The sequence below is a fragment of the Lemur catta genome, chromosome 10, assembly GCF_020740605.2.
Source record: "Lemur catta isolate mLemCat1 chromosome 10, mLemCat1.pri, whole genome shotgun sequence".
NCBI classification, from domain to species: domain Eukaryota; kingdom Metazoa; phylum Chordata; class Mammalia; order Primates; family Lemuridae; genus Lemur; species Lemur catta.
Window position 1 is genome coordinate 60,950,475 of NC_059137.1, and position 576,716 is coordinate 61,527,190.

At 40.1% G+C, this 576,716-nt stretch overlaps 1 protein-coding gene and 1 long non-coding RNA gene across 2 annotated transcripts; both read left to right on the forward strand.

Moving 5' to 3' along the window:
- The first annotated feature begins 21,529 nt into the window (after positions 1-21,529).
- Positions 21,530-445,315, forward strand: GLIS3 (GLIS family zinc finger 3). Its single transcript, XM_045563912.1, is given in 12 exon segments — positions 21,530-21,588; positions 34,646-35,131; positions 158,930-159,137; positions 165,953-166,682; positions 166,684-167,016; positions 347,235-347,396; positions 351,760-351,870; positions 382,968-383,112; positions 400,621-400,789; positions 420,124-420,299; positions 443,595-443,777; positions 444,584-445,315. Coding segments are annotated over 11 exon segments (2,742 nt in total). The 5' UTR covers positions 21,530-21,588; positions 34,646-34,743; the 3' UTR covers positions 444,721-445,315.
- On the forward strand, positions 251,663-265,376 carry LOC123646679. Its single transcript, XR_006737971.1, has 3 exons — positions 251,663-251,762; positions 265,036-265,117; positions 265,257-265,376. It is a non-coding gene; the product is annotated as an uncharacterized LOC123646679 (long non-coding RNA).
- Positions 445,316-576,716: the final 131,401 nt, after the last annotated feature.

Here is a 576,716-nt window from a genome sequence, read left to right on the forward strand (position 1 = left end):
GCATTTTCAAGCAATTTTCCCTTTATCCCAAGGGCTGTGGGAACCATTGAAGAATTTTTAAGCAAGAGATAGACTTCAAAATTCACAGCTTGAAATAAAAAATTCTGGCTCCAATGTAATGACCAGGTTGAAGAGAGGCCAGAGCAAATGCAGATGAACCATTCTCTACACATAAGACACCATTGTCTAGACATAAGACAATTGGTGCTTGTTCAACAGGGTGGAAGTTGCAGTGGTAGTGGTGATGGTGGTGGTAATAATAGTGGTTATGATGGTGGTGGTGGTGGTGATGCTTCTGGTGTTGATAGAGACAGTAGTGGTAGTGGAGGTAGTAATGATGGCGATGGTGCAGGTGGTAATGGGAGTATTGTTAGTGCTGGTGATGATGGTGGTTTTTGTGTTAGAAATAGAGATAAATGGACAGATTGGAGAATATTTAAGTAAAATCTTCCTAGATTTCAGGAATAGATCTGATCTGTGTGTCAACAGAGAGGATCACGTCAAGGATAAATTCCTCAGTTTCTGGCTTGTCTATAAAGTGAGGATGGGTCTGGGGGTAGGGTGGAAATTAAGAGCTCAGTTTGGGGCATGCTGAATTTGAGATGCCTTTTCAGGTTCCAACTCTTTCTCAACCTTTTCCCAGAGATTGAGTTCACTTTCCTCTTTATTTTTTATTGCCTAAAAGACAGCTCGCAACTCAGATTCTTCTCAGGGCCAGGCAGGAAAGCAAAGTGAGTAAAGCAGGCTGGGTCACGGAGTCATTCAGAGTGGCTGGGACTTTGGTGATCTGTAGAGAACGTGACACATCAAAGGGGGGTGGCTGCAACTCAGATTAGCCCATTGGGAGGTCAAGTGTTGCTAGCTCTTGATTTTTCAAGAGGAGCTAAAAATCATGATTTTTATTTTTCTTAGATAGCAACTAATTCAACTCTCTCTCTCCCCCCCCCCACACATATGCACACACACACACACACACACACACACACACACACACACACACACTGCTATCGACCTACTGTAAGGGCCAATCCTATGGACCAAACAAAACAAATCTGTGACCCATGGGTAGCCAGATTAGAATTTAATTATTGATCAAGTATATTTCTTTTCTTTTCTTTTTTTCTTTTCTTTTTTTTTTTTTTTTGAGACAGGGTCTTGCTCTGTTGCCTGGGCTAGAGTGCCATGGCATCAGCCTAGCTCACAGCAACCTCAAACTCCTGGGCTCAAGCGATCCTCTTGCCTCAGCCTCCCAAGTAGCTGGGACTCTAGGTGCACACCATCAGGCCCAACTAATTATTTTATTTTTTATAGAGACGGAGTCTCACTATTGCCTAGGCTTGATCAAGTATATTTCAATAACATTATTGGGATAGACATTTTCTGATAACATAGCACTATTAGGAGGTACTAGTATTTGGATTTTACCAAAATGCACTATATAATCAATTTTAAATCATTTAAAAATTTTTATTTAGCAAAAAATATCAAACCTTAGAAAAGTTGCAAGAATAGAACAATGAACTCCCAGATGCCTTCACTCAGATTCACCAGTTGTGAATTAGCATTTTGCCACATTTGGATTCTCTTTCTCCACCCCCCATCAGAACCATCTGAGAGTAAGCTGTGAATACCTTGACCACTAATACTTCAGTGTGTATCCCCTAAGTACATGGTATTTTCTTACATAACCACAACACAGTGATCAAATTCAGGATCAATATAATACTATTGTCTAATATAAAGTTAATATTTGATTTTGTGATTTTTTGTGATCCAGGGTCAAGCCAGGACCACCCATTGCATTGGTTGTCATGTGCACCTAGCCTCCTTTACCCTGAAATAGTTCCTCGTGTTTTTCATGACAAAAGCATTTTTGAAGAGTACAAGCTAGCTGTTTTACAGAATATCCCTCCATTTGAGTTTGCTTGATTGTTTCCTCGGGATCGGACTCAAGCTGCACATTTTTGGCAGGACTACTATGGAGTATCACTGTGTCCTCAGCACCTCCCTCCGGGAGGAACATGATGTCGTTTCAATGAGCCCCCTGTGCCAGAACATCCCCCCCACCCGTGCAATCAGCAGTAATCTGTGGGGAGATAGTGTGAGACTCTGGAACTATCCTGTTCACCGACAAACTTTCACCAAGTGGTTTTAATACCCATTAAAGATTCTCGTCTGAATCTATTATTACTGCAGAGGCTGTACGTTTGTGATTTTTAAAAACTAATATTTCTTCTACATTAATTAGCATTTCACTATAAAGAAGAGCCTTCTTTTCCCCATTATTTATTTACCTTTTATATATTTTAAAAACTCCTTTTGTAGCCAATGTTTTATAACCTCTTACTGTTATTTTGATGCTAAAATTTCTACTATTGGCCGGTGGGAGCCCTTTCAAGCTGGCTCCTCTGTTCTGTTGACAAGGCCCCTGACACTTTTGAGGATTTACTTTCTGTCACAAGGTGCTTAGGGCTCATTTTACGCTTTCCCTGCCCTAGCCGGAGAATCAGCCATTTACCCAAGGAGGCTGCTTCCTTTTAGGGGGGAAGGTGTTAATATTTAGAAGCTAAACTCTGGGCCCTAGGTGTGCTCATGGCTACTGAGATGTCATTGATTCCAGGTGCTTTCCGTGAACAGAACTGGGAGGTATGTACTTTTTAAAAAATTTGTGGATTCATACTGGTGCCTCTAATTCCAATCAAACACTAGAGGACTCTTCCTTGCTGCCCCTCGTTCCATCGCCGTATCCCCCTTCTCCCATAGTGAGTACCCCGGCTCCCAGAACACCAGTACGTTGATTCACAGCATGAATAAAGCAGAAGTACTTCACTCCTTTCCTTCCTCCTTTCCCTGTGGGTGAGATAATGTATTTTTGACGTTTCTCATTTCTATAATTTTTCTAGTTAATTTTCTCATATTATAAGGATGTTCAGGTTTTTCTAAGCATATCTTTGCAGAGACTTTTTTTTTTTTTTTTTTTGAGACAGAGTCTCACTCTGTTGCCTGGGCTAGAGTGAGTGCCGTGGCGTCAACCTAGCTCACAGCAACCTCAAACTCCTGGACTCAAGCGATCCTCCTGCCTCAGCCTCCCGAGTAGCTGGGACTACAGGCATGCGCCACCATGCCCGGCTAATTTTTTCTATATATATTTTTAGCTGTCCATATAATTTCTGTCTATTTTTAGTAGAAACAGGGTCTCGCTCTTGCTCAGGCTGGTCTCCAACTCCTGAGCTCAAATAATCCGCTCGCCTTGGCCTCCCAGAGTGCTAGGATTACAGGCGTGAGCCACCGCGCCCGGCCCTTTGCAGAGACTTTTACTGTGTAGAAGCACTATATTAATATTATTTATCATCAATCATACAGGCAACAATTGAGTAAGGCTGGGTTTGAGTAAGGCTGAAATGGGAGATGTTGATAATAACTTCCATCTGCCTGGCAGCTGACAGTTTACAAAGTACTTCTTTGCATGTACTACTTCATTCATTCTTAATGGTTTGAATTCTTTAGGTCCCAGACAAAGCAAACAATAGATAAGCTCTGAATTTCATGGATGTTTCACGTAGTAGGGACTCAAATAATACCTGCTGAGTTTTAAAAAGATACATTTAGAATCTACAACTGATGAAAACAGGTATCAGATAAAAGCACAAGTAAAATTTTTTATGCTCACTTCAGCATTTCTTTTTTGCCATTGTTATTTCCCAGGAAATTTTGTGTCTTCTTTAGATTGATAGTTTAAAAAGACATCTGCTTCCTAAAGACACACCAAATTACACACGTCTTTAAAGCAGTGGTTCTCAAATGTGGCTGCACATGGAACCTCCTAGGGGACCTGGGAGTAGGGGCCGCACTCCACAGTGATTAAATTGGAATCTTTAGGGTAAGCATCGGTACTTTTTAAAACTGTCTAGGAAAACAGAGGACAAAAACCATCTAGGAGGTTCCACTTAGCAGCCACTGCATGGGGGAGGGAAGACTGTGCTAAGGATTGGTGAGGGTGGCCTGGGAACCTGATCACCTCATTTCTGGTTTAAAGACCGGTACTTAAAGCATGCAAGAATATATTTTGAGCTTAACCTTGCTTGCAGTTGAAAGGCACTGAATACATTCCTTAGCTGATATGATATTAAAAACCATTTTCTCTGTTTTCTAAGTGCCCTGTTTAGGCATCCTAATCTTTCATCTAGATTAAACTCCTTGAAAGTACAGTAAATCCTCACTTAATGTCATCAACAGGTTCTTGAAAACTGCAACTTTAAACCAAATAGCATATAATGGAACCAATTTTACCATAGGCTAATTGATAAAATAACAGTTAAGCTCCTACAGAACATTTCTGGTTACAAAAACATCACCAAACTTCCAAGTAAAGACCAAAACACTTGAAATATTAAAAATTGAGATAAATATGAGCTATACATACATTTAAGAAATATTAATAAAGATAATTATAATATTTGCCCACTCATTCAAGTTCAGGGTGGTGGGTGGCCAGAACCTGGCAGCTCAGGGCCAAGGCAAAAACCAGACCCTAGCCAGGACGTCATTCCATTGCAGGGCACAGTCACACATACACCCAGACTCACTCAGACAGGGACCATTTAGACATCCTGATTTGCCAAACATGCACATCTTAGGGATGTAGGAAGAAACGCGTACCCGGAGAAAACCCACACAGACATGGGGAGAATGTACACACACCACACAGACTGTGGCTTCAGCTGGGAATCGATTTTTTTCCTCATCAATGTTATAATGAACAGAAAGATGTTATTCAGGGCCCTGCTGTACTACTCTGTCCCAGGCAAGTAGTCAGAGCTGCTAAAATATCTGTTGACTCTAGTCAACCCAGTTAAAGACCCACAGAAAATGAAAATGGATTTTAAAATCGAAACAAGTTGTTGGACCTTATGGGAAATCTGTGAAAAGGTTACATGAGCAATCATTGGATTTGCAAAGGTAGCTAGAGGAATTTAATGATTATTCATTAGAATTTAGTTTGTAGGAATCTTAACCTCTCTTCCAAAACCAGAGAAAAGGTGAGGAAATCTTTTAGGGTGGGGATACAATGACAGTGGCCTTAGGAGAGGTGGTGGTGGGGAAGTGTGTGCTTCAGAAAGAGGATTAGCTTTAATGTGTGTGTGTGTGTGTATATATATATACATATACATATATGTATATATATATACATATACATATATATATATATATATATATATATATATAGTCACCCTAGGTAGCATGCAGTGGCATCATCATAGCTCACAGCAACCTCAAACTCCTGGGCTCAAGTGATCCTTCTGCCTCAGCCTCCTGAGTAGCTGGGACTACAGGTGTACGCCTCAACACTCGGCTAATTTTTTTACTATCTAGTAGAAACAGGGTCTTGCTCTTGCTCAGGCTCTTTTCAAACTCCTGAGCTCAAACAATCCTCCTGCCTTGGTCTCCCAGAGTGCTGGGATTAGAGGCATGAGGTGCCATATCTGGCCAGTATATATACATTAATCGCCATTGTGATCATCATGTCAGATGAGAATGTGTTTTCTTTTAAAAATACGAGATAGAGTATCTATTCTGGTTCCCTTCCAAACTTTAGGGTAGCAGAGTTTTCTGAATGGCTTAGTGTTTCAGGACAACAGCATTCTAAGAGGTCACATGAGACGTCTGGTCTGAAAGGCCTCCATTCTAGAAGCCCATACCTGGAAGGGCATGTCCAGGTATCTCTGAGCTAGGATCAGGGCTAATGCTGGAAAAAGGGCGCCACCTGCTGACCAGCCAAAGTCACCCTTTTTCCTGCCAGGAACCTCCCATTTGGTTAGAGCAGGTATCCCAAAGAGGCTGGCCGGGAGACCTAGGGAAGTTGTCTGCAGACCCCACTGTGTTTCATGGGGAAGTTCATGAGGATATGGTCACACAAAGTGAGGTGTTTTGAGTGTATGACTTTTATAAGAATCTCAGGAAAAGAGTCCTTTGAGGAAAGATACCAACAGCCTTGATGCAGAAAATGATAGAACCAATATTTGGTTGAATGCTGTTAAAGTAAAATTATGGGTTCCACAACATGGGATTTAAAGACAATTGTGTTGTAAAGGGGTATAAGGGGCAGAGTGTGAAGTTTAGGAATTAACTGTTGTAGAGGGGTTTGAATCAGTTTAAAGGTTTTAAAAAACAGAGCTCTATTTTGTTTAAAAATAAAACTTTAACCTCTAACACATTATTAAATGGAGAGTTCATATATAGAAAAGTGCCATTGCATATAGAGTAGAGTTTTAGAATGCTGACTGAAGTGACAAGGCACTGGGACACTAACAGCAAGGGCACCAGAGTCCTGGAAAACCATTCAGCCTCCAGCTCCTTGTGCAGGAGATGGTCATAACCATTTGTGCTCTCAACACCACGTCGGGTCAACTTGGACAGTGTATTAGGGGTTGACAAGATGGATGCACGGGCTTCGCTTCCTCCACCAGAAAATGCATGATTTTAAGTGTGAGAAAGGCCACTTCCTAAATCAACTGAGATATAAAATTAGAGTCTTTCTCGTCTTTGGTGGGAGTTGTTATCTTAAAGAGAAGACACTGGTTGAGTCAGTACACAAAGGAGTGGAAGGAACCCAAGGGAAGGGAAGAAATGTTCCTTCAGCAGCTAGAGAAGGGCCTCACAAGCTGTGGTCTTGGCAAGCGGGCTTGTGGGGGCTTCCAATTTTCACCTTCAGCAGCACTTAACCCCCGGAAACTCTAGCCCTGCTTAGCCCATAGAGATAGGACTAACAGCAGTGCTCACGGGTGCCAGGCACTGGGTTCAGTGCCTTTCACACGTCAGTTCATCTGCTCTCCCTGCAGCCCTATGAGGCAGGAATAACGTAGGCTCAGGGACAAACTTGCCCCATGTCTCAGAGCTAAGGAATGAGAAAGCCGACATCTAAGCCCAGTTCTGCGTGGCTCTGCAATCAGGGCTTTTGTCTGTGTGATATTCTGAACCTCTCATGGTGGCTTTTCAGAAATTGCCAGTGGAATTATCTTGGTCCTAGAGAAGTTATGAAAAACCCCATGGCTCCCTTTTTCTTAGATATAAGAGGCTTATCCTGCACTGTGGGTGACAGGATCTTCCACTTTCTTCTGTTTTGTTTGATTGAAGACCACACAGCTTCATCAAAATTCTAGACTACCTTAAATGGAAAAGCAATATTTACCTATTGACTTGGACATGTGTGCACGCATATATCGTTTGCATGCATCTCTTGTGCATGGAGTGGGGAGGTTGAAAAAAGGAGTAGGGACACTGAAGAAGCAGCGAGCAGTGAGTGACGGGTAGCTACATGGTGTCAGAACATGGAGCCTAGGAGACAAAGCACCGGACCAGAAGTTAAGTAAGGGTCCTCAATTCTAATTCTGATTCTGCCATTAGTAACAACAACAGTAGCTAACATTTGAGTGCTTACGATGTGGGAAGTACTGTTCCAAACATTTTATATACATTAATTCACTAAATCCTCATGACCATCCTATGAGATAAGTACTATGATAATTCCCATTTTACTGATGAGAAAACTGAGGCACACAGAGGTTAAGTTACTTGCCCCAGGTCACATCAGCTAAGAAGTGACAGAAAGTGGGCTTAAACTCAGGCAATTTGACTTAGTACTATTATGTAATACTCTCCCTTAACCTAGCTAATTTGTCAGTTAATCTCTCTGGGCTTTTAGTTTTAAAATTCATATTTTTTAAACAGATATTAAGGCCCAAGCCTGTGTAAGACCTTATAAATCAGATAGAAATGGAGAAGACCACGCACATAGATTCTCTTTCTCCCTGAGCACACACCCAGTGCAAAATGCAAAGGAGAGAAAGTCCACATGTGGCTGAGACTCCCAGGGAAGCTGCAGGAGGAGCTGGCTTTGGAACTTGACCTTAAGGTGGGAGGCTGGTCCAGAAAGGGCATCTCAGGCAGAAGTAAGGCTCAAGGTGAGTCTGGAGACTCTAGCAACTAGTCCCTTTTGGCTCAAGGACAGGGTATCGAGCAGGGGACAGTGCCAGAGGGAAGCATCAGGGTCTTGCAGTTAAGGAGTCACATCTAAGACGACTAATCTGACAGTAGAATTTAGCCAACTTTGTGTAGGGGGAGACTGGAGGCAGGGAGACCCGTGAGGAAGCCAGAGAAATGGCCGTCTGGCCGAGAGAATCAAGAACCTCAGGTTGGGTGGCAGCGGGGAAAGGGGTCTGAACAATGAGGGCTGATGCCAGCAACATCAGGGAAGCAGGTGTGGGGGGTGAGATGGGGCAGAGGAGGTGGCACAGTGAACAGAATGGCTGAGTGAGAGAGCAGCAATGACTTGCAAAGGAAGACAGTTGCTCATACTAGGACCCCTGTGGGCTATGTAGGTGGACACACTTGCACAGAGTTACTGGAGTTGTATGGTGGAAACTTACTTAGAGTAATGCTCATTAGAGGACTATGATAATGACAGCTACCTGCTACGAGCCAGGCATTCTGTTCATCCAGCATCCTCCCCTACCATGTTATCTCCAATCAACAGAAGAGTGTTGCTATGCAGGTATGTGGACTTACTTCATTTTAGAGAATCTTTTCTTCCCCAAAGAGGCAGCATAGCATAGTACTAACAGGGCCGACTCTGAAGCCAGAAGACTAGAATTAGCAGAGGAGCTACTGTTACATATCCCGGGCAAGAGAGTTAATCTTTCTGTACCTCAGTGTGTGAATGTGTAAAATGGGCTGATGTTACCCAGCTCACAGAGTGGTTGTGAGAATTAAATGAGTTCATGTATGTAATGTGTCTGGCCTGAGTGAGCGCATGGGAAACGCTAGCTCTCCCTATGGATGAGTAAACCGAGAAGCAGAGAGATGAAGTGACCCAGCCGAGGACACACGGAGGCAGAGCCAGCAAACCCTGGCCCGCCAGCCCCCAAGCCTCCCTCAGGTCCACGAAGCCACACTGAAGTGGGAGCAGAACCACAAAACAGAGCTGAGGGAGAACTGAAAGGACTGTGGGAATGGCATGTTCAGGTGGAGGCAGGAGGACAAGGGGGGGGGGGCTGCAAGTGGGATTGAGGAGAAATTAGGAAGGACAGCAATAAAACGCTTTAAAAAGTCTTTTCTGTTTTCTTGATCGTTTAAGTCAAACAGGCTTACTCTAAAAATTAAGACACCACAGAACTAAATTCCTGTTACCTAACCACCTCCCCTGCTCCCCAGTCAGACAACCACTGCTAACAGACTTTAAAAAGCCAACACCAAAACCCCAGTACATGGCCGGGTACGGTGGCTCACGCCTGTAATCCTAGCACTCTGGGAGGCTGAGGCGGGCGGACTGTTTGAGCTCAGGAGTTTGAGACCAGCCTGAGCAACAGTGAGACCCCGTCTCTACTAAAAATAGAAAGAAATTATATGGACAGCTAAAAATATATATAGAAAAATTAGCCGGGCATGGTGGCACATGGCTGTAGTCCCAGCTACTTGGGAGGCTGAGGCAGGAGGATTGCTTGAGCCCAGGAGTTTGAGGTTGCTGTGAGCTAGGCTGATGCCACGGCACTCTACCCCGGGCAATAGAGCAAGACTCTGTCTAAAAAAAAAAAAAACAAGGACACTATGGTATTATGGAAGGTGTGTGTGGTGGGGGGATTCAAATAAGGGGGGGATGTTGGCTAACAAGGCCAATGCAGGAGGGTTGGGGGCAGGGCTGAGTTGGGGGCAGGGTTGGCTGACTTGGAGTTGGGAGGGCAGACAGGGGAGGTCAGGCCAGGGCTGGAGTGGGGGTGAGGCAGACCTGGGGGCTGAGTCTGGAATGAATCTGGCGTGGGAGGGAGGGCCCGTGGGTGCAGACAGTTGCAGGGGGAAGAACATTCTTTGTGCAATGGACCCCTTTGGGAGTCTGGTGAAGCTTATGGACTGCTCCTGAGAATAAAGTTTTAATGCCTAAAATGAAATACATGGGATTGCAAAAAGTAAACACTTCTATCCACAGACTCCTTGGAATTAAGAACTTCTATAAAGTTCTGGCTGTAAGAGCTGTTACTTCTGTGAAGGCTCCATCCTTGGAAGTTGCCCCCTGCCCTCCAAGTCCTCTACCCTCTGTCCGTATCAAAACCCGAAGGTGCACCCAGAATGCAGAACAGGTCCAGATCTCTAGCTCCGGATTAGGCTTTTAGGCAAGGATCTACCTTCTGCTAATTTGGATGCCCTAAAACATAGAGAATGTGTGTAAAACATCAACCTCATAACACCCATTTTCTTATTTCAGGATGTTGGCAGAGCAGAAAGTGCTTCGGAGACTTTATATGCAGATCAAGTCTTCATAGCATTCCAAAAAAAAAAAAAAAATCCCACTGAGACCCAAAGGCGGGTAATCTTGGGTGATTGGCTCATTACCGGAGGTTCTTGGTATGTCCCACATGCTTGCAAGATGGCTGTGCGTGTCCTTATGGGGCTGGATCCGTTCCCCACATGTGCGCATCTTCACACACGCAGTTTGGCCGTGGAGGCAGGGAGAAGCAGAGCAAATGAGATTCGGCAGTGAGACTAATGGGCATATTTGGGGTTTAAGTTTGCAAATGAAATTCAGAAAACCAGCAATGACTCCTTGGACCAGGCGGAGGGCAGGAGGAAGATTGGCAGCAGGCACGGCTCTGGAAGGGTTTGAGAGGCACACTGGGGCACGTTAGCTAGACAAGTGAGTTTCTGAAGATTTTTCTTATCCCTTCTTCAACTGGAAACTGACTGAGCCTGCCTAAGAAGGCTACGAATACAGTATAGAAGGGGTTTTACATCAAAGAATCCCATTTACTGTTCAGTGATTTTTTTTCCTATATTTTTTAGGCCACATGAATATATCAATAAGAAAAGGGCCCATCTACGCCTTGTCCGTAACTGGATGTGAAATTATCATACCAACCACATCCATTGTTGGAAGTACTATTTTGGGTTGGCCCTATGTAATGTGAAATGAAGAGAAAAAGTGTGTAGCAGAATCCCGATATGGAAACCCAGACTTAAAAACATTCTCTGATGGTTTGGCATCCTCAGGATAAATTGGTCATAGTTTTCAGCAACTCAGATCAAAGCCAAATGCTGTTTGCATTCAGACAGTGATTCAGGGACCATGTCTTATTTGGTTGCTTTGAAAATAGAGCACAGACATTTTTTCATACCTTTGAGAGAAACTGCTTGGCCGCCAAATTTGTACATTGTAAATTTTATTGTACTCTAATACCAAGTTCTACATCTCGTCTCAAATGTCTCTTGCCGAGTTATCCCAGCATCCCCAAGCTGAGTTGCTTGTTGCAATGATGATCTCCTGATGTCATGTGAAGAAAAAAAAAATAGGCCAACTGGTAAAGATAAAAAATAAATGAGAGTAAATAAAACACATATGGAACTTCTATTTTCAGAGTTTAAATGTATATGAGTGTGTATGCAAATCAGCCATCTAAATAGAAATCTAGACTGGGCCAGACTTAGGCACAATTACGAAGTAGCAAAGTTTGCCTTCTGTGGCCTCTATTCCTCTGATGTGGATATTTTTCCATAACCTCCACCTCTCTTCTTTTCCAGCCTACTTTATGACCTTCTGTAACCTCAGCCGGAGAATCAGAATTGTCCAGTTTTGGTGCCCACTTGGGGACTCTCCCCTCTGCCACACATTTCCTTTCATTTCCACGCCTCTCTCCTTAAAACCCATGTGTTCTGGGTCCCTTGTCCGTGGGCCTTGCTCATAAGTGGGAATTGTTTAAATGACTATTCTTTAAAAAATTATTAACTGCTAGCCAATTCTTGATTTTAATGAACAGATTATATGTATTTTGGAATGATTTCCTGATTTTGCTTTGTTCACAGAACAGACTCCATTGAAATGCCTGTTATGCAGCGAGTAATGGCTTTGGTGCCGTGGGAACGACAGGAGGGTGCAGCTGTAAATGGGGGCGGGGGCGTTCATAAAAGGTTAAGCAGGAGAACAAGGTAGGGGAACAATTCAGAGATGACACAAGTTGATTTCATTTTATCTAACAAATGCTTTTATCGTACATTCTGTGTGGCAGACAGTGTTCTAAGCCCTTAACAAATATGAACTCATTTAGTCTTCAAAACAATACTCTAAGGCAAGTACCCTTACTATATTCTCCTTTTGTAGATGGACAGATAGGCACAGAGAGGTTTAGCAACTTCCCCAAAGTCGCTCAGCTGTTAAAGGTGGAGCTAGGACCCAATCCCAGCAGTTTGGCTCCAAGGTCTGGGTTCTGAAATTATCTCAAGTCGGACTCTCCAGCTGCCAAGTGTGAGACACAGACAGGGGCTCTGAGTTTGTGGCCAGGAGACATTCCAGGTGAGCCAAGGAGGTCAAAGCAGGCTTGATGACAGTGGTTCTTCACCCTGCCTGCTAGGAGAGACACCTGGGAAGCTTAAAAAAAGGTGATGCTCAGATCCCATCCAGGCGGACTGAATCAGAATCTCTGGGGGAGAGGCCAGGCCAATCACAAGCTTCTCCGGGGATTCCAAAGAGTGGCCAGCACTGGGAGGCCTGCAGGGAAGAGGCGCTGGGGCTGGATCCTCAAGGCTGGGAGAGCTCAGGGAGGAGGGACAAGAGGGTGTTCACGTGGGAGGTGGGGGCACAGAGGACAAGGTCCCTGCTCCTTATTCTCCCTCTCCTCTGCTCTGAACTTCTCATCTTCCTCCCGCCCTCTTCCTTCCTTCCCTCCACCCTTGTCTTCCCCTTCATTCCTCCCTCCCCTTTGTTCTCTCACCTCCTCTCCTGTCAACCCCGCCCCCCTCCTCCTCCCTTCATCCTCCTACTGCTCTCCTTCTCATTTCCTCTTTCTCCTGCCCTACCTTTTCCTTCCAGTCCATGGGCTTTTGGTCATTTCACTTACTAGTGCCCGTCCTCCCAGCAGAAGGTGGGCAGAGGCAGGTTAAGGCTCTCAGACGGTGAAGGAGTTAAGGGAAGGACGGGATGAACTCACCCAGGCCCCAAACAGTATCGTTAGTATTAAATACTGTAAAGACCATGTTCTGTGGGGACCCAGAGCATATGGTGTATGGCTCTGGGGGTGAAGGGAGAGAAGAAAGCTAGGAAGGTGCATTCGTTTTCTATTGCCACTGTAACAAATTACCCTAAACAGCATCTTAAGTAACCCAAATTTATATCTTTCAATTCTGTAGGCTAGAAATCCAACACAGGTCTCACTGGGCTACAATCAAATTGTGGCAGGGCTGCATTCCTTTCTGGAGGCTCTAGGGAAGAATCTGTTTCATTGCCTTTTCCAGTTTCCAGAGGCCGCCCACATTCCTTGGTTAATAGCCCCTTCCTTCATCTTCAAAGCCAGCAACGTAGCATCCCTATGGCCCTGCTTCCATGCTATCACGCTACTAATCTGGAGCTCCCTCTGATTATCCAGGAGAGTGTCCCAATTTTAAGGTCAACTGATTAGCGACCTTAATTCTATCTACAACCTTAAGTCCCTTTTGCCCTATAACCTAACATAATCACAGATTCCAGGGGTTAGGATGTGGACATTTTTTTGGGGGGGGTACAGTATTCTCCCTACCAGAGAAAGCCCCATAAAATAGGAGGGAGGTGGATAGTGAAGGTCATTGCATGTAGATGGAACAGCAGGAGCAAAGGCTTAGAGGCTTCGGAGAGGGTGCCGGGCGGGTTTTGAGGAGCTGTGGTAGCTCAGTATCACCTGGTAGTGTCATACAACAAGTCATTACATATACAGTTTATACCATATATTTTGTTCTTAAATTTTACATATAATTATATTTACCACATATCTCATCAAAATGTCTATGCAGTACTTTATGGAGGTGGTATAGTGTTACAGCTCTAAGCATGTGCCCTGGAGCCATGGGGGGCTGGGTCTTAGTTTTGCCTCTGCCACTCATTAGCCCCATACCTGTGAGAATTAAATGAGATCAAGAATCTCAAGTATTTTGCTCAGCCCTAGCACATAATAAGCCCCTAATAAATGTGAGCTGTTATTGCCATAACTAAACTGTGTCTTAACCTGATCGCTTATAACTCACCACCCACGCTTTCTCTTTAATGTCCACTTCTTGCTGGAAGTAAAAAGAAAGCAGTGACAGGAGGCCATTTCTGACCTATGTAACCTGCAGAGATAACATCATTATTATCAAGTTCAAATTGTCTAACTGCTCAGCCCTAAATTCAATCTACAATCTAAGGACTCTCTGCCCCTGCTGCTTATGCCAACAGCTCTGAATGGTATCTATAGCTAGAGTTTTAAATGCCATTTAGTTATGAAACAGAAAACAGAAAAGCCTGGGGGTGGGGCGGATGTTCAAGGATGAACTGAAACCTTCCAAGGTGGGATTAATAACAACAGCAGCAACAACAAAAATACGTGGGACTCAGAGATGCCTGGGCAGGCACTTCTGTAAGACTCCTTTTCTATTTTTGAATGGTATTCTAGGAAAATTCTGGAGTCTCTGTTTTATCTGGGAATGAGAAAAAAAAATCTACTTTCAATAGGAATTTGGGAATGGATATATTTTTTACTAGGTGCTGAGTTCCAGGGCAACATTTGTTAACCAGCAGAAATGGCCTCGCTTTTCAAGGCAGTTGTCTGACAATCAAATGGATAAGCTACTCTAGCTGACCCTCAAAGGTTGACCAGCTGATCTGAAAGGGGGCATTGTGTAATTACTGGGGAGGCAGAATTTCTCTTGCTTAATATTATACACCAAATGGTAGGAGGATCCTGAAGAGAGCATGAGCCAAAATTTAATTAAAAAAAAAAAACAGGTCAAAATGATGCCACAAAAACTATTTTAAGTATTTACTAGGTGATGGGCCCCTTGAAGTTTGTCTTGATTATCTTTGTGCCCTTGATGGTGCCTTGAATATCTTAGGTACTTATATAAGTTGCTGACAGCTATTTGTTTGAAAAATAAGATGGATTTCTTGGCTCTCACAAATGAAAAATCAAGAGGTCAGGTGGAGATCAGGTGTGGTTCCATCAGGGCTCTGGATCTTGTTCTCTGCAACCTTCTCTCACTCTGCCCTCCTCTGACTATCAGCCTCCTTCACCAGCTGAGAAAAAGATAGCTTCACTTTTGTCTCTCCACAACAGAGGAGGAAAGGCCACCTCTCCAGTGGCTCTCTAGAAACAGGAGAAGCCACCTTCCTCAGAAGCCATACTTTCCTGTTCACATCTCATTAGCCCAAATTGGGTCCCATGTCCATTCTTGAGCCAATCCCTGAGGCCAGGGGATACCCTGTGTCGATTGGCTGAGGCCCTGATTTATGAGCTGTTCACTTTGACCAGAGGAGTGAGATTCCTCCCAGAACCATCAAGCCCATCCCTGGAGCTGAGGTTGGGGTCAATTTCCCCTGAAGCTCCTGGGCTGTGCCCCTAATCAATAGGGGAAGCCCCTGGCTGCACATGTGTCCTGGCCAGTGTCACAATTTCCGTTCAATCTTTGCAATATCTCAGGTAGTGGAACTGAAGTCGCCAGTGGTTCAGGAACCAGCCCAAGGTCTCTCAGTAAGTGGTGAAGTTGGAATTTACAGGTTTTCTGATCCCAGAGTCCAGTTTTCTTCCAGCATACCCCCTGCCTGAGTGAATAAACAAATAAATGTCTGGTGGAAGCAGGGTTTCCTGCCCTGAAAGAGTAATAGAGCAATGGTTAATATGGGAGGCGGTTTCTGTTTGAAGCCTGTCCATTCCCACATGAGCTAGGTTACGCTGGGAAGATATTCCACCTTCTATGCCTCTGTTTTCTCATCTGTGAAATGGAAGTTGTACTGTGAGAATTAAGTGAATTAATGCAGATAATAAACTTGGAGCAGTGCCCCAGCCTGAAGGAACTCTTACCCTGGGCAGGTCTGCTTTGGGAGCAATTGGTCATTTGTCCAAGGCACAATAAAATCCCACTCTTCCTTGCTCTACATACAGGGTTAAAAGTACAGAAGTGTGTATATACAAAAACCTCCTGAGTGCTTTAACTACATGGGGAGTTAGGGTTTGTAGGAAATTTCCAATTTCATTTAAACTCCTTTGCAGGTGTATTTAAGACTTGAGGTGAGTTGGGGAGGAGTCTGAAAAGCCACCAAATCACTTCCCCACCTCTCCAGATCTTCATTCTATTCCAAACTAATTTTTGCTTTCAATTCCCCTGATGGAGTCCTAATGCTGTCCTGCCTTCTTTATTTTTACCTTTTTTTTTTTTTAAGAATTCACATTCCTCCCTGCACTCTTATTCTCTATTTTTCTTCTCTTTTCTTCCTTTTTCTCCCCAACAATTTGGTATATGTTTTTCTTTTTTCTTTTTTTTTTTTTGAGACAGTCTCACTCTGCTGCCCGGGCTAGAGTGAGTGCTGTGGTGTCAGCCTAGCTCACAGCAACCTCAAACTCCTGGGCTTAATCGATCCTACTGCCTCAGCCTCCCGAGTAGCTGGGACTACAGGCATGCGCCACCATGCCCGGCTAATTTTTTCTATATGTACTTTTAGTTGTCCAGATAATTTATTTCTATTTTTACTAGTGACGGGGTCTCGCTCAGGCTGGTCTCGAACTCCTGACCTCTAGTGATCCACCTGCCTCGGCCTCCCAGAGGGCTAGGATTACAGGCATGAGCCACTGCGCCCGGCCTGTTTTTCTTTTTTTGTGTAGAATTTATGGCATGTTGCAAATGACCTGGTTTGATGTGGCGTGAAGGAGATAGTGGGTGTCAGATAGGTAGGGGGTATTGTGGCAGGAAAGGGGGGTGGCTCTCCCCTAACTCTAAACATTGCATAGACTTTGAATTTTCTTCCTCAGAAACAGGAAGTACTATTTTAATCTTCAGTTTATAATAAAGAGCCTGGGGGCACAGAAAGAAAAGGACAGGTGTTCAGACTCTTGAAGTGTTGACATGATTTACACACATACATGAAGATGAGTTGTAAGTGCTCGTCACTATCTCTGAGAGTAAGGAACCCATTCTTTCACTCCCTCATTAATTAATCCACTCATTTGATATGCATTAATTACTTACTAGTGCTCAGTGCTATTGGTAGGCTGTGAAAGGCTTATGAGAAGTAAGTTAAGCTACTAAAAGGCACTTACACAAGACACTTATAGATAAGATAGCATCTTGATTAGGTAATTAATTTTACAACACCTTATGTAAGTGTTCAGTATGGATGTTAAGTGGTCAAAGAATAACTGACTGCCTGTGGAATATTGTATATATCTATAGACTTATTTTCATTTTGGTAAACTCTTTACAGATACACATTAGTACTATGTTGAGAAATATCCCATCAACCTTTGTAGAATTTTAGATGCATTTTAGCTGGGTTTGTTGTATAAAATAGGAAGAAAATTATTACCAGCCAGACAAGATTGAGAGACATTGTATGGAGGAAGATATTTCACATCTTGGTCAGTTGCATTTGGTGTGATACATTTTAGACTGTGCTTTATGGTTTTGACCTTAGAAAGGGAAAACGATATGATGCTGTGAATGTAATAGGTGTAAATAAACATTTTAAAAAATTGCATCACTGATGCATGAGCCAGAAAGTCGGGGCTGACTATATTTGTGGCAAATCAGTAGAAAGACTAACTTAAGTTTTATCAGTGTATCACATACCGATAGCATAATGTGAAATTTGCCGCATTCCACTGTTTGTACTACTCACTCAGGAAGGTAAAGTGGAAATTTTCCATCTTACACATTTAGTTCCCCTCTTAAAGCTGGCAAACACTGACTTTTTCCACTGCATTTCTACATAACTGGACTCTTGCCAGCTTGTGTGTGTGAGTGTGAGCGTGTGTGTGTGTGTGTGTTTGTTTTAGTAGCTAAACATACTATCACTGGTGCTGTTAGCTAGACTTATCTGCATTTTGGGGTTCACATTTGTTTCTCTCCAGGGACACATTATGAGAGTAGGAATCTGATCATAGTTCTCTGTAAGTTTGTAAATGGTTTGCTGTCAGATCGCTCAGGCTGACACAAATAACAGTTCTCCCGAAGTTTTGCTATTGGGCTGTTCCGTCTGGAAGTGTTCCGTTGCTCTAGCTATGCGATTGTGAATGTCCCTATTTTGTACTCTAGCTTTGAGTGAGTTCCTACACAGGATCTGTGCCTGCTGCGCCCCTTCTGATGCTGGCTCCTCCACTTGGAGCAGTCTCCTTTGCTTATCAGTTTTCTACCCATTCTTTGATGTCCAGCTCAAACAGCCAAGCCACTCTGTCACATTGTAGGAAATTATGCCTGCCTCCTCCACACTCCCTACACACTTAACCGCGCTTATCTGACATTAATCACAAGATGCCTTGCACTTTATAGGCCTGCAGTATGCTTTGTACACATTCAAAGAGCATGCACAGTTTGTTTGCAGGACAGCAATGTTGAAAGCACTTGGAACTGAGGAACCGTTGAGATTACATATGTAAAGAATTCCCATTTCTTGAAGGTTTGCTATGACCCAGGCCCTGGGCAAAAAGCTTTATGTAACATCCTCCCATGTACAATGCCTGCAGGTGTTAGTTCTTTTAGTCCCAAATCCTTGGACAGAGTAGGTACTCACTGAATATTTCTCAAATGAATGAGAACTGGACATGAGCTGGCAGCAAGGTCCTGTCTGCTGAGTCAGCTGGCCTGAGTCAGCGGTTGAGGCACATACAACATAGGTCTCTAGAGAGTGAAGATACTGACTGGGTTGCAGTTCCCATCTATCTGGCTGAAAGGCTGCCAGGGTGTGATTCTGAAGCATAATGGAGAGCTCGCAGAGAGGGGAAAGTATCATTTATGAACAACATTATTTTCTTTCCCACTGTTTCTCATTACTCCCCCTCCCCCACTCTTGCTGACCAAGTCAGCCCAGAAGAGGTACAGATCTCATTCTGAGTCACTCCAGGGTTGTATTGGTACAACATCAAAACTGCATTTTTACTATGTCCCACGGACTATAAGGACATTCTTGCACCCGCCCCAAAAAAGAACTCAAACAAAGCCCTGTACCTATTTAGTGGTAAATGTCTTAGGAATATTAGAGGCTCATGAAAATCACAACTAAATAAAATGACATTCCTACTGTTAGGATCTTCTAAATGAAGAGATTTTGGGGATCTTCAGGTTGATGACTCATAACTTTCTCAGTGTTTTATTTCCATGAGCCATTGATTAAAGTAGGGTGTAGCACTATGTTTTTTTTTCTCTTCCAGCTAAGCTGTTCCCACCAAGTGGGAAATTTTGGAAGCTTCTGCAAGGCTCTAGGATACGATTTCATGCATCGTAACCATTGTATTTGAAACAGTATTTGAGGGACACTGGAAAGGTTTTTTTGTAGCCTCCACCCAAGCTTGTCCACAACAAGTTCCTGAGGAGCAGTTGTATAGCACAAAATTCTGATGAACACAAGTTCCCATGATGCGTGGAAGGGTCAGTGTTCCCATCTTGCTCTGCTCCTGAAGGCTGGAGTTAACGAGGAGGAGTTTTTATGTGAATGTCAGGCATGTTGCAATAACTAGCCACAATGGAATAGTTATGGCAATTTCCACCACTTGGTTTCTTTGTTTTTGTGATGTTGCTGTATGCTTCATTTTATGAGTATTTTCTTTTCTTATGTGTGGTTGAACCCATCTATTGCCATCTTGGGTTTGGATACTTATATTTACAAGGAGATGAAGAGCAGAGAGAAAAACTGGAAAACTGATAGAATGACATACCCTAAGCACTTACTAATTTATTTCCCTCCCTCTACTTGTGCTGACAGATATTCTGATGATGGATATTCTGATGAGTTTCTGTCCTAAGGAGAAGGAAAAGAGGATCATAACAAGACTACATAAGAAAAAGTATTGTGAAAATTTGACTTCTTTGGTGATGTTAATATTAATCCAGTAATATTGCTGCTGAAATAAGATCAATGAAAATTGCCAACAATCTTTTTGGTTTGGCTTACTTGAGGGCTTCTGTCTTGATCATGGCATCTACTACCTGAATGCTAATTTATATTTGAGTGAGAGTAGTAGAACAAAATGTAAGGACTGCTGAAATTCTAAAAGCATCTTGTGACATCCCCATTCGTTTCATTCATGAGGGCGAATTAAATACTCTCACTGAAGAAAGCTCTAACTGGAAGATATTATGTGCGTTACATATACTGATTCCCAAGATGGAAGTCCTTGCGTATATGGCAATACATAGGAGGTGCCACAAAAGCAGGCTTTTTGGTGACAAGCTTTTGAAGGCTCTTATCAAGCCAAATAGAAGGGCTGGAGGTCACGACTTAGGTGGGGAATGAGGCTGAGGATGCTGAATTCTTAAGGAGAAAGCACCATTATATAGCTGCAACACGTGCATGGAATGTGCCTCTGTTCCTAGCAGCCTGTGTTCAGAATTTTTCACCCTTGCAAAACTTCCATCACCTTTCTCTCTTCCCTGCCTATATTTTGAAAAGATGCCAAAGGTATCCTTTGTGCTTCATTTATCCAGTTTTGAAGCTGTCCTGCGCATACAATCCCTAAGAAACTCTTGCCACTTTTCACTTTTTAGTTTCTGCTCTGTTTTACTTCTAGATGTTTTTTTCCCTCTTGTTCTTTATGATTTGACATCAAATCTTGTCGAAACACTGATACTTTTCTTGTTAAAAAAAAAAAAAGTCAGTTTAATAAGGCCAGGAAGAAGGCGAAGTGTCCCCCCACTGTAACCCCTGTTCTGGAGTTCCTCGACTCCCTGGCGCACGGGGAGTGTGCGAGCGAACGCGTCGAGAGGGAGACACAAGCTCGGCCTTCGAATTGGCCAGTCTGGTGACCAGCGAGCCCGCCCCCACTCCCCTCCCCCCTTCGGCGCTCACACTCAGGAAGCAGCTGGCTGCAGGCCGGCCCTCGCGGCCGCACACACATCCACACTCCTCGCCGGGCTGCCTCCCTCCCTCCTTCTTCCCCCTTCCCCTCTCCCTGCAGCCGCGTCCACACTGCGCCGCCCGGGCAGCCCAGAGCGCGGCGCGCACGGGCACCGGGTGCCGCCGACGCCGCCCCTCTCGGCACCCCCTGCAGGCCGTCCGCGCCGTCCAGGGTCTCACCGGCGCTCCCCCGACGGAACCCGCCAGCAGCAATTAGCCAGCATCCCGGGGCCGGCCCCCGGACGCATCCCTCGGCCCAAGACGAGGATGAGCAGGACAGGCGAGGCACAAAGTCGCAACTGAACTTTTTAAAAACATTATTTGCGTGTGTTCGTGTGTAGCGGGGGAGAATGAGCTGATGCCTAGGGTCCGGCCACCCTCCTCCTGCCTCCTCCTCCCCCTGCCGCCGCTGCCCTCGCAGACGCGCGCGCACACACGGCACTTGGGCCGGGTTTCCGCGCTCCGTCCCCCGGCTTGGATGGGAGTTTTCATTTCCGAAGGAGGCAGAGCCGGTGGAGCGCGCTGAAGGGCTGGAGCCCCAAGTTACGACTCCTCGCCAGCGCTGGCCGCCTGCTGTCACTCGCGCAGGCTGGCCGGGGGAAGGGACCCGCACGCCCGGCTTTGTTGTGGAAATCCCAGTTACCTGGTAAGTGGATGCCATAGGAACTTTGCTCGCAGGCGAGAGACTGGGAGGACCCGAGCGCTTGGGAGTGTGGGGGGAGGTAAGGCTCGGAGACGCAAACTGGGGATTAGAAATAGTTTTCCACGCTGAGCCGGTGGCGTTCGCGCGGGTTTAAGGATAGGCGCACCCCATCCCCCAGATTCATAGGTCATTTAGAGACCTGAGCTTATAGGTAGATAGCAACACTCAATTAGGAATCAAGCTGTGCTCTTGTCAGTTGCCCGAGAGCGCCGAGGGTAGAAGACGGAAAGGAAATCAACAGGGTTTTAAAGTTCGGTTAATTGGGAAGAGTTTTTGTTTTTGTTTTTCCTTTTCAAGTACAGGGGCCAGAGGGCTACAAAATCAGGACAAGTTACAGTTATCACGGGCACGCCACCCCCGTGTCCCCACTGAAGGGAAACTTTGGCCCAGTGGGAATTGATGGGGTGACGTGAGGTCTCTCGCGCACACACGGGGCTGTAGTTGCCTCTTCCAGTTCCACGTGTTTGTGGAGCTCCACGAAGGCTGTTTTCCACGCTTGCGTCTCACCCAAGCCGCTGTCCCCATAGTTCCGGGAGGTCGTCGGGCTGAGGGTACCCCTGCTCTCTCGGTACGGGTCCAGCTACCCGCAGCTGCCCGGTCTGTAACTATAACCTCCCACGCCGCAAACGCGCAGACACATTCAGACGCGAGCACTCCCCGCCGGGTTCGTCACCTCGCGTTTACATTTCATGGGGCCGGACAAAATGTCAGCACTGTTTGGAAAATGTCTCAGTCTGAGACTTTGTCCTGCGCAGGGCTCCAGTCCCTATAAATGACCGTGTGTGTATTTTGAAGTCGTCCGGGGCCGCTCTCCGGAAAGCGTGAGTGAGCTGCCGGCTCTCTCCTAGACACACACCTTGCCCCGAGCGACAGTTCCAAGTTACTCACTGGAGCTGACAAGTCACCTCGGGGACGAGGAAGTCACCCAAGTGTCTGGAAATCTTGGCCCTGGCTGATTTGTCATCCTATGGGTGATTCAATTAGGTACCTGAAGGGAGAAACTTTGGGGAAGAGTTTCTGGCTCCGCCGGTCGCGCCCCCTGACTTGTTCGGGGTGTTTGAGAGGCGAGAGGCGAAAGGAGACCCCAGGTCAGGGCTGGCTGGGAGGGGGCCGGGCCGGACGGCGCGCGCGGGTCCCCGCCGCCCGGGCTTCCTCGCCGCGGCGCCCTTTCGGCCCTCGACTTACTCAGGACCGGGTTGCACAACAGGAAGCCGGCGCTAGTTTGTTTTGTTTTGCTGCGTTTGCTCGCTCGCGGACGGGGCCGAGGGTTAGGGGCGGAGGCGGCGGGGGAGTGACGGGGTCGCAGCCGCGCGCACCCCGCCGGGCGCTGTCGCCTCCGCCTCCGGGCCCGCCCCTAGTCCGCGCCGTGGAGCCCGGGGGCCCCGGCCGCCACCCCCAGGGGCCAAGCTAGTGGGGTGGGGAACCAATAAGGGCTGCCCTCCTCCTGGCTGGTCCCTCGCGCCGCTCCCCAAGCCTGGCTGCCCGGTCACCTCTCCCGACCTCTCCAGCCCTTGTCCTAGCAGGAGAGGTCCCCGCCCCCCTTCTCCGTAAGCCTCCCCATCCGCCGCCCCCGCTGGGCTTCCCTGGCATCAGCTTGGCCCTCATCCCTGCAGCATCTCAACCCGGGGCAGGAGGAAGGGGAGTTACTTCCGGAATCTCAGGGAGCGGAGGCCGCAGGGACTGGACTCCTGCGATTGCGGCCCCCTTTTACAGAGAGGAAGGCTCTTGCACCCTCTCCCCGGGCGGCAGAGCCACCTTCTTCCAGGACGGCAGCATCTCCAGAGTGCTGGGGCCCCTGGGGCCCTGGAGTTTGTGAGGAGAGGGAAGTTCTGCAGCTCCCCCCAGTGGAACAATTCCCTTTGGGTTTATGGGACCGGGAATCTCAAGTATAGACTGTTAACAGCTGGAGGGGACCTTGGCGATCGCCTACCGATGAGGAAACCGAGCCTCAGAGACTTTAGGGGTTTTGCCCACGGTCTCACAGCCAGTTGTTTCAGGCCCAGGACAAACACTTAAAATTCCCAGTTCCCAGTTCAGACAGCATTTCTTGGCCCGAAGGGCCAAGAACTCAAGAGAAATGCATTCCCATTGCGTCCCCTGTGAAAGCTTTGATGAGTCATGATTTCTGCCTTGGGAGTTAGCCAGATGTCTGTTTCCCCCTCTGTCTTGTTCCTCACCGGACCTTCCTTTTTAGACTAAACTGGGGGACTGTTTTTTTGTTTGTTTTTTGGTACAAAATTGATATGTGTTGGTTTAAATCTTCGTATTTCTTCTCTCTCCTCCAAGTTTGCTTCCAGTGGTGCTGTGTGAAGCAGGTGCAATCTGCAAAAGTTTTCAGAAAAGGGATCTGCCACAGTGAAGGTTGTTCTGGGAAAGTTTGGAGTGATTTAGAGACAAGAGAGTGTGATATTATATGCTATTTTGTGCAACCAAGAACAAGCTGAAGTTTAAGGACCATCATTAAACTTACTACAGTTTTCATATATTTTCACTAATTGTGCAGCCAGACTAGCTCTGACACTATCTTTGAAAGAAAGGGTGGGGGACATTTCTTTCCCACTTATTTCCAAAAACACCTTTCCTTGTTGGTAGTTAGGTAACTCCTTTCCTTTCTTGCCCAGAGGACTCAGTAATCCTTGAGTATGAGAAGTTAAATCTAACTGCTGCTGTGACTTCCCCTCTCCTTGTTTCACCTTTGGCCAATTTGGGGAGGGCATCTTTTCTTTAATCCCCATATTCCCCCCAAGTTCCGTAATAGTAGTCATGTTATCAGAGATTGAATACCTGTGATCATTATTTCAAATAGGAAAGGCAACTTTTTTGGAGGAGGAGGACTCCAGGATCCACCAGGTGGGTGAAATTCCTACTGGGCCAAAATAGTCAGGGTGGGGGAGGTTAAATAATATCAAATTAATGTTTTGTATCAGCTCTGCCTTGATTTACATAGCAGAAAATGGTGTCTCCATGGTTTCAGAAGAGAGCTCAGTGTTCTCAGTCTTTTTTCTTTTGATATTCTTTCCTGCTAGTAAATTAAGCCTGAGGACATTCATTCTTTCCCCTGTTGTCCCTCTCATGTTGTAGTTATTGATCTTTGGAGGTGGAATGTTAATAATTTGCATTTCTTCCAGATTATAGGAGTACTTCTTGAGGGAGATAATTTAGAAAGTGGCATCCCATGCACATTCTCATTTCTGGAGAAGTCATTTCCTGTGTTTCTGTAATTATTTTCTGTAGAGGCTATTATATTATACAGAAGGTGGAAATACAGAACTTAACTCTTTAACTTTTCCCAAAGTTGGATGGGTTCAGAGACTTAATCTATGAGACTGGGGAAAAAAGGCACATAGGAAATCTGTGCAATAAAAATATGTTGCCATTATCATTAAAGGAAAATGAGACAGAATGAAACTTTTAAAATGTCATTAACGCACAGTTTGATCAAAAGATGCCCAGGTTCCAAGTTTTCCTAGTTTCCCGCTTACTTTAGGCAGAGTTGACACAAAAGCCCAATTTTTTTTATTGAGATGAAATAAAATATCCTTACAAAAAAGCACATCTATATTAAGCTGGATGAATTTTCACAAACTGAACACACCTGCATAACTAGCATCCGGATCAGGAAACAGAACATTACCAACACACCAGAAATATCCTTCATACTCTGTTCCAATTACCACCTTCACCTAAGGTGACCGCTGCCCTGACTTCTAACAGATATATTAGTTTTTCCTGTTTTAAAAATATCTTATGTAAATGGAATAATTCAATAGGCACTCTTGGGTCTGTCTGGCTTCTTTCGCTCTACACAACAAACTTTTAGTAGGTCAAATAATTTGGACTCCCCTTTAAAGATGATGGAAACAGTTTGGCTTGCAGAAATGACTTGGTGAGGCATTACTTAATATGATAGAATTAAGGAAAAACACTAACGAAACATAAAGCCATATTTATATTCTGATGACAGTCTGGTCGGGGAGACCAAACAGACACAAGTGAAACGTCTCGTGTGACACCAGTGGAGGTAGAGCAGGAGTATGCTGAGGAGCTCCTTCCTCTGTGACAACCCAGAATGTATTTCACAGCCTCTTTGTGAGGGCCAACAACCCTCACAATGGGAAGAAAGGTGCCTGGTCTCAGTACTGAAGCAATTCTGTTTGTTTGGCTGCTTTGAGCCAGGATTTTCATTGTTCACCAGTATGCCAAGTTAAAGACAAGAGTAACATGCCTCCTCAGAAGGGTGCAATAGAATTTCTATGCTGCTTTTTCCTAGTAGAGAAAGGAATAGACTAGGAAACAATGCATTTGTTATTAAGTTGCATAAGCCACAGAACATGGGATTCATGATTATATGTTTGTACCTCACTTTTGTATTTATTCAGGCAATAAATGATAAATGTGGGTTATAATTACATATTTCACTTATACCATATTTTTCAGTATAAATGATCAGTGTGGTATGAATAATATAAATAGTAATAAATGTATGTGAATATATAAATAGTATAAAAATATATATGTATGATAAATACAGTGTGAAAAATATAAATATATAGGTATAGTATAAAATAATCTATGTACATATAAGAGCTGGGGAGAGTTCAAAGATAAATTAGACATAACCCCAAAACTTAATGAAATTAGAACTTAGACAAGGAGATGAAACAGGCAAATAAGTATAATGCATTTTAGAAAGTTTTGAATGTTAACAGAGAGGTGTGTAGTGTAAAATATTTAGCATTTATTGGGTCCTTTTATGTACTGAGCAGCATGCTAAGCATACAACATGCATTTTCTCATTTACTATTCTGTGATGTTATGAACTTCACAATAGCGTAATTATCCCCATTTTACAGATCAGAGATGTGGAGACTAAGAAATGATCAGGGAGGGCCTAATGTGGGTATTTGGGGTGGGCCTGGAGGTTAAATAGGATCTGAATTTGGGGAGAAAGAGGACAAAAGAAGCGAAGAGGGAAATGACCATCATGGTAGAATCCAAGGCAATGTGTAGAATGAACAGAACCAGGATCCAATCATGTTGTTCCACTTTGGGAACAAAATCAGGGTTTTGTCTGTAAAACTTGAATCATGAAGGCTCTACGTAGCTGAGGACAGACTTGAGACAGAGAGAGCTGGTGGGGGCTCCTTGTCTGACGTGATCTCTTCAAGGCCAAGAACATGAACGACTGCACGTTCCTTCAGACGTAGCAGCCAGCCTTGCTGAACTGCAGATGGGCAGAAAGGGTCACAGTGCAAGGTCAGACCCTGTTCTAGGCTCCTTGTTAAAGAGACCAGACTTTCTGAATACCAGTTATTTCTGAAGTTGTGAGCCAGATCTATGAAGTTTCGTTTCTAGACCTGCTGAATACTTTACACAGAAAATCAACTAGATGCCAGGGCTAGGTATGAATTCTTGTTATTCTTGTGTGTGAAGAAATGGATTAATGTTTTCCCAACCTTTTCAGCATGACCAATAGATTCCAGTTCTGTCTGTAACTTGGCTGAGTCATTCATGGGGGTTTAAAAAAATTTCTTTAATAAATATGTTGTCATGTTGGTTAAGGGCCTAGTCATTGTTGTGGACGTTCATACTTCTGCAGTGATGTCAGTGAACATAATTTAACTTGTATAAAGCTTCTGTCTACCAACAGCCAAAAATAGTTACATTGGTCACTTTTAAGCAATAACTACACTAAAGGAAAAAATCACTCAGTTACATGTGTGATAGGTACATGTTAATATCCCTGAATATTTGGTTTAAGGAGTGGTAAATTTTATTTCTAGAATCTTCCATAGGTACATATTTATTACCTTTTTAAAAGGATTGTGATTTTTAGCCTTGTACACAGCTGTTCACGTGGACTGAGTTGTTAGTTATACAGACTAAATGACAAAGAATGCTCTTTTCATTTGCTCTATTTTACTACCTACGTACCTCCTTGTGTAAAGATTTTTTTTTTAAGAAAAATCTCAGGCCGGGCGCGGTGGCTCAAGCCTGTAATCCTAGCACTTGGGAGGCCGAGGCGGGCGGATTGTGTGAGCTCAGGAGTTCGAGACCAGCCTGAGCAAGAACGAGACCCCGTCTCTACTAAAAAATAGAAAGAAACTATATGGACAGCTAAAAATATATATATAGAAAAAAAATTAGCCGGGCATGGTGGCACATGCCTGTAGTCCCAGCAACTCGGGAGGCTGAGGCAGTAGGATCGCTTAAGCCCAGGAGTTTGAGGTTGCTGTGAGCTAGGCTGACGCCACGGCACTCACTCTAGCCCGGGCAACAGAGTGACACTCTGTCTCAAAAAAAAAAAAAAAAAAAAAAAAAAAAGAAAAATCTCCAGCCAGTTATTTTGCTTTTATATTTCTGAAGAAGAAGCCTTTGTGTATCAAACCATAGCCATGTGGTGTTCACTCTTTGCAATTCAGGTAATTAATTCAGCAGTGACATCATAGGGAATGTGCTCATTTTTCCATTTCAAATTCCTTTTCTTAGGATCTGATGGTTAACTCATATTAAGAACACATTTTGAAAGACTCAGTTCTCAAAGACATTATGTGTTAATTTAAACTTTTCCTTCTTTAGCTGTGTAAGAATAGGGGTTTTATTCCAAGGAAGATTGTCTACCCCCTGCAATGAGAAAGATCTAAAATTATCAGTCATTTTGATCCTGATTCTGTTAGTTGGTTGATCAATTGGTACTTATTGAGCACAGTTGATCAATTGGTATTTACTGAATAAAAGGCACAGTGAAAGATAGCAGTGGTAGGAATGTGGCTTTGTATTATTTAATCTTTATTTTCTTATAAAGCCCAAAATGTTGAACTTTTAGATCTTTTCCATTTTTCATTCCAGCTATATTTTGGTATTTATTTTACTTTGACTGTTTAACTCTGTCTTTACCTGCAGCTGTTCTTTTTAATTACTTGGGTAGGCATGTAGTCCAAATGCTTTTATAACAGTGGCTTTTATGCTATTTTGATTGTGACTCACCCTAAAATATATTTTATATCTTACCCAGAAGACATATATGCATATGAATATGCAGATACATAACCCACAAATAAACTGAAATAAAACAAATACCTGACCATTAATCCATCTGATGCACTATGGCTTCTATTGTATTCTAGTAGTTCTATTTCATTAAAAAATGCTTTCTCTATTGAATGATTGAGTTCATAAAACATCAGTGAATTGCATCCCACTTTGAAAAACACTGCTTTAGAAAGGGTACTTTGTTAAACATAGATCTAGGAACTTGTAGCATATTCATAACCTAGACTGGGCCAATGCATGGATCAAAGCATGGTGCTTCCTGAACTTATTCGTGTTTGTCTTAAAAATCTTTTGGTCCCAAGTTCATTCTCATTTTGTATGATTTCTTATAGCTGACCAAGGAAATCCCTAATTATATTCCTCTCCCTTGCCATTTTTGGTAGGACCATAGTTCTCTAGACCTTTCTGTACTCATTGATGAGTTAATGACTGAAGCAAAGTAAATGAAACACTTCTAAGTAATTACTACTAAATGTAGTGACATTTAGTAAACTAGGAGGATATGAGAGTTGTATAGATGCATTGAAGTGTGGAAAGTGGATTCTAAGAGAGGTTATTGAACTTTTAATATTGCCCTCCAGCAGTGTTTTCCCGAAGGTTCTGAATTTCCTCCAGCAATCTGCAGTCATTGTCGTTGTGTGGCGGGTTCTCATTGCTGCTTCTGATTTTTCAGGTAGGATTGACTGACTAGGAATAAATTCCTGAATTGGACTTGGTCATTCCTTTTTTCCCACTCTCTTTCCTTTCCATTTTCCTTCCTCTTTCTTTCCTCTGTGTCCTGTCTACATGTACTACCTATATTTTGAATATCATAGCCATTAATTTAAATTTACAATGACACTGCCAGTTGTTTCGCTCCATAAACTTAGGAAAGATTAGTTTTATTTTTCGAGAAAATTTTATAAAATAAAAGCTTAAACATGTATCTAATTAGGTAGCTAAGGGCTTGAATCCACAGATAAAACAAAGTCAGTGTTTCTATTAGATAGGATCCATAATATTCATTATGTTATCATTATTTTTATTATTATTTTGAGACAGGATCTTGCTCTGTTACCTGGGCTAGAGTGCTGTGGTGTCAGCCTAGCTCACAACAACCTCAAATTCCTGGGCTTAAGCAATCCTTCTGCTTCAGCCTCCCGAGTAGCTGGAACTACAGGCGCATGCCACCATGCCCAGATAATTTTTTAAAAAAACTTTTTGTAGAGCTGGGGTCTTGCTATTGCCCAAGCCAGTCTCTATCTCCTGGCCTCAAGTGATCCTCCACCTCGGCCTCCCAAAGTGCTAGGAATACAGACGTGAGCCACTGTGCCCAGCCACATTATATTATCTTTTCTGACTGGTCTTTGGAAGAATGCTCTTGAATCTCTGGAGGGAACACTAATTTGTCTTCATATTTTTAATTGGTATACCTCTTTGATTTCATCTTAATGGTGATTATATTGCTTAAGTAACGTCTGTACATCTCAGTGTTCGGAATAAATATGCTAATCTTCTTAGAATTGCCAACATTAGACCTTGGGAGTGCCCAAGTGAGTAGGTCTATACATACTAGCTGTTAGGTGTAACCTCCCTAAGTTTTTCCTCCACATCTCATTAATGAGGAATTATCTTAGCTCTGGTTCTGGGTAACTTCTGTTGTAAATTCTTTGAATTTGCCAGTGTCACTGAATAAAGTTATGGAACCACAGAAATGATCAACTATTCCTTGTTGTGGGTTACTGTAGCATAATATAGTACCCTCCAGTTTCAATTTAGAGAAATAATATTGTACACATCCAATACGTTTCCTCTATAATATCCTCTAGCCTCACAGGCACATGTTTGCACTTTCCTCTTGTTAAAATTGCAGACAAGAATAATTTTGATTTATTGGTGACATCTAATATAGCTGTGTTTATATTGTTGCCAATAAAATGACTTACATGATTGGTTTTTGTTTATACAATCTTTTCTGAGGAGTCAGTCACCTGTGTTAGGACAAGGTACATTCTGCTTATTAAAATGAACTCCTGGGATCTAAGAACATTCAGCTCTCTCTGTCCTTGATTGAATTGCAAAATGTGCTTCACACTGCAGCCGTGCATGAGAATAACTTATATTATCTATCAATAGGCTTTTCATTTCTATATTCTTCTGGCTACAAAGGCTGTAACAAGAGAAGCCCATGGGAACAACATGGGCCTATTAAGGATCAAGGCAGCGGTGTTGAAAAGGCAGTGTTAATGAAATTATACAATCATGAACCTGAAGGGAAAAAATAAAAAGAATCAATAAAAACTCCATTTTAGATGGCTTAGACATATATGTGCGTGGCAGACTCAGGGGCAGTTTGTTTTCTCACCAGTATTTTGTGCCTCATTATCAGGTTTTCTATGCAGAGTAAGAAATGCTTGTGGCATAAGAAATGGAAAATGTAACAAAGGCTAAATGTAGCCTAAGGAAATGAAATGATGTATGAAAATTAATAATTAACTGGCTCATCAGATGAATTATGACTCTAGATGAGTCTATTAATGGTATTTACTAAGAAAGGGCCTTTGGCTGTAAATAGGCATTTTGGAAGTCGTGTTTTCGAAATTTTCTTGAATGGATGAGTTAACATCGCTTTTCGTTTGTTTAATCTTTTAATCCATGAGGAACAGTGGCTGGAGCCTCGGGTAAAAGGTGGAATCATGATTTGATATTTTGATTAAAGTCATGCTTTTCCAGAAAAGTAGTGGAATTATTAAATGGTTTTGTGCCTGAGTTTCCTTAGGGGTTAAGTAACTTCCTCTCTGACCTGATTTACAGGAGTGTATTTTAAGAGTTTGAAAGTGGTCAAAAGGAAAGATTTATTAACTCTCATGTTGACTCATATTAGCAGAACGAACATTTCCATTGTGTGAACTAACAGAGCATTAAAAATGTAAATAAGTTAATATGTCAGATCCAAAATATCCTAAATTTATACTTACTAGATTCTCCTTGATTTTTCTTTTTCTTGTTTCTTTTGTTGGTGATGATGGTGGTACCCTGGGGTAGAGTAGCTGGATAGAGGATAGAAGAGAAAATGGAGAATTTGATCAAGTTTTTAAATAGAAAGATGCCTTTCCAGTGGAATCCCACCAGTTAGGTTACTGATACTGATTAGCTGAGATTTTACTTTTTTGGCAAAGTGTAATTTCAATCCTAAAATTCGTTCTTCATGGTTAGTGTTGCCTATCAGCATGTTACTGGTGGGAGAACCTTTCTACCAGCTCTTGTTTTGGTGGAGTTGGCAGAGGTTGCTATTATTTTTGCTTCCTCGTCTACCCAATCCTCCTAGATTTAAGTGCCATAGGTATAAAATCTACGTATTTATTCTTGGTAATAGTAAGTGGGTATTTTTGATAATCTTCCTTATCTAAATTGGAATAACAGAATTTAAAGAGAGCATAGTGAATATATCCAACCTCCTCAACCTTTTATGAATGAAAAACAGTTAAATCCAGAGAAGCTGTAAGTGATTTGCCAGAAGCAGAACTCAGGTATGTTGACTTTTTGAGTGCTCTCTTCCCCGACTTTATGAAGATGTGTCTTTCTTAAAAGTTAGCAGTTTGTCCTCTTTTGTTACATGTAGACTTAGAATTATATCTTAATCATATGGCCTAGCTAAAAAGTATGCAAAAATGCTATAACATATACTATTTTTGTCTATTTGTAATAGACAAAATTGACTTTTACATTCTAGTAGCTAATGCTTGAAAAATCTGTTGGGATAATTAATGTGAAAACGGGAATATTAGGCATATTTTCACATAGTTTCTTTTATTTTTGTCTTGAGGCTGGTTTTGCTCAGCTCACATGCCATTGGCCTCTTGGTTTTTCTTTATGGTATTAATCACTTTAATTTCTGGCTGCCGTTTTTTTAGCAATAAAATTTAAGTACATTTTGTTGTTGTTTTTACTTTCAACCTAAAACTATTTAAAACAGGAGTGTAGTTTATAAAAAAATAAAAATAAAATAAATATTCAGGCCAAGACAGGCAGGTGTGAGTGCTTGATACTTAATTAAGTTCTCAGTGCTTTAATTATTTTTCCTTCTTGAAGACTCACCTTCTTAATGATTGAGCCTAGTGTTAAGTACCTCCTTATATGTTTTTATCCAGATTTTTGATGAGAATTCCTGCTTGTATATGATCTTACTGCCAAAAATGACTCCCTTATTTTTAAAAACCTGGAAATGGGCACAGTCTGCAAATCTTCAGACACTTGTCACTTGGACCATGGTCTTAGTGACTCATATTTCCAGTCATGTTGAACAATTCTTCATTTAAAAAAAATTGCCAATATGACATATTTCTTTTGCCCCTTTTTTTGGTTGCTTCTGAATAAGTGCTTTCTTCTCTAGGGTTTAGAGTGCCCAGAAAATACTATTTTATCAATGAGTGGAGGATAGATGGCCAATTTTATCTGGCAAAGCACAGAGACATTAAATGACTCTTGCTCACAGTCAACCATGAATGAATCAGCAGACTGGCTGGTAACACACTTTAGTTCCCCTACATGGATACAACATAAAAGGCATTGGCATTTTTCCAGTGGAAAAAAATTTTTACAGGCACTCTTATTTCAGGGACTATTTATTATTGTTCCATAAACAAACTTAAATGATGCAGGTTTGGATAATCTGGACTTATTTGTCCATTCATGGCAATTATGGTAGAGGGGAGGGGAGAAGTGAGACCTGAGCTAGAGAAATACAGCTAAGAATTAAGCATTTTTGATTTTTTAAAATAAAAAAGAAAAAGGAACTCATCACAAAATGTTTTGTGTCCTTGATATTCTTTTTTTGATGATTTATGGAATCATTTCTTTTGGTAATTTAATTGAAATATTCGTCCATGATTTTGAGTGAATCATACAGAAATCATCCAGTTGAAGCTATCTGGTTCCTACCGCTTTGTACTCAGTCTCTATTTTATGTGTTTGTTCAGCTTTGGCTTCTTTTTATGACTATCATGTCTATATAAAAGACAGATTGTGACTGTGTCTATCATACATTTGGAGTAGTGGCACTACCATGGCACTGAGCCACCTCATTGCATACATTTTGGGGAGTTATTGGTCAAGGAAGGGAAGGGCCTTCCTTAGTGATTTAGAACCAGGGATACTGACTGCATCACACGTAGGGGGATGAGGATGGCCTGCAGTTGCATCAGTACTTCTCTTGGTTCTCCCTCTGCCTCCTTAGTGGTAGGAAGCTTTGTGGGACTGTGGCTGATTTACTGTATGTCATGCGTGGTGAACATACTGAACACCTCACTTTTGAAAGGGCTTTTCTTTTTTTATTCTTTCCATAAGGAGTTTTGCACAGCTTTTACCTTTTCTAGGGTCTTAATGGAAGGTCACAGTACTGTGCTGTTGATTCTGTTTCCATCTGTATAACTCAGGATCAATATCCAAGACTCTAATGCTGCTGTGAATATTTGTTTATATGGATGTGTGAAATCTTTATGATATTCCCAGGCTTAGATTTTTATCTTTTGTAAATCTAAGGGCTGTGAAAAGGTAACTCTTAGAGTGAAATGGAGATGGCTTAATGTCCCCATCAGTCTCATTTAGAAGCCATGTCTGCTTTGTGTTTATTTACTGGAAACTGTGAAGCCTTGGTCTGATATCATGAAGGTGGTGCTTTGGGTTTCCCAACACCCACTGTAGCAAAAGTGAACTAGTATGGACAGATGATTGAGGGAGCAAAATAAGTTTCATTTTGCAAGCTGGCACCAGTAGGTTGGTTGTAGTTGCCATGAGCACTGTGTTGAGGAGGGCTCAGTGGCTGACAAAACAATGCAGTGATCCCTAATCCAAGGCTCCCATCAGTGCAGAAGGGGAGACTGCTTGCCAAAGAGCCATGTATTTGATGACCCTGTTCTATGTAAAAGACCATTTTGCTAAGAGTGCTTCTTTTCTTCCTAATATGAGCTACACAGGTTGAAAACTCATTGTATCTTATTTTCACTTTTACTTTTAAAAATGCCTGCATTTATTTTTTTAAACAGGCTTATAACCTACACCATGGATAACTTATTGGACTTTGCCTGAAAGGAGTCATTAGTGCCATTGGATATTTGACCATCCTGGCCACAGGTTTTTCAAAATGAATGGAAGGTCATGCAGCATGAGTCTCCACCGGACACTGGGAACCCCACAGGGGCCCGGGATGATCAGTGGCCAACACATTCCTCCCATCCGAGCCCACTCGGGGACTCCTGGCCCCTCGCCCTGTGGCAGCACACCAAGCCCCGCTATCGGAAGCCTTGCTAACAACCTCCATCTCAAGATGCCCTCTGGAGGAGGGATGGCTCCTCAGAACAACGTGGCTGAGAGCCCCATCCATCTGCCTGCCTTGAGCCCCAGGAGACAAGTGCTCACCAATGGGAAGCCGCGATTCCAGGTTACCCAGGCTGGAGGCATGTCAGGGTCACACACTTTAAAGCCAAAGCAGCAGGAGTTTGGAAGCCCTTTTCCTCCTAATCCTGGGAAAGGTAGGATTGTCTTTCTGGGATCTTTTAAAAATGGAAACTCTTTTTTTCTCCCCCTAGTGCCTTCTCTGCCAGCAAACCCTATGAACCCTATTATTCAATATCTGGGTCAAAGTTGATGGTGTCTTAATGACATATAGCTTGCTTGGTAAGGGGGTGGTTGTGTATGCACCTGTACGTGCGAGTGTGCATGTATGTGTGTGTATGTGTGTGTGTGTGTGTGTGTGTGTGTGTGTGTGTGTGTGAGCAAGGGAGCCCCCAGTGGTAAATGCTGGGTAGGAGCGTGTGACACCTCATGGGACTGTGAAACGGTGGTAGTAGTAAGACAGAAACATCAGAGAAAAGGAGGAAGGATGGGTGGTGGTGGCTTGGGTAAGAGCTAGTTTAGCAAGATCCTGCCCTCTGGCTGCATGTAGCTGTGCCCTGACTCCCTGGGGGCTGATTTCTCCAGGCCCTGGACAGAGGAGTGACTGGAACTGTCCTATCCTAGTGCTAGAAGTGCAAAAAGAAAAGGTGGTGTTTGGAAGGAAAAGGATAAAAACAGGAGAAATTTTAATAACCAATAAAATGAGGAATCAGCACATATAAATGATAACAGAAATTATTTTAAGAGCTAAGCCTATAATTTTTATAATACACTAGTAACAAGAGGAAAGCTAAAAGAACATAATAAAAAGGTGTACTTGTGCTTGTGGAGAACTAGAAAATCTAGTTACTGTGAAGTGCAGAGAGAATGTGCTTTTAATTCAATAGTTCTTGAATTATCATATATTTTATATTAAAGAATAATTGTTGGTGAATAGCAAATTATTTGAATGACACACTCTCTCTAGAAGCTGATATTGACTTAATGAGGTTATATCAGAGATGATATGTGTATTTAGGCTAAAAAGAGAAAGAGCCAGGTATCCCATGTAAAATATAGCTTTGCTGTATAAAATAGCACAATTATATATTCCTTAAGGTATTAGTCTTAAATGTTTATATTAAAAGTGCTTACACCACCAAATAGAATTACTAGCAACCTTCAGAAGAGCCACTCACTCAGATAAGTAAGATGAATAATGATTTATATGAGGCAAGGAGCCAAAAACTTGTTTGTCTTGGTGTCTGTGTATTTCAGTGTATGGAGAAGGTATAAATGGTCAGGTGGAAAAAAAAACCAAAACAAAACCAAAGCCAACAACACTAAGCATCCATGTAGCATATTTATTTATTTTCTTCTTTTCTTTTAAATTTATTTATTTATAGTCTAGATTTGGTTTTGAGTCATTTTATTTCTTAGAGGTACTGATATTTAGTATAGGTATAGGAAAACGTTTTCCTGGAGGCTACATCCCAAGTAGGTTTCTCGTTGTCGGGTTGCTGTATCCATAGCGTGACAGGTGAGCTCTTTTGTGTCCAGCTCAGGTGTTTGAATGTTCAGGGGCTGAGGCCCAGTAAAATCTTTCAGCTCATGCTTGACTGGTGAACTGTAACTTGCTTGTATATGTACTTATGTTTGCAATCCTGACTGACAGTAATAATGGTGATAATATTAATAACTTGCCTTTATTATAGCATAACTCACCATGTGTCAGGTATCGTGTTGAGTGCTTTTCTATACATAGTCTCAGTTATTCCTCACAGCAGCTCTGAGTTGTGTGCTGTGGTTGATTTAACTGATAAGAGAACTAAGGTCTAGAAGGAAGAAGTAACTTTAGGGTCATTGGCCAGTAAGGAGTTTGGGAATATCACTTTGATGGTGACCAGAGATGGCTATGATAATAATCATATTTTTAAAAAGCTTCAGGTTCTTAAGGGATAGTGGATTGTCAGGGACAAGACACCTTGAAATGCATGCACAAAATAGTGCTGCTGCTTGATTCTCCTCTCTGTGGCTCTTTGGCTCCCCTCCCAGTTCCTAGCCTACAGTGCCTGTCCCGGATCTACATGGTTGGGTCGTGCATGGGCATGGGTAAGGGGTTGAGGACGGCTGTATTATTATCACTCCTGGCCTTGCATCTTAGATACCACTAGTGGTCTGGATGGTACCAGAAGTGGCTGAATGTGTCCCTTTCAGATCTTGGTTGACATTTCCTAAACTAAGCCAATAACTGGTTAAGAATGGTGATCTGAAACTTTGAACTTTGATCATTTACTCAACAGATAATTATTGAGCATGTATTATGGGTGAGCCACTGTTCAGGAGATATAGTAGCCAATAAAACACAGTCCTTGCCCTCAAGGAGTTGGAGAATTCAGACAAAAAGTGGGCAGTTAAAATAAAACACAGTAAGGACTCTGATGGGGATACACTTGGAGTAATGTGGCAACATTTGAGAGGGGTTCCTGGCCTGTGCTGGGTAGGTGGATCTGGGGGGAGAGTAGGCTGTCTAGGTAGACTCCTGAAGCACGAGGAGCTAGCCTTGCAATCATGCAATGCACATGTCCTATGTGTGCTTGTGTGTGTATGTGTGAGTGTGTATGCACATACACGTGCATTGGAGGGGGCTGTCTGGCACTTGTTCTGGGTAGGGAGAAAAGCACACTCAAAACCTGGAGGGGCGCATTTCAGGGACTTTCACCTGGTTCAGCATGGGTTGGGGGTGTGGAGACTGTGCTGAGAGATGAAGCTGGAGAGAAACGAGTAGGGGCCAGGCGAAGGGTCGTGAATGACGTCCCAAGGAGTTTGGATCTATCTATCTTGAGGACACTGGTGGAACATGTGACTGTGTGGGTGTAGTAGTTGGGGTTCTCCACAGAAGCAGAAGAATATCCTACAGCTACTAGGATGTATATGTATGTGCGTGTGTATATTTATGTATACAAAGAGATTTATTGTAAGGAATTGGCTCAGGGGATTGTGGAGGCTGGCAAGTGCTAAGATCTGCAGGATGAATCGGCAGGCTGGAACCCCAGGAGAGCTGGCGGTCTAGTTCCAGTCTGAGTCTGAAGGCCTGAGAACCAGGAGAGCCTCTAACACAGTCTCCGTCCAAAGACTCCATCCAAGGCAGGCTTGACGCCCAGGAAGAGCTGATGTTTCAGTTTGCGTACAAAGGCAAGAAAAAGGCTGATCCTCCATTTCGAAGGTAATCAGTCAAGAAAGATTTCTCCCTTACTGGGAGAAGGGTCAACTTTGTTCTATTCAGGCCTTCAACTGATTGGATAAGGACCACCCGCATTAGGGAGGGCAATATGCTGTATTCAGTGTGCTGACTAAATGTTAATCTCATCCCCAAACAACCAGAATAATGTTTGCCCTAATATTTGGGCACCCTGTGTCCCAGTCAAGTTGGCACGTGAATTTTAACCATCACAGTGAGTTACCATTGCACTGGGGCAAGGTGCAGTTTACATGGTGGCTAAAAAATATGCATTTTCTAAGCTTTGAGAGTGATTATACTAACTCTTAGGGATGCAGTGGAGCTGTGTACAGAGAATGTAAGGATTGTACACAGATAAGCGTCTGATGTGAAGATGGGAGAATCTTCAGTGGAAGCCTCATGGGAAGTATAAATTTGATAGTAATGTCTGTATTACTTAAAAGTTGAGTTCCCCACACTTGGAAACTCAAGTAACAGTGGCTTTAACATCATAGGGTGTGGTTCCCAAATAGTTCACCAAGGTCACTGGGGTGCCACAGTATACTCGGGGGTCACATGATATTTTAAATTTTGAAGGAATCATGGGGTTATGTGACATCCTGATACCAGGAATACTACTAGCTTGAGAAGGTTGACAGTTTTAACAATAAATTGCACTATGTTCCTTTTGGTGATGTCCTATCTTTATGAAGCTCCATTTCCATAGTTGTGATCAAAAAAAGCAAGTACTTTGTACGCCTGTGTTCATGGCAGCATTATTCACACTAGCCAAAAAGTGGAAGCAACCCAAGTGTCCACTAATGGATGGACGGATAAACTAAATGTGCTATATCCACATAATGGAATATTATTCAGCCTTAAAAAGAAAGAAAATTCTGATACATGCTGCAACATGAATGAACCTTTAGGAAATTATGCTAAATGAAATGTGCCAGTCAAAAGAGGATAAATATTGTATAATTCCTCTTATGTGAAGTTCCTGAAATAGTCAAACTGATAGAGACAGAAAGAAGGGTGGTTGCTGGGGGTCGAGGGAAGGGGGAATGGAGAGTTGGTGTTTGATGGGTGCAGGGTTTCATTTGGTGAAGATGAGAAAGTTCTGGAGATGAGTAATGGTGATGGCTGCACAACAGCGGGAATGTACTTAATGCCACTGAACTGTACACTAACAGTGGTTAGGACAATCAATTTTATGTTATGTATATTTTACCACAATTTAAAAAAATAAGTAAGAAGTGAAAATCAGTGTGGAACAGGTAGTGGTGTCTAATCTTTTTCCAAAGTTTGAGAAGCAGCGAAGTGCAAAATTGCAACACATATCCCATTAGTAGTTGTGATTATTTAGGAACAAAATAAAAATGCTCTTTTTCTTTTAATTTATGTGTGTCATTTTTTCAGACAGCTACTAAGTTGTTAGTACATAAATGTTATTAAGTTTTTGACACCTAACTACTTAATAAATGCAACTGTTAGGTGTTTCTTTTCACCTGTGGGGCACTGTGAACAAAATCACTGAGACACTAAGCATGCTATGAACTGAGAACATGTGGGAATCTCTGTCATAGAAGTTTATTTTTGTCACATTGAGAAGGCTGGAGTAGGTGATTGCTGCTGAGGGTTGGCAGCTCAGCTCTCACAGGCCTGAGAGGTCCGAGATCATGGGCTTTCCTAAGTCTTTTCCTCTTGGTTGCACAATGGCTGCCTTACTCCAGCACCAGCTATAGAGTCTGCCCTCTGAGAAGAGTGCAGGGGGAAGGGAGAAGGACAAAAGGCAAAAAGACAAAAAGGGCGACTCTCACCAGATCTGTCCCACAGCTTTCCCAGACACCCCATCCAGCCATTCCCACTTAAATTAGCCAATTGTTACACAACTTATTTCTTAAATACAATTCATTCTTTGATCTTGAATTTATCTTTTTTAAAAAAAGTTTGATCTTGCCTTAAATTATTTTGTATTATGTTCTATTATATTATGTTGTATTTTACTTTTTTAGCATTTTCCTGCTTTTTCCTCTCTCAAGTAAGTTGAGCCACTTGAAAGTAAATTGTAGACACTGTGATCTTTTCTCCCAATTCCTAAGCAGGTATCTTTCATGCTATCACCAAAATATATCAATCATAACCAAGGAATTTAACTTTGATATAACAGTACTATTTATATATGGTTATATCCTAAAATAGAACCATATTCAAATTAATTTTATATTATCATTTTATATTTTGATCTACTTATATTATCTTTAATATAAATTATTTTCTTTCCCCACTTATAATCAAATGTCCTTTATAGCTATTTTTTTTCTTTAGATCAGGATATAATCAAAGGACATGTATTACATTTGGTTGTCAAATCTCTTTGTCTCCTGAGTCTAGAACAGCCTTCCCTCACTGCCTTTTCTTTGTATTTCATGACAAAATATGTTGATGTTCCTAAAGAGTTCAGGCCAGTTGCTTGTTCCCCAGTCTGGTTTGTCTGATTATTTTTTCATGATTGGGTGCAGGTTAAACTTTTTGGCAAGAATACTGCATAGGTAACTTGTGTATCACCCATTGCATTGTACTAGGAAGCACTGAATGCTCTTTCGTCCTAGTATTTGTGATGCTAATTTAATCACTTGGCTGAGGTGGTGTCACCAGATCTCTGCATTGTGAAGGACACTTTCTCTTTCAAGATTAATAAGTAATCTTGTGCAAATATCCTGTTCTCCACAAGCGTCCATTGATGATCTTGTCTGAATCAGTTTTTACACTGTTGATTGCATGATGGTGATTTTCTGATTCTATTATTCAGTCTATGTTTATTAGCTGGTATTCTTCTGGAAAGAAGAGCTTCTCTCCCTTCTCTTTTTGGGAATCATTGTAGAATCACTCATGGATTCTTTTTTTGTTAATTTGCTGTGCTATAATTCATTACAGTCATTGTTTCTTCTGATGCTCAAATTGTCCCAAATTTGTCCAGTGGGAGCCCCTTGAAATCAGTTCCTGTGTCTTTATGACATATTCCCCTTCTGTGCTTCCTTGCTTTCACACATGACAAGATGTTCCTGGTTCACTTGTACTTGCTAGACCTAGACCTAGAATCATCCATTTCCCCCAGATGCTCAACTTCCTTTTAGGGGGAAATGATACTTGGAAAACTAAGCTGAAAGGATGTTCTTGTTGACTCTGGGATATCGTTGCTTTTAAGCCCTTTCCGTGGACAGAGTTAGGAAATATATTAGAAAAAGGCAATGGGTTCCAGTTAAAGTACAATGTAACTGAGTTCTTCCTCGCATTTTCCCCGTGCACACTTGTCTGTGAGGAGCCTGATTCTCAGCAACATCAGTGTTTTTTTATTTGCTCTGTCCTACAACAGAGAAGAGTTACTTTTAGCTTTTGTGTAGAAATTAGTTTTAAAATCGGTTGTTTACTACATGAAAATTTTTAATGTGGGGAGATAAACATGTCCCTATTTATCTGAGCCACCGAGTGAGCATGGAGGACATGCTTCAGTTGGCAACTTACTGGCCTTGCTAGGATTTGTGAGCAAAGGATCCCAGTTATATTGTATCAATAATAGCATTTCCCCTACTTCCTGCTCCAACAGTTACTCACTGTAATTAGACTGGTAGAAATGCGTTTTTCAAAGCATCTGGGAAATCAATTTTATGATCCCTCTTTAAGTACATTTGACACCACTACTTAAATATTTAAGACAATTCTATATTCGCGGTACCCGGAGGACTGTATAATTGGGAAGATTTTCATTATAAAGGTTTTTATTTTACTTCAGGGCCTCTGACATTTCTTGTTGGGCTCTGCTGTCCTTGGAGACAAAGGGAGTTAGTTATTCATTAGTGTTTGTGGGTTATTCATTATTGTTGGCCAGAAAAAAACCAGAATAATATCAACAAAAGGATACCAAACTAATTGGGATTAAACAACTCTTTTGTGTCACTTAAGGCTGGTGTCTCTTGTAAAGACCTGATTTAAGAAAGATAGTATATTTTGTGAACCTGGGAGGTTGAAAAATTAATGTACTTTACATCATAGATCAAGTTTTATGTTTATTTTTTAGTATTTGTGTTTGGCTAATTCAATTGGTTTTAATCTGTTATAGAACTTAGGTGAGAGCTTGATTTGTCAGTGGGTTAGCTAGCTTCATGCTTTCCTGCCACCACCACATCATAAATTTTAAAACATTGCCACTGATTTAAAATATTACTTTCCTGTATCATTCCTTTAGTTATGTTTACCCCTGGAAAAACAACAGACAGTGACAAAAAGTCTGCTGTGCCATGTTGAATGCAGCCATGTTAGAACCGGGACAGAAGTGGTGATCGGGGTCCCGCAGTTTTGAGGAGATACAGTTAATATATCAGCTAGAGAAAGTTGGGGCAAAATACTTGGTTACTTTTTTTCCTCTTCTGCTTTTTAATCATTTATATTTCCTTGCACTTCCAATGCGGCTTCCTGCAGAATTAGAGCAAATAAAGTTAATATTCCATAAAAGTTTCCAAAAATAACCAAACCAGCCGGAGACCAAAGGTGGCGTTTTCATTTTGTCTTGCCATCAAGGCAGATGAAACGCAGTGTTTACTTTTGTTTACTCCCTGGGCTGCACAGGGTCCACTTTGTGTGATTTATTGATGCTGGGTATAAATCAAATTGGTGATGGATTTCTAAGTATTCCTGAATGGCCAGCATGATTTGTTCCAGTTATAAAAGCAGTTCGTCAGTTTTGTAGCATTCCATCTTTAAAAGAATGGACTCCATTAACACTCCCGCCACGCCTTAAATGCTGTAGGACATGAAACCGAGATGTAACATTCATTAGTCACCTATAGTGTTTTCTAAGGCTGTTAAACAGGAACAGCCTTGGCTTTTAATAGTACTTTGTAGTTCACAGACCTTCATATTGACTATCCCATGTGCTTTGATCAAAGGCACCATCCCATGAGGCTGGGCAAGTGGAATTAGCCCCATTTTAGGGATGAAGCCACTGAGGCTCAGTTTGCTGGTGATCTCATTCTGTATGTGCTGTGTGGTTCTACACTGAAGAGGACCCTACAGTCTGAGAGCTCCTGCTACAGGAGTTCTGAGAAATCTTGCACCTTCTCTCCATTAGAGTTTAATGTTGCTGCCTTTGCTGAAAGAGTATACTTTTCAACACTCAAACCATTCAGCTGTCATTTCCATCCACGAGCTGAGAAAATGGAGCAAGCTCCTGTTTTGGAGGAATTTACTTGACGGTCAACAGTTGGCCCCTCTGAGCACGGAGAGCATTATCTGCCTGGGGAGGAGTCAGGCGGCCTTTGTGTTATGGCCACCTGAGTGGCATCAGTAAGTGCACAAGTTCCCTTCCTTGCCTCTCTGTGAAGTCTTTAAAACCAGTTAGGCAGATATCATGAATGTGAATAGATTTGTTATTTCCAACTCATCACATTTTAAAGACACAATGGATGATGACTTGTATTTAATACTTATTTTCATGGCTGCCTTATTTGAATAATGAAAGAAATGGAAGGTCTATAATTGGCTGTGACATAATAAACAAGTGAAAAAAATGAGTATTGTAAGACCTTGCTGCTGAAGTATAGTCTGAAGACCAGCACTTTTAGCATCTTCCAGGAGCTGGTTAGAAATGCATAGTCTCAGGGCGACCTCAGACCTCCTACATCAGAATGTGCATTTTAGCAAGATCCCCAGGTGATTTGTGTGCACAGGGCTGGCTTCATGGCTGTGGGAGCAGCCACCACTCAGGGTCCTGTGCTCAGAAGGGGCACCCTGCCCCTGGGCTTTAGTGTTCAGTGTTTGCTGTCCTGACATCTTAATAATTTTATCTTTGAATCTGTGTTTGGCTGGTGAAGTCGAATGGGACCCTGGAGCATGCAGAGGGGCTTGGAGTCCCAGTTCATGCGTGGTCCCACCTCCTGCCAGGATGACCGGTGCCTAGTGTTCCCTGCCGCCCTGTGCTCCCGATGGGGACGGGGACCTGAGCATGGGTGTGAGGAGGGTGGAGTGGGATATGTGTGCCTCTTGTGCCCAGTTGTAGGTGAGGCTTGGGCATCTTTGAGGTTCTGCACTTGCCCTGTGAGTATCCCCATGCTGAGGGAACTTAACATTAACTAACAAATTACAAAACAAGTTGAGAGAGAGAGAGAGAGAGAGAGAGAGAGAGAGAGAGAGAGAGAGAGAGAGAGAGAGGGAGACCTGAGAAGAAAAGACAAAGAATTTTTTCTTGCTTTTCAAACAACGGACCCAGCATTTCATTTTGCACTGGTCCCCGCAAATTGCGTAGCTGACCTTGCACGTGCGTGCCGGAATTTGAGAAGCACTGCTGTGGGAGACAGTGTGGACACTGGACTCATGACCCACCCTCCAGTTCAGGCTTTGCTGGTGTGTGACCTTGCCAAGCTACCCGGCCTCCCTGCCTCAGTTTCCTCATCTAGAATATGGGAGGGAATGTCTTATCCTCATTCCCAAATGGGCAGAGTCTAGGAAAAGGGTGGGCTTGGCCACTTGTCCTTGAGTAGGAGCATGTCCAGAGCACCTCTCATCACTGGTTTCATGAAGCTGATAAACAAAGCTACACATTATGGCCTAAGGATGGGATGGAGGTTCAAGACAGGGTCTCAAATGGGGCAAGAAGGCCAAAACCAGGTCTTCAAGTCCACAGGAGTGGCTGGAAAGTGAGAGTGAAGAAGCTGGGGAAGGCAGAGATTGGGGATTTTGAGTAGGGGGCGGGGAGAGCTTCAGAGAACCCTGGAGCTACGTGGACTGACTTTCCAGGGGGTTGCCCCCTTGTGCGGAAATCCCTGGTGCCTGAAAGATGGTGGAACACAAAATGGCATTTGCTTTTGAGGACAAAATGAGATGATAAATGGGAAAGTGCATTTTTAAACTGTAAATTGCCAGAGGCATGTAAAGTATTGTCGTTCCTCGCTCCGCTGCCCTCTTCATTTATGTGACTTGTCCTTTGAAATGAAGGCCTGCAGCTTAGTTAGTCATAACTCCTGAGTCTGGGCAGTCGGAAAAGCTACTTGATGTGTGGATTTAGAACCCTACACGTTCTCTATTTTCACAATTGGCTTCAAAAGCTAGAGAGAAAAAAATCTAAACCACAATAAACAAGCATTGAGGTGAAATAAAATATTTTAAAAGTTTATCTCTCATCTAAAGATTTTGCTTTATGTAGGTAGGATGAGCATATAATTTATTATGCAAACCGAGACACTTTTAAGAGTGAAACGAGGCCCTACTGTTAATTATGTTCAGAACTATCCTGCACAAACTGTAATGTCAGGCCACCCTACATTCAGGGGAAAGTTGGATTGCATTTAGATTCAGATAAAGTAAGTTCAACCTACTTTCCAGGGTTAGCCTCATGTAAATTAATACAAAATTACCTTTTGGGGCCAGTGAATGGTTATTAGTATATTATTATGTAGAACACACAAATTTCTGGTTATTCTAGGATTGAAAATAAACTAGTTGGCAATTATTTAGCATTTTCTATGTTCTAGAACTGTGCTTAGCTTTACATATCTTAATTTAATCCTCCGCAACCCTATGACGTATCCCCACTGACAACATGAGAAAAAAGAGGCTTAGAGAAATTAAGAAAAATTGCCCAAGATCACACAGCAGAAGCTCTGGGTATTTTAACCCATGTCTTGCTGACTCCAGAGCCCTAAATATCTCTATAGGGTGTTGTTTTGTTTCTTGGCACAGTGTTTGCCTCGAAAGGTTAGGTTCTTGGCAATTGAGAATAATTTCCTGAAAGATACATTATGCCTACCAGAATTGCTACTATGTGTGGTGGTGTAGTGTCTGGTGTATATTTATTTTGAAAAGAACAGCAAGCTGAAGCAGAGACTACTGCCAAGTAAATTGTTGCAGGTGTTTGTGTCGATTTATGTTAAAAGTACCACTCATTACTTGCTTAGAATAGTGGGTTTTGTGCAGTTGGGTAGGCAGTAAGAAGTGGAAAGGTAAGATAGAGACGTGGCTACCTTTTGAGCCCTTACTCTGGGCCAGCTGATGCCCCGGACAGGGCTGCTTGGCCACATAACTAGGGCACAGCTTGCAAGGCCTTCTGTGACGGCCCTGAGCTCATTTTCTCTTTCGTTCTCATAAAAGCCCCGTGTATCATTAGATTAAGAAAACCAGGGCTTGACGAGATGAAGTAACTTAGCAGCGGTTACACGGCCAGTACGTGGCAAAGCTGGGAATTGAATCCAGATTCTTTCCGGCTCCACCGGGATGAGTCAGGGAGCCTTGTTCCTGGAAGCGTTACGGTGAGCAGAGAATAGTGCTTTCTACTGCAAGGCGCTGGGTCCCCAAGTCCCTTATCCAAGACTTTTGGTTGCACGTACCTGAAGCCCACTGTGCTATCTTATGTGAAAGGGATTTATCATAAGGAGCCCGGGGTGTTTAATGGCACCTAAGAGGAGGATGTACAGCCAGATCTTTTGAGGGATCATAAGAACACACTACTTCCCCACGCTCCTCCTAGGCAGCATGATCTTTTATCTCTGCTCCTCCTTACACCTCACTTCATTCTTCTCCCTGAAGACTACTTTTCTGTTTTTTAGTGTCTGTATTAGAGTCCTCCAGAGAAACAGAACCAATAGTGGACACACACACACACATGGCCCTTGAACAATGTGGGGGTTGTGTCACCGACCTCCCCCCATGCAGTTGAAAATCCACTTGCAACTTTTGACCCTCCCCAAACTTAATTACTAATAGCCCACTGTTGACCAGAAGCCTGACCGGTAACAAACAGTCGATTAACACCTATTTTGTATGTTAGGTGTATTATATACAATATTCTTACAATAAAGTAAGCTAGAGAAAAGAAAACATTATCAAGAAAATCATAACTTATAGCATAAATAAGAATCATGAAATAAAATGGACTTAAATTTTAAAACTCAGATCAAATATTGGTGGGATAAGTATTGTCACAAAATATGTGCAGATGACATAGACTATCTCTGGGCAGTGTGGAGTTTGTGTATGGTTTACATTGATAACAGGCTGAGAGGAGAGCTCATATCTCAAGTGGAAGAATTGAATTAGACATTAGGAAGAGCCCCCCACGTCTGTCATACCCGCTACTGGGAAGGCTGAGGCAGGAGGATCGCTTGAGCCTTGGAAGTTCAAGACCAGCCTGGAGCAACATAGCAAGACCCTGTCTCTTAAAAGAAGAAGAAGAGCTCCCTCTGAGTGACACAATGATATTTAACATGTTTTAGGTGAAGGAATGGAGTTGCCTTCTCTGTCATTTTTAATAATCAGGTGATTTTGTGCAGTGTGACAAAGCTTGGGCTAAATGCCCATCAGATGGTGTATTAGCCAGGGACAAGTCAGGAAAAGAGAAGCCACTGCAGTTATTGTAACATAGAAAATTTAATATCAGAGATTTGTTAAACAGTTATTGAAGGACTGAAAAGCTGAAAAAAGAGAACTTTGAGGTCATGTATAGATAGTAAGTGCAGGAAGCAGCTACCACCCTGAGGCTGGAGGATGAAAGGGAAGAGTTTGGGGGTCACCAGGACCTAGAAGCTTGAAACTGGGACCCAGACCCCAGAGGAGGGGCTGCCCAGCTGGTGCTGGTGCTTTGGAGAGCTGGACAAACTGCCCTTCCAACGATTCTCACAGAATCAAACCAACAAGTAGGGGTCCCTAGTTTCTGTGAAGCATCACCACAGATTCTGTGGTACCTTCTACAGATGTCAAATCAATAAGGATTCCCAAAACAGAAGTCGGGGATTATATCTATGACTAGTAGGACCTTTCCTACCTTTTATTCTTGTTCTTAAATTGCCTAGAATGATAGGACTAGGCAAAGTACAGGAAACCATACTTTTAAGTTCCTTTCAAAGTACTGTGTATCAAATGAAGCCTGTGTATTTGAAAAGTATTCAGAACAAGCCCAGAAAAATAAACAAAAGTGAGACCATAACCTCCTTTTCAGGATTTCTTTATATTCTTAATCATATTTGAAAGGATAATGATAGCTAATACTTACATAACACTTATGATATGGTAGATATTATTCTAAGTGCTTGATATCTTAATTTTTTCATATAGTAATGAGACAAATTATGAGACATTGTCTCATTTAAGCTGCCCCCAAACCCAGGGGAGTGGATAGTGTTATGCTACTTATTGGTATTATTATTTCTCCTATTTTACAGATGAGGAAACTAAGGTGTAGTTGAATAATTTACCCAAGGTCACACAGGTAGTAAGCAGCAGATACTGGGATATGACCCAGCCACTTTGGCTCTAGGGTACCTGCTCTTAGTCACTAAGCCACACTGGCTACATTTGTTGTTCAGTTTTTTAAAAATCTCATTCTTACTTATCCATGGATGAATGAATAGCAAACCCATCCATTTCTTCAGCAATGATGTACCATTGTAGAAATAAATGCTGGCTTGGGGATTAAGGGAATGAGGCTCAAAATTACTAGGTCTTGCACTAACTTTGAGATTTTAAGAGAGTAACCTTTGCAATCTGGGCTCCTTGTAAAATGAGTAAGTTGAATGAATGATTTCAGGGATTTATGTCTAACTATCATTGTTTTATGATTCGTGAAGATCCTGGTCACCTTTTAGAAACTGGAAGCTAGAGGTGAAGCCTGACTTGCAGGATGAGTTAGCAGTTTCCTAACATGTGCCAGACACAGACTTGGTAGTGCTGTGCTGTAGACAGCTAAGTAGCTAGGGATTGTCAAAGGCAAAGAGATGAAAGACTTGTTTTATTCAGGTATTTGTGTGCATGGAGCTGGCTGTTGTTTTAATTTCCATTTTTGCTGAATTTCCATTTTTTTCTGCATCCAGAAATTGATCTTGCGAGGAACTGGCAAAGCACTATTTAGAAGTCATTTCATCTCTGGGAATTTAGCCAAGAAAGAATGGCCCTTTCTGGTAGCTTCATTTGACCCTAAAGAACTATCTACTTTCCCAATAGTTAGACGGTCTGTAGTTTCATCTTTGATCTGAAGACTGGAGACCTAGAGTCCAGAAACCAGAAAATGCCCAGGAACTAGAAAAGTCTAGCAAAAAGGCTCCCAGATTAGAAGATAGGAGATGAGTTGTATTGTCTTGAAAAACCTTATCATAAAGTTAAGGAGGGGGCATGGGTGTGGGCAGCGGTATATCTGTGGGTGACAGCTTTTCTCTTATTCCCCAAGCAGTGATACACTTCCCTTTATGGTCAGGTATTCTCCCTTTATTTTCTATTCCTTTTCTCACACCCACATTTTCCAAGCCTTGATTTTTGTGAAAGAATTGAGTCCTCAAAGCCTTTACATAAATGGGGTCGTATTGCAGCATGTGGCACTTACCAGCAGGCCTATAAAAGTTAATGGGTTTATTTAGAGTCCAAACAGATTTCAAATTAGGTTCTGAGAGTTGGTAAATGTCACAGTTGATGTTGTTTTTGGTAAATTTAGAACAAAAGAATAGTTTTGGCTCATGTTCAGTGGTGAAGTTGAATGCAGATGCATAGTTTGTTTTCCAAGTAATTCTAATCTGTGAATTGCGTCAGGATTTTTTGAATGTTTATCATATCTTGCAGGGAAATAACTATGCATCATTATCATAGTGGGTGCTATCCATCCCATACATAATCAAAACCCACGAGGTTGATGAGGAGGATGTATGTATGTGAATGTGTACATGTGGAGATTGTAGGCCTACACTTGTCTATGCTAGAGCACATGGGCAGCAAGAACCCATGGTACTATTGCCATGTGGCCCCTTAGTAGGGTACCAGTGGCACCTTAACAGGAAGCAGGGATGGTTTGTTCCTCATTACAGTAGAAGAAAGAAACAAAGAAACAAAGTCACTATTGCACCTCTGAACTCATGGTGCTTGTTCTTAGGTCTTGAGCTGGTTCAGAATTGAGCTGGAGGATCCCAGAAAATTTTCTTAGAGCTATGTCAAACTGTAAGAGGGGTCCATCTGAGACACTCTGTCCTGCACAATCAGTTACTAGAAGTTTGAGGCAGAGAGTTGGTTTGGTTTTTTCTGTATAAGCTGGACAGCTGCTTTTCCTGGTGACAGATGAAGAATCAGGGTGAGTGCATTTTAGTAAAGTATCCTGCTTTGGTTGACTGCGGGTTGTGAAGGTATTACCGTTAGCAGTTCTTGTTTAAATTTATAATCTTTAGGGAGGAGAATTCACAGTGCGGGTAATGTGAGTGATGAAATGGCATGAAAAATGTCTCGTTTGATGCCTCACCACCCCGACGTGGCACGTGGTCTCCGTGCACGTTTCTGCATTAGTCTGTGGCCAGTCACTGTATTTCGATAAAAGAGTTCTTGTGATTGAATCCAATTTCAAGCAAGCCAAGTGACAACATTTCTTTTTTCTATGTTAGGAGGTAGAATTGAAGCATTAGAGGTCATTCTAGCTCAGTCACCCTATTTTCTAGAAATGACATATGGAAGCAGCACATAGCACAGCATAGCGGTTAAGCATGTCGGTCAGGAGTGTGATGGATTTGAGATTGAATCCCAGTGCTGCCCCTGACGAGCTCTAGGACCCTCTCTGAGGGGTAATATCTGTACCTACTCATAGAAACTTAAAAAAATTAAGGTAATACATGTCTATAATTTTAGCATAATGCCTGGTGCATAAGAAATGCTAATATATGAAGTAGCATATTGTGAGATTAGCACAGTAAACAATAGATGTTAAACCAGATAACCAGGTCTTTTGAGCCCAAGGTCTTTTCCCTGTCATCTTTCACCAGATATAAACTCTGTGAAGGCAGAAGGTTGTTATTTCACTGAGTACTCGAGAGTCCACTGTGTGCCCATGAGAACAAGGCAAAGTTATCAGTTATCAGCACTCACCTTACGTTCTAATGGGAGAAGCAACCAACAAGTAAATACCAAAGATGTAATTTCATGGGGTAGTAAGTGCTACAGGGAGAAACAAAGCTGAATGGGGTTCAGAGGGATGGGGAGAATATTTTAGACAAGGTGTCTGGGAAGGCTTCTCTGATTCTGGGGCAGAGTGAACCATCTGAAGACTTAAGAAAGAGTGTTCCTGGAAGAGAAAAAGCAAGTGCATATGTCCTGATTCTATTCAGGTACAGCCAGATCATTTAGGTCCTTACAGAGCGAGGTAGGGAGTTTAGAGATTTCAAGTGTGGTGGGAACTCTTTACATTTTGAAAAAGGATGTCCTGTTGCTGTGTTGAGAATAGACCAGATGGGAGGGTGAGAGTGGAAACAGCAAAACCAGTTGGGTTGTTGTGGCAGCCCTGGAGGGAGATAGGGCAGCTGGGAATGAGGTGGTGGTGGTGGGCTTTAGATTCAGGGTAGGTTTCCAAAGTAGAGTCAACAGGGCTTGATGAGGATTGGTTGTGGGGTGATAAGAAACAGAAGAATCAAGGAAGACTTTTAGGTATTTGGCCTGAGCATGTAGTGAATGGTGATGGAGAAATCAGGCGCTGGGAGTCCGAGATCAAGTTTCTGTCTTGAACATGTTATATTTGAGATACCTATTAGTCCTTCAAGTGGGGATGTTGAGGACATAGTTGGATATACGAGTCTGGAGGTTTAAAGTGGGAGCTAGAGATAGAAATGTGGGTGTTAACAACACAGAAATGATATTTGATGTCATGAGTCTACAAGGGACCACCCAAGGAGAGAGTGAGGATGGAGAAAATGTCCAAGAACTGAGCCACGGGGTGATCAACACTGAAGTCTGGGAAGAGGAAGAAACTAACTAGATGCAACCAATGAGGTAGGAAGAAAACTAGGATGGGGGGTGTCCTGGAAGCCAAGTGAACAAAGTGCTTCAAGAAGGAAGAAGTGATCAGTTAGGTCAGATGTTGCTGAGAGGCCAGGTAAGATGAAGCCAGAAAATTCTCCCTTGGTTTGGGGAAGATGAAGGTCACTGCTGCCCTTAGCAGGAGGACAAAGGCCACGTAGTGTCTGGCTTATTCACAACTATGTCCCTTGTGACACACACAGTGTTTGGAGTATGATAGAAACTTTAAAATGTGCAAAATGAATGGATAAATGAAGGAGCGAATGGACAAGCCCGACTTTCCTCCTTTCTTTTGGTCTCAGTGCCATCTTGCTTGTTAATTAGACTTTATTTTTTAGTCTTACCAGGGACAAAACTATATGATTATCAATAGAACACACACACAGCACTTTTTTCCTCTCAGTTTGCAGTCTTTAATAATAGATTCAATATTTATCTCCCATGTCGATTAATGACGAATGTATAAGCCATACTAGCCCTAAACAATTTTCTACATTGTTATACCACCAGGTGAAGTAGTTAAAAAAAACACAAAAAAACCTGTGAGCTACTCCGTGAACACTGCCCCCCCCCGTCCTTCCTGCCCTGGAGCCTGCAGAGTCTCTCCCAGCCACTCAGCAGTTTGTCACTTCCCCAAAGGCTGCTGTGAATTGAATGTAGAACACTTTTACTTGGACAGGTCAGAGTTTTCTTCAAGGGTCAAACCCATGGCCATTTCAGTTTGGACCACGTAGCTCTTTTTCTCTTACTGTGAGATGTAAACCAGCTGGGATCCTCCTAATTAGTTGCATTGGGAAGAGTCTAGCCTTGCAGTTTCCCAAACTGTTTCCTGAGGCACCCTGGGGTGCCACAGTGAATTCACAGGGCGGTTGTGGGGTATTTTAATTTTTGAGGCAAACACAGAGACAATTGGCATCTGTCAGCTACCATGCGAACTACTGGCTTGAGGTGGTTCATAGTTTCAGTATTAGATCACTACATTCCTTTCAATGATGTCATAAATTTGCAAAGCTGGGTTTTTGGGATTTGCTGTGATAAAAAGCCAGTACTGTGTAAAAATCATTGTGACGCAGGAAATGGGGAGGCAGAGTCCAATTTAATTCCAAAGTTTGGGAAGCCCAACCAGCATGCACATCCCATTAAAAATTGTGGTTAAGAGTAAAATAAAAATATCACTTTCCCATCAATTTATATCATCATTTTTTTCAAATGCCTACTAAGTGTTTAGGACATAAATATTTATTAAGTTTTCTGGATCTACCTATTTAACTCGTGGAACTGTTAGGTATTTTTCTTGGCCTAGATGTACCATGAAAAAATGACTGAGACACTAGAATGTCATGAACCGAGAACATTTGAGAACCTCTGATTTACCCTCTTAGGCATCTAGCAGGAAGGAAAGGGTAGGGGAGGACCCATCCTACTGCCATCTACTGCTTGCCTGCTTGCTGCTCTGCATTTCTCCCAAATCCGTGTCACTCAGCACTCTAGCAAGTGTTCCTGTGAGTGTGGGTGAGTTTGCGAAAATAGCAAGTATCAGTGTGCTGTGCAGGTCCTCTCCAAGGAGTACTTTTACACGACAGCTTGCCGGTGGCCCCCACTCACAAATGGCTCGTGTCACTTCTCATGCAAGAGGATCAGAGGGTTTTCTGCTCCTTTTCCTTTTTCTCCCTCCCCCGTGGAGCACTGCACCACGGCTCCCAGAACCACGGCTGCTCTAAGTCGTGTAGTTGAGATATCTGGTTAAAGAGACTTTTGGACTAGACTGGGTCTCTCTCTAGCCATTCATTTCTATTTTAAGTTCCTCTCCTTGAAAATGTGTTCTGAGAACTGGAGAACTACCTTACTTGGGATCTTTTAGAACATGGCCCTTTGTAACATGGGGACTACCTGGATCTGTTGGGGAGCCCTCTTTGGAGATGATATTATAAGACACACTAGTTGTGATGTGCTATAATTGGCCCTTTAAAACTCAAAGAAGTTCATATCTGTTCATAGCAGGAGTATCCTTTTATTTGAAATTCAAGGTAAGAGCGAAAAGGACCCATTGTCATGGGGACGTGAGGCAGTGCTGCCTGTTTTAAGACACTCTGAAATGAGAATTGCACTCCGTGAAATTGCAGGTTTATGGCCATTGAGAAAGATGAAAGGCAGAGTAGTGTGTGAGTTACATAACATGGCTTCATCCATTTGCTCAGGGGTGTTCTAAGGACTCACAGTGCCCAAGGGGTCTCCTTTACCTTCACTTTTGTGCTTTTCTTTGCTGAGTGGAGTGACCCTCTTGAGTTGTCTGCTGGGCAGTTGTCACTTTATTCTTGATACTAGCCTTCTCAGTTTTAGCTTTCAGAATCACTCTGAGCAATGAGAAGGATGTTTGGTTTTATTCAACCATAGAGATATTCTTTCCTTCCTTTGTCCATTTCTTCCTAATCTCCATCTTTTTATCCCTGCTTTCTCCTCTATTGTCTTTTCCTCTCAATCTACCACTCGCCTCTCTCTATTCCCTCCTCTCTCTCTCTTCCCTCTTCTTCTGTCCGTGTATCTCCTTCTCTCCTCGCTTCCATCACAGCAGAGTCCTCAAGCCCCACGTCTCACTCTCAAGTATCCCCCCGAAAAGAGAGGTGCTCACATTGAATTGGGGGCATTTACCTGAGACCTGAATGGAGCATCAGAGCTTTGCAGTATTTTCTGTGTTGAATTCATGGGTAAGGTTCACATGATCCTTACGAATGAATTTTACCTTGGGATGAGTTTATCAGGACTTAGTTCTCCAGTTGGTTAAAATACAATAAAATTTTGACAGATTAGCTTATACTTGCTGCTGGGGCTTAAACATCTCTAATTCTAATGCCACATTATCTCCATAGCAGTGCTTACCTGTAGAAATATGATCACAGCCATAGATGTGAGCTGTAGATGTAAGTCTAACATTGTTAGCTGGCACATCTCAATTTGGCTAGTTACATTTCTGTGCTCAGTAGCCACACGTGCTAGTGGCTACTGTATTGGATGGTACAGTTCCAGGTAGTAAGACATAGAGAGAAAGAGGTTTCAGGCTATTAATGAACCAAAAATATTTCTTGTGCTTTATGCTTCCAGAATTATTAGTGAATGGAGCAGGTGCTTGACAAGTAAGGTGGGCTTTTGGAGGCACCTTAAAGTTCAATGTCAGGCCAGGCATGGTGGTGGCTCATGCAGTAATCCCAGCACTTAGGGAGGCCAAGGTGAGAAGATCGTTTGAGGCCAGGAGTTCAAGACCAGCTTGGGCAATAGCAAGACCTGGTCTCTATAAAATGTATTTTTTAAAAAGTTCAATGTCAGTCTTTTAATCACCTTAATCAGATAGCTATTCAGCTGGAGAGTATGGAGACTTGACCAGAAGCGGGTAGAAGCAATCAGTTAGCTCTTAGAAATCAGCAACTGGAAACCCTTGGATCTCATGAAATCTAAGGTCCCTTGGTAGTATTAATTTCTAGGTTTCTGAGTCTTGCCAAATGCTCTAGAGGTCACTGTCATTCCTTCCACATAACCACCTAATTCCCTTCCCCTTCTTATTTCCCCCTCCTTTGCTAAAATTTCCCTACTTCTTGGAAGTATAGGGCTAAAACAAATGAAGACTAGTTCTGCTGGTGAAAATAACTCAGCAGTTAAGAGCTCAAGTAGGTCCTTTAAATCCTGGAAACACACTCTCTTTCCTGTTTTACACCTTGGTTCATATAGCAAAAGAGATTTACTTTTTTTATTTTTATTTTTGGTAATTGCAAATGGCATCTTGTTCCAGAAACATTTGAAAGCCAGCAAATCTGATATATTTTCCTAGTTTGCATGTCACAGTGACAGGAGAATGCTGCCCACCCCACCCCCATCTGTGAAGAGAACAGGTTTGAACAAGCCCTGCTTCTTTCGCCTTCGTTAAGCATTATCTGGTGTTCTTTGGGTTACTCTTGCATAACACCATCTCAGGCACAAACCCAAAGCACCCCTTTTAACTTTGGTCTGAGTTTGCCCTGAGGACCAGGGGAGAGGGTTAGGGGGATGGGGAGTTTGTGAGCTGTCAACAAGTAGGTAAATAAAATGGGGAATACGTCAACTTTACCTCTCCCCAACCTATTTCCCCCACCCCCAGCTTCCATCTGTTTTCTTCCCTGTGATATGAGGAGTTTGAATTAAATGAAGAATTTCCAGTGTTTAATGGGGAAGGTCTGTTTTCCATTCCCCATATACAAAGGGAAGGTGGAAGGATACTGATTACACTCGTGGTAGTTTGGGGTCTCTTGGTTCCGTATTCAGTTAGCTCCTCTTAGAAAAGAACAGCTGGAGATCCTTGGCTTTCATGAACTCTAAGGTCCCTTGGTTGTGTCAATTTCTAGGTTTCTGAGTCTTGCAGAGTACTAGAAGTGTTGGTCCTCATCTGTGTTCTGGCAACAAAGAGCTAGGATCCAAGTGGTGAGGCCTCCATTCATGTTAAAGAAGTCCCTAGAATGTTTGGGGAAGGGTTACGCAGGGAAGCAGGGGAGAGTAGGAGATAGCAAACCCACAAGGTGTTTCTGGAGTAAAATTGTTTGCTAGATGATATCTGGAGCTTTGTGATAGTAACTCTGAAGATCTGTGCTTAGAAATAGTATTGGAAAAATACAGAGGTTGAATTATTACATGTCAGGAATGTGGAAGGTTTCTTGGAGAAAAAAGAAAAAGAAAAAAGTGCAAATAATGTCACACTGGGGTAGCCCAGTATTTTGTTTCCTGGTGGCTTCAAAGTATTATATATGTTTACATTTACCAGTGTAGAAATTGAAAAGATAAATCAACAAATGAGAACATAAAAGCATCCCTAAATTCTGCCACTCCCAATCAGCTGGTCTAGTTTACTGGTGTTCTGAGGTTCCTAAGGGGTGATTTACAGGTAAACATGGTTCCTCTTGGTAACAATGTCCTCAGAAGCAAAAGGTCATCTTTCAAATATGCTAATTCTTTTTTTCAAATATGCTAATTCTTTACCCATTATGAATCTTCTTTTTTTTTTTAAGTAACTTTTTATTTTGGGGTAAATTTAGATTTGCAGAAAAGTTGCAAAAATAAAAGACAAAGCCCCAAAGACAAACCCTCAACACTTTCCAGCAGGCCAGCTCTGACTAAGTTAACTAAATGATGTACATTGGACTTTAAGGTGTTTCCCAATCCCATCTTATTGGCCAGTATTACCTAAAATACCTTATATTACATTTGTCAAAACTAAGAAACCAGCATTGGTGTATCACTATTAGCTGCAACTCCAGAGTTCATTCAGATTTCACCGTCCATTGTGTATCCTTTATCTATGAATTTATTTAGATTCTTTTTTGAATTCTGATATTGTCTATAGTACTTCTTTATTTAAATAATGCTTTTTCTCCCCTCTGAAAACAAAAACAATATATATTTTCATTGTAGAATTAGGAAAGTACTGAAAAATATAAAGAATAAGATAAAATTAACTGTAACCCTATTCCTATTCTAATTTTGTGCTGTGTGTATGTAGGTATGCATTAGCAAATGAAATTCATTATATCTACAGCATAGTTTTGAATTGTGCTTTTTATATGTTATCATCTTGGGAAAATTTATTTAATTAAAAAATCTTCAAATCTAATGTGAATGTGTGATTTTTTATTGTATGTATGTAGGGTGACAACATGATGCTTTAATGAACATGGTGAAGTGATTACTACAGTCAAGCAAATTAACATATCCATAATCTCATACAGTTACCTTTCTTTCCTTTTGTTTATTCGTGATAAGAGTACCTAAAATCTACTTTCTTGACAAATTACCAATATATAATATTATATGTATATATAATATTAACTGTAGTCCTCACGTTGTACATTAGACTCTAGAGTTATTTATTCTACATAACTGCAACTTTGTGCCTTTTTTTTTTTTTGAGATATGGTCTCACTCTGTTGCCTGGGCCAGAATGCAGTGGTGTTACGATAGCTCACTGCAAACTTCAAACTCCTGGGCTCAAATGATCCTCCTGCCTCGGCCTTTCAAGTAGCTGGGACTACAGGCGTGTGCCACCACACCTGGCTAATTTTTCTATTTTTTCGTAGAGAGAGGGGTCTTGCTGTTGCTCAGGCTGGTCTTGAACTCCTGAGCTCAAGCAATCCTCCCGCCTCGGCCCTCCAAAGTGCTAGGATTACAGGCGTCAGCCACCGCATCCAGGCCCCACTTTGTGCCCTTTGACCTATATACCCCCACTTATACTCTCTGTTTCTATATATTGTATTCTTGTTTTCTTTTTAGATTCCACCTGTAAGTGAAATCATGCAGGGTTTTTTTTTTCCTTGTGTCTGGCTTATTTCACTTAGCCTAATGTCCTCTAGGTCCATCCATGTTGTCACAAATGGCAGAATCTCCTTTCTATTTAATGCTGAATAATATTACTCTGTGTGTATGTGTGTGTGTGTCTGTCTGTCTTATAACTTGTTATTCACTCATCTGTTGAGGGATGCTTCAGTTGTTTCTACCCCTTGGCTATTGTGAACAATGCTGCAGTGAACATGGGCGTGCAGGTATCCGTACAGGGTGGTAAATTCATTTCCTCTGGGTATATACCCAGGTGAGGTATTGCTGGGTCATATGATAGTTCTATCTTTTGATAAATTTCCATACTCTTTTGTGAATGTGTAATTTTTTAAAAAGTCACATTCCACTGTGTAATTCCTCATTCCTTTATTGATAAACAGGGACTCGTTGTTAGATTCTTTCTACTTTAGGCTACAATAAGTTGAATTCAATGTGAATTGCCTTCTGTAGACCTTCTACCACTTCTTTGATGATGTTCTCAGGTAAATTTCTATGAGTGGAATTGCTGGATCAATAGGCCTGATGTTTGATGTTTGATGTATGTTGCCAACTTACCATTCAGAATGATTATGCCAATTTATATTTCCAAAATATCCTTTGAGATACTCACTTAACTTTACCTTTACCAGCATTCAATATCATAATTTTTAATCTTCCACAATTTAATAGGGCAAAAGTTGGATGTCTTTATGATTTTAAATTACATTTCTTTGATTGTTACTACAGTAACTAAAATTTTTCAGCTAAATATTTACCTATTTTTTTAATAAAATCAACATTGTATACTTAATGTTTTAAAATCACTAATTCAATTTGCTGAATGGTATGTTATAAAGATCTAAAAAGACTTTTTTTCTGCATAGTCAATGTTCCCCAAAACTATAATTGAATATTGCCTCTCCTGTTCTCATTGAACTGTGATACATTTTAAAAATAGGAGCGTCTGTATTTGAAGTTTCAGTGAATTCTCTGTATCTTCAGCCAGTATCATTATTATTTTACCTTTAGAACTCTTTTTAATAAGGCTTGGGCAAATTCCTTATCTTTTTTTACCTAAAAAGACTTCATTTTTTAGAACAGTTTTAAGTTCACAGAAAAATGGAGCTGAAGGTACAGAGACTTCTCATATACTCCCAACACTCACACATACATAGCTTCCCACGTTATCAACATCCCCAACCAGAGTGGTGCGCTTATTACAGTGTATGAGCCTACACTGACACATCATGATCACCCAGAGTCCATGGTTTACAATATAGTTCACTCTTATACATTCTATGGGTTTGGGCCGGGCGCGGTGGCTCACACCTGTAATGCCAGCTCTCTGGGAGGCAGAGGCGGGAGGATTGCTTGAGCTCAGGGGTTCAACATCAGTCTAAGCAACACTGAGACCTCCATCTCTATCAAAGAGAAAAAAAAAAAAAAACAAAAAGGCCAAAAAAACGTACACATTCTATGGGTTTGGACAAATGTATAATGACATGTATCTACTGTTATAGAATCATACAGAATGTTTCTCTGCCCTAAAAATCCTCTGTGCTTTGCCTTTTCATCCCTTCCTCCCCTCTAGCCCCTGGCAATCACTGATCTTTTTTACTGTCTCCATAGTTTTGCCTTTTTCAGAATGTCATGTAGTTAGAATCATACAGTATGTAGCCTTTTCAGACTGGTTTCTTTCACTTAGTAATATGCATTTATGCTTTCTCTATGTCTTTTCATGGCTTGATACTTCATTTCTTTTTAGCACTGAATAATATTCCATTGTCTGGATGTACTGCTATTTATCCATTCACCTACTGAAGGAATCTTGGTTGCTTCCAAGTTTTGGCAGTTATGAAAAAAGCTACTGTAAACATCTGTGTGCAGGGTTTTTTGCATGGACGTAAGTTTTCAACTCATTTGGTAAGTACCAAGGGGCACGATGCTGGATTGTATGTCAGAGTATATGTAGTTTTGTAAGAAGCCACCAAACCATCTTCTAAAGTGGCTGTACCATTTCATTTTGGATACCTACTAGCAATGAATGAGAGTTCCTGTTGCTCCATGTCCTTGTCAGCATTTGGTGTTGTCAGTGTTATGGATTTAGGCCATTCTAATAGGTGTGTGTACTGGCATTTCATTGTTGTTTTAATTTGCATTTATCTGATGATATATGATATGGAGGATCTTTTTCTATGCTTATTTGTTATATGTGTATCTTATTTGGTGAGGTGTCTGTTAAGGTTTTTGTTTCATTTTTTAATCAGGTTGTTTGTTTTCTCATTGTTGGGTTTTAAGGGTTCTTTGTATATTTTGGATCTATAAGTATACAGTATATAAACAGTCCTTTATGAGATATATTTTTTGCAAATATTTTCACCCAGTCTGTGGCTTCTATTTTTATTCCCTTGAAGGTGTCTGTCACAAAGCAGTTCTTATCTTTCTATTCCAAAAGCATTTTAGCTTTTCTAACTCTTCCAGATGGACTTTGGAACATTTTGTCAATTTTCAAAAAAGAAAAAAGACATATTTATTGTCAGGATTTTCATTGGAATTTCTTTATAATGGCTATTCTTCTCAATCAGTAACATGGTATGTTAGACTAAAGATTTCTCTATTTAGTCTTTTAAAAATTTATATATTTCTCAAGGTGATTTGTAATTTTCTTAAGGTAGATCCAACACATTTTTTGTTAAAGTTGCTTTATGTTTTGATGTTCATGTTGCTATCATGAATGGAGTCTATATTCCTACACATCTTCTGATTGGTTTTTACTGATAGAGGCTACTACATAGGGCTTAAGCTGTATCTATCTCTGTACCCCTTGTGTCTAGCCTGTTACCTGGCATGCAGTAAATGTTAAATAAATGTTTATTAAAATGAACACTTGATTTTTGGAAATTTACCTTGTTGCCCAGTCACCATTGAATTTTCTGACTTAATTTAGTTTTTCAGTTTATCATCTTGGATTTTCTCAGTATTCTATATTCTATTAATACAAGTAATGATAGGTTTATTACCTCTTTTAATATTTAAATCTTCTGTTTTTTATCCAGTTGTCTGTATCTCCCCCAAAATGCTACATTATTAGTATTTATAGTATTAGTGGTGGTAAGCATTCTTGTCTGTAAATTTAGTAGGGATACTTCCAATGCTGAAATTATTAACATCCTTAGGGATCTATGGATGGCCTTTAGAGAGAGTCTGTTAACCCCCAGAACATATATGCAAATTTGATTTGATGAGACTGTGTGTATGAGAGGGTATTTATATTAATATATCTATTCTTATATATAATTATATATTTTTACATACTTTATATTATGCATCTGTTTATAATTTTAATCAGGTAAATAATATAATCCTTTATTCTCTATGTCTTTTTACCATGAGATTATTGTCCTTTATTTGAGTTTATCTTTCCTTTTATTTGTTTTAAAACAACTGTGCTTTCAGCATTAAGGATACATCCCCTTAACACAGCTAGTTTTGACTGATGATACTGTTAGCATATGGGAAAGAGCTACTGAGAGAATTCAGGTGGTTGTGAGAGTTACACTTTGTGGAGGCTCAAGTTATTTCCAAATGGCAGAGGGAGGCTATTGTCATGGCACTTTGCTGCACACTGAACTCATGAAGACCTCAGCAAGGAGGGCTGACAAAAGATACCTACAGCTTTTAAAACCCAAGGTGGTTTAAAAACTTAGCTGTTTGAGTGACAAAACATACTGAATAGAGAATTCAACCAGTTCTCACAAATGTATTATGCTTAAACCAGACTAACTGTGAGCTGGCTTATTTAGAGTAAAGCTGGCTTTACCTCCTTTGTTGCCAATCTTTGGGTAAACGATGTGAAAAAATCTGAAGAAAATGACAGACACTATCTCATTGCAGAATATTCATTAAAACCAATGAGACACAATTTACAGTTTATGTCAGGGCTTAAAAGGAACAGAACTTAAAGAGCCTGTTTAAGAACTCCAAGTAGATTCTCCAGCAGTCCACATGCAATTTCGTTTTAGGGAATGACAAGAGGAAAAGGATGAGACTACTTCTTACCTTTAATCTTAGCAAATTTCCTATCCGGTAGATGCTCTTAGTAAGCAGCAGTTGATGAGGATCCTAAAATGCAGGCCAATTTGGAAAATGTAATATTACTACAGTGGTGGGCTATGGCTTCATTAGTGATCATTCACAGCTTAAGTTTTAGTGGGAGACATTAGATATCCTAAAATGACTGAAAGTGGCATTAAAGAAAATACGCATGAGTGGGCCATACAAGATCCCCCTTGGAGTTGTGAAAATATTTTATCTTAAGATCTTGAGGAGACGTCGTATCTACAGTCTTGGGAACACCTCGTGGTCTGTTTCTTCCCCTGGGCAGTGACTGACTTCACACAGTTTGGCTTGTGTGTGCAAACACACTTCAAATGCTGATCAGCAAAAGCATTATTAACTATTTAAATGAAAGAGGCATTTTATTTTATTATTTTAATTTTTTTTATTTCAGCATATTACAGGGGTACAAATGTTTAGGTTATGTATATTGCCTTTGTCCCACCCAAGTCAGAGCTTCAAGCGTGTCCATCCCCCAGACGGTGCACACCACACCCATCAGGTGTGTATATACCCATCCCCTCCTCCCCACTCCCATCTGCCCGACACCCGATGAATGTTACTACCATATGTGCACTTAAGTATTGATCAGTTAATACCAGTTTGATGGTGAGTACATGTGGTGCTTGTTTTTCCATTCTTGTGATGCTTCACTTACTAGAATGGGCTCCAGCTCTAAAGTATTTTAAGTATTTATTGCTTCTTAGCCTCGTGAATGAAACAGGCCCTACTCACAATGGCGTGTTTCCTTTTCTAGCAGATAGGGGAGGTAGAAACACAGCCAAGAATTACTTTTCCCCGATTATCCTTTCCAAGTTTGCTAAGTCAAACTGGAAAAGGAAAAACAAATGCCAGAGCAAGGAATACAAGATATGAAAGTGAACAAAACTTGTGAGCTTTAACAACTTTGATAGTCCATTGGAATTTTGCATTCAGGCCTACCCTGCCTTAGTATGGGGCACTTTTTTAATTATTATTTTTAACTGATGCATAATAATTGTACATTTTTATGGGATATGGTGTGATATTTTGATACCTATATATGATGTATAATGATCAAATAAGGGTAATTAGCATGTCTGTTACCCCAAACATCATTTAGAAATTACGTCAATTTTCAAAACAACTCTTTGTCCGTGTTGTTAGGGTCTTAGAGAGTGGCTTGTTTCCATCTTTCTTCATTCATTTAGGAAAACGTATTTAGCATCCACCATAATGCCTTTCTAATATTGTCTGCCTTGTTTCCTGTACATACACGGTCTACTGCTATGGTTCCTATTTTATACATATAGAATGAAAATTGCTCACTGTGGAAAGCTGGCAAATAGTGAGTTAACATCAGAATTTGGGTCTTTGATTCCTTAAGCAAATATGACTTCTGCCTTTTGTACAACGCTTGCTTCTGTGTGGAATGCTAAGGGCTGTGGGCCAAAGTGACATCTTCTCTGAGAGGGAATAATCTTTGCGGGGTCTGAGGCCACATACCTACAAAGCAGTAGAATCCCTCTAAACCAGCGTGATCTGAACTGGTTGTTGCTCAGATCATTTTTTAAAAAATTGGTTCAAGTGAGAAATCATAAACCTGTGACATGTATATATTATACTTTAAACATGTCACAGCAACTTAAAGCATCTAAATGCATATTTATTTACCAGTCTTTTGATGTAGGACCAAGGTTTTGTCTTTGATTAAGGATCTTCTTGGCATCCACATCAATCATCTTTCTTGCATAACTCTTCTATAATTTAAAAGTATTGATTTCTTTACTGTGGAATAAGAACTTAAAAATATTGGTGAAGCAATCTTGAGTGTGGAATCATTTTAGATTTAAAAATTCTCTCCTAAGACCTTTTACAGATATCTACCCTACACCTAATCCGGAAAGTTTTTTAAAAGCAATTCACCTTAAAAAAAAAAAAAACTCCTTTCCAATGTACTTTTCATAGAAAAGCAACCTGCCTTCTTTTGCTACTTGTTTTTTTGTAATATTTAATTAAATTATGTAAATACTAACAGCATACAGCTGTCAGGAGCATGTCTGTCATAAACGGGTTTGGGAACAAACACAATGACTCTTGGTAAATATCAGTTGGTGGGAGCTGAAGTCCCCTGGCACATTAGAAAGTGACTTCCGAGCCAAGCACATTCACTGTGTCATGGGCAACTGTCAGTGTATTTCACACAGGGAATGGAGGACATCCGCCATTCTGGTGAGTTAGTTAAGAGAAATTCAGCTGCAATTTAACCTATAGCAGCAAACACCACTAAAGAGGTTCGGAGTGTGGGTGGGTCGAGGTGTTCCAGAAGGATTTATGGAAGACTTGGAATGTTAATTGGGGTTGGAAATGTGGGTGGGATTCAGGATAGGAAGGTGTGTGTGTGTGTGTGTGTGTGTGTGTGTGTGAGAGAGAGAGAGAGACAGAGAGAGAGAGAGACAGAGAGACAGAGAGACAGAGAGATAGAGACAGAGACACAGAGAGAAGACAGTAACGAGTAGACAGGAATAGCCAGATGTTCTCAGCAGGGGAAAGAAGTCCATTTCTTTATAATACAAGAAAATGGCACAGCCAGATAGACCCTCTACTATTTGATATCTTTGTCTAAGTTCTATTAATACCTCATGAAGGAAATCTCAAACCAAGTGGGCTAGGTGAAGACTTTACTTCCTAATGTAAAGTCATTGTGGTAGTTAGAAACTCAGACATTTAGTGTCCCACCTTCAGGGTGAACAACACCTAATCTATCCCAGGCAGATGAGAGGCTTCCCTGTCAGAGAAGCATTTATAATTTTCCTTAGTGACCCACACTGATGTCCTTACCCTCTGTAAAAACTCTTCACGTATTTGTGATTCTTAAATCTTTCTTCCAATGCCTAGGCTGGGATATCCCAAAGTAATGTAACCATCTTTTCACATATTTTTATTTTAAATCCACTAAGTAGAAAGAAAGAGAAATTAAAAAGCATAGACCTATTTCCTATCCACAATTTTCAAGTTAACCATAAAGAGTGTGAGTGCTAAATGTGTGTATCTGTGTCAGTACTGTGTGTGTGTCTGTGTACATATGCATGTGTAAACATAAATATGTGTGTAAAACATAGTGTATGAATATAATATATACACACAGATGTACACAGACACACACACACTACAGTTGTGGTAGACAAAAAATAGGGACATCCGATCAGATAAAGGTGCCAAACCCATCCTCACAGGTGTAACCTGAAAGTTAAAATGTCGAGGTTTTTATCTACAGGGATCACCTGACTGCGGGAAAAATTGATTTTTTGATACCCTTTCACCTCAGTGACTCTGACCGATCCTTTCTGGCCACTTTGTCCTCCTTCTTCCTGTACTCTGTACTCTGTCACAGGTTAATCAAGATCTGACCCTCATATCAGCTTGCTAAACTCCCATAATTATTAAGTTGGTTTGCTACTAAAATGGATTAAGGTTATTTGTTTCTTAATAGAGGATTCTGGGAGATGAAAGGACTTGCAGAACCAAAGCCTGGAATCTCCAAAGTGGGACTAGGTGGTGGCCGGACTAAGCATGGCATACACCAAAATGCCAGCGATGTACCTACAAGGCTGGACTTTTCTGTATTCACGTCTTATTCAGAGTACTACCGTCCAATAGAAATATAATGTACGCCACACATATGAACCACATATGTAGTTTAAAATTTTCAGTAGCCAGATCAAAAAAGTAAAATGAAACAAGTGGAATTAATTTTAATAATATATTTTATTTAACACATTTATCTAAAATATTATTTCAACCTATAATCAATATGAAAATTTGTTAATGAGATATTTTACATGTTTCTGTGCTAAGTCTTCTGAATGCCCTGTGTATTTGGTACAGCACATCTCTAGTCAGATTAGCCATATTGCAAGTGCCTGGTGGCCACACACGGCTAGTGGCTACCCTATTGGATAAGTGCAGGCGTAGAGTGCCCCACGGTGAGGACAGGGAACATGTCATCTCTAAGTCTTGGAACGCACTCAGAACTGGGAACCTGTTGTTACACAACCTCCGTCAGCCGGGGTGGCTCCGTGGTGGGCACTGGTGAGGCCCCCAAACTGGCTGGAATCAGAGCGTTCTGTGGAGTGTGGGGCTTTGGAATGCCACTGTGTTTGATCTCACCTCAGACGGAGCAGCTGGATTCCTATAGAGCACTGAATAAAGGGAATTACTCCTCAGAAAGAGAATTACTGAGCAACAAGTATAGGATTTCCTGGATAATAGCCAAGCCTGAGCAGGTTTTCTGTAGCTTGGTTGGCACATTTTTTCCACTTCCTGGAGATGCCCTAGAATTAGTTCACAGCCCTGTGTTACTGTGGGCACCTTAAAAGGCAGCATGTTTCCAAAACTGACTAGGGTGGGAGCTGTTTTGTGGGGTCTGGAATGGATCAGGAAATATCCACAGTGCAACCCAGCTTCCCCCACTGCTCAGACTCTTGGGGCACCCCTGGAAACACCTTTCATTGCTGAGAAATCCAAAGCCACAAGATAAATATGGTATAATTTTACTCCAAGAGGTAGGAAAACAGAAATATTATTTTTGTATTAAAACAAACATGGCTATATTGTGAGTATAATGCAAAATTCTCTTGCATTTAAAAAAATTTTTAAATTGATACAGAAGTACGTATTTTCTGGGAATGTGATAATTTAATACACAATTAGTAATGATTAAATCAGTGCCATTGAGATATACATCACCTTAAATATTTGTCTTTATGTTAGAAACATTCAAATTATTCTCTTCTCGCTATTTTGAAGTATACAATAGATTATTGTAAATTATAGTCACCCTACTGATCTATTAATATCAAACACTAGGTCTTATTTCTTCTATCAAACTACATATTTGTATCCATTAATCAACCTCTCTTTCCCTTGCATTTTAAAACATGAAACACAAGTCTTGGAAAAAAAGGTTTGAGCTGACAGTAATTTGCTTTGGGACATAACATCTTTTGCCTCAGGCTTAGAGTGCATTTTCTTTTGCTTGTGAGGAACACTTATATAAGCACTGCCTTTCCTATCCACCCCCCACACTTCATCCAGTCTGGAGTTTTATGCACTTTCAGGTTCCAGAGTGCACACAAGCAGGCAAGGAAACTATGGCAAGATCATAATTATAAAGGGGGAGGCAAGTTTATTCGAAATCAGTATTTTGAAAGAAAAGGACAACCACCAGTTAAGATTAATTTCAGTGGAAATTTGGTTAAAATATTTCTATACACATATGCACACATGCACATATACATTCCTACCTATTCTTTTCTTCAGAATAGCCAAAGTTCTCTTTTTTCCTCCATGTCATTTATTTTTATTCGAATATTACTTTTATGGATATTTGATGAATAGGACTATGTAAGATAGTTGTCTTATTCTTTTTAGGATCCCAACTTGTATTTGAAATCTCTTCTAACTTTTTTTGCTTTTCTCTGATTTTAAGATTAATGCATATTGAGTATATAAAGAAGATAAAGTTATATATTAATATGATATTAATACTATCTTATGATCTTTTTTATAATTGCTATTTTTTTTTCCTGGGGAGAAAACCTTAGGAATAGAGAGTTATGCTTTAGATGGTGAATTAATTGTAAGAAAGATAAAATATATCTACTGCTTACATATTATAGTTTTATCTATCTTACAATTGCAGCTGAAAAAAGATCAAGTTAAATGGTTGCAGAAATAATTTAAAAGCACGAAAAAAACTGAAGTTAGAAAAAAGTAACTTGACAATGAGTAAATAATGCAGATGAGCAAGAAAGGGGCTGTTACCCTTTATTCCTGTAAAGGTCTAATGATTCAGGGTTAGGAAATACATGGCGCCATTTGCTGACACTCCTGAAATCTGGTGACCATGTAGACAGTACCCATTGACCACAGTTGTTTTTTCCTACTGCATTTAGACATAGCCTCAAAATACTTTTTAATCAGCTATTGGTATATTCAAATGGAAACCTATTTATCCTAGATGTACTCTAATAAGGGAAGTAGGTAATGGAAAAAAATCATAAAAACATCTTTAGATTGCTTTTTTAGTAATGCTTCTCTGAAAAGGAAAGAGTGGGACCTAATGATTATTCAGATGCCTGCCTCCCCCCGCCTGTGAAGTCCAGGCCTTCTGTGACATTGAATTTAAAGAAAGAGAGCATTGGTGTAGTGATTCTCAACCTTGATACCAAGATCTCTGTGGCCGTGATGTGTCGGGCTGCTTGTCACAAATGTTTTCTCCTTAATGAAGAAGTCGAGCTCGCTTCCAGGTCTCTAGGAACGGCACAGAGCCTGCAGCCCGCGACCTAGGTGTGCTTGTGGGAGTATGGAATACTGAAGCCACGGGATCTTTGGTGTCTCCAGTCACGGAGCAAAAGAAGCCGTGAACTGCTGTGGCTTGAGACAACCACCAACTAATAGTTTGTTTTGAACTCGCTTCCTCATGGTGAAGAATTCACTGCAGTAGCTGGAGTAGTTAGAGTCCCACTCTCTGCTGATCATTTGCAAAGTCTGACCCCCGGGGAAAGCCTGACTCACAGAATGCTTTGGGACATCAGTGCTGAAGGGTTTAATTAGAGAAAGCGAACTCTGGAAGAAAGATGTCAAGCGGGCACACAATACAGTGGATAGACAGTGTCTGACTCATGAGGAATGACACACAGGAGAACACTTGTTCAGAAAATTATTCATTTTCTTATTATTAAGAACTGAGAGAACATGGCTGGAACTTTTATTCCACTTCCCAGAAAGGGTTAAGCTTGCTTTGGTTGCTTCACAGGGGCTTTCTGAGTGCAGGTAGCCACAGTGGTTTTAGCACTGCAGGGTGGGGGAATGTTTGGCACTTTTTTTTTTCTTTATTGTAAACTGGTAGGTCTAGGTATATTTCAGGAAGGAAGTTAGAATGTTGGGGGATGATTAACATCTTCTCTCATGTGGGTAGGCTCTCTCATTCTCAAACCAAGAGGAGTTTATTCACACCCATGTCCCTCTTCACTACCAAAATAACGATTCCCTCTCCTTCTGTTGTCTATTCTGGGCAGAGGTTAGGGGTGGGGGAGGATTAAACACCGAGTGTCTATTAAGAGATCACTTCGCTCCTTTTTGGTCCTCTTTTTAGCCACAGTGTTTCAGTCTCTTAGGAGGCTCCTTGGAGGAATAAACTTCATGGGAAGCAGGTGTGAGAAGTCTCAGTTCTTTTCTTGGGAAGTGGTCCTAAAGGCTTACTCCTGACTTTGTGCTCACTGGTATTGAAACAAATCAGGGTGGCAACAGGAAGTTCCTGGGGTAAATATTTGTTCTAGAACATTCTTAGGTAGAAATTCTGAGGAAGGAGTTCTGGATAGTCCCTGGTCAAAGGTAGAATAAAGGGACTATACCAGAGACCCAGCCTGTCCAGGTGAACCTACTGGGCTAGTGAATTAACTAGGGAAGGGAAAGTTATTTAAAACCACACCAAACTGGATAAAGCGCTGAAGTCGCAGAGAACTGGAAGAGAGAAAATATGCTTTCAGTGTTTCCAAAAACAGGAAGGGAGAAATGAACCTGTCAGTAGTTATTCTCTCAATTTAAAGTTAATCTCCAGTGAAACAGTGGGAAAAATATTACAAAACAAAAGGCATGTGTGATTAACGAGAGGGTTAATCATGTCATGAGAATAAATGGTTTGATAAACTGTATTTTAAAAATTACATTTATGGACTTGGGGCTAAAAATGGAAATAGAATTTGATAATGAAAGTGCTACACTGCAATAGCTGGATTTGTGGTTTAAAAAGTAATTGATCCTGAATGATAAAGATACCTTTTGTAGGTTTTCAGCCATGCATTAGAGCTCACTGGAGAGCCTGAAATACAGATTTTTTTTCTATCTTTCACTTAAAACTAATATTTTTGAGTTTTTGCAAATCTGTTTAAAAATTTTGTAGTCATACTGTAGAATTAATTCTATATTCTGATTTTTTTCCAGTTAATGTAAAGTTGCCATAAGTGGTTAGTCATTCTTCATGTTGTCATAATTTGTTTTTTTTTTTTTTTTAAGAGACAGAGTCTTGCTCTGTCACCTAGGCTGGAGTGCAGTGGCCGAATTATAGCTGACTGCAACCTCGAACTTCTAGGTTCAGGTTATCTTCCTGACTCAACCTCCTGAGTAGCTAGGACTGCAGTGTGTACCACCAATCCCAGTTATTTTTTAAAACTATTTTTTTTTTTTTGTGGAGACAGGGTCTTGCTATGTTTCCCAGGCTGGTCTCAAACTCCTGGCCTCAAGAAATCTTCCCACCTCAGCCTTCTAAAACACTGGAATTATGCCATAATTTTTATGGCTAAGTAATATTCCACCTAGAGACCGTAAGTAACCATCTCTTGTGTTAGAGATTTGGATTATTTCAAAGGCTATTTTAGGTCATTTGAAAGGATATTTTCTTTATTCCAAATAACGTGCAATGAACATCTTTGCATAGTACACATTTTCCCTTATTTTGGATTATTTCCTTAGAATTATTTTTGAAACAGGATGAGTGAAGGAAATGAACATCTTGGTGACTCTTCATCTTTAAATCTACTTCTAAAACATTTCTATGATTTTCACATGGTGCAGTAAGAGTGGCCACTTGTACCTAATGAGGCTACACAGATTGAAGGATTCCCTAGATTTAGTGCAATTGGAAATGCTTCTCACTGGAGGTGATGTTGAGTCATCCCCTAAGGGAATCCTGGTCTTGAAATATATTTTTAATGAAATGTTACAGAAAAAAGTAAGAAAAGCATCTGCCAATCAGAAGAGAAGTTTTAGACAAACTCCACTGGGTGGATTTGTTTTTTCAGGTTTGCATTTTCTTATGTAATAGATTTAGGGCCTGGCATCTTAGGAAGTAAATGAAATCTTAATAAATTGAATCTGTTTTAAGGAAGACAGCACCTAAAAATGCCTTACACAAAGTGGAGGCTCAATAATATTTTTGAGTAAATGAAGTGCGGTGGGAAACTTGTCATTGACAGTAACCCTGAAGTGAAATTTTTTTGGTCATGTGGTGGAAATGAGACTGTTCTGCTTGAAGTTTCAGATATTTTTCCACCCAGGTGTTCTTAAAATGAGGTATGCTCCTACAGTTCACTGTGACAGCCAATGTTTGCAAATACTGTAACAAAAAAACTTTTTAAACTTAATAACAAATATTCAGTCCTTCACATGCAAATCCATGTGGAAGAGGGGAATAATTTAAAAAGAGGGAATTCTTAATATGATAAACTGGAGCAGGAACTGTTTAAAAACTCACAACTTTAATAAGTGAAGGAGACGTATTGATGTAAACCACAAACATGTTTAGTGCATGAGATCATTCAGACGCCTTCTCACCTTCCAAACAAAAGGTTTCCCCTCTTCTCTAATTTTTTTTATTTTTTTTTGCTTTCCTTCTTTCTTTCTTTCTTTTCTTTTTTTTTTGACAACCACGTCAAATTTTCCTGGCTGTGGCCAGGGAGTAGTGCTCCAACTATTAAGCTGTGTGAGAACAGTGAACTTGGTCAGCAAGGATCATTTGTCTCCAGTTGTCAACAAAGGCTTGTTTTACTAGGAACAATGACTACGCAGGTTTGTGCAGAGTGTTGTGTGCAAAAGCGTTAATCAGTAAGCAGCTTGAGCCATACTCAGAATCTCTTTTACATAGTTATTTTGCTCTTTAGGGGTGATTGTTGTTTCTGTCAGTTGGCACCATCTGAAAAAGAAGTTCATCAGTATGCTGGGATGCTTTCTGCCTAGCAAGATTGACTCGGTCCTCTGTTTCTTTCTTTTGGTTCTCTTTAATCAGTTTTCACCAGCGCACAGCCCCGTTATTATTGATGTTTAAGTACAGCAAAGTGATTAAATGATAATGATTTTGGTTTCTGTCCAAGATGACAGATTTTTCTAGCTTGGAGAATACTTCAGTGTCCCGGCGGAGTGCATATTTTACACACTCCCAGTTGTATTCACACACTCACACATTCACACTCACAGAAGACCTTGGTTTCAAGGAGTACAGAAAGGAGGACTGCTGGCGATTGGAAAGGGTGCAGGTCTAGAGCCAGCAGGGGGACCTGGGGGGTAAATGAATTCTTCTGCTCTGTTTGGCATTTACCAAAAGTGCTAAATCACTACGAGGAACATTCTGAGCTTAATTCCAGCGTGGCTGAATGAGATCAAGTTATTAGAAACTTAAAGTTGATAAAAGTTTCATTCTGAGTCTTGCAGTGGCACACACGTGAGCCTTCTCCCTGTACACACATTTCGGGAGACCCTCCCCAACTTTTCGCATTCAGTGAACTCATTATTACATTTGCATTAAGTCCAGTGGAGTGCAGCTTTCCATGCCTAACTGAGGCAGGCGGGGCTGATGCCATAGAGTGTGTGCAGTTGTGTCTTTTTGAGTCCTTCCAGCTCTAGGGAGTCTTTGTGAGAAAGTGAAGAGCTTGGGCTGTGAGGTCTATAGTCAGATAAACCTATCACTCAAATGACTGTAAGCAAGTCACTTAAGTTCTTATTAATATTAACAGTAAATGTATCAATATAGGCATTCCTCATTTTATTGTGCTTCACTTTATTGTATTTTACAGATACAAATTGAAAGTTCATAGCAGCCCTGTGTAGATCAAGTCCGTTGATCTACCATTTTTCTGACAGCCTGTGTTCACTTCATGTCTCTGTGTCACATTTTGGTAATTCTTGTAAGATTTCAAACTTTTGCATTATTATTATATCTGTTATGGTGATCTGAGATCAGTGATCTTCGATGTTACTATTGTAATTGTTTTGTGGCACCATGACCTGAGCCCAGATACGACTAAAATGGCAAACTTAATTGATAAATGTTGTGTTCTGACTACACCACTTACCAAATGTTCCCCTGTCTCTCGTCTTCTCCTTGGTCTCCCTATTCCCTGAGACACAACAATATTGAAATTAGACAATTAATAACTCTACAATGGCCTCTAAGTGTTCAAGTGAAAGGAAGAGTTGCTGGTCTCTCACTTTAAATCAAAAGCTAGAAATGATCATGCTTAGTGAGGAAGGCATGTCAAAAGCCAAGATAGCCTGAAAGCTAGGCCTCTTGCACCAGTTAGCCAAGTTGTGAATGCAAAGGAAAAGTTCTTGAAGGAAATTAAAAATGCTATTCCAGTGAACACATCAATGATAAGACAGTGCAGCAGCCTTATTGCTGATAGGCAGAAAGTTGTAGTGCTCTGGATAGAATATCAAACCAGCCACAACATTTCCTTAAGCCAAAGCCTGATCCAGAGCAAAGCTCTAACTCTTTTCAATTTTATGAAGGCTGAGAGAGGCGAGGAAGCTGCAGAAGAAAAGTTGGAAGCTAGCAGAGGTGGGTCCATGAGGTTTAAGTAAAGAAGCCATGTCCATTACATAAAAGTACAAGGTGGAGCAGCAAATGCTACTGTGAAAGCTGCAGGAGCTTATCCAGAAGATGTAGCTAAGATAATTCATGAAGGTGCCTACACTAAACAACAAATTTTCAATGTAGATGAAACAGGCTTCTATTGGAAGATGATACATCTAAGATTTTCCTAGCTAGAGAGAAGTCAATGCCTGGATTCAAAGTTTCAAAGGATGGGTGGACTTACTTGTTAGGGGTAATGCAGGGGGTGACTTTAAGTTGAAGTCAGTGCTGATTTACCATCCCAAAGATCCTTGGGCTCTTACAAATTATGCTAAATCTACTCTACCTGTGCTCTATAAATGGAACAACAAAGCCTAGATGACAGCACATCTGTTTACAGCATGGTTTACTGATTATTTGAAGTCCATGGTAGAGGCCTACTATTCATAAAAAAAGGTTTCTTTCAAAATGTACTGCTCATTGACAATGCACCTAGTCATCCAAGAGCTCTGATGGAGACGTACAAGGAGATGAATGTTGTTTTCATGCCTGTTCACACAATATTCATTCTGCAGCCCATGGATCAGGGAGCAATTTCAACTTTCAAGTCTTATTAATTAAGAAATACATTTTGTAAAGTTATATAGCTACTATAGGTAGTGGTTCCTCTTGTGATTCTAGGCAAAGTCCATTGAAAACCTTCTGGAAAAGGATTCACCATTCTAGATGCCAGTAAGAATATTTGTGATTCACGGGAGGAGATTAAAATGTCAATATTAACAGGAGTTTGGAAGAGATAAAGAAATATTAACCCTCATGGTTGACTTTGAGGAGTTCAAGACTTCGGTGGAGGAAGTAACTACAGATGCAATGGAAATAGCAAGAGAGTTTAAATTAGAAGTGGAGCCTGAAGATGTGACTGAATTGCTGCAGTCTTATGATAAAACTTTAAGGGATGAGGATTTGTTTTTTCTGGATGAGCAAAGAAAGTGGTTTCTTGAGATGGACTCTACTCCTGGTGAAGATGCTGTGTTGAAATGACAACAAAGGACTTAGAATATTATATAAAATTAGTTGATAAAGCAGCAGCAGGGCTTGAGAGTATTGACTTCAATTCTGAAAGAAGTTTTACTGTGGGTGAAGTGCTATCAAACAGCATCACATGCTACACAGAAATCGTTCATGAAAGGAAGAGTCCATCAATGCAGCAAGCTCCACTGTTTTCACATTTTAAAAATGGCCACAGCCACCCCACTCGTCAGCAGCCACCACCCTGATCAGTGAGCAGCCATTAACATCCAGGCAAGACCTTCCACCATCAAAAAGATTACAATTTGCTAAAGCCTCAGATGATCATTAGCATTTATTAGCAATAAAGCATTTTTACATTAAGGTATATACATTGTCTTTTTAGACATAATGCTCTTGCATGCTTCGTGTACTACAGTACAGTGTAAACACAGCTTTTATATGCCCTGGGAAACCAAACCATTCTTGTGACTTGCTTTATTGTGATATTCACTTCACTGCCATATTCACTTTATTGTGGTCATCTGGAACCAAACCCGACATATCTCTAAGGTATGCCCGTAATGGATTAACATAAAATAGCTTAACACCATTTAACCTCTCACAATATACTGGATACTGTGGCGGGCGTATTATATGCGCTGTCTCATTTAGTCCTAACAACAATGCAGTGAGGTATCCTCTGTTATATTTTGATTTTACAAATGAGGAAATTGAGACCCAGAGAGGTTAAAAAGCCTTGTTGAAGGTGACATAGCTACTACGAGACAGTCAAATGAGTGAATCTCTTGAGCCATAATTATTCCACTGTGCCATCCTGCCTCATCCCCATGTGAGGCTTTATGTGCCAGGGTTGCTGCTTCTGAAAGACTGAATAGATGAGGTAGGGAGAAAACATTGACCGAGGATCTCCTCAGATTCTAAAGGTAACCTGTGCTTGGATTTTAACCTCTAATGGTTGGGGAGCAGGGGTGGGAGTACTAACATCCTAACTAATCACTGGTCAGAGTGGTTTATGGTAGGTGGGCTAGGTGTGCAGTAGTGAAAAATGGAAAGGCAAACAGGCTTAGGCATCTCACAGAAGAACTTCCCTCAGGGAGGGACCATGAAGTAATGCTACCAGTGACAGTGCAGGAAAACCCATGTGAGGTTCTAGTGCGTCACTTCAGCCAAAGGTCTTTCACCATGAACATTGATGGTAGGAGGATTTGCACAGCTGGACCACAACAGTTACACCAAGTCTTGGAGTCAGAGTCTTTGGAAATGCCCCTTGGAACATTCCATAAGCCCTGCAGGCTCCATTGTCCTTGAGCAAACCTTCCCTTAGCCAAAGATGAAGGAGGTTGAAGGAAGTTCTGGACTCCTGAAGATTGGCAAGCCTAGGATACTGTCTGAGGAGGAGGGGTGGCTCCTAGCATAAAGTGTGGGCCTTTATGGAGGGAGCCTGGCTAGTGCCTAGTTTGGGGTTTCTGTGGTGACAGTGGCCAGCTATAGCTTTTGAGTGTGTGAATGGAGACTATCACAGAGAAGCAGTAGTTAACCAACAGCATCAGGGAATCATCTTATCTGTCAGGTTTGAAGATTGAAGACAGTGTGGGAATATTCTTTCTTTGAAAAAGGTGTCACTTGGGTATTTACATCATTGGTACCAAAATTATGTAATTGGCTATTGAAGCTCATCCTCCTTAATATGGGGATTACTGTCATGTGGTGGTAGTAGTCGTCATGGAAGTAGAGTAGTTGATGATATTCTAGAAACAGAAATGAAACTGGCCCAAATGCAAAAACATTTTGCCTACACGTGGATTCCACCACTGGCAGTGTAGTAGGATTAACAGTCTACTCTTTGGGATGGCCAAATTTCGCTGGGTAATTTTAACTTCACTATTTACATCTTAGTGCCAAATGTTTAAATGAGACTCATTAAATTGAAATTTTAGGAGAAAGAAAAAGAATAGGAATGGCACAGATAGTCTCCCAATTTTATATGACTTTTCTAGCTCTTTCAACTTCTTCTTCTTTATTATTGGGTACCTCCAGAACCCTCTATTGATAATAATAACTACCATTTGTTGTCGTAGTCTACCTGTTGTTCGTCCTTGTACAATGTTTAGAAATTTTTTTGTCTTAATACATTGACTTCCAAACAAACCAATAAGTTAGAGATTATTTTCCATATTTTCAGTAGCACATTGGAATTCAGAGAAGTTATCATATTGCTTAAAGTCACATGGCCAGTAAATGGCAGAGAGAGGATAGGATTCTGAGCAAGTGTAGTATTAAAGATAGACTCCTTTGTTTCATGTTTAAAAAGAATCTTTGGAGTTGTAAAATAGCAAGTTAAATTTATACAAAAAATACTTTTTGTTTTATTAATTGAATTAACTAAGTAATTAATTTTTGTTGAGATAAAATATAATTTACTACCGTTACCATTTTTAAGTGTACAGTTAAGTGGTAATAAATACATTTGTATTCTTTTTCTGCCCCTTCATCTTTTAAGAAAGATTTTTAGAAAATTTGTTTCTCTTGATTTCTGGTAACTCAGAAAAAATATTGTTTGGGAAAATTACCTATTGTAGAACAGAGGGAAAGGCTTTGACAGGAACACGATGACAACAATAGGGCCCTGATCAGCTTTGTTGCAGACCTTCCATTAGGTTCATTTGAAGTATATCCTTTAATAGTATTTCACATGGGGGTAGAATCATTTACTAGTATTTTTTTTTTTTTTTTTTTTTTTGAGACAGAATCTCTTTCTGTTGCCTGGTTAGAGTGCTGTGGTTTCAGCCTAGCTCACAGCAACCTCAAACTCCTGGGTTCCAGTGATCCTTCTGCCTCAGCCTCCCAAGTAGCTGGGACTACAGGCATGTGCCACCATGCCCGGCTAATGTTTTCTATTTTTAGTAGAGATGGGGTCTTGCTCTTGCTTAGGCTGGTTTCGAACTCCTGAGCTCAAGCAATCCTCCTGCCTCGGGTTCCTAGACTGCTAGGATTACAGGCATGAACCACCTCGCACCTGCCATTTACTAGTACTTTCTATGAGAGTCTGTGAGTGGTAAAAAATCCTGATCTTTGAATATCTGAAAATGTCTTTATTTTGACTTAATGAGGGAGTGACACTCTAGTTGGGCATAAAATTTGTGTTGACAGCTATTTTCCTCAGAACTTTGAAGATTTCACCATTTTTGGCCTTGATGTTTGCTTTTAAGAAGTCTGCTATTCGTCCAACTGTGTATTAAATAGTTGCTTTAAGAGTTTTGCTTTATTCTGATGTCTTCTGTTTCATCACAGTGTATCTACATGTGGATTTATCTTTATTTATCCTGCTCATACTTTCAATCTAAGGACTTATTTCTTTTTCCAATTCTGGAAGATCTCTCCAAATATTCTTTGTATTAATAATTCTCTCCATTCTTTTTTGCTGAAATTGTTATTTTTTATATATCTGTATCTCAGAGCCTGCCAGTTTGTCTTCCAGATCTCTTAATTGAACCTTAATTTTAAAGAAGAGTCTTTCCCCTCTGTGCTTCCTTCTAGGTAAAGTAAGATAACACTTCCTTAGCATTATCCTCTAATTCACTTTTCTTTTTGAAGGTGTCACATATAGATTTTAACTCATCTGTTGAATTTTTCTAGTTCAATTTTACTTTGGTTTGTAAAACTGTGGTTTTACAGTTACTTTCACCTGGTTTCCCAGGCCCATAATTAGGTATTATAATGGTGTTTAATGTTTCCCTGCTCTGTGATGACTTGGGAAATATCACAGATTCGTGGAGCAAGCAGGCAGCCTGACTCAATTCTTAAGATTTCCTTCTTCCTTCACTAGGGCCACAGCTGCTGATAGACCTGAAGCCCCGACAGTAGGTCCTCCATTATTTTGTACAGCTTCCTTTTATAAATATGTGGGTGTTTGGATATTTGCAGAGGAGGGTGGGAGCCCTGCCTCAGTCCTTGGCTTCAGGGAGTTAGCTGGACTCCCACCCATCTAGTACTTTGGGTTCTCACACCTCTCAGAAGTCCAGTGCTCTGCTGCCCTGCCTGCTTCCGGCTTGCAGTCTTGCATTTCTTTGACTTCAGCCAAATTTTGTTTCTGTTTTTTTTTTTTTTTTCTGGTCAATGGAGATTGCCTTCAAGACCGATGATACTGATTTTCTCTTTTTAAAATTAAATTTTAAAATGTAAAATCTGTGTTTGGATCAGAGGGACTGTTTCAGAGCTTGAATTTACAGGACTGACTTGACCTGACCCCTACCATTTTCACTTTGCCTGTCAAGTTTGTCCTTTCCCCAGGAACGCCGAGGTATTATTGTATGGCTGTCTCCTGTCCTTTCCTCCTTCTCTTGCAGAATTGCTTCAGAAATTAAGGGATTTACGTTCTTCCTAGTGTTACCTTGATTGGGCAATGCTCAGAATAAATTTCAGAGCTCTACCTCCAGTGTAAATGTCAGCGTTATCTCAAGTTAGGGAGAATAATATTAAGAAATAAGTAAGTTTACAGAAATTATTCTTAAGAACCAATTTTCAGGAGATGTGACATTTGATATGATGTGTACTCAAGTATAAACTTCCACTTAGCTTTCATGTGTGTTGTTATAAAAGAGCTGAAAAAATTTCACGAGTGGTTACATTCTCCTTTTTCTTTTAAATAAGAAATAAATATTGTAATAAAAACTTTCTTTACAGCAAAGCTTTTAAAAAAGCAAATGTTAATAAAACTGGAGATATTTTATTTTTTCACATCTTAATAAATCCACACAACCAGAAAATATCCATGCTTCAGGGCACTTTAAAAGGTACCCTGAGTACCTTAGGTTTAAGGGTAACATTATGCTGTAGGCAAATTCTCCAGTTCTCCTTTAAATTCTGTTCAAGACCCACCATAACTCGCCTGTCACTTAAGTAGGTTGTGCTCTAGGGCTCAGGTCCTGAACTCTGGTAACTGGTTGTGATCACCAACCAAAGTTAAATAACTTGAAATTCTTTCTTTATGTATAATAGTTTAACATCAACTATTGTTTTCAAAATTATTATGTTTTAAAAATATTCTTAGAATATTTTGAAAATATGTGTACAAAGTAAAGTTTTTACACAAAGTAAAAACATGTTTAGTAGCAGCAAGTCTCTAAGTCGGGCCATTCCTTCAGCCCTCGTCCTCAGAGGCAGCTAATGTTTTCTTGTGTATTTTTCTTGAGATCGTCTGTGCATTTAGATTCCCTTTTTTCATAAGTGGTAGCATATCATACACACTGTAATGAATCTTGTGTTTCACACCTAATAAATTTTATTCCCTATGGATATACACAAAACTGCCTCATGATTTTCTTTTTTTTTACATTAAAACAGTTAACTATTGCTAGAACCTTGTACTCACCAAAGACTTATGTAGGAAATGTTATAGTCCATCACCTGTTTGTTTTATTTTAAAGTAGCGTGGACTCTGTGGATTCAGCTCTCCTGGTGGGTAAATTTTGAAGATTTTGAAACTTCACGTTCAAGGAGATAACAGAGCACGGAGTTTTGCTGTGTGCAAGTCGGCTTGCAAGCTGCCTCTTCAGTTCTGTGTTTTCAACAATAGGTGGCACCAGCAATTTCTGTATTTGGGCTGGATGTAGATGGAAAACATCATCATTTTGATCATTTTTCATTTCATATCGTTGTGTTCATAGATTGTTAAGAGCAAAGATGTGTTTACCTGAAAGCCCGCAGGCTTGCACACACATGCATACATACTTAGAGGATTAGGAAGCACTCTGCAGAAAGGTACCTGTAATTCGATGCTGTCTTCCTTCCCTCACTCTGGCCTGTATTTGCAGTGGTTGTCTAGTGAGACCAGACATTTAGATAACACATTAGATTTAACTAATTATGAAGATGATTTTATATACAAAATAGATCTTTGCAGGTGAATCTTTTGAGATTTATTTTGGTGGGAATTTGACCTCGGCCATACCACACGAATGTCTCATTGCACCGGGGAGTGATGTCCTCTCAGAGCTCAAGCTGTCAGGTTCGCACTGACAGTTCTCCATCTCTGTTCCAGCCCCTCCTTCCCCTGTCAGTTGTGCCTGGAGGTCCCATCAGCATTTAAAACAGCATCTTAAAACTAAATTCACCATTATTCTCCAGAGAGCTCGGTTCCCTTCTTTTGTTTTCATTACCACCTTAGACTACTCTTCACCAGTTTCTAATTCACTCTTTTGTCTTTCAAAAAATGCTGTTATTTCTGTTTCCTAACAATACACGGCTTTGCTCCCTTTATAACTGTGTGATTCTCCTGGCCGCTCCCCTTTTGTTCTTGCAAATGTGGGGAGAACAGTTCTCCTGACTTGAGGATAGAAAATTGATATTGGCCCTCAACAAGGTTTTCTAAGTTAAACATGTACTGATCCCGACAAACTATGTATTCCTAAATAGGTTTGACAAAGCACAGTCTAATGTCACCACCCTCTTGCTCGCATCTGTTGGGTCCAAGGACAGACCTTGGAAATGAAGAAGTGAAGGGAGTTTCTACGGCCCTTAGCAGCGGGGGTTTTAATAGAATCAGCATGGCTTCTCCCTTGCTTTTTCTTCCCTGCAGGAACTTCTGAGCTCCTTGGCTTCACCTGGCTTCCTGCTTTCGTTTCACCTCATGATGATACTGTTAAGTTTCTGTCTTCATAGAACCTTTGATCTTATAGAAGCCCCAGATAGGCCTGCTCTGTATCTTTATGCTAAGACCTTATAAATTCCACGGTGCCTCAAATCTTCCTTTGTCCTCCATAAAGTAGTACTGGGCTCTTAGAGTTACCGGCTTCTTAAGGTATTCAGGTCACTCTTCAGTCGGTAGTAAGACACACACAGAAACACCAGAGCATGTGTTCATATTTATGAATATTCTTTGTGCCCAAAGCTTCTAACTGGTATGTCCCCCATTTTGCCACTATGTCAGGACAGGGCTCCATACCAAAGAGAACAATACAATCCTGGAGTCACTGCCTTTTCCATAAATCCTGCTTTAACACCTTTAATAGCTCTTCCTAATTTTTCACTCAAGACCATTATTATGTGGACCTTACTTGTTTTTCCTTTGTGACATAACATGACCCAGAACCATCTTGGAGAGTCTGGCAAATTCTGCCCTGTTTTTCTAGAACCAGGAAAGATCACCTACCTCAGAGAGGAATACCCAGCAGAGAGAGGAAGAGAAAAATAAGGGTGCTTGGTGAGGTTGCCAGCCATTAGCAGAGACCCGAGTGAGACTGCAGTGCCGTCCTTGGTCCCACTCCCCATCTGCAAAGCAAAGGGCAGAACTGCTGTGTCACCCTCTACAGACCCCTCTGCACACTGGGCTTCCTGTTTCCATGCTAGGACTTTTGCTTTTCTTCCAGGGATTCTCCTACTGCTTATTTTCACCAGATTTCATTTATGTGTGGCCAAGATCAGCTGTGCACCTTTTAAGAATGAATAATTCTGATTCCCTTTACAACTGGAGGATGGGTTGATTCTCTAGAAATTTACTTAGAAATAATTAATAATAATAGCCACCAGTTACTGAGGACATGGAATAAAACCAGACATTTTGCAACCATTGCCTTTTTAGTCCTCATCAACAATTCTGTGTGGTAAATACTGTTACTTCTAATTCATTTTGCAGTAGAGGAAACCGTGATTCAGACAATTAAGTAACTGGCCTAAGGTCACACAGATAAGAAGTAGCCAGACTAAGGAAACTTGGCTTTTCTCTTCATACCTTGCTATCTCCACGCTTTGAAGCAATGCTATAAACCTTCAGAAAGAAGCAGGAAGCCATATAATTTCTTTCTACTTCAGAAAGAAGCAGGAAGCCATATAATTTCTTATCTTGACTCCTGCTTAGCTCTTTCTTACCATTTACTCCCCCTTAGGCATAGCCAGGTTGTTTCTGCCATGCAGAGTTCCAGCCAAGGCACAGCACACTTTAACCTTCTCTAGGGAAGAGCTGCTATTTCTCTGTTTGAGTTTCGTAAGTTGTCTCTGTTAGTAATTTCTTCATTTACTCAATATATATTTATTGTAATGACTACGTGCCAAACACTTGGTATAAGATTGTTAAAAAGATGTATATGGACCTATCTTCATGGAGTTTTATAGATTAGTTGGGAATATTGCAGGCTATATACAAGGAAGAAAAAATAATTAACCGAGTGAGAGACCACCATACGTCTGTTCATTCTTATTGTCAAGCTATTGGAAAGCAGGCTTAACTCGAGTATCCATTACATAATCTGTTGAGAAGAGACACTTACAATGAATACACTGTCTCGTTGGGAGGAATTAGTAATTCAAACCAGTATATGTTTGAAGTTGATTAAAGGAAAATAGTCAGATTCCTGAGTAATGATTTAAATGTGCTGGAACGTTACCTGTTACCCACACATTTTATAAATATACCTTAAAATTCTGGCCAGTGTTAAAGTGATGTTTTTTCAGGTAGGTGGCGCTGAGAAGTGTTCTTGCAGTTGTAGAGTGTTGAGTTAGAAAATGTTGTGGGTTGCTTTGACCTTCTCCTTCCTCATTTTCCCTGAAGAAATTAAAACTCAGAGAAATTGCATATGTAGTCTTCCCCTTACTTCTCAAATTCATGACTCGTAGGATGAATAGACTCTGGTTTATTCAAGGTCTCAAGAGTTCAAGTTGTCAACATTTCACCCTCTTACACATTAGCAATGTCAATGACTTGGAAATTAATATGATTTGAACTTCATGATTCTTTCCCTTAGATGTGGTTAAAGTACTGTGAGCTCATCATTAAGATGCAGTTAGTTAGCTCTTCTCTTTAGCCTGTCTTGTCTAAATTTCATCTTCTACTACTAAATGGTTTTACTAGTTCTAGTGACTCAAGAGGCAGTTTTACTCCGTGTGACTACTTTAGCAGACCACATTAAAGCATTAATGTTCCTTGTTAGGTTGCAGGAATGAGTTTTCTTAATGCCATCACTGAATTCCAATGGAGGAAATAAATTACTCATGCATTTTCTAATGGTTAAAAAATTTTCCAGAGTCTTGGCTGTCTAGTTCCCATCATACAGAGGTTCCATTACCAAAGAGTAATTGATATAATTTTGACTAGCAGGCTGATACTACTTAGAAAATCAACTAAATAAAACATTTGAGTCATAGATCCTAGGCCAAAATTTCAAAGAGTAAAATCAATGAGAGACAACCTTTTGTAGTTAGGGGGAAAATGCTAGACTTGGAGGAAAAAACAACAGGTCTTGTCTTATAACTTGGCAACTTTCCGTATGTGGGGAAGCTGCTTACCCTCTCTGAGCTCATTTTCCTCATGTCTAGAAATGAAGACAGTTGTAGTGATTCCTGCTGTAACTATCTCATATGATTGTTGAGGAAATCAAATGAGATCACAAGTGTGAAGGCTTGCTGGAAAAATACTACGAAGATCTATGTAAATAGTATAATATTGTAGTTTAAAAATATTGTAGTATTGATAATGATACTCAGTGTGACAACTGTGATCTAAATCTTGGCATAGAATTACGTATACCAGAGTATTAGATGGGTGCTCAGATGGTTTTAGGTGTTGGTATGGTGACAGTGTTTGAAAAATGCAAGTCACTAAAGGAATGATTTTGCTATTCAACATTGATGTCAGTAAATGAAAATAGCTTGAAATACTTCCTTTGTTTCAAAAAAGGTTAAAAGCAGTTTTCAAAGATAGAAACAACAGAAAAAGATGAAAAACAGGTAAGTGAGGAAATGAGAGAAAGGAAAGTGGGATGAGACAAAGGGTGAAGTTAGGACCCAAAATGCATCTCATAAGGCCCTGTTCCGTTTGCTAGAGGTGAGTCAGAGATTTCTGGGTTTTCCTGTGGCCAGTGCAATGAGAAAACAATCAGCTGTGTGAATCAAGGTGCCCATAAGGTTCAAGAGTGAGCGGGACTATTCCTACTAATGAGACACAAGACCATGACTTTCCAAGAGAGGCCTCATAAAGAGGCCAGCATGTGATGAACAACATCCTACAAAACATCTCAATGGTAAACATTCATACACTTTTTGAAGCTGTTAGTGTGTAATGGCCAGATGAAAAATTAGTGAAAAATTCAGTTAACACATTTTGATTTACTTGGTTATAATCACATTTAAAGATATGTTAAGACCAGAAATAATCTTTGAGATCACCTTGGTCCAGCCCTTTGTTTCATGGCTTAGAGAACTGAGCCCTGCAGGAGTTGAGCGAAAGCTCAAGGTTATGTTGTGGGTTTGTATCAGAGCACAAGGGACTCCACGTGAAAGCGCGCAGTTTGCTCTGAGCCCATGGTGCGTGATCATGAGAGCTTTCCTTGTCTCTATGTAAATACCATTTGGCACTTTCAACATGTTTCTAATTGTGAGTTTAACAGTTTACTGTGGTGGGTTTTTTTTCCCCCTGGATGTTTGTTACAGAAGTGTAGAAGCTATTGAATTTGATGGCATTTTCCCATATTGTTTGTTTTGTTTTCACTGTAGAAGCTACCAATAAGCCTGCAAAATTGGATCTGAAATTTGTAGAGAACAGGTCTTCATATGTAAAATTTCCCACATTTGTAATTATACTGCCTGGGATGCCCCTCCTCACAGAGTAGCCTTGGTACTCATAACCAGAAAATGTAGAAAAACATCAATATTTTAAGCAAATAAAAAACCCCAAACCTTAATTTTGAAACATAGATGGAATTTAAAAATATTGGCCAGAAGCCTAAGGGAATTTTGGGTTAGCTTCTAGAGCAAGCTTGTTTGCTCACATTCATGGGAAGTGAGTTCCAATGTGTGTCACAGTTGTTGAAGAGGTTCCTGTGGTGTTTTAGAGGCTGATTAAAACAAACTTCTTTCATCAAGGAACTTAGATCAACCCTGAGAATAAACAGGGGGCTCAGGTTCTGGGGAAAATCGGGGTGGGTCTCCAAAAGGGATCAGGCAGTGGGCTTGAGACATGTCAGAGAAACTTGGCTTTGTATGGGGACTTTTAACCTAGGGGTAGTGAATTGTAGAAGGTAAATATGAGAAGTGATGATAAGTTGTGTATCCTTCTCACCCACCGGATTAAGTAACTTGTCCAAAGTGACACAGGAGAGAACTAAAGCTTGAGTCTTTGAGCTATGTGGGAATGTTCTGGGGCGGAGAGGAAGAAGAGGCAGTACAGATGTGAAATTCCTTTTTCCAGCTGTCTTTTTGTTTCCTAATTTGTAAAGTTAAAAATTTGGACAAGATTATCTCACAGCAAATTCATAAATATCAAAAGGTTTCTGCTCGTGAAGTGTACCTTCACAAGCAGAAATTTACGTGGGAGATATAAGTACTCAAAAAGCGATCCTTCTCTTTCCTGGCAAGATCCCAGCTTACCTAAGAAGGAGTGTTGTTTTTTCCCCCTACTACCCTGAGGAACAACAGTTAAAGGAGTAAACCTACTGAGACAAACAGAACAGAGGCATGATCCGTTATTCCTCTTCTGCTCAATATAGTCTTGTGAATGAACATGTTGGCCCAAGAAATGGAACGCTGCGTCTTTTTAATTGTACTGAGAGCAAAATGAATTTGATGTCTTTTATCTCAGATATATGCACTTGCTAAACTCATTTGTTAAGATACAAAACATATACCACATTTTTAAACTCAAATTGCTAGCCCATAGTTAAAGTATAATGCATTCTCCTGGACTTGGTGCTGCCCAGACCTGGTCTGGAGGATGCTTTTATTCTTTCTTTTAAAGTAGCAGTGTTCTCTGACCTTCACATCCAAAAACTTGCCTGCTGAATTAGTGATCTGTGCATGCACTTAACACTAGATAGTGACACTGTGACTTGAAACATTTGGCAAGCTCCAGCGCTATGGCATTAAGCAAAGCCTTGGCTGGGTCTGTTTATATTTGTTGTAGGTGGTGAGTGTCAAGTGATTCACAAAAGAAAGGGACAGGTAAACACTAGGGGATAGGGTGGGCCCATGCTAAGCATCTAATTTCTGGATGTCCATTTTGCAGGTCCTAAGATGAGTCATTGTAAGGCTTTCTGGAAGAACCTGAGTCATGAGGAATCTGATGCTGACAGAAGTTGTTTTTAAATAAGTGGGTAGTGGGAGTACACTTGAGAGATAGAATAGTGTTTTGCTTGGAGATTAACAGGAGAAGAGAAACAGGAAGATATACTTTGCTTCAGTGTCTGGAGACGAAGCTGTGGTCCTTAATGGCTTATGTCTGTACGACACTTAGGGCTTGCAAAGTGATGGTACACAGCAACTCACTGATGCTGGGTGGAGAAAAGGGAGAAAGGGAGAGGAGCCTAGAGGTGGCACTGGCAGCATCAACGGGCAAAACCAGAGACATATGGGGGCTCCTCTGGGACCTGTGGCAAAACTCCAACTCAAGAGCCAAAGTAGCTTCTTCCTCCATCTTTTTTTGGTCTGTCCACGAGTAGCTGATTGGATCCCAGCATGCTTTGCAGAGCCATGTATAGCATGGAGCCCAGACTCCTGAGTAAGTGGCATAAAGTCTTCTTGGGTTTGCCATGCAGATGGTCACCTTTGTCCCAAAAGCATTAATACTGTTTTGCATAGAAGATGGGGCTATGGTGGCCTGAGAGGCAGGAGCTTTGGGTTGTTGTCTTGAACTGGAGACAAGCCGTGGCCTGATTCTGGTTTTCAATTCCTTTCCGTCCTCTCTGTGGTGGGGGATATGTATGGGTGATCTCTGGGGTCCCTTTCAATAGCTCTTAGAGGTGGTTCCCAGCACTGGGACTTCCTTTTGTGCAAGGACAAATATGCTGCCTTTTCAGATTGTCTGATTCCTCTCATCACGTTTGCTTCGGCCACTTCTTCCTTTTATGGGAGGTACACAGTGCTTTTCTCCGTTTGCCCCTGGTATTTCCATATGTTATCTTTGCCCCCTTCTCTTGTGGTGTAATCACATGGTAACCAAAGGCAAGTATTGGATTTCTCATTCCATGTGCCAGTAGTTCTTTATTCAGACATTCTTTGATATTAAAGGATGGTTGTGAAAAAAAATCAGGTCAGGTATCTGAATTAAATCTAAAGAAATTTCAAAGCCTCTTGGCCCACTAATTGTTCTTTATATTTCTATTCATCTAAGGAGAATGGGAGAAAAATATTTTCCAGCTAATTCATGAACCCTGTATTATACATGTGTTTTGCACATGCTTGAAGTTTCCAAGAAAATGCCAAATAAAAAATAATTTATTTCTTTCTCTTTTCATTTGTTACCCATATATTTTTGCTTAAGTTTTTTATTTTTAAATAATTTTGGACTTACATAAAAGTTGTTAGAATAATATAAAGAATTCCCGTATACGCCTTTCACCCAGATTCCCTGAATTTTAACATTCTACATCAATTTTATCTTATCATTTTCTCTCTCTGCTCTTCAAAAAATGTCAAGAGTTTTGGCCTATATATGTATTTTTTTCTGAATCATTTGAGAGTAAGTTGTAGACATGTTGTCCTAAAATCTGAAAATACTTCAGTGTATATTTCCTAGAAAAGGAAAAAAGCAAAGAAAAAAAGAAATCTGCCTCCATTTCCCCCTTTCCTTTTTGCTGTAGGATCCAACCCAGAGTCACACATTGTTGCTGTCATGTCTGTTTAGTTTCCTTTAATCAGGAATAGTTCCTCAGTCTTCTTCTTCTTCTTCTTTTTTTTTTTTACTTTGATAACTTAGCTTTTTTAGTTAGTTAGTTTGTTTTTGAGACAGGGGTCTCACTAATTTTGCCCAGGCTGGCCTCAAACTCTTGCACTCAAGTGATTCTCCCATCTCAGCCTCTCAAGTAGCTGGGACTACAGGTGTGTGTGCCACCACGCCCAGCTTGACTTAGAATTTTGAAGAGTGCTTTTCATTTAGTTTGCAGAAATTGCTTCATGATGAGGCCCTGGCTCTATACTTTGGGCAGGAATACCGCAGACCTTATGTATTTTCTCAGTGCTTCAGATCAAGAGGCATCAATTTGTCCAGTGCTCGTGATGTTAACTTCTGTCCCTTGGTTAAGAGAGTGTGTGCCAGGTTTCTTCACTGTAATGTTAATTAATAAATACTTTGTACCCATGAATTTATAAGTGATTAATACATTTCTGATGTGAAGCTATTTTGAGATTACTTAAATATACTCTTGCTTATCAAATGTTTACCCTCTGCTTTTACTGATTATCAGATTAATCAGTTATGCTGATTATTTTCTAACTCCATCATTTCTTCTAAACTTATTAGTTTTATTGTTAGAAAGTAAAAAAACATTATTTACTTATTTATATAGTATGTCATGGATTTTTATTTTTACTTCAGTGCATTATAAACCATTACTATCAATATTTATCTTGATGTTTAAAATGTCCCAGATTTAGTCAATGGGAGCCCTTTCAAGCGGCCTCCTGACTCCTTTAGAAATGTCACTGTCATTCTTTGAGCAGTTTCTTACTTTCTGGTACAGCAAGACGTTCTGCACTCAACTACTACTTTCCTGCCCCAGCCCTGGAATCAGCCATTTCTGCAAAGAGCCTTGGTTCCTTTCAGTGGACAGTGACATTTAGAAACCAGGATCCGGGTGCTGGATGTGCTTATTGCTACTGAGGCATCATTGCTGCTAGGCTCCCTCAGCAGGAGAAACTAGGAAAATACAGCAGCTTGACAAGTCCCCTCCCCTTCTTTGCCCAACTTTGGTCTGTGGCACATGTTGACTATACCAGCCAAGCTCCCCCACTTCCTCATAGCTCAGCTGCACTATCTGTGGGTTTTTAAAAAACAGTTATTTATGTTTTTTTTTTTTCATTGAAAGATGCTTAAAATAGTGATCGCTTTAACTAAAGTCAAATTAGTAACTGGTGGTACTTTATCTTTCTCTCTGTTCACTAAGGGGAAGAGAGATGTGACTGATTTCTAAATATTCAAATGATAGTTTGAGATTTCTGGGTTTGGTCACATTTATTGAGTAGGCTCAGTGGCTCAGTAGTGCTTCTCAACCCTTTTTGTATCCTATTCTGACGTGCATAGAAAATGGTGACATTTGTTTGCCACACACAGTTAAATGGATGTGATTTGTAGAGGATGCAGTCAGCAGGTCTGGGGCTGTGGGTGTCTGGGTTACCCTTGTCTTGTTACACCTGTCACCCAGTAGGGACATATTCTTTTGAATGTTCTAGGCTAGAACAGAGATCTCCTAAGATGCTAAGATAGTTTGAAGACCTAAATCTCATGTCTCTAGCCTATGTGCCTGATGTTGTCCAGGTCTTTGTGTCAGATTTGTGTCACTTGTCACAAGGGAGACCCCGGAAGAGGAAATAGATGTCCCAGGATGACCCACTGGCATGTCAGGTTCAGAAGCTCAAAGCATTCAGCTGTATTAGTGGAGGATTCACTAATCACCTCCATTAGTGGAGGATGGTGGTCAATCAATCCATTGATTTCTGTTACAAATTCATTCATTCATTCATTCAGCAGTTATTTATTGAGCTCTTACTTATATACCAGGCGATGTTGGAGATAATGGGGATATAGTGATGCCCAGTTGGCTCTCATGGGGCTCAATATCCAGAAAAGGAGAAAGATAATAAAGAAACAAAGAGAGTTATGAGTGCTATGCAGAAAATAAAGGAATGAGAATGTTTGGGGGTGGTGGAGGGGGTGGGCTGCTATGCTGTGATTTACATTTTTGAAAGATCAGTTGGATTTTGGAAGCCAAAGAGTGGTTGTGAGAGACTAGGAGAAAGATGATGATTATTGAGACTGGGCTGTCCAATATGGTAGCCATCAGCCATATGTGGTTGTTTAGATTTAATTCAAAATTAATTAACATAAAAAAATCAATTTTTTCTCAATTGCACTAGCCACATCTCAAGTGTTCAATAGAAACCCTGGGTGGTATCTGCCAGACTGGACAGCCTGTATAGAACATGTCCATCATTGCAGAGAGTTCTATCTGACATCTCTGGGTTAGACCATGGTGGTTGCAGTGGAGGCGGGGAGAAGTAGATGGATTGGGGATAGATTTGGGAAATAGCATCAGAGACTTGCTGATTGATACAGCATGGTGGCAGAAGGGAAGAGACACATTAGGATGATGTGTGGCTTCTCCGCTAGAGCAGCTGACTGGGTGGATGGGTGTGGAGTAACAGGATTGGGCCTAGGAAGCAAGAGATCTACTTTGGATGTATGACACCATCTTTGTTAGAGCGGAATCCAAGTAAATCTTAATGGAGGCAGAGGGAGTAAGAAAAGTCCATTTTGATGAGCTTTTCAATCTCATAGCAGATGCTAAATAAGTCCCATATGTTTCTAAGTTCTCATCTTGCTTTCATTTTAAAGAGGCCATTATTGTCTGTTGGTTGTTTTATTAAACACTATTTCATGCTGCTGTAGAATTTAATTCCACAGAAATCCCTTTGTTTATTTTAATTTTGTTTGAATTGTGATTTGGGATACCAACTGAAAGTGACCAGAAAATGAAGAGTTATCTTTGCTCCACGGTTACTTATTAAGGGACCACGGGGGTAGAATCCTGGACTGGCCAGTGACAGGTAAATTAAACCATATTAGCCTTGCTTTTTTGGAGCTTAACACTCTAAAATATGTAAATAAGGCATGTCTTCCAGTGGAGAAACTGTGGGGAGAGGAGGGTACTGCAAGTAGCCTACCTTAAAACCAGACGGCATTTCTTGATCTCTTTGCAGACAGGTGATACTTGGAGACACATGGGCCGTCCATGCTGTACACTGTACGTGAGGATATGCACCTCAAGTTTTTCACTCTTAGAAATCTCTATCAATGTTGCCCTCTGTTTGGAAGGAATCACTTGTATGCCCATAGTTAGGGTGAGAGGCAATATACTGGTAGTAGCCTCAGGAGAAAGGCTGAATGAGTTGTTTTTTGTTTTGTTTTGTTTTGTTTTGTTTTTAAATATCACTCTGCTTTTATGGCAAATGGCTTACAATCAGGCATGGGGTCTGAGTCAAAGGAATGAGTGCACATCCAGGCACTGGATTCTTCCTGACACACACTCTTCTGAAGCATGGAAGTCCTCTCTGGCGGCTAGGGTTTTGGGTTCACCGCTGCTGTGGTCATGAACCAGTCATCCTGGTGCCCCACTTCATGTATCCAGACCCCATTTAATTGATCCTTGGGAACGGGAGAGATCACAGAAGGGGCTGACAAAGCAAACTGGAGTAACTTTGAAAACATGACCCTCTCTTTTGTTCACTTCACTCTTGTGTTTTGCAGAACCACAGCTCCTGGTAGCAGCAGCCCTCTTAACGTGGCTCCATTCCCCTTTGAATGCTCACTCATTAATGTATCAAGGGTCTGCATTCTCCTCTGCTGCGGTGCGAATCAGATCAGTTCCAAGTTGCTATTCAAGAAAGGAGGGTTTTGGCTTTTAATATCATGCATGTGACATTCCTTGACTGCATCGTCCTTTTGCATTGTGACAGTCCCTCTCCCATATCCTGCTCCTCAGGTAGAGAAGGAATATTTACAGATCTACAACTTACCAGGAAAGTGTGGGGAGTTTTGAAACCTGGGTTCTAGGCTACGTTGGACTTTGAATGCAGTGGAAAGCCTGGGAACATTGGGATAGAACTAAAAACAAAAACCAACCAGGTGTGCATTGCGATGAAGTTGTAAGTGGCAGCTGAGCATCATGCTTTCTCTAGCCTTCCTCAGAATCCTGGCTAGGGTTCTCTGAGTCCAGTGAGTTTGCCAATTCAACCCACATTTTCCTCTTGCATGGAATTAATTTAGAGCCACGGAAGAAAAACTGCCCTGGCATCTGTCTACTTAAATAGAAAGAAAAGTCAAAGACTTTTTTTTTCCCCTAACAATCTTCTCTGACCATATGTAATCAATTTATGGGGACATAATTTTCCCAAGCATTAGGAAGACCACAATGGGACCATCACCCCAAGCAACATGGAGTCCAGCGTCAAAAATGAGAGTTATATTTGAATTAATAATTTCATTAGAACCAGCTTTTTGGTTTTTAAATTCTTGTACGTCTATCCCTATATTGCTTGAACCATTTTTGAAAAGAGTTTTGAAAACAGCTAAGTTTGCCTTTCTTTTAAAGGCAGGCAAATACCAACCGAGTATTGTCATACTATTGAAGAAGACAGACATTGAAGCTGGAACGTGACTTTGTAGTAACACGATGTTATGAGGAAACTTTGAAGTGGTTAAATTTTACAGACATGTTTTCAGAGTCTACAGCTTTCAGTAGGTATTGGGAATGGGAGCTGATGACGGGAACATTCGCTGCATAGAAATTGAATCATAGAAAGATAATTCCATGGCACGGACCCAGGCGGTGGCATTATAGTGACGCTCCAGACTTTCTGAGGGACACTTGGAAAGTGAAAGCAGAGCACTGGGAAACCCAGGGATCCTTTCTTGACAGGGTTGTGATAAGGCCAGATTTTTTTCTTCCACCTAAATGATAGGCCATGTGTCATCCTCCGCAAAACTTGCAATTATAATTAACAGAAGAGGTGAACTTGCTCTCCAGCTGAAAGTGAGTGTGTTTATAACATGCGTATGTATTTATACGTGCACACGCACACTTCACTCATCTTTCCCCTCATAGGCAAACCTATGGCCAATGACTGTGAATGTGGAAACCTTGATCACTTCTAATTGGAGACATTCAGAGGGGAGGTTGGAGAGTTTTCACATAGATTTATTTGCTTGCTTATTAAATCTTTTCCTCCAAGGAGGAGGCTGGAGATGATCTCAGAGAAGTTTTATCCTTGTCTTCATGAGACTGCATTTCCAATCTCTCTTTTCTGCTCTGCTCTTTGTGAACCTGTGCACTATTCAACTCATGCTATGAGGGCAGAGCCATCATTTTTATTTTAATGACTATAAAGAGCTTTTCAAAGTACAGAGTGCTGTCCCATCTAGTCTCACTTAACTCTCACAGCCGGGTGAGGTGGGCAAATACTTTTGAAGTCCAGGTGAGCCTGTCAGTGAATCTCCTCTTGGATGAATGATTAGCATAAGTTACATGCCATTGACCAGCCTCACAAGGCTAATTTCCTCCCTGCCTTACAAAATGCACTTTATATTCTAACATGTTTCCCAGCTACACGATTTGTAAGCTCCATGGTGTTAGAACCCAGAGTAGCTAAGGAAAATTTCATTTTATTCAAGATGGGAAGTTATGCAATAATCTTGGTCTTAGGAATGAATACAGCATCCTTGGAGATTTTATGACCAGGGATAAAGAACATTAAGGAAGCTAAATGAAAATGAAAAGATGGAAAGTGATACACACGGCTGTGCCCACGATGTCTTTGGTGTTTTACATGTGGTTTCTCTTGTTCTTCCTGGTGTGGGAGCTGCTGGAGGGCAGATGCCAGTGGGTTTCTATCCCAGGGCTTAGCACAGCCCTGGCACTTAGGCAGATGGTTAGTAAATTTCGGGTGAATTTAATTGCAAAACAGAAGACACACGCTGCAGATGGAGATTTTGATTGGCTGCTGGTTCTGACACATGTTGTGACACTAAGTAATTCAGAAGATGTTTTTTTCCCTGAAGTTTGCAGAAATTCTTTGCCTGCTGGGGCTAACCATTTGACACATTAATAGCTTTGAAACAGAATATGGGTCAATTTTGCCACTGCCTGCTTTCCACAAAAATGCATACTTGAAAGCTTTTATGACAAGATGATCAGAGAGCAGAATTTATTTCTGAGCAATTATCCTACTTTCTGTTAAAGTTTGTTCCATTAACTTTCATCATGGGTTTGCTTGATATGTGCTAGAATGCAACCTAGGCTGGGACGGCAGAGGCTCTGGCAAAGGCTATTAGTGAGATGAAATGTCACTAAGACCACACATACTCTCCCCATCACTATCTCCTTATCTTGCTTTATTATTTTTTTATAGCACCAATCTCTCTCTGAAATTGCTTTTTTTTAGTTTAGTTTTTGGGTGTTTTTTGCTTCCATGTTTAAAGCATAAACTCCACAAAAGTAAGGCACTTGATCTGTAATCCTGATATCTAGAATAATGCTGAGCACATAGTAGGTGCTTGATAAATGTTTGTTGAATATATGAATGAATAAAACTATTGGCACTTAGAGCCGGTGTATATTATTCATCCATTCACAAGTATTTATCAAGTTCCTCTTATGTGACTAGTGTTTTTCTATCTACCAGCAGTTCAGTGATGAGCAAGACACAGTACCTATGCTTACAGAATATAATGTCTGCTGCTACACTGTTCAATATGGTAGCCACTAGCGACATGTGGCTATGTAAATTTACATGTAAATTAACTAAAATAAAATAAGATAAACATTCGTTTTCTTAGTTACCCTAGGCACATTTTAAGTGCTTACATGTAGCTGATGGCTACCATATTGGAGAGTGCAGATATAGAACCTCTCCGTTATTGTCAAAAGTTCTATCGGATAGTCCTCTAGCTGTAAAACAGGTCAACATGTGGACACTTTCACTGCGGAGGGATATAATATGTGCTCTGTAAAGAATAAGTACATGTTTTAAAGGGAACATCTAGGAGAGGTTACTAGCTCAGATTAGAGTATGGATGCTTTTTGGAAGGCTTCTAAATTGAGACATAAAGTAACAGGGATTAGACAGGCTAAAGGAGACACAGGAGGGAGAGTGTCTAAGTCAAAGGAAATAGCGAGGGGAGAAAAGGCTAGGAGCAGTGCCTTCCTCTGGTCAGCTGCAGGAGGACTGGTATTTTATTCTGAGGTCTGGGTGTGGGTGGGTGGACAGCGTGTAGGAACAAGCCATAAGGGAGGTAGTTTTTTCCATGGAGCTTCTGCCTCTTCTCCAGCCCAGACCACAATCTCTAACGGCCTCCTAATGGGTCTTCCTGCTCCTGCTTTGGCTCCTACCGTTCATCTCCAGCAAATCCTGCATCTGATCATGGTGCTCACTTGCTGAGCAGCACTTCATTGCCTCCCCATGCCATTTAGGATACAGCCCAGACTCCTTCATATGCTTATGAGGCTCTCTGTGGTCTGTCCTCTGTTTACTTTTCCAAAACTTCTCTTCTGCTCTTCCCCTCTCACACAGTGACCCACCAGGATAGAGCGGCCTCCGTTCCTCACAAGTCCCATCTCTCTAGCCTCTAGGCCTGTGCACCTGCTATTTCCTCTGTGTGGGAAACTGTTCTCATCTCCTGCCTCATCCTTATTTCCATACTTGCCCTTTAGACCTCAGCTGAGAGTTGGTTTTTTCAGGAGCCACTGAGACTGAAATCAAAGTGAGGGGCCTCACCTGCGTGCCTGTACACCCCTTCTCCCATGGGAGCACACATTACTCTGCATTATTTTGCCTGCATATGTGTCTGTAACCCTCAGCCCTGGGGCTGCAAGGGACCACATCTGCCTTGTTTCTTGTTTCATCCCAAGTACCTAGCACAGTGCCTGGCACATAGAAAGAGCTCAGCAAATCTTTTCTTTCAATGAATGAATGAATTCCACGATCCATCTCCATTGCCCAAGGTGTGATCCATCACAAATGTAGCTCTGAAATGAAGCAGCAGATATCACTGTGGCACATTAGAGGAAGCCCCTAAAACTCAACTACTGGGAGGAAAAAGAGGTCTACTTTCTTCAGTCTTAGAAGAAAGTACATCAATGACCTGTATTATTTATTTGTACACTTAATGTTTAAAAATTGAGGTATAATTTACATATGCTGTTTACCCACTTGAAGAGTACAATACAGTGACTTTAGGTAAGTACCAAATTGTGCAACCATGACCGTAATCTGGTTTCAGAACATATCCATCACCCCAATAAGATTCTTTTGCACGTTTACAGTTAATCCTCTTTCCCACTCCCAGCCCCAGGCAACCACTAATATACTCTCTGTCTCTATGGATTTGCCTTCTCTGGGCATTTCATACAAATGCAATCTGTAATTTATGGTGTTTGTGTTTGGCTTCTTTCATTTAGGTCTATCCATGTTGTAGCATATGTAAGTATTTAATTCATTTTTATTATCAAATAATATTCCATTGTATGGATATATCACATTTTATTTATTCATTCATTAGTTGGTGGACATTTGGGGTTGCTTCCACTTTTTGGCTATGATGATAATGTTGCTACGAACATCCGTGTACAAGTCTTTCTTGGATAGATGCTTTCATTCCTTCTGAATAGATATCTAGGAGTGGGATTTCTGGGTAAGTAAACATAAATGTTTAACTTTTAAAGAAACAACTGAACTGTTTTCTGAAGTTATTGCATTATTTTGTATTTCTACTAGCAATGTATGCAGAGCGACTCTTGTTCTAAGGGCTGTTTTTGTTTGTTTTTCTTTAGAGATGGGGTCTCTCCATGTTGCCTAGGCTGGTATTGAACTCCTGGGCTCATGTGATCCTCCTGGCTCAGCCTTCTGAGTAGCTGGAACGACAGGCTCGCACCACTGTGCCTGGCTGTTAAGGGCTGACTTTAACCAAGGCTGTGTACCATTTCATCCCAATGCCTTGTGTTGTGTGCTGGCAGTTAGTAACAAAATGTCTCTTTCCTTACAGAACAAGGTGTGTGCAGGGTGGGTGAGCTGGTGGCCAGGCTTGATGGGTCTCTTTCTGCACTGAGTATGAATGAATTTAGGACCTCCTCAGAGATACTGTGTCTTAGGAGCCTACTGGAAAACCCACTGTCTATAGCCATCCCACTGAGAATTCCATTTTGTGGGTTTTGTTAAAATAGAGCCAAGTGGACCTTAAATTTGCACAAATCACATGGAATCCATGGAAATATACATAAAGCACAGAGCCCAGGTTCATACATTTAGCACAATCTGGGCTAGCCCAGTGAACAAGTTTTTATTGGGCACTTACCATGTGGCCAGGAGCAAGCTAGACGCTGGTGGGGCGTGGGTGGCACAGATGCTCAGAGAGTTTAGCCTTGTAGGGGAGACAGTTTAATCCATAGGAAATCACAGCCTAACCCTGCAAGACAGGCTTTACTTAAGTGGAGGGGAGCGTGGTACAGATTCTAAATTTGTAAACGTGGTGGCAACTCTGAGCAGAGGACAGCCTCGGGGAGCTGGAGCTGTCAGAGAAGCTTCCTAGATGAGGGAGGGTAAGCGGGTGTGGGGTTTACCTTGGAAGAGGGAGAATGGGGGACATTGCAGGTGGGGGGGGCAACACAGGAGAAGGCCCAGAGGTGAGCAGGCCCATGGCTTATTGGTGGGACCATGAGGAGTCCGGCTCGGGAAGTGAAGCTGCATCCAAGTGTAGAGCCACGGGGGCCTGCAGGTGCTCTGCTTCCTTGGACTAGCAAGACAAGCATTATATTTGTTTTCTGTATTTTACAGCTCTATCATTTCCCAGAGAGCCTTGCTTATTTTTATACCGAAGACTTTAAGTTTTCTGGATTGTAGAATCCCCACCTCAGAAGAGAGTCCCAGGGCAGCTCACAAAATTTGGCACTTAAAAACAAAATCCCTGCTTAGCAGTCATAAATAGCTTGCTGGATATGAATTTAAGCAGGCCAAATTTGAAATTCTATTCTATTCTAATTCAAAGCCTGCTGTACGGCCCTGTTTTCAGATTGGCAATTCAAATGCTTTCCCAGATAATGCAGAGGGATGTTAAGATAAACTAAGGCCACCACAAAATAGGAAAGGCAATTGGATGCTGAACTCCACTGATAAGAAGAGGCATGGTAATCTGATGGTTACTTTCTGGTTGGGTTGTTCAAAGATGGAATGATTAACCACACCACAAATCCTTTATATATTGCAAGGCTGTAATAATAAGTACTTTCTGATGTTTTCTCAAGAAGGTCTTTGGGGCTTCTGTTACTGGAATTAGGCTTATTTATTAAGGCTTGAATTAATAAGGTATGTATTGTTCTGAAGAAGGCTTCTTTCATTCAGTAAATACTTATGGGATGCCTGCTATGTGCCAGGCATTATACCAGCACTGGGGACACCAAGCTGAACAAACATTATTCCTACATTCCGTGAACTATGCAACCTGTCTTGACGTCAAGCCATAGACTAATATTGATAGAAAACGTTAAGAACGAGGTGATAGGATGTCTTGTCTCCTTTATGATTGTACACAGATTTCCTCTTTGCAGGCTTGGCCTGGAGCAGTGGTTCTCAATGGGGGATGATTTTGGCAATTGCCTAGGAATATTTGGATTGTCATAACTTGGGGGATGCTACTGGATTCTGGGGCATAGTGGGCAGAGATGAAATGCACAGAACAGCCTCCATAGCAAAGAATTATCTAGACCAAAATGTCAATGGTACTGAGGTTAAGAAACCCTAGCAAGAAAAAAAAATAAAATGATGGGAATTCTACAAAGGCTCTAGCAATGAGCCTCTTTTTGACAAGTATTGTGATTAATGTTGGAGGGAAAAAGTGACATGGAATTAATGCAATTTATGAGAATCCAAGAGAATGGCAGGTGCAATGGGAATAACATAGACATGTCACGGAGGAAGTTTCTATTGGGGAAAGGAAGCCCAGCTTGAGAGAGTTTCTCTGAACAGGGGCTCTGTTGCTACCTGGAGTCAGAGAGTTCTTTGTCTGGGGGACTGTTCTATGCATTGTGGGATGTTTAGCATTCCTGGTCCACACCCATTAATGCCAGTGCCATGTCCCCACATTATGACAAACCCAGATAACTCACGTGCTTCCAAATGCCCCAGAAGGGAGGGAGCACAAGCCCCTGTGGAGAACCTTCAGGAACGAGCACTGATGGGTTAGGATGTGTGGGATCTAGAAGAATTTGGTGACTCTCATTGGATGTAAACTCTTTGACTGAGCATCTTTATCTATCAAATGAGGGGTTCGGGTTAGATCAGGGGCATCCAAAGTGGAACATGAGCATCCATTTTAGTGCAGTAGGAACATCTTAGAGCTTCTGTAATTTCATTTATTTTTCATGTCATCTTTTAAAATAGTACTTTTTGTATATTTTATGCTAACATCTGGCATGGGCAGTAGCATGGGTACATAATTTATCTGAAGATGAATGTGCATTATGAGAAGTGTCCTCAGTTATGTTTTATCATCAGAGAAGTTGGGTACCCAGACCTCTTCCCCTCCCAGCAGCCTGAGTTATAGGAAGGAACATCATGGAAGGTGGAGGCTTTCCAGCCACACACAGATTCGCCTCTACTGACAGGCACACAAGGTGGTGGGCATGCATGTCACCAAGAAGCAGCCACCCACTAAGTTCCATCTCCAGGCATTTAGAGAGTGGCTTAGGGCTTTGGGCAAAAAGTTGACATGTTCCCTTGTCACAGAGTCAAAATTTAAAAAAAACTGGCACGCCATCAGGGTTTTTCTAAGTATTCTTTCCCCGAGTGTGGAAAATACTATTCCCTGACAGACAATTTGATTCACACTTTACAAAGAACATGGGGACGTGGTTAAATTGCATAATCACCTCTCACAAAAGGGCCCTGAGTAGAAGGGGCCTCTTCCAATCCTGTCCACTCCAGCATGAGCAGAATAGCACACTTGTTTCCAAACACTCATGCTACACCATGTTGAGCAACTTAGTATGGCTTTATATTCTTAAGCCCACTCTTTGGAAGCTGTTCAGAGGCATGGTCCTTGCTCAGTCCCCTTGCATTGACGTCAGGCCGAGCCGCAGGCAGACGTGCCTGTCGAAGACCAGAAATTGTCCGTGGCCATTGCCTCTCAAGATTTGAAACAGAAATCCTCTCTGTCCCCTAAGCCCAAGCCCCTTAATGATCAGTTCTCTTTTTTTATCATTTAAAACTTGGGAAACTGTGTACTTAAAGTCATAGAAAGAAGCCATATTCTAGAAATCAGCTAGTTTCTTAGATTATTTATGTGTGGCAAGAATCTGCTTTTGACAAATAAAAGTTATTTTCCCAGGAGACTGAACTCAAATGAAAACTGCAGGCCTGGTTAGGCTTGCTCTTGGCAGGCACGGAGGTTGCTGTGACGTTCCTTTGCTGTTGGTGTGCAGAGTGGTTATTGAGTCACACACGCTAACTGTGCTGTTTTAAGCACACTGTCGTTGTCCCCAGCTTTGCTCAAGAGACATACAGTATTTCTGTGGCCGTCAAGGTGCAAGTACTTCACATTAGCCAGATAAAGCAAAGTTGGAATCATAGAATTAGTGACCTAAATGTGATCTTAAAAAACCATTCCATTTGCTTGCTTGCCTCATACCCTTCTGGGAGGCAGTGTGGCATAACGGTTAGGGGCATGGGCCTTGGGCCAGGCTGCCCTTTCTGAATCCCCCTCTGCTACTCAGGACCTGCCTGGCTTGGGCCCCTGTTTATCCCCTCTGTCCTGATCTGTGATGCAGGCATAGTGAGAAAGGTAACGCCTTTGTCACAGCATTGCTATGAAGGTTAAATGCAATATATCTGTAAAGATCTTACTATGTGTAAGGTACATCATGGTATGTTAGCTCTCATTAACTTTGAACAGGAATAATCATGAATCCACTCAGATTTGTAGCCTGTCTCTAAATTGCTTCCGAAGCCCCATTCTGAGGTAAAGGCATGATGGCAAAAAAAAAAAAAAAAAAAAAAAAAGGCACATTTTAATCCTACAAATGTTCCTTTTTGCATTCAGGGGAGGAACACCAATTACCGATGATTATTTAGCTTGGGCAGGATGGAAATTCCTCCGTGGAGAGAGCTCCTCTTCTCCTGCTGCTGTTGTGCATATTTTGTGTGCACCTTTACGTTGAGGTAGGGCCAGCAAGGCCACGTCCCCTCCGCAGGGTGAGGGGACATAGAGGGCAGCTTCAGCATGTGGCTGCTCTGTGTGAGCAGGGGATTTGGGGTTAGATCTATAAAACTGAGCTGGGTTACAAAGGAGGTTATAGATTCTTCTCCATATATCCTTACAAATTGGGAAGAGTGACCTGGAGGTAGGAGTGCATGTGTTGACTTGCTAGGGGCCCTCGGGTCTAGGGATTCTGTAATTTGAAAAGGCCGAGTCGTCTTTGTCAGCTTCTAGCCCCTCTGGCTCCACAAAATATGTATTTGGCTTCAGTGGATGTGAATGACCAAATAAGGGCGTTAAGCAGTTGTTGTTTGTCAGTATCATGGATTTAGTCTCCCCCTTTCCTCCCAGTGCAATATGCCAAGTATCAACATTAAAATGTGAAAACTATGCTAATCTCTCAATTGTACCCAGATTTGACAGGTTGCATTTCAATAGACAGTTAAACAGTTCAGCCCTGGGTAAATTGACCCAGAGTTCATATCTATCAAAGATCTTCATTCAGGCAGTTACCACAATTCTGCATTTTCCACCAATATATCATTTCATTTATAAATGATTCAGATTCCTCATTAGACCTGAGAATTTAAGGTGTGAGGCCCATGGTTTTTCCAGCCCAGCAACATGCTGTGGGAGAGATTATAAAGTATTCTCTTGTTTCAGTGACCTCAGAGGCCAGGGAATATGGTGGTTTCTTTAAATGTCCACAGCACATATGCTGCCTGGAATTTTCCTAAGCAGTTCAGAAAGCTATGCCTACATTTTCTACCCCTAGGCCTTCTGAGTTTTACATTATCATAACTTTCAGTTAGAAATAGTAATTTTATTTGTAGAAAATAGGCCTCTTTCAAGGTTAGGAGATGCCAGCTAGTCTTTGTATACTCAAATTTGGTGAATGAGATCCTCCTCAAGTCAGTCTTTCAGTAATTTTTTGGAGTATCCTCATTTCCAGAATGAAACATTTGACCTCTTTTTCATCTTCAGTAAAATTATAGAAGATAAAACTCATTTGCGATACCCCTTGATTGCTTTTAAGACTCCCTTTCCAGACAGTTCTGGTGGTAGATTTCCTTAGGGCCAGTGATCAGAAAGCATATAGACTTCGCTCCCATAATTTGAAAGTAGAAGGATCTTGTACCAGTTATCTACCTTCCCTCCCATACGTTCAACTCTTCTCTCTCCTAGATCCTTTCTGTCAGTTTCCAAATCAGGCTTAAGTACCTTGCATCTTATAACAAACAAGCAAGCAAATAAACAAACAATGAACAAAAAACAAACTAAAAATAATCCTCTATTGATCTTTCTTTGAGTTCTGCCTAAACTTTCCCCTTTCCTTTGTATTTCTTAAAAGAGAAGTCATCCATATTCAGTGTGTCCACCCATCCCTGCCATCCCTGTGCTTACCCCCTCGGTCAACCAAGATTCTTTGTCTTGTCTTGTTGAACCAACTCCAACTAGCTTAAACAGTAACGGAGAATTCGTGGCTCAGGTAACTGAAAATCTTGAAGTGGGTTCTGGCCTTTGGTAAGACTTGATCCAGGGTCTAACATGAATCAGTCAGAGCCTGGACGCTCTCCACAGCCATGTTTTGGCTTCACGTTTGGGCTCCTCCGTTACTACTCACTCACCTTTTGACCCCCCAGCTCTAGACTTTTCCTTCTTCTAGCACTATGTCTGGAAGCAGCTCCAGACATCACATCCTCACACCCAAACTTCCAGGGAAGAAAGAGAACATGTCTTTTTTTCTCAGAATCTCCAGCAAATATCTCCTTGGAGCCTATTGTTTCTGCTTGGGGTCCTGCCTATCTGTGAACCAATCTGTGTCACTCTAGCCAGGGGAGGGGGACTATGGGGATTGACTGAAGCCAGTAGGGGACCATCTTTGGAGCTATAAATCCATAGCACACCACTGAGAGTGAGGAAGGAGGCAAATTGGAGTGCTGCTATTAAAAAGACAGAGAGGATCTTGGGCACCAACAGCAGTGGCTGCTGTCTTTGAAATGGTTGTAACTTACTCCTTCTTGAAACTTGACTCTTTTGGCATCCGCTTCCTTCTATGTTGGTATCTCTAACCTCCCTGGTTTTGTGCATCTTCAGTTTCCTTTGTGGGCTTCTCTTACTCTGCTTGCCAGTAACCATTGGTTTCCACAGAATGCAACCCTTTCTTCTTCCTCCTTTTGCTTTCACTGGTTACTTTCATCTTCTGTGTCTTCTCAGCTTCTGCTCACAGATACTGCAAGGAGTCTCCCATTCTCAGACCTAATGAGTTCCTGAAAATGTATCAGATGGTTGGTTACATGTACAGAAGCCAAAGCCAAATATATTCTAGACAGCATTGGGATATGTGTGTGGAAAAAAAATCATTGTTTCCTTCTTTTATCCATCTTCTTTACCAGAAGTCAGCAAACTTTTTCCCATAAAGGGTCAGATGGTAAATACAGGCTTTGCAGACCATCTGGTCTCTGTTGCAACAGCTCAACTCTGCCTTTGCGATAGCAGCCATTGACACTATGCAAACGGACAAGTGTGACTTATGTGTTCCAATAAAACTTTATTTATGGACACCCAAATTTGAATTTCATGTAATTTTTTTGTGTCACAAAATATAATTCTTCTTTTGATTTTTAAAAACCATTTAGAATGTAAAGACCATACTTAGCTTGTGGGTCGTACAAAAGTCCCACAGGCTATAGTTTGCTGACCCAAGTTCTATCTGGTTACCAGAATGAGCTGACCAAAATACGTCTGAACATTTAATTTGAATGCTTAAATCCATCAAAGGGTCTGTCTTCCTTAAAATGGCCTACTATTTTCTTCATGATCAGAACTCTAGCATCCTTTCTTCACAATTCAAATCTTGTACTGCACTCTCCAGAATACTGTCCTTCCTGCAATTTCCTGCTCACACGGAGATATTTCTATCTGAGACCTTGACCTCTCTTCCTGAAATATCTTTCCTGTATCTTTCTTCCTTTCTTCCTTTCTTCCTTTCTTCCTTTCTTCCTTTCTTTCTTTCTTTCTTTCTTTCTTTCTTTCTTTCTTTGTTTCTTTCTTTCTTTCCTTCCTTCCTTCCTTCCTTCCTTCCTTCCTTCCTTCCTTCCTTCCTTCCTTCCTTCCTTCCTTCCTTTCCTTTCCTTTCCTTTCCTTTCCTTTCCTTTCTTTTTTCTTCCTTTTCCCCAATGTATTAGAATTGTTGGTTTATTTGCTCCACTAAGAGGTTTCCTCCTGACACGACTATGTCTTACCTGACTCTCTGTTCCTGTCATCTCACTTCTAGCCCAGTGCCCTGCTGAAGTAGGCACTTAATAAATATTTGCTGAATGCATGTATGCGTGCATGCGTGAATGAATGGACAAACGAAGCAGTGGAATGGGATAGTTAAATGAGCCAAGTTTGCTATTTTGTTAACAACCCTGACCAAAGTGTTGGTGACTTCACAGGTTGAAACCAGTACAGGCAGTTCTTAACATAGGATTGAGTTGGATTCTAAAAGTTTGTAAGCTAAGATTGTTCAGAACTTGGAATACATTTACCCATATAAATGATGCTATGAATTATGCTTAGCTGTGCAGCTTAGTCCACAAAAAGATTATTTGGTGCATCATGTCACTGAAATAAAATTAGAAAATGATAATTTGTGTCACCTTTTAAATTTTATTAAAATATTATAAGCACACAGTTCATTTCAAGAAACTTTAAAAGACATTTTGCTGGCATTGTATAATATTATAAATTAAACAAAACTGAATTCTAGTAAAGGTTTAGTGTGGGTAAAGAAGGTAGAGAAATTTTGAAAAATTCCATGGGAAACAGTGTTTTTTTTTTGGATACAGAATCTTACTCTGTCACCCTGGCTAGAGTGCAGTGGCATCATCATAGCTCACAGCAACCTCAAACTCCTGGGCTCAAGGATCCTCCTGCCTCAGCCTCCCGAATAGCTAAGACTATAGGCATGTGGCACTGCACCCAGTTAACTTTTTCTATTTTTAGTAGAGGTGGGGTCTCGCTCTTGTTCAGGCTGGTCTTGAACTCCTGAGCTCAAGTGATCCTCCTGCCTTGCCTCCCAGAGTGCTAGGATTACAGGTGTGAGCCACCACACCTGTCTGGGCATAGGGATTAACTGTATATAGGTATCAGGGGTCCTATTAGGATGATGGCAATGTTCTAATTCTAGATTACAGTGAGAGTTACAATTTGGCAAGTTTACTAATAATCATTGCATTGGATGCTTAAAATGGTGAATTGTATGGTATGTAAATTAGACCTCAATAAAGTTTTTTTTGAAAAAGTACACATTAGTTATCTTTTTATGTCAGTGGTTCCAACTGTAACCCATATGTTTAATGCTTTTGTATAGATTAATAATTCTTTGTGTTTCTGCCATGTAATATTGATGGATACACAACTTCAGTTCCTTTTCACTCCCTCTCCCCCAGTAATCTACTTGCATAAAAGTGCTAAAAGTACTGCTGACTTTATCAAAGATTTTGCAGGGGAGAGTTGGTATAGAAACAGAGAGGTCTGCTGTCCCAAGTTTCTCCAGTCCTCTCTTCCAACCAGGAGTTCCCCCACTCCTGAACCTCTTCTCCTGCGTGAATGCCAGCCTGTGTTGGTTGCGCGCTCTCTCTCTCTCTCTCTCTCTCTCAAGCAAACACATTGATCCTGCTTATTGCAGAGCAGTTCTGTCTACACCTCTCAGTCCTGGATTCTAATGACGCCTCACTCTCAGATGCCCACCAAGGGGGCTTATCCAAGCATTTGCCCAACAAAAACAAGTCCCTTTCTTTGGGGCAAGAATATTCTAATGCAGCTGCTAAAAAATAGGGTTATATTATTACGTTTCTTAATTTATTTGGTTGCTGCATGATATTTCATTTTATGAATGAAATAAACTTTTTATTAAGTTTTTTTCTGAAAAACATTTTTGTGCAGTCCCATATCTTTATGTAAGGTTGAATTTAGATTAGATTTAGGGTTTATCTACAAATTTGCTTAATCCATGCCTTCCACATTGCCAAGGATAATCAAGAGTTGACTGTAATAACTTATACCCTTGATTTGGAAAGTGTGATTAATTATATGTAAATATTATTTCCTGTTAATTGGTGTTTTCAGTATAAATGGCCTGAGTTAAAAAAAATTTTTCCCCCAGGGTTTCTTTCTTTTATTAATCAGAAGGTCATTTTTTCATGTTTCCTGTCAATTTCCTATGGACATAAAAATAAAAGACATTGAAATTTGTCACATGCATTTAAATTGCAATTGCACCTAATTTAATTAAAGTGCCTACTATGCTAAGCAGAAGTTGTATATTAGAAGAATCATTTCTAGTTCTCTACACTTAAGGATCTGAAAGGTTAATTGAAAATCAGACATGTAAATAACTAACCTATAAAAGATCCAAACAAACCTTCAGAATCCTGACAAGGCAGTAAGAAATAGAAGGAACTCCCCAATTGGTTGATACCAAAGCCAGAAAAGGACACAACAAAAAAGAAAACTATAGACCAATATCCCTTATGAATATAGATGCAAAAGTACTCTATAAAATACTAGCAAACCAAATTCCACAGCACATAAAACAATAATCTACCATGACCAAGTGGGCTTCATCTCAGGGATGAAAGGATGGTTCAACATACGTTAATCAATGATTCACCATATAAACAGAAGCAAAAACAAAGGCCATATGTTCATCTCAATAGATGCAGAAAAAACATTTGACAAAATACCTTTCAAGATAAAAACCTTCAACAAATTAGGCATAGAAGGAACATATCACAAGATTATAAAAGCCATATATGACAAACCCACAGTCAACATCATATTGAATAGGGAAAAGTTGAAAGCCTTCCCACTCAGAACTGGAACAAGACAAGGGTGCCCACTGTCACTGCTTCTATTAAACATAGTGCTAGATGTCCTAGAACAATCAAACAAAAGAAATAAATGGTATCCAAATTAGGAAAGAGGAGGTCATACTATCATGTTTTACAGATGGTATGATCTAATATCTAGAAAACCCCAAAGATTCCACCAAGAGACTCCTGAAATTGATAAATAAATTCAGCAAAGTCTCAGGTTACAAAGTCAGTGTACACAAGTCAGTAGCATTCCTATACACCAATAACACTCAAGCTGAGAGTCAAATCAAAGACTCAATACCATTCACAATAGCTACAAAGAAAATAAAATACCTAGGAATATGCTTAGCCAAGGAGGTGAAAGATCTCTACAAAAAGAAGAAAATGTTGGAAAAACTCTTCTAGATATCAGCCTAGGCAAAGAATTTATGAAGAAGACCCCAAGGCGGCCGGCCGCTCATGCCTGTAATCCTAGCCCTCTGGGAGGCTGAGGCAGGTGGATCGCTTGAGGTCAGGAGTTCGAGATCAGCCTGAGCGAGACCCCGTCTCTACTAAAAATAGAAATAAATTATCTGGACAACTAAAAAATATATATATAGAAAAAATTAGCCAGGCATGGTGGCGCATGCCAGTAGTCCCAGCTACTCGGGAGGCTGAGGCAGTAGGATTGCTTCAGCCCAGGAATTTGAGGTTGTTGTGAGCTAGGCTGACGCCACGGCACTCACTCTAGCCCGGGCAACAAAGTGAGACTCTGTCTCAAAAAAAAAAAAAAAGAAGACCCCAAGGGCAATTACAGCAATAACAAAAATAAATAAATGGGACTTGATTCCATTAAAAGGCTTCTGCACAGCCAGGGAAATAATCAACAGAGCAAATAGACAAATGGGAGAAAATATTCTCAAGCTATACATCTGATAAAGGGCTGATAACCATCTGATAACCATAATCTACAAAGAATTCAAGAAAATCAGCAAGAAAAAATCAAACAACCCCATTAAAAAGTGGGCAAAAGGTATGAACAGAAGCTTTTCAAAGGAAGACAGATGACCGATAAACATATGAAAAAATGCCCCACATCACTAATCATCAGGAAAATGAAAATTAAAACCACAATGTGATATCACCTTACCCTGATCAGAATGGCTTTTATTAAAAAGTCCAAAAACAATAGATGCTGGCATGGATGCAGAGAGAAAGGAACGTTTATGCACTGTTGGTGGGACTGCAAATTAGTACAACCTCTATGGAAAACAGTGTGGAGATTCCTCAAAGAACTAAAAGTAAACCTACCATTTGATCCAGCAATCTCACTACTGTGTATTTACCCAAAGGAAAAGAAGTCATTTTATCAAAAAGACGCCTGCACATGAATGTTTATTGTAGCACAATTCACAATTGCAAAGATGTGGAATCAACCCAAGTGCCTGTCAGTTCATGAGTGGATTAACAAAATGTCGTATATCAAGGGTCCCCAACCTTTTTTGGCAGCATGGACTGGTTCATGGAAGAAAATTTTTCCACAGACTGGGGGGTTGGTGGGGTTGGGGTAAGGAGGCAGAGCTCATGCGGTGATGTGAGTGATGGGGAGTGGCTGTAAAAACAGATGAAGCTTTGCTTGCTTGCCTGCCACTCACCCTTGATTGCTTCTTTGTTTCTAGTCTCATGTTTATATGTGTACTGTGGAATACTGTGCAGCCATGAAGAAGGATGATTGAAGGCCTTTGCAACAATTTGGATGGAACTGGAGACCTATCCTCAGTGAAGTATCTAAAGAATGGAAAAACAAACACCACATGTACTTGCTATTAAATTGGAACTAACTGATGAGCACACGTGTGCATAGGGAAGTAAAATTCAGCAGAAATCAAGCAAGGGGCAGGGGAGAGGAGTGGGTGGGCGAGAACATACCTAACAGGTACAATGAACACTGTCTGGGTAATGGGCACACTAATAACCCTGACTCAAGCGTAACAAAATTGATACATGTAACCAAAAACATTTGCAGCCCCATATTTTGAAAAAAATAAATTTTTTTTGGTAAGAAATAACATGATAAGAAAAGGTTGGGGCTGAAAGAGGCCTTTGACGTAGATATAATCAGTGCCCTAGTTTACAAATGGAGAAACAGAGGTCTAGACTGGTAGAGGGACTTTATAAGGTCACATGGTTGTAGTAAAGCAGCCAGGGCTCAGACAAAAATTCATAGACTTCCAGGATTGCTACTTCCCCAGGATCGTGTGCTGGACCATGCAAATGAAGCTAGACTAAGTTGATGAAAATGAGGCTAATACAGTTAATGAAAAAGGCAAGGAGTCTTTGCTCAGGAAATCTATCAAAGCAGCAATGAATGGCATGGAAACATCTGGGTGTAGAAATGTGGGTTCCTGAGCTATAAAATTAATGTTGCTTTCAGAGAACCATGAACTCTCTTGGTTGAAGTGACCCCCGGTGGTCACTGAATTTCTCCTTAAAGTTCTGTGTTGAATTTCAGTTTTTGTTCTTATGACATCTACCACCTGTTTCCAGCTTGGTTTTTTAGAAATAACATGGAAGTCATGTTACAGTATATGGAAGTCATATCCTGTTCTTCCATTATGGCGGTGCCTTCATAGCCCACAGAGAGTTGACTGTCTTTCCAAGCTTCTCCAGGCCAAATAATACCACAGGAAGTGATTTCTAGACAGCAGATGGGCCTTATCACCCAGTGTGTCAACCACCCCATTGTGTTAACCACCCAACCACCCATATCCGTCCTTCTCTGGGATTGAGAAAGAGGACAACAGAGTGGGAGAGACTGGGTGCCATTTACTAGCTTTTATGTGGCCTTTGGCAAGTTTCATTTATTTGTGCTCCTCAGTTTCCCTATTTTTAAACCAGGAATTGTTGCGAGAATCAGATGAGGTGTTACACACAAAACACTTAGAACAATGCTTTTTTACATGCTAAGTGTTCAATACATAGTAGCAATTGTTATTGCCCTTGAGTAATGCTGATCATCATTATTTTTGCTTTCTCAAGACTTTAGTGGTAGCTATTCTCCAAGACAGCCCTCAGTGATCCAATATATTATGTTGTTCTTAATTTCTTTATTGGGGGAACCATGACTCATGGAGACCTCTCCCATATAGAACGGGAAGTAGAAGAGTGAGCTCTTGTAGATTGAATCCCTTCTCCTGTGAACATCCCCCAAGATGGTGGTGGTAATCCCAACTTTCTGTGTTTTGTGTCTTTCCCAGGTTTTAATCTGCTTTTCAATTCTATCTCTACCTTGTACTATCACTGATGATAAATACCCTCAACAGTGTAGCAGAGGTTCAGGTTTTCTGCACCTGGTAACTCATAATTTATCACCCTAAATGGTCAAGACTGGGGGGAAATCAGATGTTTCTGGAAGCCAGGCAGGAAACCTAAATGTATTGAAGGAGTGTAGACTGTCCTGCTGTAGAGCAGTGAGGGCTGGGGCAGAACTGAAGAGTACATGCCCAACATGAAGTGATTCACATGAAAAAAAAAAATTCCAACACACCACTGCTCAGTTAAACTGTTTGTCTACATAATTCAGCCAGATGGCACCAATTTGATAACTCTGATCAAAATGAACAATAACACTGACAAACCCCCAAAAGCAAAAAGGGTCCTTATAGCTATGTTTTTATTCCCTATTGTCTTTCCATTGGCACTTAATAGCTCACCATCTGTGTACTTAAAGAATAGATGAATTTGCATCTCCAAAAAGCTTTATCAGTTATCTATTGGCTATGTAAGAAACCACTCCAAAACTTAGTGGTATAGAACAATACATGTTTATTATTTCTCATGATCCTGTGGGTTGGCTGAGTGGTTCTTATGGTCTGGACTAACTCAGCTGGGGCTGATGGCCTCACATAACTGGGCCCTTAGTTTGGGGTAATTGGAACAGATTTTTCCCCCATGTAAAGTCTCTCCATCTCAAGGATGCTAGCTCAGACCTCTTCACATGGCGATCACAGGACTCCCAGCTGTGGGAGTAGACTCCAGTAAGCTCCAATGCTCAAGTGCTTTGCAAGCCTCTGCTTGTGTCCCATTGGCCGAACAGGTCAAGCAAAAGTGGCTGATGGCCACTACAGTGCCTTTTGGTACCACCCCTCTGTGTGAGCCAGCATGGCAGTAGCAGCCTAGATGCCATTGAGCAAGCCATGCTGGAATACTTGGCTATTAGCAGCAGGAAGCAGAGCTCAGAGAGATCTGGAGGAACAGGCAGAGTAGCCAAGTGGCTGGAGTGGGCCTGAGGATGGTGCCCACGAACCCTGGAGGACCAGAAGAAAAAAGGTGTCTTCACAGAGTGAATGCTGTCCATGGTCAGTCCCAATGTTCAGGGGTTGAGGGGGGCCTGGCCAATACTCACAATCCTTAAGGGAGCATCTCTGAATGGTGCCTGCGGAGGGGAGCCATGCCTGCAGCCCTTCTCGTTACCATCAGGCAAAAGCATCCCAAGGATGGCTGACTACCAGGCATCTGCTCATCTTCCAATAGGACTGACACACACCTGTGCCTCATCTTACCTCTCTGGGGTGGACACCATGCTTCAACCTTCAGGGGCTCTTGTAAGCCCCTTATTCCCTATCTTGAAAGTAGAGGGTGGCATTCTGGTTGCCCAGGGAGATGGTGGCTGTCATGGAGTGAAAGGGACCTGTACTTGGAACCAGCACCTGTACTTGGGTGGGTCTGGACAAAACCAGTGTGGGATTTTATTCACGGGCAGTTTGCCCCAACTACTCTATATCTCAGATTGGGATGGTGGTGAACTTACCTCTAGTTTTTGACTGTCCAGTTTGTAACTCTTACATATGTAAAATGAAATCAATACACCAGAAAAGAGAGGAAGTTCGTTTGCTTACAAAACAGGAGGATTTTATGGCTTTTTTTTTTTTTAAACAATCAACTATACTTGTCTTAAGGAAGGGAGAATAGGCACGAGTTACATGAGTGGGGTCTGTTCTGTGATGGGGCAAGAAGGACAGAATTCTCTGATTAAAATTGGAAAGAGAAGGTTTCTAGAAACTAAAAATGTCGGATGATAGGCCTGACATTTGTTGAGTACCAACTATGTGCAATACTGGGCAGTATGTTACGAAGAATGTTTCATTTGATCCCAAAATAACTCTGAGGATTTATGTGGGGGCGTCCTCATTGTTAATGAGGAAACTGAGGCCCGGAGCAGGTAAACAGCCCAAGCATGCCCACTGAGCTAGAGCGAGGAAGAGGCTGTGTTCCTGCTGTTGTGTTACGCTGCTTCTTGTGACTAAATGGGTGAGCAGGAGTGGAGGTATGTGGACTGGGTAGGGTTGTCGCTGACCTAGGACTGGGGTAGCTTTGGGGATCATGCTGTTAGGAAAGACTCTGCCCTAGAACTCTTTCTCCGTAAGTCTCCCCAGTCCCCACCCTCTCCTTGTGCATACCCCTCCCACCCCCACACCCTTATCTTGTTCTCTGTCCTGGGAATTCTGTGGCTCACTGACTCTGCCAGCTGAGCCTTGACATGGGGAACCATTGGTAACTTAGAGCTGGAGGAGTCTCTAAATGAGGTATCCATCAAATGGCAAAAACAATGTGTTGCAGGTCCAAGAATATGATGTGGGCTCATGGAGGAATGTCGAGTTTGAATTTCAAGCCTACTTTTGCATAGAAATGCTATCACACTGGTAATTCATTGCTGTTGCTAGAAATTAATTTTTAAACAATGATTTTTTTTAAAGGCTTATGTCTCTTCTCTCTCTGTGGGAGATTGTGTCTTGGGTGAAAACTAGAAAGACTTAATAAACAGTGTTTCCAAATAATTTATCGTCTAAACTGAACACTTCTGAGAGTGAAAGGGGCACTATTAATAATACCCCAGGACTATCCCAAACAAATAGGAACATATAGCTACCTATATAAGGGAATTTTAGAGGAGAACACCTTTGAAAGCTGAGAATTACTCACACATATTTTGTACTTCCATGACAAGTTGTTTTAGATAGTGTCACAATAATTTTTAAAGAAAATGCACACATATCTGCAGGGCAAACTTTGACACAGGGAAAGAAGAGGAACTTTTTGGCTTGCTGGTTATTAATAGCCTGGGTGCTCTCCAATTGCCAGTAAGTTTCTCTTGTCTGGTTCACACATTCCGATTCTGTCTTTCATACTGAACATTTGCAAACTATCCAAATATAAACATCTTTAATGAAGCAGTAAGATACTGAGGCGAAACAATGTCCAAGGTGTGAATTATTGCACCATCCGTAACTCAGACTGAAGTGTGACTTTGTGTGATTGCAGAATGGCTGTTTGCCAAGTTGTATAACAAAAACCCTGGTAATTACAGCCCTAAATAATTCATATTATCTTTAAACATCTATTTTTAAGTTAGTAGAAACTGTAAAATAAGACTCCAAATAGTAAAAGCTTTTCTCCAAATTTTTAAATTTATTTAAATAACTAGCATTTATGTTAGATACCCTCAAAGATGCTTCTTTCTTTCTTTTGTTAGTGATTTTTATGAAATATTATTAACGAATACCCGGTGGGGTGAGAGATAACTGAAAAATCTTTCGTGAAAGTCGTCTGATCAACCTCTGTACATCAGGGAAAATTCTACGCACTCAAAAATGGTGTAGTCAACATTCTAAATTTCTGTAAAAGATTTGGGTTTATATTTTCCTGTGCTTATCATAAACTGTGATTTCTTTGACATGGATCGTATTTGCACTGACAGGTTTAGGAACCTAAGATATGTGTAGATCAAGCCCTAGATAAAACCATGCAATAGGCAAAACTTAAAAATACTCAATAGCTATTTATTTGTAGTCAGCAATCTAGGAACTGGATGCTCCTGGCTCCAGATTTTTCTAGTGTCTTTCCTCCTTTCCCCAGCTTTTCCTTATGTCTTTCATTGTCTTGAGTCTGATCTCTACTCAGGCAAAAGGCTGTAAATAAGTGATAATGGTTCGCATTATCTCCTGTCCAACCTTCTGTACCCTCTGCAGAATATCTCAGAAAAGTGACCTAGAAGAGTCAGTGGGTGTCTCAGGCACTGTGACAGAGTGAATTATGGGAGCAGAAATTTTGGGGGCAAGGCTGTGTCTTCCTCAGCAACCCTCAGATCTTGTGTAAATGTCTAGTCCACCTACCCACCTTGCATTATGCAACTGGCCAATGTCATTTTAGTTCACTTGAAAATAGAAACGTATTTTTAAGAATAAGAAACAGTCCCACAAAAAGATGTACTGAAACATGGGGCTTTTGAGAAAGGATGCAATAATGGCTAGCTTTGTTCCATAAATCACTATATTTCCTGAAGGTAGTGATCATCAATGTTCTTTAACTCTCAGCTTCAGCTGGAAGAATCAAGGAAGAAATATTTCACTCAGGACCCAAGCTGTGATGGGAGTTAGTGAGTTCTGAATAATGGCTGACGCATGTGTTGGAAACATTCAGCATTTGGAATACTTCTGTCTTTCTGTCACATAGCTTACTCAGTATTACTTTCTTTGTTTGCATCAATTGCACTTTCAGAAAGAAAAAAAAATACCATCAGACTCACCAGGAATACTTTCCGTATGAAGGCTTCTTGCTGTGTCTCTTGGATACTGGCTTTCCAAACTCACTTAATCTTAGTGTGGTCTCTAAAATTTCCTTTTGAACCCTGGGAACAGTTGGTTTTGTAGAGACTAAAAGAGATCTTAGAAATCAAGAAGCGCAATAGTTTTTTATTTTATTCTTCAGAACCTTGGGGTTCCTCCATGTCTCAGAAGCTATGGGGGTGTTGGGTGTGGTGAAGGTGGGGCCCCTTGCTTAAGCTTCACCACCTTCACTTTGATCTGTTCGTACACTGGGCTCTGTGTAAAATTTCTTTTGGCTATAACAACCAAAGTTCGAAAGCTTCTGATAGAGTGAAGTGATTAGTCCCAAGTGTTCCAACTAGTTAATGGCAAAGTCTACGCTGGGAATATGTCTCCCAATCTTGTGGACCTCCTGTCTTGTCATATTGCTGCACTTTATGAAAAGATAATCAAAGTCATGTGGTGCCAACCAATAGAAAAATGTGCAGCATCATGAAGACACCACTCATGAAAAGGAAACAATCTTTGGGAGAAAATGCTAAATCTCATTGAATTCAGGAATATAAATTAAAACAATGGTGATTTTTTTTTTAATTCCATCCAATTGACACAGATGTTAATACTCAATGGATAAGCAATATTCCTTGAGACTGGGGTTCCCCTTCATTGGTAATGATGGTGTAAATTCTAGGGGATACTCATATTGTCAAAGGTTAAATGTGGGCCGGGCACAGTGGCTCACGCCTATAATCCTAGCACTCTGGGAAGCCGAGGCGGGCTGATTGTTTGAGCTCAGGAGTTTGAGACCAGCCTGAGCAAGAGCGAGACCCCATCTCTACTAAAAATAGAAAGAAATTATATGGACAGCTAAAAATATATATAGAAAACTTAGCCGGGCATGGTGGCACATGCCTGTAGTCCCAGCTACTCGGGAGGCTGAGGCAGGAGGATCGCTTGAGCTCAGGAGTATGAGGTTGCTGTGAGCTAGGCTGACGCCACGGCACTCTAGCCAGGGCAAAAGAGCGAGACTCTGTCTCAAAAAAAAAAAAAAAAGGTTAAATGTGTTGATGCCACTCCCACATATGACCTAATAACCCCACTTCTAGAAATTGATCCTAAGAAAACCATTTGAAATTTGGTAAAAGAAATATGTTCTTTCCACTGTATTTTTTTTAAAATAGTGAAAAAATGTTCCTACCCTAAATGCACAACAATAATGGAACAGTTAAGTAAACTTAATGTCTATATGGTAAAATAATAAAGTCAAGTTTATAAATAGTTTTTTAGGGAATGTTAAGATAATTTTAATGTATGATTAAATGAACATAACCTCATGCAAAATTGCCTATAAAATATAGGCTGAATGGTTTCAAGATATGTATAGGTACAGAGGACAGACCAGAGAGAAATAGCCTAAAATGCTATGCTTACATCTAGGCAGTAGGATTACAAGGCATTATCATTTCATCTTTGACTTTAAAAATATTTTCCCAATTTTTCCCATTATATGGGTGTTGCTACTTTTATAAGACAGGTAGAAATGAGTTATTTCTCTTCCTGACAAGTTCACTGAAAGTGCCACCAAAATCTTGGTTCTGGGTTATTTTCTGATATAATCCAGGAATGAGGAAAGGGCTGGAGCCCACCTTCCACTGCACGATTTTGGTTCTGTGAACAGAAGATTCCCCTGTGGCATTTGGCACCCTCAAAGTTCTCAGTGTGCAGTGTCAGGGCCCAATGAAGACTGCAATGTAAAGACACTTTCTGTAGCTCACAAAAAGGAGAAGCCTTGGGTTCCAATCCTGGCTAAAGCATCTCCTGTCTGTAGGACTTTGAGCAAATTAGGAAACCCTTCTGAGCCTCAGTATTTTCATCTGTCAAATGAGGATGATGATACTTCCTTTATGGTGTTGTTAAAACAAGAAGAGACACATAAAATGTCTAATACAGTGTATGCGTTGACGTGAAAGAAACATTCAATTCATGTTTGTTGCATTGCTTCACTTCCTCTGGGCCTCCTCCCTGCATTATGGGAGTTATGTATGGGGGAAAAGTCCTTGGGCTTTGAGAATTTATTCCTTATCCAATGCAGTGGGGACTTAGGAAGATATAATCCTAAGAATCAGGATAGTCCTAGGATGGATAGATCATTCTAGCAACGCTAGGAGAGCAACAAATGGCAGATACTGATTTTCAGGGGCTTTGGGCCACCATGGTTAAGAACTTTGTGTGTTTAAAAAGTTAGTCATTTCCCTTCAGTAGGTCCAGCTTTTTACTATGTATTCCTGACTAGGAAAAGGTCTAACATGGGTGTAAGTTCCAGAACTGTGGAAAAGGAGACATTTCTTCTCAAACTTCTTGCTCTACCTCCAATTACCCAGTGCCTGGTGCCCTAAATCTTTCAGTCTCTCTTCTTTGTGCTTCAGAAAACTGCTCTCAGATCCTTGACTCTGGCAAAAGTGACATTATTAACAGATTTTGATGTTACCTTTCTTTGGTGCATTTGCTTTTTTTTTTTTTTTGAGACAGGTTCTCATTTTGTCACCCAGGATGGAGTGCAGTGGTGCTATCATAGCTCACTGCAGCCTCAAACTCCTGGGCTCAACCAATCCTCCAGCCTCAGCCCCCTTAGTAGCTGGGACTACAGGTGTGTGCCACCACACCTGACTAATTTTTTTTTTTTTACTTTTATTTTTTGTAGAGATGGGGCTCTCACTATGTTGCCCAGGCTTGTCTTGAACTCCTGGTGTCAAGAGATCCTCCCACCTTGATCTTCCAAAATGCTGGGATTATAGGCGTGAGCTACCATGCCTGGCCCCACATTTGATTTTAATAAGGAGGCTTACAGCTGAAATAGAGGACTTCCCAGGTCCAGTTAGCAAGGGGGCATTTTGGATGTAGGGATACCATCCAGAAAAACCTGGAAATAACTTCTGAGGAAACCTCCTGCTTAAACTATTCACACTTTAAAAAAAGGAAGGAGTGACCTCAAAAGACCAGGTGCTCAGGGATGGCCTGCTGCTGTCAGTTCATTGCCCTCTGATATTTTTCCTTTTCCCTGGACCTGTTTCTGAGTCATGTCACTACTGCCAACATCATCAGTTGTATTTGCTGTGAAGATGGTCAGATCTAGATTCTTGTAGGCCTGATGGCTCTTGTTGGAAGAACCTAAAATTAAACCAGGTCAGATACCAATGTATAAATAAAATGCAAATGAACCATTAAATAATTAAAGATGGAATCAATGTTTACTGCCTCCTGGAACATAGCCTGAGAACCTGGATGTGAGATTGGAATGCATCTCTAAGATGAAGCAACTGCAGCATGGGATTTAAAAGCCAGTATTTCCAAAGGAACAATTAATTAAAAAGGGAGGTTAATTCACAGTTTACAGACTTAGCATCTGCTTGTTTAGCGTATGCAATAAAAAGCAAAGTAGTGGTAGATTTGTAAAAATGTCAGTTAGATAATTGATATGTATATATGAGAATCATTTTTGCATAATCCAGTTCTCTTTTCTCTCTCATGAGCCTAAGATATTGTTTAGAACAGAATGTGGTATTTGTACCCTCTGTCTTTTATGATTTAAATATTCCAAGTTGAAAGAATTTATATGTTTTTTATATGCCATATTTGTCATTGGAGTTTTTTCTGGAACTTTTTTTTAATCAGTGAATTGGAAAATATCTATTTGTGTATTTTCTTTGGCATGTTCAAGCAATATTTTCAAGCTGAAGTTCACAAGTTATGTTGTTTTTTTAAGTAGGTATAATACACGAGGTCTGTTTAATTTGCTGATAACAAGGACTTAATTATGGCTTTTTATACTATTAATAAACTCTTGTTATTTCTTTATCCTTTGCATAGTTGTAGTTGCCTTTGTTCGATGAGGGCAAGCTATTAATTTATTTGCTTTTTCTCCTAGAGAGATACCTCTGCTGCAATAGGTTTTCATTGTCTCAGTAGTTTCCTATAGAGGTCTAAATATATTGAAACATGAGGGTTAAAGATGAGCTAGAAATGTGGAGATCTAAGGTTTTTTAAAAAAAATTTTTTTATTTATAGGAGTGTTAGATTATTTTTCTACATGGAAATGGTTGTGTGTGTGTGTGTGTGTGTGTGTGTGTGTGTGTGTGTTAACTGGGTCCTCAGACTAGGATTCATGTCTTCTTTTGCTAAAGGCCCAAGAACATACATCATTTGAAGAAAGGATCTTCCAGTATTTCCCAGTGATAAATTTTGGATATAGAACTTTTCAATAATATTTATTGCTTGAGGATAATCTTACCCCTCAGGGATCACTTCTTGTGTTAAAAAATATATAGTGCCTAAATATAGTAATACACTTGCCTGTAATTAGAATATCATGAACATCTGAAAGACTTTATTTGTTGAAATTTACTTATGCCCCACCTCTTTCCAAGAAGAATTTGAAGCTATTTACAAAAAGAAAAGAAGACATGTATAGCATGATTAATAAATAGGAAGAGTTAGGCGTAAATTAGAGGGTGAGAATGAGGATGATAAAATAGGAGGAAACATATTGCCAACTAAAGTTTGAGCATAATTACTGAGATTGAGGGCACTGAGAACTTAATACAACATGAGCCCTTACTGAAATTTAGCCACTTAAAGCTATGCTTGTTTTCCCCATTCGTATTCCTGTTTTGGCTGATTTCTTCGGTGATATTGGTATGACACCACCACCTCCCGCCCTTTGCCAGACTTGAAGATGAGGTAAAAATAAGCAATGAGTTCTTGATATGTGGAAAGATTTAGATGCAAGGTTACAAAGGGATAGTCCACGAGTGGAATGTGGCCCACAGCTGTGTTTTGTTAAGTCCACATAGTGTTAAAAAAATAAATACAGAGCCAACATTTAGAAATGAGAGGATTTTACATAAAAATTCAAAATTTGGCTTCTCTGTGAAAATCGAAAGAGCAACCAACCGTCTGGCCTGCTTTCCTACATGATAACTTGATCTTTAGATAGAGCTTGTTCTATCTCCATTTGCCCAGCCTCGGAGAGTGTTTGTGAGTCTGGCCCCTGATTAAGACAGCCCTTGCTTGCAAAGAGCTTGCAATCTTTCTGATAGTGACGGGATAAGTATTGCATAATTTGAGCTTGTTTCTTAGTGATTTTCTCATGCTTTTTACCTTATGATAGAATTTCTGTTTTGTAGCATAATTCATTTCAGGTAATACCTCCCAATATAATATTCATTCACTTATTCATTCATTTATCTTTCATTCCAAAAACATTTATATCATGTTTACTATCAAAACCAAGATCCAGATAACTCTGCCTACAGTTCATATTTTAGAAAGTGCTAAATACCCTATATAAAAGAGAACTTTAAAAATACTGTGCGTCAGAATTCAGAATAATGTCAGTTATTGAAAATCAACTCTAGATTCCCACTTCACGTATTTTATGACATGAGGAGAAACTGGTTTCAGTGTGTCATCACTCAGTATGGGGACCTAATGACCTTGGCAGAGCGGACCATCCTACACCTATGTTAGCACCCAGCTTACCCTTAGGAATGGAATAGCGAAGGGGCTGTACATATTGAGGATTGGAGCTGAGCCACTACCCTGCAAAAGAAAGCTCACTGATAGTAAGAAAGAACGATGCAAATGCAAGACTTTCCAAGCAAATAAGAAAATATAGATTCACGTGGATTTATTCCAAGCCTGAATGTGATTCATTTTGGGGGCACATATTTTTTTTTTCTCAGATCTTAGCATTTGGAGGCAGAACAAAACTGCATTTTTTTATTTACCCTTAAACACAAGGTACCTGGTATGAAAGAGGCATTTTACAAAAAAGATATGTTCAACCAATCTGTTAATTGTTGGAATTAAAAAGAAAAAACCAAACTACCACAAAACCCCTTTTGGTCATTATTACCTTGAATACAAACAAAATACAAAGACATTCTGCCATTTCTCTACCTTTGGTGGTTGTTTCCCTTTTAATGACTTTTAAAATCTATTCCTTAGGAGCCAGCCCTCTTCAGTCATTTAATCGTTCAGCCAATTGACATTTGGGTATTTGTTCTTCGTGGGGTGCTATGGTTCCAAATTATACTCATTATAAATCTACGATGTTGAACCACTGTAGACCAAGTTTTAAGCTTAATCTATATCAAAGGAAAAAAGTTCAAACCATCTTAGTCAGATTCCTTTCATCTGATTGCTTTTGTCGTAAAATTTAATACCATATGATAACTTATCAATCCATTAAAGGTCACACTAAATGATGTAAGCATTTCTCCTCTCAGATAGCTAAAGATAAGTTCTTTAAAGAAATCAACCAGCAAAAATCTTTCTTATTCCAAATTTTGAAGTCTGCATCTGATTTTCAAATTAAGTGAATGAGGTTTATTCCATCTGTGTTCTGTTCTTTCTTTCTTTTTTTAACACTAAAAATGGAAGCCCAAAGACAGAGTTTAACATTTTTTAAGTTGGAGAACAGAATGTGATAGGTTAAATTTTAATCTAATCTTTCTCTAAGCAGCATGTATGGAATCTTTCTTGTTACTAGGCTTGGGTACAACACATTTCATTTTTGAAGGCTTAACTTAAGCTATTCTCCAGACTGTGTTAGTGAATAAATAGAACCCTTTTATCTTCATATTGGTATGGTGAATAGTGTACTTAAATGTATGGATACATATTGCCATGCCCATCCCTGCAAAAATTGAATTGTAATAAATAACCCTTCAATGATGGAAACTGATAGTATTTCAGGAGTGAATGTCTGGTATTCTAAATATGACTTACAGGTGATACTAATAAAAGTGCATTCACCATATATGTGGGTGGTGATAAATCTCATTCTTAGATAGAAGCTTGATCACTCTCATATGACTCCCTTTGTGTGATGTGTATGTGCTAAGTAAGCATTTGGAGGCAGAACTAAAGTATGCATGAGCTCAGTTCTAAGCATATTATTTCTTAATTCAATAATTGTTAATCGAAATGCAATGAAAGAATTTTCTACTTCATTGTGTTCCTTGCCTGACTCTGGGTGTGATCCCCAGTGATGAGGGTTCATGAGAATGTCATGAATGCTTTTTACTTACTATTACAATGGAAGCCTTTTGAATGCTCCTGCTTATGTGGATTTAGATAATTACTAATAAAACACACACCCTGAACATGTAGGAAAAGTCAGCTAGCATATGGGTAGCCTTCTGAAGACTTTACAGAGTGGGGAAAGGAGTTCCACTCTACATTGAGTCCCAGTTGAGGCTTACTATTTTGGGGTCAGAGCAGTGTGTTGACTGCACACATGCTTGATCTTTGGGATGTTGTATTGGGTGCCTGCTTGGAGAACAATATTGAAGTGTGCTCCTAGATGGCTAACTCAAAGACTTTAATACTCTGTACATGGCACGTTGAATTGGAGGTTTCCCATAGGACTGGGAAGGTATTCTAACACCAGCTCCTCTGCCTTGGTTGCAAACTCATGTACAGCTTTGGAAAATTAATAGAAAGAGTGAAGATCTGTTGACTAGCCCAGCTTCACTCATCCTAGCCATACACACTTGCTTGGTTTTTCTGGTAGGAGACTTCCTTAAGGCCTACTTCCACACCTCTGTCGAAAAGAGGGGTGCTTCCATAAATTCCCCTCTAACTTTATTGTTCTTCATATCTTCACTGCCTTTAACAGCCCATTTGGAACTCCTCTTTTCCACAAATGTGTCCCTCAAGTAGCTTTAACTTGTCCTGAATACATTTCTCTATTTTATCACTTCAGCCTTTCTTTTGTTAGAAATTTTTTTTTTTTGAGACAAGGTCTTCTTACGTTCCTCACCACCATCCCCCGTCCCCCAGTCTCCTGAGCAGCTGGGAGTACAGGCCTGTGCTACTGCATCAGACTCACTTCAGCCTTTTTGAAGGCAGAAATCATGTCTGCTACTATTATTATTACTGTTTTCTCCATATGTTGTAGGAAAATTACTATATCAGCGATTCAGTACTTATCACAGATTCAGGGACAGTTTGGGCTAGCTAGTTTTTAAAAAATTCTCTGGTTTAACCCTCCTTCATTTTTGCATATGAGGATACTGTGTCCAAAAGAAGTTAGAGCCCCATTCGGGGAATATTTACTGATTGCCAATTACATGCCTACGGTTTATTATTTTTTAAGTTTTTATTTTGATACATTTTCAGATGTCACAGAAACATTGCAAGAACAGTACACAGAATTCTCTTATACTCTTTACCCAGATTTCCCAAATGTTAACTTTTTACCACATTGGCTTCATCATTCCCTCCCTCTATTTTTTTCTGAACCATTTAGAGTAAGTTGCAGACTCGATGCCCCTTTACCCCTAAATCCTTTAATGCGCAGTTCCTAAAACCATGAACATTCTCTATGTCACTGCAGGACAATTATCAAAATATGGAAATTAACATTGTTACAGATAATTAGCACACAGACCTTAGTGATTTCACCAATTGATAGCAAAAAAAAAAAAAAAAAAAAAAGCCCCCAAAAACTGGATCACGTGAACAGTGTTTAAAGTCACACAGCATGTTCAGTGGCAGCTGTGAGACTAGAACCCAGGTCTTTGAACTCATTCTCTCACGTCCTTTCTGCCTCACTAAACTAAAATGACATCTGTAGACCTCAGCTCTGACAACACCATAGAGTTGTGAGGAAGCCTTGGTAAACTTCTTAGGGCTTTCAAAGCTGTTTAGTAACTTCCACAATTGGGGGCTAGTAATGATGTTATTTTTTTTTAAAGGTCAGCAAATACCAAGTGGAAATATTGATGACAGTCCGCATGCTTTCCTCATGTCTGCAAGGAGTAGAGGTCTCATTTATGGTCATTTAAAATTCAGAGAACTACCAGGTGACAGTGTTGAACAGCAGCAAAATCCTTGGCAGACTCCTCAAATGTGGATACAGGGCAGTTACCTCTCCCATCTTCCTTATTAAAGATGGTGGCAATGATCTTTGACCCTATAGGAAAAAAAATATCAAAACGCTATGTGAGACTTAGTTTAAATAGCTCATCACTTATAAATTCAACAATGCATGTTTTCCTACATTGCTACCATGATTTGCATAAAAAAATTTTCTGGTTATCTAACAGTTAGAGAATCTAGATTAAACAGATTGATGTTTTAATGATTAGGCCTAAGAAGAGACCAAGGCTTATGTCTATTTTCATGGGGTTCCTTCTTTAATTTACTGTAGGCATCCCGACGTGGCCTCCAGCATTAAAGAGAACATAGCACAGCAGAATGTTCAGCTAAGAAAGAATTTGGCATTGTTCAGAGGTTTGGAGGACAATTACAACACTCATAAAACTAGAAAATGATACATAAATCTTTTTTAAAGTAAAAATGTTGGCTTATTTCTCCAAATGTTTTTATTACTTAATAATATGACTATCAGAGCCTTTGTTCAGCACATAATGTTCAGGATAATTTGGTAGACATGAACAAGATCCTTTAAACAACTTGCTTTTATCACAATTCAATTTTATTCCTCTATTCAAGCATAGTGACATTCATTTAGTGACTTTGTTGTGGGAACATTCCTTTGCATGTAATATACAGAGCCATTCAAATGTAGTCTGTTTTGGATCATTATCCATTTCTTTGGGCTTTCTTGGATAGAACAAATAGAGTCAGATTAACAGCCTCAAGTCAAAAATATTTGAAAGACATGATTTCTCTTATATATATAATTAGAAAAAAAACACTTTATTTTTTATATACTTTAGACAGTCATTTACAACAGAGAGCTAGTCTGAAGCTTTGGCAAGTGTGTGTGTGTGTGTGTGTGTGTGTGTGTGTGTGTGTGTGTGTATGTGTGTGTGAGAGAGAGAGAGAGAGAGAGAGAGAGAGACAGAGACAGAGACAGACAGAGAGAGAAGAGAAGAGAAAAGAAGAGAAGAGAAGAGAAAACTTGTCTGATTTACTTGCCGAGTTTTCAGTTGAAAACCTTTGCTGTCAAGGAGATAAGGAAAGATGACATTTAACCCGGCTAGGTATATAATCTCCACTTGGTAGGAACAGACTTTGAACTGAAGCCCCAGACCAGTGTGCTCCTGCGGTTCTGTTCCTCCTCGCTGCCAGCCCTTAGAATGTGTCTGGTCAGTGCCCTTAGAGCTTCTGATAAGGCTTGGCCAGTGGACAGGAGTAACCAGACAAAAACAGCACCTGAAACAAATGCCTTGCAAGAGGAAACACTGAAAGAAACAGGCAAAGAAGAGGATGCGGTAGCCACAGGTGTGATATAAATCAGCCAGTCTGTATGTTAGAAAATAAGTATTTTTGTTGGATTTGGAGAAAAAGTATATGAAAGGCAGCCTGTGCAGGGAAAGGAACACGAATGAGCCATGGTGTCAGACAATCCCAAATTCAAACCCCGATGCTGCCATTTTTACTATCGACATGACTTAGTCATGATTAAGTAACTTGAGTAAGTTACTTAATCTCTCTGATCCTCACTTTATGTACAGGGAAAATCTTACATTCATTCAGCAAGCATATATTGGGCACCTGCTGTGTACCAGCACCCTATCAGGCATGAAAATTCATTGATGAGTAAGACACCGCCCCTCTCCTCAGTTGGCTCAGGGCCTGCTGGACTCAGAGTGGTGAGGCTCATGTGAGAATGTACGTGAAACCACTTAGCAGAATGTTTGGCACATTGTGGTGGCTTAATGTATTCATTTTCCTTTCCTGTTTGTTCTCTTAGCCTTCCATCAACATGGGGAAATCTAAAAATTTCCTAAGAACCCAGTAATTTTAGTCAATTATTCCCATTAAACTCCCCCACAAAATTTCTTAGCAAGAATTGTCATAATTTGGAGTATGACCAGTTAGATGCCTAGTTCTATGGAACTGTACCAGTCTGAGTGAGCAAACATGAGCTCCTATTCCAGCCTTGCTCTTGGGCAATTCACTTCTCCTCTCTGGGACATCTTTCTCTCAGTGGTACAGTGAGGGTTTGGGATTGTAGTTAGGCACGATCTTTATCTCTTCCAATACAACATTAACTGATTTTACTTCTGATTCTCCACTTGAGTCTATGTTACGTGCATGTTTGTCTTTCTTATATAGAACTTGTCCCTGCCCCCACACTGTAAGCTTTGTTGGAATTGTTGGTGAACATGGCTTTGGTTTCGAACTTGATTCAGTTGCTTTTATCCTGTACTTTCCTCCCATCTCCAGTTTTGGGGCAAATGGAAGAGGAAAGAAAAGAGGAGGGAAGACATAGCTGTCCCTATACCTTATCATCTGTCTCCTTAATTCAGCTTAAGGTGATCTTGATTCTCTGTTTCATGCTTAGAACACATGAGGCTGAAAAGCCTCTGTTCCCTAATGTCTTTATCAGTGTTGTTGCTTTCATTTGTAGCCACTGAATCCTTAAGCTAGATTACAAAATGCCAAAAATCATAAATGGTGAGAAGCAGAGGGGTCTTTAGTGGCTATCTGGGAATCTATAAAACTGAAGTCCCAGAATGAGAAAGAACCATTCTAAGGATGGGCAGTTGGTTAGCAGTCAGGCCAGAGCTTGAACTCAAATCATTAGTGCAGCTCTCTTTCGCTCTGCCATTGCTATAAGAAGGGTTACTTTTATGTTTTATTCTTCACATCACCTCTTAAGTGACCAAATATTCTCTGGAGGCCCCTCATTGTCCTTGTCCTGTGGTCCCTCCTAGCCTTATGGTGTTCTCCCTGATGTCTCCTGGGCTGAAGCTTTCCTTTCCACCCTTAAGTGTATTAAAGCAGTTCTCGGAAAGTATCTGAGATGCCTCCGGTCATCCTTAACCCCTATGTATCTCTTCTATTCCTATTTCCTTCTTAATAAGCATATTCATCATGGCTAACAGTTTTTAAATGCTTTCAGCATGATTGTGACACTATGTCAAGTACTTCGCATTAGAACAACTATGTGATACACTATTCTTTTCACCATTTTCCAGAGGGCAAATTGAAGTGTAGAGGAGTTCCATGCTTTGCTTGAGGTTCCAAGTCCAGTAAGCAGTGGTGGAGGCCAAGTGGTCTTACTCTGGAGTCCGTGCCCTTAAATGCTGTAGTATTTTTCCCTCCCACCATGCTCCCTCCTACTTCCCACGAGTCCCAGCGTATTTTCTCTTTCTCTTTTGCAGATTCCTTTCTGCCTATCTCCTTAAACTTTGGAGATGCTCAGAGTTTCATCTTTGTCTCTGTTTTACCATCCCCATATGTGTGATTCCTAAATAATCTCACCCATATTGAAGACTCTGTACTTACTGATATCTCCAGAACCTGGTTCTAACCCCATTTCCAGGCTCTCCTTTCCAACTGCATATGTCTAGTTCTATCTGTACCTTTGCACAGGGACCTCTTACTCAGCTTGTTCAAAACCACGTGGTACCTTAGGCTGCTGGAGTGATTGCCCTTCAGACATCATCCTGGAAGCGGAGATATTTTGGAGGCTTTCCTGAGTCTGCTGCAATGAAATTCTGGGTGTAGCTACCTGTCAAAAAAGTATGGGTCTGGATATTAGAAACTATTTTTTATAAGCATTTACCTATAAACAAATAAATTACAAAACATTTGTTCTTCTATGGAAAAGAATGTAGTTTAAAAAAAGGATAGGATTTTTTTTTTTTTGCCTTTGGTATTCAAAGAGGTGTTTATATCAAAAGGAACTCTGCAGAGATGATGCTGGGAATGGTCTGTTTGCCATGTTTGAGGGTGCCCCCAGCCTCTGTTCTCCTGTATCCACGGACCCTCAGAGGCAGAGATATGTTAGAACCTCTCACAGTGTGGATGACACACAGCCCATGTGGGTTTCCACAAGTTCCAGTAACCCACTGTACCAAACCAGAGCATGATACCTTGAAAAGGAAACCAAGAATGAAATTTGGAATCAATCTCTCTTCACTCCCCTTCTCTTCCCCTTGTCTCCAGCTGCTCTGCTATCTTTGGTTTAAACAGTGCTATTTTTGTCAAGATTAAGCATCTTTTTGTTTCTTTTAAGTCTGGTGTCTGCTTTGCTTGGGAGTGTTCATCTGGGTTTTACTCTCTTCCTCCCTGATCCATAGATTTTTGTACTTGAATAGGCCCCTCACTTTATACAGTATCTTTTGCGTCCGAATACTGTTTGTTCAATGCTTATAAGGATGTTCTTTGCCATCTAATTTTAGATCATACAGAATGCCCTCTAAGCAGCCTCTCCTTTGGCAGGATAAAAGCCATGGTTAAGATGTCACTTCCCATAAATCAGTTTTGGTGAAGATGAAGGCAGCTCTAGGCGGCAGAGAGGGGAGCAGGAACTCCCCAAGTCTGACCCTTTCAAAGTCGACTTAATCCTCCCTCTTATCCGGCCGTCTCTGTGTTACCCTTTGGAGGGTGGATGGACCCTCTTTAACATGAAGGAATGAGCTTTCACATTGTTCCCCTTTGTTACAACAACAAAAGCTCTGGAAAATTCCAATTAATTAGCAAGTCTTGGGCTAATGAAAGAATAAAACCAAAAGAGAAATGCTCTAAGCTTTCAGAGAGGCATAAGTATATGAGGACAATGCTGATTTCAAATATTTGGAGCTGTTTGTATAATTTTCCCAGGGTTTGCCTTCCCAAGACTCACAGAGATAAGATGAGAGAGACAAGAGCAAGGATTTGTCAGAGTCAGGATGTAATAACATTGTTAGCTTTTAAGGACACTAAATGACCCACTGTCATTTGAAGAAGGCAGTTAAATATGAACTCACCCAATCAGGGAAATTAAAACCAGAATATAGACCTTTGTACATTTTGTGTTTAGAGGAAGACATAGCAATTGGATGGACATAAAGTAGATTATGAAATAAGGCTAAAGTTAATTATTGTGAAGGACCAGGAAATCATTATACCCATTGTGTCCTTGAATGAGGGCTTATAAGCACTGTGGCTGCTAGAAATGTACGTTGGTGAAAAACACTGAGATCTCTCATTTGCAGCCCTTTTATTGTATGTCAATAATAATAATAGTAATGTAATAACCACACAAAACCACCACCATCAACCAACATACTAAGCATTTACTGTGTACTAGTCACTGTTCTGAGCACATTTAATTTTCTCAACAATCCTATGAGGTACTAGATACTATGTGACTGTTGCTTTTATTACCTCCACTGACTAGTTCAGAATATTGAGGCTCAGATACTAAATGGCTCACACTTATAAGTGACAGGCCTAGATTTGAATCTAAGCATTGTTATTTCAGTGCCCATACTCCAAACCACCATGCCGCGCTGCCTGTGAAATATGGTCTTACTACCTGGGTAGAAATACCACTTGAGAGGCTAAATGTTGCCAGGCTGGGCTAGGAGTCAGACAGTCTGAGGCCTTATTCCCAGTTTGGTCACAAATTATTCCTGTAGTCTTGGAAAAAAAATCACTCCCTTATCATTTCTGGCCTCCAGCATGTTCATCTGTAAAATGAAACTGTTGTATTAGATGATATCTGAGGTATCATCCAGCTCCATTACTCCATGGATTGAGAAAATTATGGGTTTCAGATACAGTGCAAATGAAATGGTCATTTTGAAGGAGTGTGGTGTGTGTGTGTGTGTGTGTGTGTGTGTGTGTGTGCATGTGATCACGTGCATGCTCAGACATAAAAAAATGAGGTAGCAGCTTTGGACTCAGGCATATATGTGTTTAAACGCTAACTCTCCTGTATGACTTGGAGCTGATTGCTTTCTTTTTTTGTACTTTAGTTTCTTTCTCTGATGGAGGTAATGATATATACGTAGAGTCCCTAGCATGGTGCCTGGGGATTGTTAATTCCCCTGTTTATCCTCACATGGATGGTAAGAACTGGGAAGAGGGTACCCTACTTTGGGAGCTGGGTCCAGAAAAGAGGTTAGTGCAGCCAGAAGGAACATTTTCTTGAATAGGTGGCTGGGTAGGTATTTTTGGATGGATGGATCTGTTAGTGATTGATCTCATAAATGAGAATATTCAGTAATGAAACTACTTAGCTTCTGGCACATTTCCTGTTAGACTTCTTCACTGAATTATAACACTTTCCTTTCATTGTTTTTTCTTGGGCAATTATTTTGTCTGCAAGTGTTCTTCAGATTCCTTGGAACAAGTAGTAATTGAAAGGATGCTGGATTAGCAATCATACTAGGTTGAATAGTATCCCCCCAAAATTCATGCCTACCTGGAACCTCATCAGAATGTGACCTGTTTTGGAAATGGGGTTTTTGTAGAGTTAATCAAGCTAAAGATAAGGTCATACTGTATTAAGGTGGGAACTGATCCAATGACTGATGTCCTTATAAAAAGAGGGAAATTTGGATACAGAGACTAGAATGCCACGTGGACACATAAGACACACAGGGAGAACACCATGTGACGGCAGAGGAGGAGATTGGGGAGATGTGCCTACAAACCAAGCAGAATCAACATTGTTAAAATGTCTATTCTACCCAAAGTGATTTACAAATTCAGTGCAATTCCTATTAAAATACCACTATCATTTTTCGTAGATCTAGAAAAAATAATTCTGCACTTTGTATGGAACTAGAAAAGACCCTGTATAACCAGAACAACCTTAAGCAAAAAGAACAAATCAGGAGGCATCACTTTACCAGACTTCAAGCTATAATAGAAGGCTATAGTAACCAAAACAGCATGGTACTAGCACAAGAACAGAGACCTAGACCAATGGATCAGAACAGAGAACCCAGATATAAAACCATCCTGATATTGCCATCTGATCTTTGACAAAGCAGACAAAAATATACACTGAGGGAATAAATGTCTATTGTTTAAAGCTATCCAGTTGGTGGCACTTTTGTGACAGCAGTGCTACAGAACTAATACAGCAAGTAAGGTCCCTATTTCCAATCATAATAGCCAGGGATGGATGAGAGGGAGGGAAGCAGATAGACACTGACTAAGGGGGAAAGAAAATGCAATGCATCCACAAAAGGGTATTTTTGAAGCCATTTATTGTCATTGTGGTTCCTCTTCCCAGTGTATCTAAAAGCTCTTTTTACTCTCCTTGTCCACAATTAGAACAGGTGTTGTGGAAATGCCAAAACAGAGAACTTGATGAAAATCAGGTTTTTATTAGGCTAACATTATTTTTAAAAATTTGACTTTCATAAAATCATTATACTGTAAAATGCACTGCTCACCAATGCATAAACTGTATTGTGTTGTCCACACAATGACTATTAAGGGAGGTGCCACTACTGGTTTACCAGTTGATTTAAATATTCTTTTGAAGTCATCTGCATGCTTCTGGAAGTTAAAGTTGCTCTGAAACACTAACTTGGCTACAGAATAAGTTGGAAAGTACAGACTTCCTTAGAATTAGATTATTATTTGTATTTTGAGGATGAATCTTGAAATTATAATAAGAAAAGTAAGACTTAGTTACTTCAAAGACAAGGACTTTGAAGAAAATAACATGATAAGACAAAACCGTCAAACAGGCTTGGGCTGTGTGGACTCTGTTCCAGAAAAGCTCAGAGTGAAGACAGCTCGTGAATTTTGTCATCAGGCAGAGAGGCCCATATCACATGTCACTTTGCTTTGTTTTTAACATGTGGCTCAAGCTATGCCAGACCTGCCGCTGTGTGGGAGATGTACTTTCTGACAAAATAAGGCATTTTCCTGGCATTAGGCCCCTTTGGAATTTTTACTGGTGTGCATAAACCCTGCGAGTTTGTGTTTCCCACACATATCCAGTGCAGTCACTTGGCTTTGCAGATTTATGGTGGTCTTGAAGGCTGTCAGTGCCAGCGTGGTCAGTTCCTTCTCTCCACTGGAGGTTATTCTGAAGAGATGGAACCACCAGGCGTTCATTCATCCACTGTTTAAAAATTGTCTCCTATCTACTATGCCTGTGACTAGGAAGAGATAGAGGAGACAAAATAGATAGACCAATTTTGGAAGAACTGAAAATATTTTGTAGAGTGTAAATGAAAGTATTTCTAGCAGACTGTCTCCTTGTCCTCTTTCTCCTCATCCATCATGATAATAAAGTTCATTGGTATAATTTAGTGTTCAAAGAGATGATGATGATGACAATGATGATATTAATATTAATGTTCATTCTTGGTTGTCTGTTACTGGCTGAGTGGAAGTATTGTATAAATAAACAAGTCCCAGGACACGAGTCTGAGATACTTTTTGAAACCCTATTGGCTTGCCCTCTTAACTCCTGGTTCTTCCCTCCTGAATGTATTTCACTGCTGGTCACAAGAGTGATCAGTGGAACTACATGGACCCTCCCACCCTCAAGTGCAAACTAGTTAACTGTTATGGAAAAATAACTTCAATACTCTTCTCTAAGAGGCCATGGTGTGTTCTTTTTGTGTAGAAATGATAGAACACGATTATCCGTGTTGAAAGAGGGGGGAAAAGATGAGGCAGAGATTATACAGACTGATAGAAAAATCCCCAATGTTTCATACATGACCCTGGGAGATGGTTCATCTGGTTCATTCAACCCTCATTTGTTGATCATGTGAGTCAGATAAGGGGTAGGAACTAGAACTGCAAACTCAAGGAAGACACAGGCTCTGTTCTGTAGAAGCTTATAGTCTAATGTCAAGAGCCTGGCAGGTCATCTGCAAATTTATGTGGTACCACACTCACACTCTTCCTTGCTGAGTCCATTTCAACTAGCCTGGCTTTCTTTTTCTTCGTCCAACACACCACACTGGTTCAGGCTTCAGGTCTTTGTACTTGCCATTTCCTCTGCCTGGCACTCCACCCTCATATTATTGCATAGCTGGTTTCTTTCCACTGTCTGTATCCCAGCTTATGAGACATCTCTTCCACAGGCCTTCCCTGCCACTCAGTCCAGTAGCCCCCCTGCCTCATGATTCCCCATCCCATCTACCTGCTTTATTTTTTCTATGGCACTTATCCTTGCTTGAAATTATCTTGTTCATTTATTCATGCACTCAATGTATTGTCACCACTCACCACCACTCACCACTAGAACATACACTTCATGAAAACGGGTGGTGGGGTGGGAGGCAACTTTATTTGTTGTGTTTACCACTGTATCCTTAGCAATACATTTTTGCCGAATGAATGAATGACTATAATACATTGTCGTACATTCAGTAATGAAAACATTAACAAAGGGCCATAGGAAAATGAGGAAAAGAGTGACAGCTTCTATGTCTGAGCACGTTGGGAATGTCTTCACAAAAAAGACATGTGAACTGGACCTGGAAGGCTGGAGAGAGTGTAGCAGAAGGTGCTACTTCTGCTTAGGGAGATGAAGCTCTTCCTGCTTGATCCTGCCCCTCCCTGCTTGACCCATTTGATCCTGGCGAGCAGCCTGGATGATGCATTGATAGAGTTGACAGTAGTAGCTCGGTGACTGTGACCTCTGCCTTCTTTGGACACATGTATCAGGGAAGTGGAGAACACATGTTTACTGAAAACTTCTTTTTTATGCTACAGAAAGTTGCTAAAAGCTTGTCTTTCCAATGAAGAGAAACTCAGAATTGATGTAATGGAGAAAAGGAGCTTATGAAACATAAGTAGGCATTCTTGACGGAATAAAAATAGAAGCTTAAAAGAGGCATCGTTTTTGGAAAGGAAAAAAAAAGATTTTTTTTCCCTTCTACTGTAAGAAAATATGTGTGGATGAGGCATGTGTGTTAAACTATAGAATAAAATTTGCATGTTACTTCAGGGTACTGCAACCATGGCAATTCAGAGTTTTGTCGGTCCTGATAGACATGCCTGCAATACATACATCCATTAACAAGATTATCACTTGAAGAGACGATCATATTTTTACTGAAAAGGTTTTTTGAGGATAAAATTTATTGATATTTAATGAAGCATGAAGTTTCTAAATGAACCATGAAAGCAATAGCTAAACTAATTAACTGCACATAAAGGCTCCCAGAATGCATACGTGATGTGGGCTGTGTGCTTATCAATCATGCCTGGTTATAGTGACATCTTGGATAACATGCTCCTCATATATGCTTTGTGGAAGCAACAGTAAATCTTCCGGTAATGCATGCACTAAAGGAGGAAATAACCATTTAGATTTCCTGCAAACGTGTATGGGATATTTAAGTCAAGCACTGCAGGGTTTATAGGTTATAATTTAGCAGAGTTAAGACTAGTAATAACAACATATTATTTCCACACACTTGATTTAAGCCTCTATCTATGCCATTTCTTTGAATGATGAATCGTTCCCTGGTTCTAAAAATATGCATCTTCCTCCTTCCTCTTTCCTCACAAAGAGAGACCAAGGATGCTAAATAACATGAGATGAACATTTCATTGTGCAGCAGGGATTCATGTGGGCCTTTTTCAATTGCATGTAAAAACATGCCCTGCTGAGAGCTCTGAGAATTTTAAAAAGCAGGCAAAACCAGTCCTGCTTTGGCAGTCATTGTAAGTCCTACCAATTTGAGAGGCAGACAGCTTACCCTAACCAAGCTGTTAATGTTGACCTTTGTCAGTGGCCATCTTCTTTTGCAGTCACTGCCTGCCTGCTTTTAGCCACAGGAACCTGATCTTTGCCTTGTTACCCTAGAGCCTAGCTCTCAGGTGGCTTCTACTTCCCACATGCACCTTTCTGAAAATTATACACTTGGAGTCTGACAAATCATTAAGACCTGCAGTAATAGTATACACTAATGTGGTAATGCAGGGGCTGTGAGAGACATTAGAGCAGTGCTTCTCAAACTTGAGTGTGCACCAGCATCCCCCACAAGGCCTGTGACAATGCCACTGGATTGACTCCACCCCCAAAGTTTCTGATTCAGTAGGTATGCGGTGGGGACTGAGAATTTGCATTTCTAACAAGTTCCGGGGTGATACTGATGCTGTTGGTTCAGGCATGCCACTTTGAGAACCATTGGGTGGAGAAGGGCTGGTTTTCAGGGACACCTTATTTTTATACCCTTTTCTTCATTTAAGGGGTGTTTTTATTCTTTCTCTAAGATATCCAGGGCCTTCCTTACTAGATAAGGGCATGAAACTTACTCACCTTTAAGTTTAATGGCTACAAGAATGAAACTGAAGGAATGAAACCATGAAGATGGTAGCTCAGATATCTGCCATGGCTGGAAGGGTTTTAGGGGACATAAAATTCAGGTCTGAACTCACTGTTCGGGCCAGATACACTACTTGCGTGAACATCTCTGTACCCCAGGAACCAGATGAGCCCACCTTTGCTTCTAAGTTCTCTTTCTAATATCTAACACAGGGCCCATTGTATGGTAGACAGCTGGTAAGTGTGTGTGGAGTGGATGGAGGCGGGGACGGATGGATAAATGTGTAGTAAGGACAAAAATGATTAAAGCTTGTGTGATTCAATGCTTCTCTCTCCTCTTGCTCTTGCCTATTAAGGAAAATGTAGTGTTGCCTGAAAAGAAAGATGTTTCTTGGTTTCCCAGGACACCCCACCCCACCCCATCTCACCTGTTTTGGGGGTTTAATAAGCTAATTAGTTGGGGGAGAAAAACAGAGGAGTGGGAGTAGAGAAATGTTTGCTGGAAAGGGCTGAGACTGGATTAAAGAATGAAGAGACTAGAGGAAGAAGGGAAGGAAGAACCTTATTTGTACAGGAATGTTGGAGAGAGTTTGTTTTGTCATGTGGGAGAACAGAATAGTGCAGGAAGGCTTCTTCAGAATTGCTGAAGGATATAAGAGGAATGGCGGAGAGTAAAGGCCCAACAGGTGACTTTTTTTCATCCACTGCTGGACTTGATTTTTGCATGTACTGCTCCATCTGAAACTGGAATGAGGAGTCCTGGGATTTATTTGGGTTATGGATAATTAAATGTATTAACAGATTACAAAATAATATAATCTTAATGTGAATAATGGGGGGATACATGAAAAGCAGTAGCATGCAGTGGGAAGATGCTGAGTTGTTTATTTGAGAATCTTGAGCAGTAGTTCTCAAAGTAGGGGTCCCAGGTGTTATGTTTGTCTGTGTGGACATTCCCTGGCCCCCCAGTTCGCACTGTCAAGAATGAGGACTGGTACCGAGTTGAGCTGATGACGGAGTGATCACAGACTCCGAGCGACTTAATACAAACGGTTTATCATGTAAAAGAAAGAATGAAAATAAAGGAAGCTACACAAAGGGAAAATACATTCCAGAGAGAGTGGAATGTGTCAGTGTTCAAGAGTGGAGAAAGACACTGGAGACTAAGCACATTCTGCCTTTTATAAGCCCACCAGTTTGTCCCGCCTTTCCCCTGGCAGGATTGGTTGCCATTTCCTGCCTTTGGGGGTGATTGACAGGTTGGTGCTATATAACAGATCACATGAGAGGTTACCTAATAAGGTAGATTATATAACAGGTTCCCTTTCTGCCCATGTGTCCTTCTTTCTCCATGAAGCTCCACCCATGTTATGCTAATTAGATGGTAATGAGCTCTAAGTCAGTCAAAGGTTACTAGGAACTTTTTACTATGTGTGTTCCCACCAGGGAACATTTCCTAGCCGCAATTTGGTTCCTAGCTACAATTCGGTTCCCGCTCTCTCCCCTTGGCACCTCCTTGCCACCTGTTTACCCTCCACCAGACCTACCTAACACAGGGACCTGCAACATCCGCATTAGCATCAACCTGGGAACTTGTTAGAAATGCAGATTCTCAGGTCCCTCCCCACACCCACTGAATCAGAAACTCTGAGGTGAGCCCAGCAATCTGCGCTTTTGGAAGCCCTCCAGGGGATTCTGCCACACGCTAAGGTTTGAGAACCGGGGTTCGGGGGAGTTGCTATACTTAGGGTTCCTCCATTTGAAGGAGCAGCAGTGACTATGCCTGCCTAGGATCCTCAAAAATTCAGGAGGGCTCTTGGTTAAACGATAACTGGAGGCTAATGTTGCCCTATGTGTGAGTACAAATTTTTCTTACATATTTCATTTAAAAGGCCTATAAGGCAGAAACATTTTGCCTTCTTTGCTCAGCAAAGAAAACAAATGGGCTAAATATCAAAAGGGGAAAAACAAAAGTTTAGAAAGCGGTCACACTGAATAACTGCATAGGAATCCATGCCATGGCCGGGTCACGAGCCTGGGAAAGTGACTTGGTTGTGGACCAAATGGGCCGTGAACTGGGTCAGTGGTTCCAGGTGTAATCCGCCTCTGATGTCACTGGCTGCACAATCATGCTTATTCTCCTGCTTTTTAACGTGCTTTTTTATCTTTTGGCAGTAACTTAGTAACATGTGGCCTTTTTAGTTGTTCACCCTTCAGTACTAGTATTTTTCTTTAAATAGCATTTTTTTCTGAATATAAAAATTATTAATATTATACATGTTTACTGTAGAACATTTTTAAATACTGAAAAAAAGAAAGAATAACATACAGTCAACTGTCTGTACTTCACAGATGGAGATATCAATTGTTAATATGTATATATCTTATGATTTTGCTCTGAAGTTTTATGTTCTCTTTGTCTACATTATGTGATGAACGTTCCTTCACGTAGTTTGGTGTTCTTTGAAAACATAATTTTTAGGTATAACAAATTGTTTTATGTGTGCAGAATTACTATACTTTGTTTAATCAAGTTTGCTTTTTTTAATTAAAATTATATTATGACAAATATCTTTAAAAATGATGGTCTAAACCTCTAAATATTTCCTTAGGGGTAGATTATCGGGTCAAATGAACATTTTAAACACCCTTGACTGTGTTACTTAGTTGCTTCCCAAAAGGTTTATATCACATATTACACTCTCAGCTCAATCTGCTAGCAGAATATTGAGTGTCCATGTTATGTCTAGTCTACTGGATTCTTTTTTTGTAAACTGTTTATGTCGTTTGCTTTATTCTCCCTGTGGGAATGTTTGTCTTTATTTAATTTGTAAGGCCTTTTTATGTATTGTCTTCAGCCCTCTTCTATAGAATGCTAGCATATTTCTGAGTTTTTTGTTTGTTTTTTTATTTTGTTTGTGGTTCTTTTTGAGCTAAAATACTTTTGTGGTTATATCTATCTTTGCCTTCTGGGTCCTAAAATGAAGTAAAAATTCAAATACATTTTCTTTTAGTTGTTTTATATTTTATTGTTAATATGTAGCTCTTTATTTCTCTGGAATTTACTGTGGCACATTATGGCTGATTGTATTTTCCAGTGATGACTGAAACCATAGCTTCCATTTCATGTGCTCCTCTGTGGTAGGACTTTGCCATTCCTTTGTCAAGAGGTAGAGTCTATTTTTCTACCCCCTTGAATTTGGGTGGGCCCCAAGACTGTTTCAGCCAATGATAGTTGGCAGAAGTGATGCTGTGCCTGTTTCAGGCATGGTTGTTTAACTGGCTTGAAAGTCCCTCTTTCTGCTTCTTGGAAGCCAGCCTCCGTGCTGTCAGAAGCCCCAGTCACGTGCAGAGGCCACATGTTAGTGTTCCTATTGATAGCTCTAGCTGAGCTCTAGGCTGACAGCCAACGTCAACTGGGTGTGTGCCCCCTTAGATGTCCATTCAGTCCATCTTTCAGATTACTGCAGCCCTAGGTGACATTTGACTGCAATGCATGAGAAACTCCAAGTGAGAAGTATCCTCATGAACCCAGTCAACCCCCAGAACCACAAGAGATAATAGTCAATTGTCGTAAGGATGCTAACTTGTGGAATGGTTTACTATGTAGCAGTAATCAGAATAGATGCACAGGTAATGTGAATAAGGATTTAGCTTTGATTATTTCTTCCAAACTATAGCAAACTGTTGCCCCACTAACATTTATTGATCTCTGTTTCCCCACTCATTTGTAATGCCACCATTTGCTAATTTTTATTATATATCTGGGGTCATGATCTCATGCTTCTGTTCTGTTTCTTTATTTAGTTTAATTAGTCTTCCTTCTGTGTTCCACAGTTTTTATTTTCAGAGCTTCATAATGTATTTACTTAATTTATTTACCTGGAAGAATTGCAATTTTGACAATTACCATTGTCAAAGCAGTGAATAAGGAAAGGCCCATTAAGACTTCACATTAAGTCAGTGCATCTCTGTCTGAGTGATGTTGCCCCTTGGGGACATTTGGCAATGACTGGACAGAGTTAAGTTTTGGTTGTCACACTGGAGGTGCTACTGTCATCTAGTAGGTAGAGGATAGAGATGCTGCTCCACATCCTAAAATGCACAGAGCACCCCTGACTCTGAAACAAAAGATTATGTGACACAAAATGTCAGGAATGCAGAGGCTAAGAAACACTGCATTAAACCTATAAAAATGTTTGGAAGAATGAACATGCCTACTATATTTCATTTTCTCACCAAGGAACATTTATATATCTGTATGTATTTATGTCTTCAGAAAAAAGTGGTTTTCTTCATATTATGTGCTATTTTTAGGAATTTTTAATTTTGTAAAATTTTTTCCATTACATTTGGGAAGTCATAATTGATGGTATATAAGAAATCTATTGCTTTTGTCATATTTATATTGTTTACCTTATTGGATTTTCTTTTCATTTATAGTAATTTTTAGTGGATTTTATTGAATTTCGTAGGTAGATAGAATTTCTGAAATTTAATTTGTTAAAAAGGGGAGAGAATAAACTCAGTATTTACTCAGAAATGTTTGTCCTGGAAGGATTTGAATGATTATTTAATCCCTTGCCTTTACTTTAGCGATGATAAATCTGAGGCCTAGAGAAGTTAAATTACCTGCTTCATGTTGCATAGTTTGTATAGCACCCTAGAATGGAAAGAAGTACAGAAAATAGCCTTTGAATGAGGGCAGTGAAAATTCTCATCATTTACATAAAAATGTAAAACTCCACACTGTGTTTAAAGCCCTTGGGATGTCGTAGAGTTGGGAATGACGTTAGACATTTTCTCCTCTGTTCCCCTCCCCCTACATTCTCTGCAATATCCTGGCAACCCCACTTTGTGTTCTTCCAGGAACAAGAACTCGACTGCAGAAAGTGTTTCCAGTTGCTTCTGATTTCTAGAAAGTTCTTCCTTTGGTTTGTTCCCGAGGCTCACACATCCCTTATGGTTGAGTGGTGTTGGAGGAAGCAGAACTTTCACCAGCTCCTAAAGTGGCAACTAACGGAGAAAAAAATTGTGTAACTTCTTAGTTGACTGGGTGAGATATGGGATTGGGAGGATTTGAGGTTCTGGTTTCTTCATATAAGACTTATGAGAACTGGGCATCCCATAAATACTTTTATATAGAATTGAATTTTATATGATGTTTTTGCATTTTCTAGTTCTTTTGTAGAGGGGCCTGTGGGTAAGTTGTTGGACCAGGGAAGACAGAATGGCCCCTTTCTGTCACCTTCCAAAGGGACCCCCCTGCTGTGGAAGGTATGAGCAGGTCTAACTAGGAACAGATGATTCTAGATGATTCTTACGCTCACTGACATAATGGAAGAGCCCTTGCATTATTTCGGATTCCTGAAGGCAGAATTTCTCTTGAGAACAAAGGCAAAGAAAGGCCACAGTGCAAAGGAATTCCCTTAGTGCATAACTGCTAATTGGACAATTGTTCTGCAGTTATTATTATGGCAGGAAATAATAGGCTTATAGCCTCACTCACTGCTTATAAACTTTCTTTAAGATGGGAATCTTTTAAAAAACTATGCTTTCAAGTTTGATATGCTTAAATTAGACTTTTTTTCCCTTTTCTTAGCTAGGTGCTTGCTGTTCCTGAACAGCCTGAATGTTGGTTCCATGACAAATTGACATTTGGCATATAAATAAACAGGCACTGGTTCTTCTAAAGCTGGTGGTATAGCTGTGGTTCTACTGAAACCTAAGCTTTAAGGAGATACGAGAACTCAAGATGAACCTCTTTTTGAAAATGTAGTTAATCAAACTCATTTTTTTTTCTCCTGAAAAATCATACATTTTGTCTGATCTGGGAGGCTGCTGGCTTTTGTATCATCTAGCTCCAAGACAAAAGGAAGAGGGGAATCTCTCTGGAGGTGTTTTCTGATTCAATTTGTGAACCGAAATGGAGTTGCTCTTTAGGTGCAGTTGTAAAGTAGGGGGTCTCTTGCCCCTTTTCATCCCTGACACCCTCCTCTGTGATTACCCCTTTTCTCCTCTAGCTCTTCAATCTCTTCATGGCTGCTCCTGTCCCAAACCCAATGCTCATTGTGTAGAAGGAGCCTGCCATCTGCCATCTTCACTCTATTTTGAAGGTGAAAAACATTTTTAACTGCCTCAGAGGTATTTGTACCATTCATCATTATTTATAACCAACAGCCCAATAGAATTAGTGGGGTACAGTAGAAAGTGGGTTTAGTGGAACACCCAAGTACTTGGATTTTTGTCCTAATTCTGCCATTAACTAGCTGTGTGACCAGGGAAAAGTCACATGACCTCTCTGTACTTGCATTTTACCATCTGTAAAATAAGGAGGTTGGACACATGATTTCTAATATTCCTTCTTGGCATATAAATCTGTGAAGTCAAAGCATGGTGGGAGCAGGGACATATCTTTTTCTCATGTCGGAAGCCCTTGCAATTGTTTCATCATCTATTTTGGCTTAAAGATCTTCTTTTAGATATGAGAGATTAAAAGTTTTCAGATGGAATCTGCAGGTGGAAAGGGGAATTAACATTTATTGAGCATCTGGTTTGTGCTGGGCCAGGTACTAGATAGTATAGGATCTCAACAAGCTAGTTGAAATGATCTGGCCAAATTTGCACCACTACAAAGCCACCGACTAAACTTGACTTCCTGGCCTGGTGACTTGGCCTGGGCATAGACTCCTCTTGCCCTCTTGCCTCCGTATGGCTGACCCCACCCACCCCTCATCCACATCTCTCTCCTCCTTATGTTAACATTTTGATTGGATAGTGAAAGCAGAGCACAACTTCCTGTCTGGGGACATCCAGTGGCTGGTTAGACTCTGCTTTTAGGTATACAGTTTTGCAAGATCAAAACTTGGACTATCAAGGCAGAATTTTAGGAAAGACCCCCTTTAGACTTTATATTGTTTTTAAGGTAGGCTGATTTCTAGTAGAAAGGGGGCCTGTAAAAGCTTGAGTTTGTCCTATGTACTTATTGCACCTGTTACATTGTGTAATTGTCTTTGTGCTCATCTGTGTGTGTGCCTGCATGTGTGCACATGTGCATGTGCCCCATGTTCTTATACCCCTAACATATATCCAGATGAACTGTGTGCACTCAAGACTATTGCTGAATAAATAGTAAGTTAGTAAATCCCTTTTATAGTTAGATGTATGCAGAGGGGCATATGATATTTCATCTCTTGTTTCTAAATATCACCATTATTATCATTATCAGTAGCTTTTTTATCATACATTTTACCAGACATCATTTTGTGCTGTGATTCTCTTGATCTCTGTTTCACCTGCTTTTACCGTGCAGTTTAATCACTGAATGAGTGAAGGAACAAATGAATTTCATGTTATGCATCACACATTCCTGAAAGTAAGAGGGGTTATGTAATAGACATTTAACTACTACTGCAAAGGTTAGACTAGTGTCATCTATTTATACTTGCATGCCTGACAATTAATGGTACCTACACAGAATAAATTAAGATGTCATAGCTGACTGTTCCTTATATATGGAAACCAAAACATTGGAGGCTGTGGGTGAGTGTGTGTTCCAGCTTTGGGAAAAGAATGGATTTCCCATTGTCCTGTGTCCTCTCCGTTTAGGAGTATTTGTCCAGTTGTGTGGAGGGTGGTGGTTAAGGGTATATGAGCTCATAGACATCTGTGTGCATTTTTTGAATTGGACTACCTGGGTTTGAACACTCACTTATAGCAAGTTACTATGTTTTTTGAACCCCAGCTTTCCTCCCCTGTAAAATGGGATGGTAATAATCAGGTTGTTGTGTGAGCTGCATAGGTTAATCCAAGTAGAGGGCCAAGCATCCTCTCTGACACCAAGTAACGTTAGCTTTCATTTCACTTTAATGTATAGGTGAATCACTGTCATTGTTATTATAATAAATAGGAGCAGCAGTTGTAATAGTATACGTTCTTCCTAAGGAAATATGATCACCATGTCGATAGCTAGGTGATCTTTACACCTCCTTTGTGGTACTTATGAATAGCTAAGAAAGGGGAGAGGAGGGAGAAGTTTGTTAGTCTCTTGTTTCCATGGAGGGAGGGCTTCACAGAAAAGGCGATGAGTCAGTTTGGAAAGGGCTACATCGATAGGAACTGTGTGTGCCACGAGGTGTGGAGTCCACCAGGTGAGGCGTGAGAGAGGAGAACAGGTTAGGACTGGCCAGGACGACAAAAAAAGAGGCAGCTCCTGCCACACTGCCCTCACTTCGCGTCTCTCAGCAATCTCCCTATTTTGTTTTATTTCATTTCATTTTTATTTTTTCCCTTATTCTAGATAATAAAATCCTATTCTCCTGTTAGCTCTCCCCCCACCTACCTGTGGAAAGAGGCCCTGTGTGAAAACATGCTACAGGTGTGGTGGGCGCATTACCTGTCCATAGACATTTTTTTTATTTTTTTTGAGACAGAGTCTCACTCTGTTGCCCGGGCTAGAGTGAGTGCCGTGGCATCAGCCTAGCTCACAGCAACCTCAAACTCCTGGGCTTAAGCGATCCTACTGCCTCAGCCTCCCGAGTAGCTGGGACTACAGGCATGTGCCACCATGCCCGGCTAATTTTTTCCATATATATTTTAGTTGGCCAGATAATTTCTTTCTATTTTTAGTAGAGATGGGGTCTCGCTCTTGCTCAGGCTGGTCTCGAACTCCTGAGCTCAAACAATCCGCCAACCTCGGCCTCCCAGAGTGCTAGGATTACAGGCGTGAGCCACCACTCCCGGCCTTGTCCATAGACATTTAGCGAGTGTCTTCCTCTGCAGGAAGCTGTGCCTGTCACTCTGGGGGTGAGGGGTGGGGAGTGAAGGCAGATAAGACACAGTCTCTGTCCTCACGGGGGCCTGCCAGTTTAGGGGGAAAGGCAAGATATAGATACATAAGCTAGAAATGATCAATAACACAAAAGATGCACAAATAACTATATTGGAGTTTAGAGGAGGGATAGAGCCCTGCAAACTTGGCATAGGAGGCAGGAATCCAGAAGGTCTGCTTCAAGGAGGAGGTGGCATTTGTGCTGATATTTGAGGGTGGGAATATGGGCGTGTGGGGGCTTGGGGGTGGGTAGTGGTCTGGGAGTTCAGGCTGCCTGGAGTAGAGTACTTATGAAGGGACTGTGGTGGGGAATTCAGGCTGGAATCAAGCCTCCTGTGAGTGCAGCAAGGAAACTGATGTAGCCAGATCGCATCCAGAATCAGCGATAATTAGTAAGAGTTTTCCTGAAGCTATTTTTGCTATAATAAGAAAAGGGGGGAGGGATTAAGAGCTCAAGCATTCCCAGTGCTCAAGTTAAATGTTAACTCCTTTGTATAATTAACGACTAACTTACTCTTTCCTATGCAAAAGAAAAAATAAGAGGGAGAAAACATAATGCCATAGTGGTAACCACCTCACTTAAAAAAAATCCTGGCTTACTTATGTGGTTGCTTACTTTCAACATAATATACATATGTAGCTATTACAGAGATATGTGCAAACTTGAACAACAGACAGTTAGATGTATCTTTGTGAATTCCCTAGGTGTCTTCTGCAGGGTTTGCAGAGAGTTAGCTATTTTTGAACGCATTCCTAGTTTAGCCATTAGAAAATTACAGGTTTTATTGGTATAAACTCAGCAGCTGAAACTGTGCTTCCAGAAAGGTGGGTGAGCTCACCCACCCACCTGCTCTGACCCAGGCCAGTTAATGACCTACCCAGTATTGTTTGCTCCGGCCAGCTCCGGCTGACTTCACCAGCAGTTCCACTTGAAGGGAGACATTGTTTCTTCTGCTGCATTTGTCCAATGCTTCCCGCTTTGCACACCAGCATTTTGCTGAATGTCCTAGCAGTCCCTGAATGTTCGTGCTGCCTGTACTTTATGAAATCACAGAGCAGGTAGTCCTAGAAATGTATGTAAAGTGCTCTGCACAGCTGCCTGAGGCCCCCAGCAAAGAGCAAGATGTAAACACCTCTATACCCACACTGGTACACAAGCAGACACTGCATATGGAAGCCCCACAGTGTGAGGACTTCTTCTAACAGTTTGAAATGTCAGTGGCCAAGCAGCCTGGGAACATGAATAATTTAACCATGGGGTACTTTTGCTGATGATGGTGATCATTTTTCAGGAAGAATAATGGTAATGTATGGCATGGAGGTACGTGGAAGAAGGGGATTAGGAATTGTAGAATTTGTGTTTGCTGTAAGAAATTAAAACATAGCATGATGTAGAACTTTAAAGCCTTATACAGTTATTACTTGCATAATGTTCATTTTAGTGAAGGAATGAATGGCCAAAGGAGATTAATTGCTATGGGCTCAAAATTTTAAATGTCAGGTGCCAGCGCAGGGTGTTTGGAAAAGAAGAGGCAGATGGTGAAATCTCTTTAATTTGGTGTAAGATCTAATGTGTTTGAAGATGCTTTGGGGCAGAAAATCAACATGGAGAAAGAATAGCAAGGTAGTTTTAAAAAGTCAAAGGGAATGAATGCTCTTCAGAATGATTGCCAAATAAAATCCTGGTACATTGTCTCTGGCCTGTTTTAAATGAGTATCGCTTGCATTCTCCTCCCCTTTGCTGTATTTATCTAGAGAATGGTTTAATTTTTATTACTAGGCTAATCCTTGGATTAAAGACATAAGAAATTCCATCTTTAGGTACGAAAATAGATGTTTGAGGTGAATTTTCTTCAGGGTTCTGTCCTCACTGGAGAGGAACCTAATTCACCATTGAGTGGATTGTGACTGCAGTGGCTAATTTAGAAATCTGTTTGCCAGATTCAGATGACTTCGATAATACTTTTGTTCTTCTCAATCTTATGTATTTGTGAATGCATTCTTGGGAAGATTGCTGCTGGGTAGTGTTGCATGTCAGAGATGAGGGAAGTTTAGTTATTAACCCTAACTGGAGGGGCAATAGGCAGCCTGTGGAATGAGGAAAGGGCCAGGCTGAAACATTTCCAAAAGGCATTTTTGCTGTTTATACTTGTTAATTATTAATATTAATTATTGATGAAAAACAGTTTTGAGTTGCATGCCACACATTGTTTAGGAATAAATTATCACATTTCTTATCTGGAACTATAGTAGACATTAAACTGTTTCAAATAATCAATAGTTATTAATTTAGTAACATTTTTACCCCTTCCTTCAACATTAAAGACAAAGTTCCATGAATTTCTGGTGCATAAGGAGTTTGTTTCATGAAGGTGCACTTGCCCCTCAGCCTTGGATAGCTTCTAACACTAAATGAATGTGTTAAGAACTGAATTTGACCAAATTAAGTCAAGAATTAAAAAGTATTTTTAAAACAAAGTACCCATCTCATGTAAGACATGTTGGTAATGTATAGGTTTTGTAGGTTAAAATTGCTAAATTAGTTGTGAATATTGTTCATGCCTTTTCAGATATGCACTCTATGATCATTTTAGTTTCTTGGAAGTGAAGCTTTTTAGGAGTTTGTGTATTTTGTAGTTTATCATATAGGTTTAACTGAAATATGTTCTGTTGAAATTCCAATGAGCAGGTGTGCACGTGATTGAAGACTCTCTGGGAGTCAGAACTGGTTGATGCTCAAGGAGAGAGAGTGAGGGGAGAGAGAGTGAGGGGAGAAAGGAAGGGAGGGAAGGGGAAAGGAGGGGAGGGGAGGAAGGGAGAGAGAAAGAGAGAGAGTTTGAGATTGGAGGTCCCTCTGGCAGACCGGAAATTGATGTGAGTTGGAGACTTTGCTCTTAGAGTCAGGCTGTAAAAGTCAATGTTTATCCTTCTTAGGCATTATGGGATTTTTGAATGTTATTAGATTCATTTGAGCCTCATTCTTAAGGACTGCATGTTGGATATCCTATGAGCTTTACTCATTTTTAGTTTTAGATTGTGTCGTTCCAGTTAATTGGCTCTACCATATATTGCAGGAGTTGTGTGCAAAGGTACTAGTCAGAGCATTGGCAACCCGAAGAGGTTTTTGCTTATAGACAATAGCACACACAGTTGAACCACCTCTACCTCTGTGCTAAGTTTTTCATTTGCAGGGGTGGCTTCCAGAGGTACCCTGTATTGGTGCATTTTCTCAGAGTAGCGGTTTAAAAACCTTACCTAAGGAGGAGTAAGATCATTCCCTGTGTCATCCGAAAGACTTGCCCACTGACCTCATCCATAGCTCGGTGTTTGATCTAAAAGCGTTGATTCCCCACTTTTTAGAGCTCCAATCTAGGATCACAGATTCTCTGGGGGATCTGGAAGGGTCTACCCTACCTTTAAGAAGGTTATGGTCAGTTAACCCTTGCTTTCAATGGGTTCACTTCACTATGGGAAGAAAATTCTGCAGTTGTTAAAAACGAAAGGACACTGCCTTTTCCAAGGAAGCTGACAGCTATTGGTTTCTCCAGAGAGGATTACTGGTGAAGGCAGTTATAAAGAACAAGTAACTCTTGTAAATGAACAACTTGTTCTTGCTTAAATATTTCCCAGAACAATACTAAAGAAATATAATACAGGTAAGTTTTGTTATGTTCTCATTGTGAGTTATGTTTACGAGAAGCAAAAAAATAGGATTAGAATTAGAGAGGAGGAAAAAAGCTTTTTCATATCAGTGGCTTATGTTTTATATCTTATGAATTCAAACCATTTATAAAATTATCTGGTTTCTTGCCCCTACTCATGACTGATTTTTTTCCTCTCTTTTTCCATCTAGAGACCTTTGAATTATTTTTATTCATAAGTGAAAAATGTATTACAGCTTTATTTCCTTTTATTAATAGTTCCTTCTTGCCCTTAACCACATCTCTGACTTTTTGGCATGTAGAGTCCAATGAACTCATGCTTAATCATGTATAAACAACCATCTAATTATATGGTTTTGAATTTTCATTTGACCGACTAAACAAAAATGACACAGAAACGAGAAACCTGACAACCTCCCTGTCTTCGGATACCTGGCCTTTCTCTCCCTCACTCTCTCTTTATGCATTTAGTAAAATGCATGTTATAACCTATCAAAAAAAATTAGTTTGCACTTGCCAAGTTTCTGAGGTAAAATTGTTCTTTTCAAGGCTACGTGTCAAAAAACAAGTATGTTGAGCTGAATTATACGTCTTGTTTTCAGATTTCTTTCGACTCTATTCTTTCCTCCTCTGGACTGAGGTGTTACTAGCATTCCTCGTGCCACTGGTGTCAGATAACAGAACAACATTCATGGGGCAAAGTTTCTCAATCTTTGTTCCCCTGAGGTACAGTGACAACTACCCCAGTTGCTCTATCGTCCCACCCTCCCCCAAACCACAGTGACACATTTTTGAAAGAAGATAGTGGGAAAATCTTTCCTAACAAAGGTGCTCACTGTGTTTAAACAAGAAGGGAGAAGTTATCCATTCTCTTTTCTTTCTCACTGGCTTGAGCCTAGAATTCTGAGGATGGAGCAAAATCTCTTCTGAATATTTAGATGGTTTCACCATAGACAGCTCAGTGTGTTTGACGGAAGATGAAAGAGAAAAGATACCACAGAAAGACAAATACTGGATGATCTTGCTTATACGTGGAATCTAAAATAGTGGAACTCATAGAAGCAGAGAGTAGAATGGTGGTTGCCAGGGGTTGGAGAGACAGGGGAAATGGGGAGATACTGGTCAAAGAGTACAAGGTTTTAGTTATGCAAGATGAATAAGTTCTGGAGATCTCACATATAGCATGGTGACCATAGTTAACAATACTGTATTGTCTACTTGAAATGTATTAAGAGGTGAGATCTTAACTTCTCACCACATGCACAGTGATGGATATGTTAACCAGCTTGATTGTGGTAAACATTTCACAATGTATGCATATATCAAATCATCACATTGTACACCTTAAATTTACACAATTTCTGTTTGTCAGTTATGCTCCAGTAAAGCTGAAAAAAGAAGAAAATGTACCTCTCTTTATTTTTTTTTTTTTCAGGATATTTTGCAAGCTGAGTATTTCAGAGAGTAGGTTTGGCTAACTAGTATTTAACAGCTATAAGAGAGAAGAAAGGGAAGGAGATACCTGTGAAATTTGGCCGGAGTGATTTGTTTCCTCACTAATCTTTCAGCCTTAAAAGATAATTTGATTTCTCAAAACATCTCTGAAACATGCATATCTTTAAGTGCTAAAATTTCGTACGCTTAGATGGGTTAGGTTTGGAAGGAAATTATGTTGATTCCATCTGAAGAATTTAGAGTTAAGATTACTGTCTAACAGTCTTCCTTATTGAAAATATTTTTGAGATCTCTTCATAATTTTTCTGCCCATTGTAAGGAGCTAATATTACCCAGTGACTTTTAGGGATTTATTGTAAGATTTTATTCCAAACTGTGGATTTGTTTCAAGGTTCATATTCCTCTCATTGTATAATAAGATCAAAGTGAGACTTCTGCCTGTAGTTGTTATTTTTGTGGTGTTATGGAATGTTTAGAACAAAGGAGAGTACATACATCCTGGCAGAGGTCAGAACTTGGTTCACCTTGGAGCAGTCAGTGAGGAAGCACTGGAACCCCCAAGTTAAGGCCTCCACTTCACTGACACTTTGATAGTTGGGGAAAGATTTTATTTCTCTCCTCGTTTACATTGAAAGCCACAGGGTCTTATGTTGCTTATGATGAGTTATTTATTCTCTTCTAAGAATTTGTATATTATTCAGGGAATAAGCTTTCAACTCAATTAGCATTCAACTTTTTATTCATATTTATTCTCAGCTGTAGTGTTCAAATTCAGACACATTACTACTCCTTTCACAAAAGTATTATTTTAGGGAGAACATAAGCCCAACTCTTAATTTAGAATTTTTCATACTGGCATCAATATGTATTATGATTGGTTTTTCATTTTGATGGGAAAGAATTTGGGTTGGAAGTGAGCACCTACTGTGTACGTCCTCGTTGTTTGACTTTTCAGATATTGTTATTTGGGAGTTATTGCTGGTACAGGATCAGAATTAGCTCTATTAGACATAGAGATAAAACAGTCATATTTACTTAATACTAACTCATGTTCCAGTCGTGTTTACAGAGATGCTTAGGTTACTTTGGTCCCCTTTAAATTTAAAAATAGCATTAAATAAAAGAAACAGAAGGGAATTACATTATGTAGGCCCCAGATGGATTGCCTGTGTGTTGAGATTTGTGATGGTAAGATTTTGTTTTTATATTTCAGTATTTTGGTTAAAGCTATGTGATTTTATACAATGACAAGTTGCTTTAGCCAAAAGGTAGGTATTTCAGCCTCTTCATCTCTCCAATTTTAAATGAATCTATAATGAGTATGACTTATTCTACCAATTCATATATATAAGAAATGGTTCTTTAAATTATTTCCTTTACATCAAAACAAATCAGATGCCAAGACTCCATCTTGCTGATTAGTGAGAAATTTAATCTCAGCTATTGCTGCTTGGGGTGCCCTGATACCCTGCCAAGGTGAGACAATATCCCAGGGTCTTTGTACAGAGCAAAACATTCTAAGATCTTTTGGTTCTTGGCCTATCAGGTTACTGCTGAGATGCCCGTTGACCAAGCCCACATGATCTCTAGGAGTCTGCTGCCCTGTGCATTGCCTGGACACAGGAAGCTTTGCTGAAGCCAGGAGCCCCAGGCCTCAAGGTCTGGCCTTTGGACCCTTGCCATGCAGCCATGCCTTCCACCTCCACTGCCTTCCTTGGGAGCTGCCTCGTTACTCTGGGGACCATCACACTGCTATTCTTCCCAGACTTTGGGCAGTCTTTTCCTGTTTTCTTCCCAAAGACACTCTCCTATTCCAGGCTCTGTGGCCTTCACAGCACCTGGAATAACCTCAGTGAATTTAGGCTAATACACAGGACTAAGAGAGGACAAATTCAAGCAGTGTCTGCTCTCAGTCCTTTTATAATAACCTTTCCTGAGACAAAGGAGCACAAAATACAAATAATAGCTTACTGAATTTTGTTTATGTACCTGAGCTGCTGAATGGGCTTTGGAGCATAGAGTCAAGAATCTATAGCCTGGAGTAATAAAGGGTATCTGGCTGATGAAACAGTTAAGGAGGACTTCTGGGGAGGAAGCTGAGTACTTTCCATGCTTAGAAGGATGGGTGACTTAATTTTTAATGCAAAAGACTGTAATCTAGCCAGGTATAGTGGCTCAGGCCTTTAATCCTAGCACTTTGGGAGGCCAAGGTGGGAGGATTGCTTGAGGCCAGGAGGCTCAAAACCAGCCTGAGCAAGAGGGAGACTCTGTCTCTACAAAAAATAGAAAAATTAGCCTGGTGTGGTGGTGAGCATCTGTAGTCCCAGCTACTCAGGAGGCTGAGGCAGGAGGATCACTTGAGCCCAGGAGTTTGAGGTTGCTGTGAGCTATGATGACACCACTGCAATGAAAGAATGTAATCTTTATAACCATTTGCCTTTTCTCCAGGTCTGATGCTTCTGGGCATTCCATCTGGACTTACAAGCCCATGTAGAATATGTAACAGAAAAACTTATGATGATACAGTGTCTCTTTGGGCAGTTCTAAGGAGTTACTATTTGGGGAAAAACAAAGTCTGGCAGTTTGTAATGATGACTGTGTAAGCTGTGCCTTTTAGATACTAAGAAGTTATATTGAATATGAAAGATTGACTGGGCTCTTGCCTGTGAACCAGCTCTTAGATACTGGAAAAAGTCCCATTCATTTATATTGAGTGGCTTAGACGACACTCCCTTCACATTGAATGTGAATGTGTGCCTATGTGTGTAACAGGAGGGAACGTGGAGAGAGGAGGGAAACTAGTAGCACTTCCAGCTGTCCAGTAATTTAGAGACGAACACATAGCAACAATTGTGTCTCTCAGGAACCTCCGTCTTTCTTCCACATCGCAACTCACACACATTTCAGAGGAACTTTTCAGCTTCATTTGTGGCCTTGAACTATACTTACTTTATGAATTTCCCTAGAAGTCATATCCTTTATGCATTCATCCAAGAAATATTTGGTGAGCACCTACCATCTGGCAGAGGGATCCCAGTCATTGCTTCATACGGTGAGGTGTCTCACCAATAGGCAGCTTTGCCATTTCTCACCCAAAGTCTGCTTTTGGTTGGCATGGGTGGGGAGAAGCAGCTTAGATTATATACAACCTGGATTTATGGAAGAAAGTTTGGAATCTAGTACTTCTTAAAGGCACTTCAACAACCCTCTCATTTGTTTTCTTAATAAGTTGGGGTTACCCTGTTTGCTCTGTTTGCCTCTGCCTGACCTGGTCTCATCCGAGATCGTGGCAGCATCTTCCTAGCTCGATTTCCTGCCTTCAGTCTTTGCTTTGCTTCCATATACGCTGAAAATAGTTAGACTGTTCTCTTCCTAATCTCTCCTCACATCACACCCATGCTTAAAAACCTGCTATATAGCTCTTTGGGGCCTCTGACCTTGGAGGTAGTGTGCAATCTGATAACACCTTTGTAAGAATATGAATGCCTACGGCTTCTGGAGTACATGCTATGTGCTGGGCACTATTCTGAGTGTTTGCATACACTGACTTATATAATACTCCAAGCAGCCTTATGAAGGTGGGAACAGGCATCATCCCCAGTTTTAAGATGAGGAAACAGAGGCACACTGAGAGTTTAAGGAACTTGCCCAGGGTCACACAGCTGGTAGGCGAGGCCATTCCAGCCCTAGTGTGTCATTGTTCACTACTTCCACCAGGCTGGCTTCGTAATACTTCCTCAGCACCTGCCCCTCGCTTCTCTTCTCCAGCCCACTCTCGTGCTGCCTCCTGCCCTCCTGCCATGAGAAGGCTCAGATCAAGTCTTACCTCTTCCACTAAGTTTCCTCCAGTTTATACGGGTTTTTTTGTTTGTTTGTTTGAGCTCTTTTTGTACTCTGCAGTAAGGCAACTCAGTTTAAGATTAGGTTTCCCAGTTGTTTCCTGTGTGAGTTAAAACTCCCTCCACCTGATCGGAAGCTCTCAGATGGAGGGCTGGCCCGGTGGCCTAAGACTCCATTAGTCTCCATTTACACCCAGTAAATGGGTGTTCATGGTCCTTGGGCAACCAAGGCAGTTTTCTTCTGTGAAAGAATGCTTTCTCCCTTCCTTCCTCTCATTCTTTTTTTTTTTTTCTGTCACCTCCCCCCTCATTCTTTCTTATATGAGTGGAAGTCTTCTGTTTTCTAGAGTAAATATGGTAATTCTACCATCACATATTTTCACAGATTAATCCACTAGATAAGCCTTGGTTGGTTTAAGCCTAGTAAATTAGATTGTAAGCAAGAATTTTCTGACTCATCTATGTATTCATACTCCCTAGAGTATATACCATAGCACAGAGCAAGGACACAATCAACGAATACCTGATCAGTAAGCAATAAATTACTAAATTGTGCCTGTACGGGTATTTCAGTTTTTCAGAGTAATTGTTTGCTTATTTAACACATATATCTGCTCTCTTCCCATGGGATTGTTCGAAAATTTGTCGAGGGAAAAGCAGTAAAATGTGCTTACATTTCCTCCTTGGTTTTCTAGGCTAATTGTTGGTGAACTTTATTTAACACTCCTGCTATACTAAGAGCCTCTATGGAGCAGAGCAGCTTTCAGTTAACTTGGCAAATCATTACAAGAGAGAACAGAAGGGTCAGCACAAGCATTCTGTACTAATTAGTTGATAATTGATGTACAATAGCTGACTGATGGGACTCTAGAATACAAACTCCGGGAATATTGTTTAATTTATCATTCCATCTTTATGAGGTGGCTCAGAACTGTGTATTCTGAATAACGTCTTATCAGAGGTGCCCAGTGGTGGGGAGCAAGACTGAGGCTTCACACATAGGAGTCCAGGGCACTGAGTGGTACAGAAAGGAATATATTTTCGAATCTCTCGGGGTATAAATGTGATTCCATTTAACGCAGGGTTAAGGTGAAATGAGTAATGCTGGTGAGTCCATACTTTGTGGACAACATTCCTGAATGCCGACTAAGGTTGGAAGAATGTTGGTGTGAAAGTTACATTCTCTGTGGGATGAGCGTGGAAGACTCAAGCCGAACTGAGGACAAGGTGGGGGGGGGGAGGGCATGATTCATGGGAATCTCCCTGCGTTCAGATTTGACCTATTTATTGGCTCACTTTGGAATGAAATTACAAAACAGACTTGATATGCCCTCCTCACTGATGTTTCATTATAAGAATGAATATGTATATTATGATATTAGGTGTGTTACTTCAGTATGAGTTTGGAGAAATTATTCTTTGTCAAAACAGGCATATCCTGATGACTTCTCTTAAGAGTATAGGGGGCAATGTGTGCCTAACCCACTCTTTAAACTTGATCTCCTAAATCTTTATCAACCAATTACGAAAACCTCAGTCTTACTCTAACTTGCTTTTGTAACCATTGCTTTCTTATGTTGTCATTCACCACCCTGTCCCCATTTTAGAACAGGACCCTGGGGCACAGAGACCTTAAGGACCTTCCCAGTATCACACAGCCAGGGAAGGCAAGAGGCAGGACTCAAACCCTGATATGTATATTTCTGTTTCCACAGCCCCGCACGTATGTATTATTAATAGGTTGAACCATATAGAAATTGCTCTTACATGATCATTTTTGACCTATTGGGAAAGCCGTTTCATGTGACCCAACCGAGTTTCAGGGGTCACCTCTTTAATGATGAATGGTTGGTTTGGTGCACTTCTTCATGGCCTGACTGTGGGCTCTGTGGGGGACTGTGTCCATCTCACTCACTGTTGTCTCCGTGGACTGTCTGGCCTGTGACATAGTGTCAGCTGAATGAACAGTAACAACCAGAAGAGCTTTGGTTACTTCTCTCCCCTGCCCTATATATATTTCATTTTTGTTTCCCCCTCCATGCCATTTGTAGAAGAACCTGTGGATAAACATAAATAGTTCTGAAGGATGCAACCTTAGCAATGATAATGGTGACATAATCAACTATTTGACTTCAAGAGAACCCTTTTAACTAATGAAGACATTAATTAAAAACATGCCCCTGCTAAGATGACCTCTCAGTTGAGAAATCTGAAAATGCAAAACGTTTGCGCTTCCCACCAGCATGCAGTGATTTTGGCTGGAATGTATGTGGTACCCAGAATGCCATCCACTCAGAGCCTCATTTGAGCAGTAAACACATTTTTAAAACATATCGTGTAGTCTCTAAAAATAAGCGGTATTTCAAAATGAAAACCAGTGCACAAGTAGTTGGCACATCTGGTAGTCAGAAAAGTTGTACGGTTTGTTTCCAGGAATGTCAAGCCAAGGAACATTCAAACTTGGCCAACTGAAAACTTTTCTTCTATCTGTGATGACACCTGGTTTTTAAAAAAATTGGCTGTAGGCTCAAAGCAGAAAGAACATTGGAAAATAGGTAGAGAATTAAACAGCATCATTTACTATCTTGTTTTGTGCAAGGAATTATAAAGGACTGTTTTGTTTTTACTTCAAGAAACTCGAGAATGGAGCAAAAAAGCAATGACAAGCATGTAACAATCATAACAATAACAACAACAATAGCAGCTAATATCTGTTGAGCACCTACTATGTGCTAGACAATGTGCTGAGTCCTCTATGTGTGTTGTTAATACTAGATGCACAATAACCTTATGAGATGTTGTTAATTTGATTTCTGTTTTGCAGATGAGAAGACAGACATAGGCACACAAATGTTAAGTAATTTGCCTGAATCATACAGCTAGCAGATCCCAGAGAGACTATCTCCAGAGCCCACACCTGAAGGCACTGTACGATTCCGAGTAGTCTGGAGGTCTAGGTGTTCATTATGTCTGACATTATGAAAAAAATTAGAGTAAGATGGCTGCATTGAGCACAGTGATTTTTGGTCAAACTTGTTTGCCTCCATGTATGAGACAAATGTGCCATTTTTGAGAACATTCTCCTAGCCGCACCTCAAACATTTACATGTTCCCAAGAAATTCACCATTCATTCTCATGCTTCCAGAATACCTACCATTTGTGATACCTGTCAGAAATTGTCACTCCTCTGTGGTTAGGTGAGGTTAAAGTTGACCAGTGAATTTGGAAGTAGGAGGTGGTATAGTGAAAATTGATGAAGATGCTGGGGAGAGAAGGATTAATGTTTCTTTATTACAGAGCAAGAAAATAATGTGAATGTACAAATCCAGGGCAGAGGGTTATACAGGCAGCCTTGACCGGTGTAGAATTCTGGCCCAGAAAGATGGATTTATAATTACTATTCCCACTGGCTTAGCAGACCTGTGCAGCTTAGCAATACTGTGAGAATACCTGGCTTGGCAATACTGTGGAGAAGCATCAGAGGATTGACTTGAGGTTGCTTTTTTTTAATGGCACTATGTTTCAAAAAAAACAGCCAGGAGGATTTCAGTGGAAATAATTTGCCAGTCTTTAATATTCACTTATAACTATCTTTTATTTTCATTCATTAATTCCAACTTCTCTGGACAGACTTTATTGTGTGCTTTATACCAGGCCCTGGGCTAGGTGCTAAGGAAGCACAGATGCCTCAAACAAGGGCTTTGTTTTCAAAAAGCAATAAAGTGTAAAATTGAAAGTTTGGCAGGGGTGTAAGCAGTCCAGTTCCTTGAAGCGTTATAGGTGCTACGGTAGATGTGTAGTAAGAGACACAGTGGGGAATGAACGGAAATACCCATCAGATCTGCCCAGTGGGTAGTGGGGGAGGGAGGTCACAGAGAAGTTGACCTCAGAGATGAACAGGCGCTCACTACGTGGAAAGTCAGGGTATGGTATTCCAGGCAGAGAAAAGAGCATGAACCAGACAAGAGTTAAAATAAATGTTTCAGCGATCTTATTGGTATGTATTGATTCTAAGGTGTGCATGTTTCCACATCACAACATCTCTGAAATCTGGACACCTTGCACTAGTTTGATTGGCAGTTAATATTCTTACTGGTACCTAGAATAATTGTATGCGTTACAATATATGGCATTTTAGATTTGATGAAATAAGGTATTAATATACTTTGCCATCAGGCAGTATTTCTTGGGTGTTGTTCCAGCTGCTATGTCTTTTTTTTAGGGGTAGATAGGCATTAATACCTTTTTATTGAAGAGGAAACAGGCATGAAGTGACTGAGTTCCTTAGATAAATATGTGACATTCAATTTGATAAAATACTTGACATTTGATATTATATTTAATAGTAATGGCTGGTAGCAATGGAACCTGGGGAGAGAATTCAGGTGTCTCATATACAGGACAAGGCTATGAACTATCACGTTGCCTTTTTCCAAGGTAAAAAGGTAGTTTGAAAATCACATGTGTGAGCTTACTGGGATTTATAAAGATATTAAATTTATGATGCATTACATAAAAATGTACCCACTACTCTTGATGTCAAGATAAAGCCTTGCTGGCACAATACTTTGTGAGTTTTGAAAACAAAGTATCTATAACTCACTGATTTTTCAAGGGACAAGGAAATGGATCAGACATAAACTTCAATGGGAGGGGTAAAGGGGGAGGTCCTGGTTTGCATACCTAGGAAAGAAAATTAAAGAAATTTCTGTTGGTGCTAATGATCTTACAAAGTATCCAAAGACTAAACCAAGCATATTAGAGCCTAAACTTAGGCACGTAGGTGTCATGAAAATATACTCTAGTAGAATCAGTTTCTGCTCTGTCATTAAATCCCTGTGTAACCTTGGGCAAGTCAATTACCACTTAGATTTTAGTTTCCCAGAAGGCTGGCAGCTAATGATGCCGTGACTCTCAGCATTTTTGAGACGTGGCTGCAGTGACGGGAACATGGGTCCTGTTTGTCCTTCGGTTTTTGGGGCTTTTGGAAGAGAATATTACAAAAGATGACAAGTAAAGGCGCTTTTTGGCTATTGATTTAATTTTGGGGAAAACAGAATAGGAAATCATGCTCCCTGGGCTAAGTGACACTTTTCCTCCTACTTTGATCCCAAATATATCAATGAAAAAGATGGGAAATTTGGTGAGAGAATTTTAAAGCTTAACTTGTTAAAAACTTAGATCATATTTATTTTTGTTTGCTAGAAATGGGAACAGAGTGTATAGTTACTGAGACTTGACCAGGTAGTTGGCAAAAAATGTTTGAAAAAGTGCATCCATGTAAAAAGAATGTCTAGAATGATTCAGCTATTATTATTATGTTTTTTATAAATGACTCATGGCAGTATTTGCCTTTCTCAAACTCTTTGCTTTTCTTTTTTCCATAACAACACAGATTCTTGTGGGTTCCTTTTTTTCCCTTTTCATTTGGGTATGTACCAAATGTTTTTACATTGAAAGATTGTTACTAATGAGAATGTAAAATCTAGGTCCAATGTGGTTACCAAGCTATTTTTCAAATGAGCGTTTTGTTTATGACTCTATCATCCTGATTTTTAAAAAAATTGGGTATATGTCCAATGATAATGTGTTGGGATGAAGAGGAAAATTCAAGAGTGCACAGAGACAGCCAGACTATATCCAAAAAGGCTCTTTGGAAGTCCAGATTTAGAATGAAGTAAACCAGTTAAACAGGTTTTTTTCAGCAGTGTCACCTTTCCTTGCTGGGTGATTCAAGATATTAGCTATTCTGGAAAAAAAAAACCAACCTGGTTTGATACAGGTAATCCTGTCTACTTACTACCTTAACCTTTTAGGTAAGGATATTATAAAGTATGATTTTTAATATAACTGGACACTTCTACATAGGAGTATAATTTAAGCACATTTTGTATGAGTGATGATTATGGAAGGATTTCTATTGTCATGCCTTTTTCATTGGAATTAGAGAAACCTTTTTAATATCACCAGTACTAAACAAAATAAAGAACTGATCTAAGGACAGTCTCTAAGGATGGGTCCTGATAGAAGCGTGCACATGTCTGTATTTACTGATTTGTGATGTAAGGGGCATGAAAGCTAACCTGATTCATTTGTTTTTAGGGGCTCTTGGCTTTGGGCCTCAGTGCAAGTCCATTGGAAAAGGCAGCTGCAACAATCTAGTGGTCACCAGCAGTCCCATGATGGTTCAGCGACTGGGACCCATTTCACCTCCAGCAAGCCAGGTCTCTACAGCATGCAACCAGATCAGTCCTAGCTTACAGAGGGCAATGAATGCAGCCAACCTGAATATACCTCCTTCAGATACCAGGTCTCAAGTTAACTTTTTTTTTCCCCCTTCTTTATGGTATAATCACACTCCACAAGTGTTTTCCTTATTCTTCCTGAACAAACACACACATACACACATACACACACACACACACACACACTCAAACTCTTTCAGTTTTAGCTTTATAGGGGAATATGTCTGAAAACTAAGTAAGTGCCATAATATCATCCTAATTGGGGGGAATGGTTTAATACCTGCTGTCTGTGGTGTGAGTGAAATGAATGTTCAATTTGAGATTTTTGGGCCTCAGTGACTGAAGCCTAATGTGTGAATTTGTCAATTTCTGGTGGAGCAGATCACATGTGGCCTAGCAAATTCAGATGTTCCATGCACATCTATCTTACCTGCTTGATTTTCCATGTATATGTTGCAGAGTACAGTCTGTTTTCCTATTTGTCCATCCACAGATCTACCCGTCTACCCAAATATTTATTAAATACCTATTGTCTGCATAATATGATAGTCTAAGTTTAGGTAGATAGTAGAGACAGTAAAGATAGAAATCATGAATTTCAAGACTTTATGACCTGTCTGGGAAGACATACTTTCATGTATGTGTTACATAACATTTCAACACATGTCTGATTAGGTGCCAGAATAAGTAAGTGTCATAAATGCCATGTTTCCATCTCCATGGGAGAGAATGGAAGAGAAAAGGGAAATTGTCCCCTCAGACAAATTTTTATCTCTCTCAAGGTTATTGGATTAGAAGCGGCATAGAACCAAAATACCCTGCAATGTTTAATATTTCTATGTTTGAAATAAATTATCTTCTAGAAGTGATCTTCTTGGAAACACACAACCCAAAGTTTCTGTCTCTTAGTCTGGGTTCTGCTGTGACTATGATCTTGCACAGGAATTTTACTCTGAGTTTCTGCTTCCTCTTCTTTGGGGCTGCAACCTGCTATGGTGCCTTGCAGTTTGAGGATACCGTTTCTTCTTCCTTTCCTTCCTCCTACCTGCTTTTCCCCTCTTGTATCTCTGTGCTGTTGTCCTAGCTGCTATTTGAGACTCTGAAATCTTAGTTCCTGAATCATTTATTTATGCCAATTTTTTCATAAGGTAGAAACTTGTTTTTCGCCTGAGACTTCTTGTGACTGGAAGCTGCTGTCATTTTCCCATTGATGATTATGCCTTAAGGGACTCCTCAGACTTGCTGGGTGCTGCATGTAAAATTAGCTGTGCTCATGGAGTGGGTGTCATTGGGAAGCCTTCAGCTTCCTGTCTGTGGCAAGTCCAGCCCGTGCCTTGAAGGCAGAAGTCATAATTAACGGAGAAATTGATAGTAGGCAGGGCACAGACTGCTCAAGCCACGTACCTTATGCAGTCCCTTTCATGGGTTGGCCAGAGAGGAGTCATTATCTCAGTGTTTTCTGGCATATTTGATTCCTTAGCATAATTTTATGTCCTTAAAAGACAACACCTTAACAATGCACTGACAACTGTTTTGGACCATGTATTCTGTGAGTCCTTCTATGGAAAATTTTTTTTTCCCAGGATGAGCAAAGGAATAGGAATAGGGAAAGTGGCTTGGTGAAGCATGAAACCTACTTTTAGCAATTTGGAAAGGTCACATTTATTTGTGATCCTCAAATTGATTTTTGTGTTTCATCAGAGGACAGAAAGAATAAGAGGTGAAAGTTTAATGTGAAGATATTTTACTGTCTAGAGGTAAAGGGAAGATGGAGAGAAAATCGCTGGCTTAGTGTTTTATATATTGGGGCATGTGGGAGGTGGATGGGGGCGGTGGGTATGAACTGTTCAGTCTGAGAGATGCTTGCCCAATGAAAAGCTGTAAAATGTATTATTTGTCCTGATTATGTAATTCGTAGTCATTGCAGAAACGTGGAAAATATGAGAAGCACCAGGCAGTAAATGATAGCCATCCTGAATTCTATCACCTAGAGACAACCATGGGTGGTATTTTGCTGTACATCCTTCCAGTTACATGCCAACACATACATCATAAACATAGGCTTTCCTTTCCACTAAATGGATCTAATAATATACATAGTTTTATAATCACTTTTTTCCAGTCAATATTTTATAAACTTTTGTAATTAAAGTCTTCTTTGTCATCATATAATGGTATCTTCCTGCCCAAGATTCCATTTTACAAAGAAAGTATATAAATAAAACTGTAATTTTTTAAATCAGTCTTTTATTACTGGGCACTTAGTTGTTTCCCTTTATTTCAGTATTATAAATAATACTTTTTTGGATCAATCTTGTAAATTTGTTGTTGCACAACTCTGATTATTAGAATAAATTCTTAAAAGTAAAATTTCTTAGGTTAAAAGAACTGTATAATTTTGAGGATTTTTGTACGTATTGTCAAATCACACAACAGAAAGACCTGCCAATTTATAAACTCAGCAACACTCTAAGAGAGTGCCAATTTTCTCAGACCTTATCTATCACTATGTATTATTATTTTTATAACTTTTGCCAGTTTGACATGTAAAATGTTATTTTATCTTAATTTTTATTACTTGCTTATTGATAATACTGAATATTTTTCATAGATTTATTAGGTGTTTGTAGGTTTTTCTTTTGATCTCCTTTGGAAATTTTTTTGGGGGTGCTCATCTTGGAAAAAAGCACTTTTTTTCCTTAGCTTTGTTGGGTTCTGTTTAATCCAATGATGAGAATCATGCCCTAATGCCTTGATTAATTTTCCAACCATTTCTGACTATCCCTCCCAAATGATGAATGCAAACTATACCTTGCCATCTTGAAGATCAAGGAGCCACTCTCGTTTTAGGCACTGCAAAACCTGTAATACAGAGGCTGTTGTATGTATTTCCCCTAAAATGACAAGGTTGAGGTACTGATACGATTATCTTATACAGTAGTTTCATATACCAATCTAGCAAACGTTGAGCAGTAGAAGAGATTGGATGCTACTCACATGGGTTTTGTATATATTAATATTTAGCTTTCCTAGAGTTTTTACATGCATTGTGATTTTGCATTTGTGATTGAATATTCCTAAACTACCTGTAATTATTATTCCTGTTTAAGAAATAATCAACCCCAAGACATAGAAAGTCTAAGTGCTTTGCCCGTTGTCACTTAGCTTTTTAGTCACAAACTTCAGCCATCACCTAATAATGTCATTCCAGATCCAAAAAGGCACTACATTTAGCTTTTTATTTTTTAAAACAGAAATTCTTAGAGGTGATTTCCTTTTGGTTTGGAATATGTCCACAGATGTGAGAGAAGGCTAAGGATGCTGAGGAGGGACTGTGGGTTCTCTCTAAATTCTAACATTTCATAAAGCCATTCTGTCTTCAGATATAGTGCTGATTCTTTTGGGGGATTTGCCGGGGCACATAGACAAGAACTTCCAGATAGACTCTATCTATCTATCTATAGGGAAATATGTAAATATATATTTTCATATGTATTCTCTTGAGCATTAGTTTGAGGAATTCCATGTGATCTGTAAGTTAGAATTTCTTCTGGGTGAGGCATTGAACCAAGCAATCCAACTTGGTCATCATGCTGCCTCTTATGGCCCCATGAAAGTTATTGAGCCACTCTAATCTTTTTGCTGCTGGTTTCTGAGTTTTTCATACGGGTTTTATTTTGTTTGAGATATACCTCCTTTCCTTTTACATATATCTCCAAACTAACCAGTATCCAGAAATAATATCCTTAGGATCATATGAACATATGCAAATGGAGATTGCTCTCATATGATGGTACACCTCTTTGTCACTTTCTTTCCCATGGAGCTGGTGTGTGTAGCACAAGGGTTACACGTGAGAATCCTCTAGAACCCTTCACACTTATTCAACATTTTGTTACAGAAAGAACAGAAAATTTGGGTTCCAGTCATAGTTTGTGTGACTTTAAGCCTGTTATACCAGGTCTTTCAATCAAGCAGAGGATTGTGTACCACATGTGGGGTATAATGTACAGGAAACAATAGAGAATGTATGTGATCCAGCTAGGTCACTGCCTAACGAATGCAGCTTTATTCATATTTTTGTGAGGACTTTGGTCCTTGTGTGCGTGTGTGTGTGTGTGTGTGTGTGTGTATGTGTGACCAGGAGGAATTTCACAGAACCTCAGTTTTAAATTCTTTGTAAAACAGAAATTTAAAAAAATCCAGTTTACTTACCTGACAGGCTGCATCAAATGAAATAATATGTAGGGAAAATGCTTTGTAAGCTATCTATAATGTTTAGTTATCATTATATTGATTATTCACTTTCTTAATCAACAATTTTTTGAGTACTTGGTATGTATCTAACATTCTGATAGGTATTGGGGAGATAAAAATGATCCCTTCTGTTTAAAAGCCTTTGAATTTTACTGAAGAATATAACACCCACGGATCCCTGAGGTTAGCTACCTTTAAGACACGATGCAGAAAGTATATAACTTCTTTGGAAAGAGAACTTGTACTGAGAGCTAGTGTATTGGGGAGAGATTTCATGGATTAAAACTTTAAAACATTAAAAGATCCAGGTAATTGCACAGGAGGGAGACTGGCTACTAGGCAGAGGTCATTTTGGGAAGTTTTGTTCTTATTAGGTGTTCAAGATAGAAGGGAGAGTTCTCTGTTCATATTATTGTTTTAATGAATAGAGTATAGAATTTCTTTTCTGAAAAATATATGATAACTGTCTTAGAAAACTGAGATGTCCAGGGAGTTACAGAATATGCCTGAACAGGGTTATGGTCAGATTTAAATTGAGCCATAGTTAGGTATAATTTGAGAGAAATGAGAATCATCTTTCAACAGTGGAACAAATGAACACATCTCACTTATAGACTGCCCTCAAAACAAATAATATAATTTTATATGCAAAGTATATACAGGTGGATAAACTACTTTCTGTTAGTCACTGCTTTCAAATCTGAAATGTTCCAGTATGACTGACAGGCAAATGTACTGCCCGAGAATGTGCATTTACTTAGCCACATAGCTCTGGTGAAGCTCTGGTTCTTTATGTTCTATGAAGTTTCTCAACCTCAGGGTGTAAAGTCAAGTCAGTTGTCTCTGTCTCATATGTGACATGACTGCGGATTTCGTTTGGGTCTGAAAGCAATTCCTGAATCTTGCCGGGGAAGAGACCAAAAGGCCCTGGACAGCCAATCACCAGGAGCCTTCGGCTGAGCTCTGCAGGAAGAGCCACATCCTGCAAGTGTGCTGGGAAAATGATTGAAAAGGGTCCATGGGGAATTAAAAAATCAAATGGTTCCCAAACCACTTTGGGGCTTGCAAAAGGACTTCAGCCTGAATGTAAGGATGTGGACCAAGAAAAACATCTATGTCAAGGGCAACTGGATGTAAATTCCTGCTGCATTTGTCATTGGCAATCATTAATTCACTCGATGGTAGCATCATGTCCATCATGATGCTATCACCACCTTATACTGTGCATTTCAGAGCTGAGATGTTTTCTTGCTAATATCTTATGCTCGTAGGAAATGGTGTTTGTGGCTTCCATTTCGTGACATGTAGTAAGAGGAACGGGGGGGGATGAAAATGCTTTTCCCTCAGTTCCTTTTCAACAGGTTGATGTTTAACAGCCGAAAATAGTTAATGTGTTCATATTGAGAAGACTCACAGTTTTATTATAACATTTTGTTGTGATTAATTTTTTTGTCAGAAAAAAGATGGTGGTAGAAAGCCAATGCAAATACATATAAATAAACCAGGTTTTTCTGATATACACCATGACCGAGTCAGGGAATACCGTGTTATGTCTTGTTGCTTTGTGATGAATTTTCCATCCAAGGGACATAGCTTTTCTTCTCAGTTATTTTTAAGGCAACAATGTCATAGTAAAGCAAAATGAATTTTAAAGTGGCCAGAGCTACATTATGAACCATTTTGATATGTAATAATATATTGAGACATAGGACATGTTTTGTAAAGGGTTTAAGAAGAACAGGGGAGGAATTGTTGCAAAAGTGAACTATTGAAAGTGAACAATCTGCTCTTGGCCCACAGTTGCTCTGATAGAAGGACAAGAGCTCGTAAAAAAACAGACGAGCAAGTGTGATTAAACCCTGCATAGCCACAATGCATAATTGACTTGATAATACGACTTATTATCAGTTTGTTACTCCCTTACATATTATAGCTGTATTTTATATATTTTTTCATTTCCTTTCATGGAATGATTTGATGTTGTGACAACTGAATTCTGAAAGCGTGAATTACTATCTTTTAAAAAAATCATAACTCCTTAATATCAGTGAAGTGAAGTTATGAAATTATTATTAAGACCCCCGGATTACCCTTTGACTTTGAGGATTTACTTTTTTTCAAATCAAGCATGAGTTTATATGTTACTGTACCAAATATATTTTACTTGAAGGCTGGGACTCTGTTTAGACTTGTATTCCCTGCAATTCCTATCATAGCATGCTGCACACAGTAGGTACTTAACACTGACTTATTTGGTTTGCTGTGACAGGTATCAATAATTTCTCCCAGGGCTCTAATTTTTTCCCTACATTAACAAAGTTATTTAAAAATAAAGGAAGGACTACTTATTATTAAAGTATTAAGATTATTTATAACAATAGATCTTTTGTTATATTATTTCAGTGAGCATTAGGTTTTATTGTTCTTCTTGGTAAAATGCTATTTACCTGGAACTAAAAGCCTTGGATTTTTATCTTAGCCCAAGAATGTGTGTTTAGCAGAGAATGTAATTAGGGGAAATACTTAAGGGATTGTCAATGCAATGTTCTTTTAGCTCTTAAGCAATCCATATCCTGCTAAAATGTTTATCTTTTTTTTTCTTCCTTTCTGGCTGCTGTTTTAGGTCCCTGATTTCGCGTGAGTCTTTGGCGTCCACGACTCTGAGTCTGACGGAAAGTCAGTCGGCCTTGAGTGTGAAACAAGAGTGGTCTCACGGCTACAGGGCTCTCCCTTCGCTTTCCTCCAACCACGGCTCTCAGAACGGCATCGATCTAGGAGACCTCCTTAGCCTTCCTCCCGGGACACCCATGCCCAGCAATAGTGTCTCTAACTCATTGCCATCCTACCTTTTTGGCATGGAAAATAGCCACTCTCCTTACCCTAGTTCTCGGCACTCCTCCACCAGGTCCCACTCGGCCCGCTCTAAGAAGAGAGCACTGTCCCTGTCCCCGCTGTCGGATGGCATCGGGATAGACTTCAATACCATCATCCGCACGTCGCCCACCTCCTTGGTCGCCTACATCAACGGGTCAAGGGCTTCCCCAGCCAACATGTCCCCGCAGCCGGAGGTCTACGGGCACTTCCTGGGGGTGCGCGGCAGCTGCATTCCCCAGCCGTGCCCGGTGCCCAGCGGCCAGAAGGGCGTGCTGGCGGCCCACGGCGAGGACGGCGCGCTGGAGTGCGGCGGCCTCCAGCCCGGCCTGCTCAACAGCATGGTGGTGCAGCACGGCCTGCCGGGCCCCGACGGCCAGCCGGCCGGCCTGCTCAAGACCGAGCGCCTGGAGGAGTTCCCGGGCGGCGCCCTGGACCTGCCCCCCGCGGCCCCGCTCCCTCCCCTGCCGCCGCCGCAGGGCCCCCCCGCCGCCCTACCACGCGCACCCGCACCCGCACCCGCACCTCCACCACCCGGAGCTCGTGGCCCCGCCCCAGGCCGCCCTGGACGACGACGGGGAGATGGACGACGGCGGGGGCAAGCACTGCTGCCGCTGGATAGACTGCGGCGCCTTGTACGACCAGCGGGAGGAACTGGTGCGGCACATCGAGAAGGTCCACATAGACCAGCGCAAAGGCGAGGACTTCACTTGCTTCTGGGCGGGGTGTCCTCGAAGGTACAAGCCCTTCAACGCCCGCTACAAACTGCTCATCCACATGAGGGTCCACTCCGGGGAGAAGCCCAACAAGTGTACGGTGAGTTTCCGAAGCCCAGCGGGTCGCCTCCCTTGAAGGCCCGGCCTGCTTTTCACGCGTGTTTTTTTCTCCAATCTCAGGGGACATTTTCTTTTTTTACGCAGTTTAGATGTGTGGCGGTCTAGGTATCCATGAGATGGGACTCCTCTTCAGTTTGAGGAAGGGGAACGTTTCTTTAATGATTAGTGGCTTTCTATTTGTAGATTCTCCTCTGCAGAGGGACCTGAGCCATCCCAGCAGGGGAGGTCAATCTGCCACACTGTCTAACAATCTTTCAAAAGAAGCGCCGCCAGCCAGGCACAAACTTGGAGTTTCTTCAATGTGCATGGATGTGCAAGAGCAGAGGAACACACACCACACCACCAGCAAGCTTTAGATCTTTTCCAAGGCAAATATTCAGTGATTTTTTTTCCCTTCCTTTCAATAACGGGGCAAGAATTGGGGTGGGGGGAGGGGTGGTTTTGATATTTGGAAAGGAACTCACCACCTAGCAACTTGGCTGGTAAAAGTGTTGCTGCATGCACCCACATGCCTGCACACTGTACCTTCCAGGGTTGTGAGACTAGTTAATGATTTATAGCCAGCACTAAAAACACACAAGGGATATCACAGAAGCAGAATCTCACAGGATCTCACCTAATTTTAAGAAGAGGTAATTTTGTGCAGAGGTGTAAGGAGAAAGCACAGAGAAGGGAATGTACCTTTGGTGTTGAGGGAAGTGGGCCTGATATCCCTTTCTCCCCTGCCTCCCCCTTTCACAACATCCATCCTGGAACTCTTTTTGTTTCTTGGCAAAATTTACTATTTTTGAATAATATGATTCTTAAATGATTTCACAACAATTTCACACCTCACAGAAACCCTCAGGGTTTACAAGCAGGGCATCACCCTTGGGATCACAGGATGGCTTTGCACAATCTCAGCTCACTTAACTCTTGGAAAAAGAGGAGCATATGTTTTATATTAGTTTAGATAGACAGGAATATTTCTTTTGGAGTTCAAATCTGAGATTTCCATGTGTTTCCTGGGTATTGAGTATGGTGCAGGTCACTGAATATGTGAAATATATAAATCAATTTAAAAAGAAACTTATTTGGGCTATTTTCCCCCAGCCAGAGTCCCTTCTTTCTACAGTATGTCGTGATGATAAAGAATCTGTACCATGTTTATGTTTGATTGTAGATTGACCAAGTTGTCTGATTCGTGTACAAGCAAACCAAACAGGTGATAGCAGTACTGCAAGTATTAGAAACACTTTTTCATTGCTCAGTGGGTATTTTTGAAAGTTTTAAGAAATTCTGGTGGAATGGAATTGCATTTCTTGTGGTTACATTATGCCCCACATTGTGATTTTTCTTAAGGAAAACTTGAAGCTGATACATTGTGAGAATGAGAATGCCAGATTATATGAGTGAAAAGAATAATTACATTCCAGGCGGCAAAACCTTACTCTGTCACTAGGGTTCTGCATTAAAAATGCCAGAAAGAGACAAGCAATTGAAGGCAATTCCATTTACTCTGTTTGGAACACATTGGCCTATTGCAGGCAGGAAAGACATTCAGTCTCTGAAGGAAAACAGTCCAACCTTTTAGTTCTGACTAATCCTGGCTGAAAATAGTTTACTGGATTTGGCTTTACTGAAATAAACATAAAGGCTTGAATTATCCAGAAAAATATTTTTTGCATTGCAAAATTAATTTGTGTGCGGTAGGATTTCCCCATTTTCCTACTGTTCCCAGACTTTGCAAAGACATATACCTTTATGAAGTAGACTTTTGCTAAAGTGCATGATGAATTTTAAAAGTAGAAATAGTTCAATGAAAGAATAAGCTAAAAGGTGAATGTTTGCAGGCCTCTGAATAGCTTCTCATTGTATTGTTCAGCATGGGTATGGGAGATGATTTCTCTCTCCTGATCTGCCCACTCCCCACTTCTTGATGGAATCTTTACGAAATTCAGATTTCGAATTTAATAGCATATCAAATCTAGGACCATGAAGCATTTACTTACACATGTTATAGTGCAAATATTTATATAAAACAGGATTTCTTAGCTGACTAATGCTGGAATTCTGGTTCTGAGACTATATATTTTTAGCTGCAAGACATCCATTTTCTTATGAAACATCATATTATGGGCATTGTGTCTTCTGAAAACTCTTATTTTGCTACATGTCATCTGCTTGATTTGTAGGGCTATAGCCAACTGGCAGCAATTGATTTTGCTGTGAAAATTTAACAGTCTTCTTAAGTTGTAGTCCACTGATAGAAGACAGTGTTCTTAAAGTGAATGCATCCTGGAAAAAATGCATTTTCCTGCCTTTTGCAAAACCAATCTTTATAATCTTGGAATCCAGACACAGAACTGTTACAACTAAAATGTTTTATCTTCCACTGTTTTAAAATGTGATGGTAGTTGATTCGAAGCTCAAGATGCTTGCCAGGTAACATGGCCACATTCTTCTTTTGGAGATGGGAAGTGATCGTTGGGTTTTTGTAGCTGTGTGTTACGTGCTGCAAAGGCTAGGAGCAGTTTGAATGATAAGACCCAGACCATTTTTTGTTTTACGTGTAATTGCTAGTAATTTTCTGTGTATAATAGTTACAGTTAGTCATCATTTTTACTTGCTTAGCTTATTGACCTAAGAAAGAAATGATGACCCCGTTGTGTTTGGTGACCATAACTACAAACAGCACCAAGAGCTTCTGGAAGTCATGGTAAAAGAGGGGTGTGTGAAAGGGCTAGTCGGTGACAGCTTGCTTACAGTAAGAGGCTGCCACTGGTCTCCTCCCTTGTGCTAAATTCCATTTCATGCATGAGAGAATTGTGTTCTCAGAATCTCTGACCATGACTCCCCAGCCTTACCCAGAACCCTAGAATTCAGATTACTTGGGATTCTAGGTGGCAGAACTGGGGGAGGGTTGTTAATTTATTATTTGGTTAACTTACTGGAAGAAGAGAATACGTTCTTTTCCTTTTCCCACCCAAACGACTCCACCCTTCTGTAGATCTCATTCTTCCTGCTTCTGTGGAAAGCCCAACAGCTGTTCTCTTTCCAGGCCTGGCCTCGATTGCACAGACATTCCCAGCCAGTGGCAAAGGCCTTGAGAAGTAAAGCCCTCGGCAGGCAGACAGGCAGACCTCAGCTAAATCAGAAACCGGGATATGGCAGTATTATATTAAAAAATACCCAAGTCCATTCACAGCTGTCTGTTAACGAAAGCAATTTCGAGGTGCCAAATCATTCTTTTTTGACCTCCCTGAGCTTCGACCAACCCCAGCCGTATTAGTAAACCTCTGGAATTATCAAAACGTTTGAGCATTCCCGCGTGTAACTGTGGGATTCTATAAAGTTTTGGTGAGATGATAAGTTTCCAGATTCTCAAGTTAGAACAAGTCATGGAGTCTCTGAATTCGTCTCTTTCCCCACATGAAGTGTAACCCAAAACCATACAAGTACATTAACCATCCCTAACAGTATCCATAGTAATGGTTCCAACAGAGCGCACACCGAGAATGTTTTTACCGTAGGTCTTTCTGCCATTAAGTTGAAGAGTGTGCAACGCCTGGGTTGTGTTCCTAGTAAGGTGTGTTCTGAATGAGCTCAGGCACGCTTGGTCTGTTAGTGCCTCTCATGAGAAAGTCTATCTGACTGGGGCAGAGTGAACAGGGGAACAGGGTTCTGCTGCCAGAATCAGAAACGCTGATAATTTGCTTTCGAGCACAATTGAAAGCAGTTGTGCTAGGAGGTTAGGGAGTGTTAATCAGGGAATTAGGGGGAATGTGGGTCACCACTTAAATTTTACTTATTTTTCCTGGATGAATTTTATCCAATAGCAAAAAGGAATTTTGCAAAACTTTTACCCACCCACAGATTTTTATGAAAATGTCCCTGACCAAAGACAGTTTTGAATTTTGTATGAATTGACTCATTTCTCCACAGGCATTTTGCCTGGCAAAATGCAGCATATTTGCTTTGGCTTGAATATTGGGCAGTTTGCTTTGCAAGTAACATTGGATTATGAATACAAGAAAATAAATACAGAGCTAGGGCCCTGTCCCCGTTCCTGTTTTACAGACTGATGTATGGGCTCATGGGCCAGCTTTAGCCATGTAAGACATTTCTTGAGGAAAAGTAAATTTATTGTAAGCTGTGGAAGAAGGTTTTTTCACATCTTTTATTTTGTTATTTTTATAACACTTGGCATTGATGGGTGACCACAATTGTATGACCAGACAGAACCTTAGGAAAATACCGTCTAAGAATAACTATTGATCCCTACTTAATCCTCATATTGGCAAAAATGAATAAATTATCATAGTACTAAGTATGATAAGGGTATGGAGAACTGGGAATATTTTAACATTGCTGGAGAAAGTACATTGGTATCACTACTTTGGAGATCAATTCAGAAATATGTAGTACAGTTGAAGCATATACAACAAAACCATGTCTAGGTGTCTACCCTAGAGAAAGTCTTGCATATGGTGCAGGGAGACATAAAAATGTGTTTATTGTGTTTCTGTTTAAAAAAATGAGTGTAAATAACTGTTCATAGATAAGGTAAGTTAATAAACTGGTTTATTCCTAATGAAATATTATGAAGGAGTTTAAAATTAATTAAATACACACAAATCCCACATAGATATCTATCAACATGGATCAATTTCAAAAAAACAATTTTGTGTGAAAAAATATATTGCAAAGGATATATGCATATGGTACAATTTATATATATTTAAAGACACACGGAGCAATATTATATAGTTGTATATGAATAATTATGTTATAAAATCATGTGGGTAGGGTAATCAGTAACCTTAGGATAGTGGATACTTCTAGAGAGGAAAGAAATAGAAAGACGGGATGTGGACATTTTGCTTTATCTTTTTTCAAAGAGAGAGAAAGAACTGAAACAGATATGGCAAAATATTAATTTCTTTCTAACTTGATGGTGGTAATTTACATGTCATAGGTATCTGTTATAATATTTTGTATACTTTACTGCCTGTTTGAAATATTCAATAAGTATATATTTTTATCTAAAAATAAAAGAAAATCAATTAGTGTAACGATTCAACTTCCTTCTACATGTAACATTTTTCAAATGAGAACAAAGCCTAGTGTTGGAATTACCTGGAGAGCTTTACAAAGTGCCCGTACCTGGGTGCCACCCCCAGAGTTTTTGATGTTGTTGGTCTGGGGTGCAGCTCCCTTGGTGACTCTAATGAGAAGCCACGGTTGAGAATCAGAACTCTAAAAGCTTCCAAGTTTTGACCTTGAGCTATAGATAAATATTATAGAAGCCTACCCTGTTACTTCGCTTAAGGTGTAGGGAGGCAGTGTTTAGCACAGAGTACATCTTCATTATCATCCATGCCCTGACAATGATTAGGGTAGTTTAGTATTCCCTTTGAATAAAATTCAGAGACAAGAGATAAGATATTAGAGCAACTCTGGTAGTGGCAGAAGGCTTTCAACCAGGTGTCCATTTCATATTCAGAATACTCTTTCTTTACGATTAATAGTCAGTTAAAGGTTGGGATGAGACTTCTGCCAAACCACATGTATGTCCTCTCCACCTCCTTGCCTCTCTAAGTTAAAAGTGGAACTGCCAAAACTGTCACGTCTTTCCTATTTTAAAAGGTAACACAGAGTGTTCTCCCTTCCAAACCCAATGCAGCCTTTCTGCTTTTAATATAAAATGATCTTCAAGACATTTTTGCTACTATGGACATTTCTGAAGAGTTGGTAAATTATCAAAATATTGAATTTTCTCTTTTATCAAATCTGCCTGATGTGATTAAATAAATAAAATTAACATTAATATCTTCTTTGTCTCTTGAGGCTGAAACACCACCAGTGAAACATCTGGTAAAGATCAGAGTGAATGTAGCTTCCAAATTGTATCCCACAAGGCATCAGTCTGTCAGATATTAAACGTAAACTTGATGATTTAAAAAAATAAAACCAAATCTCAAGATTTTTTTCCAGCAATTTTACATAAGAAAGAGATACAAACATGTTTATCTGTATAAATACGTGTTCAACATACTGTAGACATATCTATGTCACCATAAATTACAAATCCCTGAGTATAGGTAAAAGCAAGACCACAGAAATTCTCCTCAGATGGGGCATTAACCGCAGTCTATAAGGCATCTGTCAAATTGGATTTCACATCCCAAAATACAGTTTAGAAACCTGCCATTTGGTAGTGGTTTAATTTGATTTCCCTGTAGAAGGCATTTAATCCAGTTTACCTGGGGAACTAGCCTTTCTTGAACTTTGTCCTGAAAATAAATTTGGAGCAGATTTGGGCAAATGTTTCAAAGCTAATCGTGGTTTATGTTTCTCTGCCCTGTGATTCTAGGATTAATGAAAAACAATAGATAATGAGAGCAACCTTAAGAGGTTAAATATTTGAGGCTTTAATCCTCATTAAACAAAATCATTAACTACATAATGGTTAATGTTCCTTTTAGTTCATATTTGTTTTGTGGTTTTTCTCTAATTCAATGCCCTGAAATAATGTTTTTAAAATTAGAAATAATTATGTAAATCTTTTCATAAATGATCTGATTCAGGGAATATGTGTCAAACCTTTTGAGGTTTGTTCGTATGGAAATTTTAAAATGTATTTTTCTTAATTCTTTCAGACTGCACCATTGTGGAAACTTAGTTTGGCAATGTGTTAGAAATGTCTTTGGTGACCTTTGGAATATTTCTTGATTACCTTTTCTTTGAGTGGCCGTGTTGACATCTTTGAGTCCAGATAGAATTTGAGTGTGTAATGTGAAAGACCAAACACATTTATTTTTTAAAAAAAAGAGATAGTCTGATTGTCTGTGATCTTTCAGAAATGTTTTCTTCAAGTTCTGGGTAGAATGATTTGGAAAAGAGATGTTTATTTTCTTTCCAGACAGATTTATCAGTTTCTACTGTAATTACTGAGTCAGGGTTTCTAAACTGTCAATAAGACAGTGGATGCTGTAACCCTGGGCTGGCTCTGTGGCTGGCAAACCCAGAGACTGAGCAGGGAAGGCTTGGTTTCACTTCTGCTCTAACTCTGGGCAACCACGTGTCCTTCATCCAGAGGGGAGATGGGTTGGTCAGTAGGTGTCATCATCACTCTAATGGGAGGTTGGTGTAGATAGGGATTTGGTGAGAAAGTGGAATGAAACCTGTGTGTTCTTATTTTGCAGCATAGTATTTACTTCTGTTTCCTTGGGCCATCAGTACCGGGCTTGAGTAGGGAGAATGGTTAATCCTTTAGAAGGAGAATTTTGAATAATTTTTTTGAAAGGATTAATTTGTTCAGAAATTAGAAAATGAAATGATCAGGTTCTAGGCAGGCAGGGGAAAATATGTTTCAGTACATATACCCAATGCTCCAAACTTAGGGTGACCATTATAATTTATTATTCAAATTGGGACACTTTTGTGAGTGAAAGGAGTTCTATTTCATTGGAATATCTGTCTAACCCAGGATTGTTCTGGGAAAACCAAGGTGTATAGTTACCTTCCCCGAATAGTATGTGCACTGATGTGTCTACTCAATGCATATTCATTCATTCATTTGATCACCGAGTATGAATCACGTACCATACCTTGTCCTGGGAGTGAGAAGTAAATGGAACATTCCTTTGAGGAGCTCATAGTCTTCTAGGGGTGACCATTGTGTAAATAATAAAATATGGGCTATAATATAGGTCTATGCAAACTATTTCAGTGGGGAAGCAGAAGAAGAAGCTCCCAACTATGTCTGTAGAGTTTGAGCAGGCTTCTTAGAGGAGGTAGCTGCAACTTGAAGGAAGAGAGTAATTCCTGCAGAGAAAGGAAAGGTGGCCATTTAAGCTAAACCACCATAATATGCAATAGCACAGGGGTATGAAAGAGCCCAGAGGAAGAAACAATCTCCAAGGAGCTTGATGGTCTAAGGCTAGGTAGGAGTGGAAGAAGTGAGGCTGGAAGGAATTGTGAAGGACTTATCCTATCAAATAGGGATAATGTTATTAAAGCTTGAAATAATTACAAACCTAGTAAACGTAAATGCAAATCTAGTCAATGCTTTCAAAAAGCACATCTTAGGAGGTGGCATCACTGAGGTAGCAAGCACTGTGTTTTAGTGCATGTGAAATGAAACTTCAACTTCCCCAAACCATCTCCATTATCTCTTAAAGTTAAGGGTTTAATTCCTCATTAAAATGTATCTCTTGGCAGCTATCCTATGAAACACACATTTTTATTATGCCAAGTGATCAGCCAAGGAAATGTATAAATGGGGACAAGCATAAAAGCATTTTCTGTTGTGGACTTTAAAGAAAACAATTAAAAACCTGGGGAAGACTAGAAACCACAGCCATTTGATCAATTATGTAGAATGATTAAGATGTGGACAGAGGCTGCATACATTATCCTGTGTATGAGTAGCTTTCCATTAGTTAAATATTTCCTTTTATAATCTGTAAAGAGAGTGAAGTATTGTACTGTTAAACAAAGGTTTGGACTGGCGCTCATTATGCTGAGTTTGTCAGCCCTTTCAAGATTTTTTTCCCTTACTGCTGAGATTTACTTTGGAATTTTTTTATTTTTTTTCTGCTTAAACTGAATTAATACAGAACAGAGCTAAATGCTTGAGCTGTTTAGAGGAGAACAAATTAAATCAATGCCCAGCAAAATGGTGCCCAGAACACCTTAGGGCCTCTTGCCTCTCTAGACAGGGGAAGGCAGCATGAAGGGAAGATTTGCTTTTTGTTCCTTGAGCTTCCTGCTTTAGCAGGACTAGCCTCACCTGGGTTTGAGCCGCCCAAAGTTGGGTCATTTGGCTGCGTGACCAGAGAGCACAGCCTAGAGCCCAGGTCAGTGGACTCAGGCCTTCAGAGTGTTCCAGAGAGGGCATCTGATTGGTCCCAGATCCTTGCTTTTAATATGTATGAGGCAGCCTCCCAAGCTCATCTCCCCAGAACAGTTTCTGATTTTGTGTTTTAGAATGTGTGTTTCAAAGTGCTTCCATTTTTAAGTTGGGACATGGGTATTGGGCCTGTTGAGCATGTCCTTTGATGAGAAATGTCGTTACTGCTGACTCTCTTTCTTTTGTTACCCCCTTCCCCCACCGCAGTCACAGTTTCTAGTGTGAAAGTTGCCCAGAAAAGACCAAACGATTTATTAGCCAAGAGAATGGATTTAGGGTTGGGTAACAGTTGTAATGGAGGGAAAATGAGTGACTCAGCCTTAAACAAAATTTTGAAATAGAGATTTGTCTCCCATTTCATTTGTGGTGACCCCTGTTGTCTTCCCTTGGAGTCTCCATGCTGCCTCAAGGGCCCCTGGCCTCACTCCTTATTTATCTTCTCTATCTAATTGAGGCTTGCTTTGGACAAGAGAAATTCATGTATATAATGGTAAATGGCTGAGAAAAGAGTCAGTGTGCTGGCCCTCCCAGGGCTAGCTGCATTTTGACTAGGAAGGAAGTATTAAACCTTTCCTTTAGACCAAAGACTTTTTAGGGAAATGGAAGGGAAAGAAAATGACTGCATTATCAATTCTGAGCTACTAGATTACTTTAATCCTCACTATAGCCCTCAGAGCTGAGTAATTTGTGGAATTTGGGATTTAGACTCTTCTTTCTACTACATACTCAAAAGTCATTTATTACTCACCTTTAAGTCCTACCAGCAACACCTGCCTCAGTGATTAACAAACAGTCGACCTCCGATATATGTACACACACACACATATTCTTGAAGCTAGGTAATGGATATGTGGAGGTTCATTATTCTGTTATTTCCACCAGTGTGAATATTTGAAGTTTCCCATAATAAAAAGTTAAAAATAAATAAATAAAATGTTTTTGAATGAATTTATAAGAAAGAAAAGAACAGTTTGTTCCCTCCAACTCCTCAGAGAATGATGCCAGCCATTTTTTTTCCCCTTAAGTAACCTATGTTCTACTGATCTGAAAACAAATTAATTTTTTCCATTGCTCTTGAAGGCCTCTGAAATCACTATGCTGAAGAATGAGATGAGAGATACTCTTAGGCAATAACATGATATCTGAAAAGGCAAATGATAAGAAGGGAGCATTATTGGAATATATTAAGATAATCTAGCCTCTGTAACAGACAACCCCAAATCTCAGTGGCTTGCTATGATAGAGGTTTATTTCTTGTTCTTGTTCTAATACAGCTGACTCCTTGTGATCGTATAGGGACTCAGAATCCTTCAATCTAATGGCTTCACAATCTGAGTCTAGGGCAAAAGAGAGGTTGTTCTGGACAAGGTTTTAGGAACCAGGCCTAGAAGTGATATCTTGGCTTCTCATGCCCATTGGGTAGAACTCAGTCACATGACCCCAGCTAGCTGCAAGGGCAGCTGGGAAGTGTGGTCTAACTGTGTGCAGGAGGAAACTTAAACACCGAGTACCAGTAAACACAGAGCAGAGTATCCGCCACAGGGAGCTAGAAGTGCCCCTTGCTGCACCCCTGACTTTTCTACATCTCCTTGAAAAGAGGAAACATTTCAGTCTTGATCTTTGAGCTTTCCATGAGTGGTGACCCTGTCTCATCAAAATGGTTTTGTTAAAGACCATTTCTTTTTTTTGCTTATCAGTGCTGGCTCCTATAACTTGTTTTTCAACGTATTAAATCTTTCACAGCCCAACCATTTTTTTCTTATTTACTCTCCAAGGATTCCATTGCCATACAGTCACCACTGCTGGGGAAACTCTCCTTATCTCAAGTGGATTACTCAGTTTTCCCACCTTGTCCAAATTACATGTTCTTGGTGCATAATTCCCAACTGCTCATCATCTTTTTTAAGTCATGTGGATGTGTGATGTCTTCCTGTCCCACAGGCACTCACCCTTAAGGGAGATCTGCTCATTATCAAGGGCAAGGTCATAAATGAATCACCGAGAGTTCCACCATTGTGCACAGAAATTTAGTGTGAAGGGCTGTTTTACTAGGACCCTGAAACACAATATTCCCCATATGTTCATCAAGTAGCTTATTTGATATACACAGTGTGGTCATAAATGCTCCTCTATTCTCTGAATGCTTGCTTTTGGCCATAAACTGGCACACACTCAAGGAATAAATGACAGTGTGCCTCTATGGACACTTTTGGTCTATTTCCATAAATATATTCAAACAAAATGAAATTGCCTGGCTCTTTATATTATGTCCTTTAGCGTCTTTAAGCTTGCAAAATTACCCCCAAGGATGACAAATTGTAAACATCATGCAATACCATAGTGCCCTGGTTCAAGGCCTCTCTCAGTGTTCTGCCGACACTCACCCTTCCTTGAAACGTTTAAAGGGTTTTAGGAAAATGAAGCTAGGCAAACAAGCTTATCGGGAGCGACAATAAAATAAATCATTGATTCTAATTAGTAGGCGTCTATACAGAAACAAAGCTGCTTTTGTGTAGTGAAAAGTCTACCTGTTCTCTGAAACACATGGAGTGCTTTCCAGGGGCTTTAGATAATCACGCTGACAAAGTTTCAGAGTCTGACCTTTTGGCCCATCTCAAGTGATTCAGCTGCACTTGTCGAAACTTGTCTGAGGTGTTGGAGGGAGGTGTGCTCAGATACAAGCTGTTATAAAGGTCTGACAATGGGACAGGTGCTGTTTGTTTCTGAAAGTCCCAAACTGCGCCACAGATTGAGGTGGAAAGTATTCAGGCTCTCAAGGCAAAGATCCAGTTCATTATCTCTAGTTGTCCCTCCCTGTAGCAAGTATTTCCCCCAACAGCTTAGTGACCCACTGCTGGCGAAGACTCCAGCTTCTCACTGTTCGGGTCACCCTGATCCTGTTCCATTGTGTGTCCTGGGAAGGCCAGCTTTCGATTGTGACCCTGCTTTTGTGCTGTGCCCATAGAATGGGGCCTTGACGGTGGAACCAGGTAAGGAGGGAGCTGTATATAATCTGAGCGAATAATGGAGAAATCACTCTAATTGCTTACTCCATCGAAGTAGTAAATCAAAATCAACAATTATGTCACCGTCACTTTTCTTGAATTCAGAACTTCAGAAAAAATGGATTTCACTACACCACAGGGTCAGGAAAATAGATCTTGGTAAATCAATGAGCAATTTAGTTTAAAATTAAAAGTACATATTGACCATTTGCAGTGTCAATGATTTATTTTCAAGGAGGCATTTCATAAAAGGCGTTTTTAGTTGCCTGATTGTACATTTCCTCCAAAGATTGGCTTGCTAATTACCATCAGTAATAGGGGTTGCCAAAAAAAAAAAAAAAAAAAGTAAAAAAGAAAAAAAGCCCATTGTGTTCCAAAGGAATGATGCTGCCAAGTGTCTTGACAGGCTCCTGCTGCATTTGTCAAACAGCTGTGCCTGGGACTGAAATTTTGAAGTTGGATTCTCATTTAGCTGAGATTAGAATAGGCTTAATTGAAGGTGTCTGCAATGGGAGACAATTTCAAATTCTTAAACACAGAATTCATGCATTTCTAAAAAACATTCCACTGACCATCTCTAATTCACTTTGCTTTGTCTCCTCCTCCATTTTCACTCAGATAGGTATGATACAAAATGCAAAAGAGAAAAGGACATTAAAAAGTTGTCTTTATATGGAGAAATTCTAAAGTTATTCATGTAATTGTTTCACTTGAAGATATTTTAGATACTTAAATATTTGGTTTACATTTACATTTTAATGCAGAGTCATTCATCTAATTATAGGTGTGCGTATTCTCTGTGGTCTCCAAAAGTGATCCTCAGGTGCAAAACAGAAAGGTCTCTGATTGCTATCTCTATTTCACTCATTCAACTATTTATTGAACAATTATTTCGTGCCAGTCTCTCTTCTAGGCACTGGAGATACAGCAGTGAGCAGATCATACCCCAAACTCTTCCTGCAGCTTACAGTCTAAGGAGAAAGATAGTAAATAATGCAGATATCTGGGGGAAGAAAGTTCCAGGCAGAGAGAACAGCAAGTGCAAAGCCTTCAGGCAGGAGTGTTGGCCTGGTGTGTTCCAGAACCATCAAGGAGTGCAGGGTGGCTGCAGTGGAGTGAACAAGAGGCAAGAAGAAGGGGTGAGGGGAAAATGGGGGCTAGATTGTTTAGGGCCTTAGAGGCCACTGAAAGGATGATTTTGAGTAGAGGAGTGATAGGATCTGACTTATGTTTTAATAGAATTCCTAAGTGCTATGTGGAGAGTAGACTGAAGGAGAGCAAGGAGTAGAAGCGGGAAGACCAAACCTCCCAGGACTGGGAGCATTGCAGTAGCCTTCTGTCTGGTCTTCCTGCTCAATGTCCAGTGGCAGAAGTTGGGATTCTGACTATGTATGTAATAGACCCAACAGGATTTCCCAGTGAATTGGATATGGGATGTGGAGACAGAAGTGTCAGGAGTGACTTCAAGGTTTGTGTATCTGGAAGGATGGGAGTTACCTTTAGCTAATGTAGGAGTGATCTGGGGAGATTTGGGGAGGAAGCAGATAGTCTGATTTTGGACTTGTTAAATGTGAGGAACCTGTGAGACATTCAGATGGTGATTCTGGAAAGCAGAGGAGAATCTAGACTGATACAATTTTGGGGGTCCTCTGTGTATAGGTGGTATTTAAAGTTATGAGATTGGCTGACCTAATTTAAAGTGAAATGAGAAGTAATGACAAAATTTGTATCTTTGCTCTGGATTCCACTGAGGGGCGTTGGGTGAAAGGTAAGAGAAGTAGAAGAAGGAATAAATTCCTCTGTACCGAACACCTCGTATCTGCTTTGCCTTGCTTTTTTGTGTTACCCTGACCCTACCTCACATGTGTCTAGGAGAATTTCAAGGGGGCTTTGAAGGCAAGCAGATAGGATCGAAGAGATTTAGAGATTTTTCCAAGTTAGTCCGCCATTGCAATACCTGTTCTTATGCTTCCAGACCAGAAGATAAGCAAACAGAAAACAAGGGGGACATATTCCAAGAGAATCAATCCAAGAAATTGATTTCTGCCATCATGCTCATATGCTCTTGAAATTAGGGGGCATTAATGAGAGGATCAATATATCTTAAGTTCCTACAGAACTTAACAGTGTGTAAGCAGACAGTCTGAGAAACAGCAGTAAGTCAGTTCTCCCAGTAGTGTGACATGGGGTTGGCAAGGAGTCCAGGAACAGACTGGATGACTTCTTAGTCAGTGTGGGTTGAGGGGATTCAATCAGCAATTTTTTCCTGCCTTCCCGATAGTGAGATTCTAAGATTTTTGTCTTTTAATAAATTAATCTCTCTGTGAATTTTATAGTATCTTGTATTTCAGAATGCATCTTCTCAGTAGCCTAGCTGACTTCTACGTAGAGGGCCTGCTCTGGTGATATCACCGTGGTGTTGACAAGGAACAATATGAAGTGGCTACTGGCTGGAAGGTCTCATGGCTTGTGCTCAAGTTCATATTCTAAATGTGTATGTTGCATGAAAGACTAAGGTGCTGTTCTTGGCCAGTGAAGCCCAATGCGTCTGTGGAAATAATTTTAATTTTAAGATCACACAATTATAGTTATTCCTACCATAGGAACAGTTTAATGAAAAACCTTTTGTGTACTGTGTGTTGAACTTGTTTGCTGTAGATTAGGATAGCTAGGGAACAAAACCTTAGGTTTTAGCTCTTGGAAAATTTTATGATGTTCATGTCTGTGGTAGTAAAACTTCGTAGGCTCCAGCGGGATGCCTCTTTTGTTTAACTGGAGTGTTATAGGGATGGTTTTTCTTTTCATATGTATTTTTCCCTTCTGTTGCCTCACATATCCTCCCATCTTCCTGGCACCTACTCATTCCTTTGTCTTTTCTTTCTATGCAGAGCTTTTAAGGGTGACAACAAAGAGAAAATGGAGGTTGCAACAGTGCTTAAAAGCTGTTCTTGTGTGTGTGTGTGTGTGTGTGTGTGTGTGTGTGTGTGTGTTTCCATCCAGTGACTGTGAAGAAAGCATATTCAGTGCTTAAAAGCAATGACATTTAATATTTGTCTATATCTTAGGGAGCTTAGATCTATTTGGGGACTGTCTTATTTTCTCTAGTAAGGATACTGACCTACTAGTTAGAACAGGGCTTCATAACATCAGCGCTCTTGACCTTTTGGACATTTGGACTGGATGATTCTTTGTTGTTGAAGGGCACTCTTGGACCCTGTAGGTTGTTCAGCTGTATCCCGGGCCTCTATCCACTAGATGCTGATAGCGCCCCCTTTATTCCCAGTAGTGACAGATATGTCTTCAGGCATTGCTATATGTCTCCAAAGGAGCAAAATCACCCCTGATTGGGAATCACTGGATTAGGGGAACCTGAATTTATAAGTCTTATTCATTGTAGAGATGGGGAAGTTACTTTGAGATTTCAGCCAGTTCCTGAAACACAAGTAATTGACTTAAACAAACAACTTCACTTGGCCACTTCCCGGCCTCACAAGGACCCTGGCCATGACCTCTGTAGCTGCTGATGACTAGTTGATGGGAAAGTAATCCTTAGTGCTTCTAGGATTGTAGTAAGAAGGGATGTAAACTGTTCCAAGAACCTAGTTTGATACTAGGATTTTCTTTTATGTAGAAATACTGGTATAAATGGAGGGTTGTCCTAGAAGAATGGTTGTGTCTAGAATTTATCCTCTTCTGATGCGAAAGCACTAGGGAAGAAATAATGCAATGTTTTAGGCCAGAATTCTAGCCTTAGATAGAGAATAATACCCATTGATGACCAATTTCTCACCAGCTCCAATATTCATAGCAAAACCATAATATACTGAGAATATACAGAAAATTAATGATCCAAGTTTGCAGTTTTACCGAGTCTTTATTTTTGGATACTCTGCTTCTTGATTCTAGAGGTAAAGCCCAGTTCATTCTTCTGTTTAGAGTAAGTCATTGAAAGGGTGCACCTTCGGTGCGCAAGATGGCACTAGGTATAATGACTGATGAACAGGAAAGACAGTTCTCTTTTCATCATGACCTAACTTTGATAAGAAAAGGCAAAAAGAAACGAGGTCTACAACTATGTCAAGCCTGCAATGCTTATAAGATTAAACTTTTTTTTTTAAAAAAAATCGGCTAATTGGATGCAGTTTAAAAACAGCTTTCTGAATCTTAATCAGGCAAATGGTAGGTATAATTATTGATAGTTACATGTATTACCCTAGGAAAATGATTTCGAAATTGTAGGATTGTTTAGCTAACCTATTCTACCCAGGAGACTTGAGTAGAGACAGAGTTTGGGACTATTTTGTACAGAACGACTAGTAGCAATAATCAACTTTGACAAATGAAAGCGGCTTTCTATGGTTTATACAGAACAATAAAAATCTCACTATGCTCATGACAGAAGAAAATTAAGTAGGAACAGCTGTATTTGGACATTTGCTTTTGGACCCCAGAGTAAAAAAGAGTTTTCATGGTTTGGGACAGACTGTAGGGAAGCTGAATTCTACCCAAGATAATAACATCTTCCATTTATTAAGTCAAAGCACTATCCCATGCATAATCTCACGGGATTCTCACAATAATCCTTTAAAGTAAAAAAGAGGGTTGCGGTTTTCATTTCCATTTGAAAATGAGGGAACAGCTCAAGTGATTTTATCAAAGGTATACAGTCAGTAAGTACTGGATTGTGAACCAGGACCCAGGGTCGTTGGGTTCCTTGTGCAGTGCTTTTTTCCATTCCATCACACCCTCCCATAAATTACTGTGAGTTATGTTTATCTCATTTCATGCTCTGCTATTTTCCAGGACCCCCAATCCTAGTTCCTTCCTCCAGTCCCACCAGGGGTTCTACATTGATTAACTTCAGGGGTACTGTTTATTTTGTGTGTCCCATGATATTGTACAACTAGAGGGGCACCGTGCACCTAGACCAGGTAGAATTCCATCTGTGGGGTCAGTTTCCATCCCAGTGTTAGTTAAAATTGTAGAGTGAGTCAGTGAATGAATGAACTGGCTCTCTATGCCTGGACCCTTAAGAGAACCAGGACATTTTTTTCTTCTTTTGTCCCCCTCCCTTAGTATTATACCACTGAAAACACTGTACAACTCTATAATACTGCTTGTAAAAACAGCCACTTGAGTCCTGCTAAATTAAAAAGAAAAAGGCATCACTGGTTTTATTCTTTTGGTTAAGGAAAGACCTTGGCATTTGACACAGAATCATTTCATCTTAAGATGATGTAATTTTGTGCTTTTGAATTTGATTATTCTAGAAAAAGTACATTTTTACTTAATGCAAAAACTGCACATCTCTGAATCAAATTCTCAAGGAGTATGGGAAGTGAGCTTCCTCCCCGCCCCCATTTGTTTTCTCTAATTATTCAGGTGTCTTTTATCCTATGTTGTACATCCCATTTTCAAAAAATACACGATAATATATTCTCTCATGGGACCTCTTTTCACAGGACCAACCAAAATGCATATGAAAAGATAAGGTTAGTGATTAGGATAGTCATAGTGTGTGGTTAACAGTTCAGCCCTTCCAGGGAGCAAGGTCAGTTTAGATGGAAGGGAAATGACCTCCCCAGTGAAACTTCACACTCTTGTACTACTCCACGTGTTCTGGTTTCTGTCGTAGGAATTCTTTTACCAATATATAACACAAAACTTAAGAAAGAGTGGTAATACTATCACTTTTCATTTTTATACCTTTTTATACATTTCAAAATATTCTTATATAGTACGTGTCATTTTTATTGTTGCAAAATCTAATATGGAGAGCTGAATGGTCAGTCTATTGTTTCCAGTTAACAGGAAAGCTGGAAACATTGAACAACTTTGGGGGTACTGTTTATTTTGTATGTCCATTGAAATTGTATAAGGGACACACAGAGGCTCAGAGAAGTTATGTAAGAGAATTGCCCAAGTTAAGAAATTATATGACAGAGTCTTTATATTATGGTGTAAATCAAAATGATAGGTATTTGATAGTGAAAACAAACTTTAGACAATTTAAATTCTTTGTGAGATGAGTTGAGATATAAACAAAATGCGAACAACATTTTGAAACACAATATTTCTGTCCATACTTAATATGTAACTTAGGCCGGGCACAGTGACTCATGTCTATAATCCTAGCACTCTGGGAGGCCGAGGCAGGAGGATCGCTGAGGGTCAGGTGTTCGAGACCAGCCCCAGCAAGAGTGAGACCCTGTCTCCACTAAAAATAGAAAAATTAGCCAGGCGTGGTGGCGTGCACCTGTAGTCCCAGCTACTGGAGAGGCTGAGGCAGTAGGATCGCTTGAGCCCAGGAGTTTGAGGTTGCTGTGAGCTAGGCTGATGCCACAGCACTCGCCTGGACCAAAAAAAAAAAAAAAAAAAAAAAATGTAACTTACTGTGTCCTGCAAAACAGCAACCAATAGAAATTAGGCTTGGAAGAGACTTAGAGAGTCAAACCCCATCTTGGAGCAGGACTTTGTTATGGGTTGTATTGTGTCCCCCAAAAAAGTATGTTGAAGTCATAACCCCTAGTACCTCAGAATGTGACATTATTTGGAAATAGGGTCTTACAGAGTGATTCAAATTGAATGAATTTGTTGGGATGGACCCTAATCCAGTGTGATGGTGTCCTTATAAAAAGGGGAAAGTTGGACAAGGACAGACAAGCACAGGGAGGACAACAATGTACAGAAGCAGAGATGCAGGGAGAATGCCAAGCAAGGGGGAAGGGAGAGACTGGAGTGATGCGTCCACAAGCCAGCGATTGCCAGCAAACCAGCAGGAGCTAGAAGAGAGGACCAGAATAGTCTCACACCTTCACTTTGGACTTTTGGCCTCCAGAACCGTCAGAGGATAGGTTTCTGGTATTTTAAGCTACCCGGTTGGTGATACTTTATCATAGTAGTGCTAGGAAAGGACTCTAGACCTCCGTCTGTGCGGGCCACCCACAGGCTGTTGCAGGCCATGCTGTGGGATATTGGACTTTGTCTTGAGGGCAGTGGGGAGCCACTGGAATATTTTAAGAGGAGAAGGAAATGATCAAACCTGTGTTTCAGATAGTCACTTTGGCTGCAGTATGGAGAATGGATTTGTGAAGCATGGTGGAAGCAAAATCTGGGACCATAAAGGAGGGTTTTATATGGGTCCAATTGAGAGATGAGGAAGGTGCAACCTCAAGTGGAGGAGGAACTGAATTTGTCATCCTTTCCTTAGTCCCTGAAGATGTCAATCAGCACAGCCTCATGTGGGCATGTTCTCTCTTAGCCCGTGGGTCACGGGGTGAACCAGATATCTCTTGGGGACACATTCTGGTCTGCTGAGCATCAGGGCTTCAGATGCACTTGTAGTGTTTATTTTCTGAAGCCAACTCGGGAATTTTGGGATCAGCACATTTTGACCTGGACATGGGTGTCCCTTACTTTGAGCTCTGCATGCGGGTTTATGTCTTTTGGTAGTATATGAGAGCTAATTTGAGGATACGAATGAGTAAGCTTCTATGGGAAATTAATTCATGATATATTTTTATTTAAATCATGATCCCTGGAATTTTATGTGTCAACTTTGATCATATCTTTTTATTGTAAAGAGGAAGTGAAAAGGTAAGGAAGTATGATGTTGCAGCAAAGGACGGGACAGAATATTTCAGTAATTAGACACTGGGTTATGTCGTTAATATTAAGGCACAGTTGTGTGATACGGAGCTGGAAGAAAGAAATGTTGCCCAGGCCTTAGTTCACATCCAATTAATCTCTCAGAGTAATTTGTTTACTAGATTCCGCTGCCAAACCTATAGGTTGCTTTCTTCAGGGGTGAGGGTTAGTTGATGAAGCGATTTGTTATGTTTCTGCTACACAGTGTATCGATCTTGCTCATGGAAAATGTTAAAGGTGTCTCTTCTATATCATTCATCTTCTACTCCCCCATTCATTATTCCCAGCCCCGTATTAGTAATTCTTGTGTCACAGAGGGACATCTCGTTAGGAATATACCAAGGTCAGTGAATGACATGGCTCTGTGTTGCTGTGGGATTTTTTTTAAAGACAGTCATTACTGAAAATTGCAAAAGAGAATTAGCATTTAAGTAAGAAAATGTTACAAAGTTTTGAAAGCGAATTCTTCCTTAGTTCAGTGAGACTCGGGGAGACAAATTTGTTTTTATTTTCCCATCTCTCAACTGCACCAGCTCTCCTTTCTTTAATCATCCAGTTTCCTGCTGTGTACAAGAATCCGTGGACCTTTAGTATGATGCTGAGACCCTGATTTTAAAAAGCGATGAACTATTTCCGACGTACATAAAGCTGTAAGAATAATATAGCAAACATTAAGATAGACCAATGGAACAGAATAGAGCCCAGAAACGACCCACTAATAAATGGAAATAATATTTCAGAATTCAGATTTTTTTGTTTTGTGGGGGTTTTGTTGTTGCTTTTTGTTTTTCCCTTGGTTAGTGGGCCTTCCCACTGCTTTTATGGAGGGGGCAAATTCGGCACCATTGGGTTCTTAGAATACAATCCCAGTGAACTGCCCCTGTTGATCAGAGTCGGGATGTAATGAGGAGATATTGTTGACATTGACATTGAGCAGTGTTCTTCCCATTCAGCAACAGCACAGTGCACACTGATGGTTGTTTCTATTCTAAAATATTTTATCCTGTCAAAATATTTTGGTCAGTGTGTGATGCTGAGAGAATCTCTGACACCTTGCATTGAATTACCCACTGATTCCTGAGGTCTTCAGTCCACAAAGTTCCAGAAGAGGGAGGAGGCTTGTGGAGGTGGTCGTAGGAGGTGCCTCCTCCCTTCCTCTGCCTTCCCACTGACGGATGCACAGGTGGCCTCCAGGAGGGGGTGACAGGTGCGTCGGGTGAGCCCATGCCTTCTGCCCCCAGGTGAGCCCTGAGGATTTGGCTTAGGCTCAGGGTAGAGGGCCTGTTACTGTTACAGGTCTTCAGTCAAGACCTTTTTACTCACTCACACCTTCTTACTCTTAATCCTGGAAGAATCTTTTCCTTTTCTCTTAATTTACAGTAGAGGCAACCTCGGTTCCCTGTGGCTTCAGGTGGCAGGAAATTCTGAGAGAGGATGTTGCTACCCCAACGGATTGGTGATGTGCAGCTCTCTAAACCTATAGGGCTCTCTTGGGAGAAGGATTTCTGCAAACAGAAGCCCTTCATGTAGAGTGAGAAGTGACTTCTTTCTAGCTCATTCCACCTTTTGTTTCCTTTCCTCCAGTAATTTATAAGCTGTCTTCCCCTCCCTCCATGTCTGCTTCTCCCCTCTCCCCTCCAGCCTTGTCCAGAAGACTGGATCACGTCACAGATAACTCTCCTAAACTCAGGGAGGAATAGTCCCAACTAGGAATAAACTCAGATTAACTTCAGCCACTAAATTTAAGTAAGGACTCCACTCCCCCCAGCCCCAACCCCGCTTCTAAAAAATTGTAAATGATCACTGAATTAAAGAAAGTGCCATTGAGAATGTAGAATTCTGGAGTTATTCATAGGATGAATGTGTTACTTTTGTTTTTTGTATGAGTTAACAATATAAGTGACCTTTCAGTTGAAACTATTCCTGGACTAGGTGTAGGAGTGATTCAGTCTATGTCCTTATAACACAACTGTGGTGGGAGAAAAAGGACCAAACACCCATATTTACCTTAGTCTAAATAGTTAATTAACAACACATCATCTGTGTAGAAACATAGATTTTAAGTTAGTAATTCAGAAAAGTTTTTTTTTTTAATTATCTGCTTAATCCTTTGGTTAACAAATTTATCTTTGTTTTTTCCTATTATTTTTTCTTAAACATATTTATCTCTTTGCTTTGTATTCAGATGTATTTGTGTTATGACAAAATCTGTGATGGAGAAATTTTTTTTCTTTAAGCCTGGGTTACTGGGTGTAGAGAAAATACAACAACGAACAAGGAGCCCAGATTTGTATTAATAGTTACAAGCACTGGGTTTGATTCCTTGCCCTGTCGCTTGCTGGCTTTGAAACCTGGACAGCTGCTTCTCTGAATGTCAGTTTCCTAGCCTGTAAAAAGAAGATAGTAATACTTACCTTGTGGAGTTGTTGGCAGGGTTAAGAGAAGTAATGGAGAACTACAATGCCAAGCAATTAGTAAGAACTCACTTCTTACCTGTGAGTTCCTTTTTCCTTTTGTGTGGGCAGATAGAGGTTCAGCTCAGTTTAGCTGCAGTGTAGATGGATCATTAAACATAAAACAGATTTATAGGTAGTTCACTTTCATCATTCATGGATGAGGGAAATCAGAGGAGTGAAGTGCCTTATTCAAGAGAACAGAATTGTTGGTAAAGATTAAAACCTGTATGTTCCTTTCTTAGACCCAGATCTTTCCCCTTGTAATATAGTTTAACCCATGATCTAATAATCCTTACTCTTGAATTCTATAAAAATAGCAGCCACCTCTGCAAACCTCCCAGTCTAGTCCCACCAAAACATGTGGACATACGAGCAAATACAATCTCCATCTACTTGTTAATTAGGGCAAAGGTATAGTACATATAATTGGTAGGTCCTGTGGTTATGATGAAACCATTTCATTAATCTCTCTCCTGAAATTTAGGAGTACTCAGAATTTGGGTTCTTTTTTGGTATAGCATGAGATGGCACCCAGTTAAAAGGTTTATGTCTAGAAGTAGAACGGCTTGTTCAAAGGATGTGTATATTTAAAATTGAATAGATTGGCAGACTTCACATCCACAGCAGATTGTACTGATTTGCACTCTCAGTAGCCATATATGAATGTCAATTTCTCCCATACCTCACCAACACAGTATATTAGCCAAATGCTCTGATATTTGCTAACCTGGTAGATAAACAATGTTTATCTTTTAAAGAATTTGATGACCCAGCTTGTTTTCCTCTCTTGTTCCTCGGTTCCTTCCTCTTCCCTGCCATGTTCCTTTCTCATCTCTTTTCATCCATCATCTGGTGTTTTGGGTTAAGATTTTCGATTGCTTAGAGTCTTTCATTGGGAACAACCACTGAACAGATGCTCTAGAACCCAGAATTCAAACATTTTCAGGAAACTGAATTCAAAGAGGATGAAAAAAGCAATGAATCACTCTTAAGAATTAGTCAATAGCAAACTATTGATTCAACACACAGTTGACCTAAAATTCCTCAGTTTTTGGAGTGGGATTTTATAAGGTGAAGCCTCAGGGATGTTGAAGTCTTGATAAGGCCTTCCGGTCAGTTTGCCCCTGTCATGGCCAAAGAATACGTCCTTGACCTTAAATGGCCTAAAATTCAATAGTATTTAGTAGTCCCAAGTCCAGCACACCCAGCTGCAATATAGAAAAGTTGTAGAAATACAACTCAACCTCAGCCGCTGGGTTAGGAGGGAAGCTGAAGATGCCTTGAGCTCCAGTAAGCTTCCTCAGGACCAAGATCCAGTCTTCTGAGTATCTGCAGTTCCTTATGGTACCATTAGAAGGCCAAGCCCATAATAAGTATTTGCTCTTTGTCAATTTAAAATGAGCTAGAAAACTAGGTGACTTTGGCTTTAGGGCCAACACCCTGAGTAGTTTTTGAGTCTTCAGGTCTCTCTCCTGTTCAGGCTTTGACCAGAAAGCGCCTGCCAGGCCTGAGAGGAAGGAGCACCCCGTCTGCCTTCCTGTTCCCTCCCCTCCACGTGCCTTGGTCCTCCCTTCATGCACACTTTGCAGGAGCTGTCTGCACAGTGAAAACGTTGAGGTCAGAATAACCGACTCTTTTCAGTATTTTTCCAGTGGGAACATTCATTCATTATGTTAACATTTTTTCAGGCAGCATAGCAGAGTGATTAAGAGCACAGACTCTGGAGCCAGACTGCCTGGGTTTAAGTCATGACTCTGTCACTTACAGGCTGGAAGGCCAGCATGTTACTTATCCACTTGGTGCCTCATTTTTCTCATCTGTAAATGAAGATAATTAAATACACATAGGGTCATGCACCACATAATGATGTTTTGGTCAATGAGAAGCCACATATACAATGGTGGTCCCATAAGATTAAAATGGAGCTGAAAAATTCCTATCATCTAGTGATGTCATAGCCATCATGGCACAATGCATTACTCATGAGTTTGTGGTAATGCTGATGTACACAAACCCACTGTGAGGCCAGTCAGTGCATAATGCTTGGTAATGATAATAGACGACTGCGTTACTGGTTTATATATTTACTGTACTATACTTTTTATCATTATTTTAGAGTGCACTCCTTCCACTTATAAAAAAAAAAAGTTAACTATAAAACAGCCTCAGGCAGGTCATTTAGGAGGTGTTCCAGAAGAAGGCATTGTTGTCCTAGAAGATGACAGCTCCATGCATGTTATTGTCTCTAAAGATCTACAACTGTGACAAGATGGTGGAAGACAGTGATAATTGGTGATCCATCCTGACCCTGTGTAGGTGTAGACTAATGTGTATGCTTGTGTCTTACTTTTTAACAAAAAAGTTAAAAAAAAAAACTAACAATTAAAAAAATCTTATAGAATAAGGATATAAAGAAATAAAATTTTTGTAAGGCTGTGGAATGTATTTGTGTCTTAAGCTAATTTAAGTGACTTTACAGGTGATACGTGTCTTGCTGTTACTGTCCCTTTTGTGTAATGGAGGGATGCATCCCCACAGAACCTGAGCTTCAGCTTCCACCCTACAGTTACAATGAACATGGATATTTGAATTATTAAAAGACATGAAAAACAAGGCCAAATCAAAATATTTGAGACTGTTTATAAAAAATAAAAGTAAAGCAAACATTTACATTTTGTTTAAAGCAAGTTGTGAAGGACAGCCTTTCTACCAGCTTTGTTTTAACACAGCACGTGGATATAGATGTTTCTGTCACAGTTAAGTCATTGATAACTCCATCTGAAGAGCTGTCTATTCCATTTTCTTTCTGAGGAAAGAAGACAGGCCTTTTGGGGTGAGGCCCTTTGGACTGGCAGGCTGCCATGTAGGATTTTGGCTGTGAAGTATTTGGACTTTTGAAAAGAAGTATTAGTATTTCCGTTTTGGCCATTGTTTTAAAATGTAGGACTTCATAAATATGAAACTACATAAATTATTTTTCATCATACTAAAAGGCTCCAAAATGTACAAGGAGCACCATGCTAGATTGTAGGATCCTTGAGGGAGGGGGCAAAGTCTCATTTATCTCTCTCCTTCCTGGTATTGGAAGCACATCTGGTATATAGATGATGCTCAATAAATATTTATTGAAGTAACTTCAGTCTAAAAATGGTGAGTTGCCAGTTTTAAGAAATAAGAAGATAATTGTCCTATGAACTTTTACTTATAATCTCCTTTCAAATTTGGTTTAAGTGACAGGCACACTATCAAACCACTTAAGACCAACTTACGACAATGAAAATAAGGGATTATACAGCTTTTCTGTTGACCTTCATTCATCTCTTATTTCAGTGGGCACTAGTCGGCGTGAGAACATTTATTTTTCTTACCTTCTTCTTCCCTTTAATTACTTGATTCACCAAATAATTATTTATTAGCTCAGGCGCATGTTTTATGCCAAGGATTGGGCTAGTCTCACAGGATTGCAAAGATAAATAAAATCCAATGCTTGCTCACCAAAGGAGGCAGGTCAGTAAATTAGGTGTTACAGGATTTATGTAAATAGTATTAATTTCTCTTCTTCTATCATCTCCTTTCTTTCCCTTCTTTTTTATCTTTTCTTCCTATGAGAAATAGACTTCTTGTAGGATATGTCAGGGTTGAGGAAGTCTCCAGATCTCGCATGGCTGTGATCACACAGCCAGTCAGCTGAGTTCCACTGTGGCAAAGGCACAGAGGGTTTATTAATGAATGAGAGGAGGAGTCTGTCTGCAGGAAGTCTAAAGTTCCTGGGGGGCCATTCCATGTCCATAATTAACCACAATGCAAAGTGGACAATAGTGAGATAAGCAAGGTATGGATAACTCTCTGAGTGTGTTCAGGAGCGAAAAAGAATAATTCTGTGTGGGTGTGGGTGGGAAAAACACTGAAGACTTCATGGAGGGAATGGTCAGGCTTGGATGGGGTAATGGGATTGGGTACCTTAGGACTCTTAGCTGTCAGTTCACATAGGAATATGAATAATGAAAATTTCTGTGTTCCGTGCTCGATGAATATTTATTTTCCTATATGGATTCTATGTTGCTGTACTTTTCCCCCTTAAGTCTCCTGTTGTTTTCTAACTTTTAATGTGGTTGTTGGTACAACCGTATTTTAAGATCTATGAGGATAGAGCCCACGTCCTATACTTTTTGCTCTTCTCCATAGCTGGGGGATTTTCAGACTTTTCCTTGCCACTACAGGATTTAGCTGCGGTATTTTCACTGGTGGAGTGAGGCCTTAGATCTGTTTATAAAATGCTCATTGTTTTCGTATTTTGTTTATGAGGATATCATTTCAGAATCCATTTTCCTTTTCTTCTTTCATCTAGACTTTTTTCATCTAGACTTTTTTCATCTTCACTCAGTAGTGGTTCTGTACAGTTTTGGATATGAATATATTCAAGGCATTCACTTAAAAGTATGTTTTGCAACTATAAGTGGAGAAGGAATAATGTATGTTTATCCATGGCCTAAATAAGGGATGAAAAACAGATGATACATTTTTACAGCTCTTCTACCTTTGCATAGAAGGTATGTAAACCTGACCATAGTAAACCTATTAATATTTGTTGTTACTACCTATTAGTAATATTTTAGGTTTTGTCTTCTTTGTTTCCATTTAACAGGGGTTATTGGCTATAAACAAGTATAATTAATCTTTTTTATTTTTCATGTCAAACTTGGCTGTTTTTTCAGGGCCAGTCCAATCCATTTAAACAATTACAAGTTGACTGCCAAAGGTGCACAGAGCACCATAGCAGGACTTTGTAGAGGCTGCAGAGGTGAGGAGCCTCTGTCTTCTAGGGGCTCACAATCCGGTGTCTATAAATCATTCCATTATCAGTTAGATTGCGAAGAATGCTATAACTGAAGAACAACAAGGCTCTGTGGGAGTTTAGGGGGAAAAGATTAATCTACACAGGGATTATCCAAGTTCCTGAATGTCTTTGGTCAATGAAGTTGTTCCATGATGCTGAAAATCCCCGCTGTGCACGGTGCCAGGCACATACTGTAGAGCCTCCTCAGCACTGTGTTGAAAAATAGACACATATGTGGTAAAAAAAAAATCTAAATCTAAAATTCTACAAAAGGATTACAGTGGAAAGTAAGTCTCTTAACACATTCCGTCATCCTTCCTCTCTAGAGACACACATTTTTCACAATTTCCTGTGTCTGATTGATTGTTAAGCATTTGTTTCTGGAAGAACATTTTAAAATTTTATTGAATTCAACCCAGCATATGTGCCAGGAACCGTGTTAGGACCTAGGAATACCAAGAATGGGATCCTGATCTGAGAGCTCAGAGTATGTTACACACAAAGATATAACTTGGAATATTACATATTCAGTGACAGGACAGAGATACGGGGTAAGTGTTGTGATAACCCAGAGGAGGGAATGAATGACTCACTGCCCTAGGGTGGGGTTAGGGAAGTTTCACAGAGGTCGTGATCCTACAGCTGGGACTTGAGGGATGAAGATTTCACTAGACTGAGGTAGAGGCAAGTAAGTTCTGGGCCAAAAGAACCACATGTTCAAAGAAGTGGAAGACTAAAAATACATGTCTGAGAGTAGGATATGTACAGTACTAGGTGCATCTGGAAGTTGAGGCCAAATTATGAGGTACATTGAATTTCTCATCCCGTGAAGTTTGGATGTCATCCTGTGTGAGGGTGAAGGGAAATGGTGGAAGGAGTGCGCACATAGTAGGGATATGAGGCATAGCTGTCTTTTAAAAGGCTAATTTTGATGTCTTCTGAAGGCAGGGAGAAAGTGTCAGTGTGGAGATCAGTTAGGGTGGTAACTCTTGCTGTCATCTGGACAGGATAAAATGAGAAGGTGGCAGTGGAAATGAAGAGAAACGAGGTCTGAGAGATGCCATAGAAGGAGAAATGACAGGCTCTGTTGGTAGTAAGAATGTATCAGGCGTGTACACTGCATCTCAGGATTTGTGCACATAGACGAGTTTACACATCATCTCGAGTTCTGAAAGAGCCAACCGTCTAGAGAGAAAAAGACCAACTTCAGAATGCAAAGGAAGAAATGAGAAGAAAAGAGAACCCTGAGAAAATGTCACTATTTAAATGGAGGGCAGATAAAAAAGCCATCAGTGATAGAGGCCAAGTGATTGATTATATAGGCAGAATGACCGTTGACAATAGCGTAATGGTGGGAGTTGGAGCAAGCGGTGTTCCCTAGTGTCTGACCATTGCTTTACCTGGCTTGAAGCCAATTCAAGGAAAGCTTGAGAGAGAGCTCGGGCAGTTAGAAAGTCGGTGTTGACTTCTGAGGAGGAATATGGCTTATTTTGGCAAGGTCATAGTGGAAGGCCTGGAAGGGACAGGTGATGCGCTGACTGTCACCATTGGCCATGAAGCGGGGATCACGAGAAGCAGGCCTGGGAATACCCTCTTTCTTTTGTTATCTACTCGGTAATTTTGCCCAAAGTGGTTGGTAAAGGTGAGGCCAGATCCGGGCACTGGGGGAGAGAACGTTGGTTGCCTAGAGTGTGAAAGATGGTGGCCACGGCAGGGCAGGGGTGAAGGCTCAGTGGGGCCACCATGGGGCATGCTGTCCTGGCACTGAGCTTAGGTCCACTCCTTTGCTGGAGAGCTGTTCCGTTGTTTCTGTTGAGTGTGTACTTTTATGTATAAATCCAAACAAGACCATTTTCTATGGGCTTTTTTTACTTCCCTGAAAAGTTTTGCTTGTAAAACTTGAGAGTCACTTTTCAGCACAGATGGGATCACCCCTGCCTGCATCTCTCTGACCTCCATCAACGCACATGAATGCAAAAGACTTCTTTGAAGAACACAGTGCCAGACTTCTCAGACGGTTCCCGTGTGTAGACTGAGATGTACAGATGAATGGCCACAGTCCTGACGTGGTGTCCTAGAAGCAGCGTCACGCCACACAAGGAGGAAGCCAGGGAGTGTGTTAGGTCACCGGAGCCCGGGGCTGGAAGCGCAGCCTTACTGTATGGCGTGCTTCTGTTGTTTATAACTTTCTGTAATGTGTGATAACAAAGAGCAGTGTGTGGTAACAAAGAACACTCTGTTACCACGAGTTATTTTAACCACCATCCCTCGGCTGCTCAGCCTTTTTTCCCCTTCTTCCTCACAGCTCTGTTTCTGGCTCCATGTCTCCGTCACCCACTCCCACCTCCTCCCCAGCTGCTCCTCCTCGGCTCCGTGTGTGAAGTCCTCTGCCGTGGCCGCTTCTCCTCCGCCATGCAAACCTGCTGGAGGCTTTTGGCTGGATAGCATTAGCAATTTGCCATTATGTTTTCCTCTCCTTGCGTGTGCTTTTTTTTTTTTTTTTACTAAGGGTTCTTCAAATTTAGAGAACCTCAAGATAAAAGATATCTCACAGGCCCCTCCAAGTTTAAGGGAAGACTAGGAATAGAGTGTGTGTGTGTATGTGTGTGTTTGTGAGAAAGAGAGAGAGAGATTGCACATTTCTGGCATGACATCACTCTGCTGTTGGTTTTGAGGCTTCATAGTCTTTTTCTCTCTTCCCAAAGGACTTCTTGCTGCCTGTTTTATGCTACTAAGCCAAAAAGACAGAGTAAGCTTCATTAAACTGGACTTGGACAATTCACCATGTTTTGTTCTTGAAAATCTGACCTCAGATTCTGAATGGTAACTGCACCCCAAGTGACTCCGTTTGAACCCCTGGAGAGAGATGGGAAGTGACTGCAGTGGTATAAATGGTGATGAACTCAGAACGGTCAAGCAAGGGCAGGTTCTTTCTCTAGAGACGATTTCTACGTGTGTTGCCTTTTATTCTGGCATGAAGTAGCAGGTGAAGTCAGAAATTGTTAATGTAAGCAAACGGTACGTGGGACAAGAGTGTGGTGAGCTTTACTGGTCATCTTGCACAGATTTCAAGGTAGAGGGTGATTTTATAGCTCCCCCTTCATTTTATGCCATGGCTTTTTGTTTGGTTGGTTTTTTGGCTTGGTTTATAGAACACACCTAAGATGGTTTTTCTTGACCCCTTTACTTACTCTTAAACCTTGTTGTGCACATCTTTGGTGGTATAAATCATACCAAAAAGAAATATAAAAAGTAATCCAAAGAGTTCAATTAAAAAATCCCCACAGATTGGCTGTGTAATCTTTGAAAAGTAAATTAACATCTTCATTTTTCAGTTTCTTTACCCAGAGAATGGGAGAATTGAACAATATAAACTCTAACATCTATCCATTGTAAACATTGATAATAGGACAAATTCAAAACTGGCAACTGGGTGTCACTTGGTATTTCAATTCCACGTGTCTGGTAGGAGCTACCTAGAGGGCTGTGGTAAGTATTATGGACTGCTGGGGTCAGTGAAGAGTGTAGGGTATTGATTAGTGATGTCTGCTTTGAATGCTACAGTGAGGAGTGGTGGCGAATGTTTTGTGATTTTGCCATTCCTGCTCTAACCCTATTAAGAGGGACCACAAGGCAATTGTGTTTTTATTACACACACACACACACACACACACACACACACACACACACACCACTTGGTGGTGAACCCATAGGCATAGCTTCTATTCCTTTTCTAGATGATTCAGCTTCCATTAAGTCAAATGTCTGTTCACTGATTAATATGTATTAAAACCAAGGGGAACAGAGTAAAGAGTGTGTGGATAACTCAGTTTAACACGTCACCACTTCAGACCCAGATCTTCTAAAAATCTTGGCACTTGCAGAGTACAAGTTACTAAATTATAGCCAGTTACCCATCTAATACAGCATCTACTACAGTAACCTAAAACATTACTTTTTTTTTACCACCATGGGCCTAGCACAAAAGGAATTGTCAAGAAATATGTATGGGAAATTTATATCAACTCCATCTTGTCTATTTCAAAAGTGGATACTATTTTTAATAATTGCTTTAGAATGTCTGACAAAATTATGTTTTCAAAATATTCGAGTGAAGAGCGCAGAGCTACATACAAAACAGTGTTTCTAGAATGTTTGATGGGGATGGGTGAAGTTAATCAGATTTCAAGGTTCATCTTGACCCACTGCCTCTCGGGACACTGATCAAAGTTTCGTGAATCCTTCTGATGCGGAGTTATTCATTAGAGTTCTCAGCACATAATTACGGACTGTCAGAAGATTTCGGTTTTGTGTAATAAATGAGTAGCATGCCTGCGGCTTGCTGAGGTGCTAGCTTAATAACCTCATAAGGTAGGTTGTTTTTCTTCTCCCTCAAGACCTGAGAAAACTGGCTTATATCTTGCCAGTTCCATCTCAAATGAAGATGTAAAGTTTAGGACTTAAATTTCTTTAAAAGTTTATTTCTAAGAAAAAGAAACACAGCTTCTCATTTTATTCCCTTTTCCTTTGTTCTATCTTCTTTTGAACTGGAAGTGTAACAGATTTTGTTTTTATGCCTGAATCTTGGTAAGGATGTATAAGTTTTTCTCCCACCACACATGGTTTTATACAGTAAGACGTTAGTAAATTGGTGCTGATAAGCAGTGCCACATTTAAATTGCTGCCTGCATGGTACTCTTACTCGGAGATGCAATTATTTCTCTTGGTTTTGACAAGATGTCAACTATGATATGCACAGAGCACAAACATATCCAAGACACCATCATGCATTAGAAATCTTTCCAGAGGAGAACTCAAGTATGTGTCTAGGGCTCCCATTCTGATTCCGTCCTCTGTCTTAGGCTGTTTGTTTATATTTAGGTTATTATCTGATTATGCATATGAAGTGGCATTTAAGAGGCATGAATTATTATATTTAGTGATCATAGTTAACATGGGTTTCTAGGAATATTTTGCCTTCGTTTTCAAGTTTGAGAGGATTAAGAGAAAGAGAACAATATTATTGGTCATTTTATTGGTATGGTGGTAGAGGGGCTTGTACATAAGATCATCAAGAGAAAAATCATGGTGGCTAATTTATGACAGAATTGTATTGCACACCTACTGTGTGCAGCCCACTGTTGAGAATACAGAGATGCATCGGATACAGAGTCTACCAGGGAGGAGTTGATGGTCTAGTTGGGGAAGGATATTAGTTGCGTTAGGCTAGTTGCTATAACAGCCCCCCGAACTGCAGTGACTTAACACAATCACCTAGTTGAGAGGGCTTTGCAAGTGTTTATCCAGGGACCCAGGCTCCATCTGTTTTAGATTCTACTATCATGGAGATCTACGGTGTTCTCCCGATTTAGCCAGATGAGGAGCAAAGGAAAAGAGGATTACTCATGGGAGGATGAAAAATGAGTGAGTCCCTCCATTCACATCTCACATTTAGGCACATGGTCAAATAGGTGCAAGGAAGGCTGGGAAACATACTCTGATTTACTGCACAGCCCGTAGCCTCTGCCATTGCAGTAAGTATGTGCAACAGACTAGAAGGGGTTGAATGTGGTAATGACAGGATGGACAAAGGACTGGGGAGGCCTAGGAGGGAGGGTATAGATGCTCAAGAATATTTTGAAAGTAACTCAAGTGGGTCATTTTTGTGTAGTTCTGTCTGGTAGTCTTGTGCCCACATAGCATGGTATTCTTCAGTGATGTACTAGAATTTGAGTTCTTGGCCTGCATTGAATATGAAGCTCATTGTGTAACCCAGGAATAGCTAAGGGATTCCTGATGGCCAGACAGTTCTGGGGCAGACTCTATCCTCTACTGTCATGATCACAGACCAGCCAGCGAAATTTGGAAAAATGCCCTCTGGAGTAGAAACCCTGCTTATGAAAATCACTTGCCTCATGGAACTGCATGTGTACAAGGACTGTGGTGAGCAGAGCCACCTCAAAGGCTGTTTTCTTGAGAAGGGAAAGGGGCATGAAGGTTGTATGACATGTGGCAGGGCATAAAGATGATCCAGCAGAAGGCCTGGTTTTAGATATTGCTACTCAAGAGCCTTGAGATATTTGCCCTGCCACTTCATCTTTCTCAGCCTTGCTATTGGTGATACATCCTTAATGCCCTTAAATGCCTCCCATTTGGTGACTCTATGGGATTTTGGGTCTCAGCCAACTATAAGATATATCTTATTTGGGGCCAGGATTAGGGTCAGAAATGTAAGGGAGTGCCAAAAGCTCATTCGCCAAGGTAAATAATGTTTTAATGTAATATTTAAAGTAATCAGTATTTATTTTTAAAAAAATCAATGATAAACACAATATAAAAATTTTAAATAGGACAGGATGCATATTAGTGATTTGCTTTTTGCCTCAGTTCCAGTATTGCTCAGCATAGCACTGTTAAATATTCTTGTCTTTATTTAAAATTTTGCTATTGTGTTCATCACGGATTTTTTTGTATTAATGTTGATTATTTTAAATATTGCATCAAGATGTTTTTGATCCTGATTACTGAGTTCTTGGAGCCTCCTTAAGTTGTGCACCTAAGGGGAATACCTCACGCCCCACCCTGGTTGGAGGCTTGGTCTTTACTGCTGTGTCCCCAGTGCTCAGCACAATGTCTGAGACACGGGTGGTGCTCAGGACATGCTTATGAATGCAGCATTTTCCAGCATTCTTGCTGGAAAAACAAGTGGATGAACAACAAATGAGGTCCCTTGGAGTTGGAAGAAAGGATGGGTTTGGTACGATAGTGTGTAGTCTCTAACCCAGTCACGAGGCCTGGTTTCAGGAAGGCCAGGGCGGTCAGAGTGTTTGAGTTTTACAATTGGGCAGATTCCTGCTCAAACTGTTTTACAATAGCATTTTCCAAATGGATCCTTGTAGGTAACCTTCTTAAATCATTGTGCATATTTTCAACATCTTTAAGGAAGAGAGTATTCATAGTGTCCTCTGTTAAATACCTTTTTCTTTTTTCTTCTTTTCTAGTTTGTTTTTTAAGAGGATAATGTTTATGTTTGCTTATCGGTAGCTATGATTTATTGAATTTTTCTTGCGTGTTGGTTGCTTGAAATGTTCACAGGAAACTTTTGAAGGTAGTTTTTTTTTTTCCTCATATTCATCTTTCAAAGGTAGAAAAGGAGCCTCCTCCTGATTTTCAGTGGTAAAGCCAGCATTTTAATCCAGGTTTCTCTGACTCCATAGACCATTCTCTTGCCAGTACTGAGGACATGTTTGGGGATAAAGGCATTTCCCTGATTTCGACTTTAACAATGTCCCAGAGGCAGAGAAACAGGATGAGGACTTTCAAACTGCCCTGGCCTCTCCTGATTAGAGGAGCTTTGCTGGATAGGCAGATGAGAAAAGCTCATCTGTGGAACAAGTTGCTCCAGACTTGCAGAAGTTTCCAGCTGATGTGGCCCCCTTTTTGCTTTCTTCACTATGGTTTGCAGGAGTTTAGGAAGGCAGTATACCTCTTAGAGCAAGAGCAAGCAGTCTTTTTCCTAGTTTACCTTTGACCAGAATCTTAAGCAAGTCAGACTCTTTGGGGTTTGGTCTTTTCTTCCGTGAAGACGGAATAATTCTAATACCTTCTCCTTACCACCTTTGTTGACCATTGTGGGGAAGTATTTGCAAGTCATAAATGTCATCTGTGCAAAGTTTAAATGTTTGGAATTTCCTCCAAGAGCAATAGGACTTCAGTTTCAGGGTATCAGAGAAGGTAAAGACATAAGCTGAAACCAAACCACAGTGGAACATGGATGGGTGCAGGGCAGCCACCTTTAATATGAAATATCTTGTGTGCATTAAGCTGTTTTATTTTGGAAGAGTTTGAATATCACAAAGGTTTGGTTCTGTTTAGAAATTTCGTTAAGAAGCAAGGCTGTATTTTCAGCCAGTGACCTGGAAAAAAAAATTGTTTTTAAGAAAAGGTAGCGTGATAGTTTTTCTGGGGTAGTGGCGGGGAAGGGGAAAGGGGAGGCATTTCAAAGCACAGGCTTCTCTTATTCAGAACTTTCAGTGCCCTCTCTGAGTTCTAAAGTAGCTAAACACATTCTTAGTAGCGTCACTGAAAGAAAGTACAGCCTGGAGCCAAGAACTTTCATGCCAAACTTTAAGCTAGAGCAGATTTTTATAGCCATGTTAGAAACCTCTGAAAGAAGGGGGATTATAATGAAAAACGCTGACCTGTCCTTAACCTAACAGCAGGAATGGCAGAACTACAATCATAATGCTTTCTCCACTGTATTACCCCAGCCTGGCTGAAAAAAAAAAAATCTCTTGGTTTCCTTTTGTGGCCAGATCTGTAGGTGGGATAGCTAGGTGTGTATCAGGCACCCCGTGGCAGGTGTCTTTTGTTTTGCTTAAGCTGTTATTGGGGCCACATAGATCTCCAGAGAACCCTGAGGGCAAGAAGAATTGTGTAGTTTTGGAATCAGAAGATACTGAAGGGAGCCTGAGTTGTCTAGATCAGTGATAGGCAGACTGGGCTCTACTGAAGGCAGGAGTTTGACAGACGGATGGGGCGGGGCGGGTGGAAGCAGGGCTATGTAGAAGGAGCTGCTGGAGTGAGGCCAAGCAGGTAGGGACCGGCTGCTCCTCTTAGCCTCTTACCTCCATTTTAGCCAAAGCACCACTGTTTTTTTTATATATTATATGTATTGAGTTTGGCATGAGATTATATTTACAAAAAGGATTGTACTGATAAAAATAATTTTAAGACCACTGATCAGGTACAACTCTTTTTCAGCCCAGGAATTTCTTTTAGAATATCTTAGGACAGAGGTAATTCATCCTTAATTTACCCAGCTCTAGCAATGGGGGACTGGATCAGTCAGGGTCCAGTGAAGAGACTGGAATCATACTAGTCATTTTAACAGAGAGAATAGACTATAAAGAATTGTTAGCCTAAGCCAGAGAGAGACTCTGTCTCTACTAAAAATAGAAAAATTACCTGGCTTGGTGGTGCACACCTGTAGTCCCAGGTCCTCAGGGGGCTGAGGCAGGAGGATCGATCGCTTGAGTCCAGGAGTTTGAGGTTGCAGTGAGCTGTGATGACACCACTGCATTCAAGCCCAGGTGACAGAGTGAGACCTTGTCTCAAAAAAAATTGTCAACTAGGTATTGGAAAACTGAAAAAGTAAGAAGTGAAGAAGTATCACCTCTTGAGATAGGAACAAAGGGAAGAGGTTGGAATTATTAAAATTTAGAAGCTCAGAGGGAGGTATGGTCCTGGGAACCAGATCTCTGAGGAAGAGACTGCTGGTGAGGCTGGTTCTGGCAGTGTTGGGAAAATGACAAACTGGAATCCACTGCTGCTGCCAAGATGAAGAGCTGTTATTGGGGTGATGCTAACAAGAGCGGAACATGGAAGGAGCCAACCTTTCTCTTTCCTTCAGCTTCCCTCCAGCGCCCCCTATTGGCAGAGGCTGATAGGGAACGCTGGCAGAGGAGAAATGTGGGTGCAGACTCCCAGCATCAGAAAGAACAGCATAGAAAGGTATTTTTGAAGCTGAGATGTAATAACCAACCCAGGAACTAACCCTTTTCCAAGGTTTCTGTTCTCTCGTTGAATCAGCTTTAAATGAGAAACAAAGAAGCAGACAGGAAACAAAATTCCCTTCCTGTTTTGTGGGAACTTATCTTTCGAAACTTCCTAAGTTTTCTTTTTTTGAGGCCAGCTACACCAAATGAAGGCAGAATCTCATAACCAGGCTGGTTTTGAACTCATGGCCTCAAGATCATTGTGGCTTTGGAGGTGACAGAGATGGCTGAGACCAGCTACACCCAATCCCTTCAGCCTGTCTCCAGGACATATTTTGTACACATCTCAGTTGTCCTTTGGACACCTGCCAGTTTGTCAGCGTCTCTTTTAACTATGGTCTTCAATTTGTCAGTACCTATTGAAAGCCGTAAGAATGCGCATACTTTTTGTCTTAGCAATTACACTTCTAAGAATTTATCTTTATGAATTTTTCTTGTTCTGCCTAGAAATTTAGCTATAGGATTATTAATTTCAAAGTTGCTGATAACTAAAAAAAAACATGGAAAACCATAAATATTTAAGAATAGGGGATTGGTTTAGGTTGTAGAGTACTGAACAGGTATTATAAATGATGATGAAGAAGAAAATTTAATAAAAAGACAAAAAGAAAGTCACATTATAGTTTTGGGTAAAAAAGGCAGGTTGTAAAATGGCATGTGCAGCATTATTCAATTTTTGTAGCATATGCATATGTCCACATTTTCTTTTTTCTTTAGAGACAGGGTCTTGCTGTCACCCAGGCTGGAGTGCAGTGGTACAATCATAGCTCACGGTAACCTTGAACTGGGCTCAAGCAATCTTCCCGCCTAAGCCTCCTAGTAGCTTGGACTACACACCACCACACCTCCTATTTTTTTTTTTTTCATTTTTTGTAGAGACCAGGTCTCACTAAGTTGCCCAGGTTGGTCTTGAATTCCTGTCCTCAAGTGATCCTCCCACCTCAGCTTCCCAAAGTGCTGGGATTATAGTCATGAGCTACTGCTCCCAGCCTGCATCCACATTTTTAAAGAAAGACTGGGAGGATATGTATGATAGGTAAATGTCCAACATATGGTTAGTGGCCATTTAGAGGCAGAGATATTAATATGTAGTGGTCAGTTTTAGTTTTCTTTTTTGTACTTATTTGTGTTTGAAACATAGTTTACAATTTATAATTAATTAAAATACATTAGTTGTAATACATTTCATTTTGTAATGAAGAAAAATGAATTAGGTGCTAAGAACAACACTGTAGGTTTTAGGAGCATAGGCAAAGGCCATAGGAGCATAACACTATAAGTATATTTTGACTAATGCGTAGTATAATAGAATTACAATTTCCCTTCATCTGAAAAATATAGTTCTAGTAAGACGACATAAGATGGCATTCTCTTTCTTTCTTCCTTCCTTTCTCTTTTTTTCTTTTGCAATTATGTTGTTCCAGGGTAAGTTTATAGTCATTTAAAATTCAATATTTTTTTTCACATGGGAATTAAGGTTCTCATGGGATAGTAGATGGAATCTGTTAACCAAGTTTTCCCATCCTCTACAGGTTTAAAATGTATTCTTTAGTCAATTTTATTGGGTTATAATTTACATACAGTAGAATCTACCCATTTTGAGTGTAAAGTTCCATGACGTTTGACCAATGTATACACTTGTGAAACGACCACCACAGTCGGTATATGGAACATTTCCGTCACCCGGCACAGTCCCCTTGTGTCCCTTTGCAGTCAGTCCTTCTGTCAGCTCTGGGCCTAAGCAGCCACTTTACAGCTTTCTGTTACTATAGATTAGATTTTCTGTTTTTAGAATTTTATGTAAATAGAATCATCCAGTGTATACACTTTTGTTTCTTGTTTGTTTCGCTCAGTATAATGTTGTCAAGATTCATCTGTTGCTGCATGTTTGAGTAGTTCATTCCTTTCTCTTGCTGAGTAGTGTTCCACTGTATGAATCCACCAGTTTCCCTATCCATACACTTCTTCTTGGGCACTTGGGTTGTTTCTAATTTTGAGCTCTTTTGAATAAAGCTTCTACAAACATCCTAAATTCTACTTTTAAAACCTATACCTCAGACTGTGTATCGATTCTTATTGAATATATTTTACTTTTTAAAAGTTTTAGTGAGGTCGCATTGATAAACAAAAATTGCACGTATTTAATGTACACATTTTGATGAGTTTGGACATATGCATATACCCATGATACCATCACCACGATAAAGGCACTAAAGATATTCATGTCCAAAAATTACCTTGTGTTTTTTCTGGGCTTTTGTGTGTGTGTGTGTGTGTGTGTGTGATCTCAGTCTTTTAAAAGCTCAATTCTATCATTGAATGTATTTATTATCTTTCTTTTCATATGTCTACTATGTATTTGATGAGTATGTCTGTTATATCTTTATCATGAAAGTGGAATCTGTGGAAAGATTGCTGGAGCAGAATCAGAAAACTATATGCTGCCCATAACTATGTGACCTTGAGCAAGTCTCTTAAAGGGGAACTTCGGTTTCTGTATTTGAAGAATCAAGATTGCAGTAGATGATCCTCTTAAACTGGCTTCAACTCTAAAATTCTGTAGTATGGTAAAAATGCCTAATCACCAAATGAAGGCAGAATCTCATAACCAGGCTGGTTTTGAACTCATGGCCTCAAGATCATTGTGGCTTTGGAGGTAACAGAGATGGCTGAGACCAGGAGGCTGCAATGTAACTAAGTCCCATGTTGTTAGTTTAAGCTAATGCTATATAAGAAGAGGTCCTGCTATAGGGGTAGGGCTTCAAAAGTGGCTTCATGATGATGGAATTTTTAAATCACTGGAACGGGAAATCAAATCTCTTATGATGTAATAGGGGATCAAGTTACAAAATATAGAGCCATAAGAGAATATAATCCCATTGGGAAGAACCTCCATATCTGACAAAGGAAGAAAGCAGTTTAGAGCATTCACAACAGAAGAGATTGAGAAAGGGATGGAAATGTGTCTGAATCTTTCAAGATTGTGGGGCTTGAAGACATCAGCCCTCTAGAAATCACAGGAGGAGTAAGTGATTGTGTTTACAGGTAAGCAAGCCACAAAAGACTTAGAAAACAAGTGCTCAGAATAAAGGAGAACTGAATTCCTGGAATTTCTGTGACAAAACCCAGGTGATGAGGACACAAAGTCATGGCTCAGGTCAGGTGCTGTTTCAATCTGAAACCAAATTGTGGTTTGGAGACCCACACTCAAATGACCCTGTTCCCCTGGAGACTCCTGATTCATGACATTGAACATCCCCAGCCTGGAGCTTGCTCCACAATAAATTAGCAAGAAGACTCTAATTCCATGAGTTGCGGAGGAAGGAGCACAAGCCAGGTGGAAGGGGAGATGGAGAAACAGAAATGCTAGAGAGTGGGGGGGGGAAATGATTAAAGTATACTCCTTGTACAAATTTAAATGAATATAACTTCAAACATGCACCTTGACTCTCAGTTAGTATAATGAAGTTCTACAAATTACTTTTTCAGTGACTACTTTGTATTCTGCATTGTAAGCAGGGCTTTGTGTACTTACACACATCAGATACATACAGAACAATTACTGAGTATCTCTTATACATTAGGTGCTGCTTTATAGACTTTACTTCGTCTGTAGATTTAGGCAATTATTACCTAAATAATTTCCAGTAACACATTGTTATTCCCATACCAGAGATTAAGAAACTGGGGCAGAGAGAAGTTTTGTCATTGGTGGAGTGAAGGTTTGAACCCAGGACTCCAGAATTTACACTCTCAAGCACCATGTTCGGTTACCCTGTGTGTGGTATGCCCTGGTTAGGGTTAGGAAAGAGTGCTCTGCAGGAGGTAAATGTGCTGTGACAGCAACATCTTCTGTTTAACAAAACGCTACCCAGTAGGGGCCATCCTAAGGCTTCTGCTTTGTAGATGTGCATTGTTTCCCTGTTAGCTTTGCTCCTGCTGTGCCACCCTGAGTGTCTTTCTGGCAGTTCTGTAAGCCTGGGCGTGGAGACGCAGGCTCCTCTCACAAGCGAGCCCAATGTGTGGTAGCCCATGGCTACTTGAGAATGACCTAGGTGCTTGTTCACGTTTCTGGGCCTCTTCCAAGACATTGTGAATCTTCTGAATGTGAAAGTTGTGCAGTGAGATGTAACGGATTCCTCGGCAACTGGAATCATTGCGGATGAATGTATCTCTGTCTCCACTCTCCTGCAGAAGTCAGTTGGTGGTTATTTGAGGAACAGGTGTGCAACACAAATGTAGTGGTTTCAAGGTTATAAAGCTGGTTTCCAATTTGAGATTGGCAGCCATTGTTGCCAAAAAGGGGGTATGTATATAATTACTTAAGGGAACAATACTTTAAAAATCAAAGCAATAAACCCAAGTGAGAAGGAATTATAAATACACATATCATGCTCTGTGGCTAAAGCATATGCTTTTATTTAAAAGTTATTTTACTATTAATTTGAGCTTTCAGTTCTATTTGGGGCTATACATGAACTGTATAATGATGAATATGGCTTTGTTAGGCTGCTCATGTGTATCACAAAGTTCTCTCTTTTTTAAATTCACTCTGCTAACATAGAAGAAAGAAACTAAACAACCACACAATGATATAACAACAAAAAAAGCACAATTCTTTCTAGAAATCCAGTTCTCCCTCATGTGCAGAAATCACTGTAATAAGCATGATGTCATAAAAAAAGTTCGTGCTTGGCTAGACTTTTCAGCAAATTGTAAAGAGGAAAAAAATGTCATGTTTTATTTACAGGGAATGCATTTCCTACATGGGAACCAAATCCTGATAGCTCAATAATGGCTATTTAAAATATCTTTGCGAGTTTTATAGAAACCCTTCCCTGAAAAAAAATTAACCCATTACTGCCCAAATGTTACAGGTCTGGGTTAAAGACACTCTGACTCCCCTGTCACGGGAGAGTGGACCTGTCATGAAACTGTACTCACCCACCTTGTGGGAACATTGTACGCTAGTCCTTGTACACTTGTCAGCTAAGGGTTTTATAGCTTGACCCTTTTCATAATAGTTCAAACCTTGCAATGGTTGTGAATGGGACAGAGAGCCCATCTTTGAGGGATGTGAGTTGTGAGTGAGTTCATATTCAGCAAATGGTTAAGCCTAAGTATTACTATCGAGATGACCTCGAAAAGAGAATATGAGTAACTTGAAAGCAGTCCACACCATGGAGGAAAGAACCACCAAGACAGAGTGCATTAGTGGAAATAAAGGATGACGGGATGATTTCCATGACTTGAGAAGGCATCGCTGCACAGCTTTGTGGCTGAGACAATAGGAGGACCTAGCAAGTGACTATATGTCAAGGTTCATCCTTTATTTTGTACAGAGCTGTCTGCTTCGCTCTCTGGCCAAAAGGGGTGTTACCCAGGCACGTCAGTGTTACCTGTTGTCTTTCCTCTTCTCGTGCTTCTTGATACTGTATTGTTTTGCTTTGTTATAGATGAGTTCTTATGGCTTTTGTGACACTCCCACGGTGGCTTTTAAAAAGATATATATTAAGAAAGTACTTAAAAATTGTAAAACCACCTTAACAATTTTTCTCCCAAAGAATTAAAAATGCCAAATTAGGGATTGTGCATTCCAAGGGGTATGGCAAAGGGAAAAGTGAACTTTGTCCTTTCACCCTCTGGTATAGCAGTTCTGGGAGCAGACAGTTAGTAGTAAGAGTTCATAAAAGGTACCAAAATTGTCAGCTGTCACTTAAGCTTTTGCATAGTATTCTGTTCTTTAATATGCAACAGATATCCATGTACTCCTTTTAAAAGTTAAAATCTGATATCCAGAATAGAAAAGTAAACATTGGTGGAGTTTTCAAGGTCATAGATGAATTAGGAATACTTTATTTCAAACCCTTATTCTAATCCAACCCCAGCATACCTCATTGGCAAAGCTAGTATTTAGTTTGGCTTAGGGAGAGTTAATTCATAATATTTTCTGTTTCTCTGGGATTGTTTTGGATTGTTGAACGGGTTCCTCTCTACCTTGGAAAGGTGACACAGAGAGAGAGAGAGAGAGAGAGAGAGAGAGAGAGAGAGAAGCTACAAGGTTTTGATTAAGGACATCTAGTTGTGACTTATTTCCTTATTCATATTGACCCAGTGGTTACATAACAGAGATCTGCTGTGAATATTTCCCATCACATTGTACCTTTGAAATGTGTCTATAGGCATTTGAAGCTCATGCCTGCCAGTGATGCATCTTCTCCTTATTTAAATTCAAGAAGTACTTTGTGCCAATTGCTAATTCCTGAGTGGGAATTTTTGGTGTGTTAGCATGCTTTGAAATTGAAAGGTCTTACAGATCTCTTTGCATAATATTGGTCAAAGCATCATAAGCGAAGAAAAAGGATTCCAGTGGTGAAAGGAAAAAATAATGACAAAGATAGCTGTTTCTTGTGAGTGTGCATGTGCGTATTTCTGAGTGCTAACACACGGATATGGAAAGCAGGGTGCCTTAACTTAACCTTGCCACCATGTTGGGAAGCTCTTTCCTGTCTTAGCTGGCCTCCTGTGGCTGGCCTATACAATAACTGTAAAACACTTCCTTGTAAATAATTGGAGACTCACTCGCAACAGATGACATAATTAATTGATTAGTTGATTACTTAATTAAATATTTGAGTGCTGATTACTTGCTTTGGGGTATAACAATTTGCATATTTGGGGTGGAGTAATAACTCTACCCATAGTCTTTCACCTGGGTGTGCAAGAGATAATTATGTAGAGCTTACGTATATATACATGCACACATATGTACACACTCCTCTGTCTCTTGCTCTCTTTCTTTCTCTCACAGAGACACACAAACACACACACCACACACAGAGTAACTACCACCTCCTTTGGGGTCTTTTGGTCACCGTGTATGGAGAAGGTACTGCGTCTGGGGACATAGTCTCAGATATCTGAGAGGTCTTATTTAACAAACAGAACTTCCCAGTAAATAGTCCTTATTTATAAGTTCACTCATTATTCTTCCTTGGTGCAACCCTGAACTTATCCTAAGTCATTATCCATTAAATCATTATACCCAAGAGAGAGGAATTCAGCGCAGAATGGATCTATATGGAACATTCGTATAAGGGAGAGGGTTAGCTACTTGAAGAATCCAAAATACTGTTCTATAAAGCTGTCTCAACCAAAAATCTCACCTTAAGCAGAGGTAGTTAGAACAGAATTAAGATTCAACATGGAAATCATAGTCTGAATCGCTTGAGTATCTTGATTAGAGATGAATGGAAGCTAGATAGACCGAATGGACTGTGGATGAAATGGCTGCCTCTGAGTCTTGATGGTCCCTGGGTTGCTCCTGGACTCTGACAGTCATGTCAAAGACGGCTGGACAATGTCCAGAGCTTCTCTTCCTGACACCCACAGGCTTCCGCTCCCAGGTGGGAATTCTCAGAGTTGCACCTCAAGCTGGAGAAGGCAGTGTGTCCTTGGGGTTGGATTTTCTTTTAAAATTCACCATAGTATTTTAGAACAATTCCCAAATCTTTCATAAAGGAGCTTTGGCAAAACAGCAAAATAGCTATAAAAGGCTCTTGACTAAACTTAATGTCTTAATTTCCCTGTAAGCAAGCACTGTAGACCAAAGGAGCAGCCTTCTCACACACTTTAATTTCAAGGCACTTTCCCCTCAATCTGAAGGTAGGCATGCAGTTAGGAAAAAAAAAAAACAAACCTTTTGATGTTCTGGAAAAAGAAAAGCCTAGTATTTGACAGATAGGTTAAAAAAAAACCTTAGGTTTTGCAGATAGTAAGTATCTGTGAAAGTTACTGCAGGGTATTCCAAACTCAGGGACTGGTTCTTCAGTATGCATGTAGGTCCGTGCTTTAAAATCTTATAATGACTTTGTATGTACATATCTTATCTCTAATCTTGCTCTCTCCTGGAGACAGCAACTGGAAGGTTTCTGAGCCTCAAGTTTGGATGGCTAAGGAGCTGATCCAAAAGCTTAACTACCAGCTAGGCAGGCTTTCCACTGATTTCAGGCCCAGAGTCTGAAGGAGACCCAAAAGAGCAACCTGTAAGTCTCAGGATCTGGAAGACAAAGTAGCCAATTAATTCCCCCAACCATAAAGTTTTAAAGCTGGCCCGTATCTTAGAAATCTACTCTGCTCAGCAGGTTCCTACATATTCAACAGGGCATTTTTATTGAGCCTTATCCAAGGCCCTCAAGGCTTCATAAAACTATGAGTTTTATAGTATTCCTGCTAATCCCACACATTTATTGCATCTCACTCTATTGGCTGGACATGAACAGGCCACTTGGTTTTCTGGGCCTTCGCTCTGTATGGGTGAGATGAGGAAGTTGCATTATAGGTAATTCTTTTTAATCAGTTATTTTTCTGATATTCTCTAATCAATGATCAGATCTGGATTTATTGCTTAAGTCTGCAGTGCGAGAAGTTGAATAGATGTATTAAACACACACACGCCCCCCGAATAACAAAAACCTATAGTCATGTAAGAAAAAAAATTCCTTGAAAGCTTTCTCTTTCGATGTTTCCACCCTATGACTAGAATCTGTCTCCTGGCAGGGTCTTTGGAGGGCAACTGTAGGTGTGTGTAGACTGACTGACTTTGCAATTAATGACAAATGGGAATGTCTTTTCTGAAATTCTTGCTCTTTGAGCCCCAGGATTTTCTCCAATATTTATTTTTTGTTTCTGATTATATAGGTTATAGTTGGTCATTGTAAACAAAATAGAAAATTCAGAAAAATATAAAAGTATTTGAAGTCAAGACTCAAACATGTAAATTTTGGAGGATATCATGTTAGCCTTTTTTCTTTCTACATGTTATATAGTGTTGGGCTTTTTGTTTCCCTTTTTGCCCTTTTGTGACTTGAAAGTTATAAGCCCTGTTTTTAGGTTATTTAAGATTGATTCTACAATTAAATATTTTACAGCTTATTTTTCTCTAGTTACCAAAATCTTGAAGATAAGAAACAACATCTTTTCTACAACTTCCTCACACTGGATCTTTAGGATAAGATTATTATTATGATTTAAAAATTATTGTTTTATTACATGGTACATTTTAAACTCAAAAACAATTTTTAAAATTTGTCTGAAGTTTTTACAGTCTTATAAATGACATTAAATTTTAATTAGATAGAACATTTTAGTTTCTGAACACATGCTTCTTGCCAGCTCTTTTATACTAATACTTTTGCATTTGTGAGCTCTTAATTTTGGGTCCTTTCTCTACCAATTGGAGGGTTTTTGAGGACTCTTTTTCAGGAAGGATATGCTTTCTGAGTTCATGCCTTCTTAAGACTTTTTCTATTATGTGTACCCAAGAATGATGACTCTATTGGATAATTAATTGCCTTGTAATCATTTTATTTTACAGCTCCGTGGTTGTTGCTTCATCTTATTTCTAATTATTAATGTTATGGAGAAGTCTGGGATCAATCTATTCTTTACTGATAACTATCTTTTTTCTTGCTTTTAATGAGATATTATTAATTTGTTTTCTCTCCTAGAATCCAATCTGCTATTCCTGTCCTTATTTATTGTGTTTTAAACTTGGCAAGTCTGATTTTTCATCTCCATACTGTCTTTAGGAGTGTCCCTTTTATGAGTGTTTGCTGTAGTTTCACACATAAAGTGCCCACTTGAATCTTGTTGAAGAGACAAATTAGAAGTTCTCAAAAATGTTCTCCTTTTCTTGCACTGACATTATTTCATAGGAACGTTTTCACTCTGATCCCTTGTGGCTGTTTTCTTCTTTTGACCTATGACATCTTTTCCTGTGTTCTGTGCTTTTTCTCTCCTTGTTCACTCCTATAAAGGAGCTCCTTTCTCTGCTAATGCAAAAGTAAGGGTTGAGTCAGTGTATCAGTCAGGTTCCAATCAGGAGACAAACTTTACCCATAATTTGAAGAGGGGCATTTTAATATAAAGCAGTAGTAACCAAAGATGTTAAGTATTAAAAAGGATAAAAGAAGATTCTAAGGATATTTGAATGGCAAATGTGGGGAGCAGTTACTTCCTCTAGGGCCGAGGGGGACTGTGCAAGGAAAGAACTGAAAATTTGGAAGAAGGATCACTTCCTGTCCAACTGAGGTTGAGAAAGGTCTCTCAGTGGTGTGGCTGCATTTCACTGTGTGGGAGACAGGTTGACTGGGGTGCTGCTGGGCCGTAGCTATTGAACGGGAAGCTGCCTGCCTAGGTGCCAGGGGCCTGGGGGTGGTTCACAGGAAGATGCCCACTGGTGTACTGCAGAAACTTGCTGGACAGTAAGCACCACTGGGCTTCTCAGGCACTGCTGCAGCGATGCAATAGAAGCAAGAAGGAAAGCACTCCGGAACCAGGAAGAGAAGCCCCTTCTTCCACTCCGCCTTGCAGTGTCTCTCTAGCTGTCTCTATTGGCAAAGCCGAATATTTCTTCAGCTGGCAAAGGAGACATATTTACAGGGTCCAGCTGTCGGATCACAGAATGGGACAAAGAATGGCGGATTTGGAATTGACAGTCAATAATTTGATAACTGGCACAGATAGGTTCTCCGAGGCTCAGATGAAAGAAGGAGTAGTTTTAGTGTAGTTTTATATTACTCAACCAGAAATCCAGCAGCCTGGAGTAGTAGGGAAAGAGCTGTAGCTGTAGCATTGGTGACAAAGAGCTTCACCTTTGTGCTGATAAGTTTCTTTTTCATTCTTGTTTGACAGCCAGGAGGTGCCTGGGAAAATGCCTTTGCTCTGCAGAGGGAGCATACGTCAGCATGAAGGATAGGCAGGGAATATGCACTCCAGGGGGTTTCCCACCCAGAGGACCTCCCTGCTTAGATGCTTCTAGAAACTCTAGTGGGGTTCAGATAGGCTACCAATGGCCTCACAATAATGAATGTTAATGATCTGCTGGGGTCTCTTCTATTTACATCTGTGCCAGGGAGTTGCAGATAATGTCAGCCTTACCTGCACACAAGTATTGTTTGCTCTTTTATTAAATAGAAATGCCTTGAAATTTCTTGGCCCAGCCCAGTGGCTCACGCGTTTAATCCTAGCACTCTGGGAGGCCGAGGCGGGAGGATTGGTTGAGCTCAGGAGTTCAAGACCAGCCTGAGCAAGAGTGAGAACACATCTCTACTAAAAATGGAAAAATTAGCCAGGTGTCATGGTGCACACCTGTAATCCCAGCTACTTGGCAGGCTGAGGCAGAAGGATCACTTGAGCCCAGTAGTTTGAGGTTGCTGTGAGCTAGGCTGATACCATGGCACTCTACTTAGGGTGACAGAGTGAGACTCTGTCTCAAAAAAAAAAAAAAAAAAAAAGAAATTTCTGGTATGTGAATTGTCCCCTTGGAATTCTTAAAGGATTTAAGTTTCCTGTCTTTTATATTCTTCGGTCATTTTAATGAGATTCTGGAAGGAGGCAAAGTGATATATGTATAGTTATACCACCTTTCCACCAGGGAAGTCTCATATTTTTAAATATGCCATAAATCTATTTTCTTATCCTTTTTTTAATCTTATATTAAAAAATCCAGTCTTCTTAGCTTGTATTTCTTATGCTCTTTCTAATTGAAGCTAGAACTATGCGATGCCATCTCAGAGTCAAGATGCATTGCATGCTTTAACTGTATTTTTATGAGTATCATCTATACATCTAGTGTAGTCAAACTCTAGCATCTTAAACAGACCTCTTAACCTGGAATATTCTATGCTTGTCAGTTTAGCTAATTAACATCACACTGATTTGTGGATTTAGAAACATTTGGATTTTGTTACTTCATTATTTTCTGGCCTGAAGGAAACTTATACGGTTAACACAGAGCGTTCTATTTTAGTAAGCCTGTTTACTAATTGGTAGAACATGACATTTGTGTTACTTAGTACATTAAGGCAGAAGAGTTGGGAATTTGTATAAAACAAATTTGATGTTAAATTTTGAAAAATGACAGGAAATTTCTCACTTTGGCTGTTTTACAGAGTTAGTCTGAAAAGATTCAAAACAGGTAAAATAAAAAGTGAAAAGCTTTTATACAGTGTGTGAAAATATAACAAATACTGTAGTACTTAAAAAATAACCCATTCCACTTGCCCTCGAATCATGCTTTGTTCAGGGTCTCTGATGCTCCTTTTGCCATCTGGGCTGCATTGCTGGCAGGGTGGGGCTGTGTGGAGGGGTGGCTGTGAGTTAGGGAGAGCCTGAGAAAGGGAACCAGAGGTGACTTTTCCCCTGGGAAGGGCTGGTTTGTAAACTCCACGGGCTGGGGAAGTTCTGGAACAAAAACAGAAATCCAGGCCTACAGAAGAAAAAATAGCCAGCTCTTATACTGTTTTTTTTTTTTTTTTTTGAGACAGAGTGTCACTTTGTTGCCCTGGCTACAGTGAGTGCTGTGGCGTCAGCCTAGCTCACAGCAACCTCAAACTCCTGGGCTTAAGCGATCCTCCTGCCTCAGCCTCTCGAGCAGCTGGGACTACAGGCATGCGCCACCATGCCCGGCTAATTTTTTCTATACGTATTTTTAGTTGTCCAGATAATTTATTTCTATTTTTAGTAGAGACGGGGTCTCGCTCAGGCTGGTCTCGAACTCCTGACCTCGAGCAATCCACCCGCCTCGGCCTCCCAGAGGGCTAGGATTACAGGCGTGAGCCACCACGCCCGGCCCAGCTCTTGTACTCTTGACTGGGAATGGGATTAAATTCATTGCCCTTCTGTAATTTCCAGAATGAAAATATTTTTCTTTTTGAAAAAAGTGGGAACAGTGCCAGGTTTAATCTTCTGGCCTCTGTGCCCTGCCTCCGGATGATGGATGGTGGTGCTGCCGTCACATCTGTAAACATTTCTGCAGCACCCTGAGGCGTTAGGACTCATCTGTGCCGGGACACTGGGACCCAGCTGACTTGCTCTCTTGCTACTTTTTTCCTTCTGAATTAGTCCTCAGTTTCACAGTTTGTAGCCCACTTCCCTATATGAGAAAATGGAAATGAAATAGAATTTAAGTAGTTTCCTCTCTGACATTGGTTAATTTTATCCATCTTCCCTGAGCAGAAGATCTGGAATTGAGTACTGGTAAGAAGGGGACCAGTCAAATGGGGATATGGGTCTTTCATAGCCATTATTATAAATCCAGTATATATATTTTCTGAAATAAAAATTAGTAGTGCAGAAAATAAGACAGGCGAGGAAAACCTTGAACTAATGCGTAAATTTTATGTAAGTACTGTCTCTGCGCTTTGTTGTGTAAAAGCTTTATATTTTTGGTCATCATATCCATCAATCACTTTGGTTATTTGTGGACTTTAAATCTTATTTAAGAACACCTTCTTTATCCTCATATTTTTAAAAAAATCTCTATTTTCTTCTAATACTTTTATAATTTTCCCCTCACCTTTATCTCTGTTCCTTACAGAATTTATTTTTATGTACTGTATAATGCAAAGTGTTAATCTAGTTTTTCTCCTCAATAAATATCAGTTTTCTCAGCATAATTAAATAAGGTCTATCCTTTTCCTATTGAGATAATATGGTACCTTTAGCATAAACTGTATTGTAGTCTTTGTCTAATCCTATCACTTGGTTCTCTCTTTTGTTTTAATGGTCTGCTTGTCCATTATTGACTCTCTACATTTCAGAGTTTACTGAAAATGTCTTATAGCTTTAAAATGTTTGACGTCTGGAACAGAACATTTTCTGTTCATGAAGCAGGAAGTTTTATGATCTTTACCCATGGGTTTCACTTTTATTAGTAGGTTTATTATTATATATTAGGTACACATACACATATGCTGAATGAGATGAGATCCTATTATACCTTCACTTTTTAATTAGTTGTTAGTGTGTAGAAAAGTTATTTTTTCTATGATGATCTTGTGTCTGACCAACCTATTGAACTGTCATTTGCCTTAATGGTTTTTCAGTTGATTTTCCTAGATTTCTTATGTAATCCTTTCTAATATTTATACCTCATTTGTTTTCTTGTTTGTCGTATTTAGGGTTTTTGATTCATTGTTGAGTTCTAGTGGTGAGGTCATGGCACACATGCACACGTGCTTATATCTTCTGATTTCAATGACTTCGCTTTTACTGCATCACCATTTTTAGACTTTTTATTTTTTTAAATCATGAATTAGCATTGACTCTTACCCAGAGTTTTTTTAACCTCAATTGAGACAATCATCTGGTTGGTTTTCTTATTTTGTTAATGTACTGAATTACATGAATACATTTTCACGTTCAGTCATCATCCATTCCTGTGGTAAACGATTCTTGGTGGTAGGATTTGGTTTTCAATAATGTTATGCTTTCCTATACCAACAAGCCAAGTATATCACCTTCTTTCCAGTATAATTATTACATTACTGTGTTCCATACTGAGTTATCTCTCATATTACATCTTTTATAAAAGCTAGAATTTCACTAAGTGGAAAATAAAAAAGAAGTATGAGTAATAGGTAAGAAAGGGCGTGTCTCATGCATTTTGCTCCTGGAATATTGTGAAATGCACAAATTATATCCCTAGATAGACCTAAGGTGGTATTGACTCAAATTTTTCTTCTGTGCATTGTTTTTGGAGAAATGGAACTCATTTTGCCATCTGTATATTAATCTGGGGACATAAGGATTCAAGAGACATAAATGAGTTTATTCTAAGTGCTTAGTCAATACAACAGCAATAAAAATTTGTGTCAGTTCTATTCTATACTTACTGTATGCATCACATTCTTAACAGCAATGATGGTGTAGGCAGAAGAGTTATTGTCCCATTTTATAGGTATGAAACTAAGGCTCAGAGAAGATAAGTGGCTCAACTTAGACCACACAGCAAATAAGTGACATAATTGAGACTAAACTCTCAAGTCTTCTTAATCCTAATCCAGTACTCATTCTATCCTTGCCTTGGATTTTTTTGTATGCTGAAAACTGGGCCTTGTATGTGGCAGAAACTGGCACAAAAACAAAGAAAGTTTAGAATAATCTTTCCCTTCCACCCCTCTCCCAATCCCACCCGTGTTTTCAATATGAGGAAATTGGCAACGAATCCTCAAAGAACACTTTCTACAATATCATGAAGACTTTCATTTTGAAATGCATTTTCTTGCTCCTCTAAATTAGTCACTAAGCCACAGGGGCAATGTATCATTTTAATATGACTTTGCATTTGTTGAGCTCCTTTGCATCAAAGAATGCACAGTCCTTTACAGACATTAAGTTTCACAACCTGGCCATTTAGAGTGGGCAGGCAAGGACCTAATTCAGTCTCCACATCATGGTTATGAAATTGTGTCCTGAGAGCTGCTGGGACAGCCTGAAACCTTGGGACAACTGAAGTGAGCACAAGGACTCCTGTGGCCTTCTTCATTCTCCATACCCTCTTTTGCCACTTGACATAAGAAGCTCAGATCTCCTAGGCAGACGAACTGTCCCAGGATGCCCTGAGCACTGATAAACCAGAAGGAGCAGAGTAACATGTGCAGTGACAATTCTTATTTCTCACTGTGGCATTCTAGCATAATTCTTCATGCAGTCTACACAGAACAAGCTTTCAGAAAGAATAGCATATTGCTTTTTTCTCTAGAAATGTTTCAGGATGTCATTATGTTGGCTGTCATGGTGCTTTTGATCATTTAAATATTTTACTGAACTGTCATGTACACCTGAGACTAAAAAGAATGAACATCTCATTTTAAAAATTCTTTAAAATGAATCAACATCTCACTTTTACACTAAACTGTGCTAATGTATACTCTATGTAGTTGAGTCTCTACAAGACCATTTTATGGCTACTTACATGAGGGTCCACATCTAGAATAGAAAGTCTTCCTTCTTATTCTCTTTTTATGTTGTAATATAAACAATTGATCATTATAAGCCATTATAAAACAGGGTGATGTGCAAGTCTAACTGAACCAAAAGAACAGGCCATAAACTGTATCTGAAGCATGAAAGAGATGGGCCAGAAAGTAGGAACTAGCAGGTAGATTCTGAGTCTAGAAAATCCATAGGCAAGGTAGGGGTGGTGGGGCATGCAAATGGTACTTGTGAGTAGGGTTGACACTGTACAGAGGCTGGATCACTTGTGGAAAAGAAAGAGAATGCTATCTAAATACCACCTAAAGCACCATGACAGCCAACATAGTGACATCCTGAAACATTTCTAGAGAAAAAAGCAATATGCTTAGTCCATTTTCTGTTGCTTATAAAAGGATACCTGAAACTGGGTAATTTATAAAGAAAAAGAATTTATTTCTTGCATTTATAGAGGCTGAGAGGTCCAAGGTTGAGGAGCTGCATCTGATGAGGACCTTCCTGCTTCAACATGCATTTTGGAGGGAAAGAATACTCAAACTATAGCACCATCTATTAATGAGCTAGGAGGGAGCAAGAGTTAAGAGGTACCATCACCCAAGGTTGTAAGAAACAAGTTGTCTGGGAGGAGAATCAGGAACTAGATTTGTGGTTCAAAAGACAGTGCTTGTTAAATTGGAAAGTTGAAGTGAAGACAAAAATGGGAGACTGAGTATACACAGTTAGTCTAGGAGAACTGAGAACATAATGAAGTGAAGTATGAAAATTCTAGTAGGTTAGAGGTTTGAGGTAGGCTGGAATTTTCAAACTGAGAGCTTGGCTGAGACATCTTTCAGGAACGTTCCTGGTTTGTGCTGCAGTGGCTGGCAAATGAGCTCAAAGGAGTTGGCCAGGTTGGCCACAATCCTTGGGTTCCAGGAGGAAGGATGCAATCAGAATTTCACATGCCTTAAAAGTAGGAGCAGGGTTCTGGTTCAGATGTAGAAAATTGTAAGGGACCTTCATACCTACCCTAACAATGAGAGTAAACAACAAAATCATAGATGTTTTTGAACCAGTGAAAGAGTCATTGACACAAAGAAATATAAATAAACTAAATTTCAGAAAGTGACAAACCCTTCCTAAGAGGGAAGAAACTAAGGGCTGCTTTCATCCTTGGCAGAGTAATGGTAGAGGAAGAATCTGTCATAGTCAGGGTAAGAAGAAACTAGAGTTTGAATGGCTTTGTGTTGACTGGCATGACTGTTTAGAATCCTAAGGATCTCCAGCCCCAGAGCGAGCCCTGCACCACTCTCCAAATCATTCCCATGGTTCTTCACCAAGTGCAGAAGGGTGGTAGGCAGAAGGCCAAGGGTAGGGCAGAAAAGCTGATATTGGGACTATAATGTATGTGTGGTCTTTCCCAAAATCAAGGCAATAGCCTGGTGAAGGCTGGGGACCAGGCAGGAGACCTAAGAGAAATCTTGTTATGGCACACCAGGAGTGTTCTCTAGTCACCATCCAAAGGACAAGGGTGGAGCAGCAGGACAGAGATCTCCAGAGGTATAGAAAGGCAGGAGCTATAATGAAGAATGAAGAGAATTTCTTAATAACCCCCAAAACAGTCTCCCAGGCTTTAAAAGTGAGAGAGAGATCCCCGCCCCCAATTTGGAAAACTGGTGGTTTAGCTATAAAGCATAGAGAAATATTGAAAATCTTGCCAGTGCTCAGATCTCAAGCCCTGCTAAACAGGAGAGTCCTGATCCACCCTCAAAACATTGAAACCATTGGTAAAGTGAATCTAACTAAAGCTGGAGTAATGCCCAGACCCAGATCAACTATGGATTAAATTACTCAGTGCCCCCTTCCCCAACTACCTCCCTAACTAGTGGTCTAACAGAAGAGGGGGTGAAGCCTTTTCTATAAATATTAACTCAATCTCTTGGTTCTTTTACACAAAATTTGCAGCACAAAATGTTATAAGATATAAGAAGACGCAAGCAAATGTGACTCTTGGCCAAGAGAGGAAATAGTCAATAGAAGAAGACACAGAGATGGCCCGATTTTGGAATTATCAGGCAGGGTTTGAAATTATTACGCTAAGTATCTTTTAGGATCTAGTGGAAAAAAAAATGGATAACGTGCAGGAACAGATAGGGAATTTCATCAGAGAAATGGGAAGTATTTTTTTAACGTAGGGAGAGCAAAACATGTCTTGGAGTCTAGAAAGTCAAAGAGGAAAAGAAAGGTACTGTTGAATAGGGATGTGATTTCTGAACCCAGAGCAGCGTCTACTTACTTTATGCCATGCTTTTGTGTCTCCTTTTGTATATGTGTGTTTCACAGTTGTTAATTATAGAAAAATAAAAACAAATAAAAAGCAAAACCTGAACAAAATCAAGAAAAGTCAAAGACTTATAGACAATTCCTGGGCTGGGGCAATCAGTGACCCAAGATGCTAGGCTCATAGCTAAATTCTAGGCTGGGCGCGGTGGCTCATGCCTGTAATCCGAGCACTCTGGGAGGTCTAGGCAGGAGGATTGCTTGAGCTGAAGAGTTTGAGACCAGCCTGAGCAAGAGCGAGAACCTGTCTCTATTTTTATAAAAAAATTAAACAAATAAAAAATAAAATCTGGATTTATTTCATTTTCCTTTTCCCTAGGCGTAAGGCTTGTGCTCCAGGTACATTTGTGATTCAGTAGAATCTATGCATCAGGTGATGTTCACTTTATCCTTAGCTTTGTTTGGAGAGATTATTCATTCAAAAGAGCAGGTTCACCAGAAGAAAATTTCTGAGTTCTAAAGCCCAGAATAGAGATAAACAGCTATAGATATTTTTAGAATATTATATTTTCTGTACAGTTAATTTCTTTACATGTAGAGAAGATCAAGGTTCATAGCAAAGGCCATGTACTTTTTGCATAAGCCCACCATCAAGGCCTCTTTTCTGAAATTTCCTTAGTGAAGACCATTTTTTTCCTATAGCATTAAAAGTATTGTCATGTCTTTTCCAAGAAGTGTCAAAAGGTCCTTTTGATATCATTGAAAAAGTTGAGTAACTATTTTTTTCCCAAGGTTCATTCTTCTGTTCCCTAGGAAGTCAATTTGACCTTTCTTTCTTTTTTATTTCTTTTTCAATTTTTTTCATTTGAAGAAGAGTGAACTGGTTTACACAAAATGTGACTTTACATTTTGCTTTTTATTCAGTGACAAATAATGATTCTGAAACAGACCCCAAATGCCTGCTGAACTCAAGCTTTTCCAGGAAACAAAAAAAGTGCTACTTTTTGTTTTTCTGTGGTTATCTATTTAAAAATTGTTCATTGTCATCTGTTTCTGTGCTTTCCTATTCAGCTGTTTAAAATAAAAGTGTTATGATATCTTCATTAGATTTATTTTTTGGGTATGGACCCAACCAGGGAAAATCACTTGACCAGTTCCATAATATTCAGGACCCAGTGCAAAATGAAAATGTGGGGGCCTCTTATTAAGAACTGATTTGGAATTTTAAGGTGAAGACAGCAGAGCCTTAAACCAAGTGTAGACCCCTCCTAAGGTGGGACCCAATGGAACTCCCAAAGCCTTGAATGCCCATGAAGCCAGCCCTGGAATTAGGATTATCTCAGCTTTTGGTTCCTTAGGGCATTGCTGACTGTTCATGAGGCTGCTCATCCAGGTATTCTTAAATCATGGTCTTGAATGAGGTGGAATTTAGGAGCCTATTTGTAGTGGGGGATACATGGTCGGGCTGTAAGGCTGTGCAGGTAATGCACTGCATAATTTTAGGGACCACAGTTCATATTCTTATTCACTAAGAATAATCATCTATGATGATTAATGTGGTTTTTCTTTAAATTTTTCTGACAAATGGCAAAAAAGTGTCTTGCAGAGGAGTAGCTTTTTCTACTATTCAAAGATGATGCTATTTGGGCAATTAGCTGCTTTTGCCAACTCTCTTTGCCCTATCCATTAACGTTTTCTCTTTCCCTTTTTGATCTATTCCTCCTTGTGACTGTAAGTACCCACTCTTGCAGTTTGTGTGTGTGTCTGTGTGTGTGTGTGCATGCACACGTGGGTGTGTCTGTGTATGCCTCTCATTTCTCCTTCCTGTTCTCTCTTCTCTCTGTTTTCTTCCCTTTTCTTTTTCCTCTCTTCTCTCTTTAATCTTTACTTTGCTCTCAAAGTCTGGCTCCGTAGAAAGTCTCCTGAGAAGCTGGCATCTGAATCTTAGGTTGAATTTCACTCAGTTTATCACCTGTCCCAGGGGTATTCCATTTGAGGAAACCCTGTGAGCAGATGGTACCCATATCAGCCACCCTTAAAACTAGTAGCTTAAAAAAGAGTTCTGTATTGGAAGCCTCATCCACAGAGAGTTTATACTATGACAGTGAAACAGGACTAAAATCCCAAGCTTTCAAGGTTAGTCCTCAAATACAGACTCTCTGAGCTGGAGGGCATACTAGAGAGAAATTAGAGATTCTACTTTCTAGGGCCCTCACTTTTAGGTTTGCTATTGGGAAACCCGTTGGGTGCCATTCCCATACTCTAGGATCCCCTCCTGAGCCATATCTAGGATCCAGCAGGGGCTGGATGGTGCCTATGACAGGGACGGACACAGCTAATGCATGGGACTGAAACAGGACATAGTGTTAATTGCACACAGTCATCCTACCAACTCTTTACCATTCTCCCCATCACCTTGACAAAGGAGTAAGAGGATTTCATTTGCTTGCTTATCCTTTTCAGAATATAGACTTCTTTCCTTCCTTGGTTGTTGCCCTTAATGTTCATTTAAACCCAATTTTACCTGCAAAAGAAATATTATAAGGAAGAAAGTGGAATCCTTTTCTGAAAGCCAGACATTCTGCAGGGCTCCTTTATACACCCCAACAAAGCTGCAATTTGGCTGTTGTTAAACAAGAACCGGTTTCCTGTTGTTTGATCCCTGGAAAACAAAAGCCTCTGTGCATTTTGCCTTGAAGCTGATCGCCAAGGCCTGCCAGGGAAAGTGCTACCACCACCATCCCTTGTTTTCTCAGCAGGCCTCTCAACTTGCCATGTAGCAACACATTTGTCTCAAATTTTAAGTTAAACCTTCTGTAGGAAGGTCCTGCAAGCCTTCTTAGGAGGTTTAACATCACACATTTTCTGTGGTGTAGTGATATGTTTTAAACTTTTGTGTGTCTCAAGATTGTAAGCCCCTGAGCTGCAGCTACCCTGTCTGGATCATCTCAGAACCCCAATTGTCTGGCCCTGAACGTGGCCTTTGGTGATGCCAATTGACATACAAAGACAGGATCAGGAACAGGGATGCACAGAGGCACCCTTGATCCAGTTGCACCTGGAATGTAGAGTAATCTGAGGCCAGATTCTGCTTAGTCAGACTCGACATCTGTAGCTACATTTCTCAGAATAGCCCAGGAAAGAGAAAACAGGGACTCTTGCCAAGTCTATTGATGTCAAAGATGACAATTCCATATGCTAAGAAGCAAGAAGCCCAAGTTGCACTGTTCATTCTTGGTTCAGGATGCAGAAATAATGGAAGGGAGAAAGACGAAGGATGTCTGGCTTTGCCTTCTCTTATTCTCCCCTTACGCCCCAGACCAGGAAAAGAGGAAAGCAGAATTTTAAAAATCAAGCATTATAATGATTTTTATTATAAAAAGCCCTAGGATTCCACATTAGGCAGATCCTTGTTAAATCCCAGAAAGGCTCATTTGTAGCTCCAGTAGGAAAAGTCTTGAGAGACCATTGTTTGGATTAATGTTTTCATTTTGAAAAATGGAATCTTCTGAGTACTGAAAGCCCATAGTGATCAAGCATGCTGAGGAGAAAGATTTGGAAAACTGCTGGTTTTTCAGATGTTTTGGTCAAGAAAACACACATACACAGACCATAAAATAAAATTTTAAAAAATCCACTTTGGTTTCAAAATGTCCTGGTTTGGCTATCTATGATGTGCTATTACTTTTTTTTTTTTTTAGTTGAGAAATAGCACAGGTCTGTAGAGGAAGTGGCTAAATAAGTCCAGGTCCAGGGAGAACGATAATTAGGTCTTCAAACCTGTGACCTGCCTCCACTCTGAGCCGACCAGTGCTTGGCTCCTGTTCTTGTAGCCAGCCATTTCTGTACCTGCAGAACGCACGGGCCCTGAATGCTGAATTTATTCCAGAGCACATCCTCATGTGATTCTCACCAAAGTGTTTATTGTCAGCTTTCAAATTCAGGTGGTTCCTCGGAGCTTGGGAAAATGTGTGTGTTTGCTCTGTGCCCTTGAGAGCTTGGAACTGTTCAGAAACATCTGCTGAGTCCATTGTTTGCAGGTCTAGTCTGTACTGAGAACAGAGCAGTGACCAGGAAAGACGAGGTCTCTGCCCTCATGGAGCTGATGTTCTCCTGGAGAGTGTAGATGGGCTTCCTGCTCTTCTCCCAGGGTGTCCTGTGACTTTGGGCGGGCAGTTTAACCTCTCGGAGCTCTAGTGTCTTCATCTTCCACTCTTCATCTTCAAAAGAGTTACACCTTTTTGAAGGCTTTGTGCGCACTCAAGCATTTTCACTTTGTTCCTCTTTCTCTTTCAAACAGCAATAAGCTTTTCAAAGAGTAACTTGACTTTTTGTTTTGACCTTAAAGTAAGTACTTGGAGGCTTTTATTTGATAAACAAAACAGAACAAAACAAAATCAAAGCCTGAAGCAGACTCTCTTTACAACTAATTTGATTTTTTTTGTGTTTTAATTTTCTGTTCAGCGCAAAGAAAGGCAGAGCTTTAAATGCACAATTGAAATCTAAGCAGTCTACAGTGAGTCAGGGGTGCCATTAATTTGGTCGCCTCTGGGGCCACATCCCCTTCTCTTCTTGGGGTTTTGGAGCCAGTTGCCATCCAGAATTGTTTTGTATGTATGCAGGAGGAAAATGCATAGGTACTGAGTCTAGCTCTTCCTCTGTCTTGTAGGAATTCTCTTTTTGCCTTGAGCACCATTCAGACATTTATCCACTAAAGACTTACCCGCTGTGAGCCTGGTACTGTTTTGGTCACTGGGGATATTGTATTGAACAAGACTGGAAGAGCTCTGTTCTCATGGGTTTAAGTCTGGAAAGGGAGAGAGGTCGACAATTGACAAGTAAACAAGTACATAAATAATTTCAGAGAATCTGAAAGTGCGGTGAGGAGAGTGAAACAGGATGATGTCAGAGAAGTTCCCCAGGTAGGAAGGAGGAGCTTTTTTGTTTGGGTGACCAGAAGGTCCTGTCTGAGGAGGGATTCAGGGAGCTGAGCCTGGATGATTCAGAGAGGCCACTCGTGTTATTTAATACCAATTATAAAATGAAACATAAGTGTAAAGTGGGGTAGCTGCTGTGGAATGCAGTTTGGCAGTTCCTCAATAAGTTAGAGATAGAATTATTATATGGACTGGCAGTTCCACTCCTAGGTATATATATACTCAAGAGAATTTAAAATAGACTTTCAAACAAAAACTTGTACATGAATGTTCACAGTAGCACTGGTCACAGTAACCAAAAGATGGACACAACCCAAGTGTCCATCAGTGGACGAATGGATAAACAAAATGTGGTATATCCATACAGTGGAATATTTAGCCTTAAAAGGAATGAAGTTTGATACCTGCCACAACATTGATGAACTTTGAAAACACTGTGACAAGTGAAAGAAGCCAGACAGAAAAGACCACATATTGTATCATTTGGTTTCTGTGATATGCGCAGAACGGGAAAATCTATAGGAATAGAAAGCACAGGTTAGTTGTCGATAAGGAGTCGGGGCTGGGAGGAGCGGGGAATGGGAGTGACTGCTGATGGCTGTGGGGTTTCCTTTAAGGGTCATGGAAAATGTTCTGGAACTAGATAGTGGTGGTATTTGTACAATATTATGAATATATTTAATATCAATGGATTGCACACTTTAAAATGGTTAAAATGGTAAGTGATATGTGTGTTTTACCACCGTTAAAAAAATTAAGCCCGAGTGTGATGTTTCACACAAGTCCTCATTAAGAGACATTTATATATGCTTGGAAAATATTCTGAAAACTAATTGTAGCTGTCTGGCTTAATTCTTTATTTCACGGAGGATGGGGGGCAAGTTTTATTTGGTATTTATTTAGGCCCACACCCTCTGAAAGGGGGCTTTCATGGGCTTGTCAAAATAGAATTGAACATAAACACAGGTGTGCAAATACTCAGATGTGTACATCTCTCCAATGAATCCCTTCTTTAAAGCCCTATCATTTAGGATTGAATAGGATGCATTTCATACATAGGCCTCCCCCAATAATAAACTCTAATCTGCAACTGTTTTCTGTGTGTGAGCAATGAGACAGATTCAGCCTCTGTCTTGGGAGATGACTTTAGCATTCTGGTGCAAGGAACATTCTGACCTGTGAGCTTACTGCCTGTTCCTGGGGTCTCAATGAAAAGAGAAAACTCTGGGGATAAAGAATGGGTGTGTGTGTGGGGGGGGTCATATTCTTCATCAAGACCATCATCCTTGGAATTAAGACAGGTGGAGAGGGTTTGGACAGGCCTCCCAAGGCTAAGTTGAAGATGTGGCTGTGGAGTGAGGTAGCGCAGGGCTGAGGAAGAACACTGGCCTGGCATCCTTGGCCTGGTTTTAGTACTGGCCTTGCCTGCCCTTATCTGCTTTGTGCCCCTAGGACATCATTTTAATTTGTGTATGTATGTATTACCTGTAAAAGTTAGCCTGGTACCTAAGGGAAATAGAAATGGAGGGAACCCCATCTTTGACCAGGCTTTAAAATGTTAGCCACAGTAGTTGTGCCGTATTTCTTAGTTGAGTTTGGTGTATCATCCATCTGACGGTTCTCAGAATGGGAGAAATTGGTGAAAATTCTGTAGCCTAGAAAAATTATTGATGGCATCTAAAGAGATTTCAAACCTTTGGTAAGAATGATTGCCGTGTTCTTTTTTCTTTTAATTCATTTTCAAGTAATATTCCTTTAGAGTCTCAAGTCTTTATCACCCTGTTCTTTCCTCGAGTGACATGAATAAAATGCTAGCCAAGCTTTTTTGCTTTTTCTACCATTTATGTTTATTTTTTGGAGACAGGGTCTCTCTCAGGCTGGAGTGCAGTGATGCAGTCAGCTCACTGCAGCCTCCTGGCTACCAAATTTTCTGATCTACATAGTTATTAGGAGGTGGAGGTATGTTTAGGTGTATTTTCAGAGGGGTGGATTTTGATATATTTAGGCTTAGATCCAAAGAATTCCACCAGACTAGTTTAGAAAATGTTGAGACTAACAATGCAAATTGTTCCATATAGGTTCTATCCACCTAAGCACTTGTCAGTGGTGACTCCCCACCCCTACCCCCACCACGTACATCCTTCTTTTTCCTTTTCCTACCACACCCCACATTAGGAAAAAAGCAATCCTGTGTCTTGCTTAAGCAATGTTTGGATTTCCTCATAAACAAACACGTGAGAGAAGAGAAGCTCGGTCTGTTCTGTTTGTTTGAGGCCCATTGTCTACTTTCATTTTGACCCAGTTTCTTTAGGGGCTGGGAATAGAAGGGGAATTTTAGGCCTCACAGGAGATTATCAATGGATGCTTTCAGGCAGTTCTCTGAAACATGTGCCTCAGTAGTAATTACTTGCCTAGGATCCTACATTCATCAGAAGGAGTTTATTGTTCTCCAACAGGAGGAAAAATAGATCTTTTGAGTTTATTGTGAAACTTTCAGCTTTGCCCAACTGCAAGGACCCTGACTGCAGGTTTAGGATTTCACCTGCAGGTGTGAAGGCTTACTCTTTCTATCTCCTTTTACACGGAGGCCCATCTCTGATGGCCAGGGGGGCTGGTTGAAGCCTAACCAGCCTTGTAAAAATGATGCCGGTGACTTTCAGTGAACTCTAGTGTTTTAGGATTGAAATAAGTTACCACTAAAAGATTCGAATCCTGCAGGAAAGGTATGTATTAAAGGCCCCTAACCTGACATAGCTTACTCTATATGGAGACAGGTACTCCATGTTTGTTAGACGTTGCTCAGAGGGTTCTTATACAGGGAGCTTATTCCTATATGTGCACACGTGTGTTAGAGATGGGGATATGTGTATGCAAGAGAAAGAGGGAGAGAATCAGAGTACGAATGGCTCAGCACAGAACACCCCTGCCAGCATCCCTGGGCTGTGGGCATTGACGATTGTCACAGCCTTTAACAGCTGGCCTGGCATGGGCACTGACCAGTCGGAATAGGTGCCAGCTAAAGGAACAGGGTCCTGGACAGCCCATTTTGAACTGGGCTTTTATCTTTTAGCCGTGATGTTGTGGGGAGGTGGGGAGGCGTCCTGCAGGAGGAGCCCAGGTGCCAGGCCAGTTGCAGGGGGCCTTAGGTATTGGGGCAGGGCTCGTTTACCAAGCAGTGTGGATCTATTTGAATATTTCAAACACCAGTACATTAGCTGCAGCTCTGGAAATCTCTCTGTGTCCTAGATTTCTGAAGCAATTCCTGTCAAGATGTAGCCTCTTTGGTGTCCAAGGCAGCCGGTGGTGGTGGTGGTGGTGGTGGTTAGGTATGTCTTTGTTTCTTGGATAGTTTGCTTGTGTGATGATTTATACAGACATCATCGGTGTGCATCTGAACTGCTGTCTGGTTAGAACCCAGCCATCTGTGCTCAGCACTCCGTATGCCTGTGGTGTTCCATGGAGATCAAGGCCTGCTGACAAAGTCAGAACGCAGAATGATTTTGAGTCCTGTCCTGCCACATGTTGGTGACTGTTTCAAAGTGAAAGAATGCAGTAGAGTCACTGGCGCTTTAGAGGGAGTTTTTAGGAGGTCTACATTGCCCATTTCCAGAAAAGGGCTCAAACATTGGAAGTAACGAAAAAGTTGTTGGTGAGATGTTTGCCCAGGGATCCTAATGAGTGCACAGGCTAGGCCTGGTCGCCTGATGTGTGGCTAGGTAGACAGCCCCGAGAGGGCTGAAATTACTGAGAAAGTTTGCTTCCTCTGAGTGCCACAGAGAGGACTTCAGTGCTGGAAGAGACACTGCCACCTATTGATCGTGCTCCTAAAAGACGTTTTCCTGCACTCCACGAAGAGATGGTTGTCTTCATTAGGTCATTGCCCTCAGAGCAATTTAATGCAATTTAAAAATAAGCACACAGTGGCATACCATAACATGGTTAAGCAAGATATTTCTGACTGTGCAAGCTAACTGTTTTTTCTATTTATGAGAGTGGCTTATATTATATTATGCACATACTGAGCCATGACGTGACTATATGATAATATAATATAATATTGGCACTTAAGGTGGACGGTTTAAAGAGATCCATAGGCTAATACGTTTTCAGCAGGGTCCCTTACAGTGCATGAACCATCTCACAGCTTGGCTTGGACCCTTACATCTCCTGCTAAATATGTTTTCTTCTCTTGATCCTCACGAATAGCCTTCTGAATTAAGAAATACTGTTTACTTTCCATGGTTTGGTTTAAATGCTGCATTATGTTTTTAACTCTAGCATGCCTTTCATGATAGAATTTTCTAAAAGATCAGAGTTGGGTTTGATTCCTGATGTTACCACTCAGTCCTTTTTTTCGAGTGTTGGCTGAATTCATTATGAACACACACAAGTGCAATAAATGGGCAAAGTCCCATTTTATATAGGTCTCTGTAATCATGGGTTAGCTTGGAGAGCACAGTGAGGCCTCTTCCCTCACTGCGTGAATCTTGAGTCTTCCCCACACTTCCTGGCCGAGATTGTTGGAAAAGTTGGAATGAGAGAACAAAGACTTCCTTGGGCCTACCAGGCGGTGAAGTAGAGTTCCCTTTGCACCCTGCCCATCCCAACAGAGTCCATCTCACAAAGGTTTGTTGCCCTTGTCTATACTTGTTGGAGTTATTTTTCTGTACAACAGAAAGAGTATTCAGAGAGATCAGGCATACTGGCTCTGGAGCCGTAACACCCAGGTTCAAGTCCTTCCTAAAGCCTTCTCGGCTCAACTAGGGCCTCCTCTTCTTTGCCCTCATGCTGTAGTACACTGAGCCAACTCCATCTCTTTTCGTCCCAATATCATTGTATCAAAACTTTTTCTTTCCCTAGATTGTGAGCTTCTTGAGTTCAGGGACCACGTGTAAGTCGTTTATGTATCTCTAGCTCCCAGCATACTAGGTACTCAATAAATATTCATGAAAGCAAAATGAAACGCAAATGAACCAGCTGATAGTAGGGGCTTTTAAATGACAGGTCAAAAGGTATGGATTTTCCTTTTCTAAGGAACACTGTGCAGAAAAGAAAAAGCTGTGGATTTAAGTTTGTTCATAATCAGGAACAATAACAGGTTTTCAAGACTAGTGAAATGGTGTAATCAGAAGTAGAATATAAGACTTAAAAAGTAACATAAAAAATACAGACTCTTAAGATTTAAAAGGACCTTAAAAGATTACCCAATCCAACAACCCAATTTTTATGTTTTAAGAGACAGGGTCTTGCTATATGGCCTAGGCTGGCCTCAAGTGATTTTCCCACTTTAGCCTCCCAAGTCACTAGGACTACAGGTGTGCCCCACTGTCCCTGGCCCAACAACTCATTTTAAAGTCTACATTCTTTAATAACTTTTCCATTAGTAGTTTGGCTTTTGAACACCTGCCAAGGCCTATTCTATTTTTACAATCAACTAAAATATCCTCTGTAGCTTTCATCCCAACTTTATCCTTTGGAGATGCCCAGATGAAGCATTGCCTCTCCTCACATCACGACCTTTCCTTTATTTCAAAAAGAATCGCCATGTCCCCCAACCCACACTTGTCAAGTAAACAAACCCAGGTCAGTCAACCATTCCTTATATGACACAGTATAGAGTTCCCACACTACCCTAGTAGCTAAACTCTAAGTATATTCCAGTGAATATATATCCCTCAAAAAATGCATCGCTAGAAGTGAACATGATATTCCAGGTATAGCCCTGAGTAGAAAAGGGTTATTACCTCCATAATTCTAGAAACCACATTAAATGCAACTTATTAGCTTTATTGATGGCTTGGCTTTCTGATTCATGTTTAGATTTCTGTTGATAAAAACATACATTTTCCTTTACTGCTGCTTAAGCCATATATCTCCCAGCCTCTACTTATATAGTTATTTATTTGGACCCAAGAACATTGGTCTGCCTATCTCTCATGCCTGTCAAACCTCTCTTTGGATTCATATCATGCCATTCGATGTATTTACGGTTTTTCTCAGCATTGTGGCTCTGAAGATTCGATGAGGTTACCCTGTCTTCATCCAAGCGCATGATGAAAATGTTGAACTGGACAGGCCAAGAAAAGAGCCCTGTGGTAAGCTCCTAGAAACTTCTCTTGAGGTGGATGTCAATGTTGAAAATGTGTTATAACACATTTTACATCCCCTCTCATAAATTATAAGACTATCATAGGGACCTTATAAAATACATTGTTGAAATCCATATTTTGGTACGGCAGTATAATCAAAGGGAAAAATGAGTATAGGCTCATGTGGCCAATTCTAAATAAATTTTGCTGCCTCCTGGTGACTACACTTTTTTTTTCCTGGCTTCTCATGAGCTGTCTAATAAACCATTTATGATTTTCTCTAAGATCTCCCAAGGTGACCTCCATATAAATTTTAGAATCTACCTTCTTCTTTGGTTTGAAAACATGAATGACGTTTGTCAGTCCCTCAGCTTTGGGCACATCTTGCATTTTCTATGATTCCTCAGAGAGTTCTCACAGGGATGGAGCATTAGTGATCTCTGTTGCAGGGACTCGTAATATCTAGGGCTGTGATTCTGAGGCTATATTTAATTTCACCTTAAGCCTACTGTCTGATTTATTCCAGGCCTCAGATGTTAGGGCCAGAACTTGTTTTTTTTTCTCCAAGTTGTTACATTGCATGTACAAAAGAAAAAAAAAATCATTTTTACAGCAAAAGTTCCAGAACAGTTCATCTTCTTACAGTTTTTCTAGTTATGTGAAATGCACAAGGCCCAGTGTGTACATTTCTTTCCTTTGCAAAGGGAGTTCTTTAAGTAATAATGTCTTTATTATAAGGATGCAGGTGGCAATCATGGCAAATATGGCCCGTTGGAAACACAAAATTGATCCAAGAAATGGCCAGGAGATTATTTTCTTGTATGTGTACAGGAGGGTGAGAAAGGAGATATGTAAACAAAGAAAAAAAAATAAAAGAAGACTTATCATCCAGTGAAAGGATTCTTTGTTCAAATCTTGAATATTTATTGACCTCCAAGTTAGGTGATTGAATTTCTTTTTACTCTCACTGGTGGGATGTAAAATACTCCCTGTCTCTTCTGAGTGGCTGGGATGCGGATGGGACAGATTCCAAATAAAACCATCAACTCCTTTCAGCTTGACACCAGGATGTATACTGGGCAAAATTGTGAAAAGATAGGCTTGTCTTTCTTCCTTTTACTTTTTAAAAAATTGTGATAAAATACATGTAACATGAAATTAAAAAAAAAAAAAAAAAAGAAGAAGAAGTGGCCAGGACTTGGAAGATCTAAGGCAACTCTGCAAGAAGAGTTCAGTGACCTCCCCCAACCCCAGCCCTAAGCCAGGAACAGACTCAGCTCCCTTCTTTGCCTTGCGTTTTATTCCTATGCTACCACACAACTCACTGATTCTTCTCTCCCCCCAGAATTTACATTTACCCAAACTTTTGGCTTGATCAAAAAGTTTGCCTCACCCATTGCATTTTGTGATCTGTTTCTTACTCATTATCTTATCCTGGGGTACTTTGGAGATGATGTCTGGAATAATTTAGGAATGGCTCTGCCCAAAGATCAAAATAAATGATCTGTGTTTGTCTTCAGGTTTTTCTTTTCTTTTCCCCTCTTCCCCCAAACAGATAGGAGAAAACCTGCTAAGGTCTCTAACTCTGTGACAGTGCTGTGAACAGCCACTACTAGTCACGCCCGTGGCCCCTCTCTGAGGTAATTTAATGGCTAACCTTGTGGCTCACCATGTTTTATTCTACCCAGCATTGAACTACAGATGTGCACCTGCCCCAAAACAGCCAGTCATGGGCTGGCCAGCAAAAGGCTCTTTCCCACATAGAATAAAGTGGACCCATCAGATTCCTTCTCTGTGAGTAATATTTACTGAAAAACAGGAGTAGAAACAGGCCTAGGGTGTCAGGAACAGAAGATGAAAGAGCAACGGGAAACCATGAGAGACCATATGTTGTTGTCCTAGGCCATTAAACATGAAATGTCTGATTTTGAATCAAAAGTGTAGTTTATTACATCTCAAACAAGAAGCAGTACAATTAAAGTATGTGCCTAAACCATCAATGCAGTTTTGCCATCTTAATGGTAGCTCGTTTATGCCAGCAGCAAAGAAGCCTGGACAGTGGGTGACAATGAAATCACAAAAGGTGTTTTTCCACAGCTTGTTGAGAACTGAATATTTTTCCTTGCAAGAAGTGGTCTAAAGCCTGGAAGAAGTGGTAGTCAGTTGGCACAAGGTCTGGTGAATACGGTGGATGACAGAGAGTTTCTAGGTCCAGCTTCTGTAATTTGAACAGCATTGGTTTTTGCCACATGTGGTCTTGCAAGAGGATTGGCCTGTCTCTACTGACCAATCTCGGCTGCTTAATCGCAAGCTTCCTCATCATTTCAAACAATTGGTTGCAGTAGACATCCACTATAATAGATTGGCCAGGTTGCATGAATCTGTAGTGGATAATACTAGCGCTGGAACACCAAACAGACACCATTAGCTTTTTTGGATGAATATTCGGTTTTGGACTACTGTGTTTCAGCACTTCATCTTTATCCAGCCATTGTGCTGAATGCTTGCGATGGTCAAAAAGAATCCATTTTTCATCATACATAACAGTACAGTATAGAAATGATTCACCTTTACATTGTGATAGCAAAGAAAGGCAAACTTACGAGATGATTTCTCTTCTGATGCTCATTTAATTCATGCGGTACACATCTGTCCAGCTTCTTCTTTACCTTGCCCATTTGTTTCAGATGGTCCAATATTATTGTAATAGTAATGTCACACCTTGCTGCTAATTCACTCATAGGTAGAGATGGATTCACTTCCACTACAGCTTTCAGCTCAGCATTATCCACCTTGGTCTCAGGTCACCTACGTGGCCCGTTTTCAGATAAAAATCACCAGAATGGAACTTCTCAAACCATCGACGTACTGTGTGTTCATTAGCCACATCCTTCCTAAACACTTAGTTGACATTTCGAGCTGTCTGCACTGCATTGGTTCCACGATGGAATTCACATTCAGAAACAACACGAATTTTTGACTTACCCATGGTTTCACAAAAATTGCTCTAAAAAAAACTTGAAAGATAATCACAAGCCAAAATGTGCATTTGAAAGAAAAAGGATGCACCTTCACAATAAAAACAAAGAAAAACAAAATAAAACAAAAGAGATGTCAAAGTGAAATGTCAGAGATAGCGACTGTCAAACTTGATACTTAAGGAAATCAGATATTGCATAATTAATAACCTAATGTTAATGTTCTAAGGTGTTTGGGGAAATTATTTAATATCTCCCACACTCTGTGGACAGATACATATAATCATATCTATATATATTTTATGCCAATTTTAGAGAACTTGGCAGTAGAGGGTGGAATGTGGGCGGTTTTGCAGGTAGAGTTAGGAGCCACAGGTCATCCCCAAAACTTTGATCTTTATTCTGTTGTAGAAGTTTCATTCTCCTCTTGTGTAGACTCCCTTCCCCACCTCCTTTCTGTTGGGCATCTCCCAGCTTGTCTGGGATACTGAAGGGTGTCTGCCAGTTTCCTCTCCCGTGCTGGACCCTGTTGGCGATGTTTGACTGCCCTGCCCTTTTGACAGTGCCCCTGCTACTGCCTTCCATTGTTGGTGAGCGCAGCCGGCTGCCACCAGCTGCTGGCCAGTGTAGGTTCTGCTGCTCTTGCAGCTCCTATACCTGGGAGCCCCCAACCCACCAAACATGCATTGTGTTTTCCAGAACCACACATGGATGAAAGCTGCATCCTGTTCTTGTCTTCATAGAATATCTTCTTCTCCCTTTTGTATAATTCAGTCACATTATCCTAAAGAGGTTACTGTGTCAGTTCCCAGTAGCTCAAAGATGGTGTGTAAACAGATCTTTCAGTTGTTTCTTCAGGCTTCATTCACAAGTCCATGGCTGCCAGGACTTGTGGGAGAAGAAGGTTTTCCTGGGAGCAGACTGAGTAATGGGCAGAATACTGTACTCGAAAACACAGCTTCCCAGCCCTCCGATAACTGGGGTATTGTTTGTGATCAAGCTTGTTGGCCTGCCCTTCTCTCTCCCTAGGATGTTATGTCAAACCCTGTGCCCAGCCCTTCCTGCAGACTGACTGCTGGAGCCTTGAGCCCGTCTGTGCCCCAGGCCAGCCGTACCGAATCCCACCTGGGACTACACCCAAGTCTCCAGCCAGGACTGTTCCCCACCCTCCCCTGGCTGCCTTAGTTCTTGGAAAAGAAAATACATCAAAAACTCGATGTACCTCACCCTGATCTCCCACCTCACAACTAAGAAAACCAGGTTTCTTTCTCAACACTCTACAGTTCAAACTTTTAAAAAAATTAAATCTGTCAGAACTACCTCTGGCCCCTTTCCACACGCATAAAGTCTCACCGAAAGTGATTGGGAAGAAAGGAACAAATGGGTGTTTAAAAGGATTAAAATGCGGGAATTCAATTGGAACCTTGAGTGGGGTTTTGGGAAGGGAAGGGGCAGGGAGACTGTAAGTGCCGGAAGAACTGCAGCTGAGAGCATTGTGACTCTGAAAGTGGGGGAGAAAAAACATTTTGGGTTCTCCCTAGAAGAAAGGCCATTTCTTTGATATTTCCCAAATTGCCACTCTCCTGGTTCACACTCTTTTTCACCATACCTTTTTTCTTTTCAAGCAAGTGCTAATGATTTGGCATCCGAGCACATAGCTGCATTTTGCTCATAAATATGTGTACTTTCAAGTCTTTACTCAAACTTGATATAATCTTTTAGAAAAACGTTTTTAAGGAATGCGGTATTAATTCAAGAAAGCCCTTGCTGCTTTTATTGTCACTGAAATCATATATTGTTTTCCACAGAATACCGCCATTTGTTTATATTTCCCCACAGTTTTTGTTTTTTTTGGAGTTTTGTTTTGTTCTAGTGGCAGCTGAAGTGATTTTGAGTGTTTGCAGCATGATGTTAATTAACCAAATGTTTCAACCTGGAACTCGGAACACCTGGGCTGACATAAATGGCTCCGAATCAGTGTGGAAATCTTGGGAACAGTGGATGTGGAGGATTTGGGGTAAAGCAGACAGTAGATGGTGAGAAGTTCTTTAGGCAAAATAAAAACAGATGAGTAAGTGGCAGGCTCTTTTGTACATTGTATTCTCAGCCTTAACGGGCATGTCCTCTGTACTCACAGTTTAACCAGCAGCAACTCCCAGAATATATTTGAGTGAAGATAGCTTAGGTTTAGTTGGTTTGGTTGACAGTTGACCCTGTTCGTGTTTCACTTCTCTATTCTACCAGCCCTTGGGCTTAATAATTTTTAAAACTTGGATACTTGCAAATGAAGAGTCAGTCCTGGGAATTGTTAGGGTATCAGGTGAGATTTTGGTACCCAAATCCCTCCATTCATCCTTTCTTGTCTCTGGGGTGCTGACCAACAGAGCATCTGTAGAAAGAACCTTATTGGAATAGGAAACGATGCACCATTGTGTGAACAACTGAGCAGATACTTGATAACCTCACGTGGACACACATAAGAATGGGGTCTGTGCGCTGGCAAGGCTGAATTGAGTCAAAATGGTGGTGCCCGTGGAGCAGACCCAACCTTTCTTCCACCAAGTCTAAGGTGCAAAAGCTGAAACAGATTGAGATAGTCGATTTGCCTGAAGCAAGGTTTCTCAAAAGCAGCATTGCTGACATTAAGGGCCAGGTAGTTCTTTGTGGTGGGGGCTGTCGTTTCCCGGGTCTCTACTCACTAGATGCCGGTAGCAAACTCCCCCCATTCCCACCTCCTTGTTTTAACCACCAAAACTGTCTCTAGACATTGCCAAACATTCCCTGGGCTTTTTAATAGCTTCCCAGGGATTCCAACTTGCAGCCAAATTTGAGAATCGGTGCTTTAAAGTAAAATCACTACTATAATAGAAAGGGCCAAAATGCCTGACTGGCAAACGTCCTGTGTAATGAACAGCTCTTGCTTTTACTTATTCCACGTAACTATCAGTCATTCTCAAGCTTCACCATGCATCACAGTCACTTGGAGGGTCAGAGTGTTGAGAAAGAAATCTTTCTGGTTCATTAGGTCTGGGGTGGGCCCTCAGGTTTTGCATTTCAAACAAGTTCCCAAGTGGCACTGATGCTGCTGGACCAGGGACCACCTTTGAGAACCACTGCTGGTGGCCTCCATCCGTCTGCTCTTGCCTGAGGAGAGATGCCCCTGGTGTCCCCTGTCAACAGCACCACCTGAAGACTGCACTTGAACTATCTACTGAATACTCCACTCCCTCACCACTTTTCGTCTTTTCCTGCTGTTTTCTCCATCTTCCATAACTCACTGCCCACTCAATTGTATTGAAGGTGCTCTGTTATTATCATCCACCTTAATACTTTTCACAAGTGCTCAGAATTTTCATTTGGAATTTTCCCATTTCTTCCATATCTTTATTCACTGAATTTGTTTTTCTTCATTTGCTAGCATTAAATATTTTAGGAAAAGACCTCTTATTTAGTTTTGTTGTTTTCAGATTACCGTTATTTGGTTATCTACTGTCAGTGGGGATTTCTTCCATTTTTATTGTAAATGTAGCATGTTGTAGTAGTTTGTTCTTGAAATAGACTTTGGGGGCCAAGTTACAAATCTGACAACCATTGTCAAACAATGAATTAATATTTTTTGAGAGAAAATCTTTGGAATTAGGGGACTATATATTCAATGTAGCAGAGGTTTTTTTATTTGTTTTTTGTTTTTTACCTTGTAAGATGCAATGTGTCATAATTTAAACATATTACTTAAAATACAATTATAGTGCTTTGGAAGTTTGCAAATTCTTTGAAGACCAAGGCTGTGACTAATGACCCCATTTATACCTTTCATTAAAATCACCATCCATCCATAAATAAAGAAGGTGTTAATGGGTAAATATTTGGCCAGTGAAATACCAGGACTATGTAGGGGGCTTTTCTGCAGGATGACCAGAGGATGTAATTTCATTATACAGGAGGTCTCAGTTACCCTCCACTTGGAATCTATTAAAGCAGGGCTGCCCTTGGCTCTTCTCTTAAAACCCAGATCTTCTCAGTTTTGGACTGCACGTTTGAGATGCACTGGCGCTGGGCTTGTCCTTTACCCATTGGCTTTGCCAAGCTCCAGTTCACACTGTGAACCTGAATCCAACAGTGATACATCTGCTCCATCTGCTTCTAACTTGAGTGCCCCAACTCTCATAATATTTGACCATCTTGGCATAGCACTGTAGTAATCATTGAAAAACACCCAACTTCTCCCAGATGTTTTTACGACCTTCACAGAGTCTGTTTGGACCAATTCTGGAAAATACATATATCTCAGGAAATGTAGTGGGAAAGAGCACTGGACTGGAAACTAGCTGGGCTGAGGGCCAAGCTCTGGCACTAACTAGTGGTGTGACCTTGGAGAAGTCGCTTCATTTGCCCTGTCTTCATCCTTCTGGTCTGAAAAATTGAGGGAGTTGACCAGGTAGTCTGTAAGCTCATTTCCAGGGCTGCTATTCTGTGACTCTATGAAGTTACATATTCTGTGGGCTTGAGGTCTATGGGAGCAGAACTGCTTCTGAGAAGTGTAGGCTTCTCTCCACAGTCAGTAACTCACAGGGGAATAAATTGGAAGAGAGAGAGAGAGAGAGAGACAGGTACTTGGATACCAATAGAGAATGTCTGTTAGCATCCCTGTTTTGCCCTTCAGTGGCTAAATAATACTGTATCAGGCATCTAGGAAAAATAATTTTTTTCAACCAAGTCCTCAAATTTTGGTCTTCAGCACCAATTTTAATATATGCAGAAATACCTTTATAAGTGAATATGCTGGACTCTCTCCAAAGGATAACAAGGTGTCCTATTAAGTACCATGTTAAACGGGTAGAGTGTGGAACTACCCTAGGTGTGAAAAGAGTCCTTAGGATGCTCCTTTTTAAAAACTTCCCAAAGGGCAGGATTAGAGCAAGATCTGATGCCTAATCTTGTTATATTGGTTTTCTTTTTTATCCTCCCCCAACTCCAAGTTTGTAAGAGATTGATGGTTCCTAATTTTGTGGCAGGCTCTGCGGCTTTACCCAGTGGCTCCTGATGAGACAAGACATTGGGTTATCAGGAAGTTCTTCAACTGGGCAAATTAGGCTGCCTCAGAGACCACTAGGGGAGAAAAGCAGGTTATCAGAGTCCTGAGGGAGCCCCGCCTGTCGTCTTCCTGATGTTTCTACAGACAGGGATATTTGTAGGCACGGTGTTTAATGTATTTAAAGGCTGGATCCTCACATTTAAGAAATCAGTATTAAAGAAGCTTTACAGATGTAAACTTTGAAGGAAAAAAATGAACAAAAGAGTACTAGATTACTATACCCTTGTAATATAGTTTGAAGTCTGGTAATGTGATGCCTCCCAATTTATTCCTTTTGCTTAAGATTGCTTTGGCTAGTTGGGCTCTTTTCTGGTTCCACACAAAGTGTATAATTATTTTTTCTAGCTATGTGAAATATGATATTGGTATTTTTATGGGGATTGCATTGAATCTGTAAATCACTTTGGGTAGTATGGGCATTTTAACAATGTTTGTTCTACCAATCCATAAGCATGATATGCTTTTCCACTTATTTGTAACATCTGTAATTTTTTTCATCAGTCTTTCCTAGTTCCTTTTGTAGAGATCTTTCACCTCCTTGGTTAAGTATATTCCTAGATATTTTGTTTCTTTGTAGCAATTGCAAAAGGTATTGGGTCTCTGAGTTGACTGTCAGTTTGACTGTTATTGCTGTATAGGAATGCTACTGATTTGTGTACATTGATTTTGTAACCTGAGACTTTGCTGAATGCATTTATTAATTCCAGGAATCTCTTGGTGGAATCTTTGGGGTTTTCTAAATAAAAGACTATATCCTCGGCAAAAAGCAATAGTGTGACCTCCCCTTTCCTGATTTGTATACCTTTAATTTCTTTCTCTTGCCTGATTGCTCTGGCCAGGACTTCCAGCACTATGTTGAGTAGAAGTGATGACAATGGGCATCCTTGTCTTGTTCCAGTTCTGAGCGGGAATGCTTTCAGCTTTTGCCATACAGCATGGTATTGGCACAAAAATAGGGACATAGACCAATGGAACAGAACAGAAAACCCAGATATAAAGCCATGCATGTACAGCCAACTGATTTTCAACAAAGCAGACAACAATATACACTGAGGAAAAGAATCCCTATTCAGTAAATGGTGCTGGGAAAATTGAATAGACACATGTAGAAGAATGAAATGATGCATATTGCTCACCACTTACAAAAATTAATTCAAGATGGATAAAGGACTTAAATATAAGGCATGAAACCTTAAGAATTCTAGAAGAAAACATTGGGAAAACTCTTCCAGATATTGGCCTAGGCAAAGAATTTATGATGAAGACCCCAGTGACAATCACAACAACAACAAAAATAAATAAATGGGACTTGATTAAATTAAAAGGCTTCTGCACAGCCAAGGAAATAATTAACAGAGTAAATAGACAACCTACAGAATGGGAGAAAATATTCGTAAGCTGCACACTTGATAAAGGGCTGATAACCAGAATCTACAAAGAATGCAAGCAAATCAGCAAGAAAAAATCGAACAACTCCATTAAGAAGTGGGAAAAGACATGAACAGAAGCTTTTCAAAAGAAGATAGACAAATGGCCAATAAACATAGGGAAAAAATGCTCAATGTCACTAATCATCAGGGAAATGCAAATCAAAACCACAATGAGTTATCACCTTACTCTAGTCGGAATGACCTTTACTAAAAAGTCTAAAAACAATAGATGCCGGCGTGGATGCAGAGAGAAAGGAACGCTTATACACTGTTGGTGAGACTGTAAACAACTAGTACAACCTCTATGGAAAATGGAGATTTCTCAAAAACCTAAAAGTAGACCTTCATTTTGATCCAGCAATCCCACTACTGTGTATTTACTGAAAGAAAAAGAGGTCAGTTAGTCAAAAAGACACCTGTTCTCAAATGTTTATTGCAGCACAATTCACAGTTCCAGAGATGTATAATCAACACAAATGTCCATCAATTCATGAGTGGATCAATACAATGTAGTATATGTATACTGTGGAATACTACTCAGCCATGAAGAAGGATGACTTCATGTCTTTTGCAACAATCTAGATGGAACAGGAGACCATTATCCTAAGTGAAGTATCTAAAGAATGGAAAAACAAGCACCACATGTACTCACTATTAAATTGGAACTAATTGATGAGCATACATATGCAGAGAGGGAAACAAAACTCAATGGAAATCAAGCAGTGGGGAAGGAGAAGGACAGGAGGGGCAAAAACCTACCTAACAGGTATAATGAACACTATCTGGGTGATGGGCACACTTATAACCATGACTCAAGCATTATAAAATCAATCCACATAACCAAAAAGATTTGTACCCCTATAATACTTTGAAATGAAAAAAAGTACTGGAGAGTTGCATATATGTGGCCAAACTATGTCACAAGCCCCAGGGCCATTCTTCTTTTACAGCATGCTAGCATAGTGGTTTCCAGAATGGATTCTCATACCCACTAATAGGATAAAAACATTAAAGGGACATGCACAGGAAATTCCTTTTCCTTTTAATCAGGATAAAGCAGCCTATTGAGACCTGGGAAAGCATATTGAATATCAGCTTTAATCTCCCAGATGTCAGTCTCTTTACAAGTGGTCATTTCTCTGAAAGGTACAAGTCAGGACTGCTTTGGCATTGGGTTCCAGAATGGCCTTTATCATCTTGATGACAATTTTTCCAATTTCGTTAACAGTTTATTCAGTTGCAAAACTACAGTGACTCATGTAATTAGAGGTTTCCCTCTGTGTCAACAGAGAGGATTTTTGGAGCTTGGTAACAAGTTGGACAACTTTCTTGCTACACTTCAAAAGAAGTAGTCAATCATGGGATAATATTTTTAGAATGTCAGAACTGGAATATGGCTGGCTGCTAATCATCCTAAAATAAAACCCTTGATTAATTATAAATAAATTATCCAACAGTGACAAAATTTACTTGGACCTCACTGAAGTTTTACCAGGTTGCCTCCTTCAAGCCAGGTGAACAGGAAGAGGGGAAAGATGTTCTTCTCCCTCGTTAATGTTCTGCTTAAACAAATAAAAACAAAACCACTTCCGAGCTCTCAAAGACAGGTGGGCTATCTTGTAAAGGTTTTATGTATTGAAGTGTTTTTTTTTCCCCCTTCCTGAATTTTGTGTCTTCCCTGAATGTGGGCAGCTGAAAGGTGTGTATAAAATATTCCTTCAGGAAAACACCAAAGTGAAATTTCTCAACAGCTGTCATAATAGTAGTTCATTAAATAAATGGCGTTTAAAAAAAAAAAAAACACTTGAACATTTTATGAGCATAAGTGAATCATAGCAACTCTTGGAGAGAGGCTGCAAATTAATTGTGACCACAAGGGCAGGATGCAAATCTGAAATTCAGGAGAATTCCAGCTATGAGTCCGTTGGCAAGGTTGTTATCTATTTTTCTATTCCTGAGAAGTTTATCTCCTAATGCTTAGGTCATAGGTTAAAGTAATGCCTGGTCCTGTGAAAGTTATACCAGGATTTACTGTTTTTGTGTGTGTGTGTGTGTGTGTGTGTGTGTGTGTGTGTCCCCTTAGCACTCAGCGGAGTTTGTTTTGTGGGATATTCTACACTGAAACAAATGAAACGTGTAGAGCACATTATATGACGTATTTCTTTAGGTTAAAAAATTTAGCTCATTTAATCCTCATGATAATCCTATCAGATTGACACTCTCATTACCCCATTTTACAAATACGAAGACTCAGGCACAGAGAAGTTAGTAACTTGGCCATGATCACAAAGTTAGGAAGTGATAGAATCGGTATTTAAATCCCATTTGGTTTTGGAATCCATGATCTATATGATGCCTTCCGCAATAAATCTTTGTTGAAATGGAAATAACAGTCTTGTCTATGGAGAGTTCACATGTTATTTCATTTGATCCTCAAAGTACCCAGTAAGGAAGGAACACCTATTCCCATTTTAGGATGGAGAAAACTGAGGCTCAGAGAGGTGGGTGATGTTCCAAAGTCACCCTGCTAGTCAGTGATAGGACAAAGGTTATAACTGTGACCCTGCTGTCTTCAGCTCTGGCTTTTTTTCTGCCATAGCTGCAGGGGACAGTGACTCTGGTATGGACAAGAATCCACTGTAGCTCTGCCCCTTGGATTTCCAGCCCCTCCATGGGTTTTCGTTTCTCCTGGAGGTCAGTAGTTATACACAAAAGTAAGGAGTGGGGAAGGATTTTGGCATCAGGATGGTTCCTCCTGGTATGTCACCCACAGTTTTTCTCCCACCCCTGCCCCATGAACAACCAGCAATCACTACAGTGGGAACTAACCGGGGAAGTTTGAGTCCAAGTAAAAAATTCTCAGGTAGTGCTCCATTGACCGGGCAGCTATTTAGTATCTGGGCCTCAGTGCTTAAGGCTGTGGGTTTTCACGGCAGCTACCCACACCTCCCACCCCTTGTTTTTACTCTAGTATCCTTTGGGTTCCAGGGAGCAAACTGCTTTCTTATTTAAGTCTTATATCCCCCCTTTGGCTAGTGATAGAGACCGTAACCAATTTGGACTCAGTTCTCAACTTCTTTCTCAATAGGAATCTTGCTTTCAATTCAAGTTTTCAATTCAAGTTGTCAGTCATTTCTCAAAAACCTGCTCTTTATTTATGCATCTATTTATTTATATCTCATCTTGCTCCACAGAAACTAAGGTAAATTAAGGGAAACATAAAATAGTAAAAATGGAGGTATAAAGTAAAAATTGGAGAACACAGAAATTAGTGTAGGGCAAGGTTTGAGAGAAAAAAAGAGGTTTGGTTTGTTTTCTTAGCCAGAACAAAACAAAATGAAGAAAACAACAAAGACGAAATGTGAAATGCAGTCAATCTGAAAATTTTTGTTGATGATGGGGAGGAAAAAAGCCTTCAAACTCTAAAGTAACATTCTCACTTGGGGCTCCTTTCAGATGGTAATTCTCTGCAAAAAGCATATAGGCGCTTTCTTTATAAAGATGACCTTGAATTTTTCAGCCTAGCAGGGAGTCAGGCAAATTTAGACCTATAGAATAAAATAAATGCAACTCAAGGCCAAGTCCTCCGGTATGGGAGTGTGTAAGAGAGAAGGATTCATTCTGACAAAGGGACCTGGGCAGGCAGCGGGAGATCCCACCTGACTGAGCCTTGAAGGAAGGGGAAGAAAGAAGAGAAGGCATTCCAGTCCTAGGGATGGAATGCACGGTGGCCAGAGTTGTGGGCTTGTGTTTGGGTGGGACAGGGACACAATCATTTGCTTCAAGTACAGGAAGACAGATGTGGTGGAAGGCAAGACAGGAAGGGAGGCCAGTTTGAGACTGTGCCTTTTTGGAAGCCAGATAGTTTCTGGGAAGGGCAGTCCTTGATCTGTGCTGTGGGAAGCTCACTGGGGCACCAGGAGGAAGGATGCTTAACAGAAGCTGGTGGAGGAGATCAGTTAGCGCACAGTTGCAATAACAGAGAAGAGGTAACCAGAGCCTCACCTAGGCCAGTGACAATGGAAATGAAAAGTGTAAAATGGAGAATCCAAGGGAGCTACAGTTAAAGAATTTGGCCAGATGTGGAGATTTAATTAGGAGATGAAAGGGGTAACACCAGATGAATAGGGGTTAGCTTTGGGATGTTACAGTCTAAGACACTGGTCAAGAACTTTAACTTTAGTTGACTAGACCTGGATCTGACTCATGGCTCACTATCTGTAGGATCTTCCAGTAACCAACCTGTACCTTCACATTTGCATCTGTAAAATAGGGATAACATCTACCATAAAGTATTGTGGTGAAGATTTAATGGCAGCATGCATGGTTGAAAAGTGTTTAGCGTGCTGGACAGCTGTAACAAGCAGTTGTATTGGGATTACTTCTACTCCTGGTACTTTTAGGCTAGTACTGCTGCTCCTTCCTTGTGTTTCTGCTTTATTTTCTCATCTGCTATTCCGTCAGGAACAGTTTTCTAAAACATTCGAAACCTCGGTGTCCTGGCTCACCTTGCGACAATCGTACACACAACAGCATGGTGAAGTCAAGCACTGTCCTGCTGCTGCTAGAGTATGTGAAGTGATGAAGACTGCTCCACATTCGTGTTTTGGCCCCACTCACTACTAGGGACCTTCCAGGATATACCAAGTGACATTCAGGTTCTGAAGACAAGATTCCACACCCTGGGGTGTGAGTAATTGTGCTGCTCAGCTCCTCAACCAGGAAGTGCTCAGGTTGAGGATAAAGGGCCCTTGAGGATAAAAGGGCAGACACTATTGGAAAGAAGAGTACCAGTTGATGCCAGTGTTACGTGGCTCCCCAAACTATTTCTTGAAGACTTGTAAATGTGACAGTCTGTAAAAGCAGCAACAAAAGTGATAACTGGGAAAAATTGTGGCTTTCTGTGAATACTCGAGGGCAACCAATACTACAAAATGTTCCCCGGAGGGTCAGTGAACTGTTATAACATTCCTAATTATCAGGTGTTGTGGGCTGAGCTTCTTATTGGGAAATTCTCTTCCTAATTAACATATTCCTGCTCTGAATATGCTTACAGGTCTCTACTAATTCAAGAAAGTGGAAAAATATATCAAGAACTCTGCTTTATTGAAAATTTAATAATTAGATTGTGAATCCTGCTCTTAATTATAGAACCAGACTTTTCTCTGTTTCAGACTTATTTTCTCATGGTATTATGCCTTGATAGAATTAATAAAGTTTCTGGGGTCTGTTACAGTTTTTTTTTTTTTTTTTTTTAAAGAGACAGGGTCTCTCTCTGTTGCCCAGGCTGGGGTGCATTGGAATGATGCTAGCTCACTGTTGCCTCAAACACCTGGGCTCAAGCGATCCTCTTGCCTCAGCCCTTTGGCATAGAGTATATGGGCTTCCATTTGGAGTCTTACCCCTGTCTTGCAAATGTTGAAGCAGGTCTAACTGGAAGGTACCTCATAATCCCAACGCAATGAGATTTTTTATTCCTTCATCATTTGACATTTTGCATGTATTTTCTTTGATACATACTAGAAATACTTAAATTTGTTAAGCTGCTACATGGTGTACAGTTCTACACCTTTGGTTTGTTTTATGGGCTATTCTGCCACCTTCAAATATATTTATCAGCAGACAAATTCTTTTAAAAATAATATATTTTAAAAATGATAAAAGTTTACATAAAATTTTGAAAAAAAATTCTCTGAAGACGAAAATAAAATGCTGTGCTTTTATATTTTGTAATTTTCATAGACTTACATACAAGTTGGTTTTTGGTGATTACACTGGTGAGGACTAAAGTTCCTAGCTGGGAGGCAGATTTTAGAGCTGAGCCCCAGGAACGTGGGAAGGAGCGAAGGGTCTTCTGCTGAACCCAGCACCTCTTGCTCTGCCTTAGATGTTCTCTTGCACTTTTGAAAACTCCTTCCGTATGCAGTGAGCGTCTGTGGTTTTAGGGTCCCCACACCCTTACGACAGGTAATCTCAACAGGACTGAAGGCAGTTAGTATCTGCCTAACGGTGGGTCTCACTTGGTATCCCTTGCTCGCCGGGCTGCCCGGATGCCTTTGTGTGACCTCCTGAATCCTGTACCCTTCTTGCCAAGGTCAAGAGGACCTGGTGGGTTCCTTTGATTTTGCTGAATCTAACCTCCTATCTGTATCTGCCTAGACTCTTGCTATCTGCCAGGCCTTTCCTGGCTACCTAGAATCTAGGCTCCTCGCCACATACATGTTGGCATTAAAAAGATAGGGTTTTAAAAGAATGATTTAAAACCTTTATTATATCACCCAAGAGAGAAGGACTGGAACCACTGGGGCAATTTCTAACTGACCTCGAGATTGAATTACTTGGTTATTCTGTCATCACCTTTATACCTCTAGGAGTACTATTTTCTTTGGTACCTATGAGCAATGTCTTTTTCCCCTCCTTTTCCTTTTTATTTTTTTGACATTTTAAAAATGAAAGCAAAATTCACATGACATAAAATTAATCATTTTTAAGCGTACAGTTTGGTGTCATTCAGTATATTCTCAATGTTGTACAACCATCACCTGTATCAAGTTTGAGAACATTTTCATCACCCCAAAAGAGACTTTCTGCTCTTTAAGCAGTAATTACCCCTTCCTGCCTCCCGTCATTCTCTGGCAACCACTAATCTGCTTTTTGTCTCTGTGTACTTGCCTATTCTGGGCATTTCATATAAATGAAATCATATATTATGTGACCTTTTGTGTCTGGCTTCTTTCACTTAGCATGATGTTTTCGAGGTTCATCCGCATGTGTCAGAACTTCATTCCTTTTTATGGCTGCATAATATTCCATTTGCATGTACATACCACATTTTGTTTCCCTATTCATCTATTGATGGAAATTTGGGTTGCTTCTACTTTTTGACTATTATGAATAATACTGCTGTGAATATGCATATATAAGTATTTGAGTACTGTTTGCACTTCTTTGGGATATATATCTAGGAGTGGAATTGCTGGGTCATGTAGTAATTTATTTGAACTTTTTGAGCATGATTTCCATAGCAGCTGCATCATTTTACATTCCAACCAGCAATGCATGAATATTCCAGTTTCTCCACATGCTGGTCAACACTTTATTTTCCTGTTATTTTCCATATTTTTGTAGTCATTCCATTGGTTGTGCTAGCTATTGTGGTTTTGATTTGCATTTCTCCAGTGACTAATGATGTTGAGCATCTTTATGAGCAGTTTCTTGATGATGTCAGCACATGATGCTAAGATACGTCCATAGTAGAATATTTGAAAACAGACTACTCAGCATTTCTTGCCTCATCCTAGCATCCTGTATTCTCTGTTAACCTCTTGGTGAGTGTGAGTTATGTTAACTCTGAATCATGCCATCAAAAATGGGGGGGAGCACACAATCTGGTCTAATGGGAAGAAAAGATCTGTTGGAATTTCTAATCCTGAGGGGAAAATAACATTACATTTGACTAGATGAGAGCTTCTAAAATTTAAGGATCCCAAGGATTTCAAAGATGGTTTTTAAGGTAGTGAAGCAGATATCAGTGAGGTTTAAGACTTAGGTGTATTTGGAGGAAATTACTGATTTGTAATTTGAGCTTGGGTGATGGAAATTACTTTCAGAATTAAATCTTCCTTTCTTTTTTCTACAAAATACACTTCCTTTTTCTTTGTCTTGTAGTAATATGTCTACTTCTCAATCAGGTACCACACCAGAAAGCAGTTATAATGTGTCTTGCCACCTGAATATGTAAGATTTTAATGCTTGTTCTACAGTGCTTGCCTAAGGAATAAGAAAAAGGAGAGAACCTAACACAATCCTAGCAACATTTATTACCTTCATTGCTGTCAATGTGTTTGTTTATTTTTAAAACTTACTGTTCCTTTGACTCAGCTCATTAGCTGCAAATCTATATAAAATGTCCTGTATTTTTATTTGCCATTTGTTTGTGTAGATATTATTAAAATATTACTTGATTCAAAAGCAAGCAAAAGTAATCTCTGGTGTTAGGATTCAGTTAGGAGATTAGAGCTGAGGAAGAATGGCTGGAATTGGGCCAGAGGGGGCTCCTGGAGGGCTGGTTATTTTCTTTCTTGATCTGGGTTACATGCTTGTGTCACTTTGTGAAAATTCACTGAGCTTTATCTAATGATTTATTCTCTTTTCTGTATGTATGTTATATTTCAGTGACTATTTTACTGAAAAATAAAAAGAGATAAAAACTTACTTCTTAGTGTCCTTATATGCTCTTGATTTTAATGTAAAGGCTGCATGATTTGGGAAAATGGGAAACCTTTCGTCTTGGTAAGAGAAGAAAGCAAGGGAATCGATATTTCATTAAGTCTCTCTTTATAAAGTCAAGCATTATGCTAGATGTCTTACAAAATGCATGATCTCCTTGGATCTACACAGCAATTCTTTGAAATTATGTATATCATCCCTTTCTTGCCGATGGAGAAATTGAGACCCAGAAAATTTAAGATACTTAGGCTCCTGTAACTGTGTGTTGGAGAGTCAGAAATTGACCCTAGACACTGTCTGGTTTCAAAGTTCTCTGACGGTACATGGTGTCTTTGTGACCTGGTTGATGTTTAATTACTGTTTATTTAATGGATGAATGAGTTAGAGGAAGATAAGTGTTATGCTGCCGCTATAGTGGATCTGGGTTGTGCTGGTTTTGCTGGTTTGGTCTGTCGTACAAGTCTGCACATGGGTCTGTTGGAATGGAATTGACAGGGCCCTCACCCACTGAGTTCCCCCTTCCTTGAGGCTCGGGGCTGGGCTTCAGATGGACAAGGCTGAGGGATCTTAAGAGCTACTGACAGATTGACGGCCTGTTAGCTGGAGTGTTCCTCTCCTGCAAGGGTTCCGCCAGGGCTGTTCTCATTTAGAGACGGGTGTCTGAATGCCTCGTCTGCTTGGAAACTGGCAGGAATAATGGACTGGTTGGGAGGCTGGATTGAACAGGATCCTAGTGAGCTGTCAAATGTGATTGCTGAAACGATTTCAATATGGGCTTATCAGACTGTTTAGGAACAGAGAACAAGCACAGTACATGTTATTTATGGCATTCACACTCTTGCAGCTAGAAACAAAATATACCATGTCCCAGGCTCAGAGTTAAATTAGAATATTCTGGCATGCATGCACAGATTAACTGAACAATAGATTTGAGAGACAAGAGGAGCCTCAAACCGAGATGGGGGGTGGAGAGGGTATGTCTAATTTTACAGTGCATTTTGAAAATGTTTCAATTCTCAAAGGAACTGGTTGTCCTCTACCAACTGTGGGAATGCGAAAGGCATTCTAGTGTATCCAATTGTGAACTATTTCAGCAAAACTCCTGCTGTGAACAACTGCTGAATTACACTGTTGCTGAATGACATCCTTTTTTGTGTGTGTGGCTTAAAGACCTGGTTGGATGGCTCTTTCAGAATCTTCTGGAGTCATTTTAGTGACTCTGAAATGGCTAAGGGTTGCTCAATTAAAGAAATGTGTCCTTTTAGCCAGGTTACTCAAATTGTATCTGGTGGATGGTTAACTGCTACAGGAAGGAACTGATTACAGTGCAGCTGATCAAGTAGGTGTTTGTGTCCAAAGGTTTGGCCCACCTTTATTGTTGAGAGGAAGATGGGGCAAGGTTCAGATTTAAAGGAGCACCAGTGCCAAGACCCTCCTCCTCTCTCACATGTGACCTTAAATCCTGAGGACTCATGGAATTCAGAGTCAGTCAGACCTGGGTTTGAATCTAGCCCCATCTCTTCTCAGCTGTGTAAGTTTTAATCTTTCTGTTTCTCTCTTCTCATCTGTAAGAGAGTGACAAGACCTATCTTGAAAGGATATTAAATGAGATAATATTTGCAGTGTTTGGTCAATAAAAGTTAATTCTGTCACTCACCTCATTGTCCCCTGATAATTTGAATGGATAAAATGATATTGGTAAAAGAGCTTTAATATATATTTTTAAAACAGTCTAATAAGTATACTTAAAGAAAATAGATGTTGAAATAGCTAGAAGTTGAGGGTTCTTTGGTTTGGATTTATTGTATTATTTATTTGAACTGTATTAGATATGCAGATGATTCCCTTATTTCTCTCTCATATATCTATCTAACATATATATATATATATATATATATATATATATTTCTTTTTTGTTCCTCCTTTTTTGGGTCATCTCAAATATTTTTGGAAAATGGAGAACAATAAATGTAAAGTACTTAGATTTTTATGCTTTTGTTGAGGTTTGATACTTAAATGCCTACTAATAAAGCTCACTATAATCCTTGTTGCTTCATGATAACAGAAAAGCATGGTTATTCAGATATACAATGATACAAGTAATTTTGTATTTACTAGGAAAAAATTAATGGACCTATGTTAATGTGGCTTGATAACTGAGACTTGTCTGCAGTATATCTAATGACTTTGTGTTTCTCAGTGACTACTAAGTGGGTAAATCCATTCTCTCCAACTACAATAGAGATTCCCTAGCTCTTGGAGTGTTATAGGACTATTTGGTAAAGTACCTGTGCGTTTATAATCTTGATGTTGGAAGAAAGCCTTTGTAGACTAATCATATGTTCTCAAGTTTCTACTATCTACAATTTATAATGTTCTTGGGATCATGATTTGACCCAAAGCATAGATTGGATATGTTACAGTATTTGTTCTTTTCTATCATGACTTTTTTATTTCTAATCATTACTTGCAACATTTGGTCCTAATTGCAATACAGCATAACTCATGTCTCTTTCTCTATTGATTATTCCATAAAAGAGAGTTGTTTCATTTATAAAACTTCCCATGAGCATGAACCATGATGTATATATTCTCAGTATATTTCTTTTCTTTTTTTTCTTTCTTTCTTTCTTTTTTTTTTTTTGAGACAGGGTCTTGCTCTGTTGCCTAGGCTATAGTGCAATGGCTTCATTATAGCTCACTGGAACCTGGAACTCCTGGGCTCACATGATCCTCCTGCCTCAGCCCTTCAGCCTCCTGAATAGTTGGGACTACAGACATGTACCACTATGCCTAGCTAATTAAAAAAAAAAATTTTTTTTTTTTTGTAGAGACAGGATCTTGCTATTGCCCAGGCTAGTCTTGAATTCTTGGCTTCAGGTGATCCTCCGAAAGTGCTAGGATTACAGGCATGAGCCACCATGCCTGGCCTACTCTCAGTCTATTTCTTACCCCTGAATTCTCAGGAATAGTTTCTTTTGAGTTGATAATAAGACCTCCATGGGCTACCCTCTCTTCTTGAAAATTTTTAATAATTACATGAGACTCATGATTAATTCTATTGTTTTTGTCTAAAAACATGTGCTAGCATATGGTCTGATATCTAGACACTTCACGTGTCCATCCAGTCATTCATTCCCTCATCTCTTCTCTCAAGAAACATTTATTCGAGTATGTCCTGTTGCTCATCACTGTGCTTAAGTGCTGGTGACCCCGTGATGAACAGGATAGCCCTGTGGAATTACTAAACAGTAGGGGAGATGGACACTAATCAGAGACTCACAGAACTAAATTTATCATATCTGTGATAAACAGGAGGAAGCAGTGTAATCAGGGAAGTTGGTGACGAGTGTAACAATTGAGCTGCCATATGAAAGAATACTAAGAATTAAGTAAATTTTGCCTATAACCTCAAAAGTCTTGGCCTCCTCCATCTTCCCCATTTGAATCTGTACAGTTTCATTGAGGTTAGGAGGAGGAAGCCTTCCTCCCTTGCAGTCCTTGTGCAGCGCGAGGCAGATTATCTGTTCCCAGCTATAAACTTTCTGCCAGCTAATCTTTGTGAAAAACATGAGAAATGAAGAGGATAGAGTTCCCTGGGCTTAATTTAGTTCTCCCCTAAACAGATGTGAGCAGGGGCCACGAGGAGCAGTGCCGTCTGTGTCTGCTACCTTTGCTGCTCCAAAAACTAATGGGGCTGATTCACGAATAAGTGTGTTCCTACAGGGATGCAAAAAAATAAAAATAAAAATAATTAATTCTATCCACACAGTCATTATCATGACCCTCATTTTGATTCTTGATGTGATGACAACCGTATTTGCAGCTAGTACAGCCACGATACTAATTAGAATGGAAACATAGCACTTTGGATAAACTTCCTTTTTATGAAGGTTTATTTAATTCCCTTTACAACCTGAGTCTGAACACCTGCAGACAGGCTGGGGGTTGCAGGATTTGACTGGCTGATAGAGAATGGCCTCTGTCGGCTCTCACCATCATCACTTTGGGAAAAATTAACTTTCACTGACTAAGCAGTGCGATACAACTCTGCTTCTCAAACCATCTGTGGAGGAAGACCAGTTTTTGTTGTTTTTTTTTTTAATTTTAATCCACTGTAAATGAAACATGGTCCTGTTCTTCACAACTAGACTCCATACCTGTGTTTGACAACACTGGGTCTGGTTTATACCCTGTTCAATGAGAATGGAGTCCACGTAGCAGAGTCAAAATGTGATATGAGCCTCTAAACACTATCGATTTCTGTACTCACCTTACTGAGGTTCATTAACAAAGAGTTTGTGGACCAGCACTGACAGTCATATTGATAGAGGCTTCTAGAGCCTTGCAAAAGGAAGGAGGTGGGAGCAAACCCAGAGCTGAGTATACTTTCTAGGCTCTAACCTCTTGTGAGATTAACTCTGTGTTGTTACCTTCTTTCTCCTGATCCTGTGCCTGGTAGAAAACCTGAAATTTCAAGCTCAGGATTGCACTTGGCTTTCAGAAGCAACACTGTCTTTATGGCCCACACGATCTAACATGTGTCCTAACGTAAAGTGAAGTTCTAACACTGTTGCAGGTGGTTCTTCACCCAGAGTCCTGAGTTTTTGGCAATCTTTGTATGTTTAGGAATAATAGCAGACATTTCCCTTGTGACACTTTTTTAGTGGCTGATGGCCAAGCTAGCAGGCTCACTCTACATTCTACTCCCAGAATTTCTTCAGAAAGCAATGAAAAAGAGCAGAATTGAGTTTTGTTTAGATCAAATTTTCTGAATAGTTTGCACTGCCTGATGCTGTGCTGGGTATGGCACAGGACTTAAGCTAAAAAAAAAAAAAAAAAGAGAGAGAGAAAGAGAATTAGTTCTTGACTACCAGGAATTTAGGATCTAAAATAAATAATGTGGATAGCTCAAAGCATGTGTAGTACCAGATAAAGACAAAAAAAATTTAAGTATGTTTTAAAAAAGCTTTGATAACTGGAGCTCAATATACAAATGGTTTCCTTTACAAACTTATATAATTTATTTTCAAATTCGTTGAGGTATTACCTATGCATGATAAATTACATTCTTTTAAAGAGTGAATGCAATGAGTTTTGCAGCTGTATATACCCATGAAATCATCACCACAAACAAGATAACAGAGCACATTTTCATCACCTCCAAAAATTTCCTTATATGCTTTTTTGATCCATTCTTCTCTTAGTCCCTGACCCCAGACAACCACTGATCTGGATTTTGTCACTGTAGATTAGTTTGCATTTTCTAGAATTTTGGATAAATGGTATCATGCAGTGTGTACTATTTTGTGTCTGGTTTCTTTCACTACTGTTAAATATAGTCACCTTGAGATTCATCCGTATTGCTGTGTGTATCAGTAGTTCATTCCTTTACATTGCGGAATACTATTTCATTGGGTGGATATGTACCATATTTTGTTTATTCACTTCCCTGTAGGATCATTTCCAATTTTTGACTATTGTGAATAAAATGGCCATGAACACTTGTGTACAAGTCTCAGCACAGTCAGATGTTTGCATTTCTCTTGGGCAAATTACTAGGAATGAGATGGCTGGTTCATATGGTAGGTATGTGTGTAACTTTTTTAGGAATCAGGAGAGGACATTTTTGCTAAATCCAGCCAGCAAGCAATGAATACACATTTGCATTTTGGAAAGTTTAATTTTTCTACGTAAATGAATAGAACCAGGTTGTGGGGCAGGAGAGGGTGGGGAGGAGGGGATAAAGATTTTCCATAAAAATTCATGCTGAAAATGTGCTCATAAATGTGCTTATAAAATATACTCTCAAAACAGGGGATATCTTGAGAAAGGAATGGAGTGAATTATAGAGATACCAAGCCAAGCAGAGGGACTTTAGCTCCAGCATTTTTTGGCCATGTAATGTAGAGCAGCTGCTCAATCTCTCTATGGCCTCTTTTTGCTTATCTACAAAATGGGCATGATAGTACTGGGGTGATGTTTTGGAAGTTGGCCTTAAGAATTAAATGAGAAATGCTATCTAATGCTCTTAGCACAATGCCTAGGCATAGCAAGTCTTCAGACATGTTGTCATCATCTGTGTTGTATTTAGGGAGGAATCTTAAACCATCTGAGAAGTGCCTAAGTGCCTTGGAGACAAAACCAAACCAAAACAAAAACAAAAACTGACCTACTATTCAATCTGTTTTGTGACTGTGTATATCTGATTCCTCCTCTTTGGCTAAGTGCACCAAAATGACTGCTCTGGGAGCTTCAAATTTTACAGATATGTTGTCCCAGATAAACTGAAAAAACTTCGTTGCTTTGTGAATTACCTAGGTGAAACCCAGCTGGTCATATGCTTAGTGCCAGGAAAAAATTCAGAAAGCTTGGCAGATGCTTTTGAAGCTTGTTTCTGAAAGAAACCTGGAGACTTCTTAGAGCTAGGTAGAGGAAAGTGTCTGAGCTCTTAGGTATCTCGTTAGGAACATGGCAATAACCTCATTATGTTAAGTGCAATGTTGTATTAATATACTAATTGAAAATGAGATTCTACAAGTGTTCAGTTGTTGAACAGGAAATTTGACTAGGGTACAATGGATGCTTGCATTTGTAAAGCAAAAATAAAGAATGGGAAGTTACCTAAGGCTTGAGTTAACACGTATCAGCAGATATAAAGCTACAGATTACCATATTCTGTTGGGTCTTGCTGTATATAGGATACAGTCTTGTCCCTACCTGATGGTGACATTAAATCATTAAACTAAGCATTAGTCAGATAAGTTTGGCTAGGATAGATTTTGCAAAGGACAGTGAGAAATTTTGTATTCAGTTGCATCAAAACCCATGTAAAATGTTATAAATCATTTGAAAATGAATATGAATTAGTGATTCAGGTTTGCTCTTTGATGGCCTACATTATCTAGTTTGAACCATCCTCCAAATTTGGTCTTTATCCCTAATGTAGTATTATATAGTGTGTTTATACACACATATATACAGATACAGACATACATATAATAAAGTATGCTTTAGTATATACACTATAAATAATATAGTAAACTACTTGGGGTGACAGTCTCAGAGATGTGACAAGTCCTTTCAGGGACTTGTTCAAGAATTGCAGGTGCCCGGTTCCTGTTACTCTTGAACAAGCCCTGCATCAGAACTGTGTCTTTTCTAATCCCTAAGACCCATTGCTTTCTCTAGCACACAGAAATCTCTGCACTGCTCTATTTTTGGAACTGTGAGCAGGTGGAAGTTGATTTGTGGTGAGTGTTACTGTGGCTGTGATCAGGAGATACATGACCGGTATCATTTGCTTCTATCAAGGGTGGCAGCAAGAGAGAGTTGGAAACAGAATCCACCATGTGTGCTGCTGCTAATTATTTGCTTTGTTCTTGCGGCTCGGCACTAATTCTCACAATATCCGACATTTATAATCTGGTGCTACGTAAATGACTGGGAGAAGTCTAAAAAGCATCTCGTAGCTGGAAGCTCAGGCTTCCTGGAAAGGTTATTAAGTCTCAAGATTAGAACCAAGGTGGAAAGGCTGGTGACAGAATCCACATCACGGCATAAGTATTTGGTTTGTGACTCTTAGACTGTACATAAAGCCAACCTTTAATTGTTTTTAAAAATACAATATGTTTCTCTAATATTAAACTAAGGATTGGTGAAATTCCCTCAAATTGACCAGTGTCTTGGTATGATGTAAATGTAAACAGACAATAGCACACCTGGTTCAAGTGCCGCCTTGGCAACCCAAGTCCTTGCCAGGACGAACTGCAGCATGCTCAGGGCACCTGGGCCCCTTTATGCCTTACAGAACAAACAGAACTTCCCTTCAGTTATCCTCCCCTTGTATACCCACCCCGGCCACAAGTGCCGCCTATCTGCCCCCTGCCCCGGCTGTCCCTCCTGAACACCAGGAAGAACCTTCCTGACTTAGCTTCCTTGCACTGGCAGTTCCCTTTACCTGGAACTGTCTTCTGTTACCTGCTGACTCATCTCTGACCTCCTCCAAGGCTTTGCTCAGATGTCACGTTCTCCACAAGGTCTGCTCTTACTACTGTATTTAAAATTGAAGCTGACACCCTCCCCTGATGCCCATACTCCTGCACTTTAAAATTGTGATTGCTTTATGGAAAGAGTTTTGTCTCTTTGAATCTAAGCATTTGAAAATCTATGTGTTTATGAGGATACTCACAGCACTGAGACATAGCTGTGCTTTAATCCCTCTTACGCTGCTCTGATTTTTCTTTTTATTTCCATAGCACTTAATAACTTACGATATGCTATAGAATGTACCTATTTATTATGTCTCCTGCCTGTTGTTGGTTTCCCTTGCCTTTCCTCCCCAGAGGTCTTGGCTGTATTATTCACTGATGGATCCAAGTGGCACATAGTAGGAACTCAGTAAATATTTGCTAACTGAATACACTTATGGTATGAACACTGGGAAAAAAATAAGCATAGTGGGTGGTAAAGTTGCCAGACCATGAGGCTATGTGATGTAATCGGAGGTCTGCACGTGGGATCTATTCCTACCTCAGTATTTCTTTGCTACCTGTGTGATGTCAGGCGAATGACTGAACCTCCTGGGCTGCCATTGCCTCCTAGTAATCCCCCAGAATTGATTGTGCGGGACAACGAAGTCACAAAAATGAAAGCACCATTTAAACTTTAAAGCGCCATCCCATATAAACTTCTGTCCTTTGTTATGGAATTTAATGTTCCAAAGGGCCAAGATTACCTATGTTTCACCTAATTCCTCACTTCCATCCTTCACACTGCACCAAATGGATAGAACTAGCACGTGTCAGCTGCCTGGTAAATGACACTGTGCTAGGTGCTTGACTCGTGTCCCCTCTTTGCCCTTTGCCACGCCTGTGTGAAGTAACGGCCATTACCTCATTCCATAATAGGAATTTGAGACCCTGACGGGGCACACGCAGGAAGCAAAACAGCTGGAATTTGAACCTCAGCCTGCCTCATCCCAAGATTATTCATGCTTGTTTCTCAACACCAGAGTGTGGGATTTTTCTTTTCTAGCCTTGGAGAACTGGTCTCATTAGCTCTCCCCCGCTTATTCTCTATCCCTCTGTCGCAGTCATTCCCCAGGGCTGGGGACCGGAATCTCTGGGGAACTCTCCTTTCCCAGGTGTGCACACCTGCCTCCCAGGGGATCAGGCCTCACTGCCACAGCTGTCACCAAGGGATTGTCAGATCCCAGAGTTTAGGTCGAAGACAGTTCGAGAGCTGTTGCACTTTTGATTAGGAAACTATTCTGCATCACCCTCCTCAAGGCCCACTAATCCCAGTCAAGATCCCAATTACAGCGAAGAATCTGAGGAGCCCCTTATATTTTTGTCTGTTTAACAGGCTTAATTTAATTCAGAGATGATAAACTAATGCATCCCAAGTGTTTCTTTCGTTCATGAAAAACAACCAGCGAGAGAAATCATTCATCTCGTCTCCTTCCTTTAGTGACTTCTCTGTCAACTGTAGGTTCTGGGGACAGGTCGGTGCGTTCCCTCTGGGCTGCCAGAGCCAGCCCCACGTAACCGTAGCGAGAGAATGAAGAAGCAGAGCTTAGGAATTATCCCTAAGCCTCCTCCTAACTGCTCGTTTTGTAGTCAGCCCTCCTCCTATCAGGCATCACAGAAGTCACTAGCAAGCAGCCAAGTTCATTGCACTTTCCCTCTCTCCCTTCCTTTCCTCCCACTTTCTTTTCAGGATGTTCTTTAAAACTGTGATTGCTTTATAGGACAGAACTTTGTCTCTCTTTTAATGTGAGCTCCTAAAACTGTGTGTGTTTATGAGGATACCCACAGCACTGAAACGTAGCTGTGCTTTAACATTAGAAGTGAGTTCCCAGGCTGGGGCTAGGCCTGGGGGACAAGGCTTGCCCCGTTGGTTGGTGAGGAAGCAGCCGAGTTAGAAAGTCATTACTTTCGTTCAGCGTGGTCAATACAGCTGAAGGTCTTACTGCCGATGTTCCCGTTACATACTGAACCTTTGCAATCACACAGCTTCTGCTGAATTCTCATCAGGGTCTTAGTGCCCATCCTTCAATATTGCTGAAAAGATACCACTTTGGGAACATATATTTTTAGGAGGAGTATTCCCCGTGCACATTCTTGGACTCCTCCACTGACTCACTCTGACACCAGGGTATTCATCTGAAGAGTTCTATCTTTGCTTGTGACAATTCCCCTCCTGGGAATCCCCGCAAACTTCAGATCTGTATATCTGACCTTTCCCCGCCTCTCTGATCATGTCCACTCTGGGATGACTTCTAAGGCCACCTCTGTCCAAAAAGATTTCTCCCTTCTCCAGATGCTTGTCCTCACCTGGTTTCTATCCCTCACATGACATTTATATTACTAGTTTGTGTGTGTGTGTGTGCGTATGTGTGTGCTCTCACAAATAGATTGTCAACTTCTTGAAGGTAGGGACAGCGTATCTTCTGTTTCCTTTTTGGCGTTCAGCACCCAAATTGCATCATGTGTTGGTGGAAGCAGGGTGTGCTGCCTGCTACTTCCTGCTGCAGAGTGAAGACTGGTCAAGGAATAGTTAGACAACTCCTTGAACTGGTTATAGTTACTTTCCTAGAACTAAACCAGCATCTCTCTTCATGTGTCCGAGTAAACACCTGGCCGTTGTACAGAGACATGCACAGAGCCAGCCCCTAGGAAGACTTGACCTTTGCAAACATCTGGGTGGTGGTGTGTTAGGAAGAAGACTAGAACAACTTAGTGGTTTCTGAAAAAGAAAAGGTTTTCAGAGAAGAATAAAGGCCAAACTGCTTTTTTCAGAAGGACTCAGGACAAATGACAGGCACATGATAGCCGACTGAGTGGTTGTTCCTCGACACTGAAAGCATTTTGCAATGTGATTGTTCGGCTTGTGGATCGGGTATCAGAAAATCTCTTGGGCTGTGTTGCCCAAAGTGAGACCTCAGCAGTTCCTTGTGCTGTTTAAGTGTTTGTGTTCACTTTAGTTATCATCTGATCATACGCCAGCTGGTAATGGGATTGTAGTGGCTTTGTGCAACAATGGAGTCCTCAAAGGGCTGAGAAAACATGACAGAAATGGTGAGTGGCAGAATCTTTAGATGTCTCATTTAATGCTGGGTGATTGAGTGCATCCACGTGGAGGAGTTTTTTCAAGTCAGCATCAGAGCAGAGCAATTGTGGCAAAACATCAGAGCCTTGCCTGAATGAGATGCGATGGGTGGGCAAAGGCAATTACTGCAAACAAGGCCAGAAATCTCAAGGCAGTGGAGTTGCATTGTTTCTCAGCATTGGGGAACCTCTCTGTCACTACACATGAAATCTTCTAAAATGCCCCCTTGGCATTTCTGGCCTGATGTATTAGGCTGAGCTCATCCAGTTCCTTTGTTCTGTTTAGAAATACATAATTATTCTTATTTATTTAATGTGAAGTGGAAATGAGAAAGTAAAGGAATTGCAAAACTTAAGGTCCCACCATAGAAAGACTAGCTTGGACAGGAGCTTGTTTTAAGAAACAATGGGAATTTCAGTTGACGTCATAGTTGCCTCCATATAAACTAGTTTCAGACATGCAAGTCTTTTTATTAGATGACAGTGCCATGTGACCATTGACTTTCTGGGTGACGGCTGTTTGGGGTTAGCCAGTCATTCGCTCCACTCAATTTACTTTTATTGTAATGAACTTGAAGTGGAAAATATGACCCATCTTTGAATTAGCATTTGGTGCCTTATCCAGAGAAGCAATGCCGTGTGTAAGAAGGTTGTAATTGTACCATACATATCATACCCTTCCACAGAACAAGCTTTGAATTTGACAGGCATGTATAATTGGGACGGAATTTATCAGCTGTAAAGTATTTACCAAATTCCTGTTTATCAGGGCCAAGTTGGTTATGCTAGTCATGAAGCAAAGTCTTTGTTTTTGTTGTTGAACTTCTTTGTCCACAGGAAAGACATAACTTCATGTGTGGGGTGGGGGAGATTGGAGAGAGGGTATTCTCAGCTTCACAAGAGGTGAACTATTTCAGATAGAATGTCATAATATTTCTAGAGTAGACATGGATAGTTCCGTGCACACAGCAAAGGAGAGTTTTTTTTTGTCTTTTTCAGGCTGTAAATATTTTGTAGTTGACATCTCATTAGCATAATTTGAAAGGCTAGTGGCATCGTCTTGCTTTGGCATGAGTTTCCAGGAAAGATGATTGAGGAGAAGGTGAGACCTTTATCTGGAATATTCTTTAATTCTACCTTTTTACCCCTTAATGAGCCTGTTTAATCACATACCTGAGCCTAATTTGTTCTTTAGATTTCCTCCCACATGTCACTTACTCAGCCTCACTTTACCTGATTTCCCTCATATGCTGTCATCAGATACTGTATTTTCTCTGTGGCTGTTACCCTACAGGTAATTAAATAATTGATTGGTAAATAGGGGCTTATTATATATTAGCTCTATTAAAATGAAAGTTCCATGAAGCAGGCCGGTATCTATCTTAGTGTTCTCTAACCGTTTCCAGAGTCTAGCACGGGGACTTCCTCTGAGTCAGAAAGAAATCAATGAGTGTTTGTTGAAGGAATGAATGAATGAATGAGTGAGTGAATGGTTGAATTGTCCCAGCTCTATCAGTATTCAGCCCTGTGACACTGGGTAAGTCATCCAAGTCTCTCTAGGTTTCAGTGTGTGTGTATGTACTTTAAAGGTACTGGGTGAGAGGATTTCTCTATTAGTTTCCTGTGGCTGCCATAACAAAGTACCACAAACTGGGTGGATTAAAACAAATTTATTCTTTCACAGTTCTAGAGGCAAACAGTTTGAAATCAAGTTCATTGGCAGGGCCATAATTACAGAGATAGCTCTAAGGGAAAATCTTGCTTTGCCTCTGCTTAGCTTCTAGTGGTTGCTGGCAATTCTTGGCATTCCTTAGCTTGTAGCTGTATCACTCCAAATTGTGTTCTTACGTGGCCATCTTTCCCCTTTGTGTCTCTGTGTTTTCCCTCTTCTTATGCAGACACCAGTCATTTTACGTTTAGGGCCCATCCATATGCAGTAGGACCTCATCTTACTAATTACACCTGTAAGGACCCTATTTCCAAATAAGGTCACATTCTGATGTTCCAGGTAGACATGAATTTTGAGGAGAACAGGGTGCAAACCAGTATAATTTCTAAGGCCCCTTCTCAGTTTTCTGATTCTGTGACTTAGCCTTCTACATCCTTTTCTCCCATATTCCTGGCCCCATTCTCCTAATGCCGGTTTTAGAAACCCTGTAAGTTTCATTGGGACCAAATCCATGAATTGATGTTGCCAGCAGAAAAGCATGAATGAATGCTTGCTGGCTGGGAGAAAATGTTGAATTGGAATGGAGGTCTTCTTGATTCTTGGGACACATGTGACATCTCTCCTCCAACTTGTCTGCCTTTCATTGCCCATGGCTCTCGCAGAATCATGGTGAGTCCATGTGGCACCTTTGCACGAAGAACTAAAAGACACCCCTTGTGACAAATGCGACTTGAGCTCCTTCTGTTCATCTGCCTTGCCTTGCCCCTTCACAGTTGAGTCATCCAGGTTCCATCCACCTGCCTGGCCTACCTGTGACTGTACTAATTCTAGGAGTAGTTTTGGCTCTCAGACTCTTTATTCTAACTTAAGACTTCTCTTTGCCACCATAAAGATCAAGCACTGACTATAAAAGTGAAGAAAACGTGGCCTAATACTTCATACCCAGAGAACAACTTAAGCTAGTAATAGTAGATCTTAATCCTGTCTCTGTTCTACGTTTGATAAGGAAGCCAAATGACATTTATTGAAGTCGTGCTGTGTGCTTGGCCCTATATACAGATTATAAATGTAAAAATCTATACACAGATTCATCATCTTATTCATATTAACACATTGAAATGCTTCTATCATATAGAAAGAAACCATGAATCTCAAAGACAGAAAATTGATTATATCGTGAGAAAGTTATACTTTGAATCATAATGTAATTATTACTGCTTCCTTGGATATTGGGAATAAAAGTCATAACAACCTTTAAAAGACAAAGTATACAAGGAAGAAATGAAGTCTTCAGTGGAAGCCGTTTTTAAACTGGTCGGCTATCTAAAAGGCTGCCACTTAAAGTCTGCAACAACTCTTCCTCTGAGAAGTCCATGCACTGGCATTTGGGGAGGTGGCGGGGATGGCACATCATGGGCCACCAGAGGACCTGAATCCCTTTATAGGTGTCACCATGCTATAGTCCAAACTGTCACAGAGAACCAAAGATTCCCAAAGGACAGACACATGTTTGCTCTGTTCTTACACAAGAAACCAGAGACAGGTGAAGATCCAACACATGAACAAGTACTGAAAGAAGACAATGGAAGAAGACAATGATCAAGAGAAATGGTGGCTTGGGTCCACCAGATCCCCACATTTCCTGACAGCTCATAAAGGGATGCAGTCATTTTCACGGAAATGTGAGGAAGAATGTTTTTACATACTAGTTAAACACGTGAATCTCAGTGTACTCAAGAAATTATATAAATATCGAAATAAAAGCATCAAGAAAAGTTTATATACTCAATGTCCTTTAGAGAATTGTTAGAAGGAAGCTGGGCATGACCATCGACCATTTTGGGTTTTTTTTGCCCTTGACACAGATCAAAGAATAAATATAACCATTAACAGAAAGAATTGCAGGCCCTATATTGGGTCTGCAAAATGTGCATTGACTACTTTTATCCACTCTCTTCTTACCATTATTGGCAATCCATTGATTTGTTTATTCATGAGGCATTTATCAATGTTCCTATTGCCAGGCATTTCGGTGACTGCTGTAGAGACATCGGAGTTGCAGAAAACACTGCCCCGTCCTTATGGCATTTACAGCCTAATGAGTAGGTATGACGAGGTAATGGGGCAGTGGTTTAGCCCGTATACTTATGAAATTGCTTTGAATGACACATAGAAAGGTTAGAAGGGGTTTTGTTGTACGTTTTTACATTTTTTTTTCATTCTCCCCATGATGTTTGTTTTACAGGAAGGCTTTCTGCAAATGGAAGAAAAATCTCAGTGCCTTTAATACTTCCCTCTCTCCTGTCACCTTTATGACTTATGCTGCCAAAAGTAATCATTTTTAATGAGAATTCTCAACCATAAAAATCTGACTTTTGAAAGCAGTGCTGGAAAGAGAGACCAATCTCTTGGCGGGTGTGTCAAAACAATAAAAAAAAAAGTTAAGAACAGATATGCCCAGTTTCCCATGAATACCTAGAATTTCAAGAAAGTCAGAGGAAATGGAAATGAAGTGTGAGAACAAGGTGTCTGGCCCACTCAAAGCAAACTGGCCAGAGGAAAGCAATTTTTCAAAAATCAATTCAAAAATAAAGATGATAGGGCAACTCCCCACTAATCAGTGAGGTCAGCTGTACCAGAGATGGCAGATTGGGAGCCATTCAGAGCATTATTTATTTACCAGGAAGACGCGATGCCAGGTCTTATGCTGCTTGGGCAGCTTTATACTCTAGACCCTTTGTGAATGGACGGCCTGTCCATCCCTGGGAATCAGTGAAAGCGCTGTGTGCCACACAGCCCAGCGTCTCTGCCCTAAAGCCTTGCTCGTAGGACCAAAGACACACTTAGGCTACAGAATGCCATGTGCCTCACACCAAGACTCATGCCATATGGGCCTTTGTTTCTGTTTTCCTCACATTTGACTATGGACTCCTTGAAGACAGAGACCCTGCCTCCTGTTCACCCCCTGGTCCCCCCAGGGCACGGCAGGGCACTTTCACATACCAGATTCTCTAGCGCCATACGTCAGCGGTTGCTCGCTCCCTTTTCTGGGCACACTTTATTGGAACTTCTGTTGTAGCACTTGTATGCACAAAACTGGTGCGTATTTTAGGACCCTGCTCTTACTGAAGGGATTTGCAAATAGGGTTTTTCAGAGTCTCAGGATTCTACACGTGTGGGGAAGAAAATGTAAGCAAGTGGTAAGCCAGCCTGGGCACCACCATACCCCCATGCATCTTGAGTAGCTCCAGTTTTGTATTTTGAGATTATGTCTGGAATAAAGGTTCTACTGTAAGACCATCTGTACACGTATGTACATACATACATTATTACTCCCAGGAACATTTTGGTGGGATTTTAGTATTTCCATCAAGTTAATGGGTGAATAAGACAGAGTTTGGTCTGGAAAATGGGACCCACTCTGGGTATTTGAAGCATGAAGGGATTTAATAAGAAAAGTATGTCTTATAGAACTATTAGAAGGGCTGGTGGAGGAAGGGTCAGAGGAAACTGCGTCTGGCTTTCTGATCATTAGGAGGCTGCAGAAATCAAAGGAAATAACCACAGATGATCTCAGCCACTTAATGGCACCAATAGACGATTTGCAGGAGAAAGTGTGGAAGGCGAGGCAGAGTTTGTGTCTGTTCTTTTCACATGACCCTGCCTGCCATTGCTGGAGAGGAACCCTGGCTTCTCCTTCTCATCTGCTTTGTAAGTTGTACGCAGATGCCTCGCGGTGGTAGACTCTAACCTGGAACCCTGCTGGTAAGGGATTTGGAGGAATGGAGTATTCCTGGACTTCTCGGGGGAAGAGGAATGCTTACTATGGGTCAGGAACCATTCTCAGGGGCTTGCCTAGAGGAAAGCAATTAATATTTGCAGCCGCCCTGTAAGGTGGGTTATGTTATACTTCTCCCATTTTACAGCTGAGGACAATGAAGCGTAAAGACTGAATAACTTGGCAGAGGTTATATGTCCAGTAAGTGCAAGAGTTGGGATCAGAGTCCAGGCAGACTGGGAACTTGACCTCTTGACCTTGCACCAGTGGTTCTCAGTGGAGAACTATTCTGTTTGGTCACCCCCAGCCCTTTCCCAGGGGGATGCCTGGAGATATTTTTGATTGCCACAAGCTGGGGGTGGTATGCTACTGGAGTCTAGAGGGGAGAGTCCAGGGATGCTGCCAAAAATCCACAGGACAGCCCTCCACCATGAAGAATCGTCCAATCCAAAATGTCAGCAGTGCTCAGGTGGAGACCCTCTGTTCCACACTCTGCGGAGTGGGCTGGCAGAGGAAAACCTGGAAGAAGAAGGGGCTTCCCCTGGTCTTTGGCATCTACTACTTGAGAGCCTCCTCCGTGTCCTATGACCTGGGCCAGGGTAGCCAGACCCTTCCTTGGACCCCTCTGTAGCTCTACAAGGGGCTGCTTCTCCATGTGCAGTGAATCCAGGTGGACCTGGCCAGGCTGGAGGATGGGAGGCTCCTCCTGTGCCTGAGACTGCCAGATCCCTGAATGTTCAGCCCACCCCTCTGGTGGTGCCTGGCATGTATTTCACATGCAACACTTTGCCTCTTGTTTCTCCTCTCTGCCTGGTCCGGAACTGCCATTCCTCTGCCAAATGCAGCGCAGACCTGCAGGGAGCATTAGAATAACCTTTGGCTCCACCTGTGGCCCCAACACCCCAGCCAGCTTGAATAGGCTGCCACCCTCTTACCCCTATCCCCGGCACAAAACTGGTCCCACTTCAGCTCGCTGCTGGGAGGGCTGCAGGTCCCCATGCTTGGGCCAGAGGAGCTGCACCTCGCTGGCCAGCAGGATGCTGCCCATCTTCTTGAGTGGCAGCTGGCGCCTGTCACACGTGTCCTGGTGGCATCTCTGTTGGAAGTGAGGAGTGATCTGTGCCAGCTGGCTTGTCAGCTGTCACAATAAACAATGAGCACGAGCCACCTTGTGTCTACGGCACAGCTGAGGGGCTGTCTTTGCACACGGTCTGTGCGAGGGAGGTGGGCAGCCTTTTCATGCTCCGTGTGAGCAATTTCCATTCTGTTGTTTTCTCTCGCACATGGTGTTCTAGAACAGCTCTGGAGGGAGAGAGAGAGACTGACTCAATGTTGGAACTTAGATACTATGAAATTCATATATAGATTCATCCATTTTCTCATGAGTAAGAGAGAAGGAATATCAGAGGGTCAGGTGGATGAGTTGCATGTGTGACTCAGGTACAGGAGTGCGTCTTGTGTGCTGCAGAATATGCCCACCCATGGAGAGCTCTGACGCTGCAGTGCAAAGAGCCCCGGGCTGTGAGTTACGGGGCCTGAGTTCTGCTATGTCAGGCACATGACCATGGTTAAATCACCTCACTTCTCCCCATCTCAGTGTTCTCATCTATGAAAGATGTTGGGACAGTATCACCTCTAAACTTTCTTCCAACTATGAATACCACTAGCTTTAGAGCTCAATTCATAGCATTTAAACCAGCGTCAGAAGCCTCCAGATTCCCAGCCTGTGGCCCTTTCTATGTCGCAGAATTCATGTAAGCAACAACATGGAGCATGTACTCTGTGGATTGCTCACAGTCTAGATGGGAATATGAACATAGAGTCCTCTGAGGGTCACCTGCTGGCCACATAAATCAGCCCTTGCCTCTGTGTTAAAATATGTCAAGCTAAGGATAGTGGAGTGCCTGAAGGTAGTGTAACCTACACAGGATTTTGCTAGCCCTGCCTATTTTATCCAAGAGGGATATGTGGGAGGCTGGGTTTTGAATGTCCACTGGGAGCATTTTGAACAGACAGACTCTGTCCCCATCTTCACCTTGATATAAAATGAGGACAAGGAAAGGCACTGGCCACTGTGGTCAGGACCAGCATTCGTGTTGGGGGCCAATTGCTACTTCTGAGCCTACCTGAGCTGCCATGCAGTTTAGGGCTTATTGTGAGCCAAGCACACAGTAGTATTGTGTGGGACCTGTGGAAATGACCCTTGGGGATCTCATAGCATCTCCTCTGAGCCATGTAAAAACTAGGCCAAACCCTCTCCCAGCCACTCTCAGGCCTTTTATGGTTAACAAACTTTTTAGGGGCTGAGAGTGTTTGTCAGAGTTAAGTTTAGATAGAGAACATCTAAGAAACTGTGGAATTAAGGGCTTTCTTTGGGCAGGTGGGAGCTTAGATGCAAAGAGAATATGGCTATGCAGCCCTGGTGTGCACAGAGAAACACTGACAGAAGACTGGCCTTTGGTGTCAAGGGCCTAAGCTGTCTGGAATGACCCCCCTCCACCGCCCCCAACAGGTATTTAGAGGTAAGCAATGACCTTAAGAATGTCTGCGATTGCTACCCCGTTCCTCATCCCTCCAAAGCAAGAATACACATGCATATTCTTGATTTATGTGCTCCAGATACACTTTCTTTTATAATTACACATGTATGTTGTCTTTCTTTTATGTATTTCTTAATGTGTGTGTGTATATACCCATGTGTTCATACAAAGAGTTGTATATATCATAAGTTTTTTTCATAGTATCTGAAATTCTACCACCAGATATGCATTCGTTTAGTTTCTTTAGACTTTTTTCCTTAAATTGTTGATACATCTCCAGTGAAATTCCAACTATTGCTGGGACCGTTAGTACCATACTTCTTTTTTAACTGACATCTTAGCAGGGATTGATACATCTCTTACCTGTGACATCCAGGGAGAAAGATGTAGCTGGCACCTGGGTAAGGAAGGGGACCTTGAACCAGGAAGAGGAAGAAGGATACAGAGAGCTTTGGAGTTTACTTTTTTCTTTAGCCCTGGGTGGGGGTAAAGAGAGAGGGAGATGGGGTCAAAAGCTCAGATCTTGCTGTCCAATCAGAAGGAAGCCCAGGGCTTTTTGCTATGGTTCATTCTAATCTTGGATGTCCCTTTCTTTTTAGGGGCCCCTGAGGTAGGGCAGTACCCAGCAGGCTCAAGCAGGGCTGAACCAAGCACTATGACCTTGTTGGGTATTTGTATGTGCAATTGGTTTCTGGAGTTTTTCTCCTAAGTAGTCTCTTCCTATAGGAAGATGAGCTGTATTTGTGATATTAAGGCTTATTCCTTGCAAACAAGAACTTCTGAGGCAGTCCCGTGAATGCTTAGGTCACCACTGTATCATTCATTTTGGCCAACAGCAAAGTACCTTAATGACATTCGGCCTTGGCCATAACCTTTGTTCCTTCCCTGGGCAGCTTGCCTCCAGAAGGACTTTACCATAGTAATGGTAAATGAGTAAAGCAGCACCATTAGGAGTTTCTGATAGAACTACATTATTTCATCCTTACCTTTAGCCTTTACCATTACTGAAATCTAATCATAAACTCTTACCTGGAAATGTTGATCATTTTAAGAAAGAGCATGGTAGTTTTAGAACCAGCCAACCTTGATTTTAAATCTAAAGTCTATCTCTTTCTTGTTAAATAAACTTGAGCAGTCTTTATGACCTCTAAACCCCAATGTTTTCATCTACAGCACAGAGGAGATAATACTTATTTCATAAGATTGGTCTGAGTACTTAATGCATATAAAGGGGCCAGCATTTGGTCATCAAGGAACATACCTACTGTCCTCATCCTTTACCGTCACCCGTAAGCCATCCTAGGTCCTCACATGTTTCTCCTTTCAGTGAGACGCTCAGGACATGACTTCAATTAAATAATGATACATTTTTATAATCTGGCTTACATCTAAATTGTATTCTCCACTGGTTTACCTCTTTGCTTTATTTTAAAAAATTTCATATGCATGGCCAGTGTGATTTAGAAATACTCCAGTTTTTTTGAGACATTTGACTAACTTTAGTTAAAAGCAGTGCTCAAAATAGTCTGCAAAAGGAGCTTTCACACTGTTTACCTGTCAGGCAAGGAGTGTGAAAAAGAGAATTTACAGCAAAAGGACCTAACATTGTAGATCCAGGCAGGAGAATATGCATTCTCCCAAATTATTTTGGCAGCTTTTGTGGAAAGTCGTTGAAAGCAGAGAAAAGGGGAAGGTGGCTCACGCATTTTCTTCTCATAATAGCTATGAATTGAAGAGCGAGAAGGCAGGTAGGAAGGGCCCGTGTGGTTCTGGAAAGACGTTATGTCCTTGTGCACATACATATGACTTTAATCTTCCTGAGTCTCACATTTCCACTTATCCTGAACCACTTCAGACCACAGTAGTTTTATACTAATTCAACAAATGGCTAGCAGAGAACTGAAGGGAAGAAAAACCCCAGAGAGCCCCAGAATAGAATTCTTTGCCTAACACATGTAATATTCTTTCTCTTCTGGACAAGCTGCTCATATATTAATAGATATATTTAAGTATCTTCAATGGTGTTATCATTTTATTTTATGTGGATATGCCATCATGAATTTAGTCTATTTTTCCAGATGTTTCGATTATTTTCAGGCTTTTTTGCTATTACAGTGTTTGATAATCATAATGGCAACAGCTAACCTATATATATAGTACTTAATACTTACTCGCCCAAGTCCTTTACATGTACAATTAATTTAATCCTTTCAACAAAGCTATGAAGTAGGACTATTCTTAGACCCACTTTATTAATGAACAAACTGAGGCACAGAGGTCCAAGAGGCCCAAGGTCCCAATTAGGAGGTGGTAGAAGCAGGATTTGAACTCATGCAGTTTGGCTTCTAGGGCCTTATTCTTAGTCACCATGCCACTCTGCCTTCTATTATCCTTTTGTATGTATAAGTACATATGTATCCATGGATGTATGCGTGATGTATGTATATATGTGTGTGTATGAATGAGTGATTGAATGGCAGCACATACTTTTACTATATAGCAATGGACTAAATTCACAGCAGTGGGATTGTTAGGTAAAGGGTATGTGCATTTGAAATTTTGATAAGTATTGCCAAATTGTCTGCCCCCACCCTTACTCACCCAAAATAGAATGCACCGATTTATTGTCTTACAACGGTTATTTCAAGACATATTTTGCAGCATTAGGTGCCACAGAGAATACTGAATGCAGAAATGGCACAAAAATGTGTGAAGGTAGGAGCTGTAGTTTGAATGTTTCTGATGACAGTTCAGAATAGACTGGAGAATTACCACTGGGGGCATCACGATTTGGGGGCTAGATCACTGCATGTAAATCAAGGAGCTGTGAATTTTAATCCTACTTTGGCTTTGCTGTTCTTCTTTGGGAAGGTTACTTTACTTCATTCCTTCATTCAATCACATAAGTTTCTGTCATCATAGAAATAATATGTGATAGAGCCAGGACTCAAATATAAGAATATCTAAAAGTTCATATTCTAAGTCTAGTTAAAATGGGGTTACTAATAGGTACCTCACAGGGTTGTTGCAAGGATTAACTGGGTTAAAATATGTTAGGATCACACAGTATCTGCTCAGTGAATGACAGTCTCCATCTGTCTTAGTGTTCTTTGAATCTATGTGGTTTATAGGCAGTTACCCCCACCCCGTTTCAGTGTGTTCCCTAAACCAAGAGATCTGCACAATGGGCTGCCTCTGGATATGCCATAGACATGCTCAGTGACATGGAACTTCTCCAAACTGTACTTTTCCTGTACATCAATATTCCCAGTCTCTTGCCAACTGTTGCAGTTAAATTCATATAACAATATCAGCCAGATCCTCCTTTCACCCCTTTGTCTTTTGGATGACTTTGTTACCAGCTGTTAACTCATTCTCTAACCTTGTCGTCATAGACATTTTTGTTATTTGTTGGGGGGATTTAGGTAACTCATGTGTTAAAGTCCTCCCCTTGCACCATCACTTCCATCCACTGTTATTTTCTTTACTTGAAACAGTCCTGCTCTGTTATCCTATCAAATATCAAGGAGTCTTTTTCTCTGTTTAACTACCTGCCTTGTTCTGATCATCATTCAATCAATCAATAAAAAGGAACTGGTTTGCTCATGTTTTCAGTCCATTCCCTTGTTCTCCCAAAAGAACTTGTAATTCTCCTTTTATAACCCTTAATATATATTATATTTATTTGTTCATGTCTATTCCTTGGATAAGCATCTGAGCTTTACTAGGGCGAGAACTGTGATTTCCCTTTGCCCCAGTTTCTAGCACTGTCCCTGCCATAGAGTAGGTTGACACAGGTTGTTTACTTTAGCCTCTGAATGTTTTGGTGCACTGGGACCTCACAGTCATAATCATAAGTGGAATATGCTAAGGAAAAAGCCCATTTTAGATCTCTGCCTTAATCACAAGAGGTTTACCAAAGAACTTAGCAAACCTCAAATCTTACAGGATAATCCATGATACGAACACCAAAGAGAGAATTTTAGAAAGTTACTAGAGTAGTTTCATAGTTAGAATAAGCTTCTCTGTTCACCGACACTAATTTCCTCTAGATTGCTCACCATTGTCCATGTTATTGCTCTGGGAGTTTTGTGTTATGTGTGTTCTCCAGTGCTCTGGAGCAACTTATTTGGAACCAGCAGATGAAACCTCTTTTAGTAATTCACTGAGTCACTTTGGTATTCAAATTTGTAGAATGGTGATGGAGAAACTCAGAGACACTCAGTTCATTGAGCAAAATGTTAGAAGAAATCTCTGAAAGCTCGGAACTCTCAACTTTATTCTCGTTGCATTTCTTCCATGTGTATTGATAGCATGAAGTTTTCTAAGATTGCAGCAATCAAAGTGGATGCCACTCTATTCTTAAGCATTTCTTTTTCAAATTGTAGTTTGGTAGTAGTGACTCACGTTTAGCTTTACACTTCTTTCCCTCCTTCCCTCCCTCTTCTGTCTCCTTCTCTCTTTTTACTCCTCTCTCTCTCTCTTCTCTTTCTCCCTTTTTATATATGTGTGTGTGTTACAGAGGATTCTGTTATACTTTCCTGCACCTCAGTGGTCTGGTTGCTTGTGGTATAATGGGGGCTACCAGAGAAAGGCAGTAATTTTAATTAAATTTTAAAAAGTAATATAATACATTAGAAATGCTTTCAGCTTCAAGTAATACCAAACCCATACTACAGTGTCTTAAACAAATAGGAGCTCCTGTTCTCATAAAATCAGAAGTTTCCAGAATTAAGCAACAATTGGCTTTAGTTCAGTGACTCAGCAGTATCAGAGCCCATGTCTTTTGACCTTTTGCTCGTGGTTGCAAGACAGTTATTACAGCTCTAACCATCGCACTCATGTTTAAGGGAGGAAGAAAGGGAAATGGTAACACTGGTCACGTCTTCCATTTTTATCAGAAAAGCAAAAGTTTTCCTCAGACATTCTCTGTCTCCCATCAGACGTCCAATATGTGCTTCATTTTCCAGAACTAGGTTGTATTGTCAGGAGGAGCTGGGAAAGAGTGTTTGCCTTTCCAGGGACTGTGGTACGAGGCAGCAAGAGAGAATGAGTTGAGAATGGCTTTGGGGTAACCAATCAGCAGTCTGTGCCACAGGTAACAAACCAATGCCAGGTTAATTCTGTTCTTACCAGAGTATAAAGGGATTACTAATGAAGCATGAAGACAGTTTCAAATAGAAGAGAATTGAGTATTATGTGGGGCCCAGAACAATGCTGGGGCAGGATGATGCAAGCAGGGATGAAGTCTAATTAGTTTTCTAATCACCACAAACTCAGTGGCTTCAAATAATACAAATTTATTGTCTTAGCATATTTGGAGATCAGAAGTCTGAAATGAATCTTACTGAGCTTATTGGGCTAAAGGCAGCAGGGCTGGTTCCTTTTGGAGGCTGTGAAGGGAGAATCTGTTTCTTTGCTTTTTTCAGCTTCTAGAAGCCACCTATGTTCCTTGACTTGTGACCCCTTTTTTGTTTCACTCCAGCCTCTTGTTTCCATTGTCACATCTCCTCCTACTACTAACTAGTCTTCCTCTTATAGAGACCCTTGTGATTACATTGGGCCCACCCAAATAATCCAGGATAATTGCTCCATGTGACAGAATGATAGTACATTTGTCCCACCAAAGAATAGAGGGCAGTTGGGGAAAAACTAAGTTGTATCCAGATGGCATAGCCACATTATATAGATGATTCTTACTTAGTTTTCTCTATTTGGTTTGTTGAAAGCTGGTATCTGCAAAAAGCGTCATTGTAAGTATTTGTTGGCATGTAATATTCATAAATGGGCAGATAGGAGGACTGAGTGCTTACTTATGCCTGAAGCTATTTAGAACTTAAAAATTTGAAAAGAAGTCTTAATTTTAAATCTTTTTCGGGAACTTTTTTCCTTTTAAAGAAAGGAAACAGCAAGTAAACATGTTTACAAACACATCTTCACATGGGAGAGAGGCCAAAAGGGAATACTTTCATTGGCATTTCCCATTAACACAACTTGTCTCGTGTTACTGCTTGGTATTGTGTTGTATAATGAATCCAAGTTTTAATTGATTGGCTGAATTTATTCTGGAAGTTCCATGAGCATAATTGAAACATCCCCATTAAGATAAACATTTGGTGTTTTTTCCTTAGGTAAATTTAGTCTTTGACAGGCATATATAATTTACAACAGCCTTAAAAATCATGGAATAAAAGCAGTTGAAACCATGATTCATTGCCAGAAGTTTTTTCTTTTTTAATAAAAAATGGTAATTTATCCTTTATTTATCCCTTAATTTGTTTATTCATTGATTCATCAGACATAATTTAAGAATCTGCAATGTGCCAGGTACTATAATTAGCATGAAGAATACAGACATGAGCGTGACTAGATTGCAAGCTCTTTGAGGGTCGGAAATAGGGCCCACTCCTGATCAATTTAGTGCCCAGCATAGTGCATGACATAAAATTAATGCACAGGAAATGTTGTTGAACTGAATTGAAAGTACTGTCCCTGGCTACAGAGATCTCGCAGGCCAGGGAGGGGAGATGCATGAAGAGGAAAATTGGCATACAGCTCTGTGAGAGTGCAGATGAGAGAATGATTGTCAGAATTGTCTGGGAAGACTCTCCTAAGGATCTGACATGTGCTGACTTTGGAAGTGTGGGAACTGGCCAGGTTGAGACAGGAGGATACATAGGTCAGGCATGTGCTTAGGGATCTGGGAATACAGAGTGTCCTTCGAATACAAGGAAGTGTCAGTGGTGGGAGATGAGGCTGCACAGGTCACTGGAGGCCTAGTTTGCCTTGCAAGGAAGTTGGATTTTATTCTGCAGAGTAGACAACAAGAAGTCACTAGAAGCTTTTAGGTAAAGAAGTAAGAAAATAATCTTTTCCTTTCTTTTAGTTAAACTTTGGGAAATTGTGATATGTATCTTATCTACCAGAGAGTGAATGTAACATCTATGTATATTTTAAATAAAAATAAGTAAAATAACACTTAAGAATCTAACATCCAGCTTGAGAGTTGGCTCTAAATCTTTTAGAATCTCCACATGTCTTCTTCACCCGTCCTCTCCCTCCTTTCCCCCTCAGGGGAGATGACCATTTTGATTTTCATTTTGTATTAAGAATTTTCTTGCTTTTCCTCAAAGTTTTATCACATGTGTAGGTATCCCCAAAAATATATTGTTCGGTGTTGCTTGCTTTTGAAGTTTTTATAATAGAATTATACTGAATGTATTTCTTTTGTGATTTTCTTTTATCACTCAGCATTATGTTTTCAAGATGTATCCATGTTGATATGTGCATCTATAGATCATTCGTTTTTACAGCTATGTAATATTTATCAAGTAATTATACAAAGTTTTATTATTCATTTTACCATCATGGATATTTGGATTATATCAAGTTTTTTCTTACTCTGAATAGTGTTTTTCTATACTTGTTTACCGGAGGCATATATACAAGTGTTTACCTAGGGGAGAAATCACTGGGTCACAGCATGTGTGCATGTTCAATTTTGATAACTTTTCCCACAATGAATGTATTGATTTATACTCCCATCATTATATGAGAATTCCTCTTCCTTCAAGTCCTTGCTATGTGGTATTGTCAGACTTTTTAATCTTTGCCCCGTTTGTGGGTGTAAAGTGTAATAATATCTCAGAATTTTAATTTGTATTTTTCTACATACCTAGTGAGATTATGCCTCTTTTGTATATGTTCGTTGGCCATTTGTATTTCTTCTTCTGTCAAATACAGGTCTTTTTGCCTATTTTAAATAGGGTTGTATGTCTTTTACTTATTTATCCATAGGAGTTCTTCATTTATTGTGGATACTATCCTTTGGTGGTTATCTTCCAATTTGTAGCTTGGATTTTTATTCATGTTAACATCTTTTGATGAGCATTCTTAATTTCAACTATCAATTTTTTTCATTATGACGAATGCTTTTATGTTTTATCTAAGATACCTTTCCTACCTTAGTATCATCAAATTATTATTCTGTATAATCTAAATCTGTTAACCTAAATGTGTTAACGTGTTTTTAATCTAAATGTGTTAGATGTGTTAACCTGTTATCTTTTGCTTTTAAGTTCTTGATTTATCTGAGCTTTTTTTTTTAGTGATGGGGCTTGGAATATATTTTCATTTTTTCTCTGGATTATCAGTTATTCTAGAAGTATTTTTAAATAACGTATACTTTCACTGCAGATCTGTAATGCCACTCTGTTATAATCAGGTTTCCACATATAAATGATTCTGTTTTTGAGATTTCTATTCTTTTCATTTACTCTATTTTTCTAACCTCATGCTTACATATTACATTACATAATGACCAAGTTTTATTATTTGATAGGGCAAGTCCCCCAGCCTGGTTCTTCTTTAAGCTTTTCTTGGCTGTCAATTTTTCATATACATTTCAGGATAAACTCATTAAGGTCCTTGGAAAACGCTTTTGAGATTTTAATTAAAATTTTATTGAATATGTGGCTTAATAATAGAATCATTGACATGTTTACAATAGTGAATCCTCCTATGAATATATTTTGTCTCTCAGTTTATTCATATCTTCATTAAGGTATTTCATTAAAGTTTTATGATATTTTTACTTAAAAATCTTACACAACTTTTGTTAGTTTTTTCCCTATTATATACTATTTTTTGTTATTGCTTTTATAAATGGTAACTTTAAGAAATTCACATTTTAAACTCTTGGTTGCTGGTGCATAGAAATGTAACCTTGCTAAAAAAGTACTCCTTTGGAGAATCTAGCAAAACAAGCATTCTGATTCATTGCTAATGAGAATGCAACATGATTACAACCCCCATGGAGGGGAATTGCATAAAAATCTACATATTTATGTATCCTTCAAACTAACAATTTCACTTCTATTAACAAAAATTAACCTTGATGAAAACACCTCTACAAACATGAAACAACATTAATATCAGTTATTTCTTGTAGTATTCTTTGTAACAGCAACACATTGGAAAGCCAAATGTGCACTTACAGAGACTGATTGCATAACCATGGCATATCCATACAGTTGAGTGCTATGAAGCTATAAAATCATGAGGAATATTTCCATAAACTTCTATGGTGTGATATCCAGGATAATTGTTAAATGGAAAAAAGCAAAGTATAAAGAGCATGAAGTGTATGCCACCTTTTGTTTAAGAAAGAAAGAGAAGTCTGTGTATGTGTGTGTATATATGTATGTGTGGGTGTTTATTTGCTTAATTTTACAAGAAGAAATACAGGATAGATAAGCCAAAAAGTAATGAAAATGGTTGAGTAGATGGGATGGGTGGTAATTGAATTGAAAGTAATAGTGATTGGAGCATACCTATTTATATAGTGTTTATTTTTGAGCTATATGCCTGTTTTACCTAATAAAAATAAAATTAAAATCATAAAGAATGAAAAATAGCAAACATTAAAATTGAATGGAAACAAAAGAATTCTAACTGTATGTCAGATAGATAACATAACCACAGAGCAAATGATTAATTCACACTATTTTTACACATAGTGCTCTGAATGTATATTCTTATGGTATGTATTCCAAGGACAAAAAGAACTGCAAAGTCTTCTTTTAATTTTTTTTTCTTTTTTTTCCACACTCAAGTACAAGGACAGAGAACTGCAAAGTCTTAAACTCTGCTTAGTGGGTTTATTATTAGTGTTAATATTTATATTATAATTATGAAAACATATGCATAGTAGGATAAGACAGATAAGTAAATATAATTATTAAACCACAAATTTTTACTGTAATAGAAAAGAGGTATAAATATGTAATAAAGGAAAGTAAGAAAAACTCTTGATATTAAATTTGAATAAATTTATCAGATGAATTCATAATTTAAAATAACATATTTCCTAGCTCTATACATTGAAAAGGCCTGGAAAATGACAACTCATTAACAATAAGCACACTTAGTACACACGTCTTGGTTTCTAAGTACTGTTCCCTATTAAAAGGAAATAGGACTTCTTATGGAAATGGCTCATTTCCAGATCTGGAACAGGGAAAGACCAAGGTGAGCCTGGATCATTTTTTTGGGCCAGAAAGAAAGGAAATACTCAAAGAGTAACGGGGATCATGTCACAGGGACATAGGAACTGGCTTAAAGAAATTTCTACAGACATTTGGGGCAATTTAAGCACTAAAAAGAACAATGACAATAATGAATTACCACATAGTGATAAAAGGGAAACAAATGAAGCTTGTCTAAACTCTTAATTCTAATAATTTGTAGATTCTGTAGGGATTTTTATATGTAAGATTATATAATCTACCTACAATGATTTTTATGTCATTTTCTTAATTCTGATGCGTTTTATTTCTTTTCCTTGTCTTACTGTGTAGACTAGAACCTCCAAGGTGATGCTGAGTAAAATGCTGATAGCACACCTCCATTCTTTAACTATTTCCTTTAAGAGCATGCACTTGGGTTGTTTCCACATCTTTGCGATTGTGTATTATGCTGCTATAAACATTCTAGTGCAGATGTCTTTTTTATAGAATGTCTTTTGTCCCTTTGGGTATCTACCAGTAATGGGATTTCTGGATCAAATGGTAGTTCTACTTGTAGCTCTTTGAGATATCTCCGTATTACTTTCCACAGAGGTTGCACTAGTTTGCAGTCCCACCAGCAGTGTATGAGTGTTCCTATCTCTCCGCATCCACATCAACATTGATTGTTTGGGGACTCTTTGATAAAAGTCATTCTTACTGAAGTTAAGTGATATCTCATTGTGGTTTTGATTTGCATTTTCCTGATGATGAGAGATGTTGAACATTTTGCCATGTTTGTTTGGCCATTCGTCTATCTTCTTTTGAAAAGTTTCTGTTCATGTCCTTGAGGGAACCTTTTTCCCCCCTTCACCAAGAGCTAACACATCTTTGCCTACTATCTCACTCTGTAGGCTAGGTTGTTTTGTTTTGTTCCTCCTAGTTCATTTGGTGACTGTCTTGCCATTTACAAGTCCATGCTTTATGAATAGGTGTCTTTTTGAACTCAAATCCAAATCTGGACCCACGCTTTGTTTCTTCTTCTCACCTAGCCCCTTAGAAGCTAAGCTCTAGGGTATCTGCAGTTGTTAGAATATCACCAACTCTTGCTCACTACTCTTGACTGCTGGGATGTTTGTTTTTTGTTTGTGGTCTTTAAAGCTTTCCCTCAGTCTATTGCTAGGTCAGCCATGCATTGAAAAAGATACTCATTTAAACATTTTGGCCACCATTTTAGATGTGCTACATCAGAAATAGTTTCTCTGGACATTTCATTTGCCATATTGCTTAGGACAGAGGTAAATAATCAGTTTTGGTTTTTAGAAAGATAAGGTCGGTGAGAGGGTGAGCATAGGCTGACATCAGGGAGAGGCTGGAGGCCTGGAGACTACTTTTGGTTCTGATGATTTATTCATACGATAATGCAGAAATTCTACATAAATACTTAGGTCTCGTTATACAGGCAAAGTGCATAAGACAACTCAAAATGAAGATATTTTAATAATCATTAGTTATAAAAATAGTTGTTTATCCCCTGTGGTGTTTTAAACTAAGTTTGTGAGTCAGAGTGTATTTTCAGTGACCTTAAGGAAGACATATACTTGCCAAATTTAAGTGAGAAAAATGAATCCCAAATCTAGGTGTAGGTGTCAAAACTGCCGCATCCCTTGCCAACATTACTTGTTTGCCAAAAATTTTCAACATAAAGAGGTCACCTGTGCACATGTCAAGCCATGGACTGGACTGTGAAATGGTGATTGAAGCAGCTTTTTATTTCTCAGTGGTAAAGTAAAAGGGGATGAGCCCATAATGAGAAACTACTCGTTGCGTCAGTTTCGTAGATCCAACAGGTGCTTCTTTAAAAGGTGAAATATTTATACAATCTGAAGAGAAACCAGAATATAAAACAGGGGCTTCTTTAGAACAGTGGTTCGCAGTGTGAGGTCCAAAATATGGAACTTGTTAAAAATGCAAATTCTTGGGTCTGACCCAAGAAGCTTCTCAATCAAGAAATTCTGGAGCTGAGACCAAGAAATCTGTGCTTTAACTAGCCTTCTGGGTGATTCTGATGCATACTAGACTTAGGAAACTTGAGACTTAGCCTTCCTAAGAAGGCTGGGTTGAAACAGAAGTGATTCAACCTAGGAAGTGATTTTTCAGAAAAGATAAGCTAGTATTTCAATAGTCAAACTATTCTTGAAATGCAGCAAATCCAATTATTTATAACTGAGAAAATAATTGACAATTTTTGTGACATTAGCAACCTAAATGTATAACATTAGGGGAATAGTAAAATGAATTATGGTATAGCTATTTGATGAAATTATGCAGCCTTCCAGACTGTTTAATGATATTTAATAAATGAGAAAAATGCTTGTGATAGAATGTTTAAATACATGTTTGTATACATGTACAAACATATATGCTTCTGATGGCATATATAGGCATATATAGATATTCATTAAGAGCCCATGGAATTTCTTACTTGTTGTTGGAAATATATGATAATGATGTTGATTTTCCATGGATAGTGGGATTTTTGTTGGTGTTTATGTATACATGTAATGTACATATACATTTATACTTTTATGTATTGCTAAATTGTCTATGATGAGCAAGTATTAATTTCATAAAATACTATCCACAAAAAATTATTTTAAATGGTTGAAGAATTGCATTGAATTGCAAGTTTCAGAAGATTAAAGGTTACACCTGCCTCGTTGACTTTTTCTGGGAACAGTTGGGGGAAGAAGCAGTATAAAAGGATCCTGATCTGACAAATGGTATGAGGCAATTGCAAAGTGAGGTGTATTGTCATTGTCAGTGGGTTTTACTCTTGGGATATTTTCAGGCCAGTTCATGACACTGTTGACTGGCCATAAACCTTGAAAGTTTGAGAGCTGGAGTGAGAACACAGGAAATGCAAAAACCTTTCCCCCCATGATCCTGTAGCTCAGAAAATCCCCAACATCTGGCTCACATGTAAAGCCAGGAAAGATATGATTTACCCTGGCTGCCTGCCTTACTGAGAGCCTTGGCTGGTTGGCTCCATGTCACACAAGGAAAACACTCTGCAAGGATTTGCTGAGGGTTTTATTCCCAAGTGGAAAATCTTCGTACACATCAAACTAAACTAAAGAAAATTTTGTATACTACCTCCTAGAGGAAAAAAGTGTTTGACCCTATCAGAATTGGTCAAGGTGGCAATTATTAGATGTCACGCTCCCTGATTGTTTGTTTTCCACCAGCTAAATTAAAACTGGAATAATATCAAGGGGGAGGGTACCTTTACAAAGATAATGAATACACTGATAACTTTTTTTCTTTTATTATAGAAATTCACAGAAATTGTCAGAAGTGGTAAAAATAGTTATAATGAGTATGCCCATCATCCAACTATAACACCGTTTACTCCTTAATAATGGAAATAAGTACATCTATTTATATTGAGCTTCTGGGTTGGTAACTTTACGAACTCTATCCCATAAGTGAGCATTTCCTCCTTTACTTTGAGAGGGATTTGGTTTAGAGCCTCTATATATTCATTGTTTACTTGTAAGGAAAGACAGCAAAGCAGTTTCTTTGAACATTCTCAGCAGAACCATTAAAAAGGAAAAGCATTTCTTTATTGTCCCCATTCCCAAAAGAAGCAACTATTATTCAAATAGACAAGTCATTGTTATTAATTTCTTTTCTTTGGTTTCTTTAATTTTCTATCACATTTTGAAAAGCTGAAATACGTCACTCTCCTAACCCCAAAATCACTTCTGGAAAACATGTTTTTCTTTACACTCAGCATGAGTCTAGGCACCCTATAAGCTGAAAGTCAATGCCACTGCTCTTGTCCTCTGAATGACCACATTCTAACATCATTAGCTGTGGCCGTGACGGGAATAGACAGGGCTGCCCTAAAGCAAAGTTTTAAATGGAGAGTCCCATTTTCTCATTGACTTTGCACTGTGAAATCTGACTCTAGTTTCTCTAAAAGTAATGGATCTTAAGATACAATAAGTCTCATTAAAAAATTCAACCCACTTAACATAGTAATTGTGCACAATACAATCATAAAATGTTAGCAACTCCCAAGATAAGCAAGTTAAATATAAAAATATAATTAAAACAAAATTAAGGTATCATTAATTCCATTGATCACCATGTGAAGTATGGCAAGTGAAGACATAGGAATTGGAGTTAACAGCCTTCAAGATATGTATAATTTTCCTAAGTGCTCCCAGCATATTAAACCTTCACATGAAATCACAACTGCAGCTGTTACCTCCAGGTTTTTTCATTACTCGAGTCAACTGTATTTCTGTTATCTCTTGTACTTACTAATCTCCCTTTAGACTTGGGCCCAAGGACATCTGCTGAAACTCTTTTTTGCATCTTTAATAAAGAGGCTTTGGGGGAAAGATAAAAATCAATGCTGGGCCAGACATGGTGGCACATGCCTGTAATCTTAGCATTCTGGGATGCACAGGTGGGAAGATCACTTGAAGTCAGGAATTCAAGACCAGCCAGCCTGAGCAAAGAATGATACCTTGTCTCTACTAAAAATAAAAAAAAAAATTAGCCGGGCATAGTGGTGCATGCCTGTAGTCCTAGCTACTATGGAGGCTGATGCAGGAGAATCGCTTGAACCCAGGAGTTTGAGGTTGCTGTAAGCTGTGATGATGCCACAGCACTCTAGCCTGGGCGACAGAGAGAGAGTCTGTCTCAAAAAAAAAAGAAAAGAAAAGAAAAGAGAATCATTATCAAAATAGCCATTCATCTTACTGAGGGCTGTTAGTTTACTAACTCGCACACTCATCTCCAAAGTGTCTCAATAAAATGCCTTTCAATTTTAAAAGTAAACACAACTTCCTACTACAAGATGTCTGGTGGGTCACTCTGCTTTTTTGCCAGACACTCTCTCCATATAAGTAGTTCCAGGAGCTGGGTGTTTCTGCTGATATGCTGAGAGCTACTTTCTGCTTGAGAACTAGTCGGGGAAAAGAGACAGTAAGATGCTTGTCAAGTCCCATAGCTCTAATTTTCTACATGAGAAACATCAATCTGGTTTCCAGCTAAGCAAAATTGGTTCACTTTGACATTCCATACTTCAAAGAACCCCTTGGTTGGTTAGGCATGTTTTTCAAATTTGGGGGCATTTTTGCTGCCAGCGATGAACCTATGCATTTTGAAAGAGAGGGAGAATCTCAGTTCTGTTATCAAATTTGTATGAATTTTAATTTTTATGAAATTCAACATATTTTTGAATACTAAAATAAGCATGGATATGCTTGGCTATTTGAAAACTAATTTTGATGTTGTGGCTGGACAGCTTAAGGGTAGTTACGTCCTCGACTGTCTGGAAGTCAGGATTCCTTCACTCTTCTGTGTAGAAGAAGGCAAGGGCTATTTTGGAGTGAACTTTTGAGAAGTGGGGGCTTAGACAATCCTCAGGGTGCCAGGACATTTTTATTTGCCCTATGGAGCCAGACTGTTGTAAACTTCTAGTTGGCAGGAAATTTTTTCACATGCTGTCTGAGGTATGAATTTGTTCCTCACTCAAGAATCCACTCTACTGGGTTTCTGTCATGAGTCAGGGACTATGTCAGGTGCAGATCACCCTTTGGAGAATAAAACAGATGTGTCTTTGCCCTCTGGAACTTAAGACCTATTGGGATCAGTAATTGAGAATTGATTGATAGAATGTTTACTTGCATCTGCCTTTGTCCCGAGTGATTCTAGTATTGTGCGAATGTAATATTCCCTCCCTCTTTCCCTTATAAAACAGTGGCTTTTCAGTGATGATTAGCTGAATGATGAAAAACGACACACACAAAAAACCCCGTTTGCTCACAGTGCTTTCTGCACTGTACGCCTGGCTTTGGTTGCCACATGCCATGTTTGAAAATGAACTTCATTACCTGTTTTCACAATTCACATTGTGACCCTCTTCAAGTTTTAAAATTCGAGTGTTTACTGAGATAATTATAGATTCATATGCAGTTGTGAAAAAAATACAGAGAAATCCCTTGTGTACTTTGCCTAGTTCCCCAATGGTAGCATTTTGCAGAACTGTGGTATAATATCATAACCTGGATATTTGATACAAATCATCAAACTCAGGTTTCCTGAGTTTTATACTCCTCCTGTGTGTGTGTGTGTGTGTGTGTGTGTGTGTGTGTGTGTGTGCCTGTGTGTGTATAAGTTCTATGCAATGTATTGCCAGTGTAGTTTCTTGTATTCACCACCAGAGTCAGCATACTGAACATGTCCAACACCACAATTCTGTCTCCTGTTTCCTTTTCATAACCACACCCACTTGTTCCAATCCCACCTGCCCCATACCTAACCTCCCTGGCAACCACTAATTTGTCCTCTATTGCTAAAATTTTTTCATTTCAAAAATGAAAATTGTACATAAATGGACTCATATAGTATGTAACTTCTCTGGATTGGCTTTTTTCACTGGTGATTCATCCAAGTTCTTGTGTATGTTAGTATTTTATTCCTTTTTATTGCTGGGTCATATTCCATAGTATGTTTACTCCACAGTTTGTTTAACCATTTACCTGGTGAAGGACATCTGGAATGATTCCAGTTTGGGCTATTACAAATCAAGCTGCTATGAACGTTTGTGAACAGGTTTTTGTGTGGACATAAATTTTTCTTTCTCTGCGTAATAGCCCAGCAGTACAATTGCTGGGTCATATGGTAATTTTATCTTTAGTTTTGTAAGAAAATTATTTTCCAGAGTGGCTGTACCAGTTTACATTCCTAACAGCACTGTATGAGTGGTCCAGTTTCTCTACATCTTTGTCAGCATTTGGTATTGTCACCGGTTTTCATTTTTACCATTCTGATAGGCAAATAGTGATATCTCATTTTGGTTTTAATTTGCTTTCTCCTAATGGCTAATGATGTTGAACATCTTTCCATTTGCTTACTTGCCATCTCTATGTTATCTTCAGTAAAATGTCTTTTCTCATTTTCTATTTGGATTGTTTATTTAATTGCTGTTGAATTTTGAGAGTTTTTATAATATACCCTATATACTGGTCCTTAATTGGATATGTGGTTTGCAAATATTTTCTCCCACTCTCCTTGTCTTCTCATCCTCTTCCCATGAACTTTCACCGAACAATGTTTTCAGTTTTGATGAGGACAAATTTATCAATTTTATAGATAATGCTTTTGGTATTAAGTCTAAGAACTCTTTGCCCAATTCCAAATCCCAAAGATTTGTTCCCATATTTTTTCTTAAAAGCTTTATAGTTTTATTTCTTACACTTAGGTCTGTGATCCTTTTTGAGTTACAAGGTATGAAGTTTAGGTCAAGGTTCATTTTTTTTGTCTATACATGCTTAATTGCGCCAGCACCATTTGTTGAAAAGACTATTCTTCCTTTATTGAATACTTTTTCACCTTTGTCAAATATCAGTTGAGCATTTTTATATAGGCATATTTCTGGGTTCTCTATAATTCCTTTCACTTCTGTGTCTGTCCCTTCATCAGTACATTGTCTTGATTACTGTAGCTGTACAGTAAGCCTTAATAGCAAATAAAGTGACTCTTCTTACTCTGTTCTTCTTTGTTGTAGCTGTAGGGCCTGTGCCTTTTCATACAAATTTTGAGTGAAGTATGAAAACCTCACTCCCATTTATGTCCCTTTACCTTCCCCACCTTTAATTATCATTGTCTTGGGTATCAGATGGTATTATAACTTTTATTTCAATTATCAAATGTGATTTATGAAACTTACTATACAAATGATAATTTATTATACATACCAATATTTTTGCTTTTTCTATTGTATCATCTTCTTCCCTGGTAACCGTTCCCGGGTTTCTTCTTTTATCATTTCCCTTCTGTTTGAAGACCTTTCTTTAGCCAGTCTTTAAGGTTAGGTCTGCTAATGCCAGATTGTTTGTTTTTCTTCATCTGAAAATGTTTTTATTTTCCCTTCATTGCTGAGGGATAGCTTCCCTGGATATAGAATTTGCAGTTGGCAGATCTTTCATTTTACCACTTGAAACCACTTGATTTTGGACTCCAGGGTTACAGACAAAAAGTCTACTGTTGTTAGCTTGATTGTGGTGAATATTTCAGAGTGTATACAAATATCAAATCATCAAGTTGTACACATGAGATATATATATATATGTATATATATATATATATATATAATTTTTAATTTCCAACTATACCTCCATAAAACCCAGTAGGGGCGGGGGAGGGGGAAGAAGATCTACTGTCATTTGAATTGGTGTTAGTGTATCCTTTTTCTGCAGCAGATTTCAAGGTTTTTCTTTAGTTTTCAAAATTTTAATTATCATGTATCTTAGCATGAATTTTTCTGGGTTTATCCTGTTTGAATTTACTAAGTTTTTTGTATCTGTAGGTTTGTGTCTTTTGCCATATTTGGGAAGGTTTCAGCCATTATTTCTTCATACACTCTTACAGCCACACTCTTTCTTCTCTCCTTCTGGAAGTCTGATGATACAAATGTTGGATTATTTGTTATTGTTGCACAGGTCCCTGAAGCTCTGTTAATTATTTTTAATGTTTTCTCTTTTTTGTTGAGGTTGAGTAAATTCTATTTTCTGTCCTCAAGCTCACTGATTCTGTCCTCTATCATCATTGCTGTTGAGCCCATCCAACAAGCTTTAAGATTTGTTATTTTATTTTTTAATTTTATAATTTTCATTTTATGCTTTTTTATAGCTCCTAGTTCTTTTCTTAGATTTTCCTTCTTTTTTTTATATTTGTTTCAAAAGAATTTGCAGCTAGCTGTTGAAGCATTTTTATCTGCTTTAAAACCCATTTCAGATCATTGCAAGATCTAATTCATTGATCCATTTTGGTATTAGCATCAGATGATTATCTTTTCACATTCAAGTTGGGTTGTCTTGGTTCTTGGTAGATGGGTGATTTTAGACTGTACCCGGGACAGTCTGTATAACCCTGGGTTGCATTTCAATCTTTCGTTTTAGCAGGCAGGCACCTTGTTTAGGTTTAGCATGTGGGTCTTTGTCTACTTTAGCAGACAGTGGTTTCAATGGCAATTTGATTTTCAGAGCCTTTGTGGTATTTTTGGTGGCTCAGTATATCTGGTGCTGCCTGAGGGGACAGAGACAGCGTCTCACAGAGTCAGACCCGAGGTGTCTCTCAGTGGGGAGGGGCATGGTGCTATTTCCCTATCCGTGCCCCCTGGTAGGGGAAGAGGACACCAGACTGTGGGGACAAAGGCTCCCCAGATTGGACCACCTGCTGTATCTGGGCCCCTACTGCTGGTTCCATTTGCCCTCCCTGAGTATCCAGTTAAAAGCGTGTAGTCACTTTCTTAAATATTTTTCTTGTTTTGTATCTTTATTACAAGTACTGATATCACAATTCTTTATGCATTTCTGGGTCTCATTCTATCCTTTCTTACTGAGGCAGAAGTTCCATTGAATTCGGTCCATTTTGGGTTGAGTAGATGGCATTAGGCCTACAGGACTGCATCCAGGCTGATTTGTAATCATCTGCTAAGGCAGTCCCTGTACTTCTGATTCTGTGTTTGTTACTGCATTGGGTCCAGTTTGCTTGCCCCTGCAACGTGCCCTCTCCTCTGTTCTCCCTCTCCCAGGCCACAGTGCAGCTGGTGTGAATGCATGGCCCTTCCACTTGGATGGCCTCGTGTGAACAAGGAACCCACCAATGTGAAGCTCCTTCCTGGTCTATGCAAGTGGCGTTACCTTGTTGGCCGTTTATCACATTTTGCTGAACATTCTACCTGATATCAAGATACTTACTATCTAATAAGGAGACCAGTGCTGTGCCTCTGAGGAAGAGCTTATGTTAATTGAGAGCTTATTGGTACAAATGGAACTGGGGAAGAACGATCAGATGGCAGGGTTAATGGTGATATAAAAATATTCCTAATTGTACACTTTTTCCATAATCTGATTGAGAGAGCAGAATGGAGGTGGTGAGTGGGAGGTGGAATTCTGTGAATTATGGCAAAAGGAAACTTCAGTCCATGTTTAAGATTTGATTCATAGTCATCATCAAAGCTCCAGAGCAACATTACCTGCAGCAGGATCCACACCTCCTTTTCCCAGTCATGATGGGCTCCTAAACCGCTGAGCAAGCACAGTTAACTCTGTTTTGCTCACAGTGAGGTAATAGCAAAAGGCAGAGGGTATCTTGCCAGAGAAAGTGCAAGCCTGCAGTGTAGAAATGCAATGTAGTATGCAAAACCCAGTGGCTCCAAGGTATTGAGAATGCATTTTGTAGCTTTAATTTTCTATAAATTATTCTATAATTTAACTAAAGAAGACTTCATTTTCCTTCAGGGAAATCACTCTTGACAGTTTCTCACTTAATTTTTCTTAATTAGCGTGACTGCTTTATTTCTCTTCTTTTTCTCCACAAATGAATTTATAATTGATGTGGGTAGAGCAAACTACGTAGTTTATAGTTTAGCAATATTGTAAAGCTTTGATTTTGATTGAGAATGGCAGAAACTAGAGGGAAATAGTAAGAAATGATTTTTACAGATCTAGATTGTTGCATCACTAAATTGTTTGGGTTTGTACATAATGCCCCTAACACAGATGGCCTCTCTTCTGTTGAATGCTGAGTATCAGTAAACCTTTTCTTTCCCAGAGTAACCTTAGATTTCTCACATGAGCTCAAACCTTGTTTCCTTTGCTAAAATTTTCTAGTATTTTTAAAAATATCTTACTGGTTGACACTGTTTCTTAAAGAATAGTGAATCTAGTAGTAGTTGTTATATATCCACACAATCTGTGGTAGAAGATGACATTCTAGAGAGGAACATACATCTGCCTTCTGGCCCCAAATATTCATGTACCAAGAATCAGTGCCATGTAATTAGTGATCCCTAAAATTGTATAATTTCCCTTCTGATGAAAGACCTGTATCTAATTTTGACTGAAATGGTGAAGAAGAGTAGAAATACTTTTGTGACTGAAGCTCCATGTATAGGGAATGCACCAAGTACAAGTTAATGTTGTTTCCTGGCCAGAAGAGCTTCAGTAAATGCCCTTCACCTTGACTTTAGTGTCTTCTAATTCCGAGAAGTATGGATTCCACATTATTCTCGCTTATGTTTCAGAGCCCGTGACCCTGTGGAGACTTAGGCCTTGATCCTCTTACCTTTTTTCCTGGCTAGCTGCCTGAAGCCTTCCATATAGGATGGAGAAAATAAGAGAAGTTGAGATGCAAGCCAATAGCCTTTCTGTTTTGATGAGAACAGTTTCAGTGAAGAAAAGAGTTTGGAGCTATCTATTGGCTAAAAATAAGTCAGTGGATATGTATTATCTTTGCTAGGCTTGGCCCCTCTCACTGACCAGAAACAGAAAGAATCTTATATTTATTAGTTTGCACTTATTTAGATATTAAATTTATAGAGCATCTTGTCTTGCATTCATAAAGGGCCCCAGCATTCCTCAACAAGAAGTAAAGAAACTTCTCCTTTGTTTTTTGTCACGGGCCACTTGTTAGAGAGGAACGTAGTCAGTCACCATGACTTTCTTGAGCTAAGGAGACGAGGAGAGATGGTGTCTCCCTGCCAAGAATGCGCTGCATAGGAGCTGTATTTAATACAAAGGAGTAAAAAGAGACCAAAAGAAGCCGTGTATAGTCAGATGATCGCTTCTTTAATGTATGCAGCTGTGTACAAAAAATCAACATGGAGGTAAAGGTACCCCATTCCGGTAGGGGAAGGGCAAGTCATGGGCAAGAGTACATTTTGGAATGTCATGTTCTTTTCCGTTCTCTGCATTAACAAGTAAATACAATAGCACTATGCAGAGACAACAAAGGAATTAAAATGTGCCATTCAGTGAAAGCACATAAAATTAGACAGGCCAATCCAGTAATTTTTAAGTGTAAGCAATTAATCTGCAGGTAGAAGAAGATTAAAGCTGTTACATGACACCCCTCCCCCCACCACGTGGCAGGTATGTTGGCGCTCAGAGCCAACCAGAGCTCTCCAGAAACTTTTGAGGTATCTCTTGGGGTTTTGAATATCTTTCTGTGAAAGCAGTTTGCCAGAAAGTTTGCTGTGCTCCACCTGGGAAGGTTCTAGTCTTCTGGACCTATCTGGTAAGGTTAAATGATACAAGAGGTCTCGTGAAAAGATATTAGCTATGATGGCTTCCACAGCCCCAGAAAACCAGACAGCCACCTTACAGCCCCAAACCTGTCAGTGTTCTTGGGTTGGGCTTAGGTTTGTCATAAACCATGGATGGCAAGATTCTCTTATGGAGTCTCTTGTTAGAAAACCTTCAAGAAATATAACTATGTTAGCTAAAAGGGTGAATATGCTAGCTTCCATTCATCCATCCATTCCACTGTCCATCTATCCCATGTATTCATCCATGCAACCATTCATCCAGTGGGCTTTGAATTCTTTCTTTGTTCAGAGTGCTGAGGAGATGCACCAATGTTGTTGTCATGAAGGGGCCACAGACAACTTTGTATTTAGTGTGTATTGTCACCTCTGTTGCAGTGCTGTGTTAATCACCCAAGAAAGAGTTAATCCTTTCCCCCGGAAAAAAGTGCTTCACTTAGCTATTAACTATTGATAAGACATGTTTTCAAGAGACCATGTAAGCTTTATAAGTAGTTGTTGGTTTCCAGAATAGCAGATAGCCTGATACAATGATGACATATGGCTCCATACCAGCCCTAAAATGAATAAACAACTTCACACATCTTGGGAAGCAGAGCTGCACCCAGATAAACAGGACAGAAGTCCCACCGGCTTTGTCCCAACCAGTTGAAGGTGAGCCTGGGCCAAATATCAGGACTTAGAGTTTGACTTGTTGACTCTTTGCCCCTCCTTTTCGATGTATTTTACCTCTGAGATTGAATGTTGGTACCTACTGTTTCACCCCCTCTCTTCTTACCCAGTGCCATTGAGTTGTGTTTGCCCCTTGCCAGTTCCCTAACAGAAGAGACTGACACCAGGACTTTGGCTGTGTTGACTGACGAACATTTAGTATGCGTAGGTTTCCTGTCTCTCTCCTACTCTGTGCATTTTAATCTTTTTCTTTCAGGTGTGGGTGAATGTCAAAGCTTAGGGGCCTTGGGAAGGGGTTTCCTTCCAGAAATAATTCCACAGCGGGCCTGTTTTCCCTGTTGAGGATCCCCAAAGTTTTCTGTGGGCTGCGTGCTAGAATTCCTACCCTCTACCTCCCACCTGTGCCTCCCGGTCCCTCCCCTGCAGCTAGGCCCCCTCCCCACTGCCACACAGCTCCAAGTGCCTGCCCTCCCCCCACCTTTACCAGGGTCTCCTCCCCAGTGGGGGTGAACTTTCTCCTTTATCCCCTGTCCTAGGAGATTGTTCAAGGCCTCCTCAATCCTTCCTCCCTTGTGACCCCTTCTCATCTCCTTTTTCTCAACTTCCACTGCCTTAAACTAATCGCCCCAAACTCTTAACATTTAATTATTCTGGGTTTCATATGCTCTCATTTTGTCTCCCCAGCAACATTGCAAACTGTTTGACAATAGGAATATTGGTTCTTCTTTTTATTAATTATTTTTTTAGTTGCCAAATAAAAATGGTGCATATTTATTGTGTATAGTATGATGTTTTAAAATACATATACATTGTGGAATGGTTAAGTTGAGCTAATTAACATGAGGCTCGCTCACGGTGGTAGTGCAGTTGTGCCCAGCAGCAGGCACTCACTGGGTACTGAGTGGAGTGCTGACTCCATGGCTGTGAGGAGATCCAGGTCATGCCTTCAAAGAGCCTCTGCATCGATGAGGAAGGGGAACAAACGTTTGGCACCATCTCCCTAATCTCTCTCAAGACCCTGCTTCAGTCTCTTTTGTGCTGCTATAACAGGATACCTGAGACCAGGTGATTTTTAAATAACAGAAATTTATTCTAATGGTTCTTCCTGGAGGTTCTTCCCTGGAGGCTGGGAAGTCCAAAATCAAGGCACCACAATTTGGTATCTGGTAAGGGCCCTGACTCTGTTTCCAAGATGGCTCTTTCAATGCGGCATCCTCCCAAGGGGACGAAGGCTGTGTCCTCACATGGCAGAAGAGTAGGAGAAAGTGAACCAACTCCCATGAGCCCTTGGCTTGGTGTCTTTAATTCAGTCATGGGGGCTCTGCCCAGCTCTCATTAGGCCCTGTCTCCCAGCATTGTTGCATTGGGGATTTAATTTCAACATGAGATTTGGAGAGGGCAAAAAACATTCAAACTATAGCAAGGGCCTGGAGAGAAATAAGGAAAGTTGATTTTAAATAGTAATAAAGAGAAAATTCTTGGACCCTACTTGAACTTCAAGAGATTAGGATTAGAGATGGAATTGTACCTTACTCATCAGAATCAATTTTGTGCCCTTTAAAGCATGAAAATGTAAAATACCCTTAAGCTAGGTAACTTTTAATAAGATACACCTGGACCAATAATTTTCATATCTTTTATATCTCTTTTTTCCTTCTTTCTACATCATTTAAATACTTTCTGTGTGTGACCACATCTACTGATGATAATTTTTCAGATTCATCTTTTCTATTATATGGTAAATTCTGTAAGAGTAATGACCATGCCGCTAACACTACTCACTGCTCTGCCTGTAAAAACAGAAATATTTAGGGCCTGGTATCTGCGTGTCACTAGCTCTGCTGATTTTGTATTTAAAAATGCCAGCAAATAAATGTCCTAATTGCATTTCTCAATCTTGGGTACAGCAGTAGGTGTCCGGAGCTAATTCTGTTCCATCCATGAGGTAGGCTAGAGAGGAGATGAGGATAGAGACAGACGAAGGAGTTTGGAGTAAGGAAAACAAGGGTCTTTGCAGAATTTGTCATTCCACAGATAGTTACTGAATGCCTACTATGTGTCAGGAACTCAGCTAGTCACCTGAGAGTACATCTATGAACAACATAAACCAGATCTCTAACCTCATGGAGCTTGCTGCCCTGTGAGAGAGGCTGAGAGTACAGAATTATTTACTTAAAATGGGTTAAGAGCCACCAAAGAAAAATAACAGGGTGCTTTGGAGGCATGTAAGGGGAAAGAGGCTTCATCCAAAGAGTTTCACTGAGAGATCCATCAGGATTCAGCTAGCCTGAAACTAATCTGAAATGCTTTTTCTCAGCGTCAGGGAGAAACACCATTCTCATGTCAGGAAGAATTTTCCAGCATTGGGAACGAATGGCATATTTATAGTCTCTTTTACGTCAACTTGTCATGCAGCATCTTTAACACAGCCTGCTCCCAGAAGCATCTCACGTTTATTGCAGGCTGTGGTGACACTGAAGCCAGACATTCTGTGGTCTGCATTTCAGCGTAGCAGGGGATGCTGGGAGTTAGTGTGCCTGTAGCATACTGTTAGCATGGGCATCCTGAGTGAGTCAAAAGACAACAGTGGTTCTGATTCCCTGGAGTCCAGAGGTACTTCCCTGGCCAAATGGTGTCGTATGTAAACCTGTAGACCTTGGAACTAGATGCTGTAACTGATCAAGAGGCTTAATTCTATGGTCTCATTTGTGTTTTTTGAATGATGATGAAGACAGGCAATTTTTTAGACTCTAACTACACTTAAAAGGGTAGATTGTTACAATTTTTTGTTGCATAATAAGAGTGTCGGGTCTAATTTGGAGGTGCAGTCATGCTTAATGTTATTGGGGTGCTCCATGTTACGGAAATGTGCACATAAAAAAGGGTTGAGAAATATTGTGCTGCAGAAGAGTGACATTATTCACAAATGGAACCTCAAACAGAATATTAAAATGAAGACTATGAAGAAAAGATCAACAGAAAGCCAGCCCTAGTTATGCAGCTACCTGGGCTTAGGAGTCCAACCAAAAAGGTTACACTGTTGACTAGGTTGAATTAGCAGCTCTCATTAGCAATCAAGGCGATTTGACTTGGTGCACAATTGCAAGTAGGAAAGCCCAGGGTGAGAAATGATATAATGCTCTCTATGATAAATCACAGATAGCCCGTAGCCCATCTATAAACCCAATCCCAGTTTACTCTGTGCAGAGAGGAAACTGTGTTCATGCAGCTGTTCTTTAATCCATCTCAGATCTTCTATTCAGAGGAATAGAGCTTTCTTTAGGTTTGACAAGTATCTGAAACCTGGATCCAGCATAATTGCCTTTAAATGGGCTGGCACTCTAAATCATAACCCACGCGAGAGTTGGAATTAGAGGGTGCGAGTGCTTCTGTGAATCAGGTAAGTCTTCACTGAGGAGGTGACATTCGAGCTGCATCTTTTATGCCCCGAGCACAGAGGTTGACAGGTGAGTGTTCTTTGCAGAGGGAGCAGTATGTGCTAAAGCACAGAGGTGTGGAATAGGTAGGAAACACCTAACAGCTAGGGGTGCCTCCAAGTAAGATCATGGCAGGGAGGTGTGGGAGAGGAGGTTTAACAGCTTCCCACGCTGGCCTCTAGACTTCCTTCTGAAAGCAGCGAAGATGCACGCAGGCTCTTTCAAGAGCAAAACAATAGACTACCATTTGTTTTTTGGAGAATTGCCGTGGCAAGGGAAGAATCCAGAGGCAATAAGAGTTTTGATGAAGCCAACGCAGGAGGTACTGAAAACCTAAGGCCTGTGTGGCAGTGGGGAATGGAGGTGGGAGCAGAGGGAAGAACTGCTTAGGAGAGGTCTTGGTCAGAACCTTCATGGGCAGAGAAAACAAACACTGTGCAAAGGCATGGCACGTGCACTGCAGGAGGCCAGATACTGAAAACTACTGCAGGAGATGTATTCATCTATGACTTGCATGCCCTTTTAGACCTTAATACCTGGGATCTGGAGATTTTTCTCTTGAGCTCCAGGGCTGATGATGGGAGAATTTTTTTAAGATTTATTGTGCGTCTGGCACTGTGCTGAGCATAAGCACACTTCTACTGGTGTCGCCTAATTGAATCCTTACTGCAAAGTAACCATACAGTGTATTAGTGTGCTCTCCATTTTGCAGATGAGAAAATTGAGGTCTAAGAGGGCTTCAAGCTTGGGTAGTAGACCTTAGAGCTCAACCTCTTCACCCCTACACCCACTGCCTGATAAAAACATTTCTTTGTTTCCCCATAGGTATATAAAAAAGAGAAAGTCCCAAACAGAACCTTCTGTTGTCTCATTGCATCTCTCCCTTCTCCTTGGCTTGTTAATGACCAACACCCTTTTCTTAGTTATCAAAACTAGAAAACACGAAATTCCTGACTCCTCCTCTTTCTCTCTCTTTCTCCTTGTGCTTCATCAGTTAGTCACCAACCCTGAACTGTTTCTGCTCCTAAATACGCCACTATGGCGGTGTTACTTCACTGTGACCCGGTCCCCCCTGCTCCGACTCTGTCCCTTATGGGTGCTTTGCTGCTTTTCACAGTCTAGGAATGACTTCTCTCTTTCCTTCTCCATTGAGGTGTAAACTTCTTAAATGTAGGGACTGTATTTTATGTAGGTATTTTGTATGTCTTATGGCCTCTAACATTCACTATTTCTTAGCAACAGTAGAAGCTTAAAATTACTTACTGATTACTTTAGTCAAGGGAGCTCTTTATAACGAAACCTTTTTTGATTTTTTTTTGGAGACAAGGTCTTGCTCTGTCATCCAGGCTGAAGTGCAGTGGCTTGATCCCTGCAGCCTTGAACTCCTGGGCTCAAGCAATCCTCCTGCCTCAGCCTCCTGAGTAGCTGGGACTACAGGTGCACATCACCATGCCCGGCTAATTTTTAAAATTTTTTGTAGAGATGGGGGTCTCACTTTATGTTGCCCAGGCTGGTCTTGAACTCCTGGGCTCAAGTGATCTTCCCACCTTGGCCTCCCAAGGTGCTGGGATTACAGGAGGGAGCCACTGCACCCAGCCTATAATGAAACTTTTATTATGTTTTGCTATTTGTTTATTTTTTAGTTAACCCAGATTGTGTGTATAGTTGGGGATGTGTGTGTTGCAGAATGGCCAGCAGGTTTTGTATGAGTTTGATAAAATCAATAGGTTAGACATTGAACCAAGGATTGGTTTCCGGACCTTCTCAAAAGGACAGATTTCTACAGGAAAGGCTTGGGAAAAAAACATTTGGGCTTCATATGTGACTCGGGTTTTAGGAAGTTTCTAAGCTTAGTGTGGGGTATGAAGCACTGGAGACCTCCAAAGTCAACAAACCCCATAGACAAGAGTGTAGAGAACATGTCCCAATGTCAGGGGATGTAAGTTGGATTACTATTAATAGACATTACTCAAAAAGAAGATCTGTTCTTTTTTCACTCACGTTTTCCATTCACTTGGCCTTTTAAAATTACATGTGACATTGTTTGCATTTTTAATTAAGAAGGGAAATAAGTTTCGTATTAAATTACTTTAAAATTTGTAGGCATTATTTTCACAACGAAATAGCCCCATCTTATTTACAAGTGAAATTTTAACTGTCTCGGCTTTTCTTGTCTGTATTTAATGATCATTTTAAATCTATCACATGATCTCCATATTTGGTTTTTCTGTTGTTTTGGAAACTTTTACTATCGCATCTATTGTCGAGAGCTAATGTCCTGCTCAATCATTAGAATTGCAAACAGAGTACGGGCCTATGCTGAAGAGTTTTGATGCTGTAAAAACTTACTAATTTGAATTCCATTGCTTTAGATTTGTGATAATTCAGGCCTGGCAAGTGTGACTAACATTGAGAAGAATGTTTGGCCTTTAAGGTATAAGATTATCATTTTTTCCACTAATTTTTGGAACGGTAGCGTTGAAGGAACATGAGCCTTCTTCACAGATGCCTCACTTGACAGATGAAATGAAAGTACAGAGGGTGAAGAATGCTTGAGACTGGCAAAGCCCTGGTCCTCCAGCCTCAGATTCCCATGATACCATGTGCAGAAGAGGTAACTTTTTCTTAATTCCTAAATCATTCTGACTTTGAACCCTGTATTGATATAAGCAAGGCTTTCTTTCCCACCATTTCCTAACTCCTACCGCATCTCACATTATTGTAACTGTGAAGTTATCCTTACATGCCATCAGGGCTTTAATCAAGCCAAAAGTAGTTTTAGAACCTTCACCATACTAGAAATGTGGCCTCTCCGGTTATTTTCTTCAAAGACAACCCTGAAACGGCCACTTCCCAGTAGAATGGAAAGAAGGGAGAAACCTGCATGGTCCCTTCTCCTCCCCAGCTGATGGTACAGCCTGTATTTTACAGACATAAAATAATAGAACATAATAATGGCAATAATAATAATATAATATTATCTAACTATAGAATTAACTATAATTATTATTTACCATTGTTAACATTTATTGTTTGCTGTATGTCGGATACCGTTCTAAGTATTCTACATGTATTAACTCCTCATTGTAATGTCCTTTTGAGGTAAAACTATTATTAGCCATAGTTCAAAGGTGAGGTGAGGTAAGGCAGGCAGGATAATGGGGGGCTCACAGGATCGATGCAGGGCTGGGGGACCATGCATGGAACTCAAGGCATCTTTTAGAGTTTGTGAATGAATCTTCTGGTCCGCACACTTTCCCTATGATGAACAATCTCCAAGCAATTTTTTAACAATTGAATTATTTATTCAAAATACAGTGCCCAGAGGAGATTATCCAATATTGGCCCAACATTTAATAGATAGCATGCCCAAACCCTGGCTGACCTGTTCTCTTTGGCTCCTGGATTTATCCTTGTACTCACACTTAATGGAGAAGAGCTAATTCTCCCAGAAGAAGTTGGGGTGAATTAGGAAGGGAAAATGAATATTGGGCAGCTAAAAATGATAGACTGATGATCTGTTACTGTCCCTTTCAGCCATGGGATTTTGGGACCCGGTGATTCAGTGCCATTTCTTGGTAGAACAGTTGAATGAATGAAATGGTAATTGAGTCCGTGCCCAAAGTCTGGTGCCTGCAACTGGAGCTGTTGCTGCATCAACACCCTGGGTCCTAAGGCCCCACCACATGCTCTTGGAAGGGAGATAGGAGGAAAAGTTCGCTTCCCTAAAAAAAAAAAAAAAAAAAAAAAAAAAAAAAGTACTTGAGCTAATTGCCATATTAATGTAAGCTGTTTTCATGGGAAACGAATTTTATGTGTTGGGGTAGTGGGCCATAATAAAAACTTTATTTTATCTTTAATTAGATGCTGGTTTTTCAGATGCCTTGGGCCATACTAATGTGTGAAGAGTAAATTTGGAACATGTTGGGTTTTTATAAGGATTTATTATGTGAAAGCAGCTCCTTGCTTCACTATAGTTTTTGTTAGTGCTTGATCACTTTAGCTGACACACATGGGACTGAATTTTGTACTCAGGACACAACCCCACATCTGTTCATATGTTTCAGGCTAGATTCAATGTTTGTACAGGAAATGTCGTGAATATAGACCACCCCCCACACGTACCCACTCGCACACGCTCCCCCCCACCCGGCTTGGGCTCTGCAGTGAACACCATCTTGAGTAGCCGCCTCAGCTAAGCAGTCAGACTGTGGCAGTGAGGATGTCGCTGGTCATGTGGAGCAACAGTCACGTGCCAGTGTAGAAGGGACACATGCTTTGAAGCCACACATATCTAGGTTGGCTCACAGTTGCTCTGTTCATTTTTTAAAATTCTCTTTTCTCTCTGTGTTTCATTTTGGGTATTTCCTATTCCTTTGTCTTCAGTTTCACTAATCTTTGCTTCTTCAGTGTCAGCTCTGCTGTTATTCTCTTCCAGTAATATTCCTATCAGACATTGCCATTTTCATCTCTAGAAGTCTGATTTTTAAAAACATATCTTCCATGTCTTTTCTTAAGTTTTTGAATATAAGGAATACAGTTATAACAACTACTGTACTTCAGTATTCACCCCTCCCTCCCCCAGCCCCTGTCAGCTACTGATCTTTTACTGGCTCTGTAGTTTTTGCCTTTTCCAGAATCATGTACGGTTGGAATCATACAGTCTTTTCCAGATTGGCTTCTTTCACTTAGTAATAAGCCCCTAAGGGTCCTCCATGCCTTTTCATGGCTTGATAGCTCATTTCTTTTTAGCACTGAATATTTCAGTATCTATATGTACCACAATTTGTCCATATACCTACTGAAGGACATCTTAGTTGCTTCCAAGTTGTATAGTTCTGAATACAACTGTTAAAAACATACATGTGCAAATTTTTGTGTGGGAATAAATTATCAATTCCTCTAGGTAGGCACCATTACTGGATTGTATGGGAAGAGTATGTTTAGTTTTGTAGAAACTGCCAGACTGCCTTCCAAAGTGGCTGTGTGACTGTGCATACCTACCAACAGTAAATTAGAGTTCCTGTTGCTCTGCTTCCTTGTCAGCATTTAGTGTTGTCAGTGTTCTCGACTTTGGCCATTCTAATAGATATGTATAGTGGTATCTCATTGTTTTAATTTGCATTTCCATGACAATATATGATGTAGAGCATCTTTTCATATGTTTATTTGCCATCTGTATATCTTCTTTGGTGAGGTATCTGTTGCTTGATAATTTTTGATAGATTTAAATGATTAAATTAAATTAAAGGCAATTTTAGATGCCAGACAATGTGAATTTTATCTTGTTGGGTGCTTGATATTGTTGGATGCATTCCTATAAATATTCTTACACTTTGCTCTGACATGTAAGTAAGCTACTTGAAGACAGTTTTGATCCTTTCAAGTCTTTTATGATTTGTTAGGCAGCTCTGGGACAGTGGTCATTCTAGGACTAATTATTCCCTCCTATTGAGACTTGACCATCCTGAGAACTCTACCCAGTGCCCTGTGAATTGAGTTTTTCCAGTCTGGCTGGTTGGAGTAACAGGGACTCTGAAAGTCCATCACTGTTCCCTCTAATCCCGTGGTTCTTTCTTCACACCCAGTTTACTCACCTGCTTGTACTTCTCAGTTCTCTGCTGAGTACTTGAGAGAGGTCTTCTGCAGATCCTCTCTTTCTGGGGTGTTCTCAGTATGGTCTGCTATTCTTTCCCATGAACTCCAGCTGACTTGATATCCCCTTGTTTTATTTCCTTAACTGAGGGGAGTCTAAATGCATTCTGCCTTGGTCCTTCTTCTTTGTGTTGCTACCTGGAAATTTTCTCAAAACAGTAAGTTGGGGCATTGTAGATCTCACCTCATTTTTTTTCCTCTCAGGAATTTCCTCTGTATTTCATTGCCTGATATCTAGTGTCTTGAAAAATATTGTTTTACATATTTTGGGATGTGTGTGTATATACATATGTGTTTCAGATCAGAGATTAAGTTCAGTACCATCCTGACTGGAAGTAGAAGTATATTAATGGCAAGTGAGGGGGTGGAGGAGGTAGGGTATCATTCAAGGACTCGTAGCCTCCTGGCATGTTAGTTATTCATTTCACCCCTAAATAAAGTTCTCATAGTAAATTATTTCTGTGTAAGTTAGTGCTCTTTTCTTTCCTTTTTTTTTTTTTCAAAAATAGAGTAGTGTCTTAGCATATTTAGGTTTTCTCATTTATTCACATTTTCACAAACACTCATTGAGTATCTACTAGATGCCATATTCTCTGAGAGGCATTGGGAGTACAAAGAGTGACGTGATGGTTCCTGCCTCAGACTATGATGTGATCACTGATTGACAGTTGCCCCAAAGGCACTCATGACCCAATTTCTTGCATGTAGCCCAAGAACTGCCTTCTCAACTGGAAAAAGTACTCTTACAGGAGGATGAAAGAGAGTATTTGAGTAGCGAGTCCCTCGGGCAATGCCTGGGATATAGTGAGTGCTCAGTAAATATGTGTTGTTTGAACATATGAATGAATGAATAAAAAAATCTGTGAATTTGATAATCATATTTATTTTAGGACCATAGGTTTAAGGACTACGGCTTAAAGGGATTTGAAAATATACTCTACCATCTCACTTGAGAAGCAGTTTAATTGGAACTATGTATTGCATCCCTGATATGCTCTGGGCACTGTGGTTGGCATGGGACAGTGGCAGTGAGTGAGGCAGGTTCCTGTCCTCTAAGCTTATAGTCTAGGACTGTACAAAAGTAACAGCTGTGTCAGAGCCCCTAGGAGGGCACTTAACCCAGACTCATGGGGTCAGTGAGGGCTTCTAGGAGGAGGTGATGGCTAAGCTGCAGCCTGAATAGGTGATACACATTTTGAATTAGGCACTTCTTCTATGGCCCAAACTACAGCCTTGGAAGCTAGAGTCAGCCTTCTGCATATAATATCTACTTCTGTTCTGACTAATGGCTTTTGTATAAAATTGGGTGAGCTATAAAGGTGAAATCACTTTCCAATCATGTATAGTGCAATATCCTGGCGGTACCTGGTTGCAATGAAAAGATCTACAGTTCTATTCCTTTTAATACAAAATCCATTTTAAAAGTATCCCAGCAGAGGGCCGGGCACAGAGGGCCAAGGTCTTAACAAATGCTTGTTTAATTGAAATGAGGACATAAACTCCAAGAGGTGGTAGGGAGAGAAGTTGGGGAATCTGCTGACTCCCTCCCCTCAGTTCTGGGCTGCTGCTCGAGTTCATCTTTCTTGAGTTCGTCCAGCTCTGCAACAAAGGAGTGCTTCAGTTCAGCAGAGCAGCATTGAGCTTGCACGCATGCTGAGCAGGAGGGCTGTCGAGAGAGACCATGTAGTAAATACAGAGCACTCATTGAAATGCCAAGTGTCACTACTTTGGCATTTAATTATCTGACTTGCTGGCAGCTAGAAGTAGGGAAGCAAGCAGGAAAAAAAAAAAGGAGAAGAAGAAGAAGAAGAAAAAGCAGTGAGGGAAGAAGGCAGAACTGGACAGTGATCTGATGTAGACAGTTGGGCCAGGAGCAGTACTTTCTAGGCACATTCTTAAAAAACATTTACTTTGTGTTTACTGGTTAGAACCACTTACCTACACTTTTAAAAAAGAAATCTCAATTAAAATGCCTTCTTATTTTAAAAAAAAATAACTCAACATACAGAGTCACAACCAATGAACTCATAAAGTGAAGATCATTTTAGGTTATGTTCAGTGCAGGCTGTCAAAGACGTCTAAACACACAGCAAGGTCACGTGGGAAAGAAACTTGAACAAAGCTGTACCAGTTCTGTGCCAGCTCCACCAAATTTGAATTAAAACGACTTGGCAGCCTGCTGGTGCAGCTTACATCGCAGTGTGGAGTGAGAGATGTGGGCTCTGGAGGTAACAGACAAGGAGTTTAGCCCCAGCTCTGCCACCTGGGTAGGGTGTGAACTTGGGCTTCTCAGTGTCTCAGTTCCCTCAACACTTGGGTACTTCCTACCAGAAGCTTTCGTTGTTTGGGGAATTATGCTGGCTTTAAAGTCACTTTATTTAGTGCCTAGCACAAAGCCATTTACACTAGGGGTTGTGTTTGAAAATCCTTTTTTTTTTTTTTTTTTTTAAGCAGCAGAGCCCTTTTACTAAATGCAATATTATACAGAGCACTGTGTCTGAAGCCAGTAGGAAGGAGCCAGCTGCCCAAAGGAGTGAGATTGGCCTCATCCCACTCTAGACACCAACACATCTTTCTTCAAATGTCACTTTTCCTGGGAGACCTCCTCTGATCCCCACACTCCTAAATAGCAAGTCCTCCCCACCCCATCCTCCCCCTGCCTCTATAGGAGATACCATGATCTGCTGTACTATATATTGACCTATTTAGCTATTGGTCTGCCCCTCCCGCACTAAGATATATGCCACATGACAGCGGGGACTTTATCTGTTGTGTTCTCTGCTATATCCCTACTTCCTCCAAAGATATCATCTGGAATTCAGTGATTGTCTTTTTAAAGTAGGCATTCAATAGTTATTTTCTTCAGTGAATGACACTTAAGTAGTGACCCAGATTGATAGACATGGATCCTACCCTGATATTCCAGCGTTAGGGAATAACTGGTAACCAGGCATCCATCAAACTGTGTGATAAGTGTTGTGCCTGGTGAAGTATGGAGTGTTGTGGGAACATAAAGGAAAGGCCTGAACATAGACGTAAGGGGTCCAGGAAGGCTTTCTGAAGGTGGTACTCGGAGCAGTTAGGAAACTGAGGCACATAGAGGATAAGTCACTGTCCCAAAGTCACATAGCCTGAAAAGCGGTAGAGGTCATGTGGAATAATGAAATGGCATTAGCACATGGGCCTTGGTCTCCATTCTAAGCATGTGAAATTTAGATAACTGCAGAAGTCGGTCCGTGTTAGCACTTAACAAGAAGGACTTTAGTCATGTCCATAGGGAGTCAATACAACCTTGGCTATATCATTGAGGATTGACCAGAACAGAGTAACCTGCAGGGATTGGGTCCAGAGAATGTTCAGATTATTCTGGAGAGTGATGAACAGCATTGCAGAGGAAGTGGAGATGAAATTGAGGGTTTGAATGATGTTGTGAAACTGATAGTAACAGGTTTAGGGTGTTTTGTCAGGATCTGATCCAGAAGATGCTTCTAAAAACCATATTCCATGCCCATTAAAACAATAATGTGATATACAGTTGTCTCTTGGTATATGCCAGAGATTGGTTCCAGGACCCGCTTAGGATACAAAATTCTGTCGATACTCAAGTCTCTGACAGAAAATGGTGTAGTATTTGCATAGCACCTACATACATCCTCCTGTACTTTAAATCATCTCTAGATTATTTATAATACCTAATATGATGTCAATGCTATGTAGATAATTATACTGTATTTTTTAATTATAGTAGTGTTATTTTTTATTTTTGAATATTTTCACTCTAAGGTTGGTTGAATCAATAGATGTGGACCTCATGGGTATGGGGGGCCAACTGCATACAAAATCTTTTTTAAAAATGCAGATACCGGCCGGGCGCAGTGGCTCATGCCTGTAATCCTAGCCCTCTGGGAGGCTGAGGCGGGTGGATCCCTCGAGGGTCACGAGTTCAAGACCAGCCTGAGCGAGACCCTGTCTCTACTAAAAATAGAAATAAAAATTGTCTGGACAACTAAAAATATATATGGAAAAAATTGGCCGGGCATGGTGGCGCATGCCTGTAGTCCCAGCTACTTGGGAGGCTGAGGCAGGAGGATCACTTGAGCCCAGGAGTTTGAGGTTGCTGTGAGCTAGGCTGACGCCATGGCACTCACTTTAGCCCAGGCAACAAAGTGAGACTCTGTCTCAAAAAAAAAAAAAAAAAAAATGCAGATACTTTGTTTGAGCTAGGAGTTCCCAGCTCTAAGAATTTACCCAAAGATAATGTATTCCAATATAGTAATCAAATTGTACATATATGTGTGTATAGTACATGTTCATCTATAAAGATTACTCTATATTAATATTAATATGTATATGTACATACATGCATACCATTGCAAACTATTTTGAGGCTATCTAAATGTCCAACAAAAGGGGATTAATTAATTAATGTATTATCCATACAATATAATATTATATAATTGTTAAAATGGTGACATTGATATATATTTATTGACATGGGACAGATAATAACCATAGATTATTGAGCAGAAAACCTTACAAGTGTGTGTAGTATGATTTCATTTTTAAAGAAAGGTATATATACACACACATACTTATATATTTCCATCAAAGTACAGAAGATATATATCAATATATTAATAGTGTTTCTATATACAACAGTATTTATGTATGTAATCAATAAGTTTTTATTTATGTAATAAATATGTTTATGCAATCAATAAGTTTTTATTTATGTAACAAAAATCAATAGAAACAAATACAATGACAACTCTTTATATACCCCTACCCCATTAAGAAAAGAAAAAGCCTTGGTCTTTTGCCAGGGTTTTTCACTCTGAGGTTACCATTCACTTTCCTGTACGATAAGGGGCTGAAGAGTGTTCACGTTACATGTGAACTTCTTCAAGGAGCGTCAGCCTTCCTCCCAGGTTGAGTCCCCCCTCTGCTCTCTGTGAGCTTTTTATGAGAAAGACCCATTTGTCAGTCCTCAACCGAGACCTACCATTTGTCTCTCAGGTTCAGACCAGCCGAGGGTGTACCTAGCGGCATCAACTGTCCTTTCGCTGTCATGAAATATTACTGTTTTACACTCACAAATAAAAGTTAGCAGCATTTCATTGCTGTGTGGTGTGAAATTAGACCTTCTAACCAGCTGGATGCAACGGTCTGGTGTAGAAATGGTGATGACTGCTAGCGTTTGTGGTTCAATTCAATTAGGAATATTTTTTCCTCCTCTTTGGTGAAAGGGGTAGTCAAGATGAATGCCTGAAAAACTTCTGAAATATGTACTTGTATAAAAGAACTATTAAAGTAGAGTAACATCTCTATGATCTTTGAACTAAGCCGTCATCCTGCCATTATTGATGTGGCTGCTTTAAGCCGTCTAATTAAAATCGGAGTGACAGATTTGTTATTGAAAATCTGAAACCCAGCTCACATCCCGTACAGCACATCTGAGCAGGGTGTATATCTGCTGTTTTGATGGGCTCTCAAAATTGCTAAGCTGTGCCGGGTGCCAAAAGGAATTCAATAAATCTTTTCTTTTCTTACCGAGCAGCTCTCATTAGTCTTTTTAATAATAGCACGAGTGGATATCAACCTCAGTTCTCCAAAATAAATTAAGCGTGTCCATTAGGGTTGTAATTATAGCATCAGATATGAGTTTATTCTGCTACAAAGAAATGGCATTGCTCGGTGTATAAAGGTGACGGGTATATTAAAAGCCTAGACTTCTCCACTATGCAATTCAGCCACATAACAAAAACCACTTGTACCCCTAAATCTATTTAAATAAAAAAAAATGTGGATCTCATATCTGGATGGGGGAGGGGTGGCCTATCAAGGTCTTTTGTCATCTGAACTGACAATATTTCTCCCTCCCTTGGAGTTCTGAGCATACGCTATCAAGTGGTGTGGATTCTGCAGATACTAAGTGAAAGCTGGTCACCAGCTAGCAGTCCGCAGTTCAGAGCCTGCTAAACAAACCACATAAACCTCAGAGGAGGAGAACATGACAGAAGGCTGCGTTATCTGAAAATTTAGCTAATTTTTTTTTTTAACTAACAGGAGCCATCTGTCATGATTATTCTGATTCAAGGGCTAAATTGGACGGAAGGCATCGCTGGGCGATTAAACAAGTTCTCTCAAATATTTTCATACCTTTCCATCTTCTCAGTGTGTGTGTGTGTTTAACTAAAGATGTCATCCAATTGTAGAAGTTTTTTTTTAATTTGGAAGATTTCTGTCTTCCCTGCCATAGAGAAACCTTGTTATGCTGTTGGTACTAAGGAATGGGGTGAGATGTAAGTCAATGGTTGTGTAGTATTTGAAGTTTATTCTGGACTTCTGGCTCTTGTAGCCTTATAATATTCTTCTCATTGCTGATTAATCCATTAGAGATTTCTGTAGAGGTTGTCAGAGGGGAACGTTTACGCAGAGTCCTTTTCTTCCTCGTGCTTAGAAAAGGGGGAAGAGTTGCAGAGCAGAAAAAAATAGGCAAGAGGGCAGAAGACTGCATTTTACAGCAAAAATCTGCCATCACTTTCCTGTCATTCCAGTTATTTTTCCACTTCAGCCTCTAATTTGGAAGAAAAGTTTCTGTGATTTCCTATGTCATGAGCAGTAACACAGATTTTTGGAAACTCTATCCTCTTGGGCAAGTGTGGAAATATAAAGTTTAGAAAGACATTTACATCTTTTAAATATGTATGGAAGATAACCTCTCTTCCCATCTTCAACTTCATTATTAAAAGAAAAAAATTCACGTGTTGATGTGAAGGCAACTGGGTGTCATTTCCCTTTAAATAGTACAAAACATATGGGGGCAGGATTGCATTTGTCACAAATTGTCAAAATATTTTTTTTTAAGAAACCAAAATCTTCTAGGGATGGTTCCAAATGTGCCTGATTTCCCTGAGTAGTGAGCAACGCGACCTTTACATTAGCAGATATATTTATAAATACACATATGGCCTGCCAGGACCTGACTGGCTACTGATCTGATGAGACAGCGACAGAATTATGGTGTTTCACCTACATGGAGTTTAGTTTTTTTAAAAAAATTACTGATTTACCTGAGCAGTTTTCACTTACAGTCACCTAATTTATCTGTGTCTTATTGACAGGTGCAATTTTTTAATGAGGGCTGTGGAAGCAGAGAGATATTTTGAATGTCTTGGTGGTTTTTGTGGGATCTTTATATGATGATAGTTTTTTTTCCTGATGAATCTGTGAGACTTGTCAAGATGGACAACTACCAGTGACATAAAAAAGAGCCAAATGTGTTGATTTACGAGAGCAAAGGTAATACCTTAAGAAGTGTTACTGGTTTCTAGTCTATTTTAGGCATTTTAATTAAGGGGTTTAGAAAATAAGCACATATTAGGTGATTTGGGCTTCTGAAAAGGATGCCATGCAAATGCAAAGATAAAATAGAGGTGAGCTAGGTTCCAAAAAGTACCAGGAATTGTATTCTAAAAAAAGTCAAGTGTCCCCAAGGTTACCTTGGCAGACGGACAATGGCTTTTATTGAGTTGGGTTCTGAAGGTATTAGTAATATTTTCGAGAATAACTTAGGACAGTGTTTTTTTAATCTTTTAAAACCTAATGCCCTCTTTTGATAAGCATAAACCAAATCTCAGCCTCTCACCTATTCCTGTGTCCTCCTGTGCTTGTTTTGTACGTCCCTCCTCCATGTGCCCACTCCCTTGCCTGCCCAGAATCTGGTTGGCTGCTGGTTTAGAATGGGCTTATCTCCATCAGCCAAGAAGATTTTGTAGCGCTGGACTCATTAAGGTTTGTGTTACAAAAATGAAAGCTATTTTTCCACATTCAAAATATAAGATTATACTATGTAATGTCCTTTTCAAGCTACACTGCAACCCCAGGCAATTCTAATCCTTCCCCACCCAACGGCGAATCCCTGATTTAGGAGGCTTCTCTGCCCTGGCCTGCTTCTTCCTCCAAATCCCACACATCCTCCGTATGCATCACCACGTCTCTAATCCCATCACCTTTCTTTTTCTTTCTTTCCTTCCTTCCTTCCTTCCTTCCTTCCTTCCTTCCTTCCTTCCTTCCTTCCTTCCTTCCTTCCTTCCTTCCTTCCTTCCTTCCTTCCTTCCTTCCTTCCTTCCTTCTTTCTTTCTTTCTTTCTTTCTTTCTTTCTTTCTTTCTCTTAATCTTTTTCTTTTGGATGTTAACATTTCTGGTGCCTTTTGATTCCTGAATATTCACCTTTCCCTAGCTGGTGACATAAAAGGACATTTTCCCCCACACTAAGACAATGAGATTGCCTGAGCGAACTACATACTTTTGCAACTGAGTTCATTTCTCTTTCAGCTTCATAGGCACAGTGAAACGTGTAAATAGGGACCTTAATTCTCCCTCAGTTGCAATCCATAGTCTTTAACACCTCCTAGGTGGAAAAAAACATGAATGCTGTTCTTTTAAACTTGTAATAGTTTCATTGCAAATTCCCCGTGTACTCTCTGCCCTCTGCATTAGAGAGTGATTGGTTCTTCTGAGGGCACAAGTGGTGCTGATTGACTTTTAGAAAATAGCAGAGGCCCCATGTGTCTGCCCACAAGATAGTTTTCTACCCCCACTAAGAAATAAAAATTGCAAATGGAGCAGAGATCTTTTATGCAACTTACTACTTCTTTATCTGTGTGGACGAGGTAATACAGAAGCTTCTGTTGAATGGAAACATAACCCCACCGTTGACTGTGCATGTGAGGGAGGTTCCATATCTAGAATTTAATTAGTAAAGAAGGAAAAAGGTGACATCAAACCATAGTCCCTTTGTATTCATTGAATTTGTTGACTACAGTAGAAATCATTCATCAATTTATTCAAACCCAGTGCTTGACCTGCCACTGTATGTAATTCATAAAATTTCATATTGGAGGGGAAAAGGTGTAAATCCAGAACTCCTTACTCTGTTTTCATGTATAGTAGGGAAGGTCTTGAAGAGCTTTACACATCTCACTTGCAAAATAAAGTAGAAATGAGTGAGAATTTGTACCATATGTCCACTTATTTTTTGCTCTTACATGAATTGTAAGTGATCTGAGTTCATAAATGGTTGATTTTTTATAAGAATTTCCTTTTCTTTTAAGAAATCCAACGTAGGTCTGTGAGGCCTGAGACAGTTTACACTCAAAGACTTGAGTAGCTTTCAGCAGCAACGTTAACATGTAAAAGTTTACAAAAATAAAACATTGAAAACTTTGATATTTTCCCTTCTTAATTATGTGGTTTAAAATGGTGTATATTTTTCAAACTCTTTCCCTGTGTCTCTCATTTTATTTTGTATTATTTGGAAGTTGCTTTCGTAGAGGTGATAGTCTTAATTTTATGTTATTAAGGATATTTATTCTTGGATTTAATCTGTTTCTCATTTAAAAATTTCCCAACAATTTTATGTGAAAATTATAGATATTTCCATAGTAAAGTATTATAGTAAGGAATAGGCTAGGATTAGCATGTTCGGTAAAAACAGGTAAATTATTTGTGTAAATTTGTATAATAAAGAACCTGACTTGCCCAAAGAGGGTTCTTGCCTTCAGCTTCTGGGAGGTAATTTATATTCAAATCTAATAGGAGTGTCTTTGATTAGTGTGGGAGCCAGCCATACCAGATCTTAGGTTGGGCTGTTCACACCCAACAGTGTTAGAGTGGGACTAGCCATGCCAGGAAGACCAACCAAGTGATTTAGAGTAAGGCCTTGGAGTCACATGAATACCAGTCAACCTGGAGGCTGAGATCAACTACATGAGCAATCAGTGATGCCTGTGTAATGGAGCCCTAATGAAAATTGTGATACCAAAGCTCAGATGACCTTCCCTGGATAGGCATACTCCATGCATATTCTCACACAATCCTGGGAGGATGACATACTCTGAGGACACTGGAAGCATTTGCATTTGGAATGATGCCAGACTTTGCCCCATGTGTCTCTTCCCTTGGTTAATTTTAATATGTATCTTTTTTCTGTGATAAACCATAACTATGAAGACAATAGCTTCAGTGAATTCTGTGGGTCCTTCTAGTGAATGATTGTACATGTGGGTGTTTTGGGGAATCCCCCCCAACAAGTTGAAGGTGGTATCAGAAATGTGGTGGACTCTGCCCTCAAACTCTACAGTTTGGTAAACTCTTGGAGTTAGTGTCAGAAGAGAAATGACTAGAACATCCTGACTCACTGAATTATGTGTTTTGGAATAATTATTGTAATACAGAGATCAAAATCTACTCTTCTATAAGTGAAGTCTCTTTTCAATATTTTTGAAACAAATTAAGGAATACATAAATACATATATACTTACCTAATACCAGGAAAATAAAAATATAAGCTAAACACATAGCTAAACTGGCTAAACTAGTAGAGATAGGAAATGCTAACACACTTAGGGTATTATGTGAACAATAAGTGTCCTGGCACACCTTTCTGAACAAAAGCCCTGGTAGCATAGATGACAGGATCATGTCTGTTTCTCAGTGGTTTCCTGTTAGCAAACACATACCACTCAAAACAGCAGCCACTGCTACCTGGAATAAGAAGGGTAAGATGTGAGACAGCTCTTTTTCTCCGACTCTGGAAGGGCAACAAAATAGTCCTGCATTCTAAAACGTAGTAGGATTTGATTGCTGGAGCAGATCGTCATTTAAATACAAGACAGTCCTTTTCAAAGACGTACTATTACAGGCTTATGTGTAAATATACCAAATAGAGCAATTTTTACTGTGGTGTGCCAACCACATAACCATATGCCTATCATGCTACCGTGTGTGTGGTAGGTCAGTTTATGGTGTTTAGACCCAGCTGTGGCACCAGTACAGCCCTCGAATGTCAGTTGTGTCTGTCTTTATTGTATGATAGATCTTTCATTTCCCCTTCTCTGTTCTTCTCCCAGACCTGTTACAACTTTCCCTAAATGGTTTACTTAGAATTTTGTCATTTCTGATGAATTCCATTTTTAGGTGTAAAGGATGACTGCATAGAAACCAGATAATGATTTTTTTTTTTTAAGGCTGAATTAGTTTTACCTAGACCCGGTAGAGGCTGCTTTTTGTCATGGGCACCGCTAAAACACAAAACAGAATTCAGCCCCAAATTCCTTCTGATGTAAGTGACATTAGGCAGAAAGTGTCTTCATGTGGATGGGAAAGGTCTGAAATGAGCCCCAGATTTTCTCCACTTTCAGAGGGGTAGCACGGCTACCTTGCCTTACCTCTGTCCTCTGGTGGCAGGGGAAATCATAAGTCTTGCCCTCTTTTCCTCCCTCCCATCCTTTTATGTTTTCCCCTGGAAGACCTAAGTCATATAGCAGGGCAAAGATAGCCAATGTTGCACCCCCGAACCTACTTTGAACTCATTACTTAACTTTGGGAATACTCACCCTCTCACTCTTCTCTCTTCCATTGCCAGTTTCTCACTACAGTGTTTACTTGGTAAATGTTCTTGGAAGTTCAGAAGAAATCGAACTGTGTTTAGTGGAGTGAGGGTTTTGTGTGTGTGATCAAAGTGATCTCAGCTTTTGCTCCCCCAGAAAATCCTGCATCACCATGCCAGAGGACAGGGCTTCTCAGCCTCAGCATTGCTAATATTTTCAGCTGGAGAATTCCTTGTTGTGGGGGGCTGTTCTGTGCATTGTTGGGTGTTTAGCAGCATCTGGGCCTCCACCTACTAGTAGTGTAGTGTAGTGTCCCCCTACACTCAGTTATGACAACTATAAGTGTCTCCAGACATTAACAGATGTTCCCTGGGGACTGAAATCACCCCTGATTGAGAATTACTGCTCAACGTAGGGTGATGTAACACTGGTGGTCTCTTACATCTCAGTTGTTCAAGATGGCTCTGGCAAAATTTCAGGTTGATACAATAATAATTTCTTCTCCAAATAATGCATCTGTTTGCCCAAATTGGCTAGAAAAGAAAAAAAAATTGCATTTTGGATTTGATGTCCCAGAAATTACCAGAGTTTTCTGTCAAAGAAGAATCAAAATGATTCATCTTATAAGAACTGTAAGATTAAATTGCTTTTGAGTTTTTCCACCATTAAAAAAATCTTGTTTATGACCATTTTAATCCTAAATCTTTACAGCATTGGTGAAACAGCAAGGGTTTTGTTTACTCTCCTCTTTAGGAAATCTCTGAGCTTAAGCAGAAGGATCTGTGCCAGATATTTGGTGATTATATGTGTGTACTAGCTCTGAAAACCACCCTTAATAATTGTTTTCAAATTACCTTATGTGCCAGATTTTTGCACTTAGGCAGAGACGAAAGCTAAAACTAAATTGCTGACTTCCTGGTTGTGTGTGAATGCAGTACATGTTATTCACTTGGAATACAAAACAACTATACAATTCTAAATAAAATATTTTATCATAGTTAGCATTTATCCACCAAGTTACAAGACTTGACCAAAACCAGGAAATAATAGAATCAGTTTAAAGGCCCTTATACAACTTCCTTCCCTAAAAGTATACTATGAAAATGCCTCTTTTTGAATTTTACTTAATTTCTGGACAGAGGTGCTGGACTGCCTAACTTTTCTGTCATCAGGAGTGACTCTGAAAGCAACCATTTGGGACTTCTGATAAGGCAAGCATGGAACCCAAAAACAAGGGACCGAAGTTATTTTAGTAATTCATACACAGCAAGCTGAGGCTTTCACAGTGGTTCTGTTTGGCTAGCAGGAAAAGATCTTTAGAAGAATCAAAGAGCTATCCTGGGCTTTTGGAAGCTTGAGCACAGCTAAAAGTGCCACTTGCTATAAGCAACAATCACTTTACGGTCCATAGTCCTGACATACCTGCTTTCACAGAATTGATCCTGATTATCTGATATCAGTTCTGATCAAGTCAGCAAATAGCTATGTATTTGATGTGCGCAAGACCAAAAGAAGATCTACTTTGGGTGGAGACAGTGGGCATTAATAAATCCTTTCCCCAGACCTATTCTTTGGAGATAATTTCCTGCCAGGTATAGAGAGTATAGCACAAGGTCTGCTCATTTTTGAACTTCTGCATTTCTAACCTAATGTGAATTCTAGCCTAATGTGAATTCCAAGCAACCTTTTATTCAAAGAAAGAATAATAGACTGAAAAAGAGATTGATATTTCAGCCTCTGAGTCTTCACTTTGTGCTGACAAATTAATCGTCTCTTTTACCTTTTTCGAACAGTGAGGCTCATTGTTCAGTTTGCCAGGTCATATGCATTTCATTACACTACACCTTGGTGACAAAGGAAACAGGGTAAAAATGAGCCTAGAGATGAGTCAAGGGTTTGGCTTTAGCTCAGTGACTCAAACATGGACAAGTCATTGGTCCTGACAGTCACTTAAGTGACACAATGGAAAAAAACAGCAAGCCTTGCTGACGGAGCCTGACACATTTTTCCAAGGGATGTTTTGTCTCTAGATGCTGTGGAGTCATATTTAAATTTGCTCACTCACTCATATTTAAATTTTACCTAGACAGCCCAGTCTAAACCCCAATGGATGGAGTAACTGCCTGGATGTAGCAAATGTATTTGCTAATTCAGACTTTCTTTCCTAGAATTAAAGATTGAATTTCTTTTAGGAATAATAATGAAATGTTTTATTTCTTGATCTATGGTGGTGTAATAATTAACTGAGTTGTACGCTATCATTTGAGTAGTTTCCTGCATGTGATACTTAAATTAAAAGATTAATTTTAGAAAGAATAATGATGAAATTGACACAAGAATAACAAAACTTTATTAAGGGGGGAAAAGCTTACTCGTGGGAAAAAAAGGACCTTTGTGAGCTTTCTAATATGATTTGTGTAGTTTAATCAAATATCTTTGCAAATATACCTCTATTAAGCATTTTTATAGAAAGAAGCATTTTTATTACACAGAAATGTATTTTTCATATATACATATAGTTAGTTTCATTTTGTGATGCTGAAAATGCTATCGCCTTAAAGAAATCCTTCTTTGTTGCTTAACTGATAAGTTTTCTGTCTCATTTAATTAGACTACAAGGGATATGGAGACAAGAGCTATTAGACGACGTATCATCAGCACCAGAAATCTAAGCATTTACCATTATCTCCACTGTCCCAATCAGTTAGAAGAACTTTGAAAGCCAGTAAAGGGGAAGCTCCATCCTGAATATCACGATGTTCCTGCTACATGATAAAATCATATTGTCAAGGTCTCGACCCCCTTACACTGGTGATAGTGGATTTGAAATCCAATCTTGAAACCTCTTAAGTTGAAACCCAGAGATCTCAAGAATCCACATCATGCTTTAGCCCACACATTCAGAAAAACCATATAAATTTAGATTTATGGAAAGGCAGGGATAAGGAAGTTAATCCAAGTTCATGGAAAATATAGTTTTTAAAGATATGGTTTACAGGGTTTTTGTTTTCAAACAGCAAAGCAATATTTGCTCGCAACAATATGCAAAGTGTTTTCCTCACCTCCTGAACCCCATCGTGCTACCCCTGAAAATAGTGTTAAGAGTTTGGTGCATGTCCTTCTGCACACTCTTTATGGTTATAGAAACATACAAACATCTACACATATGTGATTTTGTCCTTATAAAAATGGGATCATACTATACATATTTCTCATGGCATTGCTTTTCTCTTTCAGCAGTGTAATATGTATAATATGAGCATCTCCCTAGGTCAGTTCTAGCTCTAACACATTCCTCTTGATAGCTGCATCACAGTCTGTTGATACTGATGTATTGGAACCGAGGATTCAGGCATGTGTCCTGTATTTCTGCCCTTATAACAAATGAAGCAGGAAATATGCTGGTATATTTATTCTTTATACTAATACTAGCACTTCAATAGGATAGAGAATTTTTAAAGAGAAGTGGATTTAAAAAGCTCTTTTCAGGTATACACAATAAGTGAAAATGAGCTAGCCAGGTGGTAGCAGATAGAGCTCCCTACTGGACTTCTTTACTAAATGCCCAAGAAAAATTGCACATACTGTATCAATTGTGTACCTGATTGAGAAATCCTCAAAATGTCATTTATTTACAGAAAGTAGATTGTATGTTCTCTAGGGTTGGGGTGGGAACAAGGATTACCTGTAAATAAACATGAGGATTTTCACTGGGGTGATGAGGATGTTTTAGAACTGGATTAATGCGAGAGTTGCACACCTCAGTAAATTTACTAAAATCACTGAATTTCTCTTCTAAATTGGTGAATTTTGTGGTATATAAATTATACCTTGATAAAGTTGTTTAAAGAGGTAAATTTTTAAAGCAGTTCATGTGACATCTATTTTATATCAATTAGCATTTTCTGAAAAAAAAAAAGCATTGCTTCAATAAAGTCGATTTTAGCCCACCAACACCTGTTTGATTTATTACAGTCTCAGAATTCTTGGAATTTGCTCAATAATTTTCTGCATTTAATTGAATGTACTTTTTTGCTCCTGCCGATTACAATAGTCATTTCCCAGAATGGCATCCAAGGAAGCCAGGACCTTGTTGCGACAATGGTGAATTTTATCAAGCGTGTTCATTCATTCAGTAGTTTCATAATGAGCACGCAGTATGTGCCAGGCAATGTTCTAGTCATCGGGAATAGATCATTGTCCAAGAAATTTGAAGATACCTGCCATCTTAAAGCTCATGCTCTAGCTTAAAGTCTAAGAAAGGGGAAGAGATGACTATTTCGTATTTTAAACTTGAGTTTTTTTGGTTAAAATGAAAATTCTGGCTCATTAGGAATTGGGTCTGGAATTCTGGATTTCTACCAAGTACCAGGTGATACCAATGCTGCTGGTCTGAAGACCACATTTCAAGGGGCAAGGTTTTAACATACAGTGATTTGTATGTGCACAGTGGTCGTGGTTACATGAGGTGCTGGTGTATTTCATGCCCTGTGTTCTCCCCAGTTCTCTCCATTTCCTGGAGTCCAAATAACCAGCACAGAATGGGAGAGGGAGTTGGTGGCCAGTAGCTCTTGGTCATCACCTGGTACACCTGGTACAGCTTGTCTTTGCTGGATAAGAAAAGTGCTGCCCACTGCAAAGACTAGAAACATAGCTGGTCTTGGAAGCAGCATCTTCTGGCTACTCCCTTCCAGTGCGCTGGCCTCCCCCATCCACACATTTGCTTAGTAGGTTAGGGAGCTGAAATTTTTCCACAGACCTTTTACAACTCTCTCTAGACTCTTGATTAAGACACAGGATCTGAGTCAAAGTTACAAAGCAATGGATTATAGCAATGGAATTGGGAAAGAGGTGGGGTGAAGGATACTTGTGTTTTTTGACTGCCTATTGTGTACATTTAAATATTATAGAAACTTCATATGATCTTTGTTCTCAAACATGAAAACTGTGAAACTGTGGCCTTTAGAGTATTTTGTTTTGCTATTTTTTTTTTTTAGCTTGTCCAAGATTATACAATTGGCAGTTAGCAGAAGTAGGATTAGAATAGGATTATTTGTGTCTAACTTCAAAGAGGCAACAATACCTTTAGCTCTGTATCCTTTAAGTTCTTAGTTCAGGAAAATTTCTTGTCTTTTTACGATAACCTTCATTATTCACACCTTTTGAAGTTGAAGCACCATAATTTAAAAAAGCATCACTTCACACTCATGTCCTACCGCTGTCCAGAAACTCTGAAAATACAAGGGCCTTGACATTGTCTATTATAAATTATTTTACCTGATACCTTTTGTGAAGACAAAATAGGAAAAGATTCTGTTGCTCTTTCTTGTTCTTTTCAAATATTCCAGCATGACAGGCAAGGTATGTTCTAGATACAGGCAACTTTAGAAATATGGAAACCTCATCTGTTGGAGAATAATTGATCCTTGTTTTATGCCTGATAATATTTCTGGCTAGTCATCTTCAGAACATCAGATTTAATTAAATGTAGTAACTAATTAAAGTACAGAGTGTGTGATTGAATTCCTGGGAAATTAGAAAAAGAAAATTTCAGATAATAAGTAGAATTCTCTTCATATGTTCCTTTTTTTTTTTTTTTCTGGTAACTTCTTGACCTTTTGTCAAATGCAGTGCAAAGAAAATGTAATTAATGCAAGTGTGTTTTATACGCCCTGTAATAGATTTTTTCATTGAAACATAACCTTTATAAGATGCTTCCGTTATTACTGGCTGTCAGGTGAAAATTAAATGAGCTTGCTCTGAGCTTCAGATTTATCTTTGTGTCTACAAAAGGCTATGTGAGAGACTGAGGAGATACATAGCATTTACTGATGATTCTGTAAATTAGTCCCATCAATCTGTGGTAAACATAATACATCCTCTCCCTGAAGCTAATGGCTGGGCCAGCAGTGATTCTCTGCAGCCCAGCACTCTCTCTGTGTCTCCCTGGAAAGTACCTCCAGCTACCAGGAACTTCTTCCACTTAGTGTGCTGATGCAGTTGTTTACTTCAAATGCGCGTGGCAGCCTGAAGCAGTTCGTGCACCCTCACAGATTGGAAAAAGTGTGCAGTTTACCAGTGGAATAGAGTGTGTGGTTCGTTGCAGCTTCATGGCAATAAGATTCAGAAAACTGACTTAAGGGTTAGGGAAGGCACGTCCATGCACTGTCTCTGAAGGGCTTGTTCTTTATACTTTCTGCACGAGGAAAGTTGTCTCCGAGAGCCCTGATCCCACCCCAGCCTCACAATAAGATTATTGATCTGGGTTGGCAAAAACACCCAGCCTTTGCTACCTTTGCTTTGACTGCATCTTTCTTCCTTTCTTTCTTTCTTTCTTTCTTTCTTTCTTTCTTTCTTTCTTTCTTTCTTTCTTTCTTTCTTTCTTTCTTTCTTTCTTTCTTCCTTTCTTCCTTTCTTTCCTTTCTTTCTTTTTCTTTTTCTCTTTCTTTCTTTCTTTCTTTCTTTCTTTCTTTCTTTCTTTCTTTCTTTCTTTCTTTCTTTCTTTCTTTTCTTTCCTTCTTTCTTTCTTTCTTTCCTCTCTCTCTTTCTTTCTTTCTTTCCTTTCTTTCTTTCTTTCTTTCTTTCTTTCTTTCTTTCTTTCTTTCTTTCTTTCTTTCTTTCTTTCTTTCTTTCTTTTCTTTCCTTCTTTCTTTCTTTCTTTCCTCTCTCTCTCTCTCTTTCTTTCTTTCTTTCTTTCTTTCCTTTCTCTCTCTCTCTCTCTCTTTCTTTCTTTCTTTTTTGTTAGACAGGTCTCACTCTGTGTCTTAGGCTAGAGTGCGGTGGCACAATCATAACTCACTGCAACCTCAAACTCCTGGGCTCGAGCAATCCTCCTGCCTCAGCCTCCTGAGTAGCTGGGCCTGTAGGTGTGCTCCAATTTGTCTGGCCAATTTTTCTATTTTTTTTTTTTTTGTGGAGACAAGGTCTCACTCTTGCTCAGGCTGGTCTCAAACTCCTGGCCTTACCTGAATTTCTAAAGCTGAGCAACAAAGGAGAAGTTAACTCTTAAATGACCCCCATGTTTGTGGGTGTTACACTTAGGGTCAGGGACAGGGCCTCCATTATTCAGCAATTATTGTTCCTCATACTTGATTCCAGTGTTAGAGGATAGTCCCAGTGAACACAGAGCTGACTCTGGCTGAGTCATCAGGATTTGGAGATAGGAACCCACTTGGCTGAACACCAAGAAGTTTCAGTTTCCTGCGATAACTCAGACTTTACAGGGGTGCAGAGTTTGCCCCAACTTCTTAGGAGAAGAAAATGGCACATCTCTGGCAGGGCCAGTGACACTGGGAGGGGAGCAGTCCTCACTTTGGTATTCCAGCACAGTCTCTCTGCCAGTTTTGTTCAGAGCTCCAGAAGTGCAGGGGATGTGTGAACATGTCGAATTAATGAAAAACAAAGTTAAACATTTCAGAACCTGCAAAAGGGTTCAATTCCAGAAATGAGCAAAGGTTTGGGAAGAGCCTTATTTTTTTTAGCGAGGTTTATTCATCCTCTGTAGACACAAAAATAAGTCTTTCAAAGAACATGCATATTTGAGGCACTTGGCAACATGCAGTCACTGGCAACTTCTCCCTTATTTATACCATGTAATTATACTTGCCTTTATATGTGTGTCCTTTTCATTATTGAGCCTAACATGGTCTTTTGTCAAATTCCAGTTATTGATTAGCACTGGCAACTCTGAAATGTGGCTTTTTATACATCAATAAATCTCTTTTCCCCCTTCTTAAATCACAGCAGATCTTGTTGGACATTTGGGGAGAAAACAACTTAAAATTCACATCCAGATCTTGGCTGCCAATTCAGGACTTTGTTACTAAGCCATTTGCCAAGTTTTTAGCTTAATCCTCCCCGAAAGTGCAGGGTTTGGAGGTGGGGGGATCCCTGTTGCTAGAGTGAAAACCAAGTGACATCATTAGCGCTCAGCTGAATCTGTGACTCTCATGAAATTCTGGCCTTCATGTGCCCCCTTTTCCTTCCTTCTCCCCTCTTCACTGCTCCTCAGCCCATCCTGTAATCTCTTCTCAGATGAAAAGCAAACAAATAGCTGCTCAAAGGCATGACATCAGTGACAAACTATGATCCTACAGATTTGTTTGAATAAATAAAAGTAAACAACCAAAGACTTGGCCCTTTTTCAAGAGATTTAATGCTTTTGTCAGACATGTACTTACGGTGTTAATTTTCATTAGGGAACTGGCGCTCCCCTTTAAAAGGGGAAAATTAATATTGCTGGAAGAAACCAATGAGGCATGAGTATGGGCATCAGGTATTTCTAGCCTCCTCGGATCATTAACAAAAAGTATCATTGTGTTTAATCTAAGGTGCTACCAAGAAAATTTTGTTGTAGTCAATTATTCTAAACTCAGTTCTATTTAGGGTTGAGTCTTTTTAGGAAGAAAAGAACCAAAGTTCTTTTCTTTGGTAATGGTATTTTCATATTTCATGTTTGTATCAAGATACACTGAGATCATAATTAATTTTTTTATTGGAGAAATTTCCATCAGTTCATGTATTAAATGGTACCCTTGAACCTGAAAGAGTTAATGCCACTTTTCATGAGGCTTGATTGGCAGTCACTAAAAATCTCATTCTTTTGAAATTAATAGATTTGTTCTTACCTTTGTCTGACTATGCAGAGATTTGCATGTAGACTCACTAAACCTGCCAACTCTAGCAAATGGTTAGTAACTATTCTCAATATGGGTGAGCCCACAAAGTACTGTTTCAGAACGGGACACTGTTTCCTCCCAGGAAGTTTCCTTCTTCCTATTGAATGTTGGCAACCTTGATTTTGGAATATTTTTGCATTTACAATCAAGAAACTTTCAAAGGTTGTTATTCTGACTGGCTTATTAGGGACCTATGATTTATGGCATGTTTAATTCCACCCGACTTCCACTGGGTGGTTGCATGGAGAGAACGTGTAATATATTCAGATTGTGTCAGAGCAGGAGAATAGCATATTTTTGTCACATATCAGATTCAAGCTTGTATTCTAAGCATTTATTCATTTTACTTGTTTATTTTTTTATAACACCAGAATGATTAGTACATGGGTTTTGTGACCTGTGTCACTTATGGGATACTGTTTCCACATCTTCTGGGGTCAGAAGGCCGTTATAAACCATACAACAAGAGCACAGTGGGTTCTGATGAGCCATTTACTTTCTTGTAATGCAAGAGCCTATTTAGGGTGATCCTTGTGCTGCTGTCAGAGCAATGAGGGTCAGCAGTTGTGGTGACAAATTAGTTTTGACAAGCTTAATGACCCCAAAGAAGAAAAGTCTGTGGCTCTGATAGCAACTGGGGAATAATTGGTGAGCTCAGCCAAATGGGGAATGTGTTAAAATTCCCCAATTCTTTATGGCAGGCCAATTACACCATTCAGTGAAGGGGTGGAAGGTTGCCATCGCTTCTTTAGCCTTACAAAAGCATCAGCAGGCTATATTTCAATCAATTGAATTTGGTTTGGCGGGACATCAGGACATTGAAAGAAACAACTGGATCTTTCAAACTATGTTCGTATGAAAAACTTGGGCAAAGAGCAAAGCAAGAATTTTTGTAAGGCACCAGTGGCCAGTGCTGCCCTCACTATTGGCGGCTTCTCTTGGTGTACCAGGGGCTAGCTTTCCCACATCTGACCAGGGTGGGTAGGCCCTGTGACCAAGTGTAGGTTCATTAGAGTGCATGAAAAATAAATGCTTACCAATGATCCATCCACCAAAACATAATCTTTGTATTACTTTATTCAACAAAAAAATTATCGAACAACTAAGTGCCAGAACCATTCTGGGTGTCAGAGAATGATGAACAAAGAGAGAGAAGACCTGTGCATGTGAGGAGACTACATTCTAATGGGTAGGTACAGTTCACAGACAAGTGAATAAATAAACCAGATGATTCCAGATGGTGGCAAGGGCTATAGACGAATTAAATAGGGGATGTGGCACATGTATTCCCGTGCAGGGGCTGCCATAGCAAAGGACCCCAAACTGGGTGGCTTAACTAACAGAAACTTACCATCTCACAGTTCTGAAGGTTAGAAGTCCAAAATCAAGGCATTGGCAGGGTTGGTTCCTTCTGAGGGCTGTGAGAAAAGGATCTGTTCCAGGCTTTTCTCCTTGGCTTGTAGATGGCATCTTTATATTCACATGGTGTTTTCTCTGTATTTTCACATTATTTTCCCTCTCTGTGTGTCTCTGTGTCCAAATTTCCTTTTTCTATAAGGAGACCAGACATACTGGATTAGGGTCCACCCTGGTTTAACTTGATTACCTCTGGAAAGACCCTATCTCCAAATACAGTCACAGCCTGAAGTCCTGGGGGTAGGATTTCAACATATGCATTTGGGGGTAACACAATTCAACGCATAATAGAAGACAGGCCACCTCACAGAAGGTGGTCAGAGACATCTTGGAGGAAGTGATCATGGAGTTGAGACCTAAGGAGAAGAAACCATCCTGAGAAGAGCCAGAGGCAGAGTGTTTGGGTGATGAAGAGATCATAAGAGACCCTGAGGTGGAAGGGCATTATGTGTCTTAGGAAGAGTAGCCAGAGTGCTTGTGAGGGCAAGGGAAGGGATTTTGTCAGAGATGTAGCAGAGACCAGATCACATGGGCTCTGTTGGCCAACTGCAAAGAGGTATTTGGGTTTTATTCTGAGTGCTGTAAGGAAGCCAGTGGAGCGTTTTAGTCAGAGGAGTTATATGTTCTGATTTTAAAGCTGTCTTAGTCGTTTCAGGCTGCTATAACAAAATATCATACAATGGAGGGCTCATAAACAACAGAAATGTATTTCTCACAGTTCTGGAGGCTGAGAAGTCCAAGATTAGGGGTCTAGCAGGGTCTGTGTCTGGCGAGGGTCTGCTTCCTGGCTGATAGACAGCACCTTCTCCCTGTGTCTTCACGTGATGGAAGGAGCTAGCTACCACTCTGGAGTTCCCTTACTAAGAGTACCAATCCCACTCATGGGGACTCTGCTCTCATGACTTAATCACCTCCGAAGGGCCCCACCTCCTAATACCATCACCTTGGGAGTTAGGATTTCAACATATGAATTCTGTAGGGACACAAACATTCAGACCACAGCAAAAGCCCATACTTATAGAGTGCCTACTGAGAACAAAGAAATGTGCCAAGGGCAGAGTAGGGTTTAAGGATTTCCTGTAGTCTTTACTGTAGCCCAACTCAGACCTCTCAGCCTGTATCTTGCCAGCAAGGACTTGTTGCTGTTCTCTTGCACCTTCCTCCCACAGCACATTGTCTGTCTTCCCACCTCTAGGCTTTGACCAGTGTTGTTTCTTCTACCTGGGTTTCCCTAAGCACCTCCTCTGCACATTGAACTCCATTTATACTCTGACACCCACCTCAAAAGTTATTTCCTATATTGTATTGTCCCAGATTCACATGGTCTATCTCTCTTTACTTGTGTGTTTTATTTTATCATATTGTATTTCATTTTTTTTGTTTATATACCCACCTAGCCAAATACTAGGTGAGCTTTCTGAGGGCAAGGACTCCATCCCATTCATCATCTGCACTGAGGTCCTACCCAGCATCCAGCCCAGAGTGGAAATCCAACACCCATTTATTAAATGAATGACTAAGTGAAGTATAAGGTGTAGAGCCCTGCACTTAAGAAGAGAATCCTATTAAGAACTCTTGGGCTAGCAGAGCAGAGTGGAGAGAATGAGGGGCTTTGCAGGCCCATCAGTCTAACTCCAATCCCAACTAGCATTGTTTCTAGGAATTATTGCTTAACTTCTTTGAGTGTCCATTTCTTTACTAGTAAAATGAACCTAATTATCCATGACTTTCTCTTTTAGGATAGATTTAACAATGTTTTGTGATTGCATCTGGCCCATGGCCTAGCATAGACATAGTAGATGCTCAGTAAAATGAGGTATTCTTTCTCTCCCCCTCCACATCAGAAAGCCTTATTGTTATTACACATGGGGGAAAAACACATGAAGACTCATGAAAACTCTGAATTGAGTAGTTGTTCACTTAAGGGATTGGGAGTTGTGTATGGCAGACATTTGCCTCTGAAACATGTTTCCAGGAAACCAAGAGAGTGGAAGGCAATGTTGCAACACTCTGGTGGAAAATCAGTCCAGGGGAGAGTGGGGTGAGATGACTGGGGGAGTCAGTCACAGCTTTCCATTACCAATCAGCTCTTTATAAAGTACTTTAAGAGTGTAACATTTGCCACCACAGAATTCCCACACAGAAGGTATGATTCATTAACTGTGATAATCCCTTTGTTTGGGACCTTGCTTCCCCTTCTTAAGAGGCTGCCTGATTTGCAACATGGGCGCTTCAGGCAGAACATTTTGCACAATCTGGCAATATCTACAGTGTGTGTCTTTGTGTGGATCTGAACGGATGATATAAATGCTTAATTTTTAAAACAAAAAGGAAGACATTAAGAAACTCTTTCCTTTGTGCATCTGAGCTGGACTGGGAACGAGAGTTATAGAAACCTCACCAAGAAGTCTGTTGGTGCTAAGATTTCTTTGTCTGTGTTTCAGAGTTGTGGTATATGTATGTGCCTAATAGCAAGGTTTTAAATATGGCTTCTATTTAAAACCACTGTTCTCTAGTGTTGCCTCTGGGATGAGGATCTAATTTTCTATGTCAGTACTGCCCTGGTGGTATATCCTTAGGGCTGCTTGATAAGTCCCTTGGTTGACAAGTTTGCAATATGCAAATGCCATCTCTCTGTTCATCTTGCAACTCCCTGTAGTTTGAGCCTTTGTTCCTTCTGCACACACAGGCTCAGTCCTTCTCCTCACTGCCACCTCAATAGCAACTTTTAAAATCTTCTTTTAAATGTGCTAATTATAAAGGTGAAAGCAAAGACATTAATTGGCTAGGCAGCCAAATCGGGGAAGTGTTATTCAATCCAAATACATTGATTACTGCATAAACAAGAACAGGTTTAATGTGTAGGCAGTGTAAAACACTCTCAGGAAAGGGCTCCAAACCCACTGCTTGATGATGATTTTATCCTGCTTTTCCATTTGAGACCCCTAGGCCACACCTTCAAAGAAGGAACAGATACATACTATAGATACGGAGCCACTTTGAGATTTTCTTCCAATTCCGCTGCACTGCGGGAGGCAGGTGGCTTAGGGGCCTAGTAAAGATTTCTCAGGTTTTAGTTCCAACTGCTTATGCCACGCTGGGAGTTCCAGGGCGAGTTCTCCAGGATGGAGCTCTTAGACAGTTTGCCAGGGAAGATGTGGGGGCTTAATCAGTTTGTGACTGCAAGTGTAGATTGTTCTTCTTGTGATTGATGTGCCTGAGAGCTGAGGCAGAAACCTGCCCTTCCCGGGAAGCTCTCATCACGTCGGTGAAGCTGCCGAAGAAAAAGCCAGATAAAGACTAAACATCCAACGTTGTTAAAGCCTGGTCAACTCTCTCATGTACACGGCTGTTTCTGTAATGGAATTACTGTTTGGGGATTATTCAAAGTTGGCTCAAGGAAGAAGCTACTTTGGTAATGAAAGGAGGGAAAAAAAAATACAACTGGTCCATGGGATCAAAAGGGAAAAAACCCTCCGTGTAATGTCTTTTGGTGCATCCTAAAGCTAGGGGTTGGATCCAGTGTGTTTGAGTTACTAAATGGGCTGAGAATCAGAATGTCCCCAAGCCCTCTGGCTTTCTGGGAAAGGCCTTTCTGTGACAGGCCAAGAATATTCCGCTTGAGGGTTGAGTCTCTGCACAATTAGACAAAGGGCATCAAAGCCTGTTCCATGGTGATCTGAAGGCTTCTGTCCAGGACATTTCTGTTGATTTGGATACCATCTATAGTCTCAAACCCGTGGCAGTTGGTTGTAACATTTTAATAGCCAGCCTGGGTTTTTGGCAGGCTTTTGTTTAGTTTATTTTTCTCAAAGCTTGAGACTTAAGGAATTGAAATTTGAGAGCATCACTGTGTCTTGGAACTTGAAATGTGAAAAGTTATTGGAGGTGATTTTTTTCTTTCAGCTGCTGGTACACTGAAGAATGGAATTCAACTTTTATAAATTCCTATATTAGGTAATGTAACCAGAACAGTTTTTTCATGGACGATGTAAGCAGGTAGTTTGATAGAGTTAAAGAAGGTTTTGTTTTGTTTGTTTTTGTTTTGCAAAATCTGGAGAATGTCAATTGTAGTATGAAATATAAATGAGGAGAGCAGACTATGGTGCGGTCCTAGCCAATGGCTGTGTGTATAAAACTACTTCATTCAGGTTCCTTTCTTTCCCATGATTATCATTAAAGGGAAACTTCTCTTTGTTGATTACATTCACACCTTTCTTTCCCTAGATTTTGCCTCCTTATGGTCTATCTCTTAGGCAACCACACTTAACATGAGGATTTCTGAAACGTTCGATATATTGAATCACTGGGTGAACAGTCTATCCATATCTGTAATTTTTCAATTATTATTCCCCATGGATTTTGAATCCCTAAATGTTGGGAGGGAAAATTAATCTGACATTTTGGTACTTTTTATGCTTAGCTCTTTACAACCCTATTTGGTAAGAATCTGTTCCAAGATCCTGGAAGCATCTTGGATATTTCCTGTTCTTTAATCCAGTGCCAACCACAACTACTGCTCATGACCCCTCTTTCATTGATATGATGTTTTTAAGTTTGTAAAATATCATATATATTATGTCTTCGAGCTTCACAATAGCCTCTTGAAGCAGGTCATTCATTCTTAGTGGCAGAAATTTCTTCTCAGGCACCATTACGCCTCCATCCTATCTTCCATGGAATTCGAGTTCGGGGATTGTTTTGTTTTTGTTTTTCTCTCTCTTCTATCTGCAGATAGAAAAGATCTGTAGCTAAGTTAAGAAACCTTGGTTGAATTGTCTTCCTTTATTCTTTTAAGTACAAAATGACCTTCCACTTTCCATTTAAAACCTAAAAGAGGCAGAACGCCACGTGTCCTCGTGGGTACAGGGACTGAGGATGGAAAGACCTGACTGTCGCTCACCGTCTTTCCTCGCTACTACCCTGAGAGGCCATGCTTTTGAGACCTCTCTCTGATGTATAGCTCCGTTTCCTGGGTCATCTTCATTAGGCACAGCTGCTAACTTCAGCCGTTTATGCTCTGTCTCCCCAGCCTGCCCCTTGTCCCCTCCATATCGCCAATTTCTCTTGCTTTTGCAGAACTTCTGCTCACCAGGTGGATCCTTTTGAGCTTTCACATCTCTCTTTTATTTATTTATTTTTACCCACAGGCTTATTCCATGTGCACCATTGTCTGAATTGTCATGCATTTTGGATTTAATTCCAGATCGTCAAAGGCATGTTTTCAGCTGAACAAACCAAATGAAGTAAAAAGCTTCATCCCCCTTTTACTTTATTCTCATTACCCATCCCAGCGGGGAGGATGAGTAAAGAATGCATCCTCTAGATCCTGAAAGAATTTCTAATATTCGTTCTTTCTCCATAAGATACAGAGCTTAATCCTTTCTTTAGACATTTTCTTTTTTTCTAAATAAACAGGGCCTAATTGGAAAAAGCTGAGAGAGCTAAGCAGAAAAGAATAGAAAACATTTACTGAGCTTGGAAGTGCATATTGAATACCGCAGGAAATTTGCATATGGATTACTTGGTGAAAAAATAGAAACATTCTCAGCCCATTAGTTACTGCGATGGACTCCCACTGACTAAAATCCAAGTACTTTTGCCTTGTTTTCTCCAACTGTTCTTTTCTATAATCATTTCTCTTTGACCACAGGGCAGCTATTCTGTTACTGCACTTTGTACTAAGGAAAAGACAAAATCAGGAATGTAGCTGTGCCTAGAATGTAAGCAGATGACCTCTGATTTAATCCGTGAACATTGTGCCATTATTTTGAAGCTTTGGCAGAAGGGTTGCCTCTTTATCTGAGGAGCTCCTAAGTCACATTTTCAGCTCTACACTTGTGTTAAGTGTGGAGATTTCTCCCTGGTGCCTCAGTTTCTCCAAATTCAAAATGGAGGGTAATGTTTAGCGGCACCAGTGAAGATGGAGGAAAACGAATGAATATTTATAAAAGTAAATTGAGTCCCTGGAATATGAGATCCCACAAAAATTCAAAGCATAATTAAGGTAGAGAGAACAGATTAGTGTTAAATATATGTGTGAAACACATTTTACATTTCCTTCCAACAAAGGCTGAATTTAATTTACTCCAAGTGAGGAGAAAAAAGGAAAAAAAAAGTAGTATTGTGAATTAGGCTTCTAAATTTGGATTTTGATATGTTGATTGGTATACTACAGACATAAAGCTACACGTTGACTTTTTCGACAGATGCATGTGTGTATGTGTGTGTGCACACGTGTGTGCATGTGTGTGTGCCTGCGTGTGTATGAGGAGGAGGAAGGATAATGAGCGAATCTAATTGTCATTGGCAGTATTCCTGCAGGAGAGCTAACAGCAAGTACTAGCAAAAGAATTGTTATCAAAAAGATATTTTAAACTACTTACTTTTAATCCATAGAAAAGTCATTAAACATGGATCAGCTTTTTGCATTGTAGTATGAGGCAAGACCATTCATACAAAGAGATACTCAGATATTGCCCACAGAAAACGTCTATATATTACTGTGTCATTGTTTGAAGAAACAACTCAAAGCCTCACTGTACAAAGAAATCATTGAATATTAAGAGATATGGCAGTTGGTGTAAAGAACAAAATGTCAATATCCATCGGCCCATTTTAGGCTATCCACAATGGCTTGGAAACTGTTGGAAAGAAAGATCTGTGCAATATTGATCACATAAATGGAAAGAAATCCTGATAGAGAGAGTACCCTCTGGATATTATTTAAAAAGACAAATATTCTTGAAAGATTTTGTCATAAAAAAGATGCCCTATACAAAATTTAAGTTCATTTTTTCTCCTGCCAAATTCCCTTGATACAAGTGAATCTTTCGTTGGAGTGTTAAAGACATGGCTACATTTTCTGGTGAGAGGCAGAATTCACCACAGTCGTAAGTAGTGCAGACCCCTAAATCCCAGAGAAACCAACAGATGGTGACCTTTCATCAGACCAAGAAGACATCCATGTGGATATCTGAAGCATCTAGGTAACAATCACAATGTAATTTTTTTACGTGAAACATAAATGAAATTCGCATGGGGGAAAAGCTGTGTTAGAGTTGCCCATTAGAGCCTCTAGGACTTTACTATAAAGTGTGGCCTGAGGATCAGCTGCATCAGCACCACTTGGGGATTTTTTTTAGAAATGTAGAATCTAAGCCCTACCCCAGACCTGCTGAATCAGAGTCTGCTTTGTAAGGAGCTCCCAAGGAGTTAATATGCCCTAGCATACCATCTGGTATATTATTCCAGGTCTTATGCATTGTCTCCACACAATAATTACTTGATAAACTCTCAGTAATTGACTTTTGATCATTGAATAAATGATGATCCAGAAAGTAGCTTTGACATTTGGAAAATCTGACCCATTATTACTCATCAATCGCAGAATTAGTAATTTTCATGCATTGAATACCTGGCAAGTTCCAGGCACTGTGCTAGGCTCTGGAAATAGAGGGATGAACAAGATAGATGTGGAACTCAGGAGAGAGCCATTGGGCAGATGATTCCTGACATGTTTATTTAATGGCAGCTGGGTAAAAAATTAGGAAGGAAAAATACAGTGTGCAAAGAAAGTGTAAATTGGATGAGCCCGGTCAGGTCTGGTCTAGAAGATCAGAGAATGCCAAGCGTCCCCTGGGAGGTGCTGTCTTTTGGAGGCTTCTGGTTCAAACAGGCCACAAGTAGGCAGAAGGGCGGTGAGGGTGGATTATGATTTCCCAGTAGTAAGGTGGCTAAGAAGGAAACCGGCCTTATTAAACCAACTTTTTTCTCCTAAACAAACATTTTTATTGGCCATATGATTTTATTTTTGAGGTATCAAAAGCTTACATGGTTTGCTCAAATTAGCAAAATAATAAACAGCACAAGTCCAGGGAACATGTAAGCAAAAGCTCTAAATAGGGCATTATTTCCAGATCTGCCTTGTTGATTGTCTTTCTCTAAATTCCCCTGGTCTGGGTGGACCTGTGGCTAGGCAGCTTCTGGTTTTCCCTCTCTGTCACCACGGTTGTCTTAAGGTTCGGTCATAGCGCCAGTGAGCAGCCAGCCGGGTCCCAGATCTGTCTTTACTGTGTCTTTAGCTAACCTCAAATCATCCTGAAAGGCCAGGGTGGTTTTTTTTTTTTTTTTTTTTTTTTTTTTATCCCCATGCTTCTCCCTGTGTTTCTCTGTCTCCTCTTTTCCCTGTTGAGGTTGCTTTTCCATCTCAGTCATTTCAAGTTTGAATTTGATTTGCATATCTAAACTGCTAATTATACCAATTACTTGCAGTGCTTCTGCATTCTAAAAAGAAGTCTGAAACTGACCCCTTTCATTAAAGTCAGTGTCAGTTCACCCTGAAATTTGGAGCTATGGAGACAGGTCCATTTTTTTCCCCTTATAAATATATTTTTAAAAGGCCAGCTGCCAATGACTGCATTTTTCAGGTCCCAAACGCTCATGTTTCTGGTCATGTTTTTCAGTCCAGCATACATTCTTTAACTAAATACTACTCTTGAAAGATCAAAAGGAGTACTCCCTGCTTTCATTTTGTTCTTGGCTGTAGCTCATGGATGGCTTTCTTTTTCTTTTTCTTTTTTTTTTTCTTTCTTAATTTACAAAAAGCTTTCTTTCCTTCAGAAGAAAAAGAAGTGGCTCTGTGGATCATAAAGAAGATCGTTAGCGTTTACTAATACAGTATGTTCTTAAGTTGCTTGACTACCACGTCTTTTCAGTATTATTTACTGAGCAGCTGAAATAATTGGGCTTTGAATTTTTAGATTACTATAAAGCAAGACCTATTGTCACTTATTGCTGGGTGTAATTGCACCATATGTATTTAGTGAAGCTATTTATTCATCTCCCTGGTGGATAACTTTGTCAAAGTGAGTTATTTCTGTGTGTGCAGTTGGAATCTAGAAAACATGCATTTCATGTAGCACTTAGAAATTACACAGGGCTTCACAAACATTTTTTGTCTTCAGACCTGAGGGTATCGTCTTTAAGTTCTTCTCATCTTTCATTATTCCCCCATTGTTTGTTAGAACAAGTACTGATCATATGAGTATACAGTTATTCTGTGTGGATTGTAAGCCCTAGAAGCATGGTTTTCAAACAAGAAAGAGAGGGAGCAAAGGAGAGAAAGAAAGCCTTTAGAAATGAATAACTTGTATTTTAATTTTTAATAACTCATTTTTCCACTATTCAATAAATCTGCATTGGGTGCTTACTATAAAAACTACTGCATCATGAAAAGGACAAGCCTGTGTCCCTGTCCTAATGGCATTCACATTCCATGAGGATGTTATAAAGGTGTATATGTAAGAGACTAAACCTAACCTTGGACAGAGAATGCTTTCCTGAAAAAGAAATGCTTCAACTAAGCTCTAAAAGATGCACAGGGTTTAACCAGGCGAATAGGAGGAAAACATTTTTCCAGGCAAAGGAAATAGCATGTGCAAATGCCCTGAGGTGAGAAAGGGCATGCATGGTACCTTTGAGAAACTGAAGCTGAGGGAATGAGGGGGAAGGAAGAGGAGTCAGGATGAGGCTGGAGAATAGACAAATCAAGCCAGACCTTGTGAGCCATGGTGAGGCTTTGGCCTTTATCCGAGGGCCAGTGGGAAAGCTTTGAAGAATTTGACACAGAGGAGTGATGTGATTAGATTTCTAGTTTTCAAAAAATTACTGTGGCAACAGTGTGAAGACTGGATGGTGGGCGGGGACAAGAGTAGATGGAGGAGACCCATGAGGAGATCATGAACTAGACCAGGTGAGAGATGATGGTTTAGCCTTGGGAAGTTCAGATGTTGATGGAGAGAAGTATCGATGTTTAAGAGAGACTTGAGGACTTGAAGATGAGAGGTGGGTATGTGGGAGAGGGAGTTGTCAAGGATGACTTGTCAGGCTTTGGCGCTGCATTTCTGGGTGAACAGAACAGGGAGTGAAGACTCTGGGGGACAAGATCATTGTTAAGTGTTGGAATATGTCCTTTGAGATGCCCATGGGCCCTTAGTGTGGAGATATTAAATAGGCCTGGAGCTCAGAGGAGAGGTCTAGGCCAAGTTTAACAATAGCCATGTGTCTTCTGATAGGATGCAGGTTGGATTCTTTTATCCAACAATGGGAAATAGTAAAATGAAATATATTCCTCTTTCTTGAGGAATTTTGCCTCAAATGGAATTGGAAGTGCTAAAACAAATAAATATTTAGACAAATATTCAATCAATTAATCATTTAAAAAATATTTATTGAGCACCTTATATGTATTAGGCACCTATTGGATTATGGGACCTTTTCTTTTCTCTATTAGTAAAGTTACTTTGAAGAAAGGCTTAACTATGTATGCGTGTAAGAAAGGACAAGTTTTGTCACTGTTAGTAAGTTGGTAGTAAAGTCCAGGATCTTACATTTGATAAAATGAGAAGGGCTTTTGCTATAAGGTATTTTATTGTTTGGCTGAATGTGCAAACAGTTGAGGTCTTTCTAGAATTGTCGTGTTGGCTCTTATGCCAGTATCACTTTGCATTTTTTTCTCAACAGCCCGTTTCTGAGTGGCTCACAGATGCATACCATATTTTTTCAAATTTGAGAACTGTATGTTAGTTAAAAGGAAGACTATGCCAAGAACATAAGGCTCATAGTACTTTCTAGTCATTGCTAATGGCTGAACTCTGTGCTCAGACGTTGACGAGAATGATTGGTATAATTTAGGATAGTTGGCCCTTGTAAATTTAAATTATTAATATTTTTTTACTTTGTAAGGGGAAAAAAAGAAAGAGTACAACTAGATTCCTTCCAAGACATGTTTCTTTCCATATCTCCTTGACCTCTTGAGAATTAACATTCCCTTGGAGTTTCATAGAGGGAATACTTGGTTAAATACCTGAGCCAGAGGCCATGATTCTAGTTGGGGGTCTGCCACCTACTGGCTGTGTGACTTTGGCCCTCTAGGCCTCAATTCCCTTCACTTGTAAAGTGGGAACAATAATAGTAGATATTTTGAATACTTAATGGATAAATGTTAGACATTATCATCATCGTCCATTAAGATTTACTGTGTGCTAAATATTTTCCTGCCAGGATTGTTGGCTCTGTAAAATGGCAAGGAAATAAAATAAGGGAAAAAACATATCTTGGAAACAACTCATCTTACTCATTCTTTTACTTCTTTGGGTTATAAGAAACAGTAGTAGTTTAAATGCAGTGCAAAGGCCAACTACTCTAAATAATTAGACCAATATTCTCATCAAGTTGAAAATATTCGAGATGATGAAATGTCCACATCTACCCCAGACTTTACAGTTTTAGGTAGAATTTTTCGTAGACCTATCATTCTTGTTACAAATGGAGTCAAGTTCCAGAGAGAAGGAGGTGGGGTGGAGGTTGCATTAAGTAGAATATTCAAGAGGATTGAGGTTACAATTCTTAGCCAAGGTATTTTCATAAGAATTATAGGGATCAGAGTTCAGTGTGTGCATGACAGTGATTGAATATCCTGTGGGTTTCAAAACCTAAAAAGTCGTCATTGGAAAGAGTTAATGGATTTAATTACAGCCTCTTGCCTGTGAGTGAACAGGTAGGAAGCAGGGCGTGTGGGAAGAAGGGGCAAGGTGTGAGAGAGATTCCCTCCATAACCAAGAAGGGAAGTTGTTCAGATATGGGATAGAGTAGTTTAAAATCAGAGCAAGGAAGGAACAGAGCAGATGGAAAGAATGAAGGGTTTTCTGAGCACCTGCTATGTATGTGCCAGTCAGGCTTGTGATGGGAGAGCCATGCAGAAAAGCTCAGTCTTGAAAGAAAAAGAACTGGAGGTGATGCATTTTGGAAGCAAGTGAGTGAGTGGTTTTGAGGAACCAGTGTGGGCTGTCACAAAAGATTGTCAATCCTAGTACTGTGGAGCTGCACTGAGTAAGCAGCACTCTGAGGTCATCCCTTTGTAATGGCCACCAGGGCTAATGCAAGCTTTTGGGTCCCCTTATTTTCATATCCTCTTTTTCTAAGCAACCAGTTGCAGATGACTTTTAACAAGAAGTACAGAATTTGAGCAATGCATAATGGAAATCAATAGTTTTTTTGTTGAGAAAAGCACAGTGTCAGGAAAATATCCCTGCCACTCTCTTTCCCCCTGTCACAGTGGTGGAAATTTTACATTTGAAAGTGAAAAGGCTTAAGATATAATTTTTTAATCCCATCTTTCCTGCCCACTTGCATCTCTTCCAAAGCTTGTCAGGGCCAGATCTGGAATAGCAAGAGCCATTAAAAATTTGGCATCTTGCACTCCATTTTTTGGAATCAACTCAGTGTGGGCCAATTTATGGTAAATTATTCTCTTCGTGTGTGAATTTCCTTTTCTCTCTTGGCAAATTCATGCTGCTTCTACACCCCTGCACACAGATCTTAAACACACACATTTATTACAGAATCTGTGTGGGATATGTGTGCAAGTGTTAAAGTGTGTGCCCATGGCTGTACCCCCAAATGCATATGCACATATTTGCACCTATGTGCCTATATGATAAGCAAATTGACTTAAACAGTTTGTCTTGGAGGTTTGTGTTGCTGTATGTATGTTAGCATACATTCTGTTGCAACCCACAAACAGTTTCTCAGTCAAGAGATGACAGAATTCAGCAATCATTTTGGGAAACACCATAGTAAATAAATATATTGCTTAGCTCTGTTAAACCAAGCATGCCAATTCTTAATAAAACTGAAGGCAAGCAGTGGCAATTCTCATCTTTGTAGTCAAAGACAATTAATTACTGGGCAGCCAAGTTCACTGCCAACAGGGAAGACAGAGCCAAGATCTTTCTACAGCCCCTGTGCTTTGCACACAAACTCTGTAGCTAAGCTTACTTGTAACCTGGGACATGGATTGGAGTCCCTGCCTCCCTTTCAGCGAGGTTGGCCATAGGATGGTTGACAGAGGCATGGCATCATGGGAAATTGCTTGACCTGCTCTTTGGGGATATTTCACTCAGGGCAATTCAGGGCAAGGTCGCAACAATCTTTTCTCTTTGCATGAGAAACTCTGATGAGAGGCTCTTTCCTGGCATATTTAAGAGCATATTAGCTCAGCTTTTAAAGGGCAATTTAAAAGTTTCTTTTCCTTTATGTATGAAGAAAGCACACATTTATGTGCCTTGAATTATTGCTAATGACATGCTCCCAGTAGATCTGTGTGTTTAGCTCAAATTTAGAAAAGGGTGTGGTAGGAAAACAGCTCATTCACTTCATCAGTATTGCTACAAATTTCTCAGAAAATCAATAAAGAAGTTAATGTATCAGATCCACACACAAAAAAAATACAACCATATGTTGTTATTAGTATTTTCCCCACATGGTTAAATATTAAAATAATGAAACATACATTTTACAGTAGTTCTATAGGACATTAAAATGCAACATCTAAAACCCATAAATACATTTTATAGCTTTTGCGATGTTGACCATTTGATGTCGTCAGGTGCAGTAACTAGCCCTGACTAATTAAAAGGCCTTAATGAGCTTGCTACACAAGGAAGTCTAGGAAATCAATATGCTTTCTTACAAAGAGTTCATTCTGTCCATTTCGTTTAGCATTTATTTAGCAAATAACCTACGATCACTTGAGTATATGCCAAACGCTGTACCTAGTGCTGGCAATAAAAGTATTAATAATACTGAATACCTTGTCCCCATAAAGCTCACAGCCTAGTGGGGGAAACAAACAATCCAATTAGTGTATCTCCATGTGTTAGCAAGGCAGTAGGCAAAGCATGGCGGTCATGTGTGGGTACTGATCCTTTGTGCTTTGGTGACAGCTGAAAGGAAGGCTTCCCAGAGGAGGTGGCACCAAACTAAAGGGTCAGAAAGATGTCACCAAGCACAGGGAGCAGCACATGCAAAGGAAAGAGGCAAGAAGCAGCATGCTGCTTAATTAAGGAACTGTGGTTGGGCTGGACTGGAGCCCAGTGGGAGAGATGGGGGGACAAAGAAGGGACAACCTGATCACTTATCTACTAAGCCATGGGTCTCTCTCTTACTTTCTTCTTCTCCTTTCCCTTTTTTGACTTGCAGTGTCTCTTTCTCTTTCTGTTTTTTCTACTTTTCCTTTCCTTTTACATACTTAGTTCTCTTTTACTTCATCTATCCCTCTCGGTCTTCTGAAAGTTGAAAATATATTTCTGAGCTAGACCTTTCAGAGAAACCGGAGTTTCAGAGTATGTTTCTGACATTTAAAAAAATGCAAAAACTATTGCCTAAAATCCAAAGGACGATTTCCCCAACTTCTCTCAGTTTCCTCACCTCCCCAGTGCTCACCTCACCTTTAGTATGCAGAAAATAATATGGGAGTGCTGGGACATGTGGGATCAAATTCCAAATTTATTCTGGGTTTATGTCTACTCTCGAATGTACTACAAATGCAGGAAAAGTAGGATTGAGCCTGATGTTTCTTTCGTATCATCCACAGAGTCTAATGAAGTACTGAATGTGCAAGAAACTCAATATGTGCACAGTCCATTTGTGGAGCAGGGAATTGGTCACTTGGTATATTGCTTGTATTTAAAAAGTTTAAAAGAATTATTTAATATAGAGCAGTAAAACATCTGAATGTTGTTTTTATTTGTATGCTTTACGTATACTTCATAGAAGTATTGTGCTTGTGTAGACACATGAATATGGAATTATACCTGGCTGTGTGGTGGTCAAAAACACAGGCAGACAGAAAATTAAATAATTTGGTTGCCTTTAGGAATTGCTATGGTTTGAGCATGTCCCCTAGGATTCGTGTGTTGCAAATTTGTTCCCTTGTGTGTTGGTGCTGAAAGGTGGAGCCTTTAAGAGGTGATTAGGTCATTCAGAGGAAGTGATGCTGCTCCTGCAGGCCTGGGTTAATTCTCACAGAAGTGAGTGAGTTCTCTCTCTAGTGGGAGTGGATTAGTTACCTCCAGATTGGGTTGTTATAAAGCAAGGCTTCTCCTCATGCTTTGCCCCCTTTTCACACATGCCTGCTTCCCCTTCTGTACATGACCACTTCCCCTTTTGCTTCTCTTCTGTATTATGATGCAGTACAAAAGTCCTTGCCAGGAGTTTCCACCACGCTCCTGTACTTCCCAGCCTCCAGAACCACGAGCTAAATATACCTCTATTCTTTATAAATTACCCAGTCTGTGGTATTCAGTTATAGCAACAGAAAATGAACTAAGACAGGTATGTTTATGCAGAACTAATTATATAACCATAAAATATATTTGCTCTACTATCATGTAATCATAATACATTTCTTGTTGTCTGACTGTCAACCCCTGAAGTATACATGATCTCGTGGATATATATTCGCAGATTGCATGAAATGAATGTTAATAAACAACAGCAATAAAAACTTATTGTTATGTTTATATAACCCCCAGACAACCAGTTTTCTATTATTTACCCTCTCACAGAAATAATTATTTGCTTCGAATTTTAGTTTTCTGGTATTGTATTGATACAATATGAATAATATATGATACCTTATATTTGTTGAATAGCTAGAGTGGGCCATATGATACATCTTAAATATCAGTGTTGCCCTGTGGAATATTCTTTTTCCAGTTGTGAATATAATGCCCATGATGAGGTTCCATTTGTCCTCAGATCCTTTCAATTGTTATAAACCAGACATTTGATAATTTCCATAAAAATTTAATATGGTTAAAATGTTGGCACAGAACATATTTCTCTCTACATTGTCATGTGGTTTCTTGAAAACAGTTTTTCTATTTTCAGTTTTTAAGCTGAACCCTCATTTATTTTGCTACATCATTTAAAAGACCCTTTCAAGCATCAACTACTACCCTGGGCCCAAAATGTTAAAAAGCAACAAATTCCCTTAAGCCAATAAGAAACACATAATACTGCCTAGTTAGATGACCTTTGTTTTATACAGATTTCTTAATCAAAAACAAGAAACACAACAAGCCAGGAAATTGTATTTATGAGCTAGTTAATTGATTCATTTTGTACACTAGAATAACAGGGAAAAACACAGTAACTGGAATCTCTTTATTATAGTTTAGGAAAACATTACAGAAAAGTTTTATATTAATTCTATAAAATTTTTAATAGTTCCAGAAAATCTGGATACATGAGGACTGTAGGCCACTTCATTATTCCAGATGAGTAGTACACACTAAATTGGTTGACTCACTGAGACCAAAGTGTCATAGTGTCTTACACACTCAGTCTGCCCCAGCCAAACCCAGGGGCAGGAAAACTTCAATGGTTATTGTAGGAAATGCAAGTGTAAATCTATTTAGATACTCAGAACCTTTGGAAACTCAGTTTGGGTTGCATTGATTTCCCTAAAGTTAAGAAGACTCTAAGACTAACCAGGTATAACCCTATCATGACTCTAAGTAATTTTCCAATAAGGATACTGTTATTCTTGATGTAAAACCTTTGAAATATTATAAAATCAGATATTACCTTTTAGCAACCAAAAGAAGACAACAGAAGCTCCTGGGTACAATGTTCTGTTATGGACAAGAGGGTGATTTGACTGGAAAATGAGTAAAATCACAAAGCAATAACAAGCAGAGACATGTTCTCTGTCCTCGTGGAATTATTAGGCCATTAAATATGAAATGCCAAATTTCGAATCAAAAGTGTAGTTTATTATATCTCAAACAAGAGGCAGTATAATTAATCAAAGTATGCGCCTAAACCATGCACAACACAGTTTTGCCATCTTAACAGTAGCTTCTTTATGTCAGCAGCAAAGAAGCCTGGAGAACGAGTGGCGGTGAAATCAAGAAAGGTGTTTTCCACAGCTTGCTGAGAATTGAATCTTTTTCCTTGCAAGTAGTGGTCCAAGGCCTGGAAGAAGTGGTAGTCAGTTGGTGCAAGGTCTGGTGAATACAGTGGATGACAGTTTCCAAGTCCAGATTCTATAATTTGAGCAGCATTGTGTCACATGTGATTGAATGTTGTCTTGCAAGAGGATTGGCCTGTCTGTATTGACCAATCTCAGCTGCTTAATCACAAGCATCCTCATCATTTCATCCAATTGCTTGCTATAGACATCTGCTGTAATTGATTGACCAGGTTTCATGAAGCTGTAATGGATAATACCAGCGCTGGACCACCAAACAGACACCATTAGCTTTTTTGGATGAATATTCAGTTTTGGATTACTGTGTTTCAGCACTTCATCTTTATCCAAACATTGTGCTGAACCCTTGCAATTGTCAAAAATAATTCGTTTTTCATCACACATAACAATACAGTGTAGAAATCATTGCCTTTATGTTGTGACAGCAAAGAAAGGCAAGCTTTGAGATGATTTCTCTTCTGATTCTCATTTAATTCATGCGGAACCCATCTATCCAGTTTATTTACCTTGCAAATTTGTTTCAAATGGTCCAATATTGTTAGAATAGTAACTTCAAACCTTGCTGCTAATTCTAGGGTAGGTTGAGATGGATTCACTTCCACTACAGCTTTCAGCTCATCAGTATCCACCTTGGTCTCAGGTTGCCCATGTGGCTCATTTTCAAGATTAAAATCACCAGAACAGAACTTCTCAAGCCATCCATGTACTGTGTGTTCGTTAGCCACATCCTTCCCATACACTTTGTTGATATTTCAAGCTGTCTGCACTGCATTGGTTCCACGATGGAATTCATATTCAAAAACAACATGAATTTTTGACTTACCCATGGTTTCACAAAAATTGCTCTAAAAATTTTTGAAAGACAAGCACAAGCCAAAATGTGCATTTGAAAGACTGAAGATGTACCTTCACAATAAAAATAAAACAAGAAGTGTCAAATGAAATGTCAGAGATAGCAGCTGTCAAATAGTACTTAAGGAAATTGGACATTTCATACTTAAATCTTAGTCTAAAACAAAGAGCAGAAGGAATTCTGTATTATTCAGTGTAATGGAGTTATGAACTAGTTACTTTTTAAAAGCTTCTAAACATCTTCACTATTTTTCTCTCTTTATAACACTTTCTACAAACTGATATGGTAAATACTAAGATTTGCTGGAGCAGTGAGCACTAGTAAGAGTGCACTGGAGACAGAAACCAGAGCGGCATGGAGTGAGGACTGAGTTACGTGTCTGAGTGTGAAGTTGACTGAAGGAGAAGCAAAATCAGATGGCCCCAGTGTTTTTCTGCACTCTTTCTGTTTTGACCCTGTCCTTTTTTTTTTCCTCTGACCTTTCTGCTTTTTTTTTTTTTATGTTATCTTACCACTTGAATTTTAAAATTAGATTTTATTGTTTCGTACGCTAAGAATGAAACTGCCACAGTTTGGTTCATCAAAGGCAAATAAAGCCCTTTCTTTATTCTTTTATCCCTTCTCTGATTATTTTGTTTTTTATTTTTTCTTTTAAAAATCCCACCAAACTGTACATTTTCATCATAGGGATCATTTAATGATCCCCAGAACATTGTTTCTCGAAGTGTAACCTTCAAACATTCAACATTTAGAAGTACCATCTGGGAGAGTGTTAGGAATGCAGGCTCTCAGGCCCCACCCAGGCTCACTCAGTCAGGGTTTGCATTTTAATAAGACCCCCAGGTGATTCACAGGCATATACAGCTGGGAAGCACCGCTCTAGAAGGAAACTTCCAGAACTAAATCCCAGCTGAATACATGTGTCAGATTTCTCACCTCAGGTGTGTCAGGTGGCCCTCAGCTGTACCTTCAGCCATCTCTTTCTGAGTCACAGGAGAGGCAGTCTTTCATTTACACCCTTTGAAGGTATGAGCTTGATAAAAGTGGACTTGAACTCTTGGGCTTACGGTGGAAGTCACCTTGATTGTATCTGCCATGTTAGAAATATTCACGGACACTCCCAGCCATGCCTTTCCTCTCTGTTGTCTTTGGGCTGTATGTAGCGATGTGAGCTGGTGTATAATCTGTCAGTCAATTTTTGCTGCATATCACAGTGTCAGCCAGCACTAATGGGATTAATTAGTCTCGACTGATGAAATTGTAAAGTCGTATACCTCCAAGGGTCGTAAACACTGAGCCTTAATTGAAATCAAACGTATATTTTTAAAAAGCATGTCCAGCATCATAGTCTCCTTTCTGTTTGGGTTTTGTTGACATTAGCAATGGTATGGAAACCTGATCAGGAAAGGTTTGCTGTTATTACTGCTTTGAATACGAACTTATGCTTCTCAGCTCTCTAAGTAGCTGATTAGGGGAGGGAGGAATATTCCACTTAATTATTGGTTACACATATGGAATAAATCCCATTTTAATGGTGTCTAATGAGCCTTTCATTTTTAGAACCTTACACAAAAGCCTCTAATAGAAAGGGAAAGTAATATTTCAAAGGTCATCTTAATGCCACTTAATGTCAACAATCCGTAATCAAGCCAACATATAGAGATGGTGATTACAGTCCAGTTGTGATTCTTTTAAATATGAAATAATCTTCTAAATTAGCAAAGTGGTGCAAGCTAAGGTTCTTTAGGTTTGAGGCAACTTAAACTTTCTAATTAGAGTTTGTTACTTGAAAACAGCCTCGGAGTTAAAGAGATTTTTCTCAGAGGGAGGCGTCATGCAATGCTGTATTTTCAAAACCCCTGAGAGTGAAAGTTCTGTCACTTATGGTTTCATGCACGGTTTTCATACGTGTCTGTAAAGCCACTGAAATGTGCGAATGGAAAGCGACGGCTCCCCTTCAGTGCTGCTCCTCAATGGGAGTGCAGTGAGCTTAGAAATGTGGGGTGTTCTGTTGGTCAGGCCATGGAGGGAACTTGGGGGCACACCTATTTCCAACCAGACAGCTGCGCAGTATCAGATTAAAGAGGTGGGAATTTAGAGTCTCTGGTAAGAGATTGGCATTCTGGGATTTTGTCCTGTTTATTGTGTGAACAGAGATAACCCTGCCCCACTCCGGAATGGAGATGTTCCTTTTCAGTCCTAGGATAGCTGCGGCAGTGCTAGCCCCTATGGCTCTTGCATGAGTTAGAATTGGGTAAATTCTGCAAAACGCTTCACTGTGTCGGAAGATTTTTGTCAGAAAATGGACAATGATTACAACAGGAATGTCATTCGCTAACTCATCCGTTTACACTGCAGTGTGGCCCTGGTGGACTGGTTAACTGTCAGGTGGCTGTGCCCCACTCCCAGGGTTCTGATTCTGTAGGCCTGGGGTGGAGTCAGAGGACTTCTGTCTCTGACATGTTCCTAGGTGATACTGATGCCACTGGCTCAGGACCCATGTCTTTGAGAACCACAGCTTGGGGGTACATCAGTGTTTAACCTGCCCAGCCATATGCGTTGACCCTCCTGTGAGTAAAGTTTGAGTTTTATCATCTTGTTCCTCCCGGTGCCTAAGACACGAGTGCCATGCCCATGGGTCTTACTGAGTCTTTTGGGGGGGAAAATACTATTTAGATAAAATTACTAATATAAGGGAAAATTCCTAGCAAGGAGCTTGGCATGGAATAAATGCCGAATGAACACGGGGCCCCTTTTCTGACATTGTGACCCAAATTATCACCCTGCCTTGTCTCTCTTATATTCTATTCTTCCTCCTTCTGCTGCCCCCTTGGATTCTGAGAGTTTGTTTGTTGTTGTTTCTTTTGTCTTCCTGTAAATGGTTTGTTTTTGAACCTCAGGCAAACTCTGGCCTGCTGATCCAGTTGTGTGTCACTGGCTTTTGGGTGCATGGTTCCACAGCCAGTGCAGGAAGTATAGGACCTGAGAATAGGATATTGGTCAATTTCGTGTAGGAGTTGGTCAGTGGCAGTGACACAGCAGTCGGTTGACAATTGGGACCTTAGATCTCAGAGTGAACTTGCACTTTAGGAACTGTGGTGAGAAAGCATCTGGCCAAACCCAAGGGAATACTGCTACGGTCCTTGCTTTCCTAAGCTTACATGTTCATTTACAAGGTGAGACGACATGCTCAGTAAAGATTTGGAAAACATGAAAAAAATAAAAAAATAAAAAGAATGATTAAAGGCATCCATTTGCCCAAACTGAAAGAAGCCAGTTTTGTTATATTTTGTAACAATTTTTTATAAGCCTGCCTAAATGTTAGTTTATTTTTAATGTATTTGCATGTAATCGAACTTATAAATCTCGGGGTAAAACTGCCTGAGGGAGAGGAAATTCTTGGGCTGAATTACAGGGTTATACCCATAATGAATGATAATGATTCATTATAAAATTGTTTGCTTTCAAGTTTCATCCAGACGCCATTAGAGAAAAACAGCACCTTCTTCCTCGTCTTGCAGAATTGTGTGACACGTTCATTCAGGTGTGGTGTCCTCCACACTCCTGGGATGAGTTGGGTGTTAGGTCCTCCACCAAGTGATCTGTTAATCCTTTAGTGCTTGATTTTACTGGTTTTGTGTTGATGATTTCTTCAAGTGAATTACTTCAACTAGAGTTAGTGGGTGTTTTTTATACTGTGAGCTCCTGCGTGCGTGAAGTTGCCTTTCTCCTGCCTTAATTCATACAACTCAGTAGGTCAAACCCTTCACTTTTAATCTTTTCCCCTGAAAATACTATAATATTACTTTGTTGTCTTCTGGCCTTTAGTGTTACAAAGGAAACATCTGATATCAGCTGGATTTTTGCCATTTTACAGATAATCTTTTTGTTGTCATTTTCAGTCTGGGCATTCATATTTTCCTCCATCCTTGCTATTTATAAAAGGTATCCATGTGATAAAAACATTTGTACCCCCTTAATATTTTGAAATTAAAAAAAAAACTGAAAAAATAAAAAGAATTTCGCCTAAGCAGTAACTGGTATGGGTCTTTTAAAAATGTAGCTCCTGGGCATTCATTCATTTGTCCATTTACTCAGGAATCGTTAATTAAGTACTTACTATTTGCTAGCAACATCTACACTAGACACGTAAGATCAAATGTCAAGCAAAACATTGGATGCTGACCCTCATGCATTTTATAAGAAAACAGACTTCATTATGTCTCTTTTTATTTAATTCCAAACCCTTATATTTATCCATATTAATTGTTCTCACATATTTTTCCTCTTGATTTCTCTCTCCAAAATCTACATGGTGATATGCAGTATTTATTTGAAATTGAATAACTCTTGATGCTAGAGTCTACACTCTAGATTTACAAAAGCATCAGATAAACATGCTGCAAGAATAAATACATCTGTATGAAAAAAAGTTTTTTAAATAGTCCGAATGTTCCGAAATGTTCATTTTTCACTGATTTGCTTGGAATGCAGTGAGCCCTTTGGTATTTTATTATTGCTTCTGTTAACAGTAATAATAGCAATCAGTTGTGTTTTAACTGGACATTTAACTGGAAAGACTTTGGAAACGCTATTCTACATGTAGCCTATGTCTGACCAAGTGGACAGTTTGAATTAGTCTACGCTATGTCTGGGATTCCTCTAATGGCTTTATGGTAGAACTGGGGTCTTGTTTTATCTGGTGCTCACAGAGACCTTATTAATCTATTCGAAAGTAGTTCTCCACTCCACGCTGGTGCAGAAACAATGCAGCTTTCTCTCTGACCAAGATCTGAGGCGACTGTGGAAAGGGGTGGCTACTGAGGCCTGCCCAGGTCTGGGTCTGCACCCCCGGAGCTGGCCCCAGAACGGAATCCACCCTACAAAAGCGCCTTGCTAGGAACTAGGCTACAGACTTGGCGTGTCCAAAACCACAAGCTCATTGCAGATCTAAGTGTGGTCCACCAGGTGATTCCAAGTAAAATAAACTGAGCTCCAAAAGTTTGCTCTGAGTCGTTATTCAGAGAAAACCTTAAAAACAGAGGTTTGGTCAGCAGAGGCCTCTTAGCTATGAAGTGGGGGGTAATTTTGAGCCCCTTTATTCTCAAATTTGAGACCCGTTGGAAAACCTGCAGGAACGAGCCCCTCAGCTCCTCCCTCCCTCTCACAACATTGCATTGTATGCCTTTCACTCTGCTGAAGAAGTAGTTGGCTTCGTCAGCATTCATCTTCTGTTCAGGCTAAATTTATTTTTATGTGAAATAGAAATCAGGAAAACACCAAAATTATTTTAAGCAAAATATCAAAATTGAAATAAACCAACATATGTCTGTGAAACATGTATAACTCTCAATCAAAAATAAGTGCAACTTTCATAAATTTCTTAAAATACTCCAGCATGCAAAATCTGGACAACTTAAATAGATGGAGTTATGACATGTTTAATTATTCTTTCTACTTAGTTCATCCTTTACTTAAAGATGAAAATTCCGGTAACCAAAACCTGGCCAGCTCTGGACCATTCCTTCATGAACAATGGCCTCCACCAGCTATTGTAATAAGTAGGTGGGAAACGGGAGTTTTATAAAATTTCTTGCAGCAAGGTGAAGTTATACCTGCTAATTTTGAATGGAAATCATCTGGAACTTACCTTCTTCACTTATATTTTCATATTGACTTATATTCTTCACTTACATTCCACCCCTGGCCCCCACATTCCTTTCTAAGAAGCAAGGTTTCTTAATTGCTTTAAACATATTAAGCTATGTTCTGTGTAGGTTTTCCACATTTCTAAGTTTCCCTTCCAGTGGGAACTCAAATGGGATTAAAACTGTGTCAAAGTCACATAAATAATCTGGGACTTAGCACCAAACAACAAGTTAAAAGATAAATCCCCATCTCACCTTTATGGTTCATTTATAGGCTTTTTCTAACACATTTTATTTGTTAGATTGTTACTTCAAGGATTGAAATCACTTTGACTCTGTAATAGTAGCTGATGTTTTGCCCACGGAAGACATCAAATTAATGTTACTATCAATAAATATTATTGACAAACCAATGACGCATTTATTGAAATCTTCAGCCTTTCACTTTCAATTCTTTTGTCCATGAAATAGATAGCAAAATTTCTAAAAAATAAAAAAGATTAAACTATTATAGTACTTTATTTGGAAAATGATTTAGCAGTAATGAATTGTCCTCCAGCTTCCTTTTTTAAAGCACGTTAAAAAATTTATCTCATGAGGCTTAGTTAGCATTACCATATATATTAACATAGTCACTCTTTTGAGAGTTGGAAAAACCCTACAAATATATTAAGGAAGTTTATGATCATATTGATCCAGTGGACACATGCCTTTTTCATCCTGGACTCTTGGATCTTCAATTCTCCTATTTTCTTATACATCATTCTGATTTTTTTTTGTTAGTTTATTAGTTGTCAAAAAGTTTCTTCCTTCCCAGTTCCTTCAATTTAGACCAATTTGGAAATGGAAAAGTGTGTTAATTTTTTAATAACTCTTTAAGACACACATTACTGTATTTTTATTAACTGAGCCAGATGGCTCACAGTGAATTTTCTCTGAATAAGTAATCACAGAAATCAGTTTGGGACCCAATTCTGGTACAGAAAATGGCATGTATATTCAGTGGAAAAATGCAGCTCACATAAACATATGGATGTTTTTAGAAGTAATATTTGTTACTGTTTGGATTTTATTTTGTTTTAGGCTAAGTACACCCTAAGGACATTTATTTTTTCCTGTCCCCCAGACCCAAGCATTCAAAGTTCTTCTCAACAACCAAAAATTGTTTTCTTTCTGCAGTTTGAAGGTTGCAAGAAGGCCTTTTCAAGGCTTGAAAATCTCAAGATCCACCTGCGGAGCCACACGGGCGAGAAGCCGTATTTGTGCCAGCATCCGGGCTGTCAGAAGGCATTCAGTAACTCCAGCGACCGTGCCAAACACCAGCGGACACATCTGGACACTGTAAGAATGGCAGGAGCTTTCCAATTTTCAGCCCAAAACCTGGTGTGAGGAAGTGCCCGCTTGATAGTGGATGGTGGAAGTGTTTGCTTTTATGGTCTGGAGGTTACAAGGACAATGCCAAGGGCAGCAGCGGAACCTAGAAAGGGCCAGAAGGGGCACTGCTTAACTGTTCCATTTTTCTGTAGACACAGATTACCCTAAATATTACAACTTCCTGGGACAAAAGGGTTACTCGATCACCTCTGTGTACAAAGCAAAAACAGTTTAGGGGCTGTCATGTAGTAGATTTTAGTACACAGAATGACTGCTAGAGATGGGGCATTTAAATAAGTATTCCAGCATCAAGTAGATAATGCATGCTATTGCTAGAAATATGAAGTGGTTTTTTGGTTTTATTTATTTTTATTATTATTATTATTATTTTTTTTTACCCTGGTTCTTTTCTTCTTGACATAAGAACTTTGCGGCTGGCATGGTTTTTGAGAGTGAGTCTGGCCTTTTGCTTTAGAGAACACCTGGTGTTTTCACCTTCCAGCAATCTAAAAAGAAAAAGCAAATCTTTCTCGAGGGTTCAGTTTCATCGTGCTTCCTAAGTGTTAGCAGTCCCCATATACTTTGACATCAACCCTATGAGAACAATTGATTTTCATTATTACACCCTTAACTCCCTTAATGCTGCAACATTTTGCTCATTCCCAAATGCCTTTTCTAAGACTTATTTTCTCAATTATGTTGATAGCCCTCCTTTGCATTTCGCAGAATTTGATGCCATTTTCCTTACATGAGGCCAGGTAGACTCTATGTAATTTCACTTCACTTAACAAAGCCATCAGGATAAATGTATTAAACACATCACAGATCTCTTATCCCACGTTCTTGCAAGTAATGTATTCATGACAGTACTTTTTCGGTGTTAACATTCTGATATCTATTATTAAACTACACCAGAGTTTGAATTTTGAAAAGATACTGTTATTTCCACACACCTTCTCATACATATTTAAGATTCTTCTGATGTTATAGTTGACATATTTATTAAATTTTATATTAGTCTCTATTAGTCATATTGATAGAAGTCATTTTAGCTATATGTCACATAACCTTTCTAAACAGAATTATCTCCCAATATACATAAATGTGATGGGTTTGCCTAGTAAATATCTGAAATATAATTAGAGCAACATGGGCATAGAATGGACCCTTTCTGCTCTAGCTGAATTCCATGATTTTAGGATCAATAGAATAGAATATTAAATGAGTAAATTTGGTGAATAATGGGGTTTTTAAAGTTAGAAAAAAGGAAAAAGAATAAATTATGTTAAAGTGCCCTATTTTGTTGTGTCTAAAATGGTCTTGGTAGAATCCAATGAATTTTCCAATTTGTCATTAAACTTTATCATGGAAGAATGAACATTTATGAGACAAGATTGTCTTGAGAAATTGCCTCTACTCTAGCTAGTTATCTGTAGTTTGAAAGAACTATTGTGAGGCTAAGTGTTACGGTTCTACAATACCCTTCTTCACTCAGAGCTAATTTTAGCTAATCAAACTAAGAGCATGTTCAAAAATCATTTTGGAATTAAAAAATTATCTTTTTAAAAACTTTTGAGGAAAGCTAAGATAATAATTTCATATTAGTTCAATGCAATAGCTTTTAAAACTCAGCTATTTTTGTTTTTTTGAAAAAATTATTTCTCTATCAAATCTTTTAAAACCATCATTTTTCTTTTAAGCTCCAAACTAGCTCCTGTTTAAATTTTTACTACATTTAACAAATTGGTGAGCTCTTTTAAAACCATATAGAAAGCAAACACTTGTTTTAAAAAGCAAACTGTAGTTGCTTGAAGAATTTATGATTTAAATTTAGGTCCCTGTTTCCTTTCATTAAGCACTCCTTATGCTAATGCTGTCAGAATTTTGGATACGGTATCTTTCTTAAACTAAGTGGATTCTTTACTTGTGTGAAAATGGTTTTCCCATAAAGATTACTGAGTTCATAACTCTACCCCTGAAAAGTTTTATTAATTCATTTCTCTGTTAGCATCCTAATATCTAAACAGGGGACATAATTGTACAGTACAAATGGACAATAATAAAATGTATAATTAGATGATGTGTAGCATGCCATTTAAAGCTTAGACAATCTGATATAATATGACCAGTACAGCAAACTGCTTAGACCAGTCCCTGATGTTGCTGTTTTGGCATACTGGTCCCGGGTGGCTTGACAGCAAGGGAACAGAGTGAAGGCCAGCTAGGAGGAAGAATGTGTAGTTGAGCTGCTTTCAAGAATATCTCAAATTCAAATACAAAATGGCATTACCAACCCAAATCATAGTTACCATTGTAATAATAAGGGCATCAATTTATGTAACATGTTAATAGTCATCATAAAGCCTTTTTTACATGCAACATCTCCTCTAATGCTCAGAACATAAGCTTATGTGGTCCCAGTGGGACTGCCAGTAAAGACAGTGGCTAGTAACTCTCCTAAAGCGGGGGCAGGTAGGGAAGGCTAGTGCAAGAAAGCCATGCAAACTCTGAATTCCCAGTGGAAATTCATTGGCAAGTGACTTTAATCAATAATTGGCTCACCATTTTGTAAAAACTATGAGGCCTTGAGAACCTGGTTCATCCATTGTTCACTGTTAGATCTCTACTAGGGAACACAGTGACTAGCACATCCTGGAAGCATAAGAGCTGTTGGATGATTCAACTATTCAGTCAGTCAGTCAGTCTGTGAACACAGCAGATATCAAATACAGAATTCAAATTGGGTGTGTCACCCAGGTGGGATGGCTCATGCATTTAATCCCAGCACTTTGGGAGGCTAAGCCAGGAGGATCACTTGAGCCTAGGAGTTTGAGACCAGCCTGGGCAACATGGTGAGACCCCATCTCTACAGAAAATAAAACAATTGGCTGGGCATTTTGGCTATGCTCCTAGCTACTCCAGAGGCTGAGGCAGGAGAATCACTTGAGCCCAAGGAGTCTTAAGATTGCAGTGAGCTACGATGATGCCACTGCACTCTAGCCTGGGGAAAAGAGTGAGACCTTTTCTCAAAAAAAACAAACAAAACAAAACAAAACAAAAAGACTAAATTGGGTGTGTCAAGTTATATACTCATGGTTTTCCTTGTTCTTGGAATCAAAAATGTCACACACACAAAAAAGGAATGTGACTCATAGATGTGACTTCCAGTGAGGAAAATAATGTAATCCACATACCTGTTGGCCCACAAAATGACAAGCATGCACATAAAACAGAAACAGGAGCAAAATATAAACAGTAAAAAAAAACCAAATCTGAACTTTTTTCAATAGTGTAGCAGATTTCTAGAGCAAGAATCCTGTTTTAGAGACACATTTCACATCGTATGGACACAGTTCTAATACCTTACCTGATGAGATACTTAGTAGATCAATGTTAATACTAATACTTAGTAGATCACAGTTAATACTGTGATTTTTTTTTAAATTTTCCAATTCTTGAAGTATGCAGATTTTGATTTATTTCACAACTCAAGAGTCATATTCTCAAACTCTTGGCATGAATTTTATTATAACAGTAGGAGGAGGTATTGAAATTTGAATGGATGTGAGGTGCTCTTTCATTCATTCCTTCATTCCTATTATGTACCAAGCACCAGGGATACAAAAATAAAAAAAGATCCCAGACTGAGCTTTAAGTTCCACACCTCGGAGCGTGAGGGAATTGGAGTAGCCAAAATTTGTGTTCTCATCGCACTGAGCCAAGAGCTTATTCACGTAACTCAGGTTCAGCAGTGGGACTCTTCTGCGAATAACAACATTAATGCTTCTCTGGCTGTCTGCTGTTTGAAACCTACTGTCTCTTACTCACTTGACACTAATTTTCCTCTTTTTAATTCTCTCCTTCTCTCTTTCTGAATCAGGTTTCTTCTGAAACATACCCAGTCTTTTCTGGACTTTTCTACAGCTTCTTTACCTGAACCCTTAAAGAATATGTATTTACTAGTTTCTGACAGTACCAAAGATTATTCTCAGGGAAGCATAACTGTAAGTATGACTGGAGATGGTTACTAATAATTTCCACATTAAAAAATGCCACAAGAGATTTCGTGGTTCCAGTGCATTCTCAAGCAATCGCTTCAAAATCATCAAAGATAGGCCATCTCTTTGTTTTTTGAAAGTTTACTCTTCTCTTTACCATGATGCAGTTACTGGACTTTCTAATTAAAATGCATGAGTATTACCCAGCATTGCACGTCAGTTGGTTGGTACCAGTTCACGCTCTAAAGCCAGTAGTCTTTGAGTAAAACCTTCCCCAGTTACCTGTATGATTTGATCACAGCTGTTTCTTTCTTTCTTTCTTTCTTATTTAGAAACCTTATGCTTGTCAAATTCCAGGATGTACCAAACGCTACACAGACCCAAGCTCCCTAAGAAAGCATGTGAAGGCACATTCTTCCAAAGATCAACAAGCAAGGAAAAAGGTAATTTTAAAAGAGAATTTTCCAGCCAGGAAAAGTATATTTAAGTAACTCTTGCAGTACTTGGAGCTTCTGCAAGGCATTGGAAATTCTTATACTTCTCAAGGTGTAACATGCTTTAAACTGTTTGAGGCGGATGTCTCCCCCATGAAGTAATAGCACGGCTGTGGTTTGCATAGCTGATATAGCCAGGTAATTTCTGGGGAAGGCTTGTGTACTAGGAATCAGAGAAAATTAGTAAAAGTCACCTAAACTGGAAAATAACAAGACTTTTGTGGAAATTAAATATAAATAGCTACAGAAAATTGAATTGGGAAAAACAACAACAACTCAAAAAGCCTTTCTGGAGAGAAGTGTTTTTCTGTTAATATCAATTCACTAAAATCATTTTAGCTCTAATGAAGAAGGTAAGTGAGTCTCTAGGGTAAGTATAGAGTATTCCTTACTTTTTTATTTATTTTTTTATTTTTGACATAGGGTCTTACTGTGTCACTCAGGCTAGAATGCAGAGGCGTCTTTATAGCTCACTGCAGTCTCAAACTCTTGGGCTCAATTGATCCTCCTGCCTCAGCCTCCCGAGTAGCTGGGACTACAGGTGTGCACCACCACGCCTGGCTAATTTTTCTATATTTTGTAGAGATAAGGTCTCACTCTTGCTGAGGCTGGTCTCAAACTCCTGGCCTCAACTGATCCTCCCACCTTAGCCTCCAAAAGTGCCAGGATTACAGGCGTGAGCCACCATGCCCAGCTAGCATTCCTTTCTTTAATCTTAGAAAAAAGCAGGTTTCTTGATAGGTAGTGTATATGAAAATTTGCAAAAGGAATTGAACCTAAAATCCGTTTGACATCAGTGAGGGACTAATGTAGTTTCAAAGTTCATAAAAATCATAGTATCTCAGATTTGGAAGAAATATTAAAGATCAGCCAGCCAACCCACTTGACTTGCTGTCCTAAGTGTGTAAGATGTGTAGCAAGTTGTTGGCCATGCTGTGCTTGAACACTTCTAGAGATGGAGAGCTTACTACCTTTCAAGGCATTTCCTAATAACTGAGTTTTTAAATTTTTGGACCAATGAGTATGTTCTGTCCATGACAGAAAACATATTGAGCTGACCTTGGCTTTTTGAATGTGTCATTTATATTGAGATGGGTATCTGATTCATTTAAAGGCCCTTTTATAACAAATTTAAGGGCAGTTTAAGACTCAACTTATTTCAAGTGATTAAACCTCATGGAAAGGGTTTTCAGGTCACTGTGGCTTCCAGTTAAAAATCTTGCATTCTTTCATGGTTTATATGGATTTAACACTTTTTTTGTTGGGAACTGTTCTATAGTCTTTTTGTTACTTAAATTTTCTCTTCTGAGAAGTGTTAGCACAATACCTGCCAAGGACAGATACATGGAAAAGAATTTGATCTCTTCCCTGTGAGTTGGAGAAATGCTCAGTCAGAAGGATTTGATTGCTATTCTAAATTGCATACAAACCTACTCTTGTAAATCAGTTGTTAAAGTCATTTATTTTTTGATGGAAATGTGGTTAACTCTCTTTAATTGGAATCCCAGTAAATTGATATCTATGATTACTTAGCATGGATTGGATATGTTCTTGTGTCAGAAAAGCAAAGGAACTGCCAAGGTAATTAATAATGTAAATAAAGTTGGAAGGAGGATGTTTAATCCTCTTAAAATAACACACCATTGTTGCTGTTGCGTACTCTTGACTACTTTTAGCAGGACCACTGTGTAATGGTTTTTGTCCCTATCTATATATGTCTTATAAATTTGAAGTAACAAATTGTATTTGTTAAAAAAAAAAAAAAAACTTTTCTAGATGAGAGGTTTTTCTCCCAAGTCAGACCATTCTTCATCTCCATGTTGTCCCAAATGTGTGAGGCTTCACTGTAATAGCAAATCTGTCGGTAACACTGGACAGTACCTTCGTGGAGAATAACAACTGTCATGGACGTGAGAGAGTATAAGTCTCCTATCTGGACAAATAAGCAACAATGTGATGTTCAAGTTGAGAAGGTAACCTAGGTTGACAGGTATGGAAACATAACGGGATATTTTTAGGAATTCTTAATGGTTTCTGTTGTTCAGACATGGTATGTTTCAGCCTTTATGAAAGGAAGAGTAGTTTTGATTGTGTGAAAGATTCTTGAAGTACTAATTGAAAAAAGAAAAACAGACCTTGAGACTACAAAATATAATTTTACTGACAATTTGCAGACGGCCTTTAATAGGCAATCTAGATAACATTGGATATAGCTTCAAGGACCAGTATAATCTCATGTCAAATATTGCAGAGTTCTCTTAATTTTTTCTTATTTAAAATGAGATATTGTCTCTCAAATGAGTCAGCTTTTGATGTTCACTCTGTTTCTGCAATGGTCGAATTGGATTTGGTTGACTTTCATTTCCCAGCCCTTAGTGATAAGTTTATAATGTTTACTTTCCGAATTTTAACCTTTTTGTCTGAAGACTTAAAAAATCCTTTATGCATCTGTGATGGATTAATTTGGAAAAATTAAGTGATGAAATTTCCTCCATCCAACAAAAAGCGGAAATGTCACTCCCAGGAGAAGCTGTTGCTAATAAACCTGAAATCAGTCAATCCACATTTCCAGATCTTGTGCTGATATATCAGTATGTAATATTTACACAGTACGATGTTGTTATTAGACCTTGGAGAGATTCTAATTGCTCACACACATTAGGACTTGGTATTTGAAATATTTCCTGGCAGCAATAGTGAAAAAAAAAAAAGAAAGAAACAATAAACCTTTTAAGGCAGAATTAAGATTATTTACGACTTTAATTAAAAATTGAAAACTGGCATCATTTCAAAAAAGCCCTTACAAAAATGTGAATTCATCAAAAATAACCATAAAAATTCCAAGGTGATAAAGGCACAGTGAAGTAATGGTCCCAGTCCTAGGGAATTGTTTTGTTGAAAAGAATAAAACCCTTTTCTGTCACACCCTGTTAGTCACGGACTCATTTAATATACCCTGCCTGCCTGCCTGCATCTAATCCTCTTTGTAACCTCCCCCTAGACACTAAATGACATTATTTTGGTCTTAACGCTTCCGGCTTTAAGAGCCCTACTCTGGAATCAAGGCCAGTGACAAGACACCCATAGCCATAAGATAAGTGTATATTAGGAGGGCAGAGATCTTGTAAGGGATGCCCTGGCCACAGGCATGTGGCCCTTTCCCACACCTGTTGGATCCTAACGAAAACCAAGAAAAACCAGAAATCTCAGCTAAACATTATTCAAGCTGTGAAAAGAAAAAAGGCAAAAAAAAAAAAAAAAACTTCTGCAAAGGAATGGGGATAATTTGGTTCACTGCATGCAGAAGAGTAACTTTTCTCTTTGCATAATTCGTGCACACCCACACATCCCATCAGCCGATGTACAGGCTTCTTCCGTGGAATGTGCTTTGCAGATCTTGAGTCCATTAAACTGAGGGCTACACAGATAAATGAGTAGCGAAATACTCAAGTCACCAGCTCTGGTCTCCACTGAAAATAGAATGTAGCCTATAGAGCAAAAGGCAGAATCTGTCCTTCAGTTCTGTGTGATAATGAATAAGTGAAATAAGAGAAAACTAAGGCAATAAGCCACTTGAAATTTTCCTCAAGGCTATGAGCTTTATCAGAATTTTTCATTTTCACGTTGGAAGTGCCATAAGCAGAAAGGTTTCCTTCAACTCTAGCTTGTTATCGAAATGGACTTTTGAAAAAGTGAATGCAAAGAATGCCTGGCCAGAAGTTAGAGGTGACATGAATCTTTGATCCATTTTACACTTCCACAGAGATTCCCAACTTCGGTTACGATTTGTTAAATGTTTGTGAAACATTGACCTGTGATCCTTGGAGATTGACTTTCACTTTTGCGACCTCAACACAGGCTGTTATCAACCAAACAGAGCGTTTGAAATATGTGTGAATGCAGCATGTATTTATATTTCCTACTTAGAGAACAGCTCTGTGTAGCTTTCTGGCTAAATTGGAGCAGTTTATTGGATGCAACTCTCTTCGCGTAGAATTGGCAACTTTTTTGGAATCTGTTCAGAGTCACCACCCCTGCCGCGGATACACTCAAAACTATAAATAATTTCCTTAAGTACCACATCGGCTCACCTTGCTTTGTGCAGTTCTTGGAATCTTGAAAAGCTATGCGAAAATGTATTTTTTCACTTAAATTGAAGCATGTGTTAAAAGGACTAATGAGGCTCACTCTTTCTATCCGTTGCTCTCTGTCATGGTCCAGAGGGCAGATGGCATGCACAAGTCGGGTACACAATCAGGGACCATCCCACATTGCACAATTCCTTTTCATTTTTTGTTTCTTGTTTCTGCTCAGGAATAAATTACAAATCATCCCTACTGTTAATGGAATATTAGTAATAGGCACATATCACAGACGTATCTCAGGAGGAACTAGCTTACCCTCTCACATTGAAGAAACTGTATTAGAATGCAAGTGAGGGACAGTAATGCTGTTACAGGGATGGCATTCCAACGGCACTGTTGTTTTAAGTGAGTCTTAAAATTCTGTACTTTAATAATTGTTGGTGACTGATTATTTGCCTCACGCCTAAAAATGATGGTGAGACACACCTGAATATCCTGATGCCTCAGTTGAGAGTAACTTACTTCAAGAAAGGCCCTGGGAGATGCTTTTGTAAAACAAAATTTTTTAGTTAAAAATAGTGATGTCAATTAATAATTAAATTTAAATAAAAAACAAGTCATCTTAAATTTAACCCTATGTTAACAGCACTGATTTGGAGTTGAAACCAGTTGTTTAGAGGCTTCCATTTTAAGTAGGCCCAACATGACCGTGAGCTATGCTTTTGAGTGCATTGTGACGCTACATGGTGATAGCAGCTATTTAAAAGGAGGTGAAGATCCACGTTTGCAGGAGTTGGGAGAGGTTGTCAGTGAGAGTGACCAGTTAGTGCGAATAAACTTCTGTTCCTTCCTTGAGTGATCAGAATAGCTGTCTTTGGCCTTATAAATTCAGGAAAATATCTCCCACCACCCTGGGATGAGAGCTCGGGGTCTTATTTAGCGCTTAAAGCTGTTTCCCAAGGTGTGTTCTTTAGAATGCATTCTACAGGATGTTATTAGTTATTTCTTTTAAAATGCTTCTTTTTTTGCCTTGGTCATATTAGCTTAGGAAACACCAATTTACATAACTATTCAATGGTTTCTTTCTTGCAAGAGCATTCAGAGCTTTGGATATATGAGTATTCCACAGGGCAGATAACATTAAGCATTACTCAAAATTATTTGGCCAACAAAACAATCTCCTTTTTTTCATCCATAGAACCTCATCAAACTAGTCTTCTACTAAATTATTTAAGAAGTACAATCTCAAAGAATTTCGTGTATTCCATTCAACTAGTATTTATTATGCACCTCCTGTGTGTCAGGCACTTGTTTAGATCCAAGGATACAAACGTGTATAAGGCACACATGTTCTCTGCCCTCAGAGATCCGCATTCTCTTGATGAAGCCCAATGACTATAAAAGGATAAACAGCAAATAAGCAGCATAAATGCAAGCAGGGAAACAATGAGGGAATTGATATGGACATCGACAGAGGGTGGGCTATTGAGATGAGATGGGCAGGAAAGGCTTCTCTGAGGAGCTGAGCATTTTTTTTTTTTTTAGCAGGAACATATGCAAATAACCATGTTAGAAATGGGAAAAATGCATTAGCTGTGAAATTTTTAAGAGCATTGCTTCAGTCAAAATACTGTACCTTCCTGTTGGAGCATTTTTTTTTTTTCTAAAAAAGAACCTGGTGCTACCAGACCACAGTAGTAGATGTCAGGATCATTAGCTTGCCTCCTTAATCAAGATGGCACGAGAGCGACTGGATGCTAGACAGTGAAAAGCATAGCTTACTTCTCCCACCTGCGAAAATGACTCAGATAGTCAGCATTTGTGATTCTCTGATTATCACAGGAAGTGCTCACTCAATGTCCTCGATAGGTTCCTGGAAACTGCAACTTTAAGCAAAACGACATCTAATGAAACCAGTTTTACCATAGGCTAACCGGTAAAACAAGAATTAAACTCCTACAGCATATTTCTGGTCACAAAAACATCACCAAACTTCTAAATAAAGACTAAAGCCCTTCTGATACTAAACATTGAAATAAATGTGAGCTATGCATACATTTAAGAAAGATTAATAAAAACAAATATGGTAATTATTTACCCAATTAATTCCAGTTCAGGGTTGTGGGTGGCTGGAGCCCATCCTGGCAGCTCAGGGCACAAAGCAGGAACCAGTCCTGGACAGGACGCCATCCCATCACAGGGCTCTCTGTCTGTCTGTCTGTCTCTCTCTCTCTCTCTCTCTCACACACACACACACACACACACTCACACTCACACTCACACTCACAGTCACACTGGGACCATGTAAACACACTGATTCACCCAAACATGCACATTGTTGGGATGTGGCAGGAAACTCACACAGACATAGGGAGAATGTGCAGACTCCATCCAGAAGGCGGCCATTGGATCAATTTTCTTTTTTTCATCAAGGTTATGATATGACATTATTCGAGGACCTGCTGTACTCAGTACAGGTGAGGCCCCTGTGCCAGCTAGGAGGATTTAGGAACAAGTAAAACCTGGCCCTGCTCTCCCGAAGGTTATATTCTAACCAGAGACACACGGAGACTTTGCTTTCACTACAGTGGGGGAAATGCTGTGATAAAGTCGCACAGAAAGTGCTTCTGGAACATGGTACGTGGGAGTTCCTTTGCAAATGATAGAGATCATTAAGGAGTGAAGTCTTAGGTTTTATTGTTTGAAAGCAACAGCGAGATCAATAGGTTTTTATATTAGTCTTGATTACATTACAGTTCTTTGTCATATGTAGCAAAGTAGTTTTATTTCTGTTCCCTTTGAAAATTCTTAATCAGGACAAAAAAAGATACAGGATTTTGGCACATTTGTGGCCAACTATATAAGGAATGGGGACCCTCTGACAGGTGCTTTAATGAGCAGTTCAGCCCGTACCGTGCCTAGCACAGCTACCTTATGGAAATAGTACCTAGATAATTGCTTTTCTGATTGATTGACTGACACACAGAAGCCTTCTAAGCTTCTCATTCCCTATCTTATTAAATTGTGTGCATTCTTGATGAAAATGATCCTGGAATAAAAGCATTTAGTTCAGACTCACTGCTGTGCTGCCTAAATATAGTATCCTGAAATATCATGACGTAGTTCACCATTGCCCTTCTCAGGAGTTCACTCTCCGCTCCACCAAAGTATTCACACCCCTTGTACAATTACCACTCCCTCTCTAGTTCTCTCTTGTCTCTCCTTTTCAGCTTCAGTTGAGCTTCATCTTTGATATCCATGGGCAATAATTCCCCATTTGTTTGTGTCTTGGCTTTCTGAGCTGTGAAGATTTATTTTCAGGGTGACTTCACACAAGGGCTTGGATAAGCCTAATGCAAAATCTTTTCATGGTGGATACTGGGCAGGTGGCTGTGTCTTAGAGTAATGTTTAGATTGGACGTCAGAAGGTGTGGGCTTCTTTTAAGCAGTGCCACGAATTCCTTTGTGACTTAGCTTAAGTTACATCCTCCTGGTTTTTTCATTTCCCTGTCTTTGCAACTAACTTGAAAGGCAAACATGGGGCCCCAGAGGTGAAAGGGGAGCTATTTCAGTAGAAAGTATTGTTGTATCACATACCTGCAATCCATGGCCATCTACTGTTACTAACAACAGACCAACAGTATCCTTGGAAATATCTTCTGTTCTGAGAACTGAATATTCTTGTAGGTGGAGTCGTCTTGCAGTGATTACCATAGCCAGTCCTTCTGGGTCATATGGATGCTTAGATGATAGTATGAAAAAGATCCAGACAAAGGAAAGGAAGCTGGAAGACAAACTAGAGGGAATTAAAATAAAAATTTGAGCCTGTGATATTTGATTCTATTCATGGGTTATTCACTTGGGGTTCATAAACCACAGGGGGGTGGTCCATGGATGCATGGGTTTTAGGAAGCTCATGAACTCCCAGAAATTATATGCAAAATGTATTTTTCTGGGGAAAGGCTCCATAGATTTCACTGACCCTCTGAAATTAAGAATCTCTGGGCTGAAAGAAATGCAGGACTCCTATTGACTGTTTCTTCCGGCTTCAGTTATAATGCCCCCAAAAGACTTTGCCCAGATAGGAAGATTCTGTGCCTCTCATGCCCTGCAGGGTTGACTCCTACTGGTACAGATTTCAAATTATTCAGCAAACACTTATCTGATATTTACTGGGTGTCTGATATTTTGCTAAGTGCTTGAGTTACAAAAATGGTAAGATAGGCTCCTTTTCCTTAAAGCAGTCAGAGATGTTAAAGCTGGATTTGGTTAAGGGACAGGTTAATTGAATAGATGGTGAATTGAGGGGAGGGTGGAGGTAGACTAGAAGCAATTGCACCAGTTAGGTCTGTGTGCACTTTGACAAGATAGAATAGCGGCTTGGACAAAGCTAGTGGCGGTTAGGATGAAAATTAGAGGACAGGAAGTGGTGATGGATTGAATGCCAGGAGTGAGGGGAAGGGAAGAGTAGAGATGGCACGAGAATTACTAGTGTTGGAGATTGACCCAGGTTATCAAAGATAATCTCTTTTACCTAAAAGTAAGCTGACTGCAGATGTTAGTCACATCTAAAAAATTCCTTTACAGCAATACCTAGATTAGTGTTTTGTTGAAAACCTAGGGACTGTAGCCTAGCCAGATGGATGCATAAAACTGACTGTCACACCTACACACTAAAATCTTCTATGTTAAATTTTAACTGAGGTGACTTTATTGGAATGTAACCCTAGCTACATGAAAATGGTGAATCTCCAAGTGTCCTTTATATTAGTGAAAGCTGATTATTCACTAGAAAAGCAGAAGGAAATTAATTATTGGATATACTTGGTCCCATTCCCTTTCATTATGACATTAACTATTCAGAGCAAATATGTTTGTGACAATTAAGTTAAAGATACCATACTGGGAGAGTGAAAGTGGATTATACTTGAAGCAAAAAAGTGGATATTTAATGTTTTTTTAACTAATATTTTACAGTGTATATCAGAGAATTTACACAATCATATAAGTTTATCATAATATGTTAGCTTAAAAATCATTCATTTTGGCCATAACTTTATATATAGTGTTTGCTAATACAGTGCATTTGTATCATGTTAAATGAGATAATGATAGTAAAACACTCAGCATGATATCTGACATGTTACTCATACCCAATAAAGGTTAGCTATTACTACTAGAATTACATGTGGTCTATTAAGGGTTTTTAAGAGGGAAGACAAGTGGTTGTTGAAATTTTAGTAAGCTGGGTTTTTCTACTCCAGACTCCTCCATGAATTAATTTCCCCCCAGAGAGATTTTAGCTGTTTAAAAATAATTAATGAAACTGAGATTATGGTATAATTGTGAATTAATTACATATCTACTTTTCCTTCACATAAGAAACACATTTGTGGTCTTGTCTGTGTTTGTGTTTTAAAGTCTTAACTAGACATCTGATTATCTTAATGCCTATTTTCATCCAGAAATCTATCTGTCTTTAGATCAGAAATTCCTGTCATTTGTCAGTCCTTCTATAGATGTATGAATGAGAGATGTATGGGTCTAGATTTCATGTTGAAGAGTTTTACTTTTATGACCTTTAGGCTGTGGTTGTTTCCTGAATTTCCCTTTTCTAAACTGGCAGAAGACTTACCATTATTTAATTATTTGCTATTTTATTTCCTCTTATGTAAGTGACCTGCTCATTTCTTTGTCATGTGGACTTCTGAGTCATAGACTTCCTTACTCACCAGTTTTAATGATATAACTTTAGATGAGTTATTTAATATCTCTGAACTTCAGGCCCTCATTTGAAAAGTCAAGATGGTAACAGCAATCTTGTAGGATTGTTGTAGAGATGAATGAGGAAACACATGTGCTGTACTTGGTGCAATCTCACACACAGATGGGGCTCAGTGGTTGGAGGAGAGGGCAAGTGGCCTTGGATGGTGGTGGTGGTAGTTATTAGAAGGTGTCATAATATACAGGAAAATGGTTTGTCATCCTCCATTTCTGCTGAGAAAACGGACTTTAATTAGTGGCATAAAGGAGAAAGTCAGATAATAATAAGAATTTTCTAAGGGGAGAATAGTTTTTTGTTGTTATTTTTTCTGCCCCAGCTGGTTTAGTTGGATTCTGGCTTATGAAGCTAGGGGAACTTGACTGATAGATCTTTGAGCCTTCTGCAGGCTCCATTTGAATTGCTCATCAAGTGGAATCCAATCTCTGTGATTCAGATGCTTTAATAGTGATTGTGGTAATAGTGATAAAGGGCCTTATTTTGCCTTTATGTAATGCTTTAACATTTCAGAACCATTTTGTATATATTATTTTATTCTTTTGGCCTTTAGATTCAGGATGAACTTTTTATTACTACTTCTCTCTTTAGTTCATTCCTGAGGAATGAGAAAGTTTCGAAGTGGGAAGGGAGCCAAGTATGATGCCAAAAGGTGGTATGCTGTTTTCCTGCAAGCCAAAAGACCTACAGAATATGCGCCGGGGTTAGTTAATGCTGCCTAATGCAAAGGCGTCCATTGAGTCTTGACATATTGTTTGCAATTGTGGCATTCCACAAAACATTTTGGCAAAAGATTATTCTCCCACTTGGCAATTCAGAGCCCTCTATATAAACTCTAGCGAAGTGTCATGTGACATCTTAAAAGCTTACCGTATCCTCTGTTGAGTAGGGACTAACTCAATTTTACTGTTCAAGGACCACAGATAGTTGCTGCCTCATTAAAGCTGTTCTTTTAACTAGAATAGGAAGATGTTTTTCCCACAGGGATTCTTACGATGAGTGCTTGCCATACTGCCACTACAGGGGGCCAGCTGCGGACACAGCTGAGGTCTAAACCGTGTCATCCATCAGCATTTTAAGAATCCTTATATGTCACCTTATCCACCTGCAGCCTAGTATGGGAATCACATTTAGAAAGTCCCAAAAGATAGTCATAAAGCCTCTTCATGTAATCTTAAGCTTCTGACTTTTAAGGTGATCTTTTTGGTGGTGGGTGTTATTTAGCAAGTCTCATATGTCCAAACATTCTTTGTAGAGTCAAAAACCTGCCTTTCTGAAACATCCACACATGGGCTCAGGTTCTGTCCTCCAAGGGTGATTTTTGTTTTCCATAGTGACATGATGTATGTAGAAATCCACCCCTAGTTTCTAATTACCCAGATTCCAGATTGTTTTAAGCATATGGATCTTATTCCTCTGTATGCTCTCCATTTCATTCATGCTGTAGAATACAGTTTCAGCAAGGGTCACATGAGACTTGCAGTGTCATTTATTGGCTATTGAGATTGAAAAGGTTGACAAAGAAACTGACACTAAAGGGCATTATATGCCCTGCTGAAGTGTTAAACATATTTGACTGTGGTCAGATCTATGATTTATAAAGATAATTATGGTGGCAATGTGTGGAGTGAATTAGGGACTTAGGGTGAAAGGAGACAGGGCAATTAGTTAGGTTGGCATATTTCCATTAATCAACATTCTGTAGATACAGTGGCTCATCCAACTATGATTACACCCAGCTATGCTATCAGCAGTTCTAGGTTTCTCAGTCTTTTCCAAAATGCTATCATGAGAGACTTTGCTAAATATCTTGCTGAATTCTAGGCTCAATATATGTGTGGCTTTCTCCTTTACTCTCCTCCCCTACCTTTCTCCAACAGTTATTTTTTTAATGGCTGAGTAGTAAGTACTCTGTGGTATACATACACCACATTTTATGAATCCACTCGTGTATTGATGGGCACTTGGTTTGATTCCACATCTTTGTAATTGTGAATTGTGCTGCAATAAACATTCGAGTGCAAGTGTTTTTTTGGTAAAATGCCTTTTTTCCCCCCTTGGGTAAATCCCCAGTAGTGGGATTGCTGGATCAAATGGTAGGTCTACTTTTAGTTCTTTGAGGTATCTCTATATTACTTTCCATAGAGGTTGTACTAGTTTGCAGTCCCACCAGCAGTGTGTAAGTGTTCCTTTCTTATTTCTCTGTTCCTTCTCTTGGTCACTCTTATAAAGGCCAACCCGTTGTTCTGCCATTTTGATTAAACTCTAGTTTTCTCCATTTAATTAAATTGCTCCTTTGACAGTGGTAGTTCTAACTTGTTTCTCATGGAAGAGCAAAGGCTTTGGACTGGTGCCTGACTGAGTTTGAATCTCAGCTCTGACTCTGGGAAAAATTGCTTATGTTCTCTGAGCTTCTGGTTCATGTTAAAACAACCCACCTCCACAGGGCAATTGTGCAATTCATAGGAGATCATGCATGTGAATGGACCTAGTGGAAAACCCAGACTGCAGAATATAGGAAAAGCTTAGCAAATAATTTCTTCTTTTCTCCTTGACACAGCATTGTTAAATGAGAAGGGCACTTTCCTATGGGTGATATGAATAAAATTTTAACTTTTCTCACTTTGAGATGCACAGTACAGATTTTTGACTACACCCCTTACCTTGAAGGAATAATGCATGACACCACTGTGCACAATCAGTACTTTAGCTCCGATTTGTTTTCAAATCAGTGATAACCATATTGCAAAGTGCTGCAGGGTTGTGACCCAAGATCACTAAGTTTTGGTGGTAAAAGTATAAATTACTACCATGAGAAGTGTTTCTCATTCTGTACCCCAAATACATCACTGGGCTCTGAAAAATGAGACTCAAGAGGGAAAATGTAGGTACAGGACTGGCAGGACACAACACACAAGCTGTGTTTCACAATAGTGCTTTGGGCTAGCATAGCACTCAAGTACCAGCTATAGGAATTTGGATAATGCTTACCCATTGTGGACTTTGAATAGAAACTGTGTTTTGAAATGATAGGGCAGAGAACATCCTTGACATTTTCTCATTTGTACATAAGCAAATACAGAAATCAGATTTTATTTCTGTGTACTCAAAATAGCAATCAAGGATGACCCATTCCCCTTCTCCTTTTTAAAGAAAGAAAAAAACCTTGTTATTTTATATTAAAAAATACATCAAGTTCCCCAACTTTCAGGTCGTAAGACTCAGACACATAGGGGGCTCTAAATCATGACATAAATAAGCAGAGAAACCTAGTGCTTCATAATACTTTCCCTACCTCCATCTCTACCCTAATTATGATTTCCCTTTTCCCCAGAAAATTAAGTTTAAAATTGATCAGAAATTTCAGCATAGCAAGAACACTCACAAACTCAGTACCACTTATATCCTCTTCAGCCATCAGAGAAAGCAAGGCAGGATGAATTGGTTTTAAAACATCCAATGACAACATAATGGGTGAGATTTCTCATTTTTATTCTCAATCTTCACAACGATTCTACAAGGTTAGTACTACAATTATTATTGTGGTCTTCTGTTAGAGATGGTGGTGGTACCCGTTCCAAAATCCTGTAAGCCCCTGCTTTGGTGGCTGGGCCGATAGTACCATTCAGTTGGGGCATCCTGATCCCATTTCATCTCATTTTAGAAATGAAAGACCTAAGGTTCAGAACAGCTAAATGACTTTGCAGAGCATACCCAGTAAGTAGGAGAACTATACTTGAGCTGAGTTTTTCTGACTCAACATACAGTGCTCCTTTGTCTTTATCATTCTTACCGTGACTATCTGATTTCCCAACATGGGACATTTTGTAAATTGTCAACAAGTTCTTGGTGTGAGGGTCATTCCCAGCAGTTCTGTAGTGGCCTTCTCTTAGAGATGATGGTAGAGCCCTCATGCTTTGGAGTACTTTCCTCAAAATTCTCTAAGCACCCCCTCTTGGTGCCTAGGCCAGCAATACCATCCAGGTGGGGCACCCTGATCCTAGGTTGGGATCTACATGGGCACCAGCCCCCATTTCCTGCCTTCAGGGCACTTTCCCACCTTCTGCCTCATTTGTGGGTTCAGCTGAGTACCTCAAGGAGCTCTGAGACCCATACCTATGGGACTATCCTGGGGCTCCGTAAGCAGACCCTAATTTCTAGAGAGCAGCCTGGTGAGCAGATCACTCCTGCTGGCCCTTGTGGCATTTTGTTAGCTGAATTGCTTCAGATTGCACCTCTAGAGTGATGCTGGCATACTGATTTGGGGTGACTCAAATTGATTATATAGAGAAGAACCCCACAAACAATTTTTTGCCCAGTTCCATATTCACCCTAAGGGTGGCCCTGTAGGTGGCAGGAGTTGCAAAGAGTCTGTGAGATTTTAGCCTGGTTACAAACTAGCAAGTTAGCCTGTCACCACTTCATGGATGCTGGCAGAAGACATGAGCTTCCTGGGTCAAAGACAAAGGACAGATGTTACCTATAGCAATAGCAGTAGCTAGAGTATCATCATTTTCTTATGTCAGCTTCTTAAGTCCCAGCACCCACAAAGTAACATGGAGAGGACTAGGCACCCTTAGTGGGTTGTGTTACAGGAGGGGAATTCTGAGCTTAGAGAACTTGAATCTTTTATAATGGACATAAGCATGCCTGCTTTTGGTCAGGAGGAAGACACCGTCCTGGTTTTTCAAAGATAGTTCAGACAGAAAGTCCGTGCCTCTGTTCATAAGACAAGTAAAAATGAGAGACTCATGAAGAACTGCCTCTTAGCAGTAGGGCCCTGTTGGTGCCTTTTGATTGCAAATGTGCAAGGACAGCCAAACCCTAGCTTAAGCTTTCCCTGGAATGACCTGAGTCTTCAGGATAGTTCTGAAATAGAAGTAATTTCCAAAAGAAAAGACTGAAACGAGGAAACAAGGAACATGGATATTTGGAAGACATGATTCTGTATCTTGCCAGTCTGTATTGTACTCTGACCATCGACATCCACATTTGTTTTAGATTCTACAATCCTGCCCATGGGTAGCATCAGTTATCTCATAGTTTAATGTGGGAATTCCTCACCCCCCACCCTTCACCACCTAAAATTATCCATGCCACTAGCCTTTCATAATGCACAGAATTGCCACCACTGCAGTCATTCTTTCCAGTTATGAGATTATCTCCAGGAGATCCCTATGCAATTTTTTTTGTTATATAGCAAAGGCAACGCAGCTGTTCTTTCACTCCCATTGCTGTGTATCAACATGGCTCCAATTGCCAGTTTTCACAAAGCAGCTATGTCTGTCCTCTGTAGATACTATGCAGGGGAGGTGGTTTTAATAGGAATATGGGATTAGAAGAAGTACGAAATAATGAGTATACTTGGACCTGGGTGGGGTCATTTCATTCGGGTCACCAGGGGAATAAAGGAGTAACTCGAAACTACTGGATGACAAGGCAGAGAAAAACACAGCAGTAGGGAGCACTGGAAAAAAATGGATGGAGTAGTGTTTTAGCAGACACTCCATGACTTATACCAGAGCCTATCCTGCTACTGGGCTTTAAGACTAGAAGTTAAAATGGAGTTTCATTATGTTCCATCTCCTCAGTTTTCCTTGGCTTTTTAAAGGAATGTATGCAGTATATTCTAAAATGACCGTCAGTGGAGGGTTTTTAAGGAACAACTCAGATGGAGTTGTGTTTGCTCACTTGTCAACCTCACCGTTTCTTCTGGATGCCTAACTCAGCATCACCCATGTGCACTGTGTGTACAGACATCTTCAGCCCTGACAGCACAGTGGCCACACTCCTAGAGATGCTGCCACCAGGATCACAAGCAACTTGGATACAAAGCAATGGTATTTACATTGATATGGTTAAGTTAACTCTGGGTAATGAAAACCTCAGTTTTTCATTTCCTGGATGGTATTTCCAATTTGAAATTGCAACACTGCATTTACGTGCATTTTTGCCTTTTAAATGTTCTGTGGTATTGCAACATTTGAGAAATTCCCAGGGACCCTTAATCTTCATATAAACACTGGTTTGTAATCTCAGGACCAACTCACTATCTCAGAGTTTTCTCCTTGTGCCCCTGCTGAATGATTCTGATTTTGCATTGCACATCTTTAGATTGTCCCTGTCTTTTAGTTCAAGTTTTCTTCTTGAAGATACCAATAAAAGGACAAAGAAAAAAGATTTCTAAAAAATTCTAGCTGCTTCTTTTCAAGAGCAATTGAACTTAAAGCTACTTTCTCTATTGTTTTTCATGAAGTCTTACTTAAAATATTTTATTAATGCAAAGAGATGTGTATTCAGGGCTAAGGACCAGTGAACAGTAGCCATGGCAACCAGGAAGCCATTCGGGAGGAGGAAAAAATGCAGTAAAGAGTAAGTGTTTTAATCCTTAACTTTAATCCTTTTACTTCCTGTTCTCAAAATGAAATATAAATCAGGCACCATGCAGCGCTGCAATTTTTCTCTGAAAGGGATGTTGGCAAAAGAGGATTAGTAATGGACAGACGTGTTTAAGGAATTTAATCACACAATTTGTTGTAAAACTTTTGAGACCACGAGTGACCAGTTCCTTTGAGTGGCGTCAATGAGAACCAACAAAACATACTTTGAAACTGATTAGAGAGTTGGCGCAGGGGGACACCCCTGTTTGCTGTTATTGCTACATCATTTCAGCCTGTGGTAATGACATGAGAAACCAAGGAATTTGCTTGGTCCCCCAGCGGGGAGAATGAAGACTGGGGGTGTCTCCGTGGTAGAATAGAGATATTCTTTTGATCTTCACTTTCCTAGGGAAAAATTAAGTCGCCTGCCTGTATTTCACATACTACCTTTCCTTGATGTTTGATTACTAGGGGAGTTTTACAAAGGCATGTGCTTTCTATTGTCAACAGACTCTTGGGTTTCTGCTAAGAAGCCCAGGCTTTAGTTGCTATGGACAGTAAAACAGGATTCTCAAAAGGGTAGCTTATTATTTCTTGATGTCTCTACTTTTTGTTTCTAAGATTTTCTTCTTCACAAGCCAGTAGACTTATTCTACTTGTTAATTTGGGGTTTCTAAAAAAAATACTTGATTTTCATTCTTTTGTGTCAGATAAAAACTATGGCCTCCACACTTGAAATGTTGATTGTTTGACTCTACAACACTTCATTCTTCCCTACTTCTCCTTTAGACATGTTTGGGGAAGAAAGAGAGTCATATCTTTTTATGGCATTTTTCCTTCCTTAGCATATATTTAAGAGTATTTCTTTGATAAATTTATTTCTAGTGACTAAAAGTTACCAGCACACAGGCTCTTTGCAGAGATCTGAAGTAGCTACAACTTGTACCAGCTTCCTGCTGTTTCGGAATGTGAAATTACTTCCAATAATAGCATCTTCCAAAGGGGGTGCTGATAATTATGACAGACAAGCAACACAAGGCCTGGAGCGTTTGAGAGTGGAGTTAGACACAGTAGACCGCTGAGTCTGGAGTTCCTTCTAGACCCCAAGAAAAAAGTATACATGCTAAAACCTGCAAAAGCAAGGATATCTGGGGGAGAAAAATAGCATCCTATTCTCTAGCTTAAAGGACAGCGTTCAAGGTTGGTAACACCTGTTTCTGCTTCCTCATCTCGGCCTGGTCTTGTTTGTCTCCGTTCAGTTAGAACCAGCAAGAGTAACGTAGTCTATGAAAGTGCTTCTGAGATGGAATCCTTGCATCATAGTGGCCACTGGCAGGGCTCATCACCCTTGCCAACCTCCCTTTAGATATTTGGCTTTCTAGTCTGGATTTCTAGGGTAGGGTTAATTTTTTTTTTTTTGAGAGGGGATTGAGGTTAATTGCAGGACGTGGCTGATAAGAAGAAAGACAAAATGGTGTCAGTAATCAAAGGAGGAATAGTAGATTCTAAACATGAAGATGACATTTGCAAAGGCTATGTAGACTGCAGGAAGGCTCTAGAATAGCTCAGTTCCTATCTGAGGCACTTCTCTGAACCAGGCCTCCTTTCTGATGACCAAGGAGAGAAGCTTTATTTCACCAAAGCAGTAAAAGGTCATGTGATTCACGAATCACTCTAACTAAGATATATAGTCTTCCGACAAGAAGGGGCAAATTACTGGCAGTAAAATGCTTCTGTCCATTGACAAAAATAATACCATGGGCAAGCTCTTATTTTGGTACCATTACATCAAGGGAAAAAGGCTCTGGAGTGCTATTATAGACTGGGTGGGGACCAGTGGCCAGGGTGTCCAGGGCTATGGGCTGGTCACTTATTCAATCTGGAGTCAGAAGAGAGAGGTTCTTATCTTGGCTCTCTAGGTTGTCAAACAGGAGTCTAGAATGTGTAATTTGGGACCCACTCAGCTTGAAATTTCTGTTTTCTACTTATCAAATATATACTAGACATTGAATTTTAAAAGCAAGGTAGAAAATTGGACTTGTTCCCAGTCCTTCCAGATGAATGAGAGATATGAAATATAAAAGTAATGAATTAGCATTTCCTATTGGAAGAATTGCTCATTTGCACATTCCAAGAGGCAGTATATAAATGTGAATGGTATTATCTAGTGAAATTTGGCATGAATGGGGACTGACTATTATAAGGAAATAAACTTCCCAAGTGTCTTTTTTAAAAGAAAAAACTTCTGTTAACATTTCACTTGGTGATTTTCTGTTTTATGCTTAATTGATAATTTAGGCATGCTTAAACAGCCTCACCCTTTTCTTCCCCTCCTACTGCATGAAAACATGACTTCATCTGTCTTTGGGGCCTGCCCTAAAGGATAAGCATGGATTAATGAATCCTTAGCAGCTATTGACTCATTTGTTATTCATTCATTTATTTGTTCATGCATTCCCCAAACATTTATAGAGTACCTTTCATGTGAAAAGAAGCACTGTTTTAGGTTGCTGATCAAACACTCAGGGGTTCTGTTTACAAGGCCCTTTTTTGTCTTCTATGATACGCAGGCATATAAATATAATTTATAAATAACTATTACAAACGTAGAAAACCATAAGCACCACAGCAAGATGAAGAGAAACTGCTCTTTGAATGTAAAAAAGGAATAAATGACTTTGGAATGGAAAGACCTGGGAAAACTTCAAGGGAATAGTGACATTGAATTAGACCCTGGAGAATATGCAGAATGTATTGTAGATATGTGGGGTCTGGAGAAAAAGGGACTCCAGATGAGGGAGGTTTGTGGCCAGAAGTACAGCATAAGACATGAATGAGAACAAACAGGGATTATAGGGGGAAGCATCTTGGCTGTGTGTGACCCCAGTCATGGGACATGAAGTTTCACAGCTGGGTGAGAGCCAGCTTGTTAAAGCCCATGAATTTGGGCTGTGGGTAATGTTTGAGGGGAGTCACTAAAGGGCTTTGAATGGAGGGGACGACATTGTCAATGGTGTACTTAAGGAAAACTTAAACTGACTGTTGAGTATAGGGTGGTTGGGAGTGCAGAAAGCAAGTGCTCGCCATTGAAATGACAGCCTTCAACTTTTAGAAAGAGGTATTTTTAAAATTGTCCAAACACTCATGCACATTAAAATCAGCCTTAAATCTTCGTCAGTCAATCTGTTTTAATTAACTGAAAAGAAGGGAAAAAAAAAAAAAACAGATCCACTGACTTCTGCAGTAAGTCCCTCCCCACACCTCCTAAACTGTAGCATGGGCAGGGGCTGTAGTCAGAAAGCAATTCAAGGGAAGACAATACGGAGCTGGTAAGATGGACGGGGGAAGTAATTACTGGATAGCTGGCTGCTTTAATTAAACCTTGAGAATACTTGAATAGAAAGAAAAATGCTACACTTGAATGGATAGGCTGGAATGTGTGTGGTCACATTAGTGCAATGAGCCGGTGTCGGAGGAATGTATGAAGCGGTGATAAAAATAATCCCTTCATCTTCACAGCCCCATCACCAGGTCCCAGAAGGTGAAGGAGGATGTTTTTCAAGTGAAATTCTGTATTAATATTTCTCTGTTTGTTTAAAAAAAAAGAATCCACCCTTCAGTGCAGTGTTCTGCTTTTGAGATGTACTTCCGGATGTCGCTTGAATCCACCTTTGACTATGTCCATTTGTGTATCATTTTCTAGTCAGAAAAAACATGTGAGGTTCTTGGTGTTGGTTCTAGAAAAATATTGACTTAGGAAGAAAATGGTGTTTGTACAAATGTAATAATACAAAAAAATACATGTTGCATGCCTTTCTGATGTCAACATTTTTTTGAGCCTCAACTCGTAGGCTTTGTCCAGGAGAGCTAGATAGTGGTACAGATTTTGGTAAATAGGACATCTAGATCAAGTATTAGCATCCCCAGAATGTTCTGAAATGTTCTATTGTTGGTCTGGTTTATAATGTATTTCTGTCTCTTCCAAGAGACTATACACGAGCTACATCCTCTGGAGATAGAATAATTCCAGGGTAACATTAATTCTAGAAAACTGCACTCATGTCTTGATTGGCCCCGGGGCTCTGATTCTGAGGCTAACTGAGTAATTATTGATGCAGGTTATCACTCTTAATCATAATGGCCTCTTCTTCTTGAGTAAAAATAAAATCATATATAACACTAGCCGTTGTCCTTAAGTTACTTCATGCAAACCTGTAACAACCCGACAGTTAGTGTTATCACCCTATTGTACAGAGGAAGGTTCTGAAGCCTTAAGAGGTTAAAGATCTTGCCAAAGGCCACACAGTAGTAGACGGCAGAGCTGAGATTTGAACGTGTATCCATTGACCCCAAAGTCCCCATTCTTTTTCCTGTGTTATGTTGCCACACTATGGTATACAAAAAGAAGAAGTTGATATATGTATATATAGAGAGAAAATATCCCAAAAATGGATGGGAGAAAAAAGAAAAGAAGAGTTCGTGTTATGGAGCGTTATGGTGCTTCCACACTGAGTGCTAATGAGATAAAATCATAGAAATAGCAGTTAACGTGTGTGTAACATTGATTATATACCATGTATTGGTGAAAGGCTTTGTTATCTCATGTTATCCTTAATAATAGCCTTATAAATTAAGTGCCATTATTATCTACGTCACACAAAGAGAACTAGGCTAATGCAAGGTTAAACAACTCTTTAGCAGTTGTCTAATACTTCATAAGTAAGGATACGAAAGTTCAAATCCAGGTAGTCTGGATCCCAAGCCCACATTGTTATGTTTTATGATCCATATCACAGATGAGCTATTATTTAAGTGGTTATTAATGGCTTAGTGTTGTTCATAGAGCAGAGGCTATTTTTCACAAATAACTCACTCTTGAGCAGATATTTACCATCATGGTGAGTGCCAGAGGATATTTTTATCAAGTTTGCAGATGCCACTGAAGGGGGCACGTGGTGGCCAGCTGAGTGGTTGACTTATATGACATGCAACCAAGAAGAGGTTCTATACCACCAAACAGCAATGGAGCTTCAGGAAGTTAGCTTCCCAATACAAAGCGCCATCAGAAATAAAAAGCATCACACATGAAAAAAAGATTGAGGGATTTTACATTATGATGAGTTTTATTTGTGCCTCACTACAAACTCTGTGAGGACAGGGAACTCGGTTTTCTTAGGCACTACTTTCTCTGCTGGGCCTAGCATAGTTTTGGGCACTTGGTAAGAAAGCAGTAAATACGTGCTGAATTAATAAATGAATTAATGAATGAACATGGATTTTCAAAAGCTGTTGACCACTTTGGGCTGTATTAATAGAAGTGAAAAGTCAAGACCAAGAGATCTGTTTGTTCTGTTGTACTCTGTCCTGATCAGACAGCTGATTCACTCCTCTATACTAGTATGTGGATATCATTTACAAAATAGTGTGCTACGTGGGAGAGCAGGGACTGACATTTTAGTAAGTGGCTTTTGTGTGCCCAGCATGGTATTAGGTGCTTTCTGTTATCTGATTTAGTTCTCAAAGCAGCCAAGATAGCTAAATATTATCCTTATTTTGCAGGAAGGAACACTATACTTAGGAAAGTGAACGTACATGCCCAGTATCACACAGGAGTTGCACTACAGTTTGTCAGACTAAAAGGCCCAAGCAAGCTCTTCCTACTTAAGTATCCTCTTATCTAGAAAAAACTAAAGATGTTCAGCCTGAAAAAAAGGTGCTGAAGGAGGGCTGACAAAGAAGCTAAACCATGGCTCATTCCAGGGGTGAAATTCTACAACACTACAGCATTTTGAAGCTTCTCAAATATTAAAAGAAGTGTAAAAGTACACTGTGTGGTCTGGGGGAGAAGAGGAGGAATAAACCCCAGAGGATAGATTTATAGTTGGCAGATTATAGTTCAACTTGAGGCAAAACTTTTCTAATGATTGGACCTATTTAGCAATAGAGAGCGCTGGGTGGTAAGGGAGTGTGTTCCCTGTCATCAACAGGATTTAGACAAAGGCTGAATTGCCACCATGGTGTGCAGTAGTGCTGTGAAGTTCAAAACCATAAATTTAAATTAATTACAATTAAATAAAATTAAAAGTTTGCTTCCTCAGTTATCCTAGCCGCATTTGAAGTACTGGTTAACCATGTGTGGCTAGTGACTACCAAGTGGTACAGTCAGAACCTCCCCAGCATGGTGGGAATTTCAGTTGGATAGCTTCGCTACAGAGTTGGTGGACAAGATTTTTGGACCTTAGTTCCTTTGCACTCTGAAATTCTATGTTTCTGTGAATAGTTCCCATCTGTCGTCAGTTTTGACTAAATAACCATTAGTTTTGTTATGTCTATCCTGGCATTTTTTAAATATATCTTACTAAGATCTACCCCAGCATGTATACCCATTCTAATATCTTAGAATGTTCATTAATCGGCTATAGATAAAACACTGGGCCTTTGACATCGCTGTGAACCAAACAGATATCCCCTATACAGAAGCTCAGGGTGCCTAGTTGCACACTCATGTTCCCAAAGAGATTTCTTCCAGTGCTATTTTTCTGTCTTCACTCTCATTTCTTTCCCTCTTTACAAATTGGTCATTCCCAAAGGAAACAAATTGATAGCAGATTGTAGGAAATTAATTACCTATGATATGCCAAAGCCACTTGCTAAATGTCAGTGCTGAGGAATCCCCTAGAAATGGAATTCTTAGATTTAACTGAAAATTAATTGTAATTAATATAATAGGTTAATTCATTGTAATTGTTTCTAAGCCTTTTGGCAATGAGCTAATTCCCTGAGATCCGCATTGCTTGAAGTGTCGTAGAGCACTTGATGAGAACATTCTGGTAATAAACCTTAACCTTGTGGGGAAAACTCCTCCCTGTCTTGCCTTCTGGCTGAGTTTCTTCAGAAACATATTTTGGTGGCATTTGATCCTGGAGACGGAGGAATCTCTATATGGTGATGCACAAACATGCAGGGCCCGGGTGGACTCTGCTCACTGGAGAAGGGAAAACAAAAGGCCTTTGATTGTGCCTCCTTTTCTTTGGAAGTAGGTCTCCCTTCAGACTAACAGAATGCCTTTGCTCCTGGAATTCAATGGAATGGAACTGAAAATTGAAGAATCTGGGCCTTTTTCCCTTTTCTGATTATTTCCACTTGACTCACTTAATCTTGGGCAATTATTTAATCATATCTGAAATGAGAAAATGACGGGAGTAGAATTTCCATCACCTGTTTTGAGAGCTTATAAACATTAACAGAACAGTCTGGAACAACAACAACAAAAAAAAAAACAACAAATATAAATCACAATGGATGGTGCCTTGCCTTGTTTTTATATATTGGGAAAAATCCTTGCATTGTTAGGGAAGCAGCTCACATTTCCGCATGCAGGAAACCTTGTCAAACCGTGATGGGTGTTTTCACTATGAAGGTTGAAAAACTCATTTGGAACAAATTTTCATAATGGGGGAGTGTAGAGAACCTGAGGAGCCAATTTGTTTACTTCCACCTGGATAGGCTGAGAAATTAAGCCCTAAAATGGTTCATTGAAGATCAGAATCATGAACACTCAAAGACTCACAGATTGGTTTCTGAGACTCAGAGCTGTCTCGTGTCTGTCCACGAGCCTTACCGCAGTTTTATAGAGAGAAGGATGCAGGCAGTCCTAACAGCTGACAGCTAAGTCAGGATTCAATGTACAAAAACTTTCTGACAATTGGAACTGTCTAAAATTGAAGTTCATGGCCACAATAGGAAGTTGCCCTTTCCTATAGGGTATCAAGCCGCAGAGTCTGGAAGAGCCACATGCTGGGGTTGCTGTCAGGAAAGTCAGACCCAGACAGAGGTTTGGGCACGGTGACATCTGAAGCTCCTTTGAATGCTGATTATTCTTGTCAGTTAGGGTTTTATTTTTAATTTAGTCTCCACAGTTAGGTTTTTAGTATTATCCATAATGGTCCAGAACACCCCACTTTCATTAAACATCTGATTACCTTACCCCTGGTATGTGGGCAGAGTGGGTACAGAAGAGAAATGAGTGAATGCACATCCAAGCATCCTTTTAAGTGCTTCTGATTTCTGATTGGTTCTCAGCTTTCCTGAACCAAATTAAACTAAGTTTGGAGTGTTTACCAAGTCGGGTGCTCCACAAGCCCCCTGTGAGCCAAGGATTCAGGTGCATGTGGCTTAGTAAAGAGGAACCCCAAGGGTGGATAGGTGGAATCAGCCTCAACCTGATCCCACAGGAAGCTCTGGAGCAAAACTTAAACACCTCAGAGTTTGTCCCACTTCACGGCAAAGGAGCACTGTTTAGTCATGGACGTGTGTGTGTTTGGGGGGGTGGGGTGCTAACTAGCTGTTGGCTCTGAAGTACACACAAGCTGGGGGATGGGCACACCAAAGCTTGGGATGGGGGCGGCATGTTGCTAATCAGAGGGGTCAGAAGGGAGCTGGGCAGGTGTCTTTGAAATTCTCCCTTAGGAGGGCAGATTAAGAGATGACCACATTGTATATTGTAGATATATTCACACACCAGTAGAGATTGCAACTTCCTTCGATAAAGAATTGTGGCTCATTCTTACAAATCCAGTTGGCAGTTAGTGACTAAATGATATACCACAATACTGCTGGGGTGCTGAGGGGTTTTAAAAGCTTAAGAGGCAATCAGCCCAATCCTCGTGGACTGGGTCAAGATCATCTCATCTCAGGATCAAAGCGTCACCACTACAGTGTTCCCATCCTGAGAACCAGGGCTGATCATCAAGGGAACAGAGATGGTGCTCTGCAACCACTGGGCCTGTGTTTAGGATGCAGGAGATAAGGCATGATGAGTGCCATGCTTTATTCAGACACTCATGTTACTGGGCCAGGACCAAGCCAGGTGACAAACCTGCAGGGGAAGGTACGGCAAAACCAAGCAGGAGTGGTCTGTTCTGTTTTACTGCTTCAATCTCTACTCCAACAAAGACCACTTTCCCTAAAGGACGTGGGTGTCAGAATACACACAGTGGTGACGAGGTGTGCTGGGGACCTTTCCAGAGAACCTGGCTGCCCTTTGTTCTTTCCTTCCTAGACCAAGATATGAATCATAGGCTCCTGGTGATCAGAGGAAGGGAAAGTGTATAAGCCTGTCAGTGTGGTATGGGGGGAAGAAGAAAGTTGGGGGTGAATTATTTCTTGAGCCAGTATAATGTAAAGCCTAAGAGCCTGACTTTGGATTCTAACACACCCGAATCTGAGTCTGACATTTACTAGCTGTGTAATTCTATTAATAACGTTCTCATCTCCACCATGGAAATCACAGTAGTATGGACCTCATAGAGTTGTTGCAGGGCACACAGGATCAAGCACATTGTAGGGATTCGGTGTGTATTTATTGAGTTGAAATGCAGCCTATAACAGTGTGTCATGTTCATTGCACATTCCAGCCCTTTTCTGTGGGATTCATCTGTGGGATGCTCTTTCCTTCTTGACCCAAAACAGAACATCATATGGTAGTGGTTTTAAAGTACGTCCTAATAGTATCTGTATCAGTCATGGTTCTCCAGAAAACAGAACCAGTAGGAGATGTATATATTTGTAATATATGTGTGTGTGGACAGAGAGAGAGAGAGAGAGAGAGGTTGATTTCAAGAAATTGGCTTACAAGATTGTGGGCGCTGGCAAGTCAGAAATGTGTGGAGCAGGCGGGCAGGCTAGAAACGCTCGGGCAGGAACTATTGCTGCAGCCCAGAGGAAGAATTTCTGCTTTTTTAGTGAAACCTTAGTTTTTTATTCTTAAGGCCTTTCACTGATTGCATGAGGCCCACTCAGGTTGTAGGAGTGATCTCCTACATTTAAAGTCAACTGTCTGTGGGTGTGAACCCCATCTACAGAATTCCTTCGCAGCAACACCTAGTTTGATTGAATAGCTGGGTACTAAAGCCTAGGCAAGTTGGCACATAAATTGAACCATCACAGTATCCAGACCTCACTGATCATATGGGCTCTCAAAGAAGGGGAGACAACGTGCCTATGAGAGGGTGGATATAAACAGGGGATGAGATGAGTCTCCCAGGAAGCAAAGGGTAGAGACCCTGCAAAGGTTTCCTACTGCACTAAGACTAAAAGCCAAAGTCTTTATTGAGGGCTGTACGGTCCTGTGTGACCTGGCCCTGTCCCTACTCCACCCACAGACTTCATTTCCCACTTTTCTCCCCACATTATCCCGCTTCAGCCACACTGGCCTCCTTATAGTTCCCTCCTTCTGGAACTTTCTTCCCCTGGATATTCACTTAGCTAAGTTCTGTACCTCCTTCAAGTCTTTGCTAAAATAGGTCTTCTCAAGGAGGCCACAATTCTCCCTCTGACTCCCAGTCTCACCTACCCTTCTCTTTGTATTCTTTTTTCCATTGCACTTACCACCTTCACTACAATTTATTTATTTTAGTTTGTTTATTATTGTTTATTGTCTCCCTTCTCTAGAATTTAAAGGCCTCTGAGGGAATCGTTGTTTCGATGGCTGTTGTATTTCATGCCCCTAGAACAGCGCCTGGCACATAGTTGAGGCCCAAGAACTGTGTTCAGTGGATGGATGAGGAGGAGAAAGCAGGGCGGTGCTGCTCTGGAGCTAATGGTGTGGTGAGGGCAGCTCAGCTGAGCGATCGCAGGGCACCATTCACATAGACTACAGCATGAGCAAAGGTCCCTGTGCCGCGCAACACAGCTGTCCCTTAAAACAGATGAATTAATGATCAGTGGCTCCAAATCCCACTTCTTTCTACAAAGAGCAGTGAAGATTTCATGAAGGACAAGTCCTTTGCTGTCCCCTAAGGGCAGGTATTAAACAAGATTGACTTTTAAACCAGTTTTATCCTTCTGAAAGAAAATACATGTCCAAATTGTTTTTAAGAAGTGATCCTCATTTACCATCTATTATTATAAGATCTGAAGAGAGACAGTCGGAGGTGTAGATAGGGAACTGAAGAATCTTCTCTATGATAACCCGTTGGTATTTAATTAGTGCCACAGGAGATGACACTAAACTTTTAAGGTCTAGATATCCCAAGGAGGCTTCTTACAAGATATTTTATGATGACAAGATACAAAACATGACACATTCACCCCTACATGGGTTTGAACGAACTTTCCCAGTATTTCCAAGTCTAATGACCTGCAAACATTCCTAGCATTTGTCCTTATCTTCTCCTCCCAGTGGCCTTTCCTAATGCCTACTAATTAAAGGCCTAAAATCTCTGTTCAGAAAGATTTTTATTAGCAACAGCTAATCAAAGAAGATAAGATGGTAAGATTTCAGTTCCGACATTAAAGAATACTAGGTTTTTATAATTCCATGTTTCCACAATTCCTTTCCTCTTTCCATAATCAGAAAAATCTTAGTTCTCATCAAAATTCTTAGAGGCCAGTGGTTCTGAAAGTGTGGCATCCCCAGACCAACAGCATCATTACCACCTGGGGACTTAGAAGTGCACCACAGACCTACTGAACCGGCAGCTCTGGAGTGGAGCCCTGCAGGTGCATGCCCAGGTTTGAGAACCACAGTTAGAGACCCCTCCCACCATTGAAAAATTTCCCTTTCTCTTCTTTATGTCTCCCTAGCAGCTAAGAAGATGTTAAAATATGCATTATTTAATTGTTTTATGTGAATAGTTGGGCCTCTTATTGCAAATATAAAACTGTATTCTGTTGAAAGACACCCCTCCCAGAAGATTCTTCTTGGGCATCCTGCCTCACCCATTAGATAATTTCGATACTACAAAATGTTTAACAACCTTAAATGATCTGGAAGGCCTTTTCCTGGTCTAATGATCTGGGAGGGGTACTAAACTTAACATATCGTTACTACATTTCTGTGCATATGGGCCTTCTTTGGAAATTTTACATAAGGTCAAAATTTAGGCTTGTCCAATTTAAGAAGTACTTTCTAGAACCATGTCTAATCGCAGAGAAAACCAAATTAACTCTCACCACAAAGTCATATGGAATCACACTCTTGGAAAACATGAATACTTATTAAAGCCTAAGGAAGAATTGTTTGCCCTTGACGCCAGCAGTAACCGTGGCCGTGAAATTTCTTGGAAATACCTCATTGGTACCAGTAACTATAAAACCCTAGAGTAGGTGGTAATAGAAAGCAGAGAAGCATTCATGTCTGCCCTTAGTAGAAAATGTGGACCCCAGATCATATTTTAATGATGGAAGATAAATTAGAAGTGATCACCAGAACTCATTCTAAGCCTTGATTTTTTTCCAGTTTTTCCTATGCAGCATGTATTAGGTTAGTACCAAAATAACAAACATACCTTCCGAAGGCCCTGAGAGGGTTAGACATTAACACAGATCGTCTTGGTCAATGCCAATGTGCCAAAGCTGAGGAAATTATAATGAAAGTATGTCTCATTTGCTACACGTGTTAAATGCTCCTTCCCTTGGTCTGTATTCTTGGACTAAGACCTGGACACATATTTGTCTCTTTATGAAGCTTTTGAGATCCAAGAAATACTATTCTTTAAATAATAGTAACTTACTGATATTGTGTGTGTGTGTGTGTATGTGTGTGTGTGTGTGTTTCTCTCTGATCAGAATGTGGTCATAGTCATTGTCAATAGTGTGCTGGAAATTTTTAACAACCAGCTCTCCAGATGAAAAAGCCCGAGTTTGTAGCATTTTCCAATTTCCATGGTGTAAATATTTTCATCATAACCAGTTTCAAGCTATGAGACATCATTACGTAGAAAGTTTGGAGAAGAAGCACACAATTGACACTCTCAGATTAGTACAAGCCAACTCTAGTACATCATTGGAAGGTAGAAAATTCAGAAAGCAGAGGAAAGGATAAAAAAGTGAAGGAAATAAATTCATAATATTGCTATTGAGAACAAAAATAAGTTTTAATACTGGATTATATTACCTTCTGATATTTTGTGTATGTGTTTTTATGTAATTATCATTTTATGTATATAATTTTGTGTTTTGGTTTTGTGTTTATGAATATCATTTTAATGGTTGCATAATATTCCATCAAATTGGTGTGAGATCAGTTGTTAGTTCTAAGTATGGACATTTAAGACATTTAAATAACATTTCCTGATTTGGTATTACTATAAATAATACTATATATCCTCCTGTGTGTGTTTGTGTGTGTGTGTGTGTGTGTGTGTGTCTAGGTATAAATCTTCCTTAACATTTCTGGCTATTTCCTTAAGACAGGTTCTAGAATCAAAATATTTCAATGATAGATCTTGAAAAAATATACCCAGGTAACATCGAGAACATTTGTACCGATATATGCTCCTACCAACAGTGTTTAAGATTGCCTCCTTCATTATATCTACTACTACTTCTTTTTTAAAGCTTCGGATAATTTGATAAGTGTAAAAAATTAGTTTTAGCATTGCACTTCTTTGCAAGTATGCTGAACATTTTTCATGGTTATTACCATTTCTCTTTCTCCTTTTTAACAGTTTCTGTTCACGTCAAGGCTTTATCCAGCCTCTCCTCCCCACTCCCCTTACATCTCTGGTTTCAGTCTCGGTGTCTCTTCCCCAGGCCCCAGGCTCACTGTGCCCCAGCCTTGCTGCTCTTCATGTCATCCAGGCACACGGCAGGGCAGCAGGTTCTTCCCCCACAGGTCTGCAGGGCCCATTCCTCACTTCTTCGAAGGCTTTTTACAAATGTCATCTCCAGGAGGCTTTCCCTGATCCCCTGTCTAAAGTTGCCACCCCTCATACCTTACTCACTGTCTCCCTTCTCTCCATTACTTTTCTCTATAGCATTTATCTCCATCTGATGTTGTATATGTTTCATTATTCATCATCTGCTTCCGCACCTAGAGTGTAAGTTCCATAAAGGCAGTCAGCATTTCTAGGGTCTAGAGGAGTGTGTGACACTCACTAAATATTTGCTGAATGTGTAAGTATACTCTAGCCCTGTATCTAAAGGTTTAGTATTGTCTTTATAAAAGTCATACCCTCTTTAAATACCGAAGATGATAACACTTTGTAATATTTGTAACAAATGTATCTCTATATTGTTTTTAAGGTATTATGTTTTTGTAAAAGCACAAGATTTTACATCACTAAATCTTCTACTGTGATTTTTTTCTCTGTTGAATTACACTCACAAAATTCTTATAAAGAGAGGAGATAACCTTTCACATACACTTTATTCTAATGTTTTTTATGGCTTGATTTTTTACATGTAGCTCAATATGTAAAGAATTTATTTTATTATATGTGATAAATGAAGATCTGAATTGTTTTAGTTTCATGTAACTTACTGTTGAGTTTTTGTTGCTGTTAATGATATTGGCTTTTCTTTTAATCATGTTCCATAATATTTTAAAATTTAACTAGAGTATTTTTCTTTCATGTAAAATCTATAGGAGTCAAATCTCAATGGACATTTCTTAATTATCTCTGAGATATTTTCATGATACTATATCTGTATTTTAAAAGCACTTTCAAACATAGACTAAATCCACTTGAGTTTGTTTTTGTTATCACTACAACTTCTGATAAGATACAGAGCAAATAAAAGGAAATATAATAGGAAGTTGAGTTCCCAGGGGTGGAAATATCAAGCACTGAAGTCCAATACGCCTCTAGCCATATTTTCCTGAAGCACCTGCCAGGTGTTACTAGGATTGACGAACTGACCCTTTTATTAACGCTCTGTGCCTTGCCCATACTTGCTGCTTGATAAATTTTTGAGGATTGAATTGTATCAAACCTCAGGGCATCATGCATTTTCAGGAAAGTATGCCAAGGACCAGCTTACCTTATCGATCTCTCTTCTGTTCTCTCCTTCTCTTAGTTGCGTTCCAGCACAGAACTCCATCCAGACCTGCTCACGGATTGCCTCACTGTGCAGCCTCTGCAGCCGGCCACTTCCCCGAGAGATGCTGCTGCAGAGGGGACTGTGGGATGCTCTCCCGGGCCTGGGCCTGACCTCTATCCAGGTAAAGACAGCCAGGGCAGAGCCAGCCACAGCTACCCTCCTTTAGACCTTTCACCCTGGTTAAAGGGAATGCTCACATGAACAAAAATTCTCCTAAGATCATCTGTATTTTGCTTTATCAATGGGCTGCAAATCGGTCTCCACCCGTTCTGATTCCTTAGCTGGGTTTGGTAACAGACTGTTCTTTCTCATAAAGAAACAAAGTAAAAAAGTGCATTAGCTCTTTTAGTTCTGAACTTCTGTGCACTCAATCCTATCTGGTACCTTAAATTTATGTATATGGCCTGAACTTTTGTATCCCCATAATAAGCTGAAATGAAAAAAAAAATTTACTAACTTGATTTAGACTCAAAGGAAAGGGTTCCCCCTCAAGTAGGTAACACGCTGCATGTGGATTTCTTAATGGAATAGTCATTGTTATCTTTGTCTTTTAAAAGGAAGCCCCAGGTCTCTGAGAAAATTTTCACATCAGTAAACCAACTTGCAAAAATGTTCATTAATGTTTGCCAACCATTGGAGGAGGGGAGATGGGATGGCACTCCCAGACCACCTTCCTTCTTCCTGGGTTTGAATAATGGATGACTCTATATTTGGGAAATTACATGTATATAATAAAAAATAAGAAAAATAAGAAAGGATTATCATGCAATAAGAAAGTTATTTTTCTTTTACTTTCTCTTGTCTGGGTTCTTATGCACTTTCTATAATGGTGATGTACTTATGCAGATATAATTAATTATCATCCTTACATATGGAAAGCTCTTACTGTCATGCTACGAATATGAAAACAAAAGTTTCACCAGGTCCACATTTCTAATGAGAATTGTCTATCTTCTATGGGTTGCAAATCCCACTCTCACTCCCATCTGATTCCAGAGTCAGGTTTGGCAGCTAACTATTTTTTCTTTTGAAAAATGCTAATAAGCTATTGAGAATTAAGAATTTACAGGTGCATTACAGTGGAATAGGAAAAAGAGATGCTTGTATAACTTTTTAAACTTGATAGTTCTCAGCTGATCCAAAAGCAAGGGTGAAAGGCATTTGGCAAATATTTCAAAAGTGTCAGTCATCGAGATATCCTTAATAGTGGATGAATGTCAATGGACCTTTATCAGTTGCTTTGGGTATTTATTCTTAGAGACAACATGGCCTCTGTTTTTTGAGACCCAGAGAGATGAGCTTAAAACTTACTTGAATGGCTGACCAGTCTTACAGAGTTTTCAGGTACAGATGTATATACACATATGAGATATGCCAATGTACAGTGTTACCAACACATACATACGTATTTTGTATTAAATATATACTTGAAAAAGCATGACTGGCTTTTGTTTGTATATGTCTGTTTGATTTGTCAGATATTTGATATATGAACATTTATTCCAGCACATGAAATTAACAATCAGTTTAAAACAGCCTACAAAGCATTCCCCTATTTCTTCAGTCCATAAATCTATAATTTCACTGAAGACCTGAAACCCAACAGTTAAAGGTCAAAGCTAACCAGAAATGATTGGGAAATGGCCCAGCAACCGATATAAATAGTTTCTAGCAATGGGTTAGTCTTGTTGCATTTAAACCTCTTGGAAATTGGTTTGCGAACTAATGATACCTGTATCTGTGGAAAACATTAGCACCTTTGCCGTATGTGGCATACAGCATATTGCTCGTGTTCCAAATTGTCACTTTCATTTTGGTGTGTGTGTTTGTACGTCTGGTAGTGTTTTTAAAATTTTAGAGTTTTAAACTTTGAATGGTTTAGTTTGAAAATGGTTTTGTCATTCCCAATAGATACCCACTTTTTGTTTATGACACTTTTGTATATTTGTTCCTCAAAAAGATTTTGAGCTCTTGGATTTGAATTTCCAGCTGTGGTGGGTGAACCACCATAACAGGTGAGGAAGGCTAAGTTGCCACAGCCATCAGTGGAGCGTCTTCAGGTTGAACCCAATTTTCTGTGACCCTGACAACACTTGAAACAGGCAGAAGGCCATCTCGCTCAGCTTTGTTCCTGGAATTTTACTTCTCCAGGTAGCTTATAGCTGTCAAAGTTTATCCTCCCTGCTTCTTTCCTTATCCCTCCTTCCCTTAGGTCCTATTTTACTTTCTAAGTTTCTGCCATTTTAAAAAAAAATTAATTATGCCTTTTGTTTTGCTGGGTAGGCAGCAAACCCAGAGGGGCGAACCAGACAGGAGGAAAAATGACAAAACAAAAACGATAAACCTTCCGTTAAAAGTTCTAGAAATGCAGTTGTCGAGTGTGCATGTTCACACCAGCTGCAAACCTGCCCTGTAGATCTGTGGAAAGATGCCAAACTGTAAGAAATGCCAAAGGTGTAAAAGGAAACTTCATCAATGAGGTAAATGTAAAATCTGAAGTGTTAAGGCAATTTGACAAAGATTAAGACTTGGCTAAATGGCAAAAGTACTTGGAGTTATTCCCTTTACCTTCTATTATACAATATCAAGAAAATATTTGTTTAATGATTGTCAAGCACTTATGCCTTTAAGTGCTAGTATGTTAATTTATCACAGAAAACATTTTGACGGAAACCTGTTGAGTATATATGGGCATAGGATAGGAAGCAGTTAAAGTTGGCATTAAACACCACAATCTTTCAGAAGGCAGGGCAATGAAGGACTAGTGGTCTGAGGAAGTCACGGTTTTGCAATGGAAAATTTTAATGGCTAATAGATGATGATTTGTACGATTCCAAGAGAAGGATAGTTTGCACAGCATTAAGGTGAAGAGGGAAGATGACAGTTGTGACACATACAAATCTTATCTTGCAAGTCTCCTGAAATGTTGGTTTCCTTTATTGAAACAAATTTCTCAGGTTGATAAAACAGAGCTTGATTGGAAAGGATTGCCCAAAAAGACCTTTATTTCTGTGGAAGAAAATAGCATCCCAGGTTAAAGCAGCCAAATATCACTCGAGGCCACACTGAGGATGATTTTAAATGGAGGTGTTTACTTGTCTACTATTCTGAAAGTCCCAGGGCTCCCCCGGCCTGCTTCCGAGCTAACCTAAGAGCAGTGTTGTGATCTAATGGGAAGGCCAGGCAGCAAAGAGCAAGCCTCAGGGATGGTTCACTTAAATTTTCTGCCCTTTTCTTCAGAGGGTCTATGCCCCAGATAGACAACATTGCAGAGAAGCCTGTAAATTTAGGTGATTTATTGGATAATCTGAGGGAGACTGTTGATAGCCAGTAGATTGAGGTGTGAATGACACTTTCGTGCCTTAGTACTTGTGTAGATCTGGTTTGCTCCTATGATGAACTGGTGGAGCATGTAAGCCTGCAATTTAGTAACTCAGTCTGCAACACCATGGACGGCCTGGACCAGTGCCTGGTCTTGGCAGGGGGTCCATTTGCTAATAAAGATCGCTCTGTAGAAGATGATCTGTCCTATGGGTGATCACAAAAATTATGGCTCCCTCCAAACCGAAGCTGTTCTACGGAGTCAGTAAAACATGACTTTAGCAAATGACCTAAGCCATGAAGACATCATGGAGGCCATCGTGGTTGAGAGGTTTGAGTCCCACAGAAACACAGTTGTAACAAAAGGAATCTGCACAAATAAGGGGGTTTCATCGGTACCACTTCTATTGGATTGTAAAATGATTGTATGTTTCGAGCTTACAAGTCCTGTTGAATTTTCCAAATTTAGAATGTAACCCTAGATTTCTCAGGAAAAAGATAGGTGTTTTGTTCAGATATGGAAATGTAGAAGGAAAATAAAGACTTTTTTCTAGAGCAGGAATTTTTGAAGTCATATGTTGTCATTTCCTTTGCTCCACCCTCATTACTGAGAGGTGAGGTCTTCTTCCTCACAATGTCATTATTTTTTGTAATAAATAGCACCATATTAAATCTATGCAGGATTTAACGTACTTCTTGAAATAGTTAATGTTTCGTTTCAGTGTACTTTTATGGTATATGTTTTAATACATTTTTCTACATTCTTATGTTGAGTATATTTGCTGCCATGGGACAGCTTGCAGAGTTGTAAGTGTTAGAAATAATTTTCTATAAAAGTGCCTCATATAGTCTGTTCTCAAAAAGTGGTTGTTAATTTAGAGACTTTATTAGAGGGTTCTAAATTGACACACAAATTTCCCAGTAGGTTAAACTTTATAGGGGCGTTGTGAAGATTAAACAACATGATCTATATAAAAGTCTTTAAAAAGAGCATTATAAAATGCATAGTTTTTGCTTGCATTAACTTCAAAAGCACTGCTTTGCTTAGAATTCATGAAGCTGAAAAAGAAACAGAACAATTTCGAAATGGGTAGTGGACAGAAGAAGGTGGAGATTCAGGGTACAAAAGGGATCTAAAGGGAAACATTTGGCAATAGCCTATTTGTGACATCTCCTCTGATGTTCCCTTGAATTGCTGTCAAAATTTTATATTGTTTTTGTAACATCTCTTGTATCTGTGGTTTATCCACCGAGTTGGATTAGAGACTCAGTGAGGGTAAGAGCAAGCCTCATACTTCTCTGTTGTAGGCACTGATACCTTTAACCTGTCAACTGAGCCCTCCCTCGTCCTGAGCCAATCCTTTAGCAGGCATCAAATCACCTGGAAGGCTTGTGAAAATACAGTTTCCTGGTCGTCTCCCTCCCCAACTCTCCCTCCCTGATTTTCTGATTCGTAGGTCTGAATAAGTCCCAAGAATTTGCATTTCTGCCAGGTATTTCTAACAAGTTCCCAGGTGATACCAAGCGCTGCTGGTCCAGGGACCACACTTTGAAAACCATTGTTCTGGATGATAAAATGTGGGAATGTAACTTCTGACAAAATATGATCTGAATTTTGGCCAGAGCGTTGGTAGACTAAGAATTGTACTGTAGTATGTATTTCTGTTTGTCACTACAGGAAGCCTATAGGCAGATATTTTGTTTGCCACCCCACACCAGTATTACAGTGGCACTGCTTCTGTTTTGATTAAGAGTGAGATCTTATAACCAATCATCTAAAAAAAATTAAAATTCCGATTCCCAGCCAGCACGGGGCACATTTGCATGTATGTAGCTAATGTTAATGCTTTTATATGTTTGCAGGCTTGCTTAATTTGATGCTTTAATTTTCCATATCCACTTATTCCCTTGTATTCATGTTAGTTTTTTACGCAAGATTAAGCTGAATTACTCAGTTTTATAATATGCACAAGTTTTTGCTGTAAAAATATTTTTGTGGGTGAACAAAAACAATTCCGCATGTCACTGAAGAGGAGTGGAAGTAGTGAGGCTGGGCAATTGTAGCTTTATTCCTATTGGGAAAAGTGTTGGTTATCTTTATGCTATTATTTCTCCTTTTCCTCATTTAATATTATTTTCCCAGCACTCAAATGGGATATGAAAATAGAAAGTCAGGTCTACTTTAAGATGTACCCCAAGTAGATCTTAAGGGACAGACGGATGGCAAGACAGAGAATTCAGGATAGAATTTCTGGAATGAGAAGTTAATGCTTTTTGTAGTTAGGAGGTTATAGGTCCAACTTCTGAGTCCAGAGTTCTGACTTTCTGCTTCAACTGAATTTACCTTCAAGGAAAGAAAGAAATAAGTAGTTATGTCTCTTTCAAGTGAAGAATAAAGAAAAAAGAAACTGGACATTTTCAAGGTGTTTGTAGTCATAGTGAAAGTTCCTCTTTTACACTTGTGTGAGCACTAAAAATAAATGTTAAGAATGGCAAAAGACTCTAAATCGAAGGACATTAATGAATTAACTTGGAGATTGCTTGTCATATCTCACAGTAATAAGAGAGTATATTTTAGGCACTGAATAAAGGGAGCATTGTGGAATCGTATTAATTCCCTGCAACTAGCAGCACTGTCTCAGAAAACTGGCTTTTATAGTGTTTTCCTCAGTATTGTCAGAGACTGATCTGCCCCGCTCAGGTGCCCTGGCCATGACTGGAACCATCCACAGTTCTGCCTTAACACCAAGCATGGATTCATCGGAAGTTACAGCTGCCTCCCTGGAGTCTCAGGCTTCCTACCTAAGTTTCAAGGCTGCTTTTGCCTCACTTCCAGGACCCCCTGTTTCTGGTTGTGCCCAGAGCTTGCTCCTGGAACCCCAGCCCTGTTCTCTCATAGGGGATTTAGCTGCTCATGTCTGCTCCTGCTCTGACTGTCCATGGGCTCTGGATTTCAAAGTTGAGTTTTACCCTAGAGTTTTTCTTAACACCTAACAACACCCTAAGATGTCAGAGGTTTATATGCTTCACTGGAACCTTTTCCCTGGGGGTGTAGAGAAAGTTCTTATTTCCACCTTCTGAGAATGGGTGGCTGCAGAAAGTGAACTCTTCAGTGTTCAAAAGAAAAAGAGAAAAATTCTCATCAATGTGCATAGGAGTTTACTCCTAAGCTGGTTCACAGGGATGCTTATCAAGCATTTCGGAGAAATGGATGTATTTCATTAAAAATGCAATGCATCAACTGCCCCAGAAGACTTTGTGATTAGGAACGGACTAAGGAAGTTTGGGGTTATATTACTAACCCTGTTTTGTACAATTCTTCTGATCATCTGTGTAGCCAGTCTACACTCAAATGTAACATTTATAAGTGTAAATGTTATTAATACTTCTTCCTCTAACTCAGATTTTCCTCTTACTGAGATCAATTGCTGGATTCAATGACATAAAGAGTTCTTAAAACATAGTAAGTGTTCAACATGTATTAGTTCTAATTATTGTTGCTTTTATCCAAATACTAGAAAAATACATGTTATAGTTTTATGAAGCAGATAGGGAACAGGTGCCACAAATTACCCACAATCCTCATTTATTTTCTCTTTCTGGAAATGCGAAGAAATGTAAACCTAAACAAATTGGGAATTTAATCAGCATCATTCAGTAGAAATGAAGAAAACTAAAATATATTTCCTTACATTTTGTTTTCCAGTATTTTGCCAGTAGTTCACATGCCATTTTTTAATGAAAGAAATCTACTGTAGGTCTCTAACGAAAAACACACTGGGCTAAGTAACCCATCACTTGGGTGGCAGTGCTCCCAAACTCACACAGTCAAAATTGTGTTTTGATGGTTACTAGGGTTTGGGTTTTCAAACCCACTTGTGTTTTTTATTTTGTTTTGTTTTTGTTTTTTAAGAAATGTGTGTGCTATGGCAGAATGACAGTGGTTCCCAACCTTTCTGGCACCTGAGTCCGGTTTCATGGGAGACAGTTTTTCCATGTCCATGGATGGGAGGCAGGTGGAGGGGAGTGGGGTTTGTGGAGCTCAGGTGGTGAGGCGAGCGATGGGGAGCAGCAGCTGTAAATATAGATGAAGCTTCGCTGGCTTGCTCCCCGCTCACCTCCTGCTGTTGTGCGCACCCCACCTCCCCCACCCTGTTTCTTAAGTTTCATGGGAGACAATTTTTCCACATACGGGGGTTTTGTGGGTGGGTGGCAGAGCTCTGCAGCCTGGTTCCTAATAGGCCATGGACTGGTGTTTGGAGACCTCAGAGAAAGAACGTGGAGCTAGATTTAAACTCCAATCCTGGCTCTCCACTTCCTAGATGTTCAGTTTGGGGAAGTTACTTTTCCCTTTCTATAAAATAGAAACAGAAAGTAGACATCGCCTCTTGCCTGCAAAGCATAAAATCTTTACTATCTGGCCCTTTACAAGAAACGTTTGCCAACCCCTGCTTTATGCTTACATCTGGGACATTCATCAAAATGACTGAGTGACATCAAGGCAGCTGTAAAGTGAATTAATTAAAATAAAGTAAAGAGGAGAATGTATTACAAGTTTAGGATTGTGAGATATGTACGGGTTTTGTTGATCTCCATGATGTTTGATATTTGGCAAATGCTTTAGTAATCTTCTAGCCCATGAGTTTTCAGAGATTTTGTAAGGCCCAATATTTAAAACACATAACAGCAGAGCTGGTGCCATTGAAAGGATTTGGACCATGTGTACTGCCCAACACTCCTAGTCCTCCCTGCAGCATTCTGTAGAACCCCAAAAGTAGTGGCCCTAAAATGAAAGAATTATTGATTACAGTCATCAGATTGCAAGAAGACAGAGGCAGCGTGGACCATGGTGGGGAGGGTAAGTCATGAGTATTGTGGCTCCTCTTTGGGAAGAGGTTGCCAGAGGACAGGAAGGGCTCAGCTCTAGTTACGATGAACCAAAAGCTGACAGAGAGATCACAGGGAGAGTCCTGGTCTTATTCTGCCCCAGGTTTTTCCTAAAAGTAGAAGTATCTCAAACATTTGAATATCAAGGATTATGCTTTCTGAAATCTAAGTCTTTCATAGACATATAAATTAATGCTCAGGAGTAAAGCCAAAAATTGAAATACTGAACTCTAGGGACCCATTTGGTTACATTCTAACAGGGATGATGCTTGCTTCCTCAAAATGCTTTTTCTACCAGCAACAAGGTGGTTTGAAATTAGTATAACTGAATACTGATCCCTCCATTCCACAGGCAGAGAAGAGCCTTTAAATAAAGATTGCTTTAAAAAGGCTGTATCTGAGCATAAATTCATTATAGCATTGAGTAATTTATGGGCATCTATCTTGAGAGTAAACTAGGAAGTAGTACTAAGTGCCTGAAGGCAAAATGGAAGAGTGTGGTCAGAGTGTGAAAAAAGGAGGACAAGAGGTTCTCTGGAGTCACAACCACACCAACTTCATCCTATGCAGTTTTGCCTGGAGGCTGGTGATAATTGAAAACTTTGCTTCCTCACCATCGGATAATTCCCCCAGAAGGGCTGCTGTTACTCCATTTTGCAGATCTAGGAAAAGGAGAGGTTCCCCTGAGAGAGTTCAAACAGAGTTGATAGTTCAGCCTTTGATTTTGGCTGGAATAATACTGTATCAAAAATTGGATTGGCTGTCTGTGCTAAAAATCTGTTTCCAAGGAGCCTTCACTGTGAAGTGTTTTCGGAAGTCACGTGAAGGCAGAAGGATGGGATTGTCCCAGCATACTCTGTAAGGGAGGATGCCTCTTTCGTGGTCTACATGGTACAGGTAGGAGATAGTTAAGGGGTGAATATGAGGAATTAGAGAACCCAGTATTTTTTGCTAAAACTGTTTTTTGTGGCCAAGTCAGACTTTATTTCCAAAGCAAGAGATGAGGAGCCTTCCTGTAAGAGCTTCCAGAAGTAGTTGGCCATGGCTGCTTCATCTTTGTTCTTTCTGCCTTACTACTCTGCCCCAAACGGGGCTTGATATGACTGAGACTAGGAAGAAATGATGGATTTTCTGCAGGGTAGTCTGAATCTTTGGCTTGTTCACATTATTTTACTGACTTTCTGTGTAATGACCTTTTTGAGGGTGAGTAGGTAGGTCGGGAGGAGGAGGGAGGAAAGATAAGGACTGAGGTTTGAGGTTAGATTTGTCATGCGTTGTCTGGAAGGATCCAGAGAGCTGCATGAAATGTTGCTCCCAGAGAAGTTGAAAAAGCTGCCAGGTGATGCCATTCTCCTTGTGACAAAATGTCTTTCTCTGAAATGCAGATGTTTCAGGAGCTTTTCCTAACCTGAAGTTAATTACACTTGGTATTTCAGAATGTTTGATGGTAACCATTGGCATTTATGTGGATGACATCAGCCATTATCTGCTGGTCGTATTGCAGTGTATTCCAGAAAGGCGTGTAAGCATGTATCCTCTTCCAAACCCTAATAACTTCTTCCCTGGCTATAAATCCAAGCTGCATGAAGTAGAAATGTAATTGGGTAGCCTACACAGAAGTTTGGAGCTCATGGGAGAATATTTATTTGTAAGAGAACCTGAATATTCATGTAACTGTCCAGACATCAATAAATTCTCATTTTAGCTTATTTATTTCTGTTCCCCAGTGAACAGCAGCACTCTTAAGCTCAAAGTTAATAGGCATGTTCTTCAGAGTTGTGCCCTCGCTTACCTTAATAGAATGTCTCCCTAACACATTTGTTTATCCGTTGCCAGGTAGCTCTCCCATCAGGTGACATGAGTATGTTTTCTTTGTCTACATGCATGGGAGACAGTTGCCATTGTCTGCCATCAATTAGCTTGGGGTAGCATGTCAAGGATGTACGGGTGGTGTCATTTTAGTCTGACAGCCACCCGATCCAGTTGAGAAGGGATTGTTTCATTATCCTCTTATCAGGGCTGCTGGATAATGATACTCTACACTGCAACGTGGGGAGAAAAAAAAAAAAAGACAAGCAGAAAGAATAGATTTTTAGGGATTGGCAATATTAAAATTATTCATGCCGCAAAGAGCAGGGAAAGATTAGAGAGATGACTGTGCAGACCCTTAAGAAGCTGCTTTTTCCTAATACAGGTGGAATGTGGAACGATGCCCTTCCTGATAGGGAGGGAGGGAGCGAGGGGGAGGGCAAAATGCCCAGACATTAGGAGGAAAGAAAAGGAAAAACTAGCCCGTTGTACTCATAGGTAACAAAGCAAAGATTAGCTGAGGCATCTCTCCCGTTCTCCAGTCAAACTCAGTGTCAAATGCAGCCTTTTAAGTGACCCTGATAGGGCAGAGTGGGGGGGTTCCTTGCTAGAAAACTCATTCTGGTTTGTGAATTTAGGTCGGGAGAGCATTCTCCATTGAAGGACAGCACAATTAAACTGCTCCAAGGTGAAATGCAAAGAACTGCAGGTGTTGGGACCTAAATTTTCACTATTAGGACCCAAAACTCTTGTCACCTTCAATCTTGGTCATTTTCTTCAGAATGCCTGAAGGGAAGTCTTTCTTCAGTCTTTCTTAATCCTGAAAATTAATCAAGGCTGGAACTTTATGCTCTTAGAGAAACAAACAAAAAGAAGTGCTGAAAATGTAAAAATATTTCAAGATAAACTAAGCTTCAAGAGGGACAATTGTGTTGACATTTTAGTAACAGCCCATTTTCGCTCCTTAACGAAGTGTAGTCATGCATGAAAATGACTTGTTATCTTTTAAACTGAAATGTATTATGGGTTGTAACTCAAAGGTGTGTATAACTTGTGCAAAATAAAGTACATTTTAGCCTGATGAGGATTCTTTCACAGGCCCTGAACACTTTATAGCAACTCATATAAAAAATTGAACAATAAAAAGCTTATTGAGTATAATGTATAAACTCCTCTGCATTTTAAAATAACTCTAGTTTACAGTTTATATTTATATGCATTCTCCCATCTGTAGTTTAGATCAGAAAACCATACTTTTTTGGCAATTTACCATTTTGGAGCAACATATGCCTTTGTCTTTCCCTAATCCTATTAAGAATGGTAATAATTATAATAATATAAATAGCCAAACAATAGCAACAGTGGTTTATTGAGCACTTAACCAGAGTTCAGGCACTATGCTTAGTGTTTTCTACACATTCTGTAATCTTCCTTACAATCCTGTGGGTAATATCCTTCCTTAAAATGAAGAAACCGAGACTGAGGTTAAGTGACTTGCCCAGGACAACATTGCTAGTGATTGCTAAGGCTAAAATTCCAATCCAGGTCCACCTGACTCACCTTGTGTGCACTCCTTTCTGTGAATAACCACCCTGACACTGTCTCTGCAGACTGCCCAATTTCTGCTGAGGCCAACCGAGCCAAAACTTCCCTTGCAGTTCAACTGTTCCCTGAACCTTCCCAGGTCCAAAGTCTCCTCTAGGGAGAGACAAGACTGAGCTCCCCATTTACATGAGTCTTCTCATTCTTTTTAATGTCTCTGTGAAAGCCAGTTTACCCTGATTTCATTGATTAGTTTACCCCTCTGTGCCTTGACCCTGGAAATACTGTTCAAGAGTTGAATGGTGAGCTTGTACCTCTTCCCATGTACTAGCCACCAAGCAATTAATGTCACTTGTCAGGATCCCAGCATTACTCTGGCACTCATAAGTGAATTCACGGGCCATGGATAAGATTGGTTCCCCCTTTCCTGTAAGAACAAGCCTGACAAGAGGAAGCAACGCCATAGCTGTTAAGCAGCTGGAATGGCTCCAGATGCAGATTCACAAAGCAGCTCAGTGGCTGCAAATCTACACAGTAAACCTCCTCTTGGTGCATTGCTGAGAGGTGGTGGCCTTTTGGCCCAGAACAGGGTGATTGCATGTGGTAAAGGGTGTGTATAACTGATTGCTTGTGAATAACCCCTCCCTGCCTGCCTTCTTTTCCCACCAGTGGATCAATATGTCTCTGACAAGCATCTGAAATCTTTATTTGGGAAAAAAAGCACATTTTCTACCAGCTGTTTGTTTTCCAAACCAAATAATTCAGTTAATTTCTTGCCTGAATTAATTTTCAGAGCTGTAAAATTTCTCTCATCAATGCTGAGTTGCTTTTAGGATGGGCAGAAACTGAAATGGGAGTATCCTTTTTGCATTCTAGCCTGCAGTTTGATGGTTGTAGCCACTTGTGTGTGTTGTGTGCGGTGGGGGAGGAGTGCCTGTTGACTTCAAGAGGCCTTTGCAAACAGCGTTCAGGGCTTCCCATGCAGTACCAACACTTTCATGCCTTTACTTGAATGAGAGGCAATATAGGCTGGCGGTTAGGGTCATGTGACCTGAAATCAGGCTTCTTGGATTGGAATTCCAGCTCCACTATTTAACAACCATGTGACCTAGGCCAGGTAACTTAACCAGGAAGCAGATTGGGCCTCAAGTTCCTCATCAGTCAGCTGGGGAAATGTTTATGAAGTATTTGGCATAAATAAGTACTCAGTAAATCTTAGTTATTAATTCTGAGGTATGGGACAGCAAGAAGATGAAACGCAGCTGAGATATGGTCCAGCACCTGCTACTCAAAGTGCGGTTTCCAGACCAGAAGCCTCAGCATCACCAGGGACTTTGGTAGTTTGTTTAAAGTTCAGAATCTTAGTACCCTCTGCCCCCAAGACCTGGGAATCAGAATCTATGTTTTACCTTGATGATTTGTTCGCACATTAAAGTTTGAGAGGTAGGGCTCTAGCTGCTCTCACAGTTTTGAACAGGGGTGCATATTGGCTGTTTTTAATATACCTTAGTCTGACAAGGCAGGTCTTCATCCTTGCCTTCTAAAATGATGAAAATGCAGTCACCAAGCAATGCCTCTGGTGGCTTTCCCCTGCTCTGGTGATGGGCCTGGGACAAGTAGTCATTATTTGGGAATGCTACTAACCCTCCTTGTCTCCCTCTGTTCACACTGTGTGTACATCACAGCTGACGTAACCCCAGCGGTGCCCTGTGCTTACCCATTAGAAATATACATTAATAGTTTTCATTTGGACAAAGAGAAAGCTACTTATTAATCTGAATTAACCTGAGCTAGTTAAAGGTGCCAGGCTAGAATGTTCTAGTCCAGTAGCCAGTGAGATGGCATCTGAGAACCATGTAGATCAATAGATGCTGCTTTGTTAAAATTATAAAGCCCAACTAAGTCACCTCCACCTCCCTCTGCCGGAGACGGGGTGTGGGACTGCAGTAAGCCAGGCCCCAAAGAGAAAGAAAGCCCAAAGCAGCAGGGAGGCAGGTTCCTGGTCCTCTGCTGAAGGCAGGGCTCATGTATTCATCTCAAGGCCAGGCTTTTATTTCCTTGGGGAGTCCACCATCTCTTAATCACAAAAGCAATAAGAATTTCCAATATGTTCCTCTGCCGTGCCTAATCAGTTGTTCCAGCTGCCAGTCATCAGCCAAGTCTGGAAGTTCACTTAAAAGCTCTCTCCCAGCCTTGAAAGCAGTAGTGACCCCTGAGTTGACACAGACAATGAAGGCCGCCCTCGTGGGCAGCCTGTGTGTGCTGGTTGATTTGATCACACAGTTTTGTTAATATTGCCGGGTATTCTGGAGGGATCAGTTCTCTTCCTTATGCTTTGATCAATAGGCTACATTGTGTGTCCCATTCTTTGTGTTTGGAAAATCATTTTGAGTATGTTGGAAGGAAATTCTTCGTTTTGCAAATGACGTTACAATTTTACTTTAACTTGGAGATTTTCTTCCTAGGTTAAAAATCACTCTGCAAAGCTCGAACATTTGTCTGCAAGCATATGTTGTGGTGGGCAGTTCTGTGTGAAGTCAGCAGGTATTCAGATTACGGCAGTAATAGAGCTGAGCACCTGCCTGATGCGAAGTAGGTGCTAAAAAATCGTGTTTGAAAGGATGAATGAAGGAAATAATACTCCTAAACTACAGGAATTAAGATTGAATCCTGGATGTACAACTGTGGTATGATCAGAAATTCCTAGAAGTCAGTGTAAGTGGGCGAGGCATTTCCCATCCATAGTGGGAATTTCTGAGAAATGTGGGTCTTTGCTAAAGGCCAAAGACAATACTTTTGAAGCCATAGCTGTCTGACTCCTGAGAGTTGTTCATTCTGTTGGAAGGCTATGGAATATAGGATTGGATCAATGTTGTTACTTCTTCCAAATTTCTGGCCATTATCTTGGTCATAGGCAACATCTACAAAGAGCAGTCATGGCTCGGACTCCTCGTGCAAAGTGCTTTGTGTAAACACTGACTTACAAGCTTCTGCTAGGTTGTAATCTCACCAGAAGAAAGATTTTCCTATACTCCTCATCCCACTTATTAGCAAATCACAGGTCTCATTTGCAGAGATGTGATCTCCTACACCCTCCATACGAAACTGTTCAGTATACTTTCCAAATCCAGGCTGTAAATTGAATCCTAAAGCCCTCCCTGTCTTATTGTCATGGGGCCCCATCAGAGGACCACTGCCTGTTTCCCTGCCCTTCAGCAGCTGTAGCAGATGAGAGAAGGGCTGTGTGTTTGACTGTTGGCCAGTCAGCACTTGACTGTGTCCAGCACAGCTGGGGTCACGTTCCTGAGCCTTCAGCCCCGTACCAGAAACCTCATGGGACTCACCTCATATCCTCCCCACCACCTGTTTCTGCTGGCCATTGCTATGGCAACCAGCTGCACCAGGCACAGCTTGGCAGCACCTCCCCGCAACTGTACCACGTTCAATGCTCTACTCTAGTAAGACTAAGTATTTTGGTAAAATTAACATATAGAGGTTTCTTCCCCTCACTGAATTGCAAGGGCAGGAACTCATAGAGTGGCTAGCATTTAATAAATTTTGAATTAAAAAAATATTGGTTGGATGATGGATGGATGGATGGATGGATGGACAGATGAGGTGGACAGATGGATAGATTATTGATGGATGAATGATGGATGATTGTTCCTGTATGTTATATTTAACATAGCATGAAGGAGAGCCTCTAAAGCAGGCCTAACACTGAGTGAGTGACATGCTGCAGACAATATAAATTTCCTAGCCTGTTTCATCGCAGCGAATGCCAAATGTAGCTAATGTAGCTAATATACAGGCCGGGCGTGGTGGCTCACGCCTGTAATCCTAGCACTCTGGGAGGCCGAGGCGGGTGGATCGCTCGAGGTCAGGAGTTCGAGACCAGCCTGAGCAAGAGTGAGACCCCGTCTCTACTAAAAATAGAAAGAAATTATCTGGCCAACTAAAAAAATATATATAGAAAAAATTAGCCGGGCATGGTGGCGCATGCCTGTAGTCCCAGCTACTCGGGAGGCTGAGGCAGGAGGATCGCTTAAGCCCAGGAGTTTGAGGTTGCTGTGAGCTAGGCTGATGCCACGGCACTCACTCTAGCCTGGGCAACAGAGTGAGACTCTGTCTCAAAAAAAAAAAAAAAAAAAAAATGTAGCTAATATACACCTCTGAGAAGCACCACACTTTCTGTTGAACCATAGAGCAGAGCATAGAGTGTACACACCAAGTTTTCCTGTTGCCCAGTGGGTTATACACACCAGGGGCAAGGCTTCCCCTGTGATAAACACACAAAAATACATACAAAAATACCTCCAGGGGAAAATAAGTGATGGGTGCATTCAACAACTACAACAAAATAAATAGGAGAGCTCACATTTCTACACTAAGGGAGGAAAAAAAAAGTTAGCTGTGTTTTCACAGTGTCCCTGTGACCTCTTATTATTCCATTAGATTTTGGAATAGTGTATAAAACACCAAGCTCCATGCTGACAAACACCAATATTGAAAACTACTGCCACAGTCAATCCAAACAGCCTTCTCCCCTGGGTAAAATTATTATTTGGAATACAAGCAGAATTGTGGTTCCGTGAGCTAGCTGAGCATAAATGAGGGTAGTGATTCATAAGGTGACTCTAGCAAGTTTGCAAATGTGCAACTTTTATGGAGGCTGACGCACACTACAGAAGCTCAGCATTGCCTTTCTGAGCTGGTAAGCATTTTCCGGCCTCACTACCTTTTTAGGACTTGGAGGGCTGTGGTGGATACAGGCTTCTGAGGACAAGAGTTAACCTGACAGAATGCTGATTTACCAGAAATAAACCCTTCAAATCAGATCACACCCCTGTCAGTAGCTTTTTGAGCGGGAAGATGGTAATTCTGCCTCTTCACATGTTCCTTTAAATACTTGAACTCTTGTTCCATTGGATTAAGCTTTTGGGGGCTGGGTCATCTGGGGTATTATTTCTATCCTGGAGAGGTTGGGAAAATGGTACTGGTCTAAAAATACAACTCCCTGAACTTTTAAACCCTTGAATCTGTTTGATAACGTGGCTTCTCTTTCTTAACCCTGAACCTGATTTCTTTTGTTTTTTTAGAAAAATCCCTTTAGTCTTTGATATTGGTGGAGTAGGTTCAAAAAAGAGCAGAAATGGGTGTAAAGCTCAGCATAGTTTGTGCAGAGAAGGAAGTTAAAGAGAGTCAGCATAGTGTTGCTGGCATGATTGCAGCATAATGAGATGTCTACTGAGTAGGTCCCAGACACTGAGCGAGCCTCTCCGATAAGACTCTGAAAGTGACAAGCCCTAGTTTCTTCTGTGACATCGCACCAATTAGCTGATCTAAATGGGCACGTATTCATGTTTGGGGTCACATACAGCTCTCAAAGGCTAGGCTGTCCCTACGAATGGGGCTGTAACTCACTCCCTGTGTCATCATAGGCAACAGTGGGGGGAGATCCTGGGGCTGCATTTGAGGCCCCCTTTTCATATTTTGAGGGGACCCCGTTTTGATGAAGATCAAGTATATTCATCACACCATCTGGGAAATGCCTGGGGTCAGTTAGACTCTTGAGTTAAAAGGGTGTAGGATCCTACATTTGTGCCGGGATTAGGGAAGCTCCATCCTCATTACACTGATGCAGCAGTGACAGGGAGGGACCCTGGCCTGACCTGCAGTGGCTTGTGCCCTCCTTGGTCAGCTGGACGGACACTCTGTGACCTGATGACTCTCATCCCCGTGACTGAAAAGCTCTAACACGGAGACCTTCGCACAGATGCATGCGCTACAGATTGAGTAGTTATCCAGTGTCCAGACAGGGAACTGGCAAGGCGCCGCCACACCCAGGAGACAGACCGCGAGCGAGCTGCACGTGCGCTCCCGAGGAACCTGTTCCACCACGAAAACAAAAGCTGTGTATATCCAAAGAGGGGAGAACTGTTCCCTGAAAACCACCCAGAGAAAAACAAACAAGCCCCTAAAATATGCTTGCTGTCAGCCTTCGGTATTTAAAAAAAAATGCGGGCTTCATTCGGGGCGCAGTCTCATGCTTGTTCTCCCTTCATTTCAGCTCCCATTTTCTCCAGCAATCATTCAAGCCGAAGTGGAACAGCTGCTGGGGCCGTGCCACCCCCACATCCTGTCAGTCACCCTTCTCCGGGACATAATGTACAGGGGAGCCCGCACCACCCCTCCTCCCAGTTACCTCCACTCGCAGCTGTGGACGCGGGCGCTGAGAGGTAAGGCCATCTGTCTCTCCCTCCTAATAGGTGTCGCCGCCAAGCCTCCCTCCACGGAGAAGTGCTTTGACAGTTGCTGAATTTTATTAATAATCCATTGGTGGGCTGAGTTACCCAAAGGTGACATTTTAAAAGTACATCCACAAAGCACGTGGACCAAATATCTCATTATCTGTTTTATTTTTCCATGGAAAACAAATGAAATGATATTGGCAATCGCCCGCTGAAGTGTTGGGTGCTGGAAAAAGGCATCAGAATTTCTGTCTTTCCCACCTTTCCTCAGTTTGTTACAGGGACTCAATTTATAGGTAATGTATGTGCAGGTTGAAACATTTCGCAGATGTAAGCCAGTGCCCTTGTCTCATAGATCAGAGTATAAAAGGGCACAGGATTTTATACAGGTGACCAGAAAGGGGCTGTACGCTAAATATATGGATGTCACCCACATGTAAGTTTCCTGGGGAAAAATTTTAAACAACTATGAACTTCATGGTATTTTTACTTCCGGCTTCTCTGTTGGCTCCAGAGGCCTTTGGGGCCTTTCTCATACTCTGCTCCCTGATATCGTGTGTGCTGTTGTGGACCACAAAGCCCTTTGGGGGAGTAGGCTTTAAGTGCACTTCTCCTGCTCCATGGCAATTGTGTGGCTGCATCAGTGCAAGTAGCTTTGGAAGGTGGTTGGACACATCAGTCCCTCTCTGGGAACTGCCCAGGTCTCCTCCAGCGATGTGGAGATCATGCCCACACCTCTTGTCACCTCTTTCCACTTGTCACCTGGCTTGAGTTGGCCTAGCTAGGGGTTACTCCCAGACATCCACAGGGGAAAAAGGTTCTTGTGGAGATCTCTGGGCAATTGTGGAGTAGTAGGCATTTGGTGAACAAAATACTGGGTTGAATAGGCAGCAGGAATAAAAGTTTTTAATCTTGGATTTTACCAGCAATCTGTGGTTCCATTATTTTGGGCCTGGTCTATGAATTTGTTAATAGGTATTTTTGAGTCTGATAAACCAAATATTTTATGGTTTACGCCTTGCTCCCTATTTATTAATATTCTTTTGTTTAATGAACATCTCTTGAGTACCTGCTATATATTGGAAATTGTGTCAGGTGCTGGGGATGGGAAGATTATTGAAACATTTTCCTACCCTTATAGGTAAGGATAGACACATAAACAAAGTATAATAAGGCTATTTGGATAAATGATGTAATAGAGATGCCACAGGGTCCTAAAGAGAATGTCCCTGACTCTGCCTCAGGGTGGAAGAGAAAGAAAGACACAGTGATACAGGCATTGAAAGAAGACTAGGGCCTTTCTAGATGGATAAATGGGGAACAGTATCCCAGACAGCAAGAAGAACATATGCAGTTGTGAGAAGGGAGAGGACAGACATCAAGGGAGGCCTCAGTGGGTCAGGATGGCAGCATCCAGGGGCCACCTGGGTGATGAAATTAGATACTAGCAGGCTTGCTTATGTGGAACCATAAGTTTAAGGCATTTGCCCCTTGTCCTACTAGAAATAAAGAACCATTATGGGCTCTTTATTAGGAGAGAGACACAATCAGATTGACATAACATAGAGAAAGAATTTAGGTGCAAGATGATAGAGTAATTGAACCTGGAATAAGAAGAAACGAGGAGGCTGTTGCAGGAGTCCTTGTGAGCTACATGACTACTTGCAGTAAGACAACCCAGTAAGAATGGGGAATTTTTATTCAAGAGCTATTATTTAGGAGGCAGAATCACCACATTATTACTATATATGTAAAGTAAAGAGAAAGGGCCAAAATTCATTCTTGAGTTTCATACCTAGACACCAAGATAGAAACGTGTGTCATTAACAGAAATTGAAAATGCAAGTAGAGTGTGATAGTGTGGAGGTGAAAAGGTGTTGAGTGGAGGGGAAAGGGAGGAAGAGGGAATGATAAATTGACTTCAGGAGTTCAAGTTTTAGGTGGTTATAGAAAATCCATGTGGATATGTCTAGGCAATTAGAAATATGAATCAGAAGATATCAGATTTGTTTTAACAGTTCTATGTACATGGTAAAGTATAAACAAATCATTAGCCTCCTCCCATAGGATCTGTCAGCAAAGCCGTGCAAATAGTAATCATCCACTAAGATAGGAAATCTGCTCTTCCACTTACCTGATATAGTCCTAAATGTTGAGAGGATCAGTTTTTTTTTAGCATTTTATATAGTTTTCAGTTGAGTTTTAAGGAATATTAGCTGTGGGCTTTTCATCATCTCATCTCACTCTGCCCTGCTGATAATCAAACCACACAAGGTGGTGAAGCTCAAAACACTCAACGGGAACCTCCCTTCTTCATGGCCTCTCCTTGCCAGTAGTCACAACAGTCCTGAACAGAAACATAAGAGCAATCATTGTGTTTCTTTTTTGTACACAGCCTTTAAAGGAATACATGTAGACAAATAGCTTAAACATTATTGGAGTCAAAAACAACCACCACAACCCAGACACCTGATGTTTGCATCCCAGTTCTGACAGTTGCTAACTTTATGGCTGTCGGCAAGTTCCTTAGCTAATCCTGTTGCTTGAGGTTTGTTTGTTTAACATTTTATTTCAAAATTTTTTAATTTCTCTCTTTTGAAAGTTTGTAAACATATAAAAAGTTTCTAGAATAGTACAATGAATACCCATAAACCCTGCACCTGTATTCACCCATTGTCAGTATTTTGCGTGCGTGGGCACTCTCCCTCTCCCCCTCTCCCCCTCTCCCTCTTTCCTTCTCTCTCTTTCTTTCTCACTGACTTGGGAGAGTCTTTGTTTGCCAGCTTGCTTGCGTTTTGTTTCTGAACCACTTGAGAAATAGCTGCAGACATCATTGAGCTCTAGCCCTGATTACTTCAGTAGAGATCTCCCAAGAAGGACAGTCTCTTAAATAAACCCAATGTCATAATCACACCCAGAAAATTTAACAGTAAGATAGTACTGTTATCTAAGAGTCAATCAATATTCAAATTTCCCCAATTTTCTGAATAATGCCCTTGATAGCTGGAATTTTTTCTTTCTTTCATTTCCTTTTTATGATTCAGGGACCTAATAAGGATCACACAGTACATTTAATTTTCATTTCTTTTTTTGTCTGCTTGAATCTAATGAAGTTCCCCAGCTTTTTATGATGATGATGATGGTGATGATTATTGTTTTCCAGGATACTGACAGTTTTTGAAGAACTTGGGACATTTATTTTAGAGAATGTTCCATGGTTTGGATTTGTCATATTGTTTTCTCCTAAACAGATGCATTGTAAACATTTTTGGCAGGAATACCACATAGGTGATACGGTATTCCTCAGCTTTTTTGAGCCTTAGTGTGTACCTCATGGAGAATTAGTGTGTACCTCAAAGGCCCAAAGAAGGTGAAGCGCCTAGCAAGTTATGTGGCGGGAGGCGGGCCTTCAGCAGCTGAGGATACTAATAGACAGGCGACCTTGGCCTAGCTGAGTGATTGCATTTAGAAGCCAGAGGATGTTGTTAAATGATCACAGTGGTTGATAGTGTAAATAACTGTGGAAGGGGAAATGGAGAGGAAGGAGACGGTCCTTTACGTGGGTGGGTGGCTGAACTGGACATGTGCACCGTTGCGGTTTTGCCTCGCTGCTGCGTTCTCCCCCCAGGATGTGCGCTCCTTCCCCGCGCCGCCGACCAGCCCTGGGCAAGCGCGAGTGTGGTAGGTTCTCTCTTCCCACCAGGTCTGGAGAGGAGGATGACATGAAACAGCCCTGAATTATTCCCTGGGTTTGCATTAGTGTCCAGCATAAAAACACTCAGAGGAAATGTGCTTACCTTCCGCTTTTGGTTTATGTATCTTTGCTTCTGTTTGCCTAGGAAATCCCCCAGTAAAAACTCCAGCAGTTTTCTTAACGGAAATAGGTTTATCACACTTTGCGATTTTTAGTGGGAAACTGGCATCTTTTCCTGCTTTGTGGGCATTGATTCATCATTTACTTAGCTTTAACTTGTTTAAAAAAATGGGCTGAGTCACTGTCAGAAGTCAGGAAAGGTCTACCACATCTAACCAGTTAGCATCAGGTTCTTTGATCCTTCCATCATAAAATAAAATAAATGCAAGTTCTCTCAATTTGACATGGTTCCATTTTTATTTTGAAATATTATCTGAATGACACATCATTTCAGTGATTTAAGCAGTACCACACCACATCACCTAATGTTGATTTAAACTTATTATGGGAAGTACTATTATGGTCACATTGAACGAGCCAGTGGTACTTTGTGTGTTTATGACAGTGGCTTCCCATGAGAGGAACTCCGTGTCTTCGGAAATGTTAGTTCACTGGATTTCATAGTGAGCCTGTTAGACCAGAGAAAACAAAAATATTGATGGGGGTTCCTTTTTGAAATGGAGAAGTCTTACAGTCTCAAGAGTAAACCTGCAGGGTTAGTGTTGCACATCTTGTGCAAAAGAATGTCAGCTGCCCCTCTTCATTCTAAACATGGTGTGCTCTGTCCTGCAAGGGACAGAGCTTAAGGAGACTTGTGGATTGACCTCAGTGAAGATGTTTATAAAAGGGCTTCCTATAAGCCCCACTTCTGAACCAGAAAAGACTAAAAAGAAAGTGTGAATGTAGGGGAAAAAAACACAATGTTTTTTCTGTTCTCTCACCAACAATCAACATAGAACACTTCTGTGACCCGATATCTGGGCGTTTTTCCCCCACCCATCAAGCAAAAAATCCATTCTGCAGTGGACACTGGGTATCCTCTAATTCAAGTCTATTCTGACATTATCTACTTGGAAATAGTGTCATATCACACAGGTTGAGGACTCAATCTCCAAGACTGTCCCCCACTTCCAATGTCAATCTCAAGCCCAGGTTATTTTGCCTGTACATCTAACCAACTGGCTATAAATTGGGGTTCCCACAGCCCGCTTCTTGGGTTTGATTAATTTGCTAGGGCAACTCAGAGAACTCAGAAACACTAACCTCTATTTACCGGTTTATTATAAGGTGTATTACAAAGGAGAGAGATAAAGAGATGAACAGGCATGTGGCAAGGCATGTGGGAAGGGGCGTAGAACTTCTATGCCCTCTCTGGGTTCACCACCCTCCAGGAACCTCCATGTATTCTACTATTTGAAAGCTCTCTGAACCCAGTCCTTTTGGGTTTTTATGGGGGCTTCATTAAATACACATGATTGATTATATCATTGGCCATTGGTGACCGGCTTAATCTTCAGCCCTCTCCTCTGGGAGGTTGGGGATAGAGCTGAAAGTCCCAATCCTCTAATCCTGCCTGGGTGTTTCCAGGTGAACAGCCTCCATCCTGAAGCTACCTAGAGGCTGCCAGCCATTAATCAGCTCATTAGCTTACAAAAAGACACATCACTTCTGAAGATACCAAGGATTTTAGGCATTGTATGTGGGGAATAGGGAGGAAGACCAAAGATATATTTCATAATGTCACAAAAAGAAAGGATGTAGTGTCATCAGGGAGTATGCAATCTAGTACATGAATCAATAGCAGAAAATGTTAGAAATAATGGTTTTTAGAAAGCAGTCAGAGTATCTTTACCAAATAAGGAATGCCAATTTCTTGAGTCCCTATAGAGTATTGAAAAAGCCCGTTTTTCACTCATAATGTATTATTTAGATGTGGCATTGCTAAAATTCCAGACATTTTCATACATGTGTGGTCTTTCTATGCCTTTCAGTAAACAGGACTAACTTTCACAGATATCATTGTCTGTTCTATCACTGGGAATGTAGTATTGCTTGCCTGGATGCCAAGGGGCCAGCAGCAGCAGCCATTTTTGATTTAATGGCTTTGCAGTTCTGTACGGTTCTTTAGTTCTAGTCAAACCAGTCTGTTCGGTGACTTCTGACTTAGTTCGCTTGCTTCTGCATCGCAATTCAGGCTTTATCTCTATCTAAAGACTTCCCTTCATCCTGGATCAAATGTTACCAGCCTTTGGAGCTCAGCTTAATCTTAACCCAGGAAGCCGCCTCTGCCTCTCACAACTCACAGGATTAAGTCTCCCTGATGAATCCATTGGTTCTTATTGTCTGTCTCATGTATTGACCATTTACCAGATGTTACCACGCTACCTAGATTATTAGCTTTTGGAGGGCAGGGACCTTAAGTTTCCTGATAACCTCTACAGTGCCTTGTACTGAGTAGTACAGTGGTGGGTGCTGAGGAAGATTTGACAAGGGAAGAGGCCCATGAGGGGAATGCCTAGGAAACAGGAGGCCATTGTCAACTCCCACTGTCCAGGTGGGAGTTTCCCACAAAGCAATGGTCCCCTTGATTTATTGGTCAGAAAGGCAATGACCCTACTTCTCAAGGTTCCCACCATCTTGTGTAACCTGTATATTTGATATAATACATGTTAACAGTTCCTCTGACACATACATCCATGCATGCACATGGATGTGCAAGGAGTCCCTTGCCATCATCCATTGCTGGTTCCCTGCATTGCTTTCTTGTGGTCTTGAATACTGGAGGCTGGATACTCACCATTCTCTCTTCTCTCTATAGGAAGCATCTGAACAGCTCAAAACTAGGCCTGCTGCTTAACTCTTCTTTCCTTCCCAGGTCTTTCTGAGCAATCAGGGACATTGGTATCTTCACCCACTCAGTTTTTTCACAGCCTTACACACACACACACACACATACACACACAATCTTTCCTCTCTCTTCTTAATCTAGTATATATGCAATAATCATGAACAGCATATGCAATATTAAAGCTTATGAAAATATATCCAAGCATCAGGGGTTTATTTGTGCATTGATTCTTTCACTTAGCTGGTATTTGTGTACCAGGCAATATGCTGGACACTAAGTAAGACTTAGAAAGAGTCCTGCCCTTTCAGGACACCCAAGTCAATAGGCACCCATAATTCAGAGCATTATGAAGGAGGCATACAGAAAGAGCACATAACCCAAAATGGGGAGGAAGGACTAAAGGAAGAAATATCTCCCTGAAATCTTAAGGTCTACAGGTAACAATGGTGTGTGCAACAAGGGTTGTATATTAATGCAAAAGCTAAGAGGAAATAGAGCTAGCAAGGATGGAGCTTACTGTGTAAATGAAGGAGTAACCTCATTAGCCACGTTAAGGAGTTGAGGCTGTATCTTGAGGACAAGAATTTGTATATTTGGCCAATAAGGGCACTTTTGCTTGTTAATACAGTTCGTAAAGACACTTTTGTCCCTTGCAATACCAAGCATGTGTGTTATATTTATGACCTACCAAGGCTTTGAAGAGTCACTGAGTGCCAAAAATAAAAATTACTACCATGTTAGAGATGGAGGGACAAACATCTAGTAATTTGAATTCTAATATCAGCAACAACTTGACCTCACTTGTCTCTGTGATACCAGAAAGGACTTGGATATGACTAAGAGTTACCCACAGCCAGTTGCATTTACCCAGTGAGCACCACTCTGAGGGCTCCTTAATGTGTGTCACAGACCCTGTCTCATGAGTATAGAAACATACCTAACTTAGAAGACGGTAAATAAACTCAGGCAATAAATAAAGCTTTTCAGTCTTGATCATTGGAATGATTGAGAAAAGCCATAGTCAAAACACAAATACAAGCCTCAAATGGCCATTTTTATCAGCCTGCATGTTGGTGTCCATGTCATCCTCTGGTAGAGTCTGTCACTGTGGTGCCCAACAGTGTCAGGTGACCATGAGTGTCATTCTCTCTCTTTGGTCTACAGCACTTTCTATTCAGAAGTCAAGCTGTTATCCTCATTTAGCATCCCATGAGAGGATCAATTTCTTTCCAGAAAGGTGACTTCCACAGACATTCAAAACTAGGAGAGGTGGGATCCAAAATCCACTCTCTACACCAACACACACACACACACACACACACACACACACACACACACACACACACTGAATGTGATAAAAGTTGTTCCTGATGTCAATGCTGTGAACACTACAGAGACGGAAAATTCCCACATCCGAGCCTTGAAAGCGAGATTAGAGCTTTGGGTCTTAGATTGGAAAAGGCTGGTGGCCTTTTCCTGTTTTGTTTTCTTTAAATCTGTGGAAACTTCCTGGTACTTCTCAATGTTTATTCTATGGCAGAGTGGCCCACCAGTCTTTGTACTTCTTAACTGTTGAGGGTCCATGACCACAGCCATGCTCCATCCTCTGTAGCCAACATCAGTGGGGTCATTGGCCTTTGGAATGAACTTTCTTTTCAGGAGATCATCACCTGACTAATATCTCCTTAAACACAACCCCCTGATGTACTCCAGGAGGCACACATACGCTTACAAGGAAATCGATGATATTGGTTACTTTCTTCTTTTTGGCCTAGTGATTGTGAATGGCTTCATGGGAAAAATAAAATAAAACAACAACAAAAAGACATTGCTGAACTGGCTTCCCTAGGCTTTTCTGATCTATCTCCAATTTAAATGTCCATATGGCCTGTAAAACTTTTGTGAACATAATATTCAGAGTCTAGTATGTTTCTTATTTTTTTTTTATATTTTTTTAATTTTTCCTTTTTTGTTTTCTCTCTTTACCACACTCTCAGGATGTAAATGTTTCTTGATACTGGAGGAAAATGAAGAATTTAATCTACATGGCTATCTTCAATTTACTGTTAAAAAACTAAAAAGCCCAGGAGTTACCCTTGACTCCTCCCTTTGCCCAAACACTCTCACATTTAATTCATCTGTCTGTTCGTGCTGCCTTAAAAATGCACTTCAAGCCTAATGGACTCCATCCCAGTTCTAGCCACCAGCCCCTCCCATCTCAAACATAACAGCCTCCTAACTGTTCTCTCCACTCTTCGTCTTTCCTACCCACGGTCTTCCACCCTCCCCCACCAGCGCGCACACAGCCTTCACTCCACACCACAGGAGCTACCCTTTGCAATGCAAGTGGATCATCTCTTTCCTGCTCACACCTCCCCTCCTATCATACTTGGAATAAAATCCAAACTCCGTTTTGTAGTGGACTTGGCCATCTATGGTCTGGCCTCAGCCAAATTAACCTACCATTGTACCCTTGTTTAATCTGCTCCAGGCATACTGGCCTTCTTCCTGTTTCTAGAAAATGCCAAGTAATCTTAACTAAGGGCCTTTGCACTTATTGTTCCAGAAATCTGAAAGGTACTTTCACCAGAACTTCACATGACTTGTGCTTTCATTTCTGGTGTCTGCTGAAATATTACCCCTTCAGAAAGAGGCCTTTCTTAACCACATTTATCTAAAACTTTCCTTCTTCAGCATCACTTTACTCCCTAACTCTGCTTTATTTTTCTCCATCGGCATATCACTCTCTGAAATTAAGCTTTGTTTACTGATCTGCTCACATTCCACTACAGTGGAAACTCCCTGCGCAGAGACTATGTCAGGTTCATCACTACCTTGTCCATAACCCTTACCCCTCAGTGCTTATAAGGGAACTTAAGGAATTTTGTGGAATGAATGAATGAATGTGAATGGAAGGGAGGAACACTGCTATGATCCCTTTATTATTTCTGGGGAAAGTGACCCTGAGTATGTGATCGTTGTTCTTCCACCTCCACACTCTCCTCTGGGTCAGTTCATGGGAATGTAGGAGACGTTACATGAGCGGGCACTCCCCCAAGAAAACAGCTCCACTCCTGATTCCAGTATTTGTTCATATCAGATTATTCACAATATTTATTTTTTATTTTGAAAGGCACTGGTTCTTCATTCTAGATTAATTACAAGCACACATGAAAAACCAACTATTAGGACGCCTGTAAAAGGAACTGTTTTTTTAATTGCCAGGGAAGTCATTTGGCCTCTGAATGCCAAATCAACCATCTTTATTTTGTTCCCACATTCCAAACAAATCCACCTCATATTAAGCCCAAGATGATGTTTTCTTAGTCCCCTTGGATTTTCAGTCAGGAAAGTGAGTCATGACAGTAACAAGGAAGGCTTGGGTGAAATAGAGGTGGCCTTTTTTTTTCTTGCAACCTCTACATGCTTCATGCATTAGCATGAAGCAACAACGGAGGTCACACTACGCCATGGTAGTACTCACATGTGTCAGTGTGCTCTTGTCATATGTTATCTCTGAAACAGCAAGTCATATGGAGCCAGAATTCCCAAAATGAAAGCCCACAAGTCTTTCTAACCCAAGTCAAGACATCCACTTATTCCAAAGTGCCTCCTCCCTGCCATACAACAGGCTCTTCAAAGGGAAGCCTCTACTTACTGTTTTAACCGCATGATCTAGAAATCATCATCGTCTTTTCCCCTTAGAAGTAGGGGCAGTTGGGAGACTTAGCTGCTAAGAGACTATCATTTTACAGGTGAAAGACTGTTTATCTGTGGTCAGGAGACTGTTGAGGTGAGCCAAAACCAACAGACATAGTTCTTTGGATGAGTCTTTTTGTGTCCTTTTCTGAGAAATAGTCTGTGGTAGCTTTTCTGTTTAGTTCCAAGGAGAAAAGATTTTCTGTTTTAGTCATCCTGTAACCGAGCTCAAGCTCATACCACTCACCGCAAGACAGTCACTAAGTTGAGAGGCAAGGTGTTGAGGAAGGAAAGCAACTTTTTTATTCTGAGAGCCATCAAAGCAAGAAGATGGCGGACTAATGTCCTAAAGAACCATCTAAGTTAGTATGAACTTTAGGTTCCTTTTATCTTAAGGGAAGAGGAAGGCAGGGAGGTGGATTGCAAGAGGTACCCGAGGAGTGCAGACATTTGGGTGTTATCAAGGATCCAAGGAATGTGTAAAACTTCTCTGCTCTTGGTCAGTTAAGTTTGGAGGACAAAGTTCAGGATATCCCTAAAAATCTTTTAACATAGCATTGTTACTTGTGTGTATACCTTCCTTATCTCCTCGGGAGTTAATTTTGGAAAAGGGACAGATGATTGTCACCTTTCTTCTAGCCTATGTGCGGAACTAAGCAGAAGCTTTTAACCTAAAGGATATTACTGCAGGACAGAAGAAAGATGGAGCTATAATAGCTATGCTAAGCTTCCCTTGCACTATTACAGTCCTTCTTCTAAGAATAAATGACTGGGCTCATACTCTGGAATAAATATTCTCCCTTGAGAACTACAAAGGGTGCAAATATAATGTCCACCTGGACATTTGTACTAATTGGGTAAATGTAATATCTACCTGGGCACAAGAATTGGCACCAAGCTGGGATCCAAGTCTACAGAACCAGTGTACGGAACCTCAGCGTGTTCAACAGAGTAGTAGTTCTTCAACAGCAATGGCCAATATTTGTTAAATAGTTATTTTTGCATAATACTGGATAAGGTGCTGGAGATACAGAATAGTAGCAAACATTTGAGGATTTATGCTCATTCTATCTATAAGAGCCAAGAGCCCTTCTCCAACTGTGAATCTTAAAATATATGCTGTTTCCTTCAATTGATTTCTATAGTCAAGTGTTGAGTCTTACCTTCAAGAGAAGGTGCAGAAAATTCCTTTGTAGTTACTACAATAGTAACCTGACATCCTGTAGATGAAAAAAAAAATGCACATATAAACAGGACATGTTATTACTGCCTGAACCACCACCAAGCTAGTTTCTTTTCAAATGTATGGATTATATTGGCTTTTGAAATCTTGTTTGGCAGTGGCTTCCAAAGGCACCTGGCCATACTTGGCAGGAGTACTGCATTTGAACTTGGTTCTCAGAGTTCTTCTGGTGTCTTCAAGAGACATATTTGAATTTTTAAACCATGAGAAAGGTATGGGATAGTCCATTTTTGATGTGCCTATGCCTCCCTTTCTCCTGTTTAGACAAAGAAAACACTTATTTTTTTTTCTCATTTCTCATCTGGCATTCTCATTACATTCACTTCTGAATGTTTTTCTTTCATCTAATGCATTCTATTATTACAAAGCAGATTGAACACTGTGTCTGACACCATGCTGAACAAGAGAAAGATTGTTCCCTTTGCTGCAGGACCATGAGTTAATCCCCTTGCTCTGACCTACTGTGAGCAGCCCAAGGGGTGATATCATTGCAGATTTTTTTTTCTCATAGCAGATATTTTTTTTTACATCAAATGTCCAGGACCACTCTGGATACGTTTTCTTCTGGTTGGTGCTTTTTTAAAAAGAAAATTTGGCAGAATCAGACTTTTCTTTTCTCTCTCTCCCCATCATGTCAGATTCTGAAATAGACAAACAACTGAGTCAAAGCCAATTCTGCAGTCAAGTTATTCCAGAAAACTCCTGTTCTTGGTCCTGCATAATTCATTTCTCTGACATACCCTAGATGTTCCCCCCTCCTCCCGTTTCATTTCCACAGGGGAGAAATATTGCAATGTCCTGGGCGCTATTTCAGCATTTACCAGAAAAAAAAAAAATACACTTCTCTGCCTTGGGCATTGATTACTTTGTTTTCTTGACTTACAACTTGCTCCCTATACCCAAGTGGAGAAACTTTCGTCCAGAACACTCTGTCCCTCCTATTTCCCACAAACACTTACTCATTTTGATATATACAAGAGTCTCCTTTAAAAAGCCTTGGTGATCATTTCTCCTACAGCCAACTGCACAGCCCTCATTGGGTCATGCTCAGTGGAGCAAGGCAGTCATTTTTGAGTCTTGGTCTTGTCCAACCTGATGAATTATTTACAGTTAATATTGACCCAGCCTTTTGTAAGGAGACAGAAACACTAAGCCCTTCTCGGGCATGGCTTCCGCTCTTTGACTCTTTGGGGACAGAGTCCTCAGATGGACATACAGCTCTGGGCCTGCTTTGGTCCTGCCCAGATGGACAGCATTGCAATTACCCACACTTCCCAGCGGCCATTTCTTCATTACTGAAAGCTGGTCTTGATTGTCTCAGAAGCCGAATTCAATTTGCAGTTCCCCCAGTAACGTGCTGTGATTCATTTGGGGACAAATCTGGATTGAACTGAGTCCAAGTGTCTCTTTTGTGAGACAGAAGGGAAGTATAAGTAGATACTATAGTCACCCAGATGAGTCAGCCAGGAATTCATGAAGTGATTCATAAATCGTTATAAAGACCGCTAAAGTCTGCTAAAATGGAGCGCTGGCTGGCTATACAAAGTGGGGTATTATCATTGGGGGGCTTTTTTCGATGTTAAATCAGATGTGAAATCCTTAAAACTGTGCTTTTCTTTTCAGGTTTTGAAAAGGATTCCTTTTTTCCTCCCTCTGCAGTGGGCCAACTGCTAAAGCCATTTTTCATTGATTAGTTTTCACCGATGAATTTTAAAACCACCACAGATGATACCCTGCAATTCTTTGGGGAAATAAAAAATACCTCCCCAAATCCATCGTAGACTAGTTTGTATCCATTATTTCTACTCCCTGGCAGCAAATCAATAATATTTTTTGTGTGAATACAATGAAGCAAGCTGTTCTGATGCATCCTTCCTTCTTCAGGAGGTGTATGGCCACTGTGGAAGAGGTGGGGGGAACTATCCAAAACACATACCAACATCTAATCTATTTGATCATGTAAACACATAAATTCCTTCTTTTCAAAGTGTTAACCCCCAAAGCAGTGCTAAAACACACAGTCCCACATTGTTGGCGAGAACTGCTTGCAAATATGGCACAAATGAAGAAAAGTAGGAAATATTTATGACACATGTTTGACTTGCAACACATTCTATTAGCAAATTTTTGTAAAGAAATAAGTTTATAAGCTGACATAGAAATGCTTTGGACTTACAGACAGGGGACTGAAAGAGTAATGGTATGCGCCAGCTTGTACGTGAAGAACTCTGACATACCCTAGATGTTCCCCCCTCCTCCCGTTTCATTTCCACAGGGGAGAAATATTGCAATGTCCTGGGCGCTATTTCAGCATTTACCAGAAAAAAAAAATACACTTCTCTGCCTTGGGCATTGATTACTTTGTTTTCTTGACTTACAACTTGCTCCCTATACCCAAGTGGAGAAACTTTCGTCCAGAACACTCTGTCCCTCCTATTTCCCACAAACACTTACTCATTTTGATATATACAAGAGTCTCCTTTAAAAAGCCTTGGTGATCATTTCTCCTACAGCCAACTGCACAGCCCTCATTGGGTCATGCTCAGTGGAGCAAGGCAGTCATTTTTGAGTCTTGGTCTTGTCCAACCTGATCACCAAAGCGAATTGAACAGCACTTGCATTGCCAGATTTTTTTAAAGGTAGTAGGTTGCTGATAGCCCTTCCAGCAGCCCTGATAAAGATGCAAATCTCAGATGCCCTCGGGAGTCCTCTTTCACTCCTGTCACCTCACCCCTCTAGCTTGCTTTGCATCTCCACTAGAGAGGGATTTCCTAACTTCCTGGGATACAGTGGAACCTGGAGAACCAGCTTTCTGACTTTGGGCAAATCATTTCAGCTCTCTGACTTCTTTTTTTTCTCATCCAAATAAGTGATGCTCTGTTGCCCCTTCCAGCTAGAACACTGTACGGTTGTATGAAATCATGAACTTGAGATACTCGGCTGGGAAACCCACTACCAAGAAATGAGACCCTTACACAAAATCAAGACTAACTGCTCCTAGAATTAGAAAATTAGCCAGATGAGTTAATGCTTCACTTTCTTTGAGCCTTGGTTTCCATATCTGAATATGGAGGAAAGAGTCCTGAGATTTTTCTTAATAATTCTACCGGTGCTCTGATAGATACAGTGCTGAAGCCACAGTCTTTTACAGCTCTCAAACACTGGGGTACATGTTAGTGTCAGGGATGCCTTAAATGTACATTCTATTTAGACCAGTCACTTCATAAACATGTATTGATCACCCAAAAGCCATCAGACATTCATTGTCTTAAGTACTTTGATATCCCCAACTTCCCATTTTAAGATTGTTTGTAATGCACCCCACTCTTGACTTCTCATGCTTTATATTTCTCCATAGCACTCATTTCTTCTAGCCCAATACATAGTTTGCTTACTTAAATTTATTCACTCCTGCCTCCCCTCACTAATAAGTCCACAAAACAGAGGTGTGTTCTTTGTGGCCCTATACCTAGTGCTTAGAACAGTGCCCCATACTTGGTTAGTGCTCAGTAAATATCTCTTGAATGAACAAATAAATGTTATCTCAGAATTTACAGTCCTCAATAAGAGTTGAGATTTTATTTGTTTATTTGTTTGTTTAGTTAGTTGAGACAAAGTCTCACTCTGTCACCCAGGCTGGAGTGCAGTGGCACGATCATAGCTCACTGCAACCTAGAACTCTTGGGCTCCAGTGATCTACCTGCCTCAGCCTCTCAAGTAGCTGGGACTATAGGAGGTGCCACTGCACACAGCTAGTTTTTGAATTTTTTTGTAGAGACAGCGTCTTGCTGTGTTGCCCAGGCTGATCTCAAATTCCTGGGCTCAAACAATCCTGTCTCATCCCCTTAAAGTGCTGGGATTACAGGCATGAGCTACTGCACCTGGTCGAGGTTATCTTTATGTTACACTTGAACTCAACGCTGGGAAAAATTAGGGAATTTACTCAAGATAACCCAGCTAGTGAGGGATGTAGCCAGGATCCAAGCCTAGGGGGGTGTGACTTCTGGCCTGTCTTCCACTTTACCCATCTACTTCTCCTGCCATTCCCACTTTCTCTGCATGTGAACCTCAACAGTCGTGTCTACATTGGGACCTACTGCTCTGCGAAATAGTCTAAGACTGAGTGCTGCTGGCCTGGTTCACTGCAGAGGCGGGGAGCTCCATGAGAACAGAGGGTGGGGGCCAGGAAGGCCGAGAAGGAGGAGGGTGCAGAAGGGAAGAAGTGTGGCCAAGTAAGTAACCCCAAATAATCAGACATCCTCTAAGGTGGATTTGCAGAAACCTTTTCTATGTTCCTCCTCCCCCAGAGGATTTTTTTATGGGGTTTTCAAACCTGTTCCTCACCCTTCTTTTTTTCTTGGCAAACCATTGCTTATGCTAAGGTTATACAAACTCCTCCACCACATGAGTGGAAATGGTTGACTCAGTTCTCTGGTTTGCTTTTGTGCAATCTGTTTCCGGTAAGCAGTGATTTTTTTTTCCCCAGTCTGTTACTACCTATTTACAGAGCAATCATCTATTGTTTCAAAGAAGTATAAGAGGCCAAAGATGAGACTAGTAAACTATGTCCAGTGAAATCTCTGAAATGTCCACTGCAGTTCAGCAGGTGGGGGACAGGATTAGACCTGAAAAGATTTCAGAAAGTCTCTCTTCTTGCTCTTGGACACGCTGTAACTCAGCAGGAATGAGAGTGATGTCATCTTGGCCTGATGTAATTAGGGAATGAGGTATTCCATAGGGTACAAATGGTAAATAACTACAATTGATCCTCAGTGTTGAAATTTTTTAGGTTAACATAAAAAAAAATATGTAATTCACCTTCTTTTGATTTAAAAAAATTTTATATTTCACTTAACTTTTTTGGGGTAGAACATTCAGAGCATATTCATTTTGATTTGTGTGTGTATGTTGAAGAAACTAGGTTGGAAGATAGGTGTGACACATAGAAAATAGGAGTCTGAGTACCTTTAACAGCAGTAAGAACAGTTTATGTTTTGCTTAGTGAACTTCTGTTTAAGTATGCATGTTTTCTGTTTGTTTATTGTTTGCTTTTGCATGAAAGGGCCTCAAACTACTCCATTTCTTGAGTTCTTTTGGCTTTTTAAATCCCTTTTCTGGCATCTCTCTTGCTATGAGTTGTCAGTAATTGTTTTTGGACATGCCCAGGGGCCTTGCCTCTGACAGGCGGGACTCTTGTTCACCTTCATGCCTCTCCTTTTTCCTTGCCCCTGATTTTAATTTACTATTTCTACTCTACTATGAACTGGTTAACAAGTAACCAAGTTTATACAAATTAAATTTAAATTAATAGAGACATTGTGAGAGATTTTTCAATAAAATACTAGATAGTGTTTTTAGGCAGTAACAAAATTGATTTTTATCTGCTGTATTTGCAAATCGATCTTATTTATACACTCAGTTCTTCTGCTGGGCTTTTGAGCGATTAATTCTTACTTATTTTTTTGTGCCTAGTCTAAATAATCATGGTCACATCTTGTCACATTTCATTCTGTACATGTAAAAGTTAAAATTTTTGTACTAATTCTTTCCTTTCCAAATCAAATCCTACTTTAGGTATACATTTATTTCACTTAGAATAGTTTAAAATTTTTATTAATACTTTAAGTGACATTATTTTTGAAATTGTATTAACTTTATACCATATAACCTCATTTATTTGAAGAACATAGAGGAAAACCCAGTCTGAACTGGCAAAATGGTAAATGTAAATTCAGTTGAAGGCATGATATTTCATCTCTCCAGGCCTCTGAGATAGCAGTGCTAAAACTTTGGTGTCTGCCCAACATAGTTTTTTCTTTACCTAATATTTTTATTTTCCTGAGTAATATTTGGTAGCCAAGACAGTGTGGCCGGGGTTTGGAACTTGCATGAATAAATGATGAGATAGAATTAGGGAGCCAATCAAAGGATCTTGCTCCTTTGCCCAAAATATAAAATGGAGATATCAGGGACAGTTGTTTAATAGTGACATAAGTTCCCTTGCAATACACACCCTCCCTCTTTTTGTCCCTAGGGATCTTTAGGGACCAGGGGATCCTGGGACTGGGTGGTAAGGTAATTCCTCATCCATCTCGCACAACCTCAGAGTGACTTGTGAGACATGCTAAGGACACATGCTGTTCCAGAAAATGGCCTCCATATGATGAACCCTGGCATGTGAATTTTACTAGCTGTCTTCAGGGCAGTGCTAGGATTCATTTGCTGTGTTTTCTCTCAAGGCCATTCGACACATCTTTTCAGGATAATTCTGATTAAGATGATATGCTTGGAAAACATATATTTGCCCGGCCCAGGACACTGAGTTCCTATTCTCTTTCAGCAAAATGAAAATGTACATGATCGATTAAGCAGGCATCCTAACCCAGCTGGTTTGCTTAAGCTCCCCTGACTTCTTTGAGGCTAACAAGTTTAAATCCTCCCTTCTTGGTTCTTATGTCACCTTCTTTTGTAGCCTCACCACACCTCATAAGCGAAAAGCCAAAGAACACGAGATTTTGTCCCATGCTTTCTTAGTGCTGCAATACAAATGTATTAATAGAGGCTCTGCCTTAATAAATATTCTAGTTCAGAACGTTTCTAATTACTTGATAACCTTGACTGGTTCATCTTCCCTTTTTATCATCTATGGCCCTACACCAAAGCCCAGCAAAGTGAAGTTATTGATTCCTATGAAATACACAATGTAAGCAGATTGTAGAATGACCTGTACATATTAGTGCAAAACAAATCCTTTCTTCACAGTACAAGAAACAGCTGATTAAAACTTTTCAGCTTAATGGGACTTTTGGGAGAACTAAACAATTCATTGCTACTGTAGTTTTCCTCAAAGTTATTTTGCTGCTTCATTTCACTGTGTTGACATGTCGAGTCCCTGCCCCTTTCTCTGCTATATTTGCGCCTGTCCTCTACTGAACTGGCATCAAGGATCGTTTTGATAATCTGTGGACATTGCCAGCTTTAACGTTGTTCTCACAAGTACATCTTCCCGTCAATGACAGAAAGCATAAATTGGTGTTTTAAGCCTAGTAAGTCAGATCCTGCCAATTTTCCCTTACAATTGGAAGATCAATGTATAATCGTCTATTTTATATCCCAGGTTACTTGACAATGTCACGTTATTTAAACACCACTATGTCCACCCTCAGAAACTACCAATGGTCTTATTGTGATTGGCACATGTGACTATAAAAGATGTCCTACATGGTGTTCGTGTTACACCCTCAGGAATGTTCTTTGCCAAGCACAGAACCCACACAGATCTCTTGGGTTCTGGGTTTCAAACCACACTTGACCTTTGAGGTTTAAGTTAATTTATTCTTGGCAAAAGAAAATGTGTTGCTTAAAGAGAACAGGATTCGAGAGGTTCATAATAAAGACTTACAGCAACACTTCTTGGACCTCAGATATGTCTTACAAAACAAAATGTTTATGAGCTAAGTGTAAATGATTCAGAAACAAACGGATCAAATTTCCCCTAAAATGCAAATAGAGTTTAAAAATTAGCAGAAACAGGGCTTGGCAAAAGATGTGCTTTGAATTTCACCAAACCCTGTGTATTTGTAATGCAGTTTAAGAATCTTGACAAATCCAAACTATGACTAGGTTTTCCCTTTGTTGGTCTCTTTTATTCCCTCAGATTCTCATTTGAGAATTCAGTGGTTAATAAGCAGAGAGAAAAGTCTTGAAGGTTTTTTAAAGGGCTGGTTGTCACACTCTTGGACAGCCAGAATGGGAAGTTAGAATTTGGCTTTGGAGAGTTTGTCTTGGTTCCTGCTGTTTTACGTCCCTTATGTTTCCTTTCATAATTATTTTCTCAGGTTTGCACCTCCTGCTCCATCTCCTCACCACATCAGCCCCCGGAGAGTCCCAGCTCCTTCTTCAATACTGCAGAGGACACAGCCTCCCCATACCCAGCAGCCTTCAGGCTCTCACCTGAAGTCCTACCAAGCAGAAACAAACTCTTCTTTTCAACCAAATGGTATCCATGTCCATGGTAAGCGTGGAGCTGGCAATCCTTTGAGTTTTGAGAACTGACGTTGTGCTGTTGCTTTTAATCAAGTGTCTTAGTTACCAGTTGTCGATGTCACATGTTCTGTTGTACACTAGACTTAGCTTTTATTACTTTCCTCTAAAATTTCACACTTAATAAGCATGAAGTCCTATAGTCTTTTCCTGGCGTTGGTCCTAAGATGGTATGACTTATGACACCCCAAACTGGTCAGCTCAAGGCAATGATCCATTCATTGACTGGTGCTCTAAAACCTAGCAACAGCATTTTGTTCCTAAACAGTCAACAGCCCATGTAAAAAGACAAGACAGGAGTCCTATGCCCAGGCATGCCTCTTATCTCATAGGTCTTTGCCCTCAGTCCCATATGCCCGCATCCTCTCCATTGTTCAAGGCCCAGAGGAAATGACACCTCCTCCCTGAAGCCTTTCCTGATCCCCCAGCTGACATAATCACTCCTAGCTCTAAGCTTAGATAACATACCACCTGTGTCTCTCTCATAGTACCTACGCTCACTCTACCGTGTGATTTACTTATCTGTGAGGAAAACGTACCTTGGCTATTAATGTGTAAGCTTCTTTCTGAGGTTAGAATTTCCTGACCCATTGTCATATCTTGTAGGGAACTTCACAGAGTTCTTCACATGTAGTAAAGACACACAGACGCTCGTTGGGTGAATGGAGGAAGAAAAGGGGAGGAGGAAAGCGAGAGAGATCACAGTGGTTTCCAAAATGTACAGATCTTGTGTTTAATGGGGAACATGCACGGAGAACTAAGTGTGGCTTAATGTATTTTCTTTATTTAAATCCATTTTGCCCATTCAGGCATATAATATCTTAGTGAACATCCATGGACGGTTGAATTGGCAAATCATATAGACTCAACTGTCATAGCCTTTTACTTCCTGGGGCAGCCAGACCTTCTGTTGGATGCTGTCTAGTTAGGCTAAGTGTTTGAACTTCTGAAAAATATGACCGTCCTCCATCTGCCTCTTCCCAATTCCTGAATTTTCTCTATATGAGTTATTACTTGAAATCAGTGGGTGGTGTCCCCAAACAAATCTAAATTAATATTCAACCGGAGTGTGAATAAGTGTTCATAATTTCCTAAGATGGCAGAACCAAGCAGAGCTATGGAGCTAGGCTTGGCGAAGAACATCAAAACAAAGGCCTGAACAGCAAAGCGGAGGCAACATAACAACAGCGGGTGGCTGTAGGAAGGAAAAGACCTTAAAAAGCCAGGGCTACTTTCTCTAGCTCAGTGTCCCATCCATTTCCTCTCCCATGTCCCCAGTGTAGCCACACAAATCCCCTGTTTCCCGACAAAACTTGGATTTTTACCCTTCTTTAGGCCTGTGATAATTTTTACCTTCTGTCTATAAATTTCTTCTCAAGCTTTAGTTATGTATTTATTCAACCAAGGAATGTTTCTTGAGTCCTCACGATGCACACAGCAAGGCACGTATAAGAAAGACAAATAGAGCCCTCTCCCTTCCGAGCAGGGCCTGCCAGCCCCGTCAAGGAGCTCGTCTGCTGGAGGAGACGCGGGGCCTCTGAGCTGTGAAGCCATCCTCACCCCTCCAGGCAGGAGACTCACAGCGCGAGAGTGGGCTACGTGGAATGCCGAGGGGGTCGTTGATTCTGAGTCACACATTTTTTACCTTCACATTTTAGCATCGCTGAAATCTGGACATATCTCACAGTCAGTGGCATCGGCATCGTATAATTGGCAGTGATTTTTCTTTCTGGTACGGTACAGAATAATGGAGCATTGCACAGTCCATGGTGTCACAGTTCCAGTGAAATGCAGTATAACACACTTTGATTGCAACTGTGAAACACATTTTTAAAAATTTAAAAATTAACCTACGTGTAGGAAAAAAATTGGAAGGGGACTCTCTAAAATATTGATGGTTTTGTATCAGGGTGGTAGGAAAACAGGCGATTTCTTCTTTTTGCCGCCTTCTAAAGAAATTTTTAAAAGGGTTTTTGGACCAATTTGAATGCAAATACTAGTCTACTCTGAACTGAGTGACTGTGGGCAAATTATTGAGCCTCAGTTCACGTTTGTTAGATGGGGAGAGTTTTATCGATCCTCTCTCATCAATTGTAGGGAGGATTTGACAAGAAAAGCACCTGGCACAGAGTAGGAGCTTAATTAATTTAATGCTTTTCCTTCTACTCCCTTCTTTTTTTTTTTTTTATGAGACTCTCTGAGAATAGGGATGATGTCTGTAGCTCTGGGCAAAGATAGTACTTGGTGCAAGGTAGGAATTTAGTAAATATTTACTGAATAAGTGATTGATACTCTCTCATTCAGCAAATGAATAATAAAACAAGAGGATACAGAAAATGGGATCTGCCGTATCGTTTTGCCCTACCTCTTGGCAAAATACTCTTCTCCTGTATTTCCTTTTTTTAGTTAAATAATGAATACGTTGTCAACTTGAAGTTGTTAGGGTTCTTTTAACTTTCATATTTTAATTGTTAAAAATTCCCATAGCTAGTGAGAAACTGCCAACATCAGCCCTAAAAATAAATTCAAGATACAGTTTGGCAAATTGGAAAATCATGACTTTCCCGGAAAGATGGGCAAGGGGGTGAGGGGACTGTGATGAGGGCACAAAGGGAATGCCCATGTGTCAGCCACTGGGCCACCGCTAGGAATTAGAGGACAGGAATCCAGATGCAACCTTCCTCCCTGCTACAAGCATTTTTCTGAAAATGTTTTTCTGCAACTTTGTAGCCACCTGCACTTCTCATCAACTACTCTTTAGAATCAGGACAAAATTCATCCACAGTTTTTCAAGTGGGTGATACAATGCTGGGAGTGAGACAAGACCTTAATGAGTTGCATTTATTCGTCATGCCTTTCGGCTTTTGTTGGACGAGTTTGCTGGATGGAGTTATACAGCATTCTGGTAACAGGGAACTTCGTCTCCTAATAAAATTCAATTTTGAAAGCCTCAAGCAGTGCCAAGGCTGCTAACACTATAGCTACGGTGGTGTTTGTTCTCTCTCTCAAGAAGTTCATGACTTTAATGAGCGTCGTCACCCCCATCTCCTCTGTACTCCCTGCAGTAGGTAGAGGTCAGGGATAAATGTCATCACTGTATTTTTAGAGATGGGAACTGAGACATATAAGAATATAAAATGTCTAGGCATCGCTACCTTGGCAAACTACACAGGCACCTTTAACAAGAGGTCTACATTTCAAGCCACATCTTTAATCAACAACATGTTTCTAAGTTAAAGGCACACCAAAGTAAATATGTATTTGTATTTTTCCATGGGGAAATTTAGATGCCTGTATGTAGATGCTATTGCATTACTGAAAGCCTCTAAAAATTAGAACTCAGAGGGGCTTTGGTCTTACAGATGAAGAAGATGAGGTTTGTTGAGTTTTGTTAATTGTGCCATACTAGTTGATACTGAGCCTAGACACTGTGTACTCTTTGGATATTTTTATTAAGAGGCATTTTGTAAAAGGCATACTTTGAAAAGATTAATAGCACCGCCTTTTCAAGTTTGCTCGTCTAGTGAATGACCCAGGACCAGAGCTCAGTTTTGTTGATTCTGCATCTACCTCATTGTTTCATGTTGCCTTCATTAGTAAGGGGGATAAAGTATTGTTTCTTCTAATGTCTGAATGTTGACAGCATTTACGGGTCTCTGTTTGGGTGACATCTCCAAGGCAACTTCTGAGTATATTTTAGTCCTTTATTGTAGATGTAAACATGAAGGCACTCTTTCCAATCATGTAAGCTTGTTCTTTGGTCTTTTCTTTCTCCTTAGGACAATTCCCTTGCCCACGTAAGCTTCAGAATTTTGCCTGGATTAGTTGCCCAAGAGTTGATATTTGTATATTTTTTATGGTACTGATGGATAATTTCTTTTTAAATGCCCTATTCACTGTGGGGTATTAGCATGCCATGGGAATTCCTAGAACAGCATTTTCACAACCTTCCCACTGCTGAGCCTGTCAAGGAGAGGCCAAGTTCAGTTCAGCAAGTTTTTCTTGGTCACCCACTATGTGCCAGGCAAACATGAATGCCATTTAATCAATGCAATGTGATCCGTGCAGTAGTCGGTGTAAAAGTCACCTGATTTATTCAGAGGAAGGTGTCAGAAAAGACTTCTTAGAGGCGATGCTTGAATAGGGCTTCCAGTGCTCGTTGGGCAGGCCAAGTGGGGAAGGGCATTCCAGGGAGAGGGGAAGCAGACAGCATGGTGTGTGCATAGTAGGAAGAGCCAAAGGGAGTTTGCGTGTGGCTGGAGTGCTTAGGTTAAACCATGGAATGGAGGAGGCAATGACTAGAGAACTAGCAAGGCAAGCCTGTAAAGGATTTTGTGCCATGCTAAGTGTAATGCTACAGAATAAAGAAGTCAGTCCTGTATTTTAGGAGAGCCAAGTAGAGCGCCGTATGGAGAATGGGATGAGAGAGGTAGGAACATTAAGCTGTAACTGTTGGGATTATATTGGGCTGCATGTATAGAACAACCAAACAACAGTGACTTAAAGAGTTCATTTCACTCAGATACAACTGGTAAATAGGAGAACTATGTCAGGATAATGTGGAATTATATTTGTTCCTAGACAAAATAGCAAGAGAATAGCAAGAGAAGAATTACAAAAGCCTTCCGCCTACCTGCTTCACAGGCAGGAGCCCTTTCAGCTCTATCTCAGTAAAATTTGAAATAAGCACAACCCCAGCAGCTCTCTCTCCAGAGAGGTGCACAGCCAGCCTGGCATGGCCCTCAGCTAATGGCAGATCACACTCCCTCCCGTGTGCTGGGCTCTACTGTCACCTGTTGTCTCAGCACCTGCAAGCCAATGTTTCTAGTTGATTTTTTGGTGCATTTTTAATGACCACACAGCAGCCTACAGCCACACTGAACTAGCTGCCCTGACCGCCCACATTCCCCCTTGAATATTTTTGTTACTGCTGTAATTAGAAGGTTTCATAAATTTTGAGTGGTCTCCCAATCATAATAGTTTCCCCAAAGATCCTGTTGTTGGTGATGCACATTTGTGCAGGGCACAAGACTTTTTAGGATTTATTTATCATGTTGTAGCAGCAACACCAGAGTATGGGTTTACTCTTCTGGAACAAGACGTGTGGGGAGGAGAAGCAGTTCCACAGTCTGTGGTGTCTAAGCCTCCTCTCATCTTCCTGCTTTGTCCTCTTTAACAGACAGTTTCCATCCTCCTGGTCACAGTATGAAGGCTGACATTCTACACATCTTGCCCCAGTTTCAGGCAGAGAGGAGGGTGGAGAAGCTTAGTCACGTGGCAAGGGGTGTGGGGGAGATGGATGTTTTAGTGCATTGCCATGCTGAACAAAACTGGAGTTCTGTTAATAATGTTTACTGGATAGGCACACTGCAGGGTCTGCCAGACGTTCTCTGGAATGGTTTTCTGATTTGCAAAATGGGACTAGTACTACGTGCCTCGCAGATTCATGCATACCGCCTCTTAGAAAGCAGTGGAAGTGTTCAGAGGCCTCTTTCTGAGCGTTCTGCTGCATTTTCTGCCCTTCTCATCCATTCTCTTAGGTTTCTGTACTTTCCTCTGCTAGCTCTTGTTTTCACCCCTCTGGAGTCTCCAGTGGCCAACACAAAGATTTCTGTCATCCATGGTCCAGTTATTAGATTTCATTAGGAAAACACCATGGAGCTGCCTCCTCAGCCCGGGCCGTTTGATAGCAGCACAGCAGCAGCAGGAAGTGGGAGCCTTCCCTGTTGGTCACGGCTCCTGTGGTTCCTAAGCTGTCTTTCTCATGATTTAAAGCGTGCCCTGTCTGCAGGCCCCGAAAAAGCAGGCCAGTCAGCTCCCAGACAATGGTGGCATTTTCCTACCTCAGTATGGAGCTGTAAGCTTGTCAGCCCAGTTCAAATTGACTGCACCGGAAACAAAGGGTTTCCAGCCACCAACAGGCCTCCAAGAACAAAACACATTGTGCGTGGCTTGTCCTACCAAAGAGCCAAAACATCTTTCAAACTACAGAAGTCTCAGAGCATTGATATTTAAATGGCAGTGAGGTGGCAGGTACAAGTTTAACTAACGGCTTCCTCTATTGGCTGCTTACTCCCATTGATTGTGCAATGGTACCTTCCGGTACCTTCCGGGAAGAGGCCTATGGGTTGTAGCCACAACTGACCTCATTGCTGGGGATTTATAGTGTTAAATCTTTAAAGGTTATATTTGTATAGGGATATTTTAAAGACAATAAACATACTCCCCTCCACAGGAAGTTTAGTCACAACTGCATATGTGAGGTTGTGAAATAACAAAGTAGCAAGTCTAGAAATTGTATTGCTTAGAACTTAAGCCTGTGTCACAACTTCTTGAACTCTGAGGAAGATAAATATAAGTGATTGTAAATCAAGAGCAGAATAGACTTCACTGAGAAAGTTGTGACATCGTCACAAAAGAAATGAGCCAGCGAGTACACTTCATGTTATCTCGATGTTGTCATCAGCAGTCATAATCAGGAATAATTTTCCGTTCCAGCTATGATGCTATTAATGTTTACATAGTGCTAGGGATTGATGATTAGATTCAGAGAAATCCTTAATTACTCTTATATACTTAATTACTACAAAATTACTCCAAGAACAGTTTTACATAAGTAGTACTTGATAAATTCTGACAGTGTGCTAATTCTAAAAAACAAAAGTTAAATTTAGGTGTGTGTGTGGGGTGCAGTCAGCATTTCAACATGCTGGGTTTTGTAGGAGGGGTGTGAGATGGTCATCTTACCCAGAAAAGCTGTTTGAATGATTGATCATGGAAATGACTGAACTGTGAATAATCTGCATCCATAATTAAGCATTTGCACACACAAGTGCGTAAGCACACGCGCACACATGCACACACGGACGCACGCAGATGAACCCCACCAGATTCATGTGCCATTTGATCAATAAGGATATTAAGACATCAGTCTTAATTAAATTGTCAGTTGCCTCAAGACAGGGACTGTATCCTCCCACAATGTTTTGCACACCGTAAGCGCTTAATAATTGTCCATTGAATAAATATGAATGAAAAGAAGAGAAAAAGGACGGGCCTGGTGGCTCACACCTATAATCCTAGCACTCTGGGAGGCCGAGGCAAGAGGATCACTTGAGCTCAGGAGTTCGAGACCAGCCTGAGCAAGAGTAAGACCCCATCTCTACTAAAAATAGAAAAAATTGGCTGGGCGTGGCAGTGCACACCTGTAGTCCCAGCTACTTGGGAGGCTGAGTCAGGAGGATCGCTTGAGCCCAGGAGTCTGAAGTTGCTGTGAGCTAGGCTGATGCCACAGCACTCTAGCCAGGGCAACAAAGTGAGACTATCTCAAGAAAAAAAAAAAAAAAAAAAAAAGAAGAAGAAAAAGAGGAAGAAAGGGATTTTGCTCATGGCTTCTTAGACTGATTGGTACAATTAGCTTTTGCCAAAATTGTGGCTTCCAGTCAAGTTCCCAGGGCCCCTCTTGTATCCGGGCACCTCTCTGCCCCCCTCTTTAGATACCCAGTGCTGACCAACTGCCCGAGCCCTCTCCCTACAGGAAATGGTATAATTTACTGATTCCCTTACACATTAAGGTAAATGTAATACAGTACTCCTTCTCCTGAGTATTTGCATTTTAAAAGGGGATATCTGAGACACATCTGGTGTTGGGTGTCTAGTAGTGACATTCCTTTGGTTAGTAATGTGATTGAACATCTTCTCATCTTTTCATTGACCGCAAAAGGCAGTTTTAATAATAAGAGGGATTAAATAACAGGAACTATGACTTGGTTTTTTATATTATTTAAGCAGTTTACCAGTCAAGTTTTGTCATTTGCAGCATGATAGTTTGTTTTTTTAATTGGAACTCAAAAATTTATAGATGAGAAGGGAATACCCAGGAAATCCCACTTCTTTGACTATCGTGACTTCTCTGTCAGTTACCTTAAAGACACCTGTAGAAAAGTATTTCATGAACATTCTTATAGATTTAGTGCTTTTTCACTCTTTTGGGGAAGTAATGACATCTTTCCAGAAGCAAATGTTCTGTCTTATATCCGAAAACACATGAAATTTAGGCTTTAAGGAATGGAGCTCTTAAAATCAATTAAATATGTTTCTTATAACTCCATTTTAGGGCCTGCTCTCTGTTGGACTCTTCAGAGCTAAACATGTTAATAGCAATCTGTGTCTTGTAATTCTTGTATTTTTAATTGGAACTTTCCTTGTAAATGTGATAAACAATTGCTGGTTTAGAAGGAAAAAAAAAAAAAAACATGAATAGCTGTGGGTGGAGCTTCCTTAAAGGAAAGGGGAAAAATAAGCCACACATCAGGAACATGTGGGTTACTGGTTCGTGTGGCCACTGTGTTAATAAAACCGAACAACAAACACAATAAAACACCAGAACTGGCTTCATCTGTTCCCATTCAGATCATCTGAGCTCAGCAACACGTTGCAAAACAATGCCAGTTTCCTTTTCATTTCTTGTTGGTTTACTTAAAATTCTGAATGCTCCTTCTGATTATAGGATTTTCCTTCTCTAACTGGATTGTTCAGACTAAACCCTCTGTTTCATTTTTTTTGTACAAGGTCTTTGAGAACTAGACCTTACAAAATGTAAGTCCATTGACATACATTTAGACATTTTTCTAAATCATTTAAGGTGACTATTATAATACCAAATTCTCCCTTCCTACATTTCTTCACCAAGCCCAACCTCATATCACACATGCCAAAGCAAGTTCTTAAATTTTCTTATCATTATAGCAAAATGATTCAGGGACTCTGAATTAGCCGAGTAATTACCCAGGGTTCTTTGCCTCTGTGGGTCTGGGCTGATGCCACGTTTTTATCAATATTAATAAGGTCAGTGGCAGTGCCTACATTTATATTTTAATATATGTTTTATAAGTTACTCTTACAGACATAATTTTTTATGAGTGCTGCTAACTATGGATATATAGAAACTGCTCAATAAAATATTTGCTGGATGAATACCTGAATCCTCCTTATAATCTTGTGAAGAGAGTAAGAAATACATTTTTACCCCAGTTTAGAGATGAAGCTCAGAGTAGCTGAGTAAGCTCTTTGATGTTGGCATGGATGGTCCCATTCCAACATCAAAGAGCTCACTCAACTGCTGAAGTCGCGTAAGGTGTTCTGTGGGTGAGTTTAGTTGTTCAGTTTTCCTGCCCACTCTGTTTTCTCTCTTCAGGCTCAGTGGCCTCTCTGTCACCCAGCAGAGAAGGGAGACTCAGAGCAGCAAAACCCTCCAGGTCACTCCGATAGGGCCCATAATATTTCCATCACCTTCGTTTCTTCTTTCATTTAAGAAATCAGTGAGAGAAAGGGAAGTCACATTATTTTCTGAAACTTGATAGACTGTTGTGTAATAAGGCTCATAGAACAGAATCTCTGAGCTACATTGTGCTTTTTCTCAGCATCACATTTTCACCAAAGGCTCTAGCTGTGGGTGTCATTCACTCACTCATTTATTCATTCTCAAATACTCAGTTCCTACTTTGTGCCAAGTCCTATTCTGGGTGTGAGAGCTACATCAATGGAGAAAATAAACAAGAATTCCTGCCCATCCTAAACGTATATCTAAGGGGCATCTGGAGTCTGTGATATTACTTAGTAGGGTGTATTTCTTGACAAGCAAAGCCTTTGAACACAATCATCAAAGAATATTCCTCGTGGACCATGTGCGGGCATAGAATCATGTCATCTATGTGTTCCTTACAGCACTTGGCATATTTTGAGATGCCTAATACATACTTAAAATTAAGAGTTTTGGTGTGCAGTGGAATGAGATTAAGCAGAAAAGGAAGGACCCTGTACACTAGACACACTCATCAGAGTGGGCCTCCCAGGTAGCGGTGGGTAGAAGTCTGCCTAACAGGAAAAGTGGAGCAGAGATGATAGATCATAAATCAGGTTGTCCACATTAATAGTTAACGTCCACAAGGTCTGACAAGATGAAAAGGCAAGTTTCCTGGCAGCCAGATGGGAGGAGGTGATGGACATCCTGGAATCTAGTGACATTTGCCAGGTTTCACAAATACAACATCCACTCTCCTATCTCAAAGCCACATATACAGACTACTGTACTCTTCTACTTCAAGCCTAGATGTAATCTCAACATAATAGTCTAGATGGTATGTTTTGGGGAGGCCTAACAGTGTCTAACAGAGCATTAGCTATGAGGTAGAGGTTCAGGGGGAGAAATAATTAAGTCATTGGATCACTGGCAAGGGTGGGATGGGGCCTACTCCTAGATTAGAGTGCTGGAAAATTGTATAATCACAGACTTGGATTCAGAGAAGCAAGAAGCTACCTAGTTAGTAGAGCGGATATGATGTGGGAGTTTGCTTACAGCTAGACAACAGAAGTCTAGGCCGCAAGATCAGTGTGGGGCCAACAGCGAGACCAAGCCTTCTGAGTCATTCAAATGAGGTCCCATGATTTCACCTTGACCAAGAACCGACATGTGAGAGACAGGCGCTGGGGGAAGGAGCCAGGCAAGTCATCTGGATCCGAATCTGCTGAGAGTGTAATTCAAGGCCACTTTGGAACAGTCATCACTTTATCCCCAAGAGCCCCAAGGTCCAGCAGAAAGGGCTGGAAGCCAGCCCAAGGGAAAGAGATGCGCATGGGAAGAGCTCTCCTTCCCCATTTCAGATGAAATCAGAGCTGGTTTGTTTTGTTTTTTTTTAAATTGGCATTTCATTTGGAAAGCTTTCAGGTGTTTGTAAATCATCTAACGATGTTCTTAGAAGCTCTCAAACATTAATGTAAGAAATACCTTGTTAAACGCACAATTCTGGGCCCTTCCTCCCGAGCTTCTGATTCACTAAGTCTGCTGCAGAACCCAGGAATGTGCTTGTTTAACAAACCTTCCCAGGTGGAGCTGATGCTGGGGGCAGCCGCTTTTAGAATCGCTGGCCTAGACCCTAAGTGTAGGGCTCAGTGCCCCCTCCCCATGGCTTCCCAATTAGAGATGATCCAAAGGAAGCGATTTGCCTGCAGCTGGGGAGGTGAATACTTTCTACTTTCCTTCTCCCTTTATCTCCTGGGAAGTCCTTGAAAAAGCTGGAGAGAAACAGGACGACTTTCGTGGAGCTTAGTGCAGGCTAAAGGGTATTGAGATGCAGCAACATTTCCTTTTAACATCCCTTTAAATCTCTGTCTGGAATCTTCTTCTCTGCTATACCTTTCTTCTCTGCTATAGCTTTCTTGGAAAGAGAAGAACAGATAGAATGAAATCTTCATTTTTTTGCCATGGTTCCCTTGTGCTGGTTGTACCCCTGAGTCCAAAGGTTGCCTTATGGGAAAGGGCCTGAACTAACCATGGGCAGATTTACCTCTGTATGCAAAGAAAGTAGGATGAGAAGTAACATCAGGCTTATGACAAGACAGTAGGAGCTAGAATTTTCAGTGGGTTTTACTGTTGGCAAAATATTTTCACACTTATTGTTTCATTTGGTCCTTGCAGCCACCCAGTAGCAGTATATATACCAGCAACAAGGGGTCTCTGCTCATAGAAAAATTCCCAATTCATTCTTACCTTAAGCAGTGGGCAGTGTTTGCCTCTCAACACTATCAGATCTTTAATATCCGAATCCTCCATCCTTCATTCCAGGTCTTACTTATATCCAGAATTTTTGAGTTATAGAGAGTAGCTGGCAGGTGACAGAGTGTGGGTGGCTACTCATGGGCAACCGGGCACTGAATCATTTGTTCTCGGTGCTGCTTCTCCTTCCTACTTTGAGGATTGTGCTGCCACATGAGTATTATTATCTCCTTTTATAAATAGGGAATCAGAGGCTCAGAGAGGCTATGGTTTGCTCCAGGCCACACAGCCAGTAAATGGCAAAGCTGGCTTCCAAACCTGACTCAGACTCCTCAGGTCTTCTAGGTTTTGAGAGTCTCTATTTTATGTCATTTCTAAATGTGCATGATCACTGTCAGAATTCACTGAACCGCTACACTATAACTGTATATATCTGCGCATGGCAATTTCTGAGACACATTGCAATTAGTTTACTTTGGCAGCCTATCATTTTGAGAATTTGGAAACCATAGGCCACCACGTGCTAAGGTTTTGGGTGGTTTGGCAGGTGTTTAAATGAGAATCGATTACATCTTTTAGCCAAGAGTGTTTCACGCATGCCTTCTTTGTCACTCTGCTCTGTCTCCTTTCCTTATTGTCCCTTGCAACAAATGCTCTGCCCACTCCCGTCTTCTTATTTGAGCCCTTTGCTGTTATCAGTGGCAGACCCTCCCCCTCCTCCCCTGCCTCATCCCTGGAAATGAGAATGCACGCCCGAGGGCCAGCATGTGGCTCACACTGATAAATGCTCTCACCAGTTCCCTGCAGACCAGGAGAAGTGCTGTGAGGGGCACAAGTGGAAAGAACACCCAGAGTGTTCAGAGCGCGTGTCACCGTGGCCTGTGAGCTGGCAGCAGGAGCTGTAGATGGAAATGGCCCCGCTTCTTGGAACCAGGTGGATTTTCTAACTGGAAGCCTTCATGCTGCAGCCCATTGTCCAAGGGCAAAGGGACCGGGCAGTTGCTCTGGTTGTCAGCGGGCTTCCGTCAATAGGAATGTGCCAAAGTGGAATTTTAAGGGTTATTATTTCCATTATTTTCCTCTTTCTTGGTAGAGTAGTTGCTTAAATGTCAGTCGTAAATAGCTCGAGTGCTTCGCAAGCTGGTTCAATTCTCAGCCCGAAGAAAAATCTGTCTTCCTTACACAGTCTGCGAGAGTTGTTCCCGCAGCTTCCCCATTTATAGACTCTGTATTAAAATGAAGAGTCGGTTTCTCTACCTCTTCCAGAAGGGAAGCTTAGTAGAGTCCTAGCTCAGGTGAAAACCTGGATGGTGTTGGTGGCCAAAACCAAGAGCCTGGGCAAAAATGACAACCGAATTGTGGAGATTTCACTTTCAAGAGCAGCACCTTTTTTTTTTTTTTTTTTTTTTTAAGAGACAAGATCTTGCTCTGTCACCCAGGCTGGAGTGCAGTGGCAAGATCATAGCTTACTACAGCCTCAACCTCCTGTGCTCAAGCGATCCTCCTGCCTCTGCCTCCCAAGTAGCTGGTACTATAGGTGTGCACTACCACATCCAGCTAATTTTTAAATTTTTTTTGTAGAGATGGGGTCTCACTATGTTCCCAGTTAGTCTCACACTCCTGGCCTCAAGCAGTCCTCCCACCTCGGCCTCCCAAAGTGCTGGGATTACAGACATAGACCACCATGCCCAGCCTAAGAGCAGCATCATTTTATACTTAAGGGAGGTGGGTTATGTGAGAAAAATTGCTTAAGAACTGCATATGTGTACATAGAACCTCTAAATATTTCTAAGCTTATATCATGGTCATGTAATTGCTACTGTCCACTGACAGCCTACTATGTGCCAGGGAATACACTAAATGCTTTTATAAACGCTGTCATACATAATGTTTTCCACAACCCTATAAAATAGGTATTATTTTCAAAGAAAATGAGGCTCAGGAAGGAAAATCATTTATCTAAGACACATAGTTGACTAATGGGTCATCTGGGTTTAAACCCAAATCCAAATTGTTCATGCAATGGATAGAAATAAAATAGTGGCTAAAACAGAAAATTGGCCATAAGACATTTCTGAAATGTCTCTGCTTCTACTCTTGAGGGTTTTTAGAGTTTTTTAGTGATAAGGTGATTTGATCAATTAATTCATTACTTTTTCTCCTAATGAGAATGTTTGTATTTTCTAAAATGTTAGTAACTTTGCCTGTAGCCTGGCAGTGCAAGACCTCAACAAAAATGGTAAGATTTTGTTAAAGTTGATTTGGTCATTAGTTTAAGCCCCAGTAGTCTGACATGAACTGTGTCCCCAAAGAGACCATGGCTTAAGTCCTGGTTCTGAAACTTGGTAGCTATGAGGATTTGGGTAAGTTATTTTTAACTTCACTTTTTTGTCTCTAAACTAGAGGCAATGCTACTTAACTAAAAAGTTGTTTCAAGGATGAAGATTTTGTATGTAAAACACCTAGGACAATGCTTGTCTTCAAGCAATTAAATATTAATTCCTTTTCTTTCTTAGGACAGAATTCTGAGTAATTGGTATAACACAAAATGTCAAATCAAGAGGACTGCCAATGAGCAAACTCCGGACAGTAGGAGATCATGGTGATCACTATTTTAGTTCTACTGCCCATTTGTTTTAAGATGAAGGCTAAATCCATGAATATCTATTTAGAAATATTAAAGTGGTTGGATGAATTTTCCACTTTTATTGGCATGGTATCATATAAACAAAGTATTGGTTATAAAGGCAAGGCCATCCAACAGTTCCTCTGCTTCCATCTCTTTGTCTGTAAAATGGGAACATTTGTTTGAATTACCTTCTTATCAGACAGAAATGTCAGCTGGATACCTAAGAAGGAAGCTTTAAGGTGTCCCAGTACTAAGGTACCATGTGAGTAGTGCGTGTAGGATTCCTGGGCTTTTCTCTGAGTAAAAAGTTTGAATACGCAGTCAAGCTGAGAAGACGTAGCCCGAAAGACTATATTCTGATGGTCCTTAGGAGCTTTACCAGAGACTTACCGATGTTTTCCCCTCAGTTTCCTCGTTGGCTTCTGTCATGGATTACAGAACGTATTCAAAGCATGCAGATCATGGTGAATTCCCCAGAGAAGAAGGGAATCCACAGATAGCCAGAATGTTGGAGAAGAAGAAATTAGGGGAGCCGAGGGAAGTGAGGACTTTTGTCTTCTTTCTCCTTCTCTGTATTTGCATTTTCAGAGACTGTTTCAGTGTGGTTGGATGGGAGATTTCACAATCTATTGTTAGTGATTGTGAGCTTTAACCTTGGCAGGGAGCACTTGAATCACTGGGAAAGGGCTGGTTGACCCAAGTAAATCTCCCACTGCCAGAGTGTGGGAAGGGATATTTTTAGCAGGGATTCTTCTTAGACTTGCTGTTGTCTTTGTCATCTTCTTTCCCATGTTCATTTAATTCACCAGGAAGCAGAATCCCTGGATTCAGCAAACCTTCCTCCATTCCACCCTCCGACGTTGCATCCCAAGGCTGAGTGAAACCAGATCACCTTCCCAGTGGGAACAAAGCGTGGGTTGGCCAGTGATGGTCTGCAACCCCGCACAGAGTGCTGAGGGCTGCAGGCCTCTTTTAAGTACTAGGGTTTATGGAAAGAAAAAAGGCATCCCATCAGTAAAGGCCTATGGCTTAATTATGATTAAATTAACCAAGATGTGCTGTCATTTATGCACTTAACAAATATTTATTGAATGCCTAATATATGCCAGGGGCTATTCTTGGTGCCGTGGATGCAGCAGTAAACAAACTGGATGAGGTCTCTGCCTTTATGGAACATGTAGTTTAGTGGGGAAAGCATATAGTATAGATATTCATAACACAAAGTCATATATGCCCACCCATTTTTAAATAGACTATTATTTAGAGTAGTTTTAGGCTCACAGCAAAATTTAGTGGAAAATACAAGAAGTTCTGATATGTCCCCTGCCCCCTCCATACCCCACCGTACACATATATAACCTCCCCCGCTATCAACATCTCACACAAGTGTGGTGCATTTGTTATAATCAATGAACCGACATTGACACATGATTATCATGTAGAGTCCACGGTTTATGTTAGGGGTCACTTTTACTGTTGTCCATTCTCTAGGTTTTGACAAATGTATAATGACATGTATCCACAGTTTTTTCTTTTTTTGCCCCACCCCTTTTATATATATATATATTTTTTTTTTTGACATGAATCCACAGTTACAGTTTCATACAGAGTAGTTTAACTGCCCTCAAAATCCTCTGTACTCTGTTCAGCCCCACCCTGGAAACCACTGATATTTTTATTGTCTCCGTATTCTACCTTTTCCAGAATGTCATGTAGTTGGAGTCATGCAGACTTTTCAAATTGTTTTTTTTTTCACTTAGTAATATACATGTAAGTTTCCTGCATGTCTTTTCATGACTTGATAGCTCATTTCTTTTGAGCACTGAATATTATTCCATTGTCTGGAAGTGCCACAGTTTATCCATTCACCTACTGAAGAAAATCTTGGTTGCTTGCTTCCGAGTTTTGACATTTATGAATAATACTGCTATCAATATCCATCTGCAGGTTTTTGTGTGGACATAACTCCATTTTAACTCCATTCAGTAAACACAAAGGGGAACAATTGCTGAATGCTATGGTAAGAGTATGTTTAGTTATGTAAGAAGCTGCTGGCCGGTCTTCCAAAGTGGCTGTACCGTTTTGCATTCCCACCAGCAATGAGCAAGGGTTGATATCGCTCCACATTCTCACCACCATTGTGTGTTACCAGTGGTCCAAACTTTCACCATTCTGCTAAATGTGTAGTGTGCCCACCCATTTTTGAAAGATAATATTATCTGTGGGAACCAAGAATCCTTCAGCTTTTCTTAGTTAGCTGTTTGAGGGGCCTTGAGTAGTGCTAGTCAGTGCTTATTGAAAATAGCCACCTTTTCCAGACCTGTCACAGGTCAGTGCCTTTGGTTAAAATGGTTGTGGCATATGGGTCTTGGTTGGCCCTAAAGTGGATTGAACAACAACATCTTCATTCTCAGGGGATATTTCAAATTGTAAAGCAGTTCAGAGATGTAGAGTGAGTTCTTCTCCAGGTGGCCAGAAACCTCTAAACTTGGAAATTAGGCTAGGGTCCTCCCGATCCATGTTTGCTTAACTAAGGGAGAATGGTGGGATTGTTCCTTAAAATCGGGGACACAGAGAGGAGGAATCAGAGGAGGAGCCAGTGTAGGGAAGGGGATAGTGGTGAGATGATTGGGGTCATGGTGGAAGTGTGATCTGCCCGTGTTTGGGGGAGTGGCAGTCAGCACATGCCCAGAGGGCACCACCACTGTCCCTGAACCAAGCAGTTAAGTGGCAGCAGGAGCTTGACTGGTGATTTACTGTCTCTTCCTCTTCCCTTTCTCTTGACTTGGTTAACAGAGGTATTCAAAGGTGGTGGGCCAAGGGTCCCCAGAGAGTAGGGGAATCCACAAAGAGCCACAGGAATATTAGAGAAAAAGAAACCCAAAGATCCCAGGAGAGTAGGGTTATGCATCTTCTTATCCCTGTCTCTCGGCTTCTGATTTGAGCCCACCTGCTCGTCACTTTGGCTCATCCATGCCTCTGCCTATGCAGCAATCATATGATTGAGGCCAAAAATGCTACATCTCCTAAAGTAACCCACAAAATTATAGAATCTGTGGAAAAATAATTAGAGTCATAAAGCTCATAAATATACATCCTTCCTTCCGCTTGGCTAGCAGACAGCCATGCCACCAAGAAAGTGAGGGGCTGCCAAGTCTGCCCCTGCCGCTAATACCTGCTTATTCTCCTACCCAGGCGGGAACTGCCTAGAGCCACTGGCAGAAAAACCGCTCTGCCAGGGCTGGCCCTCTGCAGAGCTGTGGGGTGGCCTCCTCCCTGTACCTGCCCTCACCGGATTGGGTCAAACAACGGGAACCAAAGTCAAAACATCCTTAGTTACTTTTCATTCTTCCTGTCTTGAAATGCATTTTGGAGAAAAGAATTGCATCTCTATACATCCTTTAAAGAAAATTTCCTTTTCATTGTCATATGTAGTATGACATTACATTACCTGATTTCTCATTTATATATTTATCATCTTTCTCACTAACACGGAAGCTCCGAGAAGGCATGGGGTGTATTTAGTCACCACTGTAGCCTCAGCACTTGAGTAAGTGCTTAGTACACAGTAAACAGTTGTCATGTGAATGAAAACATAGAAATTGAGATGCTTGTGTTAGAAGAATAGGAAAGGAAAAGTGAAAAGTGACATTTATGGAGTGTGAGCGCTGTGTTAGGCATGTGCTCAGCACTTTACATTGGATAGTCTCTATTAACCTTCTTTAATCTCTGTGGTTACTACGCAAATAGACACTATCACATCCTCATTTTACAAAACTACAGCAGCAGTAAAGGCAAGCACACGCATTAGTCACTGTTTCTTCTGGAAAGTCAAAAGAAACAGATGACTCCTGAGATTTGGGTAGTAGCTGAAAAACTACAGTGCTTGGCCTGGATCCCTGAATTGCTACAGTCTGGACCACACGGGAGTTGAAGCCTTTTCCCATGTGAAGCTACCAAGGGTTCTAGGGCCCCCACACTGTTTGGGAGGAGCCTCCCAGAGGGTCCTGCCATGCATGATTAGGCCGCACCCTGGTGGGAGAAGTGGTTCTGGGGGACCTTCCTGATATTTGTGAGGGGCGCCTGCTGCTCTGTGTGAGCCGGACCTGTCAGCTGTCCTCATGGTTCAGGCTGAGCCTAGTGCAGGGAAAGGTCAGTCCCGGTTATGAGTGGTGTCCATCCAGCATTTTTCCTGGTACACAGAGTTTGATAGTGGTTCTCCAGCCTCCCCTTAGAGGAAAACAAGAATTTTGTTTTGCAAAGCCATCTGCTGCATAAACAAGCCTACTCAGTACACACATCGTGACTTAACACCTTTACCGTGCAGGCTGGTGGTATTCAATGCCGCGCGTGTGTATCAACAGTTGGGTGGGACCTTCTGTGTTGACACACCACCATCATATGGGGTGGAAAATGGAGCCCTGCCATGGCACGTGGCCACTCCCAGTGTGCACAGTGAGCGAGGCCCACCGTCTGAAGTCAAGAAAGTAGGGAACATGCTTCCTTCTGCTTCTGCTGCCTCCAGAAGGGAAAGTGGTTCCCCTGGGAGAGTGGAAGTGCCCTGACACTTTAGCCTAAAACACTGCTCAATCTCTTTAGGGTTGGGAATTATTTACTTATTGATGTATTTATATTCTGGTTTCCTCCACAAAGATTGAAATGGCAAATTTGTAAGGAAAAGATAGATATGATATAATGGAAACGCTAATATACTTCCTATCTTGAAGGCCAGGAGTCTAATCATTTATCTGGCTTTTATTTCAAATCTTGGTGGGTCATGTGTTTTCCTTTCAGTAAATTAATCAGAAACATTCCTGATTAACAAAGTCTGCTCTGCTACACCTGGGAATTCAGATTGAGCTAGAGCTGTGCTGTCTGATGCAGTAGCCACAAACCAAGTGTGGCTATTTAAATTCGAATTAATTAAAATCAAATAAAATTTAAAAATCAGCTCCTCACTCGTACTAGCCACATTTCATGGGCTCAGTAACCACATATAGCTACTGTATCGGACAGTGCAGATAAAGCACATTTCCATCCTCATGGAAAGTTTTATTGGATAGTGCTGCCCTAGAGAATATTCTTTCTATTATCATAGTCATGCAGTTCCTTTCTCCTCTAACCTCCCCCACTTCCCTTCCACTTAGGGAAGGAAATCTACACCCAGCTTCATGGGGCTGCTTTATCATCATTGGCAGCAAGAGTGGCCCTGAACACGTGATCTAACCTATCATCACAGAGACACCAGTGACCCCATATGACAAAGTAAAGAAAAAGGTTTTTCAGGAATGAATTTTAGTGATATGTGATGAAACCCAGAATTAATATTAGAAGAGAAAACAGGATACAAAACAATGTGTGTGTGCATATATATATATATACATACATATATATATATATATACATATATGAAACATTCCAGTTTTGTGTGTATCTGGCCATTTCTGAATCGTGAAAATAAAGATAATTTTTCCTTTGTTTATACTCATCTACGTTTTCTAGTTGGTATAATTAGCTTCAAACATTTTTATAATTAGAAAAACAAGTTTGTTTTTAGAAGGGAAAAAAAAAAAACTTCCCAAAACTGAAAGGAGGAGGAATGATTCTCCTTGACCTTCAGGAGCTATAATTTAGGTAGGATGAGTTTATCTGCAAATACCTCCCCTCCTCCACTCTTGGGGATAAAATAACTTTTGAAGTGGAGGGGTGATTTTGTAATCAATGTAACAACTAACATTTATTGCCAACGTATATTTATGTGTATGTTCTTATGCTCTCATGAATGTATGTGTCCTCACTTCAACTAGATTATCAATGATCAAAGGCAAGGACGTATCTTCTATTTCTTTGGTCTCCCTGACAGCACCCTAACCCACACTTGATAACCATTATTGACGTCTGACTGACTGACAGATTGGCTGACCTTGCCATCACTCTTCGGTTTTATGCCCACAAAATGTGTTAACATCTTGCCTCATTTTGCTTTGGGTCCGAGAAGTAGTGTTCTTTCCAAATTTGCTACATGAAATCCAGCCACTGGAATATAGGAGCCATTCATCAGAAAATGAGTTAGGCTTTCTCTGAGTCCGTGTGTGTGGCAAGACCCTAATGGAATTTTTTTTAAATTTTGTTAGTTTTATGGAAATACCACTGGGAAGAGAATATGTTAAAACTCTTTGATTTGAGTGACCACAACCATCTACAGCAGTGTATTTGGCACCTCTAGTAACCGGCTACTTGGAGGGAGAGATTTAATAAGGAGGATTTTCTTTTCTTGAGTTGGCTGTTAGAGTGATAAAACATGCTTGCGGGGCCATTCTGGTTTTGACAGTTTCTTGTGTCAGCCAAGACACCCACAGGCAGGAATTATAGTTAGTCTACTCTGCCCTCTCACTCAGATCCAGACCAGGAGATGGAGCCCAGAACGTAGGGTTTAATATTTAACTTCACTGGATATATTTTACTACATCACAAACCTTTTATGTTCATGCATATCACAACACTTCAATATTGATTGAAGCCATGTAACATTTCTGTTCTCTCTTAGAAACAGGAGAGAAGATAGGAAAGGGAGAATAAATTGGTTTTCACAAAAAGCCAGTGAAAGTCTCTATCATTGTCCCTGAGTGATTAATGTCCCTGTTTGTGGAGGTGTGGGAGTTTAGTGAAAAATGTCTTCTCTTCTTGGAAGGGTAATATAATACTGAGGAGTGCTACCAGGGAATTTATGGGTGACAAACATGAGCAGAGCTGGCATGTGGGTATAGATAGCAAATATTGTCTGTTTTACTCAGTGAGGAGATGTTACATTTGAATAGAGACCAGCTATGATAGATAGTTCATGGTACTGTTTTCCTCCTGATGGGTATGCCAAGTTTCCATGTGCCTGCCCACCAGGTACCCAAAGTTGAGATCAGTCCAAGAAACTATCCAAACCACACAGCCCACATTCCAAATTCCTCCAGACCACTCAAACACGTTGCTGTTTAGAGCCTCGACTAGGGTGAACGAAGAAAACAGATCATGTATCAATTAGTGCAGAATCTAGGAGCCATGGGCAAGAGGTATACAACTCAGGTCTCCAGTGGTCCAAAAATGCTCCAGAAGATTCCACCTGGGAACTGGGGGTGTGCCACATGCCTGCTGCTGTGTTCTCTCTTACCTTTGGTTATTGTGGAAGGGCTTACTGCCTTTTCAAAGATTTTATTTTCCTTAATAAACTTTATTTTTAAGAACTACATTGTCATTGTAAAATAATTACTTTTTATTTTCCTTTATTGAGCAAACACATATGTATTATATAAATTATGTTATTAAAGTATATTATATAATATATAAATTTTAATTATATAACTATAGTATAAAAATTATATTATATAATATGTAAATATTAACTCTTTATAACTCAGAGATGTAGTTAACTACTATTAAACCCATTTTACAAGTTGGAAAACTGAGACACCAAGAAGCTAAGTAATGTACAAAGACTAGACAGTTGTTAAGTAGTTGAGCTAGGATTTGAACCCAGGAAGTCTGGATCCAGAGTGCTTGCTCTTCTCCACTATTAAAATTCAAAAAAATATAAAGGCAAAAAATAAATACCCAGAGACAACTATGACATGGGACCTTGCCATCATCATCCTGGACGTAGACTTCCATATCGTTGAGCCAGTCTTTATGTTCAATTTTGTGTCTTGCTTTTTTTTTAAACTAAACTTGATAATGGTCTTTCCATGTTCTTAAATACTCCTTATAAATGTTGTTTTAATGGCCATTTAATATTCCCATCGTGTAAATGTACCACTCTTTGCTTAACCACCCTTTTATGGGTGGCCATTTCAGCTCTTCAGTTTTCTGTTGTGATCACTAGCACTGTGATGATGGTCTTGGTGCGGAATTTCTTGTATTCTGCATAAGAAGGTAAAATCTCCATTTAGTGTCTGTGGAAGGATTCCCGGGGCACTTAATTTCTCGTTTTTTCCATCAAAAACAGAATAGTGGTATCAATAATAACTGACATTTACAAAGCTCTTTAAAACATTTTAGATGTACTTCCTTATCCAGTGACTCATTTAATCTTCACAGTAGCCCTGTGAAGTAGACAATGATACTCACGTTTTACAGCTGAGGAAACAGACACAATGCGATATAGAGTTAGAAAGCAGCAGAGCTGCAGCTCTCCCTTCAATAAAGTATAGAATTAAGATTTCATTATTATATTTTTGAAAGCACATTATACCCTAAGAAAATAATCCATTGACTTAAATTTGTCATGAGGCAAGGAGAAAGAAGGAAAAGGTAGGGTATCTTGAAAGGTTTGAAGGAGCATAGAAAAGAGCCATATAGGACCCCAAGGAAAACTCCACTGAATGGGAAAAAAATTGAAAGGGATAGATGAAATAAGATTATCAAAAGATCAATCATTATTTTCAAATATTTGAAAATCTTTCTTGATATTTCTTCATTATATTATTCACTTCCAGTTTTATCATTTACTTCAAATAACAATTATAATTGTTAAGTTAATTGTAGTACATCCAACTGTGGAATACTATGTGCCTATTTAAAATAATAAGGACCAAATAAATGTATATGAATTTCTGTGTTGGAAAGACAGATGGATGCATTTTTTTTTTTTTTTTTTACATGGGCCTTGTTCAAGGTTAAACATTCTGCATTCTTCGGATTTTTACCAAATGTGAAAACAAAATATAGGATAAAGGAAGTTCAGGAAGATGCATTCAAAACCTGGTGGGAGGGCCTGGGGTAGGAACATCCCCTTAAGGTCAGGCCTTCTGTGTCCAGGAATCTTCAGAGAGTTTAAGGAAGATAAGCGACTCTCCCATTTCAGATACTAAAGCACAAGATAAAAATGTTATGAGCAAACAAGCCTTAACATCCATCTAAGATAGAAGAGCTTCAGCCCAAATAGTGCATTCCAGTTGCTTGCTTGGAAGATTTTACAGGTGGCCTTAAGAGTTAATGGCATTTTATCCCTTGAAACCAGGCTGGGTTCTAGCTGGGTTGGAGTGGCCTGTGGAACTTGGGCCCTGAAGGAGCTCAGTGCCATGCTTGCATTTCAGGATTTTATGGGCAGCTGCAGACGTTCTGCCCCCCACATTACCCCGAGTCCCAGAGAACCGTGCCGCCTGGCAGCTCCTGCAGTGTGGTGCCTTCCTTCGAGGACTGCCTGCTCCCCACATCCGCGGGCCAGGCTGGTTTTGATGTTTTCCACAGAGCCTTCTCGACTCACTCGGGCATTACAGGTGTGTTGGGTGTCTGTGACTTAGGCACTCGGGCCACCGGGCAGGAGAGACCAGGTGGGTTTCCTGTGACTGGCCTGGACTAAACCCAGCATGTGACCACATCAAGTCCTGTTGAACTGTCCCTGACGTGTCTTCACCTTCCTCTTCAGCCCGGCTCTAGCCCCACGTCCCCCACCTAGTGCAGGAGCCGTCCTATCTCCCCACCCCGTGGCCATAACCTTCCAGCAAGTCTCCCTGGATCTACTCCTCACCTTTATCATTCTGCCCTCCGAAAACGAAGGATGCAATATGCCACGTTCCCAGCACAGGGCATCCACAGCCCCCACAAGCTAGGCCTGCTCCAGCTCTCCAGGCCTGCCCACAAAACGTGTCCCTGACATGCCTTTCACCTGAGCTTTGCCAGCATCTTTGACCCCACCTGCCCCTCCCTTTCTGTCTTTGCTCCCTGTTTCCTCTTTCTGGAATGTTCTTTCCCTACATCTCCATCTGTGAAAATCCCATTCTCTTTTATGACTCAATTTTGATATCACCTCCTCCTTGAGACCACCCTCACGCTTCCCTTAAACGCTTTTCTTTTGTTTCTATTCCTTTTGTATTTTGGGCCGGGTCACGTTTTAGCCAGCTGGCTGCAAGCCAGCCTCCTCCCACACTAAGGTCCCTGAGGACAGAGCCCCCGCTGGAGGGCCTGGGTCCCTGTGGGTGCCGCCCTAGCCCCCGCTGGCATTTGGTGAACTGCAGCACTGCGCTGCACACTGGTGGGCGTGGGGGCATTGGGAGTTTCTGACTTCCTGTTCTTTCTCTTCCAGTGTATGATTTGCCTTCCGGTTCCTCAGGCCTCTTCGGGGAGTCTCTCCGCAGCGATCCTGACGACGCCGCATTCCTGCAGCTCAGCGCTGCGGACCGTTGTCCCAGCCAGCTCTCCTCTGTCCACACGGAAGGCTAAACGCTCCCCGGGCCCCTCCTGCGCATCTAGAACCGTCTTGTTGCTTGTCACCTTTTGTTCTCACACCCTCACAGCCTGCACCAGGAAGGATGTCAACCCAATCAGCAGGACCTGCGGAGTCGCTGACGTGTCTTTGGAAGGCAGGACCCGACGGTCAGAGCTAGCTTTGCAGGAATGTGTGCGGTTGCTCCTTTTCCTCTCCGGGTCTGCTGGACCCGGTGACCAGCAGCACTGTCTTCTCAAAGGGAATTTAGAGTCTCAGTCTACTGGATACCTGTTAGTTCCTGGCTGGCAACCCTCAAAGGACACCAATGAAATGATGTGCGTGTGAAAATGCAGTTTGGGGATGACCCTGGCTGAATACTCCAAAAAGGGAAGGACAACCCAGTCGCCAGAGACACGGTGGGCTGCCTCACCCAGCACTCGCCCTCACTGCTGGCCGGGGCAGAGCCCGGCACGTGAGGGAAATCCGCGTCCAAAGCATAGTGTGGTCTCGACTCCTGGAAACTCCCCGGATTTCGCTTTCCTCTTAGATAGTCCCATGCTAACCCACGGCTTCTCAGTGTTTCTCCCACAGCAAAATACGGTTTTATATTTTAGCAACCTATCTCTGTTTTTAAAGACTTGTAACACATCTACTTTAAAAGGAAAACAAATATTTAGAGGTCTGTTCTTTGGATGGAAATTGCTATTATTTTAATCACCTCAGTTCCATACACTTTGCACAGCTGTAGCTCTGCCTGGTGCCACCCTGGAATGTTGGTTTTGCAGTTAGCAAAGGCTACCTGAGGGAGACCGGGTGGGCACACCCTTCGTGGCCAGGGCTGTAGCAGGAACCCTCCTGGGTTGACTGTTGAGCAACTCCGCCTCAAAGACCTTGTTCAAAGAAAAATCTTGTTTGACTGGTTTTCCCATTGCCTCCACTCTGATGTTCCACCCAGAGAAATGCCGGAAGTTGTGAGAACAGGGACCTGCTGAGCTGTGTGCCTGGGTTGTGAGAACAGGGACCCGCTGAGCTGTGTGCCTGGGTTCTCTCGGAAAACCAAACAAGGAATGCCTGATGTCCAGTTACTTTGCATGGTCTCTACTCCTTCAGGATGTCCATTCATCCTTCTGTCCCTCCCTTACACTTCTCCCCACCCTGTCTCTGCATCCTTCTCGCCCTCTCCTTGACTGTGGGTCGGACATGCCCACCACTGCCATTGTCTCACCATCCACTCTTGGGATGGTGGGCGGAAGGAGGCAACCCTTTTTCTAAATCTCTGGTTTGAAGGCCTAGAATTTTCACAGAGCACTTGGCCATTTTATATCAACCCTAAATAGAAAGTCATTTTCTATGACATCTTTACAAAACTATTAAAAAGATCCCAAGTCCTAGGGCATAGGCTAGAAAAATTGGCCAACCCCAAAAACCTGGTAAATTCTGACATTCTGGTACTGTGACATTTCAGAGTTCCTTTTATCTCTTTCTAAAAATGTTTTCGGAACAAAAGTGAAACATGCTGTTTGTCAAACTGAGATCATGACAGTCTTCAACAAGATGATGAAACAGCTTGGTGTTGGACTTGGGATCCTGTGACAGTTTGTATCCTGACGGACGAGTCCTTCCAGTCTGGCTCCACAATCAGTATACTTCTACCTGATTCAGGAGTTCATTCCAACATGCAGTAGAATGAGGTGAATAAAGAACCAAATGTGGATTCCATTCTTACAGTGCACTTGGTCAGTCCAGATTCTCTGACTAGTGGCCCGTGTGCTAAGTTACCGTGCAGACATTGAAGTCTGCAAGAGATGAGTTGTCTGCTTTACAAAAGGGAGCACCCAGCCTACCTTTGTACAGGCTGCATACAAAATACCATACTTCTTGCAGACTTTGTGCCCCTTGGCCTAAGCAAGGACACATGCATACATACACTGGCTTCGTGGGTAACATCCCTCATATATCCTCTGTCACACTCTAGAAAGAAAGGAAAACTCTGGTACCTTTAGAGAGACCATGTATCCTTTCTTAAATATGGAAGCCTTTGTGAGGAGACTTAAATACCTTTTGTTTGTGCAATGAGAAAAAAGATGAAAAAGGCTAAGGTGTTATTGCAGTTGATGTTGTCAGCCCTGCCTGTGGCTGTATATAATTTAAAGTAGAAAAGGGGGAAGGAGGACAAGACAAGAAGCTGAACCTCAGAAACCCTGGACATCACCTCCTCCTTTTGGACTTACCAGGGCCTCTCACGGTCACCCTGCCCCTTTCTTGCCTCACCTGGCCTGGAGGGAGCCAGGGAGGGGCCAGGCAGCAGACCTGCAGTGCCTCCCTCCTCCGCAGGAACTCAGAGGCCCAGCCCCTGAGGGACACTCTCGTCCAGGAACCCTGCAGGAAGCAGTGCAGCCCCTCAGGTGCCTCTTCCTGTTCACTGATGGCTGCAGGTTTGAGATTAGGGCTCAGGACATGGCACATTCAGGTTCCTTTTAAACTACACAGACTGTCCTCAGTTTCCAGAATCTCTCCTGATCTTAAAATTTGTCCCCTGCTTACTTTCGAAGCATTGCAGAAGATTTGGATATGCTTTCCTTATTTTTGTAGCAGTGTAAGTGGAAACTTCAAAAAATAATTCCCTTCCATTTCCTGGCTTTTTTAGTTGTGATATGTAACCATTTTCATAAACATCCAAACAGAGATTGTCTTGCCCCTTTTTATAAAAAACTAGTGCTTGTGAAAACACACACAGCCCAAAGCCAATTATCCTATTATGTTAAAAAGAAAAAAAAAATCAGTATGCCTAGAGACATTTAATTTGCTACATTGTCTTAATTCCCTAAAGGGGCTGCATCAAAATGTCAGTTGCAATTTAGCCTCTGATCAGCTGTTAAATATTATTTAAATATTGGCTGGTCCTGTGGGGTATCTCCCTTTACCCAAGTCTCCCCCAAATTACATAAGTGATTGTAAAATGGAAAAAAAAAGGTCTTTAGTAGATCACAGCATAGTTCCCCCTGATAACAGAGTGTTGGTTTTGTTCAGTTGTTTTTAAATTACCAGCTGTCAAGCACACTAGGACACTAATACCAGTTCTGAACAGGGATAAATTCAGCTCCCCATTCTGAGAACCTTGACTTTCTAGTTGCCTTGAAGTATTGGGAATAGTGACTGTAAATGTTCAGTTTAATTATTTGCTATTTTATTGGACTGTTTTGACCATGTCATTTTATAGCAGCATTTTTTAATGGCACTTTTTGTTGGTGGTGTGGAATTTCTGCGGTTACTTTTTTTTTTTTTGCAATGGATAAAGCAAAAAAAAAAAAAAACACTCATCGGAGAAATGGTGAGTGTAAAACAGAAGAGATTTATTTTGTACAGACAGCAAAGCATCCTGTGTAATGTTGCTGACATAAAGCACTTTGGGGGGGAAAAGTGGAAATCTGTTTTCCATAAATCACACAGACTCTTGTACATAGTTATATACACTCACGTAGAGAAATGAACTGCATATATCATACTGGATATGGGGCCAATTTTACTCTAGAGGCACATCTGGTGCTTATTGTCATAAATCTTTTAAAGAATTAGGTACACTTTTTTTCTATTAATATGTATAGTTTTGTGATTTGTCACAGTTATGTTTCATATAATCATAAGTTATTTTGTCTTGTTTCATGAAGTCCTTTTTTTATGTCAAAAGTAAAATGAAGGGATTGTGCACTTGGTACAGAATAAAACTGGAAATAGAGGATACGCCCTCCTGCCTGGAATCCTCCTTCAGCATGTCGCTTTAAAACGCAACGGCCACAACCATTGTTTGTTTGTTTGTTTTATTATTCTGTTTTGTTTTGCCATCAGCCTGCTACGTATTGGGGATGGTAATTATAATTAAAAGCAGATTGAGGGGGGTGGGTAGGGAATGTCCAAGGCCAGCTTTAAAATGCCGCATTGCTTTGGGCCAGAGCTGCAGCCTGGATTTAATTATAGATATGAGGACGAAATGGCAGTAAAATGAATGTCTCCCTGAATCCTTTACATGTTGGGAGTGTCCATAAATAAAACATGAAGTTTTATTTCATCAGATTTAATTAAAGCTTTTATACATGTTTTATTGGTTATTCTATTAATCCGCCTCACAAACTGGATAAATGTGTGCTAGGGTTCGGGGTTTATTTGTGCCTTTTCAACGTAGTGCTACATCATGCTTCAGAAATGCCTCTAGCGCCTGGTACTCCAGGTGCTGGGGTTTCAACAAGCTGGCGGTTGGAGGAGGGGGTCTTTTCGGCCCTGTTTTCCTAAAACCCTGCAGAAAAAGACACAAGCATCAGCTTCCTGTGAGCTTGTTCCCTGAACTTTGCAGTCCTCTGACTCCCCAGAGAAAGGGGCTGCTACCATTTCCCTGGTTTCCCCATCCTGTCCACTCTGCAGGCTTTAGAGGCCACTAATCCATTGACTGCAATGAGCTTTTGTCCTCTGCTCCCATCAGCAGCTGGGGAGGGTGGTCAGGATATTCTCCCACCTCGTTGACCTGCTAGCAAAGCATGTGAATCAAAGAGAGATCACATCTCCAGGATCATCCTTAGAAAAGTTGACTGTTTTCTTGCTACGTTTTTAAGACTGCAGAATTATTTTAAGGGAAGATACAAAGCAGAAGGGACCATGGTCCCATGTACCTTGTCTGGTCCCTCAGGTCAGAGAGCAGGCACCGTTGGTTCAGGGTTGTGGAGGCGGAAATAGTGCTGACTGATTAAGACTTAAAGAGCTCTTCAGCTTCCTAAAAGGAGGACATTGGTGGGAATGTAATTTGTTCCAACCTCTTTGGAGAACAGTTCGGCATTAAGTGGCAGAGGAGCAGGTCCACGTACCCTACAACCCAACAATTCCACTCCTTTCCAGAGACTCTTATGTGAATGACAGTTCAGATACGAGATGTTCATGGCAGTGTTACTCACAATAGCCCAAACTGGAAATGACCCAACTGCCCATCAGCAGTACAACAAATAAATGAATCTTGCCCAAGTAACATGGTAAAATGCCATGGAAGTGACAGCAAAGGAAATGACAGAACTATAGCCACACACAATAACTCAGAGTTGAGTCTACAAAAATCACATGAGAGAAAGAAACAGACACAAAGGCAAATACACAGTGTTTATGTATACACATTTCAGAAACAAGTAAATTCAATTATAGAGTTTAGATGGTAGAAGTATAAAAAGCAGCAAGGAAAATATTATCACAAAGGCCCAGGTACTGATCAACTCTGGGGAGAAGGGGCACACGGGGCCTTCTGGGGTGCTGACGGGCAATGCTTTATTTCTTGACCCAAGTGTTAGGTTATACAGGTGTTTGATTTATAATTATGTAACTGTGCTTATATGGTTCATAGTTTTTATTTCAAACACCAGTGAGAGCCAAGTCTTACATTTCCTGCTCCAGGGGTCTACAAACTTTTTCTGCAAAGGGCCAGATAGGACGTATTTTAGGCTTTGAAGGCCTGAAGGTCTCTGTCTCAAGTACTCTGGCACTGTAGCTGAAAAACAGCCATAGACAATATACAAACAAATGAATGTGGCTGCGTTCCAATAAATATTTATGGACACAAATTTGAATTTCATCTAATTTTCAGATGTCATGAAATACCGTTTTGATTTTTTTCCAACTCTATAAAAAGGTTAAAAAAAATTCTTAATTCACAGGCTGTACAAAAGCAAAAACAAAAAGGCAGCAGGCAGGATTTGGCCCGTGGGCCTTAGCTTGCTGACCCTAGCCAATGGAAGAGCCTTCCCCAAGCCCTTCCCATAAATCCACTCAAAGAAAACCACAGATAGGAGCCCCTCTGCTTATTCTTCTGCTAGGTTGGGTCCCGTTCCTAGAGGAAATTCATGAGTTCTATTGATTAAGCTCTTCTTTGTTTAGATCCTGGGTTCTGCTCCCTGGGATACAGATGAATGCGTAGAGCCTGGAGTGCCATGCGACTTTATCTCTGGATTTAAAGTTTTTAATAAAAGGAACTGGGCATAGAGAAATCTGTGAGAATTGGAAAATGAGCACCCATTCTTTCCAAGCTAACCAAATATTTGCTGGGTCTTGGCAGCCACAGCCAACCTTTTTCCTCTGAAATGCTGAGAGGTTGTAAGTAATGGGAGACTTCACTTTTCTCAGGCCACAGCTCTTGTGAGAAGCTGGAGCTGCCTCTCAAAACCTGCAGGGTTCTCAGGGAAAGGAAAATCAGGGTTTTGTGCTCCAAGACACCTCTGAAAAGTGGTTGCAGCAGAGTCAGGGGGCCCTGACGGTGCTAACGGTTTGCCCCCTCCACACCGTAGGAAGGTGGCCGAACACCCCAGCCCCTCCCTGGCCCGTGGTTTCCCGTAATGCCTCACTCCCTAATTCCCAAACGTAGGGGCTTGTCAGTCCTGACAATGCTGCTTGTTGAACTCACATTTACGGGAGAGAATGGGACTGAATTCACACGGCACAACTGTATGTCTCTCTTTGTGTCTCTAGCCTGTGCTAAAAGTGGTAGTTTCAAAAATATGGTTATTCATGAGTCCCGGGTCATTGGCTAAATATTAGCTTGGACTAATCCTCTTCAGCAGGTCTCCTTGGTGGTCTCATGTGCTTGAGTTTGTGTATTTGTATAGTTCTGATAGTAAAGTTACTAAGAGCATGGTATTTTGGGTGCAATAACCCAAATTATATAAAGAAAAGTTTAACCAGAAGAAAGCTTAAAGAACATCCAGTCCAAGCATCATTTTACAGAGAAAGAAACTAAGGTTATTTCGTTCATTCATTCATTCATTCATTTGCTCACACTTTCACTCATTCGACATTTATTGCCTGCCTGCTGTGTGTTAAATAAACAAAGGTAGAAGTGGCTCTGATCTTCACAGAGCTAAAGAGGACTATAGGAATCATCTGCCTGAGAAGACTGACTGGGGCTTGTTAAAAATGTACATTCTAGAGCTACTGAGTGCCCAGAGCTACTGAGTTGGAATTTTTAGTGAGATGGAGGCATCTGCATTTTTAATAAGCTCTGGGGTGGGTGGTTGCTTGTGAAAACTAAAGGTTGACCACCTTTGTTATAGTGGAGGAGGCAGACCATTTAACAGGGCCACATTGCATAATAGAAGCTCACAAATCCTGCCTGGGGAGATAGGATGGCTGGGGCAGAGTTTCCATAGGAAAGAGGAGGAGAATGTCTGAGCTAGTCCTGAAGGATTAGTAGAACCTCAAGAAGCAAAGAAAGGATATATCAGGCAGAGAACAGAGCATGTGCCGAGACACCAAGAGAAGGAAATGCACCCAACAGGACAGTTTGAGGGTGGGAGGTGGTCCCATCTCTGTGCTCTAATTCTTCCATGACCCCCGGGCCCTGAGCCACAGCCCTTCCTGTGTCTGCCTGCTGAGCTCAGAGCATTGTTTCCCAAACCAGCAGGGGATGGTATGCTACCAGTTACTCTGCAAAAACTGTTCCATCATCAAAGTAGTTGGGGGAATAGTGGTCAAAGTTGCACAGGTGTCTTCACTTAAGGACCTCTCAGAGCCACTTCTGTGCCAAAGTGCATGGTGACCCTCCAGGAGAGAGGCAGGGGGTGCAATCTGTCAACCAGCGGATGCAATTTCCAAAACCCATCTTATTAGTACTGTGGAAACAGTTTAGTGTTTCCTCAAAAACTTAATCATTTAATTTCCCTATGACCTAGCAGCTCTGTTCTTAATTCAAAAGAATTGAAAGCAGGGACTCAGATACTTGTATACCAATGTTCATAGCAGCATTATTTACAATATCCAAAAAGTGGAAACAACCCAAAGGCCCAACATTAGATGGATGGATAAACGAAATGTGATCTATACATACAATGGAATATTATTCAGCCTTTAAAAAAGAGAAATTCTAATACATGCTACAACATGGATGAACCTCAAAGACATTATGCTAACTGAAATAAGTTGTATGTAAATATACAAGGACAAATATTGTATGATTCCTCTTATATGAAGTATCTAGAATAGTCAAATACATAGAGGTAGAAAGTAGAACAGTGATAACCAGAGCCTAGGGGAGGAGGAGAATGGGAAGTTATTGTTTAACACGTGCAGAGTTTCTGTTTGAGAAGATCAAACAGTTCTGGAGAGGGATAGTGGCGATATTTGCACAAAATTGTGAATGTACTTAAAACCACTGAATTGTACACTTAAAAATGGTTAATAAAATGGTAAATTTTATGTTATGTATATTTCTCCACAATTTAAAAAAAAAGGAGAATGTAGGCAGAGCACCTACTATGATGCCTGACACCTAGCAGACAACTGAAAAAATTTCAGAAGCACCTTGTCAGGCCAGTGTTCCTTAGGATGCTCTTTGGGAACACCCCCCACTCCAAGGTGGGATGGCAGTAGAGCCCAGCCTGGATCTGCATTTGCTCCTGCCAGGTAGAAATGGCAGCTGTAAAGGGCCCCTGGCTTCCTGAGAAAGAGGAAGAGGAAGAGAAGCTGAGGAGGAGAAGGGAAGGTGGTTGGAGGAACTGCAGAAGGTGTTCTGAGCACGGAGCCCTGTGCCTCATATGAATTCCCAGGAACTGAGGAAGGGAAAGAGAAGGAGGATGGAAGGGGTATGCATGTGTAGCAGGAGGAGGAGGGCGTGAACTAGGGGGAAATACAAGAAGAACTAGTTTAGACCCAGCTGGTCCCAATGTGAGCAAATGCAAGGATTTGTTTGGATTTCATTCATTCATTGAACAATTATTTACTGAGCTCCATACCCAACAATATGTGCCAGTCACTACTCTAGGTGGTAGGGATAGTGTAGAAAAGAAAACATCACTGTCCTCATGTTATATTCTAGTGGAATGGCTTTCCAAACGGTTTATTTTTGTTGTCTGTGAAGTATGAGATTCTGCGGAAGTTGGGTTCTCCAGGAAGCGGCTGCTGAGACAGTTGGGTGCACAAAAGGTTTATTGGAGAGTTACACCTGTGAAAAGAACAGGACAGAAGCTGGATTAGGCAGAGGGCATCATCATACTGTGATGCCACCAAACAGAGGCTCTGCCAGCCCATCTGGATGCTCTGGAGCAAAGACTGCAAGAGTCCCATGTTGGGCAGAAATAGCTAGGCTGTGGTACCATGCCCTTGCTGAAGACTGCCCCCCCACCCCTGCCTCTGACTCACACGCATACACAGAATAGTGTGTCTTGGCTATCACTGTCTTGATCATTCATTGGCTGGGTCCTTCCGGAGAGCTGAAAAGCTGAGGCAGACCTTGAAAGAATTAATGCTGTCAACCAACCACAGTCTGTGTAGCTGGGGATCTGAGCAGCATAGCTCTGTGCCTGCCCGTGAGGCACTGGGGGAAGACATAGGCGCCCCATCACTGTTTCCCAGTTTGTAATAAAGAATGCACTGGGCGCACACACTCACAGACACGCACGCACACAGTTACTGAGATTTCAAAATCTCAAGACTATTTTCTTTCAAGGCTGGCATAGTCCTCCCTAGGGAACAGTGGTGAGATTTTTTATTTTTTTCTTTTTTTGGAGAGAGGTGGATGACCTATTGCTTTTTCTTTTCTCCCAGGAGGCATCAAGTAAGGTCACAGGCTTTGGCGTCTAGCAGACCTTGTTCTATGCCACTTGTATGCTTTGCAGTGCAGAAGCAAGTTCCTAAACTACGCTGCTCTGAGCGTATGCTCATCGTTCAGCAGGAATCATAATGCCTGTCTCAGGCAATGAGATAAATACATAGATTATCTGACACAGTCCCAGGCACGTGCTAAGAACTCTCTGAAGGGTCACTGCCATGTTTTAAAAATCACTGCTCCTGCACCCTGTGTGGAATAGTCATTTGTGAAGAGACCACAACAAGGACCATAGTTCTGAGATAGTGCACGGAAGCAGGAAGGAAATGAGCTAGCCCAGAGTGCACCCACGTCAAAAAATCCTCTGGTGATGCTGCCTCCAAGGGTCTGTCTTTATCTTAAACCCAGTGCAAACTGTGGTACACAGATACTTCTTTGGCACCTTCCTCGGGCCATCAGAAAAGATAGTACCACTTTTTTAGAAGCAAACAAGAGGACCTCCTGCACTGGGCCCCATGCTTCAAAGGGCTCCACTCTGACCATCCTCCAGCTACTCCTCACCCTATGAAATGGGGAATTCATGTGACCAAAGAGATGTCTCCACCCAAAGTTCACTCTCCTTCCCCTTCTGGACTCACTCTGGGTATCTGGAACCCCAGAACTCCCTGTCAAAATGGCCCCATGCTGCTTCCAGGGCCAACACATAGTTCTTTCCCATATCCACCTCCCCCAAGAGTGGATCAGGTCTCCAGCGTGTGTATCCTGAGGCTTGAGGGGTAGCCAGGGAGTGGCTATTTGTGGGATTGTGGATGGATCTAGACATGAAGACTGGTGTGTCTGTATGTGAACATGAAGCCTCCTCATGGTTGAAGATGAACCCAGGGCCCTGAAGAGAAGGGAGGTGGGTCACAGACAGAAGGCCAGGGACTGGCCTTCTCTTCAATCATAATGTATTTTTATTTAACAGGTTTTGTTAGCTTGCTTTGGAATTTTTAAATACTTAGATCTATGCATTTGTAGGCCTCCATTTGCAATCTTGCCCCAGGCCCTGTAAATATTAGAGGCAAGCTTGGAGAATTCTTAGAGCCTTAGAGTCAATAGACCCCAAATGCCAGGAGAGAAGATGTGCAGTGCAGATTCTAAAGTCCATGAAAAATCGTTAAGCAGTGTCAGAGCATCAGGACTCAATAAATACCTGGACAGTTGCCAGACAGCAAATGATGCACAATGCAAACATTTGTTGTAGTCCAATACTTTTTAAAACAAAATAATGCACTGTTATTTCTAATCCAAGTGCTTCCTGACTTGGCTGTGCTCTATAATCAACAATGAACATCTGTAAACTATGTCCCCAAATACCATACGTGGAACATCTGTATAGTGCAGTTGTTTGTACAAGTTGCCCATGTATATATCGTGACCCATTGTACAGTTGCTTTATAGAATGCCCCCTCTCCCCTACTGCAAATCTGCGTGCACTTTAAGCTGAAAGTCTCCGTGGGATATTGTGGGGCATATCCATGTTACCTACCCTCACAGCCGGGTCTTCTATCATCAACTCCAAATCATCTCTGTTCTCGCTGCATGTGCCCTGTGATCACTTCTGCTTAGACTGTCAAAAGGCCAAATTCCTATCCCCAGAAAGGGTTCTTGCCTGAGGGCCCATGGTGGAAGAGACCCATTCATGGTTCAGGTTCCCATGGCTGCCTGAGAAATTCAGAGCTCAGTCCCTGAACGCTGTCCAGTCCTGGTGCCTCCCTTGATGCCTCAGAGCAACTGAGGTGCTAAGGCAGTGGTTTTCCAAGGTAACAGCTAGCAAATGAGACAACCACAACAGGAAGCCTGGACTCTTCCTTTTTCCTCTGTGATCATTTCCTCTACCCCTGCCCATTCTGGGACCTTAGTTCTTATTAAAACTTGACTTGGCTGTGCTGAGCTACTATTCGCCACACTTACTCAGCCCACAGTAGAGGCAAAGCTGCTTTGGGAAATCCTGGGCTCTGGATACATTCTGTTCTTTGCAGTAGATCTCAGGCTGCCTGGCTGGGTCTGGCCAACTGGCCTAAGATCGCTGCTGTTTCAGCCATACAAACTGCCATGATAAGGGCAGTATGGTGAGCTGTAAGGAGCACTGGTCTGGGTGTTTGGAGACCTAATTCTAGGGGAGCAACATAATTATAATACTTGACCACTCTGAACCTCAGTTTCTTCATTTGTTCAATGAGGATCATACCTGAGTGACACAGTTCTTGGGGGACTCATGTGCCTGTCACATGGCTGGCAATTAATAAATATTGGTTTCCCCTTCCCACCTGTAAAATTCAAGGAATTGAAGCAGATGATCTGTATAGCTCTTACATGCATTTGTACTATCACTTAGCTTCCTCCTATCCCAGCATTTTCTCCATGATTGATTCTCCTCTTGGGTCATTTCCCTCTTTTGCCCAGCTGTGTTCATTGAAAAGTTAGCTATGAAACTGTTGTCCCTCATCTTCCCAAACCATGAAGGACTTTGCAGCCAGGGCCAGTCCACCTGGCAGTTGGTACTATTAATGATTCACCAAGATGAAAATGGATCTAGGAGGTGACCTGTGACAAGACTGCCTTCTGTGCTGCAGGACAGAGGTTCCAGGAGAGCTCTGAAGTCGATGGGCATGTCATCCCGAAGCATGGGAACCACAGCAATCATACAGGCAGGGGAGCCACCACTCAGAGAGGCTACAGCTGCACAGAGCAGTGCCAAGGAGTCCCATCCCCTCTTGGCATCACTTGCCCTGGGATTCAGCCTCAGGACTGCTGCAGAAAGCAGAGTATTGGGGCGGGGGGAAGCCAAGCTATTAGGGAGGAAAGAGAAATTCTGCACAGCCGGACAAAAGGAAGCTACTGTGTTACTTACAAGTAACAAGAATCAACCTGCATTTGCTTAAGTTGAGAAGTAAAAGTTATTGGCAAGACACAGGGTACAAATGCAACCAGGTATCAGGAATGGAACTGAAAAGCTGACCCAGCTCACTCTCTCTTCATCTGTCACCTCTACCCGCTTTGGCCTAGTTGCTCTATCCTTCTATCTCTGCAGACCTGCCTCCTCTGCTTTTCTGATTCACAGAACTGGCAGATGATGCCCATCGCATATTCTCAGGGTCACAGTTTACCAATCTAAAGAGAGAAAATCAGCCAATTTATCTATAAACACAGATAGATAGATAGATAGATGTCAACGAAGACATAGACATAGATATGGATATATATCCTATCAATCTCGATTTCAACTCCAAAAGAAGGGGTTCCAGGGCACCCATCTAGGTTCAGGTACCCAACTATGTGATGATCAATAACCCTCAGCACTCAGTAGGTATACTAGTTAACAGGGACCCCCACAATGATTGAGGGGGTAAGAGGTGGGGCTGTCTGTGATCCTGGCATATAATTAAAAAGGTGTCCACAGGCCGGGCACAGTGGCTCACACCTGTAATCCTAGCACTCTGGGAGGCCAAGGTGGGAGGATCCCTCAAGGTCAGGAGTTCGAGACCAGCTGAGCAAGAGCGAGACCCTGTCTCTACTAAAAATAGAAAGAAATTATATGGACAGCTAAAAATATATATATAAAAATTAGCCAGGCATGGTGGCGCATGCCTGTAGTCCCAGGTACTCGGGAGGCTGAGGCAGAAGGATTGCTTGAGCCCAGGAGTTTGAGGTTGCTGTGAGGTAGGCTGACACAATGGCACTCTAGCCCAGGCAACAGAGTGAGACTCTGTCTCAAAAAAAAAAAAAAAAAAACCCACAAAAACAAAAAGCAAACAAACAAAAAAAGGTGTCCACAGCAGCCTAATGATTTGGGCCACGTTGAGAGCCAGAATTGTGACTCTAACGGTGCAGGAAAGCCCAGGAGTTCCAGGATTCCCACACACCAGTAGTAAATGGATAGTGAACCTTTGCCAACAGGTCCCTGATCACAACCTGACTTGACTAAGCTATCACCAGGCAGACCTGCTTCTAGGCCCTTATTATCATGAGTGTTTGCTGCAGCATTTACTCTGAGGTCAGTGACTCAGACCCGGGTCTTTATCTTTTGTGAGTTTCCACAAAAGGCTGTCTGTGCAGTGCCACAGCTTCCTCTCTCCCCCTAACCTGAGCACTCTCTGTGACTTATATCCTCTCTAGAAGCTGCATTCTTTCTGAAGAATCATCATTTGGGCAAGCGTTGACATAAGGGACTTAAACTACTTTGGGTGTCAAGAGTAGAAGCAACAGATGTGCCATTTGTGTGTACTTTCCTCCATCCCAAACTTCTAATAAAAAATCCTGTTACTAAACATTTCTGATCATATAACGGCCCCAGCAGCACGTTTTTAAAAAAGGACTCCTTATTAACATCTCAGGAATTTCACACACCCTCTTCCGGTGAGCTTTTAACTCTCATCCATCATGCCCACCATCCAGCCCATTCCGTTGAACTTGATTTCAGGAAAGATAAGGTGTTTGTCTGAATTTTACTCCTGTGATCCCCACAAGTTCTTGGATTCAACCAGAGACAAAATTGTTCCTCTGATCATTAGTAGTCCTTTCTGGGAATCCAAAATAGCTTTATAAAATGTTTCCCAAATAAATTGGAGCAATGTCTTAGCATCTCCTAAAACGCTGGAAACAGAGAGAGCACCCACTGTCAACTTTTCCATTTGAGATGGGGCTGGAGACCTTTTCAGTACAGCAAGGTCAGGAAAAAGAAATAAAGGCTCCTATTCCTGGGATGATGGTGAACCACTGCAGGCTGCCATTTCCCTCTTCAAAATCAAATCCGTACGAACTGTAAGTGAGAGGAAAATGTGGGTTACAGAAACAGCAACAGGAAACTGCTGAGGATGTTAAAGTCAGTGTTGAACTAGAGTGAGACGTGGAGTGTGGGACAGTCTCTGAGGAAGGTAACTAAAGCCCTGAGAAAGGATGACCAGAGAGCATAAGAAGACAAGGTTTCAAGTTTGGCTCTCGCCTCTCCCTAGAATTGCTTTAGGACCAACACCTGCGGTTCACTTAGAAACCCGCTGCCATAACCCCATCCATTAATGCAAGGGAGTATGAGAGTAATGGAAAAGTCCTGCTAGGATGAGGAATTGATGAAAACCACCAGGAGTGACCAGCTGCCCTAAGACCTTCATTTCTCTACCCTACTCTCCCCTCAACACATCCAGAGCTTTTTAGTACAGCCGGGGAGGTTACCTATTCCCGATGCAGTTTTGGCCTAAGGGCTTAAAGTTAAAACCCTATGGAGAGTTACCTGGTAGAGTGGGAAAGAAGCAGTAATGTTCGGCAGTGGCACTGTGGTTCTTCTTGTGGCATTGTACCTTGGGACTAATCCCACGCTTTTCCTTAAACCTTCCAGCACTGACAGAGACTAAGGCTGGCCACTGACATTTTTAAATACACACTGCCAGACAGCCGATGACCCCTGCATGGGACATGAACTCACAAGCTATTAATAAAATAACCAGATTCCTGCAACATATATCATTTATTGATATAAATGCAGAAATATTGAAACATAGAAAATTTTAAGTAAAGTCTATTAAGATATTTAATGAAATGAGAAAAATATTACCAATATGGAACAAGGAAAAAAAAGTAAAAATAATCAAGTAGAAATATAGCTATAAAAATAGAATGGTTGGAAAAAGAATAGAATGGATGCAGCTGAAAAAAATGAATTAATAAAATAGATCATATTAAGTTCTCATAAAAGATAAAAAAGAAAAAAGAAAGAAAATATGAAAGAAAAGCTAAAAGAAATGGACCACATAAGTAGAAGCTAGAAATTCTAGAAACAGGGAAATAAAGTGAAGAAAAACATTTTTAAAATGCAGATGCATATTTTAGAATTGAATAAAAATGAAACACCTTATTTAAAAGAGCTCACATACACCAATTACAAGAGAAGAGGAAAAATTGACACCTAAATATGGTAAAATTTTAAGATATTGAAGGCAAAGAAAAGTTACCAATACTTCTACAGAGAAAGAACAGCTCAATCACAAAGGAATGAACATCAGAATAACATAAGACTTCTCAACAACAACACTGAATTTAAGATGACAATGGCATAATGCCATAGCATTTAAAGGCAATAAAGGAAAGAAGGACTAATAGAGAGAAAAAGCCTAAAGGAAGTATAAGAGCTAGAAAATATGAAGTAAGATGACAAAAATATATTCTAATATAACAATAGTTATAATAGATATAAATGAATTAGATTAACCATTTAAAAGACACAGATTCTCAGACTGGATTATAGAAGAGGCTTCAACTGTGTGTTGCTAGAAGAGCTTACTAAAAAATAAAAAGACACAAAAAGACTTAAAATAAATAGATGAAAATACATACCAAGGAAATATTAACCAAGGGAAGGCTGGGGTAGCAATCCTAATATTTGATACGAATCATTTAAAAAAGATGTATCTTGAGGAACAAAGAAGACCTTATATAGAAATAAAAGGAACAAATAAATAAGAAGATATATTGATCATAAACATATACACACCTAACAATACAGACTCAAAATACACCAAATAATAAATGACAAAACTGAACAGAGATAAGTCAAGTATTATAAGTTGCCAGTTTGAACACACAATTTTCAGAAATGGAAATGGATAGATCAAGCCATAAAACATCTGCAAATTTATCAAAGATGTGGCACAATAGATAAGCTTGTGCTAATAGATATGTACAGAATTATATACCACACAAACATAGAATTCATATTCTTTTTGAGTTTATACAGAAGAATTTCACAAAAATAAAACTTTGTGAGGCCAAATTGGATTGGCATTTCAGGGCTGCTTTAATCTTATAAAACCTTCGCATCAACACATATTTTCACAACTGCCATGACTGAGAAAAGAGAGTGTGGAAATTGCATTCAGGCTTCTACACGCTTTCATCTGGAAGTGACACACACACTTTCATCCACATATTATTGAGTACAAAATTAACAAGGTTCTGCCTAATTTCAAGAGGCAGGGAGGTAGAATTCTATATCCTGGGAGACATGGAAAACTGAATATCAATGACAGCAGTAATGTCTACCAGAGGCAATTTAACAAAGAAGAAAATCTACAAGGTTTAAATATGTACATAGCAACAGAGAGAGCGCTTTTAAAAAGCAGTTCTAAATAAAAAAAATGTGAAAACATAGTAAAAATATGCCATAAAATACAATATCGTTCAGAGAAATGTAAAATGCAAGCATATATAGAAATTTGCATATACGTTTCAAATACATTAGAGTAAGTGTCTATAGGGGGGAAGAAAATAGCAGTAGAGCATGGGGTAAGTAGAATGAATAAATCAATAAATAAGAGAAGGGCCTTAGGAGGCCAAGGATAGTGGCATGCTACAAACAGAAGCATATGTTTAACTCTACCCTCTGATGCTGAGTTGTTGTTATTTTAAAGTTTTAGCTTAGAAAAGAATAATTTAGTTTCATTATTTCCAAATGACATTATTATCTTCCTAGAAAATCTAAAAGAATATACATAGAAATTATTAGAATTAATAAGTTTATCAGTATTCCTGAATTCAAAAGCAATTTGAATGAATTTCTTCCATTTCCACTAACAAGCACAAATAGCAGATATAATTTTATAAAAAATAGCTTACAATGGCATTTTTTAAAAACCTAAGAGACTAGAAATAAATCTAACTAAATATGGAAATATTTTAATGGTGAAAATGATATAATTTTGTTAAAATTGGCTTAAAATGATCTAAATAAATGGAAATAAATGCCACATTTATGGATTGGAAGACTCAAAATCATAAAATAGTTATTCCTAATTGGTCTATATATTCAACACAATCTGAATTTTAAAATCCCAATGTCTTTTTATGTGTATCTAGGGGAAGGGAATTTAACATGGCAAAAAAAAAGGGCTTTGGAAAAGAAGGAAAAGAAAATGAAGAAGGAACAGAAAGATGAGGAGGAGAAAGGGGAGGAGAGAAAGAGGAAGAATAGAAAGAAGAGAAAAAGGAGGACTTCTTTGGGATAGTGATTACCTGCCTTCACAAATATCAAGAATTGTTATTAATACAACATAACATAATATTAGCACAGGGAGAGTAATCAATGGAACTGAACAGAAAGCCAAGAAACAGACCCACATACATATGGGAACAATTTATAAATGATCAGATCAGTGGAGGAAAAAATGGAATTCAATAAATGATGCTGAGACAATTGGTTATCCACATGGGAAAAATGAAAACTGAATCACTATCTCACACCATATATTAAAAATAAATAAATACACATTGGATTGACAAAAATTATAAAAGTCTAATACATTTGTCCCTCATTATCTGCAGGGGACTGGTTTCAGGATGCCCTGAGGATACCCAAATCCATGGATGCCCCAGTCTCTCATATAAAATGGCACAGTATTTGCATATAACCTCTATACATCCTCCTGTATTTTAAAATCATCTCTAGATTACTTATAATATCTAATACAGTGTAAATGCTATGTAAGTAGCTGACAAACTACATTGTTTTGTTAATTTGTATTTTTTGTAATTATTATTTTTAGTCATTTTTTTAATATTTCTAATCTTTAGTTGATTGAATCCACAGATGCTGAACCCCTGGACACAAAGGGCAGACTGTAATATCATGTTGGTAAGGATATGAAGCAACCACAATATTTATGCCTTGCTGGTGGGACTGTAGATAGGTACAATTGGCAATACCTAGTAAAATTAAATATGCACACACACACACACAATGACCCAGCAATTCTACTCCTTATTTTATATCATAGAGAAACTCTTTTGCATGTGACCTAGAGACAAAGAATATTCAGAGCAACATTGTTTGTAATAATAAAAAACTAGAAACAAGCCATATGATCATCACCACCAAAATTGATACAGGTTGAGTAACCCTTGTCTGAAATCTTGGGACCAAAAGTGTTTTGGATTTCAGATTTTTTTTGGATTTTGAAATATTTGTATATATGTAATGAGATATTGTGGAAATGAGACCCAAATCTAAACACAAAATTCATTTGTGTTTCATATACACCTTATACACATAACCCAAAGGTAATTTTATATAATATTTTAAATAATTTGGGAGCATAAAACAAAGTTTGTGTGCATTGAATCATCAGAAAGCAAAGGTGTCACTATCTCAGCCACCCATGTGGATAATCTGTTGTTTGACATCACCATGTTCTTGACTCTGAATTTATATGCTACCAATAGGCAATTACACTTATCCACACATAGGTACTTAACAGTAAAAAAAAAAAATACATGACATACTATTAATACAGTGAAAAAATAGTGTGTTCAAGGTAGCAAAGCAGCCCAGTAGTATCACCAGAATACCCACATCAGCAGTTCAGCAACAGTCACAACAAACAATGCCAGGCTTTCAGTCTCCTCTGACGATGCTCTGTTTTGATTAAAAGGTTACTATACACTGTATTTTATTTTTTTAGGTGACAAAAAACATCAGAAGTAGTTGAGAGACCAGGAAGTGGGTCCTCTCGGGATGAAAAGGCATTCTGATGAATGGCTTTTAAAAAATGTTTTCTCCAGAGTCATCTTCCTCATTAATAATAGTTTTTGTCTTAGAAGTCTCTCTTTGATTTTATAAACTAATAGGATTTCCTGCTCTGTTATGAATGCACACTGTTCTCATCTTTCAATAAGCCCATGACACATTTCAACATGTCATCTATAGGCATATTTTTGTTACCAATGTCATCTTCATCATCATTATCATCATAATCACCTTGATTCAGGACCATTTTGGCTATGTCACCATTGGTCAACAAATGAATAACTGAAGCTTTATCATCAATGTGAAAAACTTCTTTGATATCCACTTCTTCCAGTTTCCTGATGGTATTTTTTGCTTATGTAAGGAAGTCAGACGTCATTTTTTTCTCATGTGACATATGGAATCCTTTGAAGTCACCGTCTTGTTCATTGTCCTCACTGAACCTAGTCACAGGCCAGAGGTTGTGCCAGGCATACACAACTGCATCTTCTGTCACTGTGTTCCAAGTGTTGGCAACAGCATACATGGCATCTGTCACGTTAAACCCCCTTTGAAAACCTTCCTCACCTCTGTTCACCACGGCTAGCATGCTCTTCAAGAAAAGTGCTTTTATAGTTACTCTCCATTGATCTAAGGATACCCTGGACACATGGCTGAATTAAGGAAGTCACATTTGGGAGAAAGTACATGGCACAAACATAATTTTTGATAAGAATTTCACCTGAAGGATGAGCATAATGTTTGTCAAGGAATAACAAAATCTTGCAATTGTGATCCAGTCCAGCTTCCTAGCAACAAGCTGGTACAAAATGTTTGTGACACCCATCAGAAAAGATGGGTGATCTATGCTTTTTTGTTAGCATAATACTTTTTTGTCCCTGGTGATCTATACTTTTTTGTTAGCATAATACAGAAATGGACTGGTAAGAAATTCACTCCTTAGAAATAGTGAAGATGTAAACGTTTGCTTACCACAGGAAATTTACACTTACGTGTGCCTGCTGCATTAGCACGTCCCAGCACAGTTATTCTGTCTTTGGCATCTTTAATTCCTGTAGAGGCTGTCTCACCAGCTGTAGACAGCCTCTGTCACCAGCTGCTTTTCTGGGGCAATAATGCCAAAACAGTGATGTTTCATCAGCATTATAGACTTGTTCTGGCATTAGATTCTCATCAGTGATGACCTTGGCACACTCGCCAATAAATTTTTCTGCTGCTTTCTGTTCAGCAGATGCTTTATCACCACAAATATTTAAAAATTTAAGTCTGTGTCTTTTCTTAAATCTCTGCAATCAGCCTGTTGAATACTCACAGTTCCCTTCATTTTTCAGTTTATTGTGATAGATCTTTGCTTTTTTCATGATCAGCATACCATGAAGTGGCATGTGTTCACTGTGTTGCCGACTGATCCGCTCTTTTAATACGTGACTGACATTGTCATTTTTAGTTTTGCACAGCGTTTTCTTGTTTTTGCTTGACTTCTGCCCATCAATTCAGCATAGAACTTCAACAGTTTATTGTTCTGTTTCTTCAGGTCATCTCTGGTGGTCATTCCAAGACCACACTCTTCTATAAGATGTTTTACACTTTCACTGCTGTCCAGTTTCTCCAACAGCTCAACTTTCTATGCTGTAGATAAATGTAAATGCTTCCTCTTTTTCTTATCTGTTACCCATAGGGGTATCTGCAGGCCTTTTTGACATTTTCAACAATATCTTTATACCACAGAGCATAGAGTAAGCAAAAAACCTACAGCGAGTAAGGCATGTAGGTCTTGGCCCCATGTAGGGCATCGTGGGGAACCTGCCTCGGCACGTCCAGCCCGCACATGTGCCATTTTATTACTCTTTGTGTGCGTGTTCATGTGGGGGAATCTGATTGTGTTTGGAAAGGATGTAAGTGAGCTGGGAGGGTGCTGAATAAATGGTGTGATGTGTGCCTACATTTTGACTGTGACACATCACATGAGATCAGGTTTGGAGTTTTCCACTTGTAGCATCATGACAGGGTTCAAAAAGTTTTGGAATTTGGTGGATTTCAAATTTTGAATTTTCAGATTAGGGATGGTCAATCTGTATTTTGGTTGTAAAATATTTATATAAAGGAATACCATGTCGCAGCAGGGGATCAGTTATGACTACAGAAATGAGTCTCAGGAACATACTTTATTAAAATCAAGTTAAAAAAATATGCAGATGCTCCTCAACTTACAATGGAGTTATGTACTGGTAAATCCATCATAAGCTGAAAATATATTGTAATTTAAAAATGCATGTAGCACACCTAATCTACAGAACAACATAGCTTAGCCTAGCCTATCTTAAATGTGCTTAGAACACTTGTATTAGCCTACAGTTAGGCAAAATCATCTAACACACTGCCTATTTTATAATAAAGTATTAAATGTATCATATAATTTATTATTAATAAATACTGTACTAAAAGTGAAAAACAGACTGGGTAATTACCAGTAATGTACACAGCTGAACACACCATCATAAAATAAAAAAAAATTATCAGTCAAGCTATTGTAAATTGGGGACAGTCTGTACAGCACAATGTCATTTAAGGATATAAATGTGGTAAAACTATAGAGGAAGCAAGGGGATAATAATACAAAATTCAGGTTAGTGGGTACCTTGGAGTAACAGAGACAAAGACCAGCACCTGAATCAAGAAATGGATGTCACAGTATAAACCAATCTGCCTGAGCTGCAAAGATAACGACCACACTCAGAGAAGCCATTCCCTTGGGTACCCTGGCTAAGGTCATCACTCCCTTCTGAGTAGGAAGAAAGTGGAGACTTCAATACACCCCCTTTAGATTTGCCACCACCTGCCTATTCTGTTATTCACACATGACTTAGAAGTCCAAAATTTTCTGAAATTTTGGTTAAAACTCTATCGGCAGTATTTTGCAAACCTCTACATTTTGCTTGCACACACAACAGGCTATGTTTAGCAGTTGACTATAGATATTGATGTACATATGTCCAAAAAATAAATAAACATTTCCCCCTCAGAAAGGAAGGCAAATGCTATTTAAAGAGAAGTTGGCCAATTTATGATATATTCTAACATGGAGATTATTTCTTCACATCTTTCAATGTCCATGATACTTATTATCATCAGCATTCTGGGCCCATCCCATGTGATTTGGTTTATTCACCTCTGTGTTCTTTTCTTCCTGTTTCAGGCAGAGAGCTACCCACCAGACACCAGGAAGCAGGAAACCAAAGCAAAGACATACAACAGACCCATTCCAATGTTCATCTTCCCTCTGAAATCATCCCCCAACACACTTGCCCTCCCAAATTCCAGCCAAATTATTCTGTGCTGCCACAGGCCTTTGGGTATGCTCTCTAGAAGAAGCCATTGACCTTGATTACAATTATTCACTGATATCTCCCCTATTCCACTATCTTGTGAGCTCCTCAGAGAGAGACTTTGTGACTCATTTTCATTGTATCTCCTGAGCATGGCACAGTGTTTGATCCAGAAAAAGTATTCAGTAGTCTTTGTTGAATTGAATTGAATTTTTAATTGAATTGAATTGCAGGTCAATGAAAAAATTATTTCCAAGCTCTTTGGAGAAAGTAGTAATTACAGCTTCCAGGGTAAGAATGGGACAGGGTCAGATCTAGAATGCAGAGGTGTGAGGGAAGATCATCTGTACGGGGAACTACAGATCGTTTAGTCTGGCTGGTGTGTACTACATGAGTGGATATCAGGAGAGAAAAGTAAGTAGGAGACAGATCCTTAGGGGCTAAGGACCACCCCCCTCAACCACCACTAAGTGGTTTAGAACATATTCTATGAGATCTGGAAGCATAAAACAATTTTAAACCTGTTAGTAACATGGTCTTACTTGGTTTATAGACAGAACACTGGCAGCAAAATAAAGGATAGATTGGAGTAGATTGAGACTAGGCAGGGATTCAGTGACCAAGACCCTGGCCCTTGGGAGGATTGCAAGGGTAATGTTGAATGGACCCATGATAGACATGTATATGTGCCTGCATCTCTAGCACCATCCTAGTGCTACCCAAAGATGTTCAATCATTTTTTCAGATTTTTTAGAACCCATTGGGTTATGTTTGAAAAAGCAACAAAGTGGACCTCTCCTCCAAAGACATGAGAAATTTATTTTGTGTTAAAAGCCCATAAATTTATTTAAGAATCTGGGGGAGTCCATTTTGGCAAAATGCATTTCCCATCAGCCTACTTGATTTCACTTCCTGCCTTTCATGAAATATATGTATACAGAAAGCATGAGACTCCCTACTGGGTTCTGCATTTATGCGCATCTGCCGTGCAATTTACAGCTTGCAAAGGAGGTGTTAATTAGTTGGCAGAAGCACCTGAACAGGGAGTGCTGGGTTGGCTGAGGGGGTGGGAAGGTCTCTGGCATTTCCTTAGTCACATGGGCAGGAAAAAAGAAGACAGGAAACTCACATTGCTGTCCAAAATGGCAACCTCCAAGCCAAGGCAAGTGGTGCAATTACAGCAGGTACTTCTTTTCCCTAAAAAGAGAGTCTATTTTTGGATTCTTGTGATTAATATCAAGCTAATATCAAATGCTCATAAGAATTGAGTTTAAGTTTTATCTTTCTATACAACTCTTTGAATTGTAAAGATCTTTCCAAGAAACATAGGTGAGTTTTTTACTGTTGAATAGGGTAAAATTAACACTGAAGAACAAATAAGATTAATTTCCGCAGGAGAAAAAGCAGAGAATATGTATTGCAAGAGAAAGGGAAGTGATCCAGAGCCAGGGAAGTCTAGAAGGTGGTGGGTGGAGAGGGGAAGTCACAAATCCAGGTGCAGCTCAAAGGACTTTTCATTCGTCCTCAATAAAAAAAGTTGGCTGAGTTGAAGTAGGTGGTCCCAGGCACTATTTGTCGGGGGGAGGGGAGAGCAAGGCTAAATAAAGATCAAATCTAGCTTTCTTCAATTTGTATATCAACAAAATTCATCCAATCTCTGTAACTCAAAACTAGAAAATACTTGATGAGACAAAATGAAGACAGAATCATAGGATGTCATCTAGTAAAACATTTTCATTTTAGAGATGGCACAACTGAGGTGCAGAGAAGGAAAATAACTTCCCCAAGGATACTGATGGTGGAATCATAGCTTGCACCTCTGGTTCCTGACTTCCTGCCCATTATTCTTTCCAGCACACCACACTGCTTTTCTAAAGGTCTTCAGAACACTCCTGGGCTTCGTACCGTCCCCAAAATCTGATCCAGCACAACTTTTAACAGCACTGAGATGTATAGTATTATCGTAGAAAGAACAGCAGGGCCAGAGAAAAAAAGACCAGAAAAGAAAGACACAGACACACAAAGTGCGAATCACCTAGTTCTTTATACCTCTGGTGACTATCAAGAGGAAATCAATCAAAATGTTGGTGAAATATAAACTTGCAGTTAGTTAATAAATATTGCATGCACCAATGAGGCAGAAGACATTGTATTAAACATTCAGAGATGCTCAGACTACATATATAAAGAATACATGGAGACCACTTACTTTCTACTTTGGAAAAATGCCACTGAACCTTAAAAAAATTACAACTTGCATTGAAGCAATGCAAAAAAAAAAAAGAGAGAGAGAAAAGAGAAAGCAACATAAGTTGAGCTTTTAACACACTGAGCAAGCACTCTTTTAGGCTGCCAAGGTACAGGGTACCTGAACAAAGAGAGAAGAGATACTTTTCATCCAACCCCGGGGTGGCTGTACCTGGCTCCCAATGAAGCTCAGGTGTCCAAACAGAGAAAGACAAACAGAGTAGAGGAAATTCAGTGAGGAGGACAAATGAGGGCACAGCCTCTCTGGAAGATCAGAGGGCTCCAAGCTCTGCTGCTTCCTTCAGCAAATGCTAATGAGCCCATGAGAAGACAAAACACAATGTATTTTCTGAACACATACCCCAGAGAAAGAAGAATTCTTGGGATATATAATTAGGAGCAATTAGCAAGGGCTAGAGGGGAGCATGATAGGATGTAGAATGGGCTTGATTGGGTAATAACTTCCCCTGAGAGTTGTGGCAGGTGACCTGCTTAGGGCTTTTCCTAAGTGAGCTTGTCTTGGGCTATGTGCTCATGAGCTTGAGGATAGAGATTAGAAAATCAAAGGGGGGTTTCTTATTCAAGTTTACCAAATATTTTTTCTGTGAATTGCTTTAACCCTCCAGATCCCAGAACAATCTGACACATAATGGATTTTCAATAATGTTTACTAATGAGGAAATAAAGTGAAATGAAATGGTGAAGGGAATTCACACAATTCATGTCCATCCTCGTCCGCTAGACAAGCTATGAGGGTTTTGGCAGAAGTAGGGCAGGTGACCTTTAGTTAAAAATAAGGCCTTTCTGGTTGTTCTGTACTAGTCCCAGATAGCCTGTAAAACCCAGAAAAGGGAAACCAGGATAACATTTTCATTGCTTGAGGATTCAGTAGGTGTAATAGAAGATAATGGAGCAAGCAGTCCTATAGCCTATGCAGACAACATGTGTATTGGAGAGGGTTGGTTCAAATCCAAGATTCACTGCTTGCTACGTATGTGGCCTTAAGAAAATGCTATTTGATCTTTCATGACTCATGCTATATGAGTCTTGGTTTGCTCATCTGCTAAATGGACCAGACTCATCCTGGGTTATTGCAGAGATGAATAAGGTAATGTCCCCAACTGACTGACGTGAACAACCTGAAGCAGCAGGCCAGTAAATTCATTTACCCAAATGTGTGTTTGAAAGTCAGTTTATCTTGGAGGGCTCACCAGAAGACTTTATTGTTCAAAATTAGACATTTTAGACCCGGGAGATTTATTAGCATTTTTTTTTATGGCCAAGGTGGGTGTTTGTCTATGCCTACTTTTAAAGGTTTTCAAATTAAAATTATTGTGGCTAGGCATTATGATGTCAAACTTTGGAACCATTCATCCATTTTTTGGAGTGTTCCTAATTTACTTTTTTCTTTTTTAATTGTATTAAAATATTTTTTAAAAATGTACCATTTCAACCCTTTTTAAGTGTATAGTTCAGTGGAATTAGGTACACTCACATTGTGCCACCATCACCACCATCCACCTCCAGAAGCTTTTCATCTTCCTCAACCGAAACTCTGCATTAAACATTAATTCCACACTATCCCTCTCCCTCCAACCCACGGCAGCTGCCATTTTACTTTTCTGCCTTTATGAATATGACTATTCTGGAACCACATGTAAGAGGAATCATATAATATTTGTCCTTTTGTGACTGGCTTATTTCACTTAACATAATGTCCTCAAGTTTTATCCATGATGTAGAATGTGTCAAAATTTCCTTCTTTTTTAAGGCTGAATAATATTTTACTGTATGTATACACACATTTTGTTTATTCATTCAAATGTTGATGGACACTTGGATTGCGTCCATCTTTCAGCTATTATGAATAATGCTGCTATGAACATGGTTGTCTACCTAATTTACCTTTTAAGAAAAAGATTTGTCCCAGTTGGCAGGTACTCCCTTGACCCACCTCTGATAATATTAATAGCTAGACTGGTCTTCCTTTCCAGCACATTACCTCCTCAGGTTCTTAATATCGCACAAAAAATGTCAGCCCTTACCCTGGCTCCCTCAGCTGTGATAGCATATGAATTTGCAATGAACTAAAAAAACACTAAATAGCTGCATGTCAGGTACTTGTCAGAGTATAATCTGAAATTTAATGCACCTCCATACCCTTCAAAATATTAGTTGAGAAACATGCATTATTAAATGAGAGCTGGTTAAAAGCTTACAGTTTCCAATCTAGCCCTAATTTAAGCTAGACCAGCATGGAGCTGCTCAGTAACTGGTAGACACTGCTTTAGCCTCCATAGAAGTGATCTTACCAAATGATGCTTCAGTAAAAGGGTTACCCTTAGCTTTAGTTTTGCTGATCTTCGATTTTGTGAAACTGTATTATATTTACTGTGTAGATATTATTCAGGATGCTGTTCACTTTTTCATACAGTGCCCTCTCCAGAAGGACTCACGGAAGAAATTGTTCTTTGGCATCAGCATCAGCTTTGCTGTTCTGGAGCTACCGGTTTATTTTTCTTCTTATGAATACAGAATTGTTTGAAAAATTGTGTGTTCTGATCATTGCTTTGGCTACCAGATAGCGTAGATTTAGATTTGTTACCTGCCTGTAACAAAAGAGATGAAAATGTGTTTTATATATTAAATACATATGAATTGTACATATTAAACTTACCTGTGGTTTCATCCAATACTTCTTACCATAGCTTTACCCTTTACAGTGATTTTCTTTCACTTATTCTTTGTTGCAGTTGTGTGTTTGTGTGAATCATCTTGAGAAAGAGAGAGAGAGGGGCATATTTTTTTAAACAGGAGGGAGAGCGAGAATGTATCATTCAAAGTTCTTGGCTGCAAACGACAGAAACCAATTCTAATTAACTTCACCACAAATTAATTAATTAATTTAAAAAGGAATTTATGGGAAAGCTATCAGCTTAGCTTACAAAAATTATTGGGAAGGGTGGAGAATGGGGCTCAAAAAATAGGCAGTATTCCAGAGAAGCTGGCCAACTGGCACTGCAGGCACAGGTACACCATGCACAGGAACAGTCAGGAAAGATACTGTTGGCTCTGCAGCTTGTTCCTGCCCTGCCTGCCCCTCTGAGTAATTCCCTTCCTGCTCAGAGTCTAGCGAGAGCTCCACTTGCTGCGGTCTTTCCAATGGGGGAGCTGTGGCTTTGCTGAGATGCCTCTAAAATAGGATGGGTGTTTAGATTATATGAGAGAGAGAGAGAGAGAGATTCTAGAAAATCAGAAATAATTGAAGTAGCCTGGTGGCCTTATTCCTGTTGAAGAAGGATGGGTGGCAGAGAAATAATCTAGAAGTTAAAGTCATGTATAGCTATCATATGTAACTACCCACCAAAAAGTGCCATTTTTGGAAAAATTGGAGATCCAGAGGTGTTTGTGTTCACAGAACTAGGATAGAGGGGGGAAAAGTGCTAAGATTCTAAACCACTGAATTGCCAACCAATTTTCCTTCCCTTACCACTTTCTCCCAGGTCCCAGGGGAAATGTATAACATCAAAAAGCCCAATTTACCTATGGGTAAATTAATCCTTATACAGTTTTCTCCCTTAGAAAACAAAACACACAGGAGTCTCAAGGACTCTTGCTACCTCTCTAGTTACAATTTTAGACCAGAAGCAGGCATGAGCAGTGTGCTCCATGGTTTTTCTCTTAGAATCCATATTAGTTTCATCTTGTTCCTCCAAGAGAGGGAGGATAGACTTCTATCCAGATTGAAGGAGACATTGGGTCCACCTGTTGTTTTAACCAAATGGGAAGTAAGAGAGGAAAAGGGAAGGGAAGGGAAGGAAAAGAGAAGGAAGGGAAGGAAAAGGGAAGGAAGGGAAGGAGGGAGGATAGAGGAAGGGGAAAGATGGGAGGTGCTACAGTTTGAACTTGAACGTCTTCTCCGAAACTCTTGGTGAAATGTAATTGCCATTGTGATGGTATTAAGAGGTGCAACCTTTGAGAGGTGATTAGACCATGAAGGCTCTGCCCTCATGAATGGATTAATGCTGTTATTGGGAGAGTGGGTTAGTTATCTCAGAGGTCTGGTCCCCCTTTTCTCTCTGTTGCACATGTTCTTGCCTGCTCTGCCCTCCTTGCCATCTGATGCCTTCCGCCCTGTCATGATGCAGCAAGAGTTTCTCTCCAGATCCATCCCCTTGATCTTGGACTTCCTAACCTCTAGAACCATGAGCCAAATAAATCTCTCTTTTCTTCGTAAATTGCCCAGTCCATGGTATTCTGTTATAGCAGTGGAAAACAAACTCAGACAGGAGGGAGGGAAAAGCAAAACAAAAGGATGAACCCAAAAGAGAGAAGGACTTCTGAGGAATCTTCAAGGAAGAGAACACTTTTAACCCCATTGCTCCTTCTATGTGAAGCCCAGATTCATGGCAGTCCTCTTATCTGTGTGGGCTTAGGCACATCTTTGCAGTCCTTTGTCCCTTGCGAGGGTCACAGCCTACATTTTATGATTTAGAGGTCAGGCTTCACTAAAGATTGCACCTGGTGAACAAATGAGAATGTTTTCACTCCATATCCCCACCCTCACCATAGCAAACTGCCTCCAACCTCTGCATCCAACAAGTCCATTTTTCCTTGTTACCTCTCCAAGTAACCAGGTCATCCTTCTCTTCCTGTCCTGTGCATTGTGCTCATTTGTCTGAACTCTGCTTCCAACTTTGTAAACAAAAGCCCTGTGATCAGTAGAACCATAACCCTTAGAATGTGGTTTACTGACCATCTGTTGTTGCCTGAATGTGTCCTTTGGTGGGTTATCTCCCCCTACCACCTCCCACACTGACATCAAGTGGCTTATGAAATATTTTTCAACTAGATAAAGGGCTGTCCTTTAGAAGTGTTATAATAAACATAGATTTCTTCATTTTACTATATATCAAAAGCTTAACCTCCTCATTCAATGGGCTGAAAATTTCACTCTGCCTTAGGTCAGTTTGAAAGAAACTCATCTGAAGCCCAAATGTCTAAAAAGTTTTAGATATACCCAGGGTCTGACTCAAATATAATTCCAGAAATAAAGCTTATCTAAAGCTTTTGATACTTCTCCCTGTTATATTCTCACAATAAGAAAGTATAGTATCACAATGAGACATTCTGCATAAAGCTAGAGAAAAAGAAATAAACAAGTCAGAATTTTTCAGCCCTGTGCACAAGAGAGGGTTTCCTGACGAGAGGACTGGAAAATTCTTTTCCTTTTGTAATATAGGTAATACCTGATATTTGCATAGTGAGGATAAACATATTAAATCTGCACAGCATGAGGTTACCAGCTCTATTTCCATGCTCTCCAAGTAAACTTCAAACGACAATTTGATTTCCCTTGTAGATTTTCCTACTAGGGAAGGAAACACTGACATGCTGATATGAAGATCTTGTGGTCTCCTTGCTTGTTCTAAACCTTACAATAAATAAACACATTGGTATAGGGGCAATGAACTCTTTTGTCAATTTGTGAGTTTGGTTTGTATGTGATGATCCCCTGGGCTCATTTAACTGTGCTTGCACTAAGGAGATCGACAAAGAGAGATCTACGACTGTGTTTGCACATTCCTAGATCTACATAGCTGAGGATCCTACCATAATGCTCAAGGGTCAAAATGACTTTATCTACTTCTACCCTATGAGGTCCCACAAGTGGCTGACAGGATTCTTGAATAATAACAATGCTTGTCATTCATCAAGCACTCACTATATATCAGGCATTATTCTATATACCCTTTTATGAAAAAAGAAAATTAACTAATTTGATCCTCACAACATCCCTATGAGATAGGTACTATAACTGTGACCAAATCTACAGATGAAAACACCGAGGCACAACGAAGTTAAATAGCTTGCCCCAGTGATAGAGTCAAGATCCAATCCTAGGTAGTCTGGCTCCTGAACTTGTACTCTAGCGTGCTATAGTATAATGCATCCAGGGATTGATGACATTTATATCTTTGCTTTACAACTGTAATATCTTGGACAGACTACAGATAGCACATCTAAAAATTGTTCATCTGAAGTCTTTGGAGGAGGGAGCTATGTCTAGTGGTTTAGAGTTGCTTTGATATTGGAAAGCTATATGCTAGATTGTTCTATATGCTGTGCACCAAAGTCGTGTCTTCAGCATGGGAAATGACCGAGGAGACTTAGCCAAAAATCCATATGGATGCTGAAAGATCATTTCACGAAAAACACTTCTCCTTAATTGGCTCAAATGATCTTTCTAGACCTGCCTCTGCAATCCCAGCTTCTCACCAGTTATTTGTGATACCTGCATGGATAGACATCACATGTGTAGCAGGGAGTGTGGAGAGTGAGCTGCCAACATCAAGCCTCATCATATCAAGTGGAAATATGATAATGTAGAGGACCCTTCGTCCAGAGTCTTCTTCCTCAAGTGTCCTCCCATGTTCAGTATGAGCCAGGCATTCTGACTGACTAAGAAGACTCTTGCTGAAGAATCTCCCATGTTGTCATCAACAGGACTTACAGCACAAACTGGAGTCCGGTTCGTTGTACCCATCCTTTCTTTATTTTATAGCAAATGCCTGAGAATTTCAAAGTTAGAACATGGTGTATTCCTACTACCCCACAATTCCCACAACTGAAGCCCAGGCCACCACAAATCAGAGTGAAGCCCAGGTTGGGATGTCTCCATCAATACTAAAGTCATTTCTCCCAAGAGAATTTGACAAAAGCCAAACTATTTGATTAGAGACTCTCCTCTGGAGACATCCAAGGTCAACTCTTTATCTATACCACCCAGATCACCAAGTCCACACTCTTTCCACTAAGCTATACTACCTCTCTTCCAGTGTTTGTGTATTTAATTGTACCCTTAGTGGTATTGGAATAGGATTTTTGTAGCTATAAACAGTTTTCATCAATAACAAGTTGTGTTAGAAAAATTTACTATTAAAAAGAAAGGAAAAAAAAAAAACATTCTACAATGTATTTTGCCACTTCCTGTCCAAGTTGTGCTTGAGAACAGAGTCTGTTGCTACCTGGGCCTGGCCCCAGTTTCTGCCTCCCAGGCTTCTCCTACCCAGTCTCTGACCAGTGTTTAGCTTCATTGTCCCACTGCACTGGTCTTACTCCCTCTGCCCAATCGACCATATCTCAGCCTAGTGGATCCTCTCCTAATCTGTGACCAAACATTTGTTCCTGATTATGCTGCCACCTGGAACTTTCTTATTATTCCAAGATCTCCCTCAACTTCAGTAGAAGGCAACCCCTCTGCCCCAGCTGCTGCTAGCCCCGCCTCTCAAGGAGAGCTGAGCTCCCTGCCTTTTTCTTCTCCCACTGACCATATTTTTTGAGTGACTCATTAATTTTTTTATCAATATCTCAGTCTTAGAGGCAAAAGTGCCTTTAAGTGTGATGGACAAGGCCCACTTCCCCATTTTCATCCTCTAAACAACTGGGACCCTTGCTTTTACGGTTGAATTATAGATTTACCTTTATTCATGATCAGTTGGATTCAATTAAAATTGCACTTACTGAATGTTTTGCTGCTTACAAAATAATAGTTATTGTAGAAAATTTTTTTAAATGCAAGTATATATAAGAGAAAAAAGTGAGAATTCTCTTTCTCATTTCCATGAGACAACCACTATCAACAGTTTGGTATATATGGCTGTGTCTGTGTATATAAAATACACACAGATGCCCCTCAACTTACAATGGGGTTATATCCTGACAAATCCAACATAAGATTGAAAATAGCAAAAGTTTAAAATGCATTTAATACACCTAAACTACCAAACATCACATCTTAGCCTGGCAAACTTTAAACATGCCCAAAACACTTACATTAGCCTATGGTTGGACAAAATAATCTAACACAAAACATTTTCTAAAATAAACTATTGGATAGTTCATGTAATTTATTAAATACTATACTGAAAGTGAAAAACAAAAAAGTTGTATGGACACCATCATAAAGGTGAAAATTTTTAAGTTAAACCATTGTTAAGTCTAGGACCATCTGTACATGTAATATACATGATATATCTAAATCTATATAAAATTGAGGTTTCTTAAAACTGTTGTGGAATTATGCTATCTATGTTGTTTGGAAACTTGTATTTTTTTCACTTAACAATACATCTTAAATGTCTTTTCCCTTTCAGCACATATAAATCTAGCTCATTTTGTAAAAGGTTATACAGCACTCCAGTGTATAAAGATATCACAATTTATTTAGCAAATACCTAATGTTGAGCATCTGGTTTATATTCAATTAATTTTCTGTAATAATGCACAATGAACATCATTGTTGCTTACTTGTGTGGTTATTTCTGTAGAGCTTATATTATTGCACATGGTAAAGATCTCTGAGCCTCTATTTCCTTTTCCATATAATAAGGAGAACTTGCAGAAGGTCTGAGAATCAATTGAGATAATTAACATTGTAGTGGCCATGTGTCATTCACTATAGCTCCCTAGTCTCTAAGCCTCTATCTAAGTTGAGAATTCTTCACTTTATGGGTCATTAGAAGCACCAAAAATGCCAGCTAGTCACCCTCCCGGACACCCTTGCAGCCAGGCAAAATCCTATGAGCCAGGTTCCACTAATCAGATGCTCCCATGGTACACTTAGACTTGGGAGCTAGTGACACAATAGGCAAGGGTCAGGGAACACACTCACTGTCGCACTTTGATATCCTTGGCAGGAATGGTGAAGCAAGATCAAGTTATTATATCATTAGAGAAACAGCAATGGTGCCAACTATATATCAAGTGTGTGGTGACTGACAGGTGTAGGAGCTTCTTCATTAGAATAGCTTTCAGGCATGAGTTTGGACATTGTTTCTGGCAGCTCAACCTGAAGCTTCATTCTTCAGACATCCTGACAACTCTGAATTACTCAAAATTCTGTGAATAAAGTCATTTTATGGTTAAATTAGCCAAGGACATTTTCTGTTGCTTGTAATTAAGAACACTGCCTGCTACATATGCATAGCTGTAAAACACCCTATGAAGAGAAGTAACATGGCAGATGCTTTTGGATGCCTCCCCAATGACCATTCTTCCCTCTTCCTTCCTAACGGGGTAGGCATTTGACCCAATTTCAGCTAAGGTGATAAAAAGAAAAGGCTTCTTGAGACTTCTGGGAAAGGGTTTTCATTCCTTTCTAATAAAAGGGAAGTATGCAAAGAGAAAATCTTTTTTTTTAACTGCCCCCCAGCTGTCTGCTTGGGGTGCTGTGATATGAGAATGAATTGCTTGAAGATTTGGCCGCCATTTTCTTACCACGATGAGAAATGTTGCCACCAGACTGGGGATAAATGACAAAGTTCAAGAATGTAAAGAGCTTTGGTTTTTGATAACCCACCAACACCACTGAATTTCCAAAACAACCTTGGAATGCCTACTTCCAGATTACCTGTTAAAATAAAAAATAATCACAATTTAAGACAATAAAAATCAAGTATTCCGTTACTTGCAACTGAATACACCCTGATTGGTACAAGAAATTTTGTGTATCTTTACAGCAGATGAGAAAGGCTGAGCTGAGGGTTTTGAGGTTTTAGAACCTCAACTATCTGACCCTATCTTCAATTGCCAAACAACCCCAAATTACTGATGACGTCAAGATAATTTTAATCAAAAGAAAACTTTTGGATAGGGTCAGGCTGTTAGTGTTGGAAGCCTGATCCCATTGACATGCTCTTTGGGAGAGTATTAAATTGTCCCAAACTGACATAGGTCAAAGTAATCTTACATACACTGGCACTTAGCCTCAGAGGGTTCTCTGCTATAAGAATGGTGCTCAGGGTCTCTTGACAAGCCTGTGGCAGCTGACTTTCAGGTCTTGGGCTCACATCATGTTACTGTCATCCCTATTCTAGATTCTAGACAATTGTTCAGCTTAATGCTGTTCAGCATTCTTCTACATTCATCAACCCATTTTAGCCTCAAAACAATTAATAAGGTATTATTAATTAATTAATCAATTTAATAAACAAAGAAAATAATGTTCAGAGAGGCTAAATAATATACTCCAAGTTACATAGCTGGTGAGTCGTGGAGATGTGATTCAAATCCATGCTTTCTTTTTTTCCTGGATGACACCTTTTTATTTGGTCTCAATGGGATCACATTTTCTGGAACTTCATCCAAATCTTGTAGATGTTTCTATCTGTTGCCTATAAATGCCCAACCTTCTCTATAGGATGCTTTAACATAAGATTTTCCCAGAGCTAGCATTATTCTCCCTCAAAAATCTCTGCCATTTCCATGGCTGCAGTCACAATCCATATGCCCACAATTCTCCATCTATATGTCCAACTCGAACCTCAGTGAGTCTCATTGGCTTACCATTGGAATAACTGGAGAAGTGCTAAAAAATGCTGATGCCTGGGTCACAGCCCCAAAAATTCTAATGTTGTGGATCTGAAGGGAAGGCTGGACAGTAGGATTTTTAAAAACAGCTATATTGAGATCCGCTTAACATAGTATAATATTTACCCATTATAATTATAAATTCAATTATTTTTAAAAAATATATTTAAAGAATTAGGCAGCCATCACCACAATCTAGTTTTATTTTGTTATTGATACATAACAATTGTATATATTTTAGGGGTACATGCAAACAATGCATAATGATCAAATCAGGATAACTGGGATATCCATCACCTCAAACATTTATCTTTTCTTTATGCTGGGAACATTCCAATTCTTCTCTTGTAGGTATTTTGAACTATACATTATTGTTAACTATAGTCACCTTACTGTACTATCTAACACTAGATTTTATTCCTTCTATCTACCTATATTTTTGCACCCATTAACACCTTATTTTCATCTTTCCTCCCCCCTACCCTTCCCAGTCACTGGTAACCACCAATCAACTCTCTACCTCCATGAGATCCACTTTTTTGTCTCCCACATATGAATGAGAAGGTGCGAGATTTGTTTTTCTGTGCTTGGCTTATTTCACTTAACATAATGTTCTCCAGTTCCATCCATGTTGCTGCAAATGACAGGGTTTCACTCTCTTTTTCGGCTGAATAGTATTCTATTGTGCATATATACATTTTCTTTATTCATTCATCTGTTGATAAACACTTAGATTGATTCCATATCTTGGCTATTGTGCATAGTGCTGCAATAAACATGAGAGTGCAGGTATCTATACAACCTAGTTTTAGCATACTTCCATCATCTCAAAAGGTTCCCTCTTGCCCATTGCAGTCAATCCTTTCTCCTGCCTGTGGCCCCACACAGCCCTGATCTTCTTTCTATCTCTATCAATTTATCTTCTGTAGAAATTCATATAAATAGAATCATAACATATGTAGTCTTTTGCACCTGCTTCTTTCGCATCTCATAATATTGTTGAGGTGTACCCATGTTATAGTGTGTTCCTTTTTATTGTTGAACAGTATTTCACTGTATAGATATACTGCATATTATTTATCTATTCAGCAGTTGATGGGCATATGAGTTGTTTCCAGTCTGGTGCTATTATGAATAATGATACTATGAACATTAGCGTAACATACCTTTGTGAGGAAATGTGTTTACGTTTCTCTTGGGTGTATTTCCAGGAGCAGAACTGTTGAGTCATATGGTAAGTTTATGTTTAACTTTTTAAGAAATAGCCAAACTGTTTTCCAATTTGTACCATTTTACATTCCCACCAGCCGTGATTGAGGGTTCCATTTTCTCCATATCCTTGCCATAGTTGGTGTTGTCAGGGTTTCTAATTTTAGCCATTCTAGTGAATATGTAGTTATGTGTTATGTTTTTGTGGTGTTAATTTGTATTTCCCTAATGACTAATGATATCAAATATCTTTTGAAGTGCAAATTAGACATTTGTTTATCTTCTGTGGTGAAATATCTATTCAAATCTTTTTCCCCTTTTAAAATTGGATTGTTTGTCTTCTTATTACTGAGTTGTAAGCATTCTTTATACATTCCAGCAACAAGTCTTTTATCAGATATATGATTTGCAAATATTTTCTCCCAGTCTGTGACTGACCTTTTCGTTTTTTTATTGGTGTTTTTTGGAAATACAAACATTTTAAATTTTGATAAAATACAAAATATACATTTTCTATTTTGTGCTTTTGTGTCATATTTAAGAACTCTTCGGCCAACTAAAGTCATGAAGGCTTTCTCCTATGTTTTCTTTCAGAAGTATTATGGTTTTAGCTCTTATATGTAAGTCTATGATCCATTTTGAGTTCATTTTTTTGTATGTTATAAAGTTTTCATATGGATATTCAATTGTTTCAGAACCATGTGTTGAAAAGACTGTATTTTCTTCATGAAATTGTCTTGGCATCTTTGTTGAATGGGCACTGAAATTGTAAAAGTTCCCCTAGCGCAACCAACATTGAGATTCAAGTTGCTGAAAGTGCTAGCATCTCCAGGTCTCTTCTTTTCCTATCAGACAAAGATCTTGATATGTTCTAGAATCTAAAACACTTTTCTAGCTTGATGAGAGTCTTTGTAAGTTTTCCCTGGAATTTTTGCAAATGCTGTCACTATCTGGACAAAAACCTCCAAAGGTAACTGACTATACAAAAGCAATCTTAAACCTGAAAATAACTGCAACATACACCTACAGAACTGTTCTATTATATCTGAGTGAGTCACACATGTCTGCTTTTCCCATTAGACAGTGAGCTGTTCAAAGGTAGGGAATGTAATTTAATAATAAAACAAAACCAAAATGGTAGCTATGAATTGCTATCATTTTCAGCACCTGCTAAATTACAGCACTGTGCATAGCACTTTATATTGTCTCATGTAATCGCCATTTTCCAGGACTCCTGAGTTGTGTTTTACAGAGGTTAAGTAACTTGCCCAAAGTCACAGCCAGTAAATGGCAGAGCCAGGATTCATCCCAGGGTATGTCTGTCTATAAGACCACAAAAATAACCAAGCAAGCATTACTAGATAGCCCAGTCCCTTACAGGAAATGGCTCTGAGTTCTCCAACCTGTTGCACATGAATAACATAATTGTAGCAAGAAAATATGTATATATAGTCAAAACAGGTAAGTAGGAGAAGCAGGCAGAAACCTTACACTTAGGTGAGTTAGGTCTCTCCATGAAGTGACACTCATAGGCTTTATTTTTATTTTCTATTGTGATGACAATTTAGAAATTTTACCCCCATTGCAGAGAGTGGAGATTCATTTCACATTTTACATGACTGGCTTACTCTACCTTTGACAGTTTTTCCCCCATTCTTGACAATTGTTGATGTTGATCTTTTCTCTAGAATGACAGGATATTATGCTGAGACTTTGGGGAGGGTGTGTTCTCTCCCACCAGCCACTCGCAAATGCACGATCCTTTGTCTATACTCCTCTAACAGACTTCATTTTGAAACATGATGCCCTTGCAATTCCTACCCCTCCTGATGAGACCACATTGCTATACATAAGGCTATACCTTTGCTCCACTCAAGAATAGTGTCCTCTGTCAGTTTCTGGTTAAGCATCATACCTGTGGAGCCAAGGCTGCCTCTAGCAGGCAACGAACAAAGGGATAGTGACTGCTGGGCTCGGTAGCTCACGCCTGTAATCCTAGCACTCTGGGAGGCCGAGGCGGGTGGATCGCTTAAGATCAGGAGTTCGAGACCAGCCTGAGCAAGAGCGAGACCCCGTCTCTACTAAAAACAGAAAGAAATTAGCTGGACAAATAAAATATATATATAGAAAAAATTAGCCGGGCATGGTGGCGCATGCCTGTAGTCCCAGCTACTTGGGAGGCTGAGGCAGTAGGATTGCTTGAGCCCAGGAGTTTGAGGTTGCTGTGAGCTAGGTTGACGCCACGGCACTCACTCTAGCCAGGGCAACAAAGTGACACTCTGTCTTAAAAAAAAAAAAAAAGGGATAGTGACTCCTACACCTGTTCTACATGGAATGGCTTGTGCTGCTGCTGTTCCTGCCTTTTCCAGCTCCCACTGTCTTCCAGACAGAGCCTCTTGTCTATCTTGCCCCCCAGAAAAACCCAGCCTAGCCCTTCCTGTACTTGCTGTGCACAGAGCCTCTGTGCCTCTTCTCAGGAAAGTGGAAGCATTTCCAGCTTGTCCTTCCATAGGAAAAAGTCACAGCAGCTAACTCAGCTCAGTGATTTCCACGCAGTTATCTTTCTAGCTCTCGGCTGGCTATCTGTCAGCTCTGCAGTCTGTCCTACCAGTCTGTGTAAGTAAAACAGAGTGCTTCTCCCTTTAGCTTTTTTTTTTTTTTGTCTTCTAATGGAAACTAGGAGACCCTGACCTCACCATGAGTCACAGCTCCAATAAGAGAATAGCCTGTCTTGAAACTCAACCATCATCAATTTATTAAAACGTAATTCAAGGTCCATAAGTTATTGTATGTAACACATGGGGGCATTCATGGGTCTATGGTGGCCAGTTGTGTTTTTCTGAAACAGATTTGTCCCAACAACTTGTTCATTTTTAACTAGGTAAAACTATCTTTACATGGAGTCAAAAATTTATGGGAAGTTGTCCAAACTAATGTACCCGCTGACAGCATTCAGGCACTAATATTCAAGAAAAACCCTGTGATATGCTTGTTTATATATCCACATACAATGTCCTTAGATAAACTTGACATTAATTTCGTGTGTATGTGCTATGAACTTTGTCAGGAATGCTCCCATCACATTCTGCTTGACCACTCTGTGGTGTCTGATGTTTTTGACCGTTGCCTCCTCCTTAAAACTCCACCCTGCTCTGATTTCTGTGGTCATAGGTCTCTGTTGGGTCCTCTCCTACTTTCAGGTCACCCCTCTCTCATCTTCTTTGTAGACTCCTTTTTCTCTGGGGTTTGTCCCCAACTGGAAAGAGATAAGAGTGTCTTACCTTTTGGGTCACAGAAATTGGAGGACATGAATCAGGAATGGTTGGTAAGCATCTTCCACCATATGTGAAAATCTGTTTTCAGCAGAAGAGAATGAAGCCAAACAGAGCCAAGCAGAGCTAAGCAGAGTAGAGACATGGAGAGATGGGGGGTGCGGGGGCAATGCAAGTGAGTGAGCCTTGGCAGTAGCAAATTTCTAAGGTCCAGCAATTTCTCTCTCCCTTTGATTCTGTTAATCTACAGTGTCTTTCCAACATACCTCCTTAATGCTTAAGTGAGTCCCTGTTAATTATATCCTAACTCAACTAAAATGCAACCCCAACCCATCGTTTAGCTTATATCCTTCTAGGAACATGATTACTGTGATGGTTTAGCCCAGTGAAATAAAGATGCAGTCCAGGGTCTCAAAGAGGGAGGCAAGTGTCAGGGCCCAGAAATGATTTTTCCAGACCACAGCTCAGAAAGTAACATTTTGCAATAATTCTTTGTTCCTGGATGGACTTTAAAAAATCAATCTACTCCTTGCCTCCAGCATAGCCCTCTGAGAAACTTGCAGTCCTTCAGAAAGATTCCTATATTTGGATGCTGACTCAGCCAAAAAAAAAAAAAATTCTCCCAAGGAGTTTAATTCTGCAAGTCCCACCGGTGACTGACAGTGTTCTGGATTGGGAGCGCTGTAACTGAAGGCAGCAAGTTGCCTGCTGTTATTTTCTGCTTTGTTCTAGTTTAATTGCTTTTGTACATGTGCCTATTACATGAAGAACTAAATGAAAACTCTACAGGACTAAAAATGGCACTTAAAATAGCATTACGTCTCTTCAGAGTCTCCTATTCAACTCTGTAGCTAGGCAGGTGTTTTACAGCAGAAGGAAAGGATTCTTTGAAAAAGTTACTGTGGATCTGGGGAAATGATAGCTACAATTTCCCCCTCTCTTAGCAAATTCTCCCACTAACATGACAGGTTCTGCCATGAAGCCCCACCAGTAAAAATTTCACATGCAATGATGGTAAAAAAAAAAAAAAGATAAAGGTTATGTGAGAACCCCCAAAGGAAATTGTCTTAGTGGCATTTTCTTAGTTGAATGGAGTTGGGTTTGGATAATGAAAAGCTTTGATGATAAAAATAGTTCTGTGCCATTTTTATATTGTCACAAACTCTCCTCTTTCTCCTATGGTGAAATAGTAAGAGCTGTTACGGTTAATAGACTGTGGGCTAGTCCACCCCTTGTCCTTCTCTATTCTGGATCACAGGTGATGACCACCCAGACTGTGTTTCCCAAGCAGTCCTATGAGTAGGCTTCCTAAAAAGGCTTTGGCCAATGGGAGGAACTGGTTCTTGTTCATCTTGCCACCAGGATCCGAGAGTCAATTTGACGATGGAGCAAACAGAGAGGAAGCAGAGGCCAGAGTTCTAGAGAGAAACTCTTGAGCTTGTGGATCATGCCCTGCCTGAAGTCAGACCACCTTTAGGCTTTTCGTTGATCTGAACCAATAAATACCCTCTTTGCTTCAGCCTGTATGGGTTCAGTTCTAAATCAACTGGTTTTTGTTTTCTTTTCTTTAAGAAGCAAGCACAATAGAAAGCACAGAACAGAGGTTCTCAAAGTGAGATCCTAGAGCCAGCAGTGTCAGCTTTACTGGGGAATTGTCAGGAATGCAAATTTGCAAGCTCCACCCCAGGCTTCTTGAATCACAAGCCTTGGAGGTGGACTCAGTGATCTGTGTTTTAACCAGCCCTCAGAGGATTCTGATCCTAACTGAAGCTGAAAAACCACTGGCTTAGAGGATGTCCAAAATCATTGTGGACTATAAAGCAGCCATGATTAGCATTTGTAAGGAAGAAATGTGAAAAAGCAATAGTAAGACCAGGATGATATCTTATAGGAAATGTTTTATGACACAGAAGATGCAAATTTCAAGTGGTGAAGAAAGTCAAATATTGGGCAAGTGTGGAGACCAAAACAGACATACGACTTAATAGACCCCTGTGCTATTCTGCACATCAATGCAAGTGGGCTGGAAAGTGGGGGATATCTGTATGTTTCTTCTGTGGAAGAAATCATGGTAAAAGCAGCTACTTTATAAGAAAATAAATTTCCCAGATGATCACATGTTGATATTATCTTTGGTGGTTGTCAGTCTAGTAATTCTGAAAATTTTGGGGAGTAATCACTTGATTTCTGTGCAAAATAAATTTAGTTTCTGTGGTAGCAGGAGCTTATCCAGGCTGGGAGCAGTGGCCCACACCTGTAATCCTAGCACTCTGGGAGGCAGAGGCGGGAGGATCGCTTGAGCTTAGGAGTTCGAGAGCAACCAGCCTGAGCAAGAGCGAGACCCCTATCTCTACTAAAAATAGAAAAAATTAGCCAGGCATGATGGCACAGGCCTGTAGTCCCAGCTACTGGGGAGGCTGAGGCAGGAGGATCACTTGAGCCCAGGTGGTTGAGGTTGCTGTGAGCTAGGCTAAGGCCACAAGACTCGCCCAGGCAACAGAATGAGACTCTGTTTCAAAAAAAAAACAAAAACAAAGGAGCTTATCCAACAGCCTCCTACCTTATAATGATGCCTGTGATTTGGAAGAAACTAGGAGGAAACTCCTTATCTCTTTTGGTCGCTGAGAGTGCTTGGTGGCCTTACTCATTTAACACATCACCGCAACTGGAAGGTGTGGTTTAGTTTCTGAATACCGCACTGATGGAGCCCGTGCGTTTAGCAAAGCGTTCCTTACCCAGCTTTCATCAGAACCCTAACAATTAGAATAAGCATAAGGTTAAGTAAAGAATCTAACTACCTTGGCCAGCATGAGGACTGGTCTTGACTTTTCTGTGTTTGTCCCCTGCCTTCTCCCAACCCAGCCTTCTCTCTACACAGTGCTGCTGTGACAGTGGTTTTCTCTCAATCCTTGGGGCCAGTCCTCAGTATTGACCAGTGGAAGTCTGGAGTATAGAGGAACAGCTAACTCGGTCCCAGCTCCAAACCCCAGTGGCAGGTGGTGGTGGCAGGACCAGGTTCTGGGCAGCAGTTCCAGGGGAGTCCGGGCAGAGCTGCCCTGCTCTCAGGCTCTCTCCTACAGAGTCAGCCTCACCTTTCAAGGTCAGAAACCTTTTAGGAAATAAAGCATTCCTACAAAGCGTCCCTAAAGCAGCACTCCTTGGCTACTCCTCCTGAAAAACATCTGTGAATGACTAACATTTCATCCTGTCAGGTGTGTGCTGTACCCATCCATCTCTTGGCCTCTCCCTCTGTTGCCAGATAATTAGTCGGTATTCAATAATGCTGCCTTTGTTAAATGCCTGCCAAATGAGGTAAGGCTCTAGGATGAAGGCCAATGGCTCTGCGCGCGCACACACACACACACACACACATACACACACACACACACACACACGCATGCAGGGTGTCTTTTCAGCCATGAGTTTTATTATTTAAAAGAAAAAAAGAGCCTACAGCCACAAAATTGAGCAAGGAAACCTTGCTTTCTCCTTTGCTGCAGCATCTTCCATGGTGTCCTGCAGAGTGTGACTAGTGTAACATCCCACTGCCAGCACTGTGGTCCAGCAGCACTTCTGCTGGTTTTTCTTTCCCACTCAGGTGAGGTGGCAAGAGCCCACATCTTGCCATCGGGCAAACCTGAGCCCCAAACCTGGCTCTACCACTTATTTGGATAATCTCCTAAATCCCCACTCTCTATCATTCAATAAGCAGTTATCAAGCACCTACTATATGCCCAGCACTGATCTGACCACTTGGAATTTGTCAATCAAACAGACAAGGATATCTGCCCTCATGGGACTTATAGCCCAGCAAGAAAAGACAACCAATAAACATAATGAATAAGAAAATATATACTATATTAGAAAGTGGAAATTGCTATGAGAAAAAAAAAACATGGACCAGGTTGAGGGGGATAGATTCACAGGGTGATGGGGGATCAGGTTGTAAAATGAAATAGAATGGTCAGCACAACCTCCAAGAGCAAAGATTTGAAGGTGAGAGACCTAGATGAGAGGATGCCAGGAGGAAGAGTGGAAGCTCCAGGCCCAAGGAACAGTGAGAACATAGGTCTTGAGGCAGGAGCATGCCTGGGGGGTTTGAGGAAGACGTAGGAGGTGAATGTGGCCAGAGTGGAGTGAGCAGTGTGGAGAGAGGTAAGAGAGGAGGTGAGGCGGTCATGGAGAGGTGGAATTAGCGTGGTCACTGGAAGCAGATGTAAATACATCGGCTTCACTTCAGTGATGTGGGGAGTCATTGCAGAATTTGAGGCATTAGATCTGACCTGGTTTCTATATGAATCATCCGGGCTGCTGTACAAAGAATAGTCTGTAGGGGGCAGGAGAGAGGCAGGATGCCCTTGCAAGGCTATGGCTGGAATTCAGGGGAGAGAGGAGAATGGGCTGGGCCAGGCTGGCAACACTGACGGGTAAGAAGTGATTGGATTCTGGATATATTTTGAAAGTAGTGAGCTGACATAATTTCTTGATGGACTGGATGTAGGGTGTGAGAGAAAGAGGGTGACTCTGAAGTTTTTGGCCTGAGCAACTGGAAGAATGCAACTGCTATCAACTGCGGTGCAGACTGTTTTGTGAGAATTAACTGTAAAGCACATCCCATGGGGCCCAGCACGTGGTAACCACTCTCTGGATGTTCCTTTCCTCCATACCAGCCTCCAAGTCGCTCCTTCCTCCTCACGCTGCCTCCCAGTGGAACAAGACTTGGCTTCTTCTTTAAGCCTCAGTCTCCTCATCTTTAACTTGGGGTCAGAACAGATCCAGGAATGTGCTGAGGGTTATGCAAGAGGAAGCATTTTGCAAAGGTTTGACACAGATTAAACCTTAACAAATCTCAGCTTTAATTAAACAGAAAGAAGACTGAGCAAATTGTTGGGTACTAGGGCATGAGTAATCTTAGCTGGTCTTTCTACTTCCTGCCCTTGCAACTTCATTGGAGGCCTAAGGAAACTTCCCAAACGCTGGCCTCATCATGTCATTCAGCTGCTCACATCCAGTGGCTCCCAACTGCTCACATGGTCAAGGCCAGACTTGTAAGCAGTTTACAAGCCTGTCACAATCCACTCCAGCTAGATCAGTAGTCTCTCCCTAACAAAGGATGCTCAGTTCACACCAAACGTCGTGTTTGTCTTCCCAATCTCTGCATGCATATTCAGGCCGTAGAGCATGGTCTTGCTCCCTCTGTCCTCTAGAACGCCCCTTGCCACTGCTCCCCCCTCTCGGTGATGTCCTACCGTTCCATTAGAACATACAGCACACGCCACCACCTCTGTAAATCCTCTTCAGCTCCACCAGAGTCATTTTTCCTTCTCTATACTACTACTGTGGAGTGTACACATATATCTGGTTGTATCTCTTGCACATCACAGAGCAGGGATGATATTAAAATATTTAACAGTTGGCATAGCCTGGATCGACCAGCCAGAACAGACGCTAGCCGCAACCACCCCGAGTGCACCAGCTGAATAGCAGCCTTCCCACACGGTATTGTGCACTCATTGCCTGCCTCCCCTATTTGATCCTAAAGTCCCACAGGCTAGAGATCATCACTTACTTATCTCCACACCACCAAAAAATGTCTGACACCTCTCTTTGGATATTTTCTGAACAGACAATTATATGAAAAAGAGAAGCAAATGTCCTGGCCTCCTTTGAAATCACCCAGCACTAATTTCTCACTCAGGGTGCTGCCTGAATCAAAGAACTCCTCCTTTTACCTTGCCTTCTGGCTCTAGGGAGGCCAAGTCCTCAACTCCTCACCCTCCTCCTCCCTGATGCTGTATTTCAATCAAACACACTCATATTGGAGCTGAAGGTGTCTCCCCAAGAGCAAGTTTTCACAAGCGGCAAAGCCAAAACCCACAACATCCTCCTCTGCCATCCGTTCCAGAGAGTACACTTGGCCCTAGATGCCAAGGGGGGGACATGAGTGGGGGAGACAGAGGTTGTTTGAATTCATAGCTTCCAGCTCAGCTCAGCTTTGGCAACTTCCGTTGCCTACTTTTCCTCACTTGTACACTCACCTTTTCTAGCCCAAACTTGAAAGTGTGTTTTAGAAATTTATTCCCTCCCCATCAGGAAAAACAAGCTCCAAATAGGCCAAAGTAAATTGGCTGGGCATTTGAATAAATGATTATTTTTCCTAAGTGGCCTCTCACACATAGCCAAAGTTCATAATTTTAGCCAAAAAATAAATACAGGGAAAGTGAGAAAAATTAGATTAAAGAGGGCTGGACAATCTACATAGAATTCCCTAAAGTTCAAGCTGGAAGAGGCCCCGGAGATCAGCTACTTCAAGGTTTCTCAAACTGCGTTGCGAGGAGCCATAGGAATTTCAAATAGCCCCACCAGAGGATAGAAGTTTCAAGTAGTTCCAGGCCCCTCATTATCTCTTCAACTAACTTTGGTGAGGTTTTGTTTCTTTTGCATAAGATTTTACTCGAATAGAGAATTTTGTGATTTAAAATGCTTATAAATTACTATTCCAAGCCAAATCCACACATTTTACAAATAAAGAAACCAAGACTTAGAGAAATACTTTGTCTGGACTTTCACAGTGAATTGATGATAGAGTTAGAATTCAATTTCAGTCTTCTAATACAAAGCCAATATTTTCCCTTGGTGCATGGGTGCTTCATGGTATTCATATCTCTTGTTGTCACTTGCCCAGCATATCTTATTCCTTCAACCAAGGGACTCTGGTTCCCCTGATACAGATGGCTATGAAGTCAGGTACCTCACTCAGACTGACCTCTCGCAGCCTCTGAACCTAATCACTGCGGACACAGAGATTGGTCTAGGGAGAGAGAAAATGTCCTTCCTTCTGAGACTGAGGGTGACTTGGAGATGTTGGAGGTCCTGTTGTAATCATTGGTGTTTGAAAATGAAACCAGCACAAGGGAGAGAAAATCAGAAATATGGAGAGAGATCTAGCAGATTCTTGAGGGCATTGTTTGAACCCTTGGACCCAGCCATACCTAAAGCTTGTGCTACCTTTGGACTTTTCAATAACGTGAGCCAATATATTTTTTGTGCTTAAATTAATTTGATCGAGTTTCTGTCACATGTTACAACAGTGTCCTAATGAACATGTGTCCTAAAGTAATTGTATTTATAGAGTATTTTATAGTATACTGAGATCTTCCATTACCCCAGGTCACAGATGTGGGTGAAGTCACCCTCCCTCATTCCCGAATGGTATCACCTTCCCCTGGCTGACAGCTGACCACAGGGACACATAAAACTGAGGATGTCACAACATGCCAGAGAGACCCATTTGTCCAAGAGATATTCTTTGAGAGCCCTCTAAGTGCCATTGCCATTTCTCACACACTTGATGTGCACTCAATCTGGCTGGTAGCCAGGTAGAATGAAAAAAATATTGGCTTTGAGATAGATGATTTACAATTATGTTTGATGTCTTGTCTTTCTGGGTAGTGCCGTCACAATAAAGGGAAGAATACATATGTATCAGTCAAGGTCGAATCAGGAAAACAGGAACCACCTTAAGGGTTGGCAACAGAGTGGATTGATTCAGGGAATTGGTTATGCAGGTGATGGAGCATCTGAGAAGCCAAATGAGCTGGTGAGACAACCAGGAGATTAGCAACAAGAGGAAGCACTACCACCCCTAGGACTGCAAGGACAAAAAGAGGAGGTGCTGACACTGGAACCTGGCAGTCAGCATTACTGTACAGAAGCTGGAACCATAGTGGGCCTGTCCAATGGGAATTAGAAATAAGAAGAAATTCAGCCACTGCTGGGAACTATGAGGTACAGACAGAAGGCAGGGGAGGGAAGTGGCTTGAGTGGATACACCCTGGTTTCTTTTATTCCCCCTACCTTTAGTCAAGAAAGATCCAAAATATGTTCACCATGATGTGTCAGGTAGGGATATTTTGATAGCACTTAACCTATTTGCTACTTTCAGAGTTAAAGTATAAATGGTGTTTCAGCCATGCCAGAGAAGTACAATGTCCTTCTCCATGATTTGGAGGCTTCATTAGGCTTTGCTAGTTTTTTTCTGGAAAACTGTGTTCTCTTTCTTTCTATCACTTTCACACCGAGCAGACACTTGCTCCTGAATTACATCAGCCATGTCCTGGAAACAAACAGGGGGTTGGGAGCAGCCACATGTACAGAAGCAGCAGCTGACCTAGGCCTTTTGTTCCTTGCCTGTTGTGATCTGGGTGGGCACAGTCCTGGTAATTTTCATTAAGCCAGCTAAAGGGATCAACATTTGGCTGTTAGCCCACCTGTCCCATGGAACTTCATAGTTCCGAGCCTGCCAAAGTGTAATTAAGAGAAAGGCCATCCCTGGGAACTAACCCCATTGACAAATTCCAAGAAAGGGGACAGAACTTCCTGAAACTCTTTGGTCATGTTCACTGCCTTGTTTTGTTTCCCCATGGAATGTGCCAAGCTAAGAAAGCTAGGAGATCATTGAGCAACCTTATTCACTTATGGGTTCTTTCTTTGGTCCAGCCCCAATTTGTTATAGTCTGCTTCTTGACAGCAAGCAAGGAAAAGCCTCCGCCTGGCAAGGAAACACTGCCTAATCTTTGTTGATATTGGGAGGGTCTGCAGTTCATCAAGTGGAAAATTAGGATTTAATGGTAAATGACTCTTAGGGAGGAATTGAGACATCTTCTTGTGTTTTACATGCTATAAAGTGTTGCGTGACTTCTAACTGCTTAATTATAGAGCGATTCATTCACCAAACATTTGTTGAGTAATCTGTTAGTGTGTCTTCTTAGTTTTCCCTCAGAAAACAAAACTGATGAAGGCAAAACTATGATAAGCCTTGTGTAAAGATGAGAGATCCCCTTCAGTATTTTCTCTTTACAAGAGATCGCTAAAGTCTAGGCAATTTTTTTAAATAGCTAAGTTTCAGGTGAAGGAGATGTTTTGCTAATTCAAAACCACAGAAGGATGGTGTTACAGAGAGGAGAGAGTTCAGATTCCAAAGGCAGAATTGGATTTGATTCCTGAATCTGCCATCCATTAGCTGCTTGGACAAGGGTTAAGCACATCCTTTATGAACCTCAGTTTTCCCATAAAAAGAATGAGCATCACAATACCCACCATGTGAGGGAAGAACTAGAGATAAAGAAATCTCTAACATATTAACATGCCATTCAGCACATAATAAGTGCTCACATAATTATGTCATTATTTATGCAATATTCTCAGACATGTCTCTTTGCCAGACTAAAGTGAGCTCTCATTATTTATCTCTGCTCCAATCCCATAGCTTTCTCCCTTCACTCCATAATTATTAATAGATTAACCAGGCACACAATGTGGTGTCCTGTTTGATAAGGCCTCTAGCTCTAAACATTTTGTGAGTGCTCTTCACCCTCTCCTACTGCCGCAGAGCCTGTGCTATTGTGCTGTTCTTGGTTTGTGCAAATGCACCTAGCATATGCCTGGCACAGAGTAGGCTCTCAATAAATATTTGCTGAATAAGTGAACAAGTAATCTAGCTGGCCTGATAAATGAAACCATAGGGCTGCATGCAAATTTGTCACTGAACCTAAGTACCTTGTGTTATTTTAGGATGGGACTACTGACACTGTTTCCAATAACCCAAAGGAGGATCACTAATGTGAGAATTGTGGGGATTCTCACATTAGAATTGTGGGGCAATGAGTAGGGAAAATCCTTTTGGGAGGAGTATCTTGGGGTGTTCCTCAAATTATACTTAATGATTTCACTCTTACACCCTCTGTGAAGCACTATTTATTCTAGAAAATATAGAAATTTGTGGTTGGATGATTTTTGAATAATTACTAGGAATGGCTTATGAGCTTTTTAAAAATATTGCAGAAATATTCTTTCTAATGCCCAAGTATCTCACCTCTAACATATACCTATAGTAGAACACACACTGCTACAAATTATTTGGGGGGCAGTGGCAATGGATGTGCTCAGGCCTCCTTGTAATAACAGCAGGACATCAGGCTAAAGCCTGGAGTATAGCCTGTGTCCGCATAACTCTGGAACCCACATGCCTAAACCTCTTAATATGGACTCATCAACACCAGGCTCTAATCAAAAGACCTACCCATCCACAGACTGGAGACAAATAATCAGAGATCCATTTTTGTCACAAGCATTCCTTCTAGAAAAAAAAAATAAACTGTTGAATATTTGCTGTTTTCTGTTGATGTTGAATTTGGGAAATATTCTTTTTTGCATAAAACTTGTAACTTATATATCACTTTCATATGTATTTCACTCCCACAAAAAATGAATGAAGTGGTGTGTTGGTGGTTGTTCACTTGCACTCCCCCATCTGTTCTCTGGCCCTCTCCACACTGCTCTGTGCTCGGAGCAGGATGCAGCTCACTCTCTAGACTGTATCACCCAGGCTGCCCTGGGCTCTAACCTCTATTGAGGTTGCATTCAGCCAAAGGGAAGCACCAGCAAGGGACTGGAGGGCAGGAGAAAGAGGTCAGGGTATTTCTTCCCCTGCAATGTTGCTGCTTTGTGCTTTGTCTGGCAGCAACTGCATGTCTAACACGACACCTCCTCCCAGGAAGCCTCTCTTTAGCCTCAGTTCTCACCAAGCTCCAGGAACACTGTTTTCTCCAGTTTCTCCAGTTTTCTGTAGGTGGAAATGGCTTCTCACTGTTGGTAATTTTAAGTGCCCTGACATTTTTTGTTGATTTTCTTAAACTTCTCATACCTGTGTAAAGAATCTAGTAATTAATTTTCTTCACAATCCAAGCTGAGCACACCTTCTGTTTTTCGTTGGGACCCTAAATCATACAAGTAACTATAATAATATATCTGTTTTGTAGTTGAAGTATCATGCTCAGAATATTTTTCACAGAACATCTAGAGGAGCCAAGACCTGGCCTCAAAACTTCAAACTTTATACCCTCATCATGTCACCTTGTGGACAATAGAAACGGTCTTGGGATAACAGTACCCTCTTGTGTTCATAGAACTTATCCATTTCTTAGATATCTGAAAAGGCCTCACCCTCACCACATTGTACCATGACTAAATACATTTGTAAAAACTCACCCAACATTCAACATATATTTATTAGTGCCTACCTTGGGGAAGAATTTGGAAATTCAACACAAGTAGGACATGGCTTCTGTCTTTGAGTAAATTTAGCATTCTAGAAGATGGAGATAAATCTAAAGAAATGAGACTGTGTCCTTGAATTAAGTCTTGAAGAATGAGTAGGTGCCTACTAGATAAACAGTAACTGGAGACAGAATGCCATGCAGTGGAAGAAGTTTAACAATGGTTTAAAAAGCAAAGTGAAGTTACCCAATTGTTCAAGGAACTTTGAAGTATCTATTGTGCTTAAAGTGCAAATGGAAGGGAAGGAGGTGGGGACAAGAGATTTGGTTGGAAAGTTAAGAAGGGCCAGAGCATAAAGGACCTTATGTTCCGCGTTTAGGGGTTTAAACTTTACATTTAAGACAGTGTACCAATTGAGAGCTTTCAAATTAGACAGTGACATGATTAGGTTAATAGCATTTCAGATAGGGTGATCTGAGAACATTCTGAAGGATAGATTAGATGGGTACTAAACTGGAGACTTGTAGATCAATGGGCTATTACAAGAACATTGCAGTAATCCAGATCTGACATGAAACAGGCTGGAGGAAGCTGGTAGTTATGCAGGTGGCAAGAAGGGTGCAAATCCAAGAGATATGGAATGTATTAGTTAGGGCTAGTCAGGACACATAAACTACACAGTAATTTGAATGGAAAAGTTTAATATAAAGAATTATCTATAAAAAGAGATTTTATGATAATGAGGACTTGGCTAGTAAGAAGTAAGGAGAACTCTAAAGAACAGAGGGGTAGATGCAGGGATCAGCCTCACCTCCTGGGACTGAGATGAGCACCTAAGGAAGAGAAAAACAACAGATTTAATTAACAAATTAAAATTTTAAAGAAAAAAATTAATGAAAGAGACAAACTACTAGTTAACTTGATCAAGAAAAAAAGGAGTGAGCACAACAATACCAACAAAGAAAAGACAAGAGTGATATAATTGTCAAAGCAGAATAAATTAAAAACAATTATAAGATACTACTTTGTAGATTACTATGGCAAATAAATTTGAAAATGGAGGCGAGATGCATAATTTCTTAGGGAAATACAGATTACCAAATTTGACCCTATTAGAGTAAAAAAGCTTAAACAGACCAATTGCTACAAAATAAATGAAGTCAAAAAGGAACTAGTTCACTTCAAAAAGTTACCATGCCCTGTTGGTTTCATGAGGGATTTCTACCAAATCTTCAAAGAAGAGATTGTTCTAATGTTCTATAAATTATTCTAAAACTGAAAATGAAGAAACTATACTTAAATCCTTCATGAAGCAAGTGTAAAACTGATGCATAAGTTAGATAAAGACTATACAGAGAAAACTACAAACTAACATCATTCCTGTATATTGATGCAAAAATTCTAAACAAAAAATTTCCAACCAAGCTGAGATTTGGAAGAAAATTTATTGAATGGGGTCTTTATTGAGGTATGGCAAAAGTAAGGGAACCAACAAACACAATATTAGCAAACAGAAGCCATCACCACATTAAATATAATGATACAATATGACCAACAAGGATATATTCAAGGAGTGCAAGGTTGACTCAGCTTTAGGAAATCTATTTATACAATACAGTATATTAATAAATCTAAGGAAAAATCTATGTCTACTTCTATAGAGCCTGAGAAAGCCTGTGAATAGATTCATCACTCATTCATGACAAAAACCCTTAGGGAAACAGGAATTGTGAGATACTTTTTCAACATGATAAAATATGTATACCTTGGTCCTAAAGCTAGTGTTCTATTTAATGGGAAAACACTAGAGGTATTTTCATTAAGATCAGCAACAAGAATTAAACATTGTACTAAATGTGTTAGCCAACGCAATTAGATAAGAGAGATCAATTAGAGACCTAAGGATGGGAAAAGAGGCAATAAAACTACCCTATTTGTAGATGATATGATAGTATACTTTAAAAACCCAGAGAATCAATAATAAAACCAATTCAAACAATTACATAATTCAGTGAAGTAGCAGGATATAAAATTAACATACAGAATCAGTAGTCTTCATATATAAAACAACGGTTAGAGGACATAATGGTAAGGAATACCCATTTACAATAGCAGTGAAGGAGATTAAATGCTTAGGAATACATTTAACTAGAAATGGGAAAAACCTATATGGAGGACAATTTGGAAACACTCCTGAAAGATGCAAAAGCAAACTTCAACAATTGGAAATCCATTTCCTGTTCTTGGCTAAGATGACAAGATTAAAAAGATGCCAGCTCCCCCTGAGCTAACCTATAAATTCAATGCAATTCCAATAAAAATATCAAGAAGCTATTTTATAGACAAGCTGATACCAAGGTTCATATAGAAAAACAAACACGCAAGAATTACTAGGAAACATTGAAAAAGAACATCTACACGGGGGGATTAGTACTATCAGACATGACAACATAGTATAAAGCTCCTATAATCAAAATAACGTGGTACTGGCACATGAACAGACAAGTACTACAGGCCAGTGGAATAGGATAGAATGTTCAAAATTTGACCCAAATACACACGGAAACTGTCTGTACTTCACTGCTTCTGCCATATGAAGATACGAGGAGAAGTCTTGGGCTTGCAACCTGCGAGAGGGCTCTCACCAGAATCCCCCCATGCTGGCACCCTGATCTTGAACTTCCAGCCTCCAGAACTGTGAGAAAGAAATTTCTGTTGTTTAAGCCATTCAGTCTATGGTAATTTGCTATAGCAGCCCAAGCTGTCTAAAACAGGAATTCTTATATACTGTTGATTGAAATATAAAATGGTATAACTGCTATGGAAAATAGTTTGGCAGTTTCGCAAAAAGTTAAACATAGAATTACTATATGACCTAGAAATTCCACTCCTACTTATATACCCAAGAGAATCGGGGAAAAAAATATTCATACAAAAGTAGTACATGAATATTTATAGTATCATTATCCCTAATAGCCAAAAGGTGGGAAAAACCCCAATGTCCATCAAGTGAATAAATTAAAATGTGGATGGACAATGTGATATAGCCATATATCCACAAAATGGAATATCATTCAGCCAAGAAAAGGATAAAGTACTGATACATGCTACATTATGGATGAACCTTGAAAACATTATGCTAAGTGAAAGAATCCAGCCACAATAAAAGGTGACATATTGTATGAAGAGGCAAATCTATAGAGACAGAAAGTAGACTAAGGGTTGCCAGGGGATGGGGGAAGGAGGGAAAAACTGGGAGTCATTGTGAACAGTTGCAGGATTTATTTTTGGGGTATTGGGAATGCTACGGAGTTAGATAGTGGTAATGATTATACAACATTGTGAATGTACTAAAAAAAAATCACAGAATTGCATGCTATAAAATGGTGAATATTATATTAAGTTTAATCTCAATACAAAAAAATTGGGAAAAACCATACAAACAAGACATATTTTGCCATCTAGCAAAGGAAGCTCCATTTTCACAGGAGGCTGGCTTTGGAGAAGAGAAGTGATAATACATTGATCAACAACAGCACAGTCTACCCCTTTGGAGACTCATCTTCCATATGCCCTCTTTACACGTTTGAACTCCCCTGCACTCTGAAAACAGAAAGTCCTATATAAATGTAAATGATTTCATAGGATCTGCTTACATTCTTATATCTGTCTCTCTGCCTTTTCTCTCTGAAAACAACTCCATTTGAATTCCAAATTCTTTTGGATCTCCAAGGGTGATTTTACATCACTGCCACCACACGAGAGGAAGGGAATAAAGGTTATATTTGGCTTTTCTATCTTCAGTGAAGTTAGAGCCAAACATAGATGAAACCAAATGAGGTAGGTAGTATGGGTGAGATAGCCTGGGAAAGCCCTGAATCTTTTCTGTACTCAGGATAAAAAGGGACCTTCTGTTCAGCTATCCTGGGTTCTGAGTAAAAGGGAAAAGTAGGAATGAGAGGGTTGCTTATTTCTCCCCCACTCCCTTTTAACTGGATCACCTCTACAGACTCTGTCTGTCTTCTTCAGCAAGACCACACTATGGAGGAGTAGCAGAGAATCCCGAGTGGTGGCTTTAGATGGAAATTTCTAGGATAGAGTGTTACATAAACTTTTTCCTACATACTGATGGATTTGAAGAGAATTACTTTAGAAACACTGGTCCTTTAAACCTTCCCCTGCATTTTCGATGTTGCCATTTCCTGATAAGCCCGTTTGTGCATAGGCCTGAGTGAATTCACTCTGTGAGTGATTCTTGATTGTCAGAGAACACAGTGAGGACTATTGTCTAACTCCACACAGAGGCCTTAAAAGATGTGTGTTCATCTTAGGGTGTATTGAGTTAGTGAGTGTTCCTTGTAAGAGAGTGTCCCTTTTTCTCATGGCGAGGTAACAAAACAGATGGCTTTGGCACATAGTTCTCTCACCTAAACTGTCAGTGAGCCAGCCATCTTGTCTGGATTCCACAAACAAACATTCCAGTCCTTGCAAAATGTGGAGCAACAGAGGATCTTCATTCAGCATTGGCTTCAGCTGTGAAAAAGTGAAAGTATTTAGCCATTTCACACAACAGTAATCACTTAGGAGGTACCGTATCTTCATAAAAGTAGATTTGAGTGATTTTTGTTTTCCCTTTCATGGTTATGAGAATGTAATTTATTTTGAACAGCCTGAAGTAAAATTTTCAACTGTAGTTTTGTGTGGACAAGAATGGGGTGAGTGGAAGAGGGTTGAATTATGAATAAACATTCAATGTCTGTTGTAACCAGGACCTTCAACTAACTGGAATTTCTTTCCTTTAGGAGAGGAGGTAAAATATTAAGAACTCATATCATGAATTTTCAAACAATTTCCAGGGCGGGCATTTCTTGGAATCAATTTACCTTCTAGATCTCTATTTCTGCAGAAATAGACCTGATGTTCAAAAAGATAAATCTAAGTAACTAGAAGATCCCCAATTATCAAAAGAAAGAATTCAAATGAGGTCACTCTACCATTATACTAAGACATGAAAGAGGGTTAATGCATTTATAAAAACTATTCAGTTATAGTGATTTCAATGAGAAAAGTTGGGTTTGATGTTTAATTAATTACACAATTCTGTTAATTTGGGCCATGAACTTTCTGAGTAATTGAAGCTTTATGAGAGTTCATATATAAAGCTGTGTGTACATACGCCCTCTTTAAGAATTCCTAGAAACATTTATTTGGCCATAAATCTTTGCCTTAAAAAGGTGGTACGTAATTGAATGACATTTTTTTTTTTCATTGAAAACACTTATTCAAAGACAGTACTCTCTTTCGATCTGGAAACATTATTTGGTCCTTGCTTTGTTTGAGAGAATCCTGTCCTGGCATCCCTCAATAAGCCTCCATTTGACTTCAGCTGGCCCAAACCCATTGATTAGGAGGCCCCTCAGGGAGTTAATGGAGAAAGTGTGGGGCCAAAGGGATATAAAGGATGTAATATGCGATTCCCACCGCCAATTCGCCAGTCCGGGCTTGTCTCACCAGCTTTGTGATTAATCATGTTCCTTCACCTACTCTTTGTTTACATTTGACAGAGTCCCACTGAACAGAAAACAGCTAAAGTAGCAAGGAGAAGCAAATTTGGCAGAGCCCTTCAATTAGAAGCTAATGATTAAATTCATTTGGTATTCTTTGTACCATAATGACATTATTTATAAGGAATTCTTTTGGTGGGAATGTAGCTGCCTTTTACACTTCCAGCAACATTTCTCATCCATTATCACTAAATAATCTTTAGTTCTTGTAAATCCCTTAGCAAAGGCTTCTTATAAAAGAACTTAAAAAGGAATAAATCCTCTGAGATATTACAGGATTCTTGCTGTGTGCCTCCCATAGACTTGGATGAGAACTGCTCAGCTTAAACCCTGTACATTGCTTTGAAGATCCAATCCATGTGCCTGTAATTCAGGGGGGAATAAAAAGACAGCCATAAATATTAGTAACAGAGCTAATATCTGCATTGGTTTGTGATATTTTTGGTGTGGAAAAGGAAGGGAGAATCCAACTCTGGTGTAATATTATTAGCAGCCCTCTCTTGGAGGGTGGGAACTTCAGTTTATCTGCTGGGGGTGAGGATTTGGAATTTACTTTGGAGAGAGCATGAATTGGGCAAAACTGGAAGACTCGGGTGGGGATGAAAATGAGAAGAAGAGAAATTAAATAATTTTTGACACCTCCTTTTTATTATTAAGAAGCTGCTTATATATTTGCCCATATAAGCCTCTGCAAATGTAGCCTTTCTTCCCCCAAAGGGCATGTCTGAACACCTGCCACACACCGCTCTCTGCAGCTGCCAGCGATTTCGGCTTCCCAAGGTACGGCCTTGCAGCTGCCAGATGAGCGACTGTCATGATTGCAGAGTTCCTATTTTTAATCAGACTTGCAGGAAATTGTGGGCATCTCTGTTTTATTTACTTGGTTTTAAAATGTTTCCTGCATGAGTTTCTTTTTTCAGCAGAGAAAATAAATTATAGATGACATTATCTGTGTACTTCAAAAACATTCCCCATTGGTCAATGGGCTCCTCTTTTTATAGTCTGTAACGTGGGCCTTGAATGTTTAACAAAAGTCCTGAGTTTTTTCCACCACTGGCTTCTACATGTGAATTTTTTTTTTCTTTATTTCAGAAGTCACATAAATAGCCTAATAAATGGAATTTTACTGAGTTTGTATTCAGTACTATCAAAGAGCTTTCTGTATAGCTGTGGTCCTCAACCCCCAGGCTGCAGACTGATACCGGTCCATGGCCTGTTAGGAACCAGTCTGCACAGCAGGAGGGAGTGGCGGGCCACTGAGCAAAGCTTCATCTGTATTTACAGCCGCTCCCCATTGCTTGCATCATCGCATAAGCTCTGCCTCCTGTCAGATCAGCAGCGGCATTAGATTCTCACAGGGGACTGTACATGCAAGAGACCTAGGCTGCACGTTCCTTATGAGAATCTAATGCCTGATGATCTGAGGTGGAGCTGAAGTGGTGATGCTAGTGCTGGGGAGAGGCTGCAAATACAGATTATAATTAGCAGAGAGGTTTGACTGCACAATAAATGTAATGTGTTTGAATCATCCCAAAACCAACCCCCATCCCGGTCCATGGAAAACTGTCTTCCATGAAACTGGTCCCTGGTGACAAAAAGGTTGGGGACCGCTGTGCTACAGCACTGATGTGGTCAGGAAAGAGCAAGACCACTTCCTCTTCCTTCCACCATGCTCAGTAAATTCTCATAATATCAAGTCACCAAATGAAGGGGCAAGGTCAAGATTTTTAATTACTATATTTTATCAAATCTGTGAGGCTGCTAAGAAAGAAAAAAAGTACTGTCAATTAACTCTGACACACCATCAATTGAATGATTTCAGAGATGTTAAGTCTAACAAAGCATGCATCTTCAAATTGATGAAAAGTAGTCATTAGTCCACAATTATTTCCTGAACACTTTGTGTGCCTGCCCCTCTGGATGCTTCAGTCGAAGTGTGGGACATGGTGTCAGAGAATGTTTGGTCCCTTTGGGCAGACAAGACTATCACACATGGAGCTAAGGGACAAATAGCCACCTAAACATAATGAACAGAACTAAATGTCATGGGGCTGCAGAGAAGCAGAACATGGGAGTTGGGAGAAAATATCAAGGGAGCAATTTTGAGAACCAACACAAGCCGCATCTTAAGAATGGTCCTAGGGGTGGAGAAAAGCATTCTAGGGAAAGACAAAAGAATGCCCTGATGTCTGTAGAAATGATGGGCAAAGATGTAGTGTGGACCTGCTCTGGAACCAAACTACCTGAATTCAAACCCCAGCTCAGCCTTGCTTTTACTGCTTCCTGCTTCAATTTGCCCATTTGTAAAGAAAATTAAATTCGTTACTGTGGTTAGAATGTTGCTTTAGACATAATAGGTAATCAATAGGAATAAACTCAATAATAATAATAATGGCATGTGTAGAGGAGGAAAAATAGTTTTCTGCTACCCTCTTAGGTTGAGTTCCCAGGGCCTGTGGATTAAACTGACAGACAAAATAATAGGAGAAAAGGCATACACTTTTTATTGATATCAATATGTTTGCATGAAGAGAGGTTACACAGAACAGAAAACCCAAAGAAGTTGTTAGAGTCTTGTATGCCATTTTAATAAAGGGTGATAAACTGTGGAAAGTGACAACAAAGGAAAGACGGTTTGGATCTCTATGGCCAATAAATTGTGAGAGAGTGACTAGGAAATATATTAGAAGAAGTGATGGAAGATAAAGGTTATTTTACTATGGTTTGTTGAGCTAAAATTCCTGGCCTAGAATACTCTTCCCTGAGCTAGACATCTGACTTGTTCCTTTGTATTTCTTCTGGCCTTTGCTGAAATATAACTTGATCAGAGAAACCTTCTCTGACCACCCTGTGTAAAATAGCACCACGACCTCTTCTCTGACACTTTCTATTTCCCTTATCTTACTTTTTAAGAAATAGCTCTTATTAACATGTATTACTTTATATGCATATTTTTGGTTAATGTGTGTGTGTGTGTGTGATCATTCTCCAACAAGTAATAAAATGGCACTTGTAGGAGAGCAGGACTCAGATACATAAGAATAAAAGGGAAGAACAAATTCTGAAGGCTAAACAACTTGGGAGTGCTGTATAAATTCCACTGCCCCAGATGTGTAGTCTACTTTTAAACAACAATAACAATAACAAAAATTGTGGATCCCCTTAAAGGCAGGGACTATGTCAATTTTTGTAACCTCAGTACCTACTCATATCCTATTCTATGAATGACTGAAGAAGTTCTCCCTGGATAGGGATGCCCCCTTGGGAGAACAATATATTTTCCTGGCCCATTAATTGAAACAGTGGCTAGAGGGCCTGGAATCACTCACTGTAATAAGCTGAATTGCAGACCTCCAAGATATCCAGGTTCTAAATCCTGGAAGCTATGAATGGAATGTTACTTTAGATGCAGAAGGAATTTTACAGATGTAAATTAAAGATCTTGAGATGATATTATTCTAGATTATTGGGGTGGGCTCTAAATGTAATCATAAGTGTTCTTATAGGAGAGAGGCAGAGGAAGATTTGACTACAGAAGAAGAAGCCAATATGACAATGGCAGCAAGATGCTACACTGCTGGCTTTGAAGGTGGAGGAAGAGTTCAGGTGCTAAGAAATGTGAAGAATGTGGCTCTAGAGAAAGGAAGGAAATGGATTTTCCCTTAGAGCCTCAGCAGTGTGCACTGCCCTTGACTTTGTCCCTGTGAAACTGATTTCAGACATCTGATCTCCAGAACTGTAAGGGAATAAATGTTTGTTGTTTTAAGCCACTAAATTGGTTTTCATTTGTTACAGCAGCAATAGGAAGCTAATACACTCACCATGGTGCCTCTGTGTTGCTTTATAGACATCATACTTACTGTGCATTTGTTTAGGGCAATCCCAGTTCAGGACAACACACCTAGCAGTCTTAGTTAGGAGGTTTCAAATTTTGTTTAGGCTTATGGTATAACTATTTTTACATTTCATTTCATCAAAATGTTAAGTCACTGGGTATAAATAGTGGTTCTCATTGTTTTTCACCTTTTCCTACTTGAGTAGGACAAAAGGCAATGCGGACCAACCAATGAGAATTCTATAAAGACCTACCATGTGCCAGAATTGGGGGCATAAAGACACTTCTCACCATTTAGTCTAACATGTATTATACTGGTAAGGGAATTGGGATGTGAAGAACTTGTAATAAAAGTATATAAAGAAAACTTTGAAAACCAAAATATTTAAAACATAATTTTATTGCCTAATATTGTGTTGGGTCCATGTATGGGCTTAATAAGTATAGTACTTATATAGATCCTGTTGTTAAGAAGCTTACAATGTAGGAAAAAAATATTTACACAGGAGAAACAAATAGAGTTTCTAGATAATAAAATGTCTTATAAAACTCTGATAATTAAAACAATGTGATGCTGGTATAGGAATAAACAGTCAGATTACTGGAATACCATAAACCTCTAAGAATAGAATAAGAATTTAATTTACAATATAAGGACATTTCAAATAGCGGAGAAAGAACAGGCTTCATTGTGACAAAACCTGCTAACATTTTAGGGGAAAAAGTTTGATTCCCTATCACACAGCTTATACCACAAGAAATCTTAGCAGGGTTAAACACATGAATGGAAAAACACATGATATGATAAATTAATAGAAGAGTAAAGGTTAATATTAATTTTATTTTGGAATTCAAAGACTTTTAAAGAACAATGCACCAAGAAAAATGCCATAAATTTAAAAAATTTTGAAGTTGGACTACAAAAAAATTTAATTTAAATCTGTACATCACAAAGAAGCATGCATATTCCAAAGATAAAGAATCTAAGAAAGAATTAGGGAGTGTGAAAATATTTATCTACAAGAGGTTCATTATAAGATATACAAAATGTGTGTGTGTGTGTGTGTGTGTGTGTGTGTGTGTATTTAGGTATAGACATAAATACATGCATGTATGTATAAAAATGGGAGAGAAAACCATCAATGTATTAACAGTAGTTATATATTCTGTTAGTAGGATTATAGTAGGGTCTGTATTAACTACTTATTGAGAGATACATATTTGAAAGTACATATTTACTTATTCGGTAATTTAACTCCTGGTAAACTGCCACTCTCCCATCTCATTTAATTTTCAGAGCAACAAACACATCTCTTAACATGGATTAAGGTTACAGGATTAGTATCAAAATGGAGTGGAATGAACCCTGAAGGGAAGCAGGAACACTTCAGAATTCTCCACTCCTTCCACAATCTGTTGCTAGCGATTTCATTGTTACTTTCAAGGAAGAATAGCTGGAATGATAGACATCTGCATGTAGATTATTCTTTAATTTCTTCATTTATTCTACAAAATGAATATCAAATTTTAGTGTGTTTAATGTAGGTAAACTCTACTTTGGATGATTTGAAGCACTTTTAATGTTGACTTTAGAAAAGAACCCTATATAAATGCAGCTCCGCTCTATGGAGGAGCTTTATTTATTTTTTCCAACTTATTTTAATGTGAAAACAAACTCATTTTGGTTTTCTTCCTTTTTTTTTCTCATTTGCAACATTGGGAGGCTTTAACCCATTTCAGGTGACGGGAGGGAACACAGTCCCCGCAGACCAGCCTGCGAATGCTTTCCCCCAGAGTGTGAAGATGAAACTCTAAAGGAGAGGGCTTTCCTGTTGCTAGTGATTCTGTTTCAAGATTCAGTGACAGTGAAATAGGCAGTTTCTTTGCTCAGCACGGGAGGTGACAATTGGGAAATGGACTGGAGCAAGAAGGGGCAAGCAGGAAAGTCTCCTGTCAGATTCTCGAGATTCTTGGAGTTGATCCTGGGAAGGCAGCCCCCCAAAATGGGGGAGGACAAGAAGGGCCACCTTGAGGGACACTATTCAGACGGCTAGGAGAGCCTGGTGTCCAGCAGCCCACTGTCCAGACTGCAGAGCAGGAATCTCCTATTGCTGGAGCAGTGGGCCCAGCCGGGGCATCCTCCAGCAGGTGTCCGGGCAGTTGGCACCTGCGGAGCCTCCCCAGTTATTTCAACATCAGGAGGTGTGTCACCTGCGTCACCTAAGTTAGGTCCCTGTCATACTGCTCGGTATGGACACCCCCTCCCGGCAATGTCACAAGATATTTTTTAGCTCAGAAATTATGTTTGGCTAAAACAGCCACTTAAATTACTATAAAAATAGATACATAGATTAGATAGATAGATAGATGGATACATAGATAGATGATAGATAGATAGATGATAGATAGGGTGCTTGGCGAGGTGGAGAGCTGAATCCCCGTGTTGGTGGTGATGAGAGGACTGACTAATTGGAAACATCTGGGCTGGAATATGATTAGCAACACCCCTGACATATGTATTTTCTAACTTGTGTAAAAATAAATAAGAAAAACCTTAAGCAATGGAATAAATCACAGGGGAAAGTATCTGTAGATTTAATTATACACACTGTAAGAACGAACAACAAACAAAAAAACCCCTCTACTTCCAGAAACTATATTAACCAGATTAAAAAGCACACCATATAACGGAGGGGGGAATAATTGCAACAACTCTCCCCTCCTTTGCCCAAGATGGCATTAAGATCTGCTAGGATCCAGGCCGGGCGTGGTGGCTCATGCCTGTAATCCTAGCACTCTGGGAGGCCGAGGCGGGTGGATTGTTTGAGCTCAGGAGTTTGAGACCAGCCTGAGCAAGAGTGAGACTGCGTCTCTACTAAAAATAGAAATTATATGGACAGCTAAAAATATATATAGAAAAATTAGCCGGGCATGGTGGCGCATGCCTGTAGTCCCAGCTACTCGGGAGGCTGAGGCAGTTGGATTGCTTGAGCCCAGGAGTTTGAGGTTGCTGTGAGCTAGGCTGACTCCATGTCACTCTAGCCCGGGCAACAGAGTGAGACTCTGTCTCAAAAAAAAAAAAAAAAAAAAGAGATCTGCTAGGATCCAGACGGACAGCAGTGGTGCTGGTGGGGGAGGCCATTTGTTTTGGTTAATCGCTGAGGTGACTGGGAATTGGCCTGCATTTTCTGAACACATGAATCCAGGGGCCTTGAAAATTGGGAGGTGCTGGCAGAGCTTTGCCCCTTCCAGTGGAAGACAGAGATAGCTCAGGATACTGTCAGTCAAAGCTCTGATCCTTCTAGGCCTAAAATGAGAACCCAGTAGCTGAGACTGAGCAGAATGCAAAATTGAGGAGGGGGAGTATTGTAGTTTGATTTTTTATTAATGTGAACTAGATCAGAGACTTCATTTCTATAACTCTCTGTGAATTTTATAATGGCATGAATTAATGTGTTCAAATTTGGGCTTTTTCCAATGTTTTATTTAGGCATATTCTGAAACTTCTGGCGAAATATATTGGATAAGGTAAATGACCAGAATTTGAAATAGAAAATAGCAAATATTATGGAGGTGAAGTATATGACAGTATTAACTGGTTATCTGGGTAGTAGGGTTATGGTGATTTTATATTCTCATATGTGCTTTTTTCTTTTTTTCTATATTTTTCAAATTCCTCGGTGTGCATACATTTTTTTATAATACAAGCAAACAAAGAATTTTAAATGCTAACTAACCCACAGCACTGAAACACATCTATGATTTTCTTATAACAACACTTGTCATCATTTAAAGGTTGTTATACTATTCTATGCTTAAACTGCACCTATTTGCTCAATGAGGGATATTATTTGTTGGAAAATTGTTGTTATCTATCCTGTAATGCAATCTGAAAAACATAAGCCTCATAAACTGCCAACCTTTTCTATTTTTCCTCATCACATTCCTTCCAAATGGGGTAATGACCTTGTCTTGGTGTTAATTCTTTCATACGGCCAGATCGCTGACTTTCCCCGAGACAAGAGAACAAAACAAGTGAAGAGGAAATAAAGAAAAAGTGGAACAATTACCAACTTTTTAAAAGCCCCAAACAAATCCTGACATCATGTGAGGGCTATTGAATCTATGTTCTCATTTTCCTTTTAATAGAAATCACGGAAGTGGAAGCTTCCAGTCCCCACTAACTAGAGGACGATGCCTGTTCCGAAGTTGTGACGATAGGAGCAGATTTCTTTCTGTTTGGCTTCCAGGATGTGCATTTGCACCAGATGACTGTAGCATAACAAAGGTTGCCCTAAAAGCTGGTCAATAATTTATATGAAAGAATTTGTGGAATTTTGTTGTGCCCTGATTTTCTTGTTGAAAGGGAGAACAAAACAAGCAAAAGCCCTGAAAGCTTTTTGAAATGAATGTTACAGCAGGTTCCAACTTTCAAAACAACCACCACCACCAGGCAATGTGCTCCTGTGGTTTGGTCTGCGGTGAAGTTGCCAAAACTTACCGGCCTGTGGCTTCATTGTTCTGTGCTGAGGAGAGAGAGAGAAAGAGTGAGATGGGTTTTTAAAAATTCTCTTGCTTGTTTTTACAGTTATTTTCCAGTCAGTGTGTTCTTCCAACTTGGCCACAACCCAACCTTGTTTCTAGAAATGGGGTTAGCCCTCTCAAGCGCTTACCATAAAATAAAACGCAGCACATCTTTGGCTGGCCTCTCTGGGCTGCTAGTATCAATTAAGTATTCCATGTTTTATGTAGAACTCTCAGATTTTCAGAGAAATTTTAGGTCTTCTAGCTCACCAAGATGAGATAATGAGTGAGCTATTATCCCCCATTTAATAGGTGAAGAAAAAAGTCTGAAGGTTCTAGATATTCTACAGGATATTGGGGGTTGGGGCCTTCTGGCATCCAAGTCCTCCTTCATTTTAATTCCTTGATACGCCTTCTGGGGGTCCACACTGTGGCCCATCCCTCCCTCTCCCTGGTACGGTTATAGGCACATGGCGTACGTAGTCTCACCCAATAGGATGCTGTCTCCTAGGACTTTGTATCTTGAGTGTGGCAAGACAAAGGGGCAAGAGATAGTTAATGGTGTCCCAAATTCCTCTCCTCTCTCTGTGCACCCCTTTCATTTCTCTTTTTAAAAAATTCATTATTTATAGTGAAATCTAACTGACGTGCAGAAAAGTGCTATCTTTAACGTTTAACCAATTATTTTAAAGCGAACACATGTATAACCACCACCCAGTCAAGAAATAGTCCTTTGCCAGCCCCCAAAGTTCCTATTATACCCCTTCCAGATTGCAATTCCCTCCTTCCCCAGGGGAACCATTAGTCTAACTTCTGCAGTAATTGCTCTCTTGCTAATTTTTAATTTTTAATTTTATCATCCAAATATGAATCCATAAACAGCAAGTTTAGTTTTGCCAGTTTTTGAATTTATATAAATGAAATCAGACACTAAGTATTCATTTGTATCTGGCTTCTTTCACTCAGCCTTTTATTTGTGAATTTTATCCCTGTGGTTGGGTGAACCTGTAGTTCATTTATTTTCATTGCTAAGTAGTATTCTATTGTGTGGATCTGGCATGATATGTTCATCTATTCTACCACTGAAGTCTACTGGGGATGTTTGGGCTATTACACACGAGGCTGGCATGAACAGTCATACATTTTACACTGATGAACGTTGACACAGATTTATCTAGAGTAGCTATTGCTGAGAGTGGAATTGATGAATCCCAGGTATTATGTATCTTCAAACTTACTGCATAATGCCTAAGAGTTTACCAAAGTAGCTATTCCAATTTACGCTACCCCCAGCAGCAAGTGAATATTCCTATCATTGTACATCCTCAACAACAATTGGAATTGTTGGATTTTTTAAATGGCATTATCAAATGATGTACACATTTGCACCTGTCTGTTTTGCATGGCACAAAAGTGAGCCAGAACATTTTTCTCACAGTATCATGAACAGTAGGGCAGTAGAGTAGGAGTGCTGACTTTGGATTTAGTCTGTTGAGTTCAAGTCTCAGCTTACTGCTTAGCTGTGTGACCATGGGAAAGCTACTTAACCTCTCTGTGCTTCATTTCTTACATCTGTCAAAATGGATAATATTAAATAATAATGCCCAACCTCATAGAGTTATCATGAAGATTAAATGATTTAATTAACATAAAGCATTTAGAGAGTGCCTGGCATCTAAAGAGTACTATATATGTGTTCACTATCGTTGTTATGGTAAAAGCAAAAGAATGTCTAGGATCAGGTGTTGCTAAAGATTAGAATGCTGATATATTGGAAGGAAAATAGGATTATTTACTTATTCATTTGTTGATTTATTAATTCAACAAACATTTGGAGGACTTTGGGGTATGAAAGTATAAAAGACATGGTTTGTCTCCTGAAAAGACTCTAAATATGGGGTAAGGGTGGGTTCCAAACAACAAAGTTTGAGTCCTGACAAACTCAACATGGTAAGTGTTAATGGTTTCACATACACAGCGAAGGAAGCCGTTAATTAAGCTTGGGAACAAGGAGTTGGAGCAAAGAAGGCTTTATACTGGTGACAGCAGTTGAGATGGGCTTCATAGTTTGACAATGAGTTCAGCGGACAGAAATATAGGAGAAGGGACACTCTAAATAGCAATAAAAGCCTGGAGAAAAAAAAAATTATAGAAGCATGAGAGTGGAGAGCCAATTTGGAGGACTTAATGTTAGTAGGAAATACTTAAAATATCTTTTTAAAAAATCAGAAAGTGGAAGAAAATTAGATTAAGCTCAAATTATGAAGGGATTTTATGCAATGTCAAAAAGTTTGGAATTTATTCTTTACCTGATAGGGAGTCATGAGAGGTTTTAATCAGAGGAGTGGCCTACAACTTTATGACAGGGTCACAATAAGCTGTGATATATGGATTAGCTTGGAGGTGGAAAAGAAAAAAGTAGGTATCCTCGTATATTTGGGTCCCTACCGGGGGATTAGGCCCAAGAGCACTTTCTCTGTGCGGGCTCCATTTTCAGTGGAGCCTCTCTCAGGCCATGGTCGTAAAACCCCTCTAGTAGCTCTGGGTCTTGCACTCTTTCACCTTTGAACCCGTGAGAACAGAAAGAGCTTCTCTCCTGAACAGCTAAACCTCTACTGGTTTTCCAGAGGCAAATGCTTAGGCAACTAGTGGCAAAAAGCAAGAGTTGCCCCTTTACAATGGGGAGATCTCTTAGGAGGTGATTAAACACATTGGGTAAGAAACTGCTAGAAAGATTAAATAGAAAGACGAGGATGAATAGGAAATGATTGTATTAGAACATTGATGGCATCTGTGGGGAGCCGTGAGGGAGGAGAAAGCTCAAGCTGATTCTAAGGGTGGGGGCCTGAACATTTGGCAGAATGGTGATGTCACCTACCAAGATAAGAAACACAGGCGGAGGAACAGGTTTGGGGGCCAGATGAGTTTCGTTTGCTGAGCTTGCAGTCCTGGCACTCCATCTCTGTGGAAAGGTTGACCAGGCAGATGGATGAGCAGGTCTGTAGGAGGCACAATACCCTGCGTACAGCTTCCCCATAAATGTTTATTAAATACAAAATAAACAAAGATGAAACCAGTTTCCATGTTAGCGTTCCCACAGTGATATTTACTGGTTGGGTCCTAGCCAAAGTGAGGCTTGAATATATCCAACTTAAAAATAATTGCTTACCACTTCTGTGCCCTCCCATATGTTTCTCCTTCCAGTTCCTAATACATTTTTTTAAATAATTAAAATTAAAAAAAAAAAGAAAGCACCATTCAAACACACTGTCATCCTTGCCCTAATATTATTAATTACTGGAGAGGTGGGACTCATTAAAAGCATTTTCAACTATATGCAGTGGCACACAGATTGGCAAGGGTCCTGAACTTAGCCTTGGAGTGAAGATGTTTTCCAGCCTCACTGTGCTGTGGCTACTGCAACCCTTGGACAGTCTCACACTTCTAAGATTCCGCTTTGTGAGAATACGTTAGATGATGGGTTCCCAGGTTTGGTTCTGGGAATATGCTTGGTATAGATGTGGTTGTCCAAATATAAGAAAGTAGCTTGTATTCTTTTTTTCTGGCCCTCAATTGCACTCTTCGAGTAGGGTTTAAAGGTATCTCCAACAAAAAATGTCTCATTTCAATTTGGAAGTATTTTGAGGCTGGCATAGTCCATCTTCAGACTGCATTCCACAAATTCATGCCACCCCCAGCCCCCAGCACTCCCCTTATTGCATTATCTGCAGGTTTTTCTCCTCCACTGACTTATCAATCCCTCGGAAGGCAGGCGGAGTTTTGATCACCTTGGGGCTCCCTTACCCTAGTTCAGTGCTTTGTGCAGAAGAGGTTCTCAAACAAAGCATATGGGGAGTAGACTGGTAAAAACAATAGATTATGTGGTCAGGTCTGCTATGACAGCTCCATGCTGATTGCTTATCTTGCCTCGTGTAGTGGGGCAGCAGCTTTGCCCAGACCAGTTAGAAGTTGAGACGATTTCCCAGGTAGGGGGAAACAATCTCATTCGTTTTTTTCATAGTAATAGACCAAAGTCTGGCTATGGTTTATTTCATTCTCAGTTGGACTCTGTTTGAAAGATTCTCTGCTAATGTTTCCTTTTAAGTTTTCAAGAAAAAGTTTCTCTTTTCCCCTTAACCCTAATCATCTTAGCCAGGTGCTCAGAGCACCAAAACAAGGGAATGTCTGACTCATCCCTGCAAAAGTAGAACTGTATAATAGGATACATTCTTCTCTGACTAATTTTTTCTTCTTAGCACACGTTGACTCATTAGAAATTGTGAGAAGAAATTTAGCAAAAGTCATTGGCATGTATTGCTTCCTTTGCAAAAAAAAATTTTTTTTTCCTCTTAACACATTAATTGCACACTGAGTACCATATATAAATAATTCCATGCCAGTTTCAAGAGTACCTACTGGGGAAAAGACACCGGAAGTGCTTCCTCTGGAAGTCACAAAAATTCAGAAACTAGAGGGGAAATCTTAGCATGTTTTTATGGTTTCCAATAAAGGAACTTGGTACGGTTGAGAGGGACCTTTAAAGAGAAATAGAGGCCAGACCTGACTGCAGAGGAAAGCTGGCAAATAAACATCGAGCTGGGCTGTGGGGAACAGCAGGACTCTCTTTGAATACTTGGATGGAATAAGCGCTTTTGCTCCTCAGTGGTCTCTTTCAGATTGATGCAGAACGGAGGCATTCTTCCTCATCTCCAAGGCAAAAATTCTGGCCATTGAGCCTTTTTCTTGTATTTTTGATAAACTGTCACCCGTTGTGTTTTGCTTCTAAGATAGCACAGATGTTCCCTGTGGGGTGAAGCGGAGAGGGGAGGATTATGGAAACATTTTCCTCAGGGTCCACTCATCCCTTCGAGGTTCAGCTCAAATTCTACTTCTCTGAATCCCTCTCAGATTATTCCAAATAGTCTCTCTCTCCTCTAGGCATTCCCATGGTGATTTTATCTCTGATGTCTATCGCCATAGAATAAACCATCCCCAAATTAATGGCTTAAAGCAGAGAACATTTTCTTGCTCATTATTCTGTGGGTCAGGAATTTAAGCAGACCTCTGCAGGGATAGCTTATCTCTGCTCCCATCATTTTAGCCACTGGGGTTGGAGGATCCAAGACAGCTTCACCCTTGTCTGCTGCCTGAGCTGGAGAAGCTGGGATACCTGGGGGATGACAAAGTCTCACTTTCCGTAAGGGCAATTGAACTTCTTTTCAGAGCAGCTCAGGGCTCTGACAGAGTATAATCAGAAGCTCTCAGATCTCTCAAGGCCTAGGTACTGAACTGACATGATGGCATTTCCACTGAATTCTATGGGCCAAAACAAGTCACAAGGGCAGCCTAGATTCAAGGAGAAGGAAGATGAACTTCACCTTTTGATGGAAAGGGTAGCATGCCCAGATAGGGAAGAAGGAACCCATGGCAGCCATCCTTGCAGACAGTTTACTCTTTTGTAGTTCTGTGGAACCCTTGGTCCCAGTATTCTCTTATTATTTGTCAGCCTGCCACTGGTTATAAAAGTGATTTATAACCAAATACTGTGTTACAATATGTATATATGTAGGTATAACTTCACTAAAGAGAATAATGAAGCATGTATCAAATGTTTGTATATATCTAAAATTTATAGGTTTGAAATTAAGACAATGCTCAACTAGTATCATTCCATTTAAACTATTTTTCACATTTTAAAAATAATGGAGCCAGGCGCGGTGGCTCATGCCTGTAATCCTAGCCCTCTGGGAGGCCGAGGCGGGTGGATCGCTCGAGGTCAGGAGTTTGAGACCAGCCTGAGTGAGACCCTGTCTCTACTAAAAATAGAAATAAATTATCTGGACAACTAAAAGTATATATAGAAAAAATTAGCCGGGCATGGTGGCGCATGCCTGTAGTCCCAGCTACTCGGGAGGCTGAGGCAGTAGGATCGCTTAAGCCCAGGAGTTTGAGGTTGCTGTGAGCTAGGCTGACGCCACGGCACTCACTCTAGCCCGGGCAACAAAGTGAGACTCTGTCTCAAAAAAATAAAAAAATAAAAAATAATGGTAACATAAATACATATGTGTGTATTTACGTATGTATATATACATATGTAAGTGTATATAGTCCTGTGAGCTTCTCAAAAGGCAAAGTCAAGGTCATATCCATTGCTGTGTCCTTCCCACAATAGGGGCTCACAGACTATTTGGATAAACAAACAGATTGGTGTACTCGGGGCACAGAAAGTATGGAAATATCTTGGAGAGAGGATTGGCTTTAGAATCAGATGATAGGGGTTTGAGTCCCAATTTTTGCACTTACCTACGAACTTCAAATGTGACCCTTACTCTTCATTTCTATATCTTCAATTATAAATAGTGGTGATGATTAAGTTCATAAAGTGACTGTTAAGAATAAATAAGATATTGCTTGTAGAAGGGCCTAGTGCATGGGGTATATGGTTAAGGAAATGAGTCTCATTCTTGACTTTTGGCTTAAGTCCCCTTTGCTCTCTTCCAATGTTCAGACACATTTCGACATACTTATTGACACATTTGATGGAAAAAGCTTTCACAGTAAGTGGTTAAAAGTAGAGTAATATTTTAAACCCAGCCCAGGATATAACCACATTAGAATAATGCCGTAATTGGCACTTAGCAGAGATGCTGAGGAAAGACACTGCAGCATTCTTATTAAGCCCCCAGGCACAAATGCACATGTGGATAGAAAATTAAGGGTCCAGTTGTGCCAGCAGCCCTTGTTCCTTAGGATTACCTCTCATACCCATGGCTGACTTATCTTGCAGAAAACTGGCTATGATCTGTCCATAGATTACCCCAGCAAACCATAATTAATGGGCACACACTAGAGGACAAAGGAAGCAAGTAAGGAGATGCTTAATATAACAGCCTTGACATCACAAAGAGCAGAGAGACATCTATCCCTAGCTAATTGTCATTCAGTCAGTCTCCTGTGCAAAACCAAGGACAAATAGCAATTATTCACATACCTTTAGTGTAGTAGTTCTCAACCTTCTCAGTCTCAGCTCTCCCTTTAGAGACTATATATTTTGTTTTGGCCCTTTCACTATTCTGAAACTAACTTCATAGATAAAATAGCTTATCTACAACCATAATTTCAAAAACATCAGTATAATGCTTTAACTGCACTATAAAGGACAATGGAGAGAAAAGTAATTTATACAGTAATTTATATAATTATTACAGTAATACTGTGTATGCCAATATGCATATATGTAGGTAAAATTACACTAAAGAGAATAATGAACTAATCAAATGCTTGTATACACCCAAAGTTTGTAAGTTTGAAATTGATAATATTCGACTAGTGTCATTCCATTTATATCATTTTCCACATATTTAAAATAAGAGCATATATGTAAGTACATATATGCATTCATTTATGTATGTATGTGTATATATATGTACACATGTGTATAGATATGAATACATGTGTCCATATACCTATGTAAGTATATAAATCACTGTCAATACTACAGTTCTGAAGACAAACTGAAATGGATGTGTTGCATTTGTGACTCAGGTACCACAACATGCATCAATGATATAAATACAAAATGACAAGTAACCCTTGGAAAAGTTCTAGAACAAAAGAACAAAACTAAATTCCATATTTCTTCAATATACATGGCAATTTTCATCTGGAAAATTCAATGCATGCCACAATCACGCAAAACTACTTGGTGTTTATATATTGAATCAAGTACGGATCTACATTTGGATTATTATAAACAAGTTTTTCACTTATGTCTGGCTTCTCAAATTGAAAAGTCTTTGACTTTAGAAAATTTACTTGAGGCAGGATAATTCACTGTCAGACAGGACTGCCTGCCCATTGCAGGATGTATAGCATCTCCGATCCCCGCCAACTGAATGCTCCCCAGATCGTAGGCATCAAAAATCATTGTAACCGCCCGTAACAGTGTTGCACATGCTGAATTCTTTGAATTTTGTGTGGTTGCTAAAATGGCTTTCTTTCAAGATACACTGTCTCATTGGACCATCACAATGAGAGATACTATGATTTTAACTGTTTGCCAGTAAGGTAGTAGGTTCACAGAGGTTAAGCCACTCACACGTATTGTAATTAGTGGTATCAACCCATATTTTCTTGAACTTGGTTTAGGATTTTGCCCCAATGCTCACATTTTATGCAAACGTGAAGGTTGGGGGAAGAAGGGATGGATAGGCAGAGCACAGAGGATGTGGAGGGCAGTGAGACTGCTCGGTATGACACTCTTAATGGTGGATACATGTCATTATGCATTTGCCCAAAACCACAGAATGTACAACACAGAGACTGATCCCTAACGTGCACCATGGACTCTGGGGAAGAATGATGTGTCTATGTAGGTTCATTGATTGTAACAAATGCACCACTCTGGTGGGGATTTTGATAATTGGGGAGTCTGTGTGTTTGTAGGGGAAGGGGGATGGATATATGGGAAATCTCTGTACCTTCCTGTCAATTTTGCTGTGAACCTAAAATTGTTTCAAAAAAATGAAGTCTATTTTACAAAAAAGAAGAAGAGGCTTGTTTCAGACTGTGTTAAGGGACCATAGTAAGAGCTGCAGGGTCAGCACTGCAGAGGTTAGGATTTGCTGACTCATAAAACAGGGATGTAGCTTCTTTGTCCAGCTATGACTTCTGGCTTTTCCTCATTTACTTGTCATCTGGTCTCTTCATTTTTGCTTACCTGCTAGGGATGGTTGTGGCTGCTGGAGTGGTTTGGGGGAAAAATAACTTGATGATTGCGAGATGCCTTGACCTAATTAAATGAATTATACCAGTTGATACAGGCTAAGTGCTTGGAATAGTGCCTCATACTCAGAAAGCCCATAAAGTTAGCTTAATAAATGTTAGCAGTTACTACTGAAACATTTGGGGGAAAACAGGTTTATGACAATGGTGGTGGAGGTGGTAGTGACCAGCTTTCTTGTGTGATTAAATTTAGTTCAACATCTTTGTTTTGATCACCTAAGATTTGCAAGTTTTTATGCTAGAACATTCTTTGAATAGGACGCAGTCTTTTCCCTGAAGGACCTTATTAGCTGTACAGGAGAGAGGAGTAAGTGAGGTAAGAGAAGAGTAAGAGAGTAAGTAAGTGAAGTAAGTGAGGAAGAATAAACAACACAAATAAAAGACGTAGAAAGGTACATGTTTTGAGAGGCAAAAACACAATATTATAAGGCATTAGGATTTCCAGCTGCTGTTAACAGCAGGGATAAAAACAAGGAGAAATCATATTAATCTAGAAATCAAGGAAAGTTGAGGTGATTCTGAATGATGATATTTGACAGTGAAATTGGAGGAGAGGCCCAGAAGCATTAAGAATCACAAAGGGAAATTGTGGCATCAACAAAACCACCAGGGGGCTTTGGGAACAAGGAATGGTTCCTTGTTTCACCACTGAAACTGGAAATGGTTAGAGCAGCTGTTCCCAAACCTGCTAAGTGAGAATCACCTGGGGAGCTTTGACACTAGCAAGTCCTAGGACCAGCCAGCCTTACCAAATCAGAACCTCCAGAGGGAGGTCTAGAAACTTGTATTCTTTTGTAAACTTCTCAGAGAAATTCTGCTGATCAGCCTGATGTGGGTTCTGTGGCTCTCAGAGTGGGGAGACCAGCAGCAGCACCCGTGTCTGTGTACGAAATCCGGGTTCCCACAACTACTGTGTCAGGGGCTCTCAGCAATCTGTGTTCTAACAGCCCTGCAGGTGACTCTGAAGCACATTTAAGTTTGAGAACCACTGGACAAGTGCAGGGTAGAAAAATGTTGTCAGCTGTCATCTTGACAGTAAGGAGTGCGTGAATAAGTAGGTGACAGCAAAGTGGAGACAGGAGATATTGGCGCTACCTTTTAACTTTTTTTCTTTTCTCTTCTTTTGCCTCAAGAATTTTAGTAGGGAAGAAAAGGGGGAAAAATAAGGTGGAATTCTTCCCCTCCATTTAAATTATTATAGTTACAAGGACAGCATTAACGACGCTAGCTACTCCCAATGTATTTTTCTCAGAATCTCATAAAAACCTGAGAGGGAGGTTGATATTATCTCTGTTCTACCCATGAGAAAACACTCTCAAAGATTTTAAATAATTTGCCCAAGGTCACACAGTTAATAAGTAGCTGAGCTGAGATGTGAACCTAAGGGTTTTTCACCCTGTGCTGAGCTGCCTCTCCTCTGATCTTTCTCTGATCAGGATAGTAGAATGGCAGGGAATTTAAAGACGAGTGCCAATCTCCTAATTTTGGCCACTGAAATCTAAGGCCCAGAGGTGTAAAGTGAATTACCCCAAATTACCGGGCAGATCGGTAGTGGAGTTTGGGTTAAAAGCCAGACAGGGTGTCTGTCTTCCAGCCCAGGGCTCTTTCCAACATGCCACATTGAGGTTTGTTCTCAAACTGCTGGGACACTTGTTACATAATGTTTAAATTTATGTAGGAATGTGACTAATCCACATTTTTTGGTATTTGATCAGATGTAGAATATAAATGAGGCAAGCACGTAATTGAAAAACTCAAGAAATGGGAAGGCTGAGGAGCCCTGTAGTGCCGAACAACAATGAAATGCAGGCTGCGTGAATAGTTTTCAGACTGCGATGGGTATGAACCACAGTTTACTACATCTGCTGAGATCGATTCAGATTACAGCTAAACAATTGCAGAGCTATGCGGCGTTCGTGTCTGATTGAGTAGAGGATTTGGTAATTACTAATCTTCCCAACTTATGCTTTCATGTGTGAATCAAGCAAAAATTAAATGTTTGCTGTATTCCTACCTGTCTCCTAACAACTGTCTGAGCTGTTCAGCAAAGCAGCGATCAAAGCAATCTGTTCATCATTTCAGATTTTCTCTCTTTTAAAAAGTCATTATTTAAAATTCATTTTTTCTTTGCCGTAGAAAAGATAGCAAAGACAGCAATGAATAGAATTTTCTTTCTTAAGAAACACCTGTCATTTGAAGAAGCACAAAGGCTGTAGAAGGAAAATATATATTTTTAGTCATAGTTTTGTGTCCTTTTAATTATAATTATCTCAGAGCTCTGGTACAAAAATATAGAACATTTAGCTAAAATAGATGAAACAGATCTTTAAAGGATGCTACTAAAAGGTTCCTTAATACATTATTATGCCTAACTGATTTTAAATGTCAGACCATAATCACCAAAACTTAAAAACGTTGTGATCTCTCGATTGCTGCCTTTGACCTGAAATTTTAAAAGGTTAGCAAAGTAGAATGATCAGATTATTGAAACAAATGTACAGATTTCAAGTTGAAGTCCTTATAGAGGAAAGATTTTGGGGCAGTGTCAGTCAACCATGTTCATTTCTCAGCTGACACTTTTTAGTAGCCTATGAAATATCCATTCTCCTGTACCACCTCCTTGCTCTGCTAGCTTCATTCAATGAGTACCTCATTTTGAGTATGATATGACTAATTTTCCAACAGCACTTTCATTAACTTCATGAAATCTTCTACCATTTGTAAGATTTGTAACCTCAATTTATAATCGTGTTTCACTACCAGATGTTTACAACCTACTCTTTGGTAGAGACTTGTCTACAATTATTGTGATAGATGTGTAGAAATAGATACTACTTTTTAACAAGGAGAAATGTTTAAATGGGTACTAATATTATAATCGGACAGTTCATTGGTAATTGTATCACACTCAGGTATGCTTCCTCCATGGGATGGCCAGATGGCAGAGAGTGGATCTTGATTGGTTTCAGCCAGTCGTGTTGGTGCCATTCAACTTAGTAACTGGCCGAAGACATGGTCAGGTCATAGGATTCTGGCCTTTGAAACATGAGAGCTGGCCTCTTAGGAGGACTTCTGGGAAAGGTGTCTCCCCTCTTTGAAAAGGACAACAAAGAGTGGCTCATTTTCTGCCTCTGGGTGTTGGGGTCATGAGGGGAGTCAGCCTGAGGAAAAGCCAAGACGTGGGGAAGGACAGAAGTAAGAGTCATGGAGAAGCAGCACTTGGCCACGATCCTGCTGTACCCAGGGAAAGCCTGTCTTTGTACTTCCTGCTTAGTGAGAAAATGAATTTCCTGCTTGTCTACAACAGTGGTTTTCAAAGGTTAGCACTCATCAGATTTGCCTGGAAGGCTGGTTAAAATACAGATTACTGGGCTGCACCCCCAGAGTTTCTGATTCAGTGTATCCAGGGTGGATGTGGAGAATCTGCATTTCTCACAAGGTCCCAGGGGATGCTGACGTTACTGGTGCAGGGGTCACATGTTAATAATCACTGGTTCAAAAGTCCATTGAGTCAAGAGTTTCAATTACTTGCAGCTGAAAGCATGCTAATTTATCTGCCTGGGTGCTGAGAAACACCTAAAGATGTAAAGGCTTTCTGCCTTCCAGGAAGTTTCAAGCCTGATAAATGTTTAGCCAACCAGAGAGAAATGTTCTATCCTGCCTGTCCTTTCCATTAATGATGATAATCCATAAAAACAGATTGATCAAAACCTGGAACATAGCATGTGTCAAGGGAAAAGAAAACAGGCCTTGGAGTCAGACAGTCCCAGACTTAAATGACAGCTCTACAATGCCATCTTTACTTGTAAATTACTTAGATTGTCCAAGTTTTCTGACTTTTAAATGGAAATTAATACTTTATTCTATGGACTTGCTGTGAGGATTATATGAACTAGTATGCAAAATGCTTCTAACATAGCACCTGATAGGTGCTCCACATACAAATCCCACTTCTATTTATTTTTTTCTGACTTCCTAACTTAAATACAACATATAATGCAAAAATAAAAGAAAAGAAAGTCCTCATTATCTAAAACTTTGTTATCTAAAATCCTGTGCTTGTAAGATTGCTATGGAAACAAGTCTTCCTAAAACAAAACTATATAGCAATGAACTGTCCAATTATAATATTAGGACCCATTTAAACATCCCTCCTTGTTAAAGAGTAGTATCTATTTCTACACATCTGTCATAATAGTTGTAGATGAGTTTCTACCAGGTAGTAAGTTATGAACATCTGGTAGTAAAACACGACTGTAAATTGAGGTTACAAATCTTATAAATGGTAGATTTCATGAAGTTAATGAAAGTGCTGTTGGCCAATTAATCATATCACACTCAAAGCCCCTGACAAATGAGAGTCTGGCAGAAGAAGACCAACGACAATTTTGAAGTAAAACATCTGGAATTTTGATGCTAGCATTGGCTCTTTAAAAGAATGATTTGGACATCAAAGGCCTAAGAGAGGCCCTTGGTAAAAGTGGTGCATACTTTCACACAAAGATTCTCTCCATGATCATGAAATAGAAACAAAGAATGTCCTATTATTAAATCATATATTTTCTCATTAAAATGACATCAAATTAAATAATCAGCACTCAACTCATTCTTGGGAAAAAAACCTAATGAATAATTGATATTATTACTTAAATCATGTTAAATATAAAATAAAATAAATATATTTTCACAATTCTGGTATCATTTTTCAAGGTAAAATTCCACTCACAACTTTTCATTTACCATTTACTATAAAACCTTGGCTTCTGCTTTAAGTATTAATAGATTCACTTTAAAATATTGAGGGAAACAAATCAAGACAACAACATTATGTTGTTTTGTATACTACCTAAACTCTGTTCAGGAGAAACTGCCAGTTTCCTCTCAGTATCTAGTCGTTTTTTCTCCATAGTAATGGAAACCTGAGTTTTAGCTGGGCCAGTGCCCAGCTAAATAGCTACATTTTCTAGCCTTCTTTGAGTCTCTATCTGGCTGATTAAATGTAGTAAAAGTGTTCTGTGAGAGTTCAAAGGGGGGAAGTGTGCCTTTTTGTTTCCTTCCTCTTTCCTGCTGTCTGAGATGTATGCAGGAGCCCCAGCAGCCATCTTGGACCCTGAGGTGAAAACCACATACTGGGATGGTGCAAAGAAAGGTAGACATCTGCATCCATGACATCACCATGGAGTTCCCATCCCAGTCTCTAAATGCCTACCTTTGGATTTTATTATATGAAAGACAAACAAATAATTATCCCATTAAAACGACTGTTATTTGAGGGTTTTCTGGTGTACATAGCATAATTCTAATATACCCTTTAAATTTTGCTAAAAATCTATCATTGATTTTTGAAATGTATTTTTATTCATTGCTTTGGACTTCAAAGATGGGGAAGTGGAGCAGCAATGTGTGGGGATGGAGAAGGAGGAAAAAAATCTAAGATTCGATTTTAGGTAGAATCACAAAAAGCAAGGCAGTCATATTTAGTTGATTCATATGAGATTTAGCTTTGAGTATAAGTGTACTCAGTAGGTTGCTTTTTTAGCTTATTTATGTCTTTTTTTGTTGTGTTGAGTCCACAATGTTTGAGTAGAAGGGCCTTTGTGATAATCTAATGCAGTATCTGTCCATTTCAGGAATCCTCCTCCAATATCCCCGTAACATAGTCATCAGCCTCTAATAAAACACCTTGGTGAGGAAGTATTAAAGATATCAGCCAGTCAATTCCATTGAAGGGAAGGACTTCCCTGTGTTGATTTTGCACCTGCCTATTCAAAATTTCCACCCACTGGGTTATAGTTCTATAGAGCTGAACTTTCTCTTAATAGCCTTTGTGGTTATTTAAGAAAGCTAATATGTTGCCTCAACACCTTCTCAGCTTTAGGCTAAACAACCCCAGTTCTTTCACTTATTCTTTTTTTTGGGTAATTCATAGACCTCTTAATTGCTCATTGACACATTCTACATTGTCAACAGTCTTCTTTGCAAAAACCACTTCATTGTTCTCTGTCTTATGGGAGCAGCCCCCAACTTTTTTGGCACCAGGTACTGGTTTCATGAAAGAAAATTTTTCCATGGATGGGAGAGGGGGGAATGGTTTCAGGATGATTCAAGCACATTACATTTATTGTGCAGTCAAACCTCTCTGCTAACGACACTCTGCATTTGCAGCCACTCCCCAGTGCTAGCATCACCGCCTCAGTTCCACCTCAGGTCATCAGGCATTAGATTCTCACAAGGAGCCACAACCTAGATCCCTCGCATGTGCAGTTTGCAGTAGGGTTTGTGCTCATATGAGAATCTAATGCTGCTGCTGATCTGACAGGAGATGGAGCTCATGCAGTGATGCGGTGATGTGAGCCATGGGGAGCGGCTATAAATACAGACGAAGCTTTGCCTGCTCACTGCAGCTCACCTCCTGCTGTACTGCCTGATTGCTAACAGGCCACAGACCCATACCAGTCCACAGCCCAGGTTTTGGGGACCACAGTCTTACAGGAAACAGAGGGACATCATCTGCTATAATTACACTTTTTATAGTTAATAGCTACAATCTGTGCCCTCTGCATCCTTCTCTTCTTTTCATAAAATTGCAGATTTTCCTCATCTTTCCTTAAATCCCCTTTAAAAATGTTTAATCTCTTTCAAATAGGAGGCATAGAAATACCCTCCAAAATGAAAACAAGGAAATTCCCAACATCTTAGTAGAGAGAGCAGAATTTTGAAATATATTCCAAAGTCTTTAACTCCCCGGAACTAAAATGAGATAAGACATATGGCTTTGAAAAATAGATCACATTCCCCACAGGGTCTGTGACTTGTTGGACTGAATAAAATCTTTATTAACTGATAATTTTCTGAACATGGGAAAAGCGGAGCAAAAACGGATCCATCTAAGCATGAGAAAAATCAACCATCCATCAGAGGAATGAGAAATGCAGAAACAAATGAGAAATGCAGAAACAAATAAGAAATATTGGACCAAGTCAATAGTTTCTTCTGAAAACACATGCACACACACACACACACACACACACACACACACACACACACACACACATACACACACACACACCCCGCAGCTAGTAAATCCTTTTGCAAGTTGCAGTGTTTCCCAGTCATCTAAATATAAGCTATGGGCAGCTCCAGGCTGTCTTATCTCTTTCACAGATATTTGCCTTCCCTTTGTCCTGGGATTAAATCTTCTCTTGATCACTATCCTACCCTTCAGCTATTCAGTTCCCCATTGACAATGTAAATGTCACTTTGAAATAACTGTCTCAGCTATTTAGTTTGAAGATATTTGAAAAAGTAGTGCTTTTGCAGGAGCTGATGTTGGGTTATGTGATTTCACAAAAAACAGACGAGGGTCAGTGGTCAAGTCCTGCTTCTTAAGGATTTTCTAGTTCATCTTTTGAGAAAGATTTTATACCAAGAGTAAATGAAAAGCAACTGACCTTGCCTTGGGCTTCTCTGTCCCCCTGTTTTTTTTCCATGGTTATAAAACACATATTATGTCAGGAGGTTAACAGGTCATAGGTAGTAGTTTTTTAACTTAAAAAAATATTGGGTCCTGCACTGTTCTACATTTTGCTAAAATGTTTGTTTAGAATGGTGTGAAGTGGAGATTTCCAAAGGCTTCTGGATTCTCAGAGGGCTTTGCCTAACCATTCCCCCCTCTTCTATCAGCTCTCACAATCCCTCTCTTAATAATGAGCTTTAGTAAATGCTCTTCTTTTGTTGATGCAAATGTGGTCCCCATGGGTCCCATAATATTTTTACAGCGTCACTGACAAGCGTATAGGAAAACGACCAGTAATCTTAGGAGTCAGGAGTCCTAAGTGCTACCATGTGCCCTGGGTTCTCTCAGTGTGCTCAGAGCCAAACGTATCAACTGTGCCATCTGTCATAGTTGACACCCTCTTTGTTCCATGGTCTCACTTGCTTTTTTCCTACAGTATTACCTTATATATCTTGTATTGTAAGTTTTCTCCACGTTTTATTTGGAAAGAGGCAGAGTGCAACAGAATAAAGTGAATACATCCATTTTTTTTGTCAGCGACTGAATTGAAGCAATACTTACCTTCTCTGGGGCTCAGTTTCCAAACATGAGGTAAGAAGATTGAATTAGACTTGAGGCCACTTCCAGCTCTCATATTCTACAACAAGGTGACTTTTGGGCTCTAATAGTGCACTTTAAAATAGAGGCTAAAAGGAATATGAGCAAAGGCCTCCACCTGAATAACAAGGCTGTTTTTCTGCCCACTTTGGGGAGGAGGAAGGGTGTGTGGAGCCAGTGCTGACTCTTAGAGGCTACGCAGCCCCGGGAGGGATCTATAAGCTGAATTCTCCCCTCACTGTGGCTGATGCAAGTCTCACTTTTAAGCTTTCAGAGGATACAATTTGGTTTATTCAGACAGTACAGGTAAGAAGAATCAAACTGCCTACAATAGCTTCATACTAAAGATAATTAAGGGTGCTTCACAGAAAAACTGAGATAGGTACTTTGAGCTGCTCAAAAGGTGATATTCAATCCAGACGTTATCAGGATCACCAAGACTTCTGAGACCCTTATCCTTCATGCCAGTGCCAAAATCTTCATTGAAGACTTTCATTATTTATTTGTTCAGCAGGGCCAAAAAAGTCTTCCAGAATAACGTTACCTCCTTCCCCTGCTGACCTGATCTGGTCCTCTAGGAACCCAGTTACTGAGTGGATTCTGACAAGAGTGAATCGTGACCCACCTGCTTTCCAAGCATGCACTTTGGTTCTTGAATCTAAAAACAATAGTTTGAGAAGCCTTCCATTTTCTAACTTTGAAAAAATGATTATTTAAAAAAAAACTAATTAGGAACCATGTTTCCTCTTTCTCCTTTTTTTAATAAGTTGGTTTAGTTAGAAAAGGCATTTCCATGATGCATCTAACAGATTTGCTTGCTGCAATGTGTTGGTAGAAATCTATAAAGAGTAATAGTTTGACGCTAAGTAGTGGGGGTGGGCCTGGCGTGGTGGAGAGAAGGAATAGCAAGCCACATCTCCTGATGCACAACTCTAAAGAATTCCGTGGTTCTTGAGTGTACAGTGTACATATAAGAGTCAACAAGTAGACAAAGAAAATCCAGACCTTTGATGACCCCTGGTGAATAAACTAAGCACTGCATTGAAATGCTGCTAGAGCCACAGACTTCCCTTGCAGGCGAGCCCCTGGGATGGCTCCTCTCTCTCCAGTAAGACAAAGGTTTTTTCTCTCCCCCATCTGCCTGTTTCATTTGTATTACATGCATACGTTTCAGACTTGAGGCATCTGTATCTCTCTAAACAAGTCTCATTTTGGTGACCTCGGTCGGTAAAGATTAAGTAATGTGTACGCCTACACTATTTTATGCCTGTGCTGTGACCTCTTAGACATGCACAGTGTTATTCATGGAACACTAAAGAATTCAGTGGACTCCATAAAGCACGATCTGTAACTTTCTTTCAGATTAGCTATATATTTAGTATTGGTTTATGAAAGAGTAATGAAGAATAAATCAACCGTCTTACGTAACCCAAATTTAAATTCAGAATGTAAAGGTAATTACTTGTCTACAACTCCTGAGTACCAGCTAAAATACTCTTCTATGCTGCAAAAGTCTGCATTTTTGTAAGCAGCTGTGTGTGACTAGTCTGTGGTACATGTGAGCCAGAAAGCTGGCTGTATTTTGTCAGCTTGCAGATGAGGAAAGAAATTTGTTACTGTAAAAGAAGAATTGGAGGGGGGAGGGTGAAATATTTTTAGTATACACACCAGGCATCCAATTATAAAAGTGGTAATGCCAAGTGCCTATTTGTAATCAACCAGAATGGAATCTACCTGAAAGAGTTGTAATGAGGTGGAATATGAAACAGTTTATACTGTGAATACAGTTTAGCTTATCAGTCATTTGTGTACCATAACTATTGGCTTTTAAGTTTCTGTTGCTTACACAGGAGGTATTTTTTATATCTCTCAGATTGGTGTACACAGGGTGTTGAATTATTGAATTTATTCCCTCTCCCTCGCCCCTTTATAATTGTCACCGACTAAGGAATGCCTTTATCTCTGCTATGGTTTGAATGTTCCTTCCAAAACTCATGTTGCCATTTAATTGCCAATGTAATGGTATTGCAAGGTGGAGAATTCGAGAGATGATTAGGTCATGAATGGGCTAATGCTGAATAGCCCTTGTGAATGGGCTAATGCTGTTATTGTATGCATGGGTTAGTTATCTCAGGATAACTCCTGATGTAAGTTTTGCCCCCATTTTCTCTCTGTGTTGTGCACTCACTCATCTTGTGATATCTTCTGCCTTGGGATGATGCATGGGAGACCCTCACCAGGTGCTGGTGCCATGCTCTTGAACTTCCCAGCCTCCAGAATCATGAGCCAAATATACTTCTTTTCTTTATAAATTACCAAGTTTGTGGCATTCTGTTATAGCAATAAGAAATGGACTAAGATGATCTCTAAAAAAGTAAACTAAGTTAAATTTTTTTAAATGAGCAACATTATGTATCCCAAATGTGTGCTTCAGCTTCATGGGTAGCCATCTTGGTCTCTTCACTACTTGGTCTCTCAAGCAGACTTGAGCCATCATTTCTGTGTGTGACCTTCAGGATGAGGAGCCTAGCATTCAGAAAATTTCATCAGCTTGCTAGAGGTCATAAATTGCAATGGTGGAAAGAATCTTAGAAGTTGTTTAATTCAGTTCCTCCAATGAATTTGTAAATGAGAAAATGGAAACCTAGAATTGGGTGATGTTTCTAACACAGCACAGCTAAACATAAGGATCTGTCCCTTCCCAGTCCAGCTGTCCGTCCTTTACATCACTGCCTTCCTTGGGGCATGTGGAATGTACCACATTTTTGTAGAGGGAGACCACACCACCCTTGGGAGGGTCAGGTGAATTGTTGAATAAAAAGTGAGCTTAAAGTTTCTTTTTCAAATCAGAAAAAATGGTTTTGGTTTTAACCACATAATCCATCTATGTTTATTACTTTATTACATGTTTTAATGAAGAGTTATAATATTATATATAAAACATTATAATTTAAAAGGTTTGTCATAATATTACTATTGGGGTGATTGTGTTCCACTGTGTAGTGGTGGATATGTTTCACTGTGTAGCTGAAGAACAAACAAATTACTAAGAATTATGTCCTATATGCCTCATTGTTACAAGGATTTTCTGAGACTTTTCAGATAGATATGATGCATTTTGGAATCTTTATATCTTGCTTGATGTTTGCTTACCCATCATGTCCATAAGAACTACCTGTCCTGATTGAGCAAATGTAGCATTAAAAAGGCTCTCCCTGCATAATACCAGCAGGCCACTGAGGCAGAAAAGTAGCTTTGCATAAAGTGTTTTACTACATGTCCAAAATGCCTTCATACTAAAGGTCATGTGCTCCAAATACAATTATCCACCCCAGACTCTGGGAATTTTTCATTTCCAAAGAAGATCAGCTGGGCATGTTATGAGGTTCTTAGTAACTTAATCAAGATTTGCCTCCCAGTACTCAATCTCTAAAACCAAAACAAGTTTCTTATTAGAGGTAGCAAGCTTTAATGGAAAAAGCATTGGGAATCTGAAACTTGACCTTGCATCCAACCTCTGCCCTCTCTAGCTGTGTAGCTTTAGGCAGATTATTTAGCCTCTCTTGGTGAATGAAGTCAATCTGGAGCCTAAGAAAGACTGATTCCATCACAGTATGTGGCTACAACCTGAAGTTCTTCTGGGCCTAGTTATAGAGTAGTGATTTGAGGAGGCATAGACCTAATTGTAGAGTCTACTACAATGTCTGAGCAAGAGCATTTCCACCAACCAAGCATCCCCTGGGCTGAGCAGGACCAGTGTTCAACAACCACACTGTAGATTTCTGGCTGAAGTTGGCACTATAGACTGGAGGACAATCAAGTCTCTCCAGTCTAAATAAGTCTTTGGGAAGCTTTGAGATTTTATGTATGGGTGTGTGACAGGAAGAAGGGAGTGGATGTGTACCAAATGATTGATTCTAGATTTTCTTCTTAAAATGGCAGATTTGGGCTCAAACAATTAATTTGAAAAAATAATGCTGGCATGAGCAGTTTAGCTTGGAACTCAGATTTCTTGCATATTACGCTGCTAAGGAAAATTTATAATTTCACTGACAATTCAACCAATTTTGGAGAACGAGCTCTCCCCACATTAAAAACAAAAACAAAGCAAAACACAGCCCTCAATTTTAAAAAGGTGACACAATTTACATTGTTCTTCATAGTACAATCTTCCTTGAAGGATTGCATCAGAATCTCCTGGGTTGGGAGAAAGTTACTTTTCCTGATTTCATGCGTCTCACATGTCCCTTCCCCTCTTAGAATGACTGCTTAGGTTTATGACAATTTTTGCTAATGAGTGTGAGTTGTGCATGTGAACCATGTGAAGCCACAAAATAGGTTACAATATTTGGGTTCATCCACAAATACAAGTAGAAAAAAAGGAAGTGATTTATGAAATGGCATAAGATTCTAGAACCACACAAATGGGGAGAATATATTCTTCAGCTCTCTAAAAATATGTTATTCAATCCAACAAATATTTTTTCAGTGTTACTTTCAGTTTCCTACAGTGATGCCACATGGTGTAGCATCTAAAGCCTTAATTATCTGTGATCTACCTGTCTGCTTGGTCTCCTTCCACTGGCTTCTTGAGCTCTAATGATTAAGATTGTTTGACCTATGCTTGAACACACCATGCTGTTTCATGCCTCTACTCCTTAACATACTGATTCTTTTTTCTGGATCATTTTTGTCCCGTAGTAAATTCCTACTCATTCATAAAAGCCCGGACTCAAATGTCCCTTGTCATCTGCCTTTGCCCTAAGTAAGCATGATTAACTGCTATTTTCCCTGCATGTATCACATTACATTCTATTTACTTGTAAACAGGTTTTTTATAACCATCCAAACTATAAACTCCAAAGGAGAATGACTGTGTTATTTGTTGTTCATCTCTAGGTCCTAGAACATAGTAGGCCTTTAAGCAACATTTTTGAATGAATGAATACATACATGCATGGATTCTAAGCCCTGTGTCAAAGGGATGGTAGATTAAGCTACAAAAAGGAATGCATGGCCTTTAACCTCAGGAGATTATAATCATGGAGAGGAAATAAACATGTTAATCTTATCTTTACTTGAAGATACATTTCTAAGGACTGTATTAAAGATATGAAGTGCTATGTGACCATGCAAGCCTAGAAGTAAAACTTCTACTGAAAGAACAATGAAGGAAATAAAGATTTATTAAATAAATAACAAAAGAAAGAACAATGATGAGAGAATTATTTTAATAGATAAACAGTAAAAACTTGGTGGAGGAGACAGTGTTTAAGCTGAAGTTTAAGAGGTGAGCAGTGGTGAAGACTGGAAAGGCTGAGCAATTGTGTTGGTAAAAGCAGAGTGGTGAATGCACAATGTGTTAGGGAAATGACAAGCAATCCAGTTTGGGAGCAACGTAGTAAATATAGGAAGGGGTGATAGGAGATTTGTCTGATGACTTGCACTGGGAGCACTATGAAAGCCTTGAATTTTATGGGGAAAGCAAGAGGAGCTGTTGAAGGTTTTAGAGCAGGGGAGTGAAATCTATTAATACCTGTGTTGTGGGAGGATTAAATGAGATACCACATGAAAAATGCTTAGAGTAGTGGTTGGTACATAGTAATTACTCAATGAATGCTTGCTGTTATAGTCATGTATTTTCTAGAAGAAGAAATATGGTGGGAAGAGGTTGAAGTCAAGGAAGAAAGTTAAGCTATAGCAATAAAAGAAAATGTCCTTAATCCAGACAGAGGCTTTTCCATGAAAAGGCAGAGATTGTATATATATAACATTTTAAAGGTATTAATAGAATGGAAGTAACTTGATCACCAATTGTTGATCCAAGAGGGAGCTGGCCTTGCCACATAGGAGAAGAGTGATGTTATAAAATTAATGAAACCAGAGGAGTGGGGGTTCTGGAAGGCAGATGATGGGTGTGTGTTGGATATGTTGAGTTTGATGGATCCCAGGATCTCAGAGATGTCCACCAACCCATTAGATATGTGGGTCTGAGGTCCAAGAAAAGAGGTATCAATCAGATAGGTCAATTTGTGAGTCATCAGTATAAAGGTGAGAGTTGACATCATGCACTTGATTTAAATGACCATCCTGCCCCTCCTCACACACACACACAAAGTGTAGTGGAAGAGTTTTGAGGACAAAAAATTTGTAACTGCTGATTTTTGGTAGGAGGTTGACTTTATGTCTAATAATATTAATACTTGAGACTTTCAGAGTGTCTTCTTTTCTCACCAGTCATACTACTCTGGGTGCCAATGGCTGTTGTGTGTAGCAAAAACAGAATACATAACCAAGCAACATAAATATGTATCAGCCAAGACAACACAATCAATACTCTCATCACAATAGAATACAGGTGCTTTAAAAGGGTGAAATAAGCATGTTAAGAGTCCACCATAATGCCCCCTTAGTGTTTTACTAACCCGATCCTTGACATACTTTAAATTAGGGAGGTGCTGCTTCATTAAGAGCAAATTTTCTGTTTTGTTGTCTCTTGATTCTGATATTGGATGGAAAACTGACTTTTAACTATGTGCCTCACAGTTTTCACTCCATGAAAATTATTTTAAAATGGATACATCTCATAATACTTTACAATGATATAGCTCTTTGCGGCTCATAAACCCTCAAAAGATTCTCGGTAACTTCATAAGGCAGGCTCTAATTATTCCCATTTTGCAGATATAAAAATTGAGTTTGAGGCATATTATAACCTGATCATGACACTGAGAGTAAAGTTCTGTGCAGTTGTATTTTAAAAACTGAAATACGACTAGGTGTTTAAGAATGATCACACCAATTAATTTGTGACACATGGTCACCATTGATCCATGCAAGTTATTCTCATTTTATTTTTCTATGCTTCATTCCTCATCCTCCATTTCCAATTCCTTTTATTACCATAATAGGCACTACTCTCATGTATATCAGCTATAATGTTTTTTATTTTTTCTGAGACAGACTCTCACTCTGTTGCCCAGGCTAGAGTGCCATGGCATCAGCCTAGCTCACAGCAACCTCAAACACCTGGGCCCAAGCAATTCTACTGCCTCAGCCTCCTGAATAGCTGGAACTACAGGCATGCACCACCATGCCCGGCTAATTTGTTCTATATATATATTTTAGTTGCCCATATAATTTCTTTCTATTTTTAGTAGAGACAGGGGTCTCGCTCTTGCTCAGGCTGGTCTCGAACTCCTGACCTCTCGGCCTCCCAGAGTGCTGGGATTACAGGCGTGAGCCACCGCGCCCGGCCTATCAGCTATAATGTTGAGTGAAAAAAGTAAGGAGCAGAATGAGATGTACGGAACAAAGTCATGTATGCTCATTTATAATATAGAAAAATCTATGTATTATATTTATGGATAAGTTTATATATATGTAGGGTGGGGGGGGGGATATCAAAACTCCTTTTTTGGCTCCTAGGAAGCTTCTGGGAATTTTACTTTCTAGAGCAGAAATCTTCAGGTGTGGAACATTGGCTGTCAAACTTGAGCGTGAATCAGAAGCTCCCAAGGGCTTGTGAAAACACATCACTGGGTCCCCTGCCAGAGTTTCCAATTCTGCTAGGCCAGTACATTTCTAACAAGTTCCCAGGCAGTGATGACGCTTATTTGGGACCACACTTTGGGACCATAGGTGTAGGGGAGGAGGGAAGCCTGGGGGCTGGGTATGTAATCAATCTGTGGGCTTTTGCCAATTTACCCACCCCCACTAGACTTTTGACCAGCCCCAGGCTCATCTTATACTCCAAGTCCCTTCCTAGTCACCACTAGTTGTCAATCTGTTTCCTTCCAGCTCTGCCTAAATTTCTTCGGCAGAGTGGACAGAGAAGAAAGAGTTGGAGACAAATAAATCCATGCAAAGTCACAGCTCTGCCCCATATTGATTAAAGTCTGAACAAGTTACTTAACTTCGTAATGTGCTCATATTCTCATATCTAAAGACACACAAAAAAATACTGCTGGGAAATCTTCAACTTTATTCATTAATTTCATTGTTTGCAGTAATATTGGCATTGCCCATTTTGAAACCATTTTATCAATATTATAAAATAAAGCAAATACGTTACTAGAAATCAAGATGTCATAGGTAAAAGAACAGACATAAAATCAAAAGTTAAGCAAAAACTCTAGATTGTCAAATGGGAAGTGAAAATATCATTATTAACTTTTGCTAGTTTAAAAGTACATTTCCTAGATCTGACCACTGAACAGCCCCAGGAGCAATGACATCACAGTAGTAGTAAGCATTCCTGATGCCTGGATTTTGGTTTCTAAAGATTATTACCTATTAAAAGGAATCAGAGCTCCTGTAAGAAATACGATTTCTGGTCTGGGGTTGTGGTGGTACAAGGTAAGCTGGGACATTTTTGAGGCTAGAAAGCTAAGAAGTATTTAATGATTATAATTGAGTAATGATAAAAGGAGCCAGAATTTAGAAGCTCCCACAGGCCAAATTTGGGATAATGTGAACATCAAAAAGAATAATTACTCTAGCCAACTGAAGCACAGTGAATATGTGAAACTTTATGAGTCTACATGATACTCCAAAAGAGAAAAAAATAGCAAAGAACTTCATTTGACACTTTTGGTATGACTATTACACAACTTCTTAATTTGAAAATTGGTTATTAAAGAGAGAGAATTGACTGGGGGCCATGGCTCATGCCTGTAATCCTAGTACTTTTGGAAGCCAAGGTGCGAGGATCACTTGAGGCCAGGAGTTTGAGACCATCCTGAGCAAGAGAACCAAGCCCTGTCTCTACAAAAAATTATAAAAGAAAAAATTAGCTAGAGGTTGTGGTGCATGCCTGTACACCCAGCTACCTGGGAGGCTGAGGCAGGAGGATCACTTGAGCCCATGAGTCTGAGGTTGCAGTAAGCTATAATGATGCCACTGCACGCTAGCCCGGGCAACAGAGCAAGAGAATATGTCCTGGAAAAAAAAGAAGAAAAGAAAAAGAAAAAGAAAAAAGAGAGAGAGAATTAAACATTTATCCTGCCTTCCCTTGCCCTTGATGAGAGTAATCTCTTTTTTACAGAAAAAAAAAAGCTAGCTAGTAAATATAGAAAGAATGATAGCATTAGAAAAACAAAATCTAACAAAATAATTGCTTTACACAAAAGTCATCAATGATTACTAAAACTATTAAGTAAAAGATTGATAAAAAAAATGAATACTTGCCAGTTGCAAAGGGAGAAACATCTTTACTGTGGAAAGATTTTGATTACTGCAAACTTAATCCACTGATCAAACGTAGCATCACTGAAAATGGGACAACCAGGCATGGGAACAATTCTACAAAATATTTGACCTCAATTCTTTTTTTTTTTTTGAGATAGAGTCTCGCTTTGTTGCCCGGGCTAGAGTGAGTGCCGTGGCGTCAGCCTAGCTCACAGCAACCTCAAACTCCTGGGCTTAAGCGATCCTACTGCCTCAGCCTCCCGAGTAGCTGGGACTACACGCATGTGCCACCATGCCCGGCTAACTTTTTTTTCTATATATATTTTAGTTGGCCAGATAATTTCTTTCTATTTTTAGTAGAGACGGAGTCTCGCTCTTGCTGGTCTCGAACTCCTGACCTTGAGCGATCCACCCGCCTCGGCCTCCCAGAGTGCTAGGATTACAGGCGTGAGCCACCGCACCCGGCCTGACCTCAATTCTTCATGGAACTAATGTCACAGGGAAGAAGAAAAATTGAAGGGCAGTATTCTAAACTAATGTCACAGGGAAGAAGAAAAATTGAAGGGCAGTATTCTATGTTATAGGAGACATAAGGCATAACAATTAAAAGAATGCATAATCTCTGATTAGATCTTGGTTTGATAAATTTTGAGGTCCATTAGGGAAATTTAAATATACATGGGATATTAGGGAATTATTTTTTAGGTATGTTAATGGTATTGTGGCTATGTAGGATAATGTCTTTAATTTTTAAAAACATATGCTAAAATATTTATGAATGATATGGCATGAGGCCTATAATTTATTTTAAATAGCTCAGCAAAAAGTTATCTAGATAAATAAAACAAACATGGCCAATTGTTAAAAATTGTGACTATGGTTATGCATTGTACTATTTTTTACTTTTATGTATATTTGAGATTTTTAATAATGTAAAAAATTTTGAGTTTAAGACTATGTTGTTAACATATTCTATATGTAACATATTTTAATTTGTATGTGTGTGTATGAGTGTGTGTAGGACACCTATCACAAATTATAGATGTTTAAGAATTTTAATTCCCTTCCTTAGACTGAAATAAGACGAAAAAAACAAACTATATCCTTGGCTCAGCTTAAATTCTTTTTTTAGAAAGAAGTGAAGTTTAAACAAACACACATAAATAAACAAGCAAGCAAACAAACTTCTCACCCCATACTCCCTTTCACCCCATTCCTCTAATTGATTTACTTGGCTTCCCTTTGTTGTATCAACAGAGAGAGCCTTCAGCTTTTAATTCACTCTGGATAGTGCCAAAGACATTTTGTACTTATTCAAATCATAAGGTCGAAGAGAGAGAAAGTGGGAGAGAGAGCATGCAATGAGAAGACAGATGGAGTAGGGAAGAGATACGAGACAGATGGGCCTCTCTCAGAACAAGCAATGTCGCCATAATAATAACACTGTAAAAACAATTCAAGGAGAATGGTTAACATGCTCAGAGCTGTTCTGCCCCAACTGCTAGAAATATGACTAGAGGTGACCTAGACTCACCCTAACCTACCTGAAATCAGAATTCGGTTTCTTTCACCATAATGAAAGTTTACATATAGGCAAACCAAGGTCCTTCAAATATTTATTCATGTCTACATCAAGGAATATGTGAATTAGCCATTCATTGAATAGATATTTATCAAGTTCCTACTATATGCCAGGCAAATTTCTTGCAGCTTGGGATATACCAGAGAACAAAACACACCAAAATCCCTGCAGATCTGGACAGACAATAAACTAATGAGTAAGCTAAATGAGGCACAGTTTGCAAATTTAAAATTGGATGATCAAGACGGACTTCACTGAAATTCAGCCGTTTGAGCAAAGACTTGAAGAAGGTGAAGGCTGTGGAAATGACTGTGGGAAGAGCTGCGCAGGCAGAAGGAAGAGCAAGTGCAAGGGCCCTGTGGCAGTAATGTGTCTGGCCAATGCCAGGAATGGAGCACAGACAGGTGGGACAAAGAGGAGTGAGACTGAGGAAAATGGTAGGACATGAGGGCAGACGTAATGATGACGAGGTTATCAAGGGCCTTGAGTACACTGAAGAATTTGAATTTTACCTTAAGTCAATAAAGATGAATGACGTGATCTGGCTTATATTTTTAAAAGACGGCTCTGGCAGCTGGGTTGCAAATAGACTAAAGAGAAGCAAGGTAGAAGCAGGGAGACTAGTTAAGAGGCTACTGCAGTCATTAGGCGAATGGTGATGGTTGCTCGGATCAAGGTGAAAACAGTGGAGTATAAAAGTAAATGTAACTGGATCAGATGCTAACAGTGTGGAGAAACAAACAAACAAACAAACTATATATATATATTTTTTTAACTCCCCAATTCTTAACGTCAAATATCAAGATGTTTACTTTTATCATCTAGAGGTAAGCTTTATCCAACGTGTAAACTATCTTATGAATTATTAAGAAGTGAATTATCTCATATGTCTTTCTGTAGAGTTCCTGGAACAACATAAAGGGAAGTATCTTTAGGGCTGATTAGACATGAGTGGAATGAGCACCTACTTACAAGGACCCAAGAGTCCAGAAGGAATTTCAAGGCCTGGCTATATTGCCTGGCTATGTTGCATGTCAGTGGAAATTTTCTTGAAAACCATTTAGACAGTCTGCCCTTGCTGAGATGCCAGCTTTTTTTTTTTTTTTTTTTTTCACTAGAACTAGGTTCACTCTCAGGGCTCCATGGGGCTCTTCACTGATAGTTTCTTAAAAAATGCTAGAAATCCTTCTTGTTGTTAAAGGCAAAGATGTAAAGTGAAATTGTAATTCTGAAGTTGATTTCAAGTGATAAAGTTAGAGGTTTGACATGATTCAGGAAAATAATTTAGAGAATGAAGAGGAGGGAGTGAATTCTGTCCAAGCTGTGTGGTCATTCCACCTCTGAATGATCTCAGCAATGTCCTGGATCTACAAGACAGACAATCAGAAACTGGGGTTGGAGGTGAGGTGTTTTTATTTGAAAGTTTTATTGAGATACAATTGATATACAATAAACTGCACATAACATGTACATACTGAAAAGTTTTGACATATATATGCACCAGAATCAAGACAGTGAACTTATCCATCATCCCCAAAAGTCTCCTAATCCCTGTTTGTAACCTACTCTCTTCCCTCTCTCCATGCAGCCTAATGTCTGTTAAAATAGATTCGTTTTTCTATAAATTGAACTATACAGTATGTGCTCTTTTTTTGTCTGGCTTCCTAGTACTATTTTTTAAAGATTCATCAGTGTTTGCAAAGTGTATCAATAGTTAATTCCTTTTAATTGGTGAACTTCCATTGTGTAGATGCACCACAGTGAGTTTGTCCGTTCATCTATTAATGGACTTGTAGCTTATTCCCAGGTTTTGGCTCTTATAACTAAAAATGCTATGAACATTTGTATGTAACTCATTGTATGGACACGTACACTTTTTTCTCTTGAGTAGATACCTAAGAGTGGAATGATATAGTAAAACTGTTTAAAAACTACTAAGTTATTTTCTAAAGTGGTACATTTTAAGTCATCTCTAGATTACTTGTAATACCTAATGATATATAGTTATTACACTGTGTTATTTTAAAATTTGTATACTTTTTTATTTTTGTGTTATTGTTTTTTATTCTTTTTCCCCAATATTTTCAATATGAAGTTGGTTGAATCCCTGGATATGGCACCTGCAGATGTGAAGGGCCAACTGTGTCTTCTTTAGTGAAATGTCTGTTCAAATCTTTTGTCCAATTTAAAAATTGTGTTGTCCCCTTATTATTGAGCACTGAGAATTTATTTTTTATATATATATTCTGGATACAAGTCCTTTAACAGATATATGCTTGGCAAGTATATTCTCCCATTCAGTAGCTTGCATTTTTAATGATCATAACAGTATCTCTCAAAGAACAGAAGTTTTAAATTTTGATTAAGTCCAATTTATCAATTGTTTCTTTTGTAAATTCTGCTTTTGGTGTCATATCTAAGTAATCTTTGCCTAAATCAAGATCACAAAGGTTTTCTTCTATTTTTTTCTAGAAGTTTTATAGTCGTAAGGTTTTGAATCTAGACCTATTATTAGAGTTAATTTTTGTATCTGGTGTGAGGTATATATTGAAGTTCTGTTTTGTTTTTGCACACAAATATCCTATTGGCCCATTACCATTTGTTGAAAACATTAGGCTTTTTCCACTAAGTTGCCTTTGCACAATTGTCAAAAATCAGTTGTCCATAAAAGTGTGTGTCTATTTCTGCATCCTCTATTCTGTCTCATTGATCTCTTTGATAGATTCTATTGGTATATGTTGGCACAAACACCATAATCACTGTAGCTTTATAATAAGTATTGAATTCAGCTAGTATTAGCCTTCCAACTTAGTTCTTTTAAAGAGTTCTTTTGGCTATTCCCAATCCTTTTTATTTCCATATGAATTTTTAAATCAGCTTGTCAATTTTTGCCAAAAAAAGGGATTTTGATAGGGATTGCATTTAATACACAAAACAATTTGTACAGAATTGGTATCTTAACAATATTAAGTCTCAACCTGTGAATATTTATTCAGGTCTTCTTTAATATCTTTTAGCAACATTGCAGTTTCAGTGTAAAGAACTTACACATATTTTTTATATCTATCCCCAAGTATTTTGTATTTGTTGATGCCATTGCAAATTGTATTGTTTCTAAATTTCCATTTCTGATTGTTTATCGCTAATATGTAGAAATACAATAATTATATATTTTTCAGGTATTAAACTCTTTAGTTCTAGTACCCTTTTTGTAGAATCCTTAGAATGTTATACACTCTCATATCCTCTGTGAATAGAGTTTTACTTCTTCCTTACCACTCTGGATACCATGTATTTATTTTTAATGTCTTATTGCATTGGTTAGAACCTCTAGTACATTGTCAAAAAGAAAAGGTGAGAGAACATATCTATGCCATGATCTTAAATATTATAAGAAGAGTATACAGTCTTCCATCACCAAGTATGACATTAGCTGTAGGTTTTTCATAGATGTTCATTAACTGGGTGAGAAAGTTTACTTCTATTCCGATTTTGCTGAGAATTTTCTTTTTTAATCAGGAATGGATGTTCACTTTTTAAAATGCTTTACTACATTTATTGAGATGATTACACACTTTTTCTTTTTTAGTTTGCTAATCTGATGAGTTATATTTATTGCTTTTCAAATGTTAAACCAATTCTGCATTCCTGGGGTAAATCTCATTTGGTCACTATGTATTATTCTTTTTCGATATGTTGGATTTGATCTGCTAAACTATTGTTTTAATTTTTGCATCTACATTCATGATGATGTTAATTTGTAGTTTTCTTTTTTTATAATGTCTTCATTTGGTTTTGGTATCAAGGTAATGCTGACCTCATAGAATGAGTTGTGAATTATTTCCTTCTATTTCATCTTCTAAGTGCTTTTTTAGAATTGATATTACTTCTTCCTTAAATGTTTGATAGAATTTATTGAACTTATCTGGTCCTGGAGTTTTTTCCCATGGGAAGGTCTTCATAAATTCAATTTTTATAGTAGATTTAGGACAATTCCAGTTATTTACTTTTTCTTGAGTGAGTTTTGGTAGTGTGTCTTTTAAAATTGTGTCCATTTTACCCAAGTTGTCAAATTTCTTAGCATGAAGTTCTTTATAATATTCCTTCTTACTTTTTAAATGTCTTTTAATCATTTTAATATGAGATCAGCAGTTATACACCCTGTTTTATTCCTGGTAATAGTAATTTGTGTGCTTCCCCCACCATTTCTCATCCTCTCTCCCTCTCTCTCTCTTTGGTCAGCCTGATGAGGTTTATTGATTTCACTGGTCTTTTCAAAGAATTCATTTTTTATTTCATGGATTTCTCTTTTCTTTTTCATTGATTACCACATTTATCATTATTATTTTCTGTCTGCTAATTTCCTTGGGTTTAATTTGCTCTTCTTTTTCTACTGTTAAGGAAGATGCTGAGGTCATTGATTTCAGACCTTCCTTCTTTCCTAATATAGGTGTTAAATAATATATTTCTTGTAAGTACTGAGTTAGTGGCACTTACATACTTTGTAATGTTGTGTTTTTATTTTCACTCAGTTCAAAATACTTTGTAATTTCACTTTGATTCACAGTTGGGTCCTGCTTCCTGTCTGATTTGATAATCTCTACATTTTATTTGTAGGGTTTAGACCACTTACATTTATGGAATTTTCAGTATGTTTAGGCTTAAGTCTATCATGTTGCTATTTGTTTTCTATTTGTCCCATTGACTATTTATTCTTCTTTTCCTCTTTTTCTGGCTTATTTTGGGTTAATTAAATATTTTTATTATTCCATTTAATCCCCTTTGTGGCTTATTAGCTATAACACTGATTACTTTAGTGATTGCGTCAAGCCTCAAGGCTTACAATATACATTTTTAACTTATTGCAGTCTATGTTCGTTATGTCATACCACTTACATATATGGACCTTATAATAATTTACTTTCATTTCTGCCTTCCAGACCTATATTGTTGTCATATTTTATTTATACATGTGTTAGAAACTCCACAACACAGTGTTATTATTTTGTCGATATAGTCAATTATCATTAAAAAGATATTGATAATAAGAAAATGTCTTCTATAATTACCCATATAGTTTCCATTTTTGGTGTTCATTCCCTTGTGTAGATCTGAATTCCAATCCTACATACATTTGGACATTTGAAGATGTCCCACAACTTACTGATGGTCTGCTCATTTTTAAACATGAACTCTTGTGTTTAATGTGGATAGTGCCTATTGACAGACTTCTAAGTTTTCTAATCTCTTATTTCGCAATGTATAATTTGCTATTAATCCTATCCAGCATATTTTTCATCTGTGATATTTATAATTTTCATCTCTAGAAGTTCAATTTTAGTCTTTTTATATTTTCCATGTCTGTAGTTAAATTTTTGAACATCTAATACATAGTTATAATAACTGTTCTTCTTTGTTAATTCTAATATCTACATCAGTTCTGAATTTGTTTTAATTGGTTGATTTTTCTCAATTACATGTCATATTTTCTTGCCTCTTTGCATGCCTGATAATCTCTGATTCTATGCCAGACATTGTGATATCTACCTTGTTGGGTATTGAATATTTTTGTTCCATAATACAGTTAAATTACTTGGAAATAGTTTGATCTTTTTAGGTCTTGCTTTTTAAGATACGTTAGGTGGGACCAAAGCACTATTAAGTTTAAGGATCATTGTTCTCCATTACTGAGGCAAGACCTTTTGAGTATTCTACTCAATGCCTCATGAATTATTTGGTTTTCCAGTCTTGCTTGTGGGAATAGTCCCTATTCCTGACCCTGTAAGAGTGCCAGCCCTGTGCCTTCCAATTCCCTAACTTGGTTCTTTTCCCAGCCTCAGGTAGTTTCCTCATGGACATGTACCAATCAATACTCCACTGAATTCTCCAGGAGTACCTTCTACAGGCTTCCAGAGATCTTTTTCTGCACAATTCACTCCTCTCTGGTACTCTGTCCTGAAAACTCAAGCCACCAAGGCTTCCCCCGATTCTTAGCTCTGTCTCCTCGACTCAAAGTGGGAGTCTCCTGGGCTCCACCTGGGTTCTTGCTTCCTGCGCTGTAGCCTGGAAATTCTCTCAAGGCAGCCAGAAAGCTGGACGATTAATTATAGGTCTCACCTTCTTTGTTTTCCTTTCCTCAAGAATCACTCTTTCATTGCCTGAGTGTCTTCAAAATTGTTATATTTTTGTCTTTTTTGTTTGTTTGTTTGAATATTTCAGGTAAAAAATAACTATCATTTTGGCCAGAAGTAGAAGTCACTGGTGAAGTTTTGAAGTGGAAGAATTCTGTGCTGCTGGCTGAAAGGAGATTTAGGGTTTATAAATTCTGTGTTGTTAGCAGAGCTGAAATTTTGTTTAGAAATTATAAAGCTTTCCTTGTACATTTTTGCCTTTGGCCTGAAGGTGGTTGCAATAACACCAGTGGTCAGGGGTATCTAACAGTTTCCTTATTCGATAGCACAACTGTGAATTAAAGCAGATAACCCCAGCTGGTCTAAGTCTCTCTTTTAAAGTGCAAATTCCCTTGGGAATTAATGTCTAATAACCTGATCCTAACAAATTAATAGCTACTGATTATTGGAAATTTACTACTGTCAGACACTTTGCTGAACATTTTATATCCATTCATTTATTTAATTTCCACACTGATCCACTGAGGTACCTTTGTAACTTAAATAGACTGACAGAAGTTGAGAAATTTGCCCAAGGTCCAAGAGCTCTCGAGTGGATTAGAACCTAGACTTAGATGATGTGAACCTCACGCTATTCAATGTGTGGTCTGTGTACCAGCAACAGTAGCACAATCTCAGGCTCTACTCTAGACCTACTGAATGTAAACCTGCATTTTAACAAGGACCTCACATGATTTGATTGGACATTCAAGCCTGAGAAGCCCTGCTCCAATACATGCTCAACCTGTTCCCCCTGTCAGCTGGTTGAGGGAAGAACATAAAGTTAAGCCTTAAGACGAGGCAGTCAGGACAATCTGAAGGCTTAGATATTGACCTCATGGTTCAGGCAAGGTTAGGGTGCGGTGCTGTATGTACTGAGCAATCAGAAGTAATAATGAAATACACCTCACACACTGAGTACTTACCACGTGCCAGGAACTGTTCCAAAGGGCTTTACAATATTAAGTCACTTAATCCTCACGGCAAATCTATGAAGGTTCGTGCTCATTTCATAGATGAAGAAAATAGAGTTCAGAGCGCTTAAGTAACTTGCCTGACCCAATTTATTAGTGGCAGAACTACAGCGTGACCTCAGGCAGCGTGGCTCCAGAGTCTAAGCCTCTAGATCACATATAGCACACATCATCAGAAAGCATCGGGAACGTGGGCAGAGGTGGAAGAGGAAGGCACAGAATATGGAAGAAGAGGATGGGCACAAAAGATGACCTCTGTCTAGCTGGCTGATGTGTCAAGGATAAAGCTGTGTGTAGCAATAGAACCCTAAAGTGCGCCAGCACCTTTAAAATATCTACAAGTCTATTTCTTTTGCATATCTTAAACTCAAACATGTTATAGTTGCAGGTGAGCATGATTAAATAGTGCTGAAGATTTCTTGTCTCGGAAAAGAAAAGATGAGGACTAGAAAGTAATAGTTTTGGATGTACAATTTTCTGCTAATTCTGTGGTGAGCAGAGAGAAAACAACATACTCGGAGGCTATTTCTGTGTACTGTAAAGCAAAGAGAGATAAAAATATGAGCACTGTTGGCCTTCATTAAAAGGATAAAGGGTTGCTGATTGGTATTTCCTTTTAGGCTTTATAGAAGCTTTAAATTTAAAAGGACACTGCTTCTGCTTCATGACATTTGTGAGGCTCTTTGCTTTATGTAGAGTGGATTAATTGTGCTCATGCTTATTTGTTAGGTTTACTGAGATATATTTAGATATAATCTATAGTCCCTCCGCCTAGAAGAAAAAAAAAATACAAAAGCACAAGTCAGCTGGCTTCTGGGGCACAATTCAAGGCCTATGTCTTTTATTGTGCATTGCCTCAGTTAATTAGCTTTCTAATTATGATTTTATTCTAAATTGTTATTTTAAATCCATGCCCAGAGACTGTGTTGAGGTGACATATTACTTGAGAAATAATAGAGATTTTGTTCTCTGCCTGTAGCTCTGAGAGTTTTACTCTTCCGAGAAGCACTGTTTCTGTGCTATCTTTTCCCACACCAACCATGACTCTTTTTGATATTCTATGTCACCCACAGAACTTGTCCGTCACCCAGAAATGTGACTATTCAGCTCTGTTCTCAGAAATCACCCATCTCACTTTACTTTCCACCTTGTTTTATTCTGCTCCATTTCTACCTGGTCTTTTACTTGGTTTTTGCCTCCTCTTGTTCTTAGCCATACTTCTACCATTTGGACTTGCAGGTCTTTAATGTTTTTGTCCAGAAACCCTTGGAACCCTATAGCATTTCAGCATTGACTCAGTCTTCTGGCTCCCACTGATCTTGCCAAGGATTGCATAACTTGATCATTCAATGTCAGTAGCCCCTTAAGAGCCAAGCCTTGGAATTTACTGGCTGGACAAGTGCCTTGGCTGGGTGTATTTGGAACCCATAGGTGAAGACCAGACATATCCAGCCCTTGACCCTGCCAAGCCTGGGGAAAAAATTTCAGTTCGAATCGGTTTGACTGTTCTATGCCCCTTTCTTTCCCATGTGTATCTGGAAATCTGGATGCTGTTGTACACCTTTATTCCCTTCAGAAAAACTCTGACCTGTGTGTCATTCTCCCAGTAACTTACTCTTTACTGGATGTCAGGTATTTGGTCTTTTATATCTGAGCATGGATTTGTTAAAAGATACTAGTGGATTATACCATGTTCAAGGTAATATGTGTGTCTTAATAATGCATCTGACTGAGATAGCCTAATTTACATATTGAAGATGCCGTAATACCTTACTGGAACAAGGCGGGATATATGTAAACATCATACCAAACCAAACAAAAAATAACAACAGCAGTAACACTTCTAGCATTGGGAAAGTCTGACACTGTGGCACGTGCTGTGACTCTCTAGAGCTTTTTTTTTCTGTAAACAAAGCTACGAAGCCAGAGATTACATTTCTCAGCCTTCCTTGTAGTTATATGTGGTCAGATATCTAAGTTTGAACAAAAGAATATTAGAGTATATGCTGTGTTCAAATACTGTTTCACTAGCAAATTAAGATGAGCTTCTGGCTTTGGACTTTGTCACTATTGCCCACATCCTGTGGTCAGTATTTCGATAAGACAGCAACCTAGCTTTGGCTACCCGAATGAAGACACTACTCAAGGCGAAGGCAGAGGCCCAAGATAGATAGAAAACTTGGGTCCCTGGATGGTTTTGTAGAGAGAATTGCCCCCACCAGCCTATATTGGCTACACTATTACTTGCAAGAGAAATAAATTTCTGTCTTATTTGAGCCACTGTCCCTTGGGTTCTCTTTGTTACAACAGCTTAACATTTGCCCTCACTAATACACAAACCTGGGGTAGAGGAGAAATGTCTGAATCATTACTCTGGGGTATTAGCATTTGGAGACCTGGGTTCTAGATATTTAACATTGGCAACGTTCTATCTCAATCTTCACTAGGAAGATAAATTGATTTGTGGATGGGACCCTTTCTATCTTTAAAACTTGTGGTTTGCAGAGTTTTCATGTGCATCAGAATCACCTTGAGGGCTTTTAAAAACAGAGGGCTGGGCAACACTGAATTTCTGATTCAGGAGGCCTGGGAAGGGCCCAGAAATGTGCATTTCTAACAAGCTCCCAAGCGGTACTGATGCTGCTGGTCTGGACACCACTCTTTCAGATCACAGCTACTCCCCAGCCTTTCCTCTAACAACATGCTGGAGAATCTTTAGCCAACACTGGTTTGAAGGCCACTGTAGGAGGCACTGCTGTGGCCTGGCACCAGTTTCTGTCCACCACGTCCTGAGTGGCTCTCTCCTGCACGAGGCCATCTCGCTCGGCCCGCCTGTAGAGCAGCCAGGAAGTGCTGGGGATTTGCAGCTTTCAGGGAAAGCCCTCAGCTAACAAGCGATGGCTGTTTGTGGATAAATAGCCCAGGTTCCCCAGCCCTGAGTAGGACAGTTCTGAGGCTGATTCTTTGTGATACTTCAGAGGATCCTTGGGGAGATCAGCTTTCAATTGCCCACAACAAACTTAATATTCCCTTTATTGCTTTTTCTTCTTTCCTTGTCTCACTGTCCCCACTCCCTCACTCCTGTGTCTCAGGCTCACCTCCAAGGAAACTCCTAGTACCCAAGTCCTCCAACCAGGATCTGCTTTGGGAAGGGAGTAGATACACACAGAGCCACCTCTCGACTTATTCTGCTGCCTGGGCACCCACATATCTTGGCACAACTCTAAGTAGGATGGAGTCTCAAGGTGGAATTAGCCATCAATGAAGGTGGAGCATTTCTTATTACCAGAGGTGCTTAAGTAGCAACTGGACTGTATTTCAGCAGGAACAAAAGAGAGGCAGTCAGGAACAGCCCTTAAGAGCACAAGCTCTGGAGCCATACTACCTGCTTCAAACCTCAGATTTGCTGCTTACTGGATAAGATGTTGGGCAAATTATTATGTCTTTGTGCCTCAGTTTTCTTACCTGTAAATTGGGAGCAACAATAGTTCTCACTATATAGGGTTTGGGGAGGATTAAATCAGTTAACACATAAAAAGTTCTGAGAACAGTGCATATACAGAGTAAGCTCAATAAATGTTTGCTTCTTATCCAATTTCTAGGGCAGGGACTCCAGAATAATGGGAGAGGAGGCTTCTAAGTCCTTTCCAACTCCAATGTACCTTTTCTTCATGTCAGGAACAGAACAGCCATCTCTTTACCACTTGCTAGAGCAGACAGCTGGCAGAGAGCTGTGTGTTCTTTAATTGTTTAGTACTTTCTGAAAAGTGAAATGATTCTCTCTTGTCCTTCTGCTAGCCCATTTTTCTTGTTGATTCTGGTAAATTACCAGTTAAAATTTTTTTTAAATGGAAGCAATAAAGGACAATCTTAATCATTCAAAGTCATTTGCAATGGAAGCTTCCTAATATCTTTCTGCTAGACACAATCCACAGCATGTGATTTAGGAGAGTAAAAATACTATTTACTTCTAAAAATACTTTTAATACCAATATTGCATACTCTCTATAAAAAAGTGTAAAAAAAAAAACAAGATACGAATGTCAGCCATAATAATCCTACTTTTTACTAAGATTTTGGTACAATGCCTTACATAGTTTTCTCTACATATGTGTGTATGAAAGATTGATAGGTCCATAGGTAATAAATAAAGAAAAATGAGATTGATCCATACAAGTCCTTTATAACATTGTTCACTGAATATAGCCTGAATAGCACTGTGTCCTGAAATATTCTTCTACATCATTACTTGACTCTCTCTACTTTTATTATTAGAAGGTGACTTATTTTGAAATCAAAACAGTATCTTACCATCTAACCAATGCCTCTGAAAATAGAGGTAAACAAGAGATAAAAAGAGAAATCTATAGATAAATATCCATATAAAGCTTAAAGAGATTAGTTGAAATAGCCAATAGGGAAATGCTTCCCATACAGATAATTTTTTGAGTGGAACCGAGATCACCAAACCTTTTCCTAAAGCTGCTAAAAATTAGCATTCAAAGAATTTTTTTAATCCCTTCTCTTGTCCTCTACCCTCCTGTGGGAAGAATGACTAAAGATGGGTTAGGATAGACATTTTATCGGCATTAACAAGGAGACTGATCAAGTTAATTAGAGAGAGCACAAATGGGATTGTAAGCTATGAAATAATTCTGATTTCAGTTGTGGGGAACAGGGAGGAAGCAAAAATAGAGACCGAGCCAATAGTTTGTTCTCCAGTTAAAAGTCTGTGCATGTGAACTCGTTACACAGGGTACATTCCTCTGTGGAACCAGAGACAGGAGGGGTTATTTTGGCATGTCTCAGGTGCATGAAGTAGGGGACACAAAAAATTTACAGACTCTTCCTGCACTCTAGGATGGCAGGGACATACTGTCTCCCTACAGCAACATACTGCCAGCCCCGAGCAGCATAACCCAAAATTAATTTCCAACATTTAAAATTAGTTCCTAAGTCAAGAAAATGTACTAAGTGTGCTAACATATTATACCAAGGTTTTAATGGAAGAGAATTAGGGATAAAAATAAGTTAAGGAATTTTAAGTCTATCTTTGAGTAGTGGCTGCCACTAAACAAATTAAAAAATTATTTAACTTTAAGTAGTGCTTTGAAGAACATGGAAAGAATGAGAGACCCCATTCATGTTAAATCCTTTTCATATCATTCCAATTGGCAAGTAAGTAAGACTGCATACCAGGAGAGATCAAGGTGATTTCAAGGGAACAATGCCCCCTCCCTGTGCAGCAAAACAGTCTGGTTGTGGAATTTAAAGGGAAATGAAGGCAGGCAGAGGGACTTGGAATGGTGTGATGGGGGTGAAGGGCGTAATTTTGAAAACTTTGAAGCAGAGAATTTGACTTTCATGTGGAAACAATTAAGTATATCATTAATATCTTCAAAAAAATGATGACACAATCCAAGTGACAGGAAAGGTGAGAAATCTTGTTTTAACACACTTTGTGCAGAATGTAGAAGTAGAAGGTGAGCAGAGGAAATGAAAGGACTTGAACACACTTGTTGATACGTGGAAAATGAGTGTGTGGGCTGTGCAGAAAGGAAAAGAGGACCTTAGGTCTGGAAATAAGACCCACACTTGCTAAGGATCCAAAGATGTGATTGATATAGGCAAGTAAAAGGTAAAAGAAAGTGGTAGGCATTTTTCTTTTGGAATGGAAGGAGAATTATATATTCTTAGAACTGGGAGAGAAGAAACAAGAAAGACTTTGGAATTATTCTAAGCTAGATAATAGGAAATTAAGAGAAGATGCCTTTGAGTAAAAGCTGGAGAACTCAAGTCAAAGTCATTGTGATAGCAGAATTTGAACTCCCCACTGAAGTGACAAACAAAAAACATGTTATTCTGGGGAAAACAGAGAAATAGAGAGAAACATTGATGCAACCCTCTTTACATTAATTTCCTTCTTCTCACAAAAAAGTAGAGGAGAGAGAATTGGCCTTGTTAATGGTAGTGGTAAATGAGCACGGAAGCTCAAACACTGCATAATGTCTATCCTGGGAGCTGAAGAGTTAGGCTGCGAATTGGGTGGGTTCACACTTCTGTCCAGGCAACTGTTGGGTAAAAGAGAGTGAACCTAGATTAGACCTGGAATGGATTTTAGTAAAAGCAAATATCTTTACATTTTACAAGTGTTTGAATTTCTCACTTCTTAAATTTTGCCTCAGAGAGACGTTTGCCAAACCCTTTCATGTGCTGCCGTCTCCAAGCAAAGTAAACCTTAACAAGGCAAACAAAAGCTTTGCTTAGGCAAAATAGCACGAACAGCCTTGAAAACAGACACACTAAACAGACCCTGGAGTATTAACTTAGGCTGATTGTTTTCTTTCCTGTTATTTTATTTGCATATGAGCAACAGTGCCCCGCCACTCATTCAATCCTGCCTCCAACTCATACAGACATTTCCTTTTGATATTTCTGTTTAGTTTTTTCAAGAGGAAGTAGACTAGTGTTGGTTCCTGACAAGGTGTGAATGGAAGCAAAGGTCCAGTCTACACATCACCAGGCAAATTAGATGTGACCATAGGATGAACTGACCCACACCTATGCTGGAGAAATTTAAAGCAACAGCAGCACCGGGTTTTTGGCTCTCTTGGCACTGGGAACTATACTAGCGGACTGGACACAGCCACCTTTTAAAAATTATTATTGTCTACTTCATTCATATATAGAAGAATAAAAGCATAGGTCATTTCACCACATTATCACCACTAAAATCACAACTAACTTTCGTGGAAAGACCATTTGGTAGATAGCATTGATTATTTACTTCAGCCAGCTATTGAAAAGCTCAGGTTGGATCCACTTGTGTTTTGAATTGACTACTTCATTGAGATATATAACAATTAAATTAAATTCAAAATGTAAACAATTGATGAAAACATTAAAAAGGAAATTTTAAAAATTGAATTGAATTAACAGGTGATTTGGATGAGTTATCAAACATAGGTCATGTGGGATAATATATTACAGCTGCAGAGAGGATTCATCATGACTCAGACAATATCCAACTGAGCTGAGCTGAGGCTAGCATTTCTCTCTGCTTTATCAAGGAGTCTTCCAGCAAGAGGAGATGTACAAAGGAAGAGACTGAGCTAGGATTTGAACGTAAGAAGGAAAATGACTGAATGGATATGGAAGGATGTGGAAGTTCTAGTTATCCAGAACAAAAAGAATTTATGAGGCTGCTTTGAGCAAAGGGGTGAAGTCAATAAAGTTACCTAACCTCTTTGACCTTTAGTCATCTTCTCTCTGAAATTGAGTGAATGATGTCTATAGTGTAAAATGTTTGTGATGAATAAATGAAATTATTTAATGTTCGTAAATTACCTGCAGTGATGCTTATAAACATAGCAAATGCTCAACAAATATGGCTGCTATTATTATCATTGTTCATATTATGGTGAGATCAGTTTCAAGCTCATTTCCCAGCTGGAGAGGTTAATTCAACTCTGTATGTTTGCCTAAGTGTATGACTCTGTATGTTTGCTTATTAATGAGTACAGTGATGGGGGACAGAGTAAAACTATAGGCCGGAGACGGCAAATAAATGGCACACATGGCCCATACTCACTACTGCTACACTCGTAGCAGACATAAATTATCAATTGTAGCACTCTTCACTGAGCCTGAGCACAGCCTCAAAATCCTTCTCAACAAACTTTCAGGCAGCTCCCAGCCTGGTGATTCAAAGTGAGCACTTAAGATGAAATCTATTTGGGAAAATAGAGTTAGCTCAAATAAAACAGCACTCAGGGAAATAGTACTCGGGGGGAAAGTGAGCTGAAGTATGCTTTTTTTTTTTTTTTTTTGAAAGAAAGACTAAAACAGCCTTGAAGAAAAAGTGAGTTGATTAATGCAAAGAGCAAAGCTCGTTCTGATAGGAAATTCAAAGATTAACAAAATGTCCTTTTTCTCAGGATATTGTTTTGTCATAGTAAAGCAAAACATTGAGCATAATTTGGGGAAAAAGACAATTTAGCAAACCATATGCTGAACACAGTGTTTTCAGTAACAGCCACTGAATAATCAGGGAGACATCATGTCCTGCCTCTAAGTCCCTCACCTTGCTCCTCTAAATGGAAACACAAGTGCCTGAGGATATTTGAAGCATGACAAACATTGGAGGAGTACTGATGTAAAGCCCTGTAAAGAAATTCCATGCCCGATCATGTAACAGATGGCTCCTGACAAGAATCATTTTAATGTTAAACAGACAATTCAGGCCTATGAAAAATTCTGCCATAAATCTGTAATTGAAAATATTAAAAAACATTCATTCAAAAAGACTGTAAATTTTTACCAGGAACTTCTTATGCATTGTAGCACTTATGCCAAAAGAAGGGATGTCCTTATCTTTCTTTTTTTTTTTTTAAGAGAGGATTTAAAATCAAATTGAAGGTCTATAGACTTTAAAAGAATCTCAGATGGAAAGAAGAAAGGTGTGTGTGTGTGTGTGTGTGTGTGTTACTTTATTTAATTAATTTTCTCATTCATCCGCACCCATTAAATACCTTCCTCAGCCCATCCTGACCCACAGGCCTCCTCCTTCTCCCTGTCTCTCAGCCTCTTGTGCATCCCCTGGTCTTCCTGCCAACATGGATCCCGCGCCAAGCCATTCTTGATGCCACTCTTTCTTGGACACTGGAGCCTCTGAACTTCTTGATCTCCCACCACCCCTACTCCAGCAGGGCTCTGAGGATCAGGGTTTGTGAGGGCTCAGCAGCTTCCTGAGGTCCTCAAGTTGTTGCTGCTGAAATTTCAGGTCAATAGTTAGACATTATTTGGTCCAGCCTTATTTTGTTGTTGTTGTTATTTATTTTTCATTGCTACCCGATACTCCTCCTACCAATTCTTAGCCCTGACTGAACCCTCCCCCCAATATTTGCCCCTCTGCTTTCTTCACAGAGAAAGGGGAGAGAAGAGCTTCCCAACATCCCGTTCCTAGAGAGTGGCCCGCACCTGCCCGGCCCACCTGCCCCTTCACACCTTGTGAAGCTTCTTGCTTCAGGGCCCCAGGGAGTTGTGTTACCATCTGTCCATTCTAACTTCTCTCAGATCAAAACCCCAGTAGTTAAAGAGATTTTGGAAGATAAATGGACAAACTTTTTTTTAAAAAAGTCAAACAGTTACATATTGAACATAATTTTTAGAGAAAAATTAAGTCATCAAAACCACAATTTCATGCACTCTATTTTATTGCTGAGAAGAAGGCTAAGGAAAAACAGTGAGTTCATAGAAAGTTGGTTTTGAAGACCCAAGACAAGATGAAGGGAGGACACAAAAACGAGGACACCAGACACCAGGCTGAGGAAGGCTATGGGAATGAAAGGGTGCATGAAGGTCCAAATAAAATACATAAGGCAATCATGTGTACTCCACATGCACATGTCAGCGGCAAATGCTAAGCCATTCTCTCTCCCTTTCTCTCTTTCTCTTTCAAGCCATAGACTTTCTTCTTCCCTCTCCAGACTTTGCAAGACACAGCTTTGCCAGTTTCCACACTGTTGAACTAGGCAATACGACTCCTTTGCCCTTCTCCTGCACCATGACACTGATAAAATCTCTTAAGAGTATATGAGTCAGCTGGTCTTGTCTTCCCTACAATTCTCCAGTCCTTTAAAGAGCCGTGGAAACTAAAAGAATATACTGGTATTTTGATTTTGTTGTTGGTGGTGGTGGTTTTCTTTTTGTTTATTTTGATTTGTTTACTTTATATTTAGCAAAAGCAGGAAACATCAGTGAAGAATGAGGGTGGCCAACCCCAGGTGTCCTTTGCCTCCCAGATGGGAGTCTTTTGTTTGCATCCATTAGCACCTTAGGACACTTCCAAATCAACAAGCCTTTCTTCACCCAGATAGCCTGTGGTATAAATGGTTCCCTTGAGGAGCCAGCGGTTAATAGCTACAGAGTACTGAACAGGGGAGGGGATTTATGTTTAAGTTCTCACATAATAAAGCCTCCAAAATTTTTATTTTAACAAATACTTATATAGTGCTTACTATACTGCAAGACTTGCTCCAAGCACTTCACAAATAACTGATTTATTTTAATCTCTTTAATAACTCCATGACTGAAAGTATTTTGTATCCCCATTTTGCAAGTTCAAAACATCTTTGCCGGTGAATAACCAGTCCCTACATCGTTGCAAATCTGCTTATTTGACACCCTGACAGCATCAAATTGATGCACAGAGAAAATAAGTAATGTGCCCACAACCCCTCAACTAGGGAGAGGAAATTTCAACTAGGGTTCACATGTTTTCCACCACTATCCTAGGCTAAAAACTATTTTAAAAGGGTTAAAAAGGATCAAGCCCTTATATGCAGACCTATCTAAACTCTAAAAAATGAGGTAGAAGAATAAAAGACAATGGTATCTTCATACTACATAGTCCGTCAAGAGAATCACACATGTAGTCCCCAGCAACACACACACACACACACACACACACACACACGCAGGCACACTCGCGTGCATGCGCATAGGGTGTGTTCATGGGTGCACAACAGTGCCATCTCACAAGGCCCCGCAGTTAGAAGGACCCTCACACTTAGTTTAAAGATCTGCTGCAGCCATTTTGAAATTCTTAACAATTTTCGACAAGGAATGCTGCATTTTCATTTTGCACTAGGCCCTGCAAATTCTGTAGCCAGTCCTACATGTACGCGCACACACACACACACACACACACACACAGATGCTGAATATGTATACATATTAGGAGGAGGAGGGGTCCCTACCCTATTTATTATTTGAAGGCAGACTGTGGCTGTTTATTGGTATATCCCAGATAATACAGCTAATTGGACTGAATGGATGGAGGGATGGTACCAAATCTGTAAACTACCTGTATATGAGACCAAATAGCAGATCTTTCCCAGTGACAGACCAGACCCTGCATTGTTACAGATCTGCTTATTTGACACCCTGGTGGCATTAGCAAACGTACCTTCCAAAACATGCTTACTGTGAGAGGCTGACAGAAGAAATATTCTGTGGTGAGGTCACAAAATTTAACTAACACCATTGCTGAAAAGAGCCAGTTCTTCTATTTTGTCTAGAATTACAAATTTATAGCTTGTGCTTCTCCTTAAGATCAATATAAATTAAGTGGTTAGTAGGAATATAAATGAACTAAATAATGATCTAGATCAAATTTAGTTCAACCCAATAACATAAGTGGTCCCTTGAAGTAAAGTTTAGTTTCTCTGCAGGAAAAAAAAATAAAGTTTGTGTCCTCAAAGAGCCTACCCTTTCTCCTGCCCCTCTCTGTAAAATGGCTTAGGGGCAAGGGAGCCTGCGCATCTTTGTGTAGTGAGAGGTTGTGTGGGGAGAGCCACATGCTGCTGCTCAGGTGGTGTGCTGGCCAGAATGCAGCCGGCCCCTGGGATGTCATTCTTTGCTCATCTGCGGAATCCTTGCCCTGCTGTCTTTGGAGGCTGCCTCGTATGGCTAATTTGACTTTGAATCCATTCTTGTGACTCCAGTGACGTCTGTGTCCTTTTGTGCCTCACCTCTGCACTCATTCCCTCTACCTGTGTCATCTCTGTAGTCCTTAGACTTGACAGCTCACCCCAGCACCTTGCCCAGTCATGGCAGACCCCATGGAATGCCCAGTGGCTTCAACTCAGTATCTCGACCATCTAAGAACTAAGAACAGCTTGGGAATGCGAATGGCAGGAGCTCCTCTCTCTAAACCTGCTCGTTATGCCCCAGGGCAGTAAGGATGGTGACTCTTCTTTACTTCAAGCATGTCATCACTGATTTAATAATACATTTCCCTTTTTCTTAAACCCAGAGGGGGCAAAACCAGGACATTTGTGTCTGGTGGCAACACTCCCCTTTCCTTTCTCCTCTCCTTTCCTGTCTTCCTACTATTTTCAGGGACCAGATGGGTGGGTTTTCCTATTAATTCTATGTCTCATCTTTTTTCTTTCTGACTGCAGATCAGCCTTACAGACAGGCTTGGCCTTGATATGCTAAATGGAGCATACAGGAATTTGAAAAAATCCTTTCTTAAATAACCTGGTTTGCAGGGCAGGGTCTTATTGGTCTTATTGTACAATCCAATCTAGTATCAAGAGCTGAAAATTACCTCCTTCTTCTCTTTGCATACTTTCTGCTTTAATTTCTAATCTCCTCTCAGATAGATACCCAGGACAGATTAGAGTATAGGGTTTGTACTCAGAAAGGCAACAGAACAAAAAAGACACACATTAATTTTCAAAATTATTTCTCATGTAAAAACTGTACCTTTGTGACTCATTCTGCCTTAGGAATACACAAGAGCTCTAATATCTCATTAGAATGTGTATCTTCCTCCTGGCCAAAAGACGCCTGGGTGTCAGTTCTGTATCCTTCCGCTTGGTTTCACTTGCTGGTCTTAAACAGGGATAACTTGTTTTATTGCTCTTTGATTTGCTGTGTTCTGCAGATATTGCACAAATGAAAGGTTTGTGGCAACCTTGTGTCAAGCAAGTCTATCGGGGCCATTTTTCTAAAACAGTATGTGCTCACTCTGTGTCTCTTCCGCATTTGGGTAATTCTCACAAAATTCCAAACCTTTTCATTATTATTATATCTGTTTTGGTGATCTGTGATCAGCAATCTTTGATGCTACTATTATAATTGTTTCCAATGCCATGAGCCGCACCCATGTAAGAAGATAAGCTTAATTGAACTTAATTGATAAATGTTGTCTGTGTTCTGCCTGCTCCAGCAACCAGCTGCTTCCCGTCTCTTTCTATCTCTTTAAGCCTCCCTATTCCCTGAGACACAAAAATATTAAAATTAGGCCAATTAGTAATCTATAATGGCCTCTAAGTGTTCAAGTGAAAGCAAGAGTCTCAAGTCTTTCACTTTAAATCAAATGCTAGAAATGGTTAAGTTTAGTGAGGAAGGCATGTCGAAACTGAGATAGGCTGAAAACTAGGCCTCCTGTGCCAAACACTTAGCCAAGTTGTCATGCAAAGGAGAAGTTCTTGAATTAAATTAAAAGCGCTACTCCACTGAACGCATGAATGATAAGACGGTGAAGCAGCCTTATTGCTGATATGGAGAAAGTTTTGGTAGTCTGGAGAGAAGATCAAACCAGCCACAACATTTCCTTACGCGAAAGCCTAACCCAGATCAAGGCCCTGATTCTCTTCAATTCTGTGAAGGCTGAGAGAGGTGAGGAAGCTGCAGAAGAAAAGTTTGAAGCTAGCAGGGGCTGGTTCGTGAGATTTAAGGAAAAAAGACATATTCATAACATAAAAGTGCAAGGTGAAAGCAGCAAGTGCTAATGTAGAAGCCGCAGCAAGTTGTATAGAAGATCTAGCTAAGATCATTGATGAAGGTGGCTACACTAAACAGCAGATTTTCAGTGTAGACAAAACAGCCTTCTATTGGAAGAAGATGCCACCTAGGACTTTCCCAGCTAGAAAGAAGAAGTCAACGCCTGGCTTCAAATGTTCAGAGGATAGGTTGACTCTCTTATGAAGGATTAATGGACCTAGTGACTTTAAATTGAAGTCAATGCTCATTTACCATTCTGAAAATCCTAGGGCCCTTAAGAATTATGCTAAATCTACTCTGCCTGTGCTCTATAAACGGAACAACAAAGCCTGGATGAAAGCACATCTCTTTATAGCATGGTTTTCTAAATAATTTAAGCCCACTATTGAAAACTACTTCTCAGAAAAAAAGAAAAAGATTCCTTTCAAAATATTACTGCTTATTGACAATGTACCTGGTCATCCAAGAGCGCTGATGGAGATGCGCAAGGAAATGAATGTTGTTTTCATGCCTGCTCACACAACATCCATTCTGCAGCCTATGGACCAAGGAGTCATTTCAACTTTCAGTATTTAAGAAATATATTTCACAGGGATATAGCTGCTATAGATAATTATTCCTCTGTTTAATATGGACAAAGTAAGTTGAAAATGTTCTGGAAAGAATTCACCATTCTAGGTGCCATTAAGAACATTTTTGATTCATGAGAGGAGGTTAAAATATCGACATTAACAGGAGTTTGGAAAAAGTTGATTTCAAACCTCATGGATGACTTTCAGGGATTCAAGACTTCAGTGGAGGAAGTCCCCGCAGATGTGGTGGAAAGAGCAAGAGAACTAGAATTAGAAATGGAGCCTGAAGATGTGACTGAATTACTGCAATCTCGTGACAAAACTGTAATGAGTGAGGAGTTGCACCTTATATATAGATGAGCAAAAAAAGTTGTTTCTTGAGATGGACTCTACTGGTGAAGATGCTGTGAACAGTGTTGAAATGACAACAAAGGATTTAGAATATCATTGCACATAAATTTAGTTGATAAAGCAGTGGCAGGGTTTTAGAGGATTGACTTCAATTTTGAAATAAGTTCTACTGTGAGTAAAATGCTGTGAAACAGCAGCACATGCGACAGAGAAATATTTTGTGAAAGGAAGAGTCAATCAATGTGGCAAACTTCATTGTTCTCTTATTTTAAGAAATTGCCACAGCCCAACCTTCAGCAACCGTCAGCAGCCAGCAACATGGAGGCAGGGCCCTCTGCCCACAAAAATATCACGACGCGCTGAAGGCTCAGATAATCGCTACCACTTTTTAGCAATAAAGTATTTTTAAATCAAGGTATGCACACTGTCTTTTAGACATAATGCTACTGAACACTTAATAGACTACAGTATAGTGTAAACAACTTTTATATGCACTGGGAAACCAAAAAATTCATGTGACTCACTTTATTGTGTTATTCACTTTATTGCTGTGGTCTGGAACCGAACCACAACATCTCCTGAGGTATGCCTGGATATGCTTCTCACAGGACTAGAATATAACACACTCTATATACCATTGACTATATCTATAGTAAATTTATAAAAATTAGTACCAATGGTATCACTTAGGAATTGCATTTGATTATAACAGAGATCCAACAATAATGGTCTTAAACAAATTGGATGTTTTATTTTTCCCACATAATGAAGGTACACTCCTAGCCCACCCTGCAGTTAGACAGAATAATTCTGACCAGTGGGGTGTATGGAGAAATGAAGTGTTTCACTTTGGGGCTGAAGCATAGAAGAGCAGTCTTGGCAACTGACAGCCCATGTGTTCTGATCGTTCAGCTACAAGATGGTGAAGCTGCTGCATCCTGGGACCCTAAGGAAAATACGTGGATCAGAGCTGCCACAGCAACCTGCAATGGACATGAAGTGAGAAATAAATCTTTGTTGTGTTAAGCCTATGATGTTTTGAGATTAAATTTTTGATGCTGCATAATCGAACCTACTCTGAACAGGCAAAAGACCAAAGGCACATACCTATTTCCTCCTACCCACTTTTACAGAGATTTTATGAAAGTCTCCCCCAAAGTCATTAACTTATTATCCATAGATATGTTACAGGACCCCCCCAACCTCATGGAAGACTAAGCTATTAATATATCATTTTTAACTTGACATATGCTGCATTTAATAAAATCATATTTTATCAGTAAGGAAAACTAGAAAGGTAGCTACAGGGCAGTCAGCTAGCATTGTTTGCCACAATCTACCCCTTTGGTTACTTGTCATTCAGATACACCCTTATTTCCTATGGTGGGGAAATAAGGCTTGTACCAGCTTACAAAAGCCAATTGTTAAAATTTCAGGAATTTTGTGAGTTCACTGTTAGAGATAATCATTATTAAGAATTAATTTATGTAAATTTATAATTATAATAAATGAATTATATTAAAAACAAAGGTAATGTATACTCAAAATCCATCACTTCCTAATTATTTTAATACATCTCACTGTTATCTATGCTCTTGAAGTTTGCATCTATCATATCTATGTGGTGAAGGTACTTTAAAATGGTGTGACAAAATGCATCTGGTCCAATTCTGCCCTCAGTGACATCATGTTGGTATCTTGAAATCTGTCACAGGGGGACTATTTACACCACAGGAGTCAGCAAATACTATAAATCATATAAATACTTGATTTGTTGTTTTGTTGATTGTCTAGACATAATAATGATGAAGAGAATGTTACTAATGCAAATTAAACTTAAAAGTATATTGCAACAGCAACTCCAGCAATGGAAATAGCACACACAATTTGAGGAAATGTTTTTCCAGTATTTGAAAACTATGATGTGAAAAAAGTTGCTTCCATCATAGATGAACAAATGGGATTTTGATATACATCTTCATTGCTTCACTTTCATTTTACTCACAAAAACATAAACACATCGAGCAACATTCATATAGGAATTACACTTGTTTACAACTGCTTTGTCAAAAAAAAGCATTCTGTAAGAATCAATTGGCTATAAGACATTTACAATAAAGAATATTGTATATATTATTATTTGCAAATTATGTGCTATGCATCCTTTATATCAGTAAAATTTATAATAAATATATATATGTATGTAAATTTGTGCAACCCTATCTCAGGTGGTTGTTAAACATTTATCAACTCCCCAGTTTCTTTCCAGACAAAGAACATCTCAAGTGAGATAACCCCAAAGTCTCTTGCATTTTTTGCATCCAGCTCAAAATATAGGCACTGTGATATGCAGTCTTTCTATTAGATAAAGATAGAAAGTTGTTGGTCTGTTTGTTTCGTTATAGGTCTGTTGGCCGATTAACCAAAGGACCTAAATGTACAATAGTGGAGAAGGAACAGACTACCACAGTAAACTTCCATATGGAAAGGAGAGGATGGGAAACACACAGCCATCAGTGATTCATAGCAATTAAGCAATTCTACTTGGCAGGAATAGCAAAGACTCCCTTGTCTTGCCAGGGAATAAGTTCCTTGGTTGGCCAATCTGGTTGAACTTCGTTATTCTCTCTGGAAGGATCAACCAGGATCCCTGTCCCCCTCGTCTGTGGCTTGGTCAAGATGCCCTTCCTAAGCAACATCCCAGATCCCATCACTACCAGCTCTCAAAGCCAACTTGCTTTGTGTAATTTTAGGGACCAAGGACAGTTGTACGGATTCACTAACTATAGGCAGTTTGGGGCCAGTCTTAGGGGAGGGAAGTACTTAGGAAATACAGTTCCCTCTGAGCTTAGTACAGTTTTGCTCTATTTGCTTCTTGTAAAGTTTAAGAAATAACAGCCAAAGTTCTTATCTAGATGTAGATTTCAAGTCTGAGGGGGTCTCCTCTTTTACTCACAGGTCTCCATATTCTTTCTGCCCCTCTCCCTTGCCCTGGCCTCAGTGGCTGCTGTCTTGCAGCAGTTAGAGACAACAGGCTCCCAGGGGGGAAGAGAGGAGGCAACAGCCTGGATCCCATCACTACCGTGAGGCCTTGAGCCTCCTTCCAATGGAACACAACAATTTAGGCTACTATTTGTCAATCATTATTTATAATTGCTTCAAGTTTAAAGAAGAGAAGCAGTTGCCTTCAGGACTCTTTTCACCATAACTTGTAGACCTAAGGCAGGAAAATATTTTCTCAGAACAAAAGGCATTTCTTTCCTCCTTTGCTTGCAGCTTAAGTAGTTCTAGTTTGGTGTCATCTCTGTAGTTGAATTTTGCTGAAAGTGGTGGAGCTAGCACATGCCAATATATAAAATCTTTGCTACCCTTTCTCCTGATCCTGTGGTCTCATTGCCTGCATTACCAGTAAAACAGGTTATTTGATCAAATATCCTGCCATGGCATAGCAAAGAACACCAGCTTTCCAATAGAGTTTTTATTGTCCAAAGCCCCAGGTCTCCCATAAAATCAATTCCCCATTTTAGGCTTGCTGAAAGCATCCCATTTTTAGATACCAAATTTTATCAGATTGATATCATATTCAGCTCTGAATCATTGAAAATCAGTAGCTTAACCATAGTAACGATTTTGTTTTCTCCACAAAATGAGCAGCCTAGATGTTGATAATCCAGAGCTGGCGTAGAGCTCCAACACTGCACTGGGGGGACACTCTACCTTCAGCATTATATAGATTATCTAGAAGGGGAAACGGAGAACATGAAGGGTACCTGCAGAGTTGATCCAGTCCCTTTTTAAGGAGCTTTGCTAAAAGCTCTTTGTCCAGAATAATAGTAACAATAATAAATAATAACAATAGTAACGTCTGGTAAAATGTATCAAGATATCACCACAAGTGGAAATCTGATAAAGCCATACTCAGATATATTAAGTTCAGATTTTTTCTATGACTATTAATTATCTTTTTACTGTAACTGAAATAATTTCCAGAGAAACTCTCTGGATTCAGTTGTCAAGGGCAACACTAATGTCAAATTTTGGACTTTGATAACCACAGTAGAACTTTTATAAGAAGGGTTATAAAAACCAAAATTATCTATTGATGATTGGATAAGAGACCCGATTCGACTTTACAGTCCTTATAGCAATCTCTGCATTTTATAAGTTCAAAAGAACTGCCCAGCTGGGATGCAGTAATTTCATTTTCTCTAAAATATCAGTGTAATCACATAAAAGGGAAAATGGCCCCAGGAGAAGTTCTCTTGCTATTAGCAGTAACATATAAAAAACTCTTCTCAGAAAAGGGCTGTTAATCATGCCATTGAGAAGAGCCCTAAGAAGTCGTTTATGCCATCTTGGATAGATAAATGAGTATCCTAACCTTAAAAAACATACCCAAGGAAGAAGATTCAAACTCATCTTTTGTTGGCTTAATTATTATGGGCACTGCCTTGGAGGAATGTTAAAAAGCATTGATGATTCTAGTTCTTTCAACAGGTATTTAATGAGCATCTACTGTGCTTGTAATAGGAAGAGAAACAAAGAAGTATGAGATATGGTCTTTGGCAGCAAAGAAACTATAATCTAGTTGATGAGGTAAAGCATGGAGAAGGGAGAAATTGCCATGGAGAAGGGTATGGAATGGTCTAAGAAGGATTCCTGGAGGAGAGGCATAATTTGGAGAGTGAATCTGAGGATAGAGAACATTCCCATACATCCAATTTGTATCCAGTTCTCCCTATTCCTCATCCCTGACACCTCTCCTACCCCAGACTCCTTTCTATCTCCTTTGTTGCCTTGGTTCAAGCTTCCATCATTTTCTGCCTGGACTAGTATAACAGATATAGAATTTGCCTTCATTTCTCTAGTTTTAACCACCTAAGTCTTCAGCCACCCCTCCAGTGTTGACACTGTAAGAAAGTAATCTTTAAAATACTGATCTAATGGCTTTTTTTAGGGCTTGGATGAGGGTGGGGCAAGAGAAACACTTGCCTTGGGTGCAAAATTTAAGGGACTGCCAGAAAACTCAGTAACCAACATAACTAATGTTTTTAATGAAATGTTTTTTAAAAATCAAAATTAATTCAAAAAATCCATGCTGTGCAAAATGGCAGAATTTTAAATAAAAATAGGGTCTGTGCCAAGCCATACTGGAACCTGAGACAAAAGTAAAAATGTATGCCCCTAGGTACACATTTTTAATGTATTTTTTAATCGTTGTTTTCCAGAACATTAAAGTAGTTGAAAAAATATTGAAAAAAATGTTGAAAAGTAAATATATTAAAACTCAACATTCTTTGGAGTTTAAATAACTTATTTTTAATAAAAACATAAATTATTATAATTTTATCATTGCTTTAATAAGTACAAAGTCATCAATTCAGTAATATTTTCAAGATTGAAATAGCCTTGATGCTTTTGCTCATATTACTACTTCCACCTGGAATGCCCTTGCCCAAATGTATACCAGCTAGGTGATTATACATTTTCCACAAGTCTGCTTTTCCTAAACCATCCTCCCTTCCCCTCTATCCTACAAATCTGGAAGAACTGATGACTCTTCCTTTGTGCTTTTCACTGTAGCCTGTACTTGCCTCTGTCAAAGAACCAGTGGCATTTCAGGCATATGTGTTTTATTATTTGCCTTTTCTAAAACAGGAGGGTCATAAGGGCAGGTATTGCTCTTATTCACTGCTGAATCCTCGGTAACTAATATGATGTCTGGGACTCTGTAGGTACTTAATAATATTTGTTCAATGACTGAGTTAATAGACAAACAGGGGTGAAAAAGTGTTAAGCATAGTCAAAGAAAAGTAGAAAAGCTTTGTTGGAAAGTTCGAAGATACTTTAGACAAAGCCAAACATTTACATTTAAGTAGCAAAAATGCATAGTAAATTACTACAAAACAGCTAAGTCATTCAATTTAATTCACTAATTAGTTGGTTAATTAAATTATACTTAATTATCTGGTTGACTGTCATTTTAGCAAGCCTAATAATCTGTTGGCTCTCTGTTGAAGAAGGGAAGACATTCAGGCAGGGGGGCAAAAGTCTTTTGTAATGGTTTGTGTCTGAAACGATAGAGACTATAAAAAGGTGATGGAAGAAGAAAAGCAAAGCAAAGCCTGGGTGGAAAAGTTATGAAGAAATATTCCATTGGATTTGATAATCAGAAAGTGGGATGCCACAAGCATTTACTTCCCGATGAAATTTTTCTGAAATTTTACATAGCTAAAGCTTCAGACGTTGTTTAAGGCCAAGATCTTTTTCTATATCCAGGGCCATTTTATTCATTAAGCCCCAAGGCACCATGCCATAGGACCATGAACATTTCATGGGCCTATAAAACTCAGACATTACAAAAGAAAAAAAAATCATTAACTCCAAAACAAGAAAAGAAAATTGCAACGTTAAAATTAGCAAATGTTTGATTCAACATCCACAAAAATGTTTGAAACATAAAAATTATTTTATTGGCTCCACAATATGCAAGGAAGATGTGAACATTGAAATTAAAAAGTATTTAATTAAATGTCTCTAAATTGTGACATTAGGTCAACTAATTGAGGGCAACTCCGCTCAGCTCTTATGTATACATTACATTTAATGTGGAATGTGAGTGCATTTTAATATGTGTAATAAAAGGTAGGGGCCTCCAAAAGTAAGAATTCGTAGAGTCTATGAGCTATCAAAACAACCTGTCTACACACTCCATTATTGTTCCCATCATGCTGATCATTATCTCTGTACCTCACAGGTGAATTCCAAATGGTGGGTCAGTGTCCATAGGAAATGCTCCAAATTGCATTGGTTTCTAAGCATCTGAACCTGAACCCTAAATGAGAACTTAACATGAAATACCATATTCCTTAGTTATTCTATTTTTTCAACGTTCAGATTGTGTTAATTTTAAAAAAGGAAAGTTTAAAGAGCATATTTCATTAAAAATAAATGCTATTGATGGTAAATAGTCACATAGTAAATGTTTCTCAGTAATTGGTGTTATCAACAGGAGAGGATGAGCTGATTTTATTTATAAGTTCTTATGAAATGCACCCTCGATTTGAATACAATAGGTAGCACGTTCAACACCTAGGTCGAACTTAGTCATTGACTATCAGAATGGTCCATAGGATCAATAACTAAGAATGTCAGCCAGTTCTTTCAACTATCTTGCAGTGTAGCACCCATAAATTGCTGCTCCTGTGCCACTTTAAAAAGCTTGTTCTCAGGGACTCCATGTTAAATATTGCAAAGAACCAATTTATAGAGCACTGATCTTAACCAAGTCTGACTGATTTCTCATGTGGCAGTGGCATGTGTAGGTGGTAGGTGGTAGAATGAGTGGCAGTGCCGCATTGGTGAAGGCCTGGGTCCTACCTACAGTACCTTAGCAGGTATGATTGCTACACTGGGGTGTGCCCAAGGTGAGCTGCACTATAATTCCATTGCAGCAAGCCAACGTCTGCAGTAACTGAAGCCACCGTTTTCTAGACACAGATATGACTACTTGGACACCATTTTCCAGATGAGGAAATTCTCTCTAAGGAACTGTACCTGGCTGACTAGAAAAATGGAAGTTGTAATTCAGAAGAGAAGGAGAAAATGAACTACTTTGCTTTATTCAGGGGAGTTCACCTCTGTAAAGAATGTAATTTGGAATCTGAACCATTTAATTCTGATTTTCTTTGCTGAGTCAATTAAACCAAGTTAACCTTAGACTTTAAATCATTGGAAATACTCATCTGCTTGGTTTGTTTTGTGCTGTCCCCATAAGAGAGCACATGTCGCTTACATTTTCATAAAATCCTTACTAGTGGTTGTTTGTCAGAGACTCCACGTATCCAAAAACCCTGCTAGATATTTACTTTTTTTTTCTCCCTCTTACAGATGAAACAATCAAGGCACAGTGATTTCCCCAGGTCACACAGTTCCTGGGTGCCAAAGCTTTCACTAGATGTTATATTTTATAGCTCTGGTCAAAGGATTTTTTTTCCCATCTGGATCTCAATGTACCCTTAGCTATTTCTTTTATTTCTTAATTCCAATTCTGAAAAGGCCAAATAGAACTGTTAATGTTAACATTCAACAAAAACATCTGTTACAGGCAATTGCTGACTGACTAGTAATATTCATCTTCTCTGCCAGATCTAAATTGGACCTGGGAGAATTTCCACATTTGCTGGTAAACTATGAAAGGATGCATATTGGGGCATTTGCCTAAGAGGAGAAATAGCTCACATATTTCTTCTTAACACCTATGAAGAAAATTGCCCCCAAATGGTAAACTGTGACTTCTTGTGGGAGGAAAAAGAGGATTTCGCAAAAGTGGAATCTCTCTTGCTTTAGCTAAGAAGGTAACTCATTTTCCCACTGCCAAATCTAGCAACCATGTATGCCTGTGTTCACAGATTCTGCCTCCCCTTGTTACAACGGGCAAGCTATTCCCTGCCAGCCACTGCCCTTGTGCTGTTCTCCTAGTCACAGACTCTGCTTCTCCAGCTATTCCTTTCTCCCTGCATTATCAATTTTTTTCCTCTCTCCTGGATCCTTCACATTGGCATATGTAGATGTCATAATATCTCCCATTTAAAAACAAACTTTTCCTTGATTTCATATTCTCTCTAGCCATGTCCTGTTTTTTGCTCCCTTCTTTATTGTGAAATTTCTCAAGAGGGTTATCTATGCCTCCTGTTTTCTTTACCTTTTATTCTCTCCTCAGACCACACAAACCAGATTGCCATCACTACAGCTCTGTTGAAACCAGTCTCATCAAGGTCACCAACGTCTAGTGTGGCCATATGTTCTGGTTTGCCCAGGACAGTTCCAGCTTACACCTATTGTCTTGGCAAAATTATTAATAACTTCTCTCTCACTCTTAAAAAATCATGGGTCAGACTATAAATCACGTGGATAATAAATCATCTAACCAATGACCTCCCTCTTGCAAATTTTACTGGTCACTTTCCTGTACTTACCTTTCTTAACCTCTCTGAAGTGCTTTTTACTGACTTCTAAATGTCGGCATACTGCCAGGCTTTCAACTCAGCGCTCTCCTCTCTTCTCCTTTCTTCTCTACCCACACTCTCTCCCTAAGTCGTTTCATCCAGTCGCAAGGCTTTGAATACCACCTATATTCTGAAAGCTCACAAATTTATGCCTCCATCTCTGACCTCTTCCCTGAACTCTGAACTTACCTTTCCTGCCTATATGATAGTGTCACTTGTGTGTCTAATAGATATCTCAACTTTAACACATCCAAAATGGGACTTTTAATTCCCCTCCTATCCTTTACCTATTCTGTCCCAGTGCTCCCACTCTCATTCTAGAGTTAAACCCTATGCTTCATTCTCTTGTTACTCTCTTCACAATCCATGTCCAATCTTCGGCAAGTTTAATTGACTACCTCAAAACTGATCACCAGCCTGACTACTCTCCCTCTCCCCTCCCATCCCTGTAGTTCCAGTCACCCTCTGTCGTCACCAGGACCAGCGATGGTCTTCCTGCTCCTCAGAGCAGCCAGAGTGATACTCCCCAACTTTATATTAGATTACGTCGGTCTTGAGATCAAACCCTCCCGAGACTTCCTGTAGGGCCGTGAGAATACAATCCAGACTTCCGCCCATTTCTTGGAAGGCCCTGGTTTCCTCCATTTCTTTGAACTCATTTCTAGTCACTCTCTCCTTGCTCTCTCTGCTCTGTCCATGCACAACGGCCTTTGTGCTGCCTCTCAAACATGCCGAGCTTCTTCTTCCTCAGGGCCTTTGACCTTGCAGTTCCCTCCACCTAGAAAACTCTTCCCTGGGCCTCCTAATGGCTTCGCTCCCTCACTTCATTCAGTTCTGACTCCCCAGATAATTCAGAGCCCCATCACTCCCAATCCCTTTACATGGCTTTATTTTTCTCTCTAGCATTTATCATTCCTCCAAATTGTACTGCCTTTGTGTGTGCTTATTTTCTGTCCTCTCCATCCTAATGTAAGTTCAAAAAAACAGAACAAGGATTTAGTCTGTCTTGTTCATCCCGATATCCATAGTGTCTAGTTTAGTATCACCATATATTAGATGCTCAGTAAATATTTGCTGAAGGAATGAATAAGTCACAGCTTCCAACTGAATGAATTCTCATCAGGTATGTATTTTCCTCTGTATTTGTAGACTATTTTTTCTATTATCTGCATTTCTTAGATCTCTCTAGTTGAGTGATAACTCCCATAGCCTGTAAACTCCCAGAAGGCAATGATTGAAGGAGTCAATTAATCTAATTTAGCTTCCAAAGAGCTGCACATCAGGGTGCCTGACTTGCTTGTGTCCCTTTTTAGACAAGCAGACACATCCATGTGAACTATAAAGGCAACAATGCACTTCCCAGATCTGAACAGCCCTGGACTCTCTTCCTTGCTAGTTTCTTATTCAATCTCCACGTAAATACCAAATTGGTTTCACATCGAGTCTGAACCTATCCCTGGGTGGGGTTTGAAGTGGGAGACAGAGTGTGAGAAATACACATACACTCCCCCAACTCCCACGAGAAATAAAAACATGCTCAAACTGTGAGAACAATAACAGAATAGTCAAAAGTATACATTAAATCATTTATGCATGTCAAATATGGAACAAATAAAAATAACCATCTTTTACCAATAGAAATAGCTATCATAACTACATCTAAGCAATCAATACCTTCTTCTCATCTTCAATTTTTGTCATGTAAATCTGTCTCCCTCAAGGCTAGATGCTCAGTTGTCCCTAATGAACATTTAATTATCAGGTGTGCCTTGGTCTAGATCACCTCTCCCAGAGGTTTTAGGAGCGTTCTCTTTCCGAAAGCCCAAGGCCCAGCAGTGGCCCTTTAGCTAACGCTTCAGCTGGGACAAATGAAGTCCTTTGTTGATTACGCAGAGTAATCTGGGCACATGCAGAGTTTTAAAGTGCTTCATAATATGGTAAATATTGCAAGCCAAAAGCTATCTAGATTGCAGTATAAATAATGTTGGTGATGACAAAATATTTTAGTGTAAAGACATCAATTTAACTGAAGAAGCCATAACTATCAAGCCTCACTAAGACTGGGATGAAATATCCTTCAAGACTGCCACCTCTTGCCATGATTCTACCCTCCCTGCAGGAAACTTTTGACTATTAATTTGGCTTCCCAATTATTGCGAAACACAGAAAGAAAGCGTCTCCATGCAACAGTCCCCCAAAGAAGTTATTAATAAGAATTGGTCATTGGATCTTTGCTTCTTAAATAATAATTTATTTTAATTAATTTTATTTCCTATGGAAATAATCAGCAATGTGGTAAAAAAAAAAAAAACCTCTGTATAAGAATGTTCATAACAGCATCATTTATCATGGTCAAAATTTTTGAATAACAAATGTTACATATCTAAGAGTGGTTTGGTAAAGTATTTGATGATAAATTCTTATATATGCTGTCATTGAAAACATATTTTAATGTCTACATAATGATTTGGAAAATGCTCACGATATTACATTAAGTGAAAACAAAAGGATATGAAACTCTACTTAGTATGATCCAAAATTTGTAAACATTGCGTGTGTGTATGTGTGTGTGTGTGTGGAGCATGAAATACTAGAAAGACACCAAAATATTAATAATGGTTACATCAAATGATCATTTAAAAGATGTTTTTTGTTCTACTTTATATTGTTTTTCTTCTATCTTTTTTTTGTAATTTCTAAATTTTGTATAAGTATATAATACTTTTTAAATCAGAATACTATGCATAAATTTACATCTACTTATGTAGTATTTTAGTCAAACATGATTTTTTTTTTTTTTCTGGCGACATATCACATTTTTCCTAGGTATCTTCCCCCATCAGAAAGGTAGGTTTGATTTGCAGAGGTCACTAAATTAGTTATATAAATCATTAAAGATGGAGCTCCTAACAATAAACAGATGAAAAATGTGATTTAAATGAAGGTAAAAATGCCACAGCACAGGAAATTTTAAGAACTTTCATCCTTAAGTGTGATCACAGTGATAAAATGATACAACTAAAATTCTTATTCAAAATCTAAATGCCTGAGCAGAAAGGACCACTTACACTGTTGGTGGGACTGTAAATTAGTACAACCTCTGTAGAAAACAGTATGGAGATTCCTCAAAGAACTAAAAGTCAACCTATCATTTGATCCAGCAATCCCACTACTGGGTAATTACCCAAAGGAAAATAAGTCATTTTATTAAAAAGACACCTGCACTAGAATGTTTACTGGAGCACAATTCACAATTGCAAAGATGTGGAATCAACCCAAGCGCCCATCAGTTCATGAGTGGATTAACAAAATGTGGTATATGTACACTGTGGAACACTACTCAGCCATGAGGAAGGATGACTTAATACCTTTTGCAACAATTTGGATGGAACTGGAGACCATTATCCTAAGTGAAGTATCTGAAGAATGGAAAAACAAACACCACATGTACTCGCTATTAAATTGGAACTAACTGATGAGCACACATGTGCACAGAGGGAAGTAAAACTCAAAGGAAATCAAGCAGGGGGGATGGGGAGAGGGGATGGGTGAAAACCTACCTAACCTAGTACAATGAACACTATCTGGGTGATGGACACACTTTTAACCCTAACTTCAGCACTACAGAAGTGATCCACGTAACGAAAAACATTTGTATTCCCATAATAATTTGAAATAAAAAGCAAGAAGAGGGCCCTATTACAAAAAAAATCTATAATAAACGCCCAGGTGCCTATAACTCATCAGGTGCTTGAGGAGTTAACTTCGAGAAAAATGAGTAAGTAACATGAATTGTGACATATCTATTCTCCTACCCTTCCCCCATCTCTGGAAATATCCAGAATTTGCTTTAAAAGCTATGCAAAAATGGCAACCCCCCATACAGATAAAAGATCAAGGGAGGGAATGAAAGATGAAGCAGCAGATGAGATAATAGACAAGATAATTACAGAGCTTTAAAAGCCTTGGATTTATTTTTAAGATGTAAGAGCTCTATTTAGAAAAGCCCATAGCTAACTTTATATGAATCTTGAATGAATTGTTCTGAAACATGTGAATAGTAATGAAATGAAGGAAAGCAGAGGTTGCTTTGTTTTCTGTGCAATGTCTATCCTGACTGTCCCCATAGCTAAGGTGGCCTGGTGACGTTCTGCCCTTCACACGCAAGGTTAATGCCACTGACCTCCCCAGGGGTAGATCAGGGCTCGGGGTTTTGTTGAACAAGATATTTCCCTTGCTCTGTTTTCATGCCATGGTCCACACAATAAAATAGCTGTAATTTCAAAAAAGTTTAGGAAGCTTCTTTCTGCCCTTCTCTCACTTCCCAAGAGAGAAAGAGTAACTTATCTCAGTTGTAAGGTAGAGAACAGATAAATCCTTTTTCTGTGCTTTTATCTTTGAGCTGGTCTGTTCTCAAGCAGTACTTGCTCTTCTCTCTGGAATCTGCTCATTGGCCACACGTAACATTCTCTCCATTGCCATGGTCTGACCTACAGCTGGGAGTCCTTCTATTTTCTACTTGTATTACTTAGTGGTGGATGGGCAAAGGGTCACCCGTGGCCTAGACGCAAGGTGTATCAAATATCTGAAAGCTGATCTTTTGGTCTCTAACTCCATTGTCTATTTTTTTAGGTGGTTCCAAATTAGGAGAGGGAATAAAGTTTGACTGCTACTTCCTTTGGAGAAACCCAAAAGGCTGCATTTCCTTGCATGGTCTTAAAATTTAACCTGTCCACATTATTTCAGGATGCATCACTCATATAAGCAACAATATAAGGCTGTATACTGCCAGTAGCACCTATCAAGTGAAAAGTTGAGGTTTAAGACACAGAATATATTCTAATTTGCACATATTCTAATTGAAAAAACTTATAGGTATGATTTATGTAAAAGTGGGGTTCTAGAAAACAAAATCTCAACATTCTTAGGAAGAATGGTTTGACTACTGATGACTTTAGGATAAGAGGAATCACTGTGGTTTCTTGGACAAGAGAATGACTTAGGTATTTATTTTGGAAAGTTATTTATAAGGAATTTTAATCTGGCTCAATCTAGAATCCAAATCCATAGATGCACTATTATGCTTAAAATGTAACACACCTTTTGCCAGCAGAAGACTAATTTAGAGCCACAGCCCTTTATTGTGTGAAGATGTATTTTCTTAAGTGTAGGTAACACAGCTTTAAAACTAAACAGAGTGTGTTATGTTAGTCCCGGTCCTCTAAGACATAGCTGCTAAGACAGAATTTAACAAGGAAAGATTTTATTAGGGGAACCACCTGTATGAGAGAAAAATAGGAAAGGAACTGTAAAAATATGAGTCTTCAGACTGGATGCAAGTGTGGCACTGAGTGAAGGGGTAGAGAAAAAGGAAAGGATGAATAGAAGCGTCAGGGAGTCCTACGTCTCCCAGGAATGGGCCTGCCTTAGTATCCTGCCCTGTTCAGCCATTGGCTGAGAGCAGCATTGTGTCCAGGCACACGATGTGGTGATGAATTTCAGAATCCTCCAGCTGGGGCCCTTGGTCAAATCGCTCCCCATAGTTGGGGGTCTGCGGGGCACATTACCATGGCCACCAAGGATTTAACAGTCAGAGGAACAAAACTAGATTGTTTTCAGCACTGTTCTTACTGTAATTTGCTGATATTACTCCACCAGCAGTATGTTTACTTATCTAGAAAAGAACTGATTAAGAAATTCACTGATTGTAGTATGTCACGTACATAACTGAGAAACAGAAGAAAATAATTTGCTAATGAATATGACAAGCTCAAGGGGTATTCAGAATTTGCCAAGAATGATTCACTTGTGCCCCTTGAGGTAAAGTACTTTGTACAGCATGCCATACTGTTCTTTCATCAAGGAGAGTGTTTGCTCTGAATACTAGGATCTTGTTACCTGCTAAATATATGAATTCCCAATATGTGGGGAGGGGTGTGTGTGCATACTTGTGTGTGTGAGAGAGAGGGTGGGAGAGAGATGTGTGGTGTTGGGGGACTGAGGAGAGAAGCAGAGAGAGATTTGAGATCCCTACAGCTCAAACACATGTCAGTAGTCACTCAATAGCTGGCTGGCACATGTGGAGCTAAATTTAAACATATGTTTTTGGTTTGAAAAACCTTGTTCTGGCTGCCAAAGGAAGAGAGGGTCTTAAATTTTTCTTTCAACCATCCTGAATTTATAATAGGGTGGTCTTATAAAACAAAACATAATAAAATACATTTATCAGAAACACATTTATGTTTATACCAGAGGAACAGGGTCATAATAATTTATCTAAAAGTTTTATGGTGGATTATTCTAGGCATTTATGTCCCAAAGCTTTTGCATATTTCACATAAGCCTGTGTAATGTAATTTTTACAATGGGGATCCTCAGATAAATCATGTTTATTATCACTGAGATCTTTTTTCATCTGCGTACGCAAGGATGAGATGATGTTTCTTTGTTGTAAAGTGAGAATCTGAAATGGCTTATAGGTTACAACCTTCTCAAATCTCTTGATTTTAGCATGCAATGGGATGGGACACAAATGTTCTCTAAAATGCATATGCTAGCTATGTAGTCCTCTCTACATAGAGTAACCCCTGAGCCCCAAAATTATCCAAGAGCAGGGTATTTTTCCTTCAGAACTCTTCACCCTTACTAAACTGCTTTTTCTGAGTTGTGCTCCAGCATTATGCCTTTGACTTCTGTTGGTGGAAATTTTTAAAAAGTAGCTGTATGAAACTTGCTGTTTCATACTGCAGGGATATTGTTGAGGCCATTGTTCATTATATTAAAATATTTCCTCCTTGGGGAAATTTCTCACTTGTCTCAGCTCTTGGAAATATTGTGCTTTTCCAATATACCTGATAAATGTTTTCTTCCCAGGCACTGTGAGTCTTGATTCTGCTTGTGCTTTCTTTTTTGCTTTGGCCAGTAGGAAGCTTAAAGGAAAATTTACAACTGATCTTTAGGCATTGTGTAGGCTTCATGGTGCACACATTTGTGCCTCAAATTTATCCCTACTTTACTGTAGAAGATTTATTTGTTATTTCACTTTATTATACTTTTTACAGAAATTAGCTTGTGGAAAAATATGTGGATAAGTAAAAAAAAGTAATATTTTTTGAGTTCTGAAACCAAATTCAATTTATTCCAGATCCCCTAGAATCTTTTTTCTTTTTTTCTCATGATCTCTAGCACTGACTGCAAATGGCGTGGTAGCGCATCTCCTAGAAAAAGGCAGTTAATCAACAACACAGCATCTTGCCAGAGAACACATCTCTGGTTTACGGACATGAGACTCTGCACTGATCTTGACAATGGACATATCCTGATACATTCCATGAGTGCATGCTCTTTTGTGTGTACAGGTTTTGAGATCCACCAAGAGATAAACAAAGAAAACGGTGACACTTCACCTCACTTCCGTCTCCTGCCTCCCCCTCCATCATTTATTAGTCTTCCAGAGCTGAGTCACATTGACAAGTTCAATTCTCTTTAAAAGCACATCTCTCACCCTTGCATTGGCGCTGACTCAGGTACCTGATCTCTTTCTTTTGTGTGGCACACACTTTTACTTTTGAACTCTAACCCTTTTCTTCATTGCCCTTCCTGGCTTGACTTTTCTTCCTTAGTTTTCTTCTGTTCTCACAGCCTTCCACACTGAGCAAAGTAACATCTGATGCTCCTGTTACACAGCTTTTTTTTTTTTTTGGAGAGGCCATTACAAATTTACAGAGATAAAAATAACAATATGAAGGATGTATTGTGCAAATCTTTTTAAAAGCCTGCAAAAACAGCAGAAAGAAATCAATTAGAATTGCCATGGCAACTACCAACAATTTTATATGCAAGAATGAAATAAAATGAAATAAGAAAAGTAACAAAATAGAGAATGCATAAACTGATTCAAATACCATGAAGTGTTTATGAAGTAAACACTATAGAGGGAAGCCTCAGAAAAATAGATTTCATTAAGGTAAATGAAATACAGTTTAACTCTTTGTTACAAATGAGCTAGGTATATATTGTGAAATAAACTATTATTGATGGACTTTTAATGATGCAATTTTTCAGTTAAAAGAATGTTTGGAAAACAAGTTAGGACAGACATAGAGAGTAAATTAAAATGTACAAAGTGCAATTTAACATAAATTTTTTTCTAGAAGAAGATTTCTTCACTTCTGGGAATATTTAAAACTCAAATATTAAATTTGATAGCTAGAGGTAAATTAAAGAAGTGGGACACGATATATAACAAAAGTAACTGAAAAGAACATAGAATTTTAGGATGTGTGTGATCTGGATTTCTGTCCTCACCCCCTAAAGTTAAGACACCAACTCTCCTGTCCTTGATCAGGGCTCTCATCCCTGCCTACAAATAAAAATCACCCGGGTCATTCAGATCTGTGTATCCCAACATTACTAAATAGAACCCGTACCAGACCTATTAAATTAAAATATACAAGGGTGTAACCTGGGCATTAGTATTTTTGGAAGCTTTCACATGATTACACACGCAGTCAGTGTTGACAATCAGGGCTGAGTCATCCCTTAGCCTGACTTCGTACCTACCTACCGTATTGCCAGGAAATTCAGTATTTCCCTGGTGGGGTTCCCCTGCATGGTAGGCAGAATAAATACCACCCCCATAGATGTCTATGTTCTAATCCCTGGAACCTGTGTGAATATATTAGGTTACATGGCAAAGGAGAATTAAGGTTGTAAATGGCATCAAGGTTGCTAATCAGATGACCTAAAAATAGGGGGACTATTCATGTGAGCCCAGTATAATCCTAAGGGTCCTTATGAGTGGAAAGCAGAGGTAGAAGAAAGGTAACCAGAGCGATGGCAGTGTGAGGACTGGGCTGGCTGCTGGAGAAGGGGTCACTAGCCGAGACCCACAGGCAGTCTGTAGCTGCTGGAAGGACAGGGACACGGATTCTCCCCTACGGCATCCAGAAGGGACGCAGCCCTGGTCACACCTCCTTTTTAGCCCGGTGAGACCCATTTCCGACTTCAAACCTGCAGGACTATATAATATAATGAATTTGTGTTGTTTTAAGCCACTAAGTTTGTGATAGTTGGTCATAGTAGCAATAGGAAACTAATATGTCTGTTCTGTCTCCATAAATTATCCAAAAAATCCTAGGCCTTACGTAGTCTAAAAAAGTCAGTACAACTTAAAACATCTAAGATGTTTCTCATTGTGCATTTGTGAATTGGCCCTTTCCGGTCCCATGAGGGGCGGGTGAGCGAGTGGAAGCCCCGCCTGCACCCTCAATGGCTCCCCGTCACTCGCCTCAGATCCATCAGCAGCTGCAGCAGGCCCTCAAACTGCGCATGCGCGTGCTAGGGACCAGCTCCTGCTCTCCCCATGAGAATCCTACGAGTAATGATCTGAGGCGGAGCCCCGGGGTTGTCACCCATACCCCCCACCCCCGTCCATCTGTGGAA